Here is a 503,551-nt window from a genome sequence, read left to right as displayed (position 1 = left end):
TTCTAGATTATCTGTATGGGTTGATTCCTTCATGAGACTGTGAGCTTCAGTGTGGCAATTTTCAACACACAGTTATGCAACAAGGAAATGTTTACGAAATGAATGAATGAATTTTTATTCTCTACCATTTGACCCTTATTGTTAAAATTCTAGGCAAATCTGCCCACAAGGAGGACCATTATCTTGAGACAATTTTGTAAAGCTCTGATCCTTAACACCACCCAATTAAAAATCACAAAGGAAGCTGAAGGAAGGAGCAGATTCCTTATAAAATTCTCATCCTTGCCTTGTGGCTCCTGAATTTACAATTCTAGGCTTGAATTTAGAATGCGGTGACTAGAATAAATTGTGTTACATGCTGCTGCACTCAATTGTAGTTCAATTATAATTTATGAATCACTTTAGTCATCAGAGACCATTATCATAACCAAATGCCACAGCCTTATTATGGCACCTGCACTCATCCATCTTGCACAAATGGACAGTCAGATACCAAGTGCCTATTGAGAAGGCCATTCCCAAGCTGTGCAGGTTAATGCTGACCTCTGATTAGTCCCAGATTATGTCTCTGGACTGACATTGTAATCTGAGTTCCCCTTTTAGGGGAAAGATGACAATACAATGTGGTATAGGATTTGCCTATTTTTTTAACCTTCTCAGTTTGTTTCAAGATCCCCCTCACTTTCTTCTAAAACTACAATCATGTCCTCCTCTTTTATCACATTGGTTTTCCCTCTTACCAAAAATGTGGCTACAGTTGGGTATAGATCCCTACGGTACTTTAAATGTTACTGTCATCTTAAAAATGGGTTTTTCTTTTCTTTTAAAAAAACTACAATTAGCAAAAATGAGATTTTCAAAATCACTTTACTGAGTTACGATTAACATATAAAGAGCTGTACCTATTTTTTTAGTAAAACTTGATGAATATGGGGGTAAGTATACATCTGTGAAACCATCACCACCATCAAGGCCATACACATATTCATCACAAAGATTTCTCCAGCCACAAAAACAAGATTTATGGACTATCTAATAGCATATGAAGATGTTATATTTATTGAAAATACCATTCACAGAGGGAAACATCAATTAATTAAGAAATAGAGTCCCTGAGAGTTGTTTGTTCCCTGTAAACATTAACAGATGACTTGGAATTTACATTCTGCAAGTTGATGTTCCTTTCTAGGAAGATTTTTCCATCTAAAAATCATTTTCTGTTTTGTTTTTAGTTGAAATGTTACAGTCTGGGTCTCTACCCATGAGAAGCACTTCCGAATCCCAGTAACATATTTCAGGTAACCTTGTGGAAACATTGGAGGCTAACCTCAGAACAACTCTGGGAAAGGAAGCTCTACTTTACTTGGCATGGTGCTTAGTATCATTGCACTTCCAAAGAAAAGGACTGGAACTCTCTCAGCTGCACAGCCTGTCTCTCATGGCACCTGTTTCTCACTACACAGCTGCTAACTGCTTCTCTGTCACCCTGCTGGCATCTTCTTCCCCTGCTCCTCGTTCTTTTGTGTTATTCATGTACACTTGGAATTGCCATGTCCTCAACTCAACATCAGGAGTTTGATTACTATCTACCCCTACTTCTAACTCAGGTTCAAAACTGCCACATTCAAATTCCTCAGAATGGAGCCTGAACAGCCCAGCCCATCTTTCTGTGCCAGATCTCATAAGAGGTTGGTCACTGGCCAGCCTGCCCGTGATTCTCTTTGAGTAAGATGTGCAGCCTTATTCCAATCACCTGTGACTTTAATGAGGGTCATATAATATAAACATGACCTATTTAAGCAGAGGGTCTGAAGATGGCAAAGTGCATTACAACAGAGGTGCCTGAAGCATACATTTATCTTTAGCGTTTGTTTTAGGCCTGGAAACGATATCTGCTTGGGCCCATATAGTTTTTCTACATGGGAAAAAAGGACAGTCATCACTTTTGATGAGTGATCCTTCAACCAAGTGGTCTCAAGAGTCTACCTAAGGAAAAAAACAGAACTGGAACCAGTGCTGACTTCTTGCAATCCCAACAACTTACTTGAAAGTGACAGAAGGGCACTTCAAATTACCTTAGCCAAATTAACATAAATATGAACACCTGCAAGCTCACAGACTGCCTCACTGGTCTATCCACAGGTACATGAGATGTTCTAGAAGCCGGGCGGTGCACATGGATGAACAGTGCCACATGGATAAGAAGTGAGACAAGAGAATACTCACTTTACACAGTCTGTAATGGCAATGCAGTCTCAACAGGTGCTTTACTTTTTCTTTTTGTCTTGCCTTCTGACAATACTTTGCTTCTCATAGACTCCAAGGATTAACGAAATGTGCAGAAGAAACAACACACGAAAAATCATAATGCAATTTATTATGAATAGACAACACATACATTAATAATCAACAAAAATTAAACACTGCTGCAATTTCCAAACAGTATTTGTGATTCACACTATCTGAGATGATTCTTCATCTCAGAGTTACACATCACTAATTCATTCAAAGGATACATTGTGAGTACAGCTGTTAGACAGCAGCTGTGTGGCAGTGGTGGTGAACAAGGCAGTTAAGATCCCTTATGTATTTCTATCCTGGCCCCTCTTCCCTTTATTGCTTATTTATCCACACATCTATCCCATCTATTCCATTCTACTTGAAACAGAAAAAAAACTGAGTTTAAGTGAACTACTTGAAGTCAAGGTCTTTTGACTTTGAGCCCAAGGCTATTTAAAGGGTGTAGCCTCACAAACCTCCAGCATCAGGATTATCTGGGAGATCATGGGAGATTCAAAGTATTGGGTTTATTAAATCAGGAAACAGTGACAGATTTTATTTTCTTGGGCTCCAAAATCACTGCTGATCGTGACATGAAATTAAAAGATGCTTGCTCCTCAGAAGAAAAGCTATGACAAAATTAGACAGTGTATTAAAAAGCAGAGACATCACTTTTCTGACACAGGTACATATAGTAAAAGCTACAGTTTTTCCAGTAGTCACATACGGCTGGGACAGTTGGACCATAAAGAGAGCCAAAGAATTGATGCTTTTGAACTGTGGTGCAGGAAAAGACTCTTGAGAGTCCCTTGGACAGAAGGGAGATTAAACTAGTCAATCCTGAAGGAAATCAACCCTGAATATTCATTGGAAGGATTGATGCTGAAGCTCCAAAACTTTGGTCACCTGATGGGAAGAGCCGACTCATTGGAAAAGACCTTGATGCTGGGAAATATTGAAGGCAGGAGGAGAAGGGGATGACAGATGATGAGATGGTTGGATGGCATCATTGATTCAATGGATATGAATTTGAGAAAACTCCAGGAGATAGTGAAGGACAGGGAAGCCTGGTGTGCTGCAGTCCATCGGGTTGCAAAGAGTCAGACACAACTGAGTGACTGAACAGCAGCAACAACAAATCAGGCTCATTGGGACATGAGAATTACTGAATCAGACTTGCTGAGGGTGGAATTCAGGCATAGGCTTTTTAAGTTAATTAATTTGGCTGCATAGGGTCTTTGTTGTGGCACGTGGGAATCTTCATTGCATCATGTGGATCTTTCATTGTGGTGCAGGGGATTCTTTAGTTGTGGTCCTTGGGCTAAGTAATTTCAGCACATCAGCTTAGTTGCTCCATGGCATGTGGGATCTCAGTTCCCCAACCAGGGATAGACCTGGAGTCTTCTGCATTGGCAGGTGGATTCTTCACCACTGGACCACCAGTGAAGTCCTAGCAGGCACCTGTCTTAAGCAAGCTCTCTAGGTGACTCTGCTGCTGCTGCTGCTAAGTCGAGTCAGTCGTGTCCGACTCTGTGCGACCCCATAGACGGCAGCCCACCAGGCTGCTCCGTCCCTGGGATTCTCCAGGCAAGAATACTGGAGTGGGTTGCCATTTCCTCCTCCAGTGCATGAAAATGAAAAGTGAAAGTGAAGTCGCTCAGTCGTGTCCGACTCTTCACGACCCCATGGGCTGCAGCCTACCAGGCTCCTCCGTCCTTGGGGTTTCCCAGGCAAGAGTACTGGAGTGGGGTGCCATTGTACCACCAAAGTCAGAGAAAAGTTCTAAGCTACTTATTTTTATCTACTTCACATGTGCAGGGTATTAGTAAACCTTGCTTTAATTGAACTGATTCACTGTCTCAGATCTTCTCAGAATCTCATTTTAAGAAATTGAACCAGTCTGTTCTGTGCTGTAAAGCATCCCAACACTTCAGTCAATCAGCATCTGCATTGTCCTAAGGCAGTGCTGCTCAACAGGGGACAATTTTGTCCCATAGGGGACATTTGGCAATGTCTATAGACATTTTTGATTGTCATGGCTTTTTGGGGCATGATATGACTGGCATCCAGTGGGCCAAGGCCAGGGATGCTGCTAAACATCCAATAATGCACAAGACATCTCCTTACAACAAAAATTATCCAGCAGAGAATAGCAATAGTGCTGAGGTTGAAGAACCCTGCCCTAAAGGATCCTAAACAATCGATGACCAAGATGTCTCATGAAGGCATTTTGACCTGCTTTCTTCCTTCTCCACTCCCCAAATTATTAATTGCCACTTAGAAATGACAAAGTTTGCTTGCCAGGCAGAGAGGTATTCTGAATTTAAACTTGATTCAGCAAAAAAAACCTGCCACTTGACAGCAGAATCATAATATATCACACCACACTCATCCATTGTCGTCCTTCTCATTTTTTTCAAATCGAATGAGCCAACATCACCCTCATTAATATTTTACATCGCTATGCTATACATTTAATAAAATGCATGCCCTTTAAATGTCAAAATGTTCCCACTAGGACTTGTATATGATACCATATAATTTTTCTTGAAACGGGGATCTGGCTTGGAGAATGACTTCAATTTGTTTTCCAGACACATGTGACAATAAATCACTATTTCACTGACTCTGATCACCAGACCATTGCTGGCCTCCAATAAATGTTTTCCAGCCTGCAAACCTTTTACTACAGAAAGTTCTTACTCTTGAAAGCTATAAACTGAAACGATGACCCTTGACAGACAATGAAACTTACAGCATTCCTTGTTATCGTTCTAATTTTTACTATATCTTAGTAACAAAATAAATAATTGAAGAGAGAAAATGTAATAGTGCTGTCTTAAGCTTGGTATCACCCAAAGCAATACCTGTGGTGGAGGTTTATGATGAGTAGTTAATTTGAGAATCTGATTGTGAAAAGGAGAAGCAAGGGGCTGGGGAGTGAAGCAGGAAAAGAGGGAAACCCAACTACACCTTAAGACAGCGGCACCCTAAGTTGGCCACCTGATGGACAACTGGTCACTTCATACCATGAGCCTTTGGGAAACTTTATGAAATATATCTCATTTTTTATGGGATAAATGAAAAATCAAACAGGGGCTCTGTATCAGCCTAGAGGAGTGGGATGGGGAGGGAGATGGAAAGGAGTTTCAAAGGGGAGGGGATAAAAAAAATGAAATGTATCTCAGAATCATCAGTCTAGGTAAGAAAGGGGAAGGCAGTTTCCTTTAGCTGTCAGTCTCATAGGTCAACATTGTTATACAGGATGCCTGCTTCCAGATTTCATTTGTGAGTGCTAACTATTTCAGAAATGTCTAAAGACAGGAAGTGTGGAGGGCCTAAAACAAGAAAATATTAAATTACACCTGTCAGAAATTTGTGGAAGACTGTAGAACTTTCCCCTGTAGAGGTAATTACAATGAGAGGTATGGCCAGAGTACTTAAAGAGATGAAGAAGAGGTGTCTGCAACAGAACTCTTTGATGACATACTTATATTACCCATCCATCTGTAGTATATATGATGAATATATAGATGTCTGAGATGTATGCTATACACTTTATATATATCTTATATAGCCCTGCAAAGTATTAGGTACATATGATACACATATACACACATGCACACATATGCATGTACACATATGATTTATAAGTATATAAGTCAAATAAATATATACTAACATGTTAAATGCTTATATAATATTTGATAATCTTCATAGAGATTTTCAATATTTTTCTTGTTTCAACTTAAGGACTTCCCTGATAGCTCAGATGGTAAAGAATTTGCCTGCAACATGGGAGACCAGGGTTCAATCCCTGGGTCAGGAAGAGCCTCTGGAGAAGGGAATGGCAACCCACTCCAGTATTCTTGCCTGGAGAATCCCATGGACAGAGGAGCCTGGCAGGCTAAAGTCCATGGGATCAGAGAGCTGGACATGACTGAGTGACTACCACAAGCTTAGAGTTGCCTAAGATGTATGGTTACTCTCATTTTGGCCTCATTTGAAAGGAATTATCATTTGACATTGCAATGTACGGCTACACATCTTACTGGAAGTTTATGACTAGTATGCCTTTCCAGTGGATGTTAGTTTCTTATATCCTTTGGATAATATATTTGATACTGACCCTTTCTGCTGTTTTTACTTAGAATTTGACTACTTCTGTTAAATCCTGTCTATACAACATAACAGCTGTGTGACCTTGGGCCAGTTATTTAACCTTTGTGTGCATGAGTTTCCTCAATTATAAAATGGAGACAATGACATCTACTGCATACAATTATTATAGGAACAAATAGTTAAACATGAAAAACCTTTGGGTTGGGGCCTGGCACATAGCAAGAGTTCCTAGTATCTTAGCTATTCATACCGAATAAATGTTAACTATTATTTTTATACATGCATATCAAAACTGTATGGAAGGAGATGGGAGAAGAGAGAGGATGAAATTAGTTGGCCTAACATTTCTCAGGTCATTTCTACCGATAAGCAATCTCCAATGTATTTGTAAACTGAACAAACACTTTAAATTGCATGTCTTTGTTTTGTTTTTAAGCACTTTGCTTATCTTAAGTTTTCTTCAGAGATAAACTTTTAATGTGTTTTAGAGAGCATTTAGCATGTCATTGGAGAATTGCTGAGTCACACTAGGGAGTTACTGAAGGGGAACAGAGCATTTAAAGTAAAAATCCAAGAAATGTTAAAAGCAAAACATCACATAAGTGACTCCAGATAAGTTGACTTGGGAGTCATACTTGTAATTAGGTGACCAGAGGGTAGGAAAATCCTCAAATAAGACAAATCAGAAACATTCTCTGTACTTTTTTCTAAGTCCCTTGCTAAGACCAGATATACACAAAGCTAGATAGAAGAGTCTGTAACTCAAGAAGCTCGTAGCCTAGTAACCCTGCTACTTAGCTTTAAAAATATAAACCAAGTGTATATGAACCAAATGTATAAACATGTTTTAGATATAAAACAAAAAATAAATCAATAAATGTTTTGTCTAAGTAGTCTCGGTAAAAATTCAGCCATTTGGTACAAAGAATATGATTCAAGGAGGGCTATATGGGGTTTTAGAATTAATGCTTAAGTGTGTCTTGGTTCCAGTCCACTATTAGATATAAAGGGCAATCTGGAGCCTCGTCCAGGCTGTTCTATTCCTATAGAGAAAGAGCAAGGGTCCAACCCTAGTCCTTGAAAATGAGAAGAAAACCTAGAAGGGAAGTGGAAAGCAGATTGTAAATGAAAGTTGCAAAGCTCTTACAACTGAAACACATTCTGTCTAAAGCAAGAAATATCACATTAATTGAGCACCTACTATGTACCAGTTTGCCACCTATGTGCCACTACTCTACGTAAGAAATGTCATCACTTCCATTTCCAAAGATCTCTAACATCTCAGAAGTTAAGTTAGCAATCCTCAAAAGATTATAAAGATAACAAGAAGCCAAAGCAGAGCTGTAACCCCTGCCTATCCAGTAATACACATCATCAGATTGCTTTTTCATCTATGTGAACACCAGCTTACCAAATAAGCAGTTGATGTATCATAGCTAGCTGGTCAATGACCATGTGAGGTCATCAGCAGTAACTTGGTATTAGTCATTTTTAAGCCCTGACAGTGACAGAAAAATGCTCTTGATATTTCAGAGCCATGAGTTTGACAGAGCAGATGAAACACCTGATATCAATTAGAAACACAAATTCAGATTTTCTGGCCAACTTGAAAATAAATTGTATGCATAGACATCCACGAGTTAGAGTGGGAATCATTTATTGAATCAAGTAATTGCCTCTCAATGTCTGCAGCAAGTTAACTACCTAAGGCAAGTGAGACAAAGCACCCTCAAGAGAATTGTATTTGTTTATCCTGTATGTCCCTTTGCCTAACCTCTTTGACATTTAAAGGGTGATGGTCAATTCTATACTTATTATTCATGTTGACAATAAATAAAACAAGACAAGGAAATGATCTTCTACTAAAGGCCAATTATGTGCAGGAAAACAGAATGGTGAGCACAAGACTCTCTGTCCTATCTCTGTCCTCTGCTATCTATCAAGCTAAGCCCACGTGGTTGGTTCTTTTCTAGAGGTATTGGGATTGGAGCAGAGATCATGCATCAGTCTCTGGTCCTAGGATCATCACTGTTCTGCAACCTTGGGAAGACCCTTAACCTCTCTGATCCAAGTAACCACATTAGATGTAATTGATATTCATTTACACACATTGAGAGTGGCTGAAATTTTCACATACACATATACTTTTACTTAATATATACATTCTCCACAAGTCCTGCCATGCTGGTGATACTATCTCTGCTCTTCAGGTAAAGAAACTAAGGTTTAGAGACGAAAACTTTTTTTATCCAGGTTCCAATAAAGAACTGAACTGACCCCCCAGTTCCACATATTGCCTACTCTAGTGGGCATGGCCCTCTCCACTTTGGTGAAATTAGAATTTTCTTATTTCAAATTAGAAGCAATCAGATGTTTAAATCCTTCTCCAAAATCAGATGTTAAGAATGTTCAAATGTAACTTTCTTCTTAGTGAACTTTGCTCTAGGAGCAGCAATCAATTACTTAGATTTAAAGCCTCTCCCTTCCTTTCATGTCCAACTTCTGCTAAGACCTTCTGAGTGTCTGCTATAAACTTTCTTGACTCTCTTTTCTTTCATTCTCCATCCCACTGCCTAGTTCAGACCTGTGCCAAAGCCATTCCTGGGCCTCAGTCTCCTCCTCACTTCCTTTCAATCTATTCTTTCTGCACTTCTGGCTGTTTGACTTTCATACTCTAGTTCTCTCTGCTGTGAGACACCCTTGACTCACTCCACATTACACTCCCAGGGTCAGCTTCTATACAGCCCTCATCCCATCTCAACCCAACCCCAGCTGTTTTCAGCTGTCTAGGCACCCTGGGTTGCTTTACGCCTCCATGCAGTTATTTCTGTCTGGAACCCTACTGTCACCTTACCAAAGAACGAATTTTCTTTATCCTTGAAAGCTCAGCTACCCCATGACTTTCCTCCCCCTCCTTCTCCTCCTTACTCACACCCACTTCCCCTTTTAGTCAGATCTACTATTCACCCACAATTGTCAATTTTATGGAGATGACAGTGAAGAGTTCCTGCAAACTGGCAAACAAGGTAAGTAGAATGATTCTCTGAGAGTTAAACCTCAAAACCAATACATAAAGATTCAAGGCAGAGAAGTGCAAAGTTATCTTAAAGAGACAGAATAGTTTTCTAGTTTAACCCAAGCTTTAAAGATTGGGTTATAATACATCTGAAACCCTTAGGGCCAGATTTGCTTTGGAATTCAGAGGGGTTTTTTTGTAGTGCAATGCAAATGCCTTATGTTCTATATATAATGTGTGCATGCTCAGTTGCTCAGTCCTGTCTGACTCTTTGCGACCCCACGGACTGTAGCCCACCAGGCTGCTCTGTCATGGAATTTTCTCGTGGAATATTCCAGGCAAGATACTGAAGTGAGTTGCCATTTTCTACTCCAGGGGATCTTTCCAACCCAGGGATCAAATCCACATCTCTTGCATCTCCTGAACTGACAGGAAGATTCTTTACCACTGCACCACCTGGGAAGCCCTTTTATATATAATATTTTCAACGTAATGCATCATGGAAATTATCAGTATTTGTGCAATGAAAGTATGAATCTCACACTAAGAAGCATAAATAAAGATTATGAATAGCTTCATGTTATTTCAGGTCACATTTGCCCTCAATTTACCACTTTTGGTTTTCAGGGCTTTGAGGATTTCAGAATTGTGGATAATGGGTTGTAAACCTGAATCTCTCTAAATAAACAAATTCTCCATCAGGAAGGGAAGCAGTCAGCTACAGAGAAGTGAGTCAATAAGTCCACATTCAAGGAGGGGATTATACACCGGTGTGAGGACCCGGAAGCCGGACCACAGGGGGCCATATTGGAGGCTGCCTACTCTACAAGAGATTGTGAAGTGTTCCAGGATTAGATAAAGCTGAGCTGTTTTCATCCCTAGGAGAAAGGCTCAAGGAGAGAGAGTAGTTTACAGAACCTGGAAGGATAGAGTCATGTGGAGAGGGCAGCCTTGAAAGGCATTGTGTCTTTGGGTTAAGGGAACAGACATCTTCTGATGACTCCATAGGTAGAAAGCAGGTGGAATAAATACCCTGACCTCTTTTCTCTCCCCTTCCATCTCTTGATGGACCTCTAAACTGGCAGAACCCAATTAGACACCCTGAAGCAAGAGAGCACATTGATGTAGTTGGTTCAGGTCAATCTGCAAGGACAGAGAGTGAGTCTGGAGGGATAAATAGAAGATAGCAACCAGCACATAATAACTAGTATCTGGAAAATTACCTGTCAGGGACATTTAGGTCCCAGGGAACTTGATTTGAAAGGCTAATTTGGTACAAGATATTAATATCTTGTAATAACCTATAATGGAAAAGAATCTGAAAAAGAACATATATATATATTTATAAGAAACTGAATCACTTTTCCATATGCCTAAAACTAACATCAATACTGTAAGTCAACTACAGTTCAATAAGAAAAGGTTAACTTGAATTATGATTATTTTTAAAGCATGAGTTAGCTGAACAACTGCATTATAAATTTCTGATCATCAAGAATGGAGCCACATTTACCTTTGAACATTATGCACTAATTTGCTCATGCCAACACAGGTTCTCAAAAATTTCAGTATTTGAGAACTTGAAGGAACCTCAGCTATTACACAGTAAACACTTTTATTTTAAGAACAAGAAAATTGCTGAGATGTTAAGTGAATTGCTTAAGATCACACAATGCTAAGCCCATGTGTTCCAACACTATCTATAATTTACTAATTCCTTAATAGTAATGATAATAACTTTGCAAGTATATAACATTTGAAAGTTTACAAAGAGCTTCCACCCACATGATCTCACAATAACTCTGAGTTACTTAGAAGGTAAACGCTATTTCCATTTTATAACTGAGAGAGTGACTGACATAGATGTTATTGTCAACACAATAAAAATGCCATAATAAGCATAGAAATTAATATTGAAGTTTGGAGCTTATTGAATTCAGCCATTCAGTCTCATTACATAGAATTATCTCCTCTAATTGGCTAAGGCAATTCTCTGAACTACAAACTGAAGGGCTGCTCAATGAGAAACCAATATAGGATCATGCTGTATGAAAATGCTGAGAGCAATGTTGTGTTAGTTTCGGGTGCACAGCAAAGTAATTCAGTTGTAAATATATATGTATCTATGCATATATACATTATTTTCCATATACCTGAAACTAACACAACATTGCTAATCAACTATACTCCAATAAAAAATAAAAAATTTTAAAAAAGCAAATGGCAAGAGCAGACTGAAATAGATCTCAGGGAGTCTGCCAAGGGGAGAAAGGGAATAAAACAGCCCAGCTAAGGGCCTTTCCTTCTGTACCATAGATAGAGTGCCTCCTGGTGACATATCTATAGCATTCTCCAAGAAACAAAGCCTATAATCTCTTGGAGGAATCTACACAATGAACATACATACACGCATATAAAAGAAAAAAAAAATAGTAGGCTGAGGGGCAAAACAAGGTAGAATCTGAAGCCTATAGTATTGTTCTAGTTTAATTCACTGCTATTTAACAAACTGCAAAACTCAGTAGTTTAAAACAACATCCCTTTTTATTATAGCTCACAATTTCATGGGTCAAGAATTCCCGTAGGGCTCTGCTGGGCAATTTTCCTGTTCACATGGCAATGACTGGAATGATTTAGTGATATTCAGCTTAAGGCTGATCTGGTCTGGAAGAGTCAAGAGACTTTATTCACATACCAGCATCTTGATAGGGATGGCTTGAAAGTTTAGCTCACCTCTGCCCCTCTCCCTCCATGTAGCTTCAGGGCCCTCTATGAGATATCTCCAGTAGGGTAGCTGGATTTCTTACATGGCCATTCAAGATTCCCAAAGCCTTAGAAGGCAGTTGCTAGCCTCTGTTCAAGGACAGGCCCAGAACTGGCACAGCAGTAGTTCAGCTCTGCAGTTTTGGTCCAAGAAGTCACAGGTTGACCCCCTTTAAGGAGAAGCCAAACAGACTCCACCAATTGGTGGGAGCAGCACCAAAGAATTTATGACCAACTTTGGTGGTGGTAGTTTATCACTAAGTCGTGTCTGACTCTTGTGATCCCATGAACTATAGCCCGCTAGGCTCCTCTGTCCATGGGATTTCCCAGGCAAGAATACTGAAGTGGACTGCCATTTCCTTCTCCAGAGGATCTTCCTGACCCAGGAATCGGATCCAGGTCTCCTGCATTGCAGGTGGATTCTTTACCAATTGAGCTATAAGGGAAGTCCCCATGACCATCATTAATCCCATGTGATTCTTACCATAAACTGCTTCTATATTCTCCATTCTTTTTACTGTACAAGCTCATTCAATATTTTTACAACTATAATCTGAAAAAAATACTGAGGACACAGGCTGGGGGTAATTTTTATTTCCAGAAACAAGCCCCATCAATTGGAGACATAAGTTGAAATAAATGATCTCTCTAGCCTTACTGGTATGTGTGCTGTTTCACCAATGTGGGTTTAGGTGACGTAATGTATTCATAGCCTCAAATATGATGCCCTTAATTCCTCTAACCACCTACTTATATTGCAAATGTTTACAGACTCTCCATCCCAGATATTTTAAGAATCCTTAGCCTTGTTCATCCATATCTGTGGCTCACTTCTCTCTGCCAGGAGCTTGGGCCTATCTCATGGGAGTGGCTATTGCTTCTGTCACTCTCTCTGGTTTTGATGCTAGTTCACTTCGATCCACCTCCTGGCACACATTATTAAGGGAATTCATTGTTGTTATTTCAATCCTCATGGTGCTATGAAGGAATGACCAGCCCTTTCCAAATGAAAAGGACAAAACTTCCTCTCTATTTTTATTCTTACAGAAGATGTGTCCCTTTGTGAACCTGCCCAGCTGTCTAGTGTTCAGTTCAGTTCAATCACTCAGTCATGTCCAACTCTTTGTGAACACATGGACTGCAGCACGCCAGGCCTCCGTGTCCATCACCAACTCCCAGAGTTTACTCAAACTCGTGTCCATCAAGTCAGTGATTCCATCCAACCATCTCATCCTCCGTCATCCCCTTTTCCTCCCACCCTCAATCTTTCCCAGCGTCAGGGTCTTTTCAAATGAGTCAGTTCTTCGCATCAGGTGGCCAAAGTATTGGAGTTTCAGCTTCAACATCAGTCCTTCCAATGAATATTTAGGACTGATTTCCTTTAGGATGGACTGGTTGGATCTCCTTGCAGTCCAAGGGATTCTCAAGAGTCTTCTCCAACACCACAGTTCAAAAGCATCAACTCTTTGACATTTAACTTTCTTTATAGTCCAACTCTCATATCCATACATGACTACTGGAAAAACCATAGCCTTGAGTAGACCAACCTTTGTTGGCAAAGTAATGTCTCTGCTTTTTAATATGCTGTCTAGGTTGGTCATAACTTTTCTTCCAAGAAGCAAGTGTCTTTTAATTTCATTGCTGCAATCACCATCTGCAGTGATTTTGGAGCCCAAAAAAATAAAGTCTGACACTGTTTCTACTGTTTCCCATCTATTTGCCATGAAGTGATGGGACCAGATGCCATGACCTTAGTTTTCTGAATGTTGAGCTTTAAGCCAATTTTTTCACTCTCCTCTTTCACTTTCATCAAGGTGCTCTTTAGTTCTTCTTCACTTTCTGCCATAAGGGTGGGTGTCATCTGCATATCTGAGATTATTGCTATTTCTCCTAGCAATCTTGATTCCAGCTTGTGCTTCATCCAGCCCAGTGTTTCTCATGACGTACCCTGCATATAAGTTAAATAAGCAGTGTGACTATATATAGCCTTGACGAACTCCTTTTCCTATTTGGAACCAGTCTGCTGTTCCATGTCCAGTTCTAACTGTTGCTTCCTGACCTGCATACAGGTTTCTCAAGAGACAGGTCAGATGGTCTGGTGTTCCCATCTCTTTCATAATTTTCCACAGTTTATTGTGATCCACACAGTCAAAGGCTTTGGCATAGTCAATGAAGCAGAAATAGATGTTTTTCTGGAACTCTCTTGCTTTTTGGATGATCCAGCAGATGTTGGCAATTTGATCTCTGGTTCCTCTGCCTTTTCTAAAACCAGCTTGAACATATGAAATTTCACGGTTCGTGTACTGTTGAAGCCTGGCTTGGAGAATTTTGAGCATTACTTTACTAGTGTGTGAGATGAGTGCAATTGTGTGGTAGTTTGAGCATTCTTTGGCATTGTCTTTCTTTGAGGATTGAAGTGAAAACTGACCCTTTCCAGTCCTGTGGCCACTGCTGAGTTTTCCAAATTTGCTGGCATATTGAGTGCAGCACTTTCGCAGCATCATCTTTTAGGATTTGAAATAGCTCAACTGGAATTCCATCACCTCCACTAGCTTTGTTCGTAGTGATGCTTTCTAAGGCCCACTTAACTTCACATTGCAGGATGTCTAGCTCTAGGTGAGTGATCATGCCATCGTGATTATCTGGGTCATGCAGATCTTTTTTGTACAGTTCTTCTGTGTATTCTTGCTACCTCTTCTTAATATCTTCTGCTTCTGTTAGGTCCCTACCATTTCTGTCCTTTATTGAGCCCCTCTTTGCATGAAATGTTCCCTTGGTAGCTCTAGTTTTCTTCAAAAGATCTCTAGTCTTTCCCATCCTGTTGTTTTCCTCTATTTCTTTGCACTGATCACTGAGGAAGGCTTTCTTATCTCTCCTTGCTATTCTTTGGAACTCTGCATTCAAATGGGTGTATCTTTCCTTTTCTCCTTTGTTTTTTGCTTCTCTTCTTTTCACAGCTATTTATAAGACCTCCTCAGACAGCCATTTTGCTTTTTTGCATTTCTTTTTCTTGGGGATGGTCTTGATCCCTGTCTCCTGTATAATGTCACAAACTTCTGTCCAGTGTTACCGTATGTTTTATTCAGCTACACAGAGCCAAGTATCTTGGGGGTGCTGATGCAGCCAGGGAAGTTGGCACTAGATGAGCTCCAGCATCTATGTGGCTACAAGTTATGTTTGGATCCCTCCTCCCAGACTTTGATCAGACAACTGTGATACTAATGGCTCAGGGTATAACTTTCCCCTTTACTTATGGTGTGTCCTCTCTCAGGATTTCTGTCTGCCCATTTCTCCTCCCAGCTTCTGTTAGGACGTGTCATCTCCCCATCCCTCACTCCCCTTTCTGCAGTCTTTCATATATGTCTCTATATCCTGAGCTTTGATGTTCATAGAGTTCTTTAGTTACCCTTGTGAACCCCTTTCAAGCTCTAAATAAATCAATAAATGCAGATGTGTGATGTGTGTCTGCATGTTTGGGGGTAAGATAGAGTGTCTAAATCCCTTCAACAGAAACATCTTTTTTACAGTCCCTCTCAATCAAAATTTTTAGGTTGTTGCATTCTATTCAAACCATATATTTGCCCCATTTACTTCACCTCTGCCTTGGCTAGAAACATGAGTTAGAAGAAAAATAATTTCTGCATTTATTTCCAGTGTAGAGATAATTATCTTTCCTATTTATCATTCAGGGGACTAAACCAAAATCTGCTGTCCCTCAAAATCCATTCTGATTGGTCTGGTTATGAACACAGGTGCTTGGCACAGAATAGGGCCTATTAACTGCTTCTGCACAGCCTGGGTAGAGACTGGGATTGTCTCATTCCTTTTTTGGGAGAATATAACTGGTTTACAATACTGTGTTAGTTTCTGCTGTACAACATGGTGAATCAGCCATATGTATATATATATCGCCTTCCTCTTGAACCTCCCTCCCCATTCCACCCCTTGAGGTCATCACAGAGCACCGAGTTGAGTTCCCTGTGTTATACAGCAACTTCCCTCTAGCCATCTATTTTACACATGGTAGTGTACATATATCAATGCTACTCTCTCAATTCGCCACCCCAGGACCCCCCAACATTCCCCCACTGTGTCCACAAGTCCCTTCTCTGGTTCTTTTAAAGACTGAAGTTTGGGAAATATGATTCCCAATGTTCCTCCCTAATCCTCAAGTTAGGTTGTTCACAAGCATGGGGAAGATCTGTCCCTCGGAAAGAATCTGTAGTGTCAGGAGTTATCACCACTTCTAAGGATGATCACAATGATTTGAGAATGTACCACCAGCAGAATCAGTGTGTGAATTTGTCCCTTTTTCTCCTTTACACACTGAGAGAGCACAAAAAGGGGCCATGGCATGGGATGAACTGCCTTCTAAAGTCATTCATTCTTATAAACAGTTAGATAATGCTCACTTTGGCAGCACATATACTAAAATTGGAACGATACAGAGAAGATTAGCATGGCCCCTGCACAAGGATGACACGCAAATTCGTGAAGCGTTCCATATTTTTATGTCAATGTATGGTAAGACCAATACAATATTGTAAAGTAAAAAAAAATAATAACAAAACTGAAAAAAAAATAATCCTAAGATTAGTCAACTACCAAAAAAAAAAAAAACAGTTAGATAATGCTAATTATACATGAATCATCTGTGTCTGATTTATTTCATCAACATATCTCTCAATTAGTTACCATTACATATTTTGAGTTCTCACAGCATTGTAAAATGCACAGCACCATGGACTGTAGCCTGCCAGATTCCTCTGTTTGTAGAATTTTCCAAGCAAGAACACTGGTGTGGGTTGCCTACTCCAGCGGATCTTCCTGACCCAGGGATCAAACCTGTGCTTCCTACGCCTTCTACACTGGCAGGCAAATTCTTCACCACTGTGCCACCAGGCTTCCCAAGAAGCTCTGTCATTCATTGCTGAATGTTCTTTTGCCTTGTACTTTTTTGGGTATCTTTTGACACCCGATGCTGGGAAGGATTGAGGGCAGGGGGAGAAGGGGACGACAGAGGATGAGATGGCTGGATGGCATCACCGACTCGATGGACATGAGTTTGGGTAAACTCCGGGAGTTGGTGATGGACAGGGAGGCCTGGCGTGCTGCGATTCATGGGGTCGCAAAGAGTCGGACACGACTGAGAGACTAAACTGAACTGAACTGACTGACACCAATATCATCTCTCCCCTAGAGGTGCAAACATCCTGATCTCAGAACCAAATTAGATTCTGTAGAACGTCCCAGGCAGTTTCAAAGAAGGAAGGAAGGGGAAACTGAGGGCAGTTTGACAAGAAATAAGAGGGTCTTTGAAAGAGACTTCCCACAGCCCCCACTTCAATCTCCTCACTGTCTGTTGACAGAAAGTTCCTGGTAGGTCCCTGTGAATCTCCTAAATTTTTTTTTTTTTTAAACAAAAACAACTAATGAATTTTTTCTTGTTATCATTGAAATGCACATTCATGATAGGAACTGTGGAATTTCCATATAAGCAAACAGAAAATTTTTAAAATATCATTGGGAAATAAATTCTATTGACACTATGGTAGATGTTCTCCATGGTTGTTTTTTTTTTTTTCTGTATAGATAAACAGATTTGAGAGCATATGGATCACACTATACATTGTTTTGTAACCAATTTTCTCATCTGACAAACTATCTTGAATATTCTTAGTATTCATATGAATAATTTTTTAGATAATCATTTAAAATAGATTATAGCATCTCAGTTTATGGATTCACCATTATTTCACTATTTGCATGCATGAATGCTCAGTTGCTCAGTCACGTCTGATTCTTTGCAATCCCTCCAGGCTCCTCTGTTCATGGAATTTTCCAGTCAAGAATACTGGAGTGGGGTTGTCATTTCCTCCTCCAGGGGATCTTCCTAACCCAGGGTTCAAACTCGTGTCTCTTGTGGCTTCTGTATTGGCAGGAAGATTCTTTACCACTGAGTCACCTGGGAAGTCCCATTTCACTATTTACTTACTGATAAAAATATAGATTGCCCTATTTTTCAATCTTATAAATTATGCTGTGTGGAAAATGCTGTATAAATGCATCTGAAAATACACCTATTTTTTTCTTAAAATCAACACCAAACACCTACCTGTGCAATTGTTGGGTCAAAGAGTTTGCACACTTTAGGACTTTTGATACATAGTACCAGCGCTCTGTTGAAAGTGGGTTCAAATTGTCTTGAGTAATAATGGTATATACAGTGAATATTATCATTATTTATAATTTTTGCCAACCAAATTAAAACTAACATTTGTTTAATTTGTAATTCTTAAATAACTAGTTAAATTGAGTACTCACCCCTTTATATATTACTATTTTCATTTCTTCTTTTGATAATCGCTTTTTCATTTATCTATTAAAAATATTTACCAAATATACAATATGTGTCAGATGGATTATTTGGTCATATATCTTTTTCTAGTTATCGATTAGGATGTTTTCATTAGTCTTGCTGATTTGATTCAGCTCTTTATGTAGTGATGATATTACCAGCCCTGTCTTATACATTGCATGTTCTATTTCCGGGGGGTTTTTTTGTTTTTTTTTTTTTGCTTGTCTCTGATGATTTTATGGGGTTTTTTCCTTATGTACAGGGATGGTGGCTCAGCTGGTGAAGAATCCACCTGCAATACGGGAGACATGGGTTCAATCCCTGGTTTGGGAAGATCCCCTGGAGAAGGGAATGGCTACCCACTCCAGTATTCTGGCCTGGAGAATTCCATGGACTGTTTATTCAGGGGGTCACAAAAAGTTGGACATGACTGAGTGACTTTCACTTTTGTTTTCCTCATGTACAGAGCTTATATTTTAATGTAATCAAACACTGAAATGTGTGTGTGTGTGTGTGTGTGAGAGAGAGAGAGAGAGAGAGAGATCTGTCTTCTTAATTAGAAAGATCTTTACCGTGAATAAAGAAGTAAAGGGAAGTGAGGTGTTTAGAATCATTAAGTTGATGTTATATCCTCGAAGTTCTTTTATTAGATGTTAGAGACTGGCATGGCTATAATTATTTGGAAAGTAACTTAAACATTATTACAAGCTGTTCAGAAAGCTGTTGATTTCTGATAGCTTGATTGAGTCTGAGATTGGCCTAATTAATATTGAGAAATAATCTATATCACATTCTTGGAACTGTAATTACATTTGGGTAAATGTCTTTACCTCAGCACAATCCCTCTGATAGCCTCATCTGATTCCACATAAAGTGAGAAAATGGAACAGAATAAAATCAAATTAACAACATTATAAAACACAGAGTCCATGTATTTTACTAAAAATTCCTTAATATAACCTGTTCACAGCATAAGCCCACTTAACTTAGGAAAGTCTTACCCTGACCACTGGCATGGATTAGGTCAGATGTGCCTTTAATGCCTTATCATGACTCCTCATTCCTCTCTTTCAAGCCACATGTGGAAATGTCAATCATTAGACAATTGTAGAATCACTGGTTTAATGTTGGCCTCTGCTATACTAGAAGCTCCATGAGGTACCCCTGCTTTGCTGGTTACTACATGCCCAAGACCTAAAACAGAGTTGGTACTGGAGACAGCTGGTTCTCAGAAGGATTGACTATTTGAATGAATGGGCCCTTTCTTTGTGGAAATGGGATTTTCATCTTACCTTTTGTAACTGGTAATTCTAATCAGGCCAGGGGGATATTGCAAACTAAGGCCCTGGGCCAAATTTAGCCAGACCCATTCACTGGCATCACTTCTCAATTTCTCTTTCGTAGTGCACTGAAGAAATACTGATCCTGTGGTTTGAACCCCTTGCATGGGCTCCCCTAATGAACAGGCAAGAACAAACTTTGCAGCTCAGGATGTGGCTGACATAGAGAGGCAGGGGACAAGCCTAACGAACTCCTTTCTGGACCTGAAAAGAAAGAACTCTACATAGGGCAGTAAATTTAGCAACAAAAACCTAAACGCCAAAAAATTTCATATGCTAAACTTCTGATTATTTTATTGTAAGAATGACTTTCTCTTATAGAAACTTGTTGTTCATGGAATTTGAAAGACCTTGAAAAGACAGTCCTCACTCTCAATATAAACTTATTACCTGTTAATACTGGATCCTGTCAGCTATACATAGGAGGTTGTCCTCCAGGTCTCAGGTTCTTAGAGTTCTAGTTCTAAACACCAGGGACATTTCCTATACAAGAAACTATCTTTCCTCCATGTAGCTACTTAGTACACCCACTGGACCTGCTAAAACAGCAACTTCTTATCTGGATTTTAAACAACCATGCCCGAGGTATTACATGATGGTATGCTAGCAGAACAATTAGATGGTGCCAAAATCTTACCATTGAAAAGATACTCAGAAAGACTCATGCAGCCTTTATAAGCACAAGGAAATTTGGCAAAGGAAATCTGAGTAAATCTCTTTTAGCTGTATTTTAAAGCTGAAACACTGATGCTAAATTATAGATGAGGCTGGACTCTGTGGCTTAGGCTAGAGATTCACTGAATTTCCCCATTTGCAAACAGCATCTTAGCTGATTCAATACAATCTAATGTTCCATCATTCCCAACAAAGTTCTAGAGGAGATGGATGTAGAGAAAGATAGATACCAAGAGAAAGTACTGAGCTTGCCTGCATGTCAGCATGGCAGAAGTCTACGATGAGGCTGGAATGTCAGAGAAGAGAGCTCAAGAAGGAAATGTACCAAGGGGGTGTTCTAAGGTACTGGGTTTCAGGTCAAGGCTCCTGCTCAGACCACCAGGTGTAGGAGGGAAAAGAAAAAATTAGCTACTCTTGACCTTCTGGTGCTTGATGAGTTTATCCATTAGAAATAGGGCCCACAATGTGTCTTGGAGCCTAGCTTTTGAGATGAGTTTTCTTCCTACTTTTGGAGAGCAGGAGTACGGGACAGTTAATGATACAGCTTCCTCTTCCATACAGGCCCATCCTCTTGGTCAGGAAAATGCTATTTCTTTGAACTAAGGTTGCAAGGGATAGCAATAAAAGGAATAGGACTTGATTTCCATTTATTACTCAGGTGACCTCAGGGGCAGAGTGACTCACCAAAGACAGAATTCAAATGCTCTGGGACATTGGAGACCAAAGCTATTTCTACATCACCTCTTTAAGTGGGAGAAAAGTGGGACACAGGAGGAGAGACTCTTCAGGGCCCTCGTTGGCTCTGATTCTTCTGATTCTTTGCTGTCTGAAAGGCTGGCAGAGGTAGGAAACTGCCTTGAAAGGCAGGCACACTCATGGGGAGGCATATTCACTGATAACCTGAGCACAGAGGAGGAAGAAAATCCACAGGAATCAGGAACTCAAACATAAGAACAGCTTACAGCTATGGATTATAGAGACATATATCTGAATAAGGCCTGTGAGACAAGACATCAGTAAAACAGAGAGCTATGTTCCAGAAACTTGGCTTAAGGGGGAAGATAATGCAGGTTAACTTGACATCCACTTTGGGAGCTGTTCAATCCCAAATGGTTAAAAGTCAAATATTTTGGTGTTTAAAGTTAACTCTCAGTTCAGGGATGTAAAGGAATCGATCGCCTCAGAACCATGGCTAACATGGAGAGAAGTTGCCAAAGCAGGATCTGATGGTATTCACAGTTTAAGTGTCCTTTCTCAGCACCCAACAACTCACCAACAGTGGACCCAGAGTCATTATTTTTGCCCAAAATTCATGTTTCTTGTTAACCTTTGCCAGCATTAGGGTGCTTCTGGGAAAAATAAGCTGTGTAAAATAGATATTTGAAGATGAGGAGGAAGAGGAGCAGTTTAATTGCTATATGTGGCAAAATTCATTTGGATTTGAAATTCTTTTGTTGTTGTTGTTGTTGCTATCCAGTGGGGTACTGGGAGATCATACTATGCATAGGGTTCTTGTGGCAAGAATACTGGACTTGGTTTGCCATGCCCTCCTCCAGTGGGTCATGTTTGGTCAGAGCTCTTCACTATGAGTCATCTGACTTGGGTGGCTCCGCACCGCATGGCTCATAGCTTTATTGAGTTACACAAGCCCCTTCACCATGAGAAAACTGTGGTCCACGAAGGGGTATGATCTAATAATGGCAAAAAGCAAAGAGGAATTAAAGAGCCTCTTGATGAAGGTGAAAGAGGAGAGCGAAAAAGCTGGCTTAATACTCAACATTCAAAAAACTAAGATCATGACATCTGGTCCTATTACTTCATGGCAAATAGATGGAGGAAAAGTGGAAGCAGGGACAGACTTTATTTTCTTGGACTCCAAAATCACTGCATACTGTGACTGTACCCATGAAATTAAAGGACGCTTTCTCCTTGGAAGAAAAACCTAAACAGACTTAGTGAAGCAAAGTGAAGTGAAAGTTGCTGAGTCATGTCCGACTCTGCGACTCCATGGATAGTCCATGGAATTCTCCAGGCCAGAATACTAGAGTGGGTAGCCTTTCCCTTCTCCAGGGAATCTTCCCAACCCAGGGATTGAACAGCATATTAAAAAGCAAAGACATCACTTTGCTAACAAATGTCCATATAGTCAAAGCTATGGTTTTTCCAGTAGTCATGTATGGATGTGAGAGTAGGACTGTAAAGAAGGTGGAGCACCTAAGAATTGATGCCTTTGAACTGTGGTGCTGGAGAAGACTCTTGAGAGTCCCTTGGACTGCAAGGAGATCCAACCAGTCCATCCTAAAGGAGATCAGTCCTGAATATTCATTGGAAGGACTGATGCTGAAGCTAAAGCTCCAATACTTTGGCCACCTGATGCAAAGAGCCAACTCACTGGAAAAAGACCATGATGCTGGGAAAGATTAGGGGTAAAAGGAGAAGAGAGAAGCAGAGGATGAGATGGTTGGATGGCATCACCAACTCAATGGACACAAGTTTGAGCAAACTCCAGGAGATAGTGAAGGACAGGGAAGCCTGGCATGTTGCAGTCCACGGGGTCCCAAAAAGTCAGACATGACTTAGTGACTGAACAACAACAACAACTGGGAAATAAGTGCCCATGGCCCTGGTAGCATCCCCTCCTCCAGGCCTGCTTGGTCTCATCAGCTGCCCCAACACACATGACCTCTTACCCAGGGTTATTTCATACTGTACTTCCCCCAGATTGGGACAAAAAGGCAGCAGATTCCTTTAACTAGTTTTTATATTAATACCATAGACAAGGACCTTTTTTTAAGGACTAGAGTTAGTAAATTATACAAATAAAAGAGATAATACCATATGATTTCTCTTATATGTGGAAACTATACAACAAAACAAAAGAACAAACATAAAAATTTGCATTCATCTTTGAAGAGCATAGTCTCTGTTTCCAACAGACCTCCAGTTGTCCCACACCCAAGCTCCACTGGTCTTCAAAGCCATATGTTCTGAGGGCTCATCTTTCTGGTACATGACCCCCAGACTCGGGAGTTCGATGTAGGTCTCAGAGCCCTTGTACTTTGGAGAGAACCTCTGCGATTTTTATCGTTTTCCCATTTGTGGGTCGACTACCTGGGGGTGTGGATCTTGGCTACAACATCTCCACCCCTCCTACTTGTCTTGTTGTGGTACCGTTTTCATACCTTTAGTTGTAGAAAATCCCTTTTACTAGTCTTCAGTTTGTTCTCATAAATAACTGTTCTGTAAATGGTGGTAATTTTGATGTGCCCATGGGAGGAGGTGAGCTCAGTGTCTTACTACTCCACAATCTTGGCCACTCCCTTTAACTCACACTTTTTGGATTCATATAGAGATTGAAAATTTATTTCAAATGACCTTTGTTTAAAATTTTTATTTGCATTTGTTTTCTGGGGAATTCATCCCCAGGCCAGAAGCTTTTGTTTCTTCTGGGTTATCTTTTTCTTCTGTGCAACCTCTTTTGGCTTCGGAACAACCTGTTCTCTTTCAGTAAAAGCCATGTCAATGTGGCAGGAATGGCTCATGTATGAGTTGATTTGATCATGAGCTCTGTAAGTCCTGTGCCATATCTTGGGGGCTTTGCTCTCTTGGATGAGCACAGTGACCAGAGAGTCTACATTTAAGCCCTTAAGTTCAGCATTACTCTCTGTAGTTTTGAGTATGTACAGTACAAATTTAGCACTCTTCTTGAGCCACCAACCCTGTATTCAGCCCCACTGTTTGGTCAGCTTACACCTACCAAATACACCACTGTAATCACACAATGGCACACACTGGTTCTTTGAAGTGCCATCCTTCAGATACTTGGTGGCTTTTCAGATATGCATACCCTTAATGGCCTGGTCATTAATACCCCTAATGGCCTGTGGAAAATTCTCAAAGAGATGGGAATACCAGACCACCTGACCTGTCTCCTGAGAAATCTGTATGTAGGTCAGGAAGCAACAGTTAAAACTGGACATGGAATGACAGACTGGTTCCAAATCAGGAAAGGAGCACATCAAGGCTGTATATTGTCACCCTGCTTATTTAACTTATATGCAGAGTACATCATGAGAAACGCTGGGCTAGAAGAAGCACAAGCTAGAATTAAGATTGCCAGGAGAAATATCAATAACCTCAGATATGCAGATGACACCACTCTTATGGCAGAAAGCAAAGAAGAACTAAAGAGCCTCTTGATGAAAGTGAAAGAAGAGAGTGAAAAAGTTGGCTTAAAGCTCAACATTCAGAAAACTAAGATCATGGCACCTGGTCCCATCACTTCATGGCAAATAGATGGGTAAACAGTGGAAACAGTGGCTGACTTTATTTTTCTGGGCTCCAAAATCACTGCAGATGGTGATTGCAGCAATGAAATTAAAAGACACTTGCTTCTTGGAAGAAAAGTTATGACCAACCTAGACAGCATATTCAGAGAAGGCAATGGCAACCCACTCCAGTACTCTTGCCTGGAAAATCCCATGGATGGAGGAGCCTGGTAGGCTGCAGTCCATGGGGTCACTAACAGTCAGACATGACTGAGTGATTGAACTGAACTGAACTGAACTGAATGGCCTGGGCAGTTTCAGGAGTGTTAAAATGAACACAAAGATTTGAGCTTCTTGATTTGCATGATTTTATGGGGTTTTCTGGGTCAAGTGAATAGCAGCTACTTTTGTCCTATGGAAACCTGAAAACTCTCATATTTTTACTGATTTTTAAATGTCCTTTGTACATAAAGACAATTGACCAGATGATACAAATGGTACTGTATTCATTGTTTCCTCTTAATTTTTTGTTAAAAATTTAAGCCATCAGATTTGTAAAAGTTTATGTCAAATTAATGAGTACATTTTGTGACATTTACCAGCTTTTACATGTGTGAAAATACATTTCTTATCCAGAGAGTACGTAAATATTTGGCTGTAATACCTGCTGATTTTTTATCTATCTACATATCAGTCATCCTATTTTTAATAATTGAAAATGCCTGAAATATTGAAATATGTTTGGTGTATAGAATGGATTGATAATCTTCAGGATTCCCCCCCCAACACACATAGCTATTTTTCATACATTTGTAAAACATAATTGCTTCCTCAGTGATTTATGATGATCTTTCTTTATGGATGTGACTTTCTTATTAGTGTATATTTGAGTGTATTTCAGAGATAAATATTGTGGGGCAAAATTATTTATTACTGTTATATTTTTATATAGTGTAAATTGGAGAAAAGCTTAGGTTTTAAATAAACAGTTATGTTATAGATACTCAAAGTAATAACGTTCTATTACAAAGACATAGTAGAATCCAAAATTGATATATAAAGTTGTTTACATCAGCAATCCCCAGCCTTTTTAGCACTAGGGACCAGTTTCGTGGAAGACAATTTTTCCATGGGGGCAGGGGGTGGTTCAGGCAGTATCACTACATGAGTGATGGGGGGAAGTGTTTCAGGTGGTAATGCAAATGATGGGGAGAGATGGAGAAGGACATGCTTGCCCGCTGCTCACCTCCACCTGGGAGGCCCAGTTCCTAACAGGCTGCAGACCAGTACAAGTCCACAGTCTAGGGGTCTAAGGGACAAATGTAGGTTTTATACATATGGTGGTGGTGGTTTAGTCACTAAATCGTGTCTAACTCTTGTAACACCGTGGACTGCACCCTACCAGGCTTCCCTGCCCATGGGATTTCCCAGGCAAGAATACTAGAGTGGGTTGCCATTTCCTTATGCAGGGGATCTTTCTGATCCAGGAATCAAATGCACATCTCCAGCTTTCAGGCAGTTTCTTACAGACTGAGCTACCAGGGAAGCCCAGGTTTTACACGTCTGTGGGTGTGTGTTTATATATATACACACATATTTTTAAATGTTTATTTTTTAATATTTATACACACAGGCAAATATCTGGAAGAACATTTTCAAGTTGAAACTGATGATCATTGAGAGTTGAAGTTCTGGTTAGATTATAATTTCTTTTTGTTTATATTTCTCAATTTTTCTATGCAATCTAATATATATGCAATATTCAGAAAACAAATGTTATGTATTTTTATTTCTGTTGCTTAAATATAACTAGATTAACATTTTGTAAATTTTATTCCAGTATATTGGATCAGATTTTGCTTTTGATATTTTTATAATTACATTTAATTAACCTCTGTATCCAAGGGAGGGTTTTACTTGAGGGCTACTTTTTTGCTCAACAAAATTAGCTGTAATAATGAGAAATAATAATTTGGATAAAATAGGGCTGTTTTATAGCCCTGTCTCCAGGCCATGGTTGATGTATCTTTACCATTTTTGAGTGAAGTAAGTTGTAGGTTTTGAGGTGATCTTGGGGGGCAGGGGGCAGGTGGTTTTCCCCTACAGACTTTTCTGGTAAGTTGAGTGTGGGCCTCGTGGCTTTCTCAAGGATGGGCACACAGTCTTCTTATTCAATAGGTTCCTTACTTGGGTTTTCATATTTTTTAATTTATTTCTTTAATTGTGAAGGCGTATCTTGAAGAAATTTTGTTCAAGGTAAACTCTGGCATATCTAAGACTATCTTTCTGCTGCCTTTACATATAAAAAGAAATTTGGCCTCATATAAAATTTTTCAGACACAACTTTTTTTCTTCAAAATTCTGCAGCTGTTACAGTCTTGTCTTCTAGTGAAGTTGGTTCCTATTTTAGAAAGACTATAATTTCTGGAAACTCCTGAAACATTTTTTAAACAAATTCATCTTATTCAAATATCCTGCTAGTATATATATTTGGGTATGCACCTATTTTCATATTTTGTATATAACAGAATTGGATTTTTTTGATTTCTTTTTCTTGGTGTATTTTATTTAATTTTGTGTTGTTGCTTCTGCTACAATGTCCTCGTTTCTTTCTAAATCACACCTATATTTTATATTGAATTTATGATTTTTGTTGGTCTCTGTTACTCTCACTTGTTTTGTCCTCCATTTGGGATCTTACCATTTTCATTGTGTTGTCCTTTCACTTTTGCACTTTGAGGAAACAGTTGAAGTTGCCTTCGGTATCAGTTATTACATTTTCTTCAGTATGAATTATACTTTTTACCAGCACCAAAGATGCATTTATAGCTTACTGTTACATATTTACTTTTATGGTATTAATTCCTTATAGGATCCAGCTCATTTGTGGATCTTGATTGCTTTTAAATCTCAGTTTGTCCACAAGACTGTTTTTCCACAGAAGTCAAGGTTTTTCAGTGATGTAAGGAAGAAAAACTTCTCCACTCCCTCCTTCATTATGTTTCCAATAAGAAATCATATTCAGAGATTTTTCTCTTAAGTCTTTAGCATGAATTTCACTCTTGCTTTTACTGGGAGCTTTTTTTTTTTTTTTTTGCATTTTCTTGCTATTAATTTACTCCTTGTATATGAGGCTTGTTCCATGTTGGAGCTTACTGCAGAGAAGGTAATTGCTCTTAGCCCCAACGTTTGTTTACTGAGAAGTGCTGACTACATATTCTTCTCAGTTCTACAGTTGGATCAAAGATTGGCCCAATTTGTGGCGATTAAGAATAAAGCTGTTATACACATTTGAGAACATGTTTTTGTGTGAACACAGATTTCATTTCTCTGGGATAAATGCCCAAGGGTATAATTACTGGGTTGTATGGTAGTTGCATGTTTAGTTTATTAAGAAAGTGCCAGACTATTTTTCAGAGTGGCTGTATCATTTTACAGTCTCATCAGCAATGTATGAGTGATCTAATTTCTATACATTCTTGCCAGAATTTGATGTTGGCGTTATTTTTTATTTGATCCATTCTGATAGACGTTTAGTGATATTTCATTGTCGTTTTAATTTGCATTTCCCTAATAGCTAACGATGCTGAATGTCTTTTCATGTGCTTATTTCCCATCTGTACATCTTCTCCAGTGAAATATCCCTCATGTCTTCTGCTCATTTTCTAATTGAACTGTTTTGTGATGGATATTTTATTTTGAGAATTTTAGGAACTAGTCTTTTCTCATATATATGGTTTGCAAATATTTTCTCTCACTTGCTAACTTTTTATTTTTATCTTAACAAGATTTTTCACAGGGAAAAGTTGTTTAATGCTGATAAATTCTGATTTATCAGTTTTTCCCCTTATGGATGATACTTTTGATGTTAATTCTAAGAGCTCTTTGCCTAGCACTAGATCGTAATAATTTTATCAATTTTTTTAAATGAAAACTGCATTGATTCACATTTTACATTGAAATCAGGGACGCATTTTGAATTATTTTTTGTATTAGGTGTGAAGTGTAAGTCAAAGTTCAATTTGCAACCTATGAACGTCCTATTGCTCCAGAACACTTGTTTATAGAGTTTTCCTTTGTCTATTGAATTGTTTCTGCATCTTTGTCAAAAGTCTGTTTGAAATATTTGTGTGGGTCTACTTCTCAATATGTTCTATAGATCTGTGTATCTTACCTTTTGTCAATACCAAGTAGTCTTGATTATTCTAGTTATATAGCAAGTCTTGAAATTGGTAAGACTGATTCCTACTTTATTTTTATTTTTCAAAATTATTTTAGCTATTTTACCATCTTTGCCTTTCTGTATAAAGTTTAGAATAATAATATTTTCATCTACAAAAAATTTTATTAGAATTTGAATAGGAATTTTTCAAATTGTCCTATAACATTTCTTTTTCTGATCCAAGATTCAATCCAGGATTTAACATTGCATTTAGTTTCATTTTTTCCTTACTCTCCTACAGTCTGGAATAGTTCCTTCATTTTCCTTTCCTTTTATGACTTTGACAATTTTAAGAACACTGGTCATGTTTTTTGAAGAATGTCTCTTTTACTTCTTAGAATAAATTTAAATTTGATATACAGTTAAAATATATATTTAAATTAAAAATATACATTTATATTAAGCTTTCACTATCAAAAATAAAGTAATGGTCCTTTGTTTTCCTTTTGTGGATGATACAGGCTCTATATCCAACCTCAAGAATCATTGCGTGTCTCTCTTAAACTTTCTCTAAGTTTAGAACATTTTTGACATGTATTTATCATTACAGTATCATACAGAGTAATTTTGCTGCCTAAAAATCCTCTGTGCTCTAATTATTCTTCATACCTTTAAGCCCTGGAAACCACTAATATTTTTATTGTCTCCATCAGTTCAGTTCAGTCGCTCAGTCGTGTCCGACTCTTTGCGACCCCATGAATCGCAGCACGCCAAGCCTCTCTGTCCATCACCAACTCCCGGAGTCTACCCAAACCCATGTCCATCGAGTCGGTGATGCCATCCAACCATCTCATCCTCTGTCGTCCCCTTGTCCTCCCGCCCCTAATCCTACCCAGCATTAGGGTCTTTTCCAATGAGTCAACTCCCCGCATGAGGCGGCCAAAGTATTGGAGTTTCAGCTTCAACATCAGTCCTTCCAAAGAATTGTCTCCATAGTTTTGTCTTTTCCATAATGCCATATAATTTGAAACACATCATATGTAACCTTTTCAGATTGGCTTCTTTCACTTAGCAATATATATTTAAGATTCCTCCATGTCTTTTTATGACTTGGCAGCTTATATATTTTTAGCACTGAATAATATTCCACTGTCTGGGAGCACCACAGTTTACCCACTTGTTTACTGAAGAACATCTTGGCTCCTTCCAAGTTTTGACAATTATTAATAATGCTACTATAATCATCCATGTGCAGGTTTTTGCATGGATATGCTTTTCAACTCCTTTGAGTAAATACCAAGGAATGTGATTGCTGGATGATATGGTAAGAGTATGTTTAACTTTGTAAGAAACTGACAGACTGTCTTGCAAAGTGGCTGCACCATTCTGCTTTTCTACCAGCAATGAGAGTTCTGTTCTTCCATTTTTCACCAACAACTGGTGTTGTCAGAGTTCTGGATTTTGGCCATTCTAAAAGGTGTATAGTGGTATCTTACTGTTGTTTTGTTTCACATTTTCTGAAGACTTTTGATGTGGAACACATTTTCATATACTTATTTGTGTATCTTCATTGTTGAAATGTCTGTTACAATCTTCTATTTCTTAATTGGGTTATTTGTTTTATTATTACTTAGTTTTAAGAGTTCTTGTATATTTTTGATATATATTTTGCAAATATTTTCTCCCATTCTATGGTTTGTCTCATCATTCTCTTCACAATGTCTTTCACAGAAAATATTTTTTTAACTTTAATGAAGTCCAGCTTAATGATTATTTCTTTCTCAGATCCTGCCTTTGGTGCTGTATCTAAAGAGTCATTGCTATACCAACCATTATCTATATTTTCTCCCTTGTTACCTTCCAGGAGGTTTGCAGTCTTGCATTTGCATTTAGGTTTGTGATCCGTTTTCAGTGTGTGTGTGTGTCTGTGTGTCTGTGTGTGAAGCGATAACGTCTACATACAAATTTATTTTTTGGTTGTTAACATTTGGTTTTCAAGCAACTGTTTTTGAAAAGACTGTTTTTACTCCAACGTATTGCCTTAGCTCCTTGTCAAAGATCAGTTGACAATATTTATTGGGTCTATTTCAGGGCTCTTTATTCTGCTCCATTGATCCATCTGTCTCTACTTTTGCCAGTTCCACACTTCTTGATTACTGTAGCTTTTAAGTATTGAAGGCTAATTGTGTCAGTCCTTTGACTTTGTTCTTCTACTTCAATATCATGTTGAATATTTTATTTTTTTGTCTTTCCATGTAAACTTTAGAATCACTTTGTCAATAGCTACAAAATACGTTACTGAGATTTTGATTGAGATTGCATTAAATCTACAGATTGAGTTGGGAAGAACTGATATGTGACAACACTGAATTCTTATACATGAATATGGAATATCTTTCCAATTTTTTAGTTCTTCTTTGATACTTCCATCACAGTCTTGTAATAACGTGTTTCATTACCTTTTGTTTGTGTTTCATGTCAAATTCCACTTGTTCTTTGCTGGTATATAGGGATACAATTGACTATATATTAACCTTTTATCCTACCATCTGTTATAATTGCTTATTAGTTCCAGGAGGGTTGGTTTCTCTCTCTTTTTTTTTTTTTTTGGCAATTCTTTAGAATCTTCTATATAGACAATCATGTGCTCTATGAACAAAGAGATTTATTTCTTCCTTTTAATATGTATATCTTTTATTTCCTTTTCTGTTCTCATTGCATTAGTTAGCAATTCCAGTACAATTTAGAAAAGGAGTGGAGAGAGGAGACACTCTTGCTTTGTTGCTTATCTTAGCAGGAAAGTGCCAAGAAGTATAATGTTAGCTGTAGATTTTTGTAGCTATTACTTATTAATTTCAGGACATCCCCTCTACTCTTAGTTTATTGAGAGTTTTCACCATGAATTGGCATTGAATTTTGTCAAATATGTTTTCTACATCTATTGATGTGATCACATAATTTTTCATCTTGATGTGAGAGATTATATTAATTGACTTTTTTAATACTAAATCAGCTTTGCATACTTGGAATAAATCCCATTTGCTTGTGATGTATAACTTTTTTAACACTGTTGAATTTGATTTGAAAACAATTTTTTGAGAATTTCTGCATCTATGTTCATGAGAGGTATTGATACATAGCTTTTTTCTTTTAATGACCTTTCAGATGGGTAAAATTAATGAGAATCTGACATCCATTTGGCCATGTTTATATGAGGACTAGTTCTTTGACTCTCTCCATCTGCTAGAACCTGAGATTTTAGGACAGACAGTGGTCCTCAGCTTAAGTAACTGAATAAGTGAGTTCTGAATCCATTCATACCCAAGTCCCTCTGCAAGTTTGTGCCAAGTTCTGTGTTTGGTCTAAATTTAGGAGGAGATTGGAGAAACTATTTGTCATGTTCCTGAGTGCTCTCCATTTGAACATTACCCAAGGAATTCTATGCTTTATGAGTTATTGGGTCGTCATGAATAATGATGCTTTGATATGCATTTGGCTGTTCTGCTTTATTCATTCTCTAGTCCATAGAATCTGGCCGGAAGGAAAGCTCAATCTTCCATTAGAACGTTAGAACATAACAATTTCTGACAGTCCACGGAAATAGTGCCTTAACTTCAAGATGACAGAATGCTTCTGAAGATATTTTCAACAGAATGGATGGTTTGGCTACAACTTCCTGCTTGACAAAACTGCAGGAAAAGGATGGTGACTCAAATCTGGGAAAATTAAAATTTGAGAAGACAGTATGTGGAAGTTAGCAGAGAATTTGCTACTTTCTGAAACCAGTCATGTTTTATTAATAGAACTGGACAGAGATTCTGGAGATGCTATTTATTATTTATAAGGCATATTCAGACACACCTGAATTGTCAAGGCTTCTGATGTGACTGATAGTAAAAAAAAAAAAAAAAACTATGAAATGGAGATAATTATTAGAAAAAACAGTGAATGTATGATTTTGTGAAGAGCCTTTCCATCAGCAGAAACTTCTACTTTCTGACTTTACAGTAGTAATTTTGCATGTTTGTGGTCTGATTCTTTTCTATTCCTACTTTTATTTTGGATAGTGTTTAATGTTTAGGAGCATCCCTTTCTGTCCATTATCCTCTTTTCAGTGGCATTTCCATAATGGATGATGAGAAGGTTGGCAAAAGAATGGTTGCTGTGTCTAGTTTCTCTTTCATTTTACTGGGCTCCTTAACTTCCAACTCTCATTTTTTTTTCTTTACACTTCATTGTCTCCAAGGTATATCACACCTTCTCTTTACATCTGGTTCTTCCCCAGAAGCAACATGTCTCCAAAGCTTTCACTTGTAACCTCATAATAGGGGCCCCAGGGAATAGAATATAAGGAAAAGAATCATTCATGCTCCATGGCTGGACCTAGCATGTAAAAATGTTCCTGTGGGTAATGCTCTACCAGTCATGTTGGCAGAAGACACATCACACCAGAGATTCTCCATAGATGGTCACAAGAGTTAACAAAAGGGAAATTACTGAAAATTAGTATCAGAATTTTACACCATGCTAAGTGAGCACTATTTACTATGCATTAGAACCACTACCTAAGATATTCATATGCTGCATTATGTTGGTCTTGGACTTATATAGTTTTGTGTTATTTTTTACCCCTGAACGTCTAACATTCTAAAAATATTTGTTTGGTTGCCTCTGCCTGATGCGCATGTAATGTGAGTTAAATTTATGTGAAGCAAAAGAGCTCTGAATGGTTCCAGCTCCACAAGACATGCAGAGTCAGGTAACTGAAAAAGCTGACCTAGGTGCTACAAATGCTCCCAAAATACACTATTATTTCTATTACTGTTTGGAATAATTCACCATTTTCTCTACCTTAGAATGGAAAAAAAGAATCACATCATAGGAATTGAAAAAGTAAAATATTTTTCACTATTTCTTTCATTCACTGAGAGGAGACCATGCATATGTACCCTCCCTGAGAAACTTATTAAAGCACAATCTTCATTCAAACAAAGATGACTGAAAGAAAGTTCTTTAAAAGGATATACAATAAGGATTTAACATATTTTTGATTGTACAGCAAGGACTAAAACAAGATGGGAATATAGATTTAAAAACTAATATGTAAATATTACTAATTCTGATGAAGTAGGGAGAATGCAGATTTTAAAATGGGAAGAGAAGGGACAGACAATTAAGAAAATAGAATAACACCACTGACTGATGTATAGGTCATGGGAAGAGTCAACAGATTCTATTTAAAACTGAGGATCAGAGACTAGAGGGATAAGAAAGCAAAAAGGAGATTAAGGGCAGTATAAACAGTATTCATACAATAGGAAACTTTACAATAAAAATACAGTTTCTTAAGTACCAAAAGCAACTGAGATTAAAAAAGGGGGGGGGAACAAGACACAAAATTAAACCGACTTGGCTTTAAATTTATTGTAATTCTAAAACAATTTCTGATGAATTTTTGTTTTTAACCTCTCAAGTTGATGTTAAATTTCACACAGAAAAATAAACTTAGAAAGAGATTGAGCTCCGAGTGGAGATTAGCCCTACTAGATATAAAAACAAACTACAAAGCCTCTATAATTAACACAGTGTGGAACTGGCTCATGAATATACAGACAAAATAATGCAATAGAACAGACTAGAGGATACCAAACTACAGCTCTCAGGCCAAATACGATTCACCATCTCTCTGTAACTAAAATTTTTTTGGAACAGAGACATTCCAGAGAGACTCATAGGGTTCACACAGCCAAAACTACCTGCAGTCTGGCCTTTCACAAAAAAATTCCCTGACCTGTGGAGCAGACTATTCAAAAATAGATTCAGCTACATAGAAAAATATAGTATATGATAAAGATAATATCTCAAATAACTTCAATCTTGATAGTTTTTTTTAAATAAGTGCTAGAAAAATGAGTAAATGAGTAACCATTTGGAAAAAGGTAGAATTGGGCTCATTCAGTATACGTATATACATTCATATGAACTCCAAGTGAATCAGAGATTCAATTAAGGCAAAAAAAAAAGTCACCAACTCTGAATACTAGAAGAAAATACAAATGACTTCCTCTCTAATTGTAACTAAAAATTCAGATGCATTACGAAAAGACTGTTCAAGTTTGACTACATAGAAACCAAAAAGGTTTGCAAGGCAAAAATGTTACAAGCAAACTCAAAGAAACAATGATAAACTAGGATAAAAGACACCTATATCAAAGATAAAAGTATATTGTCCCTAGTTTATAATAACTTCTAAAAACTGAAGTGAAGAACTTTCTATAGCTAGCCCAATAAGGAGGTAATATCCCAATAAGGAAATAACACATATGTGGTATTGTGGCCAAGAATACGTAACCTGAGTATAATGATGAGAAACACCAAACAAACCAAAGATATGGCAAGTCTTATTTGAAAAAGGAGGGAGGGAGACTGTATACTTTAAACTGTTGATGTCTTAAAATATACGAAGACATATGACAATTGAAAGCAAAACCAGACCCTAGACTGAATACTGGAAGTGATATGAAGAATTTCAGATCAATTGATATCATTGAAATATAAATTATAAATTAAATAAAAACATTATGGTAAATTTACTGAAGTTATACTTGTGTTCTAGTTATTAACATAAGAGCATATTCTTAGTCTTAATAAACGTAGCCTAAGGTATTTAGGAGTAAAAGAGTACAGTTGGTTTTGTACTATTTTAATACTTTTATTATTATAACTTATCTGTAATTTTAAAATTATTGCCAAACAGGAAGCTTTGAAAAAGTGAATGAGAATGCCATATCAGCATTTTAGGGTTTGCTTTCTCTTGCCATCCTTCTCCCCAGCTTCCCCTCCCACCCCAAAAAGAATTAGTGGGATATATCAGTGAATACTGCTTTCTTAGGGTGATGCAGAAAGACAAATAAACCAACAGAACAGAAAAGAGGATTTATACAAATACCAAACACACATGGCCACCTGATATTTGACAAAGGTGATATTTCAGTGGAGTAAGGAAAAGGATTAACCTTTCAGTAAATGGTGCTAAGTTCTTTGGATATTCACTTGAAAAAGAAGAATAAGGAGACCGAAAGGGGCGGGAGGAGAGGACGAAAAGGAGTACAGATCCCCTCTCTCACACAACAGAAAATCCATTTTAGACAAACTGCAATTTTGAATGTGAGAGGTAAAAAAAAAAGTTCAGTGAATAAAATAAAACATAAGAGAATATCCTCATGGTCTTAGCATGAGCAAAAACACACAAAAACAATAAGCATTCATCATAAAGGAAGTAATTAATAAATTGGATTACATCAAATCTAGCAAATTCTGTTCATCACATTTTTTAACTTCTGACTAAAGACAATGTAAATTGTGTAGTAGTTCAGTCTCCCGGAAATTTCCTCCCCAAATGATACAAAATAATTTCATAATTATGGAATTTCTGCATACGCCCATACCCTCAGCATTAATTCAAGACAGAGGATGTCCTAGCAACAAAATAGCCACGAATAGAAAGAGAAAAGTCAACAAACTCCTCAGTATAATCCCTCATGCTCCCATTACTCCCTTGTCCCATTGGAAAACTATGGAGAGCAAAGGCGGATGCAGATGAATGCAAGGAAGAAAGAAGAGGACTGGCAAAGAGGCCTGGGAGGTATTTATATCAGTCACTCGAAAGACTGGACATTCCTAAACATGAAAATACTACCAATATTTTGAGGCATGGACTATCAGGCAGAGACTTTTTAAGTATAACTGACTTAAAGGTCCAATATCTAATTTAAGGATGGCTACCTCACACAAGACTGTTCAAGCAGGCAGTTATCTAGATAGGAGGAGAAAGAAACTGATGCAAGGCGGGGTGGGGACCAGGGAGGGGCAAATGGGAGGAAACCACGCATCTTATAAACAACTTGGGTCCTTGCACAGACAAAGAAAAAGCAGGCCTCTCCAGACTGACAGGAAACCACACACTTGGGGTGATAAGCGTCTGGGGCTCTCTAGCATCTGAATGTAACATTTTGCTCACTATGCCCTCATAACAATAAAATTAGCCTTGCAGATAAGAAGTTCCCATCATGCACTGAGGCCATGACCCTTCTGATCACGGATTAAATGAGAACCAAAATCCTTCCTTCTCTCAGTAAGGTGGAGCTGGGATGAAAATCAGGGGAAAAGATGCCCAAATCCCTCCCAAACAACAGAATATTCATCTCTTCATTTCTGCATCTCATGTAACCTGATAGCCAAAGAAACAGTGCAGCTGCAAACCTGAGGCTGCCTCCTCTCCCCTGGGGCGTACTATAACTTAAATAACTGCTCATTTGCTTTCTCGACCTCTGTCTGTCTCTGAATTCTTCGTATCACAAAACTCTACCCTGGGTACTACTATCCTTGGCAGAACCATCCAGAACCTTGCAGAATTCGGTAAGCCTCAGCCTCTCACCTTCCTTGCACTTGAATGATACTGCCTGAATTCCCACCATTTGTCTTTTTTGCCTGTCCCTATCTCACTGTTACTTCCCACTCTTACTTTCATGCCGTGTTCACTGGTAGTGGGAGGAAAAGAAACCCGCCAGGCATTTTCCCAGGCTGGGTCTGATGCTTCTTGTTATGTAGGCGCAGAGCATGCGGAGGAAGGTTTCTGGCCATTCTCACTGGCCACTAGAGATCGAACCACAGGAGCCTTGCCTGCAGGGCTTGCCTGATCTACCATTTAATTAACTGCCATCAGGCGAACTTGGGTGGGGCTGAGTTTGGCACATGGACAAATATAGGAAAAAATGTAAGAGGAGAAAGAAGGGGAAGGAAAAGATAAAACTTTCTTAGCAATGAATAAATACATTGCGAGAGCCCAAGATAGAGTAGACTCCAATGAAAATTTAATAAGAGGCATTAAAGAAAGGTGATAAAATAAGCAAGAAATTAAAAATGATGTAAAGAATGAAGTAAAAAATAAAGTCAAAGAGTAATAGAAGAGAAAGACTGGCAGGGAGGTAATAATATCCACATTATTGGAATATGTAAAGAAGAAAAAGTAATGGAAGAGAGTTAAAATAATTAAAATTATAATTCACTTTCCAGAAATAGAAAAACATCTGAATCTACACATTGAAATAGCTCCCTGAATACCTGGGAAGATTAAACCAGAATGATTAACTCTGAGGCATATCCTAGTAAAGCTATTAGATCTCAAAGATAATTTCTTTGTGATCTCCAGGCAGAAAAGATAAAATATTTACAAAGGGTATGTAATTAGATTAACAATTCTCTTCAAAATTAGCATTAAAGGGAGGCAACAATGGAGCAGCACTTTTAGAAATCTCAGTGAATGAAAATGTGAAGTAAGGTTTCTATATCCAGCCAAGCTATCCTTCAAATAGTAACAAATATATAAACAGTTTTTGACATGCAAGAACTTGCGGAACACTGAGCCCTCCAGGCCTTCCTGTGGAACCTACTTGAGATGAGTTTTATTCAACAGAGGGATGACTGGGGAAAATTCAGCAAAAGAACTAAAGTGAGCATTATGAAATAGGTATATGAGGTATATGTATTCATGTATGTAAGAATAAAGCAAAGGTGGAGACAAGAGTGGAAGAATAATATATAAATGTTATATATTGTGACAAAGTAGAAATAATGCAAATTTTGGGAGGGTGTTGGTGAAGGAAAGATCAAAAATAGAAAAAGCTCATTGTTGTTTGAACAGGTAACATTAATTGATGGGCTTCCCAGGTGGCGCTAGTGTTAAAGAACCCGCCTGCCAATGCAGGAGACATAAGAGACGGGGTTTGATTTTGATCCCTGAGTCAGGAAGATCCCCAGGAGAAGCAAATGGCAACCCCTTCCAGTAATCTTGCCTGGAGAATCCCATGGACAGAAGAGCCTGGCAGGCTACAGTCCATAGGGTCACAAAGAGTCAGACACAACTGAAATGACTTAACACACACACACATTAATTGATACAAAACAAAAACAAAAAATCTCTGAAACATCAAGAAGTAAAAGGTCAAATAAGAAAAGGAGAGAGTAAAGACTTTTAAAAGGTATAAATGCAAAGGTTAATCTAGAACACATTTTCCTAAATACCAAAAATAGGAAATGTATATCAACACATACATATGCTTGAATATATACTATATGTGTGTGTGTGTGCTCAGTCGCTCAGTCACTTTCGACTCTTTGTGACCCCATGGACTGAAGCCCACCAGGCTCCTCTGTCCATGAAATTTTCCAGGCAAGAATCCTGGAGTAGGTTGCCATTTCCTACTCCAGGAGATCTCAACACAAGGAGAAAACCTGCATCTCTTGCATCTTTTGCATTGGCTGGTAGATTCTTTACCAATGTACCACCTGGGAAGCCCATATACTAGAAATTATTTATAAATAAGTAAATATATGTATAGTATACATATGCAAAGAAATACACATCTCATAGATAAAGAAGCATAACATATAGACCAAAATACACAGAATTATAAAATATTATGATAAAGTTCAGATAAAACATATTGGTCATAACAACAACAGAAAACTTATTACCAAACAAATAGATTTTCAGTTTGGTTCACAAAGTGTAACCCAACTCTACGCTGTATTCGAGAGACACACTTAAAACAAAATGATTCAAGCTGTCCTAAGATAGTGGAGGAATAGGATGGGAAGACCATTTTCTCCCCCACAAATTCATCGAAAGAACATTTGAAGGCTGAGCAAACTCCACAAAACAACTTCTGAACGCTGGCAGAGGACATCAAGCACCCAGAAAAGCGGCCCATTGTCTTCAAAAGGAGGTAGGACAAAATATAAAAGATAAAAAGAAAGACAAAAGAGTTAAGGGATGGAGATCTGTCCTGGGAAGGGAGTCTTAATAGAGGAGAAGTTTCCAAACACCAGGAAACACTCTCATCAGTGGGTCTGGGGGAAGTTTTCAAATCTCAGAGGGCAACATAACTGGGAGGAAAAATAAATAAATAAAACCCACAGATTACACGCCTAAAGGCAACTCCCAGCAGAGAAGTACCACAGACGCTCGCATCCGCCATCAGCAAGTGGGAGCTGAATGGAGAGGAGCGGGCGGCATTGCTTAGGGTAAGGACCTGGCCTTAATGCCCTGAGGGCAATCTGAGGGAGCTAACATGAGATAGCAACCTAAACTGTGGGATAGCCAGAGAGAGAGAGAGAACTATTCCACGAAAAGCCCAAACCTAAGGCACTGCCGGCCAGCTCACAGAACAAAGGACTGAGCAATACCAGAGAAGAGCTAGCCGGCTGCGGACCAGCCCATCCCCTGCTGGATGCAACGAGCAGGCAGGTGCCCACCAGAGCCAGAAAGGGGCAAACTTGGTCCCAGAGAGGGCATCCCCTACCAAACTGTGAACAGGCTTCCAGTTTCTAACCAAAGACTTCCTGAGATTCTGGATGGTTGACATCCGCTTGGAGGGTCGTAGCCAGAGATCAGCTCCCCAGAAGAGACACACAGCACACCAGAGATGGGCATGCCCAGAAACCGAGTGGCTGAGACCAGGAAGGTGATAAGTCGCAGTGCACCTGAAGACAGTGCACTCGCCAAACACCTGGCTGCCTGAGCTGCTCTGACCAGGGAACAGCACAAACTGCGGGCCCAACTGAGTCTGCGCCTTTGTGGAGTACCCAAGAACCTGAACCTGAGCAGCTTAGACCTGGGAAGTGCACACATCTCAAGGCCCGGTCCCTGACAGAGTAACCTGAAACCTGAGCAGGGTAGACTGGGAAAGCACACATGCCATGAGTGGGGGCAAACCCAGCGTGGCCGGGACACTGTGAGTATTCCCCACACACGCCAGTGATATTTGTTTGCAGTGTTCCTCTCTCCCCACAGCATGACTGAACAAGTGAACCTAAACAAGAGACCACCTCTGCCCCCTTGTGTCAGGGCGGAAATTAGACACTGAAGAGACCTGCAAACAGAAGAAGCCAAATAAACAGAGGGAACCGCTTTGGAAGTGACAGGTGCAACAGATTAAAATCCCTGTAGTTAACACTGACTACATTGGAAGGGGCCTACAGATATTAAGAAGTATAAGCTGGAACAAGGAACTATCTGAAACTGAACTGACCCCACACTGCCTGCAACAGCTCCAGAGAAATTCCTAGATATATTTTTACTATTATATTTTTTGTTAATTTTTTTAAACTTTTTTTCATGTTTTTAAGTCGTCTATTACTCCTTTAACTTTCATCTTTATAACCCACTATTACCTTGCAAAAAAAAAAAGACTATTTTTAAAGCAAACTTCATATATATTTCTTATACTTTTTGTGATTTTGGTTTTTTTTTCAATATTGTATTTTTAAGACTCTAACCTCTACTCAAGATTTTTAATCTTTGTTTTATAGTATTTGATATCAATTTTGTACATTTAAGAATCCAATCTTCAGTACTCATTTTTACTCAGGAGTGTGATTACTGGCTTGATTACTCTCTCCCCCTTTTGACTCTCCTTGTTCTCGACCAGGTCACCTCTATCCCCTCCCTCCCCCTTCTCTTCTCAACCCAATTCTATGCATCTCAGTGGATGTTCTGGGCTGCAGAGAACACTTAGGGAACAGAGTACTGCCTAGAGCTATCTCTCTCCTCTTGATTCCCTCTTTTTGCCTCCTGCTCACCTCTATCTCCTTCCTCCTTCTTCTCTTCTCTTCTCTATGTAACTCCATGAACCTCTCTGAGGGTTCCAGACTGTGGAGAACACATAGGGAATTGTTTACTGACTAGATTGCTCTCGCCCCATTTGATTCCTCCTTTTCTCCTCCTGGTCACCTCTTTCTCCCTCCTTCCTCTTCTTTTCTCCATGTAACTCTGTGAACCTCTCTGGGTGTCCCTCACTGTGAAGAATCTTTTCACCATTAACCTAGAAGTTTTATTATCAGTGCTGTATAGATGGAGAAGTCTTGAGGCTACAGTAAGAATAAGACTGAAAACCAGAGGCAGGAGGCTAAAGCCCAAAACCTGAGAACACCAGAGAACTCCTGACTCCAGGGAACATTAATTAATAAGAGATCATCCAAAAGCCTTCATACCTACACTGAAACCAACCACCACCCAAGAGTCAATAAGTTCCAGAGCAAGACATACCATGCAAATTCTCCAGCAACGCAGGAACATAGCCCTGAGTATCAATATACAGGCTGCCCAAAGTCACGCCAAACCCATAGACATCTCAAAACTCACTACTGGACACTCTATTGCACTCCAGAAAGAAGAAATCCAGCTCCACCCACAAGAACACCAATGCAAGCTTCCCTAACCAGGAAACCTTGGCAAACCAATCGTCAAACCCCACCCACAGAGAGGAACCCCCACAATAAAGAGGAACCACAAACTGCCAGAATACAGAAAGGCCACCCCAAACACAGCAATCTAAGCAAGATGAAAAGGCAGAGAAATACTCATCAGGTAAAGGAACATGATAAATGCTCACCAAACCAAACAAAAGAGGAAGAGATAGGGAGTCTACCTGAAAAAGAATTTAGAATAATGATAATAAAAATGATCCAAAATCTTGAAAACAAAATGGAGTTACAGATAAATAGCCTGGAGACAAGGTTTGAGAAGATGCAAAAAATGTCTAACAAGGACCTAGAAGAAATAAAAAAGAGTCAATTAACAATGAATAATGGAATAAACGAGATCAAAAACACTCTGGAGGGAACCAAGAGTAGAATAACAGAAGCAGAAGATAGGATAAGTGAGGTAGAAGATAGAATGGTGGAAATAAATGAAGCAGAGAGGAAAAAAGAAAAAAGAATCAAAAGAAATGAGGACAACCTCAGGGACCTCTGGGACAATGTGAAATGCCCCAATATTGGAATCATAGGAGTCCCAGAAGAAGAAGACAAAAAGAAAGGCCATGAGAAAATACTCGAGAAGATAATTGTTGAAAACTTCCCTAAAATGGGGAAGGAAATAGTCACACAAGTCCAAGAAACCCAGAGAGTCCCAAACAGGATAAACCCAAGGCAAAATACCCAAAGACACATATTAATCAAATTAACAAAGATCAAACACAAAGAAGAAATATTAAAAGCAGCAAAGGAAAAACAAAAAATAACACACAAGGGGATTCCCATAAGGATAACACCTGATCTTTCAATAAAAATTCTTCAGGCCAGAAGGGAATGGCAGGATATACTTAAAGCAATGAAAGAGAATAACCTACAACCCACATTACTGTACCCAGCAAGGATCTCATTCAGATATGAAGGAGAATTCAAAAGCTTTACAGACAAACAAAAGCTTAGAGAATTCAGCACCACCAAACCAGCTCTTCAACAAATGCTAAAGGATCTTCTCTAGACAGGAAACACAGAAAGGGTGTATAAACACAAACCCAAAACAACAAAGTAAATGGCAATGGGACCATACTTATCAATAATTACCTTAAATGTAAATGGGTTGAATGCCCCAACCAAAACACAAAGACTGGCTGAATGGATACAAAAACAAGACCCCTATATATGCTGTCTACAAGAGACCCACCTCAAAACAAGGGACACATACAGACTGAAAGTGAAGGGCTGGAAAAAAATATTTCACGCAAATGCAGACCAAAAGAAAGCAAGAGTCGCAATACTCATATCAGATAAAATAGACTTTAAAATAAAAGCTGTGAAAAGAGATGAAGATGGAGACTACATAACGATCAAAGGATCAATCCAACAAGAAGATGTAACAATTATAAATATATATGCACCCAACATAGGAGCACCATAATACGTAAGGCAAATTCTAACAAGTATGAAAGGGGAAGTTAACAATAACACAATAATAGTGGGAGACTTTAATACCCCACTCACACCTATGGATAGATCAACTAAACAGAAAATTAACAAGGAAACACAAACTTTGAATGACACAATATACCAGTTAGACCTAATTGATATCTGTAGGACATTTCACCCCAAAACAATCAATTTCACCTTTTTCTCCAGAATAGATCACATCCTGGGCCATAAATCTAGCCTTGGTAAATTCAAAAAAATTGAAATCATTCCAATCATCTTTTCTGACCACAATGCAGTAAGATTAGACCTCAATTACAGGAAAAAAAACTATTAAAAATGCCAACATATGGAGGCTAAACAACACACTTCTGAATAACCAAAAAATCACAGAAGAAATCAAAAAAAGAAATCAAAATATGCATAGCAATGAAAGAAAATCAAAACACAACAACCCAAAACCTATGGGACACTGTAAAAGCAGTGCTAAGGGGAAGGTTCATAGCAATACAGGCGTACCTCAAGAAACAAGGAAAAAGTCAAATAAATAACCTAACTCTACACCTAAAGCAACTAGAGAAGGAAGAAATGAAGAACCTCAGGGTTAGTAGAAGGAAAGAAATCTTAAAAATTAGGGCGGAAATAAATGCAAAAGAAACAAAAGAGACCATAGCAAAAATCAACAAAACTAAAAGCTGGTTTTTTGAGAAGATGAATAAAATTGACAAACCGTTAGCCAGATTCATCAAGAAAAAAAGGGAGAAGAATCAAATCAACAAAATTAGAAATGAAAATGGGGAGACACAACAGACAACACAGAAATACAAAGGATCATAAGAGACTACTATCAGCAGCTATATGCCAATAAAATAGACAACTTGGAAGAAATGGACAAATTCTTAGAAAAGTATAACTTTCCAAAACTGAACCAGGAAGAAATAGAAAATCTTAACAGACCCATCACAAGAACGGAAATTGAAACTGTAATCAGAAATCTTCCAGCAAACAAAAGCCCAGGACCAGACGGCTTCACAGCTGAATTCTACCAAAAATTTAGAGGACAGCTAACACTTATCTTACTCAAACTCTTCCAGAAAATTGCAGAGGAAAGTAAACTTCCAAACTCATTCTATGAGGCCACCATCACCCTAATTCCAAAACCAGACAAAGATGCCACAAAAAAAGAAAACTACAGGCCAATATCACTGATGAACATAGATGCAAAAATCCTTAATAAAATTCTAGCAAACAGAATCCAACAACATATTAAAAAGATCATACATCATGACCAAGTGGGCTTTATCCCAGGAGTGCAAGGATTCTTTAATATCTGCAAATCAATCAATGTAATACACCACTTTAACAAATTGAAAGATAAAAACCATATGATTATCTCAAAAGATGCAGAAAAAGCCTTTGACAAAATTCAACATCCATTTATGATAAAAACTCTCCAGAAAGCAGGAATAGAAGGAACATACCTCAACATAATAAAAGCTATATATGACAAACCCACAGCAAACATTATCCTAAATGGTGAAAAATTGAAAGCATTTCCCCTAAAGTCAGGAAAAAGACAAGGGTGCCCACTCTCACCACTACTATTCAACATAGTTTTGGAAGTTTTGGCCACAGCAATCAGAGCAGAAAAAGAAATAAAAGGAATCCAGATAGGAAAAGAAGAAGTAAAACTCTCACTGTTTGCAGATGAAATGATCCTCTACATAGAAAACCCTAAAAACTCTACCAGAAAATTACTAGAGCTAATCAATGAATATAGTAAAGTAGCGGGATATAAAATTAACACACAGAAATCCCTTGCATTCCTATACACTAACAATGAGAAAACAGAAAAAGAAATTAAGGAAACAATTCCATTCACCATTGCAACAAAAATAAAATACATAGGAATATATCTACCTAAAGAAACAAAAGACCTATATATAGAAAACTATAAAACACTGATGAAAGAAATCAAAGATAACACAAGTAGATGCAGAAATATTCCATATTCATGGATTGGAAGAATCAATATAGTGAAAATGAGTATACTACCCAAAGCAATCTATAGATTCAATGCAATCCCTATCAAGCTACCAATGGTATTTTTCACAGAACTAAAACAAATAATTTCAAAATTTGTATGGAAATACAAAAAAACCTCAAATAGCCAAAGAAATCTTGAGAAAGAAGAATGGAACTGAAGGAATCAACCTGCTTGACTTCAGGCTCTACTACAAAGCCACAGTCATCAAGACAGTATGGTACTGGCACAAAGACAGAAATATAGATCAATGGAACAAAATAGAAAGCCCAGAGATAAATCCATGCACCTATGGACACCTTATCTTCGACAAAGGAGGCAAGAATATACATGGAGAAAAGACAATCTCTTTAACAAGTGGTGCTGGGAAAACTGGTCAACCACTTGTAAAAGAATGAAACTAGAACACTTTCTAACACCATACACAAAAATAAACTCAAAATGGATTAAAGATCTAAACATAAGACCAGAAACTATAAAACTCCTAGAGGAAAACATAGGCAAAACAATCTCTGACATAAACCACAGCAGGATCCTCTATGACCCACCTCCCAGAATATTGGAAATAAAAGCAAAAATAAACAAATGGGACCTAATTAAACTTAAAAGCTTTTGCACAACAAAGGAAACTACAAGCAAGGTGAAAAGACATCCTTCAGAATGGGAGAAAATAATAGCAAATGGAACAACTGACAAAGAATTAACCTCAAAAATACACAAGCAACTCCTGCAGCTCAATTCCAGAAGAATAAGTGACCCAATCAAAAAATGGGCCAAAGAACTAAACAGACATTTCTCTAAAGAAGACATACAGATGGCTAACAAACGCATGAAAAGGTGCTCAACATCATTCATTATTAGAGAAATGCAAGTCAAAACCACAATGAAGTACCATTTCACACCAGTCAGAATGGCTGCTATCCAAAAGTCTATAAGTAATAAATGCTGGAGAGGGTGTGGAGAAAAGGGAACCCTCTTACACTGTTGGTGGGAATGCAAACTAGTACAGCCACTATGGAGAACAGTGTGGAGATTCCTTAAAAAACTGGAAATAGAACTGCCATATGACCCAGTAATCCCACTACTGGGCATACACACTGAGGAAACCAGAATTGAAAGAGACACGTGTACTCCAATGTTCATCACAGCACTGTTTATAATAGCCAGGACATGGAAACAACCTAGATGTCCATCAACAGACGAATGGATAAGAAAGCTGTGGTACATATACACAATGGAATATTACTCAGCCATTAAAAAGAATACATTTGAATCAGTTCTAATCAGGTGGATGAAACTGGAGCCCATTATACAGAGTGAAGTAAGCCAGAAAGGAAAACACCAATACAATATACTAATGCATACATATGGAATTTAGAAGGATGGTAACAATAACCCTATATGTGAGACAGAAAAAGAGACACGGATGTATAAAATAGTCTTTTGGACTCTGTGGGAGAAGGCGAGGGTGGGATGATCTGAGAGAATAGCATTGAAACATGTATATTATCATATGTGAAACAGATCACCAGTCCAGGTTCGATGAATGAGGCAAGTGCTCAGGGCTGGAGCACTGGGATGACCCAGAGGGATAGGATGGGGAGGGAGGTGGGAGGGGGGTTCAGGATGGGGAACACATGTAAACCCATGGCTGATTCATATCAATGTATGGCAAAAACCACTACAGTATTGTAAAGTTATTAGCCTCCAACTAAAATAAATAAATAAATTTAAAAAAATCATTTAGAAAAGCTAAAAATAACAGAATGGACACACTTATACCAGGCAAATGGAAATAGAAAAAGAGCAGGGTAGCTATGCTAATACTAGACAAATAATTCAAGTCCCAAAGCTATGACATGACAAAGATGAGTCCTTTTCAATGCTGAACACTAGCATCCACACTGAAGATATAACACATGAATATTTGTGCATAAATAAAAGATCAATCATCTTCATGAAACAGCTACAAAACTTGCAAGGAGACATAGTTAGAGACACACTTATAAAAGAAAACTTTAATATACCTCTTTCATTATAACACAGACCAAGAAGACAAAAATAACTAATGAGATAAAATATATAAACAACATAATTAATTGAGTTAGGGTTAGGGTCGCGTGGCTATAGATATAGATCATGTGGATATATATCAACCCTTGTACCACAATGGTAGGGACTGTGTATTTTTCTCAACTGCCCATGGCACATTCAAAAAAAACTGATCATATATTGTAAGCTACACTCTGCTCACAATGCAATCAAACTAAAATTTACTATAAGACAGAATGCTTTCCTGGTGGCTCAGTGGTAAAGAATACACCTGCCAATGCAGGAGACCCAGGTTTGATCCCTGGGTCAGGAAGACCTCCTAGAGAAGGAAATGGCAAACAACTCCAGTATTCCTGCCTGGGCAATCCCATGGACAGAGGAACCTGGAGGGCTGTAGTCCATGGGGTCCCAAAGAGTTGCACACGACTTACTGACTGAGCACACAAAAGACAGAATATTAATAACAATAAAGGGAAAGTCTCTTCTACTTTGGAATTTTTAAATCAAAGAATTTCTGAATTCTCATTTGTTTGGAGGATTTTACTATTAATTGAACTGTTAAGAATGACTTTTAGATGAAAGGAAGGACGGTTCAAGAGATTTGGAAGGAAGCCTTTTCCCTCTGCTGTTTCTTTTTCCCTGTACTTGTTTTATAAGAGAGAGATGAGTCAGAATGAAACTTTTCATATACAGGCGGAATTATATAGAACTGAAATGACAACAGGAGCTAAGCTATCCTAGTGTAGCTATAAACCACAGAAGGCAGAAGCATCATCAAATACAGATAGAAGGTCCACATTTGAGCATGGTCATAAAGACATGCATCACAGTTAACTTGGCAATCATATAAGTTAGAGGAGAAGAAGTGGGAGAAAGAAGGAAGGAGAGAGCTAGAGTGGGGGAAAAGGAAACCTTTCTATGTCAATTTTTTTGTTAAATGCTTTAGCATGTATCATCTCATTTAATCACCCCACGTGTAGTGAGAGAAAGATGATATTTCCTCCTTGTTTTAGATTTTAGGGATCTGAGTCTTTGAGAGATCCATGGAATCATAAAACTAATTAGCGATTGAAGTACAATGTAAATTCACATTTTTCTGTGTCCAAAGCAAAATACTCTTTCCATAACTCTGCCTTTGTATCCTTCTCTTCCTCCCATTCTTCCATTCAATAAATATTTACTGACTGTCAGTGTGTCAGGGACTGCTCTCTCTACTACGGGTGGAGCAGTAAAGAAGTAGATAACAGTTCTGCTCTCACAGACTACAGTCTAATGGAGGAGACAGAATATGAATGGATATATAAATAGGAATGGTACCAGATCATGATACATGATGGGAAGATTATTAAGATAACATGATAAGACAGAGTGATTGGGTGACTGCTTTAGATTGGAGAACAGGGAAGATCTCTCTGAGTTATTCAAGGCATCAGCCCTCATGGGGAATTAGCTTGTGTGTCTGAGGAGCAAGAGGAATGCTAGTGGCTCTGGGATGTAGGGAGCAAGGCAGAGTGATTAGAAATGAGGTCAGAGAGGTAAGGAGGAGACTGATCTTGTAAGAAATTGTAGACTAGAATAAAGAATTTGAATCTGATTTTGAGGTTGATGGGAAACTTTCGAGTGTTTTAAGCTGGAAGTTAATAGGATCTGCTTCACATCTTGAAATGACACCGGGGCAGTGGGATTATGCTAAAGATGTAGTTTTAAGTCATTGCAAATCATTTCCACCCAAATGGAGCACCTAGGATAACAAAGGAAAAACTCCCACAGACTGTATCTTCAGTAAAATAATGGGTAATCCTTGCGAATGCCTTCATGAGCTCTGAGGTGGGGAAAGGGTGCAAGCTGCCGAGAGATACAGATACATTGCTCCAAGCCCACTCTCAAAATTATCCAGCAAACATTTTCTCTCCAAAAGACTAACCCTAACCCTCAGCTTGAGCAGTTAGTGATAGAAAAAGGATAAAAACTTAGCAGAAGACAACAAATGTGGGTTAAGGGGTAAAAGAACCCAGAGGAAGCAGATCCCAGGAAATACTGAGCAGGAAATGCATACCGACTAAAGGTGAGAGGACTATTTTGGAAGATGAGGCCTTTGGGCCCCTGGTAAACACAAGTATGGAGGCAGAAAATCTCTCTGAACCAGATCAAGCTCAGAGAGTGGAGTCTGGTACACTGATACACTGAGACCATACACTGGTGCAATAGGGAAGTTCTTGAATCATAAAGCTGGGAAATCACCCCGACCTGTCCCTTTCCCATCACAGAGAAACCTACCTTACTTAAATATGAAAACAAAGGAATATGACATAGGCCTGTATAGTGTTATAAGAAGACAAATAGATTAAAATATACTCCGGTAATATCTGATACACAATGAGAATGTGCCAGAAATGTGATCACAAAGCAGACAAACTGTAACTGTATTTCAAACTAAGTTAAGAGAAATTTTTTAAATGATTGGAACTTTAAAATTGACACAAATCAAAACTAGATGAATTTAGAAATTATATGGTTAGACAAGAAGATATGAAATGAGAACTAACAACACAGGAAATGACTATAAAAGAAAAGTTCTGAGATGAAGACATTGTTATCGAAAGAGTGTATGTGGGGTCCAGCTGCTCACCTTTCAAAACCCAATAAACAGGCTAGGTTGGTGGAAAGTTTGCTTTGTTTCAGATGCTGGCAACTGGCAGTGTAGAGCGGGGTGTGGCGGACATCTGTCCAAAGGCAAACTTCCCCCACTGACAAGCAAGGGGTGAGAGTCTTTATAGATAGATTGAGGGGCGGGGGGAGGGGGCTGGCTGCATGCAGAAACAGCACAGTCATCTCTCACAGTCATCTTCAAACTGGTCATCAGTAGTCTGACCAGCATCATCTTGGTTGTTTTAAGTACAGTTAATCTTCAGTTCCTGGGGGCTTCCCAGATGGGGCTAGTGGTAAAGAATCTGTCTGCCAGTGCAGGAGATAGAAGAGAAGCGCATTTGATCCCTGGGTTGGGAAGATCACCTGGAGTACGAAATGGCAACCCATTCCAGTACTCTTGCCTGGAGAATCCCATGGACAGAGGAGCCTGGCGGGCTACAGTCCGCAGGGTCGCAAAGGGTTGGACACAACTGAAGCGACTTAGTACACACGTAATCTTTAGTTCTAGGGTCCCTTTTTCCCATTTCTTTGTGGCCAATACCGGGAATTGTGGCAGCTCATGTCCTGGGTACAGTCTGGTCACCTTGTAGTGAATTTCTCCACCTAGTGTTTTAGTATCGATAAGACAGCTCATAAGATATGGCTCAGAATATTATCTATATAGCCCTTGAGAAAGAACTAAAGGTCCTTGACTATGCTTAGTGACTACATTATTATTATTTAGTCTCCTTTGACTGTTTTCCTTTGTTCCTGCATTTCTCTGATTAAACTTATTCCTTGACTAAAGTTTTCCACAGACAAAAGGAGGCAGAGGACGCGGTGAGGGGGCAAGGACCGTAGGATCCTGCTCCGTTTCAACATAATGAGCAGGTACACAGGAAGGAATAGACCCCATGGAAAATATAATAAAGGGAGATATGGGATGTAGAGAAGAAAAGTGAAAAAAATCAAAGGGAATTTTTTTAAAAAGGAAAAAAATAGATTTGGGGGAAAGAGATATTCATATGAAACTCACGAAAAAGGGAATCAAATATTCATATAATTGAAGATACCGAAGAAGCTGTGAAACAGAATAAATATTTAAAAAGCATAATTCAAGAAATCTTTCCTAAAATAAAAGAAGCTTTGAATTTTCATATTCAAAGGGCACATCGTCGTGTACCTTGGAAACACAAACCAGAGCATTCAAGAGAGAAACATATTATGGTAAAACTAAAGGACTTTAAAACTTTAAACTTTAAAAAAAGAATCTGAAAATCCAGGCAAAGAGACACATTATTCATGAAAGAAAATCAGATTAGGATGATATCATACAGGTTCCCTTTTTAATACTTAAAAAACAATGGAATGTGTGTAAGATATTCAGAGAAAGAAAGAAAATATGAACTAGGATTTTATAGTTAGAAAAATTCTTCTTTAATTATAAAGGCTACATTCACACAATTAAGAATATGGAAGGACTCTGAGAACATTGATCCCATGAGCCCTTCCAGGAGCATTCATTAGAAACTGAGCTTTAGACAAGCTCAGAGATTGAAGAAGCTTTAGCAAGAAGTCTGGGGGTAACCACTGAGTATATTTCACCATGATACTAAATTAAAACACAAGTATCTGGTGATAAAATATGTAAATGTTTATGCTTAGACAACGTAAAAATAATAAAATTAACAAAAATGGGTGTGGTGAAGGGGAAGATTAATTGAAATGTGAGAAATTTATTGATTGCATTGTGTGTATTAGCTGGGAATAAAATGATACCCTTTAAAGCGAATAACAGGGTCATAGTAGTTAAATATATTTTAATTACTCTCATTAACACTAAGATAATACTAGGGAACTAAAATAGTAAGAAGGGAGGGAAGGTAGAGTGAGAAGAGGTTACAGGTTAGTTCAATATTGGTTATAATGTAAGTGATACTATTTAGGGAAAGAGAAGACTGAGAGGGTGATAAGAATTTAGTAACCATTAAAACAAAAATACAACCTTTCCTAAGCATGCACACACAAATAGCCTCACAAAAGAGAAAATAAGGCAGACATATGGTTAAAGGTTTTAATGTATCAGTAAATATACATGGTATTATCTCCCCTTCTAAAGAATGAGATTTTCAGACAAAGCAAAATCCAACAGTATACTTTATTCTTTATTTTTTTTTCATTTTTTTATACTTTATACTTTATTCCTGAAATGCATCTAAGATAAATTATTCAGAAAAGTTAAAAACAAAAGCATGCCCCAAAATTCACGAGGGACATTCAAAGAAAAAGAAAAGAGTGGACTTAATTTTGTTATCAGACAAAGTGGAATTCAGATCAACGAGTGTTAAACGAGACAAAGAGGGGCACATTATATTAATAAAAACTACAATTTACCATGAAGATATAATTGTTTATATCTATGCCTTCAGTAATAGCATCAATTTTCATAAAGCAGAAAATACAGGGAAAAGAAACATATAACAAACACACTGTAAAAATAGAAGATTCCAATAGTCCTCTCACAGATATGACAGGTCAAAGATGAAAAATTCTTAAGGATACAGAAGATCTAAAAAAGCTTAATAATTAATAAGGAGCTTATAGATATTTATTGAATAATGTAGTTGCATCTGAATTATTTATGAAATCTCTCAGATAACTGGTAGGCTTAAAGAAAATTTGAGCAAGTCCCAAAGAATATCTGAAAAAAATATATAAAGAGAGAGCATTTTATATCCATACAGCATTCTTATGCAAAGCTTGAACTTAATGACAAAGTAAGAAAACAAAAATTCCCTTCCATACTGATATCAAAAAGAAATAAATGACTAGCCTGATAAGGCTTGAGACAATAGAAAGTGAATGACTGTGCTGCATGCTTTGGAGATAGAGAAAAGATTTGCTGATGGATTGCATAAAGACAGTAGATATAAAAAGCAATCAAGGACATCTACTAGATTCTAGCCTTAACAAATGGAGGACCAGTTATTGAGGTGAAAGTCACTGGAAGCAACTTTAGTGAGGACAAGATATTAATGGTAGAACTCAAGTCTATTTTGATCATATTAATATGAGCTGCTTACTTACTCCAATTTCCATCAGAAATTGCATATATTCCTCTTTGTCCCAGCTGACCTATCAAATGTTCCTTTTGAACACATCCATTAATCTTCTTGAAAGGAGTCCTGGTCAACAAAGTTTACTCCATCTATTGCTTTCCCAGATAGTCTAGTGCTGCAGTGTTTCAGTACTCAGTGTATATTACTGACCTCAGCAGCTGCCCAGCTAGCCCACCCCTTGGTCTAGCTCTTCTGCTTAACTGGTGACTCCTCATCCCTTCTGCTCATTAATGGCACCAATAGAACATAATAAAAGTACATTTCAAACAAGTACACTGCATTAGCTCTTGCTAATTGTAAAGCTCTTTTCAATTTTTTTTGTCCTCCTATTTTATTTATTTATATTTTTTATTGAAGTATAGTAGATTTACAATGCTAATTTCTGGTTCAGAGTAAAATGATTCAACTATATATCAGCCATATATATATAGATATACCTTCATTCATTTTCATATTCTTTTCCATTATGGTTTATTACAAGACACTGAATATAGTTCCCTGTGCTATATGGTAAGAGCTTGGTGTTTATTTTTTAAACTTTTATCATTTAAAAAAATTAATTGGAATATAATTGCTTTACAATGCTGTGTTTGTTCTGCTGTACAATGAAGTGAATCAGCTACATGTATATAAATATCCCCTACCTCTAGAGCCTCCCTCCCACCCCCATCCCACCCCTCTAGGTCATCATAGAGCTCCCTGTGCTATATAGCAGTTTCCCACTAGTTATCTATTTTACACACGGTAGTGTGTATAAGTCAATGCTACTCTCTCAATCCCTCCCACCCTCCCCTTCCTCCACTGTGTCCTCAAGTCTGTACACTACATGTGCATCTCTATTCCTGCCCTGCAAATATGTTCATTAGTATAATTTTTCTAGATTCCATATACATGTGTTAATATATGATATTGCTTTTCTCTTTCTGACTTACTTCACTCTGTATCACAGGCTCTAGTTTCATCCACATAACTACATGTGACCCAATTTCGTTCCTTTTTATGGCCAATTGTACCATATATGTACCACATCTTTATCCATTCATTTGTCAATGGACATTTAGGCTGCTTCCATATCCTGGCTATTGTAAACAGGGCTGCAGTGATTTACCCAAATATACGTGCAACTGCCTTCCCTTTGGTTTTCAGTAGTTGCTTTGGCATTTATTTTGGAAATGTGAAGAATCTTGCTACCTGTTGGTGTTGGAAACCTGTAAGCTAAGACAAATGTCTTCTTGTCACCCAGAGCTAAATTTGATAGCTTCTTTTGGGACAGAATAAGTTTTGTTTTACTTACTTCCTTGGTATTTGATCACACAATTTATAAAATCCAATGCAGATTCCAAGGCCAAGGATCTGAAAAATGTCAGGAAAAGAACTAGAAAAGGAAAAAAGGGGAATCTGCAGGACTATTACTTGGGACGGAGAAGTCATGACTTGATAATATTCTTAAAGACTCCAGCAGATCTGCTGCTGCTGCTAAGTCGCTTCAGTTGTGTCCGACTCTGTGCAGCCCCATAGACAGCAGCCCACCAGGCTCTCCCATCCCTGGGATTCTCGAGGCAAGAACACTGGAGTGGGTTGCCATTTCCTTCTCCAATGCATGAAAGTGAAAAGTGAAAATTGAAAGTGAAGTCGCTCAGTCGTGTCCGACTCTTAGCGACCCCATGGACTGCAGCCTACCACGCTCCTCCGTCCATGGGATTTTCCAGGCAAGAGTACTGGAGTGGGGTGGGTCAAAGCATCCAAGCTAATCCTTGGTCAGAGTGAGAGTGGGAACCCAGAAAAAGGGGCAAAGCCAAGTCGTTACCATATCTTCCTGCCTCCATAAATCTTAGAGTTAAAAGAGAACTTAAAAATCATCTGGTATTGAATTTCTTGACTGTAGAGCAGTAAATTGTATTATCTTTACTTTAGAGATGAGATACTTCAGACTCAGACAGTTCAGTGGTTGTGTGGAGGTTAGAGTAAGACAATCCTAACTCAGCACAGTTTTTTTTCTGAGTCCATAGCTTGGATTGATTAACTGTTGTCACTGCTACCACTGGGCCATTGGTCTTAAGACTTCTAGAACAAAGGAAGTAAGTAAGGACAAGAACCTTTTTCTTTTTATTGTTCGGAAGGAAGTCATTGACTATGTGTAGTCCACACATAGTGAGGAATTATGCTCCACTTCCTTGAGGGAGGAGTATCTACATAAATGACTTGGAATTTTTCAATTGTCTCTTTCTACCCATTTATTTGGGTTTCCCTGTGGCCCAGCATTAAAGAATCTACCTGTGATGCAGAAGATGCAGGAGACACAGGTTCGATCCATGGATCGGAAATATCCCTTGGAGAAGGATATGACAACCCCTCCAGTATTCTTGCCTGGAGAATCCCATGAACTAAGGAGCCTGACTGGCTACAGTCCATAGGTTTGCAAAGAAGTGGACACAACTGAAGCAACTAAGCATATACGCATTTATTTATCCAGTTATTTGTTTACGTGAGTATGGACTCATCAATTGCTATCTTTTATAATAAATTATAATCCATCACTACTTTATTTTGTTGATCAAACTGTTCCAACTTTAGCCACTGGGAGTTTTTTTAGTTGGATGCTGTGTCCCTTTGACATATCCTCATCAAACCTGAATATCTAGATTTCTCTCTCTCTCTTACACACACACACACACACACACACACACACACACACACACACACACACTCTTACTTTCTGGCACTCCAAGATACTCCAGGCTCATCTTGAATATTTATTTTCCTTATTATAGAATCAGTCATTTCTTTATGGAGCTCTGTTTTATTTTATTGGCAAATGGTATTAAAACCAAGATATGGGTAGCAGGTGGACTCGTTGCTGTTGAGTGAATGAGTGATGGTCGCTCAGTCATGTCTGACTCTTTTCAAGCCCAGGGACTATATACCCTGCCAGGCTCCTCTGTCCATGGAATTCTCCAGGCAAGAATACTGGAGGGGGTTGCCATTTCCTTCTCCAGGGGATCTTCCCAACCCAGGGATTGAATACCAGTCTCCTGCATTGCAAGCAGATTCTTTACCAGCTGAACCACCAGGGAAGCCTTGCTATTGGGGTGTTCTATTAATAGGTTCTTTAAGGTTACAGAGCAAGGAAATATAAGTATATATACTAAACCATATATGTACATGTATCTATAAATATTTCTGTATATAGCCATCTATATTGGCAGTGAGCTAAAAATGAACTCATACTAGTATCTTTAAATCTATTATCATGTGGATTATTCTAGCCTGTTTTCCTTGCTTCTGTATAACCTCCCACTCCAAAAGTGAGAAGGTTGGTTCCTACCATTTGCCATTAATTTACTTCATTGTTCCAGTCCAATTTATATGTACAGTGCTTTCAGAATTCTTAACCTGTAAACTGTGAGAATTTTATTAACTAGAATACGGTGCTTATGTACAGTTTTTTTGGTTTTCTTGTTTTGTTTTGTTTTTTGCTTTCAATCTTACAGATGCCACTAACCTGTAAACTGTGAGAATTTTATTAACTAGAATACGGTGCTTATGTACAGTTTTTTTGGTTTTCTTGTTTTGTTTTGTTTTTTGCTTTTAATCTTACAGATGCCACTCATTTACAAAGTTTTTTAGGTTAGTATCTTTTCCCACCATCTCTTTCAGTGAGGTTGCTTCATATACCTATAGCAGTTGAATTATTTTGTCATATTCGACATTCCATGTTGAGATTCCCTAAATTTCTAAATGATTTTTAAAATTACTATTGTAAGGTTCATTCTTTGTTGCAAAGTTCTATGCACGTGTGCTCAGCCGCTTCAGTTGTGTCCAACTCTTTGCGACCCTATGGACTGGAGCCTGCCAGGCTCCTTTGTTCATGGGATTCTCCAGGCAAGAATACTGGAGTGGGTTTCCATGCCCTCCTCCAGGGGATCTTCCTGGCCCAGGTATCACCTTTTGCATCTCCTGTATTGCACGTGGATTCTTTAACCACTGAGCCACTTGGGAAGCCCACAAAGTTTGTAGGTTTTGATAACTGCATAGTGTCATGGATCACCACTGCAATATCATACTGAAGAACTTCTCCACTCTAAAATACTTTGGCCACCTGATGCAAAGAACAGACTCATTGAAAAAGACCCTGATCCTGGGAAAGATTGAAGGCAGGAAGAGAAGTGGACGACAGAGAAAGAGATGGTTGGAGGCATCATCGATTTGATGGACATGAGTTTGAGTAAGCTCCAGGAGCTGGTGATGGACAGGGATGCCTGGCATGCTGCAGTCCATGGGGTCGCAGAGTCAGACACGACTGAGTGACTGAACTGAACTGAAGATATCCCCTGTGCTTCCTTTTTTCAGCTCTCCTCCATAACCCTGGTAACCACTGATCTTTTTACTCTCAGTGTAGTTTTACCTTTCCCAAAGGTCATGTAACTGGAATTATACATTAGAAAGTCTTTTAAGTTCGGCTTCTTTTACTTAGCAATACATATTTAACATCTATCCATCTTTTTGTGGTTTGATTACTCATTTCTTTTTAATTAATAAGTAAGTATGTACATTCCATAAGTACATACAAATAGATGTACCACAGTTTGCTTATCCATTTACCTACTGAAGGAAATCTTGGTTTCCTCCAATTTGGGGAAATTATGAATAAAGCTGATATAATCATTCATGTGCAGGTTTTTGTGTGGACATAATTTTTCAAATCTGCAAGGGCTCCCCTCATACATAGCTCAGTCGGTAAAGAATCTGCCTGCAATACAGGAGATCCGGGTTCAGTTCCTGGGTTGGGAAGATCCCCTGGGGAAGGAAATGGCAACCCACTCAAATATTCTTGCTTGGAGAATCCCATGGACAAAGGAGCCTGGCAAGCTACAGTCTATGGGGTCACAAGTGGTATCTTATTTTTATTTCCTTAATTTATGTTTCTAAATGCATTAAGGCTATTTATTTAGTCATGACTCACAATTATAGGGTATATAAGAAATTCAGTTGTTTTCTTTTTAACATCTGTATCAATTCAGTTCAGTTCAGTCACTCAGTCGTGTCCGACTCTTTGCGACCCCATGGACTGCAGCATGCCAGGTCTCCCTGTCCATCGCAAACTCCTGGAGTTTATTCAAACTCATGTCCATTGAGTCGGTGATGCCATCCAGCCATCTCATCCTCTGTCGTCCCCTTCTCCTCCTGTCTTCAAGTTCTCCCAGCATCAGGGTCTTTTCAAACGAGTCAGTTCTTCCCATCAGGTGGCCAAATTATTGGTGTTTCATCTGTATACTCAGTTATATTTTCAACATAAGCCAAGTGTTCTTCAGTTGTACCTTTCAGCTGTTGCTTCTTCCAATTGTTGTAACGTATTTTTCAAGAAATTCATAATTCTTAAATTGGATTTCCATTTATTGTCTTCCTATTACTATGATATTAACTATTTTCATTCTTTTTGCCATTTTCCCCTACATTACATGACATCTTTTTAAATTCTACCTTTATATCCCTTATTCATGATTCTAAATGTCTAATTCTGTCTTCTAATTGAGGTTTTTAATTCAACTGTTGAATTTGTTTGTCTAGTTTCCTTATAGCATCCATTTCCTGTTTAAATTTCTGTTCTTATTTTATCTCTTCTCTTAAAAAGATTTCATGTCCTTGTTTTTTAAAGCTTGGTTTATTCACAAAAATTATTTTTAGTGATATGATATCCTCCAAGTCTTCAAAATGATGAGAAGAGAATTAGCTTTGTCTAGTGTTTGCCAATAGTCAGGTTTTGTGGTGTGGCTTTCTCTTTACCTAACTTTTGTTGTTGTTCAGTCACTCAGTCACATCCAACTCTTTGCAGTCCAGTGGACTGCAGCACACCAGGCTTCCCTGTCCATCACCAGCTCCTGAAGCTTACTCAAACTCGTGTCCAGTGAGTCAGTGATGCCATCCAACCATCCTGTCCTCTGCTGTCCTCTTCTCCTCCTGCCTTCAATCTTTTCCAGCATCAGGGTCTTTTCAAATGAGTCCGTTCTTTGCATCAAGGGGCCAAAGTATTGGAGTTTCAGCATCAGTCCTTCCAGTGAATATTCAGGACTGATTTCCTTTAGGATAGACTGGTTTGATTTCCTTGCACTCCAAGGGACTCTCAAGATTGAGTCTTCTCCAACACCACAGTTCAAAAGCATCAATTCTTTGGCACTCAGCCTTCTTTATGGTCCAACTTTCACATTCATACATGACTACTGGAAAAAAACCATAGCTTTGACTATATGGACCTTTGTTGACAAAGTAATGTCTCTGCTTTTTAATATGCTGTCTAGGTTGGTTATAGCTTTTCTTCCAAGGAGCAAGCATCTTTAAATTTCATGGCTGCAGTTACCATCTGCAGTGACTTTGGAGCCCAAGAAAATAAAGTTTATCACTGTTTCCATTGTAACCCCATCTATTTGCTATGCCCTTCCCTTAGATGAAAACCATATGCCAATGTCTCTTTCATATTTTAATTCTCATTTCTGCTTCATATGTTTTTACCTAACTAACTGCAGTTTTTTTAAAAATTATTTCTTAGAAAACATAAATTATAGATTGGACATACAAAAAGCTTTAATGCCCAAGATGCATTGTGGCATTTTCCTCCAGAGGACAATGTAACAACATCACAGTGCCCACCTGTCATTGTCTGACTCATTTTCTGGAGGTTAGAATCTCTGAAGCCACTTGACTAAGAGGAATTTTGGAGTAGGGCTTGGAACAGTGTCTCACTACTTCAAAATAATAACTCTCTGCAGCAGAGAAGTAGATTTGCTATTTGGGGGTGATAAGATTTGGGTTTCTGATATGCAAGCAAAGACGTCAGTGAGAAATTTTATTTTCTTTATACTACAGGTAAGAATGTTTCCCTTCCCTCAGGTGAAAACCATATGCCAACGTCTCTTTCATATTCTAATTCTCATTTCTGCTTCATATGTTTTTAATTAACAAAAATGCTCCCTATGGTCAGGCAATATGTTGACTGTCAGCCTTAGTTTCAAATGTAATTACAAATTATAATCATTTCCTGAGTTCCCATAGATATTCCATTAGGAATTGGGCAAAACTGAATTAAAGAAAGCTAGCCAGATGTTATAACATAATGGTAAAAGAAAAGTATTTCAGTAGAAATATAGGATTTTCTTTACATATATATATATTATAAAAGTAGGAAAACTTACAAAACACAAAATAAAGTTTAAGAAATCATAACAGATGACATCAGCAACACTTTAATAATTAAATCTCTAGTATATAATTTTACTAAAATAAAATATCTGAGATACAGGTATTAATCCAGTGCTGACAACAACACATTGTTATGATTTGCACAGAGACTGAAACAAAGATTTTGAGATATACAGAAGAAACTGAAAAGAAATAAGACATTATAATAAATCATAATATGACATTAGTAAAGAGGGACTTCAAAAATTAGGGGTTTCTAGATACTTTCCCTTATTCATAGAGATTATTAGCAAATAAGAAAAGGATCTTTAGGTCTTGTTTTTGTAAATTTATAGAGGTGTGCTTTTTATACAGTAAAGTTCATCCATTTTGAGTGCACAGGTTGAAAACCTTTAATAATGTATATAGTTGTGCAGCTACTAGCATTTTCAAACTTAATATTATTTCCATCCCCCACTCCAAAAGTCCCTGATACCCCTTGCCGTACCATGCTCAGTCATGTCCAACTCTTTGGGACCCCATGGACTGCAGCCCTCCAGGCTCCTCTATCCATAGAATTTTCCAGGCAAGAATATTGGAGTGGGTTGCCATTTCCTATTCCAGGGGATCTTCCCCACCCAGGGATCAAACCCACATCTCCTGCATCTCCTGCATCAGCAGGCAGATTCTTTACCTCGGAGCCACCTGGGAAGCTGATATCTCTTCTATCAGATATATCTGATATCTCTGATATCTACAACTTGTCAACACAATAGCATCAGATTTTTTTAGTTTTAGCTATCCTAGATGTGAGAAACACATTCAAAGGCAAAGCATGTTTGTATGTCTCTCCAAGCTTGCTTGGTTCCCTGGGGTGTCACATACACATGTGTAGTTTATCAGCCAGTCAGGCATGCATAGAATGTTTATTATCTGTACTTCGACAGTCTCTTGGCTCTCATTACTAAAATTCTCCTGTAGCTGTCCTGCAGCCTATTCCACACTAAGCCCATGCTCTTTGGTAAAGTGATAGGTTTTAACTACTTAAGTGTGGGAGGGATAGAAATGGGCATATTGTAAGAAGGCTATAAAGTCACCATTATTTAACAAGGAAGCATCAGTTATTCCTGAGTAAATTTTTTCAAGTTGTTGTTGGCATTTGGTCATTTTCCTGTGACTGAAATTTTTGTTTTTAATAATTTTATCCAGTTTATTCTTGTTTTCATGGGGGAGAGTATTTTTTCCCCCTGCCTTCCACCTCTCTCATTACCACCACCAGAAGTAGCATGATCAGTCCATCTTTGTGAAGAGAGAAAAAGCTATACACACACACACACGCACACACCCCAAAATGATGCTAAATACCATATAATATCTGCCTCAGCAGGCTGTGTAGGTTTTGAAAAGCAGTGATGCTGAAGCTGAGGGTGTAATGGAGTTGGGTGTTTTTCAGTGTGTGACAACAGATCTTATACATAGCTGGTCAGAGGAAAGAGTGTGCTAAGTTGCTTCAGTCGTCTCCAACTCTTTGCAACCCCATGGACTCATAGTCCTCCAGGATCCTCTGTCCATGGGATTCTCCAGGCAAGAATACTGGAGTGAGTTGCCATGTCCTCCTCCAGGGGAACTTCTCAACCCGGAAATCAAACACCATGTCTCCTGCGTCTCCTGCATTGCAGGTGGATTCTTTACTGCTGAACCACCAGGGAAGGATAAACCATAGCAAGAATAAGCTTTATCTTCACCTTGGGAGAAGAGTCAAGAAGAACATGAAGAATAAAAATGAGGAATAATTCAGTTGTCTGTGGATGTATCCCATGTTATTTTAATGATAATGAAAGTCCATTATTCTTTGTCATTAGTTATGATTTCAATACAAAAGAAAATGACCGAAAGTAAAATTAAGAATAAAGAGAAATTTCCTTTGTTAAATATTTGAACAGACCAAAGGGGTGAGTTATAAAATTTCTTTTCCTTCAGCACATTATGAGTAGAAAAAAAAATCTCTGGCAGGGATTGAAATCAAATTAAGGTAAAGTTGACAAATACTTGATACTATTTCCAGGTGCAAATGACTATAAATTATATTAGGCTATAAACTGTGATGAGATTTTGTATATCAGTACTTGGCAATTAATTATAATTGATATGTAGTATCTAAAGTACTACTAAGCTAATACTTGTTACAATTATTTCCTATCCCCTCTCAACTTAATATACAAAGCACATTACACATTTTGTATTAGAGTTATTTAATTACTGAGAATCAAAAGAAAGTATTATGTAGCTAGAATATGGGTTTTAAGAGAAAAAAATCATATATAGGCAAAGCCTTATTATTATCTCTCACTACTTATTATCTGCTTACTACCACTTTCGGGCTCTAGCCACTGTATCCTGCACCTTTCATAAAAACAACTCTACTGAGATAAATGAATCTGCACGGATAGCTTAAACACGGGCAAATCACTATGTATTCTGAATATTATCACAAAAGTAAATGTTGCATGTAGGTCTGACAAAGAAAAGGAAATTATATGTGTAACACACAATTGTCCCTGATAATAGATGCCAGGAAATCTCAGTAAAGCCATTCTAAATGGTACAAAATTATTACCCTCCCACCCACGTTTTTGTAACTCTTTTTTGATTAAGGCTGGAATTTCATTTTCCCATTTGTTTACAGATTTTTCATTTACCTGTGCTAACAATAGGCAAATTCCCAGTGCTTTATATACTTTGAAATGTTTTCACCTGATATGTTTGACCACACAGCTCTGCTATTATCCTCATCATACAAATTGTTTTCAGAGGAGTTAAAGAAAATTAGTTAGTGGATAGTCATGATTATTTCCAGTGGCCAAAAGTAAAATTAAACAAAACCCAGATGGTTTTTCCAGTGGTCATGTACGGATGTGAGAGCTGGACCATAAAGAAAGCTGAGCATGGAAGAATTGATACTTTTGAACTGTGGTGTTGGAGAAGACTCTTGAGAGTCCTTGGACTGCAAGGAGACCCAACCAGTCCATCCTAAAGGAGATCAGTCCAGGGTGTTCATTGGAAGGACTGATGTTGAAGCTGAAACTCCAATACTTTGACCACCTGATGCGAAGAGCTGACTCATTGGAAAAGACCCTGATGCTGGGAAAGATTGAAGGCAGGAGGAGAAGGGGACGACAGAGGATGAGATGGCTGGACGGCATCGTCGACTCGATGGACATGGGTTTGGGTGGACTCAAGGAGTTGGTGATGGACAGCGAGGCCTGGCGTGCTGCGATTCATGGGGTCACAAAGAGTCGGACATGACTGAGCGACTGAACTGAACTGAAGTGATACTTTGCTCTCACGTATTTTTTTAGGCCAAGTTAAATGTCATTTTTTTTTCCATCTTGCATGCTGATACAACCGCTAGAGAAGATACTGTTTCTTTTATAGTCAGAAAAATGAAGGCATTCATAATTGTCAATAGGAGGTATCCTTTTTCTTAAATGTATTTTTAGATGCAGACACCCTAGCAAGACATGACCATTGCTAAAGATTAGGAAAACTAAATTCTGGTAAACATCCATCTTTCCTCTCTTATACTCAGTCCATCACTTGTATGTTGCAACATTTGACATGCCTTGGCAACTGTCCCTGGCCTCAGGTGGCTCATGTGATAATGCTAAGTTCTAGGAAAGTGAAAGTGAAAGTCGCTCTGTCGTGTCCAACTCTTTGCAACCCCATGGACTATACAGTCCATGGAATTCTCCAGGCCAGAATACTGGGGTGAGTAGAGCCTTTCCCTGCTCCAGGGGATCTTCCCATCTCAGGGGTCAGACCCAGGTCTCCCGCGTTGCAGGTGGATTCTTTACCAGCTAAGCCACAAGGGAAGCCCAAGTTCTAGGAACTCAAGCGCAGTATTTTCTTTTTTCCTAAAATTTTTTTGCTTTTTTTTCTTCCACAGCAAAACTTAAGAAATATTTTGAGTTTAAATTGAACTTAATTTTTCCTTCTGGTTGGTCTACACATGTTTAGAGTCTGTTTCTATGCTTTAGAAACCCAGATTATAAGAAGAAATGACTAGTTAGATTGTGAGATTTGCTTCATTCTCTGGAAAAACCTCATTACTTACACAAATAAGATGTCTTTTTACAGACATTCAGATCTTTTGCTCCTTAACCTGTTTGTTATGAAGCTTTCAACAAGGCAGAGCTCATGAGTGGGTTTCCCTCGATGGGAATGCAAACATTAGAAACAGGAGAACACAAATAAAGGCAGGCACACTGCTTCTCAGGCTTGTTTTCCTCCCAACAGGCTTGAGAAGAAAGTAGAGAAAGCCTGCCAAATTAGCTGGCGTAGAACATAAAAAAACTGGATGGATGGAAGTTTAAAAGGCAGAAAAGACTTTTAATGAGGAGGCAGTACCCTGAGGGAGATCAAAAGCCTGCTAGATACAATAGTTATATGGAATTAAGTATTTAAAAGGGCCATTTGGACAATTAAAGCCTCCTTTGTGACTGTTAGGGCTTCCAAGATGGCTCAGTGGGTGAAAAATCTGCCTGTGATGCAGGAGACTTGGGTTCAATCCCTGGATCAGGAAAATCCCCTGAAGAAGGGCATGGCAGCTTATTCTAACATTCTTGCCTGGAAAATCCCATGGACAGAGGAGCCTGAAGGTCTACAATCCATAGGCTTGCAAAGAGTTGGACATGACTCAGCACACACACACGCACGTGTGACTTTTATGGCCTCCATCCTTAGACGTCTCTGTCCTTGTAGATAGAAACGTGAGCAGGAATCCAGTTACAGGTTCTACACTAGCTGAGAGAAATGTGGTTGGGAGGGGTAAGGGAGAGACATGTTAACTAACCTTTATAATCCAGAGGTTACAGCCTGGCAGCCCATGGGCCATATTTGACCCAAATATAACTACTTTTTGACCTGTATGGTGTTTTCAGATTCATATAATGTAGTGAGGGAGAAAATCCAGTTCTATGACTTCTCTTGGAAAACCAGACCTAGAAACTCTGGTTCTAAACTCCCTCATAGTAGCTGCTGGCTGGTTCTGAGTAGCATCAGTCCCCTTTAGACAGGACATGAGACTTGATACACCATAAGCTTAGTGCTTGAATTATTGTTTAAGTAATAGCTTCTATATTTTGTCTGTATAAAAATGGGAAACTAAACACTGAAAATTAGACAAAGATGACACAGTTTTTCTTACATGTAGTCCATTTCCTCTGTCTGTGTCATCTACCTAGTCTCTACTGCATTTGATTCTATCACCCTTGACATAAAAAATGCTTATTAGCCTGAATTTGTTGGAATGGCTTTGAAGATACCCATGAACAGCACCCTTTTAGAAAAAGATTGATTATGTTTTTAAATATATTTTTGCTGTAAATGGATTGTTGCCTTCCTAATTCCTTTTTGGTTTATTAATATGAGATGTCAGTGTGATAGGAAAGAGAAAAACAGGTGTTAGAGTTTGACAGCCTTGGTTTAAGTTCCAATTATTAGCTTTGCTAATAATCACGGATAGACCTGAGAAAAGTTTCATTCTGGCCACAGTTTCCTCCATCCTAAAAATAGATATAATAAAGATTGTTATACAGTGTGATGCTGTACGTTAAATAAGAGCATCACATAAAGCTCCCAACTGCTCAATAAATGACACTTTATCAATTACAATCAAATGATTTTATATTCTAACTCCAGATTTAACTAAGATTTTATGACAATAAAAGTAAGTAACCTGAAATATGTCAGATGCAAGCAGGCTATACAATGTGTAGCCCCCTCAAGAATGTATGAGAAATATGATTGCTCGTTCAGAGATTAATAAAATAAAAATAATGAATTAGAGCAAGGGTCAGCAAATTTTTTCCTGTTAAGAAACACATAGTAAATACTTTAGACTTTGCATGTCACAGGGTCATTGTCACAGCTTATAGGTTGCTGACCTTGTAGCAAGGAAGAAGCCATAGACAATACATAAATGAAAGAGTGTGGCTGCCTTCCAATAAAACTGTGTTTGTGAACACTGAAATTCAAATTTCATATAATTTTCACATGGCATGAAATATTATTCTTTTGATTTTTTCAACAGTTTGTAAAAGTAAAAGCTATTCTTAGTTCTGGGTGGTATAAAATCAGATGGCTGGCTGAAGTTGGCCTGTGGGCTGTAGTTGGCCAACTACTGCATTAAAACAGTAATATGAAAAGTCATAATAAAACATATTCTAGCTCACATAGATACACTTAAGGCTTTGTATCTAAATAATCAGAAGCAAACAGAGTTCTAGAAACAAATTTTGGCAGAATCAATCCTCTCAATATCTACCTGGCTCCAAGCCCATCTGGAAGGACTGGCCCCATCTGGAAATTGATGTGTTAGACTAACATAGCCTGATGCTACTCAGTAGTCAAATCATGCCAAACTCCCCTTACTCACCAAGAGTCCTTTTATCTATCATTTGGCTTTACTTTTTTCTACAGAGTTGTTTACAGGGAGGGAATGTACTGGTCAAGCTGACACAAATATCTATTTTGTTTGACAGGTATTTCATGTTGCAAATGGATAAACTGTGATTCTGATTTGCTCATCTGTCTTTTTCAAGTCCTTTTTTTTTTTTTTTTTTGTTTAAGCCTGAATCAGCATTTCCAAGTCCAATTAACTTGGAGATATATATGAGAGTGTTTTTATGAGCCTACATGGCGGAGGGCCATGTCCTCAACACTGGTTAATTTATGAAGGTTATTTCGCTTTAAAGACCCTTTCTGTGTGGCCAGTCATCCTCCTATAGCAAGTCTGATGCTCACTCTGGGCTACATGTTCTCCATCCAAACTTCAAACTCTTTTCAGAAGGTTAGTGCAGCGATTTGTTGAGTTATTACAAGTAAAGAATAGGAAGTGCTCAATTAGTTTTCACTATTATGATGATCAAGACTATGATTATTGACAGTGCCGTCACTTTACTCTGGTGTCTTAATTATACCTATAAATAGGCCTCACTCCTTTTTTATGATCCTGCTATTAAAAGATTATAATTCATTTAAATGGGTTGCTGGGATAGGGTGAATTACATTAAGACTGTTTAAATTCCTTAACTAATTTAAAACTACTCTGAAATAGATCATTTTTCCACAAGATGTTAAAAAGTGCTTTCTACTTACAATCAAGGTCACATTTAGCAGAAAAGGAAAGAGGACTTCAAATGTATTGAGCACTTACTGCTTTCTAGAATCCCTAGACTTTAGTGTTTTTGAGAGTCCTTTAGGTTGATATAGCTATTCTCTTTGTATCAACAAGGAAAATGGTTGCTCGAAAAAGTAAAATCGTGTTTGTAATGTCACAAAGCTAAGAAGCTGTGGCTCTGGGATTTGAATTGGAACCCCCTACTCTCCCTCTTTTTAAACAGTATAGATCCATTTATGCATACCTTCTTTGTATGAGAATTGTCCTATAGATTACATCTAAATATGCTATAAACTCTACCATACAATGCTATAATTTTACTCTAAACTGCCGTATGTCTTTACAAAAAATAAAGAATAAGTGAAAGATAATGCTTGTGTCTATATTCACATAGCAACAATTTCTGATATGAATCTGAGTCTCTTTGGCTTCAAGGTTGAAGGTTGTCTGCTACATGATGACAGGCAACTCCATCCGATCTTCAAACTCATTTAAGCTTAGACATACAACTACTCTGCTATGGTATAAACCCCAGTCTATGGAAAGGTACAAAATAGAATAAATTGCCCCACAACTTTAAAACAAGAGTAGGAATAACTGATATTTACTTAGGGCTTATGATGTGTCAGGATTCCACTTAGTGCTTTACAGGTACTTTCTCATTTAATTGTATTACCATTAATAACAAGCAGGTAATATCATTAGCTCCAATTTGTAGATGAAGGAACTGAGAATTAGAGTGGTAATTTTCTCAGTATAAAAGAGCTAGTAAGAGACGGAGCTGAAATTAAAATGCAGGTCTATCTGACTGAAGAGCCTATATTTATTTTCACTAAGATGCCCCCATTATTTTGTGTTCTTTGGTTGTAACGACAGTCATTACATTGCCACGTATTTATTCAAATCAGTGAACACAGGATTCATCTTGTAATACTCTAAACAATACTCTAAAATTGCCGTATATTCACAAACATAAGGTAATGTCAATTATTATAAGGTGTTTCCACTTTTTTCTGATAGAAAGATTCCCCCAAAGTGAGTTTCAGTTTTTAGCTTTTTCATATACTTAAACTTTTAGATTATAGATTAATTGCCTCATTCTTTTCAGTCTGTCAACTTACTTATGCATAGATATGCATATATATCTAAGTTACCATAGAAAATCATGGATTAATTTAGAAATATTCTTTTTTTTTTTTTACTTTTGCAGTTCATGGAATGATTTTTATTTTTTTCAAATTTTTCACATGCATCTTTAACTCCAGGGCTGTATTCATATCAGAACTACTTTTTGAGTCATCTAACATGGTTTTCCAGAACACATTATCTTCATTTCCATATAAGTAAATTGAGACATGGCCCATTTTGAGTTTTAGTTTCAGTATGATGTAAAAAATTTTCCTAAGCCATAAGACTCATTTTCAAAACTTAGAAGTTTGTTTTTAATGTGCCCTGTGATCTCTTTGACTTAACCATTAACTGTACTGTGTTTACGTCCTGAAAACTTTACAACCAGATCCACCACTGACAAGAATATGAAAGTAAACCCAGGACTAACATTATATCTGTCAACATTATTTATCTTTTTCCCTTTGTATTTTGAAACAGTATACACTTAGATGTATTAATCCTCACACAATTGATTGGAAGCTTCAATGAGAAAGCAAAGGAAGAAGTCTAGAGTGAAGGCTCTGCACATAGTAGGAACTCAATTGTTAGTTCCTCAAACCAGTGCAGCTCATACTACTGATGAAGGCAATATTCTGACTCTGCCTTTTGTGGTTATAGTGCTTTTGACCTTGATAAAGTTAGCTGATGGATCATCTCCTTTATAATCAGAAGACTAAGAGGCAGTGTGTTCAGGTGGCGTCTGCTGTTCCATCTGCTTGCAATCTGGTCACTACAACTTTTCTTCCCAGAAGAGGTTATAAACTGCTCCTCTTGGTTTATTGCCCCATGCTTCTCATAATAATTACAATGATAATGATAATAATTTTTCTGATTTGGGTAGAGAGATACAATCTACAAGCTCTTTTACATGTGTTAGAGCATTTGTATGTAACAATGAGGCTGCAGCCAAGGTATTATTATCTCTCATTTTCTAGATGAGAAAATTGAGGTACACAAGAGGTTTGATAAGTTTCTAAAGTTCCCAAAGCTAGTATCAAACAGCTGTCACATAAACCTTTTTGTGTCCAAAAATGAGTCATGTTGGGCAAAACCTATGATGACAGCAGTTATATTCAATAATACGGTGCAGTATACACACCCCTTCCTTTTTCCACTGTCAAAATTAGATGGAATGAAAATTAAAAAATATTTTAAAAATTATGTCCAATGGATTAAGACAATGCTATATAATTCTCTACATAGAAACAAGATACTCTGTTGCCCAAAGAGCATGGTCTCTGAATCAGAGGCAAGGGAAATCCTCCAGACAAACCCAATCAGTCCTTTCTGTAAGGGCCTCTAACTTTCGAGCATTACTTCTCTGTCAAAATACCCTTTATCTTTGTACATCTACTTTCACTGTTGGGCAAATTTCTGAGCAGTCTTGAAGAAACCAATGCAAAAGCCAAGTCCTCTATCAAACCTCTCTCAATACCCCTAGATGTAAGTAGATGTACCTTCTTTATGATACCATGGTCTGTGTGATCCCTGGGAGCTAGGACAAAAATTGATTTATAATTTGCCCTGTGCCTGACAATGGTGGAGTTTCCATGTAGTGGATATTTGATGGCATTTTTCCCAGAGTCAGCCATATCGGCTGGGGAAAACTTATCCACCGGGGAAAACTTATCCACCCCCAGCTCCAGAGATGACCAGATTGTCTTTTAAAACAAATAATCAGTGTATCTGATATCCAGGCAACATGGTTGATCCTTGAAGGGCAGCAGGTTCAATTCAAGTCAACAAAATATAAGATATTTGCTAGAGGTTTCTGAAAGGAATAGAAACTTCCTTCCTCTTCTGGGAGAGCCAAAGGAAAAAGTGGATTCTTTTTCTCTGGACTCCCAAGCCTCTTAGGTAACCTCTAAATGCTTCAAACTCAACACCTGCCAAGCAGAGGCCACTACTCTTTAACCTTGCCTGTCCCTCTGCCTTTCCTGTGTTTGCTAACTGCACTCAGATCACCCAGGTATTTGGGAACCTGCTACTCATAATGACCCCTCCTTCTTTCTGACCCCATAATTTCTGTGTCCTGCCACGTTTTTCCCTCCTAAATATTCCTATAATTTCTCACTTTATTCTTTTAATCTACACTTCACTTTCTGGGTTCAGTCCCTGGGTGAAGAAGATTCCCCTGGAGAAGGGAATGGCTACCCACTCCAGTATTCTTGCCTGGAAAATTCCATGGACAGAGGAGCCTGGAGGGCTGTAGCCTATGGGGTTGCAAAGGATCAGACACAACTTGAGCAACTAACACTTTTTTAGTACAAAGTAATTACCATTACTAATTCTAGTACTATTACTACTACTGATGATAATAATAGATCTGAATCTTTATTCTCATTCAACACTTTTATTGAATGCTAATTGATAGCATATCAATGCCAATTGATAGCATTCAATAAAAGTGCTGAATGAATGAATGAAAATTCAGATTTATATTATTGTGCAAATACAATGTGCCAGGCATTATGATATTTGCCATCACATATGCTTTACTTTGGGCTTTTCTGGTGGCTCAAATGGTAAGGAGTCTTGCTGCTATGCAGGAGACCTGGGTTAGATCCTTAGGTTGAGAAGATCCCCTGGAGGAGGGAATGGCTATCTACTGCAGTATTCTTCCCTGGATAATCCCATGGACAGAGAAACCTGGCAGGCTACACAGCCCATGGGGTGGCAAACAGTCAGACACAATTGAGTAACACTTCACTTTCACTTTGTGCTTTATTTTAAAATTTTTATTCTCATAATTTAATGAAATAAACAGTGTTATCTCACAAAAAGCTATTCAGAGAATGTGAATAAATTTCCCAAAGATACTTAGTTCCTATGTGATAAAAGCAGAATTTGAAACCAGTTTACTTCCAAGTCTGGTGCTATTTCCAGACAATTCACTCTCCATGGACCAGAACCAGCTTGCCTATTAGAACTACATGGAATGAGTAATTTTACCAAGGAGTAATTTTAACTTCCAAATCTTATCATTTAAAAAATACATTTTATAAAGCCATAGCTGTCATTTCTAGTGATTCCTCTGATGGATTTGGGCAAAGTCAATTGCAAATATTTTGGAAAGGGTTCACCACTTTGGAAACCAATAGGAGCATTTGGGATTCATGGCAAGAGGTCCAAATCTCAAATTTAACAGGAGTTTGGAAGAAGTTGATTCCAGTTCTCATGGATGACTTTAAGGGGTTTAGAACTTCAGTAGAGGAAGTAACAGAAGATGTGGTGGAAATAACAAGGGAACTAGAAGTGGGGCTTGAAGCTGTGACTGAATGGCTGCAATCTCATGATAAAACAAGCAGGTGAGGAGTTACTTCTAATGGATGAGCAAAGAGTGGCTTCTTGAGATGGAATCTACTCCAAGTGAAGATGATGGGAACATTGTTAAGATGACAACAAAGGACCTAGAATTGTACATAAGCCTATTTGCTATAGCAGTGGCATGGTTTGAGAGGATTAACTTCAATTTTGAAAGAAGTTCAATTGTGGGTAAAATATTCTCATACAGCATTTCATATTACAGGGAAATTGTTGGTGAAAGGAACAGTCAGTCGATGTAGTAAATTCCTTGTGCGTGTAGTAAACTCCTAGTAAACTGATCAAATGGACGGTAGGCTCCTCTGTCCAAGAATGCTGGAGTGGGTTGCCATGCCCTCCTCCAGAGGACCTTCCTGACCCAGAGCTCAAACCCACGTCTCTCGTGTCTCCTTCACTGGCAGGCAGGTTCTTTACCACTAGCACTGCCTGGGAAGCCCAGAAATTGGCACAGCCATCAACATCAAGGCAAGACGCTCTATCAACAAATAGATAACTACTTACTAAAGGCTCAGATAGTGGGTAACATTTTTAGCAATAAAGTATTTTAAAATTAAGATCTGTACATTGCTTTTTTGGGCATAATGCTATTGAACAGACTATTAGCAGACTACGGTGTAGTGTAAAAATAACTGTTATATGCATTGACAAATTTAAAATTTTGTGTGACTCGCTTTATTGTTACTGCAGTGGTCTGGAACCTAACTCACTATATCTCCATGGTATGTATGTACTTTGTTAGAGACTCAAGGAACATATTTTGCATGGGAAACATTTAGGAGATATGTTCCAGAGGAAACAGGCAACAGAATGTCATAGGGAAATGTTTATAGAAAGCTCTGTGTTCAACTAAATAGAAGACAAGATGTTATCATAAATTGCTCCATGTTAGAAAAATTCTTTTTTAGGGTTCTGGCCTGGAAAAATAATTGGCATCTTCTTGAAAACATGGGTAGCTTTTAGTACTGGCTATTGGGTACTTCAATTTATTTCAGTTATCATGTAGAGCTATCACTTCTTTCAAGTCAGGTTTGGCCATGTTTCAACACAAATTGGAAATGTTCAAAGAATATTAAGATTATAATTCCCAGTGAATCTTTCAGTTTTTGTCCTTCTGTGACCTAAATTATGTTAGATAAAGGAAAATTAAGCTGTTATCCTTCAGTTCAGTTCAGTTGCTCAGTCATTTCCGACTCTTTGCGACCCCATGAACCACAGCACACCAGGCCTCCCTGGCCATCACTAACTCCTGGAGCTTACCCAAACTCATGTCCATTGAGTTGGTGATGCCATCCAACCATCTCATCCTCTGTCATCCCCTTTTCCTCCTGCCTTCAACCTTTCCCAACATCAGGGTCTTTTCAAATGAGTCAGCTCTTCTCACAGGTGGCCAAAATATTGGAGTTTCAGCTTCAACATCAGTCCTTCCAATGAACACCCAGGACTGATCTCCTTTAGGATGGACTGGTTGGATCTTCTTGCAGTCCAAGGGACTCTCAAGAGTCTTCTCCAACACCACAGTTCAAAAGCATCAATTCTTCTGTGCTCAGCTTTCTTTATAGTCCAACTCTCACACCCATACATGACTACTGGAAAAACCATAGCCTTGACTAGATGGACCTTTGTTGGCAAAGTAATGTCTCTGCTTTTTAATATGCTGTCTAGGTAAATTCAGAGACGACCATTTAGGGTGGATCAGTGAAAACTTGCCCTGGAAACCTAAGGCTTCCATGTAACCAGCTGGTAAATCCTTTGGGGAAGAGTCAAGCCAGACATGAGAGGAGGAGAAACTCTCCACTAAAGATTTAGTATCAGTCTCTGTGAGGAGAAAAAGAAAAGATGTTCAGTTTCCTCCTCTACTGAGCAAGGTAGTGAAGCCCATTGACACTGTCCAAGGTTGAAGTGAGTAGCATTCCCAGATGCTTTTTGCCCAAATAAAGTAGCCTTTACTGCAGTAACAAACAATAGTGTGTTAGATCTGGAGCCAAGGTAGAGAATATATCAATGGGCATGGCTTTGTGAATTTACATTCTAGCTTTATGCATATTCTTCAGTCCTCAGGAGCATCCTCACGGTAGGCAGTATTATCATCCCCATTTTATCAATGGGGAGATGGAGGTATAGAAAAGTGTCACTCAGCTAATCAGTGGTGGTGCACTGTGCTTAGTCACTCAGTTGTGTCCGACCAACTTCTGCAACTCCATGGGGTATAGCCTGCCAGGCTCCTCTGTCCATGGGGATTCTCCAGTTAAGAATACTGAATTGGGTTGCCATGTCCTCTTCCAGGGAATCTTCCCATCCAGGTCTCCCACATTCCAGGCAGATTCTTTACTGTCTGAGCCACTAGGGAAGCCTAATCAGTTGTAGAGCTGGGATTTGATCCTTGGCAGAGCAAATGCTTTCACCTACCATGCTATGCTGCTACTGCTGATGTCTGATGACAGTCACCCTTTATTATTCCCCACATGACAAAGGGAGCTAAAGAAAGTAGGATTTGCATAATTGTTAGGTCAGATGGATTAATATAATTGTTAGGTCAGACACATGCTAAACTAAGCGGCAAATTATCCTATGTGGAATAACACTAAGAGCCTCAAGGCTACCTCTGTTTGTTAGAAGGATGGGAATGTTAGTTCCTAAGGCAGTGAGTTCAAGAGTCTGCTTGGGACGGCTTGGCTCAACCCCCCAAGGCAATATTAAGGCAGTGCAAGGCCACAGCACCCAGTGGGCATACCCTTGAATCCCAGCCCAACACTGGTGTGAATCTTAGGTTCTTCATCTATAAAATGAGCATAAAAATGTCATTTTCCACACATAGGTTTATTGTAAGATTAGAAGTGATAATGCATGTAAGTGGAGTCCTGAGACATAGAACATTTCCAATAAATTGTTATCCGTTGTGTCAAATGGGCCTAATATTCCTTTTTACACAAGAGTTAACCAGACTTTAGCAGATACTGGTTCAGGAAACTTGAAAGAGCGAGAGTAATGCGTGGGATGGAAGGGTGCGGAGAGGGTTTACATTCACACAGACTGCCAGGACCCCTTCTTTGCTCAAGAAACAAGTTCATATCATACATTTCTCCCCAATGTCTGCTTTGTCAGACTGCCAGCATTCATTTCTGTTGTAATCACATTTTGTCTAATTAACATCAAAATCTAATCTGTAAACACTCTAGGAAAAACATCTCCTGGGCAACATTTCTTTTAATCTCTGGTGGTGTGTAATCAAGGAGGGGATTTGCTGAGCCTGGGACAAGTCCTACTAGCCCAAGCTGTAATCAAGGGGGCAGAGAAACTCATAGATTGAATATGAGCACCTGAACCACCACAATTAGAAGAATTTTCCATCAAAAGCTATTGGTCCCCTTAAGGAAAAGTATCAAGTACTACGAAAGAGAGAATTTGGGACATTTTGCTCTCAAGGGGCTCAATTATTTCTAAATATATTTTCAAATAAATGAGACTTTCTTAAACCATTTATCACCATAGCAACTAAGCTGACAGAGTTGGTGGGAGTCTTAGCTTCTATCAACTGTGAAATATGCTTGTTGCTTGCAAAGCCCATAGGAAAAAAATGCTATATTGAATAAGTAAGGCAGTAAATTCATGAAGACTCACAGGAAATGAATGAATAAGGAATTATGGAAGCATTTGCAAAGATGTACAATCTTATTCTGAGAGTTTAATAATAAAATTCCATTAGAAAATACCTGATTGTACCCCCAATTTGGTTATCTCATAAATAAAATAATTCTCTTAAAAACGAAATACTTTTCTCTAATCATATATCCCAGCATACATGGTGCCTAAAAGACTGTAGCCCGGAGGAGATTGAGATTTGAGTTCTAGTCCCAATGCTGATGCTAATTAGCATCTGCGTTGAATAAGGCTTTCAACCTCACATAAACTGTTTCCTTTTCTGTGCAATGAAAGAATGTGGGATTCTATTACTTACCTTGAATAAGTGAGGTAAAACTTTTAAAAATGTCTTTCTGTTTGCCTGCTTGTGTTTACTTTTTTTAGGTTCTGGAAAATAAATCAGGTATTCAGGCTCATGGGTTACCTGTACGTCTAAGACCCTGACTTCCTATGTGTCTTCTCAGTTTCAGTCAACCCCAGAAGGAAGGCAGGTAGACCATTCCAAGGCATTTTTGAAAAAGGGTGGAGGTGGATATTTATATTTACTGTACAACTTTGCATTTACCATACTTTTACATATTATCTCCTCTCACTGTTACCTTGTATGTTGTATGTATAATTTCCATTTTAGATGATAATTTCCATTTTGAGGAAAGAAAGTGTTTAATCCACTTCCTAACTATCTCACCACCAGCAAGTGGGGCAGCTATGACTTTACTCCACATCTGCTAAACTACAGAGACCTCACCAGGCTACCTCTCCTTTGAAACCATCTGGGTCAGTGGCGTAAAGCTGTGCAAAAAGTCTTGATCAGGAAGTCAAGACCTGTGCTTAAGTTCCAGCACAGTCACCTATAGCTGTCTAACCTCCAGCAAGTCAGTACTGTCCTTGGGCCTTCATCTTTATCTCCAAGAGACTAGATCATAGGGAGTGACCACTTCTGGAGACAATGGGCATCTTCAGATGAAAAAGGATCAGAAAGCACCCAGAGGAGGAGTAGGAAGGTGAGGGTTTCCGACTCCCTGGGGCCCTGGGTATTTACTGCAGGAAGGCAGTGAGGTGACCACACGTGGAAGAGGAGGCTCAGCCTTTTGAAAACAAGGATGAACTCAGGTAGCACAGATTTTAAAAGGGGTTCACTCAGCATTCACAATTGGAAACAAAAGTCATACAACTGAAATAAAATAAGCTAGAAAAGAGCTTTCTGACAGCTGAGGCAAGGGGTAGGTTGAAAGCAGCAGGCTGCATTCAGCTGTCTCTATATTTCTCTGCAGGTGAATGACTTTCAACTAAACCCAGTGTCCAGATTTGACAGAAGTAGACTCTACTGGAAAAGTAGACCTTGCTTAAATTTATTAATATATCTTTTGGGTTTTTTTTTTGCTTATATGTTACCTCTTAATGCTTTGATAGTATCGATAGGATATGTTCATTGGAATCACATCACTTCCTTCTATTCCTGTACACTCTAAAGGGATAGTCAGCTGCAGTGAAGAGAAGAAAAACATATGCAACCCTCACCTGACCACTGGCACCTTTTCAACCAGGCTTGTAACTATCAAAAAGTTCTTGATAGAACACTATCAAGCCCAGCTCTAGCTCCCTAACTCACAACTTAGAAGAGAAGCCATTAGATATACTTCATGAATACTAACCCTCCGAATACAAGTAGAAGAGGGAATTTCTGCTGTGAGAGGAATGATGTAAATAAGACAAAAGTCAAGGACCTGGAGTCAGCCAAGAGTGGATCCAGTTATGATTCCTTCATTTACTAGTTGTGTGACTTAAATAAAATTACCTAAGGGACTTTCCTGGTGGTCCAGTGGTTAAGACTTTGTTTTCCAACGCAGGGAGTGAGGGTTCAATCCCTAGTTAGGGAGCTAAGATTCTACACGCCTTGAGGCCAAAAAGCACAACATAAAAAGGAAGCGATGTTGTAAAAAATTCAATAAAGACTTTAAAAATGGTTCACATCAAAAAAAAATCTATAAAAAAAAAAAATAAATTACCTAATCACTCTGTACTTCTTTCTCCTCCTCTGAAAATGGCTAGGAAAATTCTAACAGCTGTCAGTTTCATAGAATTTAAATGTAGAGCTAAAAGCAAAAGATAAAACAATGAGTCAAAAATGAGAACCCTGGGGAAAAGTTGAAAGATAAGATTCAAAGGATGAAGTTTCAGGGCCAGAACATGGATGGTGTTTGGAAGTTTCAAGGCCAGAGTGTCCAATTACCAGCCAGCTGCAAAAGTGTTGGCAAGCCTGCTGTGACTATCCACACTGTGACCAAATCACCAAGACAAAGGAGGAGAGGAAGCCTTCAAACTGAGAAGCAACAACAAATGTTCCCAAAGGTAGAATGTTAAAAGGACAATAGGAAGGAGCTTGACTGCAACTTGCTTTGTTAATATAACACTGTTTAGTGGGTATTCCATGGGGCAGCAAAGGTGGACGAAATCATGCAAAGCCCTCCAATTCTTTTCTTTTTTTTCTTTTTTTAAAATTTATTTTAATTGGAGGCTAATTACTTTACAATATCGTTGTGGTTTTTGCCATACATTCACATGAATCAGCCATGGTAGTACATGTGTTCCCCATCGTGACCCTCCCTCCTACCTCTCTCCCCATCCCATCCCTCAGGGTCATGCAAACTAGTATAACCACTATGGAGAACAATGTGGAGATTCCTTAAAAAACTGGAAATAGAACTGCCATAAGACCCAGCCCTTCACTTCTTATACTTGTTCTTAGCTTTGGTTTAATGTCACATATCTCAACTATGACATTCACACTGTTCTATATACAGCGTCTATCCAGGCACCCCTCATGCCTGAACCCAGGAAGAAAGATGGAGGCTTTGTGAGAGGTGGTCTTCTGAACATGGCAGAATTGGACGGTGCAAGAGAAATATCTCCTCCCACAGGAGGTGGCCCTCAGCCTTAGTCTCCTTCTGTGTACATCCTTGTCACTTTGGCCTAGGCAGCTATACTCCCAGGCCTAGAGGGTGTGGGTTATGATGTCCAGAGTCCTCCACATAGACCCAACACTGGCAAGCCAGATGGATAAGCCCAAAAGGGGCTTCAGCAGCATCTGTGCATAGTCATGGATCACTCACTTCCCTAGGGCTGGGCTTCACACTTGCACAGTGAATTACCACTCATCTAGGCCAAGCCCAAGGTGTTTTTTTTTTTAATTTTGCTTTACTTTGTATTCTTTTAATTTTTATTTTTGAAATAATTTCAAACTTAAGAAAATTACAAAAATAATGCAACGTACTCTCATACAGACTTTGTCCCAGATTTCGTTTCAAGAAGCAAGAATACATAAAGAATTCTCATATATCTGTCACCCCAGTTCACCACTTTTTCACGATTTACCACATATGCTACATTATTCCCTATCTCCTATATGGCTTCCCAGGTGGCTCAGTGGTAAAGAATCCACCTGCCAATACAGAAGACGAAGGTTCCATCCCTGGGTCAGGAAGAACCCCTGGAGTAGGAAAATGGCAACCCATTCCAGTATTCTTGCCTGGAGGATTTCATGAACAGAAAAGCCTGGCAATCTCAGTCCATGGGTCGCAGAGTCAAAAATGATTGAGCAAATAACATTTTCACTTTTTTCATATATATATATATATACACATATATATGTGTATATATATATATATGTGTGTGTATATATATATATATATGTGTGTGTATATATATATATATAAAATGTTCCATGAACCATTGAAAAGTAAGTGGCAAACACCATGCCCCTTTACTCCTAACCTGTGTAGTATATTAAACATATTTCTAACAGTAGAACATTCTTTTATATAATTACAATACCATTTTCAAGATCAAGAAATTTAGTATAGACACAATACTATTTTCAAATCCACTGTCCAGATTCAAATGTTGCCAGTTTTCCTAATCATATCCTCTATAATTTTTTTTTCTAAGAATCATATGTTGCATTTAGCTGCCATATCTCTTTAGTCACTTTTAACCTGGAACTATTCCTTCAACTTTCTTTGTCTTTCAGGAATAATATTGACATTTTCAGAGAGTACAGTACATTGCATATTTTAAAAAATATTTCTCAGGTTCTGTTTACTGCATTCCCTCATAATTAAATTCATGTTATGCCTTTTTTGGCAGGAATATCACAGAAGTGATACCATGTCCTTCTCAGTACATCACGACAGGAAGCATGGGATCTCAGTCTGGCTCATTATTAGGATGTTAACTTTGATCTCTACACAATTTGTCCTGATCCTTATAATACTATGTGCGAGTCTGGATCAGTGGCACTCAATCCTCGTTGAGCATTAAAATTGTCCTGGAAACTAAACAATAACAAGCTTGAATATCCAGCCTTCACCCTCAAGCAGTGACTCTCTACCTTACCTGTGCATTGCAATTACCTGGAAAAAATTTTAAGATGCCTTAATGCCTGACTCTTACATTTAGAAATTCTGGCATATTTAGTTTGGGTTTTTCCTGGACATTAGAATTTTTTAAAACTCTCCAGGTCAAGCCAAGTGTGAGAATCACTGTTTTAAACCAATTAGGTCAGAATTTCTGTTGGTGGGTACTGGAGTATTTTCAAAGCTCCCCTGGGTATCTTGATGTGTAGGCAGAGTTGAGAACCCCAGGTGTACACCTAGGAGATTAGTGTTCAACTTTAATCAAAGAGGCAACCTGGAGCTGTGCTGTTTTTCTCACTTGTATAAGATCATACAGCTGATAAGTTATGGGGTCATGTACAGCAACCCAGACATTCTTTCCTGTTAACCATAGCTTTTCTCTGAATGAAGCAGAAGTCAGCTAGTTGACATCTATTTCACCTGAGAGGAGACCAAAGGGGCTATATTTCTGTCCCAAGCCCCAGAAGTCTTAGAAAATCAGTTATTTTCACATTGTTCTGTTCTGCTAACTTCAGGTTGTTCTGTTAATGACTACATCCTTTCTACTCAGTGTGGGCCACAAACAGCAATATCAACATCAGAACTTCAAGCCCCACCTCAGATAAATTATTCAGTTTGGTTCAGGTAATCCTTACATAGAATCCCAGAAAGATGGCCCATGCATGAGGCTATTTGGTTACAGAAATCTTAGTTGTGAGACATCTAATTTATTATAGGGCCACTTTAAGACAAGAATCGCTGGGATTTCCATTTAGGATGGTAATCTGATCACCTTTATTATGTACTTTCTCTGGCTCATGAGCATCCAAATGACTGAAAAAATAAAATAGACATCCCTGGATCCTGGCAAGTGTATCACTCAGAATTCAGAATTTTGGAAATTCTGGGGTGGAAATGGGGTTAAGGGATTGCCAAGTCCTTACATATTGCCTGGTACAAAGATAAAATGCACCTGGGAAATAAGTGGATGTAAATGCCAGGCAGAATTCTAAGCTAAAAGGAATATGGGGTGGGGGGAAGGTAGGAGTGGGCTACAAGAGACAAAGAACTTGACCTTGATTCAAGAAGTGTGCCAAGATTGAGGCTATGATTCTCCCTCCAAAGTTACAGGTGCATGCTTTTCTGAGGAAAATGACATTTCTTTTTTTCTGCTCTCATATGTAAGAATAAACAAAAGCCACCAATTGAAAGGATTTAGCTGTTTGAAAGAAAAGGAATAGAGGTAAGGAACTGAGATAAAAAGAATTGTGTAATTAATATTTTCAATGAGACTCCAGCTGGCTTTGTAAGGAAAAATTGCTAGAAAAAAAATATTCAATATCAGTAAAACATTGTTCCAGAATGGGCTTCCCAGGGGTCACAGTGGTAAAGAATCCACTTTCCAATGCAGGAGACGCAAGAGACGGGTTTGGTCCCTGGGTCGAGAAAAAATGGCAACCCACTCCAGTATTCTTGCCTGGAAACGCCCATTGACAGAGGAGCCTGGCGGGCTACAGTCCATGGGGTTGTAGAGTCAGACATGACTGAGCACACATACACACACGAGTGTTTCAGACAATAAACCCAATTCCTACATTTAAAAAAACACTATGGAGGCAGTCACTAGCAAGGTGGATAACAAAGGAAACTGAGAAGCTGATAAAAATTGATCACAAAACATTGCCTCAGAACTCAGAGAAAAAAATAAAGGTAAGAGTATCAGTTCAGTTCAGTTCAGTCGCTCAGTCGTGTCCGACTCTCTGCGACCCCATGAATTGCAGCACGCCAGGTAAGAGTATACTAACAAGCAAACTGGCAAGACACTAGGAAAAATGATTCAGGGTTTCCAACACACATGATACATGGAGTAGTTAGTTAGTATCATTTGATCAGTCGTGTCCAACACATTGCGACCCCATGGTTTGTGGCTCACCAGGCTCCTCTGTCCACGGAATTTTCACCAGGCAAGAATACTGGAGGGAATTGCCATTTTCTACTCCAGGGGTTCTTCCTGATGCAGGGATCAAACCCGGGTCTCCCGCATTATGGGCAGATTCTTTACCATCTGAGCCACTTGTTAGAACTCACTACATAGTCCTGAGCATAGGAAGATGAAATTGAGCAGGTGATATTTCCTGATTTCAAATTTTATGTCCACACAGAATTCTTCATATTTGGGTTTATAGCAGCTTTTGTCCTAATTGTCCAAACTTGGAAGCAACCAAGATGTCCTTCAGAAGGCCGATGGATGATTAAGCTATCTGGACATGGATGGTACATCTGTGTATGTGTAAGCTATGGTACTTCTGGACAATGGAATGTTATTCAGCACTAAAAAGAAACCACAGCAGTGGTTTTCAGGGGTTAGCAGGAAGAGAAAGACAAACAGGCAAATCACAGAGGATTTTTAGTGCAATGAAACTACTCTGTATGATACTGTAATAGTGGATACACGTGCCATTATACATTTGCCCAAGCCCACAGAATGTACAACACTCTATGTTGTAACAGTGAATGTAAGAGTGAATCTAAAAGTCAACCACAGACTTTTAGTGACTGTAATGTGTCAGTGTGTGTTCATCACTAGTAATGTACCACTCTGGTGGGGGATGTTGAGAGTGGGAGAGGCTGAACATGTGAGGATAAAAGGTAGATGGGAACTCTCTGCATTTTCCACTCAATGTTGCTGTGATTCTAAAACTGCTCCAAAAAGCTAAGTCTATTTTTAAAAATATCAAGCATCAGCAAGTGATCAGAAGTGTTTGGCAGAACAAGAGATCTTTCCAACAGCCTTTGCATTTATATCACTGGCAGCTACCTTGCTAAGGCTGCTCAACTCAGAGTACAAACACCATGGCTATGAGGTCAACATGAGTTGTTTTACTTTCAGTTCAATTCAGTTCAGCTGCTCAGTCCTGTCCAACTCTTTGCTACCACATGGATTGGAGCACTCCAGGCTTCCCTGTCCATCATCATCTCCCAGAGCTTGCTCAAAATCATGTCCATCAAGTTGGTGATGCCATCCAACCATCTCATCTTGTCCCCTTCTCCTCCTGCCTTCAATCTTTCCCAGCATATGGGTCTTTTCCAGTGAGTCAGTGCTTCGCATCATGTGGCCAAAGTATTGGAGTTTCAGCTTCAGCATCAGTCCTTCCAATGAATATTCAGGACTGATTTCCTTTAGGATGGACTGCTTGGATCCCCTCACAGTCCAAGGGATTCTCAAGAGTCTTTTCCAACATCACAGTTCAAAAGCATCAATATTTCAGTGCTCAGCTTTCTTTATAGTCCAACTCTCACATCCATACATGACTACTGGAAAAACCATAGCTTTGACTAGATGGATCTTTGTGGGCAAACTAATATCTCTACTTTTTAATATGCTGTCTAGGTTGGCCATAGCTTTTTTCCAAGAAGCAAGTGTCTTTTAATTTCATGGCTCTAGTCGCCATCTGCAGTGATTTTGGAGCCCCCCAAAATAAAGTCTGTCACTGTTTCTGTTGTTCCCCATCTATTTGCCATGAAATGATGGAACTGGATGTCATGATCTTAGTTTTTTGAATGTTAAATTTTAAGCCAGCTTTTTCACTCTCCTCTTTCACTTTTATCAAGAGGTTATTTAGTTCTTCTTCGATTTCTGCTGTAAGTGTGGTGTCATCTCCATATCTGAGGTTATTGATATTTCTCCCAGCAATCTTGATTCCAACTTGTGTTTCTTCCAGCCCAACATTTTCCCTGATATAATCTATATATAGTTTAAATAAGAAGGGTGACAATATACAGACTTGACGTACTCCTTTTCCTATTTGGAACCAGTCTGTTGTTCCATGTCCAATCCTAACTGTTGCTTCTTGACCTGCATACAGATTTCTCAGGAGGCAGGCAAAGTGGTCTGGTATTCCCATCTCTTTCAGAATTTTCCACAGTTTATTGTGATCCACACAGTCAAAGGCTTTGGCATAGTCAATAAAGCAGAAATAGATGTTTTTCTGGTACTCTCTTGCTTTTTTGATGATCCAATGGATGTTGGCAATTTGATCTCTGGTTCCTCTGCCTTTTCTAAATCCAGCTTGAACATGTGGAAGTTCATGGTTCACATACTGTCGAATCCTGGCTTTGAGAATTTTAAGCATTACTTTTGCTAGCGTTTGAGATGAGTGCAACTGTGTGGTAGTTTGAACATCCTTTGGCCTTGCCTTTCTTTGGGATTGGAAGGAAAACTGACCCTTTCCAGTCCTGTGGCCACTGCTGAGTTTTCCAAATTTGCTGGCATATTGAGTGCAGCACTTTCACAGCATCATCTTTTAGGATTTGAAATAGCTCAACTGGAATTCCATCACCTCCACTAGCTTTGTTCATAGTGATGCTTCCTTAAGGTCCACTTGACTTCGCATTCCAGGATGTCTGGCTCTAGGTGAGTGATCACACCATCGTGGTTACCTGCGTCATGAAGATCTTTTTTGTACAGTTCTTCTGTGTATTCTTGCCATCTCTTCTTAATATCTTCTGCTTCTGTTAGGTCCATACCATTTCTGTCCTTTGTTGTGCCATCTTTGCATGAAATGTTCCCTTGGTATCACTAATTTTCTTGAAGAGATCTCTGGTCTTTCCCACTATGTCATTTTCCTCTATTTCTTTGCACTGATCACTGAGGAAGGCTTTCTTATATCTCCTTGCTATTCTCTGGAACTCTGGCTTCAAATGGGTATATCTTTCCTTTTCTCCTTTGTCTTTAGCTTCTCTTCTTTTCTCAGTTATTTTTAAGGCCTGCTCAGACAACCATTTTGCTTTTTTGCATTTCTTTTTCTTGGGGATGGTCTTGATCACTGCCTCCTGTGCAATGTCACGAACCTCTGCCCATAGTTCTTCAGGCACTCTGTCTAGCAGATATAATCCCTTGAATCTATTTGTCACTTCCACTGTATAATTGTAATGGATTTGATTTAGGTCATACCTGAATGGTCTAGTGGTTTTCCCCACCTTCTTCAATTTAAGTCTGAATTTGGCAATAAGGAGTTCATGATCTGAGCCACAGTCAGCTCCCAGTCTTGTCTTTGCTGACTGTTTAGAGCTTCTCCATCTCAGCTGCAAGAATATAATGAATCTGATTTCGGTATTGACCATCTGGTGATGTCCATGTGTAGAGTCTTCTCTTGTGTTGTCAGAAGAGGGCGTTTGCTATGACCAGTGCATTCTGTTGGCAAAACTCGATTAGCCTTTGCCCTTTGCTTCATTCTGTACTGATTTTGTACCAAGGCCAAATTTGCCTGTTACTCCAGGTATCTCTTGAATTTCTGCTTTTGCATTCCAGTCCCCTATTATGGAAAGGACATCTTTTTTGGGTGTTAGTTCTAGGAGGTCCTGTAGGTCTTCATAGAACCATTCAACTTCACCTTCTTCAGCATTGCTGGTTGGAACATAGGCTTGGATTACTGTGATGTTGGATACTTTGCCTTGGAAATGAATAGAGATCATTCTATCATTTTTGAGATTGCATCCACATACTGTATTTTGGACTCTTTTGTTGACTATGATGGCTACTCCATTTCTTCTAAGGGATTCTTGCCCACAGTAGTAGATATAATGAGCCTCTGTGTTAAATCCACCCATTCCAGTCCATTTTAGTTCGCTGATTCCTAAAATGTCTATGCTCACTCTTGCTATTTCCTATTTGACCACTTCCAATTTGCCTTGATTCATGGACCTAACATTCCAGGTTCCTATGCAGTATTGCTCTTTACAGCATCGGACTTTACTTCCATCACTAGTCACATCCACAACTGGGTGTTGTTTTTGCTTTGGCTCCGTCTCTTCATTCTTTCTGGAGTTATTTCTCCACTGATCTCCAGTAGCATATTGGGCACCTACCGACCTGGGGAGTTCATCTTTCAGTGTCCTATCTTTTTGCCTTTTCATGCTGTTGTGGTGTTGTCAAAGCAAGAATACTGAAGTGGTTTGCCATGTTCTTCTCCAGCAGACCACATTTTGTCAGAACTCTCCGCCATGACCTGTCTGTCTTGGGTGGCCCTACATGGTTTAGCTCATAGTTTCATTGAGTTAGACAAGGTTGTGGTCCATGTGATCAGTTTTACTTTATCAGTTTGTTAACATCAGATATATAACCTTGAGCACATCATTTAACCTGTTTCTTCTTTCCTTTCTAAAATTGCTGTAATGATAAAAGAGATAATTCTATCCTGACAGGCCAGTTCAGTAAAGAGTAGTTATTGTGATTTTTGTTGTTACTTAATACATACTAGAAGAATTATATGGTTAATAGTAGGAGAATTTGAAAGAGAAGGAAAGAGTCAATGATTTTTTGTACCTACCACACACATATTTACATACCTGCATCCCTGTCCTGTAGCTAGCTCATTAAAAGTCCAATGCCTTTATGCCAATGCCTTCCAACAAAAAATGCCATCACATATCAGATCTGATGGAAGAGTTAATAGTTCAGAGTGAGAGCCCTAGCACTTTAGTTCTACTTTTCTGAGATGTTAATCTATTCATCAGTTTATGGAAAGAAAAGAAATAAATGAGAAAGTGGGGAAAAAATGGAAGGAAAAAATATCTTATGAAATATGTGCATAAATACTAAAAGTGTACTTTGTAGGAGAAGGGGCAAGTATAAAATGTTGTTACCTACAAAAAGTAATTGTTTTTCTCTTTATTAAATCTTGGTTGCTTTGGAAATCTTTTGCATTGAGTTAAAACTTTAAAAATATTTACGAATTATCTTGCTCTAGAATTTGCATTTAGTTTTAATATTTTTAAATATAAATGAATTTTAAATATTGTGTTTTTTTAAATTGAGACTGTGGTTTGACAATTTTGATATTCACATTTCTCCATGAATTGCCCCAGCCAAGCTGCATCTTCTGCAAAAGCAGTCACTTTCTGAAAGGGTCCTATGCATGCCTCACTGCTGTTCAGCCACTCAGTCGTGCCTGACTCTTTGTGACCCTATGGATTGTGATCTTCCAGGCTCCTCTGCCCATGGGATTCTCCAGGCAAGAATACTGGAATGAGTTGCCATGCGCTCCTCCAGGGATATTCCTGACCCAGGGATCAAACCCTCATATGTCTCCTGCATTGGCAGGTTGGTTCTTTACCACTAGCACCACCTGGGAAGCCAAACTGATCTTTCTACTTGGAGGAAAAAGACAATAGCAAATAATCTGAATAATATCAGAGAGATTAGAGTTCTATGAATAAAATAAAACAGTGAAATGGGATAAAAAAAAGAGGCAAGAGAAGTAAACTTTTTGAGAGGGTAGTCAGGCAATTTTATGAGAAAGCAATATTCGAGTAGAAACTTGAGTGAGGAAAAAATATTTCAAGGAGAAGCTTTCTAGAGAGAAGAACTCCCTGCAAATATAAAAACCCAAAGCAGAAATGAGCCTGAACTGTTCCAGGAAAATTAAAACAGTCATGATGGCTGGGAGCACAAGGAGTGATGTGGTTCAAGATCTGGTCTGGGAATTAGAAAAGAACAAGATCATTTAGGCTTTCAGGCCCTGCCAAGGGCATGGGTTTTATATTGAGTATAAAGGAAAGTCATTATATAATTTTAAATTGAAAAGTAAAATTTTTTTTAATTTATATTTACAAAATTACTCTGATAAATAATAATGAATTCCAGGATCAAGAAATATACAGAAGACCAGAAAAGAGATTATATAGCAGTGAACTAAAGTGAGAATACAGAGATAGAATGTTAGCATTAGAAATGGTAAAACATGATTAGTTAAAAAGGATACATTTCAGAATGTTATGGGTCCATGCTGAGGAAAAGATGGGTAATTTATATTATATGTTATTGTTATTATTTAAGAGATGCTGAATTTTATGAAATAAAACTTCAGAATTAATGGGGATAATATGCTTTTTCCCATTTTATTATTAAAAGGTACTTAATATTAACACTTTCTTGCATTTTTGGAACTATAGGTAGTCTTGCTCTATTGATTCCTTTGGATTGCTACTGCATTTTCTTTGCTAATAATTTACTCATTGATGTTACAATGATATGTATAGTTACAATTAACTTGTAATTGGTATCTTTGTAGGATTCCTGAAGCAGTGTTCATGTGTGCTTAAGAATTTTCAAGTTCTGTATTAAAACATTTTCTATGGCTTTAAATAATCACTTCCTTGATAGTTTGTTAGAATTCCCTTGTGAAATTATTTGAACCTAGTGCTTTTCATTTAGATGTAGTTCAATGATAGCTTTTAAAATTTCTTCTGTGCTATAATTAGTCTGTTTAGGATTATTTTTATATTTTTAAGTCAATTTTACTTATTTATATTTTCCTAGAAATTATCATTATTATAATAAAAATATGTAAAGGCCATCTTTTGAGACATTTGGAAAAGCATCCATTGTATTAACAAATGTATATTCATTTAATAATTCTTTCCATTTCTGCTCCCTTCTCAAAACTTCATTCCCTAACAATAAAATAGATGGTAGGAATCTGGCCAGAATATTCTTTGAAAGCTCAGCTTTCCAGCTCAGACTGTTCATTGTTCCAGGACTGATGGAAATTTGAATGAATCACTGGGAATTCTCCAGAGATGGCTTTTAGTGGTGAACTCATGCCACCTGTGTCTTCAATCACAACGTTGCCTTTGGGCTGCTTGTATCCCCAGCTGAGCAGAAGTCCATATGCCCATTCCCTAAGCTCATAATGATGAAGTTTTACAGGAAGCAGAACTGACTTTAACATTTCTTCAAAATATTTCCATTCAAGTTTATTTCTAGCTCACTGGACACACTTATGCTCTTTTTTTTTTTTTTTTTGGTTGTCGCATGTGGTGTGGTTTAAAACAGGCATTTCTTCCTTATATATAAACCTGCCATACTTTTTCACTTCATCTATGGAAAATTTGTAGACTTTGTACCCTTTAAAGTATATTTCCCAGTTGTCCTAGTTACGCTTCTGAGTATATTTCCATTCTCCAAAGAAGAGGTTCTGAGGTAAGGATGGAGTTGTCAGGTCTCTCAGTTAAGTTCAGTTCAGTCGCACAGTCATGTCTGACTCTTTGCAACCCCATGAACCGCAGCATGCCAGGCCTCCCTGTCCATCACCAACTCCTGGAGTTTACCCAGACTCATGTCCATTGAGTCAGTGATGTCATCCAACCATCTCATCCTCTGTCATCCCCTTTTCCTCCTGCCCTCAATCTTTCCCAGCATCAGGGTCTTATCAATTGAGTCAGCTCTTCGCATCAGGTGGCCAAAGTATTGGAGTTTCAGCTTCAACATCAGTCCTTCCAATGAACCCCCAGGACTGGTCTCCTTTAGGATGGACTGGTTGGATCTCCTGGCAGTCCAAGGGACTCAGAAGAGTCTTTTCCAACACCACAGCTCAAAAGCATCAACTCTTCTGCTCTCAGCTTTCTTCACAGTCCAACTCTCACATCCATACATGACTACTGGAAAAACCGTAGCTTTGACTAGATGCACGTTTGTTGACAAAGTAATGTCTCTGCTTTTTAATATGCTGTGCATGTTGGTCATAACTTTCCTTCCAAGGAGTAAGCATCTTTTAATTTCATGGCTGCAATCACTATCAGCAGTGATTTTGGAGCCCCCCAAAATACAGTCAGTCACTGTTTCCGCTGTTTCCCCATCGATTCACCATGAAGTGACAGGACCGGATGCCATGATCTTAGTTTTCTGAATGTCGAGCTTTAAGCCAACATTTTCACTCTCCTCTTTCACTTTCATCAAGAGGCTTTTTAGTTCTTCTTCACTTTCTGCCATAAGGGTGATGTCATCTGCATATCTGAGGTTATTGATATTTCTCCTGGCAATCTGGATTCCAGCTTGTGCTTCTTCCAGACCAGCATTTCTCATGATGTACTCTGCATATAAGTTAAATAAGCAGTGTGACAATATACAGCCTTGACGTATCCCTTTTCCTATTTGGAACCAGTCTATTGTTCCATGTCCAGTTCTAACTGTTGCTTCTTGATCTGCATACAGGTTTCTCAAGAGGCAGGTCAGGTGGTTCTGGTATTCCCATCTCTTTCAGAATTTTCCACAGTTTCTTGTGATCCACACAGTCAAAGGCTTTGGCATAGTCAATAAAGCAGAAATAGATGTTTTTCTAGAACTCTCTCGCTTTTTTGATGATCCAGTGGATGTTAGCAATCTGATCTCTGGTTCCTCTGCCTTTTCTAAAACCAGCTTGATTATCTGGAAGTTCATGGTTCACTTATTGCTGAAGCCTGGCTTCGAGAATTTTAAGCATTACTTTACTAGCGTGTGAGATGAGTGCAGTTGTGCGGTAGTTTGAGCATTCTTTGGCATTGCCTTTCTTTGGGATTGGAATGAAAACTGACCTTTTCCAGTCCTGTGGCCACTGCTGAGTTTTCCAAATTTGCTGACATTAGTGAGTGCAGCACTTTCACGGCATCATCTTTCAGGATTTGAAATAGCTCAACTGGAATTCCTTTCACCTCCGCTAGCTTCGTTCGTAGAGATGCTTCCTAAGGCCTACTTGACTTCACATTCCAGAATGTCTGGCTCTAGGTGAGTATGAGTGATCACACCATCGTGATTATCTGGGTCGTGAAGATCTTTTTTGTACAGTTCTTCTGTGTATTCTTGCCACCTCTTCTTAATATCTTCTGCTTCTGTTAGGTCCCTACCATTTCTGTCTTTTATCGAGCTCATCTTTGCATGAAATGTTCCCTTGGTATCTCTAATTTTCTTGAAGAGATCTCTAGTATTTCCCATTCTATTGTTTTCCTCTATTTCTTTGCATTGATCAGCGAGGAAGGCTTTCTTATCTCTCCTTGCTATTCTCTGGAACTCTGCATTCAAATGGGCATATCTTTCCTTTTCTCCTTTACTTTTCGCTTCCTGTCTTTTCACAGCTATTTGTAAGGCCTCCTCAGACAGCCATTTTGCTTTTTTGCATTTCTTTTTCTTGGGGATGATCTTGATTCCTGTCTCCTGTACAATGTGACAAACCTCTGTTCATAGTTCATCAGGCACTCTGTCTATCAGATCTAGTCCCTTAAATCTATTTCTCACTTCCACTATATAATCATAAGGGATTTGATTTAGGTCATACCTGAATGGTCTAGTGATTTTCCCCACTTTCTTCAATTTCAGTCTGAATTTGGCAATAAGGAGTTCATGATCTGATCCACAGTCTGCTCCGGGTCTTGTTTGTGCTGACTGTATAGAGCTTCTCCCTCTTTGGCTGCAAAGAATATAATCAGTCTGATTTCAGTGTTGGCCATCTGGCGATGTCCACGTGTATGTAGACTCTTCTTTTGTGTTGCTGGAAGAAGGTGTTTGCTATGACCAGATCTCTAGGTATACCAATTTGATTCTTCCATGGGGGAGAAAAAACAGAGTGTGCACATAGTAGATTTGGTTACCTATATCTAAGAGTGTGCATGCCAAGTCCAGATTTACTTGATCAGATGGCATATGACCATCCTGGTAACTGATAACTCAGTCAGCCACAGAGATACATGGGGATTTGCATGTCTTCCATTTTGGGAGGGAAATGTTTCTGACACCACAATGGGAATACTAGTTTTACCCTTCTATTGTCTAGATTTCTCCCTCTAAATGTAAATGTGCATTTGTCAACTTCTCCTTTAGTTATGTATTTTGAAGCACTGTAATTAAGTACATATCAGGGTTGTTATTCTTCTTGATGAATTGGCCTTTTCATTCTTATGAAACATTCTTCTTTATCTCCAGTAACACACTCTTTTTCTTGAAGTCTGTTCTGTCTGATATTAATATATAATGTCTCCAATTTACTTTAGACAGGCATTTGCATGCACATTATCTTGTTCCACTCTTGCCTTTTAACCTCTTTGTGTCTTTATTTTTAACTTTTGTCTATGGTAGATTGCATTTATGGATCTCTCTTTTATATCCATTCTGGCAACCTTTGCATTATAATTGATTATTGACTCTATATCTAAGGTAATTATTAATAAGATTGGGTTGAAGTCTACCATTGTCCTATTTTTTTCTATTTAGCTCATACTTTTCTCCCCTATTTTTTCCTTATCTTCTGCTTTTAAAAAATTAACTATTTCTTAGTATTCCATGTGATCTCCTCTGTTTTTTGACTATTTTATTTTTTTTAGAAGTTACAAGAAGTATTTCAATATAACACAATCTATCTCAAATACCACTTCATATGTAACATAAACCGTTATAAGAACATGTCATCTTTTGCCTTCTCTTGTCCTCTTGTTTATAGTTTCCATACCTCTTATGTCTGTGAATGTAATAAATCCCAGACTCCAGGTGCTTCAAAGGTAGAGAACACTGCTTTGCTATTATTCTTTCCTGTGTGTTTCTTATTTTTTGGCCAAATTTTGTCACTATCCAACTATATACCTACCAAAAAAAAAAAACTATGCTGTAACATATGACTAAAATTCAAAATAATCATCAATAAAATTATTATTTATCATTAATAAATTCAACACAGTGAGAACCCTAAAATGAAAGATTCCAAGAATTTTCACTTGATTTTTAGCATATTTGTATAAATGATCAAACTTTCTTAACAAAGATTTTTAAGAAGAATGTGCATTCAGAAGCAGAGTCATGAACCGAAATACACTATAAATAGCACTGTCAAATCAACCAAAGTTTCTTTTTGCATATGAGTATCAGAGAAAGAATAGATGGTTCACATCATTCTTTTTGATCCCACTACTACTTACAGGGCATTCTCTTTGATAATGATGGGCACAAATGCAATCAGTTTTACTTTTGCCTATTATGTGAGTGTTCTCTTTGCCTGGAAAATAAACTTCAGTTGGAACAACACAGAAAAAGATAGTTCTAGTTTTTTTAAAAAGTTAAGCGAATGGAGAAAATGTATGGCTGTTGATGTATTTACAGGTTGGGTAGGCTTTGGCTTGCAGAAAAGTTTCTCTCTATATTTTTTCAAGAGTATTGCAACTTTTATTGAAATGGTTTCTGTAATGATAAAGAGCCAAATCTGATAAAAGACCCTTTCATAAGTTAGATATAGGAGGATACTAGAGACCATCTAAAATGTAACAGTTAAGTTGCAAGAAAACACACAGCATGTCAAAAATAGGGTAATTCCAACAGAGTTTTTAAGAAGCATGAATTACAAAGGCATCAGAAATATGTAAAGAAATGATGAAGGATGATGTAGTCCCCTGGGTATAGGAATAGTGAAATGCTCTTACTAACCCTGAGTCTGAAGACTTAGGGGGAAGAAGTGGTTACTTGCATGAAAAAGAATACTTACACAGAGTCTCAACTTGAGAAGAATTGTGAACTCAGTTGAAGGACATGGCCAGTTTAATAATAATACATTGAGGGAGCTAGGGCAATAAATACCTAAATTACTCTTCTCTCTTTTTCCAGAATTTGAGTCAACAAAATACAAAATTTGTTGAATTAAAGGCTTCAACAAAGAATAAAATGTTTTCAATTATAATAAAGAGAACCTATGAAAAAATTTTAGCAAATATGGTGCTATATGTCAAAAGACAGACCACTTTAGCCGTAAGATTGCAAGGAAGGCAAGTCAGTCTTTTCTGAACACTCTTAAATAACATTGTATATGAAACTTTTCCACAATAAAATCTCTACATACCAAAGTCTACTGACAAATTTATACAAATATTTAATAAAGAAATAACAACTCTACACAAATTCTTCCAAAAAATTGAAGAAAACATCTCCACCTATAAGACTAGCTTTACTTTAATACTAAAACCAAACACATAAAAAGAAAATTACAGAGATTCAAGAGGGAGGAGACATATGTACAATTATGGCTGATTCATGATGATGTTTGGTGGAAACCAACACAATTCTGTACAGCAATTATCCTTCAATTTAAAAAAATAAGTTAACCTAAAAAATCAAAAAAAAATTACATCTATCATGAAAAAAGTCATTTAAAAAATAGCAAATTGAGTCCAAGAATATATAAATTTAACACATTATAATCTATAATCTATAACACATTATAATCTAATCTATAATCTAATCCTAGTAATGCAAGATTAATTTCACATTTGAAAGTGTACTAATAAAAGGTATTATGTTAAAATAATTGAAAAGGAGAAAAACATATGATGGTCCTGATAGATGCAGAAAAAGTATTAGACAGAATTCAACATTCATTTCTGATTAAAACTCTTAGGAAACTAGAAATAGAAAGGATTTTCTTAAACCATATTAAGAACATCTAAAAGCATAAATGAGTAGCACACTCAATAGTAAAAGAAAATAAATATTTTCCTCTGGAAATTATGAACAAAGAAAGGATTTAACTGTCAATATTCAACACTGCATTGGAGTTTCTAGCTGTTCAGAAGGGCAAGAAAATAAAGTAAAAGGAATCCAGGCTGAAAAGGAGGAGACAAAACTACCTTATTTGTAGACGACATGATGATATACAAAGATTGAATATATATACAAATATATATATTTATATATTAAATATATTATAGTATGTTAAATATAATATATGTAATCTATAATAAAAGCTACTAGAATTAATAAACAATTTTAGCAAGGTTTTAGAATATGGGAGGATTTAGAATTGGTTTATACAAAATTCTAAAGGTTTTAGAATTGGTTTATATAAAAAACCAATTGCATTTTTATATATGAGCAGTGAACCATCAGAACACTGAATTAAAGTAATACCATTTAACAATACCATCAACACAAGAAATCTTTATGGATATACATGACAAAATTTGTGAAAGATATGTTCACAAAAAAATCTACAAAAACTGATGAGAAAAGTTAAAGTTCTTAATGTGTGGGGAGATATGTCATGTTCATGGATAAAAACACCCAATATTCTTAAGATATCATCTCTTCAAGTTGACCCATATATTTATTGCAATCCCATTCAAAATTTCAATACGAATTTTATAGAAAATTACAAGTTGAATATGAAGTTCATTTGGAAATGTGAAGCACATAGAACATCTCTACATATTTCAAAAAATAAACCCAACCATAATTCCAGAAAAAAAAATCTATTTCTGCTTCATTGTTTGCTAAAGCCTTTCTCTGTCTGTATGGATCACAATAAACTGTGGAAAATTCTGAAAGAGATGGGAATACCAGACACATTACCACCTCCTGAGAAATCTGCATGCAGGTCAAGAAGCAACAGTTAGAACTGGACGTGGAACAACAGATTGGTTACAAATTGGAAAAGCAGTACTTCAAGGCTGTATATTGTCACCCTGCTTATTTAACTTGTATGCAGAATACATCATGTGAGACGCCGGGCTGGATGAAGCACAAGCTGGAATCAAGATTACTGGGAGAAATATCAATAACTTCATATACGAAGATGACACCACCCTAATGGCAGAAAGAGAAGAGGAACTAAAGAGCCTCTTGATGAAAGTGAAAAAGGAGAGTGAAAAAGCTGGCTTAAAACTCAACATTCAAAAAACTAAGATCATGGCACCTAGTCCCATCACTTCATGGCAAATAGATGGGGAAACAATGGAAACAGTGATAGACTTTATTTTCTTGGGCTCCAAAATCACTACAAATATTGACTGCAGCCACGAAATGAAAAGATGCTTGCTCCTTGGAAGAAAAGCTATGATCAACCTAGACAGCATATTACAAAGCACAGACATTACTTTGCCCACAAGTGTCCATCTAGTCAAGGCTATGGTTTTTCCAGTAGTGATAAACGGATGTGAGAATTGGACTATAAAGAAAGCTGAGCATCAAAGAATTGATGCTTTCAAACTGTGGTGTTGGAAAACACTCTTGTGAGTCCCTTGGACTGCAAGGAGATCCAGCCAGTCCATCCTAAAGGAGACCAGTCCTAAATATTCATTGGAAGGACTGATGCTGAAGCTGAAGTTCGAAAACTTTGGCTACCTGATGTGAAGAACTGACTCATTGGAAAAGGACCTGATGCTGGGAAAGATTGAAGGCAGGATGAGAAGGGGATGACAGAGGGTGAGATGATTGGATAGCATCACCAACTTGATGTATGTGAGTTTGAGCAAGCTCTGGAAGTTGGTGATGGACAGGGAGGCCTGGCGTGCTACAGTCCATGGTGTCACAAAGAGTCAGACATGACTGAGCAATTGAACTAAACTGAACTGACATATTTTCCAAGACGGGTTTTTTTGGTTTTTTTTTTTTGGCTACACCCTGCAGCATGTGGGAGCTTGGTTCAGGGACCAAAGACCTGATCTGCAGTCCCTGCATTGGAAACATGAAATCTTAATCACTGGACCTCCAGGGAAGCCCCCCATCTCTACGATTTGTAAAAGTACAAAATTGGAGAACACACATTATCTGATGTCAAGAAGAGTCTTTATTATGCTCAAGCAATGAATACAGCCTGGTATAGTGTCAAGACAGATAAATCAATCAAGGGAGGAGTGTCAAACATTTTTGACAAAATTGAAAGTGCAATTTGCTTCTTCAACAAATACTACTGGAACAATTGTAGAACCATATGGTAAAGAAAGAGAGGGAGAGAAGAGTCAGGAAGAAAGGAAGAAAAGGAGGGAGAGAGGACAAAAGACATAAAAAAGTTGCCTTCCTAAGAGAAATGAAAGTATATATCCATTCAAAGATTTTTTTTCAGACTATATGATTCTACTTTTATAAAATTCTAGGAAATACAATGTAGGAATCTACAATGACAGAAACTCGGTCATTGTTTCTTGAGGAATAGGGTTGCCTTGGTATAGCCAGAATGGGTGGATTTCAATGGAGGACAAGAAGCTTTTGCAGTGATAAGTATATTAACTATACTGTAGTGATGGCTTTATGGGTGCATGTATATATATAAAAATTTATCAAAATGTACACTTTAAACATTTGTAGCTTATTGTATGACAATTACACTGCAATAAAGTTGTTAAAAACCACTATTAAGAACTGAATAGGCAATGAAACATGGGTAGAAAATATTTCAAGTGTGTATATATGGCAAAGGATTTGTAACCAGAAAGTACTTAGTTTAAAAATCTTCTAAAAAAAAGTAAAAAAGGAAAAAAAACATTAAAAAAAGAAAACACAAAAGGTATAAATATATGTATGTAGGTTGCTTCAAAAATAGGGTTTTTTTTTTTTTGCAAGTTAATAGTGGGTTATGAAAATGAAAGTTAAAGGTGTAATAGAGGACTTGAAGAAAAAGGAAAGAAGAGAAAAAAAAATTTTTTTAATTAAAAAAAAAATAATAATAATAGTACAAAATATATATATCCCGGACTTTCTCTGGAGCTGTTGTGAGCAGTGTGGGATCTGCTCAGTTTCAGATAGATCCTTATTCCTGCTTATACTTTTCAAGATCTATAGGTCCTTTTTAATGCAGTCGGTATTAACTACAGGGATCTTAATCTGTTGGCCTGTCCCTTCCAAAGCGCTTCCCTCTGTTTATTTGGCTTCTGTTTGGAGATCTCTTCAGTATCTAATTTCCGCCCTGCAACAAAGCGGTGGAGGTGATCTCTTTAGGTTCGCTTGTTCAATCGTGCTGTGGGGAGGAAGGAACACTGCAAATCTGGCGTTTTTTTACTGTTTCTTTTTTTACTGTTTTACTGTTTTTTTTTTTCTTTTTACACTGTTTCCTTTTTTTCTTTTTTTTTTTTATATTGTAAGTTTTATAAGAGTCTAACCTCTACTTCAGATTTTCAATCTTTGTTTTACATATTTGATATCAATTTTGTACATTTAAGAACCCAATCTTTAGGACCCATTTTTACTCAGGAGTGTGATCACTGGCCTGATCACTCTCTCCCCCTGTTGATGCTCTTTCTTCTCCCCCAGGGAACCTCTATCTCCCTCCTCCTCTTCTCAACCCAATTCTGTGAATCTCTGAGGGTGTTCTGGGTACCAGAGAACATTTCAGGAACAGGATACTGCCCAGATCTCTCTCTCCCCTCTTGATTCCTCCCTTTCTACTCATGCTCACCTCTATTACCTTCCTCCCCCCTTTCTATGTATCTCTGTGAACCACTCTGAGGGTTCCAAACTGTGGAAAGCACAGAGGGAAGTGCTTACTGGCTAGATTGCTCTCTCCACATTTGAATTCCCCTCTTCCCCTCCTGGTCACCTCAACCCCCCCCCCACCTCATCTCTCCATGTAACTCAGTGAACCTTTCTGGGTATCCCTCACTGTGGAGAATCTTTTCACCATTAACCTAAAAGTTTTATTATTGATGCTGTATGGAAGGAGAAGTCTTGAGGCTACTGCAAGAATAAGACTGAAAGCCAGGGGAAACATTAATTAATAAGAGACCATCCAATAGCCTCCATAAATACACTGAAACCAAGTTCCACCCAAGAGACAATAAGTCCCAGAGCAAGACATACCACGCAAATTCTCCAGCAACGCAGGAACATAGACCTGAGCATCAATATACAGGCTGCCCAGAGGCATACCAAATCCATAGACATCTCAAAAATTAATACTGGTCACTCCATTGCACTCTAGAGAGCAGAAATCCAGCTCCACCCACCGGAACACCGACACAAGCTCCCCCAACCAGGAAGCCTTGACAAGCCACCTGTCCAACCCCAACCGCAGTGAGGAACCTCCACAATAAAGAGGAACCTCATACTACCAGAATACAGAAGGGCCACGCCTAACACAGCAATCTAAACAAGATGAAAAGGCAGAGAAATACTCAGCAAGTAAAGGAAAATGAGAAATGCCCACAAAACCAAACAAAAGAGGAGGAGATAGGGAATCTATCTGAAAAAGAATTTAGAATAATGATAATAAAAATGATCCAAAATCTTGAAAGCAAAATGGAGTTACAGATAAATAGCCTGGAGACAAAGATTGAGAAGATGCAAGAAATGTTTATCAAGGACTTAGAAGAAATAAAAAGGAGTCAATATAGAATGAATAATGAAATAAAGGAGATAAAAGACACTCTGGAGGGAACCAACAGTAGAATAACGGAGGCAGAAGATAGGATAAGTGAGGTAGAAGATAGAATGATGGAAATAAACGAAGCAGAGAGGAAAAAAGAAAAAAGAATCAAAAGAAATGAGGAAAACCTCCGGGACCTCTGGGACAATATGAAACGCCCCAACATTCGAATCATAGGAGTCCCAGAAGAAGAAGATAAAAGGAAAGGCCATGAAAAAATACTCGAGGAGATAATAGTTGAAAATTTCCCTAAAATGAGGAAAGAAATAGTCACAGAAGTCCAAGAAACCCAGAGAGTTCCAAACAGGATAAACCCAAGGCGAAACACCCCAAGACACATATTAATCAAATTAACAAAGATCAAACACAAAGAACAAATATTAAAAGCAGCAAGGGAAAAACAACAAATAACACACAAGGGGATCCCCGTAAGGATAACAGCTGATCTTTCAATAGAAACCCTTCAGGCTAAAAGGGAATGGCAGGACATACTTAAAGTAATGAAAGAGAATAATCTACAACCCAGATTACTGTACCCAGCAAGGATCTCATTCAGATATGAAGGAGAATTCAAAAGCTTTACAGACAAGCAAGAGCTGAGGGAATTCAGCACCACCAAACCAGCTCTCCAGCAAATGCTAAAGGATCTTCTCTAAACAGGAAACACAGAAAGGATGTTTTAACACGAACTCAAAACAACAAAGTAAATGGCAAAGGGATCATACTTATCAATAATTACCTTAAATGTAAATGGGTTGAATGCCCCAACCAAAAGACAAAGGCTTTCTGAATGGATACAAAAACAAGACCCCTATATATGCTGTCTACAAGAGACCCACCTCAAAACTAGGGACACACACAGGCTGAAAGTGAAGGGATGGAAAAACAGATTTCATGCAAACGGAGACCAAAAGAAAGCAGGAGTCGCAATACTCATTTCAGATAAAATAGACTTTAAAATAAAGGATGTGAAAAGGGACAAAGAAGGACACTACATAAAGATCAAAGGATCAATCCAAGAAGAAGACGTAACAATCATAAATATATATGCACCCAACATAGGAGCACCACAATATATAAGGCAAATACTAACAAGTGTGAAAGGGGAAATTAACAATAACACAATAATAGTGGGAGACTTTAATACTCCACTCACGCATATGGATAGATCAACTAAACAGAAAATTAACAAGGAAACACAAACTTTAAATGATACAATAGACAAATTAGATTTAATTGATATTTACAGGACTTTCCACCCCAAAACAATCAATTTTACCTTTTTCTCAAGTGCACATGGAACTTTCTCCAGGATAGATCACATCCTGGGCCATAAATCTAGCCTTGGTAAATTCAAAAAAATTGAAATCATCCCAGCCATCTTCTCTGACCACAATGCAGTAAGATTAGACCTCAATTACAGGAAAAAAACTATTAAAAATTCCAACATATGGAGGCTAAACAACACGCTTCTGAATAACCAACAAATCACAGAAGAAATCAAAAAAGAAATCAAATTATGCATAGAAACGAATGAAAATGAAAACACAACAACCCAAAACCTATGGGACACTGTAAAAGCAATACTAAGGGGAAGTTTCATAGCAATACAGGCGTACCTCAAGAAACAAGAAAAAAATCAAATAAATCAACTAACTCTACACCTAAAGCAACTAGAGAAGGAAGAAATGAAAAACCCCAGAGTCAGTAGAAGGAAAGAAATCTTAAAAATTAGGGCAGAAATAAATGCAAAAGAAACAAAAGAGACCATAGCAAAAATCAACAAAACTAAAAGCTGGTTTTTCGAGAAGATAAACAAAATTGACAAGCCATTAGCCAGACTCATCAAGAAACAAAGGGAGAAGAATCAGATCAACAAAATTAGAAATGAAAATGGAGAGATCACAACAGACTCCACAGAAATACAAAGGATCATAAGAGACTACTACCAACAGCTATATGCCAATAAAATGGACAACTTGGAAGAAATGGACAAATTCTTAGAAAAGTATAACTTTCCAAAACTGAACCAGGAAGAAATAGAAGATCTTAACAGACCCATCACAAGCACGGAAATCGAAACTGTAATCAGAAATCTTCCAGCAAACAAAAGCCCAGGACCAGACGGCTTCACAGCGGAATTCTACCAAAAATTTGGAGAAGAGCTAACACCTATCCTACTCAAACTCTTCCAGAAAATTGCAGAAGATGGTAAACTTCCAAACTCATTCTATGAGGCCACCATCACCCTAATTCCAAAACCAGACAAAGATGTCACAAAAAAGGAAAACTACAGGCCAATATCACTGATGAACATAGATGCAAAAATCCTTAATAAAATTCTAGCAAACAGAATCCAACATCATATTAAAAAGATCATAGATCATGACCAAGTGGGCTTTATCCCAGGAATGCAAGGTTTTTTTAACATCCGCAAATCAATCAATGTAATACACCACATTAACAAATTGAAAGAAAAAAACCATATGGTTATCTCAATAGATGCAGAAAAAGCCTTTGACAAAATTCAGCATCCATTTATGATAAAAACCCTCCAGAAAGCAGGAATAGAAGGAACATATCTCAACATAATAAAAGCTATATATGACAAACCCACAGCAAACATTATTCTCAATGGTGAAAAATTGAAAACATTTCCCCTAAAGTCAGGAACAAGGCAAGGATGCCCACTTTCACCACTACTATTCAACATAGTTTTGGAAGTTTTGGCCACAGCAATCAGAGCTGAAAAAGAAATAAAAGGAATACAGATAGGAAAAGAAGAAGTAAAACTCTCACTGTTTGCAGATGACATGATCCTCTACATAGAACACCCTAAAGACTCTACTAGAAAATTACTAGAGTTGATCAATGAATATAGTAAAGTTGCAGGATATAAAATTAACACACAGAAATCCCTTGCATTCCTATACTCCAATAATGAGAAAACAGAAAGAGAAATTAAGGAAACAATACCATTCACCATTGCAACAAAAAGAATAAAATACTTAGGAATATATCTACCTAAAGAAACAAAAGACTTATATATAGAAAACTATAAAAAACTGATGAAAGAAATCAAAGAGGACACAAACAGATGGAGAAATATACCGTGTTCATGGATTGGAAAAATTAATATAGTGAAAATGAGTATACTACCCAAAGCAATCTATAGATTCAATGCAATCCCTATCAAGCTACCAATGATATTTTTCACAGAACTAAAACAAATAATTTCAAAATTTGTATGGAAATATAAGAAACCTTGAATAGCCAAAGCAATCTTGAGGAAGAAGAATGGAACTGGAGGAATCAACCTGCCTGACTTCAGGCTCTACTACAAAGCCACAGTCATCAAGACAGTATGGTACTGGCACAAAGATAGAAATCTAGATCAATGGAACAAAATAGAAAGCCCAGAGATAAACCCACGCACATATGGACACCTTATCTTCGACAAAGGAGGCAAGAATATACAATGGAGAAAAGACAATCTCTTTAACAAGTGGTGCTGGGAAAACTGGTCAACCACTTGTAAAAGAATGAAACTAGAACACTTCCTAACACCGTACACAAAAATAAACTCAAAGTGGATTAAAGATCTAAACGTAAGACCAGAAACAATAAAACTCCTAGAGGAAAACATAGGCAAAACACTCTCCGACATAAATCACAGCAGGATCCTCCATGTCCCACCTCCCAGAATATTGGAAATAAAAGCAAAAATAAACAAATGGGACCTAATTAAAATTAAAAGCTTTTGCACAACAAAGGAAACTATAAGCAAGGTGAAAAGACAGCCTTCAGAATGGGAGAAAATAATAGCAAATGAAGCAACAGACAAACAATTAATCTCAAAAATATACAAGCAACTTCTGCAGCTGAATTCCAGAAAAATAAACGACCCAATCAAAAAATGGGCCAAAGAACTAAACAGACATTTCTCCAAAGAAGACATACAGATGGCTAACAAACACATGAAAAGATGCTCAACATCACTCATTATTAGAGAAATGCAAATCAAAACCTCAATGAGGTATCATTTCACACCAGTCAGAATGGCTGCTATCCAAAAGTCTACAAGCAATAAATGCTGGAGAGGGTGTGGAGAAAAGGGAACCCTCTTACACTGTTGGTGGGAATGCAAACTAGTACAGCCACTATGGAGAACAGTGTGGAGATTCCTTAAAAAACTGGGAATAGAACTGCCATATGACCCAGCAATCCCACTGCTGGGCATATACACCGAGGAAACCAGAATTGAAAGAGACGCGTGTACCCCAATGTTCATCGCAGCACTGTTTACAATAGCCAGGACATGGAAGCAACCAAGATGTCCAACAGCAGACGAATGGATAAGGAAGCTGTGGTACATATACACAATGGAATATTACTCAGCCATTAAAAAAAATACATTTGAATCGGTTCTACTGAGATGGATGAAACTGGAGCCCATTATACAGAGTGAAGTAAGCCAGAAAGAAAAACAACAATACAGTATACTAATGCATATATATGGAATTTGAAAGATGGTAACGATAACCCTATATGCGAGACAGAATAAGAGACACAGATGCATAGAACAATTTTATGGACTCTGAGGGAGAAGGTGAGGGTGGGACGTTCTGGGAGAATAGCATTGAAACATGTATATTATCATATGTGAAACAGAACACCATTCCATGTTCAATGCATGAGACAAGGGCTCAGGGCCGGGGCAATGGGATGACCCAGAGGGATGGGATGGGGAGGGAGGTGGGTGGGGGGGTCCAGGAAGGGGAACACATGTAAACCCATGGCTGATTCATGTCAATGTATGGCAAAAACTATTACAATATTGTAAAGTAATTAGCCCCCAACTAAAATAAATAAATTTATAAAATAAAATAAAATAAAATAAAATAAAATGGCAAAAAGAAAAAATCTTCTACATCTAAAAAAAAAAAATTGAAAACATCCTTTAAATGGACAAACATTTAAACAGATGTTTCACAAAAGAAAATATATAAATGGCCAATGTTAAGCATAGGAAAAGATGCTAAAAATTTTTTAACATCATGGAAATGCAAATTAAAACCACAATACATATGACTATATATCCAATACTACAATAAAAACACAAGGTACTGGAAATCTCATACATTGGTGGTAGAAGTGTAAAATTGAAATAATTTTACAAAAGTGTGTGGAAATTTCTAACAGAGTTAACTCTACATCTTCTCTATGACTGAAATATTCACTTATAGAAATTTGCTTAAAAGATATAAAAAAATTTGTGCACAGAAAGTCTTTTTTATAAGAGTGTTCATGGTGGGTTTTTTGTTGTTTTTGTTGCTGTTTTACGTTAAAAATTTAAGTATCTTAATACAAACATATGTATAGCTGATATATTTGAGAAATTTTGAAAATTTTCCTTCTTCATTTTTTTTCTTTCTGTGATCAAAACAAAATTAACATTTAACATTATTAGTTTCAGGTATACAATATAATTATTTGATATTTGTGTATAGAGCAAAAACAATCACCATAGTAAGTCTAGTTAGTATCCAACATCACACATAGTTATATTTTTTCCCTTGTGATAACAACTTTAAGGACTTATTCTCTTAGCAATTTCAAATATGCTATACAATTTTATTAATGATAGTTACAATGCTATACATTACATCCCCATGATATTTATTTTATAACTGGAAGTTTGTACCTTTTGACCACATTTGCCCATTTTACACACCCCCCTCTCCCCAACCCATGGGATCCTTGTATTCCCTTTTTACTATCATTTATTTTAAACAACTTCTGTGAAATCTCTCAGTAAAATGGATTTTGTTTTTACATTATTTTATTTTATTTTGTTTTATACATCCTTCCATCGTTTTCAGGATGGTGTCCATTTTTAGACCTATCCAGACCAGGAAGAATCTTTCAGGAAGAAAGATTCGGCTCCAGAATCATGGGGCAGAATTTTCAACTCCAGTTCTCTTAAGTGACATCAACCTCCCCAAAAGGAACTAATAATGACTTTCAATGCAGCTATGGACCATTCTCTGTGAAATCTTGTTCTTGCTGCCTGTTTCGCCAGAACTCTGTGCTCCTCTGGGAATCCATAAGGAATACTTCTGTAGAGCCATGAAAGGGACATCAGACACACCTTCTCAGCTCCTCAGGACGGTCTCATGTGACTCAGGGACAGAACTGCCTTCTGTGGAATGTGGTGAAGGTGGGCAGACAGACAGAAAGCCACCTCCTCTAACAGCGCCCAGTTCTCCCCAAGAATGGTGCCGCACACAGAGCCAAGAGTGGAGTGAGGGAATGAGAGCAACACACCAGGTAAAGAAGGGCTGAAACCTTAGAAGGTGTGGCCTGGGCTGTGAAGCCAGAACTCCAAGCTGGGAGGAGAGAAAAAGAGTGAAAGAGCAAGAGAAAGGAGGTATGTGTAGTCAGAAAGGACTCCACAGACGACCTGGAGGAAGGCTGTTGTCCACAGACCAGTCTTTGGTACCAACCTCCTTATCACACTGCTAAGCCAGCTAGAGTCCAGGCACCAGAACAGAAGACCAGAGAAGCCTAAGGTCTTCTGTCCTCTCACCAAGGCTATTGGCACTTGTGTCCAATGGCAGGGAGCTTGCTTACCTACCTTCTCTGCACGTTAAGCCTCAATCAGACCAAATTTTAGAACCTTCAACAGAATGTAACCTTTAATACAATACAGTAAGATATGTGTATGTGGGTGCTCAGTTGTGAATGACTCTTTGAAACCCCATGGACTGTAGCCCCTCAGCCTCCTCTGTCCATGGGATTTTCCAGGCAAAGAACACTGGAGTGGGTTGCCTTTTCCTCCTCCAGGGGATCTTCCTGACCCAGGAATCAAACCTACATTTCCTGCATTGGCGAGTGAATCCTTTGTCACTAGCACCACCTGGGAAGCCCCACACTAAAATATAAGCTCACCTAATTGCCCTCTGAAGTTTTTGGACCCAGCTATAGTTGGAAACATAGTACACCATCAATCCAAACCCTGTCAGAGGAAATATTCTACATTGCTTACTTTTCCTTCATCTTTTCAGAAGTTACCAAACCTGACTACACATCAGAATTACCTGAGAGAGTTTCTTAAGTTACAGATTCTCAAGACTTATCTTTACCTGGGTATGTGGGAGTAAGGCCTAGAAATATAGTTTTGAACACCTGGTCCGCATGCATTCTGAAATTAATTGTCCGGTGAGAACTGGGTTTTGGGAACCACTCTGCCTACTGGGATGGACTTGGGAGTGAGATCCTGTCTCAGTCACGTTCTCCCACTCAGTCCCTGGCCTCCTGCACAGAACATGGGCGACCCCACAAGTGCTTTCTGTCCTGAACTGAATTAATAAATGCACATCTGAAGTGCAGTCAAGATGCTTTGGGGAACACTTGCAAAAATCAATCACACTGACTAAGGGATTTTAAGCAGAGTATCAAAAGATAAGCAGAAGAGTCACAGGCAAATTTGAGGTGGAGGATAAAGAACTTCCCAAATAAGAGTGTTTACAAAGAAAGGATATGGAAGAAAGTGGGGGCAGGAGATGGGAGTGGGCTTTGGGGTCACTCAGCCCTGCTATTTCTCATTAGGCACAAAAATACGTGAGGCCACCTCAGCCAGGAGAGCGCCTGGGTTCAGCCATGTATTTGTCGCTCAGTCGTGTCCGACTCTGAAACCCCATTGACTCTAGCCCACCAAGCTCCTTTGTCTATGGGGATTCTCCAGGCAAGAACACTGGAGTGGATTGCCATTTCCTACTCCAGGGTTCAGCCATAGGGGCTGACTATAGGAGGCATGTGATCTATACCTCTTTGACCTCTTCAAGCCTGAGGATATTGCCAGTGCCAATGCACTTCCTAACCGCAAAACCTTTTCTTTTACCAGCTCTCCAAGCCCATCCCTCTCACTCCCTGCCTGCCCTTTGCCCTGTTCTCTGACTTTTCCCTCCTTCCATCATAGTGCCCGGAGTCAGTCTCCTCTCTGTCTAGATCTCCAAGGTCCTTTCCTGTAAATATCAGCTCTACCACAGAAAGAAGGGAGGAGAGGGGAGGGGATGGTGACATGGGAAGGGAGAGGAGAAAGAAAGAAGGGAGGGAGGGAAAGAGAGAGCAAGGATGTGAGGAATGAACATTTATCGGGCGTCTATTCTGGGCAGAATGTTTTCCTAGAGGGTATTTTGTTCAATCCTCATGATAAGCTTGTGAGAAAGCTGTTATTAATACTAGCAACACTCTATACTTGTGCAAACCAGGTTAATTACATGTCCAGTATCACACAAGGATTTGCTTCTTCTGGGTAGATGTCTGCTAAAACAGTTGGCCCCAGATAGACACAATTTCAGTCATCATCTCCAGTCATGTGAATAAGAGGTAGGTTTGCATTTTCTTGTTTTCCAGTGGTAATTATTAAATGCTAATATTCCATTGTCTTAGAATGCAAGATTGCAAGAGAAACATTTCCAGGGCCAGTTCCCTGTTGACAAATATGCTCAAGGAAAATGTTGAGAGCTTTTCACTATTCAGAAGCAATTGCTGTAAAGGAGAGAAAATCCCCAGTAGAATTTGGACTCATTTCCTGGTTTGAGAATTCACTCTGGCTGGAGTCAGAGTTTCAGTCAAATTCCTCCAAGAGCAGAGGATACTGGGTCCTAAAAACTCAATTATTCTTAATGGACTCTTTTAGAGAATGATACGTTTCTCTTTGAAAAGGTTTTATTCTTCCAATTGCCTGATAAAAAGTGGGGACAGCAGGATGAGCCCAAATCTTATATGATGTTGAATATGGAATGACAAGACAGGCCAGAGAGTCTCTCTCCTGAGAGAAGGAAAATGACAAAGAATAAGCTCACACATCTCTTCCCTCATGATCACTGCAGCCACCACTCCCTCATGTTTCCACAGCATTCTGCCCATATCCCCAGAAAAGCAGCAGTGGGATCCAACCACAGTCTCTACCCACCTGCCTGTCTGACACATAGCAAGTTCTCAGTCATTCTGTTAATTTTTTTCCTTTTATATCAATTATGGAGCTAACCCATTTCTTCTAGGTCTGACTGTGTAAATAGTTGCTGTGAAGAGAAGGAAAGAGGAGATTATGTGCTTCAGTTTTTGACTCTTTCCCCATGCTCTCTATACCTTTCTGTCAGCTGAGACATATAATACAGAGGCCCTAGGAGGTCCTTGAATTCTAAATATGGGAGAGCTGCCCATCATACAGAATGATTCATCTTAAACCCTAGGGTAAAGAAATAAATTTTTTTTTAATTTGGTGCCTATTTGCAAAGATAACCCAGTCTACTCAAACTCAAACAATAGGAACATGGGTTACATGTTAAATTTGTGACAAGTGGTATTCTTTCATACACCAACGCAAGATCCTGCCACACAGCTGGAATTCTACAAAAATTGCACATTAATGGGTTAATTTGGCCTTGTTTAAATTAACCAATAATTAATTCGGCCCAGTTTAAAAGTTCAAGGCATGGAAAGTAGTTTTGAATTTCACCCAAGTTCACAAAGAAACAATTGAAGTATTTTAAGTAGGGAGGCAGCAAGATTATATTCATATTTTTGAATGACCAATAGAGCAAGACCCAAAGCAGGGAAACTAGGTTGAACCCTGTTGCTGGAATCTAGGTTCCTGGCAGTACTGGCAGCAAGTAGCAGATGTATTCAAAACACATCTAGAAGAGACAAGGGGGAAAAACACTAAAGAATGAGTAGTGTGAATATCTAAGCGATAGGGAGAGACTCAGGAAGCCTGCTAAGGAGACTCAGGGAAAGCATCTTGAGAAGCAAGAAGAAAACACAAAGATGTTTTGCTCAAGGAAGGGAGCCCAGGAAGAGACTTTCCAGGAGCGGGTTAGACACAGAGACAGAAAATGATGAAGGGCAACTAAGCCAAGCACAAAAATGTGCCCATCTGATTCAACAAATAACCGCACCATGGGGCATTGGGGCCAAGTGGGGGTCACTAACTCACATTATTGTAGCCTGAGAAATGGATAATGCATGAGAACACAGAGACAGAAAATTTAGAAAACTTTTTCAGGAGGGTTGGCTGTGGCGACCAACCAGGAGAAGTAAGAAAGTAAGGAAATAGTCAGAGGAAAACATGAGTCAAAGGAATTGTGTGTGTGTGTGTGTGTCTTAAATTTGTTTTAAACATGAGAGGATTTTTGAAATGCCATTGGGAGGGAGCATGCAGAGAGGAGAGAATAACAATGGAGCAAGTCCCTGATGAGAGAGCTGTGGGGGGTATGGGATGCAGGGTGGATAGAAAAATTAACTGTTGGCATGATGAGGAATATCTTTTATAATAAACAGGAACAGCAAAAAAAAAAAAAAAAAGAAGTACAAATGGAAGTAATTTTTGTTTGGTAGATTTAACATAAATGGTTAATGGAAACAAGGAAATTTGCATATTGGCAGAAAATGAAAGAGAAACCATCTATTAAGCCTATTAGAATTTCTGTTCATTGAAGGGAATGCAAAATGGCCCTACATCAGGGTGGTTCACATGAGAAACACAACTGAAAATGAGCTAGGCAAGACTCATAGTAACATTTTAGAAACTGTGTGACCATATAAACTAATGGTTGACAACGTGGGCTTTGAAATCAGAGAAACCAGGTTTTGTATTCCAGTTTCATTATCTAATGACTTCACGATCTTGTGCAATTTGCCTGACCTTCATAAGACTCCAATTCCTAACACCTTCAGTGGGATTATGTACACAAAACAATGACCATTTGGGGTAACACATTATTACTCAAAATTTTTTGACATCATTATTATTTGTCAAAAGTGTTTAAGAAATTGCAATCTTCATGAAACAAGCAAAAAAAATGCAGGGGTTACAGGTAACAATGAAGAGGCAGATGGGATAGCTTCCCAGAATATTCAAAAAATAAACAGATTTAAACAATAAGAGAGTTGATGAATACGGAGGACTGATATGAGTAATCTATGTTCAGAATGAAAGATCAAAGAATAATGAAGCTTTAATCAAAGACAGACATCCATTCATTTGCTACCTTTATGAGTTTTCACACTGTATACCCACACATTTATAAACCACCCTCTTTTGTTATACAAAAGAGGATTTCTTTCACTTCTACAACTTTGAAGCTGGTTTTAGTCAGCTCAGAGGCATATGGCATAAATTTTCGCTCATGTTCTTCTCAATTTTTAGAGACTGTGTGCTTACCACTTAGTCATGTCCAACTCTTTGCAACCCTTTGGACTGTAGCCCATCAGGCTCCTCTGAACATGGGATTTTCCAGGCAAAAATATTGGAGTGGTTTGCCATGCCCTCCTCCAGGGGGTCTTCCTGACTCAGGTATCTAACCCAGGTCTTCTGCATTGAAGGCAGATTCTTTATCATCTGAGCCACCAGGGAAGCCCTTCTGAGCCATGAAGCCTCTTTAATATTTTAATTTGTTTCAAAAGTGTGTCCTAGTTACATTTCAACCACCTCTTGTTTGCACAACAAAAACAGAACAATAAACTGGCAAAATGCAAACACTAATGTTACCACTATTGTCAAAATCCTGTTACTTTAGGAGTTTTTTAAAATTTAATTGCATAATAATAGAGATTGTGATTATCTGCAGTATGTAATTACCAACACATTACTGATATTAACAGTTTAACGCTTGAAAATTTCTGTTCATTAATAGAAGCACAGCAGTTTTCACATTAATGTTAAAAATAAAATGTGTGTGTGTGTGTTTACCCACTAGCTAAAACTTTGGAGCGAATTATGCTTGTGTGGCAGGGATTAATTGTATCAAAATACTCTGATGACTCAGAGACATCTGTACATAATTGAAATGGCTCCTTGCAATGCAGACAAAATCAGTGACGAGATCCTTGTTAGGGTCCACATCCTAGCAATTTTTCTAATTACATAGATAAAGGAAAATTTTCAAGTGTTGAGGTTTTGAGTGGTTGATAATATGTCAGACCTCTTTCCCAATCCCCACCTCAAGGTTAAAAAATCAGATAACATAGACAGATGGAGAACACGAGAGCCTTATCACCGATAGAGCTAGTTGGGGAATGAAACTTAGAGCTGGTACCTGAGGGGCATCCTTAACCATCTATTGCTCTCAATGCCACTCTCAAAACATACATTAAACCTGCCATCCCGGTTGCTAATAGAGTGGACGACCTCATGGTTCCCTTAGAGAGGTAGATGCCTTACACGCGGCAGAGGAAGAGAGACCAAATGTTCTAATGGAAGAAAGTCAAACACGGGGAACTTCAGAGCTCTGGCACATGACCTCTCTTCCAGAAGACTAGCCTGGGCAGCTAGTCTATGCAGCTCAGGGCTTAGCAGGGAGGAAGCAAAAACTGCCAGTCCTCCTAAAAGCTAGCCCCATAGCTGGCACAATGTCACTTCTACCATATTTTATTGGTGAAAACATTTAGGCCAGCCAAGAATCAAGTGAGTGGAGGGATAAACTTCTCTGCTTGGTGCAGAACTGGTAAGAGGGTACAGGAAGAGAAAGAACTGACAGCAGGCAAGCAATCCCACACTCTAATGGATGGAGGGAGGGTGCCTCACAGTTGCCTCTGTGTGTAGAATCTGCCTGCAATGTGGGACACTTGGATTCAATTCCCAAGCCGAGAAGATCTCCTGGAGAAGGGAATGGCAACTGTCTCCAGTATTCTTGCCTGGAGAATTCCATGGACAGAGGAGCCCAGTGGGCTACAGTCCATGGGGATGCAGAGAGTCAGACACAAATGAACAACTTACACTTTCATTTTCATCAATGTCAAGCCCATTCACACAGTGTACATGTTCCCAGTGAGCAGTGTTGGTCTGGGCTCTGACTGCAGAATAAAGAGAGCCCTGGCATGCACAGGATTAATAAAATTCTCCCCTGCTATGGAGGCTTACTACTCTTCAAGCTTCATATGAAGCTTGTTATGCTCTGACTATTCAATGAAAAATGAGTCTCATGAAAGGTGGATCAGTAGAGCCTGAAGATTTTATTCATACCAAGAGTCTCACATTCTTAATGCTTAATATCACCTCTTGAATTTGAAAAGCTGTAAGAAAGCTACCTTAATATATGTTATAATTTCTTCATTTTTACCTTTATAAAAGTGTTTTCTCATACATTTGAGACTCATGACAGTCCTATGAGACAAGCATACGTAAAAAAGCGTTGGACATAGATTAAGAACTTGGGCCTCTCCCTTTAAAATAAAGTGTTTTGTGTGTTCATAAAAATAACAAATGTTCTTGTAGAAAGTCTGGATACACAAAACACTTTAAGAATTTAAGAAAACAAATTCCCCATAAAAGCACATCTCAGAGATGAGCACTATTACCCTTGTGATTTAACTTCTAATATAATCTTATTTCGGAGAAGGCAATGGCACCCCACTCCAGTACTCTTGCCTGGAGAACCCCAGGGATGGCGGAGCCTGGTGGGCTGCCATCTATGGGGTCACACAGAGTCGGACACGACTGAAGCGACTTAGCAGCAGCAGCAGAAGCAGCATAATCTTATTTGTTTCCCCTTAGCTACCACCAATGGAAAGTGAAGTCGCTCAGTCGTGTCTGACTCTTTGCAACCCCATAGACTATAGTCTACCTGTCTCCTCAGTGTATTGAATTTTCCAGGCAAGCGTACTAGAGTGGGTTGCCATTTCCTTCTCCAGGGGATTTTCCCAACCCAGGGATTGAACCCGGGTCTCCCACATTGTAAGCAGGCACTTTACCATCTGAGCCACCAGGGAAGCCCAATGGAAAGCTCTTACAAACTTCATAATCACATATATAGTTTTTCAACTGTAATCATATCATAAAACAATGACTAGGTATATTCTTATTTCCCCCAGTTATTAAAGACTCCTTAAAACACAATTTATAAGTGATATGTTTTTTAACCTTCCTATATAGATGGATACATTGTGTAATGGGCTTCCCTGGTAGCTCAGATGGTAAAGAATCCTCCTGCAATGCAGGAGACCCCGGTTCTATTCCTGGGTTGGGAAGATCCACTGGAGAAGGGATGGGCTACCCACTCCAATATTCTTGGGCTTCCCTGATGGCTCAGCTGATAAAGAACCTGCCTGCAGTGTGAGAGAGCTGAGTTCCATCCCTGGGTTGGGAAGATCCCCTGGAGGAGGGCATGGCAACACATTCCAGTATTCTTGCCTGGAGAATCCCCATGGACAGAGGAGCTTGGTGGGCTACAGTCCATGGGGTTGCCCTTAGATATACAGATGACAGCACCCTTATGGCAGAAAGTGAAGAGGAACTAAAGAACCTCTTGATGAAAGTGAAAGAGGAGAGTGAAAAAGTTGGCTTAAAGCTCAACATTCAGAAAACTAAGATCATGGCATCTGGTCCCATCACTTCATGGCAAATAGATGGGGAAATAGTGGAAATAGTGACAGACTTTAATTTTGGGGGCTCCAAAATCACTGCAAATGGTGACTGCAGCCATGAAATTAAAAGATGTTTGCTCCTTGGAAGAAAAGCTGTGACAAACATAGACAGCATAATAAAAAGCAGAGACATTACTTTGCCAACAAAGATCCATCTAGTCAAAGCTATGGTTTTCCCAGTAGTCATATATGGATGTGAAAGTTGGACCATGATGAAAGCTGAGCGCAGAAGAATTGATGGTTTTAAACTGAGGTGTTGGAGAAGTCTCTTGTGAGTCCCTTGGACTGCAAGGAGATCCAACCAGTTCACTCTAAAGGAAATCAGTCCTGAATATTCATTTGAAGGAGTGATGCTGAAGCTGAAACTCCAATACTTTGGCCACCTGATTTGAAAAACTGACTCATTGGAAAAGACCCTGATGCTAGGAAAAAATGAAGACAGGAGGAGAAGGGGATGACAGAGGATGAAATGGTTGGATGGCATCACCGACTTGATGGACATGAGTTTGAGCAAGTTCCAGGAGTTGGTGATAGACAGGGAGGCCTGGTGTGCTGCAGTCCATGGGGTCACAAAGAGTCGGACACAAATGAGTGACTGAACTGAACTGACCATTGTGTAATATTTAGAAGTTCGAGAGACATAATAAAAAATTAATTTTAAAATTTTTTGTATGCTTATTACTCACAGCATACAATTGCTATCTTTTTGCTGTTTTTCCTTCCAGAAGTATTTTAACACAGGTAAAGATATTGAAAGTGCTGTATACATACCTATCTATCTATCTCTATATGTGTGCATATTCTTGGCATATATAAATATACATATGCATTTTATGTTTACAAAAATATGATTGTAGCGTACTCTGCTTTGTAAACTTCACTTTTACTGAAGAATGTATGGTAAATATTTTCCCATCTCTGGTTTTTACCATCCCAACCAACATGTTATTCTGAAAACTTTCAAGCTTTCAGAAAAACGTGAAGATTGTGCCTTGTGTGCCCATACACCACCGCCTAGGTTCTATCACTGATGACACCAGTCCCCATTACTCTTTGGTGAAGAGTGTTCCTGGGACTCCCACCAGCACTCCTGACCTGCTGGTCAGTGGGGATGGGGGGTGTGTGGTACAGCAGCCTCTCCTACAGACAAATACCCCCAGGAAGTTCAGGACCTTTCTTCCAGTGACACTGGGGTGGGTGAGGGTTTGTAGGCAGGACACTGACAAGGTCAGCTGCAGAAAGAAATCATGTCGCCTATATGGCCCATGGTCAATGTTCTACTCATAACAGTTCTTGGAAGCCTTTCTCTGAGGTGTGTATAGCTCTTCAACTTTCTTGAGGTGGTTAAAGAGGAAACGTTTTCTGGTTCTAGTACTGTCAGTGTGAGGCAGTCATTTCTATGTTGACTGGTACTTATTGTACTGCAAAGAAACTTCATTTTGTTCTTGAAAATGGTGAGATTGGTCTTTTATTCACACAGTCTGTGCTGTGCTCAGTTGCTCAGTCGTGTCCGACTCTTTGAGACCCCATGGACTGTAGCCCCCCAGGCTCCTCTGTCCATGGGGAATTCTCCAGGCAAGAATACTAGAATGGGTTGCCATGGCCTCCTCCAGGGGATCTTCCCAACCCAGGGGTCGAACCCAGGTCTCCCACATTGCACATAGTCTAGAAACCCCTAATTCCCTTGCTATTTGAGAATACAATGATCCTCTAAGAAAGCACAGACTTTTATAACAATGACAACAACAAAACACACTATCTATAAAAAAGATACAGCAGTTAGGGAAAAAATCCTGCACTCATATTCTTTTTGGAACTGCCTCATGCCTGGTCTAACTGGTACCCAAAAATCTGCAAAGAGAAACAGCTGAGTGGCTTCCCTAGAGTTCACTTTCTGCAGATGGAACTTCCGAAAGAGCTCCGCTGTCCATCAGGGGACTAGATTCCACACTCTCTCACTGAGCAACAGAATGACCTTGGTCTTGACCTCTTCCCCTCAATAACCCTTTCTCAATGGTGTAGTGAAGTCTAATAGAAAACAGCTTTGAGCTTCTCCTTGAGAAAAACAAGTGATAACTGCAAACTTTCAACAACAATTTGTTTCCACTACCTTTGTGTGAGACTCGGCTTCTCAGGTGGCATTAGTGGCAAAGAACCTGCCTGCCAATGCAGGAGACATAAGAGACTTGGGTTTGATCCCTGAGTCAGGAAGATCCCCTGGAGGAGGGTGTGGCAGCTCTTTCCAGTATTCTTGGAGAATCCCATGGACAGAGAAGCCTGGGAGGCTACAGTCCACAGGGTTGCAAAGAGTTGGATACAACTGAAGTGACTTGGCACCCACAGATGAAGTAAGGGAGTATATGATCACTTTCTCTCATGCTGGAGAGCAGGACTCACGAGCTCAGACAGGTGTACAAACCTAGGTCTCTTGACCCTTAACTGACAGTTTCTTCCACACCTCTACTCTCACTTACCTCTCCTCAAAAGCAAAGAGAAAACCGATCAACACAAAAGACTGAATAAAACATTGGGCAAAGCAGTTTTTTTAAAAATCGCTCACTTGACAGCTCTCCTGCTTGCACAATATGGTGTCTATAAAATGTGCGTGGCCTTCAAGGAATTTAAGAGGTTCAGTCTTCTTCCTTTTTCTCATGTAAGTCCCTGAAAATTGAAAACTATTCTGATGAAATGATTGAAGGGAGCCATGTGCTTGCAACAAGGTCCCTTACCTCTCATTCTGCTAAAATAAAATTATGAGGCAACTGCCCACCTGAGAAACTTCAGACAGTAAGTAACAGGAACGGGCCCATTAATCGACTGGGCATTTGTTTACCCCAGTCTGGTTCCTGGTCTCAGAGGACCACCTCCTCAGCCTATAAGCCACAAAAGAACCTTAATACTTTATAGTCATAAAAATGAAAAATCACTGCCTGGAAGTGAAGTAAATGAGTTCTGTGCAATGAATAGGAAATGCCTTTTTCCCCCCTCCCACAAAGTGTTCCTATCAAAGGAAAGGACAAATCATGGAATTTCCAAAGTGCTGTCTCTTCTCTTACACAGATCGGTTAACCTGGGTTCCTGGTTTACACTCATAGCAATCTGTCATTTGGCTGTGATGAGTTCTCTCATGACGAGTTCTATGGATTTTTTCTGGAAAGATGTTGATGTATTTGGCCAGATAAATTTTAAATCATTTTCCTTTAACTATTGATGTATGCATTCTCTCCACAGTGTTGGGCCACAGTGATTTGGATATTAAATGGCTTTTGAAAGATTAAAAGCTCATATCAGAGCCACTGGCAGTCTGTAATCATTCCTCCTAATGAGTGAAAAAATATAGAGACAGACAGAAAAGTGGAAATTATGAAAAAGTATGCTTTTACTCAAATGAAACAAACATGAAAACTCAAGTGTCAGCAGCTTTAATTGTACTACTCTAGTACAATTAGATCTCACTATTTATTTCCTCTGATCTTAATTAAAGAAGCCCTTGAGACTCCCAGGCCAGCCCAATTATCTCAAGACAAAAATTCCAGAAACTCAGCAGTCTCACCCACAGAAATGCCTGCAGCAAATCAAGGTAAGCAATTATCATGATCTCCCTTGAAGACTAAACATAAGCACCTACCAAACTTCCTCCTTTATTCAGTTTCAGGCTTCTATTTCAAATCTACAGCCTCGGGCTCTTAATCTGCTTGAAATCCTAGTCAACAAGGAAAATTGAGACAAAATCTAGTAATACTTCATGGGGTGACGTGGCCACTTTGGTATCATGTGGGCATGCTGCCTTGTTTCCTCAGCTGTAAGATAAGCCTGTGGTATCACTTATTGTGCTTCCTCTAATGTGCTTCCTTTGCTTTCTCTGTCTTCCTGACTTCTGCACACACTAACCTTCTCCTCTCACATTGCTGTTTACATCTTTATTTTAATAACAGCTTGTGCTGCTGGCTTAAATTTTTGTAATTAGCCCTGGCAAATCACACAAAGTTAGAGTGGGGAAATTTTTTTAAAGATCACCTAGTGAAACTTCTTCCTTTTTAAAATGAAGAAACCAAGCTCAGAGAGTTAAGCAATTTCTCAAAGTGTCACTGTATGTTTTGACAGAAGATCGATCCTGGTCTTCTGACTCACCACTCCACTCTTTACTCACACACCACTCGTTCAAAATATTTTTAGCCACTGGACTCTTACTGCAGATGAAATAAGATGGGGAAAGCAATACAAAAAGATGATAAATTCAAAGTGAGAATGGGGCCTGGAGACCCACCTGGTGGACCCCCCACCTCCCTCCACAGATCCTGCCCTGAGGCATGGCCATAAGACCTCTGGGGAAGGTGATAATAAGAACTTTTAATCATGTGGTAAGGCAAAGTCACAAAGCAATCAAAAGAGATGCGTCAGTCACCTGTGTCAGCCACACAAATGTGCACTGGCTGATCACCACTGCTGCCTCCAGGACTCCATTAACACAGTGTGTAAACCACTGCACTTTCCATGTTCATAGGGCTGCAGGTGGAAAAAAAAATAGCCATCCTGTTTAATACCATCCAGAAATTTCTAGAAATTTGACTTTACAACATTGCCTGATAGAGTGCTATGTCTGATCACTGATAAGTCACAGTGTCAATTTCTCTTGAAATAAATTATATAGAGTTAAAATTAGTACCAGTAACACTGAAGAAGCTGAAGTTGAATGGTTCTATGAAGACCTACAAGACCTTTTAGAACTAACACCCAGGAAAGATGTCCTTTTCATTATAGGGGACTGGAATACAAAAGTAGGAAGTCAAGAAACACCTGGAGTAACAGGCAAATTTGGCCTTGGAGTACAGAATGAAGCAGGGCAAAGGCTAATGGAGTTTTTCCAAGAGAACACACTGGTCATAGCAAACATCCTCTTCCAACAACACAAGAGAAGACTCTACACAAGGATGTCACCAGATGATCAACACGGAAATCAGATTGATTATATACTTTGCAGCTAAAGATGGAGAAGCTCTATACAGTCAGCAAAGATAAGACGGGGAGCTGACTGTGGCTCAGATCAGTTCAGTTCAGTTCAGTTCAGTTGCTCAGTCGTGTCCGACTCTTTGTGACCCCATGAACCCCAGCATGCCAGGACTCTCTGTCCATCACCAACTCCCGGAGTCTACCAAAACCCATGTCCATCAATTCAACGATGCCATCCAAACAGCTCATCCTCTGTCGTCCCCTTCTCTTCCTGCATCAGGGTCTTTTCCAATGAGTCAGCTCTTCACATCAGATGGCCAAAGTATTGGAGTTTCAGCTTCAACATCAGTCCTTCCAATGAACACCCAGGACTGATCTCCTTTAGGGTGGACTGGCTGGATCTCCTTGCAGTCCAAGGGACTCTCAAGAGTCTTCTCCAACACCACAGTTCAAAAGCATCAATTCTTCGGCGTTCAGCTTTCTTTATAGTCCAACTCTCACATCCATACATGACTACTGGAAAAACCATAGCCTTGACTAGACGGACTTTTGTTGGCAAAGTAATGTCTCTGCTTTTTAATGTGATATCTAAGTTGGTCATAACTTTCCTTCCAAGGAGTAAGCGTCTTGAAATTTCATGGCTGCAATCACCATCTGCAGTGATTTTTAGAGCCCAGAAAAATAAAGTCAGCCACTGTTTTCACTGTTTCCCCATCTATCTGCCAAGAAATGATGGAACTGGATGCCATGATCTTAGTTTTCTGAATGTTGAGCTTTAAGCCAACTTTTTCACTCTCCATTTTGACTTTCATCAAGAGGCTCTTTAGTTCTTATTCACTTTCTGCCATAAGGGTGGCGTCATCTGTTTATCTGAGGTTATTGATATTTCTCCCAGCAATCTTGATTCCAGTATGTGCTTCCTCCAGCCCAGGGTTTCTCATGATGCACTCTGCATATAAGTTAAATAAGCAGGGTGACAATATACAGCCTTAACATACTCCTTTCCCTATTTGGAACCAGTCTTTTGTTCCATGTCCAGTTCTTACTGTTAATTCCTGACCTGCATATAGGTTTTTCAAGAGGCAGGTCAGGTGGTCTGGTATTCCCATCTCTTTAAGAATTTTCCACAGTTTATTGTGATCCATGCAGTGGATCAGACCATGAACTTTTTATTGCCAAATTCAGACTTAAATTGAAGAAAGTAGGGAAAACCACTAGACCATTCAGGCATGACCTAAATTAAATCCCTTATGATTATTCAGTAGAAGTGAGAAATAGATTTAAGGGACTAGACCTGATAGACAGAGTGCCTGATGAACTATGGATGGAGGTTCGTGACATTGTACAGGAGACAGGGATCAAAACAATCCCCAAGAAAAAGAAATGCAAAAAAGCAAAATGGCTGTCTGAGGAGGCCTTACAAATAGCTGTGAAAAGAAGAGAAGTGAAAAGCAAAGGAGAAAAGGAAAGATATTCCCATTTGAATGCAGAGATCCAAAGAATAGCAAGGAGAGATAAGAAAGCCTTCCTCAGTGATCAATGCCAAGAAATAGAGGAAGGCAATAGAATGGGAAAGACTAGAGATCTCTTCAAGAAAACTAGAGATATCAAGGGAATATTTCATGCAAAGATGGGCTCAATAAAGGACAGAAATAGTATGGACCTAACAGAAGCAGAAGATATTAAGAAGAGGTGGCAAGAATACACAGAAAAACTGTACAAAAAAGATCTTCATGACCCAGATAATCACAATGGTGTGATCACTCACCTAGAGCTAGACATCTTGGAATGTGAAGTCAACTGGACCTTAGGAGGCATCACTACAAACAAAGCTAGTGGAGGTGATGGAATTCCAGCTCAGCTATTTCAAATCCTCAAAGGTGATGCTGTGAAAGTGCTGCCCTCAATATGTCAGCAAATTTGGAAAACTCAGTATTGGCCACAGGACTGGAAAAAGTCAGTTTTCATTCCAATCCCAGAGAAAGGCAATGCCAAAGAATGCTCAAACTACCGCACAATTGCACTCATCTCACACGCTAGTAAAGTAATGCTCAAAATTCTCCAAGCAAGGCTTCAGCAATACATGAACCATGAACTTCCAGCTGTTCAAGCTGGTTTTAGAAAAGGCAGAGGAACCAGAGATCAAATTGCCATCATCCTCTGGATCATCGAAAAAGCAAGAGAGTTCCAGTAAAACATCTACTTCTACTTTATTGACTATGCCAAAGCCTTTGACTGTGTGGATCACAATAAACTGTGGAAAATTCCTCAAGAGATGGGAATACCAGATCACCTGACCTGCCTCCTGAGAAACCTGTATGGAGGTCGAGAAGCAATAGTAGAACTGGACATGGAACAACAGACTGGTTCCAAATAGGAAAAGGAGTCTGTCAAGGCTGTATATTGTCACCCTGCTTATTTAACTTATATGCAGAGTACATTATGAGAAATGCTGGTCTGGAAGAAGCACAAGCTGGAATCAAGATTGCTGGGAGAAATATCAATAACCTCAGATATGCAGATGACACCACCCTTATGGCAGAAAGTGAAGAAGAACTAAAGAGCCTCTTGATGAAAGTGAAAGAGGAGAGTGAAAATGTTGGCTTAAAGCTCAACATTCAGAAAACTAAGATCATGGCATTCGGCTCCATCACTTCATGGGAAATAGATGGGGAAACAGTGGAAACAGTGTCAGACTTTATTTTTTTGGGCTCCAAAATCACTTCAGATGGTGATTGCAGCCATGAAATTTCAAGACACTTACTCCTTGGAAGGAAAGTTATGACCAACCTAGACAGCATATTAAAAAGCAGAGACATTACTTTGTCAACAAAGGTCCGTAGTGTCAAAGCTATGGTTTTTCCCGTAGTCATGTATGGATGTGAGAGATGGACTGTGAAGAAAGCTGAGCGCCAAAGAATTGATACTTTCGAATTGTGGTGTTGGAGAAGACTCTTGAGAGTCCCTTGGACTGCAAGGAGACCCAACCAGTCCATCCTAAAGGAGATCAGTCCTGGGTGTTCATTGGAAAGACTGATGTTGAAGCTGAAACTCCAATACTTTGGCCACCTCATGTGAAGAGTTGACTCATTGGAAAAAACCCTGATGTTGGAAGGATTGGGGGCAGGAGGAGAAGGGGATGACAGAAGATGAGATGGCTGGATGGCCTCACCGACTTGATGGACATGAGTTTGGGTAAACTCTGGGAGTTGGTGATGGACAGGGAGGCCTGTTGTGCTGCGGTTCATCGAGTCTCAAATAGTCAGACATGCCTGAACGACTGAACTGAACTGAACTGAACTGAGAGTGTTTCAGCTAAGCAGAATAAACTCAGTGTGGAGAATAATAACTTTGCCAAAATTCTACACAGTGGGAGAGTAGAAATTGTCAGCAGTCCTTGGAAAATGGCAGATATTTGAAAAAACTTTCAAGTTTATACATTTTTAAAATTTATATATGAAATAAATATGTCCTTGTGATTGTGTGTGTGTGTGCATGTGTGTAGGTGGATCTGAAAAGTAACATGGCAATTGCAAAATGCTTGTTATAAGAGTCATGTTTTTTTAAAAAGCATTTAAACACACACACAAAATCCCAAGACACCTCTCCATCACTTGGCAGATGGAAAGAAACAAGAGGCTGAATCAATGTTATTTTTTCTCACATCAGAACCGTACTTTCTCTTAGCTGGGAGGGTAAATATAGGCAAGAAAGTTTAGCATATCTGAAAAATGACAAGCAAATAGATTTGAAAGTCTAAAATTTTCCACTTGTGCATTTCTTGGTTCCTGTCCTGGGGTGTCCATCCTGTCCATACCTCAGAGTCAGTGTCACCCAGCAGGTCTGACGTTTCTTTTCCAGCTGAGTTTATGACACAGAGGACAAGCCATGAGACCACAAGTGGGAATTCAGACCCTGTTGGATTACACTTCTCTCCTGGATCTAGGAAATCTTTAATTTTTTAGAAGCCTCATTTTCTGTTAAATGTCATGAAAGATTTGTATTCACTTTGTTGCCAAATGTAATAGCTGGAGATTATAAATTAAGCTCTATTGTTAATATTTCACGTTTAAATGTATTTTATTTAATGAACACATATATCCCTTACTATATATGTATGTGTGTGTGTTCAGTTCCTCAGTCATGTCCAACTCTTTGCAACCGCATGGACTGCAGCCCACCAGGCTCCTCTGCCTGTGGAATTTTCCAGACAAGAATACTGTAGTGGGTAGCCATTCCCTTCCTCAGGGATCTTCCCAATCCAAAGACTGAACCCAGGTCTATTGCATCTCCTGCATTGGCAGAAGGATTCTTTACCACTAGCACCACCTGGAAAGCCCTCTTATTTGTAGGGATTATTTTTTAAAGCTCTATGAACATTAACTTATTTAATGTTCAACTCTATGAGGCAAAAATTTTTCCCATTTTATAGAGGAGAAAACAGACATGTAGAGGTTAAGTAATTTTCTCAAGATCACACAGCTAGTAAGTAATAGAGTTGGAATTCAAACCCAGGTAACTGACTCCAAAGTTCTTGTTCTTACTTATTACACTCTGCTGCAGTATTAAAAGTAAAGTGTTACTTTAAAAATATTTCTTAACATTGTAGAAACTGAAAAGTAAATCAACAACCTTAAGCAATGTACCAGGGGTAGCTGGGAGCCAACAATCAAAAGGTAGAAAGATTTTCTTAATCTCCTCTTGACTGCTGGAATTGTGTAAGTATTTAATCCTCTTCATGCAGAATATTAATTTTTAGCAAGTAGATGCCTCCTAAAAATTTGGAGGGATAAACTAAAGTGAGTCTTACGGACAAGCCTGCATTTTCATTGCACTCTCTGCATTAGCACAATGGCAAATGAGTAGATTTGGAGCTACTGTGGAGTCCCTTTCCAATAGGCTTCCTCCAGCTTTAGAGAATCTGGTTGAGCAGAAGCTGCACTCAGTGCTGTAAACATGAGGTTGCAATGGCTATTATGCGGGGGTGATCCCTTTCATGGGGACTTAAACCTAAAGTAACTCAATCAGAGTCCTAAAACCTACAATGTCTGTATATATTCTTTGCAAACATTATAGAGAACTGTCTCTCCCTGCCATGCTTATCTCAGAGCTCCAAAATCATAAGAGTAAAGCACAATAAGACATCAAGACAACAAATGACTGAACTGAAGCATATAAAGGACATCTCCTTGGTGATGGGGCCTCCATCTATGATCATCTGCTAACATGGGCCTTTGTAATGAAGGCGTTTCATGAGAAACACCATAGGTCCAGAAAGGATGCTACTGTATTTTCAGCAGAAGACCAAGGTGGGTCAATGTCATTGCTAATATGCAAATATGAGTTCCTCAAGCAAGTCAACTCTAGTTTCTGTTTGGAAGAAGGTACATAATTATAGTAGTTAATGTGTTTTTCTTTAGGTGACTCAGGAGAAAATAAGCTATAGCCCCACTGATGGAGAAAGCAGACATGTAGTGTAAGTCATTTACCACCACCCCCAAAAAAATGCATTCCACCCTCTTCAGAACAAAGTTATAGAAAGACCTCATTAGCATGGACCTGTAGACCTGGGCCAGAGTTTGCTAGACCTAGGGAGAGTTAACCGGGCTACTGAAGAAGAGGAATATCCTGAGAAAGGCACGAGAATGGAGAGATTAAGTAGAGAGGACTGTAGAGATGGAGAAGGTGGGTTGAAAAAGGAAATGTCCCATGTGGGACACTCTCCAAAGATCTAAGGAATGGGTCTTGTCTCTGACTTCTCCACTCCCCACCCCACTAACCTACACAGTTCAAGGGAAAAGATTAACCATCTTTTTTGATAAAGGCACAACTCCCAGCCCTCAAATTCTGTACAAATTTGGGATACTTTCTTGACTCCTTTAATTAGAAAAGTAGTGAGGAGATATTTGAGATGGGGAAAGTGAGGTGTAGTAAGACAGATTTTATATATATATATATATATAACATTCCTGTTTTATAGCATAGGCCACTTTCCTTGGTGTAAATATGCCCTCAAAGCTGATTTCAAGTTACCACGGTGATGTCACTGAGTACAGAATTTGTAAGCAATGCCCACAGTCCCTGTCTCCTGAATCACTACTGTCTGGCTCCAGCTCACTACTCCACTGGATGGGGTCACACCCCATTCAGATCATCAGCCTATGTCTTTTGCATATCTCATTCAAAAGCTTATAAACCAGCAGATGATCATATACTGTTGAGTGACTGCTAGACTAGTTTCCCTGACTTCTCCCTTCCCCTCAAAGTATGAAAGGGATGAGTATAACTAACCATGAAAATATATGGTGATTACAAGTCTATTCAGTCTAACAGTGCCATGATCATGACCTTACACAGGGCAAGGAAGTAGTCTCTACAATATCCAAGTGCTGAAATGCACCCAACCTGAAAAATAAGTCAAAGAGTAAGCATAATATCTTATTACTGGAAACGGTTACTAGAGGCAGGACTGGATAACAGCTTATATTTGCAGACAAGTGAGCTTCCAAATGGGAAATTCCCTGGAAATAAGGCATCTAGAGGAGTAAATGCCTTTAAAATGAGAAGCATGGGACTCCCCTGGTGGTCCAATTGTTAAAAATCTGCCTGCCAATGCGGGGTACATGGGTTTGATCCCTGGTGTGAGAAGATCCCACATGCCTCAGAGTATCTAAGTCCATGTGCCACAACTGCTAAGCCCCCACTGTAGAACCCATGAGCTGCAACTACTGTGCCCACTCTCTGCAACAAGAGAAGCCACTGCAATGAGAAACCCATGCACCACAGCTAGAGAAGGCCCACATGCAGCAATGAAGACCCAGTGCAGTCAAAACTAAATAAATGATTAATTTTAAAAGATATTTTTAAAAGTATATTTAAAAAATAAAATGAGGAACGTGGAGTAACAGAATCCATCCTCTCTGCACGAATCTTGTCTCCCAAGAGAGTTTAGACAGAAACTGATGAGAGACCACGACTCAAACTGAACAGGTACCTATCCTGACACAAGCAATACTGGACCAGAGCAGGGTTTCTGAAACTTCTTATGGGTTCTTAGTCCTGCTAAGAGGTGAGATTTACAATGAAAGGAAGAGAGGGGAGTGTTGCTCCTAAGAGATATTTTCCCCAAGAGGGAAGGGAGAGGCAGAGACTGGTTCTGTTTCCCCTACAGAACTCATTATCAGATCAGCTACTCCAGAAGCCAGGAGCCATCATGCGCATGGATGCCCCCACATGAAGACAGAGAAAAGTACCAGCCCCAAACCTGTGCATTACCTAGCTTATTTTATTTATTTATTTATTTTTAATTGGAGGATAATTGCTTTACAATATTGTGCTGGTTTCCGCCATATATCGATATAAATCAGCCATAGATATATGTATGTCCCCTCCCTCTTGAATTTTCCTCCCATGTCCCACCCCATCCCACTCCTCTAGGTTATCACAGAGCACAGATTTGAGCTCTCTACATCATACATAAATTTCTACTGGCTATCTAAGTTACATATGGTAATGTATGTTTCAGTGCTACTCTCTCAATCTTCCCACCCTCTCCTTCCCCCTCTGTGTCCACAAGTCTGTTTTCTATGTTGCATCTCCATTGCTGTCCTGCAAATAGGTTCATCAGTACCATCTTTTGCCTAGCTTATTTTTATCTTTGTCCATTGAGCTACAGCTTTTTGTCAACTAGGATTGGGAGTGCTCCCTCTGAGGAGAAGATCATCCCATGGCTATCTGGAAGAGCTATCCCCACTTTAATCAGGTCCCTTCCCAAGCACCAACTTCTGCTTCTTTTCGAATCCTTACGAGATCACTGATGTGCAGTATATAATTTGCCTCCATAAAGCTTTGAAATTTGTCAGAACATTTAATTAATTAGGATAACCACAAGGCTATTCAGTTCCCAAGGCTGAAAGTTTGCTCTCTATTTCCCATGCCAAATTATGTCCAGCCAGCATATCAGAGGATCTGCAATAAAAACAAATAAATAAAATGCCAACTAGGTAGATATACCCTGAATCTGATTACTAAAACTTCTCCCTCAATCAAATTCCGGAGAGAAATTAAAGTTCAAAGATTAACAACCCCCTTGCTTGTTAAAGCCCCAAATTTATTCTCTCTAATCTCATACGCTGCTCATCTCAGCTAAAGGGGTTATTCTAGAGCATTTAGTTCCACCTGCAATTTAGTTCCTTCCTGCAGAACTCTCCAGAAACCATTCACACAGCTGACTCACCTCCCTCCAGCTTCACAGACCTCATGTAGCAGTACAAAGGCCCAGGGTTCCTTCACCCCTCATATAAGATAGCCATACGCTTTCTCATCTTCACTGTCTCCCCTTCCCAGTTCCTGATTATTTCCTTCTTTATTATCCCAAACAACAGAAGAAGGATGAGGTTGAAATGCACAGAAACATCTCCTGCTTCTCCATGCTCACAGATGTCAGTGGATGTTCACCCTTATTCAGAAAGAACCAGCAAACTGGACATTTGATACACTCCTTCTTCTACTATTAAGTAAGGATAAATCCCAAAGGTCTCCTCACTTTTGAGAGAACACAGATCTCTACGGCTCATTCCTCTGCCAAGATGTGCTGATGTTGCCTAGTAAAGATCTACTCCTCCTGCCTTCTGGGGATTTCTAAGCATTAAATACATTAGGACAAAAAAGATGTCCACTTTTGTGCCTTATTTCATTAGGAGAACCTTAAGTGTCCTTAAGGACCATGCCTCATAGACCTTCCTGGTTTTGGAACACTGCCTCATAAATAAGGAAAGTGGTTTTACTTTCCTAAAATTAGAGTATCTATTTTTCTTCTCAAATCATTACAACTAACTTCGATAAATAACTTCTGACATTTAAAATGCAGCTCTTGAATCTCCCTTCTCATTAAAATAAAAAAAAAAAAAGAAAGAAAAGAAGTTTAGGAAATAGCCATCCCTCCTGGCTCGATTACTAGATGAATTGCTTTTTAAATAAATGCTTTCAGTATAAAAGGAGAACATGCATATTAGACAACATTTGGAAAATCCAGAAAGTACACAGAAGGAAAAACCATACTTAGCCCCATTACCCAAGAAAAAAATCATTGATAGCATTTCAGTGTTTTCATTTATGATTTCCTCTTAGATTTTATGCTTGTATTTCCTCAGGTAGAAAATAGCTCAATTACCCATAAATTAAGCTATGCATTTAATGTAACTCTAAATTGCAATTCTTAATTAGAATGTGATTGTATAATAAAAATCCCTGTAGGTTTCTCCTAGAACTTGATTCACTTTAAATTCAACCTACAGTATAAATGAATGACACTATGTAAGAAAATCTTTTGAAACAGCAAAAAAGGGAGTCTGATAATATATATTAAAATTAAAAATGCGTATGCCCTTTGGCCTAACCATCTTATTTTAGGAAACTTTCTTGAAAAAGTATAACACTAGTATGTATTTTGGAGTGGATTATTTGTTTTGCTCTGGACCTTTGAGTACAGGTTCTGACTTCTCTGATGGCTCAGACAGTAAAGCATCTGCCTACAATGCGGGCGACTCGGATTCTATCCCTGGGTCGGGAAGATCTTCAGGAGAAGGAAACGGCAATCCACTCCAGTACTCTTGCCTGGAAAATCCCATGGACAGAGGAGCGTGCTGGGCTACAGTCCACGGGGTTGCAATGAGTCGGACAGGACTGAGCGACTTCACTTTCACTTTTGGGTACAGAGCATTGAATTCATCACACTTCCCAGTTCATGGAACATTAACATATTATCCACACAGGGAAGGAACAAAGGCCTCTTGTTTTCCCTCTTCCTATTAGTTTGGTTCTTTTTGATCTTCAACCCTCCTCTTTCCCCCATTTCCTCCTTCCCCAGTAACCACACCTCACATTACAATAATCCAGGCTTTTAGGAATGACATCTCAATTGCCCTTAGAACATTTTTATCACAAACAATGCAGCAGTGAACATCCCCAGGCACTTTTCCTTAGGAATCTGTGTACAAATTTAGCTGGCACAGAGGAGAGGGGGAAGAGAGACTTACTTTTGAATTGCTTTTCATATTGCTTGTATCTATTTTATTCTCACCATTGGTCCGTGAAGTTAACCCTCTCATTCTCACCAATTCTTGTTATTAACTTTTGTCAATGTAATGGGAATAAAGTAGCAGTTCACGGTTGTTTTATTTCACATGTACCCAATTAACTAAGTTTGACTATCATTTCATACACTTAACAGCCATTTGATTTCTCACATCTGAGATTCACATATACATGTTCTTTGTCCACTTTTTCTTTTCAGTGTCCTGACTTTTTCCTAATGTTTTACAAGAAATTCCCTAAATATTCTAGATTTTAATATCTTGCCAGTCTTAAATTTGGCAAATATCTTTGTTTAGTCCATTTTGTGTCTATTAACTTTGTCCATGATGGTTTCAATTTAACAGAAATCCAATCAATGTATTTGATTGTAATCCAATCTTTTGATGTAATCCAATCTTAATATTTTATATTGTGGATTATACATCTTTGAGTCTCCTTTAGGAGTATTCCTCTGACCTGGTGTCAGAAAAATAACCTTCTGTATTTTTTTCTATGAGTGTTTCTGTTGCCCCAGATGCTTACCAGCATTAGGTGTTGTCAGTGTTCAGGGTTTGGGCTATTCTAATATATGTATGTGTGCATGTGTGTGTAGTATCTCATTGTTGTTTTAATTTGTAGTTCCCTAGTGACATATGATGTGGAACACCTTTTTGTATGCTTATTTGCCATCTATGTATCTTCTTCGGTGAAGTGTCAGGTAAGGTCTTGGCCTTTTTTTATGTGGGTTGTTTGTTTCCTCACCACTGAGTTTTAAGAGTCCTTTGTATAACAGTCCTTGATCAGATGTGTCTTTTGCAAATATTTTCTCCTAGTCTGTGGCTTGTCTTCTAATTCTTTTGACATTGTCTTTTGCAGAATGGAAGTTCTTAATTTTAATGAAGTCTGGGTTATCAATGATTTCTTTTATGTGTTATGTCTTTGGTGTTATATCTAAGACATGCTATACTCAAAGTCATCTAGGTCTTCTCCTATATCATCTTCTACAATTTTTATAGATTTTCATTTTACATTTAGGTCTGTGTTTCATTTTGAGTTAATTTTGTGAAGATGTTTATAACTTGTTTATTCAGTGTTTTATAGGAGTCTATTCAGAACAGCAAGACAATAAAAAAGAAATATATGTAAGGATTAAGATGAAAAATATAAAACTATCATTATTTACAGGTAGCAAGATTGTATACAAAGAAAATCCAAAAGACAAGGCAATTTTGTTTTAGATTTGATACATGAACTGATCAAGTTTGCTGAAATCAAAGTCAGTTTGCAAATAATGATTGTATTGCTATATGCCAGCAATAAATAAAAAAAAATTTTTTTAAGAGTCTATGTAGAACAGGATCACAAAACACCAACTGGTCAAGAATAAATCTAACAAAGATATGTGTGACCTCTAGTTTCAAAACTACAAAACATTACTAAGTGAAACTAAGAAAGATTAAAATAAATGGAGATATTTACCATGTTTATATTCACTGCTCAGGCTACCGTAACAAAATACCATAGACCAGGTGACTTTAACAACAGAAATTTATTTTCTCACAGTCTAGAGGTTAGGAAGTCCAAGATCAAGGTTCCAGCTAATTCAATTTCTGATGAAAGCTCTATTTCTAGCTTAAAGATGACTGTCTTCTGTTTGGGTCATCACATGGCAAAAAGAGCGCAGTCTCTCTGGTGTCTCTTCTTATAAGGAAAGTAATCCTGCGGGATCAGGGCTACCCTTTTGACCTCATCTAACCTTAATTACTTCCTTCGAGGTCACACAAGAAGTCAGACTTCAACATATGAATTTGGAGGGGAACAAATATTCAGTCCATAACACACAGTGTTCATGACTAAAATCTATAACCTAGATGTAGGAACAGGCAGTCTAAGACACAGAAGAAAAGGAATTCCTAAGTTCTTTTAAAGCTTTAATAAATTTTTAAAAGCTTCTGCATGGTGTGTGTGTGTGTGTGTGTGTGTGTGTGTGTGTGTGTGTGTATGAGAGAAAGAGAGCAAAGCCAAAAGATAAATTGCAAGGTTGTAGAAAATACTTGGACAAATATTGTTAGTAAAGATTTAATATCTCTAATATGCAAAGAACTCAAAATTCTGATAGAAAAAATGGATAAATGACCTGAACAGAAAATTCACAAATAAAAGATATAAAAATGACTCTAACATATGAAACAATGTTTAACTTTTTTCTCACACATAATAAAAGAAATGTACACTGAAATACCATTTCTCACCACACAGTGTGGCAAATATTAAAAACCTTGGCAACAAATTCTATTGGTCAGGCTGTGGGGAAGCATGCACTCTCCTGTACTGATGATGTGAATGTAAACTGTTACAGCCCTCAAGGAAGGCAATTTCTAGCAAAATTACACACGCATTTATATTGTGTCAGGCTTCTCACTTCTAAGAATTTACTGTGAAGTTATACCTCAAGCAGCATGAAAATACATATGCACAAATTTATTCTGTGCATCTTTGTGATTGCAAAAATCTTGTTAATAATCTAAGTCCCTATAAAGAGAAAGTGTCTGAATAATCTATGGTACAGCCACACTGTGGAGAACTATTTAAAATAATGAGAGAGATTTTTAAAAACTGATATTTTGTGCAAACCTAGAGACGGATTAGGAAAAGTGGTTGCCACTTTTGGGTAAGATTATGAAGTCGTCTCAGAGAATACGGAAGGACAAACTTACCAGGACGGCAGACTCCTCCCTGTCTCTCTTCGTTTATAGATCTCAACTCTCTAAAAATCCTAGACAGGCCAGTTCAGTACACACTATAGAGAATCTAGCACTTCATCTGCGAGAGGACCACGTCCTGGGCATTGGTTCCATCATTCCTGAGCTTTCTTGCTCTGAGAGTGTTGATACCAAGTCAGGATTCCAGTGCAGGTAGGTGAGCACCATTCTCAGGGGTAGAAACATCTCTTGATGAATGCGTTCTCCATGGCGGGATTTCTATCGGTCACTTTTGCCCTTTTCCCAAGAATTACACCCTTTGGGAGGCTTACTTGGAGGACAGAGAACATTGTCAAAAATTAATGATACAGGAAAGAGCAGGATTTTGTGACCTGGAAAGTTGAATACATACAGTGACTAGCTTCTCTCTTCTTGAAACCATCAAACCAAGTAGGAATACATGGTAAGATTCTTTCCTAAGAGTCTAGAGAAAGTTCTAGAGACAGATGACAAGAAGCCTCCAGTCTTCCCTGAAGTGGATGGAAAAGGAGAGAAAGAAGCCCTTTCAGAAGCTCTTCCCTGGAATGTAAGCCTTGCGGATACCCAAGAAGTCCTGGGATGGACAGGAACGGGTCCAGCCTAGAGAACAGGGCAAAGTAACATGAGCCACGGAACTGGCCCCTGTTCTTCCTGCTTCCTCATGTTTACCCCTCATCTCTCAACTTCTGATTACAGAGCTGTAAGGAGACTGATGTACTTAAGAGAAGGATGCAGGGCTGTTCTCAGCAAATTGCCATCACTTCCTTTCAAACGGTTCTTGAGCAGATGGCAGTCTGAGATCCCTCTGGAGAGTATGTAGCCAACCACCTTGTCCCTTTCCTTTGAGCACTGGAATAGTCTAGGAAACCAGCTCTTCATCTACAATGAAAAATAAATATCTCATACCTAAGTTTATGGAAAATTTTAGTTTGATGAAACAATTCTATTCTCTCCCTCCTTATGAAAGGAAATAATCACATTTGCAATGAAACTTTAAAACATTCTCTTGCCTCATTATGGAACAAAATCCAAAAATCCATTAAGAGTTTATGTTTCTTTTATATGAAAGGTTACTGTAGAAAATACCATAATAAGAGAGCTCCAAATGAAAGAGAGCCAGAGATAACCCTAATAAATATTCATTTAGCAAAATATCCCAGTTGCCAGATCCCTATCTTCTTTATTTTCTTGCAATAAAAATTGAAACAGTAGCCAAATGAAAGTGTACATCAAAATAAACTGTTCTGAAAGATTACATGAACACCATCTATCATAAGAGTCATAATTCATAAAAAGGACATGTTCAAAATAATTTTTTTGTTGTCAACCTGACAATTTGTCTTAAGGAAGTAAAACTTTAGAGAAAATTGGTTTATTGGTGTGCTCTGGGCTCCTTTTTGTTCTGGTCAATACTTTTATTATGGACTGGGGCATGAATAGCAAAGGTATGCTGATCTAATAACCCTGGCCAAAGAGCAAGGAGATCAGCCTGACTATGCCAGCATGAAAAGCAGAAATCACTGATATATCAGAAGGTGAAATGAGGGCCCAGTATGGATCATCATATTGACTGGGAGCCATTCTCTACCCACCAGGGTTAGGGTTTGTTTGGTTGCAAGTTCAGTGGAAATCTACAATTCTGGATGACTTCCAGTAGAGTTAATGTTAAGTCTTAGGTTTGCATGGTATCCGGAAAAAGGAAGGTCATCACCACCATGTGTGCTGAGCCCATCATAGAGTCTAACTCTGGGACAGGGTTTAATTATAGATTCCACTTATGAACAGTTACTCAGAAAATCTGGATCCAGTTCAGAGCACAGCTGAGATGGTGAAGACACGAAAGTATTCTCACAGGGGAGCTGTTGAAATGGGAGAAGAGAAGATTTATGGAAGACGTGATATGTGTCCTCAGATACTTGAAGCGCTGTCATCCAGTGAAAAGATGAGACTGACTGCTGCTGCAGAGAGGCTGGCTGCACATCTGTGGGAGGCAGAGCTGGAAAAAATATACATAGGCTGCCTTAGCAGGAAGTGAATACCCAACATGGAGGAGTGCAAACAGACCAGCATCTCTTAGGGATGTTTCAGGGGATTCTTGGCTTAGAAATAGTGGTGGCTGGAGGATTGGAAGACTGGCCTGGGAAGCCTCTGCAAAATTCTTCGAGTTATAGATGTCAGTGAGGTTTCCTCTGAAGTCTCCCTACCTCCTCTCACTGTTGCCTGATGCTCCCTCTTATGTGTGCTGCCTTCTTCAGGAACATCAGACATAGAGAGCTTTTTCTTCTTGATTTTTAAGACCCCCTAACAGTACTTGCACATTCTGTTCTGTACCACACTGCTTATTTATCTGTCCCATCTTTCTCCCCATCCAACTGTGAGTTCTGACATGTTAGGAGAAGGCTTGCACTCCCTGTCCAGCACATGCCCTTTGCATAAAGCTTCTTGTCAGAAGAGAATGTGTGTATCTTTGTAAATACTTACATAAATAACTCAGAAGATTGAAGAATCTGTTTTGAGAAAGATGGGTGGGTGGGGGTAAGGGATTGGTTAATGAGAGACCTTTAATACTTTTTATAAAGGATGCAAAATTTAAGAGAACAAGTCAAAGCACAAATGTTCCATCATGTAATCAAATAATATTTTACTTATGTAAAAAATAATTTCTTCTGAACTGGAAAATATCCTTCACATACTGAGGAAACCAGTGTTTTCTGAGGTCAACCGTACCACTGATTAGAAATGAAAAGAATAAAAATCAGGAATTCGGAAACGCAGAGTAGGAGCTTCTTAGAACATTGTGGGAAGCCCAGTGTTCTGATTACGCTGAGTCTCACATGCTGGACCACCAAACCTGAGACAACAATGGTCAGTTTTGAGAATCATTAAGTGGAAAATTTTATCCAGCCATCTTCTGGACGTGCAACCTCTGTATGGGGTTCTACTTAGGTGTACCTGAGGCCCAGAGTTGGCTTGTGAGTGCGTGGCCTTCACTCTGAAGGGAGAAATTGTGGGATGGTTTTCTTCAAGCCCTGGGCAGGCTGCGCTGTGGATATAGCCTGGGGAGCTGCCAGCCTCGCCCTCATGATTACTGTGGCTGGGAGCAAAGCAAACATGTTCATGTTAAGCAAGAACAGATATACTTGAGACGAATATATTGGAAGCAGTCAAAAGTTAAGCTTTGGAAAAGTTTCTCATAATGTCAGAATTAGAATATGCCTCTGTGTCATTGTTTGGAATTCACTTTAATTTTTTAATTATTTGCATCAACATTTGTTCATGTATTTACTACTTTACTACTCAGTAGCATCACATTCGGAGAAGGAAATGGCACCCCACTCCAGTACTCTTGCCTGGAAAATCCCATGGATGGAGGAGCCTGGTAGGCTACAGTCCATGGGGTCGCTAAGAGTCGGACACGACTGAGTGACTTCACTTTCACTTTTCCCTTTCATGCACTGGAGAAGGAAATGGCAACCCACTCCAGTATTCTTGCCTGGAGAATCCCAGGGATGGCGGAGCCTGGTAGGCTGCCATCTATGGGGTCGCACAGAGTCGGATACGACTGAAGCGACTTAGCAGCAGCAGCAGCAGCAGCAGCAGCATCACATTACACAGACTAGGGGCTTAAAGCAGACAAAATAAGGAATCTGTGGCCTCAGGGAGATAGCCCTTTGGGGTGTAAGTCTGGAGTTTAATGGGCTTCCCAGGTGACACTAGTGGTAAAGAATCTTCCTGCCAATGCAAGAGATGTGAGAGACACTGGTTCTATCCCTGGGTTGGGAAGATGCCCTGGAAGAGGAAATGGCACTCCACTCCAATATTCTTGCCTGGAAAAGCCCATGGATAGAGGAGCCTGGTGGGCTACAGTCCATGGGGTTGCAAAGAGTCAGATATGACTGAGCATTTGAGCACAAAGCACTGGGTTTTAATACAGGTTAATGTTGGGAAATAAGGGACAGAAGAGAAGCCAAAAGAATTGAAATAGTGAGCTCTCCTCTTTTAAAATGCCCATGCTGAGAGGACCAGGAGATACAAGCAGTCTTCTGCAATTGTGTCTGGGCATCCTGGGCTGTGGGGTCCAGGCAAAGATTAGAGCACAGATGTCAAATCACAGATCAGGGTATCGGAGCAAGAGAACCCAGGCCCCTGAATCCAGCATGGCTAAGTTGTGCCATGCTTCTGGCTGGTCTGACTGTTCATGGCAGGAGACCAGTTGGGGTCAGGGGACACCTGAACAGAAACTCTCCGTGGCAGGAGGATGACCTGAGCTGGTGACCATCAGGGCAGGACCCAAAGAGGCCAATTGGGTGCATCAAAGACACCATTATATAGATTCTTCTAAGGCAGCAGTTCTCAATGTTTCTCTACTGGGCTACACACATTGGATGATTTTCACTTGAACAACACAAGTGCATAAATGTAATTCCAACTTAGACATACAAACCAGCCCTCTGCCCCCAAATTATTTGTCATGGCATTTTTAAAGCATTTAATAATAATAACAATAATAAAGAAATCAAGGACTTGTCTCAAAAAAGCTGTCATTAAAAAGGAAGAATACTAAATGTAACTAAGCTCATTTTTAAAATTTTTGGATTTGAAAAATGAATAGAACTCCGATAGGGCTCAGCTGAGATAGGATAAGTGGACTGTATCAGTTACGACTGAATTACCTGTCGGAACTCCTCTTTCTCTCTCGCTCAGAGTTCAATTACTTACAATAGACTGATCTCTCATCTGTATCATAATCTCTAATTACTGATAAAGTTAAAGTATTTGCACACCTCAGTACTGGAGTACCAGCAATCCCCCTCATTATTCATCACAGCACACCAAGGTGTCTGCAGTAGGGACAGTGCGTTCTGGGTCCTGATGCACTCATCTGAGAATTCCGTTTTCTCTAGCTGTGCAAACATGCTCACATCCAGGGCTCCTTCTCCTCGCTGATTTCCCACTGGTCCTGGATGTACAAGAGCAGGACTTTAATCCAGGAATAAGTGTGAGAGGGGATGGACCGGGACATGGAGACACAGGCACAGAGAAGGAAAATTAGGAGTCTTTCTCTCTCTCTGTTTCTTCCTTATCATTCTGTCATTTCAGGGAGGAGAGAAATGTCTTAATAATTGCATGGGATTATTATGAATATATCCAGTTAATGTATGATAAAAGCACTATCATTTTTTTCTTTCCCATAACCTTTTCTGGAAACTGAAGGACCAGGTTATTATAGCTCAAAATAAAACCCAGAAAATCGGTTAATTCTGAAACCCAGTCACCCTGAAACTGAGTTCCCTTACTGAATTTATGATGAACCTCTTTATCCAAAACTTTATTCCCTTTCTCGTCCCCTCTGACCTCAATCCTGAGCTAACTGAATACCAATCAACCAGAATCAGATTATTAAAATTTCTGTTGTTGATAATATCTTTAATGTACTAAAATTACTATCATAGATATCATCATTAATGTACAAACTCAGATTGTTCCCCAGGGCAAGATAAGTTAATAGACCTCCCCCTAAGCCGTGGACCACCGGGCCTGAGGACTGTAAACCAAAGACATCCTGACTCCTGAAACTATGATTAAGAAATGTTACAAAGGGACTTCCCTGGTGGTCCAGTGGTTAAGAATTCACCTGTCAGTGCAGCGGACGCGGGTTCAGTCCCTGGTCCAGGAAATAAGATCCCATATGCCACAGGCAACTAAGATGCCCCACAACAACTGATCCCAAGCCTAGAGCATGTGTTCTACAATGAGAGAGTCCACTGCAACAAGAAAACGACATACTGCAGCAAAGACCAAGTGCAGCCAAAAAAATTTTTTAATTAATTTAGAAAAAAAAGAGAAAAGTCACAGAAATGTCACAAGAAGAGGATGAATCCCAGCCTTTCTGTTCTTCCTTATGAAAAATACTTCTAACTCAAAGACCAAGTTGGGCAGGATCTGAGGCTTGTCTCCCACTCCCTTGCTTGGTGCCCTAAAATGAACACTTTCTTTCTCAAGGACATCAGTAGACTAGTCTGCCTGTGCTAAGCATTGGATGAATGGACTCAAGTTCTGTTTGGTAACAATTGCACCTACTTGGGTGGCTTGGTTATTTTTCAAGTGGAGGCAGAACTGTGCAGTAAAACAAAAGCCAAGGCTTAGGCATAGGACTGATGTATTTCATGCCATGGCCATTTTGTTTATCAGCTGTGTCATTTTGGTCTTCAGTTTTCTCGTCTGTTAAATAGAAGTAAAAATATTGTATCATTGGTTTTTAAAAGGAGATACTGTATGTAAAGTACAGTTCCTGACATACAGTAAGCAAGCCCCTTAGGTCAGTTGGTATATAACTGTTAACAAAAGTGATAATCATGGTGGCAAAACACATGGATTCTGAAGTCAGACAGTCTGGTTTCAAATCCTAGCTTTAGTTCTTTAGGTGACATTGAGCAGGTTACTTGATTTTCTACACCTCAGTTTCCACATCTGTGAAAGGGGAAAAAAATAGTAACTACTTTATAGGGTTGCTATGAATAGTAAATAATATAATCACAAAATGCTTATAAAATAGACTTCTCATAATGTTAACTACTGAGTTTCCCTGATGGCTCAGCAGGTAAAAAATCTGCCAGAGATACAGGAGGCACAGGTTCAATCCTTGGATCTGGAAGATCCCATGGAGAAGGAAATGACAAGCCACTCCAGTGTTCTTGCCAGGAGAATCCCAAGGACAGAGGAGCATGATGAACTACGGTCCATGGGATCACAAAAGAATCAGACATGACTGAAGACTGAAGCAGCTGAGCACACACACAGTGTTAGCTATTAATTGCTACTACCCAGGTGAGGAGAGAAGCTTGTTTCCCCCTCTCCTTCCTCCACAGGTGGATAGGGATCAGCACCAGTATTTTCCACCCAGACTAATTTATGGTGGGATTGGAAACTAAAGATAGCGGCTTACTTGGGCTGATTCTAGGTGATTGTTTTGGTCCCCTCTTGTCAATGGGCTATCTCACTGATATCTAACTGGGTTCTCCTACTAGCAATGGCAATCCCTCTAAGTCCCAGTAACTGTGAATTCCTCACCATTTCTTTAAAAATTCTGAACAATCCTAAACAACTCATGCTCCTGGAGCCCTGCATATAACATTCCTCAACTCATGACTTTCCTGTCCCCAGCTCATTCACCTGGCACATTCCTACTCAAAATCCAGCTTTGACAGTTACCTCCTCAGTTACTCCCTCAGTTGGAGGTAGACCTTGCCTCCTCTGGGTTTCCTGCTCTTGTTCATAATTATTATAGGATTTATTATGTGGCATTTTGACTGTTTTATCATATGTCATCTTTCCAGCTAAAATGTGAGCTCCAGGGTAGTGATTGTTCTGTTCATCTCTACTTCCGCAAGCTTTCCTAAGGCTGCCACAATGTATGCATAAAAGCCCACGGTATTTTCAGATTGTTCCCAACTCCCCCACAAGCCTGAAAGGTCCTTTAGGGCAAGGATAGTGGACTTTTAAAATCTCTGTAGCCCCAGGATAAGTGAAAGTGAAAGTTGCTCAGTTGTGTCTGACTCTTTGCAACCCCATGGACTATACAGTCCATGGAATTCTCCAGGCTAGAATACTGGAGTGGGTAGCCTTTCCCTTCTCCAGGGGATCTTCCCAACCCAGGGATCGAACCCAGGTCTCCTGCATTGCAGGCAGACTCTTTAACAATGAGCTATAAAGGGTATATAGCTCCAGGATAGCCAAATACAAAAGAGGGGCTTAATAATCATTTATGGAATAAACAAAAAGATGAATTTGCAAACCGATACCTTTTGAATATAAGCTTTTTAACAGAGTATAAAAAATGGATAATTCTCAGATTAATATAATTTAATCAAAGCAAAGGGAAGCAGTATAATTTAATCAAGATTAAAGTAGCATCTGGTAAGTAGAATGTTTACTTGATATAACAAATCAGCAGTTGCCCAGAAATTCTAACCCTTGCTCCTTTGGCAAATTATGGCAGTGGATCACTCTCACTGAGTTTTAGTTTGAGTTCTTAAGTTTTACTCCAATATATTTAGTCAAAATATATAAAATGGAGCATAGACAGATGTTTTGGGTTTTTTTTTCCAAATATCTCCAAGATTGCTGGAGAAATGCTGGACTGGATGAAGCACAAGCTGGAATCATGATTGCTGGGAGAAATATCAATAATCTAAGAATGCAGATGACACTACCCTTATGGCAGAAAGTGAAGAACGAAAGAGCCTCTTGATGAAAGTGAAAGAGGAGAGTGAAAAAGTTGGCTTAAAGCTCAACATTCAGAAAACTAAGATCATGTCATCTGGTCCCATCACTTCATGGCAAATAGATGGGGAAACAGTGGAAACAGTGGCTGACTTTATTTTGAGGGGCTCAAAAATCACTGCAGATGGTGATTGCAGCCATAAAATTAAAACACACTTGCTCCTTGGAAACAAAGTTATGACCAACCTAGACAGAATATTAAAAAGCAGAGACATTACTTTGCCAACAAAGGTCCTTCTAGTCAAGGCTATGGTTTTTCCAGTAGTCATCTATGGATGTGAGAGTTGGACTATAAAGAAAGCTGAGCACCGAAGAATTGATGTTTTTGATCTGTAGTGTTGGAGAAGACTCTTGAGAGTCCCTTGGACAGCAAGGAGATCCAACCAGTCTATCCTAAAAGAAATCAGTTCTGAATATTCATTGGAAGGACTGATATTGAAGCTGAAACTCCAATACTTAGGCCACCTTACGGGAAGAGCTGACTCATTAGAAAAGACCCTGATGCTGGGAAAGATTGAAGGCAGGAGGAAAAGGGGATGACAGAGGATGAGATGGTTGGATGGCATCACTGACTCAATGGACATGAGTCTGGGTAAACTCCAGGAGTTGGTGATGGACAGGGAGGTCTAGCATGCTGCAGTTCATGGGGTCGCAAAGAGTTGGACACAGCTCAGTGACTGAACTGAACTGAACTGATCTCCAAGATTAATGTGAAACCAGGGTTGAGAATCATGCTGGCCCTCTAACTTGCCAGACTTGAGCGAGCCTTAATTTCTCAAAGCCCCAGTATCCTCATCCATAAAATAAAGATAATTATCATGCCTCTCTTTTTAAGTTGAGCAACGTTTAAGTGAAAAAAATCCCATAAGAAGTATTAAATGCAGTACATAAAATGTTAGATTCATGGAATAAACAGTTTTCATTATTTTATTAACAGTATAATTTTCAATATCGGGACATATGTCACACTGCCACTCATGAGCTAGCACTGCCACATTTGACCAAATATCCTAAATATTCTCATTCTTTGTGTTTAAATAATTGAAACTGAACCCACTTGCTAGTCCTAACTTGTCAATTAAGAGGGAGGTTAGTTCATAAATATTCCAACCATTGTCTCTTCTATTAATCTCTGCTATGAAGGCCCTAAATTGCTTCAATTATTCCTAAGAATTAAATTATGCAAGTTTTATTCAGGCTTGAGGTTACTTCTACTGGAAATGGCAACAGAGAAAATGCTCTGGGACAACACCTCCTAACTATTATCTATCCCCAAAGAGTAAAAAGGATGGCTTGAGAAAAATCTGTTCTGTGGGAAACTGTTTTGAAAGATTCTTTGGATTTATTCATTAATTTCCTCTCTTATCTCTCTAATATCCTTATAGCTCTGGCAGGTCTCTGATATTTATTTCCATTGAAAAGGAGCCAAATTAGCACACACTATGCAAATTGAAGCACATGCAAACTCTTTATAAATTCAGAAAACAATTAATCTAATACCCTTATGGAAAACAAGGTAAATATGAATAAGGAAAATGAATGTTTCAAGTAGAAAAAAATTTTCCTTGAAGAAAATGGCCCAGGAATTCCTATGTTCTGTTAAAGAGAGTGGAGGGGACAGGAAAACAGAGTTCTGGAGTTGAGAAAACATGGATAGAAGGTCTACCATTTGAGACAAGGTCAATGGTTGTTTAGTGGCTAAGTCACGCCCGACTCTTCTGGGACCCCATGGACTGTAGCCACCAGCGTTCTCTGTCCGTGAGATTTCTCAGGCAAGAACACTAAAGTGGGTTGCCATTTCCCTCTTCAGGATCTTCCTGACCCAGAGATGAAGCTCGCATCTCCTGCTTAGCAGGTGGATTCTTTACCATTGAGCCGCCTGGGAAGCCCGCCAGATTAATACAATGTCTATTATATACTCCATCTTCACATTTATTATCAGAAGTAATCTTCCCAGTGACAATGAAAGGGCAATACTGTTATCCTAGTATTAGAGATGAGGAAATGCAGACACGTAAAGGTGAGTCCATATAACTGTTAGTGGCAGAATGGAGTGAGACTCAACGCATGGCTTGCTCCATTTCACGGTTCATCCTCTTTCTATTAAACTGTTCTGTGTAGTACAGAGAAGAAGCCTAAAACTACCAAAGAACACTGCTGACTATAACTGAAAACTGTAATTGATGTGTAAAAGCTCTGGAAATGAACTCAAGGCTCTGAGGGAAGCATTTGCCTCATGGGAGGCTACCCTGGGCTGCAGAAAACAAACACAGGTCAGAATGGTTATCACACATTTGCAGGACATGAACAAAACAATTGTAGACTTTGGAGCGAAAGAAATTGGTCAGGATGTAGGGAACAATATTTTCTCCCTCGGGTCTTCATGGTTTAATTTGGAGAATTATTTTTAACATATTATGAAAAAGAAGGTCTTCCAATCAAAAAATGGGCCAAAGAACTAAACAGACATTTCTCCAAAGAAGACATACAGATGGCTAACAAACACATGAAAAGATGCTCAACATCACTCATTATTAGAGAAATGCAAATCACAACCACAATGAGGTACCATTTCACACCAGTCAGAATGGCTGCTATCCAAAAGTCTACAAGCAATAAATGCTGGAGAGGGTGTGGAGAAAGGGAACCCCTCTTACACTGTTGGTGGGAATGCAAACTAGTACAGCCACTATGGAGAACAGTGTGGAGATTCCTTAAAAAACTGGGAATAGAACTGCCATATGACCCAGCAATCCCACTGCTGGGCATACACACCAAGGAAACCAGAATTGAAAGAGACACGTGTACCCCAATGTTCATCGCAGCACTGTTTACAATAGCCAGGACATGGAAGCAACCTAGATGTCCATCAACAGATGAATGGATAAGGAAGCAGTGGTACATATACACAATGGAATATTACTCAGCCATTAAAAAGAATACATTTGAATCAGTTCTATTGAGATGGATGAAACTGGAGCCCGTAATACAGAGTGAAGTAAGCCAGAAAGAAAAACACCAATACAGTATACTAACGCATATATATGGAATTTAAAGATGGTATCGATAACCCTATATGTGAGACAGAATAAGAGACACAGATGCATAGAACAGTCTTATGGACTCTGAGGGAGAAGGTGAGGGTGGGATGTTCTGAGAGAATAGCATTGAAATATGTATATTATCATATGTGAAACAGAACACCATTCCAGTTTCGATGCATGAGACAAGTGCTCAGGGCTGGGACAATGGGATGACCCAGAGGGATGGGATGAGGAGGGAGGTGGGAGGGGGGTTCAGGATGGGGAACACATGTAAACCCAGGGCTGATTCATGTCAATGTATGGCAAAAACCACTACAATATTGTAAAGTAATTAGGCCCCAACTAAAATAAATAAATTTATTTAAAAAAAAAAAAAAAAGAAGAAGAAGAAAGAAAAAGAAGGTCTTCCCTGATAGCTCAGTTGCTAAAGAATCTGCCTGAAATGCAAGAGACCCTGGTTTGATTCCTGGGTCAGGAAGATCTGCTGGAGAACAGATAGACTACCCTCTCCAGCATCCTTGGGCTTCCCTTGTGGCTCAGCTGGTAAAGAATCTGCCTGCAATGGGGAAGACCTGAGTTTGATCTCTGTGTTGGGAAGATCCCCTGGAGAAGGGAAAGGCTATCCACTCCAGTATTCTGGCGTGTAGAATTCCATGGACTCTATAATCCATTGTATCGCAAAGTGTCAGACATGACTGAGTGACTTTTTCTTTCATGAAAAAGAAAAGTGAACTTCAGGACCACACTGACATTTTTTTTTCTACTTCGTCAGATAAGTAAGACTCTACATTTTTTTTCCACTCTCCATTTATACAAACAGAAAAACAAAGATTTTACTCAAGATACTTGATGCTTTTCTATCAGTTCCTCAAAGTCTTTACCCTACATTGACTGGAAACACCTCCACCTTAAGGCTCAATTCTTCTCTCTTACAAAGGCCTGAGTGGAAAGGAGGGTAATAAAAAGATGACACTTGGGGAGAGCCTTACCTGTCCGACTAGGTTTAAAGCAATTACCACAGGCTTACTGCAGCGTCCTCTGAATTATCTCTGAGCTTTGTGTCCTAAAACTGACTTCTATCGCACAAAGTTCTTTTGGGAAAAAGAAAAAACGATTGACAAATGAACCACTTTGCAAAATTTTACCAGTATTAAGTGATGGTGCTAAGTTCAGGTCTTCACATTTGTCATATCATTTAACCCTTAAAACCATTGTTGTGATCCCCTTTTATCAAAAAAGGACACAGAGGCCTGGAGGGGTTGGTTAGCTTGTGCAAGGTCAAGCAGATTCTGAGAGGTCCAGCCAGCTTTCTCTGACCCCTGACCTGAGTATTTGTGCAGAGTAAGGACTTTAGATCTGAAATACTTGGATTCAAATTCTGGCTTCACTAGCTTTTTAACCTTGGGAATGATTTCTAATCTATCAATGCCTTTATTTCCAAAACGGGGAATAGTGAAAGAGACAGTAAATCACAGAGCTGTCTTGAAAATTAAATGAGTTAATACATTGAAAGTTCTTAGATCTGTGATTCCTATCTGTGTGCCAAGGTGCCTCAGGGCACCACGATGAACTCTAGAGGGTGGTTGGGACTTCTGAAATTTTCAAGGGAGATGTGATGATACTTGACATCTGTCAGATAGTGAGCAGACTCCTAGCTGGAAGTAGTTCACAGTTATGATATTAGGTCACACTGCATTCCTTTTGGTGATGACGCTGCTGCTGCTGCTGCTGCTAAGTCGCTTCAGTCGTGTCCGACTCTGTGCGACCCCATAGACGGCAGCCCACCAGGCTCCGCCGTCCCTGGGATTCTCCAGGCAAGAATACTGGAGTGGGTTGCCGTTTCCTTCTCCAGTGCATGAAAGGGAAAAGTGAAAGTGAAGTCGCTCAGTCGTCCCGACTCTTAGTGACCCCATGGACTGTAGCCTACCAGGCTCCTCCGTCCATGGGATTTTCCAGGCAAGAGTACTGGAGTGGGGTGCCATTGCCTTCTCCTTGATGATGATAGATCTTCACAAAGTTGGATTTTCAATAAACACTACAAAAAGAAGGCAAGTACGACCCAAAAATCAATGCAGAGCAGGGTTAAGCATGGCACTATCCAACTGATCCGATTTGTGAGGTTGTGTAGCACCCAAAAGCCACACACGTCCCATTATAAGTAATTGTGTTATTTTAAAATGAAATAAAATTATCATCTTTTCTTTATATGTATATGTCATTTTTTTTCAAATGACTGCATATGTTGTCAGGACATAAATTTTATAATATATAATACTATAAATAACATAATATTATAAATAATATTAATAATATATAATACTATAAATAATATTGTTGTTGAGACCTAACTACTTAGTAAATGGATATTTATTTTGTCCCAGATGCGCCATGAAAAAAAATTATTGTCACTTTGAATGCCATAAAGTAAGAACATTTGGAACTGACTTGGAACAATTTCATATGGCTAGTCATGCTGTATGTCAGCTGTTCTCATCAATCCCCATGCTTTTCTGAGTCTCATATTAAGTTCTGTCAGTTCCATATGAGTAACAGAGCTGATGTGTGTGTCTGCAAACTGCCTAGCTAGGTCAGGAGAGAGGGACCAGCTTTTACAGTTGAAGAGATGAGGTTAAGACCGGCATGTAACTCATACCAGATCACCTAGTGTGCTGCTGGAACTTCCACAGACCACTTGCTTTACTGAACCAGGTTGCTTCTCCAGAAAGAAAAAAAAAAAATGACACAAAACAAGAAGAATGTGTTACAACAGATAAAATTTTTTTTGCTCCCCATGGCATCCCCTGAGGATGGGGGAAGTTGCGTCTCTTCCTTCATTTAATTATCAATTCATTTGAAAATATGTTATTTAACAATTTAATGAGAGTCATTCAACTGATTAGGAAGATGCATTAATTTTCTTCTCTAATTAGGAAGGCTCAAAGTAAGCTCCCCACACAGAATTCTAGGATTCAAATTCCCATCTGCTACTTTTACCTCTGGGAGATTCATGCCCCGTGGAGATGGGAGGTTTCCGCTGCTTTTTAGGAACAATGATTGGTTTCTTCTGAGACCTGGTCTTGGGTGCCAACAAACAGGAGAGGTAGTAGGTGGGCCACTTTAGTCAAAGGACCCTGTTCTGTTAGTCCTAAGAAGCAAGGGAAAATATGAAGAAAAGATTTCAACTGATACAGATATGCTTCAAGTGTTAGTAGCTCAGTCGTGTCCAACTCTTTGCAACTCCATGGATTGTAGCCCACCAGGCTCCTCTGTACATGGGGCTCTTTAGACAAGAACACTGAAATGGCTTGCAATTTCCTTTTCCAGGGGATCTTCCCAACCCAGGGATTGAACCCAATGCTTCCGATAGTTTCAAGAAGCTACCTTGAAGCCTGGATGGGAGGGAAGTTTGGAGGGGAATGGATATCTGTATACGTACGGCTGAATCCTTTTGCTGTCCACCCAAAACTGTCATAGCATTGTTAATCAACTGTACTCCAATACAAAATAAAAATTACTTTTTAAAAAATGAAGCTGCCTTGAGGGGGGTGTTTGTTCTTATTTTTTGTTCATATTATTTTTTTACATTTCCCCATAAATATTTAGGAAATTGGTTTACCCTAATATTTTCATAGCATCCCTGGGGGCATCCCAAGGGAATGCTTCAATTTATATCAGTGACAAGGTGCATATTAGCTGCTCAAGCAGTGGGTAAGGGATTCCACAAAGGCCCTCCACAAGTGTACACATTCATACCTGGACCTGTGACTATGTCCCATTACATAACAAAAGGGATTTTGCAAGTGTAGTTAAGGTGATGAACCATAAGATAGGGAGATTACCATGTATTATCCAGATAGGCCAATCCAATCATGTGATGCCTTAAAAGCAGAGAGAATGCTCCAGCTGGAGTCAGAAAGTTGTGGCAGGAGGGAAGTGGGAGAGATCTGAAGTATGAGAGGGCCTAACTTGCCATTCCTGGAGAGCCCAAGTGGAGAATATGAGAAGGAGCTCAGGTAGCTTCTAGGGGCAAAGATTTGTCCCCAGCTAACAATCAACAAGGAAATGGAGACTTCAGGAAGTGAACCATAAGGAAGTGAATTCATCTAGCAGCCTGAATGAGCCAGGATGCAGATTGAACCCCAGAGTCTCAAGACAGGAACACAGTTTTTCCAACTCTCCAATTCCAACCTTGAGAGATCCAAAGCTGAGGGCTCAACTGAACCACTCTGTGCCTAAACCACCAACCCACACAACTGTAAAACAATACACTGGTGTTGCTTTAAGCCACTTAATTTGTAGTCATTTGTTACGACAGTGATAGAAAACTCATACAGAACCTGGATCAGGTCAGAGTCGGAAAGTGACTTCTAAGAAATGCAGAATTTGAGTCACCACCAAGGGTTGCCCCTCAGAGGCTATGGTGGGTGCAGCAGCAGTAGGAAAGCATCTGTCATCATGAGACAAAACTCAAGGAGCAGAGGGATTTGCACAATAATGCTCCTCTTACAGATGCTGATGGCTACAGCCAGAACTGTGACACATCTGACACCAAGGATGAAGCATGGAAAAATGGGGAGGTGACATGCTAACCCATAGGACTCAGTCAAAGGTCAGTATTTTGTGCAGAGGTGGCCAGGAAAGCATATGTTACTGCTAAGAATAATATAGTTAATCAGCAAAGATTGGTATGATGTACCCACATCACCACTAACAAACAAATTAAGTTGGCTTTTCTAGTATTTCTTGCTCCTGCACATATTTGGTGAATATCTTATTTAGCACTTTGCTCCACTCCTTGATAACCACTTCAAGGGATAAAAGACAAGTGTGCCAGTGATCAGAGAAATTAACCTCAAGGAGGTCTAGGATTTCCGACACATTTAGACTTGATTCCAATATCAGAGCTCACATGTCTCCATTAAAATTTACTGTCTGCCTTCACCCTGATATGTAATCTATGATAAAGCTATCTCCTGCTCTCTCTGTACCTACCTCTTCCCCTGGTCCACAGTCTGAGAGCATCGTAAACTTAACATTCTTATTTTATTCTATAAGAAACACCATTACCAGTATTATTGGAAAGAAAAAAAAAAGAGCTCCATGATCTGGCTCCTGCCAATAGTGATCTGCTCTGGGGGTGGAAGAGAGGGCATGCTGAGTCATGACTTCATTCTTCCCGTGTATTGTTTTCTGTCTGAAATGTAATTCTGTCTTCTTCGTCTAATTTCTACTCATTCTTCAGAATTTAACTCAAGGAAAAAAGAGAAAATTATAAAACTGAACATGAGCTGAAACAAATGAACTTAAATACATATATACATATGGGATTTTCAAAAGATGAAAATATCATGGGGAAATGAAGAATGGAGACTTAGTTTTAAAGAAAGTAAGAGACTCTATAGTCAAGTTCAATATGTCAACTTTGACTGGAATCTGGTTAAAAGTAAACAGTAACAAAAGATTTGGGGCCAATTGAATACATTTAAGTACACGGAATATTAGATAATATTAGGGAACTGTTATGGTTGGATGGCATCACAGACTCGATGGGCATGAGTTTGTGCAAGCTTCGGGAGTTGGTGATGGACAGGGAAGCCTGGCGTGCTGCAGCCCATGGGGTTGCAAAGAATTGGACACGACTGAGTGACTGAACTGAACTGAGGGAACTATTAGGTTTTCTTAAGTTTGATAATGTAGCTAAATATAAGAGTGTCCTACTCTGGGGCACTGCATGAAGAAGTATTTAGCAGTGAGATTTCAAAACTGGAACATACTTTCAAATAATTCAGCAAACACAACATATATGTGTATAAAATGAGAAATACGAGCTTCCCAGGTGGTGTAGTGGTAAAGAATCTGCCTGCCAATGCAGGATTTGCAAGAGGCATGGGTTGATCCCTAGATCAGGAAGATTCCTTGGAGTAGGAAATGGCAATCTACCCCAGTATTCTTGCCTCAAAAATTCCATGGACAGAGGAGCCTGGCGGGCTACAGTCCATGAGGTCACAAAGAGTTGGACACAACTGAGCAAGTAAGCACACACACACATGAGAAAGAAAGGAAAGCAAGTGTGATTAAAAATACAAGCGATTTTTAACCTACTTGTAGTTGTACCATCCTTTCAAATGTTCTCCATGGTTGGAATGTTTTACAATAACACATTAGGGGAAAATAAAGAATTTAGGATATAGTCCATGGGGTTAAAGTTTATTAAAGTTCAAGATAACCAATGTTTGAGAAAAGGTTTAGCACAAAGGTGGGGATGGTGACCAGAGACATTTGAAAAGGTGCTGACCTTGTACGGTAGGGATAGAAGTCAGAATAGAGAGGGTTTGGAAAGGAGCAATGTAGTCTAAGAAGCTCACTCACTCTGGAGAGTCAGAAGCTGAAAGAAGGAAATGAGTTGAATAGCTTAATCAAGTACTGGATCATTGATTTTTAGCAGAAAAGACAATATCACAGTAATATTAAAGGGCCCTTGAAAGCGATAATGATAATAAACCATCCGTCATTCTGCACTCGTGTTTATTAATATTGCCATGCTTGCTATTTTATAGTCAAGTTTAACTATGTATTATGTCAAGTATTTTCCATATCAATAAAAATGTATTCAAAATGCTTCATGTTTCATTATGCTTTATGTACCATGGTTCATTAAACCATAAATATTTAGGTCTCTGCCTCCTCCTTTTTTCCCTTATATAAGTAGTACTGCAAAGTATATATTTGTGTATATTCTCCTTCTAGTAGATCATTTCTAACCCCCAGTGTGGCTATATGTGGAGTAAGAAAGCAAGTGAAGTTAAATGAAGTCATAAGGGTAGAGCTGCAACCCCACAGGAGTGTTCTTAGGAAAGAGACATCAAAGAGCTCATCTTCTCCCTCCCTCTCTCATTCTCTCTGTCTGTCTGTCTCTCTCTACACGTACTCAAAGCCATACAAAAAGACACCCATCTACAAGCAAGTAAGAGAACCCTCAACAAAAACCAAATTTGTCTGCAACTTAATAATGGACACCCAGCCTCTAGAATTACGAGGAAATAAATATCTGTTGTTTAAGCCATCCAGTCTATGGAATCTTGTTATGGCCACCTACACAGACAAATATGTCATGCTGTAAAAGTTTCCGTTCTCAAATTAACCTATAAATTGAATCATTTCAATCAAAATGTCAACTAACTGTTTTTGAAAACTTAACTTTGGTGCCCCTACAAGCCCCTTAAAATTTAATTTGAGAAACATTTCTTTTTCCTCAAATAAATGGGAAGAAAAAAATACATGCTACACTAGCATGCACTAACATGTAAACTACATAGTTATAGTAAAAGAAAGGCTGGCAGGTAGTAAGTATTCGTAAAATGTTAATTATTATTTTCATCATCCTCCTCATCATTATTACTCACTTTTGGAATATTATAAATGTTTTAAACTTTAGTGAGGGAGATAGGGCAAAATTTGGTTTCAAAAAAGCCATAAAAATGTAGACTACAGGGCAAAGATGTTTACTGTAGTTTTGTTTATAACGGTATGAAACTGAAGCATCCCAAGTGTTAAATAATGAAGTGATATTAAATTATAAATGTTTTATAGCATAAGCACAAAAAGGAAAATGTTTCAGCAGTAGAGTCACCGCCAGTCACAGTGCAATCAGGAAATTGGTTATACAGGTGGCAGAAAAACTGAGAAGGCAAATGGGATGATGAGGCAGTTCAGCGTTTAACGAGAGCAGGAAGCTGCTCACACCCCCACACCTGGACTAATGATGGGAAAGCAGCGATGTCACAGGAACCGGAGTTGAAACCTTCCTGTGGAAGGTATGGTCCCAGTGGGAACCACAGCAAGATTCCAGCGGAGTCAGGGGCCACAGAGGAAAGGGCTGTCCCATTCTTGCTGGAGCCAAGGAAGAGATTCATGGCTGTCAAAAATAACACTCAATGCAAAGAGAAAGACAGAGAAATACCCTGGTTTTTGCTTTTCAGTCTTCCACCAGTTCCTATTTTTAGTGAATCTACCTGAAAATTAGTGAGGCAATGATATCTGGGATATGTAATTCCCTGCAAGTCAGAAAAGGTTAGGAAAAGATGGGGAATGAATCCAAGAGGAAACAGGAAATAAGCCAACATAACTATTCTGTGATACTTACTGGTGAGGAAAACATATTTATGCTATATTTTAAGGAAAGAAATGGGCTATATACATTTGTATATTTCCAAATAGGCATATAAATACATACACAAATACTTAAGCATAGAAAAACATCTAGAGGACCACACCAAGATATTAATGTTATCATCGTCTGGATGATACTATTTTTGGCTGCTCTCTATTGTCTAGTTATTCCCAAGTAAATATATAGCACTAATGACTTAATAAAAGGATAATTGTGTTTCTGTGTTTAAGAACAATTAGATTATTGGCTTCTTGAATACTGGATACAAAGATGAGCTATCTTTATTATGTTTACAGCCTTTATATTAGAGAAAAAAAGGGCTAAATTCATCTACCAAAATGAAATACACAACTGCGTCTCTCTTGACATTGACCATTAGAAAAAATACTCAATTTATTTTTACTGCCACTTGCCCTTTTCTACCTCCACATACAATTGAGATAAAGGTATGTAACACCTGATTCCTTTTTTATCTCTTTCAACAATACATTATGAATCATCTCCTTTAATTCCTTTTACATTTGTTTCTTTTATTACCAAGCTAACCTCTGTAATTCAGATAGTTCCATTTTATGGTTCTCGTAGTTAGTAACATTTATTTTATAGCATGCATTCTCTCTCCTTCAGATGTTAATTTTGTTTCTCTTCCCTTTTGAAACACCATCCATATTATTTGAATAGTATTAGAATGTAGATCTTGTTTGGGAGGATAATTCTGATGCCAACCTGAAATGGTAAAATAAAAACTCCTTACTTCTCCACCAAAAACCAGTTATTCTTCCTTTAGGTTTTTCTCAGTCAGCACCCAGTCTGAAGGTAGCAATCATACCAATTATTTTACAAAAATAATTTAATATAAAACAAGCTAATTAGGTTTTGTAGAACTGAAGATGCAAATAAGGGAATCTGAGGGACTATACAAGTTGTAACTGTAAGAATTAGCAACTATCCTTAGGGTTGGGAGGACAAAGAGAAGGAACTGGGATTACTAAAATGTAGATGCTTTTAAGAGGGGTCCGGATGCAGACCTCTGGGGAGAGAGCACCGCCTGCTTGGTACAGCCATATGGAAGGCTTCCTGAGGAGCTGGGCCCTGGCCGGCTGGCCCTGTTATCCCTGAAGGGATACATGAGGCTCATTCTAGCAACAAATAGGATAGCGACTGCTACTGCCAGGGTAAACATCCATTGCAATAGCGCTGCTGAGAGCAACAGGAAACAGACTTGAGGAAACTGTCCTTTCTCATCCTTCCAGCCGGCCACCCTCCCTCTTGCTTCCCCTGTTGGCAGAGGTAACAAGTAGCAGGCTGAAAAACGAATGGGGCTTGCAGAGACCTTGTTAGAAGCTGAGTCCAGAAGAGTGTTCTGAAGCGGAGAGATATCAGCAGAGGTCCATTGTCACACACACCCCTGTCTAGAATGTCTGCAAATAATAGGACCCTATGCCTATTTCTGAGAGTAAAAAGCAGGACTGGGGACCAAAACAGAATAAAATAGGCTTGTAATAAAAAGTGGAGGAGTTATTTAACTTCATTAGTAAAATAGCAAGACAGAACCATCTTCCCTCGGCTCAGTCAGTGCTCAAGAGAAACAAGCTTTGAGCTTCCTGATGCTGAGAGGCGCTCGTACCTTATGTTTATTCAGCTCTCTGCACCTCCTGGTATTTTCTATCTCATTTCCTGTTCTTAGTGCCCATTGAACCAGATAACTAGTTTGAATGTCTGAATTTGGACCTCAAGAGCCTCCCTCAGGTACAAAGTATTGATGTAATCACCCCCCAACCTCCTAAATGATATGCCCTCCCCTATAACAATACAGCAGCCCGCTGTATCAAACCCTTGTATCACATATTCCCACAGACCTGTGTTGGTCTTGAAAGTGAAAGTGAATGTTAGTTGCTCAGGCAGGTCTGACTCTTTGTAACCCGTGGACCATTGCCGACCAGGCTCCTCTGTCCATAGAATTCTCCAGGCAAGAATACTAGAGAGGGTTGCCATTCCTTCTCCAGGGGATCTTCCTGACCCAGGGATCGAACTTGGGTCTCCTGCATTGCAGGCAGATTCTTTACCATTCTTTACCATCTGAGCCACCAGAGAAGCCTATGCTGATCTTAGAGAGCCTTATTTATCCATGTATTCATCCATTCATTAATTCAGCAAGTATCTGCTTATAACTTTTTGTGTTAGACATCGTTCAACACGCTAGAGCTACAGCAGTGATCAAAGTAGATTAAGTCTCTGCTGGAACATGTATTCCAGTGGGGGCTGAGAGGGAGAGGCGGGAATAAGGCAGATAATGCACAAATACCTGATAGAAGTCAGAGGATAATAAGTCCTGTAGAGAATAATACCACAGTATTATTATGTATGTATTAGTATTATGTATGTATTATGTATGTATTAGTATGAAAAGAGAGAGAGGCAGGGATCTAGAGAGTGATCAAGAAGGACTCTGAAAGTATACCAGTTGAACAGATATGCGTTTTAGGAATATCTGTGAACAAAGCAACACCAGGTAGAGGGAAGAGAAAGTGTAAAGATGCTGAGGCAGAAGCATGTCTGGCATGTTGGCAGAGAAAAGGGAAAAGGTCAGTGATGCGGGAGAGATTGTGGTTTAGGGTCAAACATGGGAATGAGGCCAGAGAGGGAGCAGATCACACAGGCTGTATCAGCCACAGTGAGGACTCTATAGTACACTCCAAGTGAAATGAACAGGAGAGAGAAAATACTTGATTTAAGTTAAAAAAAATTCTCCTGGCAACTGTGTGGGTGATAAGTCATAGACTCTAAGAATCAGTTGATTAGAAGAGACTCCATTGTTGTATGTACTGCCACGAAATTAAAAAAAAGAATACTTCCTATTAAACTACACATGGAGATTTCTAATGAACCAGGAAAAACAGTTGTTAAAAAAGTTGTCTTAAGTTTATTCAAACATAGATTTTTCTAAATCATATATCACTCTTGTGCATACAGAGAAGGAAAACATACATAAAATTCATTAGCTGAAATGTTTGTCTTTACATGCAGAGCTCAACCCTTCTGAAATACTTTTCAATTCAGAGTCATCAAGGAAGCTCAGATGTTCACTGGTTCCTTCATTTGTTCAACAAATTCAACCAAGCACTTGCTCTGTGGTAAGCACTGTTCTCAGTGTTGGAAGGCATTTGAAAATATGCCAGATGCAATCCGTGGCTTCACCAAGCTTACAGTCCAGTAGATAACAAAAAGCAAGGAAAGGAAAGGGCAGAAAACAGAGAGGAGAAAGTGACATTTCTGCAAATGTTCTATCACCATAAGACATAGTTCACAAAGGGAACTTTAATGTCAGACAAAGCTGGGATTGAAAACTGTCTCTCCATTTACTATCAAAAATGTATCTTTGCATCCTTGAAACAATTATTTAATCTCCCTAGTCATCAGTTTCCTTCTAATATCAACCTCACAGAGTTGTTATTAAGGCAAAATAAAATAAAATAATGTAATTCCCTTAGCTGAGTATTGATTCTAATTATGGAATTAGAGCATATATATTTTTGTATTTAAATATGTCTTACATGGTTGTCAAAATAATTCATGTGCCCATGATATTTCAGATTATTCTTGCATCTGTGCTTATTCCTTCTTTCTATAAACTTTTAGGAATCTTCCAAATATGCTATACACAACAAATTATAAAAACACATGACTATCGTGTCTTCCTACAATTATGCATTGAGTTGACATCTTGCTTCTCCTTCCCCCAATTCATAAAATCTCAGGGAAAGAATACATTTTGCCTCTAATGGTATAAAGAAAATTGTTATTATTTGCCACTCCTTTTGTTTGGCAGAGATAAAATTGCAGGACTGAAAAGAAAGTGATTGGAGCACAAGATCAAAGAAAGGTGCCAGATTATTGCGTCTGAACAGGTTGACCGAAGTTAAAGGAAATAGTAGGCTGGCTCCATTTAGGAGTCTCCAGTGTTTTCCCCGCTGTTGTGTGAGTAAGTATAATGAGCAGTTGTCTGTCTATCTATGGAGTTCCTTGTGAAAGACCCCTTAGCCCTACAGCCAGGAGGCTGATGGCAGTCATTATAATACATTTTAGGATACTCTATTGTAATCATCATTCTAACAGAATTTAACGTATCTGTGGTCTGGTCATCTTCCTGGCCAAATATTTAAAGCCTTGATCAGGCACTGCTTATTTCCACTTCAGAAAGCCTTATGTAGACAAAGAAAACACAACTACAACAGTTTCTTTCCTTTAAACCTTAAATGATATAAATTGTTTCTTGGTTGAAGTTTTCTTGGCAGGAGCTTCTTAGAAGCAAAGTGGATAATCTATCTCCAAGATGTAGTTACAATCTCTTTCTCTTTTAAATTCTAGACCTGATTAGAGACCTCATTCACCATCTGGCTCAGCTGGGAGGATCAAAAAAAAAAAAAAAATGGAGCTATGAATTGGAAAATATATATCTCTTTTTATGTATCCTCTATTAATATATTAGCATAGTGTGTGTATGATCAGCACTGTTTCCATGTGAGTTAAAGAGGTACTCTGCTCCCTGCTAACCCTTTCTGTTCCAAAGCAGAAAGGGTCCTAAAAATCAGACAGTACAACTTCAAAATAAAAGATGCCATGGTTCCAATATAGTTACCAGAGCATAAGGTGCCCCTTCAATTTCTAAATGTTTCTAAATAAATAATAAATATATATGTACTATTTGATTTATTCTCTTCCAAAAGATACTTTCATTGTAATGAGCAACTTGAGGCAATATGAATCTAGAGTGGTAACAAATGGCTAATGATTAGAGTCCCATCTAAGCAAATAACTGAAAAACAATGAGGAGAATGAATTCTTATCCAGGCAACATAAGGTCTTTACCTACAACAGATACATGAGTGTGTAATGTTTATAAATTTTCAAAATGTTCCAAGCAGCTCAAATGAATTGGAGGCATGTGTTACTTCTTTTGATTTACAAAATAAAATTAATTTTTTTTCACTTGACGTTTTAACTGATGTGGATAATCAGATGTCAACTGTGTAGAGAAACTAATTTCATCCAAATTATGGATAAATTATTTTCTAAGTCAATGATGTTTATTTCTTTCAAAAGTCTTGCCTATCTTACTTTCCACACAATTCCCTTTAGGTCCCAATCTACATTACACATTAATTCCTCCATATTTTAACTTCCCAAAGGTACTGTGGAGCTGAGATGGGACATACCCCAGTACAAGGCTCATACTTGATTTCCTTTCTCTTTTGAAAATTTCCAAATTATTCCTTAAATTTAGCAATGATGACGAGGAGGAGGAAGAGGATATGTTATATTTCCTTCACTCAGATGTCATTCAATTGTCTCATGCTTTAGTGTTCTTATATTACCTTCACTCATTACCTCACTTAATCCTTGTTTCTGCAGACTTAATCCTTTAATAGGGGATTCGATAGAATAGGCTTTGAGATCTGAATGCAGAAAGGGCTTGCACCACACTTTTGGTCTGAAACTCAGAGAGAAGACAGCCATGCAAAGTGCCTCACATCAACACAGGTAGACTGCTATGGATTAGTAAGAGCATAGCAAGACCAATCCATCTCAGACCTTGGAAGAGGTTTTTAAAAATTCCCAACCTTCTCCTAGAAGAGGCCCAGAAGATAACTGAGAATTAAGAGCTGGACTGCCGTCAGGGATTCACAAGCCCATAGTAGAGACAAACAAAGTGATGATGCCAGAGAAATGGGAAGAAAAAGTAGAAAGAAAATTCATGGATTGAGTTTAAAATGAGTTATGCAAAAATGAAAAGATTGGGAAAACAAAGAGTTTTTTTCTACTATAGAACAGAAACAGTGTTTCATGAACTAAGGGTGATTTGTACAATAGTTTCAGTTTTCCCATCTGAGTTGGTATTATAAAGTTTAAAGTTGTAGCAGACAATTTGACATTCCTAGAACACAGTGCGTTAGCACTCATTTACCTGAGCTAACAACAATTTTCCCGAAGAGTCACCAACAGCAGGCTGCCCCGTTGCCATCACGTCTGACTGATTTGTCTGGACCAGAGGACGACTGACTTGTGTTTTCATCTGACCTGGAGGAAAGATCCAAGCTGTGGATCCCCAGGTGCAGAGATCCCACAAGCTAGGAATTTTTAAGCATGAATTTTATTTCACAATTGCAAAGAGGAGGCAACAGCCCACCAAATGAAAATGACTTGATCAACATTTTCCACCTCTCATCACAGAGCACTTCCATGGTCAAGAATGGACCTTGTTCCCAAGAAGCATCATTCAACTAGGTTTGCCATTCCCCAGGTTCCTAGGGGGACCTGCCTGTTGTGAGTGACACTTCATGGTTGACAAATAGGTTTCTTGGTTCACTGTAAATGATTTTTTATGCCATTCAATGTTCTAAAGAACCCAGAAAAAGAACATTGAAATTACAGGCTACATCAGCTACAACATCAGAGTTTATAGTATCCACTTAGACCACTACAGAATATTAGAATGATTGTGGATGTGGTATCAGACTACCTGAGACAAAGTCCAGTTCTATAACCTGCTGGGCATATTACTGTTTCCTCAATTTCCTTGTTTGTGAAATGTGAAGGCAAAAATCTATCTCAGCATATTTTTCTGAAGAATGAAAGAAGTAACACATATAAAGCACTCAATTTCACTGACTCATAAAAGAAATGTAACAAACATCAGTTTCTTTTTCACCTTTCTCTTGTTATTTCATGCCCTAAATTTTACATTATTCTGAGTTTAAAAACAATGTGTTTATGTTAAGGTTTAACAACCATGGTGACTTCATCCTTTACTCAGTCTAATTAATTTCAGCATTGACTGTATCCAGTAGCTGCTGTAGGTAATAATAGGGTCACTAAACATGAAACTCTCAGGTACCCACCTGTAATCCACTGAAACAGCTAGAGATGGCTCCACCGATACTTATTCAACAGATGTTCACCCTGTACCAAATGTGTGTTAATCTCACCCACAAGGCCAGAGAACAGGAAGGGGGATAATAACATGCTCTGTAACACATGGCAGAGATGAAACAGTGATACGTACGGGACTAAGATGAAAGAGACCAAACTCAAAACCAAGACCTTGAAGCAAGGAGACGATATCAAGACTGTTTCAGTAATTCAGATGAGGGAATGATGGTGGCCTGAAGTAAGATTAGAATGTCGGAGATGAAAAGAAATAGATATTCCCAAAAAAACGTTGAAGAGGAACACAGGCAGACTTTGACCATCAAACAGATGTAAATAGCAGGTGGAAGAGTAGAGGTAAATATGACAACATGCCAGAGTCTTTTAATTCCAGTTGAGAGCCTGAGTGGGAGAGACATGTATCTGGGTGACTGGGAGATACAAAGAGCAGAAGGCACATTCCTGCCTTCTAGAAAATTTGTAAGATACTTAAGGAAATAAGATATAACACCCTTTTCCATTATCCCCTAATTTATTATTTTATTTTTTTAAAGAGCCCTATTCAGTAAAGAAAAAAACAGCAAAAATGAAAAGGGGTGGGACATCGGGGAAAAGGCTTTGAGGAAAATCCCAATGAAAGCTGCACATAATTATTTTAGTCTTACAGAAAAAGTGGATAAAAAGAACAGGTTGTATCATTTATTTTCCAGCCAGGTACCCCAAAGCCTAAGTGTCGCTAGTTTGATTTCTACAAAGAGGAAGGGAAATTGTAGTATCTGAAAGCATTTCTTTGAAAATTACTCTTTGAGAATTATATTGAGTCAAACGTTTTCATTTAAAACCCATACTGCTTAAAATTACATATCTTTTGATAATTATATATATAAGAAATTATCCTATCAATGCCCCAAAGAAAGTAAGAGAAATTTGCTGTTAGGTGTCAGTATGGGCCCTACATTTCTGATCTAGATAAAAAAACAAGTGTGAAGATGCTTCCCTAGACTCCAAGTCACACCCCACAATCTCCTTGTCATATCTGAGTGGCCCATAGCTTAAGTCGTAGGCAAATTCTTCTTTTACTCTTCTTCATCACCAGCTGTGCTTTTCCCATGCCACCTCTGGGACCCTAATTCTGCCCACCATTTTCAGACAGAGAGGCCAAATCCACTGTAGAACATATTTATATTATAGTTGATGGGGAGTAAAGGAAAAAGGCAACCTGAATAACTGCACTGCTATTGCTCCAGTTTCTGTTTCACTGTGGGTTCATCATCAATCACGGTCTCACTCAGAGTAGCTGCTCCAGAGAGCATCGCAAGAAAGAGAGTGTAGGCGGGTTCCTAAAATCGAATGCATAGATCTAAAGCCAAGACTGCTATAACAAAGTCAGGAAATAAAGGGGAAGTTGGAGAAGGCAGATCAAGCAGGAGTCAGCATGGGAGTATAGGATGGAGGTGTGAGTTCTGAGAATGTAAGTTTGAAATGAAGTTAGAAAAAGTCACCGAAGAGCACATTGAGCGAGCTAGGAGGCAGTAAGGAAGCACTCCCACTCCAGTCAAACACACATGGGCACTGGTATCTTGCCTTCTGAGTCACTGGGATGGTACACTGACTATGGCATTTACCTTGGTGTGATGTTTTTTAAACTAGGACAATAACTCTGGTTCTCAGATAACCAGAAGTATGTCAGCATATACAGAACAGAAATCTGTTATTCTAAACGAATTCCTCAGGCAAGATAAAATTCTAGCTCACTATAACCTTCTCTCTCTGATTTTGTACTAACCAGGGACATAACAACTAACCAAGACTTCCCCAGATACACCCCACATCCAGCTAACAGCTGACTTTACCACCTTGCTTGCTAGAAACTGGGGCATCAATTTGATCCCTTTCTTATACGATCCAGTGGGTATTGTTGCCAAGAGACATTTTGGTATTGTTTCACTAGCTCTGCAGAAACTCTGTAACTGGCTGGACTTACTGAGATCAGGGACTGTTCATTCCCTTGTCACCCTACCTTAAGAATTTTAATTTCTCTTTTCTCTGTCTTAGATACATTCCATGGATCAAATGGCTGATGCATTCTCTAAAACAGTGAAAAATGAAGACATTCTTGGGGAGGTCTAGGTGGTCTCTTGAATCAGACAAAACCTCCTCTTCAGCTGACATACCCAGGAGACCTGATATCATCCTGTGTTAGGGTAAGAGCAATGAATTTTCCCTTATTTGAGTGACAGGAGATTGGGCTTACTAATTTCATTTTCAACAAAGTCACCTCAACATTGCTATTTCTAAGATTCTTTACAGCATTCTAATTTAAAACAGAGTTTAGTGTAACAATATGGAACATGATGTTTTGATTCTGGTACAAATTTGTCACCCAAGTGTGAAGAGACAAGAAGAAAAGCTGGCAATTCAGATAAGAAAAAATAATTGACTGAGAAGCTCTTATACTTGAGAAAGATATAAAAGTAGAAATTGAAATCATTGACATGAACTGTGGACTTTGAAAAACCTTTACTCTGAAACTGAAATTACCCAGATACGCCTGGCATCATTCCATCCAAAGTCACAGCGCATTTAGTTTGACATTATTTGTAGGAATATTCACATTGGATCCCTGAGCCACCATGCAAGATGTTCAATTACCCTGGCTTTGCCATGCTGTGAGGAAGCTCAAGTTTGAAAAGACTATGTGTAGGCACTCAGGTCAACAGTCCTCACTAAGTTCAGCATGGAGACATCTCAGCTCAAGTGCCAAAATATGAGTTTAAAGTTCTCAAAAATATTCTAACCTGCTGTCATTTAGATTACCTAGTTTTCAAGTTCTCCTATGAAGGCCCCAGACATCATGGAGTAATGACAAACCATTTCTGCAATGTCCTGTCCAAATTTTTGATTCACAGAATCTGTAAGCCCAATAAAATAGTCGTTGATTAGTGCCACTGAGTTTTGCAGTGGTTTGTTACACAATAATATGCTATCAGAACATCGCCAGACTTTTAGGCAAGAACAAATTATGGGATTAAACACATTTATGAACAGCCGTTCCATATTGTTAGGCTTTTGACTGTGCTTAGTGTTTGATACATATAATGCAGTCCAAACACAAAAATCAAGTAGGATGTCAGCAGCTCAAGACATCTCTACGTATAATCTAAGTTTGAATTACAGCATTACATGCATTATATGCATCAAAACAGACCACAAAGCTCCTTTATAAGAACCTTCTAATTAAAGTTCTCAAGAAAATGCCTTAGTGTAATGATTTTCAGACTTTGATATGTCAGAATCACCTGAGAAACTTGATTAAAATACAGAGGCCTGGGTTTTTACCTATTAATAGTTAATACTTGCACCAACCATTAATATTTAATGTGTCTGTATCTCTAGTCTTCATTAGGTCTCCAGGTGATTCTGAAGCACATTAATGGTTGAGAATCACTGACACAGTGTTATGGAAAGTAAGTGAAGTGCAGAATGTAGGTCAGATGGCAACATTTTTCCTGCCTCTATACCCACTGCATATAGGAAAAATTTGAGGAAAGGTTTAGTTGAAGGCTGAGTACCCACTTTCCACATCTCTCAGACAGTTTCTGAATAGTTTCTTAAGTGCAGTGCCTTCTCCCTCTGACTTGAGTGGAAACCACATGCTCACATACACATGACCAACGTGAAGGTTACATGGCCATGCCATGAACTCACATTGCAGGTCAAATAAGAACCGATTTACTTGCCAACTAAGCGTGTAGGGGTAAGTTATCTATTATCAACAGACAGAAAACCTCAGGCACAACTGCTTTGTTTAACTCAATATTTTTCAACCTCGACAGCACATTAGAATCACCTGGAGAACTTTTAAAACTCCCCGTTACCCAAGGTGTACCCAGGCTGTTTACAACAAAATCTGGTGGTTGTTCATAGGCAATGATTATGTATAAGGCCCACCAGGTGATTCAAAGTCTATCCAAAATTGAAACCCACTAACACAAATTCTCACAAATGAGGTTGATTCATCCTGAATTAAGAGAAAAATCTGTAACTCCAGTGATACTTTTTCTATTATGATACTTTTGTAATTGGGTATCACATTAAATAGTTTAAAATATGAGAGAACGTGCAGAAAGAAAAGTCCCAGAGACCTGACTTTCTGAATTCCTGCCCTCTCCTTGTGGTCCTCAGTCTACATGACACATTGTTAATAGAGATGTGCTCTTTTCAGTAAGAAAGCATCTACCATGCCAATATATGGAAATGGAAAGTCTGTAGAGACTACCTCCCTTTCTTAGAGGGTAAAGCAATAAACAGCAATAACACATATAGAACCCAGAGTATATAATGAAGTCTTTAAATTCAATAAAAAGACAAATAACAATTTTTATATGGGCAAAAGATTTGCACCAGAGAAGGTATACAAATGACTGATAAGAATATGAAAAGATGCTCAATCCCATTAACTATTAGGAAAATGAAATCAAAACCACACAAGACACCAGTTCATATCAAATACATAGCTATTGTCAGAAAGACATATAACAATAAGTAGAGGAGATGATGTGAAGAAACTAGATCCTCATACATTGCTGGTGGGACAACTATAAAATTGGTATGCCCAGTTTGGTTGTTCCTTAGAAGTTAAACACACCACAACTAAGTGGGATTTTATTTCATGTATGCCAGGCTTGTTCAACATTCTAAAATCAATTAATGTGATCCATTACATCAACATGCTAAAAAAAATTCCACACAATCATATCAACAGATGCAGAAAAGACATTTGGTAAAAATCTAACACCTATTCATGATTAAAAACTTTCTGCCAACTAAGATAGAGGGGAACTTCCTCAAGTTGATAAACTGTAAGTGTGCTCAGTCTTGTTTGACTTTTTGTGACCCCATGAACTGTATCCCGCCAGGCTCCTCTATCCATGGAATTTTCCAGGCCAAGAATACTGGAGTAGGATGCCATTTTCCACTCCAGGGGATCTTCCCAACCCAGGGATTGAATCTGTGTCTCTTGCATCTCCTGCACTGGCAGGGAGATTCTTTACTCCTATGCCACCTGGAAAGCCAAGTTGATAAAGAAGATTTACAAAAAATCTGTAGCTGACGGCATAGTAAAAGGTGAGAAACAAAGCTTTCTGAGTAAGATCAGGAACAAGGCAAGTCTTCTCTCATGATTCTTTGCAACATATATCTGTAAGTCCTAGCTAGCATGAAAAGATAAGGCAAGAAAAGAAGATTTATATAGATTGGGAATGAAGAAATAAAACCGCCTTTGTTCACAGGTGATACATTGTCTATGTATGTAGAGAATCTGAAAGAATAGACCAAATAAACAAGAAAGGGGAAAAAATCCTTCTGTAACAAATAAGCCATTATGGCAAGGTTGCAAGATAAAAGGCTAGTAGGTTACTATACAAAAGTCAGTTGCTTTCCTATGTACCAGCAATAAGTGGCATTTGAAATTTAAAACTTAAAACCATTTACATTAGCCTGCCCCCCACCAATTATATACTTAGGTACTAATCTAGGAAAATATACACAAGATGTATATGAGTATGGTGATGACTTTTTAGATAAAAAATCAAAGATATAATTCAGGAAAAAATTATGAATAATCTGGACTTCATTAAAATTAAAAATTGCTCTGCAAAATACACTGTCTAGGGAACACAAAGACAAGTCACAGATTGGGAGAAAATATTTGCAAAAATCACCTCAGAAAAAGTACTGTTATCCAAAATATACAAAGAACTCTTCATTTGAAAAAGATGAGTCCAAGATTTTATCAGACACTTCACCAAAAAAGACATGTGGATGGCAAATAAACATGGAAAAATGCTTTACATCATACATCATCAAGGAAATGCAAATTAAAGCAGTGAGATACCAAAAGGTGTGTAGAAACACACAATGCACCTATTAGAGTGGCCCAAATCTGGAACACTGACAACACCAAATGCTGGTCAGGATGTGGAGGGGTAGAAACCCTTCACTCACTGCTAGTGGGAATGCAAAATGATACAGCCACTTTGGAAGACAGTTTGCCAGTGCCTTTACAAACTTAACACACTCTTCCCATATGATCCAGGATCACACTGGTATTTACCTAAAGAAATTAAAAACTCACATCACAAAGAAATCTGCACACATATGTTTATAGCAGCTTTATTCATAATTGCCCAAACTTGGAAGCAATCAAGATGTTCCTCAGTAGGTGAATGGATAAATAAATTGTGGTATAATCAGACAATGAAATATTTTTCAGTACTAAAAAAATGAGCTATCAAACTATGAAAAGGTATCAAATAATGTTAAATGCGTATTATTAAATGAAGAAGCAAGTATGGAAATGTTATACATTGTATGATTCCGATTACATTACATTATGGAAAAGACAAAATTCTTCTAAAACTAAAACTGGAGACAGTAAAAAGATCAGTGATTGTCAGGGTTGGGTGAGAAAGGATGAATAGGCAGAACACAGAAGATTTTTAAGATAGTGAAAATACTCTGTATGATATTATAATGGTATATACATGTCATTATATATACATCTAAACCCACAGAAGGTAAAACAGCAAGACTGAACCATAATATAAAATATGGACTTTGGGTGATTATGATGAGTTAATGTAAGTTCATCAATGGTAACAAATGCACCACTCTGGTGAATGAGGCTGATAATAGGAGAGTCTATGTGTATTTGAGAGCAGGGAGTACATGGGAAATCTCTGCCTTCCCTTAATTTTGCTGTGAACCTAAAACAACTCCTAAAAAAAGCAAAATTTTAAAATATAGAATAAAGTGGAAAATTTGATATTTTAATACTTTTTATTTTTATGTTTTAAATTTATTTCCATTTTTGAGCATGGGATACTCTTATATGTTTCAAAAATTAAATAAGCAAAAAATTAAACATATATTTACCATACAACTCAAAAATTCCACTACTAGAAATCTATTCAAGAGAGGTGAAAACATTTGTTTGCAAAGACAAACACAAGGTTTATCTGTGAATGTTTATAGCAGCATTATTCAAACTCACCAGAAGTGGAAATGACCCCAAAGTCAATCAACTGGTGAATGGATAAGTAAAATGGGGAATATCTGTACAATAAAACACTTTCAGCATTAAAACAAAAAATACTGATGTACACTACAATATGTATGTGCTTCAAAGGCATTATGCAGTATGAAAGAAGCCAGACACAAAAGTCAACATATTTTATGATCCCTTTACATAAAATGTCCAGAAAAGACAAATATATAGAGATAGAAAGTTAATTAGTGGTTTCTGGGGCTGAGGTGAATAAGAGGCCCAACTGCAAATTGATGTAAGAGGTTCTTTTTGGATAATGAAAATGTTCTAAACTTGGATTGTGGCGATGATGGTTCTACAACTTCATAAATTTATTCAGTCAATTGAATTATATACTTCAAGTTGGCAAATTGTGCAGTATATAAATTATTTAATATATCATAATGAAACTATTTAGAAAGACAGAATATGGAATTAGTTTTAAAGTTCTGAGAAATGAAAGGTGAAAAAAACACAACATGCATAAAGAAAGATTATTACTTGAAAAATTACTTTAAGAAATAGAAAATTTAGTCTTTTTAAAGGAATTTTTAAAACCCTTGGGTTATATACTTAATATTTACTATATGCCAGCTATTGTTCTATTAATAAGTGTGTTATATCATTTTACCATATAAATGATCCTATGAGGTTGACATTATATCCCCTTTTTCAGATATCGAAACAGCTTAACTGGAAACAAAAGGTGAGATGATAGTATAAAAAGACAGAATTATATTTAAAAAGTCTGGTAGTGCTAAAGAAACAATTCAAGAAATTAATAATGCCATCATTATAATAATTATAAGTGGTGTTCAAACAAATAAAAAAAGAATAAAGACTCAAAACTAGTTTAGTCCTGATCAAAATGGGATTGAGGAAATCACAATGCAGAGGAAAAGGAGAAAGAGATGAATGTGATCAAAAGTAGATATGGATGACATAAGCTGAGAACCAAAGAAGGGATAATAGTGTTCTGGGGACTTCAGCAGAGAATCAACATTAAAAAATTAAAGAGGAACTTCCCTGGTAGTCCAGTGGTTGAGAAGCAACCTTGCAATGCAGGGAACATGGGTTCAATCCCTGGTCAGGGAACTAAGATCCCACATACCCGCAGATCCACTGAGCCCATGCACTGCAACTACCGAAGTCTATGCACCACAACTAGAGTCCATTCATTCTCCACAACGAACAATCCCACATGATACAACAAAGATCCTGTGTGCCACAACTAAGACCCAATGCAGCCAAATAAATAAATAGTTTTTTTAAATTAAAGATATTAGTTAAAATTTTCTTTTAGTTGAAGAGAGTTCTAAATACAAATTAAACTACCATTAACAAGAATAAATACCATGTAACAACATACTAGCCACTGCACTGAACCCTTCACATACAGCAACTTGTTTGACCATTACAACAACCCTAGGAAGCACAGACTATAATTATGTCCACTTTACAGAGGGTCCTTAGAGTAAAATTATATAGTCCAACATAAGTACAAGTCATAAACTTTTCTATAACAATAATACAACACTAAACAGTACAGGTAAAAACCTGCAAGAAATGCAAGATGGCATTTACAGAATTTCATTTATAATAGAAAACATAACCAAACTTTTCTGGGCCTTTGAAAAATCACTGGACAAAAATCAAAAGGTAAGGAAATAGAGGTTCTAAAGAATACAATAAAACTAATAAGGGTGCCCTGACAGATACACATATGAAAGTATTCGTGTGTGTAATTGTCTTGTAAATAGAATTCCATGGATTATTTTTCAAAATTGATCATATAAAAAATTTAAAACATTTCAAAATGTAGATCTTTGTCTTTTTAAAACAAAATTCAAGAAATAAAAACAGGAATTTACATTGGACTGAACATAGATAGCAACATTTAGAAGTCACTCAAGTAATAGAAGAAATCAAAGCATCTATTACATAGATGGTAGGAAATAATAAAAATAAGACTAGGACATATCAGAATCTACATGACATAGCTAAAAGCATAATCAGAGGAAAATTCATTGCCTTAAGCATGAAGGAATGAAAATAAATATTGATTATTTAATCCAAGGGTTCAGATTTAAAAAACAGCAAAATGGAGACAGAAGAAGGAATAAAGAAAAATCAGCAATTACACTTCAAGAAAATATCTTGAGAAACTTATCAGACAAGTACTCAAAGACTCGTGTTCAGTGCACAGTTTCTGAAAATTCAGACAACTTAAACTCTCAGTTATTGTTAAGATGACTGAATAGATCATGGGAACATCACATATTTGCATTACAGAGAGACACTAAAAATAACCATCTTATTTATTGATTTAAAAGCCTACAATGTGTAAAGTTAAAAAGTAGAATGCAAAGCCAAGTGTATGGCAGGGTCTCACCTGGGGACTGAGGAATACATTAGCAGTTAATACAACTTGTGTTTTTGCATGTTCAGGTTTATTTAAAGTAGGCAAGTTTTACTATTTCATATTTCTTCCAGTGTCCTCTTTAAAGAAGAACATTGCGTTCCATTTCTTTATGAGAGTGTATCTCTTAAACACTGTGACACGAATAACTTCTATACCTATTACAGCAAGCAATTACCAGATGTAATACTGCATTTATCTTTTCTCCAGGATCCCAAGGATTTATCTCTGCCCTCAAAGCAATTTTCTCTCAGAGGCTACTACTATTTCATACTAATGATTCAGAGCCCACTATTTCATACTAATGATTCAGAGCCCTCACAACCACATCAGAATACAACGGAAAAATTGAGGGACTAGGAAAAGTTAACCAACACGGAGTCAATGATTGTTTCTAATTCTTTTTTCCTACTTAAAAAGATCTCCTTTACCCAAATCTCTCTGTACTTTACCAGGGAACTTGTACACACTGTAAAGTAATATCCTGGGAATTAAATGTGACAAAGGTAAGCCCTCAGCACAGTGATTAGGTGTAATTTCCTATTTCTTCCCCCCTAATCCTTTCCTACTCTTAGCACATAATTAAAACTCCTCTAACCAACACATATTTACATAGATTCTACAATAGGCACTTAGAGATTAACAGTTCCAGTGCAACAGCTGTAAAGTATCTAAACTTAGATCATGTATGCAACATCATGGCTACCGCCAGTATCAGCTGTCAGCTCTTCCTTTTGAGAGAAAATCACAGATGATGGAGTGTCTATAAGCACTTTAACCATGAGAAATTTGGCCTCTGCAGGCAGTGGAGCATTTTGGCTTCAGAGAATCAAAATCCCACCAGAGGAAGCTAATTTCCTTTGTCTTAAACCCACCCTTATTCAACCAGTCTCCACACTGGTAAGAAAAAAAAAAGTTATTTGCTTCATCCAAAGTAATTAAAAACAGCAAAACCCAAATTTAAACCTCAAAACTATGATCTTAGCTTCCTTGGATGTCAAAATATTCATTCTCTTTACTATTCACTTGGAGATGAATCACACACTGCCTGTGTCATTTCCTGCTTTGATGTTATTTCACACTCCTTCTGTGATGTAACCTGGAGGGTCATATCTGTTCTCTCCAACAGAACCATGAACTTTCCCACATCATCTGAATTATGTATCTCTCACATAACAATTGCTTAAACATATTTATGACCAATAACAAATTCAATTCAGTACAACATGCATTTTTGAGCAGTTTGGAACTGTCAAAGAACAATTTGGGACTTTGGTAAGAAGTGATTTTACTTAAAAGGATTGTGGCAAGACGGGGGAAAGGGACCACTTGCAAATAGGGAAAGTAGGACCACTGCAGTGAGGAGAGTGTCCCCTGGCCCCCAGGAGATCTGCAGGTGTGTCTAGGGTTAGGCAAAAAGGAGTTATGAGTCTGGAAAGAAGCAAGCATGAATAAGGGGGATGGACAGATGGGCACAATTTGATAACAGCACCATCATCCTATTCCAGTGAAGAGCTGTTAAGGAGGGGTTGTAAGCCAACTTAGGCTGAGGGCCACCCAAGTTTAGCCTGCGAGGACAGAATCTTAACAAAGTTTGTTTTCACCAGCATTTTGTTCCAATTGACCAGTGGGGACTAAACAACTTAGCTAACCATTTAGGAGACAAAGAAAGAGAATTGGAGTGTCTGTGTCTAGCCTTGTTGTAGAAGTCAAGGAGGCATCTGTGAATATAATCTCAGTCACATGGGGAATGATGGTTAGTTGCAATAAGCCATTTCTGGACCACAGTGAAATGAAGATCACAGGGTTCAGGTGAAGTTCAATGTTGTCAGAAGACACAAAAAGAAAAAGGGCAGCTTCTGCCCTTTAGGAGCTTGAACACTAAATGAAGAGCCCAGAAAAACTTACACATGTGCAAAATAATAGTCATAATTAAGAAGTTGAAGGAACAATGGAAGACACTTAAATTTAGGGATAAGCATTTTCTCATTTATTTCTCCAACACCCTCATGATGCAGGTGCTACTGTCATCCCGGTTAACAGACAAGGAAAGAGAACCTTGCGGTGTCCATGGACACACGGAAAGAAAGCAGAAGAGCCAACTTAGGATCCAGATGGTGCTGACAACCCAGGTCACAGTTAATACACGAAAATGCCAAAATTTCAAAGAACAAATGAGTGCTGGGAATTTCAGGAGATACGTCAGAGGCCCAGAACTCTCCCTCTCATTTACATACGACTAATGACAAACCTTGGGCTTTCAGACTGCAATGAGGCAGAATGGCAATTCCTATTGAGTTGGACCCTAATAATCATTAAAAATACATGTAGAAGAAACAAGTTTAAATATTTTGCCCATAATTTTTATTACAAAGCCTATGAACTCTTTGCATCTAGCATTTCAGGAAAACAATATATGTGTTCAAGGATAAATACTGTAGCGAAGGCTCCCATAAATAAATGTATGAAACAGGAAGCTGAGGGAGTATTCGTGGAACACCGAGCATCTCTCTTCCAAACCTCTCCATTATTTTATTTGCTGAAATTGAAATTCTTGTCCCGGGGTAGAGCTTTTCATCCTGAGAAGGTTAAGATTTAAATGCTGCTACAAGAAAACTCCAAGGGGTATGTATCTGATATGAGACTGATTTTGAGCAAAGGAGATTATAGTAGAGATGAAGAAGGGAGCCAGTAACCTGGGAAAGGTAACCTTCATCTAGAAGGGGAAGAGGCTGAGAATAGGGAGTAAAGAACACAACTACTACTACTACTAAGTCGCTTCAGTCGTGTCCGACTCTGTGCGACCCCATAGATGGAAGCCCATCAGGCTCTGCCGTCCCTGGGATTCTCCAGGCAAGAATACTGGAGTGGGTTGCCATTTCCTTCTCCAGTGCATGAAAGGGAAAAGTGAAAGGGAAGTCGCTCAGTCGTGTCCCACTCTTAGCGACCCCATGGACTGTAGCCTACCAGGCTCCTCCATCCATGGGATTTTCCAGGCAAGAGTGCTGGAGTGGGGTGCCATTGCCTTCTCCGAAAGAACACAAAGGCCTCAGGAAAAAAAAAAAAGAAAATCTTGTCTCTTCATAATGATCAAAATATGTCGATACTATTTCAAAATGAAACTCATGTAGTCCTTCTCTTCAGTCCTTGTAAAATCCCATTACTTTCAGCTCAAGGGCATCTGCCTGTCAAGCCTAAAGAAATTGAGTGACACCAGTCACTGCTTTGGAGGAAAAGGGTTACTGCAGGGAAAGTCATTTGTGAGCCAATGGCAGAGGACTTTATGGGAACCAAGTTAGAGCCCAGCTGTCCTTTTACTGACATCTAGTAATAGCTCATAGTCAATAGTGGTGGACATGTCCCCATAGACTACCCATTCAGTGTCATGCTTATTGGTGCCCTGGGATTTGGGGAAACTCTCTAGTGACTCAGATGGTAAAGAATCCACCTGCAATGCAGGAGACCTGGGTTCGATCCCTGGGTTGGGAAGATCTTCTGGAGAAGCGAATGGAATACACACTCCAATATTCTTGCCTGGAGAATCCCATGGACAGCAGAGCCTGGCAGGTCTCAAAGAGTCAGACCAGACTGAACCACTTTCAGTGACCATGCCCAATGTCAAACCACTCTGGCAATGGGAGACCAGCTGGGAGCAGAGTCAGCCTGATTTCATGTGGTCCCTGACATTGGTTACTAAGGTCATTTGTTTCAGCTGATACCTTTAGGTTCTCTATCAGGGCAGGAACACTGCCCATATCTCAAGGGCTACCAGAGATTGAAGAGTAACCAAGACAATGAGGGACAAGGGGCAGTCTCACTGCCTGCCTGGGCCACATAAAGTGCCTTCCTCCAAACTAAATGTTTGACTGATAAATTGGGAAGGGGTAGGGAAGTCTGAGGAGAGGATAATAGGGCATGTACCTGGGACAAAAGTGGACAAAAAAATAAAAGATGAAACTCCCCAGCTCCCCAGACACCACCTTTCCCCAAAGTCCCACAGCCTAAATGTGCCCCAAAAGCAGGAAGAGTAAAATGTGTGCCCCAGAAGCACCTGGTAAAGCAGTTCCATAGCAATTTGTGCACATTTCTCCCTGTCTCCAACCAAGCCTTGGTGACATCTTCTTGAGATGCCCTAGTCCAGGATCTGTTACATCCTTAGGTATAAGAGAGAGGTATAACCTGAGAGACCCACTACCCTGAGATCAGAAAGGCAGAATGAATTACTGAACCACACCAAAGACAGAGAAAATCTAAGGGACAGATAACTTAGAGTGTTACAAACTATACTCCCCTCCTTACCTGAAACATCTTCTTTCAGGTTCTTGCTATTGTTGTTCACTTGCCAAGTCGTGTCCGACTCTTTGAAACCCCATGGACTGCAGCACACCAGGCTTTCCTATCCCTCAACATATCCCAGAGTTTGCCCAAGTTCATGTCCTTTGAATCAGTGATGCCATCCAACCACCTCATCCTCTGTCACCCTCTTCTTCTTCTGCCTTCAATCTTTTCCAGCGTCAGTGTCTTTTCCAATGAGTTGGCTCTTTGCATCAGGAACATATCTCTTTCAGGCTCTAGTTGGATATTTTTTAAGAAAGGTAATACTTAGTTCTAGAAATGTGACACAAATTATTTATCTGAGGGTCTCCAAAATGGAAGTTAACCATGACTTCTGGTGCTGAAAAAGTGTAAAATCTGATGGTTCAAAGATAAAGAAAAGTCCCCTCCCTCTCTGTGCTCCTCTGAGATGACAGGTGTTCAGTGGCTCAAACTGGGTCTTGAGAAAGCAGAGCCCAGAAATGAGATCAGGCTCACTATGGGTCCTACGAGCCCCAGGAACAACCTGCAGGGCTGAAGACCAGACAAGACCAGACAATCAGGACAGCAGCCCCAGAATGAACTCTGTGGGCAGGCAGCAAAAATCATAGAAATGCTAGTCAGGTGGCTTACTGGCTAGGACAGGGTTTCACATTCCTGGAAGCACATTAGAATCACCTGGGGAGACTTTAAATATCCTAATGCCAAGGTGGCACCCTAGAAAAATCTAATCAGAAACTTTGGGGAGGCTACCCAAGCATTAAGAGTTTCTAAAGTACCCCTGGTTGTTCCAATGTGCAGCCAGGACTGAGAACTCTGCTGTGGGAAGCAGTGAGCATGTAAAATACAGGGGCTCCCAGTTTCTACAGGGAACATAGAGTTTTGAGGCTTACTTCATTGCAATCTGTCAGCACACCATTAACTATGTCTTGTGTTAGGGAGGTGGTATGATGGGGAAGGGTGGGCTGTCTCTAGTGAGACATTTAGTAGAGACCAGTGCTATCAAAACAGAGTTCCTGTGAGCATACCTGTCACACTCTGCCATGAGCCAGCCCCCAGGACTACTGGATATTCAAGGCAAAGATTCTCTACTGCACCATCACAATATGCTGGGTTTGTGGGTATTGTTATTCAGTTCAGTTCAGTCGCTCAGTTGTTTCCGACTCTTTGCGACCCCATGAATCACAGCACACCAGGCCTCCCTGTCTATTAATAATAAAGTCAAAGTACTGACATTTCCCAATGATTTACATTTTTTTGTTAAATTAGAAAAATTTCAAGATTATCCTTGTAACAGTACCACACTCACATGGAACCACTTGCATTCTGATGGGTTCATTCATTCAACAAATAATTATTTAATGCCTATCAGATGTGTGCCAAGCACTGTGCTAGACCCTAAAGACACAGCAGTCAATACAATAGCTATGGAACCCTCCCTCGTGGAGTTTATCATCTATCAGAGAACGGAGATATTTAAACAAAATATTCCATTATAAGAATATATCCTACTTTGTTTACCCATTCTTTTATTGATGGACACCTGGAATCTTTGTGGGTTTTGGCTATTATTATGTGGGTAGTTTCCAATTAGGGGCAATTTCAAACAGAGTTGTTCTATTCATCTTTACTTGTTTTGATTAAATATTGATTTGTGTCAGGTATTTTCCTAAGCGAGGAAGCTATTGGGTCAGAGAATATGTCGAACTTTAGATAGCACTGCCAAGAATTTATTGAAAATGTTTGTATCGATTTAAATCACTTCAGTAGTGTATGATGGTTCCTCATCCTGCATATCCTTACAAACACATGGTTCCCATCTTTATCATTTAAGCCTTTCTAGCAGGTATCACGTGGCTTTACTCTAAGTTCTATAATTCATTAATTCTCTTCTTATTTTTGTGAAATCTGTAGAAATGAACGGAGAATGAAATGGCACCCCACTCCAGTATTCTTGCCTAGAGAATCCTGTGGACAGAGGAGCCTGGTGGGCTGCTGTCCATAGGGTCGCACAGAGTCGGACGCAACTGAAGCGACTTAGCATGCGTTGAAAAAGGAAATGGCAACCCACTCCCGTATTCTTGCCTGGAGAATCCCAAGGACAGAGGAGCCTGGTGGGCTGCCATCTATGGGGTCGCACAGAGTCGGACACGACTGAAGCGACTTAGCAGCAGCAGTAGAAATGAATTCAGGTGAAGAGCCAGAGGCCATGTCTAATACTGGGCTTTCTCCAAAGAAAACAGAACCAATGAGAGATATACTGAGGGAGAAACTGATTTACTTTAGGGAATTGGCTCCTGTGATCATAAAGGCCTTGTAGTCCTACGACTGTTAGTCAGCTAGTCAGGGGAGCTAATGTGTGTTTTCAGTCTAAAAGCTTGCAGGCTTGAGACCCAAGAAGAGCTAAGGCTTCTGTTCAAATCTAAAGGCTTGAAAGAAACCAATGCCCCAGCTCAAAGCAGTCTGGTGGGAGGAGTTCTCTCTTGTTCGAGGCAGGATCAGCATTGTTGTTCTATTCAGGTTTTCAATAGATTGAATGAAAGCCACCAACATCAGGTAGGACGATCTGCTTTACTCAGTCTAATGATTCAAAAGTTAATGTCATCCCAAAACATCCTCACAGACACACTGAGAATAATGTTTCACCAAATATCTGGGCACCAACCTCCCCAGTTGACATATAAAATTAACCATCACACTATCCTAGTTTGCCATCTTATCTGCAACCATTCCTTTCAAATCTTGTGTAATATACTATTGTAAAATACATACATTTGTATGTATATGTATATTATATATATGTACACACATATATTGTCATTGTGGTGGTGGTTTAGTCACTAAGTTGTGTCCGACTCTTGCAACCCCATGGACTGCAGTCTGCCAGGCTCCTCTGTCCATGGAATTTCTCATGCAAGAATACTGGAGCAGGTTGCCATTTCCTTCTCCAGGGAATCTTCCCAACCCAGGGATTGAACCTGTGTGTTGAACCCATGTGTCCTGCATTGCAGGTGGATTCTTTACTGCTGAGCCATCAGGGAAGATCATATGTAGTCATACTTCATATAAATTTAAAAATATATTATTTTGTTTAGCTTTGTGTTTGTATATTTCATCTATAATTTTACATTTTCTATAGATTACTCATTCTTATTGATATAAAGTATTTCATTATATGATTACATAAAAATTTATTTATCCAGTCTACTGTTGATAGACATGTGGGTAATTTCTGGTTTAGAGCTTCTCATGGATTTTGTCACCATAAATATTTAGGTTACTTTTAATTTGTTTCTAAGGAATATTGCATAGGCATCTCTTGCATGTTTCCTTGTACACACACATAAACATTCTCTTGGGTAGCCACAGGTCAAAAACTAATCCAGCTGGATCATGAGTGGAGAGAAAACAGCACAAACAAAAGTTTTCTCTCCACCTGTTCATGGCCTCTACCATTTTCTCTCTCTTTATCCTCACCACACTATGACTTGACTGGCTTCTGTTCTTCCCTAGAGGTTTCTCACAGATATTGCTTTATAAATTCTTATTGAAGTAAAACAGACCTACAAAAAGATGCTTGCATTTTATGTGTGTAGTGCAGTAGATTTCCCTAAAGTAAATACATGCAAGTAACCCAGATAAAGAGATGGAAAATTATAGACTGCATAATCTTAGCTTTACTGGATACTGCCAAACTGCTCTTCAAGGTGAGCATATCAGCTAGTTCTCACACCGTTTCTTCTCATCTTTGTCAATACTTGCGGTTAGCCAGACCCTAGTTTTGCTATGCCAACAAATAAAACTTCTGCCTTGTTTTAAGTTGCTTTTGTTTCACCAATGGTTGAGCACTTTGTTCAGGTTTGTGTGCCAGTTAGAACACTCTTTGCTCATTTTACTGTTTGGTTGTCATCTTGTTTTGACCTTTTCCCTAAGAGTCCACAGCTCACCCTCAGGCTTCCTTCGTGGCTCAGCTAGTGTTTTCTGACAGCTCCCTCCTATTTGCTGTCCCTTCAGCATAGACAATATCTTCTCATGTCTAACACACTGCCCTCCTCTTAGGCTGGATGGATTATGCTACAACTTTCCCAGGAAGTATCATGGGGGCTATAGCCTTTTATGACATTACTACCTCTTATACTAGGTGTCGTTAACACGTGGCTGTGCAAGTTTGGCTCACAGAGCATCTTCAGTGTAAGTTATCAGGTATCACGCTTGGTTGCAATACAAGCAGCTTAGTATTTTGTTTTATACCTGGCCTGCTCTCCTTACTCCATTAGCTTCATATCTCAGCAGGCTTCTGAGATTTGATGCAAATTATAGAATGTTACGGTAAAAGCACCATTGTCTAGGAATTTCTGAAGAACTGAGTTATCATCTCATTTCCATCACCAGCTGTGGGATCTTGGGCAAGTCGTTTCACCACTGAGCAGCAGCCTCTTCTAGTGTAAAATGAGAATATAAAGATACGTCCCCTGCCTACCTCTCAGAGTTGTTTTGAAGATCAAATAAAAGAACATCAAAGTGATAAGAGTATCTACCAGATGCCAGTCCCAGTCACATCATGAGAGATGGTGGTTGACTGACAGGCACAGATCCCAGGCTTTTCTGAAGCACTGCCCTCTGAAAACCTAGAGTACAATCAGGGGTGTGAGAGACAAACGTGCTCTTTGCTCACATTTACTGAAATAACATGCAGGCTACTAAGTAAGTGCTTGAGTGAGGATCGTAAATCATAAGGTACCCTCAGTTGAAAAAAATGCATCATTATGATTTGATTTCGGAAAGGCAAACATGACGTGAATTAATCGAGTGGCTGTGGAATCCAAATTCCTGTCTTGTTGAAGCTGGAGCAGATGTGGGGGGCAGGAGGGGTCTGTTCCAGAAGTGAGGAAAAGTGCAACTGAGAAGGAAGGACTCCCTGGGGAGCCATGTGGATTGCTGTGAGGGGCTCCTGCCAGCTCTTCGGGGCAAGCCCCACCACCACCTCTGGGCAGGGACATGGGGTGTTGAGGCTGCGCTGGCTTACTGGATCATAACTGCCGAGGAGCAAGCAGCACGTGGCTTGAGCAGGCAGGCAGAGCTCTTCAGTGAGGTGGGTTCCGGGAGGGCTCTGAGCCTGTGCTCAGCTGAGCTCCAGAAGCAGCTCAGGGAGGCAGAGGAGGGCAGAGCCACAGCTGCTGCCTGGCTCTCAAGAAGAGGGCTGGACTCTCTCCGTCGGCTGCAGGCTCAAGGACGGCGGGACTCCACTCCACCTGAGCCATGCCGGCCAACCTCACAGAGGGCAGCGCCAACTCCAATGGGACTGGGCAGGCACTGAATTCTCCTGTCCTTTGTACTGAAACAGTGACTTTCACTGCAGAAGTGGAAGGAGAGGAATGGGGCTCCTTCTACTACTCCTTCAAGGTAAGTTTCCTGCCTTCCACTCTGAACACTGATTTTAAATAATAAGACAAAGTAGAATTTTAAGTTAAAAGATCACAGCCAATACTATGAATGAGTGTAGCTTATTTTCTTTACTAAAAAGAGTTTTTTAAAAAAACTGATGAGCTATAAAAGTAAGTTTTTCATATTGTGCTGGGATCTATATTGTCATTTTTTAAGAATATTTGTTTGGGGTTTTTTTTTCCTGCTGCTACTACAAATGTAAGAGTCGTGAGTAACATTTATAAGTGGATGACTTTTTAATTTTCCCCCTTTCCTTAGGTCAAAGTACTTTTAGTTAATCCTAAAGTAGTGCTTGAAATGGCTGTTCCTCGTAAGGGTTATTGTTGTGAGTTTTTTGTTAGGAGCATCAGAAGTTTGTAAAGCTCACATCACCCAGGACAGTACCTGTTGCAATGAGAGACGTAGCGCTGAGTAAGGAAAGAAGGACCACACTTTCTGTGTTGATGATCCTTTGCATTGAACATCAGAGAGAAGTAAGGTCTTTAACTGTAGTTGGTGATGTTACTGTTCGCAACAAGTTCCCTCCTAAAAGAAATGAGGAAATCAGAGTTTAGTAAGTTTCACTTTCAAAGTATCCAAGGGCCACATTGAGGAAGAGGCCACTGTTAGGCTGATACTGCTTCCTCTTCCACAACAAGATTGTGGTCAGGAATAAACCGGGCATCCAGAAAATAGTTTCCTGCTTCTTGCATGGGAATGCAGGGATGTCAGGTTATTTCACAGGCTGCCTGATGGTGCATTCAGCTGTTACACTAATTCCCAGGACTCAAACTGGTCTTTCATACTTCAAGAAAAATTCTAGCAGGTTTTTTTTTTAATCCTCTGGGTGTTCTTGAAATGATTTGGTTTTTACTGACAAGGTAGAATTTGCTATAATATCCACCTTGGAGCTTTGCTTCTTTGCCAACAGTCAGAATAAAACTTTCAGCAGGGAGCTGCCCTGGAAGCCAGCCTCACTGGTGTTCGAGAGCCCTAGAGAAAATGTAGCAAAGCAGAGTGGAACAAGTCACTTAGGCAGATTGCATGGGACCCATCCCTAGGCACAACTTCCTAATGCACACACACAGCCTAGCTGCCCAGCTCTACAACAGAAAATAGAAACTGAAATTGGAGTGGGGTGCCATTTACCATTGACTGAATAATCACCTCTCTGAAATCAGCCTTCAGATCCAGAGATTCTATCTTGGAGAGGCAGGCTTTCTGCACCCAGGAAGCATACTGCTCCTCTCAGAGATGATGCCTCTCCAGCCTCTTTGATATTTATAGAACATGACAGCAAACAGAATGAAGAGAGACTGCCCACTGCAGAAAGGATGATAATCAGCAATAAGACAGTTATTCTGAGAGTCAGGCAATAATCAGCTGAAATCTCATTTGCCTTTTTTTTATTTTTTGGAATACAGCTCCGAAGGAGAAGTTTTGAGTGTTTGGATGAACAAACCCCTACTCACTCTCTTCTAGTGTTTGAACTCTGTCCTAGCAACATCATCTCTAGGCACTACAGAAAATCACATCATTTTCTTCTCATTTCTATTAATAAGTTTGCCCTCCAGCAATGGGACCACTAGACAAGGAGAGAAACAGAAAGAAAGAAAATATGTCTGATCAGGAACTTAGAATGTTCTGTTTCATTTTTTGAAAAATATAACCATTCATTAAAGCAGTGATTTTTAGTTACACAATAGTCAGTAGCAGTGTTGGTGAGAACTAGCTTATAAGTGTCCTAAGCTAGTGTGTATCTTTTTCCACCATCCCCTTTGAGCACAAGCAGTTTTGATGCAAACTCTTGTTCCTTGTGATCCTTTTATCCCACATGTGTCTCAAGAAGAAAGTCAGAACTGTGTTTGTGAATTGTCTCCCAACCATGTCCTTTTAATCTCCATCGCCTTTTCCAAAAGCAGTAGAAATGTCATCAAAAACAAAGTGGTAACAGCAGTAAAAGTAGAAAATAACAAAAGCCATATATTTCATTGGCTGTGGGCTTTCTCGGTGACATGAATTTTTCTGAATGACATTTGTGAAGTGTCTCATTTAATCCTCAACCCATGGTGTATCTTTCATTTCGAATTGCCTTTCATCTTCATCTGAGCTTATCTAAATTCAACCTGGTCTTTAAGGCTCCTCTTGGGTTGCTTCCTCCCTGAAGCCCCCCAGACCCACCCCTCCTCCGAGTTCCAGTAGTGTCTGGAGTATACCCCCTCTCTTTGCCACTAAATCCTACTCTATGCTCAACTGCTATTTCAAGAATGTGTCAGGTCAATGTGCAACAGTCATTAAGCTCCTCAAGTGAAAGTAATGCCTAATGTTTGTTTCATGTTTTCTCCAAAAACCAGCACTGTGTGTGTCCTACTCAATAAACATTTACTGCATAAATGAACTGTGGTTCTGTGTTCTGTTTCTGTCTGCCATCTACGTGTTGTCAGACCAGGCAACAGAAAGTTTGCTTTCTCAGTGACAGAGGTGAGGGTCTTATTTACTGCTACTCCACAGGTCAGCCCCTGCCCTGCCCGGTCTTTATCAAATGTATTCACTGAGGTCCTTCTCTGTAGGCACATTTAGCTCATCCTTATTCCGTTTCTAAGCCAATGTGATGAAGGTAAGTAATAGTTGCCAGTGGGTGGAATATAAAAGTAAATGGGTCATCATACACTGTAGCTCGTACTGGTTTAGCCCTAGCAAACCCACACCCACCCATTGCTGTCTGCCCTAGTCTTAGCTGCTTTACTCAGTCTACATGTCTAGGCTTCTAACCTACTTACTTATGTAGCCCTCAAGTTCTCCTCTGAACCCAAAGCTCTCTTGGCAGAAGATAAGATATCCATGTCTAAATCTTACCAGCCCTTTCTTCACAAGCGTGGAGGCTTTTCTTTCTTCCCATCTCTATCTCCAAACTCTTGCCCCTGCTCCCCACTGCTCTAAGCCACTCTGCCATCCTCTGTATATTCTTGGATACCAGCAGGAAGGGCAGAGGTGAGTTCACCACTTTCTTCTTCCATCGTGGGTTTCACATGACTAAACCTCTGTGGTCCTGGGTTCAAGGTTCTCAGCTCAGGCCCCGGTTTCTGTCACAGTTTTCAATGTCTCATTTGTTCAAGGTTCCATCTAGCTCACCTCACCCATTTCTAGTCCCCAGCATCAAGCACATCTAAGGGCTTCAAGAATCTACCATACATCTTCAAGGAGGATGGGACCTGGCTCATAAGAAAGTGAATGGAAGACCTGAATATAAGACTGTTCAAGTGGAAGACAAAGAGAAAACTCTTCTTAATAGCCTTAATTTTGCTGGTGAATTCACTTGCAAAATTTCCTGAATCCCTGATTCCTGATGGTGAGAAAATTAATTCAAAGTACTGGGAGGGAAACCTGCTTGAATTAGTAAATTGCTGAAATTATAAAATAATGCAAAAGAACTCAGTTTTATTACTCTCAGGTGAGGGGAGAAACATGAGCCGAGACTGCAAAAATATTACTTGACAATGATCTTGTTTTGAATCTCCTTTAGTGGGTCATTACAAATGATATGCAATTAGTCTAACTATTGTTTATATGTAAATGGTTACTTCTAAGTGCCTGGGGGTGATTGGACACAGTTTGTTCCCTTTGTTTTGCTCCCTCTGCCTGCTCTCTTGATTTTCTTAACACATTCCTCCTCCATTAGTATAACAAAAGCAAATTCCAGTTCAACCCATGTCTCAATTATCTTACACTAGGCCTAAAGAAACGTTTAATGATGTAAAGAATCTGAAGTATACCATTCTTGTTTTTATTATATTTAGGTTGACAGTTCCTTTGTAAGAATACACCCTACCTACTGTGGACCAGCACTTTCACTTTCAGTGACTGCCACTTCAGCTCTCTCTGTGCCCACCTGCCTGCTTCTCTGCACACTCCTTTAGTCCCACCTCGGCCCTGCAGGACTTGACTGTCTCGTCTCCTGCCTTGGGCCTCAGAACAATGTCAGGGATGCCCTTCCTGGAGTTCAGGAGCCCTTGGTTCCTGTCCTTTCAAGGTACTTCCTGAAACTTGTAACAATGGTTCTTACATTTAATCATGCATCTTTTTGTCCTCTTCTAATCAGTTTCACTCAGTCTGTTCATATTGAGTTTCTAGAGCTGAATACTGTGACTATTCATAGGGAATTACTATTAGTTTTGCCCAGCTAAATAATTATTAAAGGTCTGCTATCACTGCCTATTCCTGTTAGGCACTCCTAGCACGCTACTCTCCAATCCCCTGCCCTGGACCAGCACTAACAGATCCAGCTTCACCCCATGCCCCTGAGAAAGGCACACATTTCACTGGTTGGCTTTACAAGACTGTCGTGCAATTCCCAAGCTATGTACTCTCGTGTGTGAAAAAGGAAAACTCCCTCAACCAACTTGCCTTCTGTATCACATCATCTGATGGCAGGTAACAATCTTAGTTAATTCACAGTAAATGCAGAATTGCAGAGTTTTTCAGCCTGTGAAGGGTTTTCCCACTTTCTGACTCAGGAAAGGCATCTAAGCTCTAGGAACGATGCTTCTAGAGTGCGTGTGTCCATATATGTGTGGTTGGAGTGAGGGAGCAAGTCTGACCTGGGGAGGAACCTGGGCCACTTGGCATTGACTGAGATGAAGAGTCCTGTCTGGCCTTCAGTAGTGATCATGCTTGTTCCAGATCCTTCTTGGGATCTACATCAGGCTCGGGTCAGGCTGCACTGCCTTCCGCGGGAGCGTCCGTTTGTCCCATTTTCCTTCAGGTGCATGGGTATTCACACCTCCCTCTTCCCGTCTCTCAACCCTCTGAATTTCTGTATCCTTCCTGGGAAAGAAAAGTTTGACTGCTTCCCTCCCAGTTTTGGGCTGGTCCTCTGTCTCCCCACGAGGCCATTGGCTATTCAACTGCCGCCTCACGAGAGCTGGGTAAATCCCCGGGGTCTGCCATCCCCTGGTTTCTGTACAGTAAGTGGAGATCACTGCTCTCTAATCCTGTGCTCCCAACCTTGTTCTCTTCCTCTCTTTTTCTGTGGTAGCCTGGGGAGGGGGTGCTGTACAAATCCTCTCATCAACGTCTAAGTCTCCCCACACTCCGCACCACTACTATACCGTCTGACACTCCTGGCTCTCACGGCCGGCTTTCTCTATGGTGGGAAACTTAACTAGACTGTTTTCCACCAAATGAATTATTCCAGACTCTTGGCTCTGAAGGCTCAAAAGACACAGCCTCTTGCAAAGGAAAAAGACATGTCTCTTCAAGCTGTTTATGATATCCTTCAAGAGGTATTTTGAAAGCCGAGAGCTGACTTGTTTCTCTTTGTCTGCGTTACTGGAGTAAAGACTGCACCCGGAGGGCAGACAAGGTAGAGCTCTCTGGCTGCCTAGGCTCTGAGAGGTTTTCTCAAGGAGATGGAAAAGAGCATATCCATTAATGCTTCAAAAAGAAAAAAAAAAAAAAAATATATATATATATATATATATATCACCCTGTGTTCTTGAAGTAATTTCCTGTTGATAGTGGGTAAGAACATTTCGAGCCATGGACCATGTACTGAAGTGGACGAGAAATGTAATTTTATTTTCTATACCTGAACTTGGCTTCTCCTGGACCTCTCAGCTCAGCTGGTGGCAGAAGAAGTAGCCTAGTCAGTCCCAGGTATACTCAGGCTCTTGATTCTTCCCTGTCACTGTAGTGGGGCACAGGCTGTAAAATAGGACTGCTGAGGTCAGCTGCCAGTACCTCCACCATCTGGCTGAGAACTTGGGGCAGTTCACTCTTACCTATGCATTGGCTTATTCATCTGACAAATGGTGCTAATAACTGAATGTCCTTCAGAGGATTGTTGTGACAAGTCAAGTGATTAAATGTTGGTGGGGCTGTTAAGCATAGTGATGGCCTTGAGTACAGTGTCTGAGAAATGTTAGCAGTTATAGCCCCAGGGGTGAGTTGTTACACTCCTTTCTGAAGCTCCTGAGCGATGAGGCGCCACCATTACCTACACAGAAGAATCTTCTGAAGATACTAAGAGAGATCCGTGTACTGGAAGATCTCCAAGACTGCTTCAGTGTGCTTTAGGCCCCCAAACAGTGGTGCTAAATTGTTTTGTTTCTCTCAATTAGACCATGGAAAATGTAGGATAAGATATCTAAAGATGATTCCACTTCCTTCTTTATCATCCAGATGCCATACCTAATTTTTACCTATGCAAGCTTAATGGCTTACTACAAGAAGGGCTTTTTACAGAGATGGGAAATTATACCCCATCCAGAAGGGATGAGTTTCTACCATGGTAGAAAGATTTTCTGGGCCACAAGATGCCAAAACCACCAAGGTCATGATGAAGTCATCAAGGAATAACCAGGGTTCTTATTTTTTCACTTAGGCAATATTGACATCTGCCTAAAAATGATGGGTCTCTTACACTTGGCAACACCTTACAGTTAACAACTTGATATCATATGATTTCATCTGACTCATCATCAGCTCTAGGAGGATTTAAAAATAGCATTCCTTTTTTTAACCTGATGTGAACACAAGGACTGATAGAAGTTAAAGGTGTGAACTTTCTAAACAATAAATGAAAGCAAGCAAGCAAGAAACAAAGAAAGCAAGAAAAAAAGGAAAAATAAACATGGTTCTACTGCTGATTTTAGTTAGGATAGGATAGGTCTCTGTAATAGCAAAAAACTAAACCCCAGGGTTTCCCTAGAGGAATGGTGATTGGGACTCTGCATTTCCACTTTGGCGGAGGGCAGGGTGCAGGGCGAGGGTTAGATACCTGGTCAAAGAAGTAAAATCCCACAAGCCTCACACGGCTTGGCAATAACAATAATAATAACAAAGTCCCATTAATTTAAAAAACAAAACCAAAAAAGTCTACACCCTGAAGCTCAGTGGTTTAACACATTAAAAGTTTATTTTTCTCTCACATCCCAGTTGCAAGCAGGTCAACTTGTATCTCTGCGTTCTAGAACAAGCAGTTTCCAAGGGAGATGACAAAACTTAACCTATCTCCTTTGGCCTGAAGTGATGCATGACTGACTCCAGTTCTGCTGGCAAGAATTAGTTGTTGGGCATGGGAAATGTAGCTTAACTGAATGCCCCCAGTGCGGGGAACATAGTACCAAGCATGGTTTGACCTTTACCTTCTGCATGATAAAACTCAAACTCTCCAAACTAGCCTTCTAGCTTTTCACAATCTTACTGCCCCTCCTCCCCCATTTCTCTCCTCTCCTGTACCATGCCTCACTGGATACTGCATTCCAGGGAAATATTATCTTTGGCAGAAATGCCTTTCTCGTAGCTTTTTCTTCTGATATCACATCTAAGCTCAATTGCCCCCTCATCTGTGAAGAATTCAGATTTGTTTAGTAGATCAGCACCGTCATTATTCTTATGTTTCCCAAGCACTTCAAGTCTTTGTGTGACAAGATTCATCTCTTGACATGCATGTCTGCCTACACACACACACACACAGACACACGTGTGCACATAAACATAGACCGACACACATACAGATACATACACACGTACATGATGCCAGTCATTTTAAGGCAGTTTGAGATCCCACTACCCCTAGAGTAGTGCCTGACACACGGTTGACAAATGGTCAAAACATGTTTTATTGAATGAAAGAGCATATTGAGAAACAATCTGTGTAACAAGTTTATTCCTAAGGTCTCAGCAAATTCATGTGAAAACATTAAAGTAGATGGAGTCTTAATCCTTATTCTCCAAGCCATTGGGTTGAACTTAAAGGCACCATGATTTGGGGGATTCCTGACACGGACAGAGAAGCCTGGTAGGCTACAGTCCATGGGGTCGCAAAGAGTTGGACATGACTGAGTGACTTAACTTTTTTTCACTGACACCATAGCAAGCCTTATTGGCGGGGAGTGTGTGTGTGTGTGTGTGTGTGTGCGCGCGCACTTTAGTTGCTCAGTTGTGTCCAATTCTTTGCAACCCCAAGGATTGTAGCCCGCCAGGCTCTTCTGACCCTGGGATTCTCCAGGCAAGAACACTGGAGAGGGTTGCCAGTTCCTTCTCCAGGGCATCTTCCCAATCCAGGGATCAAACCCAGGTCTCCCACATTGCAGGCAGATTCTTTACCATCTGAGTCACCAGGGAAGTCCAGATCATTAGACCTAATGCAAACAACATCCAAGTTCTATCTGCTCCCCTTCCCTTGCTGCCAGCTCAGCTTCCATATCTGAGGCTGGGAAGCCATCCACTTCTGAGCCCTAAGACACCAGGTGGGTATTGGGAAAATGTGTTAGTATTCACATCCCAGCTCTCTCTTTATGTGTTCTGATGCCTGGTTATAGAAGCTCAGTCACAGAGATCTTCTGCAAAGTGCAGAGGGCAGAAGGTACCACCTGTGGACAACAGGAAGAATCTGCTCCAGTGGGGTGAATGGATCAGCCTTGTCTACTAGAATGTCAATCATGTGGTCACACATGATTCCTGTCTGCTGCCTCTGGACACTTCAAGCAGAAAAGGTCCTGTGAACACTGAGACTACAGCTGCTTTCGCTGTGTAGGGCCCTATATTAGGGACTAAGGAGTCAAAGAGGATTTATCATTGTCCTAAGGGGCTGGGAAACTAATGTTTTCATTCAACAAATATTACTAAGATTATTTAACCTTTTAAATTCTTAACACCTGTTCAGTTCAGTTCAGTCGCTCAGTTGTGTCCAACTCTTTGCGAGCCTATGAATTTCAGCACGCCAGGCCTCTCTGTCCATCACCAACTCCCGGAGTCCACCCAAACCCAAGTTCATCGAGTCGGTGATGCCATCCAACCATTTCTTCCTCTGTCATCCCCTTCTCCTCCTGCCCCCAATCCTACCCAGCATTAGGGTCTTTTCCAATGAGTCAACTCTTCACATGAGGTGGCTAAAGTATTGTAGTTTCAGCTTCAACATCAGTCCTTCCAATGAACACCCAGGACTGATCTCTTTTAGGATGGATTGATTGGATCTCCTTGCAGTCCCAGGGACTCTCAAAAGTCTTCTCCAACACCACAGTTCAAAAGCATCAACTCTGCAGCGCTCAGCTTTCTTCACCGTCCAACTCTCACATCCATACATGACCACTGGAAAAACCATAGCCTTGACTAGACGGACTTTTGTTGGCAAAGTAATGTCTCTGCTTTTAAATATGCTATCTAAGTTGGCCATAACCTTCCTTCCAAGGAGTAAGTGTCTTTTAATTTCATGGCTGCAATCACCATCAGCAGTGATTTTGGAGCCCAAAAAAATAAAGTCTGACACTGTTTCCACTGTTTCCCCATCTATTTCCCATGAAGTGATGGGACCAGATGCCATGATCTTAGTTTTCTGAATATTGAGCTTTAAGCCAACTTTTTCACTCTCCTCTTTCACTTTCATCAAGAGGCTCTTTAGTTCTTCTTCACTTTCTGCCATAAGGGTGGTGTCATCCGCATATCTGAGGTTATTGATACTTCTCCCGGCAATCTTGATTCCAGCTTGTGTTTCTTCCAGCCCAGCATTTCTCATGATGTACTCTGCATATAAGTTAAATAAGCAGGGTGACAATATACAGCCTTGACGTTCTCCTTTTCCTATTTGGAACCGGTCTGTTGTTCCATGTCCAGTTCTAACTGTTGCTTCCTGACCTGCATACAGGTTTCTCAAGAGACAGGTCAGATGGTCTGGTATTACCATCTCTTTCAGAATTGTCCACAGTTTATTGTGATCCACACAGTCAAAGGCTTTGGCATAGTCAATAAAGCAGAAATAGATGTTTTTCTGGAACTCTCTTGCTTTTTCGATGATCCAGCGGATATTGGCAATTTGATCTCGGGTTCCTCTGCCTTTTCTAAAACCAGTTTGAACATCTGGAAGTTCACGGTTCATGTATTGCTGAAGCCTGGCTTGGAGAATTTTGAGCATTACTTTACTAGCACGTGAGATGAGTGCAATTGTGTGGTAGTTTGAGCATTCTTTGGCATTGCCTTTCTTTGGGATTGTAACAAAAACTGACCTTTTCCAGTCCTGTGGCCACTGCTGAGTTTTCCAAATTTGCTGGCATATCGAGTGCAGCACTGTCACAGCATCACCTTTGAGGATTTGAAATAGCTCAACTGGAATTCCATCACCTCCACTAGCTTTGTTCGTAGTGATGCTTTCTAAGGCCCACTTGACTTCACATTCCAGGATGTCTGGCTCTAGGTGAGTGATCACATCATCGTGATTATCTGGGTCACGATTATCTTAACACGTGTAGATAAACATAAATAGTTTTTCTCAATTTAAATTTGAAAATAAATTAAATATCATATCTAAAAGCAAGTTATGCATGCATACTAAATTGCTTCAATTGTGTCCAACTCTTTGTGACCCTATGGACTGTAGCCCACCAGGCTCCTTTGTCCATGGTGGTTCTCCAGGCAACAATACTGGAGTGGGTTGTCATGCCCTGCTCCAGGGGATCTTCCCGACGCAGGGATCAAACCCGTGTATCTTATGTTTCCTGCATTGGCAGACGAGTTCTTTATCACTAGGACCACCTGGGAAGCCTCTAAATCAAAATATAATAATTCCCAATATAATCTTTTAAACTATATTCTTTTTCTTCCCATGTCATGTACTCCTTTATGAAGCTGAGAATCACAGATGGGCTTGACTGAGTATTACTTTAGGCACTGGGGTTTCAAAGATGCACAAAACAGGTACCATATTGTCAGACAATTCTGTCTAACAGGGGAAAGGTATACTCAGCCAATAGTTGCAATGCAAGGGAAGAGAAGGCAGTCACTTAGAAGAAAAGACAGTGGAGGGATGACAGAAGGAAGTATCAACAAATTAAAAAGAAGGATTTCTGCATAGAATATCAAGTTGATCTTCATTGAAGACAGGTAAATGGAAGCTTTCAGTTTAGATAAAAGAATTAAAGAGACAAAAAAAAGACCCAGGTGGACCTTCAGACTAAACAGTATGGATTTTTTGTCCTTATGGGCCAGAAGAAATCTTTAGAGTTTTATTAGCAAAAATGCTAACAGTGAAAACGGTGACGAGAGAGATTAATCAGGCTGCAGAGTACTAGGTGGGATGTAGGGAGGGAACACTGAGGAAAGAGAGCCAGTTATGATGACCCAATGAGAGGTGTCAGTGCTCTGTAAGATAAGGATTGACTGAGAATGGACAGGAAGAAGCAGTGGGACTTTCTGTCAGATCATATGCAGGGCTTGGGGAATCAGAGAATGTTGGCAGAGGCAAGGAATGACGATGACATAGGGGCTCAAATTGATAAGCTGATTCTAAAATGTATGTGGAAAGGTAAAGGAAATTGACTAGCCACACTAACTCTCAAAAACAATAAAGTTAGGGAACACACACTGGCTGGTTATGACCTTCTCTAAAGCAATAGTGTGGTACTGAGAAAAGGATACACATTCCGAAATGGAACAGGATAAAGAGTCCAGAAACATACCCAGTCATATCTGGTCAATTAATTTTTGACAAAGATATAAAGGCAACTCTATAAAGAAAATCAAAATTGTTGCTGGAACAAATAGATAATTATGTGTAAAAAGGGAACCCCTGCCCAAACCTTACACCTGATAAAAATTAACATCAAATAGATCATATATCTAAGTGTAAAACCTAAAATAAAACAAACCTAAAATAAAATAAAAAGAAAACATAGAAGGCAAACTTTGTGACCTTAGATTAGGCAATGATTTCTTACATACAACACTGGTGGCACAGTCCATAAAGGAAAAACTTGATAAATTAGACTTCATTAAATTTAAGAATTTCTTTCATTTAAAAGATGCTATGAAGAGAATAAAAAGGCTAACCACATACTAGGAGAAAATATCTATAAATCACAAATAATTTTTATCCAGAAGATACAAATAATTCTTAAAGCTCAATACAAAGAAAAGACCCTAACTTAAAACAACAGCAAAGTTTCAAACAGACATATCACCAAATGGTGACTAAATACATGAAAAAATTCTTAACATCATTTGTCACTGGTGAAATGTAAATTAAAACCTCAATGAAATACCATCACACACTCATTAGAATGACTAAAATAAAAAATATACTGAAGATATCAAGAACTGGCAAAGATATGAAGCAACCAACTAGAACCATCATACATTACTGACAACAAAAAAAGTGGTAAAGACAGTTGGGAAAACTTTCTGCCATTTTATTATAAAGTTAAACATACATTTATTACACAAGTCCAAAATCCTACTCCTGAGTATTTGTCCAAGACAAATAATGTAAAAGCTTCTATGTCAACACTTACAGTGGCTTTATTTTAAATTGCTAAAAATTGGAAGCAACTCAAATGTCCAGTGGCTAGAAAAGGATAAGCTGTACTGTATCTGTGCAATGGAATATTACTTGGCAATAAAAAGGAATAAGCTTATAGATATACAGAACAAAATGGATGAATTTCAAATGCATTATGCTAAGTGAAAGGAGCCAGATTCAAAATGTTGTAATGATTTCATTTACATGATGTTGAGAAAGCAAAACTCTAAGGACAGAAAGCAAATCAGTGGTTGCTGTGAACAGGCTGACTACAAAACGGCACTGGAGACCCCCTTTGGATGACAGAAATATTCTATATCTTGATTGCAATGATGGTTAAGTTTGTCAAAACTACAAAACTGACATTCAAAGGATGACTTTTCCTCTGTATAAAGTACTACTTAATAAACAATTATTCTATAGAGAGTTTCTCCAATGTAAACAGCCATGCCACCTCAATAAGACACTCAGAGAGTCTCACAGAGTAAATGAACCCTATCATACACTTAGCACTTTGCTAGGCATAAATATAGGCAAAGAATCCAGGATATGGCTCTATGAATGTTTTCTAAGGGTCCTTCTTATTTCTACTTTACAAGTAGACATTAACCACTAGCCATTTAGTATGAGTCTTTACTATGCAAGCTTCCCTGGTAGCTCAGTGGTTTAAAAAATCCGTCTGCCAATGCAGGAGATGCAGATTTGATCCCTGGTCCAGGAAGATCCCCTGGAGAAGGAAATGGCAACCCACTCCAATATTCTTGCCTAGGAAATCCCATGGAAAGAGGAGCCTAGCAGGCTACAGTCCGTGGGATCACAAAGAGTCAGACATGACTTAGTGACCAAAAAACAACAACTTTACTATATAATATTCACTACTAGTGAGAAATATTGATGATACTACAAAATTTTGGACAAATCAACAGCAGAGGTTAAAGGAGGAGTTCCCGAATAGGCTCCTGAAGATAGCAATGTTATTTGATTGACCCCATAGTTATTCTCAACCCTCTTCTCATTTTCCCAGCCAAATACTCACTATCCTAGTCTCCCTTGCAGTAAACAATAGCACAGTTTGAGAAACTTAATTGGAAGTCTATGAGATTTCTGATAAAGATTCCACTTTTCTTTGATAGAAGGAGAAAGACATGGCTTGAATTTTTCTTCCTCCCTTGAATTCAGACACAATGCATGGCACTTCAGCAGGCATTTTGCAACCACAAAAGAAAAGCTAAGGCAATTTCAATGAGTTCAGGACAGCAGCTATGTATCTTCAGATTTCTTATTGTATGAAAAAAATCTTTGTTTAAGCCACTGCAAAGTGGGCTTTCTTTTATTTTTGAGTCGTAGACTTGCCCAAGTGATACAAATACCAAGTGCAAAACTATATATCCAGGGTACTGAAGCCAAGCTCTTGAAAGTGGACCACAGAGAATCAAATAGACATTTCATTTATTCTACATTTGGGCGGGGCAGGAGCTGACTCTGCTCATGTTTTTCATCCTACTATTATCTATTATCTAGATTACAAAAGGATTGAATAGAGTTTTATAAACATTGATTCAGACAGGACTGTATGTTTCCAAGTAACCAAGAAAGAGATAGTTTCTCCTCCTTCCCAAAGAAAAGAACCCTAAATTTTTCAGAATGATTCTTCACATTTCAGATAATGACAGTGCTATTCACTTAGGTAATTTTATGGGGAAAAAAAATCTGAAAGCACTTTTAAAAACATGAGTTCAAAAAACTACCCAAAACACTAGCTCATTTTTTTCATGACGGCTCAATAAGAGGATTTTTATTCTTCTCCCTGATGCACAAGGAATCACATCCTTTAACAGTTTAAACAAGCAAGGAAAGTGTGAGAAATGGGCTTTAGGCCTCAAACCAATTCTATATTGTGCTACCTTGAGCACATCACACAGTTTCTCTGGATCCAGGCAGCTCAGCCGTGAGAGCAAAACAATAATGATGTCCTTTCAGGATGGTGAAGAAGGGAAGGAGGCAAGTCTTAGGTGAGACGTGATGTTTTGGGTGGGAGCTGGAGGAGGGTAATCATAGAGTTTTACTCAATAATCTCCTGGGAGGGTCCTACCAACCCAGAGGGTTTCAGGGGTGAGGGTGGGCTAATGCCTTTCTCCTCAAAGACCAGCCTCACAGACCCTTCATCTCAGATTTATCCTCCCAAACTCCCCACCCACTGAGATTCTCCATCCTCCCACACTCTCCTCCCATTCAAACTATTCTCCCTTCTTAAAGGTAAATAAAGCAGAAACTTCCTGGGACACATCCTCCTTTTAGTTCCATTGATAGTTCTCCTACGGAAAGAAGTAAGTGGTTGTAGATAAATAACAAGCAAGCATAACCTTGACATGATTCACAAGAACCCAGACTAAGCTTTCCCATTCTCTCACACACCATATTTCTCCCTCCCCAAACTTCTCTGTCTGCCCTCATCCCTACCGGGGTTTTGCATGCATGCAGTGTGCGCCAAGCGGCTTTAGTCATGTCAGACTCTTTGCAACGCTATGGGCTGTAGACCACCAAACTCCTCTGTCCAAGGAATTCTCCAGGCAAGAATACCGGAGATGGTTGCCATTCCCTTCTCCAGGGGATCTTCCCTACCCAGGGATCAAACCCATGTCTTTTATGTCTCTATGTTGGCAGGCGGGTTCTTTATCACTACATGGACTTTGCATGCTCTGCTTTAAAAAAAATTCTTTTCCTCCTTCTTTTGCTTAGTCCTCCTGTCATCCCCCAATTTTTTTTCCTCAATAAATAGATTCCAAGTATTTGCATGAAAACCATTCTGAGCAAACAAATTCCTTCCCTCGGGTGTCTCTCCCACAGCCTTCCTAATCTTCCAAGGTTATTTGCATTTTTTGAAAGAACTTTGCTTCATTTAAATAAACCCCTACTCTCCTGAGTATACTGGGCATGAGATAGCAAAGGTTACTTAGGATTTAAAAGATTGTTGGAGCTTCTTGAAAAAGCAGCAGCAGCAGGGGATAAGGTTCCCCTTGATTCCTCTTCTTCCAGCTCTTGAAGTCTCCTTGCCTTGCTCCTCTGCTGGGCAGGAGCTGTGATTCACCCCAGCTCTGCACTGGACAAACGATTTCCCCACAGCACTCAGAATTCCATTTACGTACAGGTATTGAACCCAAGTGTTTGCTTAAGAACAATTATTCACAGTTCTTAATTTAATAAAAAATGAAAGGGAATACTGTGCCCAAGTGGCAGTTTCCTTTCTTTCATCTAGTATTGTGCACCATTGCCCTTGGCAATCCATACCTATAGAAAGTATTCTTTTGATTAAGAATAAATTTGATTACCTTTCTCCAATGTATTCAGTCCCTTTTAAGATTTTTTTTTTCTTTTTTTTCTTTTTGGCTCAGGTTGGGATAAAAATGCAAAAAGTGTTCAAGCATACAGAAACTATTAGAAGACTTTATAAACTGGAAAGCACTAGTCAAATTTAGGATAGCAATAATTCACAATGCTAAGCATTAGAACTTCTTGTACCACATTGCACTGCGTGTGCATGCTCAGTCGTGTCTGACTCTTTGAAACCCCATGGCTTGTAGTCCACCAGGCTCCTCTGTCCATGGGATTTTCCAGGCAAGAGTGGGATCAAACCCTCATCTCTTGTGTCTCCTGCATTAGCAGGTGGATTCTTGACAGCTGCACCACCAGGAAAGCCCATGCTAACCATTAGTGAAATGTAAAAACCAAATTTAAAATAAACAAAAAGGCATGTATGTGGTGCTCCAGGACAGGAAAACTAAATTTTGTGAAAATGTTAGTTCTCCCCAATTTCTTTATAGTGTTAAATAACTTAAAAGCTCAATTTTAAAAAGGTAAGTAAAGCTAAGAGATTTGAACATAAATGTTAATGAGGAAGAGGGATTTTTCTCCATCAGTTACTAAAAAATATAAACCTGCATTAAGGAAACATTTTAGAATTAACACAGTAATGGACAGGTTCATAATAACAAATAGTTTGCTTTAAAAAGAAAACCTTAGTACGTATATGAACTTAATACTACAAAGAAACTACAAAAAATAGTAAGAAGGAATGAATATTTTGGCAGTTAGAGCATTGGGTGAATGGGTGGTGAGTCTTACCTCATGTAAAGTTGTAAGATCAACTTCAGTTGGATTTTGTAACTAAGTTTTTACAAAATAGATAGGAAAAAAGCATACTTATTAAACTGATTTCAGAAGAGCAAGAACTTTCTAAGCCTAACAAAACATTTAAACAGAAACAAAAAACTAAGGAACGTATTTTCAATAAAATAAATATATAATATTTATATACATATAAATATTTATAATATTACATATTATATATTATATAATAATTATACTATAAATATAACATGATTAAAGGTCTTAATATATAAAAAGCTCTTAGGAAAAAATGGTATTTCTAATAGAAAAAACAGGCAAAGAAAATAAAAAGCATTTTAGATTAAATGTAGAGTTAAAAGAATGCATAAAAACTTTTATTTGCTAGTGGCCTGAATAATACAAATTTAACCATGAAACATAATATGAAATATATCAAATTGGTAAAAATTAAAGACAAATGTTACAAAAGCATATGACAGCCTTGCAGACTGGTGGGAGAGTAAATATGGACAACTAAGTAAATGCACACAATTTTCTATGTATTTGGTAATACACAGCAAGCCTAAACAATATATTTACATATTGACGTGGTAGGTTTGCTTGCAGGATTAAACCTTAAGAATAGTAAAGAAATATTCAAGAAAAGTTTTGACAAGGTCTTATGTGTTAAACTATTTCATGTAGTACACATCTGACAATAGAAAATTAAAATGGTGATGCAACCATAAGATGGAATATTAAGGAATATTATGCACCTATAATAATCATTGTTCCTCATTCAATGCCAAAGACTTTTAAGCACAATAAGCTGCATATATAAAATATTCCCAGCTGTACAGATATTTAAATATCTACATATATCCAGATATATAGATACGTAACCAGAAAATATGGAAAGGAATATACCAAAAGTGGGAAAGTGGGTGAGAGATTCTCTTTGGAAGGTGGGCATTTGTCTTTGTACTTTGAAAATATTTTACTAAATTTTTTGGACTCTGTGGGAGAAGGTAAGGGTGAGATGATTTGAGAGAATAGCATTGAAACATGTATATTATCATATGTGAAACAGAACGCCATTCCAGGTTTGATGCATGAGACAGGGTGCTCAGGGCTGGTGCACTGGGATGACCCTGAGGGATGGGATGGGAGGGAGGTGGGAGGGGGGTTCAGGATGGGGAACACATGTACACCCATGGCTGATTCATGTCAATGTATGGCAAAAACCATTACAGTATTGTAAAGTAATTAGCCTCCAATTAAAATAAATAAATTTTCAAAAATAATTTAAAAAATAAAATAAAATATTACTAAGTTTTTGACAGTGCATATTACTTTTATTATCAGAAAAGACAAAATAATCATGTATAATACACCATGCAATGTCTCAAATATATTTTGCACATTGTATTTCTATGAAAGCAAGTGAATGGGTCAGTTTCCTCTTTAGACAAATGACAAGGGAGGCTGAAAAAGGCATCTGAAAGCAGACACCTTTGTGGTAGAGAAGTTGGCCAAAATAGGGGGAGGGGAGGTACCAGGTAATGAATTGGCCCCAAGAATCACACATTGAAGGGTCTGAGGACCTGCCAGTGTCTCCCTAGTAATGAACTGTATGGACGCAAGTAAGATTCGCTCTTTTAATAATGAAGGTTATACACTTTCAAAGCTAAAGCAGGATTTAGGAATTTAGTGGGGGGAAATGCAGTGATTCTCCTATTTCATTTCTTTCTCTGCTCTCTCATATTACTCCTCTTAGAATATTTTCCCCACTCTGATCCCAACAGATATCTTAATGGTGATTTCTGGATTAAGTGTGCAACCTGTGAATTATCTATTTCTTTAAAACTCCATTTTCCAATTTTGGTGTTTTTCTAGTATCATTGGGAAGGGCTGACCCATAAAGTGCAGTTGGTTTCCATTGAGAACTGCAAGAAGGTGGATTAGACAGAAGCAGGCATCAGGGTTAGAGGACCAAGCCTGCCCAGGGCACTGGCCACTGCTGGGAACTAGGGCTTCTGAGCATAGGCCCAAGGTGATGTGGCCAACTCTGTCGAAATCCAAGAGGCTCAGGTTCAGTGGGAGAGATGCTTGGAGTCAGGCAGGTGCTTGCATCTGTCGACCTTGGATAGGTTCCCAGGGAGCCTATAAAGTGACTGATGAGAGGTGGAGGGACTAGTGTTCAACCCTGGGCTGGGGAGGCTTGCATGTAGGGGACAAGATAGAACACAGGAGACAGGCAAGGGAATGCAAGGATAACGGAAACCAAGGTGGATGACCAGCTATCACTGGGTGTACACTACCTCATAGCTTTTTAAACTCTGTTGACCAACCACCCAACTTAGATGCACAGAAAATAGTAGTAATATAGGACAATCTCCCTGGAATCGTAATTCAAAGCCCTTCTCAGGCCTCTTTCCCCGACCTGTTCTCATTTACCAGGATGTTCAGCTCCATGCATTATCCTTATATCTGCCTGTGATCTTTCACTTGTTCGCTTCCCCAGATTTCTTCTGGCTACTTGAGTTTGAACCTCCTGGATGGACTGGAAACTATGGAAAAGACAGATTAAATGTATCACAGATTGAAGATCTGAGCTGAGATAAACCCCCAGGTGGAAGGTTCCTCAGACACTTTTCCGTACTTAGTAGCACCTCCAAGACAGAAAACAAATTCCCACAGGCTTATTTTTTAATCTGTGGATCATGCAGAAGAATAGTTTCTTGGTATTTTTATCACACAGTAATCCTTTTGTTTCTACTACATTGCAGAGATTTGGACCTAATTTATCCAAATGTTAGCTTTCTATATTTCAAGGGTCTGGAGCTCAAATAGCAATTTAAATGTTAATCTCAGTTCTTGGTACATAGCAGACACTTCATTCGTTTGTTCAACAAATATTAATTTCTACCTGGACTTGGAGCCCAGTGGATTTTAAGATGATTTCTGGCATGTGCAGTCTGATATACTATGAGAATTCAGATGGAATACCAGAATTTAAATGCCTCAAAGCTTCCAATACACATTATTTGTGATTAATCTGGAGGTTCTTTTGTGATCCAAGAATGACTCACAAGAAGGGACTCACACTGAAATGAATGTGGGACATGAACATTTCTGCTTCTGGTGAAATCCAATAATTTCTAGTAACCAGAAAACTGCATCACTCAGTCATGCAAAGGCAGTCCTGATCTGTATCAAAGCCTGATAGGAATGAGAACAATTAGGCAGTGAGCAGCTAATATTGCTAACGAAACACAAAATATGACCCATGGCTGTAATGATCAAATACTCCAGACCAATATCTAATCCTTTCTGGTCAGAGTAGAAAGAGCTGATACAATTATACAATATGCCCTGGAAGCTAAACTAAGAAATAAATATTAGGCAGAGAATTGCTTTTCTGTTCAGCCCAGTTTGAAGAAGCTAAGTTGCATTCTCTCACCCATGATAGTGGTATCAAGAGACAGGGCAATGAAGATAACTGGAGAAGAGTCCAGGTAGAGAGGAATCTTTTCTTTTGGTGGCAAGTTCTTTTAACTCAGGACAAAGACCCAGGGTGGACCTTTCTCCACTTTTGAAATAGTTTTTAGGACACAAGTCTAGTATCTCCTTATAAGCCTTTCTCTGCTCTATGACCACACCTAATGTTCATGGATGGGCCCTGCCTGTCTTCACTAACCTAAAATTTTTCAGTCTGCCTTTCCTCATACTATTCCCAGGCAACCTACTTGTTTGCTTGATTACATCGACTCATTTTTCAGACACAACTCACACCTTAATTTCTCCATGATATACCTTTTGATCAACCATCCCAAGTCCCTCCTCAGTTTCTTCCAAGATGTCCCTTATTGGGGATTCTACAGCATCTCCATCACAGCAGCTCACCTTGAACATTTTTGTTTACATATATACTGCTACCATCAGACTAGGAGCTCCTTGTCCTAGCCTTCCCTCTATGGTACTATGGAACTTCTGTGGACCTGTGGTAAAGACCCCAAAGTATGTTGAATTTTTCTGCTAGATTCTCAATAAATGTTTGTTGAGCTTGATTATACAGAATGAGAACCAATATAACCATAATCACAGCAACATGATTTCAAGGACAGTTTCCCAGTTCTGGCCTAAGTATTGTTTGTACACCAACCTATACGTATATCAAGGCTTTCCTCTAAGGCTAAATGCCTTGCCCCTTTATATACCACCTGAGAGATCACAGGATGATTCTTAGTGCCCAACTATTTGGGACCATTTTGGCTGACAGCCCTACTGTCAACCCCAACAGACTTGGGCTGTGACAATACCTCCCAACCCATTCACATTCTCTATTCTTCATGCTGGAGGCCCCCTGCCAGCAGGTGCCGCCAGGCGTTAGTAAGAGGATGCAATGTACATTTCTATTCTAGACCCCTGTTAAAATGATATGAAAAGGCTTATAAAAACACAAGACTGAAATTAACATCCATATGTACATGTAGCTTTTTGTAATTTTCTAATTTTTTGTAATAGCAACTAATTAAAAACTCCTGTAGCTATTTTTTTCATAATTGAGTATTACCAATGAAAGTTATCTTGGAAGTAATCCAAGACAGAATCCCCAGTGGTCTAGGTAAAACAGCTAGAAAAGGTGAGTGTAGATAGGTGGTTGTGATGACAATAATTCCACAGAGGGTGTCTCCAAGCTGGGTTACTGGCAGGATGGTGAAAATGCAGATTTTCAAAAGGGGCATCAGCAGGAAGTGGTTGTGGGGAAGAAGCCAAGGTGAGCACTTGTGAGCTCCTGGTTGACTGCCTTACTGGTTGTTGACCACTTGGCAGTGCTTCCTTAGCAGCAGGTGGGGCAAGGCTTGGGGAAAAATTGGGACAAGCTACTGAGTGACAGGTTTCCAACTGTTCACAAATGGTCACTACCCAAGGGTCTACAGATCCTCTTAATGCATCTCATTCCCCAAGTCTAATGAAGCAGCTTTGGGAACCCAAATCTTTGTAGTCGATTCCTGCCTGTCTCACTTTAAATTGTGTGCTCCCTGTGTTATATAGTAATTCAGCCTCAATGAAACAGGATGTTTTCAGAGCTCTGCTTTTGGTATTTCCAACCCACCAAGCAAAATTACTGAGGCTTGGAGTAGGCTTTAGAACCTGGGTGCTACGAATGACAGGGGGCACACGGGTCTCAGTGACAGGACTGTAGAGCTTATTGGTTTACTGATTGAGAACTGAGTCTGAATCATAACCTTTCTGAGACTTCATTTCCTCTCTTGGGAAGTATGCTGTATTTGCTACTTCCTGTGTTTGAGATATTCATCTTCAACATCAGAGAAATAACAAGAACCATAAAATGAATCGTGAAAATGTAAAGGGTACAGAAAGCCCTGTACTCCCTGGGGCAAACGATGCAGCTGCATCTTCTGTGATATTTACAGCTTCCGTTGTGTGGAAGCCACGCGTCACTCCAGGGTTCATCCATACAAACACATATTGAGCACTGACCTTACTCTCAGTCCTCGGGGAGGCAGTTGTAAAGCTGATTCAGCTTCAGAAACCCAGGTTCAGACAACTTTGGGTCAGAAGGAAAATGAAGATCTGCTTCCCACCTGAAAATTGAAAATAAATGAGAAAACTTTACCATCTCTGGCCCAAGATTCAAGCAGAAAATCACTACCAGGAAACATGGTAAGGACTTTTCTATCAAGCAAAGCCATGTTCAAGTTCCACCTGCATTGCTAGGTAGCAACTTCTTTGAGCCCTTACTTCCTTACCTATAAGACTGAGGACAGAGTCGTCTCATTAGTCAGGCAGTGACAATTGCACATGACAATCACCAACAAACATTTACTGAGTACCTATCATACATTACCAACCAAGTCAGTCAGGTGCTAGATTAATAATGGGATTCACTCAAATAATGTTAGTTCCCATTCACCCCGTGATTGTTAAAGATACCTTAAGGATGTTTTGTTTGCTTTCAGTTTCCAGGACTTCATTGGAAAAGAGGATTATCATTCTTTGGGTTTGGATAAATCATGTCTTCCTCTTCAGACAACTCTGACATATCTAGTTTCAACTAGAGTCATTTAGCTAAATGTCCTGTATTTCCTGGGATGATGTTCATTCTTGTGATATTTATAAGTACCTTTGGCCTTGTCATCAACCATATAGCCGTCCATCAAATACTTATTAAGTTCTTTCTATGGGAAAGATAAAACACCAGTCGGGAATGGTGACCCAGACTTAATGCCTGATCTCATGGAAATCCTTTTGACTCTGGAAGCATATCCCATGGGGTCAAATCCCAAGTATCAGCCCTGTGCCAGCACTAGCATCAGCAAGAGAATGCTGCAATGCATCCCTCTTAAACCAACGTTGTAATTTTCAGATCTGCAGGGAGCTGGCATCACTGCACGGTGTCATTAACTTTAGGCTAAAAGCCAATTAGTCATAAGCCCACAACTATGTAACAGAGTTGAAAACACGCTATAGTCATCGAAAAATTCCAAATTCACTTACTACCTCTGTTCTGTATTAAGCATCCGGCTTGAATTTTTGCCTCACATGACCACTAGGGGGCATTTAATCCCCAACTATATTCTAAAATAGTTCACAATCTGTACAGTGTGGAGGAGGGAGTGCAGATTAGGCTCCGGTGAAATTTCAACAGACTGGAACAGAAAATGGGATGAAGAGGGTAAATTCAAGCATCATTCTTAAAAAGTAGTGAATTATTTATAAATCACTCCTCAAACCCAAATATGAACCTAAAAGGAGATAAACCAATTTTTATGTTGCGTGTACTATGCATCAGACATTGAGTTAGAAATCTTCATTTTCATCATCATATATGTCCATCACAAGTACCCTGAGACAGATTTCATTTCTGTCATCCTTTTATAAATGAGACAACAGGCTCAGAGAGGTTATCACTTACTGATGTGTCACACATTCAGCAAGCACTAAAGAATCTGATCCCACATCAGGCTGGTTTGAAAATCTACTCACTTTTCTACTAAGTGGCTCACTGGACTGTGATGCTCAAATGCCTCTAAACGTGTTTCCCCAATTCCCATTCTCGTAGTTTTCCAAATCTTCATATTACCTTGGGATGTGTGTGTATGTATAGATGTATGTGCATGCATGGGTTAAGAATGCTATGAATAAAATGATTCTACAACTATGTAATTGTTTCTATACTTAATGACCTTTGGACAATTGATGACACACACAGGATTTAATTTTAACTGGGTATAATTTATACAATCTACATGTTTTAGTCTGCTTTGTAGCGTCAACACTTTGTACTACACAAATTCATTGATATTGAATGAATAAATAAATAAATACACACAGCTCTTAGAAAGTCATAGTAGGGAGCTTCTTCCATCTAGAAATTTCCTGAAGCCAATGAATTAAGGTGAGACTGTCTTTCAATAGAAAACTGCAAAGCAGAAGGAGTGGACTTGATTTCACAGAATTTGCTCAACCCACTCCACGGATGTCATCTAATCCCAAGGAGAGTGTTATAGAGACGGGCCTGTTCACAGAGCACCCTGGGCCGGCCAGCCCAAAGCATGGTTACTGCAGGTTCTTCAGAAGAGGCTCAACTGCAGAGCCAGCACTCACTGCTCCAAGCCCTCTCGAGACCTGACCTCCAATTCACTGATATGTCAAAATGGGATAATTTGATTTGCAGTATTTGTCACTCTCTGCTCCCAGCAGGGCAGTTCTGAGCCCCAAGCCTACTTTGAAGAGATTGGCTGTCTGGGTCAGGATCCTGAAGTACAAAGATGAAAAAAGCAGCCCTCCCATGTCCACTGGGAGTCCGGTGGCTCCTCTACTAGAGAAATGTGATTTCTGGAAGTCTGAATCTTGGTGTCAGCAGCATAATCCCCAGCATGCTTCAGTTCAGTTCAGTCGCTCAGTCGTGTCTGATTCTTTGTAACCCCATGAACCACAGCACGCCAGGCCTCCCTGTCCATCACCAACTCCCGGAGTCCACCCAAACCCATGTCCATTGAGTCGGTAATGCCATTCAACCATCTCATCTTCTCTCGTCCCCTTCTCCTCGTGCCCTCAATCTTTTCCAGCATCAGGGTCTTTTCAAATGAGTCAGCTCTTCGCATCAGGTGGTCAAAGTATTGGAGTTTCAGCTTCAACATAGTCCTTCCAATGAACACCCAGGACTGATCTCCTTTAGGATGGACTGGTTGGATCTCCTTGCAGTCCAAGGGACTCTCAAGAGTCTTCTCCAACACCACAGTTCAAAAGCATCAATTCTTCTGTGCTCAGCTTTCTTTATAGTCCAACTCTCACATCCATACATGACCACTGGAAAAACCATAGCCTTGACTAGACGGACCTTTGTTGACAAAGTGAAGTCTCTGCTTTTTAATATGCTATCTAGGTTGGTCATAACTTTCCTTCCAAGGAGTAAGCATCTTTTAATTTCATGGCTGCAATCACCATCTGCAGTGATTTTGGAGCCCCCAAAAATAAAGTCAGCCACTGTTTCCACTGTTTCCCCATCTACTTGCCAGCATGCTTGGTGAAAAGCAAATCATTTGCCCACTTCAGTATTACTTTTCTGGAGATGCGGCCTAACTGTACTTCCCATAGGCACTTAGTTATGTCAGGAAAAGGGAGTGTGAAGAGAGACGGATTCTGGGAAAAAACCTTGACTTCTAGTTCAAAATTACCCTGGGTTCACTTAATTCTCTTTCTAATTCTCATCCAAGAGTCCTTCAGAGTGTAATTTTAGTTGGAAAAAATTCTGTGTCAGAAGTAGAAAATGGGGAAGGTTGATGCCAACTTGCTGGAAAGTTGGAGGTTGTCTCTGTAAGGTGTAGAGGCGCTAAGATGCCGGAGCACAGGGCAGCAGGCTCACTCACTCTCTCTCCCGTGAAGTAAGAGTCATCCTGTTGAATCAGAGAGGGAGGCGAGCCCTCCAGGTAATTCCACGCAGGAAGGCTCAGGCCAGAGGCTGAGGCTGGAGCGGATTTCTGTGGGGAGTTCACTGACTGCCTCAGACTCCAGGGAGGAGAATGATGGCCAACTGTCTTCTCCTAGCTAAAGGGAGGCTGGAGCTGGGCAGGGCCAGGAGTGGTGCTGGTGAAGACAAGGGACTTGGTGAGGAAAACAGCCTGTATTCACTGCCTTCCTGACACTCTGTTGTCCCCTGCAGAGTGCCAGGCCTCCTTCTTTGTCTGCTTCCAGATGCTACTCTCTCCCCATTCACTGTGGAGAGCTGAATTTCTGATCTGATGAAAAGAAAAATCACAAGCATTCTAACATTCCTTTTCTTCTTCATCTGAGGCTGAAAGAGTTCAACAGAGATTGACTTAGTACTGGACAAGTATGGAAATAAACTACTCTCCACCTTCAACCAAATGGAGAAAATTTTCTGGATATGGTACAGCGTTTTATAATTCAAAGCAAGGAATTTTTTAAGGCATCGAAACACTTCTCCAGGTGAAAAAGCTCTCCTAAGAGAAATAGGAGAAATTTTTATAAAAGCTCTCATTTGTGTTCTCAGCAGGGCTGGAAAGGACTTTGCAGGCCCCACCTACCACACCACCTGCTCTAAGGGCTCCTTGATCTTTCCTGAACCATGTACACTACCAGGATGCCATCATCTTCCCAGAGAGCAAATGACATTAGGACCATATTGGGAACATAGATGCCTGATGCATCTCCTGTGTCATCGGCCAACATCATAGTGTCCACAAAATCTGCTCAGGCTTCCAAGCCACCTATTTTCTAGCATTGGTCCCCAGGTTGCTCTACAGTTTTAAAAAGCAGGTCCTCCAAGTTCAAACCACTTATTTATGTTCACTACCTACACATGAGCTGCTGAATGGGGAAGGTCAGCCTGGCCCATCAAGGCTTCCCCTGCTGTATCTGCTCTTGACCGCACAGTTGTCCATGGATCTCAAAGGAGAGAATTCTCTTACAAAGACTCAGAATAGCCCTTTTTATAACAATTAGTTTCTATTCCTAATGTTTTCTCAGTGCCACCCATTTTTAGGCTGCTAGAGAAATGAGTCATCCAGAAAAAGTTATCCCTTCTGGTCAGAAAAGGACCAGAGAAAAATCAGGAAGCCTGGTGCTGAGCAAAGACACTGTCTTCCAAATGAGAGATGACGTAAGCATGCTGGAGGTGAGGTATTGTCACCTGTGCCCTTCAAATCAGCAGAGATTGTCCACCTTCTGGTCCTCTCACTCCTCTTGTGTACCCACCCTTCTCCCAACACCACCACCACGAGGAGCTAACTTCTACCATTCTGTGGCCCCGACCTCTACCAGGGCCTCAGAACTCATCTGTACATGTGAGATGGAGAACTTTAATATCAGCTTGATATTTAATTACCATGGATGTGTGTGTGCATCTTATGATGTATTTTTCAAAGGATAAGAAGGATATACAGTGTAATTGAAAGGATATTTACCTTCTGAGAGAGGGGACTTGATCAAGATTGAAAGTGATGGACAAATGGGATCTGAGCTTTATCAGGTTAATTATAGTTTTTAAAGAATTGATTTGTCTGTTATTGTGTAATTTAAAATTAATATAGTATAAGAGAAAGTGCTGCTGCGATGCCTCAGATTTTCAGGGAGTGTTTCAGTCAGAGTTCTCCACAGAAAACAGAACCAATAGAAAGATAGATAGATTAGATAGAAGATAGATAGAGAGACATGTTGTTTAGTTGCTAAGTTGTGCCTGATTCTTTTGCGACCCCATGGAGCGTAGCACGCCAAGCTCCTCTGTCCATAGGATTTTCCAGGCAGGAATATTGCAGTGGGTTGCCATTTCCTCCTCCAGGGGCTCTTCCTGACTCAGGGAACACACCAACATCTCCTGCAGTGGCAAGCGGATTCTTTACCACTGAACCACCAGGAAAGCCCAGATAAATATTTAACAAATTATATTGAGAGAAAGAGAGAAAGGAGGAGGCTTACTTTAAGAAATTTGCTCACATGATTGTGGGGACTCCAAACCTGAAATTCTTAAAGGAGGTAACAGGCTGGAAACTCAGGCTTGATATCTATGTTCTACAAGGAATTCTTCAGGGAATCTTCCTTTTTCGGGGGGAAACCTCAGCTTTTTCTCTTAAAGCTTTCAACTTATTGGATGAAGTCCTTGTCCACCCATATTAGGTAGGGTAATCTGCTTTATTTAAAGTCGAATGATTATAGACATTAACCTTCACAACCACCACCTCACACTAGAGTTTGACCAAATAGCTGGGTCCTCTCACCTAGCCAGGATACGATTTTATCATTATAAGAGATTTCTTCAGGCTCTTCTTTTTTATATAAATTTTTTTTTATGTAGATCATTTTAAGAATCTTTATAGAATTTATTACAATATCACTTCTGTTTCATGTTTTGGTTTTTTGGCCTCGAGGCATATAGGATCTTAGCCCCACTAACCAGGAATCAAACCTGCACCCCACACACAGAAAGGCAAAGTCTCAACAACTCTACTGCCAAGGAAGTCCCTTCTTCAGACTCTTCTTACTGTCTTCTGCAAATAGGAGAAACGCTTTGCATCCTGGTCTTAGATGTGCACATTCTTATCAGGATTCCGCCCAGACATTTTGGGCTGAAGTCTCTCGGCTTCTGACCTCTGACTTGCCTCTGGGTCCCCTTGGCTCCCTGTTCTCACCTACAGCCCAGCCCTCCCGAGTTCCTGTGTCCAGCCCATTCTGTTGCCTCTGTTTTTCTGGGCTTTGGACTTAAGATAGCTGGAAAGTTCCATTAAAGGGAGAGTGGAAAACTTTTTATAAAGAACTTGACATTTTGAATGAGTAGAATTCCTACTTTTTTTCACTTTTACTAATTATACATTTTCTCAGTGGAATCTTAATATTCCTATATTATACAATTCGGTCAAAGGAAAAAGAGTAAGAAAACCCATAATCACACTACCCTAAAATAACCACTCTTAACATTTTAGTACACTTCAGTTCTTTTCCTACATGTATAATTTTGCAGAGTTGTAATCATACCCAATCATACCCATTATATAATTTTATTATGTTTTCCACTTACCATTATATTAAGAGCATTTTTAATGTTGCCACATAATGTTCAGGTCTGTCATTGTTAATAGCTACATAATAGTTCACTGAATTGAAGTGCTTTATTTACTTAACTATCCTGTTATCTTTAAGCAATTTCAAATTTCTTCTTACAATAAACAGACACATCTTTGTCATTGTAGTGCTCTTTTTAACACCTAGAATTCTTTCATATAGGCTTAAAATTGCTTAGCCAAAGAATACTGTGCCTATGTTTTTGTCTGCTGACATATATTTCCAAATAGATCTTTTTAATGGTTGCATCAATTTACACTGCTGCCAGTGTAAATAAGGACCATTGTGTTTTTGTTCTCTTGAGAGCAGAGCTTTGACAGGTTGGGGACAGGAGACCGGGAGGAAGACATTTCAACAACAAAGCCTGAGCCTTGCTTTCTGTAAAGTACTAGGGTTCTCACTTACACTGGTTTTGTGTTGCTTTGTTTTTCACAGACTGAGCAGTTGATAACTCTGTGGGTCCTCTTTGTTTTCACCATTGTTGGAAATGCCATTGTGCTGTTCTCTACATGGAGGAGGAAGAGGAAGTCCAGGATGACCTTTTTTGTGAATCAGCTGGCCATCACAGGTAAGCAACTCCAGGAGAGGAATAAGCTGAGTAGAGAATTCCAATGGCTCCTCACTGTCAAGTATTTTACCAACAGAATTGGTGTATTACCAGTCCAAAACGCAGCTGCAGACTTGGGAATAATTTTTCTTCCAACAAATTTAACATATTTAAATATTTATAAGATTCCATTATAAAATTAACTCTCTAAACAACAAAGTTGAGTATACCATTGTCAGTGCTACCAAAGGGTTCTACTTTCCCTATACACAGCAGCCTCTATGGTTCACTAAGGTAATATTATCATATCATACCATATGATGAGCTTAAAGAATATACCCCAGAAAATAGACTAGAATTACCTTTACTCAGTAATAAATGTTAAGTCTCAAGGACTTTGCAGATTTAAGTCTGTGGGCATTGTTTTTGAAATGTAAGTGACATGTAACACTACTGCTGGGCATAGTACAAGGATCATATCCTAGATTTAGATGCTTAAGGGTGGATTTAGGGACTGGCTAGTACTGTTGAAAAGTGAATGCACCACACCTAGAAGGAGAATGATGAAATATTCTCAAGTTTAAAAATGATCTGTGAAAGAAAGACCCCCACATAGATGAATAGAGTCCAAATTGGTAGGGCTCATGTTCAAAAGGAAAACAAAACTGAGTTTTATTCCACAGGCCAGAGAAGAGAGCAGGCAGATGGGATTCCTGGATGGTCCAGCCTAACACAGGTGTGGAGTCCTGAGCTATGGGAACCAGATAGCTGTCATATGCTTTTAATTTGAATCTTACCGAGGGCAAATGCAAAAAAAAAAGTTTTATAAGTGTTAAGTGCTAACACGGAGCAATGGTAGATGACTGTTAGGAAGGCCTGTTAGATACATTTCAACCTGTTCTGTGCTCTCAGTTGCAGTAATGGCTGTGAGAGTTCCTGGGAATTTGGTCTAAACTCCAGTATATGAAACATATGACATTGTATCTTACAAGAAAACCTTAGCCATACCTTGTTGATATCTTGAAATTCCCCTCTCCCTCTTTAACAAAGTAAGGAGGCCCATCTGCTTGGGTTGGGCTACAGTGACCAGGGTGAAAAACAAGGGCGCTATTGAGAAATATGGAGATGGAAGAGGAGCGCCCCGAGTAACAAAAGTGGGACTTTTGATGAAAGAAACTCCTTCAATCTTTCCTGTAAAGAGAAGCCCCATTTTTCACTAGGAGTAGAGTGTAGGAGGGGGCTTCCCAGGTAGCACTAGTGGTAAAGAACCTGCCTGCCAATACAGGAGACATAAGAGATGCAGTTTCAATCCCTGGGTCAGGAAGATCCCCTGGAGAAGGGCATGACAACCCATTCCAGTATTCTTGCCTGGAAAATCCCAAGGATAGAGGAGCCGGGCAGGCTATAGTCCACAGGGTTGTAAAACGTCAGACATGACTGGAGTGACTCAGCATGCATGCAAAGGATAGGAGTAAAGGGTAATTAGAATCATCTGTTGATAGTAAATGTAAAATTCTTAGATGAGGTTATAATAACTTACTTTCACCGTATTTTTTTCAGTTGCAGTGCTGTAACCAACATTCTATGAAACCATATATTCTTTTAGAGTGTCAGAATTTAGAGGTGGTAAGGATATCAGCTTAGAATTTAAAGCATTGTCAAAAATAATAACAAATGAACAACTAAAATCTCACCATCTATTTTCAAAAAGAAGAGTTGTGTGTTCTACTGAAACCCATAGTCTGCTATGTTAACCTAGGCTTCATTTCTCATGAGTGTTCCAGATAGTCTGTTTTTTAATCTGTTAATTCCCTATGGAAAAACTCAAGGAGTCAGATCAGGAGCATTCCAAGTAAAGAATTCTTGGAGAGAGCAATTTTGCCTAGGGTCTGAGAATGGGCTAACTTCTTATGTAAGATGTTAAAAGTTTCTTCACTCACATTTCACCATGATCTCAGATCCTGTAGTAAGGGATTTGAGAATATATACCGGAGCCTTCAGTAGCACATATGAAAAGGTTGCTCCAGTATCAGCTGAAGGATCTTACACTTTAAGATTTATATAAATTTGATTTGAGTCTCCTATCCTATGTTAATGGCCTCCCCAAGATTTCTTCAAATTTCCTGGACTTTATATTTTTACTTGTCACTTCTGGTTCTCACTTGCTATCTCTGCTGAACTCTTGCTCTCTTTTACAAGCATCTCACCTTCCCTAGTTAGTCTTTCTTTTTTAAAGCCAGACTGACCCTAACAAGTCACTCAGCTCTCTTTTCTTTTATTTTCTTTCAAAATTATCCACAGAAACATAACTTTCTATGTTTAAAAGACTTTGCCAAATGTTTCCAGCAACAGAGAGAGACTGCATAAATAACAAAGCAAATATATTAAAGTTGAATATATTTTTAAAACTTTCAGCTACCACCAGCTGTCTTTGACTCTCCAATGTTGTTTATAGGATGACCAATTTTTTTCACGTAAACATATAGTTAAATCATCAGATTCAACTGACATCATCAGTGACAGACATAGTTGGAAAACAAAATTCAGAGACATTTTTATACCTGGCTCTTCTAACAGAGAAAAGTAAATGCTAACAATTATTATTAGGTAAGGCAATATTCTTAAATATTGAAAATTCTTAAAGAGATGGGAATACCAGACTACCTGACCTGCCTCCTGAGAAATCTGTATGCAGGTCAAGAAGCAACAGTTAGAACTGGACATGGAACAACAGACTGGTTCCAAATCAGGAAGGGAGTACTTCAAGGCTGTGTTTTGTCACCCTCCTTATTTAACTTACATGCTGAGTACATCATGAGATATGCTGGGCTGGATGAAGCACAAGCTGAAATCAAAATTGCCAGGAGAAATATCAAAAACCTCAGATACGCAGATGATACCACCCTTATGGCAGAAAGCAAAGAAGAACTAAAGAACCTGTTGATGAAAGTGAAAGAGAAGAGTGAAAAGGTTGGCTTAAAACTCAACATTCAGAAAACTAAGATCATGGCATCTGGTCCCATCACTTCACCGCAAATAGATGGGGAAACAATGGAAACAGTGACAGACTTTATTTTCAGGAGCTCCAAAATCACTGCAGATGGTGACTGCCGCGATGAAATTAAAAGACACTTGCTCCTTGGAAGAAAAGTTATGACCAACCTAGACAGCATATTAGAAAGCAGAGACATTACTTTGCCAACAAAGGTCTGTCTAGTCAAAGCTATGGTTTTTCCTGTAGTCATGTATGTATGTGAAAGTTGGATTTTAAAGAAAGCTGAGCGCTGAAGAATTGATTCTTTTGAACTGTGGTGTTGGAGAAGACTCTTGAAGGTCCCTTGGACAGCAAGGAGATCCAACCAGTCCATCCTAAAGGAAATCAATTCTGAATATTCACTGGGGGGACTGATGCTGAAGCTGAAGTCCTTATACTTTGGCCACTTGATGAGAAGAAAAGACCCTGATGCTGGGAAAGATTGAAGGCAGGAGGAAAAGGGGATGATAGAGGATGAGAAGGTTGGGTGGCATCACCAACTCAATGGACGTGAGTTTGAGTAGGCTCTGGGAGTTGGTGATGGTCAGGGAAGCCTGGTGTGCTGCAGTCCATGGGGTCACAAAGAATCAGACACGACTGAGTGACTGAATTGAAAGTAATATTAATACTCTTCATTAAATAATATTGCCCATCATGACTCTCCTGACAAAAGCCTCCTACTTACAGTGATTCTTTGAGGAACCTTTTGATTTCCACTTGGTCTCTGATTTACTTAGTTGGTGAATCAGTTGGAATTAGATTCCACTGAATATCTATAAAATCCAGATAAAGGTGGCTTAAGTCTACAAGGATTTATTTGCATCTTATGTAAAGAATTCTGGAGGTAGGCAATCCAGGGCTCATGTTGTGTTTCCTTATCACTGGAAACTCAGGCTTCTCCATATTTCTGCTCTATTAAAGAACGTTCAACCTCAAGGTCAGCTCGTGGTATATGGCTCATGGTCAGTTGTTGGTTCCAGATGGCTGCTAGAACTCCTGCCATTATTCCCAAATTCCGGTCAACAGAAAGGCAGAGAGGGGAAGGACAAGAGGGGCTCATGCCGCACCCCCGTCCTCTTAGCTGACATTCCTAGGATTCCCACCCATTAATTTTTGCTTGCAAATTTTATTTGCTATCTCTAACTAAAGAGAAGCTGGTAAATGTTTTTGGTGTTTTGTTCATTTGTTTTTAACCCATTGGCCAGAATAAAATCATTTATTTTCCTAAGACAGAACAGAAGTAAGTAGCAGTCTCAGGCATAGCTTGTCTTCTGTACTTTAGTTTCCTTCAAGAAAGAGAAGTTTAGACAGTGAATCTCTGTTTGACCACACATTTTCCTGCTTTGAAGATGCTTCTACCAGATGCTGTGCTTTCTTCTTCACACCTCATATCTTGGCAGGTAGCACTTTTCATGTTGTCCAAACACTGCAGTGACCCATTGAATGACTGTACAGTAAGTAGATAAATTCCTATTGTTGGCTATTTACATGAAAGAAGTGAAAGTGTTAGTCACTCAGTCATGTCCAACACTTTGCGAACCATGACTGTATAACCCACCAGGCTCCTCTGTCCATGAAATTCTCTAGGCAAGAATACTGGAGTGGGTTGCCATTTCTTTCTCCAGGGGATCTTCCTGATCCAGGGATCGAATCCAGGTCTCTGTAAAGAATCTTGTAGGCAGATTCTTTACCAGTGGAGTTATAAGAGAAACCTGTCCTCAATTTTTGGCTACTATCATCAATTCTGCAATGAATATTCTCACAATTAAATCTGACAAGAATTCTTTATTATTCGCTTAAGAAAATTTATAGACATGAACTTAGTGCATCAAAGGAAGACACTTCTGTGACTTTCAAATTGGCCAATGTCCTTTTAGGTCATCCAGGCTAAAAGATGACAAAAAATGGCATGCGACAAACCTTCTAGAAGCCACCAACACAGATCCACACTGAGTCTTATTTTTAAAAGATCCTGAAAACAGAAGCCTTCAATCCAGTTCAGTCGCTCAGTCATGTCTGACTCTTTGTGACCCATGGACTGCAGCATGCCAACCTTCCCTGTCCATCACTAACTCCCAGAGCTTGCTCAAACTCATGTCCATCACATCAGTGATGCCATGTAACCATCTTATCCTCTGTCGTCCCCATCTCCTCTGCTTACCATCTTCCCAGAATCAGGGTCTTTTCTAACGAGTCAGTTCTTCGCATCAGGTGGCCAAAGTATTGGGATTTCAGCTTCAACATCAGTCCTTCCAATGAATATTCAGGACTGATTTCCTTTAGGATGGACTGGCTGGGTCTCCTTGCAGTCCAAGGGATTCTAAAGAGTCTTCTCCAACACCACAGTTCAAAAGAATCAATTCTCCGGCGCTTAGCTTTCTTCACAGTCCAACTCTCACATCCATACATGACTACTGGAAAAACCATAGCTTTGACTAGACAGACCTTTGTTGGCAAAGTAATGTCTCTGCTTTATAATATGCTGTCTAGGTTAGTCATAGCTTTTCTTCCAAGGAGCAAGCCTCTTTTAACTTCATGGCTACAGTCATCATCTGCAGTGATTTTGGAGCCCCCCAAAATAAAGTCTGTCACTGTTCCCATTGTTTCCCCATCTATTTGTCTTGAAATGATGGGACCAGATGCCATGATCTTAGTTTATTGAATGTTGTTTTAAGCCAGATTTTTTATTGTCCTCTTTCACTTTCATCAAGATGTTCTTTAGTTCTTCTTCTCTTTCTGCTATAAGGGTGGTGTCATCTGCATATCTGAGGTTATTGATATTTCTCCTGGCAATCTTGATTCCAGCTTGTGCTTCATCCAGCCCGGTATTTTGCATGATGTACTCTGCATATAAGCTAAATAAGCAGGGTGACAACATACAGCCTTGATGTACTCCTTCCCCAATTTGGAACCAATCCATTGTTCCATGTCCGGTTTTAAATGTTGCTTCTTGACTTGCATACAGATTTCTCAGGAGGCAGGTCAGGTGGTCTGGTATTCCCATCTCTTTAAGAATTTTCCACAGTTTGTTGTGTTCCACACAGTCAAAGCCCTTGGTATAGTCAATAAAGCAGAAGTAGATGTTTTTCTGGAACTCTCTTGCTTTTTCTATGATCCAATGGCTACTGGCAATTTGATCTCCAGCAATTTTAGGTCACCCAGGCTAAAAGATGATGAAAAATGTCATGAGACAAACCTTCTAGAAGCCACCAGCACAGATCCACACTGAGTCTTATTTTTCAAAGATCCTGCAAATGGAAGCCTTATTTATTTGCAATATCATTAGGGCATGATTAGTTCCTTGAGGGCATGGATTCTCTCTGTTCATCTGTTAACATTCAGTCCACACCTACTCAAATCTAATTTGCTTATTGTAAAAAGGAGTAGGGCTTCCCTGGTAGCTCAGTAGTAAAGAATCTGTCTGCCAATGCAGAAAACACAGGTTCAATCCCTGGTCCAGGAATATCCCACATGCTGTGGAGCAACTAAGCTCACAGCTATTGAGCCTGTGCTCCAAGGCTAGGAGCCACAATTACTGAGCCCATGTGCCTCCACCACTACTGAATTCCACGTGACCTAGATAGAGCCCGTGCTCTGAAGCAAGAGAAGCCACAGCAATGACAAGCCCACCGCAACTAGAGAAGTAGCCCCAACTCTCCACAACTAAAGAAAAGCCCAAGCAGCAATGAAGACCCAGCACAGCCAAAAATGAATAAGTTTTAAAAAATCATTTCAAAAATAAAAAGAAACATTTTCTTCCCTCCTAGCTAGTGTATCAGAAAAGAAGCCACATCTACTTGTCTTTCTTTTCCCCCAGTCCCTATAGCAGCACTCCTGTATTTGTGAAAACAAAGAACACATCATTTACATTTGAATGGAAGAATTGCTTTAGTTTTACACCCATATATTTCAATTCACTTCCTTCTTCTCCACATTTCTGATCCCTTCAAAAAACACTTAATTCTCTATATCTTCCATTAGAAATTTTGATTGTAGGATTTAGCCTTGAGAATATAAGAAAACCAGAAGATCTTAAAGCTGCTATTTTGGCATATTCTGCAATTTTTAGCACATCCATTTTAACAATTTTCTGGATGAATTTAATGGCTGTTTATATTTTATGAGCTAAAATGCCAATTAAAATTTATTATTCATTTATCATCTTCAGGACTGACGTCTGTTTTATTCAAATGCCATAAAGATCGGGAGCTAATGAGAATAACTCCCATTGAGTGTTCAACCAAGGAAAGATAGAAAACATATTTTTTGGCATGTATTCAAATAACTTTCTTCTGATAAAACCAAATCTTCTCACATTGGTGGAAATTAGCTTTGCCTCAAAGCACTTTCTGGAGAGCAACTTACTAATAAACTAAGGAATGTACCACCCTCAAAGGCTCCCTGTTAATTATCTGACAGCAGAGAAAACTGAGAGGTTTAGCAAGGGAGATGAGACCAGGAAGAGTGAAGTGTTCAAGGTCATACATAGAGTTCACTACCACTTCCAAAGCTGATTTCACTCACTGAGTTGCATGCTCAGTTCATTTCATTCATACTCAGTTCATTAGTTGAATTCTGCTCATTCATTTACTTTTTCTATTGTTTTCTATTTTATTGAGATAAAACTGGCATAGACTATGTATAAGCTTAACACGTTCAAAGTAACGATATGTGATATGTATATATAACAATAAGTTCAATTAACAAACATCACCTCACATAGTTACAATTTTGGGGGGAGGAATGTCAAATTTTAAAATCTACTCTCTAAGCAACTTTCAAATATACAATCCAGTATTGTTAACGACAGTCACCATGTTGTACATTACATCCCCAGAACTTCTTCTTATAAGTAGAAGTTGGTTCCCTTTGACCATCTTCACCCATTTCTCCCAGTCCTCACCTCTGACAACCACCTATCTGTCCTGTGTTTCTGTGAGTTCATGTTTTTTTTCTCTTAGTTTCCACATACAGCGTTTGTCTTTCTCTGCCTTTTCATTTAGCATAATGCCTTCAAGATTCATCTATGCATTGTCATAAATGGGAGGATCTGCTTTTTATGGTTGAATAATATTTCATTGTATATAGATACCATGTATTCTTCTTTATAATATTTACTTATTTTTGGCTGAGATTTTTTGTGGCTTGATGTGAATTTTAGAAATTTTTTCTATTTCTATGAAAAAATACCCTTGAAATATTGATAGAGATTGCATTAAACCTATTGATTGTTTGGGGTAGTATGGACATTTTAATAATATTAAATCTTCCAATCCATGAAAGAGGTTATCTTTCCATTTATTTGTGTCTTATTGAACTTCTTTAATCAATATCTTACAGCTTTCTGTGTGCAGATTTTTCACCTCCTTCATTAAATGTACTCATAAGCATTTTATTGTTTTGAATGCTATTGAAATAGGGTTGTTTCCTTTATATCTTTTTCAGATAATTGCTAGTGCATAGAAAAGGAATTGGCTTCTGTATGTTGATTTTATATCCTGCAACCCAAATCAGGCAAAAATAATGACTAAGCTCCCTAGCCAAATGGGGTCACCATCTGTGATCTTTGCTCTCATGCATGTGTGAAGAGAAATGCGGTCTGCCAAGACCTGAGCGCTGGTTGCTGTGGCTCCACCCTCCTTCTCTGTTTGTTTCTGATCCACAGGAGTCAAACCCTACAGAGCTCCCCAGTGATCCTTGTGAGGAGGGAGAGCATAGTGGGCATCCTGGGAAGCATCCTGCGACACTGGGGGACGTGGATGCTCACTTTGGGATATTTCTTCCCCACTGGATAAACTGTAGGCCCAGCAGGGCCCTCTCAGGGGTGGCCTTGTGCTTGCCTGGGGGAGGGGCAATGCAGAGTGTAGTTCTTCCCGTTACCCTTATAACATGGTCCTTCTTGATCTCTGTGGTTCAAGGGGCTATTTCACCTCACCTCTGTGTTCAGGCATTTTCATAATCATGTCCTGTTTATGGACAGTGGCTAGTTGGTCTTCTTGTGAGGGGGACTGTAGTCGGGAATGATCTGTGTTCCCATCTTGATGACATTATTTGTCATCCTTCCCTTCTGTAATGGAAATGCTTAAGACTATGGATAATTTTTCCCTAAATTCATACATTTCATGAATTAATTCTCACTGTTTTATTTTCCAAATATTTTAGTGCTTTTTTATTTCCTCTTTCACTGTGAAATAACCGTTTCATAGGTTTTGATTATTTTTATCTTTAATTTTCAGATGACTATTTTTCTATAAAATTTTGTAATTCACAATTAATTGTATTGCCTTGAAGGCAGAGAGTATTTTTAGAATTCTTGCTCTTTTGAAAAATGTTTAATACATACTAAAAATTAGGACATGTCAACTTAAAAAAAGTAGTCACAACCTAAAAGTTCAGATTTATGTTTGATTTGGTGGGAGTTTGTAGGACTTCAAGCCCAGAGACAGCATCTCAAGTAATCCTGAGAGAACTGCTCTGAGGAGGCGAAGGGGAGAGCCAGGTTATATAGAAGTTTTACAACAAAGAGCAGGTAGTCTTAACATCAAAAGATTATTGTTAATTGAAGAAAATCAGATATCCCAGGTTAAGGAATTTAGCACTTTTCTATGCACAGAAAGATGCAAGAGTCTGAGCTTGCTGAAAACATTCCTTTCATATGCATCTCAGTTATCCTGGGGCCAGTATCCTGTGTTTTTCACATTCTGAGCTCCCTTGGGGCTCACCATAGGGACTGGCTGCAATCTGACGGCTATTAGATAGCAGGTTGGAGAAGGAAATGGCAACCCATTCCAGTATTTTTGCCTGGAAAATCCCATGGACAGAGGAGCCTGGCAGGCTACAGTCCATGCGTTCACAAAGAATTGGACACCTTTGACTTAGCGACGGAGATGCACACAGATAGCAGGTATTCTCCTTTCTGAATGCCCTGAGGACTCAACAGTTCACACTGGAGGGCTGGAATTGCTGATGATTGTGACACCCTTGTTTATTGATATGGCAGGAAATATTTCATTTCTCAGACTTAAATTTTTCATTTCATTTAATAATAATTAAAGTTGTGGAAATTTAAAAATGTCACCTAAATGAGAAAAAGCAATGATTGTTTATGGAGAGCTTACAATAGCAAGGGAGTCAATCATTGTCATTTGTGTTGGCAGACACTCAAAGATAAGCAAAAGCGTGGGAGTGCTTTGTAATGGAAAAAAAAAAAAAGACTTCAGGTATGCCTTGATTGGAGGCTGTTAGCACAGGAAGTGGTAGGCAGGCTAACTAGAAGCATAGCATCTATGTAATTGGTTAATGTTGCATATTTGACTTTGTTCAATTGGTTCTAAGTTGGAAGCAGAGGAAGTTATTAATTAGGGAAGCTGTCAGTTTTTAATCACCAGCTGGCTGTTTGGAGCAGATCACTACAGCAGTTATTGTTTGGTTTTCCAGACAGGCTGCTATAGATAGTAGGTTGGCTTCCTGAGTTGATCACTGCAGGTTGTGGGCCAAAGTTCCATTTTTATATAGTCTGGTCATTGTCCATATGTATATTTAGTTTTTCAATATATTCTTTGTACTTATCTTTCTGAATTTTCTCTGGTTATCATCTTCAAATTTTCTCTATCTCCATATATATACTTCTTGCCTATTCACTATGTCATGAGTAACTAAAACCACTGTTAAAAACTTTCACACTTTCTCTCATTTTCTCCCAGTATCTTTTAATCAATATTTATTTTATAAATTTTAGCATTCTGTTACTTGGTTCTTAAAGTCTCTTAATATATCTTTAATACAGGTTTGAGTGCTTAATATTACATGCACAAACACCATCCTTCTACTTTCATTTATTAACTTGCTTAAATTTTATTTATGTGATACTAATATTAAATGAATCTATTTAATTTTTATTGCATTTATTTTTCACACACTGGACTAAGCATTTTAATAAAACCTCATTTAAAAATACATATTTATCATAAATGCCTCTGCTTTGTGACTATGTTTGCAATAATTATCAATAAGTATTTCCATATTTGAATATTTCAAAGATTATCAATAGTTGGCTTCCCCATTCTTGGCTCCTTTATTTTGATAGAGCTCCCATTTTCTGGAGTACTTTGAGTGCTTATTTTTTTCCCGCTTCAGGATAGGATTCTCAAGAACCTGGCATTAGTGAAAAAGACTTTCTCTTGCCTCCCAAAAATAAAAATATAGGTGAGGAAATGTTGAATTCACAACTCAAATTGCCAAAGATGTTGCTTATTGACTTCTGGCATTTCATGTTACAGAGAAGTATAAAGTCAGTCTGGAATTTTTTCCCTTATAGCTTATCAGATTTTTTTCTTTTGAGCATTCACACTTTTACCTGGTTATAACTATTTATTGATCTGTTGTATCAGTTCTGCTTTTTGACAAGTAAGTCTTTTGATCTGCAGATTAAAGTGATTTCTAAGTTCATTTTATTTGTGTCTGAATATTGATTATCTTCCATTAGTTCTGATCTTATGCTCAGGAACACTATCCATATGTTAGGAACTATGGTCCTTTTCTCTCACCGATTATATATCTTGGTCCTATTCTTCCATATTTGGAAGAACTATGAAAACTTTTTCTAATGATTGATTTGATTTTGATTAGCAGTGTAAAACTCAATTTTTTAATGTTTCTAAAGTCTCTTAAAAGTTGTTTTTCCTTTGAGCAGTTTCAAAACACTCATTCTTTATATTATCTGGTGCCTTTTTATTGCTTCTCAGTATTTCTCTTTTTACAACTTACTTAATGACTTCCTACTTCTCAGGTGGCTGGTGCTAGTGGTAAAGAACCTGCCTCCCAATGCAGGAAAACATGACAGACTCGGGTTTGATCTCTGGGGTGGGAAAATCCCTTGGAGGAGGGCATGGCAACCCACTCCAGTATTCTTGCCTAGTGAATCCCATGGACAGAGGAGCCTGACAGGCTACAGTCCATGGGATGGCAAAGAGTTGGACACGACTGCAGCAACTTGGCACGCAGTGTCTTCTTAGGTGGTGCTAATGGTAAAGAAGTTGCCTGCCAATGCAGGAGATGTAAAAGACACAGGTCGTAAAAGATGTGGGTTCAATCCCTGGGTTGGGAAGATCCCTTGGAGGAGGAAATGGCACCCCACTCCAGCATTTTTGCCTGGAGAAATCCAGGGACAGAGGAGCCTGGTGGGGTTCAGTCTATGGGGTCAAAAGAGTCGGACACAACTGAGCATCAGAGCACGTCTTATTACCTCATCTTTCATCTTGCCACAGTGTCAAAGTTTTTCTAAAATGTAATAAGAACACAAAACACTGCTTAAGATTTAAGTATGTTTCCTGAACTAAGGGGTTCTGTTTAAGGATTTTTTTTTTCTGACATTCGTGTGTCTTTTCTACTTAATGTTATAAAATTTCACTACTTTATGACTCACTCATTCCACTAAAAGTTGTTTGATTGGCTAACATCTGAATAAGGGCATGCCTTTCATTTAGATTATTCTTACAGTGGCTACACAATGCCATCATTGTTCCCTACTCTGAGAAGAGGAGGTCTATGTTTGTAAAGAAAACCAGTTTCTCTTGAGCAGGAAAAGAAGGCATTGCCTTATCACTCTGGGAATAATCTAACTAAAAGGAATGAACACTTATCCCAGAAAATCTTTTTCTTCTTCAGAGAAACTGGGTTTCTTTTTTTTCTCTCCCTTTGCTCCTTGATCATCACACTGTGTAACCTGGAAAAGGCACTTCATCTCACTAAGCCTTCTGTTTTCTCAACTCTAAAATGAAGAAGATATCTGGATGGGCTTAAGAGATCAGAAGTGATCTGGTTCTAGCAGTCTTGTGCTTCTAATTAGAAATTTGCAGTTGTAGAAATTGAGGGGATTTTTTTATACCTTCAGATGTCTGCTGATTAAACAACTTTTGTCATATTGAGTACAGGTTACCTTCCTCAATTAGCTCTGTTGCTTAAAAATGATACTATCTGGCTCCTCGTCCAATGGAAGGAAAATGGCCAATGGAATGTAGTAATAATAGTGATAATAAGATTGATTCACTCCTCTGTTGCTTGCTGCCTCACTGGGCTTCCCTGATCAATACACTATAGTTCCCTTTGTGGCTTATTCTTTCATTCCTTCCTCTAGTCTTTCAACAAATATTACTAAGCACTAATTATGTCATCATAGTTAGTTGCAGATACCAAGGACCCAGTGATGTATTTGGTTCAACTGTTTAAGTTACATTTGAAACAATAAAGCAAAAAAGGGGACAATTTTGCTTTAGTCATGCAAATGTCAGCAGCAGAATAAGCCTTGGGCATGATTTTGATTTAGCAATTCAGGAATGCCACTAAGGATGCCGTCTTTGACTTTATAGAAGTCATTTCCTTCAGCTTTGTTCTTCATCTTAGTTATAGGATGCTGTATTCATTTGCTAGGGCTGCCATAACAATTTCCACAGACTGGGTGGCTTAACAGAATTTTTTTCTCACAGTTCTGAATGCTACAGGTCCTGGATGAAGATATTGGCAAGTTTAGATTCTTCTGAGGCCTCTCTCCTCTCTTTTGTCTTTTGTTGACCTAAAACAAATAGACTGCTAGTTATTTCTCCAGGAAAAAAAATGGATTTATTCAGAATCAGCAAAAAACTGCCATTCAAGACGTGCAAGTATGGCAAGCCATGTGCAAGTCCTCTTCCAGGAAGGAGAGGAATACTCTTTTAAAGAGGGGAAAGAGGGACTTCCCTGAAGGTCCAGTGGTTAACACTTCACTTTCAATGCAGGGAGTGTGGGTTGGGGAGCTAAGAAATGTAGGAAGGCACCCTTCCCAGCAGTGCTTAGGAAACCCCTACATGCCCCTCACCAACCTAACAATCTATATGCTCACACATGAACTAATCAGTGTGAACAAGATATGCAATTACTGATGAGCTCAGACTGAAGTCAAACGCCCAACTCCTAGGGATTCAGTTTTCCCCAAAGCACGCTGGCTGGGATATGATATTGGAACCAAAAGCTGAGTTCTTACTAAGAAGCAGATGTTGGAGAGATAACCTCACAACAAATGGTAGGGGGGAAAGACAGAGTCTCTAATCCTCAGGAACTTCTATTTGGAGCGGGAGATGTTTTTCTCGGGACTGGGACGCTGGGTGGTTAATGCCTGGAATCACAGTAGGCAGCATATATATATCTCTGTCCTAGAGTTGGGAGCCTTCTGAATACCTTTAAAGATTAAAAACATTAAAACACTGCCTGGCAAAAGTAAAATTTATGAAGTCATAAGTTAGCCTATTCCATTCAACTTAGGGGAACTTAGATCAAATGAACTGCCATTGTATTTGTTTCCCTGATATTCAAATAGAAGGGTGAATGTGAGCATAAACCTTCAAGATGTTTAAAAATATTTCTTTCAACCTTATACCAGCCTTGTGAGATAAATATTCCCATTTTCCAGATGAGGATAACAAGGCTCAGAGAGGGTAAGTGTCCTGGGAAAGTCTTTGAATGCCCTCCCCCAAGTAACTCCACAGTGTAAGGACTAAAGAACAAGGAACCTGGAATTGCAGGTAGTCATTTTCTCCTAAATGAGTTTGAGAGTCACCAAGCATCTGTTCAAGGGGTCATGCATTGAGGATTCCCAGACCAGAGTGACTTAGTATACAGACAGGCACTGCAACTCTGCCCTGTGCAACCCTGTCCTTGGCTCAGATATTATTGGCTCCACTCTACATGAACTCAGCCAAAGATGTTAACATTAAGAATTGTTGCCTGTCTCTAATTTTAATAATTAACGGAAGTTTTACAACTTTCAGTGACTTTTAACTCAACTTTCTTTGGCTTATTGTTTCTTGAGCAGTAACAACGTGATCATTGTTACACAGACAAAGGCTGGACATGATCTACGATCAACTTTTTCCTCCATGATAATATCATTGCATGCTTCTGAATTCCCTAACTTTACGTACAATTGGGTCATTGTCTCAAAATTCAAGCAATCAACACTTGGATTTAAAATGTGTCCTTGTAGCATACTTTTTGGGCCAATCCAGTTCCCAATGCTCTGACTTGTAATGCCAACCACTTACCTGACATATCTAAAAATGCCCTTCTCCGTGCACTGCTTTCCACTCCTCAGTTGATGCCAGCACATATTTGCAGTCACTTAGAACAAACAAGAAGTCATCCTAGATGTCTCTCTTTTTCTTACACCACACATTCAATTCATCAGAAAATCATCTGCTGTAATATATAAATGTGCGTGTGTGTGTGTGTGTGTGTGTGTACTCAGCTATATCTGACTCTTTGCAACTGCATGGACTGTAACCCTCTAGGCTCCTCTGTCCATGGGATTTTCCAGGCAAGAATACTGGAACGCGGTGCCATTTCCTCCTCCAGGGGATATTCCCAACCCAGAGATCAAAGCAATGTCTCCTTTGTCTCCTACATTGGCATATTCTTTACCACTGAGCCACCTGGGAAGCCCTTATAATTCAACCACTTCTTGCCATCTCTATTGCTTCCACTCTGTTCTGAGCTTTCATCATCTCCTACAGAGATTACTTCAATAGCCTCCCGATAGGTCTTCCTGTTTCTATAGCTGCCTCCTTTTAGTCCATGCCAAGGGTGGCAAACTACAGTTCATAAGTCAAACTCTGTCAACCACTTGTTTTTGTAAACAAAGTTTTATTGCAACACAGTCCCTTTGTCTACATATTGTCTATGGCTACTTATGTATCTATAATGGTACAGAAATGAACAGATTTGACAGATTGTATGGCCCACAAAGCCTGAAGTATTTACTATCTGACCCTTTAAAGAGAAAGTTTTCTGGTCTCTGTAGTACTCTTGACTTTGCAATCTTGAAAGGTCCTTTTGAAATAAAAATCAGATCAGGCAATGCTTTGGTTCACATCCCTCCTACAACTCCCATTTTTATCAGGAGTAAAATCCAAAAAGCTTTACAAAGGCCTTTAAGATAACATTACCTCTCTGGCTTCTTCTACTGCTATCTCCCTCATTCACTCTGCTCCAGCACAAATGACCCCTTGCTATTCTTGAAAAATGCCCCACACAATCCTACCTCAGGGCCCTTGCATATGCTATACCTTCAGCTTACAGAGCTCTTTCCCCAGATGTCTGCATGGCCCACTCTCTCATGTTCTTCAAATTTTCCTCAAATACCAGTTTCTTGTGGACTTCTAATTAATTCAACCCATCACCCTACATTGAAGGCAGAAGAAGGGAGTAACAGAGAACAAGATTGTTGGATGGTATCACCAATTCAATGGACATGAACTTGGGAAAACTCTGGGAGATGGTGAGGGAAGCCTGGCATGCTGTAGTCCATGGGGTCACAAAGAGTCAGACATGACTTCGCAACTGAACAATAACAACAAATCAGCTCTATATATCAGAATTCCTGAGACTTCCTTTATGCTGTTCTATTTTTCTTTCTCTTGAACAGCAATTGTTATATTCTACTATACTATAATTTACTTATGTATTGAGTTTATTATTTATTGTTTATTGTATACTCCCTGAAATATAAGATTTATGTTCTATAAGAACTCAGAAAAGGAACTGGACACAGAGAAGTCATCTGATCAGTTTCAATTCAGTTCAGTCACTCAGTCGTGTCCAATTCTTTGTGACCCCATGGACTGCGGCACGCCAGGCTTCCCTGTCCATCATCAACTCCCAGAGCTTGCTCAAACTCATGTCTGTTGAGTCGGTGATCCCATCCAACCATCTCATCCTCTGTCATCCGCTTCTCCTCCTGCCTTCAATCTTTTCCAACGTCAGGGTCTTTTCCAATGAGTCAGTTCTTCCCATCAGGTGGCCAAAGTATTGGAATTTCAGCTTCAACATCAGTCATTTGATACATATTTGTAAAAGGATGAACAAATGAAAATAAAATACTTATAGGTCTTAACACTCTGCTAAGCACTGTGGAGAAATGCATACTCACACTCCCCAACATATGACATATTCCTTTATCTCAAGAATTTATTATCACATACAAAGTTGAAGGAATTCAGGAAGAGTATAATGGAATACATCAATTATTAGCACTAAAATGACTAGTATAGACAAATGTACATAGTATATTAGAATAAGAGAACAAAGTAGAACAGAGTTGTTTAGAAAGGCTTCTTGGAACATCATGAACCTGTCCCAGAAAAATTGAGAGAATTAAACTGAATTAAGCAGTGGGTGGCAGGAGGAACTCACAGAATTCCATACAAAGAGCATGGCATAAGCAAAGCCAGGGAAGTGGGAAAGAATACTCTTCACCACACCTGCTCCTCAGAAAATTATTAGTCAGCCTAGATTAACAGTCTAGAGTTGAAGTTTTGATCTTCCTCCATCAATCATCAATCCATGCTTTAATCAATGGGACATTGAGGAGCTTGGTCTCATCTGCCTGCAGGTCAGTGCAGGGAAAGCAAGCTATAGAAGGGAACATGGAAATTTCTGGAAGACACCTGCCCAGGTTGTGCTGGAAGAGCGCAGGTGAGGAGCATGCCTTTAGTAGAGCATCTCGGCATCTGCATGTAGGAAATCCTGATGGGCATTCACAAAGCCCCAAGCCCCAGACATGAAAGAGAGGGAAAGAAGGTTTCCCTTTAAGTTAAATTTATGTAACCAGTCCACAATGGGAAAAGGCAGAGTCTTCTAGACCCACTGAAATAGTTACTTTGCTATAGTTTCTTCAGTGGTATGCAATCCCCTAAATATGTAATATGATAATATAATATTTAATAATACATGCATATATATTAGATATATACATTATATTATATTTATGTAACTGTATATATAATATATACAGAAATTATATAATCTAATTTGCATAGCAATTGTTATATTCTACTATACACAGAAATATAGTTTATAACACATGAAGATACATTATACTACAGCAGTACGTGAACTGTGAACTTCCAGATGTTCACGTTGGTTTTAGAAAAGGTAGAGGAACCAGAGATCAAATTGCTATCATCCGCTGGATCACTGAAAAAGCAAGAGAGTTCCCGGAAAACATCTATTTCTGCTTTATTGACTATGCCAAAGCCTTTGACTGTGTGGATCACAATAAACTGTGGAAAATTCTGAAAGAGATGGGAATACCAGATCACCTGACCTCCCTCTTGAGAAACCTGTATGCAGGTCAGGAAGCAACAGTTAGAACTGGACATGGAACAACGGACTGGTTCCAAATAGGAAAAGGAATACATCAAGGCTGTATATTGTCACCCTGCTTATTTAACTTATATGCAGAGTACATCATGAGAAACGCTGGGCTGGAAGAAGCAGAAGCTAGAATCAAGATTGCTGGGAGAAATATCAATCACCTCAGATATGCAGATGACACCACCCTTATGGCAGAAAGTGAAGAGGAACTAAAAAGCCTCTTATGAAAGTGAGAGAGGAGAGTGAAAAAGTTGGCTTAAAGCTCAATATTCAGAAAACTAAGATCATGGCATTTGGTCCCATCACTTCATCGGAAATAGATGGGGAAACAGTGGAAACAGCGTCAGACTTTTCTGGGGGGTCTCCAAAATCACTGCAGATGGTGATTGCAGCCATGAAATTAAAAGACGCTTACTCCTTAGAAGGAAAGTTATGACCAACCTAGACAGCATATTTAAAAGCAGAGACATTACTTTGTCAACAAAGGTCCGTCTAGTCAAGGCTATGTCTTTTCTAGTGGTCATGTATGGGTGTGAGAGTTGGACAGTGAAGAAAGCTGGGCGCCACAGAATTGATGCTTTTGAACTGTGGTGTTGGAGAAGAGTCTTGAGAGTCCCTTGGACTGCAAGGAGATCCAACCAGTCCATCCTAAAGGAGATCAGTCCTGGGTGTTCATTGGAAGGACTGATGTTGAAGCTGAAACTCCAATACTTTGGCCACCTCATGCAAAGAGTTGACTCATTGGAAAAGACCCTAATGCTGGGAAGGATTGGGGGCAGGAGGAGAAGGGGACGACAGAGGATGAGATGGCTGGATGGTATCACCGACGCAATGGACATGCGTTTGGGTAAACTAAGGGAGTTGGTGATGGACAGGGAGGCGTGGCGTGCTGTGATTCATGGGGTCGCAAAGAGTCTGACATGACTCAGTGACTGAACTGAAATGATATATACATATATATATTATACCTATTTGTCTATATATCACATATCATATCACATATATTCATATAGATATATAGATTTAAAGAGACTGATAATCTGAAAAATTTTAATAAAAAGAGAGAAACCATGGAACCAGGAATGTACTACTGGTCAAAGAGAGACGTGCTGAATCTGGTCGCTAGCATGGTGCTCTGTCCTTTGAGTCAAGGATATGTCCTCAGGTGTCAACACGATTATATATCCATTCAATCAATCAAAGTTCATGGAACAGCTACCATGCACCAGACTTATGTTAGGTGTCAGGGATTGAGTGGTGAGCAAAAGAGTGCCCCACGCCCTGTGGAACAGAAGTCTAGTGTGGGTGCAGATATTAAACACACACTGGTCTAGGAGGGTTTGAAGGGGTCTCCAAGACCAAACACTAATTCTTGCTCTGATTATATGATCATGAAACTACCTTCTAATAACTACTTAAGTCTCTCAGAGAGACTGTTATCAGAGAACTGTGAGGTTTGGGGGAGATGGCTGGAGATTGGAAGCCTAATTTGTGGACCTGCCATGCTGAGGACTAAACCATAGACCCTGACAAATTCGCCACAACAAAGTCATTCTGTGAGCCTTGCAGGGGCAAGCACTCAGAGGCACTTTCCTGCTGGCTACATACCTCTGCTTTCAAGAGAAATGTTTTCTTGATCTTTCTTTTTTATCCAGTTGCATTTTTTTCTCCTCTAAGTATTCCCCCAAATAAGCTTGTCTTGACTTACTCTGAGTTCATTTTGCCAGATTGTCTGTTGTTAATTCCATGTCATCTCTCCCTCTCTCCAGATTTTGCTTTGCATCACAGGGGAGAAGTCTGCATTTCCAAGAATTGTTTTTCCCATTTGCTTCCAGGTCACATTCTGCCACTGAGGGGTACAGACATGAGATCTGAAAGAGAATTGAGAAGGAGAAACCACTTTCTCCAGTGGCAGTTCTGCAAAAACATAAGAAGTCAAACAGGAGATTATCAGCAGTAGCTTCTAAGCAAGTTTTTACAAAGTACCCGATTTCCTGGTGTTTCCAAAGATTCCTGAAGTTTGCCGAGTCCTGGTGAGCTCCTGCAAACTGCCTGCTTTGGCGCCAAGGGAAACTAAGATAATCTGTACTAGCTTCGTAGCTACTCAGGTGCCTTTTGGCTTAATGAACTCAAGCCAAAGCTTCCCTGAGCCCTCTTAAGTCTCATTCCCTGCATCTAAAACCTTTCCTACTTGGAATACCTAGAAAGGCTATTTTCTGACCAAACCTGAAAATTTTAGTCAGTTTGTGTGGAAAGAACTATTCCTAGTTATTTTGGCCCTCTCCTCAAGATCCTTAAACAAAATATACAATGGCCTGCCTTTAGAGAGAGAAGAGAAAACAGATGGAGGAAAGAAATCCACTGTGAATTACTTATTTCTCAATTCCACTGTTAGTGACTAATGTGCCCTTTGTACTTCCTAGACTGGAGCCTCAAAGACTAATCCAAAGCTTGAAAAGAAGTCCTCTGGCCAATAAGAGAAAGATCTTTGTATCTGGCCTGATGCTGGATAATTGAGAAGCTCTCCTTGGCCTGTGGGTATTCTTAGTCGTGTTTTCTTGCTTGGCAAGGGAATAGGAACTCCATAGAAGACTGAATAGGTTTAAAAAAATATGCAGTAGAACCACCTCATGGACTCCAAAACTAGCGGTTCTCAACATCCTGCAGATAATCAACTGCAAGAGCATTTACAAAAAAATAAAATAAAATAAAATCATGTCCTGACTCATACCAAAGTTTTGATTTAATTGGTCTGGCTTCAAACCAAGGCATTAGTAGTTTTTCAAAGTTCTCAGATGATTTTAATATGCAGTCATGGTTGAGAAACACTGAGAAGATGTCCATGAAATGCCCAACACAGATCCTGCTCAAGAAATGTTAGCTTTTTTCCTTTGCTGTGATTATCAGGAAATCAGAAACTTGGGCCCAGGCTTCTTGGCAGTGTCCCTTCCATTGCCCCACAGCAGCCCAGAAGTGTGGATATGACTATACAGCACACTCTTTGTCACTGGCTGAACATTCCAGTTAATGGGGACTTTGCAAAAGCATTGATGCCTGGTTCTATCCTGACCAGTCAAAGCAGCACCTCTGGGCTAGGATCCACACCTCAGTATTATTATTAATTTTTCCACAAACATTTGCCACATGATCTGATCTCTACTTCCCCATTATAATTTTTGTGTAATTCTTTATGCCACTTCAGTTACAACTGCTTCTTTATATTATCTAACCCACTATTCTGTGTATCCAAGGTCAAGGTGGATGTTTTGTTTAATAGTTTTTACACATTCTCTTTCTCTTTTCACTCAGTACCACCAGAGTTCTAACATATTGTATACATTTAAGTAACACTGATTTAATTAATTGTCTGAGGCCAAGAGTACCCATCTGAAACCCTCCGACTTCTCCAATCTACTTTTTCACTTACATTCCTTGCCGTATTTTTTTCTGTTGTCTTGTAATGTCTTGTTTCACCCTGTAGCTAAAATGATCTCTTCAAAATTCAACTCCATCAGTGAAGTTTGTGGGTATGATAGTATATAGATAATGATATAATGAGCATGCATGTTCATTATAATGTTGTGTATGTGAGAAGGCACCCACAATTTATAAATCTCTCCAGTGATTCAAAAATGCACCCAAGGTTAAGAATTACTGTTCTAAGAGTAGGTTGAGACCAGATTGCAGAAGCATCTGAGACCCAAGACCAGCTCTAGAAGTTAGAGTGAAATAAAGTAAGGCACTGGGTCATCACTGAAGTCTTTGAGCAGAGGTACAACTGAACCAGAGATGTTTTTAAGTGTATAAGCCAGAAGACAGCATATGGATATAAGAAGGAGAATTAATAACTTCTGATCGGGTCCTTTATTCATTTCTCAGAGGACTTATGTAATCATCTGAGTTCTGTTTCCAGTTTCCTTCCCTCTATAATTATTTTTTCTTCCTGATAGTCTTATACTCATTTGAGCATCTGTCAAAGGGCCACATTTCAGTATATTAATTCTTTTGCTGAATGTTACAGCTTGAAGTCCTATCTGCTAGTTTTATTAAAATATAAATGAGGGGAAAAAAAACCTCTACGTTATCTAGGAGCATATCCATATGACAGCCTGACTCCATTAGCTGTTATCTGCAGCGGAGATGGATTATGAGTGGTCATGATCTTAAGGACACAGCTCTTTGGTGGCTGTTAAAAAGAAGACCAAACTGGACAAGAAAGGTACCTCCCTGATCAGTAACTACCATCACTGGTCCCCACAGGAAACAGAATTTCAATTGTCAGAACCATCCTGGTGGATCAATAGAATACAACTATGAATTTAATCATCCAGAAACCAAGGATATAGTTTTCACTTTTCTGAATGAATTTACATCTTTTAAAAGAGCTAGCACATTCACAGTTTTGCTAACACAGTCCTGTGATGTAGGGAGCAAATGCCCAAAAATATTCTAGAGAGAAGATAAGGAAGTGAGATTAAAACATCAGATGGAGCAACCTCTGGAATTCCTCCTTTGTAACCCACCTTTACCCCCACTCCAAATTAAAACTTATGGAAGAAAAAACATATATTTAAAAAAATTACTAACTTATCTTAAAGGCAGAAGGTGAAACTTTCAGGTGCCAGAAATAAAGGGCAAATCCTTAGACTGGAAGGCTATGGGAGCTGAAGTCCTGTAGAATATCTGTTATTGTTGTTGTTTTTTAGTTGTTCAGTCATGACTGACTCTTTTCAACCGCATGGACTGTAGTCCACCAGGCTCCTCTGTCCATGGGATTTCCCAGACAAGAATACTGGAGTGGGTTGTCATTTCCTTCTTCAGGAGATCTTCCTGACCCAGGGATCGAACCCAGGTCTCCCACATTGGCAGGGGGGTTCTTTACCACTGAGCCACTTGGGAAGCTCTGCAGAATATGGGGAGAACAAAGATGCAAAATTTTAGGCGCTGTGTTTTCACATCTCTGAGGAGGTCAAGGCTTCAGAACTAGAGCACAGAACTGGGCTCCCTGAATGACTCTGGGAACTGAGGAGACTGCAGCGTCTGTGACTGGGAAACGAAAAATTTCCCCACTGGCTGGGAAGCCAACCCTCTCTCCCAGGCCTTGTTCCAGGTCCCTCCAGATATGAGAGCCTCGGGAAATGGGATCTCAAACCCACTGTGCACCACACACCAGGTACCAAACCCACTGGACACTCCAAAGGACATGACTCACATAAACAAAGGTCCTCTGTTCTGTCATTGATTCCTAGGTGGCAAATAATACCAAATGTTAGTGACTTAAAACATCCCTCATGTTTCTGACAGTCAAGAAATCAAACATGACACAACAAGGTCCACAATGTGGACTCCATAAATTCTGGGGCTCAGCTAGGAATGGCTTGATTGGTGTGACATGGTGATGCAGACGGACCGCTGGAAGCTTATCAAGGACTATAAAATAGTGTCTTTACCTCCTCTTCACAAGGGTGTTTTCAGAGCTTCCTTGGAGGGTGGCAGCTGGGTACCATGAGCACCAGGTAGAAGCTGGAAGGATTCCTATGGCCCAGGCTTTGATGTGTCACTTCTGCCACATTTCATTGCTCAGGTACGGGCCACAGAACCAGCCAGGATTCAAGACACAACCACCAAAAGCGTGAATAACATGAAACATGGTTCTTAGCAGGAGTGGATTCTTAGAGACTAGTGATGATGATGCTGGAATTGGACTATGTCTCAATGCTTGGCTGCAGTTGTGGAAATCCTGGTGAAAAAGCCAAATAGAAACGGATTAAATTCAATGGCGCCCTTCGGAAGTGGTCATAAAACTCCTCCCATAGAAGGACCTCCGCATATTACAGCATCCACACGACTGCCTCAGAATTCCCACAGGTGATAGATTCCCTGGAAGATGAACTCCAAGAGAAGTAGGTGCCTCTTAGCTGGCACATGAGCTCCAAAGCTGACTAAGCGGGGCTCCTCAGGGTTGTCTCCCATCCAAGATCCAGTCAGCTGTTCTGACCAGGCTCAGGAGTAAAGCGGAGTTGGGGTCCAGACTAGATGGTAGGTAGGCTATCCAGTGACTTTAACCATGCATCAAGAAGTGCCACAGAGACCAGGAGCCAAATGAATGAGGACATACCATTATTTGAAGGGTGTAAGACCACATGCATGTTCATAGAAATTGTACAGCACAATTCACAGAGGAGATGTATATGCAGATGAACACAAATGACAAGTCTTATTGTGTTTCCTCTGTCTGGAGGAAGATTAATTGAGGAAAACTGATGGGGGAAGTGAGTGAGAGGAACCTGGCTATCATGGTTGTGGCAAGCTCCTCTCTGCCTGGCTGTGCTTTGGAATAGAGCAGAGGTATATGTTGCTCTCATAATTCAGACTGCTTGAAAAACAGCAAAGAAAGAATACCACTTTAGTAAAATCAAGAAGCACAAGCATGTAAAGGCAATGCTATCCCAAGCCAACATTTCTCATGGGATAAGCACATGGGAATGTGAGTCCAGAAAGTCCTTCTCCCAAGAAAATCCCACTTTTGACAGCCAATCCAGCACAAGTGGGTTATAAAGCAGCACATGCCATGAAGCATTTAAAAGTCAGAAAATTATTGGAGCCTCTCCCAAGGAGTTGTCAGTCAGCCTTATAGAATATCCTGTGTGACCTTATCTTAAATGTGTAGCAGAAATAATTCTTCCCTCAGGATGGGGTCATGTATTATAATTTGCTGAATTCAATGAAATGTGAGCAGAAGTGATTGTGTCACCTCCAAGCTGAAGTCATGAAAATGTCCCCTTAAGATTACCCTGTCTGTCTCTCCACTTTCAGTAATGAGTGTGGAGGCTGTGTTGACACATCAGGGTCTTTAAAGCAAAGCTGCCTGAATGACTCTGCGTTTGGAGATCGTCTGCTACTGCAGGTGGCCTCATCTCTTCTGTTACTCCAGAGCCTTGGTGGGCCCATCTTTGTAGCCCCAGTGGTGCCCTGATGCTGGAGCAGCCACATGGGAAGACCACTGGTATGGGCAGCACTGGGATGGGAAAGCTTGCTTTTCAGCTTGGAGTGGCATTAGTGGAAGCCATCCTAGAATATACCTCCAAGAGAAGAAAGCTGAGTGAAGCCACAGTCAGAATAAGGGAGAAAACCTGGAGAAGGAGTGATGGTGTGGGTGGCCTCCAGAGTTGAGGTACTCAGTTCAGTTGCTCAGTTGTGTCCGACTCTTTGCGACCTCATGAATCGCAGCACGCCAGGCCTCCCTGTCCATCACCAACTCCTGCAGTTTACCCAAACCCATGTCCATCGAGTCAGTGATGCCATCCAATCGTCTCATCCTCTGTTGTCCCCTTCTCCTCCTGCCCCCAATCCTTCCCAGTATTAGGGTCTTTTCCAATGAATCAACTCTTCGCATGAGGTGGCCAAAGTATTGGAGTTTCAGCTTCAACATCAGTCCTTCCAATGAACGCCCAGGACTGATCTCCTTTAGGATGGACTGGTTGGATCTCCTTGCAGTCCAAGGGACTCTCAAGAGTCTTAAGATGTGGGTAAATTGCATTCAGGATTGAGCTGTTCAGGTGTTAGTTTACAAATGGGTAGCACATGCTTCTGTTTTCCCTGGTAGCTCAGCTGGTAAAGAATCCACCTGCAATGCAGGAGATCCCAGTTCAATTCCTGGGTTGGGAAGATACCCTGGAGGAGGGCATGGCAACCCATTCCAGTATTCTTCCCTAGAGAATCGCCATGGACAGAGGAACCTGGCAGGCTACAGTCCACGGAGTCGCAAAGAATCGGACATGACTGAGCAACTAAGCACAGCACAACATAAAACATGCTTCAGCCCTCAGAGAACGTACTTGAGATTGAAGACTGTGCTCTAAATTCTATCAGTGGAAAGTATTGTTACTTGAACCATGAGATGATTATAACAAAAGCATTGCCATTTATCTACCAGAGAGGAAACAAGCAATCGAATGGTATTTACCAACATATAAAATGATGGCAAACAACACACCCCTGTAGGCACCTTACCTGATTATTGGAAAAGTTGATCATGCCACAAAAATGCTATCTCCCTACATTACTCCTTACCCGAAAAGAGCAAATGAGCCTATCTATTGACAGCAGGTTGCAGAGACAGGGTTTCTGGTTCAAATCTTGGCTTGCTTGCTTTCTGTTGGGATATCTTGCAAGGTGGTTACTTGAGTTGTTCCTGCTCCAATTTCCTCAACTGTTAAATGAAGATGAAAGAAGCTCCTCTGTCATGAGGTCAGCACACGAATTATACTGGATCAGGAAGAAAAGTGCTAAGTACTGTGTCTCATACATGAGTCCTAAACAAATGTTAGATGTCATGATTTAACCAGGATCCTTTAAAAGTACTGCACAGGTATCCCTACCCACCCTCTTTCCTCCCTTTTCCCACTGAAATGCTTAAGACAGTTCACTTCTCCCCTCTCCATGCTTGCCACACAATTCCTGGGAACACAGAACAGCCCTGGGGGGTCTTGCTCTGGGAGGAGGGCATCACAGCTTAAGGGACCTGACTCCTTTCTCTCCCTCTGTATGTGTGTGCTTGGTCGCTCAGTCATGTCCAACTCTTTACGACCCCATGGACTGTAGCCCTCCAGACTCCTCTGTCCATGGTGATTCTCCAGGCAAGAATATGGGAGTGGGTAGCCATGCCCTCTTCCAGGGGATCTTCCTAACCCAGGAATTGAACCAGGGTCTCCAACATTGCAGGCAGATTCTTTACCATCTGAGCCACCATGAGAGCCCAAGAATACGGGAGTGGGCAGCCTATCCCTTCTCCAGGGGATCTTCACAACCCAGGAATTGAACTGGGGTCTCCTGCATTGCAGGCGATTCTTTACCAGCTGAGCTGCTAGGGAAGCCCTCTCTCCCTCTAACTTAACACTATTCTTGTCTGCTTCCCGCCTAGACTGGGGTGTTCAGGAGCCTGCAGCTGCTTCTCTTAGAGGGAGAGTGACCAGATGATGCCCTTCTTGGTGTGCTTTACTAGATATCAGAAAATCCCCACCACCAAGAACATTTTATCACATTCTAATGTCTAAAATCCTATAAGTCAGGACACATTCATTTAGTTAAAATATAAAAATTCCAGGGAGAAGATATATAGCAAGATTTATCAGTCACATGGGATTCTCAGGTAGCTCAGTGGTAAAGAATCTTCCTGCCAATGCAGGAGATGCAGGAGACTAGGGTGCAGTCCTGGGTTGGGAAGATCCCCTGGAGAAGGGAATGGCAACCCACTCCAGTATTCTTGCCTGGAGAATTCCACAGACAGACTGTAGCCTGGTGGGCTACAGTCCATGGAGTCACAAAGAGTTGGACACGACTGAGCGACTAACACTTTCATTTTTCATATACTTCAGTATAAATGAATTTCTCAGATTTCTTTTCTGAAAGCAGGTTAGACAACAGGGAGATATAAGAGAGGATGAAAAGTCTGAGGATTTGAGAAGCAGCTGAGGAGAAAAAGAATCCAAATGAGAGTCCTGGGAACCTGAGAGACAGTCATTGTATAGGTACCATTTGGACCAGGGCTGCTCTGAATGAGTTGTGTCCCCAAATGAGATGTATCCCCAGAGGTCCCATAGGGTTCTCAGGATCTCATCTTAGGAAGAGACTACTTTCAAATCCTGGGACTGCAGAGTCTATAATGGTTATCTGAGCAGTTATTCATCAGGGAACAGAGAGTAATCAGAGTACTTATCTAGAAAGTGTGGGCTTTGGAACCAAAGACATTTTTATCAGGACCCATTCTGCATGGAGAACTTGGACTTCCCCATCAAACATGTCAAATGCCTGCCCTCTCCTTGATTAAAGAATCTGGAATCCCCTGGCCCTCTAGATGTGTCACTGTGGCCTCTTAGGGGAGTATAAGCATAGGAATAAACACAATGGATGAGCAAATCTAGCTGGGAATTAGTCAGGCATCACATTTTAGAGCAGAAGTTTTAATTTTTTTAGTTTACACACTTGAAAATAATATTGAGGCTCCCAAAGAACTTGTGTTTATGTGAGTTAATTTATCTCTAGAAGTATTTACCATTTTAGAAATTAAAACTGAGGAATTAAAAGATATTTTTATCCATTTATTTAAAATAACAATAATAAAATATAAACAGAAATTACATTGCATTATGGAAAGTAACTATTTTTTCCAAAACAAAAAAAACAATTGCTTGGTCTCGTCATCAGTCAGCTATGTATGTGGAGTATAGTAGGAAATAGATATATTGACCTTTGTCCCATCCTTGGCTCAGAGTTCCTAAACTTCCTGGAATTTCCTGAGTGATAGGGGTGAGAGAAGCACTTTTTGTTATTCCTAAGAAGCCCCTCCCAACTGTACTTGTGTTTACACTAATGAGGTGACTCTTGGAGGCCCCCAGATAGCTTCAGGATGGGAGCTGGTTGCCAGAGGAACCAAACCTGTGATTAGAGGGTGGGAACTTTCAGCTCCACCCCTGCATTCTGGAGGGACTCAAGATTGAGTTCAATCAACAATGACCAATGATTTAATGTAACTTAATGAATGTAATGAAACATCCATCAAATCTCCTAAATGGGGTCTGAGAAGCTCCCTGGTTGGTGAACATATCAAAGTGGTGAAGGGTGTGTTCCTACAGAGGGTGTGGAAGTCATGTGTGCATGCTGCACATTGCCCTGCGCATCTCTTCTATTTCCTGAGTTGTAGGCTCTGTAATAAACTGGTGGATGTAACTAAAGGGTTATCTAGTGTTTTTTGAGTTCTTCTAATGAATTATCAAAAGGGGCAGGGAAGGGAAGGAACTCCCAAATCTGTAGCCAGCCGAGCAGAAGTGTGGGTCACCTGGCACCCCATTTGTGGTATGCGTCTGAAATGGGCAGTCTTGTGGGACTGAATTCTTAATCTGTGATGTCCATACCAACTCTGGCAGTCAGTGTCAGAACGGGGTTCAATCGTTGGATACCTGGTTGGCGTCAGAGAATCAGAGGCAGGTATCATGTAACTTCTGGAAAACACCACGTGAAAGAATAAGAGTGAAAAAGCAAATAACATTTCAGCACTGTTGTAAAAATAGTTTTGACTTTGCAGAACCCCCCCACCTGAAAATGTTTCAAGGGATCTCAGGTGTCCCTAGACCCCACCTGAGACCTCTGTGTTAGAGGATTGTTTTCTGGGATTGGGCTGATCTGAAATTATCCATTCCTTAGTCCCTGAATACCTCGTGCAAGTTTCAGAGGTTCAGAAAAAAATAGCTTTTCCATAATTAAGGACACTCCTAGATCTAAGATGAAGACTCCAGGGAGTTCTAGAGTTTGTAGAATGACTATGGACTGGGATAGAATAGAGTGTAGGTATTTTTGCTGAACCTCCATGTTTGTGAATCTGGGAACCAGAGGGGAAGTAGCTGTAGCCTAATGAATACAGAGTGCAAAGTACCCAACTCTGCCACTTCACGGCCTTACAATCTTGGGAAAAGTCACTGTATCCTTCTGAGATTTCCTCTTTTTCAAAATGGAGATAATATCCAGACATATTGCAGATGTGACCTTATTTAACTCACATGCACATTCTACACACATTCTACACACATTCTCTCTATAATGCCATGAGACATGCAAAGTCAAGGGGACACAGTTACCTCTCTTTTAGCAATGGGAAGTCACGTGCTCAACAAAGTGCTCAGTAGATGCAAGGTGCTTAATTGGAATCCAGGTTTGTTTGACCTCGAATCCCATGCTTTTCCTCATCCTACTGGCTTGGAGAGAAGGGGTTCAGGGTCAGCACAGAGCAGAGAATGGTGGGGGATGGGGTTTGTTCTGTAAGTTTAACCAGAGCTCATGGCATGTGGTGACAATGCCAGGAGTGAATGAATGCTCAGTACCCAATAACTGAGGAGGATGTTTGTACAATGAGTGGAAAATGGGAAGGTAATTTCGCTGGTTGTCAGAGGGCTAGAGTGAGGAGAAAGGCCCTCAGAGCAGATGTGCTGGGTAAGCAAACACCCTCCCCACCCCTTCATCTCTCAGGGGAGGGGCAGGAGAGGGGACTCTCCATTTTATTTAGATGCTGATGCCTGGCATAATTTGCTGCAAATGCGTTTTCTCTCTCACGACTTAGGAGAATGGAGTCAGATGTTTAGCATGCTAGACTGTTCATAGCTATGTTAAGCAGCAGGTGACCTAGAAAAGATTTGCCCTAAGAAAAAAGCGATAACACGTTGTCCTTGGATAATGATATTTTGTCTGTATGCACTGTTAAGAAGTTTCAGAAATATTATGGGAAATAAGAAAAGGTTCTTTCATACAGCTGGCACCTTGCTAAATAAATGTATATTCCATACCTGATTCTTTAATGAGGATTCCAAATGTATTCTCATACTGCTGCCAGACAGATTTTGTCTATCTTTTCTTGTGCAAAAAATCTAGATGGACTTGCTACTTGAGATTGTGCCTGGCCAACAGTCTTCAATACAACCTGCAATGCAACCTCCCATTTCTCACTTTAAAAATATGGGAAAAAAATGAAAACTCTCATTACTATTGAAAACCATCACTGACAGACAATCTAATGTCAGAATCAAAGAGGAAAAGACACTACTTATGAAGCAGATGGAGCTGCATTGAGACACACCAAGCCGAAGAGCCCTTTGCTCCACATAAAATAACAGACTGTCAACAAATGTGAGACAGATGCATGGCCTGTGGCCTGAGCTAAGCTCATCCTTAGATGCTGCTGGGCTGTGAGACAAACAGGGGATGGACTCTTTACCCCATTAACTACTCTCTAGAAAGAATATATGTCCCAGGGGAAAATTGGGCAGGAGGTATGAGAAGACTCAAGATATAATGCCATGTGCAGTCCCATGAGTGAGGAGCTGGTTGTATGAGCAGAGAGAAGTCCCTTCATAATGGACCATGTTAGGAGTGGGTGGGAGTTATGTGGGTGTGTGTGTGTGTGGCATGTGAGGTGTGGAGTATATGAGTGCAGCATGTGTGAGCATGTAGTATGTCTAATGAGTGGCATGTGTGATGTGTTTTATGGTGTGTGTTTGATATAATGAATGAATATGTATGTGTGATATGCAGTGTGTGTATGTGGTATATATTTGTGTGTGTGTATGTGCTATGCACTTGGCATATGCATGTATGTGGATGTGGTATGTGTGGGGGGTGTATGTGGAGGGTGTATATACCTAACTACCATAATTAAGACTCCTAAAGAATCAGGCAATTGAAAGAGAGGTATTACTTCCCTTGGATAAAGACCCATCAGAAATTTGGAGTTGGCCTGGAGCTGTTTGTGCATGTTGACCTGGCCTGCAAATGAAATAAAGGGTGTTCATTATTGGTTTGGGCTTCCCAGGTGATGCTAGTGGTAAAGAATCTGCCTGCCAATGCAGGAGACATAAGAGATTTGGGTTCAATCCCTGCACTGGGAAGATCCCCTGGAGGAGGTCATGGCAATTCACTCCAGTATTGTTGCCTGGATAATCCCATGAACAGAGAAGCCTGGCAGACTATAGTCCACAGGGTAACAAAGAGTCAGACACACCTGAAGTGACTTAGCACACATGCATTATTGGTTCATCATATGCTGAACAGAGAGCAGGAATAAGAGTCATTCATTTACTGTATCTGCTTCTAAGCATCAAATCTGAAAAGAAATCTGGCTATTTTTTTGAGAAAAAGAAGAAATCTATCAAGTAATTTGGAACTGCAGAAGCATAATTTATACCAAGAGAAAAAAAAATAACATCTGGAAAGCTCAGAAGAAAAAGATGTCTCTAAAACAAATACTCTTCAATGAATAGAAAAAAGATATTTCAAGGAAATGTTTTAGTATCATGCAAAGATGTAAGAAGGCATAAGCAGCATCATAAACAAAAAGGCAGGGAGAGGGAAGGAAGAAGATGTCATGAAAGGAGCCATTGTGGGGAAAAGAGATGTTAAGACAACACTTGAGGCAGTGATAACCAAAAAAAGACCAATTCATGGTGCAGAAAAATCCCATCAATTACTGGAAGGGCAGGTTTGAGAAGCCTCTAGAATGCCAAGAGAAAGGATAAGTCAAAACAAAGTAAGAGATAGGAATGAAAGACATCCAAGGGTGTTCCTGGAAGAGAAACAAGGGGGAAAAAATGAGAGAAAAGCAGAATCAAACTTATAAGAAATCTTTCCTGAGCTTGCAAAGGAGGGCAAGAAAGTCTTGTGGAAGCAGGTTTCAAGAGCTTATCATTTTTAGATACAATAATTGAAAGCATACCTGGAGTATCACCACCTCCACCATCATCTACTCAATATCCTAGCAAAGCATTTTTATTCATTCACTCAACAAATATTTATTTTATGCACCAGGCACTAAAATTATAAAGATCAAAGGAAAAGCCCTCAAAGATTCAGGCAGGACAAAATTGTTTACTTATAATACCCAAAGTAAACCAAATATCAGATCATTAGAAGACATCCATCATCTTAAGGGGTTGTTTGGGGGCTCAGGGATTTCATAGGCTGCCAAGTTACTTTTTTTGTATGAATATAACAAAATGACAAATGTAGATATATAGTTATTACTAACTGAACTTGGATCCACTTGCCTACCTCACAGCCAAGCCAATTTACTGACACCACGTCGTGGTGAAGCAAAGTACAGTGTTTATGGCAGGCACCAAGCAAGGAGAACAAGCAGCTCATGCTCAAAAGACCCAAACTCTCCATGACTTTCAGGCAAGCGTTTTTAAAGACATTGTTAGGGGAGGGGATCATAGGAGAGTGATCAGCTCATGGACCTTCTTCTGATTTGTTGCTGGTGAGGTAACAGGGTGGTGTTTCAGGAATCCTAACCATCAACCTTCTGGTTCCAACCAGTCCGGGGTATACCACCATCCTCCTCCTGGGTAGGAATGTCTTTGTTCCTGCAGAACAACTTGAAGATACATGTCGGATTATTATGTATATCCTTCAGGAGGAATTAGGACTCTTTCATCATTGAACTGTTGTTTCTTGACTGCTTTTCCTTCATTTATCTGTTTCCTCTCTTCCCTTATTAGTAACTAGTTGACTCTGCTCTTTGGAACTCAGAGAAGGCCTAGGAGACTAAGTCTTTTTTTTTTTTACAAACAAGAAATGGGGGACATGGGGGTTTTGTACCTGGGAGGGTCCCACAGGATTCTGCTTCGTTTCACAGTGGTATGAAGCCATGGCATTAGTATTGAATGTTTAAAAATATATATAAAGGTATTTGACAACTAGTGGAGAGTTGGAGCAGAATCAAAGGCCTAAAATTGAAGAAATCATGTATGGAAGGCCTAAAATTATTAAAATATACGATTTCATAAATAATTGGTACATGTGGTTGTAAACTGAAAACAAACATCACATATTATACCAGAAAAAGAATATATATAAATGTACATATCCTTACCTCAACAATTCTGTGAGTAGAAATATTTCTGCCAAAGAATTATTTAAGGATGTGTAATGGTTTCTAAACAAGGATATAATTTACAATGTTAGTTACAAAGTGAAAAAAATAGAATAAGAATAAAACAATGGTGGCATTGGTTATATAAACAATAATTTATACTTATGATGAAACAAAATAGAACAATGTAGATTAAGTCCATTTATAGGGTAATAAGCTGTGGCATTTTTACCCAAAAAATGGATTTGCCTGTTGGTAGGTGTCAAACCCGAAGACACAACTAAGATCAGGAGAAGGAAGAATTTATTATTACTTGCAGCAAGTCAAGAGGACACCAGGGCTCTTTCCCAAAGCAGTGTCTCTCCAGCAGCAAAATAGGGGAAGTTTTAAGCTAAGGTACATGCATATTCATGAAGGGGTTTAGGTGGTCCACTGAGTCCAAGCTTTAGCGGATTGAGGTCACTAGGGTCAGAAAATGTTGACATCACCATCCATGAGGTTTTAGTTGATCTGGTGGTTGAGCACTTCAGGCTAATCTTTACTGCTAATCAGAAACGGGAGTCTTTAACAAATGATGGGATACTCAGGTTCAATCCCTGGGTTGAGAAGATCCTCTGGAGAAGGGAATGGCAACCCACTCCAGTATTCTTGCCTGGACAATTCCATGGACAGAGGATCCTGGTGGGCTACAGACCATGGTGTCTCACAGAGTCAGACACAACTGAGCAACTGAGCAGGAGTAGATTATCTTTGCTGTTGCAACTTATTTTGCCCGACAGTAGTTGTTTGTTCCCTTAAGATGCTTAATTACTGAGAACTGTTCAAAGGCTAAGCTTAGATTGAAAAATGTTTTAAGCCAAAAATGGTTTCTCTTATATCAAGAAAGCCATGCTTGGTTCTCTTCCTCCTGTCCTATTTGTTTACAATATGTTGCCACGTTAAAAAAAAAAAAAAAGCATGTTAAAACCCAGTATTTACAGTCTAATTCTACTTTAGAAAAAATTATATGTATGTAAATAGAAAATAAATTCTAGTAATTTCTGCAGTTAAATGTTAATAGTTGTTATATCTAGATGGCAAGATTTTGCATGCTTGTTCTTTTCTGTTTTATCTTAGTTTGTTGGGTTCATCTGGATTTTCCAGTTTTTTTGCAAGTTGCGTGTATGCGTGTGTGTTCCATCATGTCCAGTTCTTTACAACCCCATGGACTGTAGCCTGCCAGGCTCCTCTGTCCATGGAATTTTCCAGGCAAGAATACTGGAGTGGTTGCCATTTTCTACTCCAGGGGATCTTCCTGACTCAGGGATCGAAGCTGTGTCTCTTGTGTCTTCTACATTGGCCGGCAGATTCTTTACCACTGCACCTCCTGAGAAGCCCAAGCTGCATGTAAGAGACTTAAATAAGGTTGTGATATAATTAGATTTTCAAGAGTAGAGACGGGATTGCAGGACAAGTATAAGAGACAAGGTAATTGAAACAAAGCAGATGAGAGATAATGGCAGTTAGAAGCCAGACAGTGGAAATGGGCAAGAGCGGGTAGAATTGAGTGATTCCAAAGACAAGAACTGATGGGACTGGAGATTGGTTAGATACAGAAGTGGGGCTGCAGATAATTACAGTGCAGTAAGAAATCATGCTTCCTTGGAGTTTTAAGTAAGGAAGAGTCAGCCAGATGGAAAGGAAAGGAAGGCCATTTCAGCCAGAAGTGTGTGTTCCATTATTTGACCTGTCTTATAGTGGCCTTTCCCAGCCAAACTGCAAACACACCCACCGAAGTTGAATTAACATTTTCAAAGGGAGCGGAAAGCACAGTTCCCTCTGGAAACTCGGAGCACATTATGTCAAAGTGAATCCATCCATCCTTGCTATAGCAATCTCCAGACAGGCTGCCCAAGGCTGCTTTGCAGAAAAGGGTTATTCTCTGCTGAGCGCCTCATTTACACCTGAATGGAGAACTCATGGGAATTCTGGACCAGCCAAGCACAGCACAGTTACTATTTCTAGGAAATTTTCATTTGACTCCAATGACTTACAATAACAGAATGATGTCCTATTGCCTAGTAATAATCACTGTGACCTTCATTGGGAATGAAGGGTCCTTTCCCCAAGGACCTGATCCAAAATACCATCCAGCAGACAGGAGCTCCTGTCAGAACGGGAAGATCCATCACACTGACAGGCTCTCCCTGAAGACTCCAAGTGCCCCAGGATTTGAACAAAACATCCTTTTATATGCAGGGTGAAGGAGGCACAAATTTCTAAATGGCACAAAATAAAGTGGCTTGTAATTATCTATCTTTAGCAGACATTTGAAGTAAGAATAGGTCAATGGGATTTCCATTCCAAATCTGCACTGCAGTTTTCTCAAAAAAAAAAAAAAGACTTCTTTTTCACTTATTCTGTTCAACATTTCTTACTAGTTATAATTTATAACAATAATAATGATAACCATAGGAAATAACATAAATAGTTCTTAGTTTGCCAGACCCTAAAGCTATCTTGTTTTATCTTTATAAAACTGATGAACTAACAACTTTATAACAACATGATGAAGGTAACTTAATTTCTACAGATATCAGAGAGAAAACTTATCCATCTGGTTGAACCAAAACCCATCTACCTCCCACACTGAGGAGTTAGGCTTTTATTTTAAAGAATATGCTGTTATCAAGAAAGACCTATTAAACATTCACTTTGACCTTTGCCCTCAAAGTCATCAAAACCTGAGTTACTGGCTGGTTTCTCGAAAAGAATAGCTAATGTTGACTTTTTTTCCACCCTCTTCTATAGCTAGATCTGGGAAAGAGGCATAACAAGCATAAAGGAAAACCTCTATAAAGTATAGCCATATTGCCACAGAAACAGATTCAGAAAAAACAAACCAGAGAACTCTGGGGAAAGAAAACATATTATGTAAGTTTTCCCTTAGAGTTTGGCAGCCTTTGTTCATAGTTGGATATAAACTCATTTAGTTCTACCAATAAGCCCACACAACTTTACTTCCTGACATCTGTTCTCTCCTCCCAGGATCTGGAAGGTTTCTTTCTTCTGGTAAGTGTAAAACATTTGTGGGGATACGACATGTTCAGTAAGGGGCAGAAAGTCAACTGCCTGATTCAGTAGGTCTGGGGTGGAGGTGGGGCACCCAGAAAGCTGGATTTCTTTAAACCACCCCCCCAAAGTTCTCCCTGGGCTTCCCTGATAGCTCAGTTGGTAAAGAATCACCTGCAATGCAGGAGACCCCTGTTCGATTCCTGGGTTGGGAAGATCTGCTGGAGAAGGGAAGGGCTACCCACTCCAGTATTCTTGGACTTCCCTTGTGGCTCAGCTGGTAAAGAATCCGCCTGCAATGCAGGAGACCTGGGTTCGATTCCTGGGTTGGGAAGATCCTCTGGAGAAGGGAAAGGCTACTCACTCCAGTATTCTGGCCTGGAGAATTCCATGGGCTGTATAGTCCATGGGGTCGCAAAGAGTCGGACATGACTGAGTGATTTTCACTTTCGCTTTCTAAAGTTTTCCTTACCCAACTGGTTTTGGAGCAAATGATTTGAAATCTCAAGTCAGTATCTGGTGGTGGTATGCACATGTGGCATCATAGGGTCACTGTCAAATCGTCAAATCCCAGCTCTTTGTGTTAGCAACTGGATGAAGGTGGAAAGCCAATTAACTAAGTCTCAATTTTCCCATTTATCAAGTGGATGTGATAACAATATACATACATTAATGAGATAATGTATATATGTAAAGTGCTTAGCACAGTGTCAGCATTTCAGTAAGTAATCAATAAATGGAAGTAATTATTATCATTATATGAAAAGTTAGATAGTAATATAATATGCAGTGAAGCCCTTATTTTATTGGGCAGAACTAATTAAGCACAAATCAACATATGTCTGTTGCCCGTGGAGTTAGGTGAGAGAAATGTCTAGTGGTAACAAACAACATGTGTTATCAAGCTGCCCAAATTAATAAATCATTTAAATTTCACTTTAGCTCAGTTAGCCAGTCGTGTCTGACTCTTTGTGACCCTATAGACTATAGCCTGCCAGGTTCCTCTGTCCATGGAATTTGCCAGGCAAGAATACTGGAGTGGGTTGCCATTCCCTTCTCCAGGGGATCTTCCTGACCCAGGGATTGAACCCAGGTCTCCTGCACTGCAGGCAGATTTTTATCACCTGAGCCACCAGGGAAATCCCTTTAAATTTCACTTTAAAAAAGAACAAAAAGAGAAGGGACCTCCAAAACCTTTGAACAGAGCTCTCAGAACAGTAGAATGCTGACTGCCACCAAGGTGACTGTAGATACAACTTTCATAACCATTCCTGAAATCACTCATATTCTAAAAAGAACATATTTCTAAGAGTAAAACTTAGTAATTAAGACACTAAAGGCAAAAAAAAGACATCACAACACATAACACCCATAATAACACTTTTGGAGAATTTTCTATGTCCCATCAACTGTGCCAAATTCCAAACTGGAATTGACTCATTCTATCCTGACAGCCTGGAAAAATCCCATGGACAGAGGAGCCTGGAGGACCACAGTCCATGGGGTCACAAAGAGTCAGACACAACTGAGCAACTGAGCACAGCAAAACACATCCTGACAGCCACCCTCTAGGATGAGTGTTGGTTTGATCTCCATTTGCTACGGAGGGTACTGAGAACAGAGAGATTAAGTAAGTTATCGAGGCAACACACCTCATGCATGAACCTTTGCTCAGTTGTATCTGACTCTTTGTGACCCCATGGACTGAGTCAGACACGACTGTAGAATCAAGTTAAACTCAGGATGCATGTGTTAATGCTAAGTTGCTTCAGTCGAATTCAACTCTTTGCGAACCTATGGACTGTAGCCCTCCATGGGACTCTCCAGGCAAGAATACTGGAATGGGTTGCCATGCCCTCCTCCAGGGGATCTTCCCAACCCAGGGATCAAATGTGCATCGCTTATGTTTCTTGCATTGGTAGGCAGGTTCTTTACTACTAGTGGCCACCTGGGAAGCCCAATAACACATCCCCAAGCCTGTACTTGTAATCAGAACCCTCATACAGAACTGTTTATGCAGTGAAGAGAACAGTTGTCCCCAAAATGTAGGCAAAACCCAGTGAAGAGATTGTTCAGTGCACCATGCTAGCTAATTGTTGGCACCAGCTTGTAAATAAAAAGGAAGTCAGTCAAGAGAATGGGAAGACAAGCCACAGACAGGCCACAAGACACATCCGATAAAAGACTGCTAACCAGAATACAAAGAACTCTTAAAACTTAACAGTAAGAAAACAAACAACCTGATTTAAAAAATGGACAAAAGATTTGAATAGACACTTCACTCAGGAAGATATACAGATGGCAAAAAAAGCATGTTCCCCATTTGTCATTATGGAATTGTAAATTAAAACAATGAGATACTGCTACACACTTATTAGGATGGCCAAAATCCAGAACACAGATAATATCAAATGTTAGTGAGGATGTGGAATAACAGGAACTCTCATTCATTACTGGTGGGAATGCAAAATCGTACAGCCACTTTGATGACACTATAGTAGTTTCTTACAAAACTAAACATACTCTTACCACACAGTCCAGCAACTGAACTCCTTGGTATTTACACAAGAGAGCTGAAAATTTATGTCCATACCAAAAAATAGCACATGGATTTTTATAACAGCTTTATTCATAATTGCCAAAACTTGAATGCAAGCAAGATGTCCCTCAGTAGGTGAATGAATAAGCAAACTGTGGAACACCTATATAATGGCATACCATTCAGTGCTAAAAGAAATGAGCTATCAAGCTATAAAAAGACATGGAAGAAACTTAAAGTAAAAGAAGACAATCTGAAAAGGCTACGTATTGTATGAATTCAACTATATGATATGTTGGAAAAGATAAAACCATTCTAAAATTATTCTATTCTAAAATTAAACTAGAAAGAGTAAAAAGATCAGTGGTTGCTAGGGGTTAGGAGAGAGGGAGGGATGAACAGGCAGAGTGTAGGGGGTTTTAGAGCAGTGAAACTACTCTGTACGATACTGCAATGGTAGACATCATTATACACATTTATCAAAACCCATAGAATGTACATCAAGAATGAACCTTAATGTAAACCACAGACTTTGGATGAGAATGGTGTGTCAGTGTAGGTTCATTGATTGTAACAAATGCCAAGTAAGGTAGGTGTCTTAACCCCTACCCTTTGCAAGAACCATTACCTATTTCCCCCATTGGAGGCTCAGGTCTGAGTAAAACCCTCCGAGCACATCATCCTCTCCCTGTGAGCCTTGTCAGCCCCAGGGTCCAGACTATTCAAGTGTCTCACCTGCCCTGGAGTTGTGGCAGTGCGGGGGTTTCTGGAGACTCCCACTTGAGAAGGAATAGAGAAGGAGCAAAACCCATTGACTGAACTCTGTTTGCCTCTGTATGTCCTAAAATTTCCATCTTCTCGTGAATAAAAGAAACAAACTATATCGTATCCCACTGAAAAGGTATATCCCTAAACTTTACAAAATCTAAACATTAAAAAAAAAATATACCAACCTTTGATAGAAAAATCAGTGACTACATACAAGGACTCTGTAATTTAAAAGGAAACCCTCTAAGGAATTTAGCTAATGCAATCCAATAAGAAGACAACAGAATAAATGGTGTAAGTGAAAAAATGAGTGAAATTATCTGTTTGCAAATGATGTGACTATTTTAGAAGGAAACACAAAAAAATCATTGGTCTTAGTAAGAGATTTAATTAAAGTGGCTGATTATAAAACCAACAAATATAAAAAGCAATTAGCTTTTCTATATACTAGCAATAACCTATTAAAAAATATAATAAAAACCTAAAATTTGAATTTTCGATGCATGAGACAAGGGCTCAGGGCTGGGGCAATGGGATGACCCGGAGGGATGGGATGGGGAGGGAGGTGGGTGGGGGGTCCAGGAGGGGGAACACATGTGAACCCATGGCTGATTCATGTCAATGTATGGCAAGGACTATTACAATATTGTAAAGTAATTGGCCCCCAACTAAAATAAATAAATTTATAAAAAAAAAAATAACATACAATGTAGAAGAACAACTACTCACATATCAGGGGATGTTTAACAGGAGGATTCCTAAGCGCTGTTTCTAATAAATCCTCAAATTGTCAGGGAATGTTTAACAGGAGGATTCCCACGTGCTGTTTCTCATAAAACCTCTGTTCCTTATCAGTGGAATGGCAAGCCGCTCCCAGGACTGAAGTCATGGGATGAGACAGGCTCGGGTCTCCTTCAGTAAATATTCTCCTTACGACAAAACTAGTTAGTCTCGATCCTCTTTCTTGAGATACGGATTATCTCCTGACCTTATCACTATTATTATTCCCTTGTTCCCTTGGTAATGGTTGCTGTACGTTTGGTTTTCTGACCTTTATCATTGTCAAAAGAAATTTCTTGTACAATAGCATATATATACTCACAGAAAGATCATTAAAGCACCCTTACTCCACCAAAGAAAAAGCAATTAGCTTTTCTATATACTAGCAATAACCTATTAAAAATATAATAAAAACCTAAAATTTGAATTTTCAATAGCAGTCATAACACAAAATGCATATGAATACACTTTAAAATAAATGTAGTTACTTATATGAAGAAAATTACAGAATTTTACTCAGTGACGTTTTTAAAATTTAAAAGCCATTCAACATTTCTGGTCCGAAACCCCACAATGTAAAGATTGCAATTAAAATTGTAGTTCCATGCAATTCAGATGAAGACTCCAACTGAATTTCTAATTTTAAAACTAGCAGATACTATTTTAAAGCACATCTGGAAACACACATTCTTGATATTTTCCAAGACATTCATCAGAAGGAAAACAATAAGTAACATGAAACTGCTCATCTTGGAATGAGGCTGTGTTGGCTTAAGATTCAAAAGTGAAGGAACAGAATGAAAGGCCAGGAACAAATCAAAGATACTTGGGCCTTTAGGAAATAATAAAAATGCTTTTGAAATGAACAGGAGGAAAGAAACCTGGCTGAATAAACAGAACAGGATGTGTGTTCCAGCCTATTGGCACTTACTCTGTGCTGCCTGCGGCCGTCTCGACGTACTCTGCCCTCTGACCTGAAACCTTCCCCCAAAGCTATTCCTGGTCTCTGTTTAATGCTCCCTCCATGGTGAGGTCTTCCTTGGTCTTCCTAACTATCAATAAAATAGCACCCTGCAGAGGGTTTGAGGGATTTGGGGGCTAATCAATGCAAAAGATGTGAGCACAAGGGGCCAATAACACACAAAAGCCTTATTTAATAGATACCCCTTTGACAAGAGTGCCTCATGAGGAAGTCCCTCACAGTCATAAACTGTCCAGTGGCTATGGTACAGGGATTACTGCTCAGAAGGGGAGGGAAGAAGGGGAGAGTGGGATCAGACCGGGGTTTATGAGTCCAGATGATGTCATTCTGCAGCATAGGTGGGAGTCTGGGTCAGGGAGTTGTGAAGCTGACATCTGCTTGAGGTCTTTACAGCCTATGCCAATATCTATGGCTGTAAAGCTAACAGATGTTGGGCACAGTCTGTCAATGGCTGTCAGTGGCTAAAACTCTGTTTCTTTGGGCTATATTTAAAATAATTGAGTGTAATAAAATCTTGGTGTTTGGTGCCAGTGGGCTTTTGAGCTACTAGATCTCATCCTGCAATGAAGAAACAAGCAATCTAAGAGCTAATATACAGCGACTCTCTTTGGCTTATTTATATGACACACCCCACTTCATTCAATATCAATACCCCTCCTAATATTTTTATAGCACTTATCCCTCTGTGACATTATAATCTATATTATTTGGATTTTGTATTTATTATTTATTTTTCTTATTTGAATGTTAACTCCATGAAGATAGATAGGAACTATCTCATCTTTGTATATTGCTATTTCCTCAGCACCAAGAAATTGAGTGCCTGAACAGAATGGGTGCATGAAAGACATCTGCTAGAGGAATGAAGACAGGAAAGGAAGAAAGGAGGAAACTATACTAAGATAAAGATTAAAATAAGTTAAAAATTCCAATATAAACATGAAGTTATTTTTAGGAAAAAGTGTCAAAAATTGAGATGGAGAAAGATTTTTCTTAAGTATGATATCAAGGTAGAAATTATTAAGGAAGACTAACAGATTTGAATTTAAAAATATAAAACATAAAACTTTTTTAAAAAGTTAAAGTTAAAATTAAAAAAATAAAATTATAAACCAATTTAAATATTTACAATATAAGTAGTATTTGCATAGCTGATAAAGAGTTGATATACTCACTAAATAAGGACTTCCTACAAATTATTAATAAAGTACTTATAGAAAAATAAACACAAATATATGAATAGGAAAGGCACAAAAAGAAAATGAAGTTCAGCACTATGTCTGTTTAAATGTTGAATGTCATGAATTAAATAAATGCAAAAAATAATAACAATGAGCTACTGTGTCTGCCTATTAATAAAGTAGGTTTCAAGAAATTGATACTGCATCAGGCCATTTCTATTAAAATCTGAAAAAGTACCAACAAAATGTTAGAAAGTGTTTGTCTGTGGGTCATATTTTCCTTTTTGACACTTTCAAATTTTTTATCATTGCATATTACTTATGTAATAAAAAAAAGTAACTGTACATAGAAAATAAATACTTGTAAATCTCTGGCTCCCAGGGTGGGTCAGTCCAATGCCCCAGTACTGAGAACTGCCTAGGTCTGTTGCTACTTTGATCACACAGAGGAGGGGGTGATGTTTTTCTCTGCTTTGTATGTAGGCCAGGGGATAAGAGTAAGTTCTGCACAGACAGATCTTGAAGTCCCAGCAGAAGCTTTCCAGGTGGCCAGTAGAGGCAGGGATTGTAGGGGGAATAGAATGTGCAAGGAGAGGGTATAGGATAACATGGGGCACCGCAGTGTCATAATAAAAGCATGTAACACTTTGGATTCTCAGTTTCCAGAATTCACAGTTGACACTGAAAGCCTATCAGGTAATAGGGCTCAGGATGGGGTTCACCTCACTGGTTAAGGGTAAAAGAAAGAGTTTTTGATGCAACTTGCATAGCGAGGGTTAGGAAAAAGAGCACATTTCTCTAATGTCTTACCCTAGGGAGTGCTGGGACAGGCCACAGGGTACTTTCTGGGGGAGGGACCCAGCTTCCCCAGTTGCTCACCTTTCTTATTTACCAAGAGACGGAGCAAGGTTATCAGCTGCAGGTAGGGCACGGTCAGTGGCAGGAAAAGGACCACTTGAGCACGGGGCCATGTGGTGTAGAGGTCAGTTACTTAGGAAAGCCAGCTGCCAGGTGTAGCCCCGCCTCTTGACCTGAGGAAAACCCACTGCTGTCACACTGGTGCAAGTCAGAGAGAATTTCCAGGTGAGGCTATTCAGTTTATCTGTAACGGAATCTTAGGGTCACTTCTGGGCTATTCTGGTGTCCATACCAGAGGTCTATGACATTTTATGGATTTTAATCTCACTGAGGCTGGACTGGGCTCACCCCTCCTTTAAGGGTAGTGTGAAGAAACGTCACTAAACCAGTGGCCTGAGGTTAGCTACAGGCCCAGCAGTCACAGCTCTGTTAGACGTCTTTTTGTGTATCTGTCAGTACATACACATGCACACTTATAATACAACGCTGTTATTTTGTGAAAAGTAGCCACAGACTACTTTTTTGTACTAACTGCCAACAGAGATGACAATAAACGAGTGAGGGATTAACAGTTTTTGGACAGAAAAAAGAAGTCGTAGATAAATGACAAAGAAGAGAAATATTAACTCATGTATCTGTTCAAGTATGAATGATAACAAGCACAACATTTAGAAAGAGGTAAGATGATTCATGATACTTTTAATGATCACCCAATTTAAAAACTGCTCATCCAGCTAGAGATAAAATAAATGGAAGATAAAATTGCGGTTAACTTAACAGTGTTAGTAGGTGTTTGACTATACAGGAACCCACGCACAGCAAAAGTATTGTTAAGGCTTTAAACAGTATATGCTGAAAAATAGAAGTTGGCTGGAAATTTTAAAAATATATTTTTTATTTGAAGAATGTGGATAATAGGCCTTTGTGAAGAGAGGGCTCCTTAATCACACACCTCTGTAAAAATGTGGTTTCTATGGGAATAATTAACATCATTCATCATTCTTGGTTAGTGTTACTGTAGAGATGTAATACAATATTGTGTGGAGATTATTTTCATGACAAAATATACTATATAATTGCTATTTAAATTACCTTAGTCCTGCATTTATAGAGTCATGGAAGTCACAAATTTTTTAGTTATAGAAAGAAATCATCTGACATTCAAGAAAATGAAGTTTCACAACTGACTTGAGATATTTCTCCTTTGGAGTATCAAATAGCAGTACTTTGGTACTGCTATAGACCAAACTGGGAGGGCAAAGTCACAGGAGATGATATTGAGGAGATGGAAGATGGGAAGCCGACCATGAGGTTGAGTTTCAAGCCACGCCTGGGGGTTAGAGACAGAAGGCTCACAACCATAGGAGCGATGAAATCAGATTGGTTCTCCTGGACACCAATTTCACTGAATGATCCCTATGGGAATGGATAGACAGATTGGTGGAGGACAGATCGATAAGAAACTAGACTGGAAGAGTCAAGGTGACAGCTTAGGAGACTATTTTCATACTCCTAAAAAGATGATAAGGATCCCAAACCCAGTGGTCCTCAACCCTAGTTGAATCAGAGAGTCAGCTGGAGAGCTTTGGAAACTACAGATTCCTGTTTTAATGATTGCCCCATTCAAAAACTGCTCATCTTGTTAAAGATAAAATAAATGGATAACAAAATGGTGGTTAACTTAAGAGTGTTAGTAGGTGCTTGTACAGGAATCCATGCACAACAAAAGTACCATTAAGGCTTTAAATAGTAGGTGCTGAAAATATGTTGAGAATATCTGCGGGTGGTTTCTGGGCATTACTATATTTTTAAGTTCCCCAGGTGATTCTGATGTAAGATAAGAACTGAGAATGCTGCTCTGAACTACACAGTGGCAACTGACATGGATATACTAAAAAAACATTTAGGAGATAGACCTCCATGATGGCTGACAGATGAAAATGGAAGAATAGGAAATGTCTAACCTCACGGTTAGACATGGACAGCTTGGAGGACTGGGTGGCACTTGTTAAGACAGAAAATATAGAGAACTTCTCGAACACATTTCAAACTTTGAATACATTGCAAAATGTAGTCTCTTCAAAACCTAACATGCTCTACAAATCTACAAACTTGGGGTGGCAATTAGCAAAGAAAGCTTATATAATTTGAAAAATAATTCCTTGGTAGTTTCAGGAAAATTATATTCTTTCAAAAGTTACAAGAAAAGTTGACTATAGGTGCCTGTTCTAAAGGGGAATCTAGATATTGAAACAGCAACATCTTATTATGAAGATTTTGCTCCTACCTGCGATTAGATTTATCATTTCCTTTTTTTAAGACCGAGATGGAATAGTTCACCAGAGGACACTGTTTCTCAGAAAACTGGTCTATATGGCTATGAAGTTCTTAGATCTCAGTCTTGAAAACCCATGTCTACCTGCAAATGTCTTGTCTGTCATCTCTTATTGGTCTTATCTGTTTTTCTCTTGCTTGTTCTCTCATTTAGTGGTCGTATTTTTCTCTGAGAAGATGTTTCTCCCAGGTAAAATCTCTCCACAAGGAATCCCAGAAGCATTAGGCTTGCGTTAGCCTCAACACTGGGCTTCCCAACAATAGGAAACAATCACTGTGACCATGGGGTAGATAACCCTCATTGGGTCATGAGTCCCTGGCAGGGAGTCAACACCATATAAATCATGTGGATTAAGACTGGTTCAGGAAAAGATAATTGAGATATTGTCACCATGAGAAGAAATACTACTATATGTAGGATAAGCAAAACCAACAGATGACCAGTAAAACCTCAGCGAGTCTCTGATTTTCATCTCCCTGAGCCTCACCAGGGTTTGGTGATTCACAGGAATAATCCATGGTTTATAGGGTTCCCTTCCCGGTCTTCACTCATAGCCATGTCTGGAGGCAGAGATGGCCGTGCTTCACGGGGAGGCCCTGGAGGTTTCAGAAAAAAAAGACTATTCTGGAGATCAAAGCTAAAATCGATCCCAACTTGTTGTGCCATTCATGGCAGGTCATCCCTCTTATTTCTTATCCTACGACCCTGTCCCTTTCTTCTTTTTCATTGATTTTGATAAATAAATGAATGTATATTTGGATCCCACACCTATGATCCCTATATAACCCATGCCAACCTTCCTTCTTTCTTTTGAAAAATAAAATGAACAATTATTAGAATTTAATAGCAGGAAATGGTGAAAAATTTGGCTTAAAACTCAATATCCAGAAAACTAAGATCATGGAATCTGGTACCACCACTTCATGGCAAATAGATGGGGAAACAGTGGAAACAGTGACAGACTTTATTTTCTTGGGCTCCAAAATCACTGAAGATAGTGACTGCGGCCACAAAATTAAAAGACACTTGCTCCTTGAAAGAAAAGCTATGACCAACCTAGACAGCATATTAAAAAGCAGAGACATTACTTTGCCAACAAAGGTTTGCCTAGTCAAAGCTATGGTTTTTTCCATAGTCATGTATGGATGTGAGAGTTGGACTATAAAGAAAACTGAGCTCTGAAGAATTGATGCTTTTGAACTGTGGTGTTGAAGAAGACTCTTGAGAATCCCTTGGACTGCAAGGAGATCCAACCAGTCAGTCCTAAAGGAAATCAGTCATGAATATTCATTGGAAGGACTGATGCTGAAGCTGAAGATCCAATATTTTGGCCACCTGATGTGAAGAACTGATTCATTAGAAAAGACCCTGATGCTGGGAAAGATTGAAGGCAGGAGGAGAAGGGGATGACAGAGGACAAGATGGTTGGATGGCATCACCAACTCAATGGACATAAGTTTGAGCAAGCTCTGGGAGCTGGTGATGGACAGGGAAGCCTGGCCTGCTGCAGTCCATGGGGTCGCAAAGAATCAGACACAACTGAGTGACTGAACTGAACTGAATAGCAGAAACAGTGAAAGCTCTCAACTCCAGATCCAGAGAAAAGGGCATGGGTCCTGTGAAAAGTAATGCTAAATAAGTTAATTTCCAAAAGCCCAAAACAGAGCTCTAAAAATGTTCATTTATTTGAAATAGTGGTTAAGGTTTTCATAATCTACCCTGAGGAAGTCATATAAAACTGCTGATAAAGCTTTTTGCAAAGAAATTTTGCAGAGCTATTTATAAGATAGAAAATTGTAAACAAATTAAATGTCCAACACTGAAAGAATAGTTAAATAACATATGTTACATTTCCTCAAAGAATATAATGTACCATTAAAATAATTTTAGTAATAAATTTGTAATAAAAATGAAAAATCTTCTAAGTAAATGAAAAGAAATACAGAAAATTATATAGCTACATAAATTCCAGCTATATAAACAATTAAAGACTCACATAGAAAAATGAACATAAATAACTGTTAATTTTGGTGATGATAGAAAGTCTGATCCTCCTTCTCTCCCAACTTTCTACTTTTCTTTAGTTTCCATATTTTCGGTAAGCATAACCGATGTTCATCTCTCAATCATCTCGATTGACCTCTCAGCAGAATTTGACGTAGTAAATCACTCCCTCTTCCCCAAAACACTTTGCAAACTTGCCTTCTAAAACATCATACTCTCCTGGTTTATCACCCACCGCTTGGTCTATCTTCCCTTGTCTCCTTTCCTCATTCCTCATCTTTGACCTGATCTTTTAGTGTTGGGTGTCCCAGAAGTTGGCCCACAGAACTTTTCTCTATCCACATCCACTTCCCTAATGAGTTCACACAGAGGCATATATATAACTTCACACACACATATACATAACTGTATATATTATCCATGTGCCAACAACTCTCCTATTTATATCTCCACACTAGACCTTGCTCCTGACCTCTAAACCTGAATATGCAACTCTCTACTATACATCACTGCAAAAAGATATCTCAAACAATTCATGTCCAAAACTAAATCTTGATCTTCACTCCCTAAACCTATCCCATTTGGATTCTTTTCCATCTGTATCAGTCAGGATTTGGTCTGGAAATCAGAGTTACTCTAATTATTATATGAATCAAGGGACTGAAGGGGCTTTCCCTGTGGCTTAGCAGTAAAGAATCTGCCTGCCAAACAGGAGATGCAGGAGACGCTGGTTTGATCCCTGGGTTGGGAAGATGCCCTGGAGGAGGAAATGGTAACCCACTCCAGTATTTTTGCCTGGAAAATCCCATGGACAGAGGATCTCAGCGGACTACAGTCCACGGGGTCGCAAAAGAGTCAGACACGACTGAGTGTCCCCAGTGACAACAGGGGACTGAGTAGATAAATTGGTGCTTTCCTAAGTGTGAGCAGAGTTTGAAAAGGGAAGGTCAAGAAGACTGAAGCCAGAAGATCAAAGAAATATCCCCAAAGTTTGTGGTTCTTAAATGTTCTTTGGGGAACTGCAGCTTTTCTCAAGATCTGTGGCAAAGCTCTCAATTGCCTCAACTGCAGCAGCAAAGCAGGCTCTTTCAGAATTCCGAGAAGCTATAAGCCTTGCAGTTGCTCATAAATCTGCCTTCTATGGCTGCTGACAGTAATGGCCTCTTTTCACTTATCCTTTAAAATTTCTCATTGAAAAACTCTAACCTGGAACCACATGGGGAGGGAGAATCTAGAAAATATGGTTCGTGGATTCTTCTCTTCCATGGAGAGGAGTCCCCTAGAAGTAGACAGACAGGTCAAAACACACAATCACAGCACTTTGAAAGTAAGGTTCGTGTCATTCTCTGTGGCACTAGCAAGCTGCACCAGGCGTGCAGGATCTTTGTGGCCCCTGTTGACCTGGGGGTGGATGATGGCAAGTGGGCAACTTAAAATTCCGTAGCACTCTCTTACCACAATGCACTTTCTTCACTAGGCTTTCTCCTGGTTGTTATAAGTTGTTGACTGAATCCCAGAGTTCTGTGCAAGTTGATCCTGACAGTTTTCACTAGTGCATTAGCTGCTAGAATGATGGAGCGTTGGGGTTCCCCACTCAGTCATTTTCAACAACGTCACCCCTAGCTTTTTTAAGTTCTTAAGTTAGATACTTAGATCATTTGTTTTCACATTTTCTTCTTTTCTGTCATAGGCATTTAGGCACTATAAGTATTTGTCAAGAATGCTTTAATCTTATCTCACAAGTTCTGATAGATAATATTTTCATTTCTATCTCATGATTAACCTATAATTTCTATTATGATTTCTTTCTCAACAATTTTGACAAATTGTTATTTAGAACTTTAATTTTCAAGAGTACTGGACTTGTTTTTGTGATTATTTCCTAAGCTTAATATCTTCTATCTTTTAGACTTTTTGAAATTGGATGAAACCTGACATATGGTGTAATGCACAACATTTTTATAATGTGCCATGTGCCTTTAAAAATAGTGTTCTCCAGATTTGAGAAGTATTATTAATTATTTACATCAGGTCAAGGTTGTTTCCTGTGTGATTCAAATTTCCTCTCTCCTTGGTGATTTTTTAAATCTACTTGATGTGTAAATAATTAAAATAAGTTGCTAAAATCTGCAGTAATGGTGGTGAATTTGTCTGTCTCTCCCTGTAGTTTTATCAAGTTTTTACCTTATTTATTTTAACAGGTTTAGAATTGACACATCTTCCTGGTAAATTGAACTTTTTCAACCACTATTCAGTGACTCTCATTGTTTCTAGTAATGTTTTTAAGGATTTTATCTTATATTGGTTTAGCTATAGCATCTTTCTTTTAGTTAGCATTTGTCTATATCATTTTTTATTTTAACAGCGTGTGGTTTTTATGTTTTAGATGCTTCCTTTTTCTGCCTTCCTGAGAACAAGTACTCACATGTCTAGTCCTGTGTCCAGTTTGACCACCTGCTCCCAAGGGGTAGGGGGGACACCTCAGGGTAAGAGGAACAGGGAAATCAGAGGATATGGGAAGAAGCTCTGATTTTTCATCTGGCATCAAAGTGAATTAAATTGCCAGGCCTTCTCCCTAGTGTTAGCCTTGGACTCAGATCCATTATCCCTACGAGTTCTTTGTGTTTGCAACTTTAGGTGTCCCATGAGGAAGCCCCATCCCCAGGTGTTGTGTTCATGATAAACATTCCATTTGGTTTGTCATTCCAAACAACAGTCATTATCTCTGTGAAACCATTTCCTCTTCCAAAAGCTGTGACATTGTCTGAAAACAGCATGAGATATTTAAAACTGGGACTTCCTCAGGTTTGCTGTACCTGAGACTGACATCCTTCATTAATTATATAAAGCTCCTAGGCACTATCTTTTTGAATAATGCCTCTTTTCCATTTTCTTTATCACCTCCTCCTAGAACGCCATGAGATTTTTATTAGACATTCTCTTTATATTCACTGTATCTCTTAAATTTGATTTCCTTCTTTGTCTCTATCTATTGCCTTCAATGTGATTTCTTCAGATCTCTCTTTAAGCTTACTGATTCTCTTTTCATCTGTTTCCAATCCTCTACTTATCATGTTTATTAAGATACTAATTTTAATTCTTACATAACTTTTTGTCATTTTTAAAAGTTTTATTTTGTTCTTCTTTTAGTATACCTGGTCAATTAGAGAGTCACTTTTTTTAATATAATCAAATTTATAATCCCCGGCTTTATTTCTTTTAATGTATTTTTAGATGCTACATAATATTGTTTTTCTGATGTTTTCAATATATGAAATTTCTGAACATTTGGTTTCTGTGTGTACACAGATGTTCATGTTTGCACAGTGGAGCTTTTCAAAGGTCATAGTATACTCATGAGAGATGAAAGTGAAAGGTTGTTGCTGAACCACGTAAAAGACACCGGGATACTTGGCCTCCAGAGGAGAAGAATTCAATCCGGGGCCAGAGACAAGGCTTGATCGCTCAGAGCTTTTGTGTAATAAAGTTTTATTAAAGCATAAAGGAGATAGAGAAAGCTTCCGACATAGACATCAGAAGGGGGCAGAAAGAGTACTCCCCTGCTAGTCTTCAGCTGGATGTTATATAGTCACTAGCAGTTTGTTAATGTAAGAAAGGAATGTCTTAAAACTCTGAATGGCACCAGGCCCCTCATCCATAAGATGCATTTTGGCATAATCTTGGCACCAGACGAGTCCCGGGCCATAAAACGATTGACTTGAATTTTGTAGAAGGGCAGATTATCATACAAATAGTTTCGTTTACATAGATTAGGGGAACAATGTCTGAGTATAACATTTTGGTTTGTCAAGTAGGTTCTGAGCCATTAGGTGGAACAGACTTGAAGACAGAGTTTGGGGTAAATGCATAGTATATTAACATAGCTTAAGACAAACATTTCCATAAAAAAAATGCATTGGTTAACTCAAGGTTTGAGAATAGTTAACTTCAGGTGAAACCAGGTGTCATTACAGCAACACAGTATTTTAAGAAAAATCTCTTTTAAATTTGTATAGAGAAGAGAAAAAATATCGCTAGTTTGTTTCCTCCTGCTTAAGAGAGAGATAAAGATATCTGACACTTGCAGCCTATTTCCTCAGTTTGGAAACCACTGGCCTTCCTGACTGTTACCCTCTCAAAGGAAAAAAGGCAAAGTCTCAGTATTATTATGAAAATAATTTTGACCTGATAGATCGAGGGTCTCAGGGACACTTAGGGGTCCTCAGATCCCTTGAAAATCACCTCCCCACAGCACCCATTAATTTAAACGAATTCCTTCTCTCCTATGCATGGAGAATATCCTTGGGAATTGCCCTGGGCACTTCTAGGAAGGTGTCAACACTGGGAACATTGAGAAAATGAAAGCACCAGTCATTTTCTCTGGAACTTGGTAGAGAAAGACTGCAAGTTATTGAAAATTGTACCTAATGTAACTGTATAAAGTTTTTGCTTCTTAATCATTGTGTTCTCTCCACCCCCTCTTCAGAATTTCTATCACTACACAATCCTCCACTTCGAAGTTTTTACTGCTACAATGAAGGTTTATTAAAGGAACATGAAAACAAAATAGTCTACTTCTTGACTTTGAGTTTCAAATGATTTGGGAGGAAAAATGAAATGCCTGGTTATGTGGATCTAACAATGGGAAAGGATGAGATGAGCATGTGCAGGAGACAGGAGCTTCAACATCAGGGCCTTGCTGGGAAGCAGACCCTGAGCCCTGAGCCATCAAAGGACAAATGTTGAAGAGGATATGGGAGGGGAAATAACAAGTTGGCGAAATTCAAGAGCAAGAAGATATGTGACTCCCTCTACTCACTTTCTCAAGAGACAGTCCAGGGAATGAGTGAGGCACTGGGTTCCACCTCCATGTAGCACTGACAATGAGAAGAAATGCATATGTGGGTACCCAGGCAGAGAGCTTGAAACAGCCTTATATGGTCTGTGCACCTAAATTCTGTTGTGGGGACAGAGAACGCATTCTCAGGAACCCAGAGCAGAGACAGTCCATGTCTTAAAGAAGTCCTGCAGTTGGAAAAAAGGGAGGGACCACTTTAATCTACTGACAACCAAATGCAAGATGGGGTTGGGGACATCATTTCAGTAGATGTCAGTGAAGATAAGGAGTGATGCCAAGGACCAGACACAACACACACACACACGACTTGATATTGAATAAGCTTTCTAGAACTTTAAAAGGACTACAGAGACAAGAGAAGGGTAAACACTTAATTGACTGCAATTAAATTTTGACATCCAGCAGAGTAAGAGTTTAGAGATGAAATTAATTTCAGTTTTAGAAGATGAAGAATGTTATTTTTCTTGTACAACTACAATCAGAAGTGTAATGAATGCTCAGATTCCAGGATCCCTTAGCTGGGTGACAGCTGGGAGGAGATGAAGAGGGGATTGATGGTAAGGATCTGGGTACCCCTGCCTCGAAGTTTTCTTTCTATGGGGACTGCATCACAAATGAGGCTCATTGTGGCTCCAGGAATGCTTACTGCCTGGTTCTGCTCAGCAAGGCTCTCAGTCAAAAAATATAATTGATGTACACAGAGCTCTTGCCAGCTCATAGAGAAAGGGCCTCTAATTCAGAGAAAAAGGAGTTGGGCCTCTGCCAGTCATATACGTTTTATGCTTCATACGGGCATCAGTCAGACCCTGATTTCAGGCTGACAAATCACGAAAAATAAAACTGTCAGAATGCAGGCAGGCTCTTGATGGGGACTGTTAGCTTGCTAATGGAAGGGAATGTTATTGCTCTAGGCATTTGCATAATATCTATTGATCAAACCTCCTCAACGCTACTATTCTTCCTGGGAGGTCTGGCAGTGCAGGTGGAGGGTTTAGGCTCACATCACAGCCTCTGCACACTCAGGGTGGACCATAGCCACTGACATGGCTCAAGAATGGGGCAGAGAGTCCCCAGGGTCCCAACCAGAGGCAGCCTCCATCAGTATGAGAGTGGAAGTCGATGTAGTCAGGTTTTACTCATAGCTCTGGCAACTACCTAGTTGTGTGACCTTGGGCAAGCTGCCAGTTCATTCTGTTCCTCTCTGTATTCCACACTGCCTGGAATCCCTCCATTAGAGTTCCCTCCTGGGCCAAGGTTTGACGCCCCTATTAAAATGAAAATGCTGTTGAGAGAATTAAATGCCTTTAGCCATTCAGTTCAGTCACTCAGTCATATCCGATTCTCTACTACCCATGGCCTGCAGCACACCAGGCTTCCCTGTCCATCACCAACTCCCAGAGCTTGCTCAAACTCATGTCCATTGAGTTGGTGATGCCATCCAATCATCTCATTCTCTGTCATCCCCTTCTCCTCCTGCCTTCAATCTTTCACAGCATCAGGGTCTTTTCAAATGAGTCAGTTCTTTGCATCTGGTGGCCGAAGTATTGGAGTTTCAGCTTCAGCATCAGTCCTTCCAATGAATATTCAGGACTGATTTCCTTTAGGATTGACTGGTTTGATCTCCTTGCAGTCCAAGGGACTCTCAAGAGTCTTCTCCAGCACCCCAGTTCAAAAGCACCAATTCCTTGGCACTCACTTTTCTCTATGGTCCAACTCTCACATCCATACATGGGTACTGGAAAACCATAGCTTTGACTAGATGGGCCTTTGTTGGCAAAGTAATATCTCTGGTTTTTAATAAAATGTCTAGGTTGGTCATAGCTTTTCTTCCGAGGAGCAAGCATGTTTTAATTTCATGGCTGCAGTCACCATCTGCAGTGATTTTGCAGCTCAGGAAAATAAAGTTTCTTTAGCCACTTTAGCCATTAGCTCCCAAGAATTAGTTTGTCAGATTCATTTGTTTACAAATGAGAGCTTTCAGTTTTGGTGAACTGACCTGAGGCAGGAGCAGGTGGGAGAAGGCTAAGTGGAGTGTTGGGAATCTCCTGCCTGGGAGTCAGGTGGGTGACATAGGGAAGGATCCTAGTGAGTGATTATAGACTCAGAGATGCAAGGGCATCCATCTCCTCATAGTGCCTAAATCCCTGACTAGGGGACTGAGGATCTGAAGTAATCCTTTCCTCCTAAGCAAGCTACTTGGAAGCTCCAAGGTAATACTGAGAAAAGACCCTGAGCCCAGCCTTATAGACGCCTGAGGCCTAATGCTCCTCCCCGGTGGCAATCCTTAAGAGAAGGTGTAACAGGCACACTCTGAAGTCAAGCATGTGACCTTGAATCTCCTCTTCTTCCAGATAAATAATACCCTATTCCCTCTCTGCAACCTGTACAACCCCAACAAAACTGAGCCCCCTTGAAGCCACTCAGCCTGTTTCTGAAGAAACCTCCCAACTTCGGTCTAAAAGAAACCTCTCAGAGGCAATGGTATTTATCTTTGGTGGTAAATCACATGAAACATGGCAAAGTATCTTAAATTTCCTCTGGGTCCATTCATTTACCTCCAAAGTCTCCATCAGCTGCTCCGAATTGCTTCTTTCTCTGCCTCCTAGGCGCTCTATTCCCCAAGATTTCTTCCGAAACATTCCAAGGAAAAGAGGAAGAGGGTAGAAAGGGAAAGAGAAAGAAGGAAGGAAAACTCACATTATTGAGAGCCTATTAGTTCCAAACACTTTGACATTTAATCTTGACAAAGTAAGTATACTTACTTCAATTTTGTAAGATGTCTAAGTAAGTTGCCCAAAGTCATAGAGCAATTAAATGGCAAACGATGGATTCAAATAATGCCTGTGTCAAAGGCCAGGCCCAATTACACTCAAAATAATTCCTATCCTCCTGAGAACCTGAGAGCCAAGCCCCAGGGTTCCCAGGGTGGGCATTGAATAGGGCAGAAAGCGAGGAGGATATCAGCTGCTCATCACAGTTTGGCCATGATTATAATAAGTGCTCCAATTAAAGTTCGATTTTATTACTTTAGAAGGTTTCTTTTATATTCCAAATCTAATGAGAAGTTCACATTCTAAAAATGGAGATCTGTTGAATATTTAAAATTCAGGTCTTCAGTTAAATCTTTTAAGAAGACTCTTCCTGTGTTTGCCCTTACTCTTGTGTCTATCTAATTTTAGTATCTAGAATTTTACTAGATATTTGAGAGAGTGGGAGATAGAGAAGCCTAAGTTATGAGTGTTATCCAGGAGTCTCTCACAGTCTGGGGGGAAAGACTACTAAATTAAATGACATAGACTTACTAAATGGTGAATGACAGTATGTGCTTCGTAGTTCCACACCTTCACAGGGGCTGCTCTTGCTACCTGAGTGCCCTTCTTTCGCTCGGGTCTGTCTAGCAAAGCCCGGCTCATTCTTCAAAGTGCAAAACTCAAGGGAGACTTCTGTGAAGAATGCCTTGTCCTCCTAGTTCCTACTTTAACAGATTTGATCAATTACCACATCTTTTATACAGATACCATGCAATACTGTCTGATATTTTACATGCCTCCCTTTGACACTGGAATGTGAAGAAGTTGAGGACAGAAATAGTGTTTTCTCTCTTAAATTCCCAGCATATGGCATGGTACCTGAAGCCTAGTAGACAGAAATCAACAATTATAGACTGATGATCATTTAAGTAAGTGCTAAATGAAGTTATACAAATTGAGGACCTCTAGGGTAACATGGTGGGAACTTGATGGAGGAGGGTGGAGTTTGCATCGTGTCTTAGAGGATGAGTAATATCTGGAGTTGTTGATGCGGCAAATAGTATAGGAGAAAGTTATCAGCTAGAAGGATAAGACAGAATAAAAGAATATCTTCCCAGATGTTTCATGGTAGTTCTGCTTTCACGTATCCCACCCTATTATTACATGTTGTCAGCTTCAGAATGAGGAATATTGTTCCACAGAGAAGAATGGGTGTTATTCTAAACCACATATCGAGTTGAATGTTCATCATGAACAGAAGACCTGAGGAGCAGAACTGCCCAATAGGATACCTAGAGTTTTAAACACAAAGACATAGGATGACCTTATATGGGGCCCAATCCAACATCAAGAAGAAGGTCCAGCCATCTTGAAGCCCCTAAATTCTCTTTGACTGTTGTCAACAAACATTTGCAGAAACCTTGCCAGCTCCAAGAGGGTCACCCAGCATCAGGACCCTTTCTCATCTCCTTTCTACCTGACCTCCTGAGACCTACTGGCCTCTTTGCAGCAGATGGTTGACTTGTCAAAAGGCCAGCTACATCAAAACTTGCTCTCAGACAGAGGGTTTTCAGGGCGGTGAAGGATGCTATAAAGATAGATACTTGTCATTATACTTTTGTCTATCCTCCAGGATGTACAACACCAGGAGTGAACCCTAATGTAAACTACAAACTTTGGATGATTATAATGTATCACTGTAGTTCATACATGCGTGAATGCTTGCTCAGTAGCTTCAGTCAGGTCTGACTCTTGGCAACCCTATGGACTGCAGCCCACCAGGCTCCTCTGTCCATGGGAATTCTCCAGGCAAGAATACTGGAGTGGGTTGTCCTGCTCTCCTTCAGGGGACCTTCCCAAACCAGTGATCAAACCAATGTCTCGTGGATTCTTTACCCAGTGAGCCACCTGGGAAATTACCCAGTAGTTCATCTCTCATAACAAATGCAAGCCTCTTGTGCAGGGTGGGTAGTGAGGGAGGCTGTTGGGGCAGGGAGTATATAAGAGCTCTGTACTTTTACTTGATTTTTCTGTAACCCTAAAACTGCCCTAAAAAATAAAGTCCTCATAAAATAAGACAAAAACTTGCTTTTAAGAAAGAATAATAATAATAATGCATACCTTATATACAGATAGACATGTTATTTTATACTCAATGACTGTATATTCTCTTTGATGGTAACAGTGGCTGTTTCTGAGGAGGGGACTAAGTGACTAGGAGTCAAAAATAGGAGAAAATTGTCTTTTTATTTTTAGATTTTATTATTTTTATTGAAATATGAAATCTAATCCCATGGAGTATCTGTAAGCATCTGTTGATGTGTTTCCACAAATTGAACACACCTGAGTAACCAGCACCCAGTTCAAGAAACACAGCATTATTAGCCGCCCACTAAGCCTCCTCCTTCCAGTTTCCCATCACCACCCCTCACCTCCACTCAGGGTAAGTCCCTGAGGCAAAGGTGAGATTTCACCTGACTCTGTACCTTATCTAGACGGAATCTAGATGTGTGCTTTTCTGTCTGGCTTCCTCTGCTTAGCATTTGTTCAAGAGACTCATCATCATTGTAGCCCTGTAGTTACAGATCATTCGCTCTATTGAATGGCATTACATTGTATAAATACACCACAATCGATTTCTCTGTTTTACTGGTGATGGGCATTTAGGTAATTTCCAGTTTAGAGCTATTATGACTATCCCTGCCTTGAACATTTTAGACACATTGTTTTGTGAGACAGTTATTTATTATTTGTACTACTGAATTTTGTATTATATGCTTGCATTACTTATAAAGAACACAGAAACCATATTTTAAAAGCACCTTCTAGGGCATTTTAATTTGGATCAGAGATTTCACTCCTTCCCTGCCGATAAGTAAGCAGAAAAATTAATAACAGTAGCTAATATTTAATGGGACTTCCCTTATAGCTCAGTTGGAAAGAAGCTGTTTGCAATACAGAAGACCCCAGTTCGATTCCTGGGTCAGGAATATCCGCAGGAGAAAGGATAGGTTACCCACTCCAGTATTCTTGGGCTTCCTTTGTGGCTCAGCTGGTAAAGAATCTGCCTTCAATGCAAGAGACCTGGGTTCAATCCCTGGGTTGGGAAGATCCCCTGGAGAAGGAAAGGCTGCCCACTCCAGTATTCTGGCCTGATGCTTACTGAATCAACTGTCTGCAAAACAAACAGAAAATCTTTTTATTTTCTCATTTATTCCTCCACATTATCTGAGCTATAGATACTCATGTTTGACCTATGGAAACTGAAACTTGGGAGTTTAAATAATTTGCCCAGAGTCATAGTTAGCAGATGGAGTTCAAACACAGTTCAAACACAGGTCCCTGACTCTAAAGCTTGTGCTTCAGGGCTGGGCATCCAAGGAGCCAGTCAGAATGGAGAAGGAGGAGCTCAAATACAGCAGATCCAAGTGCCCACTCAGCCCAGCCCTACAGCATGGTTTGGTCTTTGCCCCCTTTATGTCCTAATGAATCAAATCATTTTGAACTTGAAAGAGAGTGAGATTGGATTTTTGCTAAGATGAAAGAAAGGAATCTGGCCCCACCTGGTATCTTCAAAGCTCTCCAATGTAAGCTAGCAGAAAGCACTTCAGTGCAATGAAGTGGCAATTTAATAATTCCCCAAGAATACAAGAAGATTTGGCAAAGTCACAAGCAATCTGAATCCACTAGCACTTGGGCATAATGGAAAGAGCAGGAGTCTTAAGCTCTAGAGCAGAGGTCAGCCAGCTTTTTCTATTAAAAGCCAGATAATAAACATTTTAGGTTTTGAGGATCATATTATCTCTGTCACAACCACCCAACTCTGCTGTTATGGCATGAAAGCAGGCATGGAAAATATGTAACAGAATGGGAGTGGTTGTGTTCCAACAGAACTTTACCTGTGGATGCTAAAATTTGAATTTCACATTATTTTCCTGTGCCACAAAAATATTTTTCTTCTCTCGATTTTTTTCAAAAATTAAAACATGTTTTTAAATATTCTTAGTCTGAGATAGGTCTTTATATTTTTATTATTTTTATTAGAGAATCCTTGTATGAAATTACTGAGTAGAGAAAAATGTTTTCAAAATTCTTGAAGATAAAAAAGATTCTTAGTTTGACAACTGTACAAAATTAAGTAGTGGTGTCTGGAGATCTGGGTTGAATCCTGGCTCAATCATTTATTATTTACATGGCTTTAGAAACATTACTTGAATTCTTCCAGCTTCCTTTCTCTCTTGGAGAAATGAGCAGAGGAGGCTCCATGCATGCAGGTCCTCTTTTGTGACTGGCACTAAGTCTGTGCTTTAATGAAGCTAACCCTCATAATGACCACAAGAAGCAGAAATTATACTATTGCCTCTTTTTGAACAGTTATAGTGTTGGGAAGAGATTACGTACATAATTTTGCCTGACTTGGCCTTTCTTGTTTATTGAGGTCAATCCTTATTATATGTAGAAGTTTCTATATTGGTTCAATGATAGTTTTCTTGCTTCTTCTAAGATTCTGTGATTTTTTTTTTTTTTTTTTAGTATCTGTTGCTGTACTGCACATTAGAGTGAATCATTTCATCTAATTATTCTATTCAGTTAGGAGTATATAAAAGTCCAATTTATACTCCAAATATCACTGAAGCAAAGTTGAATGCACATTCTGAATGAATGGTCACTATTTCTATTTATGTGCACAGTAGAGAGTCTGGCTCAGATACATTCATATAAAACACTGAATTAAATAAGAGAATATCTGTGAATTGCCTAGTACAATGCCTGGCACAAGGGTAGTCTGCCAATATTTGTCCCGATCCTGCTTAAGGACAAGGATCAGACTCGGAGAGCTTTTTCTTGGGAAAAGTGTCACCTGGAAAGATGAAGCCAAGATGCCACTTTACTTCCATACTCACCTTGTACTCTTCCCAGCCCCAGGCCTGGAAACAACCATCTTCAAGGAGCCATGGAGACCAGCATATATTTGAGTGAAAGGGCTCTAGGAACTGGGACTGTTATAAACACACTAGTTTATTTTCTCAGTCTAAGCCGCAATATCCTTTCATATTTCAGTGATTCTCAAATGGAAGCACTTTAGGGGCATTTGGAAAGGTGGGGCATTTGGAGTCATCAGAGAGTCCAGGCATGTGAAATTTCCTATAATGCACAGAGCAACTTAGACTGATAAATAATGGCCTCACGAACAGCATCCCTGCTAACAAATAGCTATCCAACCCCTGATTAGTCATCACAGCTTGTCTTTCTTGAGTTCTGTTTCCTCAAGTATTGGCTCAGTTGTCAGGCACTCAGTTAACTTAATCACCACCCTTTCCTTAGTAGGTGCCAAATGTATTGAATTAACTACCATGCCTTATAGCAGATAAAACAGCCAGCCTTGACTGTTGATCTGATTTAAACAGCCTCAATCTCTTACTTATCAGTTCTTTTCAGAAAACCATCTTCCAGGAAATTGGTTATAAACTCAGAACTTATGGTGAAGTTCCGTTCATTTCTAGTCTATGCAGTGCTCCATCTAATCATTCAGCCCTGTTTGTTGCATCAAGACCAATTAGAGGTACCCAGGGTTTACACCATGCATTTTACCAAGCACTTTACAAGCAATTTAACCTTCACAATATCCCTATAAATCATGTACTCTTTTTTATCATTTTTTACAAAGAATCTGATACTCAGCATGGTTAGTAACATACCCAAGATGGTGCAGCTATATTATGTGGCAGAACCAACATTCCAAAACCCTGTAGTCAGGCCCCAGGACCCATGCTGCATGCACTGCCTGTAACATGTAAGACATATCCAATAAAATAGAAAATACAAAATAAAATACAAGAGCCATGGAAAATGTTAAACTACAGGGACAACAAAATCAAAAACAAATTTAAGTTTTGAGATACTACAAAGTTATTGTGACTGACTATATTTCACTCTGTGTTTCCTGGTAGCCAAAACTAAGGGCAAAACTCCTCAGATATGATTCCTTCCAGCTTTGAGGGAAATGCATCTCAAGAAGTTTCTGGATCATGAACACTGATCCTGTGGAGCCTTGTATGCAGAACTTTGATAAGACTTCAGTAAAGCATTCCCTACAATGTTCTTGTGTCCGTGTGTGCATGCACAGTCACTTCAGTCATGTCTGACTCTTCACAACCCTATGGACTGTAATCTGACAGGTTACAGGTAACCTGTAACCAGACAGGCTCCTCTGTCCATGAGATTCTCTAGGCCAAAATACTGGAATGAGTTGCCATGCCCTGCTCCAAAGGATCTTCCTGACCCAGGGATCAAACCCACCTCTCCTGAGTTCCCTGAATTGCAAGCAGATTCTTTACTGCTGAGCCATTGGGGAAGCCCCAGAACATCCTTCCAGTAAGTGAATCAGTGATTCTCATGGACCTTCAGTAGGAGATGAGAGAATGAAGACTGTTCCAGGACAGAGGGAATGAAAAGTGTCCATTGAATTGAGAAGGCATCTTGAGACCAAAATCAAGGCAGGTAGCTTCATATACTCAATGAATCAGATTATTACAGGGTCACTCACTCACAGGGTTGGATTAGGTTGGGGGCAGACAATGATCTGGAAGCATTCACGGCTGCATCCCACACTGGCGAGGGGCCACTGGGACAATTTTACAGTTAACCTAGGGTATGGGAGTAGGTGCTAGGAAACAGGATGTATGCTCCTAACTTAAGATTTATGAATGGATAACTTATCTCATGGGTATCAGGAATACATCAGCGAAGGTTTTCATTGTTTGGGGATTAATAGAGCATAGAGGCTACCTGTTCCTCTATGATCATTTGTTGTTGTTGTTGTTGTTGTTGGGTAGCTCAGTCATATGTGACTCTTTGCGACCCCATGGACTACAGCATGCCAGGCTTCCCTGTCCTTCACCATCTCCTGGAACTTGCTCAAACTCATGTCCATTGAGTCAGTGATGCCATCCAACCATCCCATCCTCTGCTGTCTACTTCTCCTCCTGCCTTCAATCTTTCCCAGCATTAAGGTCTTTTCTAACGGGTCTGCTCTTTGTATCTGATGGCCAAAGTATTGGATCTTCAGCTTCAGCATCAGTCCCTCCAATGAATATGCAGGACTGATTTCCTTTAGGATGGACTGGTTGGATCTCCTTGCAGTCCCAGGGACTCTCAAGAGTCTTCTCCAACAACCACTGTTCAAAAGCATCAATTCTTTGGTGCTTAGCCTTTTGATAGCCCATTCTCACATCCATACAAGTTACTGGAAAAACCATAGCTTTGACTATACGGTCCTTTGTTGGCTAAGTAATGTTTCTGCTTTTTTTTAATATGCTGTCCAGGTTCGTCATAGCTTTTCTTCCAAGGAGCATCTTTTAATTTCATGGCTGCAGTCACTGTCCGCAGTAATTTTGGATCCCAAGAAAATAAAATCTGTCACTGTTTACATTGTTTCCACATCTATTTGCCATGAAGTGATGAGACCGGCAAGAATACACAGAAGAACTGTACAAAAAAGATCTTCATGATCCAGTTAAACACAATAGTGTGATCACTCACTTAGAGTCAGACATCCTGGAATGTGAAGTCAAATGGGCCTTAGGAAGCATCACTATGAACAAAGCTAGTGGAGGTGATGGAATTTCAGTTGAGCTATTTCAAATACTAAAAGATGATGTTATTAAAGTGCTGCACTCAATATGCCAGCAAGCTTGGAAAACTCAGCAGTGGCCACAGGACTGGAAAAGGTCAGTTTTCATCCCAATCCCAAAGAAAGGCAATGCCAAAGAATACTCAAACTACTGCACAATTGCATTCATCTCACATGCTAGTAAAGTCATGCTCAAAACTCTCCAAGCCAGGTTTCAGCAATACATGAACGGTGAAATTCCAGATGTTCAAGCTGGTTTTAGAAAAGGCAGAGGAACCAGAGATCAAATTGCTAACAACTGCTGGATCATCGAAAAAGCAAGGGAGTTCCAGAAAAACATCTATTTCTGCTTTATTGACTATGCCAAAGCCTTTGACTGTGTGGATCACAATAAACTGTGGACAATTCTGAAAGAGATGGGAATACCAGATCACCTGACCTGCCTCTTGAGAAACCTGTATGCAGGTCAGGAAGCAACAGTTAGAACTGGACATGGAACAACAGACTGGTTCAAAATAGGAAAAGGAGTACGTTAAGGCTGTATATTGTCACCCTGCTTATTTAATTTATATGCAGAGTACATCATGAGAAATGCTGGGCTGGAAGAAGCACAAGCTGGAATCAAGATTACCAGGAGAAATATCAATAACCTCAGATATGCAGATGACACCACCCTTATGGCAGAAAGTGAAGAACCAAAGAGCCTCTTGATGAAAGTGAAAGAGGAGAGGGAAAAAGTTGGCTTAAAGCTCAACATTCAGAAAACTAAAATCATGGCATCTGGTCCCGTCACTTCATGGCAAATAAATGGGGAAACAGTGGAAACAGTGTCAGACTTTTCTGGGGTGGGGGGGCTCCAAAATCACTGCAGATGGTGATTGCAGCCATGAAATTAAAAGACGCTTACTCCTTGGAAGGAAAGTTATGACCAACCTAGATAGCATATTAAAAAGAAGAGACATTACTTTACCAACAAAGGTCCGTCTAGTCAAGGCTATGGTTTTTCCAGTAGTCGTGTATGGATGTGAGGGTTGGACTATAAAGAAAGCTGAGCACTGAAGAATTAATGCTTTTGAACTGTGGTGTTGGAGAAGACTCTTGAGAGTCCCTTGGACTGCAAGGAGATCCAACCAGTCCATCTTAAAGGAAATCAGTCCTGGGTGTTCACTGGAAGGACTGATGTTGAAGGTGAAACTCCAATACTTTGGCCACCTCATGCGAAAAGCTGACTCATTTGAAAAGACCCTGATGCCTGGACAGATTGAGGGCAGGAGGAGAAGGGGATGACAGAGGATGAGATAGTTGGATGGCATCACTGACTCAATGGACATGAGTTTGGGTAAACTCTGGGAGTTGGTGATGGACAGGGAGGCCTGACGTGCTGCAGTCCATGGGGTCTCAAAGAGTCGAACAAAACTGAGTGACTGAAGTGAACTGAACTGATGAGACTGGATGGGCCTGGCATTTTGCATGATGTACTCTGCATTTAAGTTAAATAAACAGGATGACAATATACAGCCTTGATGTACTCCTTTCCTGATTTGGAACCAGTCCATTGTTCCATGTCCAGTTCTAATTGTTGCTTCTTGACTTGCATTCTGGTTTTGCAGGAGGCAGGTCAAGCGGTCTGGTATTCCCATCTCTTTAAGAATTTTCCACTGTTTGTTATGATCCACACAGTCAAAGGCTTTAGCATAGTCAATGAAGCAGAAGTAAATGTTTTTCTGGAATTCTCTTGCCTTTTCTATGATCCAATGGATGTTGGTAATTTGATCTCTATGATTATTAAACAACATATGTTAACTATAAAACCCTTGATGACAGAGAGGTGCACAGTACAGTCCTGGGCAGCATCAGTGAAATAAGATATTTACTGAGATCTTAAATTATACAAAAGGGCAGCCATAAAGACCATCCCAAGACAATAATGGTCCAAATATTTCTTGATACAACCTACCACATCCATCCCAACCTGCTACAACTCATTTGTCCTTGGGCAAGAGGACAAAGGAGAAAAAAGATATTCAAAGAACTTGTCTCTTGGATAACTACAAATGAATTTCCCCACCCCTACACTTAGATTTCTAAATATCCTATAATAAATTGATTCACTGATGTCAATTCTTTTTAATAGGAAAACACAATCTCATTAAAAGAGGAAATAAGTTGTCCATTTCTTACATTTATACTGAGTCAGTTTGAATCCCATGTTGTACAGTGATGATTGTGCATGACCCTGCCTCAAGATATTTCCATGTAAAGTGGAGGAGAAATAGTAGTGACTCAGCTCCAGTATCCTTGCCTGGAGAATCCCAGGGACAGAGGAGCCTGGTGGGCTGCCATCTATGGGATCGCACAGGGTCGGACACGACTGAAGCAACTTAGCAGCAGCAGCAGCAGCAGCAGCAGTGCCTTATTTTCCCTTATCTTAAGGAAACATTTGCTCTTGCTGAACCTGATGTTTGTACATACGAGTGTAAGAATTCTTCACCACTCAGCAATGACCAATGACCCAGGCTGACCAGTTGGCTTCATTAAATGAGATTCTTGGCTTTTGAGCACAACAGAAGCAAAGGGAATAAGTTTTAGGAGGACTTGAGTTTCTTTAATTGGACACATGATTTTTATTTGTTTGGTGGACCAATGGAGAAAGACATTAGTGTCATTTTATGACTTGTTAAGACTAATTGAAAAATCTCAGGAATGAAGCTTTCTGTGAAGAGAGTGCTCTAATGAGAATGGATGTGATGATTATTTACCTAATTGGGCAATAATGACTGAGGTGCAGGCCACTTTTCCTGGGATTAATAAAGAACCCGGGATTTGACAGTTTAGGCCATTAAGCTCAGCTAGTATTAAATCTTGGTGAAGGGCATGATGCCAGAATCATATTAATATTGTAAAATGAGCCCAAAACTTAGAGACAAAAGAACTTACTTTTCTGAGAAATAATTTTATTTGGCAGTTAATCACCTGACATCAGTTTGGGCAGTGCAAGTTCTTTCATTAAACGTTAGTTTCACATAAGGTCTTGAAATCTTGTTCCATTTAGAGTGTTCTCAAGCATATGGTTGTTATAAAAGCAAAGTTGGAGAGAGTGGGATCCTTAGTAATATCAAAAATAGTTTCCTGTGCAACTGCAAGCAAACAAGCCATTATCACCTCCCTGCTTTTAAAACAAAACAAACAACACAACGACACTGAGTTGAACTAGAAGCATCACAAACCCTGGAGATTCATGGTTGAAATTGTTACCCAGAGTGTCCCTACAGTAAAACCAAGCAACACTCCTCCATAATCCCTAGTTAGCACTAAAAGTATCTTACACTATCAGAAATCTCAAGTTTAAAGAAATTGTGTTTGTATTCAATAGCCCTCTATCCAGTGCAACAAATGTTCATGTACTACTCACTTGCCAAGAAAAAGAGTTACTCAGCTTTCTAGGTGTTCACTATTCCTATAATTCTGTTCTGCATGGGAAAGTTCAAACATCAGCTTAGAGCAAGTAGAAATGGTGCTTCAACTTTCTCTCTATGCAGAGTGAATCCTACACTGGTGGCCTTTGCAAATCTGTTTTATAAGCCAACATTTCCTTCTTTTTCTAGCAAACACTGAGTATTTTGCAAGACAGTATAAAAAGGGATGAGAATATAAACATGAATAAGGCACAGCCACTGTGGTACTGCAACCTAGCAGAGACCTTAGAATCAAGAGAGCTCCTTTTTTAAAAAAAAATTGGGGTATAGTTGCTTTACAATATTGTGTTAGTTTCTGCTGTACAACAAAGTGAACCAGCGATACATATACATATATCCCCTCTTGTCTTGGACCTCCCTTCCACCACCACCCGCAACCGCTCCCCCTCTGCAATCAAGGTCATCACAGAGCACCACGCTGAGTTCCCTATGGTATATAGCAGGTTCCCACTAGCTATCTATCTTACATATACACATGGAATATTACTCGGCTACTAAAAGGAGTGAAATTGGGTCATTTGTAGAGAGAGCTCTTTTGGAAACCTGTTGAGGGAGCAAAACTTCCCATCATATTCCTCCTTCCAGCATCTGGATTTCTAATCATTATCTTAATCTACACTGAAGAAGATGGCTAATGTGGCTCCATCTGCTCTGAGGCATCACCTCTCTAGCAACCTCTGAAGCCTGCAGCCAGCCAATGAAGCAACAGCAGTAATAATGTAGTCATTTACTTAGTAGGAAGTTACCAAGCTTTTACCACATAAAAAAACAATGTCAGGGTCCAGAGACATAAAGGTGAATTAAAAAAAAAATATCTTCCCAAACTACAGTGTAATTGAAAAGAAATATTAAAGATGTTAATGTGTTACAGGTACTTCGATAATAGGGTAGGGGGAAGCCCAGAAGAGGGAATCAGCCAATCTCAGTAGTCTTCAGGAAGAAGAACATGCATCATAAAGGAGGTAATCTTGAACTAAACTACAAAAAGTTAAGAGATATCCTTCAGATAGAGGTACATAAAGAACTTGCCAAGTCAAGGGACCGACATAAACAAAGGGGCTGGCAGAGGGAAACACTGGGGATGGTCAAGGAACAGCAAGCTCTTCCCTCTTAACTACATCTTAAGTACCTCACTTGATTAAGCAGCACTTCCACTCTTTCTGCAAACCAGCAGAAAACACCCTACCAGCATCTATGGCAAGACAGTTGGACACTAATGAGCCTGCCCCTTTCTGCTTCCACTTTTTGTATTATGTGAGTCACAGGAGTTTGTTCCCAATCAGTTTGTGCCAGTTGTACTCATTATATTATATAATTATAATTATATAATTAACATAAACAACACTGGAGAGTTGTTGTTTCTGTGAAAATTAAGTTGGATATTTTGAAAAAACTTGACTTTTATTTTTACTGAGTCACTAAGAGAAGCTGCAATAGAAGCAAGCCCAGGAAATGGAACTATAAAAGAATAAAGGAGGATTATAAAATTCCCTACAATGAGATTCTGCCTCAAATTGCTTTGCTGATATCTCAAATTCTCACTCTAAAGAAACCAGGGCTGGAAATCATGAAAAATGCATTATGGAGGCATTTTATGCACTAAAAAAGATGATTCATAAAATCAAAGTCTTGCCCCTATGTTAAAGATAAGACAAATGTACACTCAAGTTTTATGTTAAGATATTTTAAGGTGGTTTTGTGGGTGTGCTTCCTTTCTTTAACCAATGTTTTGACCACCAAACTGGTGTCACTATTTATGTACTGGTTGAAAGGGTTTTTCTTGCAGCATGAATTTAGGAGAGGATGCTGCTGCTGCTGCTGCTAAGTCGCTTCAGTCGTGTCCGACTCTGTGCGATCCCATAGACGGCAGCCCACCAGGCTCCGCAATCCCTAGGATTCTCCAGGCAAGAATACTGGAGTGGGTTGCCATTTCCTTCTCCAGTGCATGAAAGGGAAAAGTAAAAGTGAAGTCACTCAGTCGTGTCCGACTCTTAGCGACCCCATGGACTGTAGCCTACCAGGCTCCTCCGTCCATGGGATTTTCGAGGCAAGAATACTGGAGTGGGGTGCCATTGCCTTCTCCGAGGAGAGGATGAGAAAAGATCAAACTGAAGAAAGAGGCAGGAAGGTTCCAAAAGTCACAATAGGGCATTTGGACTTTATTCTGTAGATCAGGGAGTGGCAAACTATAGCCCACAGGTCAATCTCAGCCCCACACCCCTTTTTATAAATAAAGTTTTATTGGGACATAGCCATGTCCATTCAGTTAGAGGAATACCTATGGCTGCTTTCACACTACAATGGCAGAGCTGAAGAGTTGTTATAGAGGTGGTGTGCAGGTATAGAAAAAGGTTTAGGCCATGCCTACAGGAAAAGCATGAAATACTTCCTTCCTACCAGTCACTTCTTTCAACAAAAACCCTAGGCCACTGCAGGACCAAATGCCCTAGAGAACAAGGAAAGGCACAAAAATAAAAATCCCTCACCTCTAGGGATGAGGTATAAAATGGCTGGGCCAGGATATTAAACTAATACTAATTAGAAGTCTCCTACCACTAGGGAAAGACATTGAAAATCTGTCTCACACAAGACCCACCACTTTGATTTCAAGGGAGGAACTGGAACACTGAGAATGTCCCACCCCCAGGGCCCAGGTGTACAGGTCTATGTGAGACTGAGGCTTTGCCAGGAAAAAATAGAGCATTACAATTACCAGCTTAGTAAGCATTGAGCAGCAAATAGTAACGATGCTACAGGACTACAAATGCATCTGAAACCCAAGAGTGGAGTATTAAAACCCTCCAACACCCCAACTCCCATGCTAATAGAGCATCCAAAAGGAATCTGAAGCCTCTAGGGACTGAGGACGACCATAGCAACAACATCAGTAACCATTAGGGAAATGCACATTGAAGTCATAATGAAAGGCCATAGTCTGGGCTTCCCCAGTGGCTCAGCGGGTAAAGGATCTGCCTGCAATGCAGGAGACACAGGAGATGCAGGTTTGATATCTGGAGTAGGAAATGGCAACCCATTCCAGTATTCTTACCTGGAAAATCCCATGGACAGAGGAGCCTGGAGGGCTATAGTCCAAAGCGTTGTAAAGAGTCGGACATGACTGAGCAACTGACCACAGCACAGTACACTCGTGGTCGAACAAATAAAACACATTGAGAATATCAAGTAGTACCAAGGATGCAGAAGTATTTCTTATACTTTATTGGTAAGGAGCACTCTGGTGCAGCAACTCTGGAAAACAGTTGAGCAGTTTCTTGTGAAAAGCTATACTTACCCTAGGGCCCAACAGTCTACTTCTGGGTATTTACCCTAAGACAATGAAAACTTATGTTCACAGAAAATCTTATATAGGAATGTTCATAGCAGTTTTATTTGGGACAGCTGAAACTTGGAAGCAACCCAAATAGAATGAGCTTATCCTCCTATATTTGCAGGAGGCACCACCATCTACCCACTCCAGGACCCTAATATACTGTTGACTCCTCCCTCTACCTCACTTTTAAAACACCAAAGTCCTCCTTGTTTTACCTTCAAATATATGTCATATCTGCATTTTCTTCTCTATTTTTGCTCCTATTTGACATATGCTAGGTACCAATGATCTCTTTCTTGAACTTCTGCACAGTTCCCTAACAAATATAAATGGCAATTCCAGTATTGTGTGTTAGTCACTCAGTCACTGTCTGAGTCTTTGCAACCCCATGGACTGTAGCCTGCCAGGCTTCTCTGTCCATGGTTCTTTAGGCAAGAATACTGGAGCGGGTAGCAATTCCCTCCTCCAGGAGATCTTCCTGACCCGGAAATTGAAATCGGCTCGCCTGTACTGCAAGCCAATTCTTTACCATCTGAGCTACCAGGGGAGCCCAATTTCAGTATTGGACCTACCAAATTGATCTACCCCCTCCCCCCACCCACAACCACTACAGCAACTAAAGAAGCTATGTAAAACACATGTTTGAATACATAAACATTTAATTTTTTCCCCCAGTATATGGAAAAAAAAAAAAGAAAGCTCCTTTAACTGGCACATAAGACCTTAAAAATCCCTGGATTCTTGACTCTCCAGGCCCATTTCTTGCCACTTTCAAGCACCTATTTTAGGCTTCAGCAACAACAAATAGATGTTGTTTCATATGCAAAAGCGATTGAGTTTCTCATCTCACTCTGTCTCACCTCTGTAACTTCATTCATGCTGTCATCTGTGCCAGAGTTAACATCCTTCCCTCCCTCTTCCACTGACCTGTCCAAACCTTTAGGGATCAGTTCAGGGGTCACCTCATTTTGACTTCTTCCTACAATACCCATACTCCTGCTCCAACTGGGAACCCACTTTCATGTTTGTAAGAATCTGTCAAAGGAGCACTAAAGACTGCTGTAAGCCTGTTTGGCTTTTCCAAGTATAACAGTTTCCTAGAATTGTTCACAGAAGAGATTTTAAAAGGCAAGAGTAATACATAGAAGTGATTAAGCCTTTCAAGTGTGCCCTTTGTTCCCAAGGTCCCATTAATTGCCATTTAGGGAAAGCTTATTTGCAATGTCCTCAATTACTTAGGCAACTAAATAGCATTTACCGATCAGATAGAGCAGCATTTGCTTAATAGCAAGTAACAAATGCAGTGGTACAGTCCATTGATAGTCTCCTCCCAGAGATGGGTTTATTTAAGTTTGAGCTCCAGAGGGAAATTGCTTTTTTTTTTTTTATTGGAGTACATTATAATTGTTCACATAACCACTTAGATCTAGAGACTGGGTTTTTTTTTCCTTATTTTTTAAAAAAATTTAGTAATAAATAAACCAAAAGAGCATATCCAAGTAACTCCAGTGTCCATTCCACTCATTCGAGTCTATTCCTGCCAGTAAAAGCTTCATGAAATTCCTAACTGATCAAATCACAACCCCACAACTCTGAAGACCCTGCTCTCATCTGACCTTCTCAACTAGAACACCTCTGACTACTCAGAATTGCTGTGAGATTTCTCTTCTCCAACTTTTTGGACAGTTTTGTGCTAGTTTCTATGTGCTTGCCAATGATTCTAATTGTTGTTACCTATAGAGAAACAAAAAGGAAGAAACAGGCAGAACACTGATGTTCAATATAAAAATGCCAGTTGGGGACTTGGCAAGGGGCAGGGAAGACCAGACTGTGGAAGGCTTTGATGCTAAACTCAGGGCTCAGACTTTATTAATGGTGACGATTCAGATAGAGGTTTTCAGGTCCTTGACAGAGTGTTATATTCCATGTCTCAAGTGGCTCTAAGTCAATGAATCCGTCTTAAGTTCTAGTCCTATCCATTAATCAGCAGAAAATCCCTGAAGCACTGATTTGAGAATGATTCTGGATCACATAATTAATGAGAGATATCTGCATAGAGGTACGGGGAGAAGGAACTTCTAGACACATAGCATATTTTGCCATAGCTCTGGACATCTATACAACTTATATAGTCTGCAATTATAGAACTGAGCACAAAGTCTCTAACATTGGTCTCAGATTTTGGCCTCAATTCCTTAGTAGTTTAAAAAATTAAGTCAATTGATCATGCACTTGACTTTGTCCAAAAAGGAAAGAAGAAGAAAGTAGAGGACGAGGACCATAACTCATGTAGGGCGGTAACAAGAAGTCCAAGTTGTAAAATGATGGGTGCAGAAATGAAAATTTTGAAAGGCTTCATGGGAATAAATATTTGCCTTTTCTCAGTTTTGCCTTATATTGGTGCTCACACTGTCCTTGGTTTAGTACAGGTCTAAATATCTTTAAAACTCCTCTTCTATGACTTAAAAGGTCAATTCTGTGATAATATTTCTTTTCAGTCATTACAAAAATCCTTCCTAAGTGGCCGCACCTGAGTGGCGACAGACTCTAATAATAAAATGTAACTCCTACCTTGCCTTACATTTTCTCTATTGAAAGTGAAAGTGAAAGTCACTCAGTTGTGTCTGACTCTTTGCAACCCCAAGGACTACCTTCCATGGAATTCTCCAGGCCAGAACACTGGAGTGGGTAGCCTTTCCCTTCTCCAGGGTATTGTTCCAACCCAGGGGTCGAACCCAGGTCTCCCGCATTGCAGGCAGATTCTTTACCAACTGAGCTATCAGGGAAGCCATTTGCCACCTAATAAATCAGAAAAAAAAAAAAAAAAGGCTCCAGGAATTCATTTCTACTGCAGCATAGCTGCAAATTTGAAAGAGACTAAAATCAACCACCTTTATGTGTTTTTGTTAGATTCTTTCACAGGACTGGTTAACATCTTGACAGATATCATTTGGAGATTCACTGGAGACTTCATGGTACCTGACCTGGTTTGCCGCGTGGTCCGCTATTTGCAGGTATGTAGCACCTTCTAAATATGATGAGACAAACTGACACCAAAATTACCTCTTGGATTTTTCATAAGGAAAATAGTATAAAACCCTGTACTCTGATGCAACAAATTGCTCACTTCTTCATAGTTGAAAGGACAAGCAAAATTTATAATATTTTTCATGTTTTTTGTTTGTTAAAAATAATAACATATATAAAGAAAACACAAGTAAGCAATAATAAGAACATAAGCATTCCTAGTTCAAGCATTAGGTAAAATTTCTGGGTTATTATTCTTTTTGACATATTCTGGCTGTCTTAGTCCAAGGATGCTAATATAAAAATGCCATTCTGACCTGGAGAATTCCATGGACTATATAGTCCATGGGGTCACAAAGAGTCAGACATGACTGAGCAACTTTCACAGAGTAGGTGGCTTATAAGCAACATTTTATTTCTCATAGTTCTGGAGGCTGGAAGTCAAAAATCAGTGTACCAGCCTGGTCAGGTAAGGGCCTTCCTGCAGACTGCAGACATCTCATTATTTCTTCACACATCATGACCAAATGGGATTTATTCCAGTATGCAAGGCTGGTTCAACATTCAAAACTCAATTGATGCAATTCATAACATCAGAAGGTAAGAAAAGATTATATGATTATATAGATGATTATATATGATTATATATGTATAATCATATATATGATTATACATATATATATGTAATCATATATATGATTATATATGATTATATATATGATTATATAGATACAGAAAAAGCATTTGAGAAAATCCTATACCCACTCATAAAAAAAACTCTCAGCAAACTATGCATAGAGAGAAACTTCCTCAACTTGATAACAAAAATCTACAAAAAACCTACAACTAACCTCAGACTTAATGGTGAGAAGCTAGAAGCTTTCCTCTTGAGACTGGAAATAACACAAGGATGTCTCCTCTCACACTTGTATTCAGCATCATGCTGGAAGTTCCAACTAATTCTAAATGACAAGAAAAAAAATAAAAAGTTACACAGATTGGTACAGAAAGATGAAATTAAAAACATCCGTGTTCACAAATAACTTTGTCTATGTAGACAATAAAGTGAAAACCAGCAAGGTCACAGAATACAAGGTTAGGGGATGACAGAGGATGAGCTGGCTGGATGGCATCATCAACTCAATGGATATGAGTTTGAGTAGGCTCCGGGAGTTGGTGATGGATAGGGAACCCTGGCGTGCTGCAGTCCATGGGGTTGCAAAGAGTCGGACATGACTGAGCAACTGAACTGAACTGAACATACAAAAGTTGAGATGTTTTTTCATATACCAGCAATAAACAATTTGAAGTTAAAATTAAAAACACAGTACCATTTATGTTAGCACCCAAAATATGAAATATTTAGGTATAAATCTAACAAAATATGTGCAATATCAATATGAAGAAAACTGTAAAAACTGAAAAAAAATCAAACAATATCTTGAAATGTATAGATATTCCATGTTCATAGATAGGATGACTCACTATTGTCAAGATGATAATTCTGCCAGTACGATTTATAAATTCAATGCAATTCCAATCAAAATCCCACCAGGTTATTTTATAGATATGGACAAACTCTAAAGTTTAAGTAAAAGACACAGAACAGTCAATACAATATTGAAAAGAAGAATATGGTTGGAAGATTGACCCTATCTAATTTCAAGAATTACTATAATGCTGCAAAAATCAAAACAGCCTGATACTGGAAAAGAATCAACAAATAGATCAATGGAACAATATAGAGGGTCCAGAAAGAGATACACACAAAAAGTCTAATGGATCTTTAACAAAGGATCAAAGACAATTCAATGGAGAAAGGATAGTCTACTCAAGAAATGCTGCTGGAGTCACTGGATATCCATTTGCAAAAATAAATAAGTAAGAATCCAACCACAGACTTCACATCTTTCACAAGAACTAACTCAATATGGATCACAGATTGGAATGAAAAATGCAGTACTATAAAACTACTAGAAAATAACATAGGAGAAAATCAGGGGACTTTGGGTCTTTCTGTGATTTTTTTTAGATATAACATCAAAAACACAATCCATGAAAGAAACAATTGAAATTTGGGGTTTTATGAAAATTTAAAATTTATTCTCTGCAAAAGACACGGTCAAGAAACTGGAAAAATAAGGCACAGAATTGGGAAAAATATAAAAAACATATATTTGATAAAGAAATAAAAGTGAAAGAAAGAAAGCGAAGTTGCTCAGTCATGTGCAACTCTTTGCGACCCCATGGACTGTAGCTTACCAGGTTCCTCTGTCCATGGGATTTTCCAGGCAAGAATACTGGAGTGGGTTACCATTTCCTTCTCCAGGAGATCTTCCTGACCCAGGGATTGAACCCTGGTCTCGTGCATTGTAGGCAGACGCTTCACTGTCTGAGCCACCAGGGAAGTCAAAGAAACAAAGAAATCCTCAAATAACAATAAGAAAATAAACAACCCTCATCAAAGTGGTCAAAAGACCTGAACAGATACTTCACCAAAGAAGATCTACAGATGACAAGCAAGCATATAGAAAGAATTTCAATGTTCATTACTTAGGCATTAGGAAATTCCAAATTAAAACAATGAGATACCATTACATACCTATTAGAATGGCTAAAAAATTTTTTTAAACTGATGATACGAAATGGGACTGAGAATATGTAGCTATAGGAAGTCTCATTCATTTTTTGTGGAAATGCAAAATGGTACACTTTAGAAGACAGTTTGCAATTTCTTATAAACTTGAACATACTCTTACCATACAATCTAGCAATTGTGCTCCTAGGTATTTACTCAATTGAGTTGACAACTTATATCCACATGAAAGTCTGCACAAGAATGTTTATAGCAGTTTTATTCACAATTGCCAGAAATTGAAAGCAAGATACTCCTCAGAAGCTGAATGGATAAATAAACCCAAATGAGCTATCAAGCCATGAAAAGTCATGGATGAATCTTAAAAGCACATTGCTAAGTGAAAGAAGCAAGTCTAAAAAGACTATGTTTGTGTGATTATAACTGCATGACATTGGAAAAGGCAAAACCATGCAGACAGTAAAAAGATCAGTGGTTGCCAGGGATTTGGAGGGATTAAATAGATAAGGCACAAGGGATTTTTAGGACAGTAAATCTCTTCTGTATAACACTGTAATAAAGGATACATGGCATTATGCATTTATCAAAACCCATGGAACTGTACAACACAAATAGTGACTCTCAATACAAGCCATGGACTTCAGTTAATCTTAATGTATCAATATCAGTTTGTTAATTTTAAAAAATTGACCACACTAATGTAAGGTTTAATAAGAAGAGAAAGTGTATGTGTGTGTGGGGTGTGGCTAATATGGGTACTCTCTGTTTTATCTGCTCAATTTTTTCTGTAAAACTAAAATTGTTCTAAAAGATAAAGCATATTGATTTTTTTAAAGTCAGTCCAGAGATTCTACTTTACATGAATCCAATCTGGCATTTTTCTAAATAAAAAAATTTAAGTTTTCTGCATTTAAGTCTCACTTTTCTACAAGAATTTTTTTTCTTTTTTTTGTTTCATATTTCCTAGGTCATTTTTGTCAGAATTGAGGGTGGGATAGTGAGAATTTAGACATATGTCCTCAAGCTTCCATCTGTTCTCCAAATGGTATCCCATATGTTGTTGATGTGTAGAATTTTCATTGTTGACATTTATGAATTGACTATAATTGTACTTTAATTTCCTTTTTGACTCAAGTTAATTATAAGGGTGTTTAAATTTCCAAGTGATATTTTAAAAAAAGTCCATGATACTAATTTCAGCTTTCATTGCTTGTTGTTTTAAATTTGTGAGTTGTATAAATTCCACTTTTTGGAATATATTCAGGGTTTTTTTTTCCTTGATAGCTTAGTTTATGATTAATTTTTGAAATACTGCTTAGATATTTTATAATAATGTGTATCATTCTTAGAGTTTGTTTAATTATTTCTACCTATGTATTATTGTACTTGTTTCCTTCATAGAACTTCAAACATTTTAGTTATATATATTTAGTGTTACGCTATTGTTACATTTAGGTTTATTGATACTCTGTTGCCATTGTGGTATTGTATCTATTATAATATAAATGATCCCTTCAATCCATGTAGTACTAATTGTTTTGAATTTAATTTGTCTAATAGTACTACTGCAATGAATGCTTTCTTTTAGTTTTCAGTTGCTCAATATACCATTGGCCATCACTCTGTTTTTAAACGTTGATAATCTTTTGGTTTTAGAAGTTTCTCTTCTAAATAGCATACAGTTGGATTTGGGGAAGAGTTGTGTAAACAGTCTTTGTTTCAGTGGAGGACCTCAAGCCATTCATTTTTATTTTGACAAATAGTGTTTGGTACTATTTCAGTCATATCATTTCAATCTTTCTGTGTTAATTTTTTATTCACTCATTTTTTTTCCTTTCTATATATTTGGTTATAATTGTGGTAGGCTGAAAAATGGCCCCCCAAACATTTCTAAATCCTAATACATGAAACCTACGTATGTTACCTTATATGGCAAAAAAGACTTTGCAGATATGATTAAGTTAATGATTTTGAAATGAGAAGACTATTCTGAATTATCTCAATAATTATTACTATCGAGTCCAAAGGCAAACATACACATCCTTGTAAGAGTGAAGCAGAGGAAGATTTGACACACAGACAGAAGATGCACTGTAACCATGGGCTCAAAGATGGTATTGGTGTGACCACAATTCAAAGAATTCTGGTGGCCACCTAATGCTGGAAAAGACTAGGGAAGAATTCTCCCCCAGAGCCTCGAGAGGAAGAGTGGCCCTACCAACACTTTGATTTTGACCCAGTACAACTGATTCTGACTTCTGGTCTCCAGAAATACAAAAGAATAAATTTATGTTGGTTTAAGCCACAGTGTTTGTGGCAATTTGTTATGGTGGCCATAGGACTCTAATAAATCTTTTTTCTCTATTTCTATTTTACTCTATCATAGCTTATCTTTAAAGTGCAATACATCTCTATCAAAGTAAAAACAACAAAAAAGATGTCTACAATATCTAAATAGAAATTTGATGAAATTGCTTTCCTTCGACTTTCTGCTCTCATCCAACTCACCAAATTTTCTCCGAAATATTATGTAATTATATTCATAGCTATTCTATAAACATTTTGTGTTTTTCTGGCTCATTGCTTACTATGGCTTTAGTATTATGTCATTTTCCTCTTCTTGAGTACTTAATTTCAAAACAATTCTCAGTCAGCAGAAATGTTTCTTCAAGAAAGATTTTTTTCCAAAAGTAGGTGATGTTTTCCTTCTACTTATATGTAAGAAAATTATTCTGTGCCTTGGTACAAAAATATTTACCAAATTTTTGAATCACAATTTTTCTTTCAACACTCATTAATGTTTTTGTTCTGTTTTCTGGCATTTATTTTTGTGGTGAGGAGGCATGGCAATTTGAGGTATATTTCTTTCTGATAATCTTTAACATTTTTAAAAAAACAAAAACCCCTGTCTAGATGTTTGAAGACTCCTGAAGTTAAATATTCTTTTTGACCATGTCTCAAAAGTAGATATCTTTTTATTAACTCTTCCTGCTTCTCTGGCCAGTCTGTTGTGACCTTTCCTCCTGCCCCAAGTCCTGAATTTGTGTGAGCCAGTCATCTCACTCAGCACAGCTGCAGATGCCACGATTCTCATGACTGTCTCATCACAATGTTCTAACCCATGCAGTTCTCCCATTGAGAGTTCTCTTTCCCATCCTTCTCCTCAACTCAGTGTGGCCAGCATTAACAATTCTGAATCCATGGATCCCACAAAGAAATCCCAATTTTCTCTGAGGAGACAGTCGTCTTATTTTTGTTGTTGTAAAAACTGTATGCCATTTTTCTCTCTGATCACTCGTCAGCTTCTTAGCAAGATGAGAATTTCTTCTTATATCCCTCAGGGGAGGCTTCAATCTCTGGTCAGTATTCAGAACACCCTCTCCATGGCACCTTCTGCAACACAGATGCTGGGATGTATATGTGGCAGTGTTACAGACATAAAAATAATAAAGAACATCGATGTAGCTGATTATTTTTCTGAGGCAGGGAATTAACAAAAAGGTGCAAATTCAGACAAAGGTTATTAACAAAGTCATGTTATTCCTATTTCATCTAAGAAGAAATTCAGACACTCACCCTTAGACTTCAGTCTTCGAGTTACTTTCTACTCACTATGAATTTGACCGAAAGTTTACAAAGCAGTGATATGGCTAGACTCCAGGTAGAAATGAGGCTCAAAGTTATTGGAAAATTTTCCATCTTGATAATCCTTTCAGATATATTTCATTTAACTACCATTTGAGTATGCTCTTCACAGAAGAGATATTAACCTCTTAAACCAAAATTTTCTTCTCTGCAAAGTATGCAAATACCACTGTACACAGGATAATTAAAGGACATGGGTAAGCTTAATAAAAGAGGGTGGGAAGGCAGAAGAGGGGACCCAAAAGCTGCAGCTTTTGGGTGGGCAGCTCTGCTGCAGAAGTGGATGAAGAAGGGGAGCTCTAAGAGTGTCAGCCCAGATGGTGATAAATGATTCAAAACAGCACCCGGGCTCCTTGAAGCCAGATCCCTCCTATCATCTCTCAACAACTCATGTTGATAAAAGGCAAATGAATGTTTGTTTCTAATTATTCTGGAATGTCAACTGTAGCAGCGAAAATTAGTTTAGCTTTAAAAGTCAATCACAAACAAATGTACCGCGCAAATGTCAAGGGGGACTGATCTTTGGAGAAATGTGGAGCCTCCAAGAAGCCAAGCTAAAGAGTGAGCAAGTGAGAACTGGAGGCACTCTCACCTGTCACACCCAGCAGTGCAAAGTTCAGCACCAAGAAGAGCCGTCTTCTGCATGAGCAGGAGTCAGGCATTCCTGTCCATACTCTAAACCTCATCCAGCCCTTGGTTTGGTGCCTAGGTTTCTAAATAGCACAAAATGCTCTTTCCATGATGTGCGTTTCCTCACCTTTATGAAACCACTCACCTCCTCTCATTTCTGTCTTCAGGTTGTACTGCTCTATGCCTCTACCTATGTCCTGGTGTCCCTCAGCATAGACAGATATCATGCCATCGTCTACCCCATGAAGTTCCTGCAAGGAGGTGAGCAGGCTCAACCAAGTACTATCCTTGAGTGAGGGTTTTTGCTAATATTATCCTCTTAGTAATGGCTCTTTTCCTCTCCCTTTCTCCTCTTCTTGCCCTTCCTTCCCCACTTCTTGAATCTAATTGTCAAAAAAGACAGAAAAGAAACTTGGCTGCCTGGGAAAATGCTGACAGTTGGCCTGGATGGCCAAGAGCTGTGAGGAAAGATGCTTTGCTGAGCCCACTCTGTGACCGTTTACCTTGACACTGATGCTTCCAGCTTTTTTTTTAGAGTAGAGTTGACACACATAACTATCCAAACTAAGGAACACTTCCACTTCAACTTGCTTATTTTCCAGAAAGAAGCATTTTGCCTTCCTTACCCCACAACCATGGAAATAATTGGAAAAATGTTTTAAATTGATAATTATAATGGAAATAAGGAAAACCCTCTTTGATCCAGAGATAGTGAAGAATCCCTGAAAGAAGGAAGCAGACGGGTCAGGGGGAAGGCTGAAGGCACACAACCCACAGTACACACAGATGATGCTACAGCAATGAGGCAGAGGTCTTCCTAAATAGATCATGGAAATGCCTGGAGCAAGACAGACTCGGGGAAACTGGCAGGGTGATTCTTGGAGTACAATGAGGACCTTTTATCACAGCACATCTCCCTTCCTGCTGTCCTTCCCCTTCCCAGATGTGCAGCAAGGATGAACATCTCTGCTTCCAAGTAGTGGGGACACTGGATTTCGAGAGACAGGGTGGGGCCCTGGGGAGCAATGACACCTTGGAGGGATGGTGGATACCTAGTCACAGGACTAATTGTCCACTGCTCTGCCCACAGGCAGAGGTCACTTACATCTCTGACCTCCAAAAGCAAATAAGAGTCCAAAGTACTTCACTTTCCCAAGCAGGCTGTGAAACTGATAAAATGAAGAACCTAACATGAAATCTTGTCTACAAAAATGAGGTGCAATCAAATATCATGAAAAAGTGTGATAAAAGCCAAACTGTACAAAATAAATAATATGTTTAAAATACTATTCTGCAGAATTTACACCTAAGGAGACAAAATTAATAGAGCAAGCAGAACTTTAGAATAAGTAGCAATAATGTCATCAGATACTATTAAATACATCAGGCAGTACTGACACAGATAGTTTGGATGGCAGCGTAGCAATACCTAATTAAAATGTAAAATGCACAGCCCTTTGATACAGAAGTTCTACTTCTTGGTGTCTTCTCTGGACAAATGCTGACATGTGTGCATATATACACATGTGTTGTGTATTGCAGCATTACTCAGAATATCAGGAATTCAATGCTCACCTTGGTGTACCTCAATGGAGGAATGGCTAGCACCCTATATAGAAGTTTTAATAGCTTAGGTTCATTGATTGTGTACTATGTACTAGTCATGATTCTAAGTTCCTTGTATATGTTAACTACTTTAATCCTCACAATAGGTCTGTGATATAGGTTCTATTATTATTTACTTCTTAGTCTGGGCAATTGCAATTCAAAGAGTTAAAGAAGTTTGCCCAAGATCACAGTTAGTAGTTGCAGGGGCAGGATTTGAACCCAGATGGTCTGGGTTCAGCTCAGGTGCACTCAACTACTATATATCTTGTCTCTCAGTGAAGAGGTAGGACAGCCATGGAGAGAGATATGCATCAACATGAAAATGTCTGCATCATATTTTGAGTAATAAAAACAATATATATGCAGTATGTACATAATATAACATTAATACAAAGAAAAACTCAAAACAATACTAGATATTGTGTAGAGAGAGAGAGAAAAGCAGGAAAGAATGCAAGAAATAGGGAGGTCTCAGAATAATAAACAATTGCCCACAAAAATGCACACCAACTAGTACTTACCTCTGGGGGTGGGAGTTGGAATCTCCATAGTGACCACAGGGACTTACATGCCATTAGGTAACTTTTATACCAGCAACACATCAGTGTGATGTGAAACCAATTTTAAGATAAAATTGATATCTATTTCCAAGGTTGCATGTGAGTGTGTGTGTGAAGGGGTGCAAGCTGCACTAAGCTTTCTGGACACTGTTATGGTCTAGTGATTACGGCAGAGAAGGAAGTAGGGGAGGAAATGGGGTAAATGGGAGAGACATTTTATGATATGTGTATGCAAAAGTATGATATATTTACTCATCCATCTACTTATTAACACCCAGTAAGCTCTGGGCAGGATTGCAGACAATGTACAAAAAGACATCTATACCAGTGTATTTCAAGGTGAAGAAATTGAAAGAAAGAAAACATAAGTATAAGAAAATGTGTGAGGTGTGTCCCAGGACATTTGCTAGAGGTAGAGGCTTTGCAATCCATAGCCAAGGGGGAAACATGGTGAGTTACATGTCTAACCATATTCATTAGCTAAAAAACAAATCAGCTATTTAGGTTATGGAAAATACCACTGGTTCTGGGAGATACTGCCCAATATTATGGATTGGTCCCTAAATTACAGGAAAGACAGCAATGAATATTATAGTGTTCTTTAAAATATGGAAAGCAATTTATTTCCTCACTATAAAATTAATGGAGGCTTCATGTAGGGCACTTGGAAAATAATCATCTCTAATAACTTCAGGGAAAGATGCAAGCTTGGAAACAGAAATTAGCCACTTTCCCTTCCTCCGCCCAGTTCCAGCTGAAGTCATGGAAGAAGCATACAAATAGGAGGGCACCTGCAGCTGGGAAGGGAGCGGAGGAAAGACGCCATCCAGAGACCAGAAACTTCAAGGAATTCCCAGCACATGGGGATCAGATTAAACATAGCACGGATGCCAAGCCCCCTAGGAAAGCTGCATGGCCTTGCAGGAAGATGAAAAGATCCTCACGGTTATAGGATGAGGTAGTCGGTGGAACAGGGTGGAGGCAACTGTGTGCTAGAGCCATCTTGGTGCTCCAGCTCCTCGGAATATAAGGGGTGAGGGGCAGGATTGAGAAGGCAGGCAGAAGGAGACTCCCCACAGAACAGCACAGAGAATGGAGCCTGTGGAGGCCGGCAGGCACTCTCCTGTGACTGAGTAAGCACATGGCAATGGCAACACCAGAGGAAGGAGAGAAGAAATGGGGGGGGGGTGAACACATTTTACTGATGCTTTTCTGCTTTTTACTTAAGTGGTAGTTTCCTTAGCCAGCAACTCCAGAGGAGTCATCGATTTTAAAGCTCTTTAGTAAAGTTAAATGTGAGAATATTTAGGAAAGCATCAACCAATAATGAAGAGAGACATCCAGTGCCAGATATTAAAATATAAAACTCTGTTAATTATAACTGTTTACTACTTAAAGTCACTGATATCAAAGAGCTTTCCTGAGTTTTCAAGCAGGAGCAGGAGAGTCCCCACCCCTACTGGATTTCTGGATACATGTATGTTCTTTGTAGGTGAAGATGGAGAAGCTCTGTACAGGTAGTAAAAGCAAGACCTGGAGCTGACTGTGGCTCAGATCATCAGCTCCTGATAGCAAAATTCAGGCTTTAAACTAAAGAAAGTGGGGAAAACCACTAGGCCAGTCAAGTATGACTTAAATCAAACCCCCAATGAATATACAGCGGAGTTGACAAATAGATTCAAGGGATTAGATCTAGTAAACAGAGGGCCTGAAGAACTATGGTCAGAGGTTTGTGATATTGTACAGGAGGCAGCGAACAAAACCATCCCAAAGAAAAAGAAATGCAAGAGGCAAAGGGGTTATCTGAAGAGGCTTTACAAATAGCTGAGGAAAGAAGAGAAGCAAAGAGCAAGGGAGAAGGGAATGTTGGTAAGACCTAAAAAGACTGTATTATAATTCCACTTTCAAGAACTCAGGTTGAGACTGAGTGGTTTGCCCAAGGTGAAAACATCACATCTGAAAGAGCCCAAATCTGGTGTGTGGGGTCAGAGCTACCAGACTTCAGGGCTTGGTTGAAAAACCTCTGCTCTCCAAACCAAGCCCGATGTTCTTTCTCTGCCTTACCGCTCCTCCCTCGTTCCTTCAAACAAAAGAAGGCTGTTAAGCATTTGCCAAACAGCTTTCAAACACTGTCACAGTGCTTCATATTGCTAGGTATGTGGGAAGAATAACAACCAGATCAAAGGCCCCATCTCTGCCTTTCAGAATGAGCAAGGCACCAGAGACAAGCGTTTGCACAGCAACCTGTCAAATGTACGTGATACAAACTGAGCTCTGTAGTGCTGTAGGAATGCGTCAGCATCTCAAGTCAAACAGGTAAATCAGGGAAGAAGAAGCGAAAGAGAGATTGAGCCAAGCAGTGCTCTAGCTTCTGTGATTAAATTCTCTCTTTAATCCTTGCATCGGCCCTAGATGCAGGTCCTATTACCCCCACTTTATGCATGAGGAAACTGAGGCTTCGAGAGATCTAGAATTCCTCTCCCACCATGATCTTTTTCCACACCAGACTCCAAGTGTGCTCCCAGAGGCTGTTTCCAGATGCCCAGGCATCCTTCTCTTTTCTTTGAGCAGAAAAGCAGGCCAAGGTCCTCATCGTGATTGCCTGGAGCCTCTCTTTCCTGTTCTCCATTCCCACCCTTATCATATTTGGGAAAAGGAAACTCTCCAATGGTGAAGTGCAGTGCTGGGCCCTGTGGCCCGACGACTCCTACTGGACCCCGTACATGACCATCGTGGCCTTCCTGGTGTACTTCATCCCCCTGACAATCATCAGGTAAGAGGCCAGCAGGCCAGACACATGCAGGGGCTTTCCCAGTTTACCAACTGTTGTTCTCTTTCCTTCCAGGACACTCATCGCTCCTAGTGTCCTTTGGGGGACTGGCTAGGAGACCAGATCTTATGTAAAGCTACCATATGCTAAGCTCAAGTCCTCCAAAGTGGAATAAGGAGGAGGGAAATAACATTTTCTGATTATGTGCTATGGGGCAGGCCTTGTGAAAAGTGGCTAACAATTATCCCATCCAACACAACTCTATGAAATAACTACTATTATTCCCATTTTATAAATGACAAAACTCAAGCACAAAGAAGTCAAGTAACTTATTCAACATAACGTGGGATTTAACCCCAGGTTTGCCTGATTTCATATCCTATTCTCTCTCCTGTATCATGCAACTTTTCAAATATAAGACCTAGTACCAGTTTCAGAAACCTTATAATTGAAAAGACAGACACACTTGAAACAAAACTGAAAAAAGCAAAAACACAGTACACACGAAAATATGCTAGCATGTGTATTCAATGAAGACAAACAATGGCAGGGAGCACTTCTTGGAAGCGTCCTTCAAAGGAGGGAAGCCTTCAGACAGAAGAAGGGGAAGGTAGGGAGAGCAGGTTACCTGGTGACTAGGGATAAGAGTACGTATGGTAACTGAAAAGGACAGGGAGGCAGTGCCGATGGAAGAGAAGCTGACAATAAGCTCTTTCTGGATGGGGTGAGGCTCATTGTGAAGGGCCTTAGGAAACAAGCCATAGGCTGTTCCCTTTGCCCTGCAGCCAATGGTGGGCCAAAGATGGTCTTTCAGTAGAGAAGATCACAACCTCCTGGACAAGACAGGGTCTCCCTTAGTCACATCACAGGATCCTCTCTGAAAGGGTGGCTCAGCACAGGTTGGTGGGATTGGGAACAGCAGGGAGATAACTGGCTTGTTAAGTATGTACATGGGACTTGCTGATTCTGCACCTCTTGAGTGTTCCCAAGTCTACTATCAAGTGCCACATAAGTTGTCCTGGGCAAATGAAGATCAGCCTTTGTGTTTCTATATTAATAATATAAATAACACTGTGGTCTTGGTACTTAAAATTATTCATGAGTCCCTGATTATTTCCTCAGAATTCATTCTAATGGAATTGCTAGATCATAGATGATGTTCATTTTAAGACTTTTGATGCATATTCATAACCTGCCCTATAAAAAATGTGTATTCCTGCCAACATCAAACAAGAGCTCTGATTTTTCTTCCCTTAACCCAGGGAAAGGTGATATCATTTCTTTATTAAATCTTTGCTGATCACAAAGGTTTAAAAAAGTATCTCATTGTTTCCAATATGCATTTCTTGGATTAAGTGATTGGGTATTTTCAAGTGTTTTTTGATGTTATAGGAATTACTTGTTCTTGCTCTTGGTTCATCTTTGTCTCATAAGATGCTACAGCTGGAAAAATGTTATCCATCACATAGTCCAGCCCCTAAACTTTTCACAAGTAGACCTAGGGCTTAAAGAAGTGAAATGACTTGCTTTCCATCAAAGGTAGACAGGAGCACAGTGATTCCCATGGGCAGCCTCTCAACCTTTCTGAAATTGGATATTGTCCAGTCATCTCTGCTGAGTCCACGAGTTAACATCTATATTATATTTCAACTTACTGCTCTCCTCTTCACCGAGCAGGATCTGGAAGGAAGCTGGAAGGGAAGATGAAAGTTATTTAGACAGTCGATCAAAGGTAGGTAACAGACACATTAAAAGAAGCACAGAAAGAGGCCAGCTGCAATGGTAAGAAAGTATTTGGAAGGAAGCAAATCATGTTGTCACAGGCAACTGACACATTGATTTCGGCAGCAGCAAATATCCCTGCTTCTCTCCTGATTGTTCTCCCATCAGTTCCTGAAATCAGTCAAAACCCCTGTTCCTTCAGGGTGGATGCTGCCCTGAAGCACAGGCTCACAATATGCTGTCTGGCCAGATCCCTCACTCAGGGCTTTCACGGTCGGGAATTTCCCTCATTCATTCAAGCTGCCTCTTCTCCAACTAGCCTACAGCCTAGCTTGTGCATTTTTGTAGTGTCCTTGGAAAATGCAAAGTCTAACTTAATGATTAAAGGGGGTGATTTCACAAGTTCCTTTCACTCAGCCCTTGTCAGACCAAGGCATCAGTAAATCCTGCTCCTTGATGCTTGCTTCAAGCCAGGGCAGGACCATGAAAATGCAGAGTGACCTTGCTCCGTACTTTAGCTCCCCTGAAGCGTTTCCTACCTACTCAGTCTTTATCTTCCCTCTTCTGCCTCTTGTGGTCAGCCTTCTGCAGGAGAGAGTTTCTCTCTGGGAGGATGCACCAGAGCAAATCACCTGTTCTTGAACAAGGACCAGGCACAAATGAACTTTTGTGAGGCATTTGTTTTTCAACTAGTTTGAGGGATAAGTTGCTATAATTTCATCTGTCTCAGAGGTAAAGAGCAACTCTTTTATTGTTTTCTTTTTTTCTTAACTACACTTTGGCACCCTGAGCTTGATTCTGTTGCTAGTGACTCTTTCAGGTAAGTTTAAGCTCTTAATTCCAAGACTGAGTAGACGAAATAAACAACTCAAGTGTTCACTAGTTTTATTAACCATGACTCATGCTTTATTGTCCCTCATGCATGATACATTTATATACAGATATATATACATATAAATGCATATTCTTACCAAAATGATTGGCAAAAAATACATATATATTGTTGTTGTTTTAATTTGCATTTCTTTCATCACAAATGAGGTTGAACACATTGAATACCACTTCATTGAGTTATGCAAGCCCCTTTGCCATGACAAAGCTATGATCCATGAAGGGGAATGCATTTTATATGTTCATTATTATTTTTGGTTTTTTTGCTTTTTATCTATTCATTTATTTTTGGCTGTGTTGGGCCTTCGTTACTGAGTGCGGGCTTTCTCTAGTTGCCGTACAGCAGAAGCTACTCTCTAGTTGCGGTTTGTGGGCTTCTCATTGCGGTGGCTTCTCTTGTTGTGGAGCATGGCCTCTAGGCAAAGGGCCCTACTGTAGCTGTGGTGCGTGGGCTCAGCAGTTGTGGCTCCCGGTCTCTAGAGCACAGGCTCTTGAGTTGCAGCACATGGGCTTAGTTGCTCAGCAGCATGTGGGATCTTCCCAGGTCAGGAATTGAACACATGTCTCCTGCATTGGCAGGCAGATTCTTTACCACTGAGCTACCAGGGAAGACCTATTTCTGATTTTTAAGTAACTTACCTATTCATATTCTTTTTCTCCATTTATCTTACTCTCTCTCGAGATATTTTTATACAAAAACTTTTCCTGTTTTTATATGATTAGGATATTTCCCTAGTTTGTCCCTAGTTAGCCTTTTCATTTTGAATATGATTTTATTTTGCTTTCAGTTAGTAAGACTGACATAATCAAGAGAAGGAGAGAAATTATGAATAACTAAAATTAGAAAGTCAAATGAATCAGTTTGAAAAAAGAATCATAGGAAAGTACTTGGCAAAAGTTTATATAAATGCATATGAAAAAAATGAATGAAATGTAAATGGCTTTTTGGTAATATATAAACATTTTACATTTTAGTGTATACACATCCACTCACACTTTACATTTTTTATTTCTAGTCTCTCTTAGGAAAGAATAAGTTCATTTCACAAACTTACCTATATTTTAATTTAACTTTTAAATGATTTACTATTTTACTGATTTGAAAATAATTTCAGTTTTGGGAGCATGTTAAAAATATCACTTTAAAATTGTTTTATTTTATTGTGATCTCTGATTTTGAGGTTTTACTTAATTTTTATGTAATATAAATTGGAAATCTAAGTTAAATTTGTTTTTTTTAAATGCTGGGTCATTCACTCTAACATTACTTACTGAATAATTTACCTTTTCTCTATGATATGAAATGGTAATTGTATCATATGCATATTTATATTATAAATGTTCTTACTGTTTAGGAGCTTTCTAGTCTCTTCACTTTATTTTGTTTTTGTTGTCTCTATTCTTTATATTAGGAGAAGGCACTGGTGACCCACTCCAGTACTGTTGCCTGGAAAATCCCAAGGACAGAGGAGCCTGGTAGGCTGCAGTCCATGGGGTTGCTAAGAGTCGGACACGACTGAGAGACTTCACTTTCACTTTTCATTTTCACTTTTCACTTTCATGCATTGGAGAAGGAAATGGCAACCCACTCCAGTGTTCTTGCCTGGAGAATCCCAGGGACAGAGGAGCCTGGTGGGCTGCCGTCTATGGGGTCACACAGAGTCGGACACGACTGAAGTGACTTAGCAGCAGCGGCAGCATTCTTTATTTTTAGAGAAACCTTTATATAGTAACCTTTTTCTTCTTTAATATGTTGTAAACATTTCCCAAGTTTTTCATTTTTTTACTCATTTTGAATATGTTTTCCTTTTTCTCACATGAAAATATGCTTAATAGCATTTTTCTCATATCAAACTGGCAACATTTTTAAAAAGACTTGGGAGTGAGGGACACAGTAGGAGGCAGAGAGTGAAGTTTTTTACAACCTTTCTTAAAAAACAATTTAATAAAATACAATGAGAATCCTTCAAAAGTTTATACAGCAAAAGAAATCAATGGAGAGTTTCGGATTAGCAGATGCAAACTATTACATATATGGATAAACAACAAGGCCCTACTGTATAGCACAGGGACCTATATTCAATATCCTGTAATAAACCATAATGGAAAATAATATGAAAAAGAGTATATAACTGAATCACTTTTCTGTACAGCAGAAATCAACACAACACTATAAACCAACACACTTCAACAAAATTTTTAAAAAGTAAAAATTTTTTAAATAGAAAAGAAATCAATCAAAAATGTCCAAGTGGAAGAGGAAATTACATGGTTCTGATTAAAAAGTACTACCTTCTGAAGGCATCCCCTTCTCATTAAAAAATATCTGGGAATATGAAATAGAATGCATGCATAATATTCCACAGTGTGGTTGAATATGCTTTCATTTTGTTTCCAGTTAGTAGAGATTGACACAATTAAGAAAAGGAGAGACCACACAAATAATTAAATTAGTGGTTTTTCTGCTACTAATATTACATTGTTTTAATGACTGTAGCTTTATATACATTTAATATCTGCTAAGACCATATCTATGCCTTTTTTAGATTCTAAGGCTATTCCTGGGGAAGCTGCTCACACACTCTCCTTGCAACCACTACTCCAGCCAGAACAAGCCATCTGAACACCCCACACTCCTCTCATCCCTGGGCCTTTGTGCACATCATTCCTTATGCCTGGGCACTCCTCCAGACTCACTCTGCCTCACTTCCAGCAAAATGATTCACATTCTTTCCGTCTTATTTCAAAGACTGATGGAGCTGTCTCTGCCAATCCTAGGCCACATCCGACCTCAGCCTGTCCAAGCTGCCATTAAGGCTTCATGGAAGTGTGATTGCCTGCTTCTGCAACTGTATCTCTTGAGCATGTGACTCTTGTCTCAATCTCTAGACTTCAAACTCAGCACATAATGAACACTTTGTAAATGTTAGATTAAATAAACAATGCAGACCTGACTGCTGAACTTCGTCAATTAGACAGAAGTGTTATGTCACTCCATCCCTCTCTCTTTCACACACACAAACACACACACACACACTTAGTATGGAAATTTCTGGTTATTTAATGCCTAGATCAGTTTCTGGCATATGGCAGATACTCCATAAATATATGTGAACGGAAAGAAGAGAGAGAGAGGAAGAAAGGCAGAGACGGAGGGAAAGAGGAAGGAAGGAGTCATACTGTCAGGGGCAAACTCTCCTGAGAACTGTGTGTGGATAAAGATTTAGCTGATCCATCACTAATTCAATCAGGCTCCCAGGACCTGAAACCACAGTGATTGACAATAAAGGCAATGCATTGTTTTTCTGGGTCACCAAAACTCCTGTAGTTTCAGAATTTACTTGACTTGTCTGACTGTTGCTGGGAAAGGTTTTTAGCCCTGCTGTAATTGATTTACTTTAGCTATGGTTATCTTCTTGCTACCTAATTGATTTCTTATTCTCCTATCATTTTTACTCTAGGAGATGAAGGTAGCGGCATAAAAGATCCATAGCTGACAACTGCAAAACAATAAGTGGAAAAATGCACATTGGTCATGATGCACTGATTTATATTATGTGAAAAAAATCCATTTATGTTGCTGTGGGGAAAGCCCCATGCAGAGGTCAGCACAGGTCTGTGGACTACAAGGTCATGGTAGAAAAAAGGGCCCAAGATATTAGCCAGCACTGTCCATGGCATGAGGTGTCCAAGGCCCAAGTACATTGTCTGAGGGACGGCAAGAGTTAGGTGTTTTGAAAAAGCCACCATTACTAGCCTGCTAGGTCATGGTAGATGCTCATATTTGAATTCCCCATATCCATTCCACTCTAAGCTGCTCATGGCAACCCCTCCCCATAGCACGTGAATGCTTCAGATCTAATTCTAGGTAGTGAAATGTGAGGCAGTGTCTTTTGAAGAGCTTTTGGAACGATTTCTCCATTTTAAGCAAACAAAACACTATGAAATGAAAAATAAAAACCTTCCTTCCCCTGTTTCCCTCCTCAGAAGCAGCAGTGTTAAGAACTTCATATACACCCTTCCAGGACTGTTTAATTCACATACCAGCATACACATATGTACAGAAACAAATTAAACATACCGAAGGACATCTGATCTTTGAAAAAAAAAAAAAAAGTTGATCAATCGCTTCACTTTCCTGTTTAGAGCCATTCAGTGGATTTCCATTGTTTCAGGACAAAAAGTCCAAGACCTCTAACCCTGTACTCAAGGCCATGTGTGACCTGGTCTGTGCCTCATTCTCCATTCTTGTTTTAGGGCACACGAGCTGCCTTCCTCACCATGCTTCAACCACTCTGGCCTTCTCTAAGATCTTCAAATGGGCCTAATCCCTCCTGTCTCAGAGACTTTGCACATGCTGTTCCCTCCGCTTGAACGACCATCTTATTTTTTTTGCATTTAAAAAAAACATTTTATTCTTCAGATCTTGGCTGAAACTACATCTCTTCTGGAAAGGCTTCCCTGAAGCCTTTCAAGCCAAGCCTCTATTACATACTCTTACATCCCCTGTATCTTATCTTCATGGCATTAGTGTTAATGAAACTAATTAGTGAGGAGACAGACACTTTTGATCAAGGAGCATCCTTAAGCCACTAGTAGGAGAAGAGTGAAAAGGACCATGTGAGGCATGCCAAGTGAAGCATCAGCTCCCCCTACTCCTGTTTCTACTCCCACTCATGCTTAGCTTCTAGTTAGATCTACATGGCACAACTGGACCTCATACTCAGGCCCCAAAATGAGGTAAAGGTGGAGACAGAGATGGAACTTGTGGCTCTAAGACTGTGATGGGCATCCATCAAGTCCCTGACCTGTGCTGAGTAGGAGTCATGAAAGGGGCACTTTTGGTCTGAGTAGAACGTTCTCCCTGTATCCTGAGGACAGAGGGAAATTTTGATTCCATTTCCTGACACTCCTCATACACAATCTAGAAGCAAGACTCAGGAAGTAGCCTCAGGCATCCTCTTAAGTACCTAATGCCACTTGAAAATCTTCCTCTGGTTTGCACTCTCACACTCTTCCACGGCCAAGAGCTGCCTTTGGAAGGCAATGGAAGAAAATGGGTCTGTGTTTGGATCATCTTCCATAAAATCAAGAAATGAAGCAGCCAGGAAAGGGATACTTTACTCAATCTTCGTGCCCCTTAGGTTTTCAGGTTTCTAAGAAGCTTGAAGTAAAGCTATGCCTGCTGAGAGAATGGAGACAAATAAAAGACATGGAAGAAGTTGATCCAAAAGGATGGAAATGCTATTCCTCAGCTATTTCTGAGAATGGGCCATTTCTGGATCTGCTTCATCTTTAAGATATGACTGCCATAGACAAGGGACTTCCCAGGTGGCTCAGTGGTAAAGAACCACCTACCAAATATAGGGGATATAGGAGACATGGGTTCAATCTCTGGGTCAGGAAGATCCCCTGCAGCAGGAAATGGCAACTCACTCCAGTATTCTTGCCTGTAAAGTGCTATGGACAGAGGAACCTGGTGGGATACAGTCCATGGGGTCACAAAAAGTTGGACATGAGAGTGACTGAGCACACACGCACAGCACAGACAAGACTCAACATACCAAGTGTTATACCAGCCCGGAGGCCCCAAGGAGGAGGTAGCCAATTGTCACTGAGGAAGAGAAAGGTTTCATAACAACGTGATATATGGAGAATGGGCTAAAAAAAATGCATTTTCAGGAAGCAAAGGAGACACAGAGAAATGGAAGAAAGACATTGGACCTCAAGGTCACCCAAAGTCAACTACATATTAAGCATGGAATTGGGGTTAGTTTAGTTGGCTACTCCTGTTGCTGACATGGAAGAAGGTGTATTGAGAGACAGTGGAGTAGAGGGAGGCAGGATGATGACGATAGAGGTGAAGAAGGCAGAGATAGATTGTGGGAGGCTTTGGATGCCCTGCTCTAGAGACTAGATAGCATCATGTAGGCAAGTGGGGGCACTGGAGGGTTTTTAAGCCAAGGAATGATTCTCTGTCCCAAAGCTCCAGTTCTGATGGCAAGTGGTATGGGCATTCCAGATGGTAGCAAAGTGGAGATGTTTATAAGACTATGGCAATAAATCAGGCAAGAGATGATAAGGAGTGTTTGTTCTGGCAGCACATATATTAAGATTAGAAGGATATAAAGAAAATTTTCATGGCCCCTGCATAAGGATGACGCATTAATTTGTGAGTTCATGCATATTTCTGTGCTTAATGGATACAAAGTTTCAGCTGGGGAAGATGAGAAAGTTTTGGAGATGGATGATAGTGATAGTTGTACAGCAATGTCAGTGCACTTAATGCTGCCAAACTGTACACTTAAAAATGGAAAAATGGCAAATTTTATGTTATATTTATTTCATCACAATAAAGAAGGTTCCAGATATTAAACAAGAAAAGACTGTAAGGGTCTGAAGTGATGATGAAGAGCAGAAGTGGAAAGAAAGGTACAGATGATGGAGACATTTTGAAGGGACAATTCACAGAATTTGCTGATTAATTAGATGAAAGGAATCAGCAAGAAGGAAATATATGTATTCACAGCTCTCTCTGATGTATGACTGTTACAGCCTGAGAAGTGGCCAGATTTGGGAAATAAAATAAAGGGGCTCCTACTTATTAGTTTTCCTGGCTAACAGTAAAGCTGCTCCTGGCTTTCTACTTGCCTGACTGATACTAGCGAGACAACGTGGGGGTGACTAAGGCCCAAACCCCTAACACATAAAACCTTTCTTAATTTTCCATTGTATATATGGTTGATAGTCAATAAATACTTGAATTATTGATCAATTAAGCAGTGGGGTTGCAACTGTGGTACTAAATTACACTTAATGATATTGTAACCTTTTCCTTTTATTTCATTCATCTGGGAAAAAGTTTTCCTGATCTAACCAATATTCAACTTAGGGAAAAGAATAGACTCACTAGCAATTTGCTTTCTCATTTTTTCTTTAATGTATACAAACAATTTCCAGAAAAGTCCCTGGGCAGGTATAGGAGGGGTGAGGATGCTCTTCAAAGACCCTGAGCTTTCCTGGCAGACTCAGAGGAGGTTCTCTGAGCGGGGAAAAGCAATAAGGAGGATTTACCACAGTCATTAATTGAGTTATATTACAGAGATCATCAAAAGCAATTAGTGCTTTGTCAGCTACTGTGAACTAGAACTCTGATTTTTTTTTAACCAAGTGATTCTCAAGAGGGATGTTAGTGCAGTTTTAAAACGAAGCAGTGCTTTGTCTCAAAGTTTTTAGTCCAGGTTCTTAGTATATTAGAAATGTCAAATAACTAATTAAAGAAGGGTATGTTTATATTTATCAAAGGGGATAAAGGATACAAAATTTGCTAATGCTTTTGAGTCATTAGTCCTTTTTTCCTGTTAGGTGCAGATTTTGCTGTTGTTGTTGTTGTTCAGTTGCTCAGTTGTGTCTGACTCTTTGTGGCCCCATGGACTGTAGCCCACCAGGCTCCTCTGTCCATGGGATTTCCCAGGCAAGAATACTGGACTGGGTTGCCATTTCCTCCTCCAGGGGATCTTCCTAACCCAGGGATCAAACCCATATCTCCTTTATTGCAGGAGGATTCTTTACCACTGAGTCACCAGGAAAACCCCTAGGTGCAGATTACACTATGTAATAGTAGGTGTGATATCATGTGAAAAATGAAGAAAGAGGGGAAAGAAAATGACATATATTGAGCCTCTGATTATTTTAAAACACTGTGTATTTACCAAGGCTAGAGGGGGTGCCCTCTCTGGAGCCGAGTTTGCCCCTTTCCGGCTCTGGCGGGCCCCGCCTGCCCGCTGTGTCCGGCGGGGGATGGGGCGGTCCGCAGCCGGCTAGCTCTCCTCTGGTATCGCTCAGTCCTTTGTTCTGTGAGCGGGCCGGCAGTGCCTTAGAGTTGGGCTTTTCGCGGGATAGTTCTCTCTCTCGCTGTCCCACAGTTTAGGTTACTATCTCACGTTAGCTCCCTCAGATCGCCCTCGGGGCACTCGGGCCCGGTCCTTACCCTAGGCAATGCCGCCCGCTCCTCTCCGTTCAGCCCCCACTTGCTGGTGGCGGATGATGCGAGCGTCTGGGGTTCTTTGCTGGGAGTTGCTTTAGGCACGTAATCTGTGGATTTTATTTATTTTTTCCTCCCAGTTACGTTGCCCTCCGAGATAAAAAATCCTCCCCCACACCCGCCGGTGAGAGGGTTTCCTGGTGCTTGGAAATTCCTCCTCTTTTACGACTCCCTCCCCGGGACGGGTCTCCGTCCCTAACTCTTTTGTCTCTCTTTTTATCTTTTATAATTTCTCCTACCTCTTTTGAAGATAATGCGCAGTTTTTGTGAAAGCCTGACGTCCTCAGCCAGCCTTCAGAAGTAGTTTTGTGAAGTTTGGTCAGCGTTCAGATGTTCTTTCGATAAATTTGTAGAGGAGAGAGTGGTCTCTCCGTCCTATTCCTCCGCCATCTTAGCCCCGCCTCCTCAACATTTCTCCAAAGACATACAGATGGCTAACAAACACATGAAAAGATGCTCAACATCACTCATTATTAGAGAAATGCAAATCAAAACCACAATGAGGTATCATTTCACACTAGTCAGAATGGCTGCTATCCAAAAGTCTACAAGCAATAAATGCTGGAGAGGGTGTGGAGAAAAGGGAACCCTCTTACACTGTTGGTGGGAATGCAAACTAGTACAGCCACTATGGAGAACAGTGTGGAGATTCCTTAAAAAACTGGGAATAGAACTGCCATATGACCCAGCAATCCCACTGCTGGGCATATACACCGAGGAAACCAGAGTTGAAAGAGACGCGTGTACCCCAATGTTCATCGCAGCACTGTTTACAATAGCCAGGACATGGAAGCAACTTAGATGTCCATCAGCAGACGAATGGATAAGGAAGCTGTGGTACATATACACAATGGAATATTACTCAGCCATTAAAAAAAATACATTTGAATCGGTTCTACTGAGATGGATGAAACTGGAGCCCATTATACAGAGTGAAGTAAGCCAGAAAGAAAAACAACAATACAGTATACTAATGCATATATATGGAATTTGAAAGATGGTAACGATAACCCTATATGCGAGACAGAATAAGAGACACAGATGCATGGAACAATTTTATGGACTCTGAGGGAGAAGGTGAGGGTGGGACGTTCTGGGAGAATGGCATTGAGACATGTGTATTGTCATATGTGAAACAGAGCACCATTCCATGTTCGATGCATGTGACAAGGGCTCAGGGCCGGGGCAATGGGATGATCCAGAAGGATGGGATGGGGAGGGAGGTGGGTGGGGGGTCCGGGAAGGGGAACACATGTAAACCCATGGCTGATTCATGTCAATGTATGGCAAAAACTATTACAATATTGTAAAGTAATTAGCCCCCAACTAAAATAAATAAATTTATTAAAAAAAAAAAAAACAACACTGTGTATAGCACTTTAAAGGTTGTCACTTTTGATCCCTTAAAAACTCTTAAGAAGTTTGCATTATTAACTTGATTTGATGGTCTAAACTAAGACCCAGTCTTTTAGGGGGTTCTGGCTGCTATGATAGAACACCACAGAGTAGGTGACTTGCAAACAACAGAAATATATTTCTCACAGTACTGGAGGCGGGAAGTCTGAAATTAGGTTGCCAGTTCAGTTGGGTGGGGCCTCCCTGGTGGCTCAGTGGTAAAGAATCCGTCTGCAATGCAGGAGATGTGGGCTTGACCCCTGGGTTGGGAAGATCCCCTGGAGAAGGAAATGGCAATCCACTCCAGTATTTTTGCCTGGGAAAGCCCATGGACAGAGGAACTTGGTGGGCTACAGTCCATGGGGTCGTAAAGGAGTAGGACATGAATTAGCAACTGAGCTCGAGGAGGAGCACAGTTGGGTGAGGGCGCTCTTCCAGGCTGCAGACTTCTCCTTGTAGCCTCACAGGACAAAAGTGTCAAGAGAATTCTGTGGGAATATCCTCTCACAAGGGCATTAATCCCACTCATGAGGATGCCTCCCTCCATGTGACCTAAGCACCTCCCAAAAGTCCCATATCCTTATAACACCACATTGGACAGTAGGATTTCAACATATAAATTTGGGGAGGAGGGACACAACATTCTTCCTATTTCACTCAGTGAATTAGTTATCTATTTCTGGGTAACATATTATTTTAAGTCACCAGGTTCATGATAATCTATCTCTTACTGGGTTCGGGTTGCTATAACTTATTCTCTCACAGTTTCTGTGGGTCAGAGTCTGGACATGGTTTAACTGGGTCCTCTGCTTAGGTGTCTGCCAGGGCTGGGGTGTTATCAGAGGCTCAAGTGAGGAAGGATTTTCCTCCAAGTTTCCCTGGACTCCTGGCAGAACTGATTTCTTGGGGCTAAAGGACTTACAAAAGCTTGCTTCTTCAAAGCTAGCAATGCACTAGAGACACTAGCAAGACAGATCCTACACATTTATGTAATCATAGACATCCCATCGCTTTCACCCCAATGCACTGATAAGCAAGTCACAGGTCTGGCCACACTCAAGGGGAGAGGATGACACAGTGACGTGAACACTCGAGGCAGGAATTATGGAGCCAAGGAAAGCCTGTCAAGGCCATACAACCAGCAAATAATAGAGCTAGTTACAAATCTAAATTTTTCTGACCCCAAACCCTGTGTTTGGATTCCAGTCTCAGCTGTACCTCTGACCATTTGAATTATCTTGGAGAAATCACTTAATTTCACCCAGTCAAACTTCCTGACTTAAAAAAAAAGAAGCAGCTGCCATCTATTGTGACTCTGTAACTAGGAAGGATGGGGGGCAGACCATGGTTGAGAGACCCTTGCCTCCATATCTCACACTCCGGGAATTGGAGTGGTCCTCAGAGTGGGGACCCACCAGCCACTTTAATACTATCTTTGGTCCTTTCCGCAGTGTCATCTATGCCATTGTGATCAGAACTATTTGGGTCAAAAGCAAAGCCTACGAGACAGTGATTTCCAACTGCTCAGGTAAGTCTTTCATCTGCATTACCAAATCCTTAGCTAATTTTGCTTCTGCAGAGGTTTTTCTCTAGCAAACATGAGTTGAGGTTTTACAGTTATAACAAGCCTGCTGTTATGTCAGGACCCAGCTGGCAGGTCAGACCCCTCAAAAGCTGTTTCAGGCGGGCTTTGCCTTCTCCACATGGCTCTCCCAAAATCTGAGGAAGGAGGACTTTGGGTCTGGTTGAGCTGTGCCAGCAGAGCTCCTCGAAACAGCCTCTAAGCCAGGGTCTCAGGGTAACCCTATCCTGGCGGGTTTGCAGAGAGGCACCCAAGAGGACTCTGGGATGAAAAGAGAGGATGGTGTAGGAAGGAGGCCACACGCTCAGCAAAACATGAGGACAGACATTTCTACTTGGCTTAAACTTACAGAAAAACTGTCATCTAACCACAGAACAGTCCTGGGCCCTAGGACAGTCAAGGCAGAATACATGCCTTCCAATGGTTTGAGCACACCCCACACAGCAGAACAAGCCCAAGACTGCCTGCTACAGCCCTTCCCCAAATCCCATTTCAGCAACCCTACACAATAGGTGCTGAGACTGGGAGGCCCATCTGCTTCTTAGGCAGACACTGCTGGGCCTCTGAGAACAACCTGGAGAGAACACTGCACACCAACATGCCCGAGAGAGAAGAGAAGGTTTCCTGAGTGTCTAGTTACTATAAAATGGCTAGTTCTGAAAAAGGAGACCATGGAGTTTCCATGGACCTAGAAGTTCCCATGGAGCTTCCATGTCTCCTCCCAGTCCTTGTACACACACAAATGCACTTATTAACACATCGAGTCTCTCTCTCACACACACATACTCATAATCACAAACATGTACCTACTCACTCACATTTACCCACTAGGGCAGTCAGGTATGACACTGGCCCCTGGAATAAGAAAAACTCATTTCTATTTTAGATATACCACTAAGAGCTGTGCCACCTTGCAAAGCCAGTTAATCTCTATCAACTCCGAGGGGTTAAAATGAGGGGACAGACTAGATTCTAAGTCTTACTTTTTCAGACTTTCATCTGTTATCTTTACTGGACCAAGATAGAGCTTTGTTTCCTCTGCTCTGAAGCTCCTTCTTTCAGTGTGACTGTGAGAAAGTCAACAATGCATTATTGGGCTCTAATAATCTATATGCCTTTTCCTAGGAGAATTAGTAGAGATGTATAAGTCATGGTGTCTTCATCTGAATTCAGTTCAATTCTGCTGTGTTCCAACACATGTCAGGAGTGGTACAAAGGACCAAGAATGTCAAAGGAGTAAATAGAATGGTTCTTGATTGTAGTAAGTAATTCAAACTGATACGAAAATAGAGGTTAGTGTTGTTGTGAGAACTAACCAACTATTTGGAAATAGATAGGTGAATAAATATGTAAATACATGATTGCTACATCATATGCAATAAAAAATAAACTACTGATTAAAGGTTTAAATGAAAAAGAAAAGGAAAGAAAAGAAAATATAAGCATTATAATCAGGAAAAATTGAAAAACGTCTGAACATGCTACAATGAGGGATTTAGTACATTAATTATACAGCCATATAATGAAAAACTACACGTCTACAAATTATTGTACAATATATTTATTGAAATAGAAAGATAACTCCAGTGTATTAGATTAAGAAGGAGAAAGCAGTATGGTATCATTTTTACAAATGTGTGAAAATATAGTATACAATGGAATATATAAATTCCTGTACAGATAGATGATAGCTGGGTGGATATATAGACAGAAAATGCCAGGAAAGACAAATAGTGTTATAGTGATTTTCTTTGAGTGGTAGAAACTTTGCTGATTTTTATTTTCTTCTCCTTTTTTGCTTATTGCGTGCTAAAAAATTTTAATTATAGAAACTGTATAATATAAAACAACATGCCAGTGGATAGTTAACCTAGGTAAATAGCCATTATTATGCTAGCTGGATATATGAGATATTTACTTTTTTAATCATCAACTCAGTTCCCAGTGAGAAAGTACATTTTCAATGCACTTTTCTGTGTAAACTTCATGCTTAGACCTTGAGAGGTCTAATACTAAGACTATATATATATATTTACATACATATATATTCATTTTGCAAAAATTATCATCCATCTTTTACAAATGGAAATCATGTTAATTTTAAATTTTACCTTTCTATATAGATATATCATTGCATTGCCTGGGTAGGTTTTCGATTGAGTTGTCACTTAACAGATTTCATGATCCTAGTTTGACAGCTCAAGTGAGGTGGGACCAGAGGGTTTTGGAAAGCCCAGAGCTCTAGGTTGGTGGAGGAACACAGGGAAAATGAGGGTGTTTTAGTGTGCTCCGGCTGCCATAACAATATACCACAGCGAGTGGCTTAAACAATAAATTTATTTTATCACAGTTCTAGAGACTGTAAACCCAAGATGGAGGTACCAGTCAATTCTGTTCTGGGTAAGAGCTCTCTTCTTGGATTGCAGATGGCCTTGCTGGCTTCTTGCTATCTACTCACAAGGCATAGAGGAGAGACAGAAATCTTTCTACTGTCTCTTCTTATAAGGGCACTAATTCCATCATAAGATTCCTGTTCTCATCTAACTCTATTTCCCAAAGGCCTCATCCCCAAATATTAATATCATCACATTGGGGGGTTAAGTCTTCAACTTATGAATTTTGTGATGACACAAATATACAGTGCATAACAGGGGAAGAGTCAGGGGGAAAAAGTGAGAAGAGAGAGAGACAGTGGAAATAAATATACACCAACCAAATGAGAATAGACAAAGGCTATTTATTCAAAGCTTGCTATATAGCAAGAGAATCAGCCACCATCACTTGTCTTTTGAGAGAAACACAAAAGCAGTCAGAGGAGTGGTAAAGCCTCAGACGTGCCCTGATTGGGGGCTGTTGTCATGGGGAAGCTGTAAGTGTGCTGATTAGAAGCACAGCATCCTGTGTGATGGGTTGGGCGTGCATATTTGGCTTTCTCTGGTTGGTTTTAAGTTGACAATAGGGGCAAAAATTAAAGAGCTATCAGTTAGTAGTCAAGTCTTGGGTATTTGTGGTAGACTGTTCCAGGAAGTATTATTCAGTTTATGGACTCTGGGTTAGAAAGAGTGGTTTGACTTCCTACAAGTCTGACTTGCATAGAGTAGGTTGGTTTCCTCGACTTGTTACTGTAGATAATGGGTTGGTTTCCTGGGTTGGTTGCTGCAGAGTGTGGGTCAAAGTTCCATCTTAAATATGATCTGGCTACAGTCCATTTGTCTGCTTAGTCTGTCAACACAGACTGACAAGACAGAGAGACAGAAGTGCATCTACTGTCAGCCACTTCTGGGTCCTTTCCATACTTTACCTTCCTGAATCCTTACACAACTCTGTAAGGTGGTATCATCATCTCTCTCTTACAAATGGAAGACAGGCTCCAAGGTTAAGCAATCTGCTTGTTTTCATAGGTAGCTCATGACATAGCAGGATTCAAATGCACATATGACTGGCTAGAAAGCCTATGTTTTCTCTTCCACATCAGGCTGCCTCTCAGAAGAAAGAACATTACAGAAAGGAAGGTGGTGAATGACTGAAAAAAAGAGCTCAATTTTTTAAATGCTTTTTTTTTAAATTATAAAACTCAAACTCAGGATTGTTGGCGTAGCTGTCACCTGCCAGCCTCTCTGCTGAGCTCTGCCTTCAGAGCACTCTTCCAGAATCATCTCCCGAAGTGTTTTGATGTATTTAAAAATCTAAAAGGTGACCTAATTTTGCTTAAGTAGGCTGAGGTCTTCCTGTACTTTCAGATTTAAATCAGATTGGTTTAAACCCTTGTCTGTGATTTCTGCCAGTTCCAGGAGACTGGTATGTCCTCTCTCACTGTCCCTCTGAGACCTCACCCCATGGTCTCACCTCCAATAGCTCTTTCTGTTCCCTCTGCTCTTGGTCCAATGAATCATGGAATCCATCTCATTTCCTTAGGCTTGAAGTGATGAAGAGTTCCCACATTCTGTCAGCTATCCCACCATCTGCGGGATCTCCCACTTTTATCTCAGCAGGCCTTTTACATCTGTGATTACCCTGTCTCTCTCCAGAGTCTCCCAAATCTCCCTGCTACTCACTTTTCTAGTTCCTGCACTCTTGGGTTCCCCCATCCTCCAGACCCTGAGATTTTATAAAGCTGCAAAGAGATCCATTTTCCACTGATATATACAGTATGCCTCTCCTCTCCAAAGGTGGAAATGGCTACAATCAGTTTTTATTCTTTAGTACAAGTTTATATGTTCATCCTATCAATTTTTTAGTTGTCTATATCTTTGTATCAGCATCACTGACCCTCTTCTGGAATGAGGAGCAGAGTAGTTCCAGAAAGCCTGTGTACTTTCTGTATCTTATTCATAAGCAGCTCAATTTTCAATCTCATTACAGCCAAGTAACTTTAAAGTTGGCTAGTAAAAAGGGTTTCCACTGGTTTTAGTATTCCAGGATTATTGCCCATCAACAAGGGGAAATAAGCAATGATTAGTGTGAACAGAAGCTAACTTTGTAAACACGGCTGCAAAATTCAAGTCTCGGAATCATTCTTCTTCCTGGCAAGTATGTCTATTTTCTTCCCCTCACGTCTAACAGAAAGGAAAAGAAAGAACTATTTAATAAATGATCTACAGACTTTCCCCAAAACAAGTGCTTGGCAGGTGAGAGGTAGAGAATATGAGGTTTCCAATCCTGTAGTTTATCCTTTATAAATGAGCTTGCTTTTGATGCCCAGGGATGTTTACTCCGCTAAAACAGAACATTTACTGCCTGGGGGCAGGAGATGGAAGAGGTGCACCCATGAAATGGACAAAGTGTAACTTATCTGGATATAACTGCATCTGACCAATATGACTTGGAAGCTATGATGTGACCCACGCTATAGTGAAATTACATGTTTCCAATTCAATGGGGCAGAACAAGCTGAGCAGAAGCGAGGCGGCTGCGACGGCTCCGTGCAGAAGCGTGGCCGAGAGGAGCTAGGCCGGGCCGGGGGCCGGGGGCGGCGGCCGACAGGGGCTAGGCCGGGCCGGGGGCCAGGGGCCGGGGCGGTGGCGAGAGAAGTTACCCAAGGCCCAAGGAGCAAGGGCTGTGTGGGCACAGGAGGGCTGAGAGGAGGGGCCGTCGTGAGTAGATACCCCTTGTCCAAGGTAAGGAGTAACGGCTGCACTTTGCTGAGGCAGCTGTGAAGAAATACCCCATGTCCAAGGTAAGAGAAACCCAAGTAAGATGGTAAGTGTTGCGAGAGGGCATCAGAGGGCAGACACACTGAAACTAAAATTACAGAAAACTAGCTAATCTGATCACACAGACCACAGCCTTGTCTATCTCAGTGAAACTAAGCCACGCCGTGTGGGGCCACTCAAGACAGATGGGTCATGGTGGAGAGGTCTGACAGAATGTGGTCCACTGGAGAAGGGCATGGCAAACCACTTCAGTATTCTTGCCTTGAGACCCCATGAACAGTATGAAAAGGCAAAAAGATAGGACACTGAAAGAGGAACTCCCCAGGTCAGTAGGTGCCCAATATGCTAATGGAGATCAGTGAAGAAATAACTCCAGAAAGCATGATGGGATGGAGCCAAAGCAAAAACGATACCCAGCTGTAGAGGTGACTGGTGATAGACGCAAAGTCCGATGCTGTAAAGAGCAATATTGCATAGGAACCTGGAATGTTAGGTCCATGAATCAAGGCAAATTGGAAGTGGTCAAACAGGAGATGGCAAGAGTGAACATCGACATTCTAGGAATCAGCGAACTAAGATCGACTGGAATGGGTGAATTTAACTCAGATGACCATTATATCTACTACTGTGGGCAAGAATCCCTTAGAAGAAATGGAGTAGCCATCATGGTCAACAAAAGAGTCCGAAAGGCAGTACTTAGATACAGTCTCAAAAACGATAGAATGATCTCTGTTCGTTTCCAAGGCAAACCATTCAATATCACAGTAATCCAAGTCTATGCCCCGACCAGTAACGCCGAAGAAGCTGAAGTTGAACAGTTTATGAAGACCTACAAGACCTTCTAGAACTAACACCCAAAAAAGATGTCCTTTTCATTATAGGGGACTGGAATGCAAAAGTAGGAAGTCAAGAAACACCTGGCGTGTAACAGGCAAATTTGGCCTTGGAGTACAGAATGAAGCAGGGCAAAGGCTAACAGAGTTTTGCCGAGAGAACGCACTGGTCAGAGCAAACACCCTCTTCCAACAACACAAGAGAAGACTCTACACGTGGACATCACCAGATGGTCAACACCAAAATCAGATTGATTATATTCTTTGCAGCCAAAGATAGAGAAGCTCTATACAGTCAGCAAAAACAAGACCGGGAGCAGATTGTGGCTCAGATCATGAACTGCTTATTGCCAAATTCAGACTTAAATTGAAGAAAGTAGGAAAAACCACTAGTCCATTCAGGTATGACCTAGATCAGATCCCTTATGAGTATACAGTGGAAGTGACAAATAGATTTAAGGGACTAGATCTGATAGACAGAGTGCCTGATGAACTATGGACAGAGGTTCGTGACATTGTACAGGAGACAGGGATCAAGACAATCCCCATGGAAAAGAAATGCAAAAAAGCAAAATGGCTGTCTGAGGAGGCCTTACAGATAGCTGGGAAGAAAAGAGAAGTGAAAAGAAAAGGAGAAAAGGAAAGATATTCCCATCTGAATGCAGAGTTCCAAAGAATAGCAAGGAGAGATAAGAAAGCCTTCCTCAGCAATCAGTGCAAAGAAATAGAGGAAAACAACAGATTGGGAAAGACTAGAGATCTCTTCAAGAAAATTAGAGATACCAAAGGAACATTTCATGCAAAGATAGGCTCGATAAAGGACAGAAATGGTATGGACCTAACAGAAGCAGAAGATATTAAGAAGAGGTGGCAAGAATACACAGAAGAACTGTACAAAAAAGATCTTCACGACCCAGATAATCACGGTGGTGTGATCACTCACCTAGAGCCAGACATCCTGGAATGTGAAGTCAAGTGGGCCTTAGAAAGCATCACTACAAACAAAGCTAGTGGAGGTGATGGAATTCCAGTTGAGTTATTTCAAATCCTAAAAGATGACGCTGCGAAAGTGCTGCACTCGATATGCCAGCAAATTTGGAAAACTCAGCAGTGGCCACAGGACTGGAAAAGATCAGTTTTTGTTCCAATCCCAAAGAAAGGCAATGCCAAAGAATGCTCAAACTACCGCACAACTGCACTCATCTCACACGCTAGTAAAGTAATGCTCAAAATTCTCCAAGCCAGGCTTCAGCAATACATGAAGTGTGAACTTCCAGATGTTCAAGCTGGTTTTAGAAAAGGCAGAGGAACCAGAGATCAAATTGCCAATATCCACTGGATCATCGGAAAAGCAAGAGAGTTCCAGAAAAACATCTATTTCTGCTTTATTGACTATGCCAAAGCCTTTGACTGTGTGGATCACAATAAACTGTGGACAATTCTGAAAGAGATGGGAATACCAGACCATCTGACCTGTCTCTTGAGAAACCTGTATGCAGGTCAGGAAGCAACAGTTAGAACTGGACATGGAACAACAGACCCGTTCCAAATAGGAAAAGGAGTACATCAAGGCTGTATATTGTCACCCTGCTTATTTAACTTATATGCAGAGTACCTCATGAGAAACGCTGGGCTGGAAGAAACACAAGCTGGAATCAAGATTGCCAGGAGAAATATCAATAACCTCAGATATGCGGATGACACCACCCTTATGGCAGAAAGTGAAGAAGAACTAAAGAGCCTCTTGATGAAACTGAAAGAAGAGAGTGAAAAAGTTGGCTTAAAGCTCAACGTTCAGAAAACTAAGATCATGGCGTCTGGTCCCATCACTTCACGGGAAATAGATGGGGAAACAGTGGAAACAGTGTCAGACTTTATTTTTTTGGGCTCCAAAATCACTGCAGATGGTGACTGCAGCCATGAAATTAAAAGACACTTACTCCTTGGAAGGAAGGTTATGGCCAACCTAGATAGCATATTTAAAAGCAGAGACATTACTTTGCCAACAAAAGTCCATCTAGTCAAGGCTATGGTTTTTCCCATGGTCATGTATGGATGTGAGAGTTGGACGGTGAAGAAAGCTGAGCGCCGCAGAATTGATGCTTTTGAACTGTGGTGTTGGAGAAGACTCTTGAGAGTCCCTTAGACTGCAAGGAGATCCAATCAATCCATCCTAAAAGAGATCAATCCTGGGTGTTCATTGGAAGGACTGATGTTGAAGCTGAAACTCCAATACTTTGGCCACCTCATGCGAAGAGTTGACTCATTGGAAAAGACCCTAATGCTGGGTAGGATTGGGGGCAGGAGGAGAAGGGGACGACAGAGGATGAGATGGTTGGATGGCATCACCAACTCGATGGACATGGGTTTGGTAGACTCCGGGAGTTGGTGATGGACAGAGAGGCCTGGCGTGCTGCAATTCATGGGGTCGCAAAGAGTCGGACATGACTGAGCAACTGAACTGAACTGAACTGAACAAGCTGAAGGAAAAAGTTTCGGATTAGGAGCATCTGGGTTCAAGTCCTCATCACTTCTAGCTAAATAAACTTAAAATAAGCCCATTAAGTACTTTTCTTTATTAGTACATGAGATTGAAATGGCTTTTCTGCAAACAGCTACCTTCAACAAAAGACATAAGGAACTTTATGGGAAAAAAAAAGTTGTTTAGTCACTAAGTCAAGTCTGACTCTTACAACTCCTATGGACTGGAGCCTGCCTGGCTCCTCTGTCCATGGGATTTCCCAAGCAAGAATACTGGAGTGGGTTGCCATTTACTTTTCCATGTGAAAAAAAAAATACAAATATAAAATAAATGAAACATATATATATAGCATGGTTGTGGATAGCAAGATTTAGTACTATAAAGATGTCAGTTCTCCTCAAATGATTCACCGATTAATACAGTTACAATCAAAATTCAAATGGGATGTTTTCTTAAGCTTGATAAGCCAATTTAAAAACATACATGGAAATTTCAAGAGTCAGAAAAGCCAGGAAGACAGTTCTGGAGAATTACAACAAGGTAGTAAAAGTGTTAGTCGCTCAGTCGTGCCCAACTCTTTGCGACCCCATGGACTGCAGCCCACTAAGCTCCTCTGTCCATGAGATTTTCCAGGCAAGGATACTTGAGTGGGTCACCATTTCATTCTCCAGGGGATCTTCCCAACCCAGGAATCGAACCTGGGTCTCCTGCACTGCAGGCAGTTTCTTTACCGACTGAGCTACAAGGGAAGCCCAAGGTAGTAAAGGTTTAATGTATAAACAGTGATTTATTATAAAGTCAGAGTGACTAATAGAGTGTGGTATAGACAGAATTCAATAGGAAAAACAAAACAAAACAGCTCCCAAAGAGACCCACACATATAATATGAGCACTTGATATATGTCAGAAGATCATAGGGTAATAAATTAATTGGATCTTCACCTCAATTCATAGGCATAATTAAATTCCAGGGAAATTAGAAACTTAGATATGAAATGTAAGACTTTAAAAATTTTTTAAAGTCAATGAAGGATGTTATCTTTATGACATTGGAATAAGAAAGGATTTCTTAGACAAGAGACAAGATGCATTAAACCAAAAAAGTGATAGATAAATTTGACTCTATTTATATTTAAAAGTCAAGCCAAAAAGTAGGAGAAGCTATTTGCAATACATTATCTAGGAAAAGATTAGTATCCAGAATGTATGAAGAATTCTTAAGGAACAATAAAAAATATTTTTTAAAAAGATAAATAGAAGAAAAATGAGGAAGACACAAGCACATTTTGTAAGAGGGAAGAGAGACATGGCCAAAAACAAGGTTCTCAACCTCATTGATACATGAGGAAAGTATACATTTAAACTTGAACTAGGTACAATTTGTCACTCACAGGACTGGTAGAGTTTTAAAATCTGGTATTTCTAAGTATTAACAAAGATATAAACCTCATGGTTTATCTAGCAATATCATTCCTAAAAATCTTAGTGGAATTCTGACTTATTTGCTTCCATAAACCTCATGGTTTATCTAGCAATATCATTCCTAAAAATCTTAGTGGAATTCTGACTTATTTGCTTCCAATCAGCTTCACATGCTGGCAACCATATCCAAACAGTCTTTCTGAAAATAATTCTCAGGTCTGACCAGTTTCTTTGCTTCCTCATTCAATCCCCTTCTCTTAACTGAATAGAAGCTAGCTTGAGGTCATCTGAAACAACAGGTGGGAGGACACAAAAATCCTTAGTCTGACTTTCCTCTCAGGAATGATTCTGAATGGGTCATTGCTGGTATAAATTTCTGTTACAACTGAATTTGGATACTGGCTTCATTGGCATAAGATGTGCACAATCAGAAGGTATACGCATTTGCTTTAGCAGTTCATTTGCATTTTCAATTTGCATTTGGCCATACAAATTATGTAGCTGGTGTGATGAAGACCAGAAACAATCGAGCCGTGCATGTCTATAAGATTCCACATTTTAAGGGGCTTCCTTGGTGGCTCAGTGGTGAAGAATCCATGACATGGGTTTGATCTCTGGTCCAGGAAGATCCCACATGCCATGTGGCAGCTAACCCTGTGTGCCACAACTATTGAGCCTGTGCTCTAAAGTGCGGAGGCCGCAACTATTGAGCCCAAGTGCTGCAGCTACTGAAGCCCAGTGCCCTAGAGACCGTGCTCTGCTATAAGAGAAGCCACTGCAAACTCGAAGCCCAGGCACCACAACCACAGAGTATCCTCTACTTCCCGCCACTAGAAAAAGCCCAGTCCAGCAATGAAGACCCAGCATAGCCAAAAAATAAATAAAAAATTTTTAAAGGTTTCCAAATTTTAGGACTTTCCCTAACTTCCTTCATTTTTGTTCATACTCCAACCAACTCTTGTCTGAGTTCATCTCTTTTTTCTAATACTTTGCTAAACACAGCTGGTGGCACTCAACACGCACTATTAACATTCTGTTTACCAACTTTGATAGTTAATTTTCTGTGTCAACTTGATCGCGCTAGCCAGATAGCTGGTAAAACATTATTTCTAAGTCTGTCTAGAGGGCATTCCTGGAAGCATTTGAATCTGTACACTAAGTAAAGAAGACAGGCCTCACCAATGACAGTGAGAATCATCCAATCCACTGAGGGCCAGAATAGAACTAAAAGCAAAGAAAGGGCAAAATTTGCTCGAGCTGGGACATCCATCTTGTCCTACTCTCTTCTTGGTACCTCATACTAGGACAAAGATTTACACCATTGGTTGCCTGATTCTCCAGCATTTTGACTTAGATGTACATCTTCGTCTCTCCTGGTTTTCATGTTTTTGGATTTGGGCTGAATTAGATCATCAGATCTCTTGGTTCTCCAGCCTGCAGACAGCAGATTATGGAATTTAGCCTCCACAACTGCATGCTGCTGCTGCTAAGTCGCTTCAGTTGTGTCCAACTCTGTGTGACCCCATAGACGGCAGCCCACCAGGCTCCCCCATTCCTGGGATTCTCGAGGCAAGAACACTGGAGTGGGTTGCCATTTCCTTCTCCAATGCATGGAAGTGAAAAGTGAAAGTGAAGTCGCTCAGTTGTGTCCAACTTGTAGCGACCCCACGGACTGCAGCCTACCAGGCTCCTCCGTCTATGGGATTTTCCAGGCAAGAGTACTGGAGTGGGGTGCCATTGCCTTCTCCATAACTGCATGAGTCAATTTCTATAATAAATTTCCATATATACATGGATATAGATACCGATATAGACATATATGTCCTCTTTCTCTGGAGAATCCTAACTCTATACCACCTTTGTACTCTCCCTGGGGGTCCAGTCTCAGTAAGCACACAACCTACTGTCCCTTTATAACACTTCTATCCAGTGCATCTCTACTGTCCCAGCTTTCCCTATCAGTCTCCTCACTACCTGCTCCCTGCCTATAGGCCAATGCTGCATGCTGTAGGTTTGCATCAGGACAGCACTGCATGTGAAGCTTCAATCTCTGCTTTAGTTAAGGAAGCACTAGCAGCTATATCAGAGAAACCCTCAAATATAGCAACCTTAACAAAATAGGAATATGTTTCTTGTTCAATTAAAGTCCAATTGACAGTAAAGGTCAAAGGGAAAGACACACAGTCATTTGGAAATTCAAGTAGATGAAGATGCTACCACTCTTTAACAAATGGCTACTAAGGTATGGCTTAGCATCAGTATCCAGCAGATTGAGGATGAGGGAAGACGGCATGAAGGATTATTTATATGAGCGAGGTCTGAGTTCTCTCCATGTTCCTATAGGCAGAACTTTATCACATGACTACCCCCTGCTGAAAAGAAAACTAAGATTATGGCACCGGTCCCATCACTTCATGGCAAATAGATGGGGAAACAATGGAAACAGTGACATATTTTATTTTCTTGGGCTCCAAAATCACCGTGGATGGTGACTACAGCCATGAAATTAAAAGATGCTTGCTCCTTAGAAGAAAAGCTATGACCAACCTAGACAGCATATTAAAAAGCAGAGACATTACTTTACCAACAAAGGTCTGTCTAGTCAAGGCTATGGTTTTTCCAGTGGTCATGTATGGATGTGAGAGTTGGACTATAAAGAAAGCTGAGCATCGAAGAATTGATGCTTTTGAACTGGGGTGTTGCAGAAGACTCTTGAGAGTCCCCTGGACTTCAAGGAGATCCAACCAGTCCATCCTAAAGGAGATCAGTCCTGGGTGCTCATTGGAAGGACTGATTGATGTTGAAGCTGAAACTCCAATACTTTGGCTACCTGACGCGAAGAGCTGACTCATTGGAAAAGACCCTGATGCTGGGAAAGATTGAGGGCGGGAGAAGGGGTCGACAGAGGATGAGATGGCTGGATGGCATCACCGACTCAATGGACATGGGTTTGGGTGGACTCCAGGAGTTGGTGATGGACAGGGAGGCCTGGCGTGCTGCAGTCCATGGGGTTGCAAAGAGTTGGACACGACTGAGTGAGTGAACTGAAATGAACACCCCCTGCTGAAAAGGAGGCTGGGAAATGTCATCTCTCTGTGGGCCTTGGAGGCAAAGGAAAGAATTTGGTGGATAGCTAACCTGTCTGCCACAATTATTTTGGGTCTGCCAGGGTTCCTGGTTCCATGTGAACTGAGGAGCTGAGGAATAGACAAGGCTGTGAGTTAGGTGAGTTAGGTCATACTTCCTTGTATCTAAGACCTTCTGTTTTAAAAAAAGAAAACACACACAAGGAAAGAAAGTAGAGGTGGCCAAAGTCCTGAGCTAAGTAGCTGAGACATAATGCGCTAAAAATAGTTCACATTTTTAAAGAAGTCATCAATGATCAGTAATTAAAAATAAATTTTAAGTTCAAAATTTTTAGAAATCAGGCATAATTGTTAAAATGTTCAATTTTTAAAATTAATCTGAAGTACATGAAGTTACCAACATATGAAAAATAATGATTTTAAAATATTATCAGGTAGACTTCCTTGTTAACAAACAAATCACCCGGACTCTTGTAGCTCCACTTATGCCTACCCCCAGCCTCAACCATACAGGAATAAATTCTGCTTCATTTAAAATCTCAGGACATCAGTTGTTCCCCCTTCAGAGGCTCAGCCCACAGGAAAAAAAAAAAAAAGGTTCCCAGTGGCTCTGCAAGTGGCATGAAGCATGGGGAAGGAAAGGAGCAGCAACTGGCCACTTCAGATACATCCTTGAACTAAGACAGCCCAAGGCAGCATCCTGCTTCCAGTCCAAAATCTAATCCACCCACTGCCTCTAGGCTACCCACTATTAATGCACAGTGACAGCTGAATTTAACTGCTTTTCACTCCTGCTCAGCCCCAAGGCCTGAGGGGAAATAATCCTTTTATCTCCCAATAAAGGAGAATTACTGGGATTTTGCAGCTCAGCTCACTTTGAAGAGTCATCTTCAGGAGCTGGAAGTTTTGCATTTCCTAGAGTGGTCAGATTAAAGATGTTTTTCACTGATCTTATTGGGATATGGAATGGTAAGAGTTGATTATATTGTCACCCAGTTGCCCTGTGGAAAGTACTGCAAGTTTCCATTTTAAACAGATTTCAGAGGACAAATGTCATACTCAGAAAGTTTTCTGAAAAACTAAGTCTTCAGAGCCATGCTGTTTAGGAGCCAGCTGTTACACCAGCAAATGGAGATCCTTTGAAAAGATACGATTTGATCTGCTGTCTTTTTTACTTGCCCCCATGGCTATAATCCCATCCTGATAATTACCTGATGTATATAAATTCTATATACAGATAATATTGAATAGTAGCCTATCTAAATATAGTAATGAGTCTTCCCAAGTGATTCAGAGGTAAAGAATCTGCCTATCAAGCAGGAGGCTTGGGAAGATCCCTGGGTTGGGAAGATCCCCTGGAGAAGGATTTGGCAAACTTCTCCAGTATTCTTGCCTGGAGAATCCCATGGACAGAGAAGCCTGGTGGGCTACAATCCATGGGGTCACAGAAGAGTTGGATATGACAGAGCGACTAGACAACAACAACAACAACAAATGGAGTAATATTTTCTGTTCACTTCCATAAAGGCAGCTGTTAAAATCTCATTCATCCTGACTAATGAGGAAATTGACATTCTCACTGTGGGGCTTGGCACCTTGAATACATTATTTTATTTTAATCTTCAAAACAACTTTGTGAATTAGGTGTTTAATGCTTCATTTTTGAAAGTGGGAAACTGAGGCTGGGAAGAGTAAGCAATTTGCATGAGATGACACCACTAGTAAGTTGTGGAACTGGAGTATATATTCAGGTTTGATCTTGAAGTCTGTATCCTTACCAAGATACTACCTTGGAAATCAGGGCTTCAACCTTGGCACTGTCAGTGTTTTGAACCAGATAATTCTTCTTTTGTGTGGGACTGTCCTGTGCATTGAAGGATGTTTAGCAGCATTCCTGGTCTCTGCCCACTAGATGCCTGGAACACCCACCCCAACCACTGTGACAATCAAAAATGTGTCCAGTCATAACCTCGGGGGCAATACTTCCCCACCTAAAAACCACCGCTGTAAACACTCCTGAAGCATTTTCTCCCTTACACCACTGAAATTTTGTGCTTCTGTGAAATGCATGGAACAATCTGAAGGCCCTAATAGTGCCTAAGAGTGGCCTTCCAGGGTAGACATCAAGAAATAAAAACCAATTATATAATTAAATATAGCATTTCAGTTCCCTGCACAGAAAAAGCCCCTTATTCCTATTATTCCTGCTAACAGCTTGTCTTCTCCAATGAGTAAGCGTTCAAACTGTGAAAACAGACAGAAGCTTCGATGGCTTGGAGCTGCCTCAGAAATTCAGCCCAAACTCCTCAGGGAGACAGTCAAGGTCTTCCCACTTTGGCCTCAGTCCTTCTCCCCACCCTCAAACCAGCTTCCTTCCAGGCTTCAGCCAAGTGAGATGACTCACCAAGATTCTAACACTTCCTACATTTTCTCATTTCCCCTTCTTGGCTGAGGACTTCCCCTCTGCTTCAGGCATCTTTCCCAATCCTACGCCCCCTCTCCCAGCTTGACCTTGGGAATTTCCGCCTCTGCCTTGTGGCCACCTCTGCATTACAGTGGGGGAATGGCTTCCTTCTTCGTTCATACTTGGTTTTTGGTTTTAGTCTCTCTCATCTCACCCAGCCTCATGCCGAGTGATCTTTCCTGCTGGATTGAAAGTTCCCAGAGAAGAGGAACTGTATTTTAGCCTATTTTGTTCAGTCGTTATCTCTTGGTGGGTTGGGCTGGATTGGATTGCAGACAGGGTAGAATAAACAGTGCAAAGGTAAATTTCACACCAGTTTCCATGAGGATTTAAATACATTTCAAACGTGACATCTGAAGGTGTAGTGAGGACCAGTGAGCATGGTAGTTGGGCTCTAGGGTAGTCCTACCTCGTATGATGTAGGTGTGCCATGGGTGGGCCTCTGACCTCAGCCACCACTAGGGTTGTGTCCCTTGGGCCTTAATCAGTGGCACTCAGCTGAGGGTGTGTGGGGCTGGCCTTCTGTCCATGCCTCTCCCTCACTGAGGGTCTGCTTATGTCCAGAGGGAGGGCATCTTTTCCCAATTTTCACAAAGGCACCATGAGGGCTGGTGGAAGCCATGATAGTAAAAACTCTCCCACAGCTTCAGGGCACCCTGTGTCAAGTGCCTCCATTCCCAAATTTATCATTTAACTACTCCTTCTACTAAGAACTACTGCACTGAATTCTGCCCATCCTAATCAGTTACTTGTTTTACCACCACTCCTTGACTAGAGATGGGTTTATCTTAATTCTTTCAATAAATATTAATCAGTCACTAGTTTAGAGGATACAGGAGTGAGGAAAACAAAGTCTCTGTCTCCATCAAGCTTACATTCTAGTGGATTCCTAAATTTAATCCTCACATGTTTAGTATCAAACAACCCACATAAGATTAAAGTTATAACCAGGCTCTTATTTGGAACAGGTCTTATTATATCTCTGGCTTGAGCTTTTGTTGAGAGTGGAGTTTGTGAGTTAGATGAGTAAGTTCATCTGGGGTAAGATTTCTAGGAAAACGGCTTTGTCCTAGGTTGCTGAAGGGACAAGACCAATGTCTCAGCATCACCCCCTGTGGTCACCTGGCTCATTCCAGATTCAGTTGATTCAGGGCATCCAGCCAAGTCTCTTGAGAGTCTGGATGTCCCAATGCATTTACATTTTATATTAAGCTGCAAACTGAGCAGTTTCTAGCATCCGTCTAGCATCCACTATTTACTTTGAATATGTCAAAGGGCGGGGCTGGGGGGGTAGTTTCTCCTGGTCATAGGTGAGGAGGATGTAGGTGGTCCCATGACAACTGTGCGTCTAACCTACAATGTTCCTGTTGGCAGAAGCAGCACTTTACTTTATGGTTCACTTTTTGCATCTACAGATGGAAAGCTGTGCACCAGTTACAACCGAGGGCTCATCTCAAAGGCAAAGATCAAGGCCATCAAGTATAGTATTGTCATCATTTTCGGTAAGCAACATCCCTTCTTGTGTTGTAAAACTGTGGACATTCCAAAAACAAATTTGCACCTGGGACCTGGTGACACAAAGTCCACACAAGGAAAAAATTTGTCTATGGGAACTTCTGCCTTTTCCCGATTAGAAAGGAATGTGTGTGGGGGGCTTATCAGTGCCTCTGTAGCTTCCTCATGGGCCAACATTTGGTTTCCTATATCTATCTTTATGAATATTGTTGTCCAATACAGCCACAGGGTGGATAATGTGGAGAAAATCTAATTAACACATTACTAGCTGAACCTGAGGAGAAGGCAATGGCAACCCACTCCAGTATTCTTGCCTGGAGAATCCTGTGGATAGAGGAGCCTGGTGGGCTGCTGTCCATAGGGTTGCACAGAGTTGGAAATGACTGAAGTGATTTAGCATGCATGCACGCATGCATTAGAGAAGGAAACGGCAACCCACTCCAGTATTCTTGCTTGGAGAATCCCAGGGACAGGGGAGCCTGGTGGGCTGTTGTCTATGGGGTCACACGGAGTCGGACACGACTGAAGCGACTTAGCAGCAGCAGCAGCAGCTGAAGCTGATGCTCACCATCATCTAGTTGACCCAGTTGTTTTTCTGAAGGCACACACTCCCCAGAGCTGAAGTTCAACAACCAAGGAAGACAGAAGTGGCATTCCATTTCTTCTGGATATTTAATTTCAAGGTCACCATAAATTCTTCCCTAATGGATGCCTTATCTTCCCTGCTCGCTCCTGTCGTCTTTCCTTCTCTTTTGTTTTTTTGGTCTCTCTACTCTTAAGACCCATAAAGTCACCTCATCCAAGAAAAAAAGGTATTTCTAGAGCACCTAATATATGTCAGATTGGTGTTATATTCTTTGTCATCCCCAAACCTTCAAAACTTCCTCCCCCTTTCATCCCCTCAGTTAATGGCTCAGATTCTTATTTCACAAGGAAAACACTCTGTCAGAATAGAACTTCCTCATTCACCTGCCTTCACGTCCATGGACCTACCTACCTGCATCTCTGCCTTTTCTCCTATTACTATGGATAAACTGTCTCTGCTCCTTAATCCAAAATGTACTTGAGCTCTGTATCCCATTCCTCTCTGCTAACTCAAGAATTCTCTCCCTGCAATCATCTCCTCTCCCCCACAGATATCCCCCTAGACTAGATCATATGCACATACACATACTATAACAGCTCCCTCTATAAGCTCCCCAGTAACAGACCCTCTTCTTTAACATTCTCCTTTCTAGCAGACCTCCTCCCCTTTTCATCTTTCATTCTCTGGAGCCTATTTCTATTAGCGTTCTTTCCTATTACTCTAGTAAAGGCATACTTATCAAGGTAACCACAGCCAACAAAATGCCAGATGTCAATACTCAGTCTTTAGTTGATTTCTAAACAACATTTGCTCAGTCCTTCTTTGGAACACTTCCTTTGCTTAGAAATTATATCTATGATTTCTACTTGAAATTTTTTTATAATTCTACCTGAAATTTTTATTTATGATAAGCTTAGCATACTCAACATGAAAAACCAGAAGTCTCAGCATGCTTTCTTATATCTTACAAGTTTACTCGTCCTCCTGTATTCCCGCGTTTAGTAAATGATTTCATCTTTCATCCACACCAAAAACTAAGGGTCATCTGTCTGTCATTATTCTATTTCTCTTCCACACCACATATCTAGTCTATCAGTAAGGCACAGAAGCTTTACCTGCAAAAGAGATCTCAAATTCAACCATTTTTCAGCATCTATACAATTATTTCCTTGATCTAAGCTCCCACCAACTTCTCCCTGGAACACTGGAACTGCAACTGATCTTCTCTTAATCCTTCTCTGCAAAGCAGATAATGTGATCTTTTTAAAAATGTTAATCAGACACTATCACTACCCTGCAAACTCACCTATGGCTTCCCATTATATTGGAATAAAATCTTACTTTTTCCCATGTCTTACACAGTGTGTGTGATCTGTCCTCCAGCCAAGTATCCAGTCCCAGGCCCCTGCTCTCTTCCTTGCCCGTTCTATATATAACAATCACACTGGTTTTCTTACTGTTTCTTCAAACGTCAGTTTGTTCATACCTGGCAATATTTCCCACCTGAAATGCCCTGCCTTCAGATGGTGGCATGGCTTATCCATGCCATGGCTTAACATCATCTTGCTTTCCAACACCACCACCTCTTCAGAAAGGTCTCCTTGGCAAGTCTTAAATGTCTCTCCTATAGTCTTTACTCCATCTTATTTTTTCTTCATACTTCTACTTCCACTTGACAGTACAGGATATATATTGATCTGTTTATTGTCTATCTCCCCTGCTAGCAAAATCTCCATGAGCAATGACTTTCGCTTCTGTTTTCCTTACGTTATCACCAAGGGCTTATAAGGTCTATGCACACTGTGCTTAATTAATATCTATTGAAAGAACGAATGGGGATATGCATGAAGGAAAAGATTTGTGCCATTTCCTTTTTTACTCAGCTCAAAATACTACCCCTCCCTACCCACCGTGTGGCTCTTAGGAGCTCTGGGAGCACAGCTCTCATGCTAGCTCTGCTAGTACATTAACTGTCCATCTCAGAACTGTCCATCTCACCTTTCTAAAATGCAACTGCAAAATGCCAAACAGACCACATGCCATGTGACTTAGCCAGGAGAATACAGTCACAAATCAACATTGCAGGCAGACCTGGGGATAGAGTATATACCACCCACTGAGGTTCAAATTCCTTTCCCAAAAGCTTCTGAAGTAGATCAGAGATTATCTTGCTTTCCCAGACAATCAGGAGCATGATACACATTCCCTGGATGTTGAGTCAGGAAGCATACCTTATATATGCTTTTCAGAGCCAGTACAGCCTTTTATAATCAGGAGCCATATACTTAGGCACTGGATTCCCTTTAGTCAGAGAGCAAGAAAGTCCACAAGGAGGTCATTCATGTCAACAGTCCAATCAGACCAAAATGCCCCTTCCTATAACAAATATTTTGTAATGCCCCTTTACCATTCTGAAAGGAAATGTATACAAAAACCTATGTACCTAACATAATTCTTAAAAGATCAATGTATAACATAAAGGGAGACTAGGAAGAAAATAATTTATAATAAAATAATACAGATTTCAATATATAAATACTTGGATAGAGTCCTTAGTAGAATAATGAAGTTACAAATGCAAACCAATGCAGGTGTGTTTTCATGGAGATATAAAAAATAAAGCAGTATCGCTGTCAGTGACTTTATTTTCCCAGTAGGTGAACAAATCCTGCTAAAGTTCCAAATCAAACAAAGTAATCTTTCCTCTATTTGCAAGGGAATTGGACTTCTGGAAAACTCAGTATTTATTTAAAATATTGTGGTCATATATAAAATAGAGTCAGGTTTCTAGACTGGGATCATTATAAACAGATTCTCTGCTCCATAAATGTCCAAATGGGAATTTGAAGGATGTATGGGACATGGATGGGACTGGCTTCATGATGCAGGAGGACAGATATCCCTAGGAAAACCAGAACCAACACACAACACACACAAATATATACACACGCATTTTCAAAATTCCCCCAAACAGAAGCTTTGCCCATCCATGCCCCAGAACCACTATCTGCGCCAAGGCCAGGCTTTACCACCAGAGCCCAGAATGTTCAGTGGTCTCTGTGTTAGAACTGTTCCCTTTTAACAGATTGTCAAGGTCAAGGAGGGGAAAAAAAAAAACATGTGTCAGTCAAAGAGTTATGGCAACAAGCTGATTCCTTCAGTCAGATGCCAAAGGAAGCCTGACTTCCCTGAGGAAAAATCCTATGACTGAGAAAGGGAAGAAAGAGAGTGGAGAGGATGGGGCAAGAAAGTAAGAGAGAGCACATGTGGGTTCCAGTCAACCCCAAGAAGGTTTATCTCTGTGGTATTAATCTGCGTTCTCCAGAGAAATTATGTATATATGTGTGTGTGTTATTGTAAACAATTGGCTCATTTGACTGTGAAGCTGAAAAGTCCCCAGATCTCCAGATCCAGGAGAGCTAATGGTGTCATCTCAGTCTGAGTCAAAGTATGAAGGCCAAAGAGGATCAAAGTCTTAGCCAGAAGACAGTCAAGCAAACAGAATGACTCCTCTCTCACTCACCCTTTTTATTGTATTCAAATCTATGGGTAGATCACTGCCCACCCACATTGGGGAGGACAATTTACTTTTCTTAATCTACAAATACAAATGTTAATCTCATTCAGAAATACTCTGAGAACACAGAAATAATCAGAAGTAATGATTAACAAAAAAATCTGGGCATCCTATGACCTAGTCAAGGTGGCACATAAAATTGGCCATCGCACTCTGCGTCTCCATTTCTCATCTCCTTCCTCTGAGGATTTGGATCCAAGCAGAATCAGGGTCTCACGCACACTAATGGACTTGGTAAGGGGTATATAGGGTGGGTGTTGCCTGGAGAGGCTGACTTGGAAATGGAAAATAAAATTGAGAATCTTGAGATTTAGCCAGGCTGTGTTTTGAAACATTAGGTATCACCCCTTCCCCTCGCCTACCCCAAAACAGGAGTCACTATAAAGTGTTCCCTGTTCTGTCTTTTACCACAGAGTCTCCAAAGGGATTTGCTGAATTTTCTTTTACACTGTGTAGAATGAGAGGCTAAGGCCATGCTGAACAGCTCCCAGCCTTTCAAGGATCACTACAGTAGTCAAATCAGACCCTCCCTTTAGAGATAGAGAAGCTCCAGCAAATTTACTCAATTTTAGAAATGAGTCTGTGGGATGTAATGTATGTATGTGTAGATGTGTGTGTATGTGTTTAAGTAAACATGACATTAATATGAACACACAAAACTGTTCTAAATATTCCTGAGATCCCAGGTGCTAAGGAACCTCCTCACTGAAGCTCCACTCAGGGCCAACACAGAGGGCCCTGGGGGCTGTGGGCTGCTACAGTGCTAATGGTTCTCTTCTCCCCAGCCTTCATCTGTTGCTGGAGTCCCTACTTCCTCTTCGACATTTTGGACAATTTCAGCCTCCTTCCAAACACTAAGGAGCGTTTCTATGCCTCTGTGATCATTCAGAACCTGCCTGCTTTGAATAGTGCCATCAACCCCCTCATCTACTGTGTTTTCAGCAACTCCATATGCTTCCCCTGCAGGTAAGGGGCATTCAGACATGGGGAAGCCCACTGCATTCACTTCCAACCTGTGTCTTCCTCATGCTAGAGCTCTCTGGCGGGCTATAGATGAAAAACTGAGAGTCAAAAAGTTTCTGCTAGTGTGACAGATTCAAATCCAGGCTCCCTGGCCATGGCTCATGCTTTCTCCTATACCACATCACCTCCTATAGCAATCATCCTAATCGAGTCACATATAGAAGATCCTTATTTTAGTTCAAAGCTTCTCCACACGAGTTGCCTCAATACAATGCCATGGAGATAGCAGGACACAAAGAATTATCATTTTACAGATAAAAAAATTAAGGCTCACAGGTTAAGTGACATTATTGAGATTATATGAATAATTAGTTACAGAGCTGAAATTAGATCCCTCCCACAATGACTCAGTCTGCTGTTTTTCAGCTGTTTTACTGCACAAGCTACAGGGAGTAGGTGGAAAAATCTATAGGAGATGGAATCGTAGTAGAATTGTTTCAGGCTTGGGTTTGATGCCCTCCATTGAATCTCTCTTCCATTAGTTGACAAGAGCTTTCAAGTATCTCTAGAATTGTGGATGGATGGTAGCATTTCTCAGTGATCCTAAACATCATCGATATGTTAGAACGGCTACCATCTCTCACCTGCCTTGCCTCCGGCCTCTCACCCATCAGCCCCTCCCTGCTCCCCCCATTCCTCTTGTCTCCATGATAGAATTGCAGAATGGTGACAGGCTTGGGTTTGATGCTGCCATTGTTGATTCATAGCTACGTGTGACCTAGGGGAAGTTATTTAACTTCCATACACTTCCATTTCCTCACATGTAAAAAGGGGCTAATAGCAGTAGCAGTGCCTACATCTTGGCCAGTGATGTCTCTGTCACTGGGCTCTGGTGCTGATCAGTAGGAAGGAGGGCTGTGAGTGGGAGGGAAGTATGGTGAGGGCTAGTACATTAAAAGTGCTTAGCACAGTGCCTGATCCTTAATAAGTTCTCCACAAGTGTTAGCTCCTAACAGTTAAATTATTCAGGACAAATGATTTTTCCTTTTTGTTCTTTCTTTAGGGAGCAAAGATCACGCGATTCCAGAATGACATGTCGGGAGAGAACTGAGAAGCATGAGATGCAGGTTCTGTCCAAGCCAGAATTCATGTAGATCATGGGGCAGTAGCAGCACTGGGCTGAGCCCCATCAACTCTCCTGGGTTCCCATTAGCACCTTGGGCCTGTGTATAAAGCCTGAGCCAACTTCTCTGCCCTGCACCTTTCATCACTTGGGGGATGCGCAAGGCAAACATCCTAAAAAGTGTGTACCACCTGCCTCAGCAAGTATTGGCCAATAGGAAGTTACAAACTATTCACAGCAGCCAGGAAAGATACCCTCTCTTTCCCCACCACTCCCAGCTGCCCTTCTCGTTGGTCAGCACCAGAATCAATGGACAGAGACATCGCTGGCCGGGGGCCCAGACTTGGGCAAGCAGAGGGGATTGACTAACAAAGCATGTTTGTACATGTTCTTATAATTACAATTTAAGAAGTAAATAAAAGGCTTACCTGGGCCTAGATTTTCCTCCCATTTTTGGATTCAAGTTTCAGTAGCTGTGGCCAAAGAGATGTTTGTCTTTGAAATGCCAACAAATAATAAATTCACTTCCAGGCATTGAGGCTTTGCGTCTCCTCTGCAGATGGCCATGGTTGGCAGATGGATGTGTTGGCAGCAGCCAACCTCACAGTCCCATTGTTATTGACAGATGATCTGTAGAAAGAACATAAGTGCTGGCCCTCCAGAGCAAAATCGAAATTGAGGGGTACTTTATCTGGTAGGAAAAGAAATAGTGCAAAAAGTCATGGGGCTCTCACCTCCAGGCTCTGAGAGTTGGCACCTGGGACTCACACATGTCTTTCCAGCTCTCTGAAGGCTCCTCCCTTTGCATTCCACATTTAGGCCACTCTGGGCTCCATGCCTCATACCTCAGGGACACTTCTCTCTCTATAGTTGGGAGCTGAATGCCTGTGGCTTTTCCAGGCATGATGTTTCTGTAATATCTTTATCATTTTTGCACATTTTAGCCATTGTCTATCTAACATCTTGGCTGGGAAGCGCTCGTGGGCCTTATTATGACAAGTCTGGAGTTTGATATATATAAGCATAATCCAAGTGAAATATGACTTAATGTTTTCTAACCAACTTTTGCCATCAGATTTTTCCATAAGTAGAAGTGGAATAATTTAATTTGATTATATATACATCCCCACCCACGGCTCTAGGATGCGCGTGAGCTCCTTATTTTTAGCCTCACATACATTCTTGACATTAAAATCTCCTTGGCAAAATCCTCCTTCCCAAAATTATCCTGAGCTTAAGTCTTTTTTCGTCTACTGCTAGTGGAGTTATTATTTTAATAGCACTCCATTCCTCATTACGGTGTCAACCCAAAGACTTCATGCTTAAGGTCACAGTGGCATTTTTCCCATAAACTCTTTTTTCAATTCCATCTGACCTTAAGAAAAGTATCTCTTAGGTAGAAATCAGACTTCTCCTCAGTCACCATCTCTCTTAGAATTACTTTCTGAATTTGAGGAGACTGAATAATCTAGTTGTACATCTACAGAACAGTATTGAAGGTTGCCTTCCTTTCTGTCCAACCAGCTAAATGTGAGTAAACCTGGAAGCTCTGAGCGGTTGAGAAGTGCTTTTTGACATTTCACTTTAAATCAAGATGTGCTACAGAAGACCCACATAATCATTGCTAAAATAACTGTCTGCATGGGAGCCAATTAACAGTGCAAAATCTGGTGGCTGTCCTTCCTACATGGCAAAATGGGAGGCCTGGGTTCTTTTGACAGATGCTTTCCATCTCTGTCAAGCTCTGGTCTGAAAAAGGCATTACATGCCTACCTCATCCATCAATAGACCCTGAAAGTTAAGCAGAGAGTCAAGTGAGGGGCTTTGTGGGCTTTAAAAACTGTGAATGTGATTTTGTAGTTATTGTAGCGCTGAGACTCCTATTCTCAGTGAAGACTGGAGATCAGTAAGATAATGGTACAGGCTGCTGCAAGACAAGCTGCCAGTACAATGAAACTTGCTTTATATTGGTGAGGACTTTGGGATCCTCATTTTCATGTATTTTCTGAGCTTGAGGAAACATTATTTAAACACTAAGGAACACTGGTAATAGTTTCATAGTCTTATGACGTTGGAACAAATTATTTAATGTCTCTGAGCATCAACTGTCTCATCTGTAAGATGGGAACAAAATAAGGCTGGAGCAGAGAGTCTTGTGGGTTCTTTACAGGTACAGATTCTGAGATTATAATGGCTTAAATTACATTCATGGAGTCATAGCTTCTGGAATTTCTTCCCCAGGGGGGCAATGACTGTATGACTCATAGCCAAGTTATTTGCTCTTTAGAAGGTGTAATTTCTCCATCTATCACCATGAAGTCAGAGAAACATCATTTCCCAGTCGGGAAACACAGTTTGAACTCTTGGAGAAAATGATCAGCTTAGTGTTGTGATGTCATATTTATAGCCTTGGATGCCCAAGTGGGGCCAGAGAAGCCAGCAGAGTGATATATAAAATTAAGATGATTACTTCCTACACCAAGATGTCACAGACACCTATGATTGCATTATCACTTAGCTTCAGGCACAGGCAAAAATTTAGGATAATAAGGATAGATGTGTTTAATATATTTAGCCATGCTAGAGAAAATAAGTGTCTTTGCTTTACTGAACTAAATTCAATATGAATGGTAAAAACTTTGCTTCCAGGGCTTGTGTTGAGCATAATTTAATGGAAGTTTAATTTTGCCAAGCAACATTTCCCATACCTTTTTAATGGCTTTAATTTGTGATTAATGATGAGAAAAAAGTATCCCTTCTCAACCAAACATGCAGCTTAAACTTGCTTCCCCACATCATTATGACAACTCTAGACATCCATATACAGAAAGGACTTTGCCTCTTCCTTCTGCATCCACAGTGTCGGAAGGGACCACAAGCCTGCATCTGGTGGGGAAACAGAAAAACAAAAATATTTTTAGCAGGAAATAAAGTAGCTCTACTCTTCTAGAGTCATCTTAAGTGAGCTACAGGCCTTCTGGCAACTATACTTTTTTTATGGTCATATGAATATACCTCACTTTATATGCAGATCTAACAGTGTTTCTTGCAGCTTTTCAATTGCATTTGATTGAAAGTAGATGGTCCTGTTGAGGGGCCAACCTCCTTGCTTTTGGAAACCTGAAAAACACATGCCTCATTTCTCTGCAGCTGCATTTTAAGAATGCATTATCCTCAACAGGGCTGGTTTGATTAATGTTTTCAAAGTGCAATTCCATGCATACAGAATGTTAAGGTGGACAGAGGCTTGAGTCATGTAGTCTCATGGCTTTCTATCTGGGGACTCCCTAAGAGGTCCCAAAGAAGTGACTCAGTATTCACACTCATATATACAACAAGAGTATATATATAAAATCTAGACAAAATTAAGATAGTTAAATTGCTTAAAGTCCTTGCATTACCTGAAATGTGGGTAGAATATAGATTAGAAATTGATACACCAAGAATGCATGTTTTCATTTCAAGAATGTAGGTTGTAATCACTAAAATAATAGAAATAAAGAACTATATAACTTCGAAACTAAAAGAGAAGAAAAACATGATAAAAGGACTCAAGCAGTCTAAAAGAAGGCAAGAAAAGAGAGCAGTAGAAATATGAATAGCTGGGACAAATAGAAAGCACATAGGAAAATGGTGGATTTTTTATCCAAATATATCAGTAACTGTAATAAGGTAAGCAGATTAAATACTCCAGTTTTTGTTAGATTAGACTTTTAAAGAAAGAACTATATGTTATTTGCAAAAGACATGCCTAAAACACAAGGACACAGAAAGTTTGGAAATAAAAGAATGGACAAAGGTATTCCATGGAAACAGTACTAAAAGCTGGTGAGACTGTATTAATAAAGACTAAATACATTTTAAGGGAAAAAAAGCATTAGTGGCATTAAACAGGGACATTTCAAGTGATAAATGTTTTAGTTCAGTGAGATGATATAACTCTAAATTTCTAAGCATTTACAAGATGGCCTCAAAATATGTATTTTCAAAAGCTGTCAGAACTATCAAACAAATAGACAAGTCCACAGCCATAGTGGGGAATTTTGTCACACTTAATTTCAGTAATTGAAGGAGACAAAAACTAGGAATGATCTGCATAATTGGAACAACATGAATAACACAGGTAGAGCACATAATCCTACCACTCCAAAATAAACGGTCTTTTCAAGCACGTGTGAAGCAGTTACAAAACTTGACCATATGTCAGCCATAAATAAAATAAGCTTCAAAATATTCAAAAGATTGAGCTCATACAGACTGGTTTCTCTGATCACAATGCAATTATGCTAGAACTCAAGAGCAGGAGCTTAACTAGAAGATTACCAGGTTTGGAAATCAGAAAATATACTTCTTAGTACTTATAGTCAAAGAAAAAAGTACATGGAAAGTAGAAAACAATCATATTGAATGATAACGAAATTATATCAAAAGTCTGGGATACAAACAAACACACTAAAAAGAAGAATTTTTCTTCTTTTCCTTTAAGTTAATGAATAAATCATCTAGTTCATGAAGTTAGGGAAATTCACCAAAACAAAGCCACAGGAAATACAAGTAAGAAAATAATGAGCAGGAGTAAATTTAATAAAATAGAAAACAAACATGTAATTTTAGAAGCTCAAAAGACAAAATTCTCTTTTTTGAAAAAACAATAAAAGCAATAAACCTCTTGTGAGACTGGGCAAAGGGAAAAATGAGAGAAGGCACAAGTAAGCAGTATTATTTATTTTAAGGATATCTCTGTAGGTCTTGAAGTCAATAAAGAGATAATAAAAGGATATTATGATCAAGTTTATACTAAAGCAAACTGAAAGTATAGATGAACAGCCAGCTTACTATAACTGACATAAGAAGAAACAGAAAAGTTGAGTAGTAAATATCATAACTACCAAAGAAAAAATATGCCTTCATTGGGGAGTTCTACCACAATTTAAATAAAAAGCAACTCCAATTCTATATACTTATACTCTTCAGGAGACTATAAAAAGAGTGTCTTTTAAAATTATTTGCTAGACTAAAAATGCCATAATGTCAAAACCCTACAAAGATATTACCAAAAGGAACATTACAAGTGAAATTTTGTCATGAAAATAAAAACAAAAGTTCCAAATTAAATTTTAGCAAAACAAACCCAGCAAAATATAAAAAGACTAAAACATGTGACCAAATTGTACTGATTTCAGGAATGCAAAGTTGACATAATATTAGAAAATTACTCAAATAACTCATTATACTAATAGATTACAAGAGTTAAAAAAACACATTATCAGTGTTAACAGATACGGGGAAATGTTCGATAAAATTATTGGGCATTAAGACACAATAAAAGATTTTCACAAATTTGAGTTAAAAAGAAATCCCTAACTCTAAAGATTATGTACCAAAAATCCTAATGGTAAAACTTCGAGGTAGTCCCTTTGAAATAAAGAATGAATGAGTAAAGAATGCTAATGTCATCATTTTATTCAACATTGTACTAGGATCCTAGCCAATACAGTAAAGCAAGCAAAAACAAAAAGATAAAAGGTATAAGGATTGGCAATGCATAATAAAAATCAATTTATTATTGATATAAATGTATAGTAGAATATCAAAATAAGATATAATTATTAGAATTAATAATTATATTATAATTGTAAATAATTAAAAGTAATCATAAAGCTTAGTATGGTTGCAGGATACAAAATCAATATATAAAAGTCAATATCATTTCCACACAAGAGCAACAAATAGAAAATTATTTTTCAATTGCAATTTATAATAGCCTTAAAAGATCAAGCTCCTAGGAATAAATTCATAAATGGTGTGTAAATCTCTATGGAGGAATCATAGTACTATTGAAAGGTATTAAAGAGGAACTAATTAAATGTAGAAACAAATACACAGAGATTTATTATAAAATCATCCATTCTTCTCCAATCAATCAGTAAGATTAATATAGTAACAACCAAAGTTCCAGCAGGAATTCTGTAGAACTTTACAAGTTGCCTCTAAAAATTTATAGAGAAATGTAGAAGGCCAAAATTAGCCAAGATGTTTTAGACTGAGAAAAAAAAGTGGGAATATTTGATCAGCTAGATACTTGACCTTATTACAAAGCCATAATAATAAAAGTTATAGTATTGTGTCAGGGTAGACAAATTAACAAATGTAACAGTAAAAAAGTTCAGAAAAAGATGTCCACATATAGGAAAACTTGTTTATTTCAGAGACAGCATTGCAGAGGAATGGAAAAAGGGTGCTCTTTCAATACATGATGTAAGGAAAATTGGGCGGTTACATGGAAAAAAATGAAAATGAAAGCCTAGTGGATCATATGCAAAAGTGCTTCCAGATGGATTATGGATCTAACTGCATGAAATAAAACACCTTGAAGAAATAATGTAGGAGAAGATCTCCAGATCTCTGAATAGGGCAAGAGCTCTTTAAACAAAACACAAAAACTGCTGCTTTTAAAGGAAAAGATTAATAAATTTGATTACCAGATAATTAGAAAATCAAAAGACATCATAAAAAAGGGTGAAAAAAGCAAGCGATAAAAAAGGGTGAAAAAAGCAAGCGATAGAATGGGAAATATATTTGCAAATGACCAAGATCTAGTATTTAGGATATGTAAAACTCACGTAAATCACTGCTGCAGCTGCTGCTGCTAAGTCGCTTCAGTCGTGTCCGACTCTGTGCGACCCCATAGACAGTAGCCCATTAGGCTCCCCCGTCCCTGGGATTCTCCAGGCAAGAACACTGGAGTGGGTTGCCATTTCCTTCTAAAATGCATGAAAGTGAAAAGTGAAAGTGAAGTCGCTCAGTCATGTCCGACCCTTAGCGACCCCATGGACTGCAGCCTACCAGGCTCCTCCAGCCGTGGGAGTTTCCAGGCAAGAGTACTGGAGTGGCTTGTGTAAATCACTAAGAAAAGACAATTAAAAATAGATAGAAAATCACTAAGAAAAGACAATTAAAAATAGATAGAAATTGATCAGGACTTGATTTCAGAAAAGAAATTTTCCAAAAGGCCAATAAAACACCAAATGAAAAGATGTTAAATCTCATTGAAGTCAGGGAAAAGTAAATTAAATCACAATGAGATACTAATATGCACCCACCAGATTGGCAAAAATGTAAAACTTTGACAATATCAAGTGTTGGTGAGGATGTGAAGCATCCGAAATTTTCACTGTTTTCTGGTGGTAAATATTTAGTACAACCTAAGGATCAAACCAGAGTCTCGCACATTGCAGGCAGATTCTTTACCATCTCAGCCACAAGGGAAGCTCCTACAACCATTATACCCTTTAACTAATAAAATTAAGAATGTATATACACTATGACTTTGCAATTCCATTCCTGAGTATAGATACTACAGAAGAGTATAATCATGTGAGCCTTAATATATGTGAAAGAATATTCATAATAATTAGAGAAGGGAATGGCAACCCACTCTAGTATTCTTCCCTGGAAAATCTCAAGGACAAGAGGAGACAGGTGGGCTACAGTTCATGGGGTCGCAAAAGAGTCAGACCCAACTTAGCAACTTAACAACAATCATAATAATACTGATTTATAAGAACCATAATTGGAGGTGAAACAAATGCCCACCAGGACAATAGATTTAAAAAATTATGGTATATTTCATACAATAAAGTACTTTATAGCACCAAAAATGATCAAAAAAAAAAAAACACCCCACCCCAGCTGCTTGTCACAACATGAAAAAAATCTTTAAAAACATAATATAAAAGAAGATAAATACTAAAAGATATTATATGATTTCAATTATGTAAAATTCACAACCAGCCAAATTTTACTATTGTATTTAGGGATGCATGCACAGGTGATAAAATCCTAAAGCAATGCAAATAAATTACTTTTATAGAGTAATTTATAAAAGTCAAGAGTGGGGCTCCTTTGTGGGATGGAAAAGAGCTGTGTTTGGGAGGGAGCCTGCAGAAGAGGGGCTGGTAAGGTTCTATTTCTTGCTCCGGGTGTTCACTTTCTAATTACTCATTAAGCTATATATTTACATTTGGTGCGTTTGTGAATGTGTGTTACATTTCACAATTAAAAGTTTCTAAAACTGTAGCTTTTCAAAGCCTTTCAGGACCATTATTCTGGAAGCAGTACAGAGAAGGCAGCCAGATTGGAAACAGGAAGGTGATCAATGGGTCTCGATTACACACAAGAAACAGCAGAGATGAGATGGCCCAAAGATGCTTCTGGGTTCCTTCTCTGCATTCTGGGCCAGCAATGTATCATTCACATCCAGTAACAGGAATATTGATGCCAACATTTTTCAAAATCTGTAGAAATATCTTGGCTCCTCTATAGAGTCTTGAGTGTCAGTCCAGTGGAAATCAGTATCTATCTTCTGTTCTCTTGTTGCCTATGAGGGGTCCTGGAGTCCTAAAGTTCTTACTCATAACTCCAACGCCCATGTCCTTCCAAAGAGTCTCCTTCTCCTTTCTGCCCTTTCTCATCCCTCATGTATAGCAGGTAGATAACATACCTGCTGTATTACTCCCCAAGTACAGCCACATCAGCATTCCTCCAGAGAGAATTTCATGTAAAGAGGGAATATTTGAGGCATTGCTGCCCTATTGCCAAAGAACTAACTGCAAAAAAAAGTAGATACTTTGAGCCTGCAGGAGGTGGCCAGGAGAAATATTTGGGGTCAAAAGCATGTTGACTTATCTCCATGATGATTTGATAGGGTTTAAGAAGGCTGATCAAAGGGTCCCAAATCTTGCCGCATCACAGAATCACCCAAGGGCTTAGGAAAGAAATACAGATCTTGAGATCTCCAACCGCATTCTGATTCATTGGTCTCTGAGTACAGCCTGGAAGTCTGTATGTACAGCAAGCAACTCAGGTGATTCTTGTGCAGGGGTTCCTGCAGCTCTTTGAGGTGCCAGTACTTAGGAACCAGTGCTTAACAGCATGCCAGGTCTTTAAAGCCCAAGTTTCTCATGGGGGGAAGGGTGTGGGCCACCTTGGCTTACCTCTGTCCAGTTGCCCTGGGTCCAACCTGAGGACAAATGTTCTTCTAAGAGTCCAACTTCATCACCTTGCAACTCTCCAGATAATGGTTAGGTAAACCCAGGACTAAATGTTGTTTCTTCTCTCCACTCTGGACTAAATGCTCTTTCACCACAAGAAGATAGACCTTAGTATACAGTGTTTTACATGCAGGTAGATACCCAAATGAAGTCAAGTGGGGAAGCATGGCCATGAGTTTATGTGATATTTGAGAACAAGGAAGGATGCCTCTGAAGGGATGTCTAGGGGCTGTAAAAACATGCAGATAGGGTATTACACTGAAGCCCTTGAGAGCAATCTTTCTTAACCTTTTCAGTCTCAGGACCCCTTTATGCTTGTTTATGGACTTCCCTGGAGGCTCAGATGGTAAAGAATCCATCTGCAAAGCAGGAGACTTGGGTTCAGTCTCTGGGTTGAGAACATTCCCCTGGAGTAGGAAATGGCAACCCATTCCAGCATTCTTGCCTGGAGAATTCCATGGAAAGAGGAGCCTAGCAGGCTACAGTACATGGGGTCACAAAGAGTCAGACACAACTGACTTTCACATGCTTGTTTATGTGAATTATACCCATAGATATTTACTGCATTAAAAATTAAACATGAGAAACTGTTTAACATTTACCTATGAATTCATTTATAAATAACAATAATAAACTCAATACATAGTAACATAAATATCTTCTATATGGAAAGTAACTATTTCCCTCTTCAAAAAAAAATTTAGCAGGAAGATCAACTTGTTTTAACTTTTTGTAAATCTCTTTAAGTTTGGCTTAATAGAAGACAGCTGGATTTTCAGATCTTCTGCATTCAATCTGTGGCAATATGTTGTTTTGATAGAAATATGTAAAGAAAATCAGGCTTCACAAAAATATGTAGTTAGGGGAAAAAAGGAGTATTTTAATCTGCTTCTGCACTCAATCTGTTGTGCTATTCCATGCCATGTGACCTCTGGAAAATTCCACTGTACACAAGAGAGAAAGAAAATGAAAAAGGCCCAAAAAACATTCTAGTGCTACTATGAAAATAGTTTTGATCTTACAGACCCTCCCTAAAAGGTCCTCTCCACTCATCAGGATCTGGACCACACTTTAAGGATTGCTGCCTTAAAGAAAAACAGTGCGCATATTTGTTTGCCAACAGCAATGGCTATTGCTTTAATACTGCTGTCCTGGCTGCAAAGTGGAGGCAGGATGAGGTGGGTAGGCTAACAGACCACGTGTATCTGTTTGCAAAGCAGGGTAAAGCACTAATTGTAGGCAATTATGATTTCAGCTTTGCTCCAAGACGACACCTCAACAGGTAAACCTAGTGATTAAACCTACCTCTGCTGCGGGCCATAGCCCATAGTCCTACTCAAACAAGATACTCAGGGCATGTCCAGGACTGGGGGCAAGTGGTGGTTGGACTGAGAAAGAGAGTGATCAATGCATGTATGTTGCTCAGTCACTCAGTCAAGTCTGACTCTTGCAACCCCATGGACTGCAGCCTGCCAGGCCCCTCTGTCCATGGAATTCTCCAGGCAAGAATACTGGAGTGGGTTGCCATTTCCTTCTCCTAGAATGGTCAATATTCACCTCTAAAACTATGGCGTTTACAGGGTTCTGAATGTGAGCAGACAAATGACTATCCTCATATGCTCAAATGGACTTGCTAAGTCAGCCTACCCAGACCACTTTCTTTAACACTGCGGCTGCCAGTCCAGCAATCCTGATCTCCTGCACTGTGTGTTTTTTTGCACCAGCACCTATCATCTTCTAATGCACTGTATAATGTAATTATGATTATGTTTACTGCTTATTGCCCACATCTCCCATGAGACAAGGATCTTTGCCTATTTTGTTCACTGTTGTATCCCCTGGACCAGAACTGTGCCTGGAATAGAGTAGGTGTTGATAAATGTTAGTGAACTAATAAGATTTATGGATAAAGGGAAAGAGGGGAACACTAGCATCCTGCAAGCAGTTTGCACCCAGGAGAGGAGGAAGGCTGAGCTGAGCATGCCCAGTTTATTGTCTCCAAATTCATGACACAGATAAGGCCATTCCTTCCTCTTTGAACAACTGAAGAGCAAATAAAAGTTGAAAAATGTGACATCTCTCCATGAAAGGACACATCAGAAATGAAGAAGCATCATCCACCACTGACTTTCCACAATTATTTGTTCTTCACTCTTTGTGATTAAATATTAAGCCTATGGTCAGCCAGGGGTGTGGTGATCCTCTGATGAGGAGATCAGAAGTTCTATCAAGACCTTTCTATTCCTCTTTCATCAGGTACTCCCCCAATGCCACCCACTTCATCTGGTCCCTTTATGCCCCTATTTGTTTCTTTGCTCCAAGCCCACCCTCCACTCCATTTGATGCTGAAGCTGAGGCTGGGATTCTGCAAACCACATTTCCCAATTCCTTTGTTAGTTGTTTTTTGTTAGGTAAGGTCTGCCAAAGGGAGATGGGCAGGAGATGGAAAAAAGAACACAGTTTGGGGAATATAGAGGGCTTCCTTTCTGTATTTCAATCATCAGCTTCCCCATCATCTCCTCAGGGTTATCAGCAGGATTCAGACCACACCTCTCCTCAGGTGCATGGAGCTTGCCCCAGAGACCTCAGCATCTGTCCTGGGGGCCCTCCTCTGAACTCCTAGGGTAATGCCTCCTTCCTTTTGTCCTCCAGTCTTAGGGGTGGTAGCTGCTGTCTGTAGTTATTAATCCCTAGGCTACCATCCTTCTTTGCTATTTCAGCCCTCTAGCACCTGTGCACCCAATTCTGCAGTAAGTCCCTTCTTTCTGAAATATCTACCATGGCTCCTCTTTCCCTGGTATGGCCCCTGACTGGTACAGCTCCCCTGTGGACCCTCCTGGGACCACTGATGGACAAGTTAGAATTGATCCCCACAGGGCTCTTACGTGAGTCAGAAAATCTCCGTTAATTAAATCTCTATATTGCTGTTAATTAATTCTCTATTCCATTTCTCTTTCCTAACATTGTCCTTCCATACTATCCGATAGAGCTAAAGTGATCATACAGCCCAGCTCAACCCAAACAGTATAGGTTCATGACTGTGGTCCCAGCATAATTATTAACAGAGCCTCCTTTTTCTCTCAGAACTATCCTAGTTTGGGTGATAAATTATATTGTCACTCTAATCATTATATGCTCTACAAAGAAATTAAATCATGTTAAGATATTCCAGCAATAAAATACCAATTACAAGATGTTCCAAGTTTGAATATCAACCCCTTCTCATCATGAATTTTCTGGGAAGAAATTAAATTTCAATGATTGAAGTCAATGATTAAGTTAGAATTCAAATATATTAAAGTCCATGGATTTAGGTCCAAAATCATATTCTTTACCCATCTGATTTAAGGTTTGAAGAAAATTAGAGTCCAATTCCCTCCCAATTTGTTATTCAACTCTTGTGTTTTATTTCTCAATGTTCCAAGAACCTGCACCAAATATTGGAGTTGAGGGGTCCAAAAATAGCCTCTGTTCCCCACAAGAGCTTTGAATAGATTATAAAATCAAACAAAGGATGACAGGAGGGAGATTAGAACAACACGGTTATTACTAATAACGTGGCTTGTACCTGCAGTCAAGAGAGCCTGCTAATAATGAACTCTAGAATTAGGCTTCCCCACTGTGGTAAATAGGCTTCCCTGGTAGTTCAGCTGGTAAAGAACCCACCTTACAGGCTCCCCAAAAGACCCCAGTTCGATTCCTGGGTCGGGAAGATCCCCTGGAGAAGGGACAGGCTACCCACTTCAGTATTTTTGGGCTTTCCTGGTGGCTCAGATGGTAAAAAGCCCACCTGCAATGTGGGAGAACCTGGGTTCAATCCCTTGGTTGGGAAGATCCCCTGGAGGAGGGCATGGCAACCCATTCCAGTAATCTTGCCTAGAGAATCCCCATGGACAGAGGAGCCTGGCAGGTTGCAGTCCATGGGGTCGCCAAGAGTCAGATATGACTGAGCAACTAAGCATGCATGCATGCACCGTGGCACATAGAACTACTGCTCACTAATATCTGTATTTACCCTTTCTCTTGGGCACAGCTGCATTATGCATTTCTCAGCCGCTCTTACAGGTAACTTTGGCCGTATGAATTTTAGGCAATGGATCATAAGAAAAGTCATGCGTTCTCTTGTATAGCGTAATCCATAAAAACTTCCCTTGAGTATTTCTCATGCTACCCTCAACCTCATCTGCAAGCAGAGTGGAAAAAACTCTGAGGACTTAGAAAAGAGCGAAGCTAAAGAATTTCTGGAAGTTGTTTCTTGAAGCCCTCAGGTCACCCTGCCTTTTCTACCCTCCAATTTCCTGGAACTGATCCAGGACAGGTTCTCCTACAGCAGTCAGTTAGCAACTCAGGGGAGACATAAAGGAGCAGAAGAAAACTTCTATACCCTGTGGACAGCTCAAGCCCAAGAGAAAGTGAGTAGAGCTGAGCTGAGCATGCTCAGTATAATCCTCCTGCCTTCAAATCACTCAGATTAAACCTCATCAGGTAGGACTGAGGGAGCCTTTTTCTAGAGAAAGATGATCACACCTCCCCAGGGAAAATTTCTCCCTATCAAAAGAGTGTTTTCTTTTTTGTGCACCCCCTGTTTTGACTTCTAACAATCTTTCCTTTGTTTCCCATCCAGATTACATTAGCTCTTTCTCAAGACATACCCACTCCTAATTTCCTTGGTATAAAACAGAGGAGAATTACCTTTGCTTCTCTCTTGTGACTAGTCTGTGGAAGGCCAGACAAATGGGCTTCTCTGGACAAAGTGAAAGTCACTCAGTCATGTCCAACTCTTTGCAACCCCATGGACTATACAGTCCACGGAATTCTCCAGGCCAGAATACTGGAGTGGGTAGCTGTTCCCTTCTCCAGGGGATTTTCTCAACCTGGGGTCGAATCCACGCCTCCCACATTGTAGGCGGATTCTTTACCAGCTGAGCCACCAGGGAAGCCCCTGGACAAAGTTGAGTGAAAAGTTAGAGGAGAAACAGCCCTTCTTGACCTCCCTCTCCACCTACTCCTGACTGCAGAGTCCAGAAAAGGTCATTCTTTGTAGACATAACAGGGGATCCTTAGCACATTCTTTCATTGTTCTTTGAAGATTAGTGGTATTTACTTACAAATCACCAGGCTCTTTCTGAAGGAAGTTTGTACCCTCAGCAACTCCCTGCCTCAGAGTTCACCTGCTATGGAGACCACCTTCCTTTTCTTGAAATAGATGAGTTCAGGTTCTCACCACAGCAAGAATAAGGCTGGCATGGGCTCCCTTTAGTATCCTTTCCACACCCCACAGTCTTTTCTGAAGGACACTGTCCTGCCTTTAATACTCAGGCCAGAGCTCGGTCCCATGTGGCCTAGTACCTTCTGGCTAAAGCAGATTAGACCAAGGTAGACCACCAACCCATGGGGGCTCATCCACAGACTCGTCAGCAGACTGTGGCCAAGAGAATGAGTCATTGAATGGGAACTGAAACCCATATTTTATACGATCAAATGGGAGAGGTCACAGTGGACCATTTCAAGCTCATAAGACAGTAGGGCCCATGAATAAGCAGAGAAAATTGACTGATAGAGAAAGGACAATGGTGCTGCTGTACAGAGAAACACAAGTGGAGAGAGGGGGTGGGAGAGAGAGCAGAGACAGACAGAACAGTTCAGAGGAACTCATCTATGGCGGTATCTTGGACCCTGACAGTTGTTCGATTCCTTCTAGCCCCCTTTCTCACTGTGCCTTAGGTGACTAGAACAACTCATTTCCATAACTGTTATCAGAATGTGATGAGTGATTCCCAAGAAAACCACAAACATGTGAGCTTCTTCTTGCCTACCTGTCAGATGCCTTGAGCAACTACATTTGGGAATAGGTGTGAATAAATAATATAGAGTTTGGCAAGATTGGCACTTTGGGAAGAAAGGAGAGTAAGAGAGTGAATCTTTGCTTTATTCTTTAGGTTAGTATGAGGTTCAGAGGGTAAGGTAAAGGAAAAGATATCCACAGCAAAACTCATGCCAAATTGAAGAATTCTCTAGGCCATAGGAGGAAATAAAGGCGGTTTCTTCAAGGACATTGTGGTGCTGGACATTGTGTGTGTGCATAGCCTCGCATTCAGTAGGGAGCTCAGTTATGAAAAGGAGGTGCTCTGAAATTTGCAGAATGCATAAACTAATGAGGCATGTCTACCCCAGATGGAGAAACCTTATCAGCTGTATTAAAATTTTCCAACTCTTAAAATTTATAACATGAGAAGCTGTAATATATTGAATTATCTCAATCCTCTGCCCCCCAAACAAAGAAGTTAATAAGGAAATCAAGTGAGATGAATCTAAGACTGACAGTTCAAACAGGTCAAATAGCCAAAATATCTGGGGTATGTTAGAATACTATTAAATAAGCCCCTGGTGAATTGCCCTTATTAAAGAGCAAGGAGTCCTCAGAAAGGAAGTTTTTCGACCTGCCGGAAGTAAAAGTGAGGAGAAGTCTAGAACCCCTTATCATCCTGCAGCCCCCTTTAGTGCTCCCCTGCCAGCACCCCCAGCATGCCCTTATGCCTGTCCAGCCTATCCATCTCCAAGTAGCTCTGATCCAGCTGGGGAGAACGTCGAGACCGGGAATTTCAGCATCCTGACCAATGAGAGTTTAAGGTCCCTCAGCAGAGAGTAATCCCCCAAGTCAAAGGAAGGGAATGAGATATGAACATACAGCTGCACTCGACACCCAGTGTAAACCCCAGCAGAACCCACCTCTGGTACACAGCAGCACTAGCACTTGTCCAGAGGATGGGTGGGTGTGAGCCTGCTCTTGGCACAAGAGAGAGTGAGCTTGCACCAAAGGGAAGAGCTGGGTGCCCAGCACAGCCCAGGAAGACAGGCCTGGTTCTTCAGGGGAGAGAGGCAACTTGGTGTCCTATGGTATCCATAACTGTGGTGGCCGCATTGGCAACTCCAGTTCAGACCCATCAGGGCTGCTTTGTCCCCCTCTGTTAAGGTAGAATGCACATGGGGAGAGAGGCACTGCCAGCCCTCAACCTGCCAAAGGGCTGGGTAAGGTGGCCAGGACGAGGAGGGGCCCCGGCTGCAACACCAAGCCTGTTTGAAGGAAGCAGTGGCACCAGGGGGAGTGGAGACCAACCTCTCCTGAATTGGGATGACTTCACAGGGAAGCTCACTTGATGTAGCATTAGGGCCAGGGTCCTGAGGAAGGGAATCCCATAAACACCACAGAAAGAAGAGCGGCCTCCAAGACCGGGCTAACACAGTACGGTAGCGGGCAGGACTGTTCCTAACCAGCAACCTCTGGAAACTGCGAGCAAGGAGTGGTCCTTCATTACCAGGTAAGGGCAAGAATGAGTGGAACAGGGATTGGACAATGGGACAATTCATATGAAACAGACAAATAATTCAGGGTAAAAACACAGGCTGGGTCACTCAGAGTGCCTGAAAGTGATTATTCTAACATGCAAATTTGATGACATCAGATCCTGTTTAAAATTGCTGCCTTTTCTCCATTCCCACACGCCCCGCCTTAGCTCAGACCATAATTAATGACCCCCAGGACACTTGTCATGGTTCTCACTGCCACTAGACTTGCCTCGTCCCCTCCCCCCACACTGCTTTTGGGGATCAGATCTTGAATCTTTCTTAGGGTGTGGAACTGGCAGGGCTGTGGGTGGTGGTCTGTATTAGGTGACAGACAAGAGAACGCGACATTGTCTGAACTAGAACTTATGATTTTTGTGCCAAGTAGGCTAGCTACTTTTTCGTGCTCCATTTCATTTCATTGTCGCATCCCCTCACGAGGCAAATGTCAGTATCTGTACTTCGCAGAGGAGGAAAATGAGACTCAGAAAGGACACGCAAAATGCCCAAGCCACGTAGCCCTAAGTGGGGTGTGGGGCTTGAACTTGGGCTTCCTGACATTATGTCTCATAGTGTGAACCACTGGTAACATTTCTCTGTCCTCATCTTTGTTCTCCTCAGAGCCTCAGCACAACATTTACTGATCTGCCTACTAACATCTCTTCCTTGATCTGCTGTGGTCTGACTTAACCAAGCCTCACTGTCACCTTCTGTCCACCTGTCCTTTACCCCTGCATCTCCCCCTCCCCACTCACCCTTGGAAGACTCCATCAGAATTTGCTGTAGCTTTACTCTCATTTTCCTGAGAAGAGCTGAATAGACCTGGGCATGTCCCAGGTCTACAGTATTTCTGAGGAAGGTGGAGGGGCCCAGGCAGGGGCTGTGTGAACAAAGGCTGTTACAATAGTGCTTTCAGGGTGACGTGCACACAATGCCTTGTATTTTGTCTCTTAATCATCCCTGGTCTATCTGGCTGGTGTCTGACATTGAAATCCTGCAACATCCAGTGAATAAAGAGCCATTGTGTTTTTTCCCAAACAGAATTGGGCCTGTCACTCCAGTCACAGAAAGGAGCCTGGTCTCTTTAGTCAGTATTTGCAGTGACACTGTCCCTGCTGGTCCTTATTCTCCCCAAACAATAGCAGCCAGGTGTTACCAGGATCACGAACCAGCACAACTGCAGGCCTCCATGAAGTGCTGAGGCTTGACATCCTCTTGGAGAATGGCTTGAATCCTCACCTTAAACTTGGGGAGCTTCTGGCCAATCCGGTGACAAAGCTGCAGGGCCAGGTTCCTTCCTGAGCCTCTTGGTGGCTTGCCTGAACATGCAGCCTCTGATGTCACCCCTTGAATCAGGTCCTTGAGGGTAGGGCACTGGAAGCAGATGTGCTCTTTGGAAGATGTTACCTGTTAGAACAGGGCTTCCGTGTGTATGGGAATCCCCTGGGATCTGGGGGAACTGCAGGTTTGGATTCAGCCTGAGATTCTGTGTTTCTAACAAGCTTCCAGGTGAGATTACTATTGCTGCTCTGGGACAATGTTTTCACTCACAAGGGCTTAGAGCCTCTCTCAGCCCCAGGGAGGGACTAGAGCTGAGATCTGAGGGGTGTCTGTGAGGCTGTGAGGAAGCTGCTCAGCTGGAGTCAGCTGTGGTGCCATCGTCCCCTGAGCAGACACCCAGACACAGCAGCAGGGACCAGCCCTCAGGGAAGAGTTGAAGAGGATCAAAGTAATGATCACAGATGCTCACAGGAAAAAAAAAAAAAAGGCGGGGGACAGATATCTGTGGTGGTCTTATTGGAAGATGAGATACAGGGTCGGGGGTGGACGATATGTCGTGTGAGGACTTTCCAAAATGAGGTCCCACACAGGAAGACCCCAGTCCTTCTTCATTTCGATCATCCTTTCCTCTTGCCCAGAGCCCTCTCTTCCATTTCAGCCTCAGGACACTGACTGTGTGACGCTCTCAAGGAGAAAGCCGGAAACCCTGCCATGGGCCCTTCCTGGCTCCTCTGTTCTCACCGTGTGCTGCAGCTGGTCCTGGGCCCTCTGCCACTTTGGGTTGCTCACAACGGCACACGGACACCGGTGGTTCTGAAAATGAGTCGCAGTAGGCTGGGCTGTGTCAGAACCTCCAGGGGGGCTTGTGAAAAATGCAGTGTTCAAACCTAAAAATTCTGACACAGTAACATGTGGGAAAGAGCCCTGGAATTTACAAAAAGGTTTAAGCTCCCCAGGTTATTATGAAGCACAACCAAACTTGAAAAGCACCAATTTACACAAAATACTACTACCATCCAACTATACAAAATGCTGCTAACAAAAGGTAGCTAAATGCCAATATCATAGTGTAACTCCATTTGCTTGTATGGTATATGTATATGCTTTATAGTAAATAATAAACAGTATACCTCCAATTTTGTAAATATACACACATATTAGATATATATACATAGATACCTGGGAGGTAGGATGATAGGATTATACCACTTTCTCTTCTTTTATTCCTTTCCCTTCTTTACTCCTGCTCTCCACCCCCACTGCCCAAAGGACAGGGGTGACCCCAGGCTCCCTTGTCCCTGTGACACAGACAAGACTGTTATAGAAGGAATTTATAGTCACAGATCCCTAGGAGCAAGAGGCACACCATGCCATGCCATGTAAGGCCACAGGGGAGGTAAGGAGGCGGAAGAGGAGAGAGGAGAGCAGGGCCCAGAGCTTCTTTGGGGTCTTCCCCAGAAAGGATGAGCCAGGCAAGATAGGTATAATCAGTAAGCTTAGGGTGGGAAAGTGTGAAGGCATTCAACATGCTCTGGGCTGTGTGGGTGGTCTCTGGGTGTTTGAGACCTGGCTCTGGGGTAATTGAGGGCAGGAGGAATACTGACTTGTTCTGTGTGAGTTTGATAAAGGAGATGATGTAGGTGTGGGCTCTGGGTTGGTTGGTTTGTATATGACAGGTGCACTCTTGGGAAAGTCATTCACTACCTTTAGAAATTAGCTGGCCCTGGGAGGGGCAGTCTCTCCAAGATCAAGGCTCCAAATGTCAGAGTATCAATAATACAAAAATGTTTAAAAATATAGTCAACTTTGCTTTGCATAATCAATCTTCAAAAATGCCACTGAGGTCTTTAAATGACACAGAGCTCAATCAATTGCAGGGTAAGAAGTTTTGTGTATTTTTTAGAATCTTGTGAGCTGGACACAGACTTCAGGGCTCTTCCACTCTCCTGTTTAAATGATGATCCTTGTAATTTTAGCATCAACTTTTACAAAGCACTTTCTTTCACACATTTTACTTTATTTAATTTCCATAACCATTCTAAGAGATAAGCATTTGGTTTCTATTTGATTCATAAAGAAGCAGTCTGGTGGGGTTTGGGGTCAGGGGAGTGAAAAACAAGGGACACATTAATATGTATTAAGTTCTCCTAAAGGGACACACTAACACATGTTAAGCTCTCCTAAAGGATTCCCTGGTGGCTCAGGTGGTAAAGAATCTACCTGCAGTGTGGGAGACCTGAGTTTGTCCCCTGGGTTGGAAATATTCCCTGGATAAGGGAATGGCTACCCATTTCAGTATTCTTGCCTAGAGAATTCCATGGACAGAGGAGTCTAGTGAGCTACAGTCCATGGAATCCCAAGGAGTCAGACATGACGGAAAGGTAGTGTTCTCCTTAGGTTCAGAGAAGTTAAGTGTCCCTAGGTGAAAGCCAGAAGCTCAAATGTCCCCCTGGGTTAGGCAATGAACCCACATTGGTTTGTTCTCAAAACCAATACCCTTTCCACTATATTCACTGATTCAAGCAGTAGTGGCAAACCCCCATTTGTCCCAGATGCTATTCTGGATGTGGTATAAAGCTGGATATACAAAGCTAAGCAAAATAGATGGCATGTTTCCTAGTCTTGAGGAGTTTACAGAAGAGTAGGGAGAAAGATATTAATAAATTTATCATCAAAATATAAAATGAGAATGGTGCTCAAAAATTTGAAAGGAACACTTTGGAGGCACTGAGCTCACCCCCAAAATCCTGGGCCAGGAGCTGGGTCTAGGACCTGTTTTACCCACCCTGCAGCCATGCTCAGGGCATTGAAGCTGTTTCCTGGTCCATGATAACTGCCAAGCATCTCCTTCATAACAGGTACTGCCTGACACTTCACTGCCCACCTTTTCCTCTACCAGGTCAGGAGAGTGATGGCCACTCAAACCAGATTCCAACAGTATCAGAAGACAAGGCAGAGAAGAGCCAATAAACACGTTTTTTAGGGTGGTTAGGAAAAATCCCAGAAATGTGAGTCTGCCTGAGACAGCTTTCTTCTTCAGAAGGAAGCTATGCGTAGCATTTGTTACCTACATAAAGATACCAAGAATCCTCCCTTTTCTTTCAAAATTCTGACTCAGGGAGTGTGGAGGGAAGACTTTTTTAAGCGGGGAAGCTGCTGGGAAGGTTCCCGTGCTCTGTGGGGGCGCCACAGGAAGAGACATTCTGAGTATTGAGGGGTCTGACAGTGATGCTCCAGTGTGGCAGCTGACACAGAGGACGCAGTCAGAACCCAGAGGGCCTGAGCAGACAGTCAGACCTTGGTCCTCAGTGCCATCACTGGGTCATCAAAGCAGCTGTGCCTGAAGTCCTCCTACTTCAGACCTTCCTAAAACCCAAGATAATAAAATCCTTGTTTAAACCAACTTGAGATGGGGTTTCTTCAAGACAAATATATTTTAACTGATGCATAAAAACTGTTTTTGGTATCATGAAGTTTACTTTCAACTTCATGGGAGCAAAGTCATTGATGTTTTCTACCTAGATCTAAAGTATCTTTTTAAGTAAATATTTTATTGAAATATAACTACCTGATACAAAGAGCTGATTCACTGGAAAAGACCCTGATGCTAGGAAAGATTGAGGGCAGGAGGAGATAGGGGACAACAGAGGATGAGATGGTTGGATGGCATCATCAACTCTATGGACATGAGTTTGAGCAAACTCTGGGAAGGACAGGGAAGCTTGGTGTGCTGCAGTCCACAGGGTCGCAAAGAGCTGGACAGGACTAGGCAACTGAACAAAAAGCATACATTTGAAAATTTGTACAAATTCTAGATACACAATTTGATGAATTATGATAATGGAAACACACGCATGCAATCATCCAGGTTAGACCTAGAAAAAACTGGAGAAATTTGGATAAGTAGAAGTTAAAGGGCCAGCCAGGCATGGTATGTAAAAGGAAAAACATGAGTCTATGTCCCCGGGTAAGACCTTATGAAGTACAGAAGGGAGACTATGAAGATACAGCTTGAGAAACATGGATCATTAGGATAAAGAAAGTCCATTCAGACTCATTCATTACGTGAATTTTAATAGACTTGTCCTGCTGATGGACCTTGTTGTTGGGACCCAACAATTTTATTCCTATTAGGAATATAAAGAGGAAGAATCCAAGAAACACCCAATCTAAGGTGAGCAGCCACTTAGAAAAACATAGGTTAGTAAATACACATATATTTTCTTGCTCTTTCAGCTAAGAGGGACTAAAAGCAGTGACACTCCAGTAGCAGTGAGCACTTAGTGATTTCTAATACCATTCTTTAATGCAAGACGTCAGGGTTTATCTAGAGCTGATTCTACTGCTGGGGCAGGAAATACAAGTTGAGCCTGGAGCATCTTGTAGATGCACTTTTCTCTAAGAACGTCAGGCTCATCATCCTTGGCACTCACCATGTGACTGATTTTACAGAGGTCACAGCTATGATGAGAGACCGGAAATGTCACTGTGGTCACTTATCTCCCTTCTTCATCCATGGCCATTGACACAGCTGGTGTAAAGACAACCCACGTGTCATGGGTTGAAAATCGGTCACTCAAATATAACAGGTTTTAACTACTGAAACTTGTAAATGTTATAAAGAAGAAGAATCATTGTAGCTGTGACTAAATCAAGGATCTTGACATGGGGAGATTATCCTGGAATATCAGGATGGGCTATAATGTGATTACAAGTGTCCTTATAAAAGAGCACAGTGACAATTCACACAGGGAAGAAAGGCAATGTGACTGCAGAAGCAGAGACTGAAGTAGCCACAAGTCAAGGAAAGCCAGCTGCCACCAGAAACTGAAAGAGGCAAGAAACAGATTTTCCCCTTTTGGGTGCTCTGACTCAAAAGGAGTGCCATCCTACACCTTGATTTCCGCCCACTGATACTGATTTCAGATCTCCAGAACAGTGGGAGAATAAATTGCTGCTATTTTAAGACACCAAATTTGGGGGAATTTGTTATAGTAGCGGCTGGGCCAAAGTGGAAATGACGCTCAGTTTTGGGTGTGACTGGTGGTGAAAGTAAAGTCCAGTGTTGTAAAGAACAATATTGCATAAGAACTTGGAATGTTAGGTCCATGAATCAAGGTAAATTGGATGTGGCCAAGCAGGAGACGGCAAAAGTGAACATCAACATCTTGAGGAACCAGTGAACTAAAATGGACATGAATGGGCAAATTTAATTCAGATGACCATTATATCCACTACTGTGGGCAAGAATCCCTTAGAAGAAATGGAATAGACCTCATAGTCAACAAAAGAGTCTGAAATGCAGGAAACTAATATCTACGGCAAAATATGCATTCCACCAACAAGTGAGAAAACGCACCCTCTGAGGTTCCTGATCTTCTCTTGTTGGTCCAGGTCTTGTCTTGGGTTATTAGTCTGTCCTCTTGGGAACAACTGCCCCAGCCCCCGCCACAGCTACCCTAGGCAGTGACTGTCTCCTCTGTTTTGAGCAGTTCTCCTCGTGAGGCACCCTCACCTATGACAAATCTCTGCTTCCTGCCCCCAAGTTGTCCCACTGATTCTACTTCTTCTCTGCCCCTGCTCATCATGCCTGATGTTCTGCTTACAAGAGACAAGGAAGCCCTGAGACCTCACCCCGTTCCCATATGCTACCCTCAGACTCTTATCTTTGGCTTCAAGAGATAACATACCTCTGCATTTCTGCTGTAACACTAATGTGCTCAGACTTCACAGGACGTGTTAGGCCATGGAAAGCTTTCTGGGGAAAATGTTCAATTGAGTAGGGTCACAAGGTGCAGAAGCAGGACATGAATAAGAGAATCCAAGGATAGAAAGAGGGAAATGGCACAACTTGATAGCTCTAGTGATGAAGAAAAAGTGAGCAAGGAGGGAAGGAGCTGCAAGGTCACTTGCAAGTGGCGGGAAGATGAGCAGCATCAGGAGAGAGGTTATGGGCAGTGGCTGGGGTACGCCTATCCTTGCAGGTGGAGTCCAGAGCTGCCCTTTGACCTGGGATCTAGTGCCACCACCCTGAAGGCACTGCTAGGCTGGATGGGGCAAAGGTTGGATGTGGTCTCCCCATCCCACACCACCAACTGTGGTTCTCCTATACTAGTAGGTTGAGAAATAGCCAGCCCTCCTCCCAAAAGACGTTTGGCTCTCAGTCTCAGAATCTTTTACCTTACAGTGGAGGGAACTTTGCAGATATGATTAAGTTAAGGATCTCAGGATGGGGAGATTATGCCCGATGTAATCACAAGGTTCTGACAAGAGAGACGTGGGAGACTCAGAGTCGGTAGCATGAGATGTGATTACAGAAGCAAGAAGTTGGAATGGAGTGGAGTACAGGTGGCTTCTAGATTTTGAAAAAGGGAAGGTAACAGACTCTTCCTGAAGCCTCCAGAAGGGACACAGCCCTGCTGACCTCTTGGTTTTGGATTTCTGACTTCTAGAACCATGTATAGTTTTCAGTCACTAGGTTTGTAGTAATTTGTCAGTGGCTGTAGATGAATATACTCCCATATAGTCCAGGGAGGGCTGATGGGTGCACATGAGGCTTTGGGTTTTTGCTGAGACTTCAAGGAGCAAGATACACTGCAAATGGCAATATCAGCATCTTCTGAGGTCCCCAGTTGAGAGTCAGGAAAGAACAGAACCCAGCATCCCCACAGTGCCAGAGTGAAGAAGTCACACTTCTGGTGACAGATGGAATGGCTGTGCCCTGCTGGCACTAGCATATACAATGCCATCATCTCCAGGTCATTCACTCACTTGATAGAATGATTTTTATGTTGCCCAAAAGGTCATCCATCTAGATTGTGAGGCCAGTGTCCACCCAGATCCCCTGGATCTTTCTCCAGGTTGATGGCATGTATGTGCTAGTGCCAGCGGGGCACAGCCATTCCATCTGCCACCAGAAGTGTGACCTGCTTCACCCTGGCACTGTGGGGACACTGGGTTCTGTTCTTCTTCCCCAATTCTCACCCAAAGAGAAGAAAGGGAGCCAGCAAAAGCGAGTTTGGGAAGACTGTGAGATGCAAGGAAGGCACTTCTCCAGCCCAGCCAGCCCGCCAGGCCAGCACCAGCGTCACCACTCTGCCAACTGCAGCTGGCATCCCAGACGCTTGTAAATTGAAGGTGAAGAAATAGGGGACCTCTGGCTGCCTGCAGGCTTCCGTTCTCCACTCTGTGTTCCATTCCCTTCATACAAGCAATTTCAAGCTACCTCCCTGCAGAGCATTAGCGTAATAGGCTGAGCCCTGGCAGTACCATCCTGATTCTTTCATTTGAAGCACGTGTTCATTATAGACTTTCAAATAAATCATATTGCTGGCTCCAAAACAGAATGTTCCTCTGGGCTCACATGCAACTCAGGAAACAACAGGACTACAGTCTCTGTGACATGCCAGGCATTCGGGTCTGACTATCAAAAGCTACAGAGTGCCTGAAATTAGAGCTATGTTCCTACTGTGTTCTTTAAGTAATGACCACCGATCCACTGGTGCATTTTCTGTAGGGAAAGTAACAGTAATAATAGAATAGTAATAATTTGCATGCACCTGCCCTGCTTGAAGGGGGCTGGAACACCAGGCTGTAGGACAGCAGCAGGCAGTGGCTTAAGTCCTGGAAGGCTATGCAAGGCAGACTTTCCAGGCAGAGCTGAGCCGGCACCAGCACACTGAAACTTCTGATTCCAATACCAGTACTCTCTCCACTGCCCATTCTGTTCACTATTGGTAACCCCAATCTTTTTGCTGAAGCCCCCTGAATTCCAATATGTCTCCTAAGGGTAGTGCAACTCTCCAATAGTCCACCTAAACTCATGGTAGCTTTTTCTTTAACCTCATTTTTTAGGTTGACTTGTGGGAGCAGACGATGATTGGTCCTGATGCACACTGTCTTGCTCCCTTCAGCAGGACCTCCACCTCTGGGCAGGCCCATCTCAGATTCTTTCTCATCCACCTGCACTCTGCCTATAACTGGATAGGAGATTTAGGCTGATATCTTACATTTTCAGGGAAGGGGAGTGAAGTCTCTGGGATTCCTCTCTTTATACTGGGAGTTGTTGCATCTGGCACTTAATGAAAAGGCATATTGATTTCCATTTGGCTATTGATCCTCATGTATAAACCTCTTATCAGGTAGTGACACTGGGAGGCCAGTGTGGTTGAGTCCAGAGCCCTTAACAAGTCTTATAGTTCAGGAAACAAAGCCATCGGAGGTCATTTTGCAGGCCTTGGTCAGTAAGTAACTATAACTGAAGGGGAATGAAATCAATTATGTATCTTGATCAGTCGACACTTAATTATTTCAAAATCATATCATCGTATTTGGGCATTACTTAAATGACTTGCAAACTCGTTTTGATAAAGCCAGTAAATGAATTTGATTTAGGATTGTGTAGTGCCAACACTTGTAGGACAAGGACAGACCTCTGTGGTAGGCAGAATGATGGCCTCCAAAAATGCCCACATCCTAATCTCCAAATTTAGGAGTATGTTGGATTATAGAGCAAAGGGGAATTAAGGTTGTAGGTGCAATTAGGCTTGCTAATCACATGACTTGAAAATAGGGAAATTATCCCGGTTTATATGGATAGACCCAGCATAATCAGGGGTCTGAAGTGAAAGAGGCCCTTAAGTGAAAGTGGAAAAGGGTCAAGGCATGGCCCCAGAGAACTTGGCCTGACATTGCTGGCTTTGAAGGAGGGCAGGAGGAACAAGTCAACAAATCTGAGTGGCCTCTAGAAGCTGGAAAAAGCAAGGACATGTATTCTCCTTTAGAAACTCCAGAAGGAACATAGCCCTGCTGACCCCTTGATTTTTAGCCCAGTGAGACCCATTCAGACTTCTGACCTCTAGAACTGTAATAAATTTGTGCTGTTTTAAGCCACTGTGTTTGGGAAAATTTGTTGCAGCTGCAATAGGAAACCATCTCAATCTGAATTTTTCATCTTTAGTACTATTGACATGTAGGGCTGGAAAATTCTCTGTTCTGGGGGCTGTCTTGTGAACTGTAGGATCCCTCACTTCTACCCATAGATGCTAGTAGAGCATCCCTCCCCAAGTTAAGACAACCAAGAATATCTCCAGACATTTCTTTGAGTGGGGAGAAAAAGGGGAAAATCATCCCTGGTTCAAAACCTCTGCTCCAAACCTACCATCCTGTCCATTTCAATATGTACTTGCCCTCACACACATGGGATTTTGGTCACCGACCTTTTTTTTGTGGATGCTTCTGGATGAAGTCTTTGATGCCAATTGAAAACAAACTACCACACAAAATTGCTATTAGTCTCTGATGCCTCAGAGTGAGTTTCTATCATTTCGACCAAGCTGGTTTGGAGTAGCTAATGAGTTTGTTGTTTAATCGATAAGTCATGTCCCACTCTTTTGCAACTCCATGGACTATAGCCTGCCAGGCTTCTCTGCTCATGGGATTTCCCGGGCAAGAATACTGGAGTGGGTTGCCATTTCGTTCTCCCAATAAGCTGGTTTGATAAGGAGAGAGAAAAATGAATCTGAACACACTATTAAGTAAAGAAAAGGACATAAAACTGACATCTAGATGGATACAAGGCAAACTCTTCTCATGCCATGCAACGCTCTTTATCAATTAACCCAGACTGGAGCATGCACATGAGTAAGATGTGATTTATACCTGTAGGCCCTCACTGTCTCATAAGGGAGACTCACAGGCAATTAAAAAAAAAAAACTTCAAGTAGAGATTAGAAGGACTGTATACACAACATGGTCATATATTTTGAATTAAGACTCTGCGGCCTGGACACAAGCTCTGAGAAAGTATAGCAATAGAAACAAATATTTGAAATCAAGACTGCCTCAGAAAGTATGTCCATGCCACCCATAAGAGGTATATTCAGCAACATGTATGGACCTAGAAATTATCATACTAAGTGAAATAAGTCAGAAAGAAATAGACAAATATCATACGATATTGCTCATATGTGGAATCTAAAAAAATGATACAAATGACTTACATGCAAAACAGAAATAGACCAAGACACAGAAAATAAACTTTTGGTTACCGAAGGGGAAAGAAAAGGAGAGGGATAAATTAGGAGATTGGGGTTAATATATACACACTACTAAAACAGATAACCAATAAGGACCTACTATATAGCAAAGGGAATAATACTCAATATTTTATAATAACCTACAAAGGAAAATAATGTGAAAAGAACATATATGTATAGACATATACATATATGTGTATCCCCTTCATGGATCACTGCCTTGTCATGGCAAAGGGGCTTGTATAACTCAATGAAACTATGAGCCATGCCATGCAGGGCCACCCAAGACACACAGGTCATAGTGGAGAGTTCTGACAAAATGTGGACTTGGGCAAACTCTGGGAGATGGTGAGGGACAGAGAGGCCTGGTGTGCTGCAGTCCATGTGGGTTGCAAAGAGTCAGACATGACTTGGTGACAGAACAACAACAACAATATATATGTATGAACATATACCTGAATCACTTTGCTTTAGACCTGAAAGTAACACAACATTCTAAATCAACTATGCTTCAATTAAAAAAATTAAATTAAAAATATTTAAAAGAGGTATATGCATATTGCAACTGGAAGCTTCCAGAGCATGGATTCACATGGGCAAAAAGAAGGAGTGACCCACAGCCCACACAGGAGAAATCCAAGCACAAAGAGGCAGGACAGGAAAGCATATGGCACGTATCTAGAGTCAATCAGCAACTCCAAATAGATGTGGCTGCTTAAAGGTAATTCCAAATATGCATCATACTCAAGTTTTAAAAAATAGATGACATAGGAATGATTTTTATTTAAAAATAAATTATCAGTCAAGAAATTCTTCAAGAGTAGATGCTAAGGATTTAACCTAGATTCTTCTCTCTTCCTAATCACCCATGGTGCAACCTTGTCCAAGGTGCTTCTCTGTACCTCTGTTTCCACATCTGTAACATGGGAATAATAATGTCTACCCTGAGCATCACTGAAGGAGTCATATATCCAGACTAAGTGCTTTATAATTGTTCCTATGAAAATCACTGAAAATGTTATTGCCAACAGAGCTTAAATAATGGATGGACTACAGTTCACCTGTAGGACTCCTTGCTACAAGGTGGAGTGTTGGGTTTGACCCCATGAAGGCACTGGCGCACGCTGCTGGGGGAGAGACCTAGGAGTGGGGAAAGCAGCCGTGGCATGGGACACTCCAGGGCCAGCAGAGGGGCAGAGAAAAGGGAGCGGGGAGACAGTCCAAGCTTCCTGGACCAGAGAAGGATGACTGTGTTTACAACTTCACCCACGTGCCCTGGCGTCTCAGACTGAGAAGTCCCTGCACATACTGCACAAGAGACTATGTGCAGAGCAGTCACTGAGAACTTTCCAACTTTCCAGATGGACATTAGGGAGTGGTGAGGCCCCTGGTGAACTGGAGTCTTTGGAAGGAGAGGGTCACCCCTCATTTCCAGTCAATAGTTGTCATGAAAATGTTAGCAGATCTCATTTTTAAATAAGAGAAGCTGGAAATCAGAAATGTCATGGGGAACTTCCCATGTTTTAAGAAGATAGCTCATTGGTCTGTAAGTAGATACAGGCTACAGACCACCCTTGTGAGACTCCAGGTTAGAGGCTTATAAAATAACCTTTCCTGCTGTGTCTTTTGATGTGAGAATACCATCGGCAAGAAGCCTGGGTACTTTTCTTGTAAGATTCTGATGAGCCCCAGAGGAAGAAATTATTTCCAAGTTTCTCTGGAAGAATCTATATATTGATTAAAGTAGTGTTATTACCTTAACACCGCTTTACTGCTACTTTTACTACCTCAGCTGGCAGCTTACCAAGCTCTTCAAGGTCAGGAGGGTAGGAATCATTTGCTATTTCCTCCTGGCCCTCACAGCCAGGTCTTATAAAATGGATCTCTTCAGTATCTCATACTGTTCATGAAATTCTCAAGGCAAGAATACTGAGGTGGTTTGCCACTCCCTTCTCCAGTGGACGACTTTTTGTCAGAACTCTCCACCATGACCCGTCCGTCTTGGGTGGCCCTATACTGCATTGTTCATAGTTTCACTGAGTTAGACAAGGCTGTGGTCCATGTGTATAGATTGTTTAGTTTTGTGTGATTGTGGTTTTCAGTCTGTCTTCCCTCTGGTGGATAAGGATAAAAGGCTTATGGAAGCTTTCTGATGGGAGAGACTGATTGAAGGGAATACTGGGTCTTGTTCTGATGGGTGGCACCATGCTCAGTAATCTTTAATTCAATTTTCTGTTGATGGACAGGGCTGTGTTCCCTACCTGCTATTTCAGTTCAGTTCAGTTGCTTAGTCCTGTCTGACGCTTTGCAACCCCATGAATCGCAGCACGCCAGGCCTCCCTGTCCATCACCAACTCCTGGATTTTACCCAACTCATGTACATCGAGTCGGTGATGCCATACAGCCATCTCATCCTCTGTTGTCCCCTTCTCCTGCCCGCAATCTTTCCCAGCATCAGGGTCTTTTCCAATGAGTCAACTCTTCGCATGAGGTGGCCAAAGTATTGGAGTTTCAGCTTCAACATCAGACCTTCCAATGAACACCCAGGACTGATCTCCTTTAGGATGGACTGGTTGGATCTCCTTGTAGTCCAAGGGACTCTCAAGAGTCTTTTCCAGCACCACAGTTCAAAAGCATCAATTCTTCGGCGCTCAGCTTTCTTCACAGTCCAACTCTCACATCCATACATGACCACTGGAAAGACCATAGCCTTGACTAGACGGACCTTTGTTGGCAAAGTAATGTCTCTGCTTTTTAATATGCCGTCTAGGTTGGTCATAACTTTCCTTCCGAGCAGTAAGCGTCTTTTAATTTCATGGCTGCAATCACCATCTGCAGTGATTTTGGAGCCCAGAAAAATAAAGTCTGACACTGTTTCCTTTGTTTCCCCATCTATTTGCCATGAAGTGATGGGACGGGATGCCATGATCTTAGTATTCTGAATGTAGAGCTTTAAGCCAACTTTTTCACTCTCTCACTTTCATCAAGAGGCTTTTTAGTTCCTCTTCACTTTATACCATAAGGGTGGTGTCATCTGCATATCTGAGGTTATTGATATTTCTCCCGGCAATCTTGATTCCAGCTTGTGTTTCTTCCAGCCCAGTGTTTCTCATGATGTACTCCGCATATAAGTTAAATAAGCAGGGTGACAATATACAGCCTTGATGTACTCCTTTTCCTGTTTGGAAACAGTCTGTTGTTCCATGTCTGGTTCTAACTGTTGCTTCCTGACCTGCATACAGGTTTCTCAAGAGACAGGTCAGGTGGTCTAGTATTCCCATCTCTTTCAGAATTGTCCACAGTTTATTGTGATCCACACAGTCAAAGGCTTTGGCATAGTCAATAAAGCAGAAATAGATGTTTTTCTGGTACTCTCTTGCTTTTTCAATGATCCAGCAGATGTTGGCAATTTGATCTCTGGTTCCTCTGCCTTTTCTAAAACCAGCTTGAACATCTGGAAGTTCACGGTTCACATATTGCTGAAGCCTGGCTTGGAGAATTTTGAGCATTACTTTACTAGCGTGTGAGATGAGTGCAATTGTGCGGTAGTTTGAGCATTCTTTGGCATTGCCTTTCTTTGGAATTGGGATGGAAACTGACCTTTTCCAGTCCTGTGGCCACTGCTGAGTTTTCCAAATTTGCTGGCATATTGAGCGCAGAACTTTCACAGTGTCATCTTTCAGGATTTGAAATAGCTCAACTGGAATTCCATCACCTCCACTAGCTTTGTTCATAGTGATGCTTCCTAAGGCCCACTTGACTTCACATTCCAGGATGTCTGGCTCTAGGTGAGTGATCACACCATCATGATTATCAGGGTCATGAAGATCTTTTTTGTACAGTTCTTCTGTGTATTCTTGCCACCTCTTCTTAATATCTTCTGCTTCTGTTAGGTCCATACCATTTCTGTCCTTTATCGAGCCCGTCTTTGCATGAAATATTCCCTTGGTATCTCTAATTTTCTTGAAGAGATCTCTAGTCTTTCCCATTCTGTTGTTGTCCTCTGTTTCTTTGCACTGATCACTGAGGAAGGCTTCCTTATCTCTCCTTGCTATTCTTTGGAACTCTGCATTCAAATGGGTATATCTTTCCTTTTCTCCTTTGCTTTTTGCTTCCTGTCTTTTCACAGCTATTTGTAAGGCCTCCTCAGACAGCCATTTTGCTTTTTTGCATTTCTTTTCCATGGGGATGGTCTTGATCCTTGTCTCCTGTACAATGTCACGAACCTCCATCCATAGTTTATCAGGTACTCTATCAGATCTAGTCCCTTAAATCTATTTCTAACTTCCACTATATCATCATAAGTGATTTGATTTAGGTCATACCTGAGGTCTAGTGGTTTTCCCTACTTTCTTCAATTTAAGTCTGCATTTGGCAATGAGGAGTTCATGATCTGAGCCGCAGTCTGCTGCCGGTCTTGTTTTTGCTGAATGTATAGAGCTTCTCCATCTTTGGCTGCAAAGAATATAATCAATCTGATTTTGGTGTTGACCATCTGGTGATGTCCACGTGTAGTCTTCTCTTGTGTTGTTGGAAGAGGGTGTTTGCTCTGACCAGTGCGCTCTCATGGCAAAACTCTATTAGCTTTTGCCCTGCTTCACTCTGTACTCCAAGGCCAAATTTGCCTATTACTCCAGGTGTTTCTTGACTTCCTACTTTTGCATTCCAGTCCCCTATAATGAAAAGGACATCTTTTTGGGTGTTAGTTCTAAAAGGTCTTGTAGGTCTTCATAGAACCGTTCAACTTCAGCTTCTTCAGCATTACTGGTTGGGGCATAGGCTTGGATTACCGTGATATTGAATAGTTTCCCTTGGAAACGAACAGAGATCATTCTGTCATCTTTGAGATTGCATCCAAGTACTGCATTTTGGACTCTTTTGTTGACCATGATGGCTACTCCATTTCTTCTAAGGGATTCCTGCCCACAGTAGTAGATATAATGGTCATCTGAGTTAAATTCAACCATTCCAGTCCATTTTAGTTCTCTGATTCCTAGAATGTCAACGTTCACTCTTGCCATCTCCTGTTTGACCACTTCCAATTTGCCTTGATTTATGGACCTAACATTTCAAGTTCCTATGCAATATTGCTCTTTACAGCATCAGACCTTGCTTCTATCACCAGTTACATCCACAACTGGGTATTGTTTTTGCTTTGGCTCCATCCCTTCATTCTTTCTGGAGTTATTTCTCCACTGATCTCCAGTAGCATATTGGGCACCTACTGACCTGGGGAGTTCCTCTTTCATATCCTATCATTTTGCTATTTACCTGGGGCCAAACTATGGTGGAGGTAATGAAGATAATGGTGACCTCCTTCAAAAGATCCCATGCATGTACTGCTACACTCAGTGCCCCCAACCCTGCAGCAGGCCACCACCAACCCACGCCTCCACTGGAGATTCCTGGACACTCACAGGCAAATCTGCATGAGTCTCTTGTGGGAATGAGGATGAGATGGTTGCAGAGGATGAGACGGTTGGATGGCATCACCAACTCCATGGATATGAGTTTGGGTAAACTCCAGGAGTTGGTGATGGACAGGGAGGCCTGGTGTGCTGCAGTCCATGGCGTCGCAAAGAGTCGGACATGACTGAGTGACTGAACTGAACTCAGTATTTCATAGATCTCCTATACCCACTGACACTTCAGGTGATGCTATCCTGTTGTGAAATCCTGCTGATGCTTCCTAACAGGTTCTCATGCATCCACCTGACCAGGTCCTCCTGCACACTCCACTCTGAAAAATAACCATCCAAAGCATACATCTTATGAGCTTGTGTCACTACTTTACTTTGGAACCACTCAATGATTCTATATCACTATTGGCAAGTCAAAACCTGAGCTCCTTGGCATTACATACACGTCCAGACAGCACTGAATATTTGCATGTGTCTGAGTGCTGGGGGCAATGAGAAGCTGGGACTATCAGGGAGGGGCCATATTGTAAAGAACCTTGAATGCCATGCTGAGGAGTTGGCTCCATTACATAAGCAGTGCAGAGCTATGGATGGTTTGAAGCAGAGATGAAACTCATCTGGTCTAAATTTTCTACTTTTCAATATTGTTTGTTCCCTCCACAGCACTTATTATAGTTTCTAATTATTTCACTGACTTGTTTATTTTTTTCCAAATTTCCCATTTAACTCAAGACTATGAGAGGAAAGAAACCGTATATGTTTTGTTCACATTTATTTCTCTACTACCCTCTAAGTGTCTGGCATATAGTAGGAATTCAATTAAAAGTTGTTGAATAAATGAGTAAATGAATGATGCATGCAGGAATGAATGAGTAGAACGAACACAAAATTAACCATGGGTTCCATTCAACCCACACCTCACCATTCTCGTTTATATAAAGACCTTTCAGAACTATGTCAGGACAAGCTGTGCATTTTGATGAAGTTTTGTAATGCAGGATAGAGCAGCAGTGACTGGATGTTAATGACATGCATTTTTATTGACTAAAGCACAATGTAGAGCAGCCAGTAGTAAGTGATTAGAGGAATAAGACCTTCAAAAGTGCATACATGCCATAATTAACTGAAAAGTCTGCTCACTGTTACTAGGAGCATAAATGCCAAGATGTGGTATTCAACTTGGTCTATGAACATGAAAGACCAAGAGAATTTGCAATAGACTTTAGTCAGGTGTGCCTTCTTTTAATTCAAATAGATCAAATTCTTTAACAGTTTGGATATTTGCTGAAACGTTATCAGACGTCTTCTTTGGGCGGTTAGATTTTCTCAGATATCTAAATTTTCAGTGATAAATATGTATTACTTTAAAAATTATAAAAACAGGATAAACAACAAGGTCCTACTGTATAGCAGAGCAATACTCAATATCCTGTGATAAACCATAATGGAAAAGAATATGAAAGAGAATGCATAAATATGTATAACTGAATTACTTTGCTATACAGCAGAAATCAACACAAAATTGTAAATCAACTATACTTCAGTAAGAAATTTCAGAAAGGCAATAAAACCTTAAGAAATGCTTCCTAAGAACGGAATCAATTTATTGTGTGCTGTCTGAAGCCCTATAATTGATATTTTTCAAATTCTTTCTATACCTGTTTTGATCCTCACAATCATGAATTTTTAGAGTAGGTGGAAATCTTATAAGATCATCTCATATAACTTTTTCATATTTCACAGGTAAAATTTTGACTACCCAGTATCCTTTCCCCACTGCATGTAATTCTCACAAAACTATCAATCATGAGGATGAGTTGGGTAAGGGGGAATGTAGAGAGGCTAAGAAACAAGATCCAAACTAAACAACCAGAAAGTAATTTAAATAATTTCTCTAGAAACAATAAATAATCCAGCGGTGTTCACATGACTCAAATGGCCACCTTGATTATTTCTGCTGGGGACAGGTTTATTCTTTTTGTGTTGGCCCTCAAGTTAAGAAAAGATGTGGACCTGGAATGGCATTCAAACCTTGAATGACATGTGCTTGGTCCAACTCCTTGGGTTTCCCGGAAAAGTATTAAGCCAATAAATTACCTTTTCTTTTGCTGAAGGTTGAAATTTATGTTCTGTCACATACATCAGGGAGAAATCTTAATAAATAACCACCCATTACTAATGCCATTTGTCCTTTTTGTTTATTTAGTTTTTAAAAGAAAGGCAAGCTGCCATATGCAGCACCTCATTTGGGTGTGCCTGCAATTTGGTAAGTCTGACTACCCTACATTTTCCTGCAAATGGACCTGAAGAGATTGATTGAATATCCTGGCAGGGGAGTGCAGCTACTCATGTAGGCTTGACTAAAGGCTGGTTCTACTCTACAAGTGAAAGTTGTCCTCTTCAACTAAGTGTGTAGCTTCTGGAGGGATGCGCATAGGAGCAGTGAGGGAGGAAAAGGACTCTTGCCTAGCCAGCCAGATCAGCCAAATCACCCTAGTGACCAATGGGGTGACAGATATCACAGTCAGATCACCCTCATTGAGGTCAGATAGCCCTCACGCCCTGTCTTCTTTATTAAGGTCTCAAAGATGAGGACTCCAAGATATCCCTGAGTCTCCCATCTTTATGATTTCTTTCTAGTAGTAATAGAAAAAGATAATTATTTATGTTAACTTAAACTTTCTGCTATAATTTTCAGTTAGAGACTTTTGCTTCCACGGAAGATAGAGTAACAAGAACTGAATTTACTTTCCTATTGAAATAACAACAACAACAAAAAAATATGTGAAAAAAAGATTTTCAAGTCACTGGATATTAGGCAATGAAGGGTAGCGATCCTGGAGATAGCTAACTAATGAGGTGACCCCTAGCACTGCCTCTGATTATTGCCTTGAGAGCATTTACAGTCTGCAGCCTATGAATAGGGGAGCCAGATACACCCTGATGGACTCCCTGAATTGAGAGTCTAGGGAGATGAAAGGAGCTTGAGCTTGCAAGGCTGAGTACCAAAAAGGGGACAACTTCTCAGAGAGTGATCTGAAGAGGTTCCTTGGGTACTCAGCACAGTACTGATAAGCATATGCACTTAAGGAAACTACCCAATTCTGGGTGCAAACTACCTTGAAGGATTAGAGAACAGTGTCCAGTGCTCACAAAGGATAGTGAATAGTGCCTGTTTCTGCCAGTCAGAGAGAAAAACACATAGTTCATACACATTGGGTAGTGCCCAGGAAAATTATGTAGTAGAGAATAAGTGGTCTTAGCCGACCACAGTTCTGAACCCACCTAAAAAATATCATAAAAGCAGACCTATAAGATCTGTTTCAAAGTAACTTAATTCCATCCCAGAACAAAGTTCAAGGATATTTATAGGAATATAAAAACGCTCAGCACCCAAAAGGATAAAATTCACATTTGACATAATCAAAGACTATCAGATATGCAAAGAAGAAAGAAATCATGACCCATAATGAGAAGATGAATCTATTAATAGAAACTGATCCCAAACTAACACAGATAGTAGAATAAGCAGAGAAGGACATTAAATCATTTTTTAGAACTGTTTTTTTATCCAGTATGTCCAAAAGTTATGGAGAGACACAGAAATATGTAAGACCAACTTAGAACTTCAGGGCATGAAAACTATCATATCTAAGATGTAAAATACACTGGATGGCATTCAGAGGAGATTAGACATTTCAAGGGGGAAGATCAGTGAACTTAAAGGCACAGCAATAAAAATTATCCAAAATCCCATGTGGCACTAAGTGGTAAAGAATCCACCTGCCAGTGCAGGAGACACAGGAGATGAGGGTTTGATCCTTCAGTCAGGAAGATCCCCTGGAGGAATGGCAACCCACTCCAGCATTCTTGTCTGGAGAATCCCATGGACTGAGGAACCTGGAGGGCTACAGTCCATAGGGTCACAAAGAGTCAGACACGACTGAAGTGACTTAGCACACACATACAAAATGAAAACCAAAGAGTAAAAAGAATCCCTTCCTCTTGTCCCACACGCACCAAAAACAATCAGTGAGTTGCAGGTCAATTACAGGCAGCCTAAAGTGTATGTAGTTGGGGTCTCTAAAAGAGACAATAGATAAAGGGGTATGGACAGAAAATGTATTTGAAGAAATAATGGCTCAAAATTTTCCAAATTTGACGACTACTAGAAACTCATGGATCAAAAAAAGCTCAAGGAAGTCCGAGGATAAGAAACATGAAGAAAACTATACCACAACCCATCCCAATCAAACTGCTAAACTTATTGACCATAGAGTCCTAGGAATATCACTTAAAAATCACTGTTCCCATTCAATGTCCTCATTTTATAGATAAGGAAACTAAATTTCAGAGAAGTAATTTGCCCAGTAACATACAGAATGTTAGTGTCAAAGTCCAGTGTTTTTTCCTCAACATTCAGCCAGAAACCTTGTCATTCTTGAAATCTTCCTTAGGAACATGCTATCTTTCTGTAACTGAGCAGGATCCTATGGGGCCTTTCAGGGACAGACCCCTCCCCCGTATCTGCTGATTTAGTTCTCCTCTGAAATACGTAGATAACAGTATCTGATGCACATTTTCTGAGTTATTTTACAGATGCTATAACCTCTACCAAATAGAGGAAGCTAACTACTTGACGATCATGGAGTACCCAATCCCCAGACCTGCTGGTGCCGGAGGACTGATAATGTAACCCCCTGGGACACCACCCTGTTACCTCACCATCAACCAATCAGACAGCTGTGCATGAGTTGATCACATACTCTGCGATTCCCCTCCCTCACCTTGCCTTTAAAAATGCTTCCCTGAAACCCATCAAGGAGTTGAGGTTTTTTAAGCATTAGCTGTCCGGGACTCCTTGTCTGACACCTTTCAATAAATGCCGCACTTTCCTTCACCACAGCCTGATGTCAGTAGATTGGCTGTACTGCAAGGGCAAGCAGACCCAGGTTTGGTTTGGTAACACTTCCAAAACCAATTTCACAGTCTATAACATTGCCTTTCACACTCAAGGTTTTCTTTCAGCACAAACTCGACAACTGTAAGAGTCAGTGAATGCCTGGGCATTTGGACGGGAATGAGACTAAACAACAAAAACAAAAATCTTCAGACCATAAGCCTCTTCAGGGAGTGCAAGCTCACTGTGAAATGCCAGGTGAAAAGACAGTGCTGTGTATTCTGAGGTGGCAATTCTACTTGGAATGGTAGCCATTTTTCTGTCATCACTTAAGTCATTTTCCTGTTCAGCTCAGAAGGCAGCCATGGCTCTGCTAGGAGTGACAGATGCTATGCTGAGCAGAGCCCCCATCCCATCCCATCTCAACAGCCAGGCCCACTTCAGCAACTGCTGAGTGAAAGGGGCAGATGTGGAGCCAGACTGTTTTGACAGGAGATTGATTTTCTCCTCTCTGCCCTGCCCCCTCAAGCTTTTTCTCTTTCCTTATGGATTATTCCTACTTTCAACTAAAAGCAAAGAGGAACAGCAAGAAAATTATTCTGGAAGGGTTGGGGAGACACCTGGGAGGAAGAGCACAAAAAGAAAACCTCAGAGATTTTCCGTGTTAAGAATGGTTAGGGATCAGTCCACCCTGATTTGCTTGTCTGTGGCTGTTGGTATGATTAAGGGAAGAGAAAGGGAGGGAGACGTTATTATTTTTTTTTAAGATATCTTGATACAGAATTCATTTCAAAGAGATTCCTGATCCTCTGGATGGGAAAAATAACCTAACAGAAATTTTGATTATGAATGTGAAGCCCCCTGGGAATAGATAACCTAGATAAGAAGGTTACAGAAAAGAACTGAAATCAGATTTTTTTTCAAAGAGATACTAGCACCGCCACGTTCACTGCATTCATAATAACCAACTTGGGAAAACAAACTAAATGTCTACCAACAAATGAAAGGATTTAGAAAAGATGGTATAACATACAACAGAATATTATTTGGCTTTTTTTAAAAGAAGGAAATCCTGCTATATGTGACAACACTGATGAAACTTGAAGACCTTAGGCTGAGTGAAATAAGCCAGTCATAGGCTGAATATTGCAAGACTCCACTTAAAGTAAGGTATCCAAAATAGTTGAATTTAAGAGAACAAAGAATAGAATGGTGGTTGTCATGGGCTTATGGAAGGGGGAGGTGGGGAATTACTAACCAAGAGGATCAAAGTTTCAGTTAAACAAGATGAAAAGTTCTAGAGAACTGCTGTATAACTTGTGCTACAGTTAACAACAATATATTGATTGTTTTCTTAAAATCTGATAGGAAGGCAGATCACATATTCTTACCACAAGTTTTTTATAAAAAAAGGGGGGAGGTGGTAAGACAATGAGGAGATAAATTGTTCTGCATAATGAAAGGGAATTTAGGATTTGACCAAAGGGCCAAATCTAGGGTCACTAGTGGTTGCAAGCCGGGGGCTGTTGACCAAAGGAGGAGGAGAGTGAGGGAGAGCAGGACTGAGGCCTGGAGCCCAGCAGAAAGCAGGGCCAAGGGCAGTGGATGGGGAGGCTGAGAAACTTTACATACAATACCTCATGTCATCTACATAAGAGCCATGTGAGACTGGCATTGTCTCTTATCCCATTTTACCCAGGAGGAAACTGGGCATTCCAGATGTAACGGGCTTGTGCTTGTAGAGCTGAGTGTCAGAGTCTGGATTCCAAACTGATTAACTGTTCCCGAGGCCGAGTTCTTTCCACCACACCAAAGGAATGGGGTGGCTTGGGCTAGGACCTGGAGAGCAAGTTTCTAATTTCAGATTTACTACTGAGTACTGGGCTTCCCACGTGGCACTAGTGATAAAGAACTGCCTGCCAATGCAGGAGACATCAGACACCGGACTTCAATCCCTGGGTTGGGAAGATCCCCTGGAGGAAGGCGTGGCAGCCCACTCCAGAATTCTCGCCTGAGACTCCATGGACAGAGGAGCCTGGCGGGCTGCAGTCCATAGGGTCACTAAGAGTTGGACATGACTGAAGTGACTTAGCACGCACACACACGCCCGGAGTACTAGCATGAACTTGGGCAAGTTACTTCCGCTTTCAAAGCCTCTGTTTCTCCATTTACATAAAAAAAAAATATATTCATTTCAGCCTTGTCAGCAAACCCTTTCTTCTAATAGCCTGTGTTTTTGGAACCCAGCAGAACCCTGTGCCCCAACCCTCTGCAAGTAAGTACAAAGCAAAGACCCCTCCCTGTTTCCTGCCTCTCGTTTGTAGAAAAGCTGCAATCTCCCAGGCCTCCTTGAGTCAAAAAAGAGCAGCCTTAAGCAGTTACGGATCAGTACAACGGAGTCACAGTCTCAGTGTCTGATGCAGTTGTTTTACAGATACTATAACCACCTTCAGCAGAACCCCTTTTGCCTTGTCACGTTAGCAAAGCTTCACTGTAACTAAACGTGATTTCAGACACTACTGTGCTCTGCTCACCTCTGCCCCAGCACACTTTTCAAATCTTTTGATCACACAATACTTTGCCTAACCTGTTGATTCTCTCTGTAGATCAAAGAAATAGAAATGAAGACTAAGTAATTAACAGATGACCAGATCTCTTCCCTAGCTTTCCCTTCAGTACTCTTGTGAACAAACTGTGCGAACAACATAATGTCTAGAGGAAAATCACAAGAAGCTGAGAAGCTTGCATGCAGTGGGTTGGTGGCGGGGATGACTCTGGCCCCTATCTCAAAGACTAACTGAGATGACTTCCTCCTTTCCCCTTAAAAGGTTCATGACCAAGAACAATCTTCAGAGTTGGTTTGGGGGGAAATAAGTCCTCCTTCTCCCAAGATCGCTGACTCTCTGATTAAAAGCAACTTTCCTTTCCTCCAACAACTGCCTCTGGGATATTGAGTTTTGAGTGGTGAGCATCTAGACCTGGGATCGGTAACAGATTTTATCAACCTAAGTGGCTGCTGCTGACCTTTTAAATGAGACGCCTGTCTCCTTACTCCCTCTGTTCCCTTTACATTGAACTGAGGGCCCATCGTGTGCCAGGCACCTAGGGAAGTACCATTTACAAATCATGATTACTGGAGAAACTGAGGATTTTCCCTCGACCACCTGCCACATCTATGGTGGGTGCTTCTTTATATGTGTATTCGTATCTGAGAGTGTCTATTTGTTTTTTTAATATTGAATGGAGAATAATTATAATATATGCATAAAGTATCCATATATTATAAATAATTATAGTTAAGTCACACTCAGTTCAGTTCAGTTCAGTCGCTCAGTCGTGTCCGACTCTTTGCGACCCCATGAATCGCAGCACGCCAGGCCTCCCTGTCCATCACCAACTCCCTGAGCCCACCCACACCCATGTCCATCGAGTCGGTAATGCCATCCAGCCATCTCATCCTCTGTCGTCCCCTTCTCCTCCTGCCCGCAATCTTTCCCAGCATCAGGGTCTTTTCCAATGAGTCAGCTCTTCACACTATGTGGCCAAAGTACAAGAGTTTCAGCTTCAACATCAGTCCTTCCAGTGAACACCCAGGATTGATCTCCTTTAGGATGGACTGGTTGGATCTCCTTGCAGTCCAAGGGACTCTCAAGAGTCTTCTTCAACACCACAGTTCAAAAGCAGTAATTCTTCAGCGCTCAGCTTTCTTTATAGTCTAACTCTCACATCCACACATGACCAATGGAAAAACCATAGCCTTGACTAGACAGACTTTTGTTGGCAAAGTAATGTCTCTGCTTTTTAATATGCTCTCTAGGTTGGTCATAACTTTCCTTCCAAGGAGTAAGCGTCTTTTAATTTCATGGCTGCAATCACCATCTGCAGTGATTTTAGAGCCCAGAAAAATAAAATCAGCCACTGTTTCCACTGTTTTCCCATCTATCTGCCATGAAGTGATAGGACCAGATGCCATGATCTTAGTTTTCTGAACGTTGAGCTTTAAGCCAACTTTTTCACTCTCCTCTTTCACTTTCATCAAGAGGCTTTTTAGTTCTTCTTCACTTTCTGCCATAAGGGTGGTGTCATCTGCATATCTGAGGTGATTGATATTTCTCCCGGCAATCTTGATTCCAGCTCGTGCTTCCTCCAGCCCAGCGTTTCTCATGATGTACTCTGCATATAAGTTAAATAAGCAGGGTGACAATATACAGCCTTGATGTACTCCTTTTCCTGTTTGGAAACAGTCTGTTGTTCCATGTCCAGTTCTAACTGTTGCTTCTTGACTCGCATACGGGTTTCTCAAGAGGCAGGTCAGGTGGTCTGGTATTCCCATCTCTTTCAGAATTTTCCACAGTTTATTGTGATCCACACAGTCAAAGGCTTTGGCATAGTCAATAAAGCAGAAATAGATGTTTTTCTGGAACTCTCTTGCTTTTTTGATGATCCAGCGGATGTTGACAATTTGATCTCGGGTTCCTCTGCCTTTTCTAAAACCAGCTTGAACATCTGGAAGTTCACGGTTCATGTATTGCTAAAGCCTGGCTTGGAGAATTTTAAGCATTACTTTACTAGCGTGTGAGAAGAGTGCAATTGTGCAGAAGTTTGAGCATTCTTTGGCGTTGCCTTTCTTTGGGATTGGAATGAAAACTGACTTTTTCCAGTCCTGTGGCCACTGCTGAGTTTTCCAGATTTGCTGGCATATTGAGTGCAGCACTTTCACAGCGTCATCTTTCAGGATTTGAAATAGCTCAACTGGAATTCCATCACCTCCACTAGCTTTGTTCATAGTGATGCTTCCTAAGGCCCACTTGACTTCACATTCCAGGATGTCTGGCTCTAGGTGAGTGATCATACCATTGTGATTATCTGGGTTGTGAAGATCTTTTTTGTACAGTTCTTCTGTGTATTCTTGCCACCTCTTCTTAATATCTTCTGCTTCTGTTAGGTCCCTACCATTTCTGTCCTTTATCGAGCCCATCTTTGCATGAAATGTTTCCTTGGTATCTCTAATTTTCTTGAAGAGATCTCTAGTCTTTCCCAATCTATGTTTTCCTCTATATCTTTGCACTGATCGCTGAGGAAGGCTTTCTTATTTTTCCTTGCTATTCTTTGGGACTCTGTATTCAAATGGGAATATCTTTCCTTTTCTCCTTTGCTTTTCGCTTCCTGTCTTTTCACAGTTATTTGTAAGGCCTCCTCAGACAGCCATTTTGCTTTTTTGCATTTCTTTTTCTTGGGGATGGTCTTGATTCCTGTCTCCCGTATAATGTTACGAACCTCCATCCATAGTTCATCAGGCATTCTGTCTGTCAGATCTAGTCCCTTAAATCTATTTCTCACTTCTATTGTATAGTCATAAGGAATTTGATTTAGCTCATACTTGAATGGTCTAGTGGTTTTCTCCACTTTCTTCAATTTCAGTCTGAATTTGGCAATAACCCCCACTACCCAATTTCAAAGAACACATAACCTTCAACTTTGAAGACCCTTCTGTGTCTCCAGTCCTCTGAAAGACTGTCACTAATTTTACTTAAAATTTACTTGTTTTTCTTTATGTTTTACCACACTTTAGTCCCTTAAGAATGCGTTTAACTTTACATGTTACTGAACTTTTCCCTATATGAATTCACATCACATGTATTCTTCTACAAATCAGATTTTTGTTGGTTTAGCAATATTTCCTGAGTCATGCATGGTATCGCCTACAACTGTTTTACAGTTTTACATATTCAACGGGACCCTGCAGGATGACTATACCTCAATGTCTTTATCCATTCTACGGTTGACTCCAGACACACGGGCAAGTGATCTTCTGTTGTCTGCTGTTGAGAACACTTGGCAGTGAACTTCTTAGATATGCCTCCTGTTGCACGTTTGTTTTTTTCTGGGGTATAAACCTAAGGAGTGGAGAAACTAGGTCACAGTATGTACAATCTCAAATTCATCAGGTAGTACCATTTATTTCCAAAATAGTTACACTCCACAGGGAGTGAAAAAGACTTTCTATTGTCCCACCCTTTTCCCAGTACTTTAAAAATCTAATCAATGTTGTGAATTATAAATTGTTGTCATTATGGTTTCATTTTGCATTTCTCTGATTATGAACAGGTCGGATTTTTTTAAAGATTATGAGCCATCTGCATTTCTTTTTTAGGAAATGTGATGCTTTGGGCCAATTTTTCTTTGTATGTTTTTACTCTTTGTAGGATTTCTTTATTCTGGATACTGATCTTTTTTGTCAGGTAGACAAATTGAAAATACCTTCTACACATCATGGATTGCTTCACACTTGTTTTATCGTCTTTTGCTGAACAGAAGTTATTAACCACAACACAGTGAATCATTCACTCCTTTCCTTTTACAGTTAGTTTTAGAGTTTTAGGAAGTCCTTCTTTGAGGAAATCCTACTTGAGGACATAAAGATAGTATCCTATATTGTCTCCTAGACTTTGTAGTGCATTCTCTTTAGGTTTTCCGTCTATCTGGGATTTTTTTATGTATGATGTGAGGTATGGAAATAATGTTTTTCATATAGATAACCAATTGTCAGCTTCATTTATTAAATATATGCACATGCTTGTTTGGGGCTATCTATTCTATTAGTCAATTTCAATATTCCTGTGCTAATACTTTTATAGCTGATGTGGTAAATCTTTCTAGATGGTAGGGAAAAATGCCATTATTTCATGTCCTTCTTCAGATTTGTCTTGATTATTCACCCATGAAAATTTTACATTCAGCTTCTCAAGCTCTATAAAAAGCCCTACTGGTATATTAAAATATAGGTCAATTTCAGGTGAACTAGTATTTTTATATCTTAAGTTGAGTTTATTGCTAGATTCTTGTTTGTATCTTTGTTCATGAATGTAATAGACCTGTGATTTTCCCATCCTGCCTTCATCCTACTCTGCTCTTGTTATTTAACGTTATAGTTGCCCCAAAACTGGGGTTCTCTTATTTCCTATTCTCTAGGTGTTTGTATAGGATTGACATTATCTGTACCTTAAATGTTTGGTAGAAGAAGTCTGCAAAACTCTCTGGATTTATTGTTTTCTTTGAAGAGTGATCTTTAAAAATTATTGATTTCTTTGCTAGGGATAAGACTACTCCTAATTTCTATTTTTTCTTGGATTAATTGCATTTCTCTAGGGATTTAACCATTTATCTAAGTGTTCAAATTTATTGACAAAATTGTCATAACTTCTCCTCCACCTACTCTCTGCAGCTTCTGTAATTCACCATTCATAATTTTTATGTCTTGTTTTCCTCTCCATTAAGAATTTTTTCAAATAACCAACTTTGGTTTTTTTGATATCTTTATTTCATCAAGTTCTGCTTGTATTTCCTTCAGTTTGGGGATGGGGTATTCTGCTGTTCTTTGTCTATATGCCTGACATTGATATTTGAATTCAGTTTTAGTTTAATATGTGCATTTTAGACTACATAGGAAAAAAAACCATATTTCTAGATTTGCTTTAAATATATCCCACAAGCAGTTTGTAGTATATCATTGCTCTATTGTTTCCTCAAATTTTCATCATAGATTCTTCATTGATTTATGGATTATTTAAAACCGTTTAAAATTTTATATTGATTTCTCACATTAAGGGGTTTTAATCACTAATTCTTTTGAGAATTGCCAAGTGACCCCATTTAGGACCACTTTTTTCATTTAACCAATACTGAGCACCCATATATGCCAGGTATTGTTCTAGGTGCTTGGGTTACATCAGTGAAATAAACAGATTGAAAATGTTTGCCTTCCTGGAGTTCATGCTTTGTCAGTTCTTGGAAATATCCCACATGCTGGAATAGAAGGTGTATTCTTCATTTATTTAGTGTGGTTGTACTATATAGGACCATTACATCAAGATTCCTTTATTACTAAAACCATGTATATCCCTAGTGACTTTTTTGCCTGCTTATTACATCAATTTCTAAGTCACATTTGTTACTATTTCCTTCTGTTTGTGGACTTGTCTACTTCTCTTGTTTTTAATTACCACCCTAGGAGGCATATCTTTTTTAAAGGTAAGAAGAAAGAGTCTCAAATAATAACATGTCTTATCTTACAAAGTTTGCAAAGAATGGATCCAGGATTCTAATTTAGTTGTCTCAATTATGGTAATATGAATTGCATGACTGCTGTCATATGTTTTGTCTAATATCCTTATCTAGTGACAACATGAGTCTCTCCCCATCCTATGGGCATCTCCTCCTCCCAGACTTTAATTGAACTCCTAATCAGAGTTCCCAGCTTCCTGGCCAGCAGTGAACGTACACAGCACTGGCCATCATAGTATCTGGGCCACACAAACCAAACTAGGCCAAAGAGAGTGCTTCCTTTAGAGACAGACATATCCATCTTTGCCATATTGCTTCCCAATAGTTATTGGGTTACCAGCCATATCTGAATGTATCAAGGTAGCTAGCTAGGATATGGAGAAGGCAATGGCACCCCACTCCAGTACTCTTGCCTGGAAAATCCCATGGACAGAGGAGCCTGGTAGGCTGCAGTCCATGGGGCCGCTAAGAATCGGACACGACTGAGCGACTTCACTTTCTCTTTTCCCTTTCATGCATTGGAGAAGGAAATGGCAACTCACTCCAGTGTTCTTGCCTGGAGAATCCCAGGGATGGGGGAACCTGGTGGGCTGCTGTCTATGGGGTCGCAGAGTTGGACACGACTGAAGTGACTTAGCAGCAGTAGCACAGGCAGCTAGGATATGTTAATGATGTTAATTTTTGTTTAATTATTTAAACAAGAAATTTTTCTTCTACATATGATATTAATCTAATCTGAAGAGATCCTGCATTTCCTTATTATATCATCTCCACAGTTAGGATACAAAATCTTCCATTTCTTTTAGTTTAAAAAATAAATTACAGTGCCACCTAGAATTTACTGCAGTGTTGAATCAAGCATGTTTTATTTTAAAAAATTATTAAGCATTATCACTTCCTAGGCACTGTGTTAGGAGGAACTGTGGATTTGGAATGGAATAAGACATAGGTCCAGTCTGAAAGGACACAATGCAGTACAAGTCATATTAAATGTGTGGAATTTAGGAGTGATAGGAACGTGGACAGTGGGGACAGTCCACTATGTCAAGGGGAAGGCAGTTAGGGAAGTCTTCACAGACGAGTAGACATTTGAGTTAAACTGCATCTTGAAATAGAAACCGATCAAGAAAGCCTAGTCCAGGAAAATGAAAAAAAAAATCAGCAATTTATTCTTTTTTTGCTTTTGGCTCTTATATTCCCATTTCTCATTGACACTCAAATCAGGATTTATAAATATGTGGTACCTATGCTTGTCACTATCCCGCTTCTCATACCCACCATGGCAATTACCTCTGCTGCTGCAAAGTCACCTCAGTCGTGTCCAACTCTGTGCGACCCCATAGACGGCAACAATTACCTCTAACTGAACACAAAATTCTTTCCTCAGTGAGTCTCCTCAACACTAAGTTCCATGATTAATAAAGTATCAATAGAAACAGTCAATAGTTATTAATAAAAGAGTATATATGAAAGAAACTTGCTTACCATTTCTAATTCGATTGGGCAGAGACATGGAAAGGATGGACATCCAGACATAAGGCAGGGAGGCCTGCATTTTTTAAAGGTCCAAATCTTATGACTCCCCCCAGATTGACTAAATCCTAATTTGTGGAGATGGGGGAAAGGCTTCAGTATTTTTGAAGCTTTACAAATAATTTCCACTGTATTGACAACTTTGAGGATGATTGCCATAAAGGGTCTGTGTTAGGAAAAGTCAGATTCATCACAGATTTAAAAGAGCTGGGAGGATTACTGAATTACAACTCCCAGGAAGAGAATGTTCTAGGGCAAGAGGCAGTTCTCTGAATCTGGACTCTGGTTAATAAGGAGATACCAAGAGTGAAGATCCAGGGGGACAGAGTCAGAGATGTGAGCTGTCTATAAACTTGAGCTGAAGAGCTGGCCTTCAGGTATCTTTTTTAAAAAATCAGTTTTCATGGCCTGATGCCAAATCTTAGAAATGGTCACTTCTTATTTTCATTTCTAATCTTTTTTTTTTTTAGAAATCAGAAAGCACTAAAGCTTTAAGAGCAGTCAGCATCACAAGTGAATGAGCTGAATTTTGCTACATTAAACTTTCTTTCAAGGTATTAAATTTTGCATATGGGGGGAAGCTCAGATACTTAAAAAAAATCAAGGAAATGACTTTATGCTGAATTTAAAAGAACATGTCTGCATAAACAGAATACTCCATAGTGCTACTATTTATTTGAAAATTATTTTGACAATTGTTTATTTAAAGTAATTAGAATTTTGGGTTAGATAAAAGGAGTATAGAAAGCATTGCTTTGAAAGTAGAGCCAATATCAATACTATCTGAATTTCTTACCTTTAATTATACTACAATGACTCAAAATCTTGAGAGAAAGTCTTCAACTCTCAAGTTCATTCAGAATTTTAAAATCACTCTCATGGCAGGACAGGTAGGATGAAAGAGTTCTCAAGACTTTTCTATATCTTAAAATCCTTTTTAACTTTGAATGTAAAAGCATGTTTGTACTGATACAGCACTGTGAAATAAGGATCAATTCATGTATGTAATGAAGTTCAAAAGCACCTCCTCTTTTTCTGCCCAGGTAACAATTTTACTGATTTAAATTAGAAACTTCTAGTCGTGGGGAAGGAGAATGGGAAGGCAGAAGAGAGAAAACAGGTGATCTGCGAACCAGAGCTGATCCTTAACTGCTCCCTAATAGAGAGAGAAGACAGAGGATTTCTGGAGCCAAACAAAAGTAATGAAGTGGAAAATGAAGTTTTAAAATCCACACACATCACTGAATTTATCTACTTTCTTTTAGGCAAAGTAATTTTACAAAAGTAAATTTGATCTCACATGACTTCACTCTTTTTCAATCTCTGAACTGAAAAGAAACAGGTCTAACCCTAGTCTCTAGCATACAAGTTCAAAATGCTTAAATGGTCCACACTACCTGTTCAGCACAGTGCAAGTGAGCTATATTAATGTCTGATTAAAAATTACCTTATCTGTTCTTGGTTAAAAAGCACATTATCTGTTCTTTGCTCCTTGCAAGTTCCACTGAAGCATGCTCCCTAAGAGACAAAGAAAGAACTCCGTAAAATTCAGTTCCCAATATAGGGACCCTCTAGCCTGTCCCGGGGGGATTAAGAACTGTCAGGAATGAAGTGCCGCCTAGAGGCCAGTATTCCAGATAGTCTCTTCTCATCCATTAGAACAGCTTTTCTCAAGACTCCCTGCAGGAACAGCATAGCATTACCTGAGAACTAGTTAGAATGCAAATTCTGGGGTCCTATCTGGCTTACTACTTTTGGGCTACTATAACAAGATACCACAAACTAGGTATCTTAAAAAGAACAGAAATTTATTTCTTACAGTTCTGGAGGCTGAAAGTCTAAGATCAAGGTGCCAGCTGATTCAGTGTCTGGTGGGAGCCCAATTTCTAGTTCATAGGCTGCATCTTGTATCTGTGATCTCACATGGAGGAGGCAGCAAGGGAGTTTTCTTGGGCCTCTTTTATAAGGGCACTAACCTCATTTATGAGAGCTCCATCCTCATGACCTAATCACCCCAAGTGCCCACCTCCTAGTATGATCACCTTGGGGATTAGGGTTTCAACATATGAATTTTGGGGACACATACATTCAGATCATAGCACCACCTTAGGCCAACTTTTGTTATGAGTCAGAAACCTTTGTGGTGAGGTACAGTAAGTAGTCTGTTTTCACAAGCCCTCCAGGTGATTCTGATTCTCACACTCTCTTTGAGAATCACTCTCCTCAAACATGTCAGAGAATGAAGGTGTTACTGTGTAAAAACTTACAGAGGCATGAATTAAGCTAACCTGTCTTGCCTCCTAGCAGATTAAAAAAAAAAAAAAAGTTGATGTTTGTATCAGACTAATATAAGGAGTTATAACTTAGAAAATGTCATGAGGCCAAACGGTAGTTTAATGTACGAAAAAAGCTTTCAGCAATTCTGGAATTACCCTGCAAATATGACTTTAAAGAATGATTGTGTCCCCTGACATAAATAAAGGAATGTAAGTGTATATAATGCCATAACACGAGAAGAGTGTGGGCGGCCTCAACAGCTACTCCACCACTGATGAAGAGGATCGAGTAGCTCCATGGGCCGTTAACCCTTCCCCTGAGTCAGGACTGCGATCTGCCACAGACCAGTTTGTGGTTATCTGACTACAGAATGAGGCCAAACGTATGTACAGCTAAGAAGGAAATGAAAATAAGAATTAAAAAAAAAAACACTTGCCATATTTTTCATGATCTTTTTTATTTAACATACATAGTACATGTAAACAACTGGCATAAAATTCATAAAAATACAATTCCCCTATGCGTTATCAATTTACTCCTGATACATTCTTTCATTTTCTCCTTAGTATCATTGTCCTATTTTAACACTACACTGTTTCTGCTAAGCACTTTTAAGAAGTTTATCTTTTTTTAGGAATACTGCCCCAACTTTTTTTTCCTTTCCTAATGTCATAGCAATAGCTATTTTTATCACTGCCTTGCCCATCCTAACCTTCCTCACACTAAAGCAAAAATATTTTTAAATGCTAAAAATGCATAAAATACTGAGCTCTAATACTGTTTATCATGTATATCGAACCTACTAGTACTCTGTGTTGCCATAAAAGGTATTTATAACCTTCAGTACCGGCTGCTACAGATGTGACCAAGGCCGAGTGCGCAGTGTAGCCCAGGGCGTCTGTTCTAAACTGACTGGCCTAAAACATAATCATAGCTTGCTGGTGGAGCTACATGAATAAATACTGCTACGAAAGGAGTCTTCTGAAAATAATTTAAAAAAACCCAACCTAATTTGACTACTTTTATCTTTTCCCAGCATATAAAACAGTTATAACACTATTTTAATGTTTTTCCTATGTGGAATTTCAAATAAGTACATGTAAACTTACAGGGAAGGAATTATTTAAAGGTGGGAAAAATAGAGAATGACTTTAAAAGTAAAATTTAAAAAAAAATAGTAACTGCTGGATGTACAAAACACATTTATGTGAGCAACAATGGGAAATAAAGCAGAGCACACACTTCTCCTCTCCCCACCCATGGTGGCTTTCATCCTGCCAGGCCTCAAGTGCCCATTTCCCATTTTTCTGTGTTGCTGCATCACTGCTTAAATCCTACTCCTAATCCAAACTCCCCAGATGCTTCCTTGTTTTCTAAAACTGGCTAAAGACCAAGACCCAGAAATAAGTCACCCAGTGAGCAAGAAAGAGGGAGAGGCACCTGAAGTCACTGACCATCTCGGCCAGAAGGAGGCTCCCCGGGAAGGACGGGCTCTGGGGCAGGCTGGGGGCTGCACGCGCCTCAGCCTGGGCTGTCTGGGCAGCTGTCTGTGCTAAGCAAGCTAGTGCTTCCCCCAGACCAGGCTTGTCCTTGGGCTCTGGAGAGAAGGCAGAAAGAGAACAGCTCTTCAGTGGCTCCCCGGAGCGGGCACCGGAAACCAGCCCTGAGGACTCAGGTCTCAAGGACAATCCACAAGAAGGTTAATCTGCCTGCGGTTAATAAAGAGAACACTGTGTAATTAAATGTGTAGTCTGCCAGAGTCACGGTTTGCTTAGAACGTTAAATCTTAAAACCACTTCTCAGAACTATGAGGGTTCACTGTTTTGTAGAATCTCATTTCACACAAATTAACTTCTAAGAAACAAAAATTCATACTAGGAATTTAAAGCAGGTTGGAAAAGTTTCAAGATACAAATAAACAGATAAGAAAAAAGTAAAGAGGAAGACTGAATATATTAGTTCCTCATACTGAAATGATGGTTTTTGAAACCAAAATTATAACATAAGGTTTAAGGCTTCGTCTTATTAAAGACAGGCAATTTTAAAAGTAAAATATAAAAACTCCATTCATTAATCATTATTTATTTACTGTGTGACCAAAAAACTAGTCATATTTTATGGTATCTTAATAGTAAAAGAAAAATTACCATATACTACAGTCTTCCACTATAAATTATATCTACTCACATATACATTAGTTGCTAGATGCATCTGTGGTTGTTTAAAATAGCTTTTCTTAAAACAATTATACGTGAAAAATTTTAAGTGGTTTAAAGTTATTAAAACACAAACATTCGAATAATACTAAAAATGAGAAAAATACACAATTGTCATTAAACTTTTTAAATCAAGAATAAGTAGCTGATAAGCAATTAAATGAGTAAATAGCACTTATTTGACACAGAATATTGAGAAAGAAACAGACAGGCCAACATACACTAATGCCACACGGTGAGCAGTTATAGGAATCTGGTCCTAATGACTAGGTCCAAGAACTTGGATTTATAATGGGCAGGAAATGCTTTATTAACAAGAGCAACAGACAACAAAGAAAGAATGTGAAGAAGGGAAATAAATTATAGGTCTACATAGCAAATATCCACATCTGCCCCAGCTATTCTTACTGAAATTGATGACAGGGGCTGACATGACTGAGGAGCTTACAATAGTCACTGAAATGTTCGAAAGACAAGAGCAAAAGGCAGAGAACAAAGCAAGGGGCATCAATAGTCCGCAAACTGTAAAATCAGCCCCTACACAGTTCAGAAGACCCTATATTTTCACATCACCCTTATTATGACCCATCACATTTTTTTTATACAGGTAGCTTTGCTCACTTTAGGACAAATATTTAAGTCAAGTACAAGCATATACTCATTTGCATAGCAAATTTTAAGGGGTGCACTGAAATAGTAACCAACTGATAAAGGTATAAGTATTTTTACATTCAGACTGACCAAATAAGACGTTTTCTATTTGAAAACAGTTATCTATAAAAGTTTTGGGAACCTGAATTAAAAACAAGGCATGAGTTATTAGCAAAACACGGAAACCATTACTGGTGGAATTCTCTGTAGGCAGCAGTCACTCCTCTATAACTTCTAAGACTTTGTAAACACTGTTCTGGAATACAGTGGTGAAGTGAGGCTTGGACTCCTTTACTAAGAGGTTACATAAGGGAGGTTTCCCAGCATTAGCAGGATCTTCCACATCCCAGATTTCAGGCATACTGCATCCAGGCCTAGAAAAATTAATGTGCAGATTAAAAAAAAATCACTGTACATTACATAATGGAAGATAAAGGAACATACTCTTTATATTCCTACCCTCATTTATTTTTCCACTTAAATAAATCAGCTTTTAAAAAAAACCAAAAAAACCCTATCATAGTTATTTTTATTTAAGCTACCATAAATCCTTTCTAGAACAAGGTGAACACAGCAAAGGTGACTATAAAGAAAGAAAAAGACACATAATATATGTGAATTCAGGTGGTGGGGTAAGAGAGCTCAGTTGAATTCTGCCTCAGCTACTTACCAAAATTGTGGTGTTGGGTAGTTCACTCAATCTTACTCGCCACATTGGTAAAACGGGACATACCCACGATGTAAGGGAGTAAGGAGAGATTGTATCCAGCATGATGCCCAGCACATAGTAAGAGGAATACTGATGCAGATTATATACTGCATATACTGATGCAGAAAATTATACAGGATACCTCCAAGAGATCCAAGTTTGGTTCCATACCACCACAATAAAGCAAATATTACAATAAAGTGAGTACCCAAATTTTTTAGTTTTATTGCCAAGTGCATGTAATCATTATGTTTATGCTGAATTCTATTAACTGTGCAATAGCATTACATATCCTAATTTAAAAATTCTTTAATGCTAAAAAGTATGCTAACCATCACCTGAGCCTTCAGTGATAAGGCTTCATAATCTTTTTGCTGATGGAGGGTCTTGCCTCAATGTTGATGGCTCCTGATCAATCAGGGTGACGGCTACAGATAGCTGGGGTGGCTATGGAAATTTCTTAAAATAAGACATATAATGATGCTTGCCACCTTAATGGACTCTTTCTTTATGATTTCTCTGTACCACACAATGCTGTTTGATAGCATTTTACCCACAGTAGAATTTCTTTCAAAATTGGAATTAATATTCTCAAACCCTGCTGCTGCTTTATCGACTAAATTTATGTAATATTTTAAATCCTTTGTTGTTATTTTAACAATCTTCACAGCATCTTACCAGGAGTAGAGGCTATCTCAAAAATCCACTTTCTGTGCTCATCCATAAGAAGTAACTTCTCATCTGCTAGTTTCATCATGAGATGGCAGCAATTCAGTTACATCTTCAGGCTCCACTTCTAAAGCTAATTGTCTTGCTATTTCCACCACATCTCCAGTCCCTTACTCCACCTCAGTCTTGAACCCCTCAAAGTCATCCAGGAGGGGTGGAGTCAGCTTCTCCCAAGCCCCTGCTAACTCTGAGACTTTGACCTCTTCACATGAATCACAAATGCTCTTAATGGTATCTAGATTGGTGAACCCTTCCCAAATTGGTTTTCAATTGACTTTGCCCAGATCCATCAGAAGAATACTGGCTATGTCAACTATAGCCTTACAAAATGTATTTCTTAAATTATAAGATGTCGAAATGGAAATTACTTGAACTGTGGGGCTGCAGAATGGATGCTGTGTTAGAAGGCATGAAAACATTAATCTCATTGTACATTCATTCGAGCTTTTGGGTGACCAGGTGCATTGTCAATGAGCAGTCATATTTTGAAATGAATCTTTTTTTCCCCAAACAGGTCTCAATAGCTTATCGTAGTCAGAAACCACATTGTAAATGGTTGTGCTGTCATCCAGGCTTGTAACACAGGCAAAGTAGGTTTATCATAATTCAGTAGGGCCCTAGTGTTTTCAGAGTGATGAATGGAGCACTAGTTTCAGCTTCAAGTCACCAGCTGCTTTAGCCTCTAATAAGAGAGATCAAGCTCCAGGAGTTGGTTATGGACAGGGAAGCATGGCATGCTGCAGTCCATGGGGTCGCAAAGAGCTGGACACAACTGAGCAACTGAACTAACTGAAGAGAGACAGCCTGTTCTTGGAAGATTTGAAGCCAGGTATTGACTTGTCCTCTTTAGTTATGGAAGTCCTAGATGGCGTCTTCTTCCAATAGAAGGCTGTTTCATCATTGAAAATCTGTTGCTTAGTGTTCAGTTCAGTTCAGTTTAGTCGCTCAGTTGTGTCCGACTCTTTGCAACCCCATGTACTGCATCACGCCAGGCCTCCCTGTCCATCACCAACTCCCGGAGTCCACCTAAACCCATGTCCATTGAGTCAGTGATGCCATCCAACCATCTCATCCTATGTCGTCCCCTTCTTCTCCTGACCTCAATCTTTCCCAGCATCAGGGTCTTTTCCAATGAGTCAGGTCTTTGCATCAGGTGGCCAAAGTATTGGAGTTTCAGCTTCAACATCAGTCCTTCCAATGAACATCCCAGGACTGATCTCCTTTAGGATGGACTGGTTGGATCTCCTTGCAGTCCAAGGGACTCTCAAGAGTCTTCTCCAACACCACAGTTCAAAAGCATCAATTCTTTGGCACTCAGCTTTCTTTATAGTCCAACTCTCACATCCATACATGACCACTGGAAAAACCATAGCCTTGACTAGATGGACTTTTATTGGCAAAGTAATGTCTCTGCTTTTTAATATGCCATCTAGGTTGGTCATAACTTTCCTTCCAAGGAGTAAGCGTCTTTTAATTTCATGGCTGCAATCACCATCTGCAGTGATTTTAGAGCCCAGAAAAATAAAGTCAGCCACTGTTTCCCCATCTATTTCCCATGAAGTGATGGGACCAGATGCCATGATCTTAGTTATCTGAATGTTGAGCTTTAAGCCAACTTTTTCACTCTCCTCTTTCACTTTCATCAAGAGGCTTTTTAGTTCTTCACTTTCTGCCATAGGGGTGGTGTCATCTGCATATCTGAGGTTACTGATATTACTCCCGGCAATCTTGATTCCAGCTCGTGCTTCCTCCAGCCCAGCGTTTCTCATGATGTACTCTGCATATAAGTTAAATAAGTAGGGTGACAATATACAGCCTTGATGTACTCCTCTTCCTATTTGCAAACAGTCTGTTGTTCCATGTCCAGTTCTAACTGTTGCTTCCTGACCTGCATACAGATTTCTCAAGAGGCAGGTCAAGTGGTCTGGTATTCCCATCTCTTTAAGAATTTTCCACAGTTTATTGTGATCCACACAGTCCAAGGCTTTGGCATAGTCAATAAAGCAGAAATAGATGTTTTTCTGGAACTCTCTTGCTTAGTGTAGCCACCTTCAATAATGATCTTAGCTAGACCTGGATAATTCGCTGCAGCTTCTACATCAGCACTTGCTGCTTCACCTTGTACTCTGATATTATGGAGATGGCTTTTTTCCTTAAACATTATGAACCAACCTCTGCTGGTTTCAAACTTTACCACTGTGGCTTCCTCACCTTTTCAACCTTTACAGAACTAAACAGAGTTATGGCCTCGCTGTGAATTAGTCTTTGGCTTAAGAGGATGTTGTGGCTGGTTTGATCTTTCATCCAGACCACTAAAACTTTCTCCATATTAGCAATAAGGCTGTTTCACTTTCTTATAATTCATGTATTAACTGGCGTAGCACTTTCTTGCAAGAACTTTTCCTTTCTATTCACTATATGGCTAACTGGCACAAGAGGCCTAGCTTTTGACCCATCTTGGCCTTTGATATGCCTTCCTTACTAAATTTAGTCATTTATAACTTTTGTTTCAAAGTGAGAGACATGGAATTCTTCTTTTCACTTGAACACTTAGAAGCCACTGAAAAATTATTAATTGGCTTGTGTTTCACAGAATAGGGAGGCCCAAGAAGAAGGAGAGAGATTGGGGAACAGCTGGTTGGTGGAACAGTCAGGACACACATAACATTCACCGATCAAGTTTGCCATCTTACATGGGTACAGTACAAGGTGCCCCAAAACAATTGTAATAGTAACAGTAAAGATCACTGGTCACAGATCACCATAATAAATATAAGAATGACCTCAGATATGCAGATGATACCACCCTTATGGCAGAAAGTGAAGAAGAACTAAAGAGCCTTTTGATGAAAGTGAAAGAGGAGAGTGAAAAAGCTGGCTTAAAGCTCAACATTCAGATAACTAAGATCATGACATCTGGTCCCATCACTTCATGGGAAATAGATGGGGAAACAGTGGAAACAGTGGCTGACTTTATTTTGGGGGGCTGCAAAATCACTGCAGATGGTGATTGCAGCCATGAAATTAAAAGACGCTTACTCCTTGGAAGGAAAGTTATGACCAACCTAGACAGGATACTAAAAAGTAGAGATATTACTTTGCCAACAAAGGTCCATCTAGTCAAGGCTATGGTTTTTCCAGTGGTCATGTATGGATGTAAGAGTTGGACGGTGAAGAAAGCTGAGTGCCAAAGAATTGATGCTTTTGAACTGTGGTGTTGGAGAAGACTCTTGAGAGTCCCTTGGACTGCAAGGAGATTCAACTAGTCCTTCCTAAGGAAGATCAGTCCTGGATGTTCATTGGAAGGACTGATGTTGAAGCTGAAACTCCAATACTTTGGCCACCTGATGCAAAGAGCTGACTAATTGGAAAAGACCCTGATGCCTGGAAAGATTGAGGGCAGGCGGGTGGAGAAGGGGATGAGATGGTTGCATGGCATCACTGACTCAATGGACATGAGTTTGAGCAGACTCCGGGAGTTGGTGATGGACAGGGAGGCCTGGTGTGCTGTAGTCCATGCTGTCGCAAAGAGTCAGACACGACTGAGTGACTAAACTGAACTGAACTGACATGGAGACACAAGGCGACCCTTTATTATTTACCAAATCCATTCTTACCTCCACTAAACAGTAACTTATATATTATTTTCAAATCTATTATATTACCTGTTTTATAATCACCAATGTATTAATAATAACTGATTCAGGAAAGCATAAGAAGTGAATGAGTAGATGCAAGAACGACCTGGTGAAAGGCTATTGATTATAAAGGACATTTGTCTCCTTAAAATGGAGAGAGCTGAGTACATTCTTTAATCAAGTTATCAACCTTACCATCACCAATAGCAAAACAAAGTGACAGGTATCTCCCAAAGTGACATAATGGAAAGTACACAACACCATCTATGCAGTGTTCTTGCCAAATTTTGCCAGACTGAATCTAATAATGTGGAGTAAGTTAGACAAATTCAAATGTGGGACAGTCTTGCAAGACAACTGGCCTGGACTCTTCCAAATATCAGTTAAAAACAAAAAAAAGTGAAAGGGATTTCACAAATTTTACATTTTTAAAATGTTAACAGAAAAACCAAGGAAAAGCTATAGAGATTTGACAACAGCTTGTGTTTTGTCATAGTTGCTTCACTTTTCTTTACAAGAGAAAACACCATTTCCAACAAGTCCCTTTAATTCCCAATGGTAGCCCCATGACTCTGCTCTTTACCACGAGGCAAGCACTAGACAAGAATGCACATGTTTTCTCCTTTTCAATAACATCTTTAATTTAAAGGGAATCTTCACTCAAAAGGTGTCAAAATATAAACCTATCAAAATAAATAAGTAGAAGCCACTGTCACCTCTAATGCCCTTCCTCAGAGGTGCTTCTATAAACAATCCAGCATGCATTCTGCTCAACCTTTTTTATTCATGTTCAGACATACAAGGACACAAAAACACAGGCACAGACATTTATACTCACAGGTGCTCCTGGGTTGCTTTTACAAAACTGAGATTAACCGGGGACTCCTCACTTAGCAATAAAAAGTGGTCACTGTCCCATTTCATAAAGACCTACCTTAATTCTTTTTCATAGGTGTAGTATTTTTATGTATTATTTAATCTCTCTTTCATGGATAGATATCTTAATTGTTTCTCATTTTTGTCATTATAAAACAATGCTGATATAAATAATTTTGTGCCTTTATCTTTCTGTAAGCTAAATTTCTAGAAGCAGTGCTATTACTATGTCAAAAGGCTATTCAATTTTCACTATGTGTCTATCAAATTATCTTCCAAAGATATTACCAGTGAGTGTTCCCACAAAAGAGTGTTCAGTGCACACTTTTCTTCACACCCTTGCTGATATGAGATTCTATTAACCTATGAAAATATGATTGGGCTTGGGTTTTCTCTCTTTTAATTGTCTCACACATACCAAGGACACACAGTTGTTATACTGCAGACCAATGACAGTAGAGAGTGAAACACACATGAAGCAGCAGCTACTGAGTTCAACTGCTTTCAGGAAAAGAAGAGGGCAAAGAGCCCTTTGTTAGCTCTAAGTGTAACATCCTTTAGTACTTGTCTGAGTTTTCTCAAGTTTCCTGAGGCCAGTCAGCTATATCTTTAAAACAGCATTAGTGAAAATCTCAATAATTTTCTTCTGAATTAATGTATTTTAATTTTATGTCAACTCTATTATGGGAATTAATGAGAAAGAGCAGAGAACTGAGAATAAAAAAGGAGCTAATTAAAAACTGAATCTATAACTTGTATTTGAGTATATTTTCCTACTTGTATTTGAACACAGGGTATCAAGTATTTCAAGAATAATCAAGCACACAATTAAGCACTTTGTAAATGAGAGCACATATATATATATAGTGCCCATCATGGCAGATATTAGCTTAAGCTCCAGGTGGATATTAGTCCCTCTTCCTTTTCTTCTCCTATACTAGATCCCCATTTGCTCCCCCTGTTTGGGCATATTTTTCTTTTCCAATCACATACAACTGTCTTCGGCTGGCATGACAGAATTGGAGAGTGAGGGCCAAGGCAGTAAGGAAGGTTCCAATTCTGGCTGACAGCTCTGGCCAGAAACTCGGTTTCTTCCTATTGTGAAAGTAAGAGTAGCGAGTATTAGTCCTTCTTTCCTTTCCTCTTCTGAGCCCTCCATTTGCTTCTCTGTCAGAACAGAGAGCACAGCTATGTTTTGTTTTAAGCTTTGAGCAGAGTGCACCTGTCTAAGATTTCCTGAGACTTATAATCCTGTAGAAGATGGAGAGTATCAGTACTGAGGGGGAAACCAGATGAGAGGAAGCCACTTCCTCTTATTCCTCTCTCTCCACTCCTGCTGCCCCAAACAAAACAAGGGCAATCAGTGCAGCAGGGGAAACCCAGCACAAAGTTCCAACCCACCTGACTCTCAGCCTTGTGCCTGGAAGTGAGCTCCAAATGAAGATGATCAGAAGCCAGTTAATTCACTGCTGACTTTGTGCAGTGTGCAGGATTTATTGCCATACTTTCTAAATTTGTCTTTTGATCCTTTCTTGTGTACAAAAACCAATGCTCTGCCCATCAGAACATGAGACCACTACAATTATGCAAATTCAAGGAGCTCCATCAACATCTTAGAATAAAGAATGCTAGCCTCTGCAATTTTCACATATTCAATATGCATGGGTCTAGGGAAAAATGAAGACTCTTGAATCAAGGTTCATCATTTGCTTGGGGAAGAGAGCTCAAAAAACAATTTTTATGTTCCAGTAACTTACAGGTGTTTCAGGTTGGCATCACTGAACTGGATAGTCAGAAAGTAAACCCTGAGACAGTAAGATCCCAATGCTGGCAGAAATCTCTGCCAAGAAACTGAGTTCTTCTGATCGCAAATGTCAGCTCAACATTCATTTATTACAATGTCTTCATCAAATTGTTATGAGAGATGCTTACAACATTTTATCCTAAATTTATATAACAAAGTTAAAGGTTATGTATATAAGTTTCATACATATCCTTATGTTCATAAAGACATGGAGCATTTTCTCAATTATGACTCAATAACATTTTCTGTTAATCTTGATTAAATTCCAGTCGCTTGGGACATAGTCACTGGAAAATCATTCAACAATAAACAATTATTTGAGTTTCTTTGTGGGCAACACTTGATAGATACTGCCTCAGAACTATTTTTACTCCTGAGTCAATATTTAATCATTTTATCTTAACACCTTCGTGTATCACTGAAATACATGGTGAATGAGACTGAGCCACAGATATAGCAATCTCCTGAAGATTTCTGTTTACTTAAAGAGTAATGAAAATTAAAAAAAAAATAATAGTGTTCCATAAAATATCCTTGATTTCTGATAAAAACTACTTTCTATATTCCTTATGGGATGATGCCTCAGTATTTTAATAGCAAGCTATCATCTGCTATCAAGTCACCCAAGTGCAACATTTCTAAATAGTCTACTTTAGAATTCACATTTGCTTTTAAAATCTTACCAACTCTTATTGCTCTAATCTGCTTAGTGAACTTCTCTGTGGAAATAGAAAAAATTTAAAATATAAACCCAGGAGAATAGGGGTTGCTGTAATGCTAATCATTTTCCCACTCAAGTAAGATACAAACAGTAAGATAGAAGCTTCACTGTAAGTCAGAAGTTCGCCAACTTTTTTGGCACCAGGGACCAGTTTCATGGAAGATAATTGTTCCACAGAAGCGGGGCAGGGGAGGGTTTCAGGATGGTTCAAGTGCATCACACTTATTGTGCACTTTATCTCTATTATTACAAAGCTCCAGCTCAGATCATCAGGCATTAGACCGAGACGTTAGGGGATCCCTGCTCTAACGTGAAGCTGGAAGAGGGTCCCCTCTATCCCAGGATATATGTTGCAGAGATGTGGCATGGACAAAGCCGCTGGACTTCATTACAGTGAGACTCTCCATTACTTGGTTTCAACTCTACAAGTCTTTTGAAAGAAAATACATCCAACTTTAAATAAGAGGTTTTCAAAAAAACATCAAAGGCAAGTATGAACAATTTGGGAAATTATCAATAAGTGCACGTGCAAAGGTAATGTGCACATGCAAATCATTATGCATTAAATATATATTTATAATGATTTGAAAAGAAAAAAACTCCAAATAATTATCAGAAAGGTTTTTCAGCTTATACTTTGCTAAATATTATATATGTCTCATACATAAAACTAGTAATGCACTTGCCATGAGACTGAATTAACTTGAATGTCTTATGAACATAAAGTACTGTTGCTGAGTACTCACTTGGATCTTCTTATACACCATGATTCTTCCAGAATGTAGTAATTCACTTGTAACTTTATCAATTCTCGCTTCACTTCTTCAGCTGCTTTTCGACTATACATTGAATATACTATTTTCGTTCTGGCTCTTTAAAGAAAAATAATTGGGCAGAAGATTTTCAAGATCAAAAGAATGCAATCAACTTATTTGGACAGAAGTACTGAATGGAGCTAGAAGAAAGACTCTATAGAAAAATCAAGTCAAGGAACATTCTTCACAAGAGTTCCTGGCTCAGGGCCATTGGGGAGGTCAACCAAAAAAGGCACAAGTAACCCAAGAGTCCTGAGAGAAAAAGTTCAGTTTAATGAATCCTTTCATCTCCAAACCTAGTCTTTTGGTTTGTTTGATTGCTTGTTTTAAATTTTCCATCACTCTATCACAAATAAAAGTATGAGCTACACAAAGACAACTACAGGACTACTTTAAAGGTTTGTTGTTAACTTTAAAGGTACAACAGTCCTAATTTTGATAACCAACAATTAGTATTAAATGGCTCTCCATTTTATTCATAATTAAAACAAAAAAACTAAATTTATTAAACACAATTGCTCCAGAAATTAGTTTGCTAAAATTGATTTTTTAATGAAAAAGCTTTTTATTTATAAAAGGTATGTCCCACTGTTACACAAAATAATATATTAATAAGATTCACCAATCACTTAGGAAATGACTAGCTGACCAACCTAGAAATTACATGAAAATTTAATCTTTTTCCTTTTCAGAGAGAACATGGGCCTCCCTGGTGGCTCAGACAGTAAAGAATCTGCCTGCAATGTTGGGAGACCCAGCTTCAATCCCTGGGTTGGGAAGATCCCCTGGAAAAGGAAATGGCAACCCACTTCAATATTCTTGCCTGGAGAATTCCATGGACAGAGGAGCCTAGTGGGCTACAGTCCACGGGGTCGCAAAGAGTTGAACACGACTGAGTGACAAACATTTTCAAAGAGAACACAACATTCTAACTTATGAAAAAATAGTAGAAACAAAAAACACGATCATTCCAGTAGGGCTATATTGGTGAAAATTAGAATAAAAAATAAAACCTCTCCTTGAATTAGATACCATTTCAACTGACTCCGCAGAATTCAAGAAAAATATCCTATGAGAAAACCTTAATAAAAACTATAGGCTAATGAATTTTCTGGAGGAACTTAAAGGTGATGATAACTAATAAGGACCTGGGTGTTTTGGAGCCCTGTATAACACAGACACTGTGTGATTATTTTTTGCTGCCAAGGAGAGAAGAGAACCCCAAAGACTGTAGCTTTATTGTCCTACGGGGCCTTAACAGTTTGTACTGAACTTAACCGTGTTATGTCAGTATTCTTTGTCCCCAGCCTCTACATACTCCAGTTCACCATATCCTTTTTGAAACACTTCTTGTTATGCTGCTGGTTCCCTCCCTCATTTTCTATTTGTATGAAAAAGTTGTTTTCAATAATGTGATAATTGTGTACTAACCTTAAACCTGCATCTTCATAATGTGGATGATTCACAATGGGCCGAAGTGCGGAGAGTTTAACACTTGCCATTGTGGGCATGGCACCTGCAAACACTGCATCTGCAAAGCAGGAATGAAGGTCTTAGGAAGACACCTGGGGAACGCGACGAAAGAGTCTCCCTCTGGTCAACTCAGTTACTTCCCAGGTAAAAAAGTTGAGGCCTGATTCATGACGTAAAGATTCAGTATACAGAACCAGAATGAATTGGGTAGCAGACAAAATGGTGGTCAGCAACCAAGTCTGGATAAAATATTTTCCTTGCAAGACAAAGCCTCATCACTGAAGATTTCTGTTTCTTTTGGCTGTTTGTTTTTGGTGTCTTTTCCTGATTCTAAGAAGCAGTAACACATTGACTAGAGAAGTTTTACAGCACCAAGGAATTCTGGAAGATGATTTAATATTCGGTCACTTGATATTCAGATGACAACAGAAAGTTCCCTTTGGATACATGAATCAAGAATCATATTCCTTGAGTTCATTTCAAGAAGGAATGTGAAGGACTGAGATTAAAAATTAACCAGGAAAATAAGCATACCATAAATCATTTTAAACTGTGCCATGCAAAACTTTGGATATATTTTGAAAAAATTAGAATTTATGGAAAACAGAGAAATAAATTATTAAGAAAATACAACATTTCTTTGGCAAATTTCATAAGCAAGATTAACATCTCTCACTTTCTGGATAATCAAGAAACAGGGTTTCTTAGAAAGATTAAAACCATTGGAAGTAACATGAGTTGAGGATTGTGCAGTTGTATATAAAACCATAGGGAAAACCACAGCTAAACAATAAGACTTTTTTACCTGGTTTAGTACTATATTTAATCCATTCTATAAGTTCTTCTTGTGGCAAATTGCTGAATTCCCCTACAATATTCCACTGGGTTTGTAAATTTGCAGAACCTTGTATTGACATTGCTGCTAACACAGCAAAAACAACAGCACCAGGATGCACTTTGCAAAAGAGCCATCCAAATAGCTGAAATCAAATTAAGAATACATTGACAACGGTTAGTACGAAGCAGCCTGCATCCTAAAATAAGCAAAAGTTCTTCCCAGAGAAGAATACAGTTTCTGCTAGCGTCCCAGATACAGGACTAATGATTCAAAGGAAAAGTTCCAGAAACAATAACCTGAGGGGTCAAAAGAATTCTACCATTAGCTTTACATAGGTGGGACATGATTTAAGAAATTCTTTTCTCAATTTGCTCTCTCTACTTCCAGGTTCCGGTAAGGTCAGGCCTACCTACATAATTTGCCAAACTCAGTGCAAAATAAAAACATGGGTTCCTTGTCTGCAATTTTTAAGAAGTTCAAAGCAGCAAATAGCAATGCATCAATTTAGGTGCAGAGTCCTTCTGAGTGTGGGCCCCTGTGCAATCACTGGTTTCTGTCAATATCTACATAGTTACCACTCATGAGTTTAGCCTGCACTGAATGAGTGTTTGTTGTATGCCTAGGACCATTTTAGAAGTTAAAAGGATAAATGATCTGCTTTGGCCCTTAACCTTTGGAAAGATTATAACAAAACCATGAAGAACTTTAATTATAACAACTTAAAGAAATTTGGGCAATTCAATATTATTTTAGAGCCACTTAATAACAAAAGCTAGGGTAAAATTATCATTGCAGCTATAATACTGACATAACAATCATCTCACCTGTCTTGAGCAGATCAAGGAAGCCATAACACACATGTGTGGTGTCAAGAAGAGTTTCAGTCTCATAATTAAAACACCAAGGGCTGTATATGCTAACAGTTGCAATGCATGATAAACCAGCTGAAAGACAGAGAACATATTTTTCACTCCTAATATTCGCGAAGTTTAAGAATATATTGTTACATTGGTGAATATACTAGAAAAGAGTAATTTTTCTTAAAAATATTATTTTGATTTCTGATAAACAAGTCTTAAAATTCACTTTTAAACTTCCCCATTTTATTAGAGGGCTAAAATTATAAAATCCTTAAGGCAAGTGGACCTATAATTCCACTCAGAATCAAGGCTGGGGTTAATAAAGCCTACACTTTTGAACTAGGTGGAAATATGAAATACAGTATCATCAACTATAGTCACCATGCCGTTGCTAAGAAAGAGGATCCTAAAAGTCTTCACCACAAGAAAAAAATTTTGAGTAACTATGTATGGTAACAATTTTAACTAGACTTACTGTGGTGATCAATACACAAGGTATGCAAATTCAAATCATTATGTTGTACATCTGAAACTAGCATTATATATCAATTATGCCTCACTTAAAAAGAAACAGGAGATGGATGAAACTGGAGCCCATTATACAGAGTGAAGTAAGCCAGAAAGAAAAACAACAATACAGTATACTAATGCATATATATGGAATTTGAAAGATGGTAACGATAACCCTATATGCGAGACAGAATAAGAGACACAGATGCATGGAACAATTTTATGGACTCTGAGGGAGAAGGTGAGGGTGGGACGTTCTGGGAGAATAGCATTGAAACATGTATATTATCGTATGTGAAACAGAACACCATTCCATGTTCGATGCATGAGACAAGGGCTCAGGGCCGGGGCAATGGGATGACCCAGAGGGATGGGATGGGGAGGGAGGTGGGTGGGGGGTCCAGGAAGGGGAACACATGTAAACCCATGGCTGATTCATGTCAATGTATGGCAAAAACTATTACAATATTGTAAAGTAATTAGCCCCCAACTAAAATAAATAAATTTATAAAATAAAAAAAAAAAAAAGAAACAGGCTGAATCACCAGGAAATGGGAACAGCAACCAGTCACATCTCTGAGGCCTCTGGGCAAGGTGAGCAGAGAGGAAAATGATCTCCAATCATGTGAAAGATACTCTGCAAAGGTGCCTAAATGGACCCCAGCAGTGAACTGCTATTACCTTGACGATAATCAGAACAGACCAAGTGAGTTTCCTAGCTACCTACTTTAACAAATGAATGGTCATGTTTGCAGTATTCTCATAAAAATGCATACAGGCCTATTTTGAAGATGATTAGTGATTTACCAATAAAGTGAGAAAATGAACTAGAAAGAAAAGTCCAAATATATACAAATATTAAAACAAGGCACATTTTGGTAATATTAAGTCTTTACCTCTCCATGATCAAACTGGTGTTTTCTGAAATGGAAAAAGAAATGCTACCATTGAATCACCATTGAAGCACTTCAATCATGTGCATTTCTACCTGACAAATATGAGTTTTACAACTTCTATAATATTCCCTCAGGACACATACGTGTAAACCAAAAGAACTAAAAGTTAACCAAACCAAACTGGTGCTACAGTCTTTTAAAACAGTTTATTTTGCACATCCCACATACCTGACTACACGGGTATTTTTAGGCCAACAAGACTCGCTGGCTGCCATGCATCACACACCTCACGGGTAATATCCTGACAAAGCAGGGAGTGGAAAGAAACTCTGAAGCCCTCACAGTCCCATAGCCCTACTTCCTGTCCCCAGCAGTCCCTCAGCTCCCACATAAACTATAACTGCCACAGAGACAATATAGGAAGCCACACACAAGACTTTTTTACAGCAGCAGTTCTGAAACAAAAAATAGCCACAAAATGTTTTGTTAGCTTTGTTTGATGGTTTTAATTTCCTAAGAAAGGATACATCTTTATAGGCCCATCCTCCTCACATCTCACTCTGGTCCCCTTCCCAGCACCCCATCCCTGTGTTGAGTCTCATCACAGCACTGAGAGCAAATTTCAAAAATGGGAATCCAGATATGCCATTCTTTACTTAAGACTTTCTAGTTGGTTGTGGGTTTTTTGTTTTTGTTTTTGGTAATTACACATAGTCTTCTTTAGATGGTCCCCATTTTTCACCCGTGAAATTCACCTTCTACCGTGTTTCCTCTTGACCAACTGTGCTCCATCACACTAGACTCATTTTACGCTTTAAAACATCAGACAGCTCTTTTGATTCCCATGTTCAGTGCCTCCCACCTTGATCACTCACACTCCATTTCCTTGTTGTATCTTCTCAGAGAAAATAACATGTTCACTTATAGGTTTACTTGATTATCCTCTAGCTCTTCCTACTGAAATGAACCCTTCAGGAGGACTGGGTACAAATCCATCCATCCACTCAATTTCACTGAACATTGAAGACACAGCAGTAAATAAGGTAGGGGAAAAAAAACCTGTGCCCCAGAGTTTACATATAAGTTGAAGGAGACAAACAGAAAGCAAATAAGCAAACATTACATGGCAATAAATACCATGCAGAAAAAACGAAACCAGGGAAAAGATGCAGGGAGTACTGGGTGTCCAGGGTGGTGTATATTAATCCGTGTGGTCACCAACTGAGTGAACTCTGAGCAGAGCCTTGAGGACCTGAGAATTTGAGCCTGAGGATTGCCGGTGGAAGAGCACTTCAGGCAGAGAACAAACATGACAAAACCTCACGGTAGCAGGCTTCTTGGCAGGCTGACAGTAAAGACGGCATGATTAGAGAAGAGGGAGCCAGGAGGAAAATGATATGAAGAAGATCCAGCAGAAGTGTGCTGACAGGGAAGCACATTCAGAGACACAGTACTGCGTTCAAAGAATTTGAGATTCTCACCAGGCACCCAAACAGAGATGACAAACAGTGAGTCTATGTATAAATCTTAAGTTCAAGGGAGAAGTCTGGATCAGAGATACAAATATACAACTTGATAACACATGGCTTCTCTATCCTAAATACTGAAATATATCAAGACCTAGAACAATGCCTAGCAAATACATTCAATCTTTTTTTTTGAATGAATGAACAAATGATTCAATTAACCCCTAATCTAGGTAATCTCAATTCAGTTGCTCAGTCAAGTCCGACTCTTTGCAACCCCATGAATCGCAGCACGGCAGGCCTCCCTGTCCATCACCAACTCCCAGAGTTTACCCAAACCCATGTCTGTTGAGTCGGTGATGCCATCCAACCATCTCATCCTCTGGCGTCCCCTTCTCCTCCTGCCCTCAATCCTTCTCAGCATTAGGGTCTTTTACAATGAGTCAACCCTTCGCATGAGGTGGCCAAAGTATTGGAGTTTCAGCTCAACATCAGTCCTTCCAGTGAACACCCAGGATTGATCTCCTTTAAGATGGATGGGTTGGATCTCCTTGCAGTCCAAGGGACTCTCAAGAGTCTTCTCCAACACCACACTTCAAAAGCATCAATTCTTCGGCGCTCAGCTTTCCTCACCATCCAACTCTCACATCCATACATGACCACTGGAAAAACCATAGCCTTGACTAGACGGACCTTTGTTGGCAAAGTAATGTCTCTGCTTTTAAATATGCTATCTAGGTTGGTCATGACCTTCCTTCCAAGGAGTACGTGTCTTTTAATTTCATGGCTGCAATCACCATCAGCAGTGATTTTGGAGCCCAAAAAGATAAAGTCTGACACTGTTTCCACTGTTTCCCCATCTATTTGCCAGGAAGTGATGGGACCAGATGCCATGATCTTAGTTTTCTGAATGTTGAGCTTTAAGCCAACTTTTTCACTCTCCTCTTTCACTTTCATTAAGAGGTTCTTTAGTTCTTCACTTTCTGCCATAAGGGTGGTGTCATCTGCATATTTGAGGTTATTGATATTTCTCCCGGCAATCTTGATTCCAGCTTGTGTTTCTTCCAGCCCAGCGTTTCTCATGATGTACTCTGCATATAAGTTAAATAAGCAGGGTGACAATATACAGCCTTGACGTACTCCTTTTCCTATTTGGAACCAGTCTGTTGTTCCCTGTCCATTTCTAACTGTTGCTTCCTGATCTGCATACAGATTTCTCACGAGACAGGTCAGATGGTCTGGTATTTCCATCTCTTTCAGAATTTTCCACAGTTTATTGTGATCCACACAGTCAAAGGCTTTGGCATAGTCAATAAAGCAGAAATAGATGTCTTTCTGGAACTCTCTTGCTTTTTTGATGATCCAGCGGATGTTGGCAATTTGATCTCTGGTTCCTCTGCCTTTTCTAAAACCAGCTTCAACATCTGGAAGTTCACGGTTCATGTATTGCTGAAGCCTAGCTTGGAGAATTTTGAGCATTACTTTACTAGCGTGTAAGATGAGTGCAATTGTGTGGTAGTTTGAGCATTCTTTGGCATTGCCTTTCTTTGGGATTGGAATGAAAACTGACCTTTTCCAGTCCTGTGGCCACTGCTGAGTTTTCCAGATTTGCTGGCATATCGAGTGCAGCACTTATACAGCGTCATCTTTCAGGATTTGAAATAGCTCCACTGGAATTCCATCACCTCCACTAGCTTTGTTCGTAGTGATGCTTTCTAAGGCCCACTTGACTTCACCTTCCAGGATGTCTGGCTCTAGGTGAGTGATCACACCATTGTGATTATCTGGGTCGTGAAGATCTTTTTTGTACAGTTCTTCTGTGTATTCTTGCCACGTCTTCTTAATATTTTCTGCTTCTGTTAGGTCCATACCATTTCTGTCCTTTATTGAGCCCATCTTTGCATGAAATCTAGGTAGCATAAAATCTGATTGTACAATTAAATAAAATCAGCATAAAATACTGATGTACTAGCAAAGAGTAAATATATTAGGCATATGAAGGAAGCAAATGGGTCCTCCTTTATTCTTCTTTCGTTCCAAGTACAAATTATCCATTACCATTTACTGAGCACATAGAATGTTAATATGACCATTAACATTACATTAACTCTGATCTTACAACTATTTATTATCCCAACTGACAGCTAAGGAAAGCAAGTCACAGAGCTAGTAAGCAGCAAAGCCAGGTCTATATATTGACTGGTTTCAGAATCAATACATTTTCTACTTCATCATGCTGTCTTTATCCTCCTTTAACCCCTTTATTCAGTGTCCCTGAATAAAGGAGACACTGGTACTCACATCTTGAGAATTAAAATGTGTATCCTACCCCTCCCCTTTTTATATTGGCATATGACTTTCGTACTTAATGCAAAACGAAATGTCAATGTGCCTTTCTCCTTTCCAAAATGCTCTGATCCTACCTAGATTGAAAGCCCCATGAAGCTCAGTGTTTTTCTATAATTATTTCTATAGTTGAGTTATTATTGAAAAGACTCTTTTTTCTGTGAAAAGTTCCACCTTTCTCTTCCAAATGCATACTATAGTTATAACCTTTAGCCCTCTTCTGAGCTCTTAAAAATTTTTCATCTCAATCGAAGATAAATTTCGGCTTTATGTACTAGAAGCTTTTTCCTTTTCCCCAGCCCTCAAAGGTGTCAGGTAGAAGCAAGGGTACAGTTACAGTACATTGCTTCTAAATGAGAACAAGGATCGTCTCAAGAGTGCATGCAATAATTTATCACTGGGTGGAGGTTAAGGAACAATATATAAGGCTGTGTGTGTTATAAAAGAAAATCTATAGACACACAAATTCAACAATCTCTACTGCTCCCCAAAAAAAATCCCACAAAAGATTGAAACTAGAATTAAAACTTCCTTTACTCCATCCTCTAATCCCATCCCCTACTAATAATTACAAGTTTTATCTTTCCACATCCCTATGTACAAATAAACATATAAAATCTTCATATTTAAAATAAAAGTATAATCATCCTTTATATGTTTTATAATTTTTAACTCAAGGATGTATGATGAAATATCTCCGTAAAGAATTCTACTTTCTGACTGGGTATTAATTAAACCAATCCTGTACTACTGAATACTTTGGTTGTTTTCATTTTCACATTATACACACCACCACAATGGGCATCTCTATACCATCACCTCTGCATTTCTATGAGAGTTTCTAGGGGACACATTTGCACTGGTGAAACTGCTGGGTTAAGGGACAGGCCCACCATATGTTTTGCTTTATTGCCAAACTGCCCTCCCACCCTTGCAAGCACTGGGTATTAATTTTTACAAACCTGGCAAGTAAAAGGTTTCCACGTTATCATGGGACTGAACACTGTTCCATGTATCTATTTACTCATGCACAAGCCTTTATCACTCAACTACTATTCTTTCCTCATATGCCAGGCACTGCATATAAACTGCTGAATTGAACAGAAATGGTCATCCCCCCTTTCAGGAGATACAGGCAACAACACATCAGTTTGTAAATACATGGTGATACATGCTGAGAGAAAGAAAAAGGGTGTGATGGTGGAGAATAACAAGCAAGGAGACAAGGGATCTACTCAGAGATGATAGGTAGAAATGGCTTCTTATAGGAGGTGACATTTAAGCAAGGATTAGAGAACTGAGTCATGCCAAGACAGGCTGTGGGAAGCAGGGGGCACAATTACAGGCTTAGGGCACAACCACTGCAAGGGCAGGAAACCAATTTTCATGGTCAAAGAGCACAAAAGAGATTAGTGGGACATGAGTGTAGTGGGAAATGGAAAATGGGAATGTGTTTTCTCAACTGCCTGTGTGTACATTTCACTCATTTTTCAAATGGGTTTTTAGCATTTTTCTTGTTAATTTATAGAAGTTCTTTATATGTGATGGTCATTATTACCTTGTTATGATCTGCAAATATTTCCCCCAAGTTGTATTTGCTTTGAATAATGCTTACAGTATTTTACCAAAGAATTTATCTGGTCAACCATATCAACCTTTCCTTCTAGCTTATTGGTTTTATGCCATTCTTAACAAGGCCTCTAACCCTAACATCATAATAAACTCTTGGTTTATTTGGGAGTTTCATTTTTCTCTATAGTTAAATCTTTGATCCATCTGGAATTTATTTTATGTAAAAAGTGAGGTATGAGTCCACTTTTACATTTCCCTCTTTTTCTGTCAAAAGGCTGTCCATTGGTCCTAAAACCATCAACAGAGTAATTTGCTTTATCTGCCAAACTGAAGCACAAAGCTGTGTCCTTCAAGTAGAAATGAGTGTAGGGCTATTGTCAGAGCATACTGGATGGGACTTAGAGACAGATAAGTGATGTGCTTAGCTCTGTTCAGAGAGGGAATAAGGATAAAAGCAGAGAAGGGGGATGGCAACAACTGAAACATCAGTTATCAAATGCTGCGTGCCCAACACATAACTATAAAATTAATACACTGTAAATACCTACTTAATAAACTGGAGGAAGTAACAAAGTCATTAATGCCATATTTACCTTATATGTTGTTTAGATAAGACAACCCACATGTCACTAATAACCTGCAAATAGATTTTTAAACACTTTATAACAGCTGTATTGGAAAAAAAAATTCAAGTAACATATTTTCTAGACTTTTAAACTTTTACTTATTTTAAAATACAGAAGTATGGAGATAAGAAGTAACTCGGAAACAGTAATTATGCCAACAAAATCTTACATTTGTATAGTACTTAATCATCTCTATAACCAACCCTGTTCAGATAGGTTTTATTATCATGTTATAAATGAGTAACAGGCTCAGAAGGATTAAATGATCTTCCTGAAGGTGGGCAACAACTAAGAAGGGTCTTGAAACCTGACCTTTCAGCTTCTAATTCACGTTTAGTGGATTCCACTATGTTCAGGTTCTTGGTAGTGCCTCTACTTAACTATACACTATACAGGAATAGTAACTATGATGCCCAAAGAGGAGGCGCCATCTGATTCTCACTCTTCCCTTGCTTTTTAATGGAGATGATGTGAGGCCAGTAACAACCTCTCTGACCTTCCAATTTTGCATTTGCCAAAATGGAAATAATAATACCTGTATCCTAGAATGTTATTGAAGAACCAATTGAAATAATGTATGTGAAATATTTAGAGAGATTATAAATATATGATGTGAATAATAATTACAATACAGAATATTCCACAAATACATGACATTGTACTAACACAGAAATAATAGCTCTGAATTAGAAAATCTTTAGGGTCTATCATTTATTTTTCAATTACAGACTAATCCCAAGTCATTCATTTAAAACACCTGTAGTTATAAAGTTCACTAACTCTTATGAAGAAAAAAGAATATTACACCACTCTTTGCTAAAGATTGGAATTTCCTTGGCCTGATTTATATCTGGACTTAAGATTTCAATATCAAAGCCAAGTTGGGAGTCTAACTATTTCACTGAGCTTAGTAATACATTGTTAATATTCTATTTTTCCTTTTGATTAATAATAAACTCTACCCAGAAGTTAATGAATACTACACAAATGACTTAGAAATGCATATGTTAAGCATTTTAATAAAATATTACATAAAAGTTAAAAGTGAGTCAGTAATAATTTACATAAACAGAAACAATTGTATGTGTAATAATTTACATAAACAGAAACAATTGTATGTGGGTCAATATGATCTCTCTGATCCTATCTTTCAAAATACCTGACTATCAAAATGTAAGTGTCCTTTTCTTAGGTTTACTTTATGTTGGTAACTAGCACAATATTTTTTAAGATTTATAAATATTCATCAAAGGCTATTAGTAAGAAAACACAGAATGTGTTTCAATAAATCTATATAAGTATTGTGTTAGATTAACATGTAGCCTAGTATATGTAACTACTATGAAGAAATAAGAAAATGTTTTCTTATGAGAAAGTACTCGTAAGATAAAGCATAGACTTACCTTTCTAATGATTACAATAAACACAAAAAGAACAACTGGAAGCAATAATGTCTTTGTATACCTTAAGGGAGTCTGAAATTCAAAGAAGTGTTTCATTAGAGAAAAATGTTATTTCAAATGAAACTGCAAATCATGAACCAAGTGAATTTTAAAACATGTTAAGAAACTTGTGCATTCACCAATCTACCCACTGATTCCCATCATAAAAATGAAGATATATTTCCATAGAAATGAACTTCCCCAAAATGCTGAGTTGAAAACACTAACAGATACAGTTCCTAAACACCTGTAAGTATAAAATGCAACTAGAAAGATTACTGTCCACTTTTGTACAGTACTAGTCTAACTAGAGAGCCCAACATTCAACGAGGGTCAGCAGAATGGCATGAGCTTTACTGTGCATTTTATCTGGAATAAAAATCACAAGCATGATGTCCAGATACAAACACACACACACAATAATGATCAACGTTTATAAAAGGAGTAAAAACATTTTTACATTTTCTTCAGTAACAGGTAAAAAAGTACAAAAAGAATTTTTTTTTTTAAGCTAAAAAAGCCCTACACATTGCGATCCTATACACCTCTCAATAATCTGAGATAACAGTCTCAAACAATTCTCCGCCTGAAATTTCTAAATTGCAATTGATTTGCTCATTATCAACACATTTCCTCACAAAAGTAATTTTTTATCATTACATGAAATTATGCATGCTTTCCTCAATATGTTTATAAACAGAAGGCTAGATTCAACCATATTAAAAATACTGGTATATATATAAATTCTACAAAGCATAAGGTAAGTAGCATTTTCTGATTTCCCTCTCCTTAGTCCAATTTTCTCACTTTCTATTCTGTATTAGATGAGCAATTTTGATAATTTATACAAAATGCAGTCTTCATGAGTTAGAAATCCCATTAAAAACAGGATTTTTACATTTTTATTTTACTATTTACCTTTATAAACATTTGCATATTACTATTTTAAAGTATATAAATATATTTCTCTTTTGTAATTTTAAATTATGATTTAACATATGCAAACATTATATAACTGAAGCTATTTTATTATTTCAAAAATTAGACAGTTGCTAATAATAACTAACAATAAATATAAGAAAAGTAGTAAGATTGATGTTTTCTTTAAAAAGGAAGTATTTTTAAAAATTGTGTTAAAAATACTTAACAAAGTTTAATAGAGCTCAAACAATTTTAACATTATATTCCAAAAGTTTATTAAAGTGAAGTAAGTCAGAAAGAGAAAAACAAATATCATATATTAATGCATATATATGCAATCTAGAAAAATGGTACCTATGAACCCATTTGTAGGGCAGAAATAGAGATGAAGATGTACAGAACAGACATGTGGACACAGTGGGTGTGAGGAAGGGGGAGTGGGGTGAGTTGGGAGATTAGGACTGATATATATACACTACTATGTATAAAACAAATAGCTAGTGGGGAACCTGCTGTAATAGTAAAGAGAGCTCAGCTCAGTACTCTGTGGTGATCTAGAGAGGTGGGATTGTCGGGGGAGGTCTTACAGGGAGGGGATATACGTACACAGAAACCAACACAATGTTGTAAGGCAATAATACCTCAATTAAAAAAAAAAAAAGAACAAATGCAAAGGAAAAAACCACAGTGAGAGATGTGTGCACATGCTTGTTCTATTAGAATTATAAGTTCTTTTATTTTAATATTTCTCATAATTATTGATTTCATTCTAAGCATAAAAGTTACATATGCTCATTGTGAACAATAGAAAATGGAGAAAAAATAAAGGAGACAATGAATTTCACATTTTAATCAGCTATCAGCATTTCCTCCCTGAAGGATTGTGTATGTTCACATCCTTCACCCATTTCTGCATAGGTGGGTAGGGGAACAGCGTGGGGCTGTACTTTTGGTGCTGAGAAAGAGTGAGGGTGATCAATAATTTTTTATTGATTTGAACAATCTCCTAAACTAATTAATCTCTAGTTTCATTGATTTTATTTATCGCAAGAATCATCCCAGTTAGTCATTTGATTTTAATTTTTATAACATTTAATGTACAAAACTGTACATATAACAGTTTTAAGTTATATGCAGACAAATCTATTAATCATTCTCATATACACTTTGTACATTGTGCATATTTAATGATGCTCATTAAAATATGAAGTTAAGAAATGTTTCTCAAATTAATTTTTCAAGCTTCATTTATATTTAAGACATCAACTGAAATGAAGTTTGGTGTATGATACAAAGCTTTAACCTGATTCTCCACCCCAATTCAATTTTTCAAATAATATTCATGAAACAATGCATCTTTTATCATTTAGCTGTGGTGCTCTCTTCATTTCATACCAAGTACATACACAAAAACATAGTTAAGTACATACACATGGGGTCTACCCAGCATTGTCTATTTTGGCCATAATGTTCCTGTTTTGATATCTGTGTACTTTAAATACTGTTGCTTTCCATTTTCATATCTAAAAGGCAAAGATTTCCCTCACTGGTTTTTACTATCTTTCAATAGTACAATTAAAATATGACTATTATAGAAAATTTAGAAGATGCAAATTACAAAATAAAGTTAATCACTAATTACCTCTTCACCAAAAAAAAAAAGAAAAGAAAATTAGTGTTAAAATTTTGCTGACACTTTATGTGTGCTAATTATAGCTCAGTAAGATCACAGCATGTTGCTTACCCTATTATATATCTTAAGTGTCTTTCCATACCAGTATGATATTGTGTTAAATTGTTCCGTCTTCCCAACACGCAACAGATGCCCTCTCTCTGAACCCGCACTGTGCTCCATCTCTACAGCACAGTCCCTGTGAAGATACCTATGGAGATGAGGAATGGCAGGCTGGACACAGCTTTGCCATTTTCTTCAAACTGGCTGAAGCCATGCTATGCCTTAGTAAACTATTTCTTCTGTTACACAACTGATGATTCATACTCTCAAGGCTATGTAGTGGAGTGTTTATTTTCAATAATGTTAAAGGATTTACACTGAGCCCTAATTTCTCTGTTGATGCCTATACTTCCTTTACCATCTCCTTGAAGGAGTCTTTATCTGCTATAGGCATACATTTTAATGTTTTTCAAGATACTTTTCCCTATTTTCTTTCAGCAGGCTCAACATCACTTGTACACTTTTTATCAGCCATTATGTGTCAAAATCACTTGCCAGAACACAGGAAATGAAGACTGATAAGTCACTGGAGTAAAGAGTCATCTGCCATGTGGCACACTCTTCCACTGGTCTGCAATTCAGTGGCTGACCCAGTGGGGATCAGGGAAAATGAATGTGTCAACAGAGGACTGTTGGCCAGTTCCATACACACAGCTTTGAAGAAAAATGTCTCAGAGATAATTAAATATCCTCATAAATCAGAATTTATTTATATATATATATAAATATATATATATATAAATAAATCCTCAAAATATATATACACAGACACAAAAAAGGCACATATATACAAATGTCTGTTGAAACAAACTAGCTCATAAAATATTACAAAATAGTATTTAATGTGAAACATCTTTAAATAGCAAAGGTATTACCTATGTATCTCCTTTCATCCTCACAATATCTGTTTGTAGCATACTACTAGAAACTAGTAAGCTACAGTTCAAAGAATGAGAGTCACTTGCTCAACAACATAAGTAATATTGCAGACTTCTGTCTCACAATCCACTAAACTACTCTCAGATTTCCTTCTAAACACAGGAGTACAGTTTTAGAAAGACAAATGTTGTTGGAATGAAAAACCTGTATTCAATGATATTTCAAATCAATGAGATGGCTCAAACAAACAATCACAAAGCAAGTGGAAATTGGAAGCTTGAGCATTTCACTGAATCAATGCTGTCCTTGAAAGGAAGCAACTTGAAATGCTTCTGTGTTTACTCATCCTAAAAACTACTGCTAGACTGAATGCATGTTTCTAAATTATCAAAATGAGAAGAGATCATATATTTCATGAGGCTGTGCTAATGTAAATAGGAACATCTTAGTTTAAGCTGCAAGGTTTTCCTTTTCCTTCAAACTGAGATAAGAGCACAGAGATAAGAATCTGAATAATAGGAGCACCCTTTATGAAAAATGAATGGACCAAAACCTAAGGAAAGAAAAGGATAAATCCCACCTTACCTCCTTCTCCATAAAGTCAAACTCTGCTGCACAGGTATACAATAAAGTGTCAAAATCCTTGTAACTGAAGAATTTTGATGTTAGCAAGTTGCCAATATGGGCCTACGAAGGAATAAAGGGAGGCACCATTAGATTATGCTGTACATTGCTATAACTCATTTCAATCTTAACAGTACCTAAAAACAGCTTCCACTGCATTGCAGAACTTGCTGTTCTAACACCCAGCTGTTTTTGGACCCTCCAACTTCACAGTCTCTGTTCTTTGGCTGACAAGTGATAGCTCCAACAACATCCTGCCTTCCACGCACCATCAACAACACCCCACAGGCTTTTACCCTTGGGTTTTCCCTGCTCAAGGTGTTAAACCTTGTGAAATACACTATAAGGTATCCAGTGGGCTTGGTAACACACACAGGCATCCATCAATCACAAAGGGACATCATGTTTTAGAGTAAAGAAAAACAAACATAATTCAGAATTTCTGAAAGGCAGACAGACTGAAAAGACTTTTTGAAAGAAGCAGACACCAGGCAGACCTTGGAATAAAACACATCTTTTGACTGACAGTCAGCATCTGTGTCTTCTTCACATATCACCAAGTGTACACATATCACCTCAATTACTTCCCACAACAAGCCATGTGAGGAAGCTGGGATTGTTTTCATTTAATAAATGAGAAAACATTTGCCAAAGTTTCAATTCATTATTGTCTAAAAGAGCAAGAACCATAGGAAAGGGGATAAATTATATCCAAAGCAAATCATGACTAAAACGCTAAACGATACATAAATGAAGGGGGGCGGGCGCGGTCAGGGAGTGAATAGGAACTCAATAGCGATGGGATATCCTGAAGAATCTCAAATGCTGCGTCTTGTGGGGAAGAAATGTATGCTAATAAGTTTAAGAAACCAACAGGGAGAATACCTTGGCCTAAAATTGCATTTGCAAACCACCAATCCAAGGAAAAGGAAAAGAATCTAAAAGGAAAGCAAAATGGTTGGAAAATCTCAATAAAATGAAAGAAAGAAGTCCCAAAATAATGATTAACTGCCATAAATGTAAAGACCTTAAGTTCACTAATTAAAGACAGATGCTCAATTAGAGTTAAGGGAAAAATTTCAGTATCATGTTGTCTACAAAAGATATGCTTAAAAGTTTGCAGAAAGGCTAAAAGCAGAAAAAGAGAACAAGATATACCAGATACAATGAACCACAAAAACCTGCATTAGCAAATGTAATGTCTCACAAAGCTAAATTCAAACAAAAACATATGAAAAAGACAACAAATGACACTATATGCTGATAAAACAAACAACAAAGCAAGATTACACATATCATAAACATCTTTTCAGTGAATGGTATAGATTCAAAGTGTATAAAAGCACAATTGAAAAAGTCTCTAGGAAGAAAAACTAAGTTGACAATATTTGTTGGATATGTGAATTTCTACAATGCAAATTATTTTTTTCTAATCACATATGCAGCAAAACTGGAAAACAGTAACTAAGAAAGACTTTAAAAGTCCTATCAGCTAGAAACTGAATAACATAAAACTTATCTTTGGGTTAAAAAAGAAAATCACAAAATAGTTCACTTGTAAGACACAAAAAAGGTACTGCTTACAGGGAAATTTATAAATTTAAAATGTGTTTATCATAATACAAGAGAGGTGAAAACAAAAGAGCCAAGCACTTTCCCTCAAGCATCAGAAAAGCTTCAGAGCAATCCCAAAGAAATAAGAATAAAGGAAATGAGGATGACAGACTTCAGTTACAAAGATAAATACAATAAAACCATGGAGAAGGAAATGGCAACCCACTCCAGTATTCTTGCCTGGAGAATCCCATGGACAAAGGAGCCTGGTGGGCTACAGTCCATGGGGTCACAAAGAGTGGGACACGACTGAGCGACTAACACACACACACACAATAAAATCAAAGAGGAGTTTTCAAAAAGTGGTACTTTGGAAATATTAATATAATAAATAGAAAGTAGAAAACAGCAAAAAATAAAAGCACCTCTTTATAGATTAATATTGATTCCAAATCCAAAGAAGGAAAATTAAAGAACATAAAAGACAATTTCAAATACATGTAAAAAATTTCAATAAGAATTTTTTCACTAACTGAATCCTACAATAATTTTTTAAAAACATGACCCATTTGATGACATATATGAAATGAGTTGAGTTTCTACTAAAGATATAAACTACCAGTAACTTCCTAAAAAAGTGGATTTGTAGTAGAAAATCTTCCCATGAACAAAACTTCAGATCCTGAGGGCTTCATAATCAAATTCTAACAAACATTTAAGGAAGGAATAATATCAATTCTATATAAATTCTCACTGAAAATAGGAGACTGAATATTTTCCAATAATTTTAGCAAGCAAGGCATTACCTTGAAACTAAAACCAGGCAAAAACATTACAAGAAAATAAAACTAGATTAATATTCTTAAAAATCAACAAAAGTCCTTAAAAATATTAGCTAACTAAATTCAGCAATATTTAGAAAAACTAATACATTGTAAACAAGTGAGATTATCTGAGAAACACAATGTTGGATCAACACTCAAAAATCAATGAACGTGGGGACTTGCAGATACAGCAAAGGACAACGTTAGTAAATACCCTCCTCCAGTAACAACTAGGAAATTGGACGAAACTGTCAAAAATCATATTAGGTTCAAGAAAATGATCAAAAGGAAACAAATGTAGAAAATTCATTTATTTAAAAAAAAGAAAAAAAATGATGACCTCTGTGGGGAAATAGTGGGAGTTTGTGGCACTGTTGCTTTGGCCACTGGTTTAGTGGCTAAGTTGTGTCCAACCCTTGTGAGCCCATAGACTGTAACCTGCCAGGCTCCTCTGTCCATGGGATTTTCCAGGCAAGAATATTGAAGTGGGTTGTCATTTCCTTCTCCAGGGGATCTTCCCAACCCAGGAATCAAATCCAAGTCTCCTGCATTGGTAGGCAGTCTTCTGCCATGCAGGCAGATTCTCTACCGCTAAGCCACCAGGGATTCCCACTTTGGCCACTAACACCCAGCATTACATCACCATTGCTTCCCCGAGCTCGGGCAGCCCAATGGTCGTAACCGGATGGGGCTGACCATGGAAGAAGAACATCTGTTACTGGAAGGAGCTGACTTGTTTCGGGGCAGAGAGCAAAAAAGTCTGTGCACTGTCAGTAAAAGCAGCAAAGGGTTACAGTATCAGTTTGGTGAACAGCAGATTTACAGACTAGCTAGAAATGTTAGAGAGTCTGCAAAAGAGACAATCCATGAGGGGTAGATAAGTTCTCCCATCCCTGGCGACTGGAAAGCTGTCCACAGATGCTGAGGGCTCTAAGAGAGCCCAAGCTCTCTACAAATCTATGACCGTGTGGGAGGTGGTATGCACATTCATGGAAGATCCAAGAAGGTGGGCGGGAACGGCAGAAAGGTAAAGAAGAGACAAACTTAACGTTCAGATCAGAGTTAACAGAACAGGTCTGAAGGGTATCCTTTGAAAAACCTGCTTGCCAAGGTTGACCCCTGGCTGACATCAGGGAACTTGGATTCTGTAAGGACCCCACCACCCTAAACGATATTAGTGGCTTATACTGAACACCTATATTGCTTCTGGGAGTTTGGAATTTTGATATGTGTGAGGCAGAGGGTGCCTGTGTTACCAGTACCCAATAAAAATCTTGGGGCACTAAGTGCTAAACTTCCCTGTTGGACAACATCGGTTTTTATCAAGGATGAGAAATCCAGGATAGGCCAATAAATGCCTCCTTGGATTCCTAAAGGACAGGGAAGTATGTGTCTTATTATCTTAACAGAAAAAAACCAATGCTTCTCAATAGCTATATGGCCTTGCCATTCTCCTTCCTCTGACCAATGTCAAAATTAAGAATTTATGAGCTGATGTTCCTGATCAATGTCACATATTTCCAGAAATACTAATGCTGCAACTAAATTATTTCTGATTTAGACATAACTTTTTATAATTTTTTTTTTTTACCCTGGTCCAACACCAGGCTGTGAAAGAAATGACAGTTACTTTAACCTGAATTAACAGTTTAACTGGATTGTCTTCCCCCGGTGAGTAGTCAGATTCCATAAACCTAGGATTTGAGCTATTTCCCATTTCTTCCTGCTCATTTTCTGTACCCTGGCTGACTCAATCACCTTTTAGCGCTCATCTTCACAGCTGACTTCTAGGAGCCTTCCTTGACTCCTCTTGTGTATTCGTGCAGCACTCTGTACCTGTTTTTTTTTTTTTAAATGAAGTTTTAAAAATACATTTTGCAGTTTTTTAATTTTTATTTATTTTTGGCCACGCCACACAGCATGCAGGATCTTTAGTTCTCCAACCAGGAATTGAACCCATGCCCCCTGCAGTGAAAGCTCAGAGTCTGGACTGCCATGGAAGTTCCACTCTTTTTATCACGGCTTCTATTACACTGTTTTATAGTTGCTAGAAATTGACCCTATGTCCCACTAGACTGTGTCTTACTCAGTTTTGTATCTCTAGGATGCATTCTACTGCCAGGCCCAGAGCAGGTACACTGAATGACTGAAAAAATACATTTTAGGCTATGCTTTTAAACTTTTAAAGTATCTTTCCACAGGTTGTAGACTCCCCCTTTAATAGTCCAGTGGTTCTCAATCTTTTTTAAGCAAACAATTCTGTTGTTCATATGAAAACCTGTATAGATGTCTACTATGTAAGAGATTGAAGCTAGACTATCCTGGATGAAGAGCATCAACGAGGAGACTGGGAAGTAGATGGACCTCACCAAAGAGCCTGTGAAATCCCAGAACTTCACAGAACTCAGTTTCAAAACCACAACTTAAATCTATTATAGGAGGAAGAAAGACAGTTAATTAAAATAAATTACAGAAAAAAAATATGTGGTTTACTTTACTCTTTCCACATTGGTTAGTGTCCTCTTTTAATTTAATTAATGTGCTCACCACAATATCAAAATAAAACAGACAAAGCAAAATTACAGATAGGGTGAAACTTTTGCAATTATAAAACAGAATTCTTCTCATTTTATTATCTCTCCTATCCAAATATCAAAGAAAGTAAAACCAAACAATAATAAAAATGTCTCTAGCAAGACTAACTTGGATTAAATCATCTATAAAAGCTTATAAATAAACCTTTCATAAGCACTGACCAGAAAACTGGAAGAAAAAAAAGGAATGAGTCTATAATATAATTTATTATTTAAGAGGCTCTGAAGGTGGTGTCTTTGTCTGTTGCAAAAGGGGATTATAAAGAAACCAGAGGAAAATAACTGCATAGGTTTTAAAATTTGAGCTTAAGTCTCTAGAGCTTTCTTTAAAATTTTAAAACCTTTGTGATATAGAAAGACCAATAAAATAAGAGACTGTGTCAAAAATTAATTTTGAAGACTAGACTATATACTTAGTCAAATTTACTTTCTATTAGAGTAGCTAGATAAAATAACAGGTGAATAGAGCCTACCTTAGAATTTAGCTTAAATAGTGGCACTTGGCAACTCTAGTAATTCATTCTAAGCCTGTTTATTTCAAGTCTTCCAAGTTTAAGCAAAAACATACTTACATCATCTGCAATACCAAAGATTTTAGATGTCAAATACTTTAGTATGACAGTTCCAAATAACCAAAAACATCCTTGGATAACCTACAAAAGAAAAATATAGCAAAACAAAACTAAACCAATGCATCATACAGCCTAGGAAGAAATAAATACATACATAGACATAGCCTAGGAAGAAAAAAATAAATGCTTTAATCCCATGTGAAGTAATTATCTCTATAGCCAAGAGAAAATGCTGAAACACATGCACCTTAAAATAAAGAATGTTACTTCAAAATCAAGGGTTGTCACCAGAAAGAAAAACATATACAATCTTCTTATCAAAGTTTATATTTTATAGGAGATTTACACAGCAACTGCAGTTAAATTCCCCTTCTATTAGAAGTTTCTTACACATGTACTGCTCCTCAGAAAAAGCATAGGTAATAAAATACAAAAATTGAAATTCTTTAACTACCTATCCAATATTAATCTTGCTTCACGAAAAGAGTAATTTGGCACATTAAAATTGAGTCCTAATATGTTATAAAACTGTTAGACCTCCTGCATTATATAGATCAATTCCTTGAAAGTAAAACATAAAACCAATGATATATTTTAGAGAAGGAAGAATGTATACATTCAAATAGATTGATTCTTACCCATAAACTAAGTTCAGATACATTTATTTTCAGGAAATATGGTTTCATTGCCAGTAAACCCTGCATGGAGAAAATAACACAGCATAAAGTTAACAATTATAGACACACATTCAGGTACCAAAAAAATACTTATAAATAGTATGACCCTCAAGAATCTAAAATTCAGCACAATTTTCATTGTTTCACATAGAATCAATACAAGCTCATTTGATTTCAAGAAGCCCTGTTTTGTCCAGAATATTTTAGGTCAGTTAGTCACTTCATAAAGTTGAAAGAAAAATCTCCATATGTAAATTCCTGTAATTGACTTCTATGACTGGTTCTGATTTACCTAAGAACCAAGAAATATATAACAATTTCAGAATTTTAGATAGGTGTCTTATAAGATTTTCCTTAAGTTAAAATATTACTAACTCCTTGAACAAACTATAAATGAGTTTTTAATGAACCAACTAAATACTTTTCAACCAAATCTGATTTCTTTCCAGATACATAACAAACTTCCAAAGTATAGTATCTATAAAGATCTAAATCTACTTCCAACTTGGCAAACATATAGTTAGAGATCAAAACACAAATACATGAACCCAAATTAAATCTTTTCAGAAGTTTCTGAATATCTGAGAATACAAAATGTGTTACGATTAAGGTTTCAAAGTGATAACTAGAAATAAAAATAGACAAATGTGCGTTTATAGTTAAATATACAAAAACATGGTACATTCTATACCTGTTGCCATCATTTATTTTTATACATCAAAATATTGATACATGAAATATTCATAATGCTTAATCTATACCTGAGACACACCTCAGTATCAAGCACCTAGTAGTAAGCCTAACACACTGCAGGTGTTCAATAGAACTGAAGAGAATTTTCTGCAAAATGTACTTAAGATTAGATTTTATTGATAGGCAATCTTCCATTCAATGGCTTTCCTGTACACAAGTACCAACAGTCATGTACTTTACCCTGAGTAATACCAGGACTTCCCCGTGTACACATGTAAAAATAGAATTGAGTCCACTGTCACATTTCCTCATTACACACAGAATTCATGATTGTAAGAACTATCACTAATATCAAAGCACAGCAATTCAGTTAACGAGAGGTGTTTTTTAGTCATTACTGAAAACAGAGCATCAACCACATGCTAATCGCTAATTTCTGTGCCAGAGTATGCTCAAGGCACACAACCTGAAAAGGATGGTGGTCCAGACTGGGAAGAGGTATTTGGGAAACAGAATCTTAAAAAAAAATTTACTTGTAAAACTGGACAAAGAAATAGCAGATTCCAAATTTGTTAATGGGTTCTAGAAATCAAGAAAGACAAAATGATATGACTTACTTAAATGACTATTCAAGAAGTAGAATATATTTCAGTTAAGACAGTGCAATATGCTTTCATCTCCAAGAAACCAGTCTAAAACTAAAGCACGTGTATGCTAAATATAAGGAACAATTTCTTTCCTCTTAGGTATGCAAAACATTGTAATAGAGAAACCCATGGACAAAAAAGAGGAGTGACCACCTCTGCAAGTCTTTACATTTAGAGAGACATATTATATTTAGAAAGTCATTCTATCAAAAGTGGCAGAAGGTGTTAGATGACCTGTTACCCTAATTCTGTTCAGACTGTCTCTCCATAATCTACATCTGCTCTTAGTGATCTAGAAAAATATAAATGAATCATTACCTGATTTAAATGATCTGAATAAGTCATACAAATAGACATGAAGGGAAAAAACTAAAAAAAAACAAGTCCTCAAGCCTCTCTCTGATCACAGTGGGACAAGAAGGAGAGACTGCTGTGAGATGCCAAAATAAGGAAAGGGAGTGACAAAGTGGGGAAAGAAGAGGATAAACACTGGAAAGACGGGAGGAAACAAGAAAAAGAGGAGAGCATAGAAACCACTCTAAAATAAACCCTGGGCCAAAAGTTAGGTGACATAAAAGATGAGAGAGAAAGGACAGATTAACAGTACAAAGCAAAGCACTTTGTTTTCAGGCATTAATTTTTGTTGTGTTTCTTTGGAAGTGAGAACTTAAATACATTATCACATTATATGTATTTAGTAAGACACTTGAAACAGTTCTTGAAAGATAATCCCTCATGAATCTCAAGCCAGTGATAAAACTGGTAAACCATTAGTTTCAAAAACAGACATTTACTTAAGGAACACTTACCCAAATAATTACCAAAGAGGAAGCATAATAAGAAGTTAATAACATTGAGTTTCCAAACATTAAAACAAAACAAAGTGCAAGGGAAATCTGAAAAAATCCAAGAAAAATATAATTAATATACAGAAAACCAAAAAAATGATTTTTATTCTGAAAACTGCACATGCTCCTGATACACAAAATTTGAACCATTCAAAAGGGAATATATACAAGGAAAAGAGCCCGCATTCTATGCCCCACTTCAAAACCCCAGAAATCACCACCACCAATTCCCTGTGCATCCTTACATTCACATATACAAATTCTAGTTTATAACTTTTTAAAACCACAAATGAAAAGTTGGCCCAGAAGTTATGCTATTGCTTGCTTTTACTCTTAGTTTGTTTCAAAGAGCTTTACATATCAATTTAAACCAATTTAATTCACTCTGTTGAATAACTGAAAAAAGTACTCCACTCTAGAGATACGCTATAATTTATGCAACCAGTACTTTGAACACTTAAGTGCTTTCCAGTTTTGTCTTGCTGTTAGTTTTGTTTTTCCTACTATAAACACTGCTGAGAAAACATCCTTATGTATCTATCTTACATATTAGTACATGTCAACACATTTATGGGATAAATTACTATCGTGGGTCAAGGATACAAACATTTTAAAATTCAAGAAAATATTGACAATTTCCATACAAAATACCATATTCTCCAACAGTAGGGTATGAGAGTTCCTGCCGATACACACTCCTGCCAATATCGTGCGTTATTCTTTTTAAATATCTGCCAATCTAACACACAAAAAAAGGTCGCTTCATTGTTTATTTTTTTTCTATTCATCTTTCCATTCTTAGGGATGAGACATACAGCATCTTTTCTTCTATTTACTACTTACATTGTTTTGTGTGTATATGAATTGCCTAGTCCTAGTGTCCATTTTTCTATTGGGTTTTCGTATTTTCCTAAGCACTCCTTCATATATTATAGAGCATAGCTCGTTACTAAGCAAACATTTTATAAATATTTTCCCAGTTCATTTTTATCTTTGTTTGTGGTATTTATTATAATTGTTTCCTAAATTTTTACATTAGTCAGTTTATCATTCATTTCCTGTAAGAATTTAGGATTTACCTTCATTATAAGAAAAGCCTTTAAAAATAAAATAATCCATGCTTTCTTTCAGTAGTTTTATTTTTGATCCACATACACAAAATTTACATAAGAATTTTATAATCAGCCTAAATTTGAAAAAATGACATTTGTATTAAAATTGCTTTATTCTATAATGTGCATTACTCTATATTTTAGCTACATCTGCCCACTATCAAATCTTTAGATTTGAAAATAGCACACATTGTTTCCATTTAAGTTTTCTTTTACATATAATCAAGGGAGTAAAGTTTTCTTCATATAGATCCTGCCTATTAAGTTTATTTCAAAGTATACTATCTGTGTTGCTATTATATCACAACTCTTTTCATATTTTCTGATTTTTTATATTTAGAAAAATTATGTTAAGTATGAATAAATGAATATAAACTTCCATTGTTTCCAGTAGTAATTACTTTATTAATTTGGGTTTTTTAAGTATTCAGAAGCATATCAATTACAAACAATGATACTTTTATATTTTCCTTTTCTATTTGAGACTCTTATTATTTAGTCAGTTGTATTAGTTAATATTTATGCAACAATGTTAAGAGTGGCAAAAGACATTTCTTAAATTTCTGGCATTAATGGGAATAGTTTTGTTGATTCATCATGTTGCATGATACTAGCTTTTGGCTTAAAGTATATGTATGTATCAAAAGTTCAATGAAACATCCATCTATTTTCATTTAATTAAGATCTTAAAAATCAGAAACGGATGTTGACTTTATCAAGTGCTATTATAATATCAAAGGAAAAGGTGTTCAATATCACTAATCATTAGTAAATGCAAATCAAAACCACAATGAGCCATCCCCTCATAATCTCACACCTGTTAGGAAGACCATTATCAAAAAGCCAAGAGATAAGTATTGGTGAGGATGTGGAGAATAAAAAGCCCTTTTCCCCTCTATTGGTGGGAGTGTATCAGTAAGTTGGTACACTATGGAGGACAGTATGGAAGTTCCTTAAGAAATTAAAAATAGAATCATATGACCCAGAAAACCCATCCCTGGCAAATACCCAAAGGAAACAAAAACAGGATCTCCAAGAGCTACGTGCACTCCCATGTTCACTGCAGCATTGTTCACAATAGCCAAGACATGGAAATAGTCTAAGTTTCCTTTGATGGATGAATGGATACTTTTCAATATGAATAGATAATTTTCAATATCCATTCATCCAGCAATGGGAACTTAGACTATTTCCATGTCTTGGCTATTGTACACAATACACAATAGACCAAAACTCAGCCATAAAAAAGAAGGAAGTCCCTGCCATTTGCATCAGCATGGATGGACCCTGAGAACATTTATGCCAGGTGAAACAACCCATTCAGGAAAAGACAAATACCACATGATCCCACTTACATGAGGTACCTAGAGTAGTTTAAAGTATAAACATAGGAAGCAGAATGAGGGTTCCAGGGCACTGGGGGGGAGGGGAGGAAGAGTATAGGGAGATATAACTTTATAGGGTATAGAATTGTAGAAACAGATGGTGGTGATGTTTGCACAACAATAGGAATGTACTTAATATCACTGATGTGTACACCTTAAACAAGATGGTCAAGTTTATGTCTATGATATTATTTTATCATAATAAAAAATTGAAAAAAATTCATTTGGGAGGCGATTTCATATTTTTTTCCTTTATGTAACTATGGAGATTTTGGAGTTTGTAAAGCAAAGATAGTCCATAGTATGTAACTGATTCCATAGTGTAAGTGACATGATAAAGCATATATCATTTACCCAAGATAGGTTCTACTATAAACTAAACCTGTGTCATGTTAGTACTTTTAAAACTGTATCTTTAAGTCAAAGTCCTCATCCATAGGTGCTTATGTGATGACAGACTAAGGGCTTAACAATTATTCTAATTTTTACTGCAATATAAAAAAGAAAAACATATTAAACACTTTTGGGGAAAAAAATCAAGTGTGAAAAAGGATAAGTACCGTCCAATCCCATTCATGCACAGATTTGAAACTCTAACAATAGTAAATGAATCTAGGAATATAAGTTCTGCTTAGCTCAGAAAAGCAAGGTTGCTTAATGTAGAAAATCAATCAATGTAGTTCTTCATAGTAACATATTAAAGAGGGAAATATACACAGGATCTCTAGACAGATGTAGAAAAGCATTTGATGAAACTGAGCCTTTACTGATTTCTTTGAAAAAGTACTCAAAGAGAGAACACAGGACAAAGAAGCCAGCAGAAAGTAGCTGGTCAAATCAGGAACAATTCAAGCATCAAAATAAATAATGCAAGTAGTGGATTATACTGCAGTGAATAAAACAAATGATGTTTTTTCTTGGACATAAGAGAGAAATTGATGAAAATTTTGAATAGGAATGACACAGAAGAGAAAAGACAAAGGGCCTATAAACATACCAAAACACGTTTACTGAAAACCAGAGAAAATGTAAATTAAGGTCATAAGATACCATTTTATATTCTTTAGATTGACAAAATTAAAAAAGAAAAAAAGATACAGAATAACAAGGAGTGTTACATGTTATTGTTCAAAGTAGTCTAATCATTTTTGAAAAGCAATGTAATATTAAATTGTGAAATTGAACATATATTTAATTTACCACCTAAAAATTCCACTACAAGGTAAACAGTTTAGAGAAACTCTATATTTATGTCCCAGGAGGTATGTAGAAAAATGCACAGCATTATTCATAAAAAGAAAAAGAGAGGAAAAAAAATCTAAACATCTTTCAACAAGAACATGGATAAGTAAATTGTGCTTAATTTATACAATAAGAAACATAAAGCAAAGAAAATGCCTGAACTCCAGTAACATACAAATTTCAGAAATCTGAGTGAAAACATATTTCACACAAAAAGGAAACCATTTTATAAACCTCAAAAACAATACAAAAACTTAATTATAAAAATCTATTATTTATGCATAAGTATATGTATATGGTAAAGTCATAAAGGAAAACAATTATAATTTGAAAGGTCAGGCTCATGGTTATCTCCAAGAGAAGTGAGCCAGCTGTATTCAGGACATAAGGGCTTCAAAGTAATGATGGTTCCAGTTTTCAGCTGGAGGGTAGGCTCATGATTGTTCATTTTATAACTCTGTTCATAATTTTTCTTTATCTTATAAATGTCCTTTTATATGTACCAATTATTACAGAACAAAAAATATATGGCTGTAGTATAAACCTTGACAGTTGGGATTTTTTTTCTTTTTAGTAATACAAGTGCCTGACTTAAGCTTTTATTGCAATCCACTTCAAATATGGCTATCTGTTGAATAAACATACTGCCAGCCACAGGACTAGATAAAGTCAGGCCACCTGCCCCTACTGAGGTTCCTTTGGTTTAGAGATCTTGGTTAATTTCAATACCTGACCTCTGGGCCAGTCTTTTCCCTTCCTGTGATTTAAATTCCCACTCTTATGTTTTAAATCCACCAAAAAGAATGAGCCCTCAAAACCCTATGCCCTCATCCTAGATGCCAACAAAGGCAGAATCCCAGATGCACGCTTGCTCCCTACCTCTTCTGTACCTCCCCTGTCCCCATGACCTAACTGCATGGTCCCAGATGTGCTGTGTAATTTCCAGGTCCTGTAAGTAATAAATCTTGATTATTTTTTCAAAAATTCCTGGTAATTATTGCTAAAAGGCATCTTGTAATAATAATAAGACCCACAAGTACCTGTCAAACCACAAAATCAGTTATCGATAGGCTAAGACTGGCACAAACCCATGGCATATTGTACTTACATTAAAATTATAGGAAAAAGAAAACAAAATTGTAAGAATTAGTGACGGAGAAGGCAAATGTTTTTTAAAAAATCAGTATTCTTCAAAATCAACCATCCAGCCCTAAGACCTTTGCTCTATTTCATCAACCTGGAATATTCTTCTCCATGATATCTACTTAACTGACTCCCTCCCCTCTTCTCGGTAAGACCTCTCCTGACCACCTCATTTGGCATTTCAATCTCCTATCCACTGACAGTGGGCCCTCTTGACCTCCTCGAGGTGTCATGGCTTGTCCTTTTCTATAGTCCATACCACCTTCTAAAATACTATATAATTTACCAATTTACTATGTTTATTACTTATCTTCTATCTTCTCTCCTTCCTCTACTCTACTAGGATGTAATCCACATACATGCTGGGATCTTTGCAATTCTATTCACTGATATGTCCCATGTGCCTCAATAGTTGGTGCTCAATAAATGGATATTCCATTTTATTTTAACAGAAGGTTCCTGGATAATATATCATTCCATGTGCTCTTTCACGAATTATCTCTTTTACTGATAATATATAAGTTGGGCACAAACTCAAATCAGGTAATATGACCCAAAATAAAATTTTCAGGGTGGCCTATTTAAAACAAGATCTGTTAATTATATCACAGTTTTTGTGTAACACTTGTTTTAGTTATGGAACTATGTTAAAACTAGCTTCAGCCATGAATAAATCAAATATTAATCAGGAGCTTGTTTTAAGGTCAAGATATATGGGAAAAAACAAATTAAAAAATCATTACCATGTGCATATAAATGATCTTCCGTAACTTGCTTATGTCAATGTATCCCACAACATAGACTGCAAATAATGATGCAATCTGAAATTTAAAAAGTTATGTGAAAATTTAAAATTATATATATATAATGAATAGATTAAAAAATTAAGAAAGGAATTATCTTTATTTTGCCTCAAATTTATATTTATATAGAAAGCTCTTTAGTTTCCTTCTTACCTGCTAATTTATTATTAAACATGGTAACTACATTAATATAGCAAATATTGGTTGACTATTCTCTTCCATTCACTTCTCTCTCAATTAACCATGTAAATTATCTGCTTTGCAGATTATCCAAAACAATACTCCTTTTAATGTCAGAGTGACTCTACTGCCGATATGTACAATTACAAAGTGCCTTGCTCAAACAATATGAATATGCAATTATAATGTGACAATTAATACATAATTGGAAAAGATACATTAAAAGCCAAAAAATAATTATTTAATGCATGTGTGTGTAAAAATATATTAAGTTCTGCTTGTTAGTCACACTTAAAAAGTATCTCCATTAGTGTTCTCCTTCATACTTGTACAATATTTCAGTGTTGGCTATAATCAAATTTATCAAATTTCAAGCTAGAAGTACTTGTATTACAAAGGTATTAACTTTTTTAACAGTTTTGAAGAAAATTGTGAATGTATTTTCCAAGAATTCTAAGAGTACTGGAGTTATTCATATGAATTAATTGACTATATGAATAAATTGATTAAATAATGTACCTCTTAGTAAAATGGCTCTGCTGGTAAAGAATCCACCCGCAATGCGGGAGACCTGAGTTCAGTCCCTGGGTTGGGAAGATCCCCTGGAGAAGGGAAAGGCTACCCAGTCCAGTATTCTGGCCTCGAGAACTCCATGGGGTTGCAAAGAGTTGGACACGACCAAGCAACTTTCACTTTCACTTTTTTAGTAAAATAGAGAGGTATTCAAACAGTGTCTTTCCATCTTTCTTTATGGAAAAAGCAATTCAAATTAAATTCCATGCTTCTCTTACTACACAAATACGTTTTAAACAAACAGCAAAATAGCTGAGTACTTATAAACATGTATCTTAAGTTCTATTCATCAAGTTTTTAATCTCTAAGTAATCTACAATAAATTTTCCTAAAAGCAAGAAAACAACGTTTCCCTTTACACAGATTTCTCCATGGGGAACACATCATTGCTGACGGGTGGCTGATATGACGCAACAACTGTGGGCAAGTGTGTTGTTATTCACTGTAAGCCCCACACAGAAGCATATTACTACCTCCACTCACTCCATGCAACTCCCCCCATTCCCCACCCCCCAGATAAAAAACATAAAGCTGGCCATCTCCACCAACTGGAGGGTAGGAACTCTCCCTTTCCATTCCAGGGGTTAAGCAATACACAACAGGCCTACTGGGTTTTAAGGAGTGACCCTCAGGGACATTTTAAACCAGAAACATTTAAAATGTCATCAAACTACAGAAGACAAAAGAGTCTAAAAGATAAGATCAAATAAAGAATTAAGTACAAATAGAGCCACCTGCAATGCAGGAGACCCAGGTCTGATCCTTTGGTTGGAAAGATTCCCGGGAGAAGGAAATAGCTATGCACTCCAGTATTTTTGCCTGGAGAATTCCATGGACAGAGGAGTCTGGTAGGCTACAGTCCATGGTGTCACAAAGAGTCAGACACAAGTGAGCAACTAACACTTTCACTTTTTCAAAGCTTCTCTTAAAAAAAAAAAAATGATAGAAACAGCTAACCTGACATCCTGTTAAGTAGCGGTGATGTGTTAGGAGTCTTATAATACATACATGAACCCATCTGATCCTAATCACAATCCAATACAGTAGGTTATTTCATTTTCTCTACTTCATACATGAGAATACTTAAACTAAAAAAAGGTAGGCAGTCTGTCCAACTAAGAAACTAGTGAACAGAGTTAGGTCTCAAATCCAGGCTTGACTTCATTTCTCAAGCAAGACATTTCAAAGGACATTAAAAAACAATGCAAGCTGCTCTATGTGAATAGGAATAAGGCCAGTATAAGAAAGAATCAAGCAGTGGGGGCAGGGAAAAATGAGCACACATTCTACTCCCCCTCTCAACACCCATTAATAAATAAATCTTATTTATTTCCCTATCTTGAAATTACTTTCAAAATATCAACTGAAAAAAACTTTTTAGGACTGAGAATCATGTAACATATCAGTTCTATAATTTTAGATAAATAAGTTCTTATAATCAAATATACTAAACTTAATTCAGTTTAAATATATAAGCACCTTACCTGAGTAAGAAGTACAAACTGAGCAAACTGCCAGGGAAGCATAAAAAATACATTGGAAATGCAGAGTGCAATCAAGCTTCCTCTGTAAAGTTTCGTAGCCCTTAAAAAGATAAAATAAGTTTAACCAGAAAAGATCCCCTGGAGAAGGAATGGCAGCCCAGTCCACTATTACTGCTTGGAGAATTCCATGGACAAAGGAGCCTGGCAGGCTCTAGAGTCCACGGGATCGCATAGAGTCAGACATGACTGAGCAACTAACAGACACACACAACCAGAAAACATTCTAGCAGCATGGCTCCAAACCACTGCACATTAGAATCTCTAAACACAATCTGGTTATAACATATAAAATGAGCCAATGGATTAAAAATTATACCTACTGACACCCAATTACAACAATTTCTTATGAAAAGTAAATACCCAGTGTAACTGTAACAAGGGCTTCCCAGGCGGCTCAGTGGTAAAGAATCCACCTGCCAGTGAAGGAGACACGGGTTCAATCTCCAGGTTGGGAAGATACCCTGAAGAAGGAAGTGGCAACCCACTCCAGTATTCTTGCCTGGGAAATTCCATGGACAGAAAAGTCTGGTGACTACAGTCCATGGAGTTGCAAAAGAGTCAGAAAGACTCAGCGACTAAACAACAGCAATAACTGTAAAAAACAAAGTTTCCAAAGGAGAGAGGGGGAAATCAGAGTCAGTGTATCCACTGAATTTTTTCAAACTATATTTTGGTGAATTCACAATCAAACATGTAAAGCTGCATTCAATAGATTAATTTGGAGAGATAGATGATGCCTGTGAAAGAAATCACAGAAGTAGCAGATTCTAAGGAGTAAGTATTCTGTCAGTAGAAGGGGAGGGAACTGTTCTCTTTTAAACTCTCTTTCCACGAGTGTGGTGCCTGCATCTCTATTAGGTCTCTAATTGAAGGCTAGAGAAACAGGGATGAGCCCAATCCAATCCTAAGTTTCTAGGAGGAGTTCTCCTAGCATACCTTTATCTACTCAGAAGGTTTCTTACTACCCCTGCTATCCAGTTCTCAGGGATGCTAAACAAATGTAGAAAAAAGAACTACACATATGACAGTTCCTGACCAAAACTATTCTATGAACTGTTCTTGTGTAGGATACACTCTACTGCCACCAGGTTTCCCACTTCTTTCTATTTTTGGAAGGCTGTTGTGGTGGCAGAAAATGACTTGGGCTTGGGAAAGTGGAGATGGCAGAAGAAGTGGAAGCAGATTTGTTGCTCCTCCAGCAGTATTTGTGGACCATTAATTAAAGGAAAGAAGACTAAAAGGCAGATTAAGAAAATGTTTTGGGTAGCAATATATCTTGAAGTTATATTCTTAAAATACCTTTATGAAATCAACCTAGCAACAGCATCATCTTAATTATTTTATTACATTGTTTTTATAGCAGAAGTTTAAAAAATTCCAGCTTAAGTTATTCAATGCAAAACAAACAACAACCTCTAAAGATAAGTCAAAGTTACCTGAGAATATGAGTCACAAGCAACATCTGAAGTACCAGGAATGGATATGAGAAGCTTTCACGGAGAGGAGGTGTCCACATCACACGGGTACACTGAAAAAACAAAAAAACAACACACACATATTCATAGTGTATGGTACCTTTGCTAAATGTGTTGAGTAAGACATACCAACTGAAAGTTGCTATTAAGCTTTTCTCACAATGTAATAGTGTGAAAACAAACTATTGATACTAACATTTTTACCAACAGCCAAATTAGGAGGAAGGCACACATGGCATAAGACCTTGTGAAACAGTAACATCATGAATTGTCAACAGGAAAGTCCCAAAAAGCTTCACCTGTAGCTTAAAAGGAAAAGAGGAAAAGCACCAGCAAGAAAATGTTCTGCCAAAACCAAAAACACTACATCTGAGTTGGCTATGAAAATTAACTATAGTTTGTCTTCTTTCACATGAATTTCAGCAAAACTATTCATAACTAGTTCAATAACCTCAGATATGCAGATGACACCACCCTTATGGCAGAAAGCGAAGAGGAACTAAAGAGCCTCTTGATGCAAGTGAAAGAGGAGAGTGAAACAGCTGGCTTAAAACTCAACATTCAAAAACCTAAGATCATGGCATCCAGTCTCATCACCTCATGGCAAATAGATGGGGAAACAAGGGAAACAGCGACAGACTTTATTTTCTTGGGCTCCAAAATCACTGCAGATGGTGACTGCAGCCATGAAATTAAAAGACACTTGCTCCTGGGAAGATAAGCTATGACCAACCTAGACAGCATATTAAAAAGCAGAGACATTACTTTAACGACAAAGGTCTGTATATTCAAAGCTATTGTTTTTCCAGTGGTCATGTATAGATGTGAGAGTCATACCACAAAGAAAGCTGAGTGCCAAAGAATTGATGCTTTTGAACTGTGGTGCTGGAAAAGACTCTTGAGAGCCCCTTGGACTGCAAGGAGATCAAACCAGTCCATCCTAAAGGAAATCAGTCCTGAGTATTCATTGGAATGACTGATTCTGAAGCTGAAACTCCAATACTTTGGCCACCTGATGCGAAGAACAGACTCACTGGAAAAGACTCTGATGCTGGGAAAGATTGAAGGCAGGAGGAGAAAGGGAAAGGATGAGATGGTTGAATGGCATCACTGACTCGATGGACATGAGTTTGAGGAAGCTCCGGGAGTTGGTGATGGACAGGGAAGCCTGGCGTGCTGCAGTCCCTGGGGTCACAAAGAGTCAGATGTGACTGAGGGACTGAACTGAACTGATTCATAACTAATATTTCAAAACTCTCTGAACTGATTCATAACTAATATTTCAAAACTAACAGACATCACTGTTAGTATTTTTATTGACAATACTGCTTAAAAGGCGCACTCCATTTTTGTTTTTACTTGTTTTACCTGAACTGCCAAGTAATTATAAAAAGTGGTACAGGAGATCAAATAAAATAACAGAAATTCTAAAATAGTTATCAGGCTTTTTGAAAGCTAACTTTGGATTTGATTAAATAATATAATAGTCCAGTTTTAGTACTCTATCATGTTTCTGCATACATATTAAATATATTAGTAAGTCCATGTTTCAGTTTGAAGAAAACAGCACTGGATTAAATGTAAAACAATTTGATATTACTACTACTAAGCTAGTCACACTAGAAGAAATCATTGCATCTTTCAAGTTAAGCAGGGTAAATTTAAGGAATATATAGGATGACAAAGATCATGATGGAAACAAGCCTTTATTTTAGCTCTTCCTTAGACTATTAGATATCTCTACTACCCCTATAGAAAGTTTGAGTCAATTTATTTCTCTTTTTCTACCAAAACTCACCATTCCTTATGAAATTAACATAAATATATATTTGTAAATGAACTTACATGCAAGAGAATATGAAAAGATTGAAAAAGTCGTTAAAAATGCATGTTTGTTGTTGAGATGCAATTTTAAAAAATCTATTAGCTTATTAAATTAAGTTTATTAGAGATTTCATTATGATTGGTAGAAGAAATACATAACCAAAATTTATAAAGCTACCAATCTCTATGCAAAAACCAGTTAAGAAAATATTTAAACTATATAATACACAATTTGAAAATTTTCCTTAGACTGTTCACCCACATTTATTTCATTACTAAATTCAACTATGTTGTCATCTCTTAGAAATTCATTTATCTTAACAGCAAAAGTCACTCAGTTTGCTAAAACTCAATTACATCCTCTGTAAAGTATGGATAAGAAAGTTCAATTATAACAAAGAGCAAGGTTTTCCCCTTCTAAACTGTTAAGAGTGAATAAATTCAAATGTATGTGAAAGTGCTTTTTATTGTTTCTCCAATAACACAGGGTGTTTTTCTAGATCTGATACAAACATAACTGCTGATCCAAATGATACCATATAATATGAAAGTTAAAAAAAACAGATTTGTCTTAATCATACCTTAAGTTACAATAAAAAGTATTTTTATTTAACTATAATTTTAAATGGAAAATAAAAATCTATAATTCTCTTTGTAGGTTGAAATGTAAGAATTAAAGGAGGAAATACACATGTGAACTGCTTCAAAAAGGATTACAGAAATGTATTCTGCATTCTGACAAAGAATAAGAAATTCTTTAATTGTGAAAATAAATTCAATTAAAAAATCTTGCACTGTTTAAACTGTCCTCATCCACTACATAATTTTTAATCTATTTTGGCTTGGTAAGGGCTAAATCTTTTAGTCATGTACTCAAGAATCAAAAACAAAGGAATTTCAGCAATAAACAGCTTCATTTTTCAACCTCTCCTTTCAAATACTTGACTTCTACTAGAGATTGGAGCATAATCTAACATTTCTTTTTATAATTTAAAAATAGAAATAGAACTGACTAGTCAATTATAACTTATAGTTAGTATTAGTATCAAACAGATCATGTTTAAGGCTTGTTCCAAGAGTTTTAATTAGAGTTAACATATAAGAACTGAACTGAACTGAACATATAAGGTTTGGGCTTAAAACAAATGATCCCACCTCTTGACTGCTGCACTGATGTATTAGCTACAATATTACTTTAAACACTATACAAGTGATTCCAAAATGATTCCTGACCTCCATGGGTTTGGCTACTCCTTTTCTGAGAACGGTATAGGTTTAAGGTTTCAACTATCCAGACGTCAACCATAAAAATGCTGGATGCAACAAAAAATGCAACAGCCACACAACATCATCTAGCTGATGTTACCTGGGCAGTCCCATTGTTTAGGTAGACCCTCAGCTTGGCACGGGCTTTATGAGCTGATGAGACTGCACTTTTGTAAGTCAGGTAGGTTTCTTGGAGCTTCTATCTCTTTCTGTACCATGTACTGATACTCTGCCCAATTAAACCGTCAGTCATTGACACATACATCAATTTGAATTTGTAATACAATTTTGGCTTACACAAAAATTAATGCTTCAGTGACATATAATTGCTATTAACAAGCTTTGTGTGTTGTGTGCTTAGTCGCTCAGTCATGTTCGACTTTTTAAGAACCTGTGCACTGTAGCCTGCCAGGCTCCTCTGTGGGATTTTTCAGGTGAAGGTTGCCATTTCCTCCTCCAGGGGATCTTCCCAACCCAGGGATCAAGCCCACATCTTCCGTGTCTCCTGTATTGCAGGCAGATTCTTTACCCACTGAGCCATCGGGGAAGCCCTTACTATCTTAATAAAGTATTTCTACTGATTCTATGGAAAGAAATGTTTTATCGTTTTTGTCTCTGCTCTTCCAGGATATCAGCATATTTCACCATAAAGTTTGCAAAAAACTTTTGTGAAATGAGTCAGCTTTGTTGGATAAGCAATAACTTAACATCTTCATTACTCCATCCTTTGCAGCAATAACTCAAACCTGACCTTTCTTTACTTATTTAAACATAGAAAAAAACGTCTGACAAGGTGTTATCAACTCTACCACCTTTACTATGTGGTTGTAAACTAAACTACTCAAGGTTATCAACATGCTCAATATTCTGTATACAGTATGAAAGTACTCGTCATGACACAAAAACAATATAAATACAAAATGAAACAAATGATTCCAATTGCATTAAATGGTAATCTAACAGAGAAGCAAAAATAATTTAGGTATATATAGGGCTATTTTGCTTTTGAACTCTGTACTCCTTAGCAGAATATGATCTTAGGAAACAAAGAACAGCAAAGAAATCTAAAAGTTTACTTAGTAGGTTTGTTGTTAGTAATCAAATTAGTGCACTAATTCTGAAATTATTTTGTGTATACTACAGAATAAAGCAAATAAGTAAATACACTTAGATTATGGGGAGGGAGAAGATACAAATATGGAGTAGGGGAAGGCAGAGTTTATAATACTGGATGACTACATTAGAATTAATGGAGGAATCAGTGTGAATTAATGATTTTTGCTGAAAGAAGCTAAAAGTGATTATATCCAAGCAGTAATAAGCACACCAAGCACCCTGTTTTTGGTCTCTAAATAGCATTTTCCACCAGCAGGATCTAAGATTTCTTGGAAAACAGCTGATTCCAAATCCAGGGACAGGAAAGTACTAAGTGATTTTGAAACAACTTTTTGTGCAAGAAAGTAAGTGTTCAAAGAACACTGAGGAAAATAAATAAAGAACACTGGACATATCAAAAGGGCAGAGAATAGTACCAAAATACACATGTGTGCCTACACACACACGCAACTTAGGAATTAATCTAACAAAAAACCGCAATATATCAAACATTGCTGAAACAATTGAAGAAGATTGATATAAACGAAGAATAGTTATGTTTACAGATGGGAAAATGTACTATATTTAGAATGCCACTTCTCCCTAAATTGATCTGGAGATCAAGGCAATAACTAGAGTTCCAGCAGGTTGTATATATGCTGAGGGAAGGAGGAATCATGGGAAACTGATACTAAAATTCATATGGAAATACAAAGAACCTAGACTAGCTAAAGCAACACTGGAAAAAAAACAGAGTTAAAGACTTTTACTACCAGATATCAAACTTCTAAAGCTACAATATTTAAGATAGTGTGATACTGACTTAAAGATAAACAGCCAAACTGGAACAGATTTGAGAATCTAAAAACAAATCTACTGATATTCAGTCACTTGATTAATGGCAAAAGCATCAATACAATTCAATGGAAAAAAAATTGTCTTTTCAACAAACAGTACTAAATTAATTTAATATTCAGATTAGGGTGAAGAAGCAGAGACAAACAGGGACTTTCCCTGGCAGTTCAGTAGTTAAGACTTCACTTTCCAATGCAAGGGTGCAGATTTTATCCTTGGTTGGGGAACTAAGATCTCACCTGCCTCATGGCCAAAAAAACAAAACATAAAACAGAAGCAATATCATAACAAATTCAATAAAGAATGGAAAATATGGTCGACATTAAAAAAAAAAAAAACCTTGAAAAAAGAAGAAGCACTGAAAAACAGTCAGGAGGCAGAGAGAAGTCACAACCTCATGTTGTGCTTAGCTTCCAGAAAACTGCTGAAGTTGAGTCAAGTGATGGACTGATACTAAAAAGCTAAAAACTAACCTCCTCCAAATTCAATTGCTTGTAAGACCAAAGAGATCATACCCTGGAGTGAGCATCTGGGAAACTGGAGATTGAGCCACAGGGCAGAAATCTCCTTCATTTATTTGAAACTGGAGGAAAATTTAAATTAAAACTACAGCACTGCCCAGCTTAGCAAGACTCATGGCGGGATCCAATTGCTTGGCCCTTACCCTACATGCCCAACACAGGAAAAGATATTCCCTCTCTGACGGAAAAAAAAAAAAAGCAAGCAAAAACAATTATTTAGTTCAGGCTTTATCATTCTGTTATACAAAATATCTTACATTAAATAGAAATCTAGGAGACATGTAAAATCAAATATATAACCCACAATCAAAAGGTAAATTCTAGTCAGAAAATTTAAATCCACAGAGAACATTAATGTTGGAATTAGCAGACAGGGAATTTGACTATAATCATTAGGTTTAAAAATTTACAGAAAAAGATGGATAAAATGGGTGAACAGATAGGAATTTTCAACAGAAAAATAGAAGCTCAGGGAAAAACTGAAATTTATAATATCCAAAATAAAAAATTCACTGGATGGGCATTAAAACAGACAATGTATCAGAATAAAGTATCAATGAACTCAGGGATATGGCAAAATAATATATCCAAATAGAGACACAGAGAAACAAACAAACAAACAAAGATGAAGAGAGTACCAAAAACCTGTGGGACAACATCAAACGCTGAACATACATGGAACTGGAATCCTCAAAGACAGTAAGAAAGAGAATGGGGAAGACAAAATATCTGAACAAAAGATATTTGCTAAAGTTTTCTAAAAACTGCTTTAAAAAATCAACCCACGGAACAAAGATGTTCAGTGAAACCTAAGCAGGATACATACAAAGAAGACCACATTTAAGTTCATCACCATCAAACCAAGAGAAATCAAATACAAAAAGAAAGCTTCCAACCACTATAGAAAACATTACATTCAGGGAAACAATAGTAACTGTGATAGATGACTTTTCAAACAATGGAAGCCAGAAGACAAAGAATGACATTTAAAGAGCTTAACCATAATGCTTTCAACCCAGAATTCTTATCCAGCAAAAAAAAAAAAAAAAAGAAAAAAAGGCACTTAAAAAAAAATGAAGGAAAATAAGGATGTTTTTAGAAAGGCAAAAGCTAAGAGAACTTATTGGCAGCAGATCTGCACCACAATGCTAAATAAAGTTCTTAAGACTGAAGAGAATTTATACCAGATGGAAACCCAGATCTGCAGGAAGAAATGAAGAACACTACCGAAACCCAAATTGAAACATCCAGCTATGAAAGATGACTAGGAGTTAACCAGGCATAGATTAGGAGACACAGGGAGAGGGAAACATGCAGGACACAAGAAAGAGCATGTGCAAAGGCCCTGAAACAGGAAAAGGAGCAGTCCTTTCTGGGAACTAGAGGAAGGACAGCAGGACTGAGGCAAAAAGAAAATGCAGTAGAGTGGAGAGACCCGAAAGGGCCAGGTCATGAAAGATGTTGTAGGCTAGTTTTCTACCACATTAGAAGCTATTACTAGTCTTCAAACTACATCAACAGATTCATCTCCAACTAAGACTAGCACACACTCTGTTTTTGGACTTTTGGAGTTAAGTTTCACAAATACACACAGCACTCAATAGCCTGAATAAAAATACATCTTGCATTTACACTATCTACCAAATTAATGTAAAAAATATTTAAATCATGTCACTTGTCTGCAGGTAACCCTCCATGGCCTTTCCATCTGCTCCAAATGAGCTTTACAATGACTGACAGGACTACAGAATTGGCTCTTTCCACACCCCACCTTCCACCTTTCACTGTCTGGCCTTATACCTTCCACTCTCTGCTCCTCCAAAATGGCCTCCATGCTTCTCCCCAAATAAATCAGGAAACCCCCCCTTCCCCCGACCTTTAGCAGAAGACTGTTCCACCTTCACATCCTTTGTTTTACTAACTGAAACATCTGCAGCTGCTACAGGTCCTGACATAGGGTAAGCCCCTCAGTATATGCTGTTGTTGTTTTTCCCTATTTATTTTTTTGAAGTATAGTTGATTTACAGTGTTGTTAATTCCTATTATACAGCAAAGTGATTTGGCTATATATGTTGTTTTACATGAGTTGAATAAACACAAGACCCAGAACAAATGTCCTTACCATTATTAGAAATGAAAGGGAGGAAGGAAGAGGAAAATAGAAAAGGTTCCTTAAATTGGCAAGAAAAGATCTCATCATAAAAAGCTAAACAAACCTATTTCACATAAAATGAATTTTTAACAGTCAAAAACTGGAGAAAAGTACTGCATTTAGGTTTTTTTAATGTACCCATATAAATGCTTTTCAATTAGCATGCTAAAAATCAACCAATGCTATACGCATCTTATAATAAGAAAACATTTTAAAAGCAAAGCAAAATTGTTAGTTTTATCTTAGCAAAAATTCTCAATAGGAACAGAATTAACATTTAATTAAAAAGTTTGACAACTAAAAACATCTGCATAATTTTTATTATAAAATGAAAATTTTATATATAGCCTCAATATTACTGATCATTACTATGAGCCACTAATAGCTTCTTTATTGTGTTTTCACATTTTTCAGATTTGAGGGTTTTAAATTTTCCTTTTAAATAATTTGATTAATCATTTATGCTATATAATTTGTAGTTCTTCTATTAAAGCAAAAATTTCCCCTTGTAAAACCATCTGAGAAAGTAATACTTCAGAAAGCACAATCATATAAAGAAATGGCAACCTGCTCCAGTATTCTTGCCTGGGAAATCCTGTGGATGGACGAGCCTGGTGGGCTACAGTCCATGGGGTTGCAAAAGAGTTGGGCGTGACTTAGCAACTAAACAACAACAACAATGAAAACAAAAATACTATCTTAAACTCAATTATAGAGCAAATTAAATAATGGAAATAGAACTTAAAAGGAGGAAACAATTCACAACCATAATAAACCACTCACTCACATGATTTAAATAACTCTTCTAAGAAAGAAGGGTACCATTTAGAAATCGGTCAGATATTCCAGTGGGACACACACTGTGATTCTCCAGAAAAGTTCACTAAATACATGAATAGTTACAACCAGAGTAGATGCTGTGCCCGCCAATATAAAAACTATGTACTTTAAATAACACTTTTAAAAATCAGAAGAAAAAAAGGGTCTGAAAATCTTACAATCTGAACACCAAAATAAATAAAAAATTATAATAAAATAGTTTTCAGTTACTTGGGATCTCACAATTATTTTATCCAAAACTACAGTTTATGTTCTCAATTTATGTCATTATTCCAAATGGTCACTTATATACTTTAGGGCTACAGTCATTGATATAAGTACAATTATTTACTTAACTAATTCAGGAAAACTAGTTTTAATGCTAATCTAATTTAGTTAATCTTTTCTTAAGTAGAAAGTAATCCCTAGGTATGTTTCAATATCCCAAGTAGCTGAAAAGTGTTAAAAAAAAACAACTATCAACCTGAAAAATGAACTGAACTGTCTATTTCATTGTTAAAAACTGAAAAGACTTTGCTAAGAAAGATGTTCATGCTACATGAGTATCAAAATTATTAGAAAAACGTACAATCAAAAATTAATAACCCCTAATGTCTAGTCAAGGCTATGGTTTTTCTAGTGGTCATGTATGGATGTGAGAGTTGGACTATAAAGAAAGCTGAGCACCAGAGAATTAATGCTTTTGAACTGCAGTGCTGGAGAAGACTCTTGAGAGTCCCTTGGACTGCAAGGAGATCCAACCAGTCCATCCTAAAGGAGATCAGTCCTGGGTGTTCATTGGAAGGACTGATGTTGAAGCTGAAACTCCAATACTTTGGCCACCTGATGCAAAGAGCTGACTCATCTGAAAAGATCCTCATGCTGGGAAAGATTGAGGGCAAGAGAAGAAGGGAACGACAGAGGATGAGATGGTTGGATGGCATCACCGACTCAATGGACATAGGTGTGGGTGGACTCAGGGAGTTGGTGATGGACAGGGAGGCCTGGCGTGCTGCTGTTCATGGGGTTGCAAAAAGTCAGACACAACTAAGCGACTGAAGTTACACTGAGAATAACACAGTAGACCTTTCTGCTTAAGAGATGGTAATATCTAAAACTGTGCCTTGGCTTCGAAATTTTCAATAATCTCTTTCTTCTCAACATCTCACTGTGAACACCCAATGCTCCTTTCTTCCACTGTTAAGCAATTATTTCCTGTTTCTTAGGGCATTCTCACAGATCTGTGCTTCCAAATGTTTTAAGGTCCACACCAAGGCACTAAGCAGCATCCACAGTCAAAAAGAGCCAAATAATTCTTTTATTTCTTTGTTTAAACTTCAGACCAAATCAATTAATTGATGTCATATTGTAATCAACTGTCAAATAATTCTAATCTATAAAGTCACTTTAGCTTTAAATTTCTATGATTTTAAATACTATGCATGTGCTAGTTTAAGTTTCATTAGTAATCCACTAAATAATAAGAAAAATAAGTTCAACCCTGAGTCTACAGTTTAGTTTTTGTATGACTACTCTCAGAGCTTTGTAACATGTATATGTTCAAATATTGTAGACAGTGTGGAAACACCTAAAAGGATTAAGTTACTTCACACAAAGCAACCTGACCTTTTATATGAGAATTCCCCTCATAGAAAACTTTCATGAAAGAAAACTAAATACATATATATAAAACTAGAAATTCATTTATAATTATAATTAAGTTGGTGGAAGGATTTCATTGGCATCTTGAATTTATATTAAAATTAAACCTAAGTTACCAATAATAATATAAACAATTACACAAGCTAGTAATTACTTAGCAGCAACTATGTGTCAAACATTGTTCGAGACACATTACAAATATGAGCTCATTTAATCTCCCAATAATCCAATGAGATGGATAACATTATTATGCCCATTTACAAAGAGAAAACTAGGGTGAGTGAGATTAAAGGGCTTGCCCAGGTCACTCAGTCACTAAATGGCAGAGTTAGGATTTGAACACAGGTAGCCTGGATGCAGAGTCTATGCTTTTTACAATGTTATTCTCTTTGGAAAGAACTTGGATACATGCACAAATTTATAGATTCAATAAAACATTCTGCAAAGGACACTTAAAAGTATATCAAGGTTTAATATATATGCATTAAAATAGAAACATATGCTATATATCAAAAAGTTACCCCCCATAAGAAGTTAATGGATACATAGCTAGCTTAATTTTAATGTATGGCAAAAACCACTACAATACTGTAAAGTAATTAGCCCCCAACTAAAATAAATAAATTTATTAAAAAATTTTTTTAAAATGAAATAAAATAAAATAAATTGAATGCTTGATATAAAAAAAAACAAGAGTTTTCACAATTTTAAATTATATACAGAATTAACACAGACCCACTATTTCTTTAAGCCACTAAGAGATATATCAAAAGATACAATGGTTATAAAATTTAAGATAAATGCTAGTGTTTAAAATTTGAATCAAAATAAGATTAAACATTTAAAGACTGCTGCTGCTGCTGCTAAGTAGCTTCAGTTGTGTCCGACTCTGTGCAACCCCACAGACGGCAGCCCATTATGCTCCCCCATCCCTGGGATTCTCCAGGCAAGAACACTGGAGTGGGCTGCCATTTCCTTCTCCAATGCATGAAAGTGAAAAATGAAAGTGAATTCACTCAGTCGTGTCCAACTCTTAGCGATCCCATGGACTGCAGCCTACCAGGCTCCTCTGTCAATGGGATTTTCCACGCAAGAGTACCAGAGTGAGTTGCCATTGCCTTCTCCAATTTTAAAGACTGCTACTATAGATTAAATTTAAAGAAATTAAAGAAATTTAAATATATATTTAAATTTCTATATATTTCTATATTTTATATTGGTAAAATTTTCTATTAGTAAAATGTCTTAAAATTTTAAAAAATACTTAAATGAAAATCGTATTTCTAGAAGTAAAACCCCCTAAACAGTTTGAAAATATTTGTTTACTACCTACCTCTCCATGATTGAAAAAGAAGCACAACACTGTAACCAAGCCTCCTAAACGGCTGCCGCTGGAAAAGAATATAAGAAAATGTAACTCCAGTAACAGAAACCAGGTCAATCCTAATAAAACCTTGAAATAACATAGCATGATAATCTGCTAGTACTACAAAAAGTTTTAGCCACACTAGAACTCTATTATTTACAAAACAGCTTATTTCCTCTAATGTATCATTAGTTTAAAAAAAAAAAGTTCTTGTTTTTTTAAAAAATCATTTTCCATCCTCAAAATGTAGAGAAAAACAGAAACTGACAAGGAATAAAAAATTCTTATTCATCATGTTACTGTGCACCATACAACCTGATCTTTCTTTTTTCATTTTTTAAACTTCTTTAGTACTAACTATTTTTCTTTGCATATAATATACATCCAGGAGAGAGGATGGAAGCTAGTACAGAAAAGTGCTTTATGGTCAGAAAGCTGGAAATCACCACACTGCCTCCTGCTCTTGGAAATTCACAAAGTGTGTTAGCACGTTAAAGATTTAACTAATTCAGTACTTCCCAAATCCCATCTCCAAGCTACCTTTATACATGCTTGGGAAACACTAGTTTACAGATTAAGTTTTATCATTTGTTTGTTTTCAAAAAATTGGGAAACATAACACAAACATCAAAATATGAGAATCTGGCTTATACCTCTAACTAAGAAACCACGATGGTCTTGTTTGATAGTCCTAACGTTAAAGCTTCATTTGCTCAGGTAAGGGTGAGATACATCCCCATTCTACTCTGACCCTGACCAACAGCATCTGGGCAAGGGAAAGGAAGGCTGTTTTCAGGTTTGTTTCATCATTTCTTTCATCTCTACTCTTGAGGTCTTTGAGTTCTCTTTAGCTCATGCTGCTTTCTTGTAATTTTACCCAGATATACTTCCTTCCTTCTATCCACGCAGAAATATGTGTATATCACAGAAAAGCAACAAAGAGTCAGACACAGGTGTTCTAGGCCATTATGTTTATTCTTCAGGGTGTATGAATGAGGAGACACAGAGGAGATACGTGAGATGGCAGGGATAATTCATGTACCGAGAACATACACCCTCCCCAACATCCCCAGAAGGAAACAGGAAGGGCTGGGATCTCCAGCATATAGGGACAGTCAGCCTTGGCTCAAGAGGGAAGTGGAGTCTGCATGTTTCATGGCAAGCAGTTTACAGAGTTGCTCTTTTCCCCACAGAGTTAGGGCACAGAGCCATTTGCTGCTCGAGAGAACAGGGAGCAGTGCTAAAGGTCTGAGGAAAGGGGAGGAGAAGGTGTCTGAAACACCACTGGCACTTAGGAGAGAGGTAAGGAGGGAAAACAGAAGGGCTGTAGAGCCCTCTTTAAGGGATCAATGGAAGTTCAAGATCACAAACTGTCAGAGAGACACAAATAGTAAGGCTGTGCGATCTTTCTCCGCTGGTTATTAACCTGGACCGGCACAGATGAAACATAAAGCGGCAAAGAAACAGCAAGCGGGCCAGCCGGTAGTGCAGTGATGGGTCACAGAAATAAGAAAGGCAGATAAGGGAGCTGGAAAGGGTACAGGACAGGGGGTGGAAGTTGGGGTTCTCTCCTCGAGAAGCATAGCATGGCTACTTCAAAAGACCAGCAAACAGGCAAACTCCAAGCTCACTGCAAGTGATGAGACTGTAGGAAGCTTAAGAATGCATTATGGGGACTTCCCTGGTGCTTCAGTGATTAAGAATCTGCCTACCAATGCAGGGGACATGGGTTTGATCCCTAATCTAGGAAGATTCCACCTGCCACAGGGCAACTGAGCCCATGCCCTGCAACTACTGAAACCTGCCCATCTTAGAGCCCGGGCTTTGCAACTAGAGAGTAGCCCTGCTCGCTGCAACTAGAGAAAGCCTGCGTGTGGCAATGAAGCACCACTGAAAATAAAATTTTTTAAGAAAAAGAATGAGTTACGGATTTAAATAATTAAATATTTAAACATTAAGTATTAAAGGGATAAATATATTTTAACCATTTGAACATATTCTAACAAGACAAAAGGCCATAGATCTATATATTTTTAAATAAATGGTTTACTGCCAGCAACCCTCCTCCAATCCTATTCACCAAAGATAATCAGTAACAACATTTGTTGTGTGTCCATCCTTCCAAATCCTTCTCTATAACCACACAAATACATATTTTAATGTTATTATACTATTAACATCCCTCCAAAATGTTCCTTTCCTAATTAATCTGTTATTCCTAATCCATACATTTAACTCAAAACATTCTTTTCAACAGATGTCATATATTGCACAGAACAAACACTTTCCAATTTGTTCCGCCCTTTCCCTGTTATTGGACATACAGATGTTTTTCAGTTCCTTGTTATAATTTTTAAATGATAACATAACATCTTTGCACATGTAAAAAATAGTGTTTTTACTTCTATCAGATAGACCTGTGAGTCTGTCAAGTCAAAGAATGCGGACTTTCCAGAAAAGCCACTCCAGTCCACACCCTCACCAGTGTATGAGGGGTTGATTTCGCTTTAACACAGAACCCAATGTGCCCAGACTCTTTTACATTTTGCCCATACGAAGAGTGGAGATTTTTTCACCCTGTTATTTTGATTTGTTCTTCCTGCCTATTTGTACAAAGCATTATGTCAATGGGTTGTTTCATTTTGCTTTCACTTACTCTTCTGTGAATTGTTCTGTTCACATTCTTATCTGTTTTTCTATTGGATTCTCTGTTTCCCTATCTAAAGATAGGGATATAAATTTTTTCCTGTCATATATGTGACAAAATCTTTTGGTATAACTTATGGTTTACAATAAAAAATTTAACTTTATGTAGCTAATTTTATAGTAAAATGTCAATATTTTTTCTTTTTTCCTTCTGCATTTCCTGGCTCGTCTGTGAAGGTCTTCCCCATCTCAAAATTATACCGTGTTCTCCTATAATAAGATTATAGTGCAACATCTTTTATGATTATAGACAGCTTTGCTTAACCAGGCAGAGAGGCAGATTTTCTGGTATATTGAGGCTCTGCATAGCCAAGAGCAGAGAATAAACTTTGCTTATCACAAAGGAATGTTCTAAATTCCAATCATTAGGAAATGATATGACTTGCAATAAATCCAAAACAGTGTTCCCAGCGTTTAACTTCCTACCCTCTGATGCTTAAAGACTATCACATAGGTCATTTTATTTTGCTAAACAGAAAAGATGTAGCAATCAGAATATTTAAAATTAATTTTTTTCCATTACAGTTGATTAGTTGATATTTCAGCATTCCCTAGTGGTTAAAAAAAAAAAAGTTTCTTCTGCAATATTACCAACTGTCAGAAAATATGAAAGCTCCTATTGTGCAAATTTTAAAGCATTCTAACCAAAGACATAGAGGTAAACAACAGATTGGGAAAGACTAGAGATTTCTACAAGAAAATTAGAGATACCAAAGGAACATTTCATGCAAAGATAGGCTCGATAAAGGACAGAAATGGTATGGACCTAACAGAAGCAGAAGATATTAAGAAGACGTGGCAAGAATACACAGAAGACCTGTACAAAAAAGATCTTCACAACCCAGATAATCACGATGGTGTGATCACTCACCTAGAGCCAGACATCCTGGAATGTGAAGTCAAGTGGGCCTTAGAAAGAATCACTACGAACAAAGCTAGTGGAGGTGATGGAATTCCAGTTGAGCTATTTCAAATCCTCAAAGATGATGCTGTGAAAGTGCTGCACTCGATATGCCAGCAAATTTGGAAAACTCAGCAGTGGCCACAGGACTGGAAAAGGTCAGTTTCCATCCCAATCCCAAAGAAAGGCAATGCCAAAGAATGCTCAAACTACAGCACAATTGCCCTCATCTCACATGCTAGTAAAGTAATGCTCAAAATTCTCCAGGCTTCAGCAATACATGAACCGTGAACTTCCAGATGTTCAAGCTGGTTTTAGAAAAGGCAGAGGAACCAGAGATCAAATTGCCAATATCCACTGGATCATCGAAAAAGCAAAAGAGTTCCAGAAAACCATCTATTTCTGCTTTATTCACTATGCCAAAGCCTTTGACTGTGTGGATCACAATAAACTGTGGAAAATTCTGAAAAAGATGGGAATACCAGACCATCTGACCTGTCTCTTGAGAAACCTGTATGCAGGTCAGGAAGCAACAGTTAGAACTGGACATGGAACAAAAGCCTGGTTCAATAGGAAAAGGAGTACGTCAAGGCTGTATATTGTCACCCTGCTTATTTAACTTATATGCAGAGTACATCATAAGAAACGCTGGGCTGGAAGAAGCACAAGCTGGAGTCAAGATTGCCAGGAGAAGTATCAATAACCTCAGATATGCAGATGACATCACCCTTATGGCAGAAAGTGAAGAAGAACTAAAGAGCCTCTTGATGAAAGTGAAAGAGGAGAGTGAAAAAGTTGGCTTAAAGCTCAGTGTTCAGAAAACTAAGATCATGGCATCAGGTCCCATCACTTCATGGGAAATAGATGGGGAAACAGTGTCAGACTTTATTTTTTGGGGCTCCAAAATCACTGCAGATGGTGATTGCAGCCATGAAATTAAAAGACGCTTACTCCTTGGAAGGAAGGTTATGGCCAACCTAGATAGCATATTTAAAAGCAAAGACATTACTTTGCCAACAAAAGTCCGTCTAGTCAAGGCTATGGTTTTTCCAGTGGTCATGTATGGATGTGAGAGTTGGACAGTGAAGAAAGCTGGGCACCGCAGAATTGATGCTTTTGAACTGTGGTGTTGGAGAAGACTCTTGAGAGTCCCTTGGACTGCAAGGAGATCCAACCAGTCCATCCTAAAGGAGATCAGCTCTGGGTGTTCATTGGAAGGACTGATGTTGAAGCTGAAACTCCAATACTTTGGCCACCTCATGCGAAGAGTTGACTTATTGGAAAAGACCCTAATGCTGGGTAGGATTGGGGGCAGGAGGAGAAGGGGACGACAGAGGATGAGATGGTTGGATGGCATCACTGACTCAATGGACATGGGTTTGTGTAGACTCCAGGAGTTGGTGATGGACAGAGAGACCTGGCGTGCTGCAATTCATGGGGTCGCAAAGAGTCAGACATGACTGAGCGACTGAACCGAACTGAAGCTTGGTAAACATTTACCACAGTTATTCATATACCCCAATTAACCTTTTGGACCTTAATTTCATTGGATATAAAATAAATGGATAAGAATATAAAACATCTTAAAAGTACTTATCAATTCTAATGTTTAATAATCTTGTAATTTTCTTCTTTCCCAAATCTTTCTGTGAAGTAGATTTAAACCAGTCATCACATTTTGGTAGACTCTGTTAATCATTGCGGTTTTTACCTCTATATACCAAAGAATTAAGAAACATGCAAAGTTCAAAATAAACAAAGAAACAAAAGTAATCATTGTTGTTGTTTAGTCACAAGTGGTATCCAACTCTTTTCCGACCCTATGGACTGCAGCCTGCTAGGCTCTTCTGTCCATGGGGTTTCCCAGGCCAAACTACTGGAGTGGGTTCCCATTTCCTTCTCCAGGGGATCTTCCCGACCCAGGGATCAAACCCGCATCTCTTGCATTGCAGGCATATTCTTTACCTCTGAGCCACCAGGGAAGCCTGATATTAAATTACCATTGTGTAAATACTTAAGAAAGAGAATATGAAAGAGTAATTTAGAAACAAATCAATCAAGAGGATTTCAAGTCTCGAGTTTGAGATGTAAGCCTTGGCACCTGCTAACCCACCAGACCTGACTGAGAGCTGAGCATCCTCCCTTGAACTTTTTTATTGTTTAGTCACTAAGTCGTGCACGACTCTTTGCAACCCCACGGACTGTAGCCCACCAGGCTGCTCTGGGCATGGAATTCTCCAGGCAAGAATACAGGAGTGGGTTGCCATTTCCTCCTCCAGGGAATCTTCCCGATCCAGGGATGGAACTTGCATCTACTGTTTGGCAGGTGGATTCTTTACCACTGAGCCACCAGGGAAGCCCTCTATTAGGAGCAGGGATATTTTGAACATTAAGAAAAGAGAAAGTAAAAGGTGAGAAAGAGAATGAGAATCAGGAGGGCTGAGAAAAGTTCTCAGCTTGGTCCTGCCAGTCTGTTATAAGCAAATAATCAATGCCTTTAATTTAACTCTTTGTCTGCTAGGACCAAGAAAAAGAGTTTTATTTACAAGATTGTGAACTTCTTGATATATCACTGGAACTGTTGTAGTGCCAAATACTGAGCCTCTCCTAAGGCAGAGATTCAAAAGGCATCTTTAGAGTAAGTGAAAACATAAAAAGTCTTTAATCAGAACACTGCTGGCATTCATTTTGGGGAACCTTGTGGTTAAACATACATTTCCTGTCATTGGTACTGGGACCTACATTCCATGATGCACAACTTCCTCCCCATCAGCTCAGCCTCTACCCAGATGCTTCCTTCCCCTCCTGCCTTGAAACCTCACTCTGCTGAGTGAGTCGCTCTGTCAGGCTCCTACATGGCTCTAGGCCCAGGAATGAGGCCAGCAGCCTCCTCTATTGTCATCTTCATTAAACCCTGCTCATCAGAGCTCATTCCTCTCACATGCTCTCCTCAGAGCTGTCCTCTCCCAACACTCCAGCTCATTCCCCATTATTCACAGCTTTCTCCTACCTCAAAGGCACACCGAGTTTCTTAACTCTCTGCTGAGCACCAGTGGAGAAAATTATACCAATGTGCAAACCTGCACTGTCCTAAAATTATGAAACAAAATTTTAAAAATCTGTCAATCACAAACCCTCATGAACTATGCCTCCCAAATATCTCGGAGACCGTCTGCTTCTCTCCATCCCACCCCCACTACACTAGCTCAGGCCACCACCCCCTTCCCCATGGACAACTGCACCACCTTCCTGCACAGCTTCATTAGGCTGTGCATCCATGCTCACTCCTCCTACAATATATTCTCTACATTATGCCATCGTTACAAATAAATGAATACAATCACACTAACTATCCACTCAATCCTTCACTGGCATTCCACTGTTCTCCAGAGGAAATTCAAACACCTAAACATGTCTAGGATGCTGTGTGGGATCTGGTTGTCCATATACCTCCAGATTCCTTTCACTATTCTTCCTTTTACCCCAAAACCTGTGCTCCAGTTGCACTGTACTTGTCACAGTCCCTCAAATGAAATCACAATGACTGCAGTGTGTAAAATAGCCTGGTGGGGAACAGGACTGATGGCAGAAGAAGAGATTCTAGGAAGAGAGATGCCTAAGAAGAGAGAATACCATGGTATCCTAGTAAGAGTGATGCTGGGGGGTCCCAGAGAGAGAGAATGTCAGACTGTCCCAGGGAGACAGAATGCTGGGGGGCAAAGAAAGAAGTACAGGGATGCTAGAGATATTCTGAAGGAAGAAACCAGTGAGATTTTGTGACTACTTGGACGCCAGAGGTAACAAAAGGGGACAGTCATGGATATCTTCTCAGGCTCAGACTTGGGCAACAAACAGTGTGGTTAGTGTCATTTGCTGAGATAATGGCACAAGAGGAGGCAGATTTTGTAGAAAAGACACCAGTATTTTCAACTAATAACTTTCATCAATTTATGCATGCTAAAGAGAAATACTTATCTTTTAAATATTCATATACAACTGTTATACCAAATGATTAAAGACATGCTAGCCCACCAAGTTAATAGAACATTCAAAAAAAAAAACAAAAACAAAAAAACATGGAGCTGGAAAAGTTTGAGCTGATACAATTCACAGCCTATTTAAGACACGTTTTTAACCGAAAATCCAGCCTGTGTAAACAGTAAATGCTGATTTATTAATGAAGAACAAAAAACGTCAAGTAAAACAATGAAAGCAAAATTAGCATAAAGGATAAGAAATTCAACTTTTCCTTAAATCAGGTGAAGGGCTAGGGAGGAGTAAAATCTTGATATAAAAACTTAGTTCTGCCACAGAGCCTAAAAAGAAAAAAAAAAAGAAAGAAAAACACTGAATCACTTCATAGGTGACTTGGGCTGGATCATGAGAAGGACATGTATGAAAATTGGTTATATTAACTATGACTATTCACTTCAGGACAGAAAGTGAAGGTGAAAGTCGCTCAGTCGTGTCCAGCTCTTTGTGACACCATGGACTATACAGTCCATGTAATCCTCCAGGCCAGAATACTGGAGTGGGTAGCTGTTCCCTTCTCTGGGGGATCTTCCCAACCCAGGGATTGATCCCAGGTCTTCCACATTGCTGGCGAATTCTTTACCAGCTGAGCTACCAGGGAAGAAAGGAGGGCATTAAAGCAAAATTAAAAGGGAGGTCTGACATACAGACTAATCCAGGTCCTCAAGGTGTCTAGAATCTATTTAGAAATAAAGTATTTAAAAAAAAAAAATTCTAGTATCAAGGAAGCCACTATGAATCTCCAATGGCCAAAGAATATAACAAAAGAACAGAAAACCAGAAGAGGATTTTCTTTGCACTCTGTGATTGGTTGGCTCCTCATGTGAAAGAAAAGGCATTTTCTGATGAGTAGCTATGGTCTACAAAAGAATGGCCAGGCTTTTCTCACAATACAAATTGAAGGAGGATCTGCAGGTGACAGACAATGCAAAAAACAAAATAAAACTTCAAGCTCAAAACTCTTTAGAAGAGCTGGAAATTTCACAGAAACTACAGTAAAACATAACAGGTAAAATAAGGGAGGGGAAAAAAAAACAGAAAATTATATTTCAATCCAAGAGTCCCCTATCCAAACAATAGGATTTTGAGGAAAAGAGAGACAATGGAGAGGAGAAAGTCATCAAAGAAACAATATAGAAAGTTTCCCCCAGAAGAATGTACATGTCCAGAGGAACAAAGCCTTTAGAGTATCTGATATAAAGAATGAAACTAAATCTACTACATCATGACCTTTACTTAAGACATGGAAAAAAGAACCTAAAAGCTGCCAGAGAGAAAAAAATGAACCAGGTACAAAAGGAACTGATGGCAGAACAGCATCTAACTTTTGAAAAGCTATAGTGAATCTTAGAAGACAGTGGTATAAAGTCTGAAGAACTAAAGTACTGAGTTGGCCAAAAAGTTTATTCAGGTTTCTTAGGAAAAACCTAAATGAACTTATCTAAAACCAGTCAAACGAATGACCAGTATAGTGTGGAAACAAAAGACTCAGGGTTCCAGGAGAGAGGCCCCAAGGTTTAGGAGTGAGAGAATTGAAATGGTGAATTTTATATATTTGGCAACATATAAATTGTTTTACAGGTTACTTGTGGTTTATAATTAATCAGTATACAAAATGTGAAGGAAAACAAAATAATAGATGACTCTTCAACTACAAGAAAAAAATTGTTTCCACGTAAACAATTATTTACCCTACAAGACTCAGGGCTTCCCAGGAGGGACAGCAGTAAAGAATCTGCCTGCCAATGTAAGAGACACAAGAGATGCAGGTTTGATCCCTGGGTTGGGAAGATCCCCTGGAGGAGGAAATGGCATCCCACTCCAGTATTCTTCCCTGGAAAATTCCATGGACAGAAGAGCCTGGCGGGCTGTGCTCCACAGGGTCACAAAGAGTCAGACACAACTTAGTGGGCCAAGCGCAGCACAGCACTTGACTAAGCAGTGCGCAATATTTATATGGTCATAATAACATAAATATGGACTACTGTCTGAAAGTGATTTCTCTGGACAAAGAAATGGATGGGCAATGGGGAAAGACAGGGCAGGGACTGGTGCTTCATTTCATCACAAAAGCCAACACAGAAAATAATGACAATTAACTTTAAAATCACACTAATAAGTCTCATACCCAGCTGTAGAATAGAATAAAAAAAACAGCTCAATAAACTTATTTGCAAACTTGCTGATTTTCAGTGGACAAAGAACTATAAGTAAAACAATCATAAAAATTTCCCAGGTAACATGAAAACAGACATTCTTATTCATCACCAAAGGAAATAAAATAGTACATTTTATTATTTTTTTAAGAGAGGATAGTGGGTACTATAGTAGATAATCACAGAGATGCATGAAACATAAAATAAGGGGTTTCATATAGCTGTTTCTTATAAAGCCCTAAAAGTAAAGTTCAGTAGAAGTATTTTCCATGGAGAACAACAAACAAAAGCCCAGGCAGACAGCAGGGTCTGGAGAGGTAACACACAGCATAGGTGGACTCAGAGTCAACTTGATTCTCTGCTGTTTTCTACAGAAGACCTGCTCAGATGATGCTTAATCTAGAATAGAAAGCCAAATGCTGAAAGAGCCTCAAAACCAAAAAGAGGTATTTTCTGGGCACCTTGGAGAACACTGAATGGAAAAGGGCTCAAAGACTCTATCAGTCAGTTCAGTCACTCAGTCGTGTCCGACTCTTTGCGACCCCATGAACCACGGCACGCCAGGCCTCCCTGTCCATCACCAGCTCCCGGAGTCCACCCAAACCCACGTCCATCGAGTCGGTGATGCCATCCAGCCATCTAACATGATCTAAAAATCATACTCAAAATTAGGTGCTGTAATGATTCTATTTCTTATCTTATGAATTGTGGGGAAAGGATTTTTACCCATCCTTCAGCTACAGTTTCTATACCTCTCTACAGAAACTCTAAAGATGGTGGCAGCCATAATCATAATCAGTGAGAGACTCAAGAAAAAATCAAGCACAAAAGTGCTGGGCACAGCACTTCTCTGTGAAAACCTTGAATGGCTTCATGTCATTATTTTACCATCCTTAGCCTAAAACCAGACAAAAAAATGGCTTGGCCGGGCTGCCAGGTAATCTCCATAGAAGGGGCTGGTGGTACAGGTGGATGGGGCCACATTCTCACCACTGCTGAGACCAGATTGCAGTAGAGGAAGGAATAGGAGTTTTAAATATTAGACTGGGGGTGACAAGGATACCCAAGCAGTAGTCCAATCAAAAAATTGTGTTTCCATTTTGTCCTCTGAGAGGAAAATGAAGAGATGTTCCTTGCCAGAAGGGAAGTAATCAAGAAAAAGACAGACTGAAGGATAGTGACAAATAAAGGATAACTACTTCGTACAAGTAGGGATGAACTCTATAAAACCAACAGGAGGATGAGCCCTAAAACAAAAACACATCTTCTAAGGGACATCCCTCCTTCAGGGCTAATTCTGTCCTCTATTAGTTTTCCACTAATAGAAATATTCAAGGTTTGTTTTGAATTCCTCTAAATTTCAAAGGAAGGCGAAATGATTAAAGACAACAAACTTGTGAAACAGATGTACTTTTGGAGCACACACACACACACCCAGACAGACACCTCTATCAGAGAAGTAACAGAGACAGAAGACAAGTCCAGTAGGAGTGAAAAGGAGAGTGAGGTGATATGGAGAGGCTAGGCCTCCTTGGGTAAAAGCCGTTACAAATTCCCAGTTTCAGTTTTGATGAGGCCCAAATAGTTGGGTTTCCTGTTCCTAATTCCACAAGACCTCTGTATCCCAGGACCATATTCCTCTTTTATTTGAACTAGTCAGAGTATCTCTGGTGAGCTATTTAGAAAAAAGAAAAAAGAAAAAAGAAATCCTATTTAGAAACTCTATTATTTGTACACATCTTTTATATCAATAAAATTTATAATAAATTTTATTTAATATGTATTTTTTCCAGAGAGCTGGCTGTTAAACATTTACCAGCACACCATAACTTCAGGGTGAATAAATAGTTATATATACCATCCAATCTATTCTTATTTAACAATCTCAATTTCCAGAATAATACTAAAATCAAACAACAAAGAAGAAAAGGATTAATATTACTTGCATAGCATCTGCCCTCCAGGTCCAACAAGAAAAGCTTTTGGCATTTATCAATAAGAGAATTCCATCTCTCAGGAATGAATGAATTTTCCCAACAAGCAGTGAGGACTTTCCTAACTGCCTGCTAACTACTCTCACATGTTCCAACCTCCCTGCAGAAGAGAGACATGTGGGGTCTTGAGAAACTGGCCCCCAGAAACTGTTAGTCTGCAGATGAGAAATGTCAGAGTATCTTATGAAATGCATAACTATAACTATGACTTAACACAGCTTGTAGAAAATAACTAACAATAGGTATTTTGAAGAAATACTAAAATACTGAGAATTCCAGACAAAAAGGTATATTATGAATAGGTCATGTTTGCAAAAACATCTTACTTCATCTCCTCAAGTCAGAGCTTGGCAGCCCAGCCCCATTTCACCACTTGTGTATGTTTTCTGTTTTCCCTTCCACTTCCATTTCTAGTGAAATGAACAGGCTTACTTGACTTCAGAAAGCTTATATATGTATTATTTTAAAACAAATATACTTCTGGATTTAAAAACATCACACTCAATTTGCCTATAAATTTCTAACCTGCTCAAGAAATTTCAACTTTCATTTCTCAATAGAAACATAGTTTTTATAAAAAGATTCTAAATTCAATTGAAGATATCCTCCTGTTTATTCTTAACCCACATGTTAAGAAGTCTGCAGCTTTATCCCACTTTATAAAATTAGAAGGGTGACAAACCTAACAATCAAGGAAGAAAACATTAAGAACTACCTAGTAATTTGAGACTTCTAAAAACATTCATGTCAAGAACATTTAAAAATGCAATGAAAAAAAATGATGGAAAAGGTGATAGAAGACTTTATTCACCATAATATAAACCAAGGTCACTACCAGAGTATAATTTACACACCTGGGCCCCCAGGGTGCAGTATAACTGTCAAGAGAATAAAAGTGACTCCACAATGCTCATTTGGGGATGGGTGAGGCTAGGAAGCTTCTAGATTTTAGGATGTGTTTGGACAGGACTAAAGAGATTATGCAGGGAAATGAAAATGTGTGACACTAGTGTGGTCTCTTTACCCAAGCACAGCTCCAGAGGGTAGGCCACCGGGTACAAGAGTCAGACAACACCGAAGGGGCCAGCTTGGCTCACAGCAGTAAAATGGGTGTGGCTGAAACAGGATGCGGCACTGAGAGCTGGGAGAAGAACCAGAGACGGCTATTTGGAAAGACCCAAATCCTCTTACGGTAAAGTCACTCCCTCCTGCTACCCTAAGCAGTGAGTGGTCTACAGATTTTTTTTTTAGCCTAAAACTACAGTAAGAAATAAGACTTTACACCACAACTCAGCACACATACATGCATACACATATATACAATAAGCAACAAACAGAAGTTCCTCTAAGTAACACCTATTTTATAAAGTATGGTATGCGTCATTATTTGTATTTGTATTCTTTTTTCATGTAAGTAGGAATTGCTGGTCCCAATTCACTAAACTGATCTTAAAATCCCCTACGAAGTAACACCCTCCTGTTTGACAGACTACTGAAGTGGTCACTGGTTGACTTTGGGGTGAAGTGGGTATCAAAGTTCACATGAGTTCATAGCTCAGCTTTGAATCTTGTCCCTCTATTGGTCACATTTCTGATTTCCTTCACTTGCTTTGGAAGAGGTTTCCAACCAGTCTGGCTTAAGGTCATTCATCAACCAGCCCATCTCATTGCTCCAATCTGATCTTCCACAATGCCTCCGCAGTCATTTGTATCCCAGGAAAACTGATCTGCTTTCTACCCACTCCCTACCCCCAAATGTCCACCTTTGCTTCTCCCCGGGGTTCTTTTCTTCTCCACCTATCTAAAATGCTCTCATCCTCCAAGACAGAGCTAGATCAACTGCTCCACACAGAACAAATTTCTCCTGCCTCCAGAACTGAAAGCACTTTACCCTTGCTGTCTATCTTCTACTGACACATGCCCACCACTGCTGCCATCTCCAACCTCACCCCACCACCATGCTCTCAGAACCCAAACATTCAGTCTCAAAAAGAGACCACTTAGTATGCACTTCAGGTGTAGACTGAACAAACGAACATGGAGGGAGAATACTGCTCTCCGCAGACTAAAAAATCTCTGGCCAGGGTCCAAAGCACCAAGAATCCCTCAACCAAAACCAGAGCCTCATATTCTCTGCAGCAGATATTATGTCTTCAACTTTTGAAATAATTGTTATAGTAAGCATTATAAGAAAATGATACTGCATGCTTACTTTTAATGTTTAGAAATTCTTCTTTCAATTAAAAAAACAGCATAACTATAGGTTAGCAATTTAGTAAGAATGTCATGTTCCATGTTTTAACTTCTCTTAAAGACTGATTTCCCAAATGCAATAAAGACAGCTGGGTACTACTCAGCAAAATGAATAGATCTCTCCCAAACTCATCTAACTTTGGCTCCTCATGAGACAAGGCACCTTGGTTTTGCTTTCCTTCAAAAGTCAGCTTCCTCTCCTGCTTACCAGATACTTCTGTTCAGTTAGTTCTGTGTATCTTGTTTCAAAAACAAAATTTTTGACATCATCTTTTAATCACGAATTTTCATTTTAGTCTCCCCTAATTACATAATTCAAAGAACTTACTTAGAGCAAAGTCAGAAATATTAGCATCAAAGTATCTTAAATCTTTATGCAAATATATTTTAAGTTGATCTTCTAAGAGCTTCCTCATTTGACAAATATCTATCAAGCAACTGGTATATAATCAGACACTGAGCTAGGATGCAAGAGATCTTTGAGGTACTAAACTGAAAATGCTACACTTCCAAAGCAAAGAAAACAACAGGATAATAGCAGATTCACATGCATTAACCCAAATTGAAAATTACATACATACGCTATACTCCTGGACCTCAAAGAATCAGGAAGAAGTGAAAAAAGAAAATTCTAAAGATACTCTGAAGCTAAAATAATTCAAACAAGTAGTAGAAGGAATGCTCAAAAAAAGGAGAAATAGAAACACAAAACTCAGAAAATATGCTCATCTTTTAGTTTTAGAAATGTTGCTCAACTATGAAGAAATGAAGTCAGTTATTAAATATATGTATAGACTATATTTCTATTTAACATTAGCAGAATAGTCACTAACACCATTTGACAATAAATGGTCCTTTCCCTTATGTTCCCAATATTTTATGTAACCAATATATACTGCTTATGTACAAAAGCCCACGAATATTTAATATTTATCAAATATCCCCACCCTGCTCTACTTAAGCCTTTAAAATTATTTTAAATGTGGCTGGCTATGTCAATGGTGAAATCATTCAAATGGGAAATAATTTTGTATCTACTAATAGATATATTAGAAATGACACTGTCATAAAACTGAACTATAAATCAGTCATTATCTCACTGTTCTTCCTATTCTAGTATAAACTATACATATTAAAAATGAATAGTCTTACCTTAAATATGTGCCATATATGAAGAACAATGCCATCATTAGTCCATTTAAAATAAAAATTACAGCAACATAAAAGCAAGCAGGATCTCCCAATCCTTTAAAAATTAAAAAAAAAAATGCTTTAACTATAGATTACTTTATGTGTCTGACAATTCACACTAAAACGTGACTATTTTGAAAATGGTTGCCAGATGTATTAAATGGTTGCCTTGGTTCCCATATGAACACATGACACTAGTGTGGAACATAGGTAAGACCAGAGAAGTAGCTGTAGTGGTTATAAAACAGGGCTGCAAATTCATGGATACTCCTCCTGTAGAGGTCTGGGGTCTGTGCCCCTGCTTTTAAGTCTGGCTGGGCTTGTGACTGCTTCAGCAGACCATGGTAGAAGCCATATGGAAGAGGCCATGCAGTATACAACTTGGAGCCCTGAGCTACCACATAAGAAGCCTAACTACCCTGAGATACTATGCTACACAAAAGCACAAGATGCATGAAAAGGATACTTGTAGGTGTTCCAGTGAGGCTCAGCTGGGCTCAGCCTTGCAGGTACTCCAGTCAAGCAGCCAGAATGTAAGTGAGGTAGCTCCAAGTTAATTCTAGCGTTCCCAGCCATTTGAGTCTGGCAGAGTCCTCTGACGTCACAGAAACAAACCAACCATTCTATACCCTGCCCAAATTCCCTACTAGCCGAAGACATAAACATAATAAAACAGTTGTTTACACCACTAAGTGTGCAGCAAATTTATTATACTGCAATAGATAAGAGGACAATATCACAGAAACTTGCCTTCACAGCTTTCAATAGGGCTGAGTCCTTCTCCTCTGGTAACTGTCCAACATATCTTGGTTTGAATACCAATCAAATCCATTATTTTGGTATACATCCTGTACCAGCTGGCTAAGATTACCTAATTGAAAAAGAGAGGGAGACATTATAAGAAAAAAGTATCCTCAACAGTTTCCTTACTAGAATATTTTTGAGATATTTTGATAATGACAAATTTTCCCTTCCTGTACCATCCCCATCTGGGTCTCTTTAAATCTAGTAAAAGGAGCTTCACAGTCCCCTATGTAGATTCTTCACTGGTCAGTCTTCACCTGCTCACCCATGGCTAAGAATATAATATAACAAAAGATGTATCTGTAATCTTCAAAAGCTATAAAATTAAACTAACAGACATAAAACAAGAGTTGAACAAACACAAAGACATTCTATCTTCCTGAACAGATTTGATTTTTCAAGATGTGAATTCTTCCTCAAATTAATTCATAAACATAAAACAAAGCTAAGCAAAATCTCAAGTGTCTACTGAGATGTGTTATATGGAAAAATGACAAAACGGAGATAACTGAAGAAAATGTCCTAACAGATAATAAAATTTGCTACTTATATAATTAAACTAGTGTGATGCTGGCACAAGAATAGCCAGACAGATCAAAGTAACCATGGCAGAGGCAGTGGAGTGACACAGGTCTCTCTTCAGGGCTGAGGCATTCATTCCCTGAGCAGCTGGGAGGGGTGGTGGCTGACAACCCTCAGCTGGGTCTCTCTCTGGGAGCTACCCTCTGCAGTAGAGAGTAAATTCACTAAAGGTCACCCTCCCCAAGGGTAACTGCAGCCATAACTGGTCAACAGGGGGGAATATAACCCTTGCTTCAGGTAGGACAACTCTGTAGGGTCATGCCAGTTCCAGATCTTCCCCAGAGACTGGCTGAGGCCTCTGCTGTGACTGTATCACAGCTCAACTCCTCCACCTGCCTCCTGCTAATTCCTTCATCCCCCTGCAGATACTGCCCCCAAGGGAGTTCCCCTATATACTTCCTATGTACAGCTCTCCATCTTAAAGCCTATTTCCCAGGAACTCAACCTAAGGTAACACTGAACAGAAAGTCCAAAAATAGTTGAAAGCATATGTGTATAATAATTTTGTAAATAATAAAAGAAGCAGGCAGAAGATAGACCACTCACCCAAGTGTTAGGTTACACAGAAGACAATTTTGAAAAAATAAAAGGTTAGATTCCTGCCCCAAAACTGAGTATTCAAACAAATTTCAGATAAATTAAAAATGTAAATATCAAAAATATAATTATAACAATTAAGAATGAATTTTTTTACATATATGAATGAATAAAAAACATAAATCTAAAAGATTCATAGACAAGATAGCTCTGAAGAGAAAAAATACATTCACATCATACTGTATCAAGCTAAAGGGCAAACAAAAAGCTGGAGAAAATGTCGTATCCATATAGCATAGTATTAACCTCCTGCATATAATGAGCTCTTACAAAACGTCAACAAAAATATAGACAAAGGACATGAATAAGCAATTATTTTTAAAAGTGAAAATGCATTTAATACATAGCCCTGAAAATATACATGTACATACACAAATACATAGCAATGAACAAAACGCATCACGTGATCTTAATTTTTTTAGCCATTAAATTAGCAAGGATGAAGAGAAACAAGCATTTTCAAAAACACTGCCCATAGTAATTTTCATGAATAAATCCTATCTAGAAAGCATTTTGGCAACATGTACCAAAATCCTTAAAGTCTATATTCTGTTGAACTAAACAGTTTCACATCCACAAATTTATAGTTAAAAAAACGTAAATATACGTGTATCCCCATCCACAAATTTAGAGTTTAAAAAAAATATGGATATGTGTAAAGATTTTGCTTCAAGGATGTTTATTGCAGCTGTAGGATATTTTAAAAGTTGAAAACAACCAAAACTTTCATAAAAGATGGACTAAATAAACAATGGCAGATTGTATTACAGCCATAAAAAATGATGCTATTGAAAAAAAGATGATTTAGGAAGATGGTTTTACATATTCTTAAAAGACAAAAAGCACTTAGAAAAAAAAATGTTGTGTGACCCCATTGCTGGAAGAGTAAATGCAGACATGCATAGAAAGTACTCAATAAGCACTTTGGTGGTTATTTATTGGTCTCTATCTCCTCCATAATTAAGCAGGCTAACTCAGCTAACTCAGCTAACTCAGCTAACTCAGTTCGGAGAAGGCAATGGCACCCCACTCCAGTACTCTTGCCTGGAAAATCCCATGGATGGAGGAGCCTGGTAGGCCACAGTCCGTGGGGTCGCTAAGAGTCGGACACGACTGAGCGACTTCACTTTCACTTTTCCCTTTCATGCACTGGAGAAGGAAATGGCAACCCACTCCAGTATTCTTGCCTGGAGAATCCCAGGGACGGCGGAGCCCGGTGGGCTGCCGTCTATGGGGTCGCACAGAGTAGGACACAACTGAAGCGACTTAGCAGCAACTCAGTTCATCCGGAAACTAGACTCCTCTTACTCAATGGGAAATGACTAAGAGCCCTGCTTGGTGCTGACACTGAGCCCAAGCTAGAGATCTCACAGCACCAAGGCAGCCATGGCCCTGTTGCATCAGGCAACACACCTTCTAGCAGCATCAGCATGCTATGAAGGGGGGGTCAAGGGGAAGTGTGCTTAACAGGAGAACCTCCAGAAGGATGTCACTGAGGAAGTCCCATCCCAGGTAGGTCCTGAAGAATGCCTAGGGATGAATTAAATAGTTACTGATAGCACTGCCTTCCTATCTCAGCTCCTTTCTTCCACTCCCGCCAGGGGAAAAGCGCATCCAATTAAATGAAAAATCTCAGATGAGGAAGAAACAGTATTCAGCAAATGACATGTAAAGGTAATGCAATACCTATAAACGTACCAAATCAAGTTTTCGTATTTTCTAAGTCATGCAATCATAATAATTATTTCCATAAAATCATTAAAGACCCCCAAAATTAATAATGATTTCTTTCATATTCCTTTCTAAGAAAAGATACCCATTTACTTTTTTTAAAAAAGATAAAATTTAATATATTGAATTACATCTTATATTGAGAATCACCATTTAATATAAGTAATACCATATAAAGTAAAAAAATCATAATTGAAAAAGTACCTTACCTCAGGGTAAAGATTGAACCTTTTTAATGTATTAATAACAAGGGGATATTCAGTCAGTTTATCATTCATAATCATCCATACTCCATTCAAAAATGAGGGTGCTTCCACAATAGTCTTAAAGTAGGAATAATACAGTCCCTGAAACAAGCACATGTTATAATAAAAAGTACAGAATTACTATGCCTCATATTAGCTTAAAATAAAACTTAAATATACTGTTTTTGGAAAAAAAAGCAATCACACATGTAACAGCTACAATTAATTTCACAGGTTTCTGATCACTAATAAATGCTCAGGTTGCAAAAAACTTACATATTTTAGCATAACCTTGTCTTAATTGAACAACTGATTTCAAAACAGCTTCAAAAATAGCTTTAATATTTAAAAAGTCATATAACTCAGAGAGCATGCTCATTTAGGAAACCCCTATAACCCATACTAACTGAAGAGTTAGAAAAGGCTTCTTTCAGTGTTAGAAAGGGTTCTTCTCAGCTCAGCGTAAGATAAGAACCCTACAGAACCAGGGCTGTGAAGACAGAAAAGAGGAACAGTGGTAGTACTCCCATTTTGAGGAAAAAAATGTTTTACCAGTAGTTATGTATGGATGTGAGAGTTGGACCATAAAGAAGGCAGAGGACCGAAGAACTGATGTTTCTGAATTGTGGTGCTGGAGAAGACTCTTGAGAGTCTCTTGGACAGCAGGGAGATCAAACCAATCAATCCTAAAGGAAATCAATCCTGAATACTCACTGGAAAGACTAATGCTGAAGCTGAAGCTCCAATATTTTGGCCACATGATGTGAAGGGCTGAGTCCAAATGCAATATAACTGGTATCTTTATAATAAGAGGGAAATTTAAACAGAGATATAGGGGGAAATGCCTCATGAAGACAGAGGCAGAGATTGGAGTCATGGTACCTACAATGCAAGCCAAGGATTGCAAGAACCATGAGAAGCTAGAATGAAGTCTCAGAGAGAACATGTTCCTGCCATCACCTAGATTTTAGACTTCTAGCCTCCAGAACTGTGAGAAAATAAACTTCTGTTCTTTTAAGGTACAAGTACTTTGTTATGACAGCCCTCCAGGAAACCACAACCTACCTGTTTATAGGCTTGATTTTGGAATCATGTAAATATCTTATATAACTAAAATTTAAAAACAAAAAATTTTATATTCCTAAATATCCAAAAAAATATATAAGAATTATTTATTACGTTGGGAAAGGATTTCAAACAAATTTAAGATATAGTAATTTTACTGTACACTCCTAGTTGAATATACATGAAAGTCAAAAATAAAACCACAAACAAGTTTTAAATTATTTCTAGTAATCATTTTTAACAATATATTTGCTACTTTTGTTCCTCAAATATAGGTAATGTGAAACCAAGATTCTCAGGCTAACAGAAGAGATACAAATTTAATATCAAAAAAGTAATTAATCCTAAACTTGAATTTAGAATTATAAATTAATAATTTATTTTTTCTTTGTAAAAAATTGTTTCCTAATTCTATCTACTGAAAAGGCTTAGACACAATGGCCAATCTAGTATAAAATACTAGCAATGAGCACCTCTATCACCAAAATAGTGGCCTCTAAATACCACTTGCTACTGGAAGCAATCAGGGCTCCTTAGAATACTGGATGATTCCAGACCTGGAAAGGAAATGTCTTGCAGTACCAGAAGGTAAGGAAGCTACAGAATACTAGTGAGGTCCTATCAAGGAGTGTGTGTGTGTACATGTGTGTATGTCTATGCACACACGCTCAATCATTTCCAACTCTTTGCAACCCCATGGACTATATAGCCCACCAGGCTCCTCTGTCCACTGAATTTTCCAGGCAAGAATACTGCAGCAGGTTGCCATTTCCCACTCTAGGGGATCTTCCCTAGAAGGAAGGGACAGGGATCAAACCCATGTTTCTTACATCTCCTGCATTGGCAGGCAGATTCTTTACCACTGAGCCATCTGGGAATCCCATATCAAGAAATCACAGAGCCAACTGCAAGGGCTCTCACCAGCAAAAGACAGGTAAGTTTAAGAAAACTGTTAAAATCTATTGGGCCGTAAAGGTACACCCAAAGACAAAACTCTGCTTGTCACCATTAAAAGATGCTAGAGAAGCAACTCATTTTTCTGAAAAGTTGTAATAGAAGGAAAGCATCAAGCATTTTCCTGTCTTTCATGCATAAAGTTAAGCTCAGAGAAAAAAGTCAAATAAAGAAGAACACCAAAAGTTCTTCTCTATGGAGTTATTATGGTTAGTAAATGCCTATTCTCCCAGGTCATTCAAACACTGATTGATATTTGATGATATTAAGTAACTGTTCTTCAATATTTTCAAGTGTGACAATGATACTGTGGTTAACAAAAAAGTCCTTTCTTTTGAGACACACATGAAAAACATTTACAGATGAAATGATACGGTATCTGAGGTTTCCTTGAAAAAGAGATAGGTATATGAAAATGTAGATGACAGAAAAATGGCTATGTGTCCTCAGTTGTTGAAGCTACAGGAATGGGTAGAGGGAGTTGGGTCTACTCTTTCTACTTTAAAATATCTTTGAAAATTTCCATGATAAGAAGCTTAAAATATTTAGATTATTAAACTACTACAATAAAATACTACATGAAAACTAACCATTTCAGTGCGAAAAGCCATCTCTCTTTCCAATGTTGAGAGGTGAGAAAAATGACGATCATTTTCAAAGAGGTGTGTTATATGACTCCTGTAAAACAAAACAGTAACAAAGCAACAGTGTTGAAACTTATACTAAGTATAATTTTAAAAGAAATTCTAAAAGCAAAAATAAAATATTAATACTCTACATATTTGCACTTAATTTTGTCATAAAACTCAAACACAACAGTATCCATATTTGCTCTTCCGTTCAATATATCTTATATTTCCACTAAAATTTCTAAAAGAAAACACATTCAAATTAGATTTTAAAATTAGAATGAACCAGAATAATGATATTATAAGCCAAATACAATAAAATTATAGATTAAACTATAAATGTCATTGGGTTACTATTTCAGAAATGTCTGATTTATGAAATTCATATCTCTTTCTATCCAGAAGATTAAAAAACTTAATCTTCTCAGTATGAACACTATATTAATGTTAAGCAGAGTTTCAAATATAACCTCGTTAATAATAGATCTTTTTTATTAAAAATTGTATTATTCTGGCTCTGATTTATCAATTAAACTACATTTTCATACTAGTTTGCTGCATGTAATATATATTCATCCTCATACTGGAATTATTCATATATATACATATATATATGAGAAATAGGATGATAGGCTGTAAACATCTGCCTAAAAAATACCATAGGAGAAAAACGTTCTTACCAGTGCAACACTGCTGCAAAGGTAGCTGCAAGAAAAAAGAAATGTAAATCATTATTTTAGCATTAAAAATGTTTTCTCCTTACAGAAAAGCATTACAAAGATAAACATGATAAAGTCTGGAAACTGTAGATCCTGAACTCTTAGGGAGTGGATAAAGAATAGGGACTCTTCAAAAAAAGTCCCAGAGCTCTGCTTAAAATACCAATGGACTAAATTATAAAAGAATTAAGCATATAGCTATAATTTTCATTCACTCAACAAAATAAATGAGGAACTATTAATATTATTTGCCAACAACCATACAAGAAACCTTCGGATGGAAAGTTCCACAAACTCAACAGCAAGAAGGACAGAACCAATGGTGAGAGGCAAAAGAATAAAGATATGGTAACTTCAGGGAACAGGACTGGAGAGGGATAGAAAAACGAAACTATCACTTCGATACATGCTGCAATATCTGAATTTTTATAATAAATTTTAATATTTTTAAACAAATTTAAAATAAAACAAGAAGGAAGAAAAAGAGGTGGAGAAAGAAAAATAGAAAAACTGGTAATAAAACCAGTCTCATACAAGAATCAATAGTTTGCTTTCTGTACAAGTACCAAGAACACATTAAAAAGAATCCAGAAAACACCATTCAGTATTCTTATATCACAGGATTCATCTTATTGTAGGCTTCTGATTAAATAACTACAAGGAAATCAACTATGAAATACTTAGAAATGAAAGACAAACAGCTCAGATCTTATTGTCTTATTTTTATAGAGGTATTTCTATTTAAAAATTTTAAAATTCATTTTACCTAGAAGATACTAATGGTTACCAAAGACCGAGTGTTACTCTTTCTAGATCATTGAAACTACAAATGTTTAACTAGGTTTGTCATTTGACATTTGTTTGTAAAGGGTTCTTTGATCTTTTGAAACTCTGATTTCTTGTTGAGCAATCTACTATCCACTTCCTTTAAAGATGTCATACCACCATAATAAAATTTGGGCTTTATTTTCTTAATGATCTAACTATTATGTTCTGAATAAATCATCCTTCTATCATAGAATGTAAATACCACCTTTATCATACTGAAGAATTGTTACACTTATACTTTGGTAATCCCTTAGAGATTATAATTTTGATTTCACTCATAAATAAATATGGGAAGAATCTACATGTTTACAGCACATATATGTTATTATTCATAAACATATAGATTCAATTATTCCAACTCTCTTTTCAATTGCCCTTGACAAAACTCCTATCAGTAGAGCTAATAATATAAACTTAACCCATATTTCTTATTAAGTTTTTCCTGGGAGTTTTAACACTTTTTCCCCTGCTAATAAACATGAAATTTTGTTTTCATAATACTTCACTGGATATTGTTAATGTATTTATTTTTGAAGTGTACTTATTTGTAATGTATTTCCTTTGCTATACAATTGATTCTTTTAGTTTTTTGCTTATCATCTCTAATTCTCCACTTTAATATTTTAAAAGATAATTTTGTTCCTGTTTAATAATTTTACTATTATTCTTCCCATCTGACAATAATAATAAACTTCTAGAATAATACTAAGTAATTCTGGTAAAAGAGGGCAAACAGTATTCTGGTGACTTTAACAGAAATGCATTTTACATTATGCCTTTAAATTAGCCTCTGACCTTCACAATTCTGCAGTAATACATATGATTTTTCATGATCATCAGGTCTCTGCTCCCTCAGAATACTACAATTTCTCAGAAGGAAGACGACATAAAGTCCTTTTGGTGCCTTCCTTTAATTCAATCCTTGCATCATTAGACAATTCTTGGATTTCTCAGCATCTGAATGAACCTCTTTCAGTTTCCAACGTTGATTCATAATCTGCCCAATGTTTTAAATTCCTGTTTTCATTTCAGTTTAACAATAACAATAGTTAATTAGTAGCAGTAGTAGTAATAAAGCAGCTAACATTTGAATTCTTATTACCTGCCAGGTATTTTTAAGTGCTTTACTTGAACTAACATAATAAGTCCTCACAAGCATCCTATGTGTTAAGTACCAATACTTCCCTGGTATACAAATAATAAGGGCTTCAGGTGGCTCAGTGGTAAAGAATCCACCTGCCAATGCCGGAGACTCAGGAGGTGCAGGTTCGATGGGGAAGATCCCCTGGAGGAGGAAATGGCAACCCACTCCAGTATTCTTGCTGGGAAATCCCACGAACAGAGGAGGGCTACAGTCCACAGGGTCACAGTCCACGGGGTTGCAGCGAGTCGGCAGGACTGAGCAACTTAGCATACAGCACACATATGGATAATAAGTTGATTCTCAGGGAACTTTAGAAACTAGCCCAAGAAACAAAGCGAATAAACTGAGAAAGGGAAGTTGGGAGCAGGAATTCTGACCTAAGACCCCTGTACTGTGTGGCCTCTTGTGGAGGATGGAGGGGCTGCAACAAAGGCCTCCTTACCCTAAAGTATCTTATTCCCCTTCCATCTTTCATTATTTTAAAGAAAAAAGAAAAAAAAGCTACAATTCATCTGTTGCCAAGGGCAGTATATTTTATAGAAGCTATTTTTATATAAAAGTATAGAATTATGCTTTAATTTATTCAATTGAGATAAATTCTATGTGTATGTCACCTTGATACTGCCTTGTGAGCACATACTTTAAGCATAATGACAAAAACTTCTTAAAGCATCCCCAAAGAGCTTTTCATGCCTTCTTGCCTACAGAAAAGATTATGATTTTCTCTAAATATATTCTGGTGATTATTAATCCTGTGTATAGTCTTTTGGGAGTGTCACAAAATTGATGACCAATTTTTCCAGTTTAACACATGTTATTTTTGTCATTCTAAAAATCAGAACATAAAAAAAAAACTTTCAAAAAATCCAAAACTATTCTATAAGAAAAATGGTGTTCAAAGAGTGAAGGTTTGCTTTGTAATCTAACTCAAAAGACTGCAATCCTGTGGCTGAGAATTCTGTAAGGCTCTTAAGTTTTGCTGGAAGCACACAAATTACCAATACTCTGAAACTAAACTGGCCACTCCTTCCACTTTCTGTTTAAAGAAATTTCGTACCAGATTATATGTCACATTACATCAATTTTCAGCCTTACAGGATTTGAGCTGCTTCTTCATTGAAAATTATTCTTCTCCAGTTATTAGAATCTTGTTTAAACAAAATAGAATGTAATTCCTTGAGGGGAGAAACAATGTCTTACTGAATTCTACCATAGTAGTACTCAGCAAGACGCTGAAAACAAAGGCTGACTCAAATGCTGAATTAATGCATATAAGTAAGGGGGAAAATTAAATAATCCTAAGTCATGTCCACATAATAAACCAAAGTTGAATATACTTTGATGGCTAGCTACACACGCACACACAAACACACACACACACACACACAAACACAGTGTGCATGTAATTGTTTTGTTTTCAAAAATAGAGTCCCCGTGATCAGTGCAAATCAGACCCTTTGCCTAGGTGCAGCCTGCTGCCTAAGCCTCCAGGTTCTCAGCCACAACTCCCAGCACAGCGGAGTTCCAGAGGTCCCGCCCCAGCTCTGCTCCCACTGACACCCCTCTGTCCAGCCACAGCTCAGAAACTGCGGAGGCGGTGCCCCTTGTTGCTCCCCACCCCATGCATGGCCTGCATCATTTCACTGCTGTCAACGGAGAAAGAAACAGAACAGGAGGTTATTCCATGCTGTTCTGCTCAGTCCTCAAGGGCTCCTAAATCCCATCCCCTCTCCAACCAGCGGATCCCCCAGATCTCTCTCCCCAACTCTCGCAGTCTCTCCCTTCCTCCAGGTTGCCTTGCCCTAGCAGGTGTCTCAGAAGTCCTGGTCTCTTCCACGTACCCTCCCACCCACCCACCCAGTTAGGATTCCTGGGAAGTGGAGCTCCATGACCTGCTTGCCTAAGGTTCCTCAGCCGAGTCTTCTGCATGCTAAAGTTGGACACCCACCGTCCTTTCCCTCTTCTCCCTTCTTAAGGTAGAAAGCAGGAACTGTGAAGCTGTCAAGCCAGGGTTCTATGGCTCCCTTCACCCCTCCATGATAACTGGCCAGCCACAGAACTCCAGCCACAACTACGGTCGCCCACCTACCCTACACTGAATCCCTTACATGTGGACTTCATAACTAGGACTTGCCTTAATTCTCAGAATACCTTCACAAGCTCTCTCAATTTGAGTTTCACAACAATCTTGTATTTATTCTCATTTTACAGATGAAAAACTGGGCCTCTGAGAGGGTATTTCCCCCAAAGCAAGAACCTGGACCCAGCCTCCCTCCTGAGCCTCAGTTTCTCTCCACAGTGACAGAGCTGCCTCCCTTTCCATCTGCATGCATTTGATGACTTCATCTTGTAACAATATTTATATGGAGAAATATATTCTAAGTCCAAAATGACTTGTAAAATTTAAAAATACAACTTATTCCTAAATTGAGGTTAATCCGTACTTAAAGCATCCTGCAGTTTTGGCCTCCCTAATGCCCAAGTGACAAAATGACATAAAAAGAAGTTAAGAACTCTTCTTAAATCCACTGGACAAGATTTTCAAATCAATCTTGACAAGTTCCATACTCAACCTCTTCCTAATATTACTAACAGTTGTTTTCAAGGGACCATTCAGAGTTTAAAAGTTTCTTTTCAAAAGCTGAAGTCACTAGGAAGCAGTCTATCTGTTTCACACCAACAATCTTTCCTAGAGAAGGAAGTCGATTTCTAAACATACAGATTTAAGCATCTCCTCCCCATGTCTGAAGTCCCATTAGCTTTTCCATGGCTCCCACCATGGAGCCCGCATTCTGGCCTTTTTGTGGTTAATCCTACCACACACCCTTCACATAGGCTGCATAGGGCAACGATCCTCTGAAATACCTAGCATTTTAATGATGCCTCCTGATAGCTCAGTTGGTAAAGAATCTGCCTGCAATGCAAGAGACCACAGTTCAATCCCTGGGTTGGGAACATCCCCTGGAGAAGGGAAAGGCTACCCACCCCAGTATTCTGGCCTGGAGAATTCTATGGACTGTATAGTCCGTGGGGTCGCAAAGAGCCAGACATGACTGAGCGACTTTCACTTTAATTACGCTATATGCCTTTACTCCTTCCTGAAAACTCTTAATTCATCGTTCAAAGTTAAAGGAATTCAAAAGTGGTATTTTGAGAAGCCTGTCCTGTCAACATACCTATTAAACCTTGCTTGTTGTATTGTTATTGTTGTTTAGTCGCTAAGTTGTATCTGACCCACAGATTGCCCACCAGGCTCCTCTGTCCATGGGTTTTCCTAGGCAAGAATACTGGAGTGGGTTGCCATTTTCTCCTCCAGAGGATCTTTTCAACCCAGGGATCAAACCTGTGTAACCTGCATTAGCAGGCAGATTCCTTACTGCTGAGATACCAGGAAAGTTCATTATACCTTGTTAGGGAAGTTAAAATGGAGGAAGTCTTGTTCAGGCTTCAGAAGCAGGAGAGTAGGCCTCTGATCTGCTTCTAACCTGCCTGGACACTGCCCAGAATCCTTGCCTGCCTGCAAGCACAGCAAGTCTGGAAGCACTTTAGGTTAGAAAGGGAGTAGGTCTTAGAATTTTCTTGAGCCCTTGAGGGTCTGGCCAACCTCCCTTCCCTGCTCCCAGGGTCTAAGATGTCTTGTGACTCACAAGATGAAACAAACAGCATTGTAAAAGACAGTAAAACCAAAGCTGCTTTTTTGCATGCAAACTGATGATGGTATCAGTTTGTGTACTGGAATTTTAAGTGGGATCCCTCAAAGCTGCAATTTGAAGTCTCACCCATGGTCTGGCCACTGCCTGGGACCTTTTCCCAACTGGGACTCCAGATTGCTGTCATTCAGGACTCACCAGCGCTGTTCAAGTCTGGATGTTGGTGATGTATATGCTGTTACACATGTATGCTTCACACATATGATAGTGAAGGACAGGGAAGTCTGGTGTGCTGCATTTCATGGGGTCTCAAAGAGTCAGGCACAACAGCGACTGAACAACAATGCTGTTACTTCTATTTTCTCTAATTTTTTTCTTTTAATGACTGTATATTTAAGTTAAGTCAAATAATCTATAAAAAGTTGAAATTGTTTATGTGTTTGTAAGGCACGCTTTCTTTTGTTAATGAATCCTTCAAACCTAAAGCGAAAGTAAAAACTTTCCGCCAAAGTTACCTTTATCAAAGTTACCTTATTCTATGCTAGAATACTTGAGACTGAGCTTATGGTTAATTCATCTTAATATCCACAACTTCTAGCATCATGCCTGGCACCTCAATGGGTTGAACTGTTAAAGGACTATCACCAGGTAAGAGAAATTAGAGAATATATTCAAGTAAAGAACCTAAACAGCTAAGGATAATATCTAAGCATTCCAAACTGCTCAAAAGGTTCCCATTATGTGAAGGTAAAATGGTTAATCCATTTTAATATCTACATCTTCTAGCATCATGCCTGGCACCTCAATGGGTTGAACTGTTAAATGACTACCACCATATAAGAGAAATTAGAGAATATACTCAAGTAAAAAGCCTAAACACCTAAGGACAATATCTAAGCATTCCAAATTGCTCAAAGGGTTCTCATTATGTGAAGGTAAAATACACATAACAAAATTAATATACTGAAAGAAATTATGTTTCTAGTCTATAGTACCTAGGATAAATCAAAGCCCAGTTTCCATGTAGTAAACCAATAAGTGAAAAGACTCTTTAGAACCCAGTTGGGGAAGGAGAAAACAGTCATGTATACCTCAGGCTCAGCTGCTTCCTTCTTTCTAGCACCTGGATTGTGTGTCATAAAGGGCTTTAAAGTCAACAAGTATCTAAATACCACTTAGGTGCACAACACATTTTCCAAGAAACTGAGAACATTAAAGAAATACAAGCCAATATCTGCAGCTTTAAAGATAAAATGTTTGAGAGATAAGATTTAGGTACATAAAATAATGAGAGAACACCCGCACCCAAGCAAATAGCACAAAGTCTATGAACTGTAAGAAATCTGAGAAGGCAGATCAATAATGGCCACTCAAGGCAGGGTTTATTAAAGTGGGATTGGGTGGGCAGAAGTGAGGGGGAGAGGTTGGATTTCAGGACATGAGTACAACTTAGGTGAAGATTTATGTTGAGTAGCCAAAAGACAGCTACAATAAAGCTGGATGTGGACTCTGATCCAACATAGCAAAAGAATTCCCATCACTAATACTAATGATACAGAATACACATGATACTGACGACAATGAGGTATCGATGGAAGGCTCACTCTATATATACAGTGTGTCTGGCTCTCAGAGCTCTATGAACACCCGTGGGGTAGGGGGTGAGGGGGTGGGGGTGGGGGGGTGTTGTCATAGCTACTCAACCAGTGGTACCAAGAATGGGAGCCAGCAGAGTGCCCTCCAGGCCAAAAATCTCTGCATTTTGAAGAGACCATTTACTCTCACACTCATGCCACACAAACATTATAATTTTTTGCGTGTGCCACGATGTACAAAAAAGGTTCAGAAGCATTTTCAGTCAATCAAGAAACAGAGCAAGATTCAGAAAGAACATCATAAAGCAGCAACATAGAGCAAAAGTGATCTAAACCCTGGGATTGCATTAGAATCGTCAGTGTTGCTAAATAAAACTAGAGATGTCTGAGAATTAATCCAGGGCTCCTAAATCTGAAACTCCAGGTTTTTTTTTTTAATACTTGAATGATTCTAATACACAGTCAAGGTTAATTATCACTGGTACAGAAATGGCTGGAGCAAAATATTCATACTTTTTCACAAAATGTAAGAATTGGCTGCTTTGTATTTCACATTTTCTAGCAATAATTAGGTCACCTGGGAGCTTATCAGAAATTCAGACTCTCAGGTCCCATTCCAGATCCCCAGACCCCTGAGCTGATTTATAAACACTTCTAAGGGCAATGTCTCAACACTGACAGCACATTGGAATCATCTCGGAGCTTTGGACATTGCTAGATCTGGTACTGGGGATGATTCTAACGTGCACCCACAGATGAAAACACTGATGGCAGTGGAGCATGTTAAGACTGCATTCCTGAGCCCCCACTCTCAGAGATCCTAAGGCAACAGATCTCACTTGGAGCTTGGGAAGCTACATTTTTAACAATTTTTATTATAAAAAGGGAAACATAAATTCAAAAGGTATTCTGAAGGAAAAACTGTCAAAATCCTGACAGCTGAAAATAATAATTAAGAAAGGGAAAGAATTAAAATTTAGACTCAAATTATTTTTTACATTCTTAAGAAGAAATATTCCTTGGATTTCATATGACTTATTTAGCCTCAGTCTCATTTTCATCAAATGTGAAATGAGGGTTTTTACTTGCTTATCTCTACTCCTAGCATTTAATAACTCTACATAGCTACAACTGGGGGCTTCCCTGGTGGCACAGTGGTAAAGAACCTGCCTTCCAATGCAGGAGACACAGGTTCAATCCTAGGTTGGGAAAATCCACCGAACAAGGAAATGCCAACCCAGTCTAATATTCTTGCCTGGGAAATCCCATGGACAGAGGAGCCTGGTGGGCTAGGGTTCATGGGGTTGCAAAGAGTCAGACACAACTTGGTGACTAAACAACAACAACAGCTACAACTACTAACACTAATAAGGACTTCATATTCTCCAAAGGGCCTCCATGATTATTTTGTTTTCCTTTTGGATCTTTCTGCTCCCCAAACTAAAAGCCTTGGCAGGTTTGACCCTTTTAATTTGTCTTTCTGTTTCAGTAGGCAAAAAATGCACTCAAATGATGAATAAGACATTGACTCTCAAAGTGAGAAGCAGGATTATTTTAAAATTCAGTCATGATTGGAAGAAAACTATATAGCTCCTAGATAAGATCAAGAATTCACAGTGGTCTATCTATGTAATTATACTTGTAAGGTTGACCATAGTTAATTTGAGTCTCCTCCATATATTTGACACTGAGCAAAATAGTATCTTACAACAGTTAGGGAAAAATTAAGAAATTTCAATTATCATGAATAAACCTAACAATTATTTATCAGTTGTAGTTTACTGAGCACTTTCAAAGATTAAGCAAAAAGATCCAGAACTCCTTTTGAGGCAAAAAATGGTTCTTATTTTTCCATGAGGCCCAAGGTCACATGACTGGGATAAACCAAGGCTTCCAGGAGAGCCTTGGTTTCATGACTGGTTTTCTTCTCATTGGAAGCGCAAGCAGAAAAAATGCTAACAAGCACATTTAACCAAAAGGAAGTACTGGCATAAAGGAGAAAACTCCTGAGGAATAATTTAAAAATCAAGGACAAAGGTTTACTTTGAAGTGAATGAAAACAGAACATGGAAAGTAAATACCACCACCCCTAAATAGTATAAAAATTAGATTTCTAAACAGAGAATTATACAACGTAAATTTTCACACTTTAAAAATATTTATGTATACACATATATTAAAGTGTGTTGGTCACTCAGTCATGTTTGATTCTTTTTGACCCCATGGACTATATAGCCCACCAGGCTCCTCTGTCCATGGAATTCTCCAGGCAAGAATACTGAAGTGGGTAACCATTCCCTTCTCTGGGGGATCTTCCCAATCCAGTGATTGAACCTGGGTCTCCTGCATTGCAGGCAGATTCTTTACCGTCTGAGGCACCAGGGAAGAAGCCAAATATTAAAAATATTTATTATATACATATATTAAAGTAGGCAATACTTAATACAACAACTACCTAATACATGTGTTTTTAAAGCAATAAATTCTAACTTCCTTTTAAAATCATATCATCACATAACGTGGACAAAAATATTTCAAAAATCAAACAATAACTTACATTAACAATTTTAATAAAGTAACTTTCTCTTGACTGAAAAAAAAATGCATTTCAGTTTTTAAAGAACAAGTAGCAGGATAAAACATACACCTGAAATAATATGCTAGGCTCATTAAATGCTTCTGAGCAATCATAGTGAAACTGTAAAGCTTTAGTAAATCTAATGGAAAAAAATGTAGAAGCTAAATCTCTTCCCTAGACAGAAAAAAAAAAAAGATCCATATATACACAGTACACCCCCAGGCCCATCGTATGAAGCAAGAGATTTTAACAAGTTCATTAATCAATAAGCCATTTAAACTTTAAGGTTACAGCTATGGATTCTCAAGGCTATGTATTCTCTCCAAATTTCAAATTGCCCTTGGGTAGCACATTTTGCTTATCTGTTAAACGATTAAGAAAACTATGACACTGATTTTTAATATTTTGGTCTGCTTTTTTTAATGACAATCCCAACCAACCAATCAAAAACAATTCAAAATTCAGTAGTTTCAAAAAAAAAAAAAAGTTTATGACAAAATGGAGGCTGACAGGTTGACCATAAGGATTTAACAAACAGAGCAACTCCCTAAATGAGCATAAGCCACCAAAGTAGAACTCTTGCTAAAAAAGTTATTAGGTCTTGGAACATATGAGATCATCTTCCCATTACAGTAGCTTTGACAGTTGCCTTAGATTGTAGATCTGAAATCTACAGTTTGACAGATGTACCGAACAAGTCAAGATAATTGTTGTTTAGTTGCTAAGTCATGTCTGACTCTTTGCGACCTCATGGACTGTAGCCCACAAGGTGACTCTGTCCATGGGATTTCCCAGGCAAGAATACAGGTATGGATTGCCATTTCCTTGTCCAGGGGATCTTCCTGACCCAGGGATCTAACCTGAGTCTCCTGCTTGGCAGGCAGATTCTTTACCACTGAGCCACCCGAAGAAGCCAAGATACCTTAACTTTAATCTCAGACTTCACTCAGTGAATTCACAAGAGATATCAGGCCATTCACTTGTCTGACTTTAGTTTCCTCACATACAAAATTCCAGGAGTTAACTTTTAACTTTTCCATTTTCATGAAACTTCCAAGGAGATCAAAGATGAGAGGAGTGAGAAATCAGGTCTTTTGTTAGGGACATTAAAATGGAGGAAGTCTTGCTCAGGCTTCAGAAGGAGACCAGGTCTCTGACCTGCTTCTGACCTCCCTGGACACTGCCCGGATTCCATGCCTGCCTGCAAGCACAGTAAGTCAGGAAGCACTTTAGATAAGAAAGGGAGTAGGTCTTGGAACTCTTGAGCCCCTGGAGGTCTGGCCAACCAGTCAGTGTCTAACGAAATCCTATGACTCACAAGGTAAAACAAACAGCATAGTAAAAGTTAAACCAGAGCTGCATTTTTGCATGAAATCAGTTTGCAGCCTGAGATTATAAGCTGGAGCTCCCAAAGCTGCAATTTGAAGTCTCACTTGTGGAGTGGACACTGCCTGGGACCTTTTCCCAACTGGGACTCCAGATTGCTGTCATTTGGGACTTCCCAGCTCTGTTCAGGTCTGGGTGTAGGTTGGCCAAATTTGGTGAGGTACACGCTGGTACTTCTTTCTATTTTTCTTTTAATGATTATATATTTAAATTAAGTCAAATAATCTTCTATAAAAAAAATTGAAACTGTTTATTTGTGAGTAACGAGTGGTTTCTTTCATTAACGAATCCTTTGAACCTAATACGAAAGTAAAATTTTGGCAAAACAGTCTTATTTAAAAAAAAAAAAACTTTTAAACATACTAGAAAACAGTAGCACTCTGCTAGTTATGTAAGTACTTTATGATTAGTATCAAAACACGGGGGAAAGAGTCTGAGCTGTGATATCTGCAGCACTGAAAGGCTGCACGACAAGAAGCAGTGGTTACCGTTAGGAAGTAACAGGAAAACACAATGTAGAGCAATAGCTTATCAGGCAAAGTTGAGTTGGTGTGAAAATAAGAATAAATCCTCATTCTTCTCAATTAAAACAATATTCTCAAATTAAAAATATGTCAAGATAGCAAGTTTTCAAAAGTTATTGGCCAAGCGATTTATAAACTGCATTTTAAGATATAGTTGGTGCTACTGTAAACTAGAAGATAAATGCTTGGTCACTAAAATGAATCACTCAGAATTTCTGTGACTGATTTTGGTGACTATTCTATTAGGTTAACATTTGCTGCTATGATTAAAATTATAACATGCCTTCCAAGAATCAATTACATGTAGTGAAAGTACTGAAAAACACACTTGATAATTTGTTACTTTGGAAAGGAAGTCAAATATGAGGAAATATGCCAGGCAAACATGAAGATATATGAGCTCTTAAATGCACTTGCGGGGGCGGGGGGAAGATAGTAATAATGCTAAGAAAATAAAAGTCAGTATTAAAGCAAAAATAAAAGTTACAATAGTTATAGATTTATGTACTCTAAAAATTAATTCTTCCGGTTCTTAAACTTGTTCCTGCTCAATGATTCTTGAATAATGAAAGATCATCCATGGAGAACTGATCTTTCCTATGAAACAGGACTGCTTTTTATGGGATTAACTATAATGTTTATAAGTAGTGTTTGAACCGCACATATGCAGAAATGTTATCATCAATTCCCAAGAATTTAGTATCACCCACTTGCTGAAAACTCCCTACATTAGGTTCCCACTCAGCTTTTTTACATCCCTTACCTACTGGACATTTGTACTTGGACTTTTCACAAATGTCTCAAAGGTAACATGTCCAAGACAGAAGGAATTCTTGACCTTCTCCCTTAAATCTGTCCCCTCACCACATCCCTAGTCTTCACCATCTCCATGAATCTCCAGTTACTACAACAGACATATCAGATGATAAATGGCAGCCCACAGTCCATGTTTGGAAAACAATAGAAATTAGAAGAAACCTTGGCAAACTTTGTTGTCTGTGTCCCCATTTAAAAGAGGGGAGGGGCAGTTACACTAGTTCCAGGGGACTGCTGCAAAGTAGGAATTCAGCTCTGTGATGAGCGACATAGATACTCAGATGCTCAGTCATGCCAGACTCTTTCTGACCCCATGGACCATAGCCCACCAGGCTGCTCTGTCCAGGGAAGCCTGTGATGAGGACAGACTGTTCCTAAAGGGAAGCAGAACATCAGATTTCAAAGCTACTGATGCTTTCCTCCACGTCATCCCACCCGATTCTGATTTGTCTGACCTGTGGCTTAGCTATCAGGATTTTTTTAAGTTTCCAGGTGACACTAGTATACAGCCAAGATTGAGAACTAGTCTAGTCCAGGCCTCCCATTTTAATATGTGTTAAAACTGAGACTCAGAGAAGCTACATGCTTAGCTCAGGCACCAAGAAGTTTGAAACAGGTACAGAATCAGCAAACAGTTCTTCTAAGGCTGTTTACAAACAGCATTTTTTGAAAAAGGACAGAACAGAAAATCAGAATGTACTGTATATTACAGGGTGAGTACAGTACATGACCTTTTAACTTTAAATATTGTGATCCTTAGTCTCCATTTCCCTTTTCAAATTCATTCTCCTCCTGTTCTCTGCCCTGTTCCCAGCCCCAGGAGGCTGACTCTACACAATGATTCAGCTGGGCCCCTTGCCAAAGGATATCCAATTGGTCAGCCAGTGAGAGGCACCAGTGGGAGATCAGAGGGTGGGCAGGAGTGTCTGAGATCCCTCCTCTTGGGTGATCCTGCCCCCACTGCACAGCCTTCCTTGGGTTCAGCTCCAGAGCTGAAAGGGAGCTCCCTTTCCACTTCAAGTCCAGAAGTGGTAGCATCTTCCCACTGGTGACAATCCCTGGGTGTTTCAGTGTCCTTTGCGGGTTCCTTAAACTTGCTCATATTTCTGAAAACAGGCCACTTATTAAATCTGTTTCCTGCCAGGACACTGACAAACACAAATAGTTTGACAGACGCATAAATGTACAGGGTTGGATTTTCACAAGTGTGAGCAGGTTTAGTGGAAACTGTGTTGCTTACTGAAGGTTGTGGTCAAAAAAGTTGGAGAAACAGTCATGGTTTTTTCTACTACACCACTGCCTCCCCTGGCTGATAAAGGGAGCTACTGGGTTGAAACCTCTAAAATAAACATTTCAAAAACCTTCTTTATGACTGCTACCATTAAACAGCAAACAGTGCCTAAAAGACATGTTTAGTAAAATGGATTTTTTTAACAAAGCTTAAACTGCTGAATAGTGGAAAGGGCCACTTTGACAAGAAGTGAGTGTCCCACCACTGCTCTGCACATGTGGAGGAGATGAGATACTAGGAACCCCAAGTCAGTCTCTCTTTAAAAGGTGTGCTTCTATCAGGGAGCCCCAAATGGTTAAAATTTCTTCCAAAACATAAATGAAGCAATTTTTGTCATAGCAAAATACTGTACTAAAAAAACCACACCATGTCAGCTCAACTCTCACTGATTTGTGGAGGGGAAAGAAGAGTGAAATGAGGCGGCTTTCAAAAATGTCCAAACCCTGCTCCTTTTTATAGGATATGAAAGTACAGATCCAGAGAAAGAACTAAGCATCCCAGGTCTGACTATTCTCCAGAATCATCTTTCAAGATGCCCTATGGCCTCACGTAAACAGCTATCAAGGACAGAAAGTCTCTAGACCTTGGTCTGGTCATCCAACCTCCATCCATCTGATGGCCAGTGCCCAAAGTACATCCAAAACTGTGGGACCTTCACTGTACCTCCTTCTAATACCCGAAGAGCCACACTGCTATAGTAATATAAAACTGTACTTAGGTCTGAGCATTACTAGATCCAAACATAAGCCATCCAATATAAGATTTAAAGGAAACGCAATTAGGAGCAAAGAAAATATGCACCAAAATGGCAACAGATATTCTATGGTTTGTTACCATAACCTCCCCGAAGGAGTGATACCATTCCATATTTTGTTACAAAGTGGTTAATGTTTACAGCAGCTAGTAGGAAAAAAAAAAAAGCTATTTCATCCTGTCGTGCATGGGTGCTAAGTCGCTTCAGTCCTGTCCGACTCTTTGGGACCCTATGTGGCCCACCGGGCTCCTTTGTCCATGGGATTCTCCAGGCAAGAATACTGGAGTGGGTTGCTATTTCCTCCTCCAGGGGATCTTCCAGACCCAGAGACTGAATCCCAGGTCTCCAGTGGCTCCTGCATTGCAGGCAGATTCTTTACCACTGAGCCACCAGGGAAGCTCCCTTCATCCTGTCACCAGATATCAAATCAGTATTATGCATGTGCTTTTATAATAGCAACTAAAACTTGTTAAATGCTTAGATACAAAGTGTCTAGCCATGCTGTACCCCAGCTCCTTTGAGTTCTGCTCCTCAGGACATGCCCTGGAGTAAGTAGGGCAGGTGATAATCCCGTGTAACAGAGAAAGCAACACTCACAAAGGAAATAACTTGAAACTTAAACCAAACTTAAGCACTTTGAACTGGATCAGGAGCCTCTGTTTCATCCACTGTACCATGCTGCCTCCCCAAGGTGAATTTATCTAACCTGCACACTGACAAGATTTTTCATGCTCACTACTGAAAAAAGAGAAATATACTAAAAATACTGAATTTTCCTAAGCTTGAATCTATCATAGAAAAAAAAAAGTACCCCAATAGTAGTATCAACCTATCTGCACCCATTAAAATGTGTGTGTGATGACTGTGGCTTTTTATAACTGAGAGGTTTCTAGTGATGCCTGTGATCTCAAGGGAGGTTGATATACTATATTTTATTCCCTGATCTATACTGAACTCCAAATTCTTTGATGTCACTAAGGGAATTATAAAGGACAAAGAGTTAAATAATTCAGTAGCCAAAGCCCATTAATGACATTATATAGGAAAAGCAATGTTACAGCTTTTTACTAGCTGATTTAGAAAAATCAGGCCTATCATTCAAACTGCTATAACTTGCCTTATCAGAATATCAATCAGGAAACAAAGGAAACCTGAAGTCGTTCCACAACACGCGACTGTTTCAACTTTATTTTTTTTCAGCACATCATTACACATTAATCCCGTTCGGTCAATGTAGTGGATGAGGAGGAGAGCCCTCCACAGCCATCATTCCTAGGTCAGCAGGGTCCCAGCTTGGGTGCCCCAAACACAACGCGATCTGAAAAGTACTTGCGGAGGGGAATCACAAACAAAGTGCCATCGGCAGTGTTTGCAGTCAAGACGAAAAAGGCACGCTAAAATTTAATGGTAAGTTTAGCAACTTTCTAGAACAGCGGAAGAGCTTTTGCTTCGAGCTCAGGAGAATCGCTTCCAACCCAAAGCAAACCATCCTCCCGGACAGGCGCCGAGATAACGGGAAGGCGGCCGGTCCGCGCCAATCAACAGCGCCTGAGTCTGGTTAGCGCAGACCCGCCAGTTCGCAGCCAGGCTGGGCAGCTGTTGATCTCGGGGCCATTTTTTTTTTTTTTTTTTAAAGCACAGACAGAGAGCAAGTAGGAAGGGAGTGAGGAAGGCTGAGCCTGGGGGAGGGGAGTTAAAAAAGAGGTAAGGACGTCCCAGGGAAAGTCGAAGAGGGTTGCAAACTGGCGGGGACCGACCGGCGGAGCTCGGCGGCGCGGAAGCTGGAGGAGAGCGGAGAGAAAGGGTAGAGGGGGCCCGCGCCTCAAAGTTCCGCGTCCCGGCGGCGCCCGCGCGCTGGGCTGCTCACCTAGCAGGAGCGTGGTCCAGGTTCGGCCGCGCCCCGAGCGCCGCAGGCCCAGCGCCCCGCGCAGCCCGGCCGCCAAGCGCCCCCCGAGGCCGCCCCCGGCGGGTGGCGCGGCGGACTCGGCTCTGGGCCCCTTCCTGCCCGCGGCGCCCTTGCGCCGAGGGGACGGGGGCGCGCGCTCGGGCCCGGGCTCCCCGGCGCCGACATCTGGCGAACCCCTCAGCGGTGACTGCGAGGCGCGGGGCGGCTGGGGCGGCTTGGGGGCCGCCTCCCGGTGCTTGTTCCGCGCCTGCAGGACCATCTTGGCATAGTCGCGCCCGCTCGCTGCGCGCGCCCGGACGGCGGCCGGGAAACGCCGGGCTGGCGGGGCGGCCCCGGCGCCGCTCACTCTCCGACAGGCGGGCGAGCGGAGGGCGGGCCGGTCCCTCCCCGCAAGCGGGGAGGCGGGGGAGCTGCAAGGCCGGGCGGCGGCTGCCTGCTGGCGGTGCGGCCGGGAGGCGGCGCCGGACTCGAGCGCCTGCCGCTGTTGCCGCCGCTCCGGTTGTCACGGCGACCGCGGAACGCCGGGGGGCGGGGGCGGGGACACTGTGAGCAGCCGCGGCCCCGCTCCCACCGCCCCTCCGCGCCGGACGCGCGCTCCCGGCCGGCCAACGCGCACGCGCGGACTTCCGGCAGGGGCGGGGGCCGACCTGGGGCCTCCCCGCGACCCGTGCCCTGCTTCGGACCCGCGTGGGGCTCGGCCAGGCGAGGGCACGAACCGCCTTCCGGGAGCAGCTGTCCCTCCCATTGGGAGCGGCCGGGAAGAAGAAAGGGCCCTCTCGGGGCGGAGGCCGCTGGTGGAAGTTTCGGACCCGATTAAGGCTGAAAGTGGAGCCCGGGAAAGCCCGCGTGGCCCCAGCATCTCGTAGCGGGAGCGGCTGGACGGGGGTGGCGGGGCGGGAAGGCGCACGGGAGTGACCACGCGGGGGCGCTGTGCGAGCGCTCTGGCGCCTCGCAGCCGCTGGAAGAAGAACCGAACAAAGTAGAGCCACTGGATCACGTTACTCCACGACATGTGGCCTCTCAGTTTAGAATGCTGCCGAAAGCAGCTCCCGCGTTAACTGATGCGACAAGCAGGGCAGCCTGATTTAAAATGGCACCAGAGTATCTCCAGGGGAGCTGATAAGGATCGAGACCCAAGTGTGTGCCTGATATTAAAACTGAAGAACCGGGGTAGGAGGTGACAAAATTTAATGGACAGAGAAGAAAAAATTATCAACAAGTGTGTTCTGTTAGTTTCAAATGCTGCAACCTTGTGGCTTGAAAGAAAGCAGAAAAACTTTCACTTGCTGTTAAAACACAAAACTGTAGTCGAAAACCCGTTTTTCTTTCCCTTAGCAAGCGGAAGGCCTGACTGAAGGGAGCCTAGGAAGACTGGGAAAACTAGGCAGACCCCAGTCACCCTTCTCCCGCCACTCCACCTTTGCATTCTTTGCACAAAACCCTACAGCCACGTGGATAAGTTCCTTTCCTTGCAGTGTTCAGTGGACTTGTTCCAAAAAGTTGTCTTTAATTCCCAATTGTGTAAATCAAGCCACATCGTTATCTCCGTTGTAATTCCAGGTGCTTCATGTGGCTATGGATCCTTGCCCTTAAGTTATTTTGTCCAGTGATTTCATTATTTATTGTCTTGTTTAGCTCAGTCGGTAAATCATCTGGCTGCAATGAAGGAGATCTGGGTTCAATTCCTGGGTAGAGAAGATCCCCTGGAGAAGGAAATGGCAACACACTTCAGTATTCTTGCCTGGAGAATCCAATGGACAGAGGAGCCTGGCGGGCTACAGTTCGTGGGATTGCAAGAGTCGGACACTACTTAGCGCTATCTTTTCGTTATTTAAGGAAGTTAATATCTGCATTCATTCACTGTTATTCCTTTTTAAAGACAATTATTTTGCCCTTAAAGGGAAAAAAATTGCCATGCTAGTTAGTAATCCCTCATATTCTATATTTTGTGAATTTAAATTTTCACTTGTCTTTCATCGAAGAAGGGAACAACTATTTTTAGACACTGGTTTTTAAAAATTATTGAAGTGATATTACAGAATGCTTAGATTCTGAAATAATGTGTCAGGTGGATCCAGTGTGTTACCCTCTTGATTCAACTGGTACCGTTTTTGCCAGAGAAAACACTTGTGGAATGAATAAATGAGTGATTGAGGGAATGAATGCAGGAGATAACAAAACCAGATGAAGATTAATTATGCTGTGTTCTGTAGAGCACCCGACGGTTACTTAGTTCTAGCCCTCCTCTCCCTTGGTCTCTTAATTTCTAGAGGACAAAGAAGCTTTTCTTCTCAGCTTCATTTTGTCCCACAGAGCCTGACTGTGAAAGTTTGTTAAACTGAATTAAAAGAGAAACACCTGTTGTTAAAGACACACCCAGTGAGTTTTGACCAGTTCCACCAGTGCTGAGTCCCTTTGCCAAGTGGAGAATTCTAGAGAAGGGCAGTCTAGTGTATTAGTCAAGACACATGCTAATGATAGGCCCATATTTCAGTCTCTGGTCTGACATGTACCAGCCCTGTGACCTTGGCCAAGTTACCAGACCTTTTAGAGTCTTGATCTCCTCATCCCTAAAATAAGAGTAATAAAGATGTCTACCTTACAGATCTGTAAAAAAGAAATAAATATGACAGTGTATGTAAGGTATCTAACAATTACTTCCATCAGAGTAACTGCTCAGTAAATGTCCAAAGCGGTGGATGCTGTATATGGAGGATATACAGTCCTCTGTCCTCCCAAAGCCTGAGGCTGACAGTCCAGAATGGACTGTGAAGATGCAGAGGAGCAGAGTGCTGTAGAAGAGGGACAGCTGTGTGATCTTCCAACCAGTCCCACCCTCTCTGGACTGCAAGTTTCTCAGCTGTCTGAGCAGTTGCTCCTCCCCTTAACGTTCCCTGCTTCCCACACGTGCTTTACAAATAAGGATCCTTAAGCTTGTATAAAATGGTAAGCAACTCCTCTTACTTCTCTCTCCCCTCCCCCAAGAAAGAAGGCTGCTTCACACAGGGAGAGTGGTAGAGCAGAAAATGGGAATAGTCATGAAGGTTATGTGCCAGATTTCATTTTGTTGAGATGCACAAGAGCAGGCAGTGCAGTTTATTCATATTCATATCTTTAGGCTAAGGACTGCCACACAGTGGTGAATGCTAGAGAGAGACAGAGAACTGAAAGCTGCACTTAAAAAAAAAAAAAATGTGTTGCATGCAGATGATCCTATGAATTAATTCAAGATTACAATGAATATAGGTTAAGTATTACAATTACTGACCACCTTTAATGCCTTTTTACCCCAGAAGTTCCAGATGTACCAGGAAAGTACTTCCTTATGTGACCTTATAGAAATACTGGATCAAAGCAGACAAATTCTGAGGAGAGAAACCCCACAGAGCAGGACTTCCTGGTGATCTAGTGGCAAGGGGGGCCTGGGTTCAATCCCTGGACAGGAAACTAGATCCATGTCGTGCAACTAACACCTGATGCAGCCAAATGGATAAATAAATAAGTTGTTGTTGTTGTTAAAGAAAAAGAAACCCCACAGAACAACCACTCATGAATTCTTCATCTGATCATCAAGGTACAAGCCCAATTCTTTTCTTACTAAAAGCTACATTTTGGACAGTTGAAATAAAACTTTTAATCAAAAAAGTAATTCTGTAAAAAATGTTGGGGATGGAGAAATAAGAGATTAAAAGAAGGAAATGAGCATAAAATAATGAAGACAAGTAAATGCCCCCAAATAAAGTTTAGCAATATTATAGAGACCAGGGAAATACTGTTAAATCAACCATAAAAAGTAAAATTTGCCCAAAGGAAGGCTGCTGGGAACCAATTTTCTTATTTGTTTCCACTGGCATTTTTAAAGCCCTATTTAAAACTTCCAAATTTCCCCCTTTTCCTCTCACTCCCTCTCCTACCCGCAGAGTGACAGCAAAAGGAGACTCTTGATTGTGGCATCTACTTCTCATTTCCTTAGAATAAGCCACTTGATCTCTTTATTGCAGAAGTGTCTGGGGCTCAAGTTCTAGATTCTGACTGCTGTGTGCCTCAGTGGTTGCTCATATCAAGAGAGGAACCTGTGTAACCAAAGCACACTTTACAGAAACCTAAAATGGGTACAACAGAGTACATCTGGATAACATTCTACTTTCTACAAAGCTCCAACATTAACTTGTCACTGTGTTATAATGTATTCCTTTAGGCTCTGGTGAGAACAAATGTAAATTTCTACTTTATTGCTTTTCAGATTTTATCTTCTGTCTTGCTGGTAGCTGACCTTGTAATTTAAACTGTTCATGCTCCAGTGAGTGTTCCTGAGAAAAGTTCATTATTAGTCCTAGTTCTAGTGATCATTCAAGAAACACTTCATTACAGAGGCGCATGTCTCCCTAAAATGCAGTTCCTGTTACTGAGGGCTTACTATGTCCTTGGTGTCTTAGTGGATTTTAGAGACATTAAAAATTCACATAAAGTCTTCATCCCCAAAGGGCTTGCAGTTTAGATGGAGAGGCAGGGTAAGCTAGGAGCACATTTGATCATGCAGGAGAATGTTTGATACAGAGTGTAAGTACTGAAAGAGTTCCAAAGAGGAGAGACCACATCTGACATGATTTAGGAGTTTTCAGGGAGGAGATGAAACTTGTCTAGGCATTATTGGAACAATAGATCTTGCTTAAAAAGAAGGAGGCTTGGAAAACACATAGAGAGGAAACAGCATGTTTCTGAAACCCTTGTGTGCCTGGCCCATAGTAAGCGCTAATGGGAACATTTTAGACGCTTTTGAACTGTGGTGTTGGAGAAGACGCTTGAGAGTCCCTTGGACTGCAAGGAGATCCAACCAGTCCATCCTAAAGGAGATCAGTCCTGGGTGTTCATTGGAAGGACTGATGTTGAAGCTGAAACTCCAGTACTTTGGCTGCCTGATGCAAAGAGCTGACTCATTGGAAAAGACCCTGATGCTGGGAAAGATTGAGGACAGGAGGAGAAGGGGACGACAGAGGATGAGATGGTTGGGTGGCATCATCGACTCGATGGACATGGGTTTGGGTGGACTCAGGGAGTTGGTGATGGACAGGGCCTGGCGTGCTGTAGTTCATGGGGTCACAAAAAGTTGGACACGACTGAGCAACTGAACTGAACTGAACTGAAATGCTTTTCAGAATGAGAAAGGTAAGAAACAACTAATTTGAGGAATAAATAGATTAGAAAGACTGGAGCATGAAATGCTTTGAGTGCTCACACATGGATCCTGGGTCTCAGAGCCCCCAGATCTCTCTGCAACTGAGCAGACTACTTGTTAAAGGATGCTGAGCATATCTGTCCCCATCTACCCTCCCCTCCACTGCCCTAGTGCCCCACAAATACACCCAGGTGGACTTAGAAACACTGGAAGCCAATGAATTCCACTATTAGCCTCTAATTTGGGCAGAGACTTGCTTGTATCCAGCAGGACTTTGCTGACTCATAGCCTGAGCCTCATGCTCACCTGCCTCCAGATGCAGATAAAGTGGGGGATGGATTCATTTGGACACTGAATGGTCAGTGCTTGAGCCCATTCTCCAGGATAAGCAACTGGATATATCACACAACTTATCTGCTCCCTGCTAAACTGTTTCCTTGACCCAACCTTATTTTGTGCTCCCTGAAGCCAACTAACCATCCCTCATGCACTCAGCTCATCTCAGTAGTCTCTAAATCTTGGCTCTTTTTAGAGGCCCTTTCTCCTATGACAGGTTCATTCCCTCAGTAACTCCACCCCCTTCTTTCCTTGGATCTCCTTTTTGCTTCTGGAAAGCTCCTTTGGGACCCTTGTTGTCTTTACCTTTCATCATTGCTGTTCTCTTCAGGCAGCACCATTTACTCTAGTCCTGGTCCTCAGTCCTCTTAATTCCTGCCATTGCTACAACTGACTTGAGCACTTTCTAATACTGAACCTCTCAGCTTCTTGATATTCTCATCTCTGGTGACCTGCATTTCTACTCTATGTGATCCCCCACTCTTATGGTCCCACCCTGCTCTTTGTCATCACCCCAATCTGGCTTTACTCCTGCAGTTAAAATTCAAGCAATCCACCTCCAATGCCTCTAAGTCTCCTAGCAAGGAGACTTCCACCCCAGTCCATCACTGCAACTCTCCCTGTCAAGATCCCTACCCCTGCCCCCTGCATGGTCCGTCCATCTCACTCACCTGGCAAAATCCCACTGTTCGACTTCAGATCCCATGCTACTGAGGAATGCTGGAGAAATCCCACAGCCTGGAAGGCAGGAACTCCTATGAATTCTTAGTTTCCATTAGCAACTGGCCCTGAGTGCTGCCCTGAAGTCCTCCAACATGCCCCTGGTCCCATTCTCCAGAGCAGATACAGCAAATGTTCACTGCTCTATGTATAATGTATAATCCCTGCTCCCCAGATTCATGGGTTAAAACCAAATCCCCAGTGTGATGGCGTTTGGAGCTGGGGGGATGTAATTAGAACCTGAAAGCAGACCCCTCAGGAAAGGGATTAGTGCCTATGAAAGAGACTTAGAATTCCTTCTCCCCCTTCCACCATGTGAGGACACAGTGAAAAGAGGGCCATCTTTGAATGGGGAAGGAGGCCCTCACCAGACACTGAATTTCCCAGCACCTTGATCTTAGACTTCCCAGCCTTATCTCTCTCCATTCCCCAATCCTCTGTGCCCTCTATCCCCCTGAACTTCTACACATGCTATTCTCTTAAACTGTCACACTTCTGTTCCGCCCAGCCCCTGGCTGTTCTCCTAGATAACTGACATCCTCAACCCCTCACTTAGAAATCATCTCCTGCAGGAACTTTCCTCTCCTTTCTCCCCTCACATCCTGAGCTATACATCTAGTAACCTAAATTTTCCCCCGTCATATCACTTACTGCTGTCAATTTGTCTGTTTGTCTGATGTCTCTGTTAGACTGTAATTTTCTTGAGGGAAAGCTCTGTATTAGGTCAGGTTCCCCAAGAATCTCTAAGATAAAAATTTGTATGCAGGTGGTTCCGGAGTCGGGGAGGTACTTTCAAGAACAAAGCTTTTAAGGGAGTCAAGAAAGTGGAGTTGAACAAAGAGAAACTGAACTGCAGACCAAATGAAGCAAAAGCCTCAATCAATCCAACAGGGAGGCCTGGAGCTAGGATGGCCCTTCATAATCATTTTGAATTGTGGCAAGGATTCCAAGTCTGTGACACCACACCAATTGGTTATTGGTGGTGGCCTCTTGCAAGAAGTGAGAGAGACATGGGCAGGCAGCCCCATAGAATGTGTATAACTAAAAGCCAGTCCCAAAAGGGAGTCAATGGTGAGCTCTTAGCAACCTACAACCCTGGCATTAACTCTGGGGAAGTCTGGATTATCTACCATAGCCCCCTCTGCTCTGTGCTGTCTCAAGGCCTGACACTCCAGAGGTGCCCATTCTCTTTGTAGGTAAATCATCAAATGTATGATTAAATGAATTAATTAAAATAGCAGAAAACAAGCTTAGTAGATTAAATAAATTGAGATTTAGAGCCTTACAGAAGGACATTTTCTATTTGAAAACAGTGAACTGTAGTGCTCAAAAGATTGATGGGTTGTAAATAAGATTTGAAAAAATAGCAAGCAGACATGCTCTGAGGATATGAATCTGTGGCGTGTGGATGGTAGGGATGGCTGAGATGATAGCAGGAAGATGGACAGGGGACAAAACCCAGGACCTGAGACTCTGCTCCTACAACCAGAGCAGTGAAGTATAGAAGGCCTGTAAGAGGATATTGAGAGCATAACAGGACAAATATGAAACCAGCTAAAATCTTACACTAACTCTTTAGAAGATATTTATGATTTGTTGTTGTTGTTCAGTCACTCAGTCGTGTCCAACTCTTTGCAACCCCATGGGCTACAGCACACCAGGTTTCCCTGTCCTTCACCATTTCCTGGAACTCACTCAAACTCACGTCCATTGAGTCGGTGATGCCATCCAACCATCTTGTCCTCTGTCGTCCCCTTCTCCTTCTGCCTTCAGTCTTTCCCAGCATCAGGGTCTTTTCCAATGAGTCAGTTCTTCACGTCAGGTGGCCAAAGTATTGGAGTTTCAGCTTCAGCATCAGCCCTTCCAATGAATATTCAGGACTGATTTCCTTTAGGGTTGACTGGTTTGATCTCTTTGTAGTCCAAGGGACTCTCCAGAGTCTTCTCCAACACCACAGTTCAAAAGTATCAATTCTTCAGTGTTCAGCCTTCTTTATGGTCCAGTTCTCACATCCATACATGACTACTGGAAAAACCATAGCTTGACTATACAGACCTTTGTCGGTAAAGTAATGTCTCTGCTTTTTAATATGCTGTCTAGGTTTGTCATAGCTTTTCTTCCAAGAAGCAAGCATCTTTTAATTTCATGGCTTCAGTCACCATCTGCAGTGATTTTGGAGCCCAAGCAAATAAAGTCTCTCACTGTTTCCATTGTTTCCCCACGTATTAGGTATACTTCATCTCATATATTAGTTACAAGCAGAGAGTCACCATTTGAAATGTCAAGACTATAAATCGGATGTAAGTCTAACTTTCAAAGGTATTCACAATACATTTCTAAACAATAATTTTGGATCAATTTTGTAGATATATTTAAAAACTAAAATATTTAGTTGTTTTACTTCCCGAGCAGCTATTAATTCAAGTCATCTTAGCTCTTGCCACTAATCCCGGTTTGTTTTCAGAAACTAACATTAAAGGCAATAGCTGTAGACAGTTTGTAGCCATCTCAAGATGACCTGAAGCCCACAATACTCAGCAATGCTGGAAATTGCTTATTTTTTCCTACCTGAAACTCCATGTTGCTATGGTGTCCATTTTGTCCCAGGCAATAGTTTAGGGAGGAGTAACAGGTAAGGAGCCTTTGGCTCTTCAGAGGAAAGTGGCATGGGTTCCAGCACCTGATTTTGCAACCAGGCAAGGAATATTGTGTCTGGACTCGAGACTGCTCTTGCGAGCACTGAAGTGCAAAGTTTGGTGAAGGAGAGCACTAGCCCTGGCACCTTGCTGGAGAGGCGGTGTACATCGTGCTGGATTCCTGGAAGCTTTGGGAGGCTCTGCAGTGCGGATTCTGTGCAGCCTCAGGAGGAGTCAAGATCCAGTTGTCATTGGCCTTGAGGTACTGAGAGAATAGGGGCACAATGAGAAGGAGCTTATCTCAATCCTTTCTGACCTGTCCCAAGTGGCCTATTTGTTGGGTATAGTGGACAAAGGAGCAAGAAGTGGCAATGGCTGAGCACACAGCCCCAGATTCCATCCTCAGGCCTATGACTGCACACTCCATGAACTACTATACATGTCTGAGGAGTTTCCAACTCGGGGTTGGGGGCACTGGTAAGTGGTGTTTGTGATGCTTTGGGGCCAGTGCCTTTCCTGACACTGTTCAAAGTGTAAAAGTCAGAGAGGGTTAAGCTGGGCCTCCAGGTTCCCCTGAAGAGATGCCACAGCAACCCACCCAGTGCTTGGCCCAAGTGCCACCTCTTGCTTTGTGCAGAGTTTCATCACCCTTGGGTATAGTACAGCCCTGTGAGCAGTTTTGCATGGCATACTCTGCAGTTCCTTTGGCAGCTTGTCTCAGCACACTCGGTTCACACACTAGACTAGATGTTTGCTTGTCTTTCTTCATCTCCCAACGTGAGTTAACACAATCAGTCCTTTAAGGTTATCTGCAGGCACTTAACTCCTTCACTGTCATCTTCAGACTTCTAATCTGCAGTATTATTTTGTTCATGGGAGTGAAACTTGCATAGTAAGTCTGATACAAGTTACCTGATAAAACACAGAGAATGAAAGAATACAAGATCAGCTCTCTATAACAGTCATGGACAACCAGAGCAATGCTTGAGCACACTTGAAGTCCACTCCAGCCAGACTAGATGCACAATGAAATGAGAATATTGGGAAATCATACACCTTTATTATTCATTATGACAAGATAAATAAGCTACAAGGATGCATTGTACAGCACAGGAAATAGAGGCAATCTCTATAACTTCAAATGGAGTATAACATATAAAAATATCGAATCACTATGTTATACACCTGAAACTAATATAATATTGTATATCAACTACACTTCAATTAAAAAGGAATCTTTTACAATTCAGCAAGTTAAACGAAATGTTTAAAAAATTGGTTCATCTTACTAATACCTTGCCATGTTCTGAATTTCTTTTCTTTTGTGACTATCTGGACCAATGCATGTATTTCAGAAGCCATTGAGTGAATCGGTTGGTTGAGGAAGAAAGAGTATGGTGAGACAAGAATTGTTCCAAGGAGGATGATCCTTGGAATGGAGAGGAGGCAGAGGCAGAAGGCGACAAGTCAGGGAACAGACAGCTCAGTGGAAGCACAGAGACAGAGACGATGCTGATGTTAGGGGCCCTTCAAGCAGCTGGATGCAGCACCTCTGGGAAGCTGCCCTGAACCCCCAGGACAGGCCACCTGTTGAACTCCAAACCTGCCTCATCAATACTTTCACTGGAGGAGTTAACCTTCACCAATTTATTTACTGGAATTAAGTGCACAATTTTGTTTTAGAGATAGCATTGCTGCTTTAAAAAGTAGAGTCAAGCAAAATACCTAAGAAGTTTGTTTTCTGTTTTTGTTTTCGGCTGTTGTGGGTCTTCAGTGCTGCACAAGCTTCTCTCTAGTTGTGGCAAGTGGAGTTACACTCTAGTTGTTATGCATGGGCTTCTCATTGTGGTGGCTTCTCTTGTTGCAGAGCACGGGCTCTAGGACTCTGGCTTCAATAGTTGTGGCCCATGGGCTCAGTAGTTGTGGCTCCAGGGCTCCAGAGCACAGGCTCAGTAGTTGTGACCTGTAGGCTTAGTTGCTCTGTGACATGTGGGATCCTCCTGGGCCAGGGATCGAACCCAGGACTCATGCATTGGCAGGCAGATTCTTCACCTCTGAGCCACCAGGGAAACCTGGAAGTTTGTTTAAAATGCAGATGACTAGCTCATGCCCCTAGAAAGTGAGAAGTTGGGGTGCAGCCACAGGTAGCCTGTGTGTCTAGCCAGGAGGCTTTTGACAACACTTTATAAAACCTGGCCTGGGTGATAGTATAAGACTTACTTACTTTATATGAGTTCATTCTGAGTGTTAGGAGGTCACACTTCCCAGTAAATTAAGATTGTTTTGCTTCTATTTTGCATTTTTTGAAGACAAAGATTTTCTCAACTCCCTCTATTAATATTTATATCATTAGTATTTAATAATCTATTAGTATTAGTATTTAGTATTAGTATCACTATTAGTATTTAATAATCTGTACATTTGAGAAGGCGAAGCAAACAAATTGTGCCTATAGAAAAAAAAATGGACAAAGCAATAGAGATTCATCTTCATAAAGTTTTTTCTTCATCCTTCTTTTTGGGGTTATATTGTGGATGAAAAGCTATTAATGTCCATAATAATTCTTCTTTAGTAGTTTAAGATGGGTCTTGGAAATAAGTCTTGAAAATACTGCCCAGAAAATGAGTAGGTAACAATAGGCAATGTACTATTAATAAAACTTTGTTGAAAGATTACACAATATATTATTCTGAGTCCTGCCAGAAGCATCTTTGGTGTCACCTGACCCTTTTCTTGGAACATGAGGTCGGAGGAAGGAGGTACAGGGAATACCCACAGCCACTCAGTGTGGATCCACAGGCCTTCCAGGTCACACCCTGGAGCTCTGGCAACATTAACGTTACCTGGGAGCCTTTAAGAAATGATGCGAAAGCCCAGACCTGACTCAGATCAGTGAAATCAGAAAGGATGAGCATCTGTATCTTTTAGAAGCTCCCTGGTGACTCTGCCAAACAGTGAGGCTGAGATCCAAAACTTTAGGGAAAGAGGAAATTGATCTCTGTTTTTATTCCTTAGCTGCATGACAGATTTGTAGCATATATTAATTTATCTTTATGCAGGGTCTGTGCAGTAAAGGAAAAAACACAGACATTCAGGGAATGCAGGATGCTGTTCTGATCAAAACAAAGTGGCTTTCCCACATCAGAGGCATATCTTGTCCGTGGCACTGGTCTCTACTTGAGTCCCTCTTCAACACTTAGATCAGCTTACAAATGTTCATTGAATCTGCAGAGCACAGTAGTACACAGCACTGATTGGAAAACTCTTTGGAAATTCAACCTGGAAAGCCAAGGATTCATCTGCTAAACCCCTGATCCTCTGCTCAGTCCACCTTGGCTTTACTTGAGCTTGGAAACCTTGAGCAGGAATCTCCCCTTCTCCCCTCCCCCTCCCTGGACTGGACAGAAACAAAAGAGGCTGAAAATGATGGATGTAGGGAAGGAGAAATGAATCAAGGTACAAGTATGAAGAGCCAATGAAGAGAGTCATGAAGTATTTTGGAGAGAACCTCCTTGTGCCAAATCTCATTTTTCCTGGAGCTACCCAAGCCCAAGACATATTTCTGGAGCCAGCCAAAGAAGAGGCCCATGGAATTTTAAGTATCTTGAAAACAAAAGAAATCTAGGCTGAGATGTCCAATGTATTTATATTCAGGCACAGTGCAACACAGTAATGATATATTTGTTCTTTACATCCCAAAACAACATGACTTACAAAACATTGGGGAAAACCCTCAAAAAAGGAAAAGGCTCACAATAACAAATAATAGTAGCTGCTATAAAACTAGCCTTGGCCAGATTTCAGGCACTGTTCTATGTCTTTTATATACATCATTTAATCCTCCTCACAGTAACCTACAGGGTGCATGCTTTTATTATTCCCATTTTGAAGGGGAGCAATCACGGAGAGGCTGAGTAACTTGCCCAGGGGCAGAGCTGGTTAGAGGGAGCTGGGGTAGGGACCCCATGCGGCCACCCTGTCTCACCCTTGAGTCCATGCAATCTTATGTGCTGGAACATTCTTAAAAGACAGACACCATGAATTGTGGTTTCCTTTAAGAGCTAAAAATTGCTTCCTTCCAAATAAAGGCTATCCAACAATTACAGGCTTTCAGAAGAAAGGATATTCAGGGCAACTGAGTGTGGCAGATCACGGGGATTAACTTGAGTTCTCTTTAATTTGTATATTGTTTTCAATATAAGTCGTTGGCAGACTTGGGAATCCTATTGTTAGTAACAGATGACTTGCACCATTACTGACAGCCCACTGCAACACCCCAGCGGGTTGTGACACCACCACTGTGGGAACCACCAGCCTGGAAAATAGGCCTAAGGAGGAAGATATTTATATGACTGAGTTGGAACAGGTAGCAGGAAGGTGGGTGAAACTAGACATCAGCAGTTTGTGTCAGGCCTCCCAGCGCAGCGCTTTCTGGAAAAGTGGGCAAGAAAAGGAGCTGGCTTTGGAACATACACATCACATTGTTGCAGCTGAGCCTGCAAAGATAAGCTTCGGGGCATCCTGCCACCCTGCCAAGAATACAGGACAGAAACCCCAGAAACCACAGTATTTATAGTCTAAGATAAAAATCACTCCTGGTTGAGAATTCTCCACTTTGACACAACAAATGACAGACACTGGGGGGCTTCCCTGGTGGCTCAGTTGGTAAAGAATCTGCCTGCAATTCAGGAGACCTGGGTTCAATCCCTGGGTCGGGAAGATCCCCTGGAGCAGGAAATGGCGACCCACTCCAGTAGTCTTGCCTGGAAAATCCCATGAACAGAGGAGCCTGGGGGCCTATAGTCCATAGGGTCACAAAGAGTCAGACACGACTGAGCACGCATGCATTGGAGGAAGAATAACCACTTCTCCCAGGACATGTGGAGGCTTCTATTTGGGCATTTTGGCCCCTTGACACCGGGTCAGCTAGGTGACTTTGGTCATGAGTTCATCTCCATTAGCCCGATTTAACCTCCATTCCCCCCAAAAGAATCTAGCCAAGAAGTATTATTGTTCCCATTCAGTGTGAGGAGAAACGAAAGCTCTGTGGAGGTTTCAATGCAAACCTGTAAATTCTTTGACGTTCTTGCCATGAAGAGGAGAGATCTATATTCGCTCCCCTAGAACTAAGGCATGACTTTCCACACCTCCTTTAAAACAATGAACTGTGATGCGTGAGGCTGAGTCACAAAAGGCCCTTGACTTCTGCTTGCCGCTCTCCTGGGACAAGTCCCCTTGGAGCCTGGGCCTTGGTGTGAGAAGTCTAGCTGCCCTGAAGCCACCGTGCTGAAGAGTCCATATGGAGAGATCACACTGTTAGGGAGGAGTATCCTGAGGAGCCCCAGATGAGATGTTCTAGTCCCTAGCTGTCTAGGACTCCCCAGGCCAGGGACCAGACATATGAATGGAGTAGAGTTCAAGAAAACTGGAGCCCAGCCACTGTGCAACTTTGTAGAAGGACCAAAAAGTTCCTCACTGGGTTCCATCAACCCCCACACAGTGAAAGATAATACATGCTCATTTGTTTTATGCCACTAAGTTAGGAATGATTTGCTGTGCAGCAGGCTCTAAGAGAAGTCGCTTTCCAAGATCACTAAGGAACTTCCCAATGGAGCTGGGGCTGGAATCAGTTCATTCCATTCAACGCAGTATTTAATAACCAGAGAAGTGTGGCCCCTACGGACCAGGCAAGAATAAGATACTGCCCAAACCCTCTGCAATCAGGGCCTCCACCTTCCGCCTCCTCCTGAAAGCAGCTCCTCCATGCTGGAGGTGGATGGGGTGGGTGAGCCTCACTACCACTGGTTTCTAGAAGGAATTGGCTCCAGGGCATTCTGGCTATTTCTCTGCAGCATGCTGTGTACAGGTGGCTTCTGGCACCAAGAGGTGCCAAGCCTGCCGCCAGCCTTGGCTTTCCCTCCAGCCCTACTCTGTTGAGCTGGTTGGCTGTGTTTACAGTTGAAAGCAGACAGTGTTGCAAAGGTAGGTAGTTACCACACAGCCTGCCTGCAGAGTGTAGCTTGGCTCTGATGAATTATGTCCAGTCCCTGGTCTCACATTTGGCTGGATCTGCAGGAAAAATATGTGTATTCTGGGCCCCAGCTGATCTTTTAATCTAGCTTCTGTTCTAACATAAACATTCTCTGTTAAAATTGTAAACTTTCAACTGCTTTTTCAAAATAGATTGGTATAAAGGCATAAAATAAATAAAAATCATTTTTACTTTGTAATGAGCTCAGGGCTGTTGGGTGGCCAGCACTCACTCAGCCTCCTGAGGTTGTCCTGTAAATCAAGGGGGAGGCATTTACAGTGAAAACCAAGGGAATGGTGCCCCAAACCCAGGATGTAGCAGTCCTATGGTATTCTGTGCTAGGCAAAAATAGTACTCTTTTTCATTTCTGAGGTATATGTAGTGTATTTTCATTTAACCTTCATGTTTCATGAATGAAATCAACAAATATTGATCAAGTATTGATTTGATTAAGTATGTTTTGTTTAAAAAATGAGAACTAGCTTATTTTTGCCTGTCATAAAATCAAAGCCCAACTAAAATCTGTTTGCCAAATTTATATTGCTTCTTTCTAGGTCTCCTTTAATCAAAGAATTCCTAAACATAAAGAAGAAGAAAGGGGAGGGGAAGAAAATGAGGAAGAATTCAGCACTGTGATAAGGACTAAATATTTTGTTTAGAATATTATGCACAGTGCCTGGCCTATGATAGATACTCAATAAATGCAATTATAGGTCTTTATTATTCTGCCTCGTCTCTCCAAGGCCTCTTCACCAGGAAGATACAAATGAGGTCAAACTCACAGAGCTATTTCTTTTACTGCTTGGCTGCCTCACATCTGCGGGACCTTTGAGCATCCTGCACTCTAAGTTCCACACCAGCATTTCTGGGACTCTCCAGACGTGTCTATCAGGTATATAAGAACTAGCCTGCTGACTGCCCTGCACATCTGCCTGTGCCTTGCCTGTCACCAGCACACCCTGCTTTCAGTTGCCACAGCCTGGACGCTCCCCCTGATGGGAGAGGAGAGGTCCAGTTTCTCTTCCACCCACCTGCTCTGATGACCTGAGCAAAGCTGACAGCAAAGTGTGGGGAGAGAAGAACCATCTCTGTGTTAACAGCTGTGGGAGGGATTCTGAGCAGGGCTCCTTGTGACCTCCTGTGTTAGAAATTTACAGACAGAATGATCGTTTTTAAATAGGCATTGATGTTTTCTTTCCTCTCCCCAAGAAACAGACAAGCACCTGCATCCCAGGGGCTGGGCTGGGTGGGGACAAATAGCTACCTTTACACCTGACTTGGATTCTTCACTCTCTTCAGCAGTGAAGGCTGTGCCGTCAGGGCCAGTTTACTGTCCTCAAACCTCTTCTCTTGGAAGGTCTTTTCTCCCCTGGGGATCTGTTCAGCTCCCTACAGAGTCAGCCCATGGTGCGCCCAGCTGGCATCTCTTCCAGCATGCTGTTCTGCTTGTGCAAACAGGCTGCTGCAGGTCCACGTCTCGTCTGCTGGTCATTCATGCTTAGCCTCCCACCACTGCTGCTTCACACTTGCTCTGTGGAGCACTGCCTCCTGCATCTCCACCCTCCTCAAGGAATGGCCACTGTGGCTGCCACAGGTTCTGTCCAGCTCCCACTGGACTCGGCTCTTCCTGTCCCAAAGTGATAATTCTGACAAATGAGAAGCCTGGCCTCTTAGGTGGATGGAAAGAAACCAGTATGCACTGAGCACCCCACTAAATGTCAGGGTGTCTGGCCACGTCTTTCCTAGCTGTCCAGAATTCCCCTTTTGCAGCATGAGTGAGAGGAGCTTACTTTGCCGTAGCCAAGGGCCTGACTTCGAAACCGACTCTGGCTGAATCAAAAGTTCATGCTTCCCAGAACTTCGCTGTCTCTGTGTCCCCTGAGGGAATCTTTGCCTGTTAATGGTCACACCTCATGGTGTCCTGAGAGTTATTAAAAGCCCTTCAAGAGCTAGACTGAACATGACTCAGAGTAACAGTTCTGACCACCACGTTCCTCCCACATGGCCCCTAAACTAGCCCTGGACCAAATCCCCATCACTGGTTACGCTAGCACCCTTCTTGAGGTCTGCAGTTGCTGTCCACAGCCCCTCCTTGAGAGTCATCCTAAGCTCTGAGGTACTGATATCTTCCTCCAGTGAATCTCCAGTGTCTCCAAGGGGCCTGGGTCCCCTGAGAACATGGGGCCCCTGATGGCCTTCCTAGTGATGTCTACTCTTTCATTATCGATACTGGTAGTTTTTGCGTCCTGCCCCCCGCCCCCAACCCCTGCCTGTTAATTTAGCTGGAGCTTTATGCATTTTGTTGATATTTTCATTGACTTTGTTTATTGTTTTTCTGATTTCATTTTCATTGATTTTTGCTCTTATCTCTATGTATTCCTTCCTTCTACATACTTTTGATTGAATTCGTTCTTCTTTTCCAATTTCTTAATGTGGAAGCTTAGACTATTGATTTGAGACTTTCTTTTTTAATATGAGCATTTAATGTTATGAATTTTTTCTCAAAGCACTTCTAATCGTTATACTTTTATTGTTACTCATTTTAAAATATTTTGTTATTTCCCTCCAAACCTCCCTTACTTCTTTGACCAATGTACTATTTGTATAGTATTGTTTAGTTTCCAAATGTTTTCTAGCTATCTTTCTGCTTTTGATTTTTTTTCTTTAATTCTTTTTATGGTCATACATATTTATTACTATCTACATACTGGACTGCTTTCAATTTTTTTTTTCAATTTAGCTTTTATTTAATGATACAGAACATGCCCATATAGGCACTTTATTTTTTTTTTTTTTTAATAAATTTATTTATTTTAGTTGGGGGCTAATTACTTTACAATATTGTAATAGTTTTTGCCATACATTGACATGAATCAGCCATGGGTTTACATGTGTTCCCCTTCCTGGACCCCCCACCCACCTCCCTCCCCATCCCATCCTTCTGGATCATCCCATTGCCCCGGCCCTGAGCCCTTGTCACATGCATCGAACATGGAATGGTGCTCTGTTTCACATATGACAATACACATGTCTCAATGCCATTCTCCCAGAACGTCCAGAACATGCCCATATAGGCACTTTAAAAGAATGTGACTTTTGCTATTTTGGAGTAGATTGACATCTGTTCAAATCTGCTGGAGATTTTTGAAGTTTTGCTCCCCTCAAATTCCTGGATAATATTGATTTTTGTTTGTTTGCTTTAGCAACTAATTAACCTCATTAGGTACAGATTAAAAATTCTGTGGAACTGGTTTCATCTCAGGTCAGGTCTCAAAGTGGCTGTGATACAGCTTTAGGTCTAACTCATTCATGTGCAGCTTAGAGCCGTGTTGGTTTGTACACAGAATTTAGAGCATTTGTTTCTCCATTTCTGACCTCTCCAGGGTTTCCCGCACACTCTCCAGTTCCCAGGGCCACTGGTACCAGGTTCCTCTGGCCAGAAAAATGGGCTCCCCGTAGAGTTTATTTGAATCTGTTCTGCAGTTCTATGTGACTGGCACTACATTCAGGGCAGAGTGGTGAGATAAAAGAGAGGAAACAAGAATAGAGCTTTCCCACATCATCTTTGGAACACAGAGAACCCTTTTTGCCTGATCCTCTGACCAGAGAGACTCAATTTTTTTTTCCTCAGGGCTGTAGGTGTTCATACCACAACCACTGCCATGAAGTTCCAGACTGGGGCCACCCTTGTGTTACAAATAGAAAAAGAAGAAGAAAAAATTGGGATGTGTCCCACACTTTTCAGGTTGCAGAGGGCCCCCTTTCTTGCTTTGGTTGACAAAGGTAGATTCAGAGTTCTGACATCTCTGACTGCTGCCCAGTTCCATAACTGGGGCCGCTTTCCTGGGAGAAGGGTGAAATAAAGGAAGAAAAATGACCCCAAATACTAGTTTTTCAATTTTTTACTTTCCTCTGCTGACTTTTCAGATTCCTTAAGTATCTGAGTTTCATTGGGTCGGTTTTAGCCGTAGTTAGAGAAAGAGGGTACAAAGGGCTTACTTCATCTTGGCCAACAACAGCAGTTGCAGTAATATTAAATACCTAACAATTATTGAATTTGATATACAATTTGCATCTCCCTGTCCTTCCCTTTCTGGGAGGACTTTTTAAAATGCTGAGTTTGTGGGGATTTTGGAGACGCTGTGGTAATCTGACTTCTGCTTTCACTGAGAGGTGCTGAGAACTTCATGGGGGGTTGGGAAGGGTTGTCCGTTAGTCCACATGCAGATCTTTTGCAAACTGATAACTTCAGCCTCCCATGAGTCATTATGATCCAGTGTCCCATGCAGTGTTCATATGTGTTTCTGTGTTTATTTTCACATTCTGGAAATATATAGTGCCTGTAATACGTGGTGTAACTGTCGGTTTATTTGTCTATCTCCTCCTGAGGGTCCTCGAGGGCAGAGAATTTCACACTGCCTTCTGAGCTCCTTCCATTTTCAGAGGCATGGCAGGCCGGTGATCTTTGTTAAAAATTGTTTGATTTTGCCTTGAAAGTGACTTTCTTGGCATGAGTGCCAGCATTTTTCTTGTCTGCTAACCACGTCTGAGGATAATAACCCGTCACACATCTCTGAGAGCTATCCTGTAATCACAGGCTCTGCTCCCTGAGAGAGGGTCAACACTTCACAAACATCAGTGTTCTTCAGCTGTCGGACGTGATCACACTGAATATTCTCTACTTCAGGGACAGGTAAACTAAACCATGGCAAAGCCAAGTGTCTTTGGACTCACCCTAAAGTTACTGATCACCATGAAGAAGTTGAAATCAAGAATCTGTGTCAACCCAGACTCATTGTAGCAGTTCTGATCTCAATTGCCCTCAGCTGCCTAGCTGACAGCTCAATATACACTCACAAACACTCATTTCTACTCTTGCATTAAGACATCACTTAATAGGTTTTCTGACTTCCTCTGTATCTCTGGCTGCATGAACAACCAAATGCAGCAGCATGCCATGCTTCACCCACATCGTTGTGCTCTCCCACCGCCATATCATTTCCATCTTCTTGTGGAGCAAAAACCTTAAAAATTTTTTCTTTTTTTTTTTTTTAATTTACATTCTGCTGGTTTATGAGTGCAAGGCAATTTTATGTTATTTTCCAAGTCTTTTACATACTTGGGGAACTTTGCCTTTGAGAGCGATCAGCAAGATGTCACATCAGCCATTCACATGTTCTAAATTGAGCACCTACCCTGTCTGGCTGAATGCTCCATTCATCGTATCATTGGGAACAGCGCCACACCCTCAGGAGCTACACAGAGTTGCACACACACCTCACACCATCACAAAGTTGCCTCAGATGAGAATTTGATTTCCTCCAGAGCATTTTAAATTCCAGCAAATGGGCTCTATTAAAAACAAACAAACAAACAGGAAATGCTGCAAAGGCCCATACCCTTGTCTTTTGTTCAAGGCTAATCTTGTGCTGACCCAGCAGAGAAGCCTGTAGTCTGGACAGCAGAAACCTGAACTTCCCCAAGAGCAAACGGTCCCTAAGTCTGCCAGTGAGCCTGGCACTGAGTCAGCTGTGGGACTCAATGTCTCTGCAGCTCCCCACTGAATCACTTTTTAAAAATTTTTGCTGCCTTTTTTATTGAGATTATAATTGACCTATTATTGTGAGGACAGAAAGAACAAGAGTCCTGCTGTGAGCTGGAGCTCCTGGGTTTACAGAATGACCTGTGTGCCTGTCTCCCTTTCCCCCTCCACTGCTGCACCAGCCAAGACTGGCTCCCACCCCCAGGTTCAGCCTTGTCCTGCACCCCCAGGCTATACCAACCCTACCGCTGCTCCTTCTGTCACCAGCCATGAAAAAAAATGCTTACAAAATACTCACCTGAATTAAACTGGATTGAATTCAGGGTCTAAGTGTGTTACTAAAAAAAATCATCAACATAAACTTTTGGAAGGCCTTTCTTGAAAACATATTGAATGGAAACTTCCTTACCTTTCAAATGACTGACTGATGGCATATGCTGTGAGACAGTCTATTTGCTATCCATTTTCACTTTTGTTTTGCAACAATAAATATTTACATTATTTCATCTATCTTCTAAAATTTCTTGTGAAGGTAAAACTCTAGAACTTTAGTGCTTACATATCTTTCACCTGAATCTGAAAGTTTCTGCCATTTTCGCATTTTAGTATAAACTGCTTCGCTCCTCCCCTCCTCGTGAAATTAAGGTGTCAGTGGCAATGAGTCTTCACAGATCATGGGTTTTTAAGAGCCAAAGGCCTTACAGATCATCTGAATTAGAGTGGAATGGGGATAAGAAGCATGTGTTCAGTCATGTCTGACTCTTGGCAACCTCATGGACTGTAACCTGCCAGGCTTCTCTGCCCATGGAATTCTCCAGGCAAGAAGACTGGAGTGGGATGCTTTTATTCCTCCAGGGGACCTTTTCGAAGTAGGAACCCATGTCTCTTGTATCTCCTGCACTGGCAGGAAGATTCTTTACCACTAGTGCCACCTGGGAAGCCAAACTAGAGTGAGTTGCCTGCTAAAGAGACTTCTGCTGGTCAGGTAAGCGAGAAGTAGCTGCAAACAGAAAGACAGATATTCATCATAAAAGAGTGGATTTCATCTAAGCAATATTATAATATGCTTGCTTATGTTTTTAAATTTCAAAACCCATTGATTTCCCTTATTTTCCCAGTCTGATTCTCCATGGAAACCATGCACACAGAATCTGTTTGTATATATAAATTCATCCTGAAAACATTTACCAAGTACTTATGAAAATCAGGCATTGAGTTAGGTCTTGGGCATGCAAAGGAAGGCTTTTCTATGAAGGCCTGTCTTGTACTCCTAGGGAGAATTGTCACCAGCAAAGCCCACTGGATACCCAGGGAACATATTAGTAAGATATAATCTAGATGATAAGGCCTAACCTCTTCTTTTGTGCTTAGTTGCACTTACCTACAGGTGGCTGTATGCAGAGGCCTTGTACCAACACATCAGATTAGAGTTCCCAGCGTGAGCCACTTCACTGACACCGCAGGGGGGCCGCCTGCAGAGACTGCACCTGACACTGTGAGCTGGAGCCCTGAGCAACATGACTGTGCCTGCCCCTGGAGAACCCCTTACCCTTCACCCCCAAACTCGATCAAGCAGCCCTTTGGGGAGAGCATGTGTCTAAAACTCAAGCTCATACCTCTCCATTCTCTGATCAAAGGATGAAGCTTTCCTTTGCTTCTGAACCAAACTTGGTTTTATTCTATTGGTGCAAGCAACACCGAGAAGGAGAACACTTGTTGGGCCCCAGCTCAAACGGGTTGGAAACCAAATGAAGGTTAATAGAGTGAAAGCCACTGAAATGTTGATCCTGCAATTGGAGTCTTTACCCTATGGTGGAGGCATAAAGGAGGAAGCAGAAATTTCATTCCTATTTTTCTGATCTGGAGAACAGAATAGGTGACCTTCTGAAAAGTCTTTGTACACTTTTACTGAACTCTCATATTTATCTTCTGAAATAAACTCAGTTAAGAAAACTGTTATAATGCCAAAAATTTCTTGCCTTAATAATGATTACGTTCATTTTCCTGCAGGAGGGGTGGTTCTAGAGAAAGCAATGTCTCTTCATCGAGGATCTTTCTACTTTTCTAGGACTTTGCTTCTGACTCAGGAGGCCTGTGGATACATTCAATATGAGGATGGTTTTGTGTGCATGTCAGAAGATCTGTAAGTATGAAAGTGTCTAACAAAGACTACCATTTCATACAAGTGTGTGTGAAACCATAATTAAAAACCACCTAAGCTGAGAAAGTGCATTAGCTAAAACATTGTAAAATCAAAGTTTATTTTCTCTTGGGTGTTATTAATAGTAGGAAAATAGTGCCTAGGGAAAAAAAAATCACCTGTTGAGGGGAGCAGAGTGTGGAAAAGTCGGCTGGGTAAAGATTGAATCCCCAGTCTAAGCAGATAATCTGAGAGATTGGGCTGACAAGGCAAGTTTTATACTATGACTGTCCACCATCATGGTTTTATCCAATTATGTGAAAAAGAGGTTTTAGGAAGCTGCTCCAGGCAAACCAGATAGCCACTATCATCTATCTCAACCACCAGCCACCTCCTTCCTTTCCCTCCACATCTTCCCCTTCCACCATCCCTTCCCTTCTCCAAACTTTGTTTCCAGTATCAGGAGTGAGAGGTAGAGAAAAGAGAGAGAACCACTTGTTAAAGAACCAAGCCACAAACCCTTGCCTCTGTTTACTCTTTTTTGTATTTGACTCTCTTAGGGTTAAGTCATCTATAAGAACAGGAATTTAGAAAAATATTTGCAAACTCCATCTAGAAGTAAATTGAAACAGCCACTTTCACCAACCTCTACCCCATGAGCCTGTGACATTAGGTAAAATTTGTACACAGGACATCAACTCCCTTGATGGTATTCGTGTCCTCTTTAAAAGCAGTAATTTTTCTGTTTCAATTTGCCTTGCCTTTACTGGTGAGAAGTTAATCAGAAGCTAAACTTTGGAGACCTGAGATGGTTGGGTTTCTTATTTTATACCTAAAGGGAAAGCCAACCAAGTAAATTCTAAGTTATTTTAAAGGCAACGTGATCCAGCTACACTATAGTTACCAGCTTTTGTAGAATAAGCCATAAGTGAGAGTCGCTCAGTCGTGTCCAACTTTTTGTAACCCCATGGACTATACAGTCCATGGAATTCTCCAGGCCAGAACAGTGGAGTGGGTTCAGTTCGGTTCAGTTCAGTTGCTCAGTCATGTCAGACTCTTTGCGACCCCATGAACTGCAGCATGCCAGGCCTGCCTGTCCATCACCAACTCCCGGAGTCCACCCAAACCCAAGTCCATTGAGTCGGTGATGCCATCCAGCCATCTCATCCTCTGTCGTACCCTTCTCCTCCTGCCCTTAATCTTTCCCAGCATCAGTATCTTTTCAGATGAGTCAGCTCTTTGCATCAGGTGGCCAAAGTATTGGAGTTTCAGCTTCAACATCAGTCCTTCCAATGAACACCCAGGACTTTTACGATGGACAGGTTGGATCTCCTTGCAGTCCAAGGGACTCTCAAGAGTCTTCTCCAACACCACAGTTCAAAAGCATCAATTCTTCGGTGCTCAGCTTTCTTCACCGTCCAACTCTCACATCCATACATGACTACTGGAAAAACCATAGCCTTGACTAGACGGACCTTTGTTGGCAAAGTAATGTCTCTGCTTTTAAATATGCTATCTAGGTTGGTCATAACCTTCCTTCCAAGGAGTAAGCATCTTTTAATTTCATTGCTGCAATCACCATCTGCAGTGATTTTGGAGCCCAAAAAAATAAAGTCTGACGCTGTTTCCACTGTTTCTCCATCTATTTCCCATGAAGTGATGGGACCGGATGCCATGATCTTAGTTTTCTGAACATTGAGCTTTAAGTCAACTTTTTCACTCTCCTCTTTCACTTTCTTCAAGAGGCTCTTTAGTTCCTCTTCACTTTCTGCCATAAGGGTGGTGTTATCTGCATATCTGAGGTTATTGATATTTCTCCCGGCAATCTTGATTCCAGCTTGTGTTTCTTCCAGCCCAGCGTTTCTCATGATGTACTCTGCATAGAAGTTAAATAAGCAGGATGACAATATACAGCCTTGACGGACTCCTTTTCCTATTTGGAACCAGTCTGTTGTTCCATGTCCAGTTCTAACTGTTGCTTCCTGACCTGCATACAGGTTTCTCAAGAGACAGGTCAATGGTCTGTTATTCCCATCTCTTTAAGAATTTTCCACCGTTTGTTGTGATCCACACAGTCCAAGGCTTTGGCATAGTCAATAAAGCAGAAATAGATGTTTTTCTGGTACTCTCTTGCTTTTTCAATGGTCCAGCAGATGTTGGCAATTTGATCTCTGGTTCCTCTGCCTTTTCTAAAACCAGCTTGAACATCTGGAAGTTCACAGTTCACGTATTGTTGAAGCCTGGCTTGGAGAATTTTGAGCATTACTTTACTAGCATGTGAGATGAGGGCAATTGTGCAGTAGTTTGAGCATTCTTTGGCATTGCCTTTCTTTGGGATTGGAATGAAAACTGAATATGCTGTCTAGGTTGGTCATAACTTTCCTTCCAACGAGTAAGTGTCTTTTAATTTCATGGCTGCAATCGCCATCTGCAGTGATTTTGGAGCCCAGAAAAATAAAGTCAGCCACTGTTTCCACTGTTTCCCCATCCTTTCTCCAGGGGATCTCCCCAACCCAGGGATTGAACCCAGGTCTCCCACATTGCAGGAGGATTCTTTACCAGCTGAGTCACAAGGCAAGCCCAATACAGTCACATATTTAGGCTGTGCACATTTCTGTTTTTAGCAGAATGGCTTTTTAAAATTAAAGATATGGAATTAGCCCTGATCAGAGAAACAACACAGTAGTAAAGCTTCTGCAAATTGACATAGCAAAATGCTGACAATAGAATCTAGTGGGGGCAAAGAGTCCGTAAGGAATAAAGAACGCCCACCTAGGCAGCAGTCCTCTGTGCTGGTCTTCAGTTGGTTCCTGAACTTTCATAAGAACAACAACAAAAAGAACAACAAGCAGCTTAACTGGACACTTAACTCTGTTTTATACTCTTTACATGTGTTACCTCATTTTATTTTTCTTCAAAAGACCATTTTGAGGGACATACCTTTATTACATCCATGTTGTAGATGATAAAAATTTAAAATGTTAAAGTGCCCAGCTAGTGAGTGACAGAGCAGGGATCCAAACTCAGTCTTAATTTAGATACTGATATTTTGAACTTGATCCTCAGAGCACATAATACAGTGTTGGATACTTGAAAATAATTAAGACTATGTTGATCCATCTGTGGGATAATTGGCTCAGCAGGTGAAGAATCTGCGTGCAATGCAGGAGACACAGGAGATGCAGATTCGATCCCCAGGTTGGGAAGATCCCCTGGAGAAGGAAATGGCAACCCACTCCAGTATTCTTGCCTGGAGAATCCCATGGATGGAGGAGTCTGGTGGGCTACAGTCCGTGGGGTTGCAGAGTTGGAAATGACTGGGTACAGAAGCAAACTAATAATAACTGTATAAGAGGGACAGCAAACAGGAAAAGAGACCTAAAGGGATCACTCACCACTCAATTTTTCTAGTTATTTTCCACATTATTCCTTCATACAGTATTTACTGAAATTTTACTAGGGAGTGCCTAGTGTACCTAGTACAGTATACCTACCTAGTGTACTAGTGTACCTAGTACAGTGCCAGGTACTGTGGTGGGTGGAAAACAGAAATAAATAAGCTATGAATCTTGTATTTTAGTAGCTCACAGTTCAATGAAAGACTCCCAAGGATAATCAGACAACTTAAATAGTCAAACAACATGGCAAAGGGATTGACATTAGCAGACTATGGAGGAGCTGGCAGGACACCAGCTTCCAGGAGGTGGGGGCTTCTGAGCAGAGATGTGAAAGATGAGCAAGAGGAGAAGAACAATTAAGGCCTTGATAGACTGGGGGTAGAATGTGAGCAGAGGCAAGAGAAAGAGACATGGTGATTTCAAGCAGTTCATTGTTGCTGCAGTGAAAGTGCTGTGTTGGGAGTATCAGTGTATCCGTGGTCCTGGACAGGGAGGGAGGGACGAAATCAAACAGAACCTTCTAAGGCATGGGAGGTGGGAGTTGGATGGATGAAATAGCAGAGGTGTGGGGCCAAGGGAGAGAAGCAGGAATTATGCTTCTATCACTATCTGTGAGTATATCACAATGTAAAAAAAAAAAAAGTGCCGTTCATGTCCTTGAGTTCTCTTCATTTCTCCTTTGGATTTTTCCTATTTTCTATTAAAGTGAAAGTGAAAGTGTTAGTCACTCAATGTCGGACTCTTTGAAACCCCATGGACTGTAGCCTGCCAGGCTCCTCCATGGAATACTCCAGGCAAGAATACTGGAGTAGGTTGTCATTCCCTTCTCCAGGGAATCTTCTCAACCCAGGGATCAAACCCAGGTCTCCTGCATTGCAGGCAGACTCTTACTCTTTACCAGGGACGCCCCCTATTTTCTATTAAAACACATGCAAACATGAAACACATTTCATTCACGAAATAACATACCTACAAAAAGTGTTAAGGAATCAGTTTGCTGAAATAACATACCTATAGAAAGTCTTAAGGAACCAATTTGCATGGCAACCCACTCCAGTATTCTTGACTGGAGAATTCCATGGACAGAGGAGCCTGGGGGAATACAGCCCTGGAGTCACAAAGAGTAAGACATTATTTCATGACAAATGTTATAATACTTCATAGCCAGCAGATGGCACTAGGCATATATAAAATAAACATTTTGTGCACTATAACTTTTTAGTGGACATTCCCTCCTACTTATTACAAAAAGAAATTGCTGTTATAATATAGCAAATCATTTTGGTAAGTATGGGGAATAAACATGAACTATGTTTCAAATTATGATAGCTTTGCTTTTCAATATAGTAGAGAGTGTCTAATGAAGCCCAGCTGTTCATTTAAGATAACTGGACTTGGCTAGAGTAATTTTGTGATCAAATTTCGGTGTCTAAATCCTCAAAGAGGCATGCATGTGTATTTACTAAGCTTTGATGGTTTGAATGCCTGGCTTCTATGGTTCACATAGCACTTTATTCTGGGAACTCTGAGGTTTGACTAAGGTCCAGGGTGTGAGAAGCATGGGCATCACATAGTCATGCAGTCCCCCTCTCCTGACAACAGCTACCACGATATAGCCCCAGAAGGGATTACCTTCAGGGCCTCAGTGAGCTTCTAAAAAAGAAGTTTTACTGGTGGCACCATCTTTGAGTGGTCAGGAAAATTCATGGGAAACTAGCATGGGTGAAACTAGAGTTCCCTACAGTCAGAGTTGTTTTGTTTTGTATTTATAAACCCTGCACACACACAGAACAGCACAACTCTCCAGAATCCCTGGCAGACTGAGACAAAACCCTGAACTTGCTCTGTTTGGGATTCGGGCTGGCAATCCACCTAGGTTAGTTCAGCTTCTCCAGGAAACAGATGCTGAGAGAGAACAAGAGGCTTATTGGACGGGGGATCAGCTGTTAGAGGAGGGAGCTGGATTGGTTAGGGAAGATTTTAGGAATAAGGTGGATCTGATACCTACAACAGGAGAAGCAAGAAAGGAGAGCCAGGGGGATCCAACCAGGTCTTGGCTTACTCAGTAGGGAGTTCCAAAGTCCAGCACTGGGCAGAGATGGCCAGGCCCTGGTACCCTGCTATGCCCTGTCACTGGTTGGGGACTTCCCAGAAGAGTGTGACCTTGGCTTGAACACTAGCAGCAGATGCAGAAGGGGCTGCAGGAGGAGGCCGTCAGTAAACTATAGATGGATGGTTAGTTTTTTTCCCAGAAGAAGGTCTGAGGGCTGGTGTACCTTTGTGGCTGCCACGCTAGCCTAGTTAAAACAAACTCTATTCATGTTAAGATCCCCTTTATATTCCTTAGGTCTCTCTCAGATGAAGGTGTGTGAAGAGGCTGTTTCTTTTCCAGTAGTTGAGGTGCTATTTCTGTACAGATGTTAATTCCTAGATTCTTGGGTCATGATTCAATCCAGAATATTCCATGAAGGGCCCTTCAGCTTCATTTGAAAAATTTCGATGTCTATACATGAATCATACATACCTCTTTTATGGAATTTAAAAAAATAAAGACTGCTGTCTGTGTTTAAAAGTTACAGATGAATTTTAATATTAGGCAAGCATAATAAGAAATTATCTGCAAAGGCTCCTCTAACATAAGACAAAGTCAATATAAGTGATTTTGTTACGTGTTTGCTCTTTTGGATTAATAATTCTTAGATCTTC

General features: G+C 39.6%; 2 protein-coding genes, 1 long non-coding RNA gene and 2 other non-coding genes across 15 annotated transcripts; 4 read left to right on the top strand and 1 right to left on the bottom strand.

The window, feature by feature from the left end:
* The first annotated feature begins 16,585 nt into the window (after positions 1 to 16,585).
* Positions 16,586 to 16,692, top strand: LOC145524991 (U6 spliceosomal RNA). Its single transcript, XR_014068013.1, has one exon. It is a non-coding gene; the product is annotated as a U6 spliceosomal RNA (small nuclear RNA).
* Positions 16,693 to 168,636: 151,944 nt separating this feature from the next.
* Positions 168,637 to 169,846, top strand: LOC145522329 (uncharacterized). Its single transcript, XR_014065985.1, has 2 exons — positions 168,637 to 168,784; positions 169,528 to 169,846. It is a non-coding gene; the product is annotated as an uncharacterized LOC145522329 (long non-coding RNA).
* A 7,236-nt stretch (positions 169,847 to 177,082) lies between these two features.
* NPSR1 (neuropeptide S receptor 1) lies at positions 177,083 to 328,184 on the top strand. 4 transcript variants are annotated; one of them, XM_081534270.1, is made up of 9 exons: positions 177,083 to 177,226; positions 206,190 to 206,322; positions 279,390 to 279,493; positions 286,545 to 286,638; positions 291,117 to 291,318; positions 304,819 to 304,895; positions 321,805 to 321,891; positions 326,853 to 327,033; positions 328,094 to 328,184. In XM_081534270.1, exons 1-9 carry the CDS (start codon positions 177,083 to 177,085, stop codon positions 328,182 to 328,184), a joined length of 1,113 nt encoding a protein of 370 aa, XP_081390396.1. The 4 variants fall into 4 exon arrangements, with proteins under 4 accessions (XP_081390396.1, XP_081390397.1, XP_081390398.1 ...); XM_081534271.1 differs by lacking the exon at positions 328,094 to 328,184 and adding an exon at positions 327,872 to 327,929; XM_081534272.1 differs by lacking the exon at positions 328,094 to 328,184 and having other exon boundaries at positions 279,423 to 279,493; positions 326,853 to 327,037.
* On the bottom strand, positions 252,820 to 488,879 carry DPY19L1 (dpy-19 like C-mannosyltransferase 1). Of its 8 annotated transcripts, XR_014066788.1 has the most exons (32): positions 488,801 to 488,879; positions 481,050 to 481,116; positions 458,356 to 458,380; positions 457,637 to 457,724; positions 454,992 to 455,129; positions 451,819 to 451,939; positions 451,030 to 451,123; positions 435,803 to 435,860; positions 424,237 to 424,328; positions 422,741 to 422,840; positions 420,444 to 420,521; positions 414,780 to 414,866; positions 412,592 to 412,651; positions 411,954 to 412,034; positions 406,371 to 406,472; positions 402,212 to 402,283; positions 400,776 to 400,819; positions 394,799 to 394,823; positions 393,357 to 393,476; positions 392,500 to 392,674; positions 391,653 to 391,752; positions 390,153 to 390,278; positions 381,122 to 381,303; positions 379,503 to 379,771; positions 377,233 to 377,303; positions 371,946 to 372,085; positions 330,862 to 331,039; positions 328,582 to 328,783; positions 292,971 to 293,006; positions 280,358 to 280,468; positions 261,845 to 261,916; positions 252,820 to 253,023 (listed from the first exon to the last, which is right to left on the bottom strand). XR_014066788.1 is itself a non-coding variant. In XM_081534268.1 (23 exons), exons 1-23 carry the CDS (start codon positions 488,825 to 488,827, stop codon positions 381,147 to 381,149), a joined length of 2,037 nt encoding a protein of 678 aa, XP_081390394.1. In that variant the 5' UTR covers positions 488,828 to 488,879; the 3' UTR covers positions 378,503 to 381,146. The 8 variants fall into 8 exon arrangements, 5 of the variants coding, with proteins under 5 accessions (XP_081390394.1, XP_081390392.1, XP_081390391.1 ...); XR_014066787.1 differs by lacking the exons at positions 252,820 to 253,023; positions 261,845 to 261,916; positions 292,971 to 293,006; positions 481,050 to 481,116; positions 488,801 to 488,879 and adding exons at positions 264,850 to 265,214; positions 302,212 to 302,406; positions 347,011 to 347,129; positions 474,828 to 475,224 and having other exon boundaries at positions 379,503 to 379,659; XM_081534268.1 differs by lacking the exons at positions 252,820 to 253,023; positions 261,845 to 261,916; positions 280,358 to 280,468; ... (3 more) ...; positions 371,946 to 372,085; positions 377,233 to 377,303 and having other exon boundaries at positions 378,503 to 381,303.
* LOC145524910 (U6 spliceosomal RNA) lies at positions 300,014 to 300,120 on the top strand. Its single transcript, XR_014067944.1, has one exon. It is a non-coding gene; the product is annotated as a U6 spliceosomal RNA (small nuclear RNA).
* Positions 488,880 to 503,551: the final 14,672 nt, after the last annotated feature.

Source organism: Giraffa tippelskirchi, chromosome 10, assembly GCF_054371585.1.
Source record: "Giraffa tippelskirchi isolate mGirTip1 chromosome 10, T2T-mGirTip1v1.2.pri, whole genome shotgun sequence".
Taxonomy (NCBI): domain Eukaryota; kingdom Metazoa; phylum Chordata; class Mammalia; order Artiodactyla; family Giraffidae; genus Giraffa; species Giraffa tippelskirchi.
This window is presented reverse-complemented; position numbering and strand designations above follow the sequence as displayed.

Excerpts from the sequence above, each read along its gene's own strand:
- NPSR1 (XM_081534270.1), top strand. The coding sequence starts at position 177,083 with ATGCCGGCCAACCTCACAGAGGGCAGCGCCAACTCCAATGGGACTGGG. Across the intron at positions 279,494-286,544 it reads GCGTGGTCCGCTATTTGCAG|GTTGTACTGCTCTATGCCTC; the intron begins GTATGTAGCACC and ends TTCTGTCTTCAG. Across the intron at positions 321,892-326,852 it reads TAGTATTGTCATCATTTTCG|CCTTCATCTGTTGCTGGAGT; the intron begins GTAAGCAACATC and ends TCTTCTCCCCAG.
- DPY19L1 (XM_081534264.1), bottom strand. The coding sequence starts at position 475,125 with ATGGTCCTGCAGGCGCGGAACAAGCACCGGGAGGCGGCCCCCAAGCCG. Across the intron at positions 451,124-451,818 it reads CCCTATTGAAAGCTGTGAAG|GATTGGGAGATCCTGCTTGC; the intron begins GCAAGTTTCTGT and ends TAATTTTTAAAG. Across the intron at positions 412,035-412,591 it reads TATCTGAACTTAGTTTATGG|GTTATCCAAGGATGTTTTTG; the intron begins GTAAGAATCAAT and ends TTTCTTTTGTAG.